General features: G+C 44.0%; 6 protein-coding genes across 19 annotated transcripts; 1 reads left to right on the top strand and 5 right to left on the bottom strand.

Annotated features, from left to right (window-relative positions):
• Nucleotides 1-13,537: 13,537 nt before the first annotated feature.
• On the bottom strand, nt 13,538-36,281 carry LOC146354202 (bMERB domain-containing protein 1-like). The gene is made up of 6 exons (XM_084838391.1): nt 36,203-36,281; nt 32,410-32,530; nt 19,222-19,295; nt 17,564-17,678; nt 15,985-16,058; nt 13,538-13,656 (listed from the first exon to the last, which is right to left on the bottom strand). Exons 1-6 carry the CDS (start codon nt 36,279-36,281, stop codon nt 13,538-13,540), a joined length of 582 nt encoding a protein of 193 aa, XP_084694517.1.
• A 4,841-nt stretch (nt 36,282-41,122) lies between these two features.
• MFSD6L (major facilitator superfamily domain containing 6 like) lies at nt 41,123-52,575 on the bottom strand. 3 transcript variants are annotated; one of them, XM_084838376.1, is made up of 2 exons: nt 52,384-52,575; nt 41,123-48,196 (listed from the first exon to the last, which is right to left on the bottom strand). In XM_084838376.1, exon 2 carries the CDS (start codon nt 48,160-48,162, stop codon nt 46,234-46,236), a length of 1,929 nt encoding a protein of 642 aa, XP_084694502.1. In that variant the 5' UTR covers nt 48,163-48,196; nt 52,384-52,575; the 3' UTR covers nt 41,123-46,233. The 3 variants fall into 3 exon arrangements, with proteins under 3 accessions (XP_084694502.1, XP_084694501.1, XP_084694500.1); XM_084838375.1 differs by having other exon boundaries at nt 45,841-48,196; nt 52,516-52,575; XM_084838374.1 differs by having other exon boundaries at nt 45,841-48,196; nt 52,300-52,385.
• Nucleotides 52,576-54,364: 1,789 nt separating this feature from the next.
• Nucleotides 54,365-110,004, bottom strand: PIK3R6 (phosphoinositide-3-kinase regulatory subunit 6). 2 transcript variants are annotated; one of them, XM_084838372.1, is made up of 22 exons: nt 109,429-110,004; nt 90,422-90,499; nt 89,752-89,949; nt 89,152-89,281; nt 87,773-87,856; nt 85,812-85,903; nt 84,847-84,915; nt 82,883-83,015; nt 80,093-80,162; nt 79,051-79,234; nt 76,801-76,945; nt 75,597-75,689; nt 73,623-74,082; nt 69,929-70,028; nt 69,652-69,774; nt 69,045-69,155; nt 68,841-68,931; nt 67,761-67,831; nt 64,879-64,969; nt 62,687-62,757; nt 60,457-60,569; nt 54,365-56,339 (listed from the first exon to the last, which is right to left on the bottom strand). In XM_084838372.1, exons 4-22 carry the CDS (start codon nt 89,162-89,164, stop codon nt 56,186-56,188), a joined length of 2,268 nt encoding a protein of 755 aa, XP_084694498.1. In that variant the 5' UTR covers nt 89,165-89,281; nt 89,752-89,949; nt 90,422-90,499; nt 109,429-110,004; the 3' UTR covers nt 54,365-56,185. The 2 variants fall into 2 exon arrangements, with proteins under 2 accessions (XP_084694498.1, XP_084694499.1); XM_084838373.1 differs by lacking the exon at nt 109,429-110,004 and adding an exon at nt 109,008-109,354.
• Nucleotides 110,005-118,227: 8,223 nt separating this feature from the next.
• On the bottom strand, nt 118,228-202,125 carry PIK3R5 (phosphoinositide-3-kinase regulatory subunit 5). Of its 3 annotated transcripts, none has more exons than XM_084838369.1 (19): nt 201,901-202,125; nt 160,806-160,918; nt 155,009-155,109; nt 149,207-149,275; nt 147,321-147,459; nt 144,925-144,994; nt 142,334-142,508; nt 140,077-140,233; nt 139,882-139,965; nt 138,655-139,399; nt 137,294-137,450; nt 136,303-136,428; nt 131,912-132,040; nt 128,672-128,765; nt 127,584-127,660; nt 127,238-127,331; nt 123,851-123,933; nt 123,597-123,709; nt 118,228-121,394 (listed from the first exon to the last, which is right to left on the bottom strand). In XM_084838369.1, exons 2-19 carry the CDS (start codon nt 160,903-160,905, stop codon nt 121,247-121,249), a joined length of 2,661 nt encoding a protein of 886 aa, XP_084694495.1. In that variant the 5' UTR covers nt 160,906-160,918; nt 201,901-202,125; the 3' UTR covers nt 118,228-121,246. The 3 variants fall into 3 exon arrangements, with proteins under 3 accessions (XP_084694495.1, XP_084694496.1, XP_084694497.1); XM_084838370.1 differs by having other exon boundaries at nt 120,880-121,394; nt 123,597-123,706; nt 201,901-202,105; XM_084838371.1 differs by lacking the exon at nt 118,228-121,394 and adding an exon at nt 121,473-121,570 and having other exon boundaries at nt 201,901-202,105.
• Nucleotides 202,126-251,991: 49,866 nt separating this feature from the next.
• NTN1 (netrin 1) lies at nt 251,992-439,518 on the top strand. The gene is made up of 7 exons (XM_084838360.1): nt 251,992-252,257; nt 255,016-256,081; nt 372,988-373,176; nt 393,393-393,542; nt 396,424-396,477; nt 424,570-424,644; nt 438,927-439,518. The coding sequence occupies exons 2-7, from the start codon at nt 255,061-255,063 to the stop codon at nt 439,253-439,255; spliced, it is 1,818 nt and encodes a 605-aa protein (XP_084694486.1). The 5' UTR covers nt 251,992-252,257; nt 255,016-255,060; the 3' UTR covers nt 439,256-439,518.
• Nucleotides 417,384-570,196, bottom strand: STX8 (syntaxin 8). Of its 9 annotated transcripts, XR_014788327.1 has the most exons (10): nt 570,102-570,196; nt 564,127-564,226; nt 560,569-560,663; nt 559,585-559,695; nt 549,291-549,415; nt 547,011-547,103; nt 493,865-493,966; nt 452,360-452,553; nt 439,941-440,031; nt 417,384-439,068 (listed from the first exon to the last, which is right to left on the bottom strand). XR_014788327.1 is itself a non-coding variant. In XM_084838363.1 (8 exons), exons 1-8 carry the CDS (start codon nt 570,116-570,118, stop codon nt 452,486-452,488), a joined length of 711 nt encoding a protein of 236 aa, XP_084694489.1. In that variant the 5' UTR covers nt 570,119-570,196; the 3' UTR covers nt 451,595-452,485. The 9 variants fall into 9 exon arrangements, 7 of the variants coding, with proteins under 7 accessions (XP_084694489.1, XP_084694494.1, XP_084694493.1 ...); XR_014788326.1 differs by lacking the exon at nt 417,384-439,068 and having other exon boundaries at nt 439,220-440,031; XM_084838363.1 differs by lacking the exons at nt 417,384-439,068; nt 439,941-440,031 and having other exon boundaries at nt 451,595-452,553.
• Between the last annotated feature and the right edge of the window lie 6,520 nt (nt 570,197-576,716).

Genomic DNA, 576,716 nt, shown 5'->3' with positions numbered 1-576,716 from the left:
CTGAGCTATTTAAGATCCTAAAAGATGATGCTGTTAAAGTGCTGCAGTCAATATGTCAACAAATTTGGAACACTCAACAGTGGCCACAAGACTGGAAAAGGTCAGTTTACATTCCAATTCCAAAGAAGGGCAACGCCAAAGAGTGTTCAAACTACTGTACAATTGCGCTCATTTCACATGCCAGCAAGGTTATGCTCAAAATCCTACAAGCTAGGCTTCAGCAGTATGTGAACTGAGAACTACTGGAAGTACAAGCTGGGTTTTGAAGAGGCAGAGGAACTAGAGATCAAATCGCCAACATTCGCTGGATCATGGAGAAAGCAAGAGAATTCCAGAAAAATGTCTATTTCTGCTTCATTGACTACGCTAAAGCCTTTGATTGTGTGGATCACAACAAACTGTGGCAAATTCTTCAAGAGATGGGAGTACCAGACCACCTTACCTGTCTCCTGAGAAACCTGTACGAGGGTCAAGAAGCAACAGTAAGAACCAGACATGGAACAACCGATTGGTTCCAAATTGGGAAAGGAGTACGACAAGGATGCATATTGTCGCCCTGCTTATTTAACTTATATGAAGAGTACATCATGAGAAACGCTGGGTTGGATGAATCACAGGTTGGAATTAAGATTGCCAGGAGAATTATCAACAACCTCAGATACGCAGATGATACCACCCTAATGGCAGAAAGCGAAGAGGATCTCAAGAGCCTCTTGTTGAGGGTGAAAGAGGAGAGTGCAAAAGCTGGTTTGAAACTCAACATTAAAAAAACAGAGATCATGGCATCTGGCCCCATCACTTCCTGGCATACAGAAGGGAAAGAAATGGAAGCAGTGACAGATTTTATTTTCTTGGGCTCCAAGATCACCGCAGACGGTGACTGTAGCCATGAAATTAAAAGACGCTTGCTCCTTGGGAGGAAAGCTATGGCAAACCTAGACAGCATAGTAAGAAACAGAGACATCACCTTGCCGACAAAGGTCCGTCTAATCAAACTATGGTTTTCCCAGTAGCAACGTATGGCTGTGAGAGCTGGACTATAAGGAAGGCTGAGCGCCGAAGAATGGATGCTTTCGAACTGTGGTGCTGGAGAAGACTCTTACGAGTCCCCTGGACTGCAAGGAGGTCAAATCAGTCCATCCTAAAGGAAATCAACCCTGAGTGCTCATTGGAAGGACAGATAGTGAAGCTGAAGCTCAAATATTTTGGCCACCTAATGCGAAGAGAAAACTCTCTGGAAAAGACCCTGATGCTGGGAAAGACTGAAGGCAAAAGGAGAAGGGGACGACAGAGGATGAGATGGCTAGATAGCATCACTGATGCAATGAATATGGACTTGAGCATGCTCCGGGAGAGAGCTCAGTACAGGAAGGCCTGGCGTGTATGGTCCATGGAGTCACGAAGAGTCGGACACGACTGAACGACTGAACAACAACAACAACTGTGAGGATTACAGCTAAAAGGGAAAAGAAAAGTCTGAGGGAGGAGGGCAGATTATGTCAGCATCCCTGCTAATAAAAAAAGGGCCAGCACTGCATCCCTTTGAGCCCTGGATTTGCTACATCACACTGGTGCAAACCTAAGTGGGGTTGGGGAGGTGCAAAGTGGTGGATCATTCACTGCTTCCTAAGCCCTTGTAACTCACACCAGCCAGGGCAGAAGGGATGGGCGGTGGGCTGACTTGCCTGGTTTCATCCTGCACAGGTCTTTGTTTTTCTTTATCTTAGGGTACCTTAGGGTACAAATTCTAACCCCCTCAAATTGATTACACCAGCTTCAGGCTGATGTGGGCGGGCTGATCCTGGAGCCAATCCGACGAACAAAGGGGCTTTGGATCCAGTGGATCCAAGGCTGTCTCTGCCCCACCCCTGCTCTACCCTAGAACATCCCATTTTGCGGCCTACCACTAGTGGGATCACCACCAGCGGGAGTTATACCCACAGAACTTTCTGTGGGTGTCAGTGGGGCGGGGGGGGGGATATACATCTGTCCAGGGGGGGTAGGGTTGTTCTGCCCATCTAGAATATGTGTTAGGGGTCGTTTTGATTTGTCTTTACATTTGATGCATTTTATGTGAATGTTTATGTTGTAAGTGGCTTCACGTTTATTTTTTATTTTAAAAAAGGATATAATGTCTAAATAAATAAATGCAAACATATTCCTCCCCCCTTACTATGCAACATTTTAGTGGCAGTGAGTTTTAATTTTTTTTAAACTGTTTAGTCATAAGTATCCAGAAATGTGTAGCCAGCTGCAATTTACACCCTTTAGGGCTGGGAACAGTAAAAGGAAGCAACAAATTCACCCAAGCAGCACTAAGCAGTACAGTTTTGATTTCAGATTCTGTATAAAGAATCCATTCACAGACATGGTACTGGTCAACAGAGCAAGCAAAGCAAAGGGCCCTGCCAGGTGCTTGTTTCCAGGGAGCATTAGGGATTGTCACTGATCCCTATCGATTCTCAAAAATGTGTCGGGTGTGACATACTCTACACATTTTAAATTTACAGCGCAGGAGCACATATTCAGTTCTAAAGCTAAGCTATGTTGTGATCCTAGAGGGCACTATCGCTTTAGGAACATGAGAATGATGTTGGATCAGATGGAAGTCCATCTAGTCCAGCATTCTCTCTCCCTCCTTGGGGAGCCAGATGCTTCTGCGAAGTCCATGAACAGGGCATGATGATAAGAGCCAGGTTCTACTGGCTGTCCCCAGGCCTGTGGAATTCACAACCTTTGATCATAGTTTCATTTTCAATATTTATGGCTGTTCTAGTGCTGGTGGTCATAGCCTTTGAAGCCCAATATGGGTTGAGACTGGAATACCTGAAGGATGGCCTCCTCTCATATGAGCCCTGTCTACTCATTAAGATAATGCTGTGTCCCACCTGTGCGCTGTGGAGTGGGCCCGCTGCTGCACTGCTCTGCCTCTCCCTCCCTTCTCACCAGGGAAGGCAAGCTGCTGCCACTCTGCTTCCTCCCCGGTCTTTAAAATTGAAATTAGACAGGGCAGCCTTTCAAATAGAGGATGTCATCAAATAGAGGGTGGTCCTCTGGCAACCTTTCAAACAGAGGATTTTCCTCTGTAAAAGAGGACACCTGGCCACCCTAGCTGAAACTCTTGGATAAGATGATGGAGGGAGGTTGGAGGGTCAGCCTTACTATGACGCAATGCAAAGTGTTATTTCAGCTTCCAGATTCTAGAGGGTGGTGCCATTTTCCTGTGTTCACCCTCTATTTTTATGTGCTATTTAAAAATGAGCAGAAGACATGGGACCATTTTGATATTTCACTTCAGGTATAAAATGTCAAAGATCAACATTGGGAACTGGTTCTTGGGATCATAACATGATCCATTATGAAATCCTGTCCCTTCCACAATGATAAAGTGAATCCTGACTTCGCTATCAAAGAACTGCATGTGCCGGAAAAATAATATCCGAGTCCTGACATCATGATGACAAAGTCTGGGGGCATCTTTGCTTTGGCACACGCTGAAAACTGCAGCTGGACTAGATTGCTTCTTTTTTCTTTTTTTAGTTCCAGGGAGATGAGAGAGGTAGTGAAAATGTTGAAATACTCCCACAGTTTATTTTGCCTCATGACTAAAGAAAGCCTCCCAAAGCACAATATTTTGAAATGTGGTTTATTGGCCCTATCAGGAACCTGACACCATTTATTCCAAAGTTCTTTGTTATTAAATAAGCATGTGGGAGTGGAATGGCAATTAATTTATTTTCTGCCAGCTGATACAGACTGCTGTTCTCTCAAGAGTGTCTGCCAAATCTGCCCTATTGGAACATGCCATCGCATGTTGCAACCATTCTTGGCACAGAACAGTGTAGATAGTATTTCTCAGCATTTGCCAGCTCCTCCTTGGAGCAGTGGTCTACTCTTAACGACACCAGTGGTCTCCCACTGCACCCGTGAATTCAACATGCAACACAACAGTGTGTTATCAATGGTGAAGAGAGAAGTGGTTCCATTACTATGTCAGCTTTACGGTAGAGACTGAAAAGGTTACTCTGCCAAACTTCTACAATCTGCATTTTATATTTTAGCTATGAACCAAACTGTGTTATCCCTGACTTCTTTATTGCGAAGCTTCATACATTATAGTCAGTTAAACCAGATGGTTTGTTGGTATGAAAATTCTGGATCCAGGATCTGCCTTCTGCAAAAGGGAAAGCTCTGCTCATGGAAGGTCCCTCTACCTCTACCCAATTTTGGGGGATCCCCCCCACACACACCATAGGTCACCCCATTCAGTAGAGCCTCCTGACTCTGTGCAGCATTTTCAGTGGGCTGGAGGGGCTGCCATGGGAAGGAGGGAGGGGCGAAGTCCACTTCTGGCAGCACAGCTGATCTTGCATAAATCTGGATCCAGCCTATGAACATTTTACAAATAGCCAAAAGTCCCATTATCATCCTGAATTTATGGGTGGAGAGTGATTCAGATTTCTTCAACCACCAACTGAATGTATGCATGCAAATGACCTGAGGACAGATGGTGATTGATTGCATTGATGATGTAATGGAAGCATTTAGTCTTAGCTGCTCTTACTGGGTATGTCAGTAATACAAGGATTTTGTTCATTTGTATGCCTGGATTGGGAAGAACCCGCCACCGCCCGGCACTAAACAGAGGATCTCATCCTGCTCCCATGAAAAGCAGCAAAATCACACAACAGGTGTACGGGTTGACTGGACGAAGGTGTTGGGACATGCTGACAGGTTTACCATTGTTTGCATGTCATGGTGCTTGCATTCTCTTGCTGCCAGACCCCATGGGATTCTTTGTCCTGCTTGTCCCAGAAAGAGATACTGGGGGGCCAGATCTACTCCTTGTGCCGTATCGATACAATCCCCTCATGGTGATGCTAGATCCCTCTTGCAAATTTATACCTCATAGTGCACACAATGACTTCTGTTGTGTTATTTTGGATAATACGGAATGAAAAGTGGGAAATTAGGCTAGAAAAGCAGTATATGGAATGTATAATGTGCCCCAACATTTGTCAGCGCACTTCAATACCAATAAAAAGCACTAGTGTAGATCTAGCCTGGGAGTGGCGCATGTATCTGATGGACTTTTCCAGTGCAGCTTGGGTCAGGTACCTATGACCTCTGAAAAGGAGCCATAAGAATGGCTTCTTTATAGTGCCAATACTAATCCCTAATTATCAGTGGCAGCATGATAACTACGTGTGCACAGGAGTAGTGTAGTGTGTGTGTGTGGGGGCTACCTTTGCTGGTAGTGGCGGTGGGGAGTTTAATTGTTCCTCTTTTAAAAAATGAGGCGCTATTCCTTCTTCCATTGGGTAAAATTACATATTCTCTCTCTTCTTCTTCCTCCTCCTCCTCCTCCTCCTCCTCCTCCTCCTCATATTTAGAGGTGGGCAAACTTGCCTAAATCCATTCTGGAAATAGTTTGGATGAAGTGAATTACTTACCGGGATGTTCAAACCAAATCTAAAATATTACAGACACCTGAAAGCCCTCTCCCCTCCACATGGTTCTACTAAGTGCTGGTAACCGCTTCCATAAAACAACTCCCAACATGGAGGGATGAGACAGACATTTTTGGGAGGGACCCTGTGGCCAAGGGCATCAACTTGAAGCCCCAGACTATGTCCTGTCAATGCTGAGGAGATCACAGTGCTGGGCCCTTGTGAGGACTGCAGTTTGGGCTGGATTCCTCAGCTCCCAGGGCCACGGTGGTGCTCTTCTCTACATTCTGTGGCTCGTGATCCACTTGGGTCTCTCGACTGTGTTGGCAGAGGTTTCTTTGCTCTTGGCAGCATCTGGTGAGAAATGGCCCCAAGTGCCTCCCAATGCTAGTTTGAGAGCCAAACAGCATGATATCCCCATGCCCATGCCCAGCAATTAATATCCCTTTGGAATAATTGGTTTTATTTATAGGCTTGATTTACAAAGCTGTTCATCCAACTGTGTTTTCCCCGCTTTAGGGTGCAGTAATCATAGGTGCAAAAATACACAACAGATGGAATGGCATGAAAGAGGCAGCATCGCGTTCTTCCCGCACAAATGTACAGTCCAGTGTGTGCTAAGCAACACAGAAACAAAAATAACAGAACAGGCGCCCTCTCCTTCATCATGGACCCTACAAAAATATGTGTGACAGTAGAGCCTGGTAGCAATTAAGCCACATAACTTTTCCCTTTCAGAGAATAATCTGATCAGAACAGCAGCCTTCCTAAAACAGGGCCTTCCACCAAGGACCCTTTGCCAATTGCAACATGCAGGGGCAGCCCATCCGTGAAGCAGAAGCCTCTGCTCAGCTGGCAAACTGGGAAGCGTGGTGGATTGGGCCAGGGCCTCTGCACACCACCACCGCCACCCTCCCATCAGGCCTCCGCCGCCTTCCCTTCTGGCTATCGCCTTCCCTTCCGATCCTACTGCAACTGCAGTCTTGGTTTCAGGGTGGCACTGCTGGCCTGGCTGCTGCCATGTCTCCCCTTCACAGCAGAGTGGTGTGTATGCTGCCTGCTTCTGTGTCTTGGCCCCCAGCCAGCCCCACTGTGAGCTGCTCCCACCTGCCTCAGATCCTTCGGAGCTGCCTCCTGGCTTTTGCACTGCTTGCCCGGAGGTGAAAGCTGGCATGTATCACACTGCTTGGGTTGCCATTCTGTGGGCTGGGGGTGGGGTTCCGTGCATCTGAAGCCAGGATGGGGAAGGGGGAGCAAAAACAACAGCAGCCGTTCCATGCAGCCACTCCTAGCAGCAATAAGAGAGGAGAGCTGCCCCCTCTTCATCACTTGCCCATGTGGAGTGTGCCTGCCCTGAGCCTCCAGTCCATGCAGTACGCATGCAGCGTCTCTCCTGGCAAGCAAGGGGAGGGGAAGGTGCAGCATATGCATGTGCTGCCTGGCTTGGGTAGCAGTATGCGTGCTGCTGCCCATGCAATATGCCCAAGCAGCAAGCTGACTAGCTTGCCTTGGGTGGGGCACAGCCTAGCAGCATCATGAGGACAGAGAGGTCCATGAATTCCAAGTGTTTTTTTCAATCATCCTAATAAAATAAATGCCCAAATGACATAGGTGTTTGAAATCTAATCTAAAAAACAGATACATACACTCTGTCGTCCCTCCTTTTAAATGTGTGTTTTTAAAGAAACTTGTTAAAGGATGCACACACATTTTAAAAATATTACCCATATCAAAACAATGGCATGCATGTTTGAAAAGTTACCTGGCTGTTTGAACGTATGAATTTCTGCAGCACTTCATATTCTGTGCAGTTTGTCTCCATTCCCGCTGAGTTTTTCTCCTGATTGTCTTCCCTCCCCTGCCCTCTTTTCAAGGGGTGTGTTTGATTCACAAAGTGTGACCATGAACAGGATGCATAAAGATTAACAGAGCAATCCTATGCAAGTCTACTCAGAAGTAAGCCCCACTGAGTTCTTACTCCCAGATAAATGGGAATAGCATTGCTCGAAGCCTAAACAAAATAAAATATTATTCCTATCAAATCAATGGCAGGCATATTTAGAAAGTTACATAGCTGTTTGAAATGTGAGTTTTGAATATATAAATTCCTGCTGCACTTCATAATCTGTTTAGTCTGTCTGCCCCCATTTCTGCTGGCCCCACCCCTTTCTAATGTGTGTGCAAGGGGTGTTACTGTGAACAATAAAAAGAAACATAGTTGTGGTATGGAGCTCAAATCTATGGAGAAAGGATAGAAAGCCCATTGCAAAAGGTAACTCCAATGAGTGTAGTGAAAAAGCCACAGTTTGGGGGGTTCCCTGATATGCTCCAAATCTGGTGTAGTGGCAAGAGTGTTGGACTAGGAGCTGGGAGATCCGGGTTCTAGTCCCCACTCGGCCATGGAAGCTCACGGGGTGACTTTGGGCCAGTCACAGACTCTCAGCCCAACCCACCTCACAGGGTTGTTGTTGTGAGGATAAAATGGAGAGGAGGAGGATCATGTAAGCCGCCTTGGGTTCCTTGCAAGAGGAAAAAAGGCGGGGTATAAATGCAATAAATAAATAAATAAATAAATTGACATTGGGACTGCAAGCAATACCCAAGTCACAACTCCTAGATCACTGTCTAAATATGTCCTTTTTCTTCACCTCTTTAGATGTGCCATTAGGAAGTGAGGGTGTGAGGATGTGAATGGTCAGCCACATGTTGCTTTGAACTTTCAAAAAAGCTCATAAAATGATTTGCATACACCTGAGTGTTGTGGCTCTCCCTCTTATTACAGAATCATCCTTAAAACGACGACAACAACAACAACGACGACGATGATATTTATATCCCTCTTTTTGCCTCCAAGGAACCCAAGGCAGCTTACATGATCCTCCTTCTCTCCATTTAACCACTGAAACTTGTTCTTGCCAGTTCTCCAGACTATACTCCAGCAGTCAGACCCAACAAGGGCGCTCACTAGAAGGCAGGAGACACAGCAACATGCCAGATCCTTCAGTAAGCGTGTTTAGGGCTGTCGTCTTTTTATGCCTTATAGCAGCCTGAATGAAGTGTGTGTGTGTGTGTAATAGTGATGTTTCTTTCACTTCTTGATCTTAATGCAAAAGACAGAGGCATATGAGTGGTACAAATGAGGAGCAAAAATATGTCTTGCTCAAATATTGAATTATTAGTCTCCATTGTAAGAATTGATTTGTGTCAGTTTTTAGGATTTACCATACAATCCTGTGCATGCTTACTAAGAGCTAAAGGTATTGAACACAATCCCACTTTTATTCTCAATCGCCTAGTCAAGTTGCACCGTGTGTGTACAATTTTCTGGTTCTCCTCAGGCAGTGAAATGTATTGGGCTGGCCCTGGCAACATGGCAGTCAGCAGGGCCCGGCCCTATGAAGCAGAGTGAGGCGACTGCCTCAGGCGGCAGATGCTGGGAGGCATTGAGCATTTGCAAGGTGTTGGAGGGCAGAGTTTTGTGGGCCATGTGGCCTGCCCTGCACCCCTAAGCTAGACTGCTGCTATTAGGGGCAGCAGAGGACTCTGTCCTGTTGCCAGTATTTCAGTAAGAGTCAAATGGACCATGGCAAAATGTTTGTAAAGTGTCCTGGTTGAACACAGAAACTTTACACATTGTGGGGGCCTTTGTACAGCAGCAGCACTGAAATCTCTTTTCCATGGCTCCATCCCATAGCACTGCTATTAACATTTAAAGGCATGGTGCCATGTGGGTGGGGCCGATCATGCTGGTTCTTCCCACCCAGTCATCACCTCCTATCCCATTCAGGCAATTACAGCCTGTGAATGACATGCACAATTTGCTGGGCCCACATAATGCTGGGCTTCTGAATGATGTGGGATGAAGCTACAGAAAAGCAGCTGTAATGTAGAAAAGACACCTGTGGTTGAGAAGAAGTTGATTTAGGAGTCTGCAGAAAGGTTTCATGGAGGAAGAGGAGTAAGATGTTAATGATTTCAGACACCTCGGTGTGGACAGGAAAGAGCAGCTCAAATCTTTTAATAAGGTTCTTAAATGGTTTCTCTGTCACAGACAGTTGAGAACAAAGCAACTTGATCTATAGAAAAAGGTCAAAGACGCTGGTAGAATATTTCATATGTGCTAGACAGAAGAACTAGATATGTGTGATCCTGGTTTGCTAGGGTGGCCTGCAAACTACATGTAAGATTTTACTAGGAAATATAGATTTGGGAAACACTTGCCTGGTACAAAACTGGTATCTTTCTATAAAATATTGTTCCATGTATTTTCTTGACCTGTTAATTCTTTTCTAAGGCTTTTTCTGATAGTTGAAAGAAAGCATGTGTCTATCTTTCTAAATTAACTGATACTAGAAAGAAAAACAAACAAAGGTGGCCATGCTGGTTCATATGATACTACAGAGTTACTTAAGAGATTCCTGGCCTATAGACAAACAGTAAGGCTCATTTTCCCCCCTTCTACACACCCATTTGGAGAGACAATCACATACACACAATAGTCAAAGGTACCTTTAAGTTGGGAGAGTTCTATAAGATGAAATGTTGAGACCAAATTTGGACAAATCCTACAAATTCCATAATGACAGAGTATGTTGCTCTAACTGAAGTGGAATAGCCATGAGGAAATACACACACTTTGGCTGCAGTCCCATGCACAGTAACATAGACTTAAATTCCATTGACATCAGTGGGATATAAGTGTGCATAATTTTGTAGAGGATTGCAAACTTTTGATTTCAAAATAAAAATCTACAGTTTTCTTTTAGCTTATACTTGTCAATTTGTCCAATGACTTCAGCGTGTGACCCCCTGGATGTTAGGAGATTGATTTTCCAGTCTATAGATAAGACTTCCTTGAAGAATATATTGTTGTTGTTGTTTTTCAGGCCAGGGATCACACCAGCACCTATTCTCCTCTCCCAGCCCCAGTAGTTAACTCACCACTATATGTCCCTGCACAAAAGATAAATAGTGCCTGAGCACGCAAGGTGAACATCAGAAACAAATCTCACCTCTACCATGGCCTACTGTGTAGAAGTGTGGAACTGGAAGGGTTCAATTAGGGTACAAAGAAACTCAAAGCATTAATGGTTTGTCAAACATAAGATGGGGATGGGGTATGTTTCTTTGGAAGGATTTACTAAGGGGTTTCTCGCAAAGTCCACAGATGACCAGAGCCTGATCAAGGCTCATCACAGGCTTCTCTGAAAGAGATTGGCAAAGATTTATAGAGAGTGCACATGAGCTAGGAAGGGATATTTAACTGATATGAGGCTGAAATCCCTTTAATCCCATTTAAGACTAAGGTAGGTAGGTGTGTGTTTTGTGTGTGTGGGGGTCCTGCTCAAACAGGCCTAAGTATCCTGTCTGTCTTTGTCAGTCACAACATCAGTTTCTCTCCTTTCCTCCTAACTGCTTCCAATTCATCGACTTTGACGGCTGTGTCATTTCCTTCTTGCAACTGTGATTTTCATTTTCCCTCCTAACTGGAGTGTGAAGCCATTAAGGCAGGTTTTTGATCTGAACCTTTGATCGACAGTAGGCCTCTGGGCTTGAATCCAGCCTGCAGGGAGGCTAGTGTTTATAAAACAACATATGACATCCATGTCACTACCTATTAGTCATTGCTCTGCAAACTACTGTGAGGCCCCCTTACTTCCGAGCCATGACCTCTGACCTTTGGAGTTTGACTTCTTAGCCACCTCCAAGCATGTGATAACAATAGATCCTCAATCCCAGGACTCCCACAGAAGATATTCCATGAAGTTGGGAAATAGGGAATCAATGGAGGACACGATGCTAAGGCAGAGGCCCCTGTGTGTATCTGGCTAGCCGCAGCCCTTCAAATGAAGACACAGTGGTGCAGCTAGGTAATCTTAGAACCTGGACCTGATGAGGTGGTGGTGGTGGTGCTTTGGTGGCCATGTGCATTACTTCAGCTGTGAAGCACACAACTAACATTTCTCTTCTCCCCTACCATTCCATGCTTTACAACTACTTCTACATTCCTGATACGTTAGAATAATAAAATTGTTTGCCAGCCTGATTTAAAAATAAAAATCTCTGAGCTTGTGCAGTTTAGCATTTTAAATCCACTGAAATCATAGCTACTTCATTACAAGAATAAAATGGAGTTTCCTTCTGATGCCCTGATGCCCCATCACCTGCTACTCTCTGGATGGTCATTTGGGGACCGCCTGGGCTGCAGGGCCCTGGACTTTGGCCCCAGTGTCCAGCCCTACGTGAGCCACAGTGAAGACATGAATGCAGAGAGATTCTGCAGAACTTCACTTCAATTTGACAACTGAACAGATGTTCTCTGCTTCTGCTTATGGCCCGGCCCAGCCCAGCCCAGCCCCCCCCCCCCCAACAGGATCAAGTGGCATTCAGTATCACAAAGATGACAGCCAGGGGCCGAGACAACATCTCGGCCTTGTCTCCCTCAGCCATTTTGGACATATATTCATGACCATGGCAGAAGCATGAGCAATGGAGGAGGGTTGAAGAAGCTTTCAGGGCTGCCTTGGTGACTGCCTGTGGAGACCTGTGGGAACGTAATGTGGAGAAGAGGGTTTTTTGGGGCCCTTGTTTCCTCAGGGATTCAGTCCCTTACATTGTGATTTAGATGTGAAGAGTGTGAACTAAGGTGTCTGGCCACTTGGCAATAGGGTGAGGTACCTCAGAAGGAAGGACTCCAGAATGAAAGGCATTCTTTCACTCTCTTTCATGAAGAGAGTTTTCATGAAAGAGAGTGGCATAAGAGCAGTTTTCAAATATATAAAAGGCTACTATGAAGCAGAGGAAGAACAACAGTTTGCTACAGAGGGAAATGGAAGAGGCATGTTAGAGAAAAAAGCTTATTTGAGTTGTATATTAGGGATAGCTTCCTAATTTTTAAAAAATAATCATTGGGAAATGGATACTGGTAATACTGTAGAAATGTACCCCAGAGAGGGAACTGTGCTGCTGGTTTAAGGCGTAGGAATTGATGGCTTAAGGCGAAGGAATCCATCATCTCTGGGACTCTCGTGCTGCTTAATATGCATCTTTTCCCTCAAATGTGCACCCCTCCATGTTGTGTAATGACCGTGCAAGTGTCGCCTTTGCCATATGGTATAACTGGCAGCAGGTTCCCGACTCTCCTATACAAAGCAAAACAGAAATGTGTGTGTTCACACATGACAGCGTATATACATATATTCCATACACCCATTTTCACCTATGTGGGAAAACCATCAGCTGGGAAGCAGCCCTTAATTAGCCACCTGTCTTTGCAGTAAATGGGGCAAGAATGGAGAACCGATCTTGGTGAACAGGATGGCTGCTGGGTGGTAATCTAAGAATAATGCTGTCACTTAAGCAGATTGCCATCATTCTCACATGGAAGTGGCCTTTGCAGAGACAATATGGAATGGTGAGAGGCTTCGTGCCCTGCTGTTGCTGGGTAACTTGGTTGGATCATGGCAGGTTGGATGTACCCACTAACTAGGGAAGAAATTAAGAGGAGAGGCATTCCATGTTCGCTGGGCAGCAAGAGTGGGGATAATAGTTCTGCTGATTCTTCCTGCTTTGTGATCATCAGGAAATAGGGTGAAGGGCTCAGTCCTTCTGCTTGCTCTCTTTGTGCGTCACATCTATTACCATAACAGTTCACTGCCACTCCACTAATTCTTCGCTGGTTTACCATCCTGTAGCCAACCCGCAAGCAGCATTGTGACTGGGGAGTCCCATTGCCCTGCCGATGGTGTTAAGGGGAGGGAAAGGCAAGGGCCTTCAACCTTCGTCCATGGCTTGGCTCTCTAGTTTTGCAGCACGCCTGCTCACTGCCTCCGATGTCCCCTGGGGCCTGGTTGCTTAGGCTGGCTTTGATAGGTAGGCGGGTGATGCTCCTGCCTTTGGGCACCTGACGATTCCCACGTGTGCTTTCGGTTCCCACATCACATGCAAAAGAATCCCTCATCTCCTCCACTCCGTTGGCTTGTGAATCTGCTATGATTTGAATGGACCCAGTTGACCGGGAGGTGGGCAGGGCTTACCCATGAATGTACCTTGTGTTTGGGGAGAGGGAGTCGGGCAACAGCCGCAGCCTACATGACTGAGCAGGTGAAGCCGCAACACTCCTTCAGGAGGGTGAGGCCTGTCTTTGTGACATACGGAGTGGAAGTCTGTTGTCCTCTCGATGTCATCTTCTTTTCTTTCCCAGGAGCTATGAAGGAACAACTGGTTACTGCCATGGGAACAATGGCTGCTTTAGGGCGTGAGCGCGAGCCACCAATCTACCTGGGATAAGTGGGTGTATCCGATGTCAGTGCAATGCATGTTGAAGGACGGGGCTTGGGAGCCAGGTCATAACCAACTAAAGGGTGTTCTAAGGGCCATTTCACACATTATGTGGCAGCAGCAAACCCCAATTTGCAATCCAAAACCCCCAAGAACATTCAATAGAAAGAAGCTGCCAACCTGATACTTGTCTAAATAGAAGTTTACCCTTGGCTTCCCTCCCAAGTTCACCAGGAACTGGGTATACATTTTAAAAACAAAGTGTGAAGTGGCCTTGAGCAGGCAGCAGAGTGGGTTCCATAAATGCCCATCACCAGGGCAAAGACTTATGAGATACCCGAGGCCTTTTGCCTGGATGTGCCATCATAAGAACATGATGCCAGAGGCCTATTAGTCCAGCATTCTGTTCACACAGTAGCCAACCAGATGCCCTAGCGGGAAGCCCACAAGCAGGGCATGAGGGCGATAGCACCCTTCCACTTGTCTTCCCCAACAACTGGCTTTCAGAGACTTATTGCCTCGGATACATGAGGTGACATATAACCGCCATGACTAGTAGCCACTGATAGCATTATCGTCCATGAATTTGTCGAGCCCCCTTTTAAAGCCATCCAAGTTGGCAGCCATCACTACATCTTGTGGTAGCAAATTCCGTAGTTTAATTATGTGCCAACGATCTCCCATTAAGTACTGCATCTGCCACTCATCTTCATTGGATAAAGGAATGTTATGAGAAAGGGAGAAAAACCTCTCTCTATCCATTTTCTCCACATCATAAATAATTTTATAAATATCTATAATTTTATAAATATCTCATGGCACCGTAACTCCAACATGGTGCCATGAGCACCAGTGTGTCTATGGCTACTTCTCTTGAAGCCTACAAGGTTCCCTGCCCCAGGCAAGAAGCATCTTTTGCACCCCACTCCATTTGTTTAACTTTTCAACATCTTATCTTCCTACTACTGGGATGTGTGCAGAATAAGGTGACAAATATGGTGAAGGGCCTTTCCTATGAGGAAAGGCTGAAGGAGCTGAGTATGCTCAGCCCGGAAAAGAGACAGTTGAGAGGTGGTATGTTTGCAGCCTTCAAATATCTGAAGGGCTGTTGCACAGAGGATGGAGCAAATTTGTTCTCTGTTGCTCCAGAGGGTAGAATGCAAACCAAGAAGTTCAAATTAATTTTTTAAAATTTAGAGTAAATGTTAGGCTGAACCTCCTGACAGTACACCCTGTCCGACAGTGGGACAAACTGCTTCGGTAGGTGGTGGACATTCCTTTATCAGAGGTTTTTAAACAGAAGACAGTTGCCACCGATCAGGAACGAGATAGCGCTGGGTGTCTGCGTTGACAGGGCCTTGAACAAGATTATCTTTATGGCTCTGTGATTTTCGTTTTATTTTCTTGTATTTGTAGCCCCTTTCGCTACTTTGATACACAATTTGAATGCATAATTTATTCCTGTCATATATATGCTGATAAATGTTCACGCGTGAATCTGATCACAGTTGCTCACAGGAAGACCATCTGTTGAACAAGGAGTGATGGCACGCATTTTCTCACAAATAGACAAATAAAAAAGGACATTAAGGCAATGCTGGCTATGAAGATCAGTGCTGTCAGCTTTACAAGGGAAAATGAACTGTTTACTATTTGTTTCAACTGCTGAAAGAACATTTGAGTAGAAGGGCTAGCAGGGAGGGTGTCTTTTACAGGCTGATGCCATGGCTGGTTGCCTGAATTGCCTACCCCTAAATCCAATCCAGCCCTATATGTACCATGATTTTGCAGGTGCACCGAAGAAGGAGAAAATGTGGCAGGAGATGCAGATTCCTGAGAATCTCATTCTCAACTTCTTTTTTTTAAAGCAAGATACTAGCCCATATAGCCATAAACATATGCTTGAAAGTGTGTGAAGAATGTCTGAAGAAATCTCAGAAGCCGAAGAATCTCTTTGACAGTTGTGAGTAGGGCTTCAGTTTTGCTGCCCTTTCACAACTACCAAACCAGATTGATTTAAACAAACTAGCAAATACCTCAGAACAAATCTGCAAGATAAAGTAAATTCTGCAAATTAGCTCAATTCTGCATAATTTATACCAATCACAGAATTCAACTTTTCTTGGTGCAGATTTTTTTTTTTTTTTAGCCTAAAGGACACACAGCCCTGTTCATAGCACGCACGCACGCGCACGCATGCACACACACATGCCCAGGGCAGTGGAAAGGGAACGCCATACTCCTGGCTACCAACCTGTTTTCAGAAGGCAGGTTTTAGAGAGCTTGTTCTTCAAAAACTCAGCCATTTCCTTGTCTTCTTCTCGTTCTCTGCAGAAGGAAGAGATTGGTTACTGCCCTGTGGATGGGGAGTACATCACGGGATAAACAACTGTTCCTTGTTACAATGATCACAATCCAGGTAGGTCACTGGCCTGTCCATGACTCTGTGCCTTTGTCTCTTAGCCCATCTTGAAAACATTTCAAAATCTGCAAAGCCTCCAACATTGTCACCCAGGAGCAATGACACACATCAAGAAGGTTGATGAAGGACACTGGATTCCTTGGGAGCAGGCAGGGCCAGCCGTCCCATGAGGCAGGGTGAATCCCCTGCTCAGGTGGCGGATTGGGAGGGGTAGTGAATTACCCTCCCCTGCCATCAGGAGGGCCGCTGCTGCCACCACCACACCAGTCCTGCTCCCTCACTGTGGCAAATGCCACAGCAGGAGTGTGGCAAGCAAATGGGACTCCTTGAAAGAACAGCCAGCGGCACCCCAATCTCTTGCTCTGAGCCTGCCCCCAAAGTGAGAGATCAGGCGGATGGGCTCTCTGGAGAACTCTGTCAGCCGTACAAAGCAGCTGATGCATCTCTCCAGAGAGGCCGCCTGCCCGATCTCTTTCAGGGGACTCTCCCAGACTCAGCGATCAGTCGGGCAGGCGGCCTCTCTGAAGAGCTCACCTGCCTGATCTCTCACTCTGGGAGAGTGCCCTGAATGAGAGATCAGGCAGGTGGCCTCTCTGGAGAGGTGGCCTGGCTGAAATGCCTTTGAGGGGCCCTTCCTCAAAGTGAGGCATTGTGAGATGGCCCTGGAGACTGCCTGTACAGGTAGAACAGGCAGTCCCCAGGACCATCTCACAGTGGCGCTTGTTAAGGAAGGGCTCTTCAAAGTGTGGCCTTTGGGCCTGGGTGTCTCTCCAGGGAGGCTGCCTGCCTGATCTCTCATTTGGCGGGGGGCACGGAGACATGGCTATGGCAGCGCACTTCCTCCTGCCTCAGGCAGTGGGTCATTTTGCGCCACTGCTGCTTGGGAGGATCATTGGAGGTTTTCCTGAGGGCAGACTAAGCCCTGCCTCGGCTGTCTGCCTCCACCCGCTCCCACCTCCTGTTGCCACTTTCCCTTCAGAAAAGTCGCAACTCTTTTCTTAACCGTATACAATGTTTAATTTAAAAGAATGCAAATTTTAAATGGCCCTGTGTGGAGTACCTAAGTCAAGTGAAACCAGTTCTGGCCTTGTCTTAACAGCTGTTTAAAAATCAAACCATTTTAGCAGAAAAATCAAACATGCTGGCTGGGGAATGCTGGGAGTTGTAGGACTTTTTTCTGTCTAAACATGCATAGGATTGTGCTCTAGGTGACTCTGGAGCAGTTACCTGCACTCAGCCTACCCTACCCCACAGAGTTATTGTGGAAATTAAATGGGATAATTTTATGCCTCTCTGGGTATCTTGGAGAAGGGCTGGACTACAGTGCTATTAACGGCAACAGCACTGAGCCTGTGGCAACACCTGCTTGGAGCCAGGAAACCAGCACCCTTCTTGTTCTCCATGAGTGTACCTGAGCCTTTCAAACTCCACATCATCCACGAGGAAATCCCGAGTCTCCACAAGTTTGTGAATCTCCTGCACTAAGTCCTCTTCCTGCTGCTTCTCTTCTCTTGATTTTTTATTCTCTGTAATGTGGAGGGAAAAATCACATAGCAAGGCCTTGATTGTGCAAGTCATATGCAGGTGCCTATGATGCCTGAGGAGATGTGAGGGGCCTTTTTGGTGGCAGTGCCCCGGGTGTAGAACACTCTCCCCAGAGAGGTTCTCTTAACACCTACCTTATCACCCTTTTAGTGACAGGCAAAGCTCTTTTTTATTTTCTTGAGCTTTTCAGATGCAGTTTGAATCCTGCAGTCTGATTTAGCCTCTTTTGATGGTTTTGTGGCATTTAGCTCATTGCATTTTTGTTTTGTATTTACATTTTAATTGTTTTATTCTTTTTTTCTAAAATGCCCAAGGAATATGACTGCAGAGCAATATTAAAATACTATTAATAAATAAATAACAGATAAATGTAACACCAAACTGTTGTCCCGCAGTGGTAACAGCACTTAGCTGTCCCCTTCATAAGGGCAACGCATCTCTAGATCTTTGCAGGCTGGGTTGTGCGTCTTCCAGGTATGGGGCCGGGGCCATGGGAAGCAGAGCCAAGGAACGGCAGGTTGTGCTTCGGCGCTACTGACAAACACCTGGAGGGCGTCACGAAGCATGGACAAATCTGTCGGCTCCGCTTCCAGTAATGCTGCAGTTGTTCCAAACACAAGTCCAAGAGTCTGCCAATTTTGTTTTCGAATGTCCATGCGAAAATCCGTAGGTGTTTTTGTGCCTACCAACATCTGCACACATTTTCCCCTAATATGCACATGCTGTGCAAGCAATTTCCCCTAATGTATGCATCCTCGTATGCAATTTTACCAGGACTGAGTATGACGGGGGATGTCATGGACATATTTATAAAACCATTATTTTTTCCAACATAGTTGTAGCATAGTGGGATTGTATAGACACTCTTTCTACCTATTCTGACACCCCAGGGTTTTCCTCAGGCCTTGCTTAACATGCAGGTCCCAAAGCCAGCCAAATATTTTTGAGACAGGAAAGTCTTGGGGCAATTTTGCATTGGCCTCTCATTCATTTTTCCTTCTGTACATTCCCTCCTGGCTAAATGACACTTAAGAGCAAAAGGTACCCCCAAGTGATCCTGAAGATGGCAAACCCCATTGGTACATCTGACTCTATACAGCAGGGGTGCAGAATATCAGGCCTGGGGGCCAAATCTGGCCCTCCAGAGTTCCCCAGATGGCCACGCCCCTTCCCTTGGCCCCACCCCTTTCTTCAAACCTCCAGTCGTTTGGTGGTTTCCTGGCTTTTGTGCAGTTTTCCACCCTATTCTAAAAAGTCAAAATACCTCTCCTAAGGCTGAGTTACTGGCAGGGAGAGCTTTAAGCTACAATATCCTGTTATTTTTGTCTCCACCCCTTTTGCCTTTGTCCCTGCCCACCACTGGAATGCGGCCCCTGGAAGCTTCTCCGAAATTGAATTTGGCCTTTGGGCTGAAAATGGTTCAACATCCCTGCTACCTAGGGTGTGGCACCAAAGGAGCTGTATGGAAAACAAGACCCTCAAGCACTCAGTCCCTCGGAGAGATGCTATGGATGTTGGTCTTGCCTGGCACTGCAATCAGCGTCTGTAATTCCTTTTTCAACCGGCTGATTTCCTTACAAAGCTGGATGTCATCCATCCTGCAAAGACAGAAACAAATTAGCCCCCCTTGCCCGCAAAGCCTTTCAACGTGCTTTCAGTGTGCTGCAGGGAACAACTCCACTGTGAGCCTATGGCACTGCCCGGCAAATTGCTCTGGAATCTTTGCTGCTTGTTCTTTTCCACTTTCTAACACATACTGCATGCCTTCAAAGCCTTCTAACTACCTCACATTTTCCTAAAATCAGTAAATTGCTGCAGAAGGCAAACAGGTGAAGCAGTCCATATTTCCATATGTAGAATACAGCAAAGGATCAATTAAGGACCCTCTAGAAGAGGAACAATCTTGGAGGGAGGGAAGAAGTTTAACTACAATCCAAGGCTAGAATATGGGGAAGATTGAATTCCAGCACTCTAACAATATACCAAGAACCAATGATAGGGATCAAATAGTATGAGATAGAAATATATCCCCAGAAACACAGAAACTATTATAAAATCAAGGGCAGTCTGCTAGAGAGGTTGCTGGGTTTGGATATGGGTGATCCTGACTAAAAATATTTATTGCAAATTTTAATTGATTTTTATTGTATCCACTTTGTATGGTTTTTATTTTGTATGCCACCTTGAGTGGGTTCCATCCTTAAAGGCGATCTAAAAACCGAAAATAAATAAATAAATAAATACATAACAATAATAGCATATTGTAGCCATGAAGCTCACTAGAAGCCATTCAAGCAAGCCACTGGCCTGGTTCACATGATCGCAGAGTGGTTAATAAGCCATGGTGGTTTATTGCTTATGCCGGTCATGTGCCAGGAAGATTAGCATAATTACCTTTGGCAGTGCAGCTTATTGTGTCATGCGAACCCAGCCAGGGTGGTTTGTTGCCATGGATAACAAGCCACTCAGAACCCATGGGCTGTTGTAGTGTTCCGTATGGCTTGTTACCCATGACAACAAGCCACTCTGGCTAGATTCACAAAACATAACAAGCTGTGCTCCAAGGGTGGGGGAAATAAGCCACAGTGGCTTATTTCCCCCACCGCAATTGTACAAAGTGGGTCACTGTCTCTCAGCCTAACCTACCCTAATGCATAAGATCAGTGTTTGTACATTGAGAGGTGCTATAGAAATAGTAAATAATCTATCTATCTGTCTCTCAGCAAGGAACAGCTAATGGAATTCAATCAATTTTGCTCCTCTAATGGCTAAGCCACTAGGCAAATAATTCCAAAGATGGTGCCTTTTGTAAGGATTGGGCCCAGCATCGCTGCAGAAGCATCTTGAGATGGTGTGGGAACGGACTCAGAGTCAGAAGAGGAAAAGGGCAAAACAGTGGGGGACTTACCAAGATTTCAGGACACAGAGCAGGGAAACAGTGGAAGACAGGAATCTTTCCAGACGCAGTTAATCAATTTGTTTGAAGTCAAACAGAAACTTCTCCATCTTTGAGAACGCAAGATCTTACGGGGAGGGAGGAGTTGGGATTGACAGATGCCAGAATCACATGTCAGGTCAAGAGGGAGAAGCAACTTTGGGAAGTAAGGTGTTCTACAAGGTTGGCCTATCAAAAGAGGTCCGTAGGGGAAGATCCTCCCTGAAGGTGGGACTAGAAAACCCACTCAGGTTTTGTACTGCTGGCTAGTGCCAGTTTTGTTGCAACTTCCCTAGCAATAGTTAAGATCCCATCAAAGGGATCTTCGGGTAGTCTACGTACTATTGTGCAAAGCTCATTAGAGATCTTAGTGCTAGGTTTCTGGAGACTGAGAAAGTCTGTAACCTGAAGTGCTGTTGATCTGGCTGATTTGCATAATAAAGGCTATTTACTAAGTGATTGACGTCTTTGTTTGACTACAAACATGCCAGGTGGTTTGTCACTTGATACCTTTCTCTAAATAGGTGGTCCTATAATTTCTTTTGATCATCAGAGGAACCCTATGAGAATACAGCCAAATTCATTGGTTCCTATTCAAAGCCAAGAAACAATATTTTGTAGTAAAATATATTCGAGTTTCAGCAGGCTAAAACTGCATGCGTTTCTCGATGTTAGCTGTTTCTTTTCTTTCCTCTCCGTTCAAATTAGTTTGAATTAGAGTTTAATAATGTGGTGCTTTTAGGATTATTCAAAGCATTCTTGGGTGCAGTGTTTCTCCTAAGGTGAGCCAATAACCTGGAGTGCTGTTTTTGTTCAGAAACAATTAATATAAGAATTCTGTGTTTGTATAGTATCAGGGTTTGAATAGCACAGGGACAGAGAGAGAAAAAACAAAGTTCAAGGATTCGGCTGTATTGAGATATTTAATTCATCTACATGAGGACAAAGCTAGAGGAGACTATTTCATATACCAGAGATAGAGCTACTGGGATTTCCACGCAAGCACAAACTTGTTTGTTGCACAAATTCAGGCTAGCTTTTTGCAATTCTGCTGGCTAGTTCAACTTGAGGATCATTAATGGCTAGAAATATAATTCCCAGCTGGGTTCAACTCAGAACTGCTGGGAGCAAACACTATCTATATTGATCATTGCCTTCAGCTCATGATGATGCTAAACATTATCTCTGGCCAGCAAGATGTGGCAAAAATGTAATGACTGTATGCTGGGAGCATATGGGATTGTACAAGGGGTTTACTGTTCCAGGGATGTCTGAAGGCTTCCTGCATTGAGCAGGGGATTGGACTCGATGGTCTTGTAGGCCCCTTCCAACCCTATGATTCTATGATCTCTCTTGCTCTGCCTCTATATGGGTGAGCAGGATTATACCATATTTGTAGCAATTCCCAGAGCCACACAGGAGTAAGACATGCTGGGCCAAATGACATGTGGCTGAATAAGAAAAGGCGAGGGGGTTAGCTCCCTTTGTGGCCTGTTATAAGGGGGCAGATTTGATCTGAAGAGCTGGGTTTCTTTTTATTTTATTGGTATTTTACTTGGTTTTAATACCTTCCCTATGTTTTGCATTTGTTTGTAATTGTGTAATGATTTGTTGGGAACTATTGGGTTGAACAAGTACATGTCTGTCAGTGAATTTGGGTCAGCTGCTTTTTTATGTGACTGTGTGTGCAATTTACTCCCTATTCTCTACTACAACGCAATTTCTGCAGTAAGAGAACTCTGTGTGTGGTGTGTATGGGTTATACGTATCACAACAGTGGCTCTAATTGCATTATATTATGTAACCTTCCTGACTGGAATTTTCTATTTCTCATCAGTCCTTTAATGTGCTAATTAATCCACCCAACCTCACTCAGACCATCTTTCTGTGATAAACACAGAAGTCCTAAATGATGACTGAATGCCCCACCTACATAACTACTCTCATTCTGATAGGGTCCCACCACCACCACCACTGGAGCCTTGAGGATTAGAGGTATACCTTGGCAGGAGATCCCAAGAATACTCAATTCTGTATTATTGAACCATATCCCATTATTCATGGCATCAGGCAGGGTTGGCCAGCTGGCAGACTGTGGGCTAGATCCAGTCTCCAAGACAATTGTATTAAGCCCTGGGCAGCCCTACCTAATTTGAATCAAGGTATGGTTAAAAAAAAAAAAAAAAAAAAGCCCACAATTTCACATGTAAAGAAATTGTGCACCAGACAAGCAGGGGTGTATATGTTAAGACTGCATCCCTCTGCATACTTTTCTGGGAGTAACCCCCAGTGAACATAGCAGGGCTTATAACTGAGTAAACATATGTAGGAATGCACTGTACATTGTAATAAATGGAACTTCTCCACACTGTTACATCTTGCTTTTTGATTTTGTGCATAACATGTATGTTTGTACGTATTTGTGAGTAACACTATGCCCAAGTGTATATGCTCCGTACCTTGTTAGTCCTTACTCCTGGCTAGCACTAACCTTTATGAGTGGGCCAATGTGGAAGGCAAAATACATTTCAGGTCCCTGGACCACTTTCATCAGAATAGAGCTAGACCTGAGAATCCAGGTTGGCCACCCTCGGCATAAGGGATCCATCTAGGTTTCCTGGTCCCGTGCAATTAAGGCAACCAAAATCATGAATATGGCACAAAGTTGGCTTAAGAGAACAGCTGTTCTGAAGGTATAGAAGTTTGAGAAACAAGCCGAGTGCTTAAAACCCACTGAAAGGATTTCTGGGAATATCCCTGCAAACCAAACTGTTATTTTGAAATGACAAATTTCTATCATCCTACGTATATTACTGTCCATTTTAGGCTGTGAGGTTTCCCTCTTTGCTATGGGTGAAGGATAAGGATACTCATTTTGTGAGAAGACCTTCAGTAGCCTAAGACCAGGAGGCAACAGGACGCCAGAGTTCAACAGGAAACTTTATTAAGCTACAGCAGCAGAACAGCAATGAGCTGTTCACCATCTAGAAGCAACAACAGACTGAACTATTCCAGCCACCCAGGGAGGGGAGTAGCTCCAAGAAATCACATGTCTCTTAAAGAGACAGGCCATATATACCACATTGGCTACAACTGCAAGGTGATTACATTCAGATTTTAAAGGCCTTTCCAGAATGCACATCTTTCCATTAATTTACTAAAGATGCAATCCTATGCATGCCAGCTGGGGCATGCTGGGAGTTGTAGGACTTTTTTCTGTCTAAACATGCATAGGATTGCACCTTCAAAGTGGTAAACAACAGCATGTGACTGCTACCCCTGTTCTACTACACGAGGGCAACATATTTTGCTGCCGCCGCCAAATCCCCTGCTTTTTGCAAGTATATCACCAACAAACATTTGGTTTCTTTTATCATCTGAATAGGGCCCGAAGAGGGAGCTATCCATGGTTCTGTTGTCTGACTGACCCAGGAAAATGACTGAGCAACTAGGCATTGTATCTAATTTCAGAAGCCCTTTCCAGCATTGCAGTTCACATTAAAAGCATAAGAGGCATTTTCACACTTAAATTGGCTTTTAAAGCTTACATTGGCCAGAACAGACATCATTTTAAAAATGCTCTCTCCTGTCTAAACAACACACACGAGTAATACATTCCATTTTACTGTTGCTTGAGAAGTGTCTCAGCAGGGAAGGTGAGTTTGACTATTTCACACGTTGCCAGCTGGCCAGCTACTTGCCAAGCTGCTGTAGCAGAAGCAGCATGGGTAGGCAGTGTGGCTGCTGGGCTGGGTTCACATTCACAACGCAGCCCAGGCATGTGACACCTCTTTGCATCCCTCTTTCTGAACATGGGTTCTGAACCAGGTCAGAGATTTCTGCCTCACCAGGCAAATCAAAATAAAGCACTGGCTTGTGCTTGTGTTTCTGTTTTGCCAGAAGCAAAATGTAGTCTACAGGGAGCAGAAAAGCAGAGTACATAGCAGAGTCCCTGGCTTAGGAGTTTCTCCAAGAGGGTTTCAGAATGTAATTTTGATGTTGGCTTCCATGCTTCACTCCTGCTTCTGAACATGGCAGCACACATAGGCTTTATGTTGCATCCCCTTCACAACACCACTCTTATTGATGCTTCCGCCATAGCTTCATGAAGCAAAGGATCTCCCCTCTCCCACAAGTAACTGCCAAGACTGTGACCTTCGCCATAAGCATTCTGCATAGGAGAGAGTGGTGTCAAGGGGGAGTCTAAGGCCACATTCTCGTTAAAGAATGAACCTGTTTCTGGAGTGGCCCACTTCACTCTATAGCTGGGGACCGAATGCGCCTTCATAAAAAAGAAAAAGGGGGGGGAGAGAGACAGAGAGAGAGAGAGAGAGATGCCTCCACACAGAAAGCTCGATGTCAGCATTCTCTCAGACATGCTAGTTTTCAGTGTGCATGTGCGTGAGAGAGTGAGAGTGAGTGAGAGAGAGAGAGAGAGAGAGAATGTGTGTATGCCATTTCAGCGAGGTCTAAATGGGATCCAGTGCTTTGCAGCAGGTTTTTGAACTGGTTCCCCAAGAGAAACTTGGGAAATGTGCAACCACATGAGCAGCTACCTGCAAAGAAATGGCCATTTAAAAAGGAGAAGCTGGATGCCCCAACACTGCAGCTGGGTTATACCATTCCAATAGTGAGGTCATTAACAGAATAACTAGAATAAAGCCATAGGCAAAGCCCACATTGAAAAAGGCAAGGATCTATTTCTGCATGTTTTTCCTCAGATGGGAGGACAAGGCCAGACCACTTTGAAGGAGATGACTGGGTTAGAAGAGAGCCACAAGGGATCACTGTCAAGAGTCACCAGTGTGGGTGGCTGTGTGGGTCCTTTCATTAGATGTCAGGAGTACTTAGAAGGAAAAGGCAATTAAGAACTCGCAAGCCTGCACTGTAGTAAAAACAAAAACTGGTAGACAGTTTTGCCAAATCCATAACAACCTTGGAGGGGGGCAGACACCAGCCCACACATCTGTTTGGATGGAAAATGCCAGAACTGTGATCACTGGGGTTTCAATAACCCTCTCTGATCAAGTTAAGAGCCATGGCTTACTCCTGGGCCGAGAAATGTGTGTTGAGAGGCAGGTTGGAGCTGTTGCCAGGTTTAACATTTTCCAGCTTCAGCTCATTAGGAGGCCTTTCCCTCTTCTAGACAGATCAAACCTTGCTACATTGATCCACATTTCCATAACCTCCAGGCTTGATTACTGCACTGCAGCATATGTGGGGCTGCCCTTGAAAATGACTCAGCACCTTCACCAGGTGCAGGCCCTCTAATAGGTGTTGAAAGGGATTATCATAGCCAACCTGTTCCAGGCCAGGCCAGTTGCGGGGACTGTGAGTTTGCTTCCATGTCCAATGCAAGGCACTCTCTTTATGGTTTGCAGTTTGGGAGCCTCATCCCTCAAAGATAATCTCTGGAGCCCACTTGCCTTCCTGAGGTCCAGTCAGCAGGCTTTACAATAAAGCTATGCACAAATGGCCTCCCAAAATTCTCCAGCCCATTTGTGGGCAGAGAAATTGGGGGAACAATTTCACTGAATTTCTCCTAGGGGAGGAGAAATTCTCCAAGTTTCTCACACATAGGGCTCACTATTGGCAGGGGTTGTAGCACAGGTCATTTTTTTTTCCCCTAAGGGTTTTTGGTTCATTGCACTGCTTCTGTAGGTGACAACAGCATCAACTGTGTTGAGGCTTATATGTTTTTGAGGCAGAATTTTGAATTCCTTTTGGTGGTATTTTTGGGCTTACCTAATCACTGCAAGGTGGTTGAGGGTAATGTGTGTGTTTTCTCTCTCCATTACACATCTTTCCATTGCTCTGCAGCCTCCTAGTCCACCTGCACTTTCTGAACTGAAAAAAAGCCCCATGGGAGGAATTTATCACATCTTCCTCGTGATAGCTTTAACTGAAGTTCAGGAAGCTGAGGAGGCTATAGGCTGCCACACAGTTTATTGTGCAATGACAGACAGGACACTCATGCACACTCCTCAGTCACCTTGTAAGTAAGGTAAGCACAAGAACCCCAAACCCTACCCATGAGAATTTCTCTGAAATTTCTCCTCCTTTGAATTTCTTTTCAAAAGTGATTTCTATTCAGTTTCTTTTTTATCTCTTTTCTTTTGACTGAAAATGGTTGAAAAAATGTGGGAGAAATTTGTGGTACAGCACTACTTTACAATTGCAACATGAACAGCTTGGTATAAGACGTATTACAGTGGTCACTCTGAAGTTGTAGAGCCTCCTACTTGTAAAGGGTAGGACAGCTACCTTTTTGCTCTTTTTTTTGCAATGCCCACACGTCCTATTTTTAAAGGTTAGCTTTTGAGTGATGATCTTTTGTGGTGGTTTAGTTTGGATTGCTGGATTTTATTGTTGTTGCTTTTAATCTATATGTTTCAAAGTTGTTGTAAACCACTTTGAACAATGAAAAAGTGGTCAATAAATATTTTAATAAATATAGAAATAACACCTCTAGGGACTAAACCAACTTGGGATGGATGGCTTAAGATAAATCTAGATCTAGGAAGAGGCTTTTCTCTCCCCTTGTAAATTGTAGCTCCTGTTATCCTCTTTCTATGGCAAGCGTGAGCATTGCTGTCTGGCATCTGAAGTCTGTGTTGAGCATGTGCCCTTGGCAAAGCAGTCTCAGGGCCTCAGCATCTGCAGGTTAACTGCTCCTGCCATGGAGTGATTCAGAGCTTGGGGAAAAACGAAACAAAGACTACTCTGGCATGGAAATCAGAGCTATGGAAATATCTCCCCTCCTCCTTCTCCTCCACTGCCTTGGAAAGTTAACTCCCATTGCTGAGTCAAGAAGGGAAAAGGTCATGGCACAACACAGCAAATGCGAGGTCCTTCCATCCATAAGAGAGGGACAGAATCTGAATGCTACAGGCAGGTCCAGCCTCATTTGGCTTTCTGTGATGAAGAACAACTCCCTTCCAACTTCATCATCCTTTTTGTAAAGTTTCCCAAAAAGCAAAGCTGCAGGAATCTGGTTTTGCTGTCTGTTGAAAATAAGAGCTGCCAAAGGTGCCCACATATTTGTGGATGCTGCTACCCTAGCAGCCCGGACGGTGTTGGCTTTGTGACTGATGACTGCACATATAACAGGAACCAAACTGAGGTCATTATTATTAGAGCTGCGTACAAATGGTCTCTCAAAGTTCTCCATCCTATTTGAGGGCACAGAAATTAGGGGGGCCAATTTCACCAAATTTCTCCAGAGGGAGGGGAAATTCTCCAACAATTTCTCACAGGTAGGGCTTATCATCAACAAGGGTTGTAGCACAACTTCCTTCTTCTTTCCTGCCCCCTAAGAGTTTTGGGGGTTTTGCACTGCCACTGCCAGTGCCAACACCATCAACTGTATGGAGACCCTAGCCCCCATATTGCATCCTCCACAATACCCCATATCAAGCACTGTTCCATAGAATTGGGCAGAGGGAATGCAGCAACCACAAAAACTAATGGAGAAAAAAAACTGGAGAAAATTCTCAAAGTGGCCTTTTTATTTCTAGGTGGGTATGAAAAGAAAAATCTCAGGACTTTTCTGAGAGAAATGGCTTCTGAGAATTTTCGCCTCAGCTCTGGTTGTCATTCTTCAGGGTTCCACACCTTCCCCAGGGTCTTCCAAATGTTAAATTTCTGAGGGGTGATTGTGGATACATCTTGTCTCTAATGCAGCTGCTGATAATACCAGTCCTTCCCTGCAAGCCCTGTAGTGGGTGTGAGGGGGGGCAGTGTTGTGTCCAGCTCCAGAGAAGAGGTCAAGCTAGCGCTGTGCCAAAATCTGACCTCCAGTTTCCTGAAAGTTTTCTTCCCCCGTGAAAGAGGCCTCCATTTTTCTGCCTCACTCTAAGGGCATTTTATAATTTATTTTTAATTTCTTTTGGTGGTGTGTTTTGAACCTGCCTAATCACTGTGAGGTGGCAGAGGGCACTGTGTGTGTATTTTTCTTTCTATTACACATCTCTCTATTGTCTTGAGCCCTCCCAGGCTCCCTGTGCTTGCAGAAAAGTTTTAAGGGAGGAATTACCTCATGATGTCTTCCCCTAGGTGGGAAGTGTGGGAAGCCAAGGAGGCTACAGGCTACCAGAGCGACAATTGTACAACAAAAGTCAGGACCAATGTGCACAACCCTTACCCAGTAAGGTAAGCACAAGAACCCAAAACCAAACCCATGAGACTTTCTTCATAATTTCTGTTTAGCTTGAAGAAAAGGAGAGTAAGGAGAGACATGATAGAGGCGTACAAAATTATGCATGGTGTGGAGAATGTGGGCAGGGAGACATTTTTCTCCCTCTCTCATAATACTAGAACCCGAAGTCATCCCATGATGCTGATTGCTGGAAGATTCAGGACAGATAAAAGGAAGTCCTTCTTCACACAGTGCATAGTTCAACTATGGAATTCACTACCACAAGACATAGTGATGGCCACCAATTTGGATAGCTTTAAAAGGGAGTTAAGACAAATTTCTGGAGGAGAAGGCTATCAGTGGCTACTAGTCCTGATGCTTCTATGCCACCTCCAGTAATCAGAGGCAGTAAGCCTATGTACACCAGTTGCTGGGGAATATGGGCAGGAGGGTGCTGTTGCACTCATGTCCTACCTGTGAGTTTCCCACAGATAGCTAGTTGGCCACAGTGTGAAGAAAATGCTGGACTAGATAGACCCTTGGTCTGATCCAGCATGGCTCTTCTGATGTTCTGATGTTCTTCTCCTTTGAATTTCTTTTCCAAAGCAATTTATTTTTTATCATATTGAATGAGAATGGTCAGAAAATAGGTGGGAGAAATTTTCGGCACAGCACTAATTATTTTATCACTTCCCTTTGAATGAATTTGAAGTCTGTGCCTTGCAACCTACAGTAAAAGCCTGGTGCATTTGACAATGGAGGTCTTAGGAGGATGCCATGGCCATCTTAAAGAGGGAAAAGTAAGGCATAAAAAAATGTTGTGAGACAATAAAAGAAAAGAGGTACTCACCACCTCTGATGGCTCCCTATGACATTGGGGGTGGGGTGAGTAGAGCTGGATCCTACCTGCTTTGCTCAGCTGAGTCATTTTTAGCTACAGTAGGTTTGGTACAGACTGGGCTAGCCTCATGCAGTCTCTGCTGAATTAAATATTGGAAGAGGCACAAATAGAATGCAAAGAGCCTTCTTATTGGAGCAAGGTGAGTTCCAGGAGCTTTCCCCATTCTCTAAATAGCATACCGTACTTCTCAGTCTCTATGACTTATCTTGGAAAAATCTCACAACAGTCTAGTGTTTGAGATTCTAGCTAGATCATCAGTTTGCATTTACTGCCCTTCCTCTGAGCTCTCTAACATCATGCTACCAAAGCAGGATTGCCCCGAACTACATGGTGTTGGATATGCAGGGGCAGTACTGGTGCCGCGTAGGGATGGATGAAACTTTCTTTTCACTTTCTATAATATTCACATTTTTTTCAAGCACAGGTTTGTTATGTCCCGTTTCCACATCAGCTTGTGGGGACAGGCTGGGGGGATGTTAAGTCCATGCAAAATCTAGGGGAAAACATATAACAGAATTTAACCAATTACGAGAGGTTCAAGAGCTGACAAGAAAAGTTATACCATAAGATGTTGCAATGGCCACTAGCTTACATAGCTTTAAAAGACAAATGTATGGAACATAGATTATTTCAAGGGCCATAAGCCATGATAGCCATATAGAACATCCATATTCTGTAAGAGAATGCACCTCTGAGAGCTAGATGCTTTCGCTTCCAACCCAATTTAGCTAGGACAGGCTCTGGCATCCCTGTTTTCATGGCACTTCTGCCTGTGTGAGAGAGAGACAGGGCAGGTGGGGTGCAGGGGAAGACTGTGTTTGTATTTATCTATGTGAGCGTGGGAGGGGTGAGGGGGACTCTGGCCCTGGCCATGCCCACCACCACCTTCAGCCATGCCCACCACTGGCATGCAGCTCCCATCCCAACACCCAGCTCCATGTGTGACCCTTGTGGGGCAAAAGGGTTGTCTATCCCCGATAAAAGAACTGCCCATTTGCCACCTGTTTAAGGAGATTCGCCTCTTGCTTATTTTCCACAGCATCTTTTCCCCACCATATGATCAGCACTGAGGTCTTTTTGAGGCAAGACACCTGTCAGCTTGCTAGCAGTCATAATCATAGTCTCCATGCTGAAACTATTGAAGATAATCAGAAAGACAAGCTTTAAGTGGAAATGTTAACTATTGGGAGTGATTTTCGCAGTTCTGATACATTAATGGAGAGAGAGAGAGAGCGTGAGCGCTAAGAGCTCAAAAAGCTAATCTGGACACACCTATGAATGGCAAGGAAGAGCTCTTAAAGCTTACCCCATAGCTCCCTCTGGACCTAATTTTGTCCTTAATGAGAAAATATTGTCCAGTGTGACCAGCACAGAAAAATATTAAATACCTCGGAAGAATCAGTGGAAGAAATGTTTTCATGGACACACAGTTGTCCCATTCAGCAGACCAAATTCTGTGGCTCATGAACACATGGAAGGGGTCATCAAATAATTTTTAAAATGCAGGGTAGAGATCCCATGTATAACACCTACATGTATATAACATCTACATGTGTTCAGATGAACATGTAGAGCAGGGGTGGGCAACTTGTGGCCCCCCTGATGCTTTGGCCTACAACTCCCACCATCCCTCACTATTGGCTATGTTGGGTAGGGCTGATAGGAGATGTAGACCAAAACATCTGGAGGGCCATGAGTTGCCCACTCCTGAACTAGAGGTTGAAGGCAGGGCTGGGGTAGGGGAGAATGATACCAACCCACCCCATGTTTTCATTATCCACAGAATTTAGTTGACTAAATAGGGCAAATACAACCCTATATATAGCAGTTCTTTTCAAACATCCCTGCGTTCAGGGGCCCTTTCCACATTGGTTTGTGTGCTGAGAAACCCCTGCATGTTTCTGAAGACTCTGGGGCATGTTCTGTGATGCACAGGCTGCCAGGCTAAGATCAGCATGGCCGTTCGGCATTTTGCTTTGAGGAATGGAATGTTTTCTGATGCTGGAATATAAGAACATAAGAAGAGCCCTGCTGGATCAGACCAAGGGTCCATCTAGTCCAGTATTCTGTTCACACAGTGGTCATCCAGCTGTCGACCAGGAACCCACAAGTAGGGCACAAGGGCAACAGCACCCTCCCACCCATGTTCCCCAGCAACTGGTGTACATGGCTCACTGCCTCTGGTACTGGAGGCAGCACATAGCCATCAGGACCAGTAGCCATTGATAGCCTTTTCCTCCAGGAATCTGTCCAACCCCTTTTTAAAGCCATCCAAATTGGTGGCCATCACGACATCCTGTGGTAGTGAATTCCATAGTTTAACTATGTGCTGTGAGAAGAAGTACTTCCTTTTATCTGTCCTGAATCTCCCACCATCAGCTTCATATGCTACCAAAGAAAACCAGAGAGAAAAAGAGCTTGCCTGTTCTGTTGAAGAATCTTCTCATGCAACAAAGGCTACAGCCCATTTGAAGAGAGCATTTGCAAACTCAGATCTCTTTAGAAAATGTGAGAGACTGAAGATGGTGAAACAGGTATCGCAAGTTCAGAAGTGCACATCGGGGAAACTCAAAGGAAGTTGAGCAGAGTTGGAGGGAAGGAAGGAAGAGCTCCCAATACCACCTGCCTCTTGCTGCTTTACAGATTGGGGGCAAGAGATGGGATACTGCCCTCGGAGACTTTGCACCTTGCTGGGTTCTCTGACATGCTCCCCCCCCATTTTCCTAGTTCCCAACTCACATGTATCTGAGCTCTGACTCCCTCCGCACCAGGACTTCCCGGATCCTCTCAATTTTGAAAAGCTCTCCTTCAATGTCATCAATGGTAGCTGTGGAGTCAGCCATGGACACAATTTCATCCTCTGAATGCAAAACAGAAAAGGAGCTTATTTAGCAGAAGGGATGATGGGGGTGGGGGAGGAAGGCAGAGGGATTGCTAGCCAATGCCCCAAGTGAGGGGATGTGAGGATTCAGTCGGAAAGATCCTCAGTGATTATGCTGGCCTTACTTCACATTTACCCCAGTACAGCTCAGAGATTCAGGCTGGATTAAATGCTCTGTTCAGTCCCATATGATGTCTTCAACAGGATCTAAAGTGAAGTACTCAGATATAAATAACAGAAATTATCATCATCATTAAGATTATTACAGTGAGTAATAAATGTTCATGAATGAAGTGGTGCTGAAGAACCTGTGGCATGCTTTTCCTATAGCCTGAGAGTTCAGTGGGTGGCAGCCGCTTCTCAGCCTTCCCCTCCAACCCCCCCGGGGCAGAGATGCTCCTTCCATAGCTGTGCCTGGAGGGCTCACTGGCAGTCACTTTGAAGCCTCCACTCTCTTGCTAAGATTGCAGTGTTATGTGCTCATGTTAAGTTTTTATCGTCACCATCCTGTGGGAAACCTCTGAAATGAAACCAACATTATTGGAAACCAAAATATCTGTGCATGCCTTTTCCTCTCAGTGTTGGTGGGAGAACAGCATGGTGCTGTTTCTTTGGTGACATAGGACCAAAGAAGAAGAGCCTCTTCTTGAAAGAAAAGCCAGCACAGAGGACCAGTTACGACTGGCCTGTTGTTTTCACATAGCAGGAAATGACATATCTCAGGGGCAGCTCTCTCAATGAAGTCTCCATCACTGCATTTTAAGCTGCAAGTCCAAAGTTACCCAGAGGCTTTCTGGGGAAGGGCTGTAGCTCAATGGCAGAGTACGTGCTTTGCATGCAGAAGGCCCCAGGTTTGATTCCCAGAATCCCCAATTAGGACTGGGAAAGAATCCTGCCTGAAACCCTGGAGAACCGCTGCCAGTCACTGTTGACAATATTGTGTCAGTGATACGGGGCTAGGCGGACCAATGGTCTGACTTGGTATAACTAACTGGCTGTGATTCCGTGCTTCCCCCCCACCACGTACCGATATTGTTATTGATATTGTTGTAGCCACCTGGAATCAGTTATCAAGGGTGGTATATATCATGATTTAAAATAAGGAAATAAGAGAATCTTCCTGCTGCACCCCTGGTTTCTGTCCCGAATTCTCACACGAGCAGGCAGAGCCCACCCACATGGGTTGATGGCTGAGCCCCCCCAAAAGCAGCCTTTCTTGCTCTGTGTTCTGCACTAACTGAATGTGAATCCAAGTGTTGCCAGATATGATTTGGTTGGACAGAGGGGCAGGCTTGCAACTGCATCATCTTTACACAGACTGCCGAGGCCAGCTGCGCAATCCCTACCCCCACCCCCGGAAAAGCTTACTTGGCACGTGCTAGCAGATCCAAACAACAAGATCAATACTTTGTTACTGGAACCAAATGACCACCCAACAGGGTCTGTGCCAGTGAGTCAGGCCAGAAGAAACAGCAGGCCTTTGAGCTAAATGATGCTGTGATCATTGCCTGGGAAAAGAGTGCCACTAATGAAGAGAGGATGAAAGCGAAAGACATTCACCTAGTATGGCTTTGGGGAAAGCAGTTGCCAGGGAAATGCCTCACACCATAGCCCAGCCTTCCCCAACCTGGTGCTGTCCAACTCCCATCAGCCCCAGCCACCTTGGCCAATGGTCAGGAATGCTGGGAGTTGTAGCTCAAAACAACTGGAGGGCACCAGGTTGGGGAAGGCTACCACAGCCAGAGCATAAGTCTCATGTGACTCTGTCGATGGTGGGCCCTAGTCCAAATGACTGGTTATAGTCCATACATTTTAGGCTGGGTCCTATAAGATGCCAAGACCTGCATCAGCTCCCACTGAAACATATGCAAATGAAAGGCATTTTCATTTCATGAAAATCATGAAAATCATGAAAATCTGGCATCTCATCCCAGATGAGATGGGCCCCATGTGTGCACAAAACAAAACTAGCAGAAATGCATCACCTCTGCCAGTGCAGTGTGCAACCATGGTTCTTCTCAATCGTTAAAGCAGACATGCCCAGACTTCTTCTTCTTTTTAACTAAGAGGACCCACAGTCAAAATGCTATTCTTATTAAGAGCTTGGTGATTAGCTAACCTGGAAAAAAGTGATCAAACCATCAGCTCCTTGACCAGGGCTGTCTCCAAGGTCCAGGGCTTGAGGCTTTTTGTTGCCTTACATGGGGTAGGGGGAAGATGGAGCAAGGACATGTCTATGTGGACTAAGAGTGTGCCCAAGAATCCCCTCTGACATCACAGGGGAGACTTAGGGGCACTTCCAATGTGTGTGGCAGAACAGCCATGCTGCTTCTGGAATGGGACTACATCATACTATGAACTGTGCCACCTTAGGTGACTGCCTTATCCACCTGTATGGATGAGCTAATCCTGAACTCGGTGACTCCTCTGGGGAACAGCTGCAAGTCAGCCAAGTGCCCAGACCCCACCATTTAAAATAATACTGCTGAATACAAACGGGGCCTTCTTTGCCATGCAACCAGGTGAAACAGGCTCTGTGGGCAGCAGATTCCAGGGGCACACCTGCCATTTTCCTGCCTCCACCCTACTTCTGTGTATTATGGATGCATGGGAGGGTTGGGGGGAAACCCAGCATCCTGGTCCTACACTGCTGCTTTAACCGCTAGCCCACACTACCCTGAGGGTCTGATAAAGACATTTGCATTGTGCATTTAAAGCCACAGTTATCTCCCTTACATAGAGGAGGTGGCAGATGAAAGGAGAGGTGCAGTCACCAGGTCCGTACTGCCATTCAAGAATGGGAAGTCTGTGCATTGGCTCAGCGCTGCTTGTTGTCAGAGCCGTCTTGCCTGGCTATGTCCATTCACAAAAACAGAGCTGGCACTGAAGGTATTTAGCTGAGGTGAGAAAGAAGAAAGCCTTACCTGATACCCTCACCCAATACTGCTCAAAGCCACGTTTTCAGCAAGTAAATGAATCCTGCCAGGGAAACACTGATTAACCTCAAGGTACCTCAGCTTCATCCCTGGGGATTCTGCCTTTCCTGGAGATCCCAAATCAGGTGTTTTATCTCCAAGGACAATCCATGGCATTTCTCATTCTCCCTGTGTCATCCACATACATCCTCCAAGGCATCCCCCAATGTGCGGCTGGAGCTTTGCCAGCTCAGCATGCCCAGTACTCCATCCTGCAAGAATCCATGCCAGATGCTCCTTTTTTGTGAATGAACAGGGACTCGAGCTTTTGGTCCACAGCCAGATTTCCCTGCTCATGTGTCTGAGAGCTCTTTCCCTCTCCGCCTGTCGCGATGGGCTCAGTGTCCACTGCCAGTGAGTTAGGCAAGTGGCCAAGGGGACCCTCTTGCCCTCCTCAGCATCCCCAGGAGGAGGGTTGGGGAGAAGGAATGAGCCATCGGTCTCCATTCCACTGCCACTAAACTTTCAAGGAAGACCAGAAATAAACAGACCACGGGCAGGCAAAAAAAATAGACCTTTTACACATAGATGCAGCGCAGACTCACACACACAAGCACTCGTTATGTGGATCAGCAAAGATTTGAGCCCCACTGCAGGCAGGGGTGGGTGGGTGGGTGGGTGAGTATTGCTGGGAGTTAGCCAGCACTCACTCCCCAGGCGTGCAAAGTAATCTCACCTTTGCCTGAATCGGCTGCTCTCCACTTGGTTGACTCCAGGGATCCATACTGGGTGGATGCTTTGCTCTCCTTTTCCATCCTCGCCCCTTATTTGGTTTTTTAACCCCCCCTTTTTTTCTTTTTTAAGTCGTCGGAATTCCCTAGGGAATAGCACTTCTAAGGAGAACCACTTGCCAGAAAGCCAGAGGCCGTCCTTTGAAAGAGAAATTAGGAAATTAAAAACACACAAAATCAAAGGAACATAGAATGCAGCCGAGCCCTGCTACCTGCCTGGCAGCTGCCGCCGCCTGCCAGTTCCACACCCGAGATGCGTTTGCACAGCTGCCTGGAGATGGAATAGAATCAGAGGCTGCAGGAGGCTGGATGTTGGTCCATTTGTGACACAGAGGGGCGCCCTCTGGTGGAAATAAGGCTTAGCCGCTCGTTTGGACCCTTTCAAGACCTTTAGAAAATGAAACGCCAAAGTAAATTCTATTACCGTCTTGCAGGCTTTATCCACAGGGTACTCGGCCATTCATGCTGGATGTTTCCTTTCTCTACTTCACTCTCTATGCAAAACGATGCCATACTGAAGTTGAAACTATATTACATAGCTCTTTCTGAGTAAACTAACCTGATTGGTACTTTTCAAACCAATCCCCTAAATTGCAGATTGGATGCATTAGAGCCCCCCCCCCCCAATATTGTATAGCAAAGCACCAGATGACTTCCAAACGCATTTGTGATTTTATGCCCTCTGTGCGTCTCTCCCCCAACCTCTTGCACCAAAGGCAGTGAAGAAAGAGGCAGAATAAGCATTATTAATCTCCCTCTGCCCTTACTTTGATCAAACAGTGCACACTCTCCAAGATAAATGCCTGTTTGCAGGAGGACACTTTTTTTCTGGCAGAGCTTCTTCTGCACTTTTACAGACGACGTAACAGCTGTCTAGTGTTCATTGCCCTTTACTGTCCACTTCCAACTACCAGAGGCAACTGGATTGCAACTATGTTCTAAAGCAGGGATAGGTGACTTATGCCCCTCCAGATGATGCACTACAACTCCCATCATCCCTGACCATTGGCCATGCAACAACATCCAAAGGACCACAGGTTCCCCATCCCCGTTCTTACGGTGGAAAAAGAATAGTCAAAATTTCCTCTTCTTCTTATGTAGTACTGTTATGTTGGTTGCAACTTGCAATGAGTCATCTTCTATAAAACAAGTACATGAAGAACTATTCACATTGATTGAAAGCTATTATGGAGTTCCGTTTTTCACCAAAACTCTTCAAATTCCCTAATTTAATAACCAGAAAGTATATGGAGAGAATGCAATGAATATGGACTTGAGCACGCTCCGGGAGAGAACGCAGGACAGGAAGGCCTGGCGTGCTATGGTCCATGGGGTCACGAAGAGTCGGACACGACTGAATGCCTGAACAACAACAACAACAATATGGAGAGAGCAATCCTATGGCTGCTAGACACTTCTAGAGGGCCAAAGGATATGATCATTTCCAGGAACTGACCTCAGAGCCCGCACTCCAAGGTCGGTTCCTGGAAAACTGACTGCTCCCCTCATCTGCACTGCCTCGGAGGCAGCGTGGAGAAGCCCCATCCTCCACATTTGGAAGAGGAGCACAGAGCGATTGCAAAGGGGCAGGGCTGGGGGGCATTCCGGGGTGGGGAGGGTGGAGCTGCGTGTACGACACATCCAATGTGTCATATGGCAGCTTCCTCTCCTGGCTGGCCCCCCACCGCTAGACAGCCAAAATGGCTGTCTACTGAAAAATAGCAAGGCAGGAGAGGCGCAGAGGGAATGAACCCCGCCGTGCCTCTCCTGCCTTGCTTTGGATAGGTCGCCTCCGAGGTCGGAGGTGGCCGCCTATCTAGTTAGGATTGCGCCCTTAGTCATACGAACATAAGAAGAACCCTGCTGGATCAAAGATCCATCTAGTCCAGTGAACTGTTTCCCAGAGTGCTCAGCCGGATGGCTGTGGGAAGCCTGCAAGCATTTCAACTCCCTGAAGTGTTTTGGTTACTCAGGTGTGATTGTCTAAAGTGGCTTTGCAGACAGATTGGAGTGGCAGAAGGCTGTCCGTTGTCTCAGTTGATTGAAGAGAATAGAACAGAATAGAATAGTAGTAGGGTTGGAAGGGGCCTACAAGACCACTGAGTCCAACCCCCTGCTCAATGCAGGAATCCAAGTCAGAGCATCCTCAATGCAGGAATCCAAGTCAGATTGTTTTGTTTAGTTAATGGTATGTTACCTAGACTACACTTCCCTACCTGTTGTCCGACTAGAACAATTTGAATTCATTAAAGATGCAGCACAGTTCAGAAGTTATTAACACACACTATGCTCTCTTTCTTGTTACAACTGATAGCCTAGAAAAATAATACCAACTCATTGCATTTATTTACAAGGGGTGCATGTGGTGATGGTCTTGGTGGGGGTGGGTTGTTTGTTAATTTTTTAAAGGTGCAGTTGACACTGGGCTGCTGTTGAAAATGCCTGTGGAAATGCCTCAACCCTTTGTGTCTACCCTTCTAAGTTGCTTTTAAATCAGATTTGGTTTCCCCAGGATGATCTGTCAAGACAGCCCCTACCCTGGAGCCTGGCTTGTATTATGGTAATTGTTTCAGGTAATTTGGTGGAAAAAATTGGACAAGTTCATGGAGGAAAAGGCTAGCAATGGTACCAGCCATGATGGCTACATGTTACCCCTAGGTTCAAAGGCAGCATGCCTCTGAATACCAGTTGCTGGGGAAGAATGGTGGGCTATTGCTTGTCAGCTTCTGATAGTGATCTAGTTGGCCACTGTGGAGTAGATATGTCTTTGGTCTGATCGAGTAGGGCTCTTTTTATGTTTACTATCAGATGGCACTCCTGGGAGGGAACAGGATTGAGCTAGGTACTTTCCATGCAGTAATATACTGCCCTTGAAGAATTTTAGATTGAAATCTTTCAGGATCTTATGGATCCTGATGGATCTTATGATGCCATTTTGGTAATTATGCACACCATTGCCTGCCTCAGTGCTTTGATGCATACAGTGCCCTTTATCACTTCCTGTCCTTTCTCACTTTGGTTGCTATTTTAACCCCTAATGGTGCCTTTAATATGCAACATAAAAGGCAGCAATTCAACCAGAACAGCTATTCCTATCACTCCTTCCATGCTGGGGAAAACTGCAGCTGGTGAATTTCTGCATGTTGTGCAACTCTTAAAGATACAAGACTCCTGCAAGAAAATGCCAATCAACTCTAGGCCCATTTAGCCTCAGAATCCATACAAACTCAGAATCTGTACAAACAGGAACCAGACTGATACCCCAGAGAGGTTCATAAGCTGGGCAGATGGGGATCTCCTCAGTTAATCCAGCAACTCCTGGTATGTGGAGGTATATTGTCTCTGAAGTTGGAGGTTGTACTTTTGGCTATCATTCATGGCAAGCAGCTAATGCTTGAGATACCTTCCATATATCTAATATGTGCTGGGAACCATGTATGCTAATTGCCAATCACATACACTGTAGCAATGCCCTCCATAGGATGATTGTGCATGGCGTGAAGTATTTACTATTGTTTGTACTATCCAGCCTTTCCATTTCAGAGAACTAAATATATTTACATTTTGGGAGTGAATAATTTCCCCCTATTTACTCTGTCCTTTCACTATTGACTTGATAAAGATCAGCCCACAGTAGAGCATGCACAGTTGAATTACCTTATATGGGGCATGGTAGCATTTTGAGACTATTTCATGACCATCCTATAAAGCCCAATGTGGGAGGAGCCCAGGTTCCTGCTCAGGCTCAGAAAAGCACCTTGATCCACTACTCACCATTACATTATGCCCAGAGACAGTAGCAGAAAATGTATCATTCACTTGCAAAATATATGTGGTTTTTAAACAGAGATTTACAACCCCATCCTAACTAAAGACCCACGGAGTTCAATGGAACTAATGCACTTGGGAGTAAACATGCTTGAGATTGCAGCCTTAAAAAATATGCTACCTTCAAATATATAATCTCTACAGAATCAGTAAGAAAAGACTCAGGCAGTATCTTGGGGAGAAAATAAGAATTTGGACAAAGGATTATTCTGACATGAAAAAAATATATTTTTCCACATTACGGCCCCCAAGTAAACACAATTCCTACACAAGATATTACGTAGAGTAAGACAAAAAGTTGTGCACTAATTGCTAAGAGGCAACCCCATATATTACACAGATAAGCCTATCTCTAAACAAAATGCTAAAACAAACTCTCCTCCCTATGAATTCAGCTACTTATCTATTAACGACAACACAGCTGATTAAACTAGGGAGTCATGCCATTTTCAGGGTTACTGCCATGGTAGCATTTTTTGTTTTTTTAAAAGGTCTGTGTTCCATCTGCTATCATTAAACCTTTAGAACATCTTGCTTGTACAGCTCCGTTGCTGTATCCTTTGGTGGTTATATAGACTCATTGTCAAACCGTAGAGAAAGGTATGCCAAACCTCTGTGGAGAAACAAAATGGCTGTTTCTTGTTAAAGCAGAAACACATGAAAGCTTGTTGTTGTTGTAGATTAAAACAAGACACCTATTATTACATCTTAATTACATACAAAAAATGGGAAAGAATCTCAATCAATGAAAGTGACTCACTTTCATTGATTAAGTGAAGCAAAGCACAGAACTCTTAATGTGTGTCATCTCACATCTGTTTTGATAGTTCGGTTTTGCATAGGAAAAAATGAAGTACAACAGTTTAAATTAACAAAATAGTTGAAGGCTAAGGAGACTTTTCTGGTGTGGAAAGCACTGTGAGCGGAAAGGAAGGTATAGCAACCTTTAGAGATTTATTCCAGGCAATTTACAAGCATGGGATTTTAATCTCGTAACAGTTGTGAGAACTAGGCCCAAGTTTATGAGGCAGAGCCTGAAGTTCGATTTGTTTTATTGAACACTCCGTCACCATCGCATAAAAGGCACCAGGTACAATGGACACTACTGGAAGCAAATAAGAAAGTTCTATTCTGAAGTAGGTTTTTCATGTACATCTAACATCACATGTTCTGCTTGGGCTGAGCAGATATTGGCTTTTGACTTTGATATCAATCAGTATTTACTTTTTAAAGTGACAACATCTCATATTAGCAGCAAAATGAATATCAATGTCCCCAATTTATCAGGAGGAATATAAGGAATCCAACAATGAAATCTGTAAAAGAAACAGCCAAAATCCTAATATTTGAATACCAAGCAGTAATTTTTCATTTTTCTAGAGAGTGAAGAATAACCCATATAAACTTAAGTTCCAGAGGTCTTCATCACAAAGGTTTCACATACTGGCAAAATGGAGAGCAACTCTATAATTTAGTAGCAAAATGAATGCAGTGACATAAGTGGTAGATCAGAAACATCACAGAGAGATTCAATTTTTGATATTTCAAAAATTCTTCATAATAATGTATTGATGTAAACAAAATGAAGAAATTACACAGCTGCTTTCGGCTGTTCTACAGAAAAGGACAGAAGGAGACCAATTTGCAAAAAGCAGAACTGGGGAAAATCTACTTAGGCAGCATGAATTTTCAGATTTCATACTTCACTACAAATTCCCACCGAATCTCTTTTGAGGAACCTGGAGTGATTCATACATCTGCAGAACAAATGTAGAGAAACTAAAAATCTCTCATCTATACTTGTCAACACATTTCTCTTTGGTAACTCGGCACTGAGGCAATCTGTGATAAGCAAGTCACAGGATATTTGAATTCTACAAGAAATCAAACCCAATGGAAACATTTGCAAACCTTACTCGGTGAAACAACACATTCAACCTTACACAGTTACAGTAAAAAGCCAGAGAGAACGCAAATACCTGGGAGTGCTGTAGAAGGCAACCACAAAGTTAAGAGTATGTCTTGGTGGAAAGTGATACAATAAATACACCACATTATAAGTTAGTTAACCTGAACTCTTAAGAATATTCAACTATGTTTTCAAATTTGGAATCAAAACCAAACACACTCAGCCTGACTTTCAGATACTTGGTTGTTTGAAGAAACAGCAAGAGATGGCAATTTACTTGTAAAAGGAGCTCAATTAGGAGATATTAAGAGAAAAACACAACTGTACTAAGCACACCTAACCAAGGTATAAGACTAGAATAAATTAATAAGGTCAGGCTGCACAATATACATGTCAGTAGATGGCTGAAAAGTCTTGTGGTAGAAAAAATGAGCGGGCTTACAGCGAAGACAACATTTTAAGCGTGGAAGGGGTGGTTTAAAAGTGCTTTGCTGTCCTGGAATGCACACATTTTTAATGGACTGGAGCAAGCTCTGGAAAAAATGGTTCTGCATATTTCTAATACGTTGGGGAAAAGTCAGAGACTTCTGCAGATTTCATAGCCCATTAGCTGTGGACGCTGACTAGTCAATACCTGTGAGATCAGCAAAATAATCCCGCACAATCCCTACAGAGATTTTGCAATTATGTATAACATGCTTACAGTATTTAAAATAATTAAATAATTATTTTAAAGCACCCACATGACAGTGTAGTATGGTCTGAATGTCTATTGGTCTAAATTGGTGACATAACTCTACTTTCCTTGTATTTAAATTTTTGTCAGAATTAATGGCACAATTCAGCCAAACTTAAGCATTTTTAAGTCCCACTGGCTTTATGGAAGAATTGAACATGTGCTATGCAGTACAATCCTATGTATACTCAGAAGTAAGTCCCACTGTGTTCACTGAGGCTTACTCCCAGGAAAGTGTGCATAAGATTACAGCCTAAATCCTGCCACTCACCCCCCAAATCAATGGATCTTAAAAGTATTTATTGCAACTAGATCTTTCCCTTTTGTTAAACACCCCAGTGTATCTATGATCTTTACCGTTCATCTTTATTGTGTTTCCAAGGTTCTAAGGGCTCAATCCTATGCATGTTTAGACAGAGAAATCTCCCAGGTTTCCCAAGCCAGCCATGCTAGCTGGAGAATGCTGGAAGTTGCAGGATTTCTTTCTGTCTGAACATGCATACAATTGCGCCCTAAAGCTATGTAATTCATGTTAAATATTACGAGTTGTAAGTTCTGACATAATATTCACATCTTCAGAATGCCTTCTGAAATTATTTCTATACATGGATAAACATGAGAACATTTTATCAGAATGAGTCATCCATGCAATTTGTTTGAAGATGAATTCCAACAGCTGGATATAAGAATTTAGGATCCAATTCTTTCTTGAACATATTGGGTAGATGGCATATTCCAGTAAAATACATGTATTCACTCCCAAAAGTAATGCCAAAGGTCATCCCATGAACAAACTGTTGCCTTACTTCACTATAACCAAGAAAGAGAACCTGGGGTGAAGTTATGCCAATAAAGGATGGGTCTAGCCGTATAGGAACAGCTTTGGTTTTCAAGGGCTTCCACTGAGTTCTATGGACAAAGTAAACCAGCTGCAATCTGGGACACAGCTGATAGGGGTAAAACCTTCCCCAGACATCAGTGCTTAAGGCAGAAAAATGTTTTCACTCCTACCCCAAACCATGTCCTTGGTTGCTGCTTACTTTCTCCCATATATTCAAAGCCTACATGGTAGTACAAAGTAAGTGAGTTCTACTCAGCAGCACCTTTGAAGAGAGCAAAGTCTGTCTCCCATCCTATCTATGGTGTTGGTTGCTGAGGTTGTGCTGCAAAGGCCCATGGGATACATGCTGGGAGCAGTCGGGAGGATTAAGGGGAAAACAAGCCATGGCAATCCACAGAGCCCCTGATCATCTGACAGGAGTAACGTGGATTAGCAAGTGAACAACCAACCCACTGTGGCTTATTTTCGGGGTGGCTTATCAAGACATGCCAACTGGCCCAGTATTGACATGATCATAGACAGAAATAAAAGTTTTAAATGATTGTGGCACTAGGACAAATCTATTCACAGGGCAATTTTACTAGATGATTGTGAATGGCAAAAATAGATTTGCACCAGAGAGAGCTCTTAACTATGCAATCTCGAATGTGATTTCTTTCTTATTGATGAATGCGTAAAAAAAAAGAGATTGCTTCTCGAAGTACCATCTTTCCCTAATACTGTTCTCGCTATCAACCTCTGCTGAAGTGAAAACATGCCATTCAAACTTCCTCCAATCAAAAGGCACTTTGTTAGCAGCAGTGCAGTTTTCACCGGACAAATCACCTCTCTTCTTATTTGCTACTAGCTGCAAGATGGGGGCAAAAAGGTGAATGACTTCTCTGTTTTGTGGTATTTGAAAGATCATCTTCCTACTTCCCATGATACTTATAACATCCCCCTGAATCTTGGTTCTCCTGTGAAATAAAGATAGAGCCTTTCTCCAGCATCTATGAGCACATGCCTACTGTCTGTAGGAGTACACTCTTTAAGGTGAACAACATGTTGGGAGTCAAGTGCCTTATGGTGGGCTTTGTAACCTCCAGAGTTGGTTCACTATTACTCCCTTGAAAATTATGGTGCTTCCAGACAAGGCTTTTACTGTGCAATTGCATTGACTCATTCACAGAATTTTACAGGGGTGTGGGTGTTTCAGACATCCTTGTCTTCAATCTGTAGCTGTCCCATTCCTACTGTTTCTTCCATCTATTTTTTTTTAATAGAAAAAATCAGTTAAGAAAAGCTGTAAAATGCCTTTGGATTGTTAGTGCTAGGAGCCCTCTGTCTGGAAGCACCCTATATCAGTCAAACCAGATCAGGCTATGCCTGAGCATTTAAGCAAAACCCTTTGAGTAATTACAAAAGATTCCTGTTATGCATTACCGAAGTGAAGCTAAGTCATACATCCTAGAAACCTCCCCTTCCCCATTATCTGTTTGTGCTGGGTTACAGACCTTGGAGAGTGTTTCATACATGCTATTGTGTTCCATGTAGATTTTATATTCATGTTACAGATGTGTTAAAAGTTTAAAAATGATTTTAGGGAGCAATCCTATGGCCACTGGTCAGCAGCTAGACAGCCATAGGATACGACAGTTTCCGGGAACTGACCTCAGAGCCTGCACTCCGAGGTCGGTTCCCAGAGAACTGACCTTCCCCGCTTCCCATGCTGCCTCGCAGGAAGCTTGGAATGGCCCCGTGCTCCACGCTAAGAAGAGGAGCATGGAGCGGCAAAAACAGGGTGTTCCAGGTGGGGGGAAGGCAGAAATACTGGTACAACACATCCTATGTGTTGTCTGGCAGGCGCCTCCCCCGCTCCGCCTTCCCTTGGCTAGACAGCTGAAATTGGCTCTCTAGCTGCAAATGCAGGGTGGCTGAAGTGTGGGGGGGACGATCCCCTCCGTGCTTCTGCTGCCCTGCATTGGGAGAGGCGGCTGCCTCCAAGTTCGGAGGCAGCCGCCTATCACCATAGCCTTAGTGTATGAAAGCGACAGATTATCAGTTATCTTGTAGGATTAAAAAAACAAAACCAACCAAAAGGAAGCTGTGTGGTTCGCCAGAAATAAATCAACATAGATCCTAAACAATTTCACAGCAAAATCCCAGCAACCTTCTTAAAAGTGCTCTGGTATCCATAAAAACGTTGGAAAAACAAGCAGAATATTCATTGCCTTAGCAGTCACTGTCCAACTCTGAATGAAACTCACAAGAGAAGCACTATGTTAACTTTGAAGAATTCTAACTTTTAAAAAAAGATTCAATTGCTATGAACTACAGCCTCCAGTATGGCCAACTATTACATTAAAGATTGACAGAATTGGTCAATTTGGAAGACTAAAAACTACATTAATTTCAGCAGAAACAATTCAAAGTCCCCTTTCCCTGAATCTTGAAAACTTAAATTTAGAAAAAGAAAGTTGCTACAAGTATTTACAATAAATTAATCTTAAGAAAATAAAATCTTTATAAAATCTTTATAATTGCTTCCTGAGCAAATATGTACACCACAAAATCCCACTGTTAGAATAGCTCCTTATAAATTTCATGTGCACCATTTCTAATAACTTCACCCTATTTCACTGATGGCTATTCTTTGGCCCCAGATTGATGGAATGCAAGACTTTTACCAATTCCTATTGAAGTTCTCATCCTTCATAGCTTTTACCAGCCAGTCCCTTTCCTTATCATGATCATCATCTGAGTCACTCATATCGCTAGAATCTGCAGCTAGGAGACGGGAATAATTAATTCTTTTCTGGCGTGGCAACTTGGATTGGACAATTATGAACAAGATTAACCAGAGTACTAAAGTAATGGAGCATGCCCTGTAAAGTACTGCTAGACCAAAACTGTTCACAACAAACCCCCCTGCAAAGCTTCCCAGACTGGCTCCACATCCACAAGAGAGGCCCTGCAGGACAAGGTGCAGAGACCTCTCTGTGCCAGGAGTGGCAATGTCATCTGCCAGCATGTTCACAGCCCACCACAAGGCGCCATTGCTGAAGGCACAGAAGATCTGAATTGGCAGCACTGCCCAGGAGTTCCACAGGAATGAATAGTAGAGCAGCTGTGCTGCCAGGCAGCTTAAGCTCAAGGCAACGGTGCCACCACCCGAGAGAGCCCGTAGTAGCTTGCTTTTGAAGATGTAGAGCAGGATTTCAGCAATCAGTCCAATGGCCACTGAGAGGCCCATGTATAACTCACTGCTGCCTTGGTCTTGCATTTGCCAGAAAAGAAAATTCTGCACAGTTGACCCAATGGCCCCCGTGAGGAAGACAGTGACAGCAGACAGGATGGTTCGGCCATCGCTCCCAATGAGGTTCAAAGCTTTTCCTGTTTTATTGACATGTTCATTTTTTTTGGACACATGGATGGGGAAGAAAACACTGACAAATAATGTTAAGGTTATCAACAAGGCATAGCCATAAAAATGTACTGAAAAACGTGGGATATTACTACTCAAAAAGCATTCCAGTTGATCCACAAATACTGCTACACTGCAAACTCCCACAGATGCACCTAAGTACCTCCAGATCCAAAGGTTTCCATATTTGTCCGCAGCATCAACAAAGTCAAGATACTCATAGAGGCTGTCATCAACCATCCATCCAAGAGGTGCAGCCAGGAGCTCCCAAAGCACAACAGCACCTAACACCATAAGAAAGACCTGATGCTCACTGTCCAAGAAGTCAGTTCCTTGTAGTAACTGAGAACTTACATCCTGTGCTCTTTCCCAGCGTCCTGACAGGTTTTTGAATTTATACGGTGTCTCCATAAGGGGTACTGGCGCTGTGTGAAATGTGAAGGTAGTATTTCTTCCTGAGGAGCCGTTTTCTCCAATATTTATGATGCCAGTAGTTGAGCCTCTAGTTGCCTTCACAGGCGCATGTGCAATAGGTGTCTCTAACATTTGTTCTTCTGGGGCAACTTCATTCCCAGAAGTACCAGATGTCACACCAGTGAATTGCTGAGTACCTATGTCAATATCATTGACTCCACTGTTTATGATAGAAGGGATATTTACAGAGGAATACATTTTGAATGGTGTATATGTTACAGTTGGCTTTCCAGTAGTAACCAGGCCCGTTGAGATCATTCCAAGCGATTCAGAAGACATCATTTTGTCATTTGGGGCAGGATTGGTATTCATTGTAAATAGACTGTTCACACTTGCATCAGGCACCTGGGTTGCAGTCAGCAGTTTACCTGGATGTTGGCTCATGTTACAATAATTATAGATAATATTCTTGCTCAGTGGTGGCACAAGACTAAGAAGCAAACTAGCTCCAACTGAGCACAGTAGCGATCCACTGATGAGGACTTTCCTTTTATTGTGGGTTTTTGCTAGATAGGAGCATAGTGGAGCCCAAAGGGAAGTGATTAAATGCTTGAGTCCTATTATAATCCCTACTAGTGGTGCAGTCAGGCCGAGCTGCCGAAAGTACAGAGTTAAAAATGGAAGTGTACAAGCATTTCCTGCACCGTAAAGAAAATGGAACAGGTTAGCAAGTGTTAGGGCTTTGTTCACATCCCATTGGCTGTTCATACTCATGGCTTCAGCTGCAGGCTTGGTTCCCAATTTTGTACTGCAAATTAATAAAGCAAAGGAAAACTTGTCAGTATGGTGTAAAACAAATTAGAAATGTTAAAAGAAACATTTTTCTTGGTGGTGCTGGAAAATGTAGCATTAATCAATCCAGTAGTGCAGGTATAGTAACTAATAACAATATGACAAGAGTTGGTTTCATTCACAGAAATATTATGCACCAGATACAGTTTTTAGGAGTTCATGAAAAGTAAAATCTAAGTTTTGAATCAAACAAATCCTTCTTTACCTGCTGGCTCAGATAATCTTAGGCTGCAATCCCATATACACAGAGGGTGCAATCCTATGGGGGGAGTTGGCCACCTCCAAACTCGGAGGCGACCGACTATCCGATGCAGGGAGGGCGGAGTGCAGAGGGGATCTTTTCCATGCCCTGGCAACCCTGCATTTGCGGATAGATGGCTGATTTCAGCTGTCTAGCCGAGGTGCCTCGGAGCGGGGGCCAGATGGCACATGGGAAGTGTCATAACGGTGCTTCTGCCTTCCCTCCCCACCCCCAGGAACACCCCTTCACCCTGCTCTGCACTGCTCTTCTGAGCACGGAGCCAGGGGCGAACTGTGCCACCTACGAACTGGCGGGGGAGGGGGCAGGAAAGTGGTTTTCTGGGAACCGATCTTGGAGTGTTGGCTCTGAGCTCAAGTTCCCAGAAAACAAAAAATCCTATGGCCATTTAGCCTCTGTCTAGTGGCCATATAATTGCACCCTTACTTGGATGTAAGGCCATTTTACTCAATGGGGCTTACTTCTGAGTAGACATAAATAGGATTGTGTTGTTAGAGCGTTCCCAGATAACTTAAGAATCTTTATTTTTAGCACTACATTCATGCTAAGCCTTATCCATGGACACTTATATGGAATCCCTTTCCTCCACAATGGGGAGAGGGGCTAATCATCCACTAATTTTACAAGAGTTGTAAAAAATCAAATGGGATTTAAGCATCCTGTGCACAGGATTGCAGCCTAAAACTTTTTAAAGGTCACAAAAAGCTTAGAGGCCCAAAAACCAGAATACAAATTTAAAAATAAATAACCTATAATATATGGTTAAGATGGGGGAAGGAATTATATCAATCATTATTACTGATGCTATAGCAACTATTCAAGAGGTGACCATGACACTTGTGCAACTACATTGCACGCTATACAATAGCAATTGAAGTGCAAATGAGGGAGAATCATACTTTCCCAGAGAAAAAATATTGCAGGTTGAAAAATGCTATATCATTACAATAGAGGTAATTGGTGGATGAAAGACATCTGGATTCTGTACAAAAAATGAGAAACTGTGTATTTACTATATGATGAAAATAAACGCCTAGAAAAACTCATAGGGTTCTGAAAGTACACATCTGGGCTACGACAGTGCTCATATTTTAAAGAACGTTGAGTATTTGGCCTCTGTGTTTTTTTCATTTGGTTAGACATATTTTAGATCTGTTGGGTGATAAGATGCTTCTGGGTAGTGACGTAGTGGAGGCAGGGCTCGCAGGGACGCAGCCCCAGCACTTTTTCATTAGCAGGCACTCTGTCATCTGCCACCCCCTCAGAATTCCCTGTTCCCTCTGAGCTTAGCTGTGATCCTCACTATAGCTGTGGGGGGAATGAATTCTCCAAGGAACAATATATTGTTCCATGTTGGAATGCAAAGTATTTGGGATGACTTGGTCTGGAATGGACAATTAAGACCTATTCGCTTTACCAAAGACATGCTCCTGGTGCAGATGAAAACTCCTAGAACTGGTTTGTTGATATGGATCGACACAGTTGCCTGAAATTTTTGGACTGCCTGTGGAGATTGTCACAATGAGCTCCTGCATTTCCAAATTTACCACTACGCTACTGTGCATGTGTGTGTGTGTGTGTGTGTGTAGGTAGTTCAATCCAGCTGGGTGTGTGGACGTTTCTGTTGGAGGGGGAGGGGGGAGGTATAATGAAGGAGCTTAGGGAAGGCTAATGGGTAATGTTGGGGTGCCAAGGGAGTGTACAAGGGGGCTGTTTAAACAAGAAGGGATCTGTCCATGAGGGTTGAGCTGAGAGGGTGAAGCTTCCATAGAGTATATTTTGAAAACCTAAAATGTTTGGGTTTGAGTGAGTGAAAAAGATTTTAACACCCCTGCATTTTTTCTCAGACGTCCAATTGAAATGCCACTGCCTTACTCTCAGCTGCACTGTTTTTGGATCCCAGCTGAAGGCTGTATATCTTACAAGGTTGTATGATCTGGGGGGGGGGGGGCATGGCTGTGACTGTCACAAAGGGACCCTGCACTTCTGAATTTGCCACTACACTACTGCTTCTGGGTATTTTGCATTCTTACCAGGAAAATAAAATGGAACATGATATGGGGAGGAATGATTTGGGAAGATAACAGAGCTGCTAAATTTAGGTTTCAATGTCTATGACAGAGAATCTTTTAGTACATTTTTAGCAACAAGTATGTGAGGATTCCTGTGTCAAACTGGGAAGTGAACAGCACAAAGTTCCCATATTAGTCAGCAACAGGAGGTTGAATTATATGTTGCCAGTCATATAAAAAAGGACTCCAGGTTTTAGAGGAGACATCATTTTCCAATCTCCTGTCTCTGTCTCTCTACATAATTTTAGAAAAGGAGTCCCAGTCCGGGGGAATCATTTTGGCTTTATGCTTCAAATCCACAACAAAATGTGTAAAACCAGCACAATGTGAGTCAGAACAGGACTAAGTCCAAGGTTTTCTAAGAGCTGTTTTTTTTAAAAAAAAATCAGCGTTACTATCTGGATAAGATAGAGTTCTTCTGTGGTGCCCTAAGGCTCAGAAAACAGCAGAACTAGCGTGCCAAAGGTTCCTCTATCTATCTATCTATCTATCTTCAAACAGCAAATTGTAAGATGATTCCTTATTTCAAAACTAGTGGAAAGGCAGAGTCCAACTCTGATCTTTCACTGCAGCCAACCTGGATTGCCAGCATTTTTTCGACAGCACTTTTACCCAGATTTGGACTGCTGATATCAGAAATACCTTGCTCACACAGAAAGAGATGAAGCTGAAGTATTGGAATGCTATCATGCCATTTGTTGATGAAAAATGTGAAGACCAGTTACTAGTAAGAAATACTGAATGGTAAAAGAAAAGCTAGTCATAATTTGGTTTAGTTAGACTTTGGTTATAAGGGAACAGCAAAGGAAGAATAATGAGAGCCGAAAGGTGCCAGGAAGCCTTTCCTCAATAGCATAAGTACAGCTGTAATGTGTAAAATTTTGGTGCCACGAAGCCTTCAATAGCAGTAGTTACAGCTACAACCTGTAAAATTTTAGCTGCAGGCATAACGCTATTTTTAAAAAGATATAGATGTCTTTAGTGGAGAATTGAAAGCAAAAGTAACCCACACTAATAGCAGCTTTTTTCCCCTGCAGAGGGAAGTTGTGGGGACACTTCAGAACCACTAAGAATGGCCTCCCTTAGGGTTGCCACCTGTTCATACTTGCAAAAAATCATTAAATTTTTGGAAGCTGTGCCCATCAGTAGAGATAATATATGGATAGTTTCTCTATTTTTGTGTGAAGGCAGACCAGGTGTCTGTTCAATCACTGCCACTTTCGGTTTCAGAAATGCGCGTTTCAGAAGAAAGGGTTTCTTAAAAAGCAAAAGGGGGCATGCTTTTTAAACAACGAAAAGGGAAGGCGTTTTCTAGAAACATAATAAAAAGCGTTATTGTGTCTGCCGTAGCCACTCTGAAAATTGAAGTTGCTGTGAATATAATAATGGGCTCTATGACCAGTAGTCCTTCGTGACCTGTTTCTCAACTCTTATTAGAAATAATTAAACGGATGTGAATAGCTGAACTGTTCCTAATTGGCCAGGCTAAAAGGTGGCAGCCCCAATCTCTCTAGGGGGCCATGAGACATGATCCATTCACAAGGGCGACTGATTAAAAAGTACCACGGCAGTCCTTTGGGGGAACGCGCCCCTTGGCCAGCCATAACGAGCCTCTCCCGCCCGGAGGTCCGGCGTCACCAGCCCAGCGCAACGGGCTCCCCCCCTCCCGTTTCACCCGGCAGCAAGTGGGGCCTGGGAACCGTAAGCCTCCCATCCTCTTCCCCACACCTTAGGAAGGCTGCCATAGCAACCACGACCACTGCCTGCCTCTTCCGCGCTGAACTCCCACAACACGCACGGGGCTTCCCGTACCTGAGAGGAAGGGGCGAGCCTCTTCCGCTTTTCTGCGCGGGCCACGGCCTCAGCCGCTGCTAACGGGAGACACTCAGAGCGCATGCGCCAAGGGGCACCTGTCCGTGGCGCGGGAAGCCCCGCCCCCCGCACCTGTAAGCCTTCGCAGTACTCCAGGGGGACCCTCCGTCCGCCGACTCCCTTTTCGAGGGCGACAAGACTCGGCCCGGACTCCCGAGGGGCGGGGCAGGCTGTTGCTAGGACACGGCGGGTGGCCTTGGAGATCCCGCCGAATCCTTATCGGAAGTGCCCCCGCCCGGCATCATCCGTCGCTTGGGGGCCTCTTGGCCTGTTTCCCGCCTATCTTTACCTGAGAGACTGTTTCGATCTCTGCACCTCGCCTCTTCCTGTACTTTGCAGACACCTCGTTCCTTTGCTGACATTTCCCTGCTATTCTGGCGCTGGAGGTCTTACAGAGCACAATCTTCTACATGCCTACTCAGAAGTAAGCCCCATCGAGTTCTGTGGGGTTCCCCCCTTCCCCAAATGGCGTGACCTCATGACTTCTGGGGGAGCAAATAGGAATGTTTCCCCTCCCCCGAAAAAGGAATTCAAATAGGCACGGAGAGGCCTTCAGTTCCTATTCTAGCACATCTGACAGAATATGGGCTGCTTTTTCCTTTAGAGTACTGTCCCTTGTTCCAGAACTTCGTTTTGCTAAATTTATATCCTGCAACCCTCGGTGCACAGTGTACCAAGTATGGCTAACAACAAAAAAGTAAAAAATGCTAGTCAATCAAATCAGTAAAACAATGACATGAACAGATAAAACACAAGAAGAGCAAATAACAGGTTTCCACAGTGGCTTAAAACGGTTTAAAAGCCTGGGAGAGTAAGGGCGGCTCTACATCAGCCTAAAATCCTGCATTTAAAATGGGGCTTTCTACTTCCGTTTTTAATGCAGGATCACGACTCCCTTTCTCACCCTCTTCCTTTCCCCCTCCTTCTCCCCTTATCTGAGTCTTCCATTATCTTTCATTGATCTCGCTCCTCTTGCCGCTTTTACTGTTTTCACGGAGGGAACTCAACCGGCACAAAACAGGGTAATTTGATAGCTCATTATCGGTGATCTATTTAAAAATGGAACAAAGGGCATTTAGTGTAGGGGATGGCTTCGAGGTTCATGGACTCATGTAAAGAGCCCACAAACTTCTGTGAAGGAGCAATTGCAGGATAAAAGCTCCATGTGAAGAAAGCCTAAAAAGGCCTTCACCTCACATCATAATGGCAACAAGCTTCCCTGGAGAGGGCATTTCAAAGGTGAAATATCACAGCTGAGGTGGGAGATGGGTACATCTGGGTATTGTAGGTCCTGATAACTTCTCTGAGACCCATTTTTCTACAGACCAGAGAACTATGGATGAAGCACCATTTCAGATGGTATAGCTGAGATAAGAAAAGAAGCTACACTTAATCCTGATTTTTCCTTCACCTGATCGTCATTTTAGGGGGCTTTGAAAACTTGGGACTTTGTGCCATTGTGCCTCTGATTCATTTAGAGAATTCTGCAGTAAATGTTGCTGCTGGGGATTAATCTTTTAAAAGCCAGGCTTAGGATCAGCTAGTAAGGGAACACATAGACCTTTCTGTTAGAACGTAAAGTCCTTGTAATTTTTCTAGGTTCAAAGTTCCTAGGGCCCAAATAATTTGCAGTGGAGGCATATTTATCCATGGATACAAGTTGCTTTCATTTTTAATACCTGTAATGGCATCTGCAGAAGCTGGAGCCTATAAATACTACAAAACTATATTCACTACATTGCATAATACAACAAAAGATTTTACTAAGTCTGCTAAAGAAATCTTGTAGCCTTCTCCTAAACTTTTCCAGGGGAGTCTACGTAGGATCTCTAAGTCCAGGCCCACCGCCAGGTTACTTTGATGTGACTTTTCCAAGCTATCCTTTCCTCCTTAGTAAACAAGCACAGGTGCACAAGACATTAAACATCTTTTGAAGTTATTTAATGAAATTAAAGGATTCCACTTTCCAATATATAACATGTATTACATCTATACAAATAATTTATCATTCATTTACATACTGTACACATGTATTTAATACAGATATATCTAATACAAAATTCAAAGAAATCAGTCATAAACTCTTCAGCTTTGTAAACATCTAGCTGCAGCACCCTGCTTAGAGAATTAATTAAAAGCCTGCAGACTGCAGACATGTTGGCATCTTTCTCTTTAAGGCACTGTCCTACACTACAACCCATGGGAGCATCAGTTTCATACTCTCTGTGGCTCCATCAGGCATTGTTTGACCTATATTGTAATGTGTTGTTTCCCCCCTCCCCACAGCATATTTGTCCCTCTTTCCATATTCCATCATCTCTCTACTCTTAATACTTTCTGCCCTTGAAATAAGCCTTATGGCCCTGCTTGTCAGCTACCTTACATTCAGACATGAGGCAAAGGAGGTAGAGTCAATGCTGTTTCTGTTGAAAAGTCAGAATGCCATGCTGTGTAACACTTCCTTCTATATGCCTATCATGTGTACTATTCTTGAAACGTGGGGATGCATTTTGTAGAGCACTGGTTAAATCCCCAGATATGATTAGGGAGCCACTTGTGCTAAACATTAGAAGAGTAGGATGTAGAAGAAGAGTAGACTGTAGCAGCGAGTGGATAAAGTTCCATGATACCTTTGGAAAGCAATCAGTATTAATCCCTCCCCCCATTGTATGTTTTAACACCTGGCTCTGGTTTTAGCTCTCTGTTTTCATTTTACGGTTTATATTGTATTTTGTTTTAATTTGTTTATGACCTGCCTTGGAGACACACTGGGGGGGGCGGTGTCAAAGACAAAATAGAAGCATTTAAATTAATAAATTTAAAAAACACAGGAGAGGCAGGCAGGTATGTAGTCCTGACTCAGTCACAGCCAGGCCCAGTAGCCTTCCTGTTCCTGTACAGGAGTGTCACACATTTCTTCATCAATGCCAGCTGTACTGCACATTGGTCATCCATGGTTGTCTTCATGGACAAAGCACTCTACAGGATAATAAGTCTCTTATTTTCATGGAAAAATGTTTGATCTCTGTCCACAGGAGATTTTTTTCTGTGTGTGGTATTTGTCATTTGGTGCTATTTCACACAGTTACCACCATACATGTTCCAGTTCAAACACTTCTCTAAAGCCACAAGTATTTTTTTTCTGTTTCCTTAACTGGTATTCATAGGAACTTATGCACACATATGTATAGCACTATCCCAGTAATTTTCTAACAAAAGAACTATTGCATGCTGCTTCATTAACTCTAAATCCCTAATTTCTGGACAGTTGTTTACCAGCCTGTGGCAGTTCTACCGAATAACCATATCTTTAATACATTTGGCCAGCACCTGACTCAACAGAGCTGTGATCTTGACTAGGGTCCCTGAGGAGTAGTTCTAATGAAAAACTATTTAGCATTAAATATCATTTCATTTGCTCTGCAAATGAGGAAACAATAGCTATTCTCCTCGCTTTGCCTGATGAGAAGAATCTCTACCTAGAAAAACATAGCAGAGACGCCTGAAAAGTCCATACTTTACTGTTTCCTCTTGCATCAACTCCCCAGTTTATCTGACGCTATAACAGAATCACACAGCTTTTCAGTATTGGACTGGGCTTTTTCTCCTGCTGAAGACCTGAGTTATTGTTCTCTTGCTTTTTCCTTTTCACCTGGAGCCCTTCATGTTGGGTCCCTAATCACTGAGGTATTCCCTAATGAAACCCAGCAAAAGATTTGAATAGATATAACTGCGAGCTTTTTCACTGAGTAATGCCTGCAAAAGTGTTGATGGGTAGCAATAAAGACTTAGGTAAGTATTTGGCAAGTCCTATGTCTTCTTCCTGTGAGCTGCCCTGCCTGGTTCTTGTCTTTTGCAAGCAGTAGCTAGGTTCTAGGCAGGGAAAAACTTCAATACTGCAAGAGAAGAAAAGACATTTTCCATTAACTAAATACAGAAATAGTAGGTCAGAATTTGATATGGTGTTTACTCAGTTCTGATACAAAGTTGTTTTTATATGAAAACCCCTGTGTTTGTTTGAAATTCAAACAGTGTGGTCCAAGCTGCAGATAGTAAGCAAAACTTTCCCATACATTCTGAACACATGCCAATGATTTACATTAGACAAAAAAGTGTTGGCAGTGATTGAGGCTAGTTTTAGAGGTAGAGGGAATAAAGCAGCCTCAGTCACTGCTCAATTACTCAACTCCCCCCACCAGGCCTCACATATGGTTGGTGCCTGAGTCTTACAAGCTTTCAGTGTCAACTAAAGACTTACTTGTTCACTTAGGTTGTTGACTGAATTTGTATTCCTGCATCTTGTAAACTCCCCTTCATGGATCACTGCCTTGTTGTGGTGAAGGGGCTTGCATAACTCAGTGAAGCCATAAGCTATGCCGTGCAGGGCCACCCAAGACAGACAGGCCATGGTGGAGAATTCTGACAAAATGTGGTCCATTGGAGAAGGAAATGGCAACCCACTCCAGTATTCTTGCCAAGAAAACCTCATGGAACGTATCACAAGGCTAAAAGATATGACGCCGGAAGATGAGCCCCTCAGGTCGGAAGGTGTCCAATATACTACTGGGGAAGAGCAGAGGGAATTTCCAAGTAGCACCAGAAAGAGTGAAGCGGCTGGGCCAAAGCCGAAAGGACACTCAGCTGTGGATGTGTCTGGTGGTGAAAAGAAAGTCCGATGCTGTAAAGAACAATATTGTTTAGGAACCTAGAATGTAAGATCAATGAATCAAGGTAAGCTGGAGGTGGTCAAACATGAGATGGCAAGATTGAACATCGACATCTTGGGAATCAGCAAACTAAAATGGACAAGCATGGGCGAATTTTATTCAGGTGACCATCATATCTACTACTGTGGGCAAGAATCCCTTAGAAGAAAGGGAGTAGCACTCATAGTCAATAAAAGGGTGGGAAAAGCAGTACTGGGGTACAATCTCGAAAACGACAGAATGATCTCAGTACGAATCCAAGGCAAACCATTCAGCATCACAGTAATTCAAGTCTATGCCCCAACCACTGAGGCCGAAGAAGCTGAGGTGGATCGGTTCTATGAAGACCTACAACACCTTCTAGAACTAACACCAAAAAAAGATGTCCTCTTCATCATAGGGGATTGGAATGCTAAAGTAGGAAGTCAAGAAATCACTGGGATAACAGGCAAGCATGGCCTTGGTGTACAAAATGAAGCAGGACAAAGGCTAATAGAGTTTTGCCAAGAGAACACGCTGATCATAGCAAACACTCTTTTCCAACAGCACAAGAGGCGACTCTACACATGGATATCACCAGATGGTCAATATCAAAATCAGATTGATTATGTACTTTGCAGCCAAAGATGGAGAAGCTCCATACAGTCAGTAAAAACAAGACCTGGAGCTGACTGTGGCTCAGATCATGAGCTGCTCGTTGCAAAATTTCGGCTTAAATTGAAGAACATAGGGAAAACCACTAAACCATTCAGGTATGACCTAAATCATATCCCTTATGAATATACAGTGGAGGTGAGGAATAGATTTCAGGGATTAGACCTGATAGAGTGCCTGAGGAACTATGGACGGAGGTCCGTAACATTGTTCAGGAGGCAGCAACGAAATCCATCCCAAAGAAAAAGAAATGCAAGAAAGCCAAGTGGCTGTCTGATGAGGCTTTACAAGTAGCTGAGGAAAGAAGGGAAGCGAAAAGCAAGGGAGAAAGGAGAAACCCAACTGAATGCAGAGTTCCAGAGAATAGCAAGGAGAGACAAGAAGGCCTTCTTAAATGAACAATGCAAAGAAATCGAGGAAAACAATAGAATGGGAAAGATAGAGATCTTTTCAAGAAAATCGGAGATCTCAAGGGAACGTTTTGTGCAAAGACGGGCATGATAAAGGACAAAGAAGGCAGGAACCTAACAGAAGCAGATGAGATTAAGAAGAGGTGGAAAGAATACACAGAAGAACTATACAGGAAGGATCTGAATGTCCCTGATAGCCATGATAGTGAGGTCACTGAACTTGAGCCAGACATCCTAGAGAGTGAAGTCAAGTGGGCCTTTGGAAGCATTACTAACAACAAAGCTAGCGGAGATGACAGTATTCCAGCTGAGCTATTTAAGATCCTAAAAGATGATGCTGTTAAAGTGCTGCACTCCATATGCCAACACATTTGGAACACTCAACAATGGCTGCAAGACTGGAAAAGGTCAGTTTACATTCCAGTTCCAAAGAAGGGCAACGCCAAAGAGTGTTCAAACTACCGTACAATTGTGCTCATTTCACATGCCAGCAAGGTTATGCTCAAAATCCTACAAGCTAGGCTTCAGCAGTATGTGAACTGAGAACTACTGGAAGTACAAGCTGGGTTTTGAAGAGGCAGAGGAACTAGAGATCAAATCGCCAACATTCGCTGGATTCGCTGGAGAAAGCAAGAGAATTCCAGAAAAACGTCTATTTCTGCTTCATTGACTATGCTAAAGCCTTTGATTGTGTGGATCACAACAAACTGTGGCAAATTCTTAAAGAGATGGGAGTACCAGACCACCTTACCTGTCTCCTGAGAAACCTGTACGAGGGTCAAGAAGCAACAGTAAGAATCGGACATGGAACAACTGATTGGTTCCAAATTGGGAAAGGAGTATGACAAGGATGCATATTGTCGCCCTGCTTATTTAACTTATATGCAGAGTACATCATGAGAAACGCTGGGTTGGATGAATCACAGGTCGGAATTAAGATTGCCGGGAGAATTATCAACAACCTCCGATATGCAGACGATACCACCCTAATGGCAGAAAGCGAAGAGGATCTAAAGAGCCTCTTGTTGAGGGTGAAAGTGGAGAGTGCAAAAGATGGTTTGAAACTCAACATTACAAAAACTAAGATCATGGCATCTGGCCCCATCACTTCCTGGCATATAGAAGGGGAAGAAATGGAAGCAGTGACAGATTTTATTTTCTTGGGCTCCAAGATCACCGCAGACGGTGACTGTAGCCATGAAATTAAAAGACACTTGCTCCTTGGGAGGAAAGCTATGGCAAACCTAGACAGCATAGTAAGAAGCAGAGACATCACCTTGCCGACAAAGGTTCGTGTAATCAAAGCTATGGTTTTCCCAGTAGTAACATATGGCTGTGAGAGCTGGACTATAAGGAAGGCTGAGCGCTGAAGAATCAATGCTTTCGAACTGTGGTGCTGGAGAAGACTCTTATGAGTCCCCTGGACTGCAAGGAGGTCAAATCAGTCCATCCTAAAGGAAATCAACCCTGACTGCTCATTGGAAGAACAAATACGGAAGCTGAAGCTCAAATATTTTGGCTACCTAATGTGAAGAGAAAACTCCCTGGAAAAGACCCTGATGCTGGGAAAGATTGAAGGCAAAAGGAGAAGGGGATGGCAGAGGATGAGATGGCTAGATAGCATGACCGATGCAATGAATATGGACTTGAGCGCACTCCAGGAGAGAGTGCAGGACAGGAAGGCCTGGCGTGCTATGGTCCATGGGGTCATGAATAGTCAGACACAACTGAACAACAACAATCTTGTAAACTGTTTCCCCCCGTTTTACTGTTTTAGTGGTTGATGTTGTATGATTTTACAGTGTTTTATTGGTTTTATACCCTGCTTTGGGATTTTATAATGAAAAGTGGGTAATAGATGTCATTAATAAAATGATATAATACATTACTTTTGCTTCATGAATCTGATGTAGGAAGACCTCAACTCAGTGAACAACGGGCACTACTCAGTACTGCAGTTTCTGTTGCTCCAGTGGGATTGACCATGACAGCTTCCTAAAGCAACCGTGGAAATGCTTCTTTCTAGAACGGGACGGTGTAGCTCCCTTCTGCAAACTCTGCTGACCTGCCCCATCCTGGAAATAAGCATTTCCTCTCATTTCTTTTTGCTTCAGGATCTGCTAGCTTCCAGTTGCGCTAGCAGTGGGTCTGTTAATCTGATAAATATATTTGAGGCGTATGGGAGAGAACTGAAAATAAATGGTAGGAAGGTTAGTAATATACAGGTCACTGAAGAGTCCTACCTGATCACATTCTTGTAGACTCGTCTGGAATCTTTATCCAGGCACACTGTAAAGGGCTTTTGTGCTGTACTTTTGATTTTGATGTTGCGTGTTCGAATAGTGTTTGCCACTAGCTGAATCAAAAATGAAACAAAAAGCTCTGCTTAGAGAAATTGGACTTTTCTTAGCCAAGGCTGAATCCAAAAAAAGTAATGCGGCATGAACTGGCAGTTTTTACTGATTTGGTATGTACTGTAGCATAAGCCTCAAGTCTCCAAAATAGCAAATGAAAACAAAACTTGCTACAGCATAGTGGTCATGGTGGATAAGTACAGGAGAAATACAGCTCTAGAAAGCTTCCCTTCAGGGTGCAACTAGATGTGATGCAGAAGACCTGTGGCTAGGATCTTATGCATTTAAAAATATATAGTATTAACCTCCAGCTTCAGGAAGAACTGAAATGAATTGGAGTTGTGATGCTAGAGAAGAGCAGGCCAGCCCTTTCCCTCTTGTGATATTTTCCTGATTACAATTGCTCCGCCAAAACTACTATTTGCTCCACTGTCAAAAACATACAGGTCCTATGAAATCCTCGAATGGTTCTACTAGAATTAGTCATTGTTAAAGCTTAGTGAAGTATCATTCATAATACATTGGTTATCATGTTCAATAAACCTAAGTTCTATACAATTTATTCTCACCTCTCATGGCACCTCTCCTCTCATGGCACCTCTCATGGCAGCTATTCTCACCGCAGCTTCAACAAAGAACTTTGCTACATATGCTCTGAACTATAACAGATCATCTCAGTAAAATCTATTTGTATCAGGACTATTGTAATATTGGCTGTTGCTCCGTTTCACCAACAAAATGTAAATATATATACCCTGTGTGTGTGTGTGTGTGTATATATAGTCTATCAACATTCAGAAACCTGCAGAGTGATATATTTATTTATTTACAACATTTGTATACTTCTCCACATCCAGACAGATTCTGAAGTGGTGAACAATACAAAAAGAATAAAAACACCATGTTAAAATAATTACTATTTTATAAAAAGAAGCATAATTATGGTTACAGATAGTGATATAATTCTGACATTGATAAAAGTGCTTCAGTGTTCACTACTGGCATAATCAGCCTATTTCATAATTTATGAAAAGAAGAAATCAGAGACAATTTATTTTTCAGTTTGGATAATTATGCTAATTGCAATGGAAGTGCTGTTCCAGCTGTGAAGATTGTTTTATTCCAAAATCTTCAGCTTAGTAGGGACTATTGTTGGTAAAGGGGGGATAAATATGAAGAGGAAAGTGAGTCTACATTCCTGAAATGCAACACTTTTTTGTCTTTCACAGGAGTGTGAACATATCCAAGCATATTTAATCCTTTGTGGGAGCAGTATCATTTAGAAACTAATATTTTAGGTTATAACCTACACATTCTACAGATCACAGGGTGTGGGAGAAGCAGGGAGTGTTTCTTTGCCTTTGTAGTTTTATTCATATGAAATTTCTAATAAACACATACTGGATTGGATCTAGACTTAGTCATGCTTAGTGACTTAAGTCTGGATCCAGCCCATTGAAAAAGTGTACTGCTAGTGTACTGAATAAAGTAACCATCTTAAAAATCCCATTTTAAGGCCCTACGATACATGAATGAAGAGAATCAAACAGAAACTTGGCAGTTGTAAGGACAGCCTGCTTGTAGAGTAATAAGTTTGTTACAGGCATGATAATGACAAGCATAGTCTGTTTGCAATTTGCCCATATTTCTGAAAGTTTCCCTCCTCAAAAAGCATACACACTTAAACAAAAAAACTTGAGGGGGTGGATTAACTATCCACTGAGATTTTAGCAAGATGTATCTAGCAGTCTAATAAAAACCCCACGAAGATTCACCAGATTTGTTCAGCAGAAGGATGAGAAAAGAAAAGTTATAGTCTTTATATTGAGATCCAAAAATAATTCATTAACAGGCTGAAGGGTTTCTTGACTTTTAACTTTAGAGCTGCTCTAAAATTTAACTTATACACCTGGTGAATTCATAAGCTCCACTGGGAGTATTCAGTTTTCTGTATGGTTACGTTCTACTGTGAACTGCATGGGAGATACCATCCCACCACTACCACACCAAACGCGCATGCACGCACGCACACACATGCACACACACACACCAACTTTCTCTGCAGGTACCGATTAGCACAACGTAGTGCCTATTTCTGAAAAATCAGACTGCCACTTACAGAATATGATCGTCCTGACAGGTTGGAGGTTTTTATGACTTCAGCAATATTCACACTCAAGCACACCAGATCTGCAATGGAACAATGATGAGATATTGAAGAAACAACTAGAGTTGTTCCTTTTCCTTTCCTTGACTAGAGCATTTTCCTGCTCCCCCACCATCTCCAGTGGCAACACTAGTCCACATTCTTTCTATATAAGCATGACTCACATAATTCTCAGTAGCAGCAAGAGGGAGCTCTGGAACATAGTGCAGTGCAGTGCTATTACAGGCATACATTTAGGAAAAGTTCACTCTAATCTCTCTTTCTCCCTTCCAAGGCCCTTTTATGATGATGTGTGGGACTAGTGGGGGGGGGGGTGCGCTGTGAAGGTTGTCCAGTTAGCACAGTTAGCATTTAGTTGTTATGGAAAACCCCAATGTCCCTTAAGGATGCATTTCAACTGCAGGGACACTAACATTTTCCCATGGCTCAAAAGTGCTGGGGAAAATGTGTGACTGTGTCCCCCATGAAACCCACGGCTGCACGGGTTTCACTGGCACTGTTCCACATGGTTGTATGGGTTTCCTTGGCACCTATTATATGGTGTGTGTAAAATCACAGGTGATAACTCCTTCCATTTGTGTGTGTGTGTGTGTGTGTTCTTTGCCCCCACCCCCAAATTTAGTTTTGTGACTGACATTCTCTCACTGTAACAGTGTGTCTACAAAGCACACATGCAACAAAATGGAAGCCACTTCATTCTGGAAACTTTGCTGGCCATTTGTTACTCATGAGATTGTCTTTTGAGGATTGAGCTTGGACAAACAACATGCCAGTTTGAAATAGAAGGGGCTATGAAGAGCACTGATAGGCTGGGTGCCTGTGACATCATGAGGCATCTACTCTGCAGAGCAGTTCATTGCCTTAAAAATCAACAATTGGGCTCTTTTCTTTTTTAAAGGGCATCATATGATTGTTTAAATGTATATAAAAGTGGAACTAGAAGCAGCCAGGAGAGACAAAACTGATGAACTTGAAGAAGCAAGCAGATGTGTCATTTGAAGAGTGAAAGTGGAAGGAAAACAGGTTCAGGGCATTTCTACACTAGCCTAAAATCCTGAATTTAAAACGAGGCTTTCTGCTTCCGTTTTAAATGCAGGATCTCAACTGACTCCCTTTACATGTGCTTCCTTTTCCCCTTCCCCTTTCCCCCTCCTCCCCACCCCCCTTATCTGAGTCTTCCATTATCTGTAATTGATCTCATGCCTCTTCTTGCAGCTTTAACTCTTTTGATGGAGGAAACTGAAGCAGAACACAACGGGGTAATTTGATAGCTCATTATCTGTGCTCTATTTAAAAATGGAACAAGGGGCATTTAGTGCAGAAGACGCCTTGAATGATCACGGCGTCATGTAAAGAGCCTGCAAACTGCGGTGAAGGAGCAATCTCAATCACAGGATAAAAGCCCGGTGTGAAGGAGCCCTCATTCTAGAGGGGCAAACCCCTATGCTGGATCCTGTTTTTATGTATATCTGCATGTACCCTTATGCTCAGGAGTTCAGCAAATTAGAGGGTAAACATAAGCAAGGCACATTCCTCTCCCATAGCAATTCACTTGCATTCTGTGGCCCTTCTTTGTTTCTCTTACTTGATTATTAGCTCTGATCTCTCCCCCTTCAAAAACGAAATGGAATATCAGTAATTACTTTTTTATTGTTGCTGCAGCACACAAGCAAAAGGAACACCTATGTTCCACAAAGCAAGTGTATTTCCTTCATCAGAATTGTTCCTTCCCACTCCATTACTTGGAGCAGGAGGGCATGCAACTGGAGCTGAATCAGCAGTAGTCCCCATGTATAAAGGGGGGGGGATTTAATTTTTTTTTAAAAAAATTATATCCAACCTTTCCCCTCCCCCAAAATGGAGTCACTCAAAGTGGCGTACAAAATATTAAAAAGATATAAGCAGTAATCATGAAAACACATTTACAAGCTAAAAGCAGCAGCAAAGACAAACACATGAACACACACACAAAATAACAGTCAATAAAAATTAAACAGTTTTCTCCCCCAATTAAACAGAGTCACTTTTTTTGGTCACTTACAACACACCAACCCTCAGCTAGGAATACTTAACCATTACATACTAGGAAATTGAAAGCTAAGCAAAGAGGTATGTGCCACCCCCACAACCACCATAGTCTTTACCTTCAGTGTCATTTGCGGGAATGGCTTTCATAACCAGGCCTGTGGATCGCAAAGAAACTGTCTCATCCTTCTCTCGGTTACTCAGCAAAACCTAGAAAGAAAAGCTCTTGGTAATTATCATTATGTTTCAGAGTGATAGCTGGATTAAGCCTTAAAAGAAGCAGTGGGTCAACCAGCCAAAGGACCACTAATGCAAGCCATTCATATGGTGTTAATAATTTCCCTTTCAATCCTCCATAATCTCCCAGCCTCTGACCCAGTGCCAGCCCACTGACTTCTTTGTTTTTGTAATTTCTTTAAAGAAAATAAATTACGTCTAAATTCAGCCAACTTCTGTTCTGGGCCTAATGTGAGTTGTAGACAATGTGGATGTTTCAGTAACAGCATAAATTCGAAGCGTACACTTTAGAGTATGGCAGGAGTGGACAACTTGTGACCCTCCTGAAATTTAGCCTACAACTCCTATCATGCCTCATCATTGGCTGTGCTGGCTAGGGCTGATGGGAATCTTAGGCCAAAACATCGGGAGGGCCACAAGTCGCCCACCCCTGTGTTAGAGGAAGATTATAAACAACCAACAAGGAAAATCTTATAAAAGAGAGCACAAGAGGAATGACATAAAGAAGTACATTACAAAACAGGAGTTAAAGGTGAACTAGCATGTTCCACCTCCATTGCAAGTCTTCAGAGCACAGCCACCATTTCTCCTTTGCAATGTGGGGCTAGAAGGGCAAGATTTCCAGTGGATAAGTGCCTAAGTAAGGCTCAAACCACAGGCAGCTGACTGACTTACTCTGCCTATTCAGCTCACTGCCACCAAAGTGAGCCTTACTTAGTTTTGGAGATGCAACATGTTTTGTGGGGAGTTGGTAATGCAATACTTTCAGAGAAAACTCCCTATTCTTATCATTGCTCCCATGGCGTTTGTTGTCTTTGAGGGGTCTTTCAGCTTAAATTTGGGAGAAGCGGTCCCTATGAAACAGGATTATGCCAGGATCCTGTAAAGGCCATCACTGACGTGCATATCAAGTTTCTCAGGGGACTGTCTCTATTTCTGTACACCATAGTCATATTTTTGTATGTAATATTTTCATCTATGGTTAGTATGTACTAGTTGGGCCATGTTATTTGTTTTGTTTGACTGTCCCCACAATTATATACTCAAGTTATTTCGTTCTGATAATTCCCCAGTTGTGTGCTTTATTAGCATTGCCAGCTGTGGGTCATGGTGGAAGCCTTCTCCGTGGGTTCTAGAATTGCTGACCATACATACTGTTTTTTTTTCATATTTCCCTACCGTCCCATCGTTTTAATATAAATGTCAATTTTGTCCCGTTTTTAATTTTTTGTAAAAAACAACGCGTTTATCATAAGGCTCTATGCTAATCAATGCGTGCAGTAAAACTACTAGTGTGACGAAAGAGGAAGTTCCATTTACTTGATCCAGCCAGGGCCAGGCTTCTTGAGCTAGCAACGATCAGACGCCGCCCCTTTGCTTGCCTGCAGTGGCGGGGAATTCAAGAGGCGGTCGCTAAGCCCCATTCAGGGTGTGGGAGCCAGGAGGGTGAGTCTTACTGTTATTTCTACCATCATTCTGCCCATAGAGATTCTTCCGCTAATAAAACTTTTGTTATCGTCTTACTTTTTCATGAATACGGAATATTACATAACCCCGGCCTGTTTTTGTCATTCCAATATCCCGTTTTTGTCTCAAGGAAATATGGTCAGCCTAAGAATAAAGAAAGTGGGTTTGGAAAAACCAACTACAGGGCTGCTGGAAAAGCAACTACAGATGCTTCACTTTTCATATCAAAGGTGGAACCAGAAAATTGTTCTCTGTCTTACATACTCTAAACATCATGGGGGTAAGACAAAACCTTGCACAACTCAAATGTCATGAGATTAAGCAGAAATCCCCATATACTACTTTCTGTAACTGATCCTGCAGATATGAGCAGAACCACTGTATTACTGTATTCCCCAGCCCCAACCCATAGAGCTGGTCTAACAAGATACCATGGTTGATGGTATCAAAACGCACTGAGAGATCAAGGAGAATCAACATGGTTGTACTCCCCCTGTCTATCTCCTGACAGAGGCCATCCATCAGGGTGACCAAGGCTGTTTCAGTGCCAAGCCTAAGCCCAGATTGAAATGGATCTAGATAATCCATTTCATCCAACAGCACCTGGAGTTGGATCGGTACCACTCTCGCAAGTACCTTGCCCAAAACAGGATACTCATGACTCGGTAATAGTTATTACAATCTTCCAGACCTAGTGAGGGTTTCTTAAGGAGTGGTCCCATGACTGCCTCTTGTAGGACGGCTTGGACCACCCCATCTCTCAAGGAGGCAGCCATTCACCTCCTGGACCCACCCACCCCCAGTCAATTCTCTTCTGCTAGATGTGATTACCCAAGATGGGCAAGGATCAAGCATCTTGCAAATGGTTGGATGAACCTCTCCAAGCACCTTGTCCATAGACTAAGGCTACATGAACTGAAACTGATCCCATATAACCAGACTCAGTGGTGATCTGGACACCTCCTCTGAAACTTTATCAACAGTGGTGTCAAGGTTGAAGCAAATACAAGCAACATTATCCTCAAGAGTGCCTTGCACATTTGCCACAGATATACGGGAATAAAAGACCAGTTTGTCTAGAAGCCTTTTGGAACACTGAAGCCCTCTGACCACAAAAGTATGAAAACATCAACATGGTAACAATACTCTCTAGACCAGTGATGAAAGCAAATGAAAATTTTTTCCAACATTCTGAGCTCAGTTTTTAATGTCAGTGAAATATTCTGCTGGAACTCCATGATGATGCATAGAACTCTGCACCTGTCCATTTCTGCCCACTCTTTGTTGTTCTTCTCACCTTTTTATACAAGAGTGAAAGTTCTGCACCAGGAATCTCTACTGCTGGTTTCTTTTTTATTTGTAGACCATCTGGAAGAGAAAGATTTTAATGAGTAGAGAATATGACAATGTTATTTTCCAGGTGAGCGGTTGGATCCAGGATCTGCATTCTGTGGATGGAAGGGCTCCACTCACAGAAGGTGCCTCCACCTGATTTTCAGGGATCTTGCCCCCCCCCCATCACCTCATTCAGCAGGGTCTCCTGACCCTCTGTGTAGCATTTCCAGGGGGCTGAAGGAACTGCCATGGGGAGGTGGGGGCAAGAAATGCAGCCCAGTTGGACATGCCCAAATCTGGATCCAAACCAAGGTTTACAGGAGAGGCCAGGATGGATGTTGAGACGCAGAATGCTTTTCCCTTCAGGTTTTTTTTACTTAGGATGTTCCTTGTAGTTGGAGTGAAAATAGCATGTGAACTTTTACATGCACATAGATAAGATAGGAAAAAATAAGAGCCAATGGATTCTCTTACTCATGTCATCATAGAAGAACACAAACCTTAAGGAATAGCACCAAGGACCAATTAGGCTACTGCATTATTTCTTAGCTTACTTTAGGTGTGTTGAACCTAAGGCCACAGGCCAAATCCAGCCTGCTTGAGGCCCCAATTCAGCCCTCTAGAGGGCCACATCCCTTTCTCTTGCCCCATCCCTGTTCCCCTAACTGCTGACCATTTGGTGATTTCCTGGCTTTTGTTCATTCCCTTCCCCTGCCCTTCTAAAAGGTTGAAATGCCTCTCCTACAGCTTACTTACTGGCAGGAAGAGCTTCAAGCTAAAAGAGGCTCGTATCTGAGGCATTTTTGGTATTTCTGCCCTGTCCTCTTTTGCCCTCAGCCCCACCCACCACTTGAATGTGGCTCCCCGAGAGCTTCTCCAAAACTGAATTGGGCCCTTGAGTTGAAAGAGTTTCAACACCCCTGGCCTACTTGAAGCACAGCCTGGCCGAAATGAGTGATGCCAGCAGGACAGATTATAGGGTCTGAATGCAAGATGGAAGCCCTGCAAGAGCTAGCGGGGAGCCCTGAAATGACATACAGACCTCTGGTGGGGATGAATTCTTCAAGGGCTACACTCAGTTCAATGAGGAAAATGTCTTCAATGGGCTCCAAAGCTGCATTGCTGAAGAGAAGCTGAAAGGGAAAAAGAGGCTCTTAGGTCTCCTAGCTTGGTGAAATGTTACCAGGGATATAATTTTTGTCCAATCCAATCGCAGCGCTTCAAGTACAGGAAGAAGAGCACTGACCTTCACTGCATAGACTTGGAAGAAGATTGGCTGCAAGCCCAAGCGCACATAGTATGCAATCACGTCAATGATGAAGAGATCAGAGACTGCAGGTTTGCTCGGAGAAGAAGGCTGCGTGGGGTCAAAGATGGCTGCATCAGTCTAAACATCTGAATAGCGAGCTGCTGTTTCTAACATATGCTAAGTAAATTAGGGGACGAAGAACAAAAAAGGTGCCTACAATGATTCACATATCTCACTCTGTATGCGAACGCTATCCAACAGAGGGAGATACAGTTTTTGCCATTCCATTCTATTTTCCCTAATAAAACCAAGAAATGTTAATAACCTAGGAAAGCTAAAGGTAGGGGTATGCATTGGGGAGGAGAAACTAGCCTTTCCTCCACAAGGAGGCAAATGGAATTAGATGTTCGTGCAGGTATAGGATCTAGGCATAGGATCCCTTGGCAGCCTTATCAGGTCGATGTGCACTTCCATATCTGCTGACTAAGTACTGGCCTCGGCGATGGATTTAGCTGCTGGTTTCTTTTGCCATCGGAAGAACATGCCAGAAAGCCTCATTGCTGTTTCTAAGGAATACAAGCAGAAGGAAGGGCTCCTCTCCTACCATGGTGGCCAGCTTCGGAATCATGTGACAGAGGGTGTTAATGTTGCTCTCGTACCATGGATCAGCTCTTCCAAGATAAGCAGCCAACTCACAAGGCTCTGTCCAGTCAGGCAGAGCATATGCCTGGAAGAGGAGAAACAGGGGACACTTAGCACCACACAGAGTAGGATCCACTCAGAGCACAGGATTGTGGCAGAAAAAAGACGAACCCCTCCACAAACACACACAGCAGCACAATCTAACCATACCCTTCTCTGCAAGGCCCCAAGCCACTCACCTCAGCAGGGGAAGAGATGGATTGTTCCTCTACAACAGGAACATAGTAAAACTGTACTTTTAGCCTTCGTGTAAGAAACACACGTCTGCTCTCCCGCTTTCTGGGAACGAGGAAGAAAATGGCTCTTAGGGTCTGGTGAAGCCATCCCAATAACATCTCTTCTGATGGAGAGGATACTGGGAGACCCATGCATGTGGCATTCTTCTGGCAATCACAAAGTTAGTGTATAGGAACCCACATCACTCTCTAGCCTGGAGGAAGGGGACTGTCACTGTTTACCACAGAGCTCCTTGGCCAGTGCCGGCTCGATTTTGCAGGCCCTTAGGCAAGGCACCCTCAATGGCCCCCTGCCTCACTGAGTCTACCTTCTCACCCTCATTGTCAAAAGCTAATATTGTTCCTCTATCTCATCATTGCTACCACTTGCTTGCTTTTCAGGCAGAGAGACAGTGGTCAAGTAGGCAGTGGCATCACCTGCTCCTGCTTTTCATCATTGTCTGGGTCTGAGCAAGAGGCAGTTGTACAATTTTTATACTTTTTGGTATGTTTTTATGTAAACTGCTTGGAGGTTCTAGGATGTCAAGCGGTATAGAAGCAGCTTAAATAAATAAAATAAACAAGCAAATTGCAAGGAGGAGGAGGAGGAGCAATTCAAGGGGGCCCTTGCCAGTAAGCCCTTGCCAGTGTGAGGGTCCTCAGCAGGAGCCCAACCATGCATACTCTTGATGCTGGTCCTGTCCCTGGCTGCATCCTACTCACCCTACCCCTAGCCCTGTCATTGCACTGCTAAAAATATAATTTTAGTCTTGTTGGCTACCTTAATGTGACCCTGTGCCCTTGCTGTTTTCCTACTAACACCTTGTTCTAACCAAATCATGAGCAGGCATTTTACATCTGCAATAAGTAGGCCAGCGTTCCCCAACCTGGTGCCTGCCAGATGTGTTGGACTGCAAGTCCTGTGATTCCCAACTAACATGGCCTGCTTTCTGGGAATGATGGGAGTTGCGGTCCAGCACACCTGGGGGGCACCAGGCTGGGGAAGGCCAGCTTGAAGGTTTTGCAGAGCTCTAAAGGGCTTCTCCCTCTCCAACTCAATTCCACCGCCCTGACTCAGGGAAATCTATCTCAAAGACCACAAACCGTTCCTCACCACTGCCAGTGAAATGCCTCTCCTCAAACCTGTGATGATATTAATGTGCTGTGATGCCTGTTCCACCATCAACCCTCTAATACAGACTACTGGCAAAGTGACCTCCAACTCTTTTTTTTTTTCAAGCTGCCACCACACACTCTTGGCCAGCCTGAGTTTATTTTTATTTTTGTATTTAAAACATTTCTTGGCAGCCTTTCATGGCAGAAGCCCTCCTGAGGTGGCTTGCAGCAATAAAATACATAAAAACAGTTAAAATATTAAAAGTGATAAAAACATAAAAACCACAAAAGCCAACAATAAAACCAGCAACAATAATAATGGCAGTAACAGCAACAATAGCAGTCATATCAAGAGAAGGCCATGGTGAAATAATACGTTTTCAAGGCCTTCTTAAAAGCTGCGATGACGGAGCAAGTTGATGGCAACTCTGATGGCAACTTGTTCCAAAGGTGTGGGGCACTGCAGAGAAGGTCCTCTCACGTGCGATCACCCACCTGACTGCTGTCTTAGGTGGGAAAATGAGAAGGGCCTCTCTTTCTGATCTTAAAGTGTGGGCAGGCTGATATGGGAGAACGCGGTCCTTCAAGTAACTTGGTCCCAAACCATTTAAGGCTTTAAAGGTAAAAACCAGCACTTTGAATTGGGCTCAGAAACACACCGGTACCCAGTGCAGCTGGCGCAGTATAGGTATTATGTGATCAAATCACCTCACCCCATGCTCCCACCAATACTCGGGCGGCCGCATTCTGCACGAGATGGAGTTTCTGAACTGTCTTCAAAGGCAGCTCCACATATAGCACATTACAGTAGTCCAGCCTGGACATCACTTGTGTGTGGATAACTGAGGCAAGATCCGTCTTCTCCAGAAAGGGCCGCAGCTGGCATACCAGCCTAAGCTGGTAAAAAACACTCCTGGACAACGCAGCCACCTGGGCTTCCCCAGTTAGCTCAGAGTCCAGGAGGACTCCCAGACTGCGCACTTGGTCTTTCAGGGGGAGTGCAACCCCATCTAAGACCAGTTGTAAACTTCCATCCAAAGTAGTTGGTTTCCCAACCCACACTACCTCCATCTTGTCTGGATTTAAGTTTCAGCTTGTTCACCCTCATCCATCCCAAAACAGCCTCCAGACACTGGTTCAAGAGTTCCACAGCCTCCCCGGGATGTGCAGATGGAAACGGGAGGTAGAGTTGGGAGCAAGTGTGCTTCTCCTGATGTAAGGCACTGTTACTCAGACATCAGGGGGACTGTCACCTAAGTTCCCAGTCTCCAGCTGGTCATGCCCCAACCCATCCATTTTTACTTCCCTGTGGCTCAAAGCCCAGAAACATGACTCAAGCGGTCTATGCGAGTGGGAGGAGAACTATCCTTTTGTGTTTTTTGTCGAAAACTCACTTCAAAACTGCAGATCCAAATTGGTTGGCTACTCTGTGAACAGAATGCTGGACTAGATGGACCCTTGGTCTGATCCAGCATGGCTCTTCTTATGTTCTTATGAAAGATAAGTTTTTATTAAGAATATAATAAGGGAACAGGGGAAAGCAGACTGGCAGCCAAAAATACAAATCAAACAGTACAAATGTGCTAAGCTATGTGAAGCACTGAGAGGAAGATACTCGCAACGTGTAGGGGACACGTCCAATGCACAGCACCCTTGAATGGCCGGAGGGGCAGTACGGTGACCGAGGACGAAAGCAAGACTGGAGAACTGCAGGCCTGGGGGCCAATTTTGACCAACCTGGGGTCTCAGTCTGGGCCTACGGGGTTCCACAAGTGGCCATGCCCCCTTCTCCTGATCCCAGTGAGCCTGTGTACACCAGTTGCTGGGGAACATGGGTGGGAGGGTGCTGTTGCGCTCATGCCCTGCTTGTGAGTTCCTGTGGGCAGCTGGTTGGCCACTCTGTGAACAGAATGCTGGACTAGATGGACCCTTGGTCTGATCCAGCAGGGCTTCTCTTATGTTCTTATGTTCAACCTCCTTCCCCCAACCAGCAATCCTTTGGTGGTTTCCCAACTTTTGTGCAGTCCCCCCCCCCGCCCCATTTTAAAAGCTTGAAATGCCTCTTCCAAGGCTTTCTTACTGGCAGGAAAAGCTTCAGGCTACAATATGCTGGCTTCTGGCTCCCCCGCTTTTGCCTTGGGCCACGCCCACCACTGGAATGCAGCCCCTGAGAGCTTCTCCAAAATGGATTTTGGCCCTGGGGCTGAGGGAGATTCTCCACTCCTGGACTGAAGGGAACCTAGTCTCTTTTCATTATGATTTACCTTGTGGGGGTGGGATGGGACTGCCTAACCTGTTTTGTCAATGGCAAAAGCTGCACATGGGACAGAAGACCTGCTTATCCTCTTTTGGGCTAGGAAGTGCTAATTATAAGGGATGTGTTAACTGGAAAGGAAGGGGCTAACAACCAGGAGATGGGTCTGGCTTCCCATTTTGTGCGGAGCAGGAAAGATGTCGGGTAGACTATGCGAAGACATAGCTGCTCCCTTGTACTTTTCTTAAAGAGACAGATGCTGGGATGATAGGCTGGTGTTACACTTACCTCAAGGAGTAATAGGCTTGGGCGAGGCGCCCCAAAACTCTGTCATCACCCAGCACCAAGACACGAGCCGTGTGCAGTCTTTTCATCGGCGCCATTGGTTCCATGGTGCTGCCACCAGATTTCCGGTGCAGCTTCCCAGTGGGCTTTGCACCTTGCCCACTGCAGCCACTCTGAAGGAAGGCGATGTTATCCAGTGAGGAAGCCCTCTTCTTCATGCAGCCCTTCCTCTGCAACCGGGAGTGCTCAGCCTCCATGGTGCAGGAAGATGGAATGTCATCCCCCGGAGTGGGCAGGTCCCGCTCAATTCCACTGTCGGTGGAAAGCACCGAGAAACGTGTCTGCTCAAAGCAGTCATAGTCTGGCATCATGTCTTGAAACTCAAAGCTATTCAGTTCTGGACTCAGAGAATCCTGTTCACAGGACTGACTTGGTGAACGGAGGAACAGCACCAGCTCCTTCCCTGAAATGAGGAGACAGCCATGAGGTTTCAAGAAGACCATCCCAAAGCTTGAAGCCCAGCACGACATGATGTGGCATTGGGCCAATGATTCAGTGATGTAGTTTTTGTCCACGTCCCCAGGCCAGACTCAGGGCTGGCATCAAGGGTAGGCCTGGTTGGGCACCTGCTGAGGGCCCATACTCCAGCAGGGGCCCACTGACAAGCGCCCCCAGGATTTGCTCCTCTTCACCACTGCAACCTGCTTTTTCACCTGCCTCATGCTCTGGCCCAGGCAACGGTGGTGGTGAGAGAGAGGAGCAGGAGATGCCACTGCCTCCTTGCTCTCTGGCTCTCTGCCTGTCAAGCAAGCAGGTGGTAGCAATGATGGGAAAGAAGAGGAGCGAGAGCAGCTGGTGACAATGGTGGAGAGAAGGTGGACTCACTGAGGGAGGGGGCTCATGGAGGGTGTCTTGCTCAAGCGCCCTTCAAGACCTGCAGCCATCACTGGCCAGATTATTGTGTACTTGGTGCACATATGCAACGTACGTTAATATAATACAGGCAGGCAAGCTCCTGACACAAAAATACCATCTTATTGATTCATAACCTTTTCCTTCAGATGGTTAGAGCTAATCAAAATGTTCAGAGGGAAAAACACATTACCCCCCCCCCCCCGCCTTCTGAGACTGTACAACTTCACAATGCAGGCAGGCAGGCAGGCAATTCCATGTTTAATATCTTCAAATATCTTTGAAAAATAAAGAACTCCCTGCATATAGAAAGGTAGCATGTCAGGGGGAAGATTTCTAGTTTACTGTTCTCCTTGAAAGGCTAATTTTTCTATGGGCCAAACTACATGTTATGATAAGCACACTTTTTTTTTTACAAGGGTGCTTACACTGGCCACTTTTAATATGAAGAAACAGCAGCCATGGTGTCTCAATCTAAAACATGCTTCCAATCTGTATCAAGGTCACACAGTGGTTTCCTTCTGAATATCAATCCCCAGCTGCTACTTGCCCCCAAAGGTGTTATTTGCAGTAAACAGAGCCTCTGAGGACAACCAGGGAGGATTTTTGGAAAGACACCAGCGTGGGGCCCTGAGCCAGACTGGGAGCACTTTTTGTACTGGGGCCCTATGGCTGCTTTTTCTTAAAATAAAAATCGCCAGTTTAAGCACACTTTTAGTTTAAAGACTTACAATAGGAAACAGGTAGTTTGGCCCTATGCGTAAAGGAGGGGGGGTTGGTTTTTAAAACTGATGAGCTGTTTTTGGTACAATAATGGTGTACAATAAAATAATTAAAATACAATAAGGGTGCAATCCTATGCATGTTTAGACAGAAGGAAGTCCTACATTTTGCCTGTGGTGTCTCCTAGTGCCTACAAGGACTCTGCATCCCTGGAATAAACCTGCACTGCTTCTCAGTCACAGAGTCAAAAAGATTAATAGCTCCTCCCAGGTGATATGGGAAAGTTTGCTTTTCTGCTTGTTGGCTGTAGGCCATAATCCATGTCAGAATGCAGGCACTCACAAAGCTGGTCTTCATCTCTCCACAAGTGGAAGCTGATGTTAGGATTGGGTAAAGGAATGCCCGGATTTCTTTCTACTGCAGGCTTCTGCACACCTGTAGGACACGGAGAACTTGTTGTTTATCTACCCATTTTGGGGTGTTCAGTGCAGGCTAGCCAAACAAAAGCAGAGATATAGTACTACACTAGAGGGAGACATATAGGAGATGTGAAAGTGAGCATACATTTTGGGAGACACCGTTGTTCATTGGCATTGCATTGGCCAATGAAGAGCCTCACATCTAGCCCCTTCTAATGGAATTAATGTAGAAAAATGTGGACCAGTTAGCCAGGGGCTAATAAGTGGCAAATGAGCAGCTTCTTTAGGGCCATGAGCAACAGCAGTTTCAGACAGTCAGAAAAATACATGTGTTCGTCAGAAATGCAACTTCTGGTATCTTTTCATGCTGAAAAAAATGTAAGCTTTGTTTAGCACAGCTTCCTGCTGGCCAATAATTAACATTTAAAAGTGCCGTCATGTGACATTAGCATAGGAGAGCAATGATATCCCACACTTAAAGTATTTGTAGGAAACACAGGATTCCTCCCCTTTATTGATTTGGGAACAGGAGTGTGCGCGTGTGTGTGTGTATACACACACATCACCTTGTACTATGAGCGTGTACCCAATTTATACTTTGCACTGTGCCGGTGCAGGGGCACATTCCTTCAAGCAGCCTTCCCCAACCTGTTTTCCTCCGGATGCTTTGGACTTCAACTCCCATCAGCCCCAGCCAGCATGGCCAAAGGTAAGGAATGCTGAGAGTTGTAGTCCAAGAATATCTGGAAGGAACCAGGTTCGGGAAGGCTGCTCCAAAGAGCCATACAACTTCCATCCTTCTCATAACTGGCTTTGAGGTTGGTCCTTTTGGGGGCCAAAGCCTGCAAAAAGCCTGTACAAGGGGTCAGTTCTGAACAGGGCACAGAACTAAGATGTGAGCCTTTGGTTACATAGTTCAGTTCCCATCCCTCAGCACCCGCACCAATGTCCCCATGAAATGGTGCATTGCTTTTTTTTTCCAAGACAGAAGCGAAAGCCCACACGCACCGCTGCAGGTGCTGTGAGAAGTTAAGCCCACAACAGAGAGCACCAGAGGTGCCTAGGAGTCAATGCCAGGAAAAACTTGGAGGCCTCTTTTCATCCCAGTCTCTTAGGGCTACACTTACCTTTCTCTGAAGCACTTAGCAATGTACTGTAGATTTTCCCCAGTTCCTCCACATATTGACTGTACTCTGCACTCTCTCTTCCTGCATGTTCAACGGCTGCCATTACTTGCTGAAAGTAGTGCTCAGTCACATCTAATGGCTTTCCCTGTCACAGGGAGAAGGAGTCAATATTAATAATTGCTGGGATGGAGTTCATAGGCTGCAAAACCCATTTTCTTATTAGTTATATATTTATTTACAAGCAAGCAAATTTAGATCCTGCCCTTCTGTTGTTTTCGCAATATTCAGCTTTCCCACTGGGCAGGTATGAACACAAGCTTGTGAACTTGCAACACCAGACAGCACAGCTATCAGGCTCCTCATAATAATTTTAAAACTTGATTTGTTTGCTTCATTTGAAATGTTTCTTTTTAAAACCTTGCCTTTTATGACTTGGGAAGTAATGTTTCCATTCTGTTTCGTATGCTGCCTCTGTCCCCACCCATACCCCCAACAAATCCTGTTAAAATACCAATAGACAACTTCCTTCAGGATAAGGGGGTGGGGGGTTAAAACCTTCATGCAAAAGCAGGAACATTCGTGAAAACCTGAAATTTGAAATATTGGGCAGTATCCAGTTCAACACTACCACTTAAGTAAATTATATTGACCTGTAGAGCAATGCCAATTGCACTGGCTGCCACAACAGGGATTCTGGGGGAACCTGTTGATCTAGCAAACGCTACTGGTGTTGTGCTAGAAGTTGCTTACGCTAGCACGACATAATTTACATTAGCGGTAGTGTTGAATTGGATACTGCCCATTCTATGCAATGTCGTATCCATTTTACAGGTTTGTCAATCATACAAAGCAGATCAAATCCCACACCCAAATCATTAGATCTTGCTGATCTTCTAAGAGAAAATTATTATTATTTGGAAGTTCTGCAATTCTGTAGTCTATGCATCCTAACTACTTTCTTTAACTGTTTTCTTTAAAATTTTCAGGTTATGTTCAGTCTATGTTCAGAGCCTTTGTTCTCTGTATACTAGAACATTCTATATAAATATAAAGTTATAAAAATAAAGTTATAAAATGCTCCATTCACAAAAATGTCACTCAGTGGCTTGCTTCCAGGTGAATGGGTATAGGATTACAACCTAGAATTGTTTATGATGCCGTCCATCTTTTATCACAATCATTTTTAGTTTCAGAAAGTCTAGAGCAGCTTTCCCAACCTGGTGCCGCCCTTCCAGATGTATTAGATTACAACTCCCAGCAACCCCAGGTTGGGGAATGGCTGTCTCAGGGTAATATACCAAATCTCAGAGGCTGAGTAGCAACAAAGCCTCTAGCTGGGCTTGTATATTTTCAGGAAAACTAACAAAACTACAAGTATCAGCCATTTGCCTGTAAGATTAATTTGTTTCCATCCCCCAATGCAACTTTTTTTTATACAGAAAAAGGTATCTTATCACCATCTATATTTCTGTATTTACATATATGCCAAATGGGACAGGATAGGGAGAAGTCCCTAAGCATACAAGAAGTTCATTTTCCTAACATCTCTGTGGCAACACTGAGCAGCACTCACACATCCCTCCCCAATCCAAGGCCTAGTTGTTTATGGAGTGACTGTATAATGGAAGCCAGTACAGATACTGCCCTCCAGCTAGGAGGCAAGTGACCAGGAATGTCTCCATTTCTCTATAACAATTTGCCTGGAACTGCTGTTTCATATGTCATATTTTATAATTATTGTTGTTACTGTTGATGTTGTTGTCGTTGTTAATAATAATAATAATAATGTGTCTCTTTCTACCACAAAAAGCAGTCTCAAACTGACTTACATACACAAATACAGAAATCCATAATGAATATAACAGAGAGAAAAAACCCAACATCAATATAAACCATAATCTGTGCAGTACTACAAAATGAACACCATAAAAACATAATCTAAAAATAGTACAATACACAACATCTTCCCACCTCCTCTCACAGCCTAGAATGAACACCACAAAAGCATCCCACAACAATTGGGCCATAACTAATGTCCAAATGCCTGATGCCAAAAAGATGAACTACACTTAGTTCAGTTAGGCCACAATCCCATGCATGTTTAGACAGAAAAAAAGTCCTAAAACTGTTGTAGGACTTTTTTCTATCTAAACATGCATATAGAATTGCACCCTTAACCATTTATCAAGTGACCAGACAAAATCTGAGAAACCCAACTTGTCACAACAGTTCCTGATCTCTCGACAATACCTGAAGAAGGCCATGCAAGCTCGTAACATCACAGCGTTCCTTTAACACAGTTTGGAAGGCATGTTCTATCACATACAGCATGCATGACCTGGCACTCTGGAACGTCTGAGCAGCCCTGATTTCATCAATGAGCGCCTGGCACACAGCTTCAGAGAGCAAATCTGGAGCAGCAAACATGAAAACCCTGAGGAAACAAAGAGTTCATATATGTGACCTAAGTAGAAATGATTAACTGAGAAGAATGTATGCACTGGGCAAAACATAGCCCTGGAAGAAAAGCTGTATGTCCATCTTGCAGCAGAACTCTGGTTAACTCAGGGAAATCAGAGCAAGGGTAGCTCTGTACACTATGATTGCACTGGTGTCAGATTGAAGCAAACATGTAACACTGTACCTGTAAAATCATACACATGTACATACCTCTACACATGTGTGCATCTTGGAACCCTCTTTGGGCTAGGACTCCCTGATGCTCATACGTGTTGTTTTTTATTGGGCAGACATGCGTGTATGACGTCCACATCTTATGCCTCTGCTGCAGGAAACACTGGTATAACACTGGCATTTCCTGCAGCAATTACGATGCGGAGAGCTGAGATTATTCCAGCCATTTAGAGGCAACACCAGTGGATTCCTTTAAGTGAGCCTACTGCACAGCCCTCTAGATTCTAGCAATCGGAAGCCACATCCTTTGAGGCATGATAGTTAAAGGCCAGAAATCAGACAAATTCTTAGTGCAACATCTTTGCCACACAGATGTGGTCAAAATGAATGTCCATATTTATCATGATGTGCAGCATACATGATACATGATGTGCATCATACATGATGTGCAACATACAACATGATGGATATTAAAGTCTCTTCATGAAGTTGCATGAAGTTTTGACCATGCACTGCTCTTCTACTCTGTACATAGTTTCCAAGTTCTCTGCCCAGTAATATGAAATGCTAATTTCAGGATGTAACAGACCGGCACATTTCAATGCAGAATTAAACAGGTACATTTAAAAGGCAGGCAGGTTGGAAGCCCAATACTTACTTTTCCTGATAAGGGAATGAGTTATTCTTGAGACTTTGCTCTGCAGAGACCAGTCTTTGGTACAATACTCCTAATGTACAAAATAAACACACATATAGCTATCATAATTTAAAGGTCTGCCATCTGACTGCTGTCGCTTACTGAACAATAGCTACTGCTATCATAATGTAGGTTTAAAAGGAAATCAAGTCCAGAACTGAGAATGCCAGCTGCTGTAGAGCATGACTATGGAAAAGTAATCTCTAAAGCAGACCTAACAAAAGCCACCAAGGTACAAAAGGAACAGTCCACAGATGTGTTTCAACAGCAATAGAGAAGTTGCTGGAAACACCTCCACATGATGGCAAATCCAAATAAACTTATAGAGATACTTCCCAGGAAAATCCTCTGAATCACAAATTTGCAGCAGCACCACATATCCCTGGCTGTGCTAGCATGAAAACGTGACATTATGATCCAAATCATAATATTCCACATAGCTATCATCTCCATAACCATGCAGAAGTGTTCATTAACAAGTTCAACATAGCTAAACTGGCCCCAAAGGCCACTTTATGAATTTCCTCCATGAATAGCACTTTTATTGAAGCCAATGACATACGACATCAGCCTTCTCCAACCTGGTGAAGGCTGTTATGGAAGTAGGAAATCCACAAATATTTGAAATGGCTTCAAATGGAAAGAATTTTGGAGTATTTGCCTTACTGTTCTTAATGAAGCCTTCTTGAAGCAAGGTCCAGAGATAATCATGTAACTCAAATACATGAGATGGAGATGGTCAGGGAAATCAAATACATTGAGATGCCGTATCTTGTTACTTGATCTTGACACCTGATAATGAACTGTAATTATCTACTTTGGGGCAATGAAGTGCAAAGTTGTTCATTCATAATTTGGTCAGTGTACCTGACTGTAGGCCTTTGCGTGGAGAAACATGCCAAAGGGCTGTTTTTACACATCTTTCATGCAGTCTATGCTAAAATAAATGCAGGTTGTATTTCTTGAATGCACAGTTGCAGGTTGCCTTTCTTGAATGAACAGTTCTTTTTTGAGCACTCTAACAAAATAATGGAAGCAACATTTTGTGACGAAGGGCCAATCACTGACTTGGAAAGTGTGAACAATCATTCATTCAAGCATTCTGCTTCCTTTTATTTCCTCCAGAAATGAATCAGCAGCAGGTCCTAGCTGACAAATAGGAGAATACGTCCTAATATTTGGCCAGAGATACTTTTGATGCGTGTGACAGAAAATCCAAAATGGCACCCCACCACCACTCAGTGGTACAAATATAATATATATATAAATAACAAATATAATAAATAAAAATGAGTAACAGTGTAATGGTACCCCCAAAATGGTTGGGCTAGCCCCAAAATTGGTTCTTCTACTTATACAGACACTCACTTCACACAAGACAAATTTCCTACATATGAAGCATGCATGTATGTCTACTTTACTTCATGTACATGCTGGAGGGTAATCCGCCTCCAGTTGGAGCTTCCCACCAATGAATGTATGGGAAGTAGACATGTGTGATTTGTTAAAATATAGAATGGTGCACAAGTAAATGTATTACAACAAAACAGATACCCATGTAGGAAATTTGTCATGTACAAAATGGCTCTGAATTTCCCTTGAAGAAAAGCACATCCAAATGATTCTGGTTTAGGGAGCCAGAAGCTCCATTTCAGAGCATCCAGGACCTCCACACAGTTGACATGGCCAGTTCTGGCCAGGTCAGAGAACTTCCCATGGTCCATAGACATTTGCAGGACCTACAAGCCCAGATCCAGCCTGATCCCTGATCCCCCATTCTCACTGCTCTCCCCACATTCTGGTGCCCACTAGAAAAGGTAAATTAAAGATCATGTAACAGAAGCAAGCAAGTGGAGCACTCCTGCTGGGGAAGGGCGATGCCTCTTTCCCACGAGGGGCACAAAATTGGAACTGATCTTAGCTGACCAGCATGGTCAGCACAAGCCATGTCGTTTGCTTGGCTGGCTTTCTGCAGTGCACACAGGTATGTCCCAAGAGAAATACTTGCCCTTTAGCTGTGACATTGTCCATTCCTCTACTTCTGTGCTACAGCAGGGCTGGGCTGAAAGTAGATTGGGATCTAGGGGTAGATCTCTGGGTGACTTGCAGCGGATCAGCAAGGGTTTCTGACTCCCCATGGTTCAACAATAGTAACAACAATACCATTCCCCACCCCCCCCCACCCCTAAATTAGGCTGCTAAAATGAAGGTGTGGACTTCGGAGTGAAAGGACTGAACTCAGTTCAGTTCTGATACTGAAAACAAATTCCTAGGCTCAGAATGTGCTCTCGGAGACACCCTGTTCTTTAATGCTAGGTGCATGTGTGTTGCTCCTCTAGCTCTCTTGGTGGATTTGGGGGTTCTAGTTAAAAAAAAGAAGAAGCAGGAAGCCTGAGATGTGCTCATCTCTGTGCTACAGCAGTTGGTTTAAGAAGGAGTCTGCTGTTTGGATGTGACCTTTGTTATGATTTATTAGGGAGGGAGGGGAGAAAGACTCGATGGTCTGGGGTTGGACTCGATGGTCTTGTAGGCCCCTTCCTATTATTCTGTGATTCTATGATACCCCGCATTTTGCCCCCTGTTGCCCTAATATGAATTTTTAAAATCTGCTCGGCCAGGATGGGAGACAGGCACCGGCACAGCTTCTAAGACAGACCTTAAAGGTGCAGCACCTGGATAATCTCTCCCATGTTCCTTAGGCAGTGAAGAAATGAATAAATCAAACCAAAAGGAATATGGAATACTGCACACCTGGTATTGTCCGTTCCAGTTTTAGTTGCCGAGCGTAGTCCAGGCCAATGGTGCAGTAAGGTTTGGGCAGAGTGAATAACTTCTTGCATAAGTCATACACTCTTTCATACAGATCATCAGGAATGCAGGGTGCCTGGAGCAGCAAAGGGAGAGGAAATGTCTCAGCAGAAATAACTTATTAGGGGACTTCAAGTCCAGAGGAAAGTTCTAGAAGAATCTACAACAGCGCTGAAGGCCAGCAGCCAAATTCACCCCTGAAATCAATGGAATAATTCCTCTTGGTAATTGAGCCTATTCACACCTGCTGTTGGAATGAATCTGGATTCAGCACTCCAACTGAACAGAGTAAATTAATTATTGGATAACTAATAACATTATTTGATCAAGATCTGTAGGTTTCGTTTTGAAGAGAGTAGCTTTGCAGGATAAATGCGCCTGTTACTTTGTTTGCTTTATTTAGCAGCCTATTTCCATTGTCTCCAGGAATCTTAAATTATCGTAAGAGATATGTGAAAAGAAAGCAGTGGCTAAGATACCCCATGCTTCCTTGTATTTCTCCTCTCCTGTGGGTGAAAAAGCAGCTAGCTTGAGACTTAAATATCCAGAGCTATTTAATAACAGCGTGGACAAATACAAATGCTCTTCCTCTGTCTTAGAGATCTTAGGCTGCAGAATCTAATGACAAAACTAGGAAGCTGAATGAACAGGGGACCTACCCAAAACCCTGGAGGAGTTGTGGCATGCATGCTGCACTGTGGACAAGTATGCAACAAGAATTCAAGCTGAAGTGGGGAGATGGCAGGACAAACAGCCATGCCCACAGATCCTTGTCCCTTGGCCAACCAAGTGTTTGCAGTAGACCCAGTCTAAAAAGCATTCTGAATCTTCCCCTTCTCTGGGACATGGGCCCAGTACTCTTAATGGCCACATCAAGTAGTTTGTCTCTTTCCAGCTCTGGAGACTTATTTTTATTATATTTCTCGGTAAGTGTGAAAGACAGAGGGCATCAAGGAAGAGCAGCAGCCCATTCAGAGCTTAAATGACTTACACAGGTGTACCTCCAGATAATATTTGAACAGCAGTGCTCAGCCTTGAGTCATGTGCTTCTGATCATGTGCAGAGTTCCAAACAGGCTTGAGTTCTGGAACCTTTTTAATGCACTACCACTGGGCCTATGTGGGAAGTGACAATCCCCCCATTTCAACTTTACCCCCATCCCTTTTTCTTCAGATTCCCAAATATGGAGAGGGCATAGATTATTTTTTCCTTTCTATATACAGTAAATCGCTGATGTCTCTGCTCTGGACTTTTCTTCATGCTAGACATGCTTTATGTTCCCTGCTGTTATTAACACATGAATTATGGATGGTGTACACATGCAGACAGCATACTGTAGTGTGATAGAATCTCTGCTTATAAGCAGACTATTTCTCATCTGGATTCCAAAACAGCGTTGTTGTTCTTTTCTTACTATTGATTTTTAAGGACATCATGAATCAATTCTTTATAAACTATGAATGGAGCAGCAGAAGGAAGCATGGCCATTCATGAATACATTTCACTCTGTTATCTGTGTTTATAAACGCAAGCACACTATGGGCTAAACGACACACAACATTAAATGCATACCATGTAGGTGATCGTAAAGTTTTTATATATTTTAGTATAAGCATGTGGGGCCTTGATCCAGCTCAGGACCATCACATGTGGATGGTGGGGGTAAACTTTCCCGCCCAGCCACTTTTTTCTTTAAATCCCCACCCTGCGCTGCATGTGGGGACTAAAGAAAGAACAAAGAGCTCCTTTACATGTTCCTGGCATTCAAAATAGACTCCAAGGCTGAACACTCACTGAAAAACTAAGACCTGGCAGTATCCATGGTGATTGGCCATGGCACACCCTGACCCATCCACCCCAGCACTGAATTCCCAGGATGATATAGCCCCATAAAACATGGTCCTCACCTTTATCAGTGTGTACATCAGTGTGTGAAGCAAGGGGATGATGTATTGCCGATAGTTGCATCTTTCTGCCTGGAGAAAGCAAATGGTTATGTTCAAGATTTTCTATAGAAGGGATAATTTGGTGTCATTGGCAAATTTGGCCACCTCACTAACATTCTCCTAGTTCCAGATCATTTATGAATAAGTTAAAAAGCACCAGTCCCAGTACAGGTCCAATACAGCAACACAGTATAATACTCAGTACTGAACAGAGGTCTGACAAGCAACATGTACTCTCTTTTCCACTTGAGGAGATGAATGGGTGGTACTGCAAGACTCAAGCCATGGCAGACAAGAGGAAATTATTGTTCTAGGCTGTGACTGCACTCTGGACGGATGGATACATGGCCAAAGCAATGTGCCTTGACATCATCACTTATGTTTGAGAGACTTAGGGTGCAATCCTATGCATGTTTAGACAGGAAAAAAGGCCTACAACTCCCAGCTAGGAGTTGTAGGCCTTTTTTCCGTCTAAACATGCATAGGATTGCACCTTTTGATTTCAAGAGCAGTCTAAACATTATTTGGAGAAATAATAAATGACATTTATCAGAACTTGTTTCTGAGGCCTGTGATGTTCAGTCACTCTGTGCTATTCTAAACGTATTGAAAACAAAGGAAAACAGGCTGCTTGTCGTAGATGTCAAAGACAGTGCTAGGGCCTGCACTGAGTTTGGATGGATGGAGCTTGTAGAAAGAATATCTGCGTGTGTGGGTTGCAGTGCAGTCCAAGACAATGCGGTTGACTTTTTCATATATAGCCATGATGCCCAAAGAAGTGGGCCCAAAGCCAGCCTGATGCCTCTTTGAAACCAGCAGAACAAGGCTGAGCATTGAACTATGGATTCATAGTCATGAGAAAGGGTACCTTTGTGCTGCCGAGACTTCTTCCAACCCCTTGGTTTCTTTCTGTGGTTCATTCTTACCCTTTCCAGTTCTTTCACCAAGATTTTGATCAAGAGGGCTCCATTACTGGGATTCCTGTCAATTTTCCTGTGCAAGGTCCATCGCAGCATCCCTGTGAGACCAAAGCCAAAGCAGCTGTCAAGGTTTCATCCATCAAGTCAGGAATCTTAGGAACACAGGAAGCTGCCTTGTACTGTGTCAGACCATTGGTCTATCTAGCCCAGTATTGTCAACACTGACTGGCAGCAGCAATTCAGGGTTTCAGGCAGGAGTCTTTCAGGCCTTACCTGCAGATGCTGGGGACTGAACCTGGGACCGTCTGCATGCCAAGCAGGTCCTGTAACTACTGAGCTACAGCCTCCATCCACAAGAGAGAGGGAGTGGAACCTTGCATTTAGGGTGGAGGATGGGGAGGAAAAGCAGGCTGCACTACCGACAGGAGAAGCTCTTCAATCAGGATTGTGAGGCATGCTTCAGTATATCTGACAGCTGTGCCAGAGGGCTCACCCATGCAAAATAATCTGACTTGCTCAAGCACAATCAACCAAGCTAGCTCCTATAACATTAGTGGTTACTTGAGGCCTTCTGTACTGAGGATCTCTATTTCTATCCTGGAGCAGGTGTCTCATAGAAGCAGTGTTACAGCATGGTAAGAGAATCCAAACAAAACACTGCAGTTACGTCCATTTAAAGTTCAGCACTTCAAGTTGACCAAGGCAATAGTTCTAACACCACTGACAGGCCATGGCATAAAGATGACCCCATCATACAGGTGCCAATATAACAGAGAGACCGAAAATAGCAAAGGAGTAATTAGAGATATAAAAGCAGGGGGGGGGGGGATGGAAAAAATTGGAAGAAAAAAAAAACCCATTTCCCCACCCCAAAGGCTTACTTTGTCCTGAGGGAGGGAGGCCAGCAGAAAGCCAGTGAGAGAGGGAGAGAAAGCAGAAGGAAGCCAGTAAGAACTGGGGAAGCCAGCTGGGAGCAACCTGGAGGGTTGGGGAAAGTTGTGTGCTTGTATGTCTCAATGGATGGGGCTGCATGTGTGTGAGAAACAGAGAGGGACAGAAAAGGCTTTTAGGGGGAGTTTGGAGAGATCCTGTAAAAGCGTGAATATGATTTTTCATGTGCTTGGAGTGAGGAGCAGAAGGGAGGGATGTGTGGACATGCACGTATGCATTCATAGTGTGTGAGTGTGTGTGAGTGCATCTACGGGTGGTGAGCCAGGTGAGAGAATGAGAGTGTATGGGCCAGTGAGGGAGAAAAAGAGATAAGGGAAAATAAGTGGCTGGCAAAGGGGATGGAGAGAAAAAGAGCTTGTCTTCTGTCAAATAGGTTTCTTTTGGTACTGAAAAGTGTGGATTCATGAGAGGTGTTTTGTGTGTTGGGACTCAGACCCCACCTCTGCCTTGTACTCAATTGTTTGAGCAGGTTACTTGTCCTTTGTGAGTTGCCACCCCTCCCATGACAGCCATTTTGTGCTCATGCCCAGGACAGTTTCTCAAATCACCAAATGTCCCCATGGGACAAACAAAAATCAAGAAACCATTGCCTGCCCCTGGTTTAGCCCAATTGGCAGCTCTCCTCTCTTTCTGGCAAAAGTCTTCCCATTGTCTTCCTGCCTGAATTATCTTAACTGGAGACACTAGAAATTCGGCATGGGGGCCTTCATACTTGCAAAGCATATTCTTTATCACTGAGCTATGGCTCCTTATCTGTACATTTGTTTCCAGTAAGGAGAAGAATTTCATTGGCAAAGTCATGACCTCCGGAATCAGGCCAGGTACCCATTCATAGACCTCTGTGTGATTAAATAACAAGACAAAACCGGATGTCTGGGGAATGCCAGCACTAGCGAGGCATGGAGAGTCAAACGCTCCTCTGCTCTAGCTTGCTGTGGGGATAGAGTTCTAGGGCTCACATCAAAAACTCTCAGGAACTGAGTCATCATTTGGATCACAGTGGCCACGGGCCTTACCTCTCTCACTCTGGAAGGCTGGATGGTGGCCATCAAGTTCCCGGAGAAGGGCATGCACGCTTCGCAGAAAGTCTGACTCAACCTCTTGAAGCAGGAGAGAAACACAATGTGTGGAGTTAAGGTGATTCAGTGTCTTCCCATTCAGAGTAACTCACAAACCTGGCCTTTGGGGCTCATATACACACACTACTCCCATCAACAGAGGGATACCTACAATGGTATGCCACTAACGTTGTCAGCTCCTGCTTGGATCATTTACATGCCCAAACACTACTGAAATTATGACCAACAGATATCTGTTGCTATGTGTCAAGGAGACTTTCCTCAATCAAAAGGTGCCCCCATACCTCCAGTGGTAATAGAACAGCATTCTATTATGTTATATACATGGTATATAACATAATATAACCATTATATATATGGTTATATATAATGTATATAACCAGTTACCACTATTGTTACTACACCTCTGATATTAACCCCTTGTACAAGAGTGTGTAAACAGAGCAATACATTTGCTGCAAGAAGATAAAAGGTTCATCCTTTATTCCTCTGGAAATGTTCACACAGTTGATAAAGGAAGGGGAGATATCACTAGTGTTACACTTTTACTGAGGGTGGGATACAGGACCCTGGCAATGTGGGCTCACTCCAGTTATCCACAGTCTAATCATGTATGTTTCCTTTGTTGGAACAATATCACTCTATTCGTTTTGTTTTGGTGCATGTATATCCTGCCTTTCTTCCATTTTGCCACCAGTATTGCCATGAAAAGATTCCATCGGATGAAGTGGGCTCTAGTCCACAAAGGCTTTGTTGTTGTTGTTCAGTCGTTCAGTCGTGTCCGACTCTTCGTGACCGCAATAAACCTGTTAATCTTTCAGGTACCAAGAGACTCCTTCCTTGCGGGTTTTCTGTATCAGACTACTAACACAGCTACCCCTATGTTATTGGGAAGTTTATTTGGCTCATATAAACAAATCAACAACAGAGCTAGTGGCTAAGTTCCTTTTTTTGTCCAAAGATCTCGTAAGACGATTTCTTTATCTTAATGGTAACTCCCATTTTATATCTCATGTTTTAACTTTTGTATCACATTTTGTTTTAAATATATTTATATATTTTAATATGTGTATGTTTTAATGATTATGCTTTATTCTTCTTTCTCTTGTGTTCAATGCTTATATTTCTATGTTTTAATTATTATGATTTTTGTGGTTTTAATGGGTCTCTGACCGTAAAATAGATGATGATGATGCTACCCCTCTAACTTTTATTCTCTCTTTTGCTCAGATGCGTAGTGGTGGTGGTGGAAGGGAAATTGAAGACACTGCATTCCTCCCACCTAGACATCTCATGCTTTAATAGCAAACACAAACCTGGGTTCTCCATGGTTGGGCAGAGGTCACAGCAGATAGTTGTGACTTTCTCTGTATCAGTACTTCTTGGAGGACCAGGTGACCAGAGGGCTCAGTTTCACTCAGCATGGCCTCGTATCCTCTACTGCTTCTGTAAAACAAGGTGGCAGTTGGGGGTGGGGGAGGTACTTAAAATCCATGTTAGTTACCTGGGACCTACCACTGAAACACCTGAGAATACAGGGAAGGGAGTGGTTTGGTTTCCACAGTTTTGGTTTTCACAGGCACGGAATCCTGAAAAGCTAGCTATTGCTGCCACAAAGTATTGGCATTTAGAATGCTAGAGGGGATGGTTGTCAAGGATACTGGCCAGACTACTACTTGTAGGGCAGGGCTGGACAACCTGCCAGGGGCCAATTCCCTCCCTCCACAGGACCCACCAGGTTTATCCTCAGCTTAACATGTTTGTTTGTTAAATTTATATCCCACCTTTTCACACAAATGGCACCCAGGACAGCAGAGGAAATCTCTTTGTGAATGGCCAGCCCCAGAAAACATGCCAGACAAGGCTCTGGACAAAAAGTCAGTGACTCTGCAGGAAACAAGGAAGGTCCCACTTACCCAGTATGCTACACTGTGCATGAGGAAAATGAAGAGTCATGGGCAGCAGGCAGCAACAAAACAGCAACCTATCACCACACCTGAGGCTGTCTGCTGGGATGCTGCTGCCAGATTCCTTCTGAACTTGCCAATCTCCCTCATGGGAGAAGACGCCCAAGACAAACTTGCTTTACCTGCCTCGCCAGTACCAGCCAATCCCTGCAAATATTTGAAAGAATGAGAGAGTGGATTGCATAGGTTCCTCCTCCCCATGCACAAACTGCCCACCTTCTACCACCTTTATTTCCCCTGCTGGAAAAATAAAGCCAGTCAAACTCGGCCGGCTCTTTTCATCTGTACGCTCATCCTGATCACATTCTTATCTTCAAAGTGATCTCCTGAGGCGGGAGCAGCAGCGAGGAAGCGCTTTTCTCTCACGGGCGCTCGCTGCTCATTTTAATACAGAAGCGTGTCGGGAGCAGCAGATGCACAGGCATCCTGCCAGAGGTGGCCAGATCATGTCAATTGCTTCACCCACTTTTGCATGTCCTGAGTGCCCCAGGTTCCCTATGCATTCCGTCCAGTTTCCAGGTGATCTCCCAGCACCACTGGCCCATGAGCATTAGAGCAAAGCCAACCTTGTAACATGCCTCTCCAGTCTGGTAATTGCATAGCACTACAGGAGACTTGCCTTTTCCCTGAGCACGTGGGCTGGGCTGCACTCAAGACATCCCTGCAGTCATCCTCCAGAACTCACTCCGCAGTGAACCTAGCAAGAAGAACCAGAGATACGGCATCAGTTTCCCCTCCACAGCTGAACTGGAAGTGCAGGCTTCATCGGCTTGGTTCTTTAATTAATTAATTAATTAATTACATTTCTATACAGCCCATTAACCGAAGCTCTCTGGGCGGTTCACAAGACAAAACTTAAAACCGTAGAATATGTTAGCATAGTGAAACATAATATAAAAACCATATGTTTAAAACAGAAATGTGGGTGGATTCACACCAGTGGTTGTTCCAATGTATGCTAGCCCCCCGCCCACCCCCTTGCATACAGGTGCATGTATGAGAGGTACATTCCCGTAACAGGCACGTGGATGGAAGACAATTTCTAGAGGGGCAGCTGCATTAGGCTGTCGCAGCAAAAACAACAGTGTCCTGTGGCATCTTAAAGACCAACAGATTTATTCATCAGATCACCAGTTGCAGAGGAACACAGGCAGGAGGGTGCTGTTGCATCTGTGTTCTCCTTGTGGGCTTCCCATGGGCAGCTAGTTGCCCACTGTGTGAACAGAATGCTGGACTAGAGAGGCCTTTGGACTGATCCAGCAGGGCTCTTTGTATGTTCTTAATCATTACATATGCCCTGCTTGCTGAAGCTTGGGGCCAAAGTCCAGCACCGACCCCCTGCCCCTGAAATGTCCACCCAGACAGCAGCAGGTGATGAAAGCACCAGAAGAAAACTCCATTTTATATCTGCAGTCATGATGGTGCTATGATTTAAGTGAGCTTAAAATATTTGGAGTATTTATGTTTTTCAATCAGGGTTGGCAAACAGTTGTGTTATTGTTGTTCTAACATCAGGAATGTAGAACCAGTCATAAAGCACGGGGTGGCAATTGGAGAAATGTTTATTGTGTGCTTTGTAACTGAAGTAATACACATGGCCATCTAAACCCCATCATTAAAGACCATTAAGTCCAGGGTCTAAAATTACCTAGCAATACCACTGGATTTATTATGATCCAAGCTTTCTTGGGCTAGTGCCCACTTCATCAACTTGATGCCATAAGATACAAGGGTAACACAATATACCCTCCAAGAAGCAGTCCCTGACTGTTTTTCATTGTTGTAGCATCCTTATGCCTGTTACTGGAGCCTTTTGGATATGCTTGAAGGTTTAAAAAAAGAAATATAAACTTTGGTGCAGTACAGTCAGGAACCCTGAGCTACGGGAGATCCTTTAGCCTTTCCAGTTAATTCACTCTTTAACTTCTAACAAGCATCCAGTTGTACTGTGAGGAGATCCTGTGAACAGAGACATGCAGGTGGTCTCTCCCTGTACCATTGGGTAGCAATCAGGTGAGAGGGACACAGAGGTGGATGTGAGTAGTGACTCCAGGTAGAATTATTCTCCATGACCTCCTAGAACCCTGTGACTCTTGCACCACTCTGTATGCCTTTGTGTAAATGTGTGAAACGGGGGAGAGAAGGTTGCACCACAACTTAACCACGAACTTAAACATTTGTTATCCAAATTTAAGGTACAGCTCTCTTACATTTGACACTAAATCCCACCTACAATTATACATACTACATAAGCATCCTCCAAGTTGTTCTTAAATTAAAATTTCAGAACCAAAGAGAAGAGGCTAGATTTGTTTTCCAGCCCCTGCAAGATTTCAGTTCAATCGAAAAATATAATTAGATTCATTGTGCATAATATTTTGCAAAATTGGCTGATCATATTTGACCATTGTTTGTGCCCATTCAAAGCAACTTTCCCATATTAGTATCCACAGAACCTACTACCTTGAGGGCTTCAAGTTTCGTTTCCTGTCACTCATTAACATGGAGTCAAATGGCCTTTCACAGAAGCAGCATCAGGAGACTTTTGCCACTTCACCATTTCCGCTTCTATTTTTAAGACCCCGGTTGAGGCAGAAGTCATTACATACATGCTAGTTTCCTCTTCACACCTTCCATAGGGTGATTGCTGTGGCTACAAATAACCTCCAGCCCACAAAGTTCTGATGTTACTCAGCTCTGTCATGATTAAAAAAAAAAATGACTAAAAGACAAGTTTTTCATCATCTCCATCATCAGGCCTGAAATACTGCATAGAAAAAGCAAACCATGAAGCAGCAAGGGGAGCATGGTTTCCCAGCATTCACTGGTGGACTATATTAGTTACAAGAGAAGACTTCTTAGACCCTAACCCTTCGCCAGGGCCTTGGTTGATGGAAAATAAGGTTTTATGTATCATTATTCACTAACTGCTCTGAAAACTGATGGTGAAGGGTAGTACAGAAATCCCTAAATAAATAATATGGAAAGAAGAATGTGTTACAACTGACCTGTTTCTCTTGTACACATCTTGAACAGCTACTATTAGCCAATATCAGTGTAAGTGCCAAAGAGCTTAATTGTTGCTTTGAACTATTTATTTATTGATTGATTTGATTTATCAGCCACCCATCTAGCTGGCTGCCCAGCCACTCTAGGCAGCATACAATACTAATAACAAGTTTACATAATCAACTGAGCAAAACAACATAACAAAACAACACTACTCTAAAAAAACCCTAACCCACCCCAAATGCCCTCCTGAACAGCCAGGTTTTTAAAGCCCGGCAGAAGTTCATCAAAGAGGGGGCATGGCGGAGGTCACTACGGAGAGAATTCCACAGAGGGGGGCCACCTCTCCCTAGTCCTCACCAGCCTAGTTGTCCTTGCTGATGGGACAGATAGAAGGCCTACCGAGGCCGATCTCGTTGAGCGGCGTCCCTGGTGTTGGAGGCGCTCCTTAAGGTTGACTGGGCCGGAACTGTATAGAGTTTTAAAGGTCAATGCCAACACCTTGAATTTGGCCCGGAAAACAACTAGTAACCAGTGCAACTCCTTCAGCACTGGAGTGATGTGGTCTCGCCGATGGCTGCCTTTAATCAGATGGGCTGCAACGTTCTGCACCAGCTGCAACTGTGTTCAAGGGTAACCCCACATACAGCGCATTACAATAGTCTAGGTGAGAGGAGACCAAGGCATGAACTACTGATGGGAGCAGATGGTTAGGGAGGTAGGGGCGCCGTCGCCATATCAGATGGAATTGGTACAGTGCTGCCTGGCTCACAGCTGACACCTGAGCCTCCATGGACAGCTGGGAGTCTAAAATGACCCCCAGGCTGCGGACCTGGTCCTTCAGGGGCAGCTGCACCCCATTAAACACCAGGTCAACATCACCCAACCTCCCCTTGTCTCCCACAAAAAGAACTTCAGTTTTGTCGGGGTTCAGGTTCAGCTTAGTCATTTCTATCCAGCCACTCTCCAACTCCAGAAACTTGGACAGGGTTTCTACAGCCAACCTTGGCGAGGATTTAAATGAGAGGTAGAGTTGTGTGTCATCTGCGTATTGGTGACACTGCACCCCAAACCTCCTGATGATAGCCCCCAGTGGCTTCATATAGATATTAAATAACACCAGGGAGAGAATAGAACCCTGTAGGACCCTGCAAGTGAGCAGCCAAGGATCTGAACTCTCCTCCCCCAGAGCTACCTTCTGGTACCTGCCAGAGAGGAAGGAATGGAACCACCGTAAAATGGTGTCCCCTATGCCCAACCCCTCCAGGCGGTCCAGGAGGATACCATGGTCAATGGTATCGAAAGCTGCTGAGAGATCAAGAACAAGGAAGGAGCATTCGCCCCTATCCAGGACTCTCCCTATATCATCCACCAAGGCGACCAAGGTTGTTTCTGTCCCATGCCCAGGCCTGAAGCCCGACTGAAATGGATCCAGATAATTGGCTTCTTCCAAGTGTGCCTGCAACTGCACTACCTGCTCGATCACCTTGCCCCAAAATGGCAGATTCGAGACTGGGCAAAAGTTGTTCAAGTCTTGGGGATCCAAGCAGGGCTTCTTTAACAGTGGTCTTATCACCGCCTCCTTGAGGACTGATGGCATCACTCCCTCCTCAAGGGAGGCATTCACCACCACCTTGATCCCCTCCCTAAGTCTCTCCATGCAGCTCATAATGAGCCAAGATGGGCAAGGATCGAGTAAGCGGGTGACGGGCAAGGATCGAGTAAGCAGGTGGTCGGCCTTAAAGATGAAAGCACCTTGTCCACTTCTTCTGAAGGAAGAAGCTGGAACCGATCCCACACAACCAGTCTGCCACGTAAACATTTACATAGCCTATTACTGCAAAGAACAGGGATGCGAATGGCGTAGTGGACGCCATTTGCGTCCCTGCTCTTTGCTGTGATAGGCTACGTAAGTATTTACGTAGCCTATCATGACTACAGGGGGGACGCAAATGGTGTAGCGGATGCCATTTGCGTCCCTGCTCTTTGTCGTGATAGGCTACATAAATATTTACATAGTGTATCACTGCTAAAGGCGGGACGCAAATGGCGTCCCCTACGCAGGATACCATTCACGGCCGCACACTGGAGCAGGAGACTGCAGCATACGGATTCAGACCTGCCGGAGAGACTTTGCAGGGTGGCAGGGGGAGCAGTCCATTCCGCCACGGACTCCTGGGGGCCAGATTCTAAAGAATCCGGCCTCACTGGAGTCCGTGGCAGAATTCTCCACCATCTCTAATGTGTTGTATGGCAGCCTCCTCCCCCGCTCTGCCCTCCTGTCTAGCCGAAAATGCAGTGCAGGAGAAGCGCTGAGGGAACAATCCCCTCCGTGCTTCTCCTGCCCTGCATTGGATAGGCGGTCGCCTCCAAGTTCGGAGGTGGCCGCCTATCTGCATAGGATTGCACCTTAAAAAATTTAAGTTCCCAGTTGGTTGATATGCATGCTTCATTAGTTCCCAAATGCCAAAAATAAGAACTACCAGGAATTATTCACACAGTCACTTATTCCAGAGGAACAACTTAGTTCAGCTGATTTCCACTCTTATGAACTGGACAAATGAAGGAAAAGCAAAGAAGTTGTCAGGAGCGCCCTAGCTGCCTCTTGCAGTCCCCACCAATAGCCAACTCAGGACACAGACCACAAGGATTCTTTCTGAGACTTTATTCCTTTATGACTCTTTTAGATACTAATCACTAGCAACAAAGCAAGGAACAGCACTGGGGAAAGATAGCAGAGTAGCCTAAGCTCCAGGTAAGGCAGTTGGTCCCTGTTTGAAGGAGAACCACGGGAAGACCCTGAACTTATGGGCTAGGGAGAGTTCCTCCCTCTTTCCCTTGGGTCCTCGGGACGCGACCGTTGTTTGCGCACCAAACGAGCGCTACGCCTCCTTTCTGCGCCCTCCATCTGTCGTCGCTCCCTGCATCTGCGCCGAGTGTCCAGCAAGCCCCCCTCCAGCGCTCTCTCACTATCAGGGTCACTATCTCTCCCAGGAATGCTGGCAGGAGGAATCTCTGCCAGCTGCTGTGCTTGTGAGAGATGAGCGAGCTCCTCTCCCACGGATTGCTGTTCCTCCTCAGAATCAGAACTGCTCTGGGGCTCTATTGGTTCAGTTTCCACCCTGACAGAAGTAGACACAAAAACTATCTTAGTTTTTAGAGAAATATGAATTAGAGCGTATTTTGGAGTTATTGTCCACATGAATGGTTAGAGTTACTCAAGTTTGACTATCCTCCGGTAAGTCCCATGGTTTCCACAATCAGCAAGTCCACTGTTGTTCATAGTTTGAAAAGTAGTGTGTGATCACAACAAGGATGTCACCTCTTTTTACTTGCCATGGGGAAAGCCCCATAGATCCCAAGAGACTACTGACTTTGGCTGTAGTGCTAAACACATTTACCTGAAAGCTCCATAAAAAGAACTGAGACTTATTTACAATTAAATATATTTAGAATTTAGAATTGTTTGATTTGACTTTGTCCACAGTCTGATTAGATTTCCAGTTCAATACAGCCCCCTGCCGCCAAATCAGCTAACAAAGTTACTTGACTTTTAATCTTTGTCGCCCCCCCCCCCCACAAGAAGCCCCTCAGGGGTACCATCTAGAGCAGGGGTAGGAAACCTGGTGCCCTTCATATGTTTTGGACTACAACTCCCACAATCCCTGACCATTGGTCATGCTGGCTGTGGAATATGGGAGTTGTAGTCCAAAACATCTGGAGACCTACCCTTAATCTAGGTTTTCAGTTGATTGAGGGAAGAGATTTCAGGGGCAGATTCAGAGCAACATTCAAAGATGTACTCTTGCATATTTTCAAGATTAAATTGGCATTTTTATTTTATTGATTTAAAACATGTATATACTTCACCACATCTAAACAGATTCCAGAGTCATGAACAATAAAAGACAAAAAGAATAAAACTCCATATTGAAACATATAAACAATAAAACAGCATATTAAGCATTTTAGAAACAGAACAACAACAAAAACTGTGACTTGTCTATCAAGGAATGCTTCTTGAAATAAAGATGTCTTCAAACAGGCACCAAAAACAACACAACACTGGTGCCTCCCTGACCTCCAGAGGCAGGATTCCGCAGAAAGGGAGCCACCACACTGAAGGCTCTATTCCAGGTGGACTCCAATTGGGCCATAAGTCCATGCAGAACCACCACGAGAACCACCATCTGATGACTCAGAGCTTCTTCACATGGAGCTTTTATCCTGCTATTGAGATTGCTCACTCACAGGCCCTCTAGATGACATCGTGAACCTCCAGGGTGTCTCCTGCACTAAATGACGTTTATTCCATTTTTAAAGAGATCAGAGATAATGAGGTATCAAATTATCCCGCTTGTGTTCTGCTTGGCTTGAGTGCCCTCCATAAAACGCCACAAGAAGAAGAGCAAGATCAATGAAACATATGAGAGACACAGATAAGGGGGAGAAGGGAGGGGAGGGGAGGGGAGGGGGGAAAGGAGTCCATTGTAACGGGAGTCCATTGTGATCCTGCATTTAAAACTGAAGCAGAAAGCCCCATTTTAATGCAGGATTTTAGGCTGGTGTAGAGATGCTCTCAGTGGCTGGGCACGTTGATAAGGGAGAAGGTACTTTCTCAAGTATCCTGATCCCAAGTTGTTTAGGGCTTTATACAACAACAACAACAACAACAACAACAATTTCATTTCTATACTGCCCAACAGACAAACTCTCTAGGTGGTTCACAAAAATTATAAGCTACAAAAAGAAGATAATCAAAATACAATATAAAATCATTAACATATAAAATGTAAAAACAATGTAAAGAGCTAAATAGTTACAGGAAGATATTGGAGCTGATCAAAATAATTGACATAAAAGCCACGTCATATGCTGTCAGTTATATCTAATTGGGTCTAACGGGGCGCCTCTGTATAGGATAAGAAAGTTGATTCCGGCAACCCCAAATGGCTAGCCCTAGAGATTGCTTCGTGGCAGTGGAAGATCTCTAAGAAAACAGGTGCCGAGTCAGGGTTCAGATGCTTCCAAGATGCCTACTACAACTAAGACATCCCTACTCTCAGATACCCCCCGGCCCAGATCCTTAGTACCAAAACGTTAAACCTGGCCTGGTAGTGAATAGGCAGCCAGTGCAGTTCCCTCAGCAAAGGAGTTGCATGCTGAAAAGGGGCAGCTCCTGACAACAGCCGAGCTGCTGCATTCTGCTCCAGCTTCCGGACCAGCCTCAAGGGCAGCCCCACATAGAGTGCCTTGCAGTAATCCAGTGTTGAGGTTACTAATGCCTGTACCACTGTGGCCAAGCTATCCCTGTCCAGGAGAGGCAGTAGCTGTTGAACCAGCTGAAGCTGGTAAAAGGCACTCCAAGCCACCATGGCCACTTGGGCCTCCAGCGACAGTGATGGATCTAGGAGTACCCCCAGACTACAAACCTGATCTTTCAGAGGGAGTGCAGCCCCATCCAGAGCAGGCAAAGAGCCTATCTCCCATGCTTGGGAACCACTCACCCACAGGACTTCCATCATGTCAGGATTCAGCTTCATTTTATTGGGCCTCATCCGGCCCATCACTGAGTCTAGGCACTGATCCAGGACTTGCATAGCCTCACCTGATTCATATGTCACGGGGAGATAGAGCTGTGTGTCATCAGCACACTGATGGCACTTGGCTCCACATCCCCTAATGACTGCTCCCAACAGTTTCATATAGATGTTGAACAACACTGGGGACAAGACGGTACCCTATGAAACCCCATAGCTCAATTACCAAGGGGCCAAGGAATGGTCACCTAATGTTACTCTCTGAAATCAACCCCATAAGTAAGAACAGAACTACTGTAACAGTGTGCTTTCAATGCTTATCCCACGGAGTCAATCCAGGAGGATATGATGGTCAATGGTATCAAAAGCCAATGAAAGACCAGGCAGAATTAGTACGGTCACGCTCCCCCTGTCCCTGTCCTACTAAAGGTCATTCAGCAGTGTGAACAAGGCTAATTTGGTCCTGTAACCAGGTTGAAACCCAGACTGGAATGGGTCTACATAATCAGTATTCTGCAAGAGTGTCTGCAATTGCTCTGCCATGACCCTCTCAAGTACCTTCCCTAAGAAAGGAGGACTTGTGACTGGATGGTAGTTGTCACATACCATTGGGTCCAAAGTGGGTTTCTTCAGGAGTGGTCGCACTACTGCCTCCTTAAGGACAGCAGGAACCACCCCTTCACACAAAGATGCATTTACCACTCCCTGGTCCCACCCAGTCATGCCTCCTCAGCTAGTTCTTACTAGCCAGGAAGGGCAAGGATTGAGAGAGCATGTGGTCGGTCAAACTGTGGCAAGCACCTTGTCCACATCATCAGGCCTCAGCAACTGAAACTGATCCCACAAAATCGAGCAATGGCCGTGTCAGAGACCTTGACTGAAGCTGTTCTATACATAAAAGCTGGCTGGTTTTGCTCATTTCTTGTGGTGGCCTTCGGTTTATGCCCCACAATACATAGATATATAGGGTTAGGTGCTCCTGAGGTATTAACACACATGGGGAGGGAAGCTACCTCCATCCTCCCTCAGTATCTGACATATTCAACAGACAGTGAGCTGCACATGATTCTGCTCCCATTTTGTGAATTAAGAAAAAAAAACCCTACTTGCATGGCGGCTAGAGAGTGAGATAAATGTCTAAAACAAATGACAAGAATGACAATAGAAATACACTGATTCCTTCCAAGTGGTCACTGGAATGCATAAACCCACGGCAATTGGTTGTTTACAGAATGGTGTTCAGAGACTATCCACAAATGGCCACAACAAGAAAAAAAATGCCCTTCTGAATGGCCACTAAAATGTATTGGAATGGGTTCGGGTCCTGCACCATGAGCTTCGAGGCTCAGAACAGAGGTATACAAAAGGTTTGCCATTCCAAATGGCAGTTAAGGGATGCACTGAGATGGTTTTATTCTTGCTAAATGCCTGCAGGTGTTGCTGTTTGCTGTGTCAATCAACTGAATTTTTAAATAGCTGGAGGAAAGTTTTCTTTTACAGAGATTGGATCCTGTCTCTCATTCCATCCTCATAAAAACAAATTGATTTTCCAAATTGCCATAGGAGCGTATGGAGATAGCAATTTCGCAGGATCCAAGCTTGCAGGATTTGCTGCCCGTTAATGAACTGAATTTCTGAACACAGATATACATTGAAATGGCTGGGGGAGACTGAACAGTGATCTGTATGAAACATCAAGGACAGCATCCAACGTTAGTCCTACATAGAGTAGATCCACTGAAATTAATGAGACTTACGTTAGTCATGACTAACTTAAGTCCCATTCATTTCAATGGGTCTACTCTGTGTAGGACTAACATTGTATACTACCCAAGGAGCCCCACTATCACCCTCAGATGCACACACACACACCCCCCGGAACCTTGGAAGTTTACAACCCCACTCCCACTTCTCTCTGTCACCATTTTGGTACTACTTAGTATACATTATCTGAATAGACCTTACAACAAGCATAGGGAACCTCTGGCCCATGGGGGCTCTCCATCCAGCCCACAGCTTCTTCCCCAGGCTCCACCCCCTCTCCTAGCAAGGCAAAGCTCTTATTTCCAATCAGCAGCTGATCGGAGAGAAGAGCTTTTCCTGTTGAGCATTGGAGAAGGCTTCCTTTCTCAGCACTGAGCAGGGAAAAACTCTTATCTTTTAATATATGATTGTGTGTCCGTTGCCTGTGTTGGCTCACCTGTCATGTCAAATATTCCAAAGAAAAAGGATGTGGGCACTGTCCTACATGAAAGCAGAATGGAAACTGAAAGAAACTGGCCGCAGAAGGGCTTGCTATGACTACACTCGCTATGTAGGTCTTTACAACTAGGAACTTTAGCAACATCTGCTGTCCTGATACATACTTGTAAATTTTCCTTTGCCATGAGCATATGCCTCATGGCCTGTTTGGGTCTTAAATTTAGGAAATGGCTTGGTGTGTTTTCAGTGGAATTTCACATGTGAATGTATTGTGGATTTGCTTGCTGTGTGTGACTGAAATGGGCCTATATTTATTTGTGTGTATTTGATGGCATATGTGTATGTGTTGAATAGATGAGTTTCTAGTGAGCTGCATGTGTGTACGTGTGATTTCGAATTGCACGTGTGTGTATTATGTGGTACACTGGCTTTGGATGAAGTCTGAACTGAATCAGGCCACTTTGGTCCAGTTCTGTTAATACTTGAGGTGAAGTGGGGTGATTCTGTTAATACTTGAGGTGAAGTGGGTTTCCCTCCAGAGCCAACAGAACCAAAGCCGGAGCCAAATGGGCTTCGTTACCGACTTGTGTTTTGGAGATGCAGGAGATGCAGAGACTTCATGTCTTGCAAATAGTGTCTTTTAGTTTTGTTTCTCAAAATGCCAATTATGACTGGGGGAAGGGGGAAGGAGTGTGGCTGAGTGACTGACAGGTCCACCTTCTAATTCTAGGCACTACTACTAACAACCGGTTGGAGAACCATACTCGAAGAGTAGTCATCAATGGTTCCTCATCAAACTGGAGGGAGTGATCGAATGGGGTGCCACAGGGTTTGGTCCTGAGCCCTGTATTCGTCAACATTTTTATTATTGACTTGGAGGAAGAGGTGGGAGAAATGCTTATCAAATTTTCAGAAGATACAATATTGGGTGGGATAGCCAATACCTTAGAAGACAGAAACAAACTTCAAAATGATCTTGATAGGCTAGAAAACTAGGCCGAAAGCAACAGAATGAAATTAAGCAGAGACAAGTGAAAAATTCTTCATTTAGGAAAGAGAAATCAAATGCACAGGTATAAGATGGGAGATACCTGGCTTGACAATAGAACATGTGAAGAGGATCTTGGAGGTGTAGTCAATCACAAGCTGAATATGAGTCAGCTGTGTGATGTGGCTGAAAAAAACGCAAATGCAATTTTAGGTTGCATCAAAGTTTAGTTCTAAATCACAGGAAGTAATAGTCCCACTCTACACTGCACCGGTCAGACTTCACCTCAAATACTGTGTCCCGTTCTGGACACCACAGTTTAACAAGGATTCAGATAAATTGGAACAAGTTCACAGAAGGACAACAAAGATGATCAGGGGACTAGAAGCTAAGTCCTACTAGGAAAGATTGAAGGAATTGGGTTTGTTTAACCTTGAGAAGAGAAGACTGAGGGGGATATGATAGCACTTTTCAAGTCCCTAAAGGACTGTCACACAGAAGAGGGCTGCATCATGTTCTCTATCATCCAAAACTGTAGGACACAAAATAACAGGCTTACATTACAGGAAGGCAGTTTTCTGTTGAACATCAGGAAAAACTTCCTAATGGTCAGAGCCGTGAGACAATGGACAGCCATCTGTCAGGGATGCTTGCTTGCTTGCTTTATTTATTTACTGCATTTATATCCTGCCTTTTTTCCTCCAAGGAACTCAAGGCAGCGTACATCCTGTGCTAAGCAGGGGTTTGGACTTGATGGCCTAAATGGCCCTTTCCAACTCTATGGGAACCTCTACACCTCCAGTTTAGTTTATTGCACATTGGCCACTTAATGAATTGGCCACTTAATGAATTGTGCCGGTCCATTACATGACGTCGTTATTGTCCAGTCATTATCCCACCATTTCCACTCACCTATCCCATGTTTTCCTCAAACTGAAAAAATGTGGTATTTTTCCAAATATGTGCAAATGGAGCGCCATGACCTCCCCGTGTATTTCTCCCCTAGCGCAAATGAACCATTATGTGTTGGCGGCTGTGGGCGGTTGTTTTGGGTTGTCGGAGGTGCGGTCATGATGGCAAAGGTGGTGACGATAGGCTGTGGGGCGTGTCGCCTTCCTGTGCCTGCACCACTTTGGGTCCTTGCCATTTCCAGCCTGCAGCGTTCTGAACAAGGCAGCAGGCCGGCAGAGCAGCAGGTTGGCTAAGCAGCGTGCCGGTCTTCTGACCTGCCAGGACGCCCCCCTGCTGTGCATTCCCAGCAAGTAAACAGCTGTGTAAATGGCAGAGATTTTCAAAAACACTGAACGGGGAGGCGGGGTGTGTGTGTCAGTCCCCATCCATCACTGTGCAAGGGCAGAGAAAGGTGCAGGAAGCAAGGAGGAGCTGTCACTACACCCCAAGCAAAGGTGATGCTTTCTTGCAGAAAGGTGGCGATGCCGCTGAGCGGCATCACCACCCCCATGAGAAGGAAAGAAATGGAAATGAATAACATGACGGGGACAGCCATCTAAAGAGAACAACCCAGTCCTGCAATGATACTGGATGGGGAAAGAACCGGCATTGATGTGGAATTCTCCGCCTGTGTGATGGAGCCCTGTGATTCTATGATTCCTACGGTCATTAAGGAATTCAGCCTGTAGGCAATCAAGCAGGAATAAAGCTTTCTTAATGCATTCCTTATTGTCCTATGGAATGGCAAAGGCCTTTTACATAGCTTTATTCTCAGGCCTGCAGATCAGGGTGCAGGATTCCAACCTATTCTAATGCATTTCAACAGGCATTTGCAAATTTAGTTGATTTTTATGCAGATGAGGATGGATGTGACAATTGGGTGAGGGGAGGCAACTTAGAAGGATCCATCCCATGCCAGTGTACTTCAGTGGCTCTTCAAAATGGCAGTATTTTTCCCTTTAGCCATTTGGGGATGCTCCCTAAAGACAGACAGGAAAGCAACCAAACACCCTTGGATTATTATGCATTCTAACTGCCATTTGAAAATTCCAGGTATTCTGATGGCCATGCAGAAGAAACCAATGCATTTCAATGGCCATTCTCAGCAACAGTTATGTAAGTCACTATTGTCCATGTAGCTGTTTAGTTATACATATGATATAATGAAAAGTGTATTTGGAGTTCAGGTTTTGTTGCCCTTTACCTTGATGGTTAGAGAGGAGTTTCAAATGTCTATTTTACTGCAATGCAGGAGCAGTGCAAAATATACAGGCAGTCTGCAGGGCTCCCTCACAATGCCTCACTTTGACAAAGGAACCCTCAAAGTGTGGCATTCAGGCCTGGGAGGGTGTCCAGCGAGATTGCCCACCGTCCCTTGTCTGAGGGAGTCTCCCAGAAGGAGAGATGAGGCAGGTAGACTAAATTCGGCTAAAATGACAATGGTCTGCATGAGAGGACCCTGCAGTTAGATCAGTTCTCTTAGCTCGTCTGCAAGGGTCACCTCAAGAGATCAGTGTCACACCTCCCGGTGCTTAGAAGCATCTTCCGTAATATCAGCGTATACCTGACACTGCAGTTATAGCACACAAGAGATGAAAGCAGTGGTTTTAACCAACCTTTTTAGAAGATGCTCCCTGGCCACGATGAGACCTTAACTTTCAAAGCATACATCTGACTGGACACAGAGGTTACCCTGCTCTAAAACCATTGTGAAAGCTACCACCGCTTGCCAAATTAGCAACATTAAGGCCCTCCAGGCTTCAGAAGTTTGTCTCAACTTATTCTCAGGTGAGTTTCCCTTATTCCCAAGAACTGTAGGCCCCACTGTAACAATAGTATTCATAATTAATAGTCATTTGAAATGTCAGAGCAACAGCTATAAGCTTAAATGGTTCAAAAGACAGGACAAATTACAGTTGTGTAACTATAAGATTTATTAGGAAATCAGAACAATCAACAATGCATAATACTTGTCTATAGGAAAATAAACAAAAACAATAGATTTCTAGTTCTACCTTGTAGTTTCTCTTTCCTATGATGTTAGTACGGACAAGGCAAAAATAATTTGCTTATATTTTCAGATTCTCATAGCCCAACGTCCATTTCCAAGTCAGGATTCAGCTAAGAAGAACCAGGCCTCATTTGAGGCCTCAAACTACCTTATAATATAGTTGTGAAGAATACTGAAGCAATGTACGTGAAGCACTCAAAAGGATCAAAATGGAGAACTGAAATGCTACATGTTGGCTCCAGCATCGTGGTTCCGCTAGCAGAAGGATACTGCTGGTGAAACAAGACTTCTGCATCCTCTCCTCCCCACTGCAGTCCCCCAGATACATCCTCCAAATCTCTTCCGGAGGGTCCATCGAATCGCCCCCATACCTCCGGAGCAGATTTGGAGGGTGCGTGGAGGGCTGCAAGTGGGAGTAGAGGATGTGGAAGCCCCATTCACCAGTGGTATCCTTCTGCTGGTGAAACCATGATGCTGGATCCAACCCACTATATCAGCCTTCCCCAACTCAGCGCCCACCAGATATGTTGGACTACAATTCCCATAATCCCCAGCCAACTCCTATAATCCCCCAGCCAGCTACACCTGTCTCTCCCACAACGTACATTTTAAGCATAATGATTGCCCAGTGCTAGTCTCAATCTGCCGTCTGCTGCCACTCAATCTCTCTCTCTCTCTCTCTCTCTGACCATGCAAAGGGGAGTTGTATCATGGAGTGGCATGTTTCGGTGGTGGCAGAAGCTAAGCAGTGAGGGAGAGGAGGGAACATGTATAACCCTATTGGATCCTGAAGCTGTCACAACTTGAAGCTAACAGTCCAAATCCTGTGAGTGTTGAAATAGGGGTAAACCCTACTGGTTACAGTGGGGACTCACTTCCAAGTAAGCATAGCATAGGACTGCAGAGGGAAAGTGACAGTGGACCACAGGAGGGGGTAGCAAGCTGGCAGTAACACATCCAAGATGCTCCACTGGAACCTGGCAAGAAGTACAAGATCCAGTCCCAGGTGGGTGAGGACAGAGGCACCAGAGGAGCTACATGGACCTTTTAATATTGTTTTTCACATCGTGTCAAATTAACGAAGGCCAGCTCTGCCTGTTGGACAGGCATGTCTTGGACTGTAGCCAGAGAAGGATGTGCAGACCGGTTCCTGGACGTTAACGATTCTTTGGAGAATTCCTCCAGAGCGTCACATTTAATTACATTTAGGAAAAAGAAAATGGCTTTCAGGAAGCAACGGTCAGTTAAAATTTAGCATCTCCCCTCCCATGTCCAGTGACAGTTTCAGAAAAACAACGGATGGGGGGAAAATTCCAACACTTGTTGCCAAATCTGGTCATAGGGGGAAAAAAGCAGCCACAAACTGAGACAGCACATGCAAAAACTTGGTAGAGCAGCATACTCTCCCCCACTCATATTCCCTCTTCCCTAAAAAGAAAAGACGAATTCCTCTTGCAGGAATTACTTAAGTAATGCAACCCTTAGCATGGTATCCTTTCAAGCTCCAGAGAAGTTCCAATGCAGGTTGTGTACACAACTGCACAATGGCCCAGGATTCCTTCATGTGTCTTCCATGGAACATAAGAGCAGCCAGGCTGGATCAGACCAATGGCCTTGTCTAGCTGAGCATTCTGTTCACACAGTGGCCAGCCAGATGCCTGTGGGAAACCCACAAACAGGACAGAAGCAATAGCATCCTCCTGCTCATGTTCCCCGGTAACAGGTATATGGAAGCAAACCACCTCTGATGCTGAAGGTAACACATAGCCATCGTGACTAGTGGTCAGGGCTGGCCCTACCATTAGGCAGAGTGAAGCAGTTGCTTCAGGCGGCAGATGCTCAGTGGTGTGGAGGCAGCAATGCGGGCCGCCCACTAGCGGTTTCCCTTTGTTAGAGGACAGAGTTGTGTGTTCCATTCAGCCTGCCCTGCCCCTGCTAAGCTAGCCTGTGGCTATGTGGTGAGGTGGAGGATGCTGTCCCATCACCAGTGTTGAAGTAAGAGTCAAGTGCCAGTGTGGCCAGCTTAGAATGGAGAGTGTGCCATCTTGTCCTTTGTCAAGACTGCTAGTAGCCATTGGTAGCCTTATCGTCCATGAATTTCTCCAATCTCCTCTTAAAACCATCCAGGTTGGTGGCCAGGACTACATCTTGTGGAAGAGAATTCCATAGTTTAACTATGCGCCATGTGAAGAAATGGGGAAGGAGTGAACTCTGCCGCCTTCTAAGCACAGCTTCCTTTTGAGAACTGTGGTGGCTGGCCTCTTGTTCACTCCTCTGGCTTAATTAGGCACCACTTTTAGCCACAGCTAACCCCCCTTGCAGCACCTTGAATTTGGCAGGGGGCCAGCCATTTCTATAGCCCAGGGCCGTGCAGCGCTGTGAGTGTTAGCATGATCTGACATTTCTATTTAGTTTCTGATGGCATGGGGACACTCGCTACCCTGTACAGGCTGGCCATCTCTCAGTGCTGCTGCAGCCATTCCACAGTGACTTTATAAGAATCCACTATGGTGCAACATGAAACCACAGTGGCCTGGAATCATGTGATGATCTCCCAGAGTCCTCTCCCCCACTGAAATTAGCCATGTGGAAAGGATATCTGCATATTTTAACATTTTGGAGACCAGCTGCACTTCTCTATTGAACCAGTCGCAACAGAGACAACATTAGCCTATACCAGCCAGCCTATGCCAGCCAACCCATACCTGCTGGCTGGGGAATTCTGGGAGTTGCAGTCCAACACATTCAGAGGGCACCAGGTTGAGGAAGTCTCAATATACCAATCCCCTTGCCCTCCTGCCACTCATGGAGAAGAGTGTGGGACCAAAGTCTGTAAAATCTGCATGGTGATCTCCCTGATCTCCAGGTGTTTTTTGGGTGGGGTGGGGTGGGGTGAAGGAGGAGTGCACACAGCTTCAGGGACACCTTTGGCCTGGTCCCCACATGGATGTTCATCATTCAAAGACTGACCTGCATGTGTGAATCAGACAAGGATGTTCATCATGAATCAGACATGTTCTGATCATGGTCTGATCTGATGGTCAGATCTAATGATCATGATCTGATGATCACGGTCAGACCATGATCTGATCGTGGTCTGATCTGACCATGGTCTGATCATGAATCAGACATGGATGTTCATCATTCAAAGACTGAGGCAAATCAGGGGTGACCTGCATCTGTGAATCAGCTCAAGCCCAGCGGCAGGCTGAGTCTCCATACCACCTCCAGCACAAGGCTTTTCAGTGGAGCCTGTTCACACGTTTGCCTGCGAGGACTGGTCAAGGGCTGGCCAATCAAGTGATGGACCTGCCTGTGCAAAAAGACTTTTATATAAATAGCTTTGGATGGGGAGGACGAGCAGCTGCCGTGTGGGCATGCCTGTGAGAGGGCATCATTCCAGCAAAATGCGCTGAGGGATAAAGCTCCTATAACACAAGCTCAGGGTTGCGTAAGTATTTGACAAGCGCCGTCGAAAGGCCCAAAGGCCGTCGAAACCTTCCTCACACCTCTCTTCCAGATTTTCCTGTCCCAGACTGCAGGGACATAGTACATAATGGATACAAGCCTGAAGTGCCTTTGCCAGCAAACCGAACAGGCAGATCGTGAATAAACAGCTCTGCCTTGCCCTGGGGAGGAAGCGGGGCAGTGGCTACTGTTTGTGCCAGCGCGGCTGAGCCTGCCTGGGGGCACCTGTCACAGGGCATCGGGGCACAAGCACCGCTGTTTCCCTCTCTCTGCGGTTGTTTTGCTCAGATCCATTCTGGATGGACGCTCTTCTCCAGTCCTCCTCCTCCCCCACCAAAAATACCCCCCCCAACAAAACATTTCCTCTGCACATGAAATTGACTTAGGAAAAGGAAGCATAGATATCCTGTTGGGATGGCTTCCTTCCGAAGCTGTTCTCTGGCAGAGAAAGAGCGGTTTCTTTCTCCCTGCCCCACATCAGATCAGTAACGCAGCTAGGTAATTTTAGACCCTGGACTTAGATGATCTTATGCTCCCTTCTCCCGACAGCCATGTGTTTTAGTTCAGTCGCAACTAACATTTGTCCCTCCCCAACCCCCATCCCCATTCCATGCTTTACAACTGCTTCTGCATTCCTGATATGTTAGAACGCAACTGATTGCCAAACCTGTTTTTAAAATAATAATAATAATAATAATAATACTTTGAGCATGTGCAGCTTTGCATTTTAAACTCACTAAAATTATAGCACCATCATGACTACAGACATAAAATGGAGTTTGCTTCTGATGCCCCCATCACCTGTCACTGTCTGGGTGGTCTTTTGGGGAGGGGTTAGGTTGTGGGGCCCTGGACATTGGCCCCAAGGTGCAGCCCTAACCTCAGATCACTAGCTGCTGAGGAACATGAGCCAAAGAGTGCTGTTGCACTCGTGCACTTGCAACTTGCGGGCTTCCCACAGGCAGCTAGTTGGCCACCGTGTGAACAGAATGCTGGACTAGAGCGGCCTTTGGTCTGATCCGGCACAACTTCTTACCTTCTTAATCACCGCATATGCCCTGCTTGCCTCGTATCCTCCTGCAGTTAAAAAGAAAGAGCCCTCCCGTCGGGCAACAGCCGCGCCAGAGAGATTTGGGGAAAGGAGCGCCCAGATCCTCCAAAATCTCGCGCACGTTGTGTGGCAGAGTGCTGCGTTTGGACGACCTGAACGGGAACCGCTTTCCCTAAATGTTTCGGCACGCCCTCCTCGGGACCTTCCAGAAAACGAGAGATCCCCGCACAGTTTATTCTGCACGCCCCCCCGCCCCCGCGACGTCTTTGCTAAGATTTGCCCGGCGTGCAGCACAGACCTGCTGTCGCAGTCACAGCGCCCCTTCTCTGCTCAAGCCGCGCCGCGCGCGCGCGAGACCACATGGCGCCCACGAAGCCCCCGGCTGGCCTCGGAAAGCCCGGCTCACCTCCGCGAGGCCGGGCCCCTCTGGCGTCTGGCTGAGGTCCCGCCCGCCGCCGCCGCCGCCGCCGCCGCCGCCCGCAGCAGCAGCTCCAGCGCCTGCCCGCCTTCTGCCTTGGCTCAGCTCGCTCAGGAAGGCGCCCGGCGCTCGCCCGCCCGCCCGGCCTCGCCTGCCTGGCCGCAGGCGGAGGCCGCAGCAAGCGTCTCTCCTCGGGTTCCGGCAGGGCGACGGCACTCCCCTTTTCTTCCCGTCCGAAGAAGGCGGCGAGAAAGTTTCTCGGCCTCCGCTCCGTCCCGTCGTCTGCCGCCGACCGCCCTAGCGCGCCCCTCTCCCGGCCGCCGCCGCCGCGGACGAAGCGTGGAGCTCAGCGCGGGAGGCGGCCCGCGTTGGCCGAGCGGTGGCACCTCCAGGAGCAGTCGAGCGGGGGTGGCGGAGGAGAAGCCGCGGACCGAGGCAACAAGGCGCAGCAGCAGCACCGCCGCAGGAGGAGGCGAGGTGACATGACCTGACATGACATGAGTCAGCCAAGGACGAGCTGGGCATTGCCCAGACCCGGAGCGGGGGGCGTGGGTGTCGCTATCCAAGGAGAGGAGGCGCCTGCCCTGGCACCCTGCCTCTGCCCTGGCATCTCCAGCAGGAAAGGAGGCTGGGTTTTCCCCCCTAAATAAAGAAACACGGATAAGGTTGCTTGGAGGAAGGCAGGTAGCTGCTTGCCCTCCCCTGTGGCTGCCGGGCGGCGTTTGCCAGCTCCCTAGCTGGTTTGCCTTCCAATGGCACTTGGCAGAAAAATGAACTCTCCTTGCTCTTGTGAGGCTGAAGGTGGTTCTCAGTTCCTCATTTGTGGGAAAGTTCGATCAAAGTTCAGTCAGTAAACTGCTTGTTTGGGTCATATAGGATACCTTTCGTTCCTTATTTGTCGGTGTCATCTGGGGTCATCTTGCATTCATGTGTGCTGCACAAAAAGGACCGCTTTGATGGGAGAGAATTCTTGTTCATCTTGAAGGGGACAGGCTCCCAATCACAGAGAGCTTGATTTATATGTCCGGGGCATTTAAATGTTATGTCCTATTCTGTTTACTGATTGACCTCCATTTCGAACTCTCATGCAAATAAGGAACTGGGACGTAGGAACCGACTTCAGCAGCATCTCTTTTTTGGGGCCAGCTCATTTCGCCCCTCACTCACCTACCCCAGTGCATAACCTTTGTGTGTTTCCTATTTACACCAGGCAGTTTCCTTCTTCTGAAATGGCAAAAACTGCTTTTTGCATTGGTTTTCAGTTACAGTTACCTTACAACCCCACCCACCCTGTTATGCAAGGGGAAGGAAAGCTGCAGATGCCAAAACCTGCAATCCTGTTTTCTACACCTCTTCCAGGCAGGCTTGATGAGTCCTGGCCCCTCTTAGGTTAGAAATGAAGGACTGGCAATGCTAAAGCCTTCACCTCAGAAGGCCATCCATCAATGGATCAATACAAGATGGGAGGTGTAGTGCAGCCTTCCCCCAATCTGGTGTGCTCCAGATGTGTTGGACTACAACTTCCCTCATCCCCAGCCAGCATGGCCAGGTTGGAGAAGGCTAGTGTAGTAGTTAAGGCATTGGACTTGGACTGGAGTGACCTGGGTTCAAATCCTCATTCAGCTTGAAAGCTTGCTGGGTGACCTTGGGCTAGTCACCATCTAGAAGGCTCTGCGGCAGCCTTTCCCAAGCTGGTGTACTCTAGGCGTTTTGAACAACAACTCCCAGCATTCCTGACATAAGAACATAAGAAGAGCCCTGCTGGATCAGACCAAGGGTCCATCCAGTCCACCATTCTGTTCACACAGCAGCCAACAAGCTGTTGGCCAGGAACCCACAAGCGGGGCACGAGTGCAACAGCACCCTCCCACCCATGTTCCCCAGCAAGTGGTGTACACAGGCCCACCATCCCTGGCACCAGAGGTAGTACACAACCATGAGGACCAGTAGCCATTGATAGCCTTCTCCTCCAGGAATTTGTCTAACCCCCTTTTAAAGCCATCCAAATTGCTGGCCATCACTGTGTCCTATGGTAGTGAATTCCATAGTTTACGCGCTGTGTGAAGTGAAGAAGTGAAGTGAAGATCAATGATCAACTAACCATTGATCATGCTGGCTGGAGATGATGGGAGTTGTAGTTCAATGTTCTAAGGGATCACAGGAAGCTGCCTTGCACTGAGTCAGACTATTGGTCTGTCTAGCCCAGTATTGTCGACACTGGCTGGCAGCAGCTCTCCAGGGTTTTGGGCAGGAATTTTGCTAGACCTACCTGGGTATGCTGGGAATTGAACCTGGGACCATCTGCATACAAAGCAGGTGCTCTACCACTGTGCCATAGCCTCAATCTCTCAGACAACAGGGTTGTTTGAGGACAAAAGGTGTTTGCTGTCCTGAGCCCCTCTAAAGAAGAGTGGGATAAAAACCACAATAAATAGAATTCAACCAAGGTGGCTGATCTAGGGTAGAGAGTAGTTCTCTGTGAACCTCCGTGACAAGATCTGTTGCAACCTCTGAAGCCATTCCAACTTGCAAATTCCAGCCATCATAGCATGCTCTGACTGCGTTTAGAGAGCCAATCCCACTCCCAAGGACCTTTGTCTACAGCTGCTGTTGAGTTCCTCAGAGGCTCGCTTCAGTCCCGGCTCTGCTCCAAGTGTGTCAGCTCTTTTAGATTTCCAGCCTTATTCCAGACCAGAGGCTCACTCACCCAGTGGCCTGTCTTGGTTTTCTCCAGAGTCAACAGAATATGTTTCAGTCACATCACACTGCAAAGTGCAGGGACAACAGGAACCTTACGCAGGATGATCTAAGCCATCTAAGCCCCAGTGGGCTTAGATGTTTACCTAAGGCACTTTCCTGCAGACGCAAGGCCGGAAGCCTTTCAAGAGGACACTTTCACGGCATGAGGTAGGATCGCCTTATCTGATCCTGGAAGCTAAACAGAAGATCAAGCAGATAATTTGAGCAGAAGACCGACTGGTTAAAAAAGGCTCAATGCCTGAAGTTAATTCACGCAGAAGAGGGCCCTGAGTGAAAGGGCCAGCCAGGATTTTGCCACATGAGTGCACACATGCCAATTAAAGACACAAACTCGCTTCTGTTTCTACTGAAAGCAACCATCCCCTGAGGGTTTCTCTCCTAGCTGAACTTCTGCAGAGGAGGGAATCAGAGCAGTGGTTCAGAATGTCTAGTGCTCTGTCTGAGATGCTAGTCATTGCCAAATACTTCTGAAGGAAGTACAAAATATAGTAAAACTCAGTTGCAATTTAAGGCTCTTGACATTAACAAACTTAGGCGCACCTGGCTCCACATAAAACCGAGCTGTTGACCATAGCTAACAGTTGCTGGATTGCACCTGGTGTGTTTGGGAAGCCTTCTAGTAATAAGAGATCAAGGTTAAGGAGGAAAAATATTTTCTTGCCCTCCTTAATAACCCTTGATGGCCCAGTTAATCTGGAATCTATCCATCTCCTTTAGATAACCCAATTATAAGCAAGTTGCTGCTGAGACTCCCTAGGCAGTCAAAGCAAAGCTGGTGAATAGCAGGTGAAGGGGAATTTGCTGGGCTCTCTGAACTGGTGGGCTTAAAGCACCAACACCAGTGAGTGAGCGAGTGGGAGCTCCGTTGTGCTGATTTGGGGTAGAAACAGGAGTGACCTGGGTGACTTGGGGTAGGGGTAGGGACAGCAATTGCACTGAAATATTTGGAGGCTCTGTTGCTTCCACACAACACACAACCTGCCGTTTAGGGTAACTAGATTAGATATTTGGTGCTTCTGCTTCATCATCAGTTCTCTGGCAGGGGAGAAGCTTCAACAGAAGGGGGAAGTGGCAGGAGGACTTTCCCCTTCCTCTGTGCTATTTCCTGATCTCTCTCCCCCCCCCCTCTCTCTCACACACACACACACACACACGCGCGCGCGCGCTTAATGGGGCAAGCATAAAGTTGGGGGAGGGTAATTTACGTATTTGTAAAGTTGGGGGGGCCCGTGGTGGCTTAGTGGTTAAGACGCTGAACTGCAGACCGGAAGGTCGGCAGGACAGCAGTTCGAGACCCGAGTGCCGCGTGACGGAGTGAGCTCCCGTCTTCAGTCCCAGCTCCTGCCAACCTAGCAGTTCGAAAGCAAGAAATTGCAAGTAGATAAATAGGTACCACCTCGGCGGGAAAGGTGCGTTCCGTGCACCTCGGTGTTCAGTCATGCCGGCCACATGACCATGGAAGCGTCTTCGGGCAGCGCTGGCTCTTCGGCTTAGAAACGGGGATAAGCACCGCACCCTAGAGTCGGACACGACTGGTTGGGGACACCTTTACCTTTCACCTTTAAAGTTGGGGGGAGGATAATTTACATACTACGTAATTCATACCCTGCCTTTCTACCCTAAAAATGGCTCTATTTTTGATTGAGTTTCCCTTAAATAAATCTCATGCCAAACTTTATTTTTAAACTCTAGGGGACTTAAAAGACAGTGACGGATAATTATGCCTCTGACAATCATAGTCTTTTACTTTAACCACCACCAACCTAAGATTTTAAGATGTACAGTGAGTATGTGCGTGTGTGCCCATGTAAGTGCACGTATGTAAGGTCATTATATCCTTGCACATTATGGTGGTGCCTCTTCCAGAGGTAAGATTTCATTTAAAACAGGAAGCATAGTTCTCGAGAGCCTTTCAGCAGAACACACTGCTGTGGCTTTGGTAGGACACTCCATTCAAGGGAGAATGCTGCCCTGTGACCAGCAAGCCTTACAATATACGCAAGTCTGGAAGTCACTATGCCTGTCATTGCCAGCTCTGTCATTACCCATCCATGCCTCTATCCTGGCCATGTTGGTTCAAATCTGGTGGCCCTGTGGTGTGGTGTGCATTTTTGGTAGCCCACCAGATGTCAGCCCACAACCAAGGCACATCTAAAGTAGGTGCCATCTCAGCATCTTTAGATCTTGGAAGTCTTCTGATTCATTATTAATAGCCCTTTGATTTCTTGGATCCAGAGGTTTTTGTTTTTAAATGCTGGTTTATTTAGTTGCTCTTCGTGTGTGTGTGTGTGTGTGTGTGTAGAGAGAGAGAGAGAGGGAGAAACTGTCAGCGCAATCCTATGCATGTTTACTCAGAAAAAAAATCTCATTGTATTCAACGGTGCTTACTTTGTCTAGAATTGCATCCTAAGCCCCTTTCTATAATTAATCAAGTTTCTATTTCCTTATAAGAAAAGCAAGCTTGTGATGGTTTAAGACGTTGCACGTGCCTTTCTGATAAATTCTAGTTTAGAAGTGCCACGGGGAGGCACCTGTATTGGAAAAGGAATTTGCTATGCACCCAGAAGGGAGTAGTTTGAACAATGAAGTGAGGTCCAGCATCCAGAAACAGGTGAAGCACAAAAGCACTTTGCATTTCAAAAACAAAAAACCACCCTTCATTTGAAGAATGTTAAGAGCAGGTGGGATTTGAACAAGCAGCTTGAAATCATTTCCTTAAAGGAAAACAAATTGAGTTCGCAGCATTGGCTCAGCCTCAGGAAAAACAGGATCTTCCTGAATATGCTGCCAGATTACTACAGATGAAGGATTTTTCCACACAGCTTTAAAAAAATCCAGTGAAGTGAAACTTCAAAACTGGCACAGCTATAGCGCTGCAGATAATTGTAAAGTGGTCTGTGCTTTAGACCATGGAAATCTGGTACTTCAGTTAGAACATCCAAAATAGCACCATCCCCTCTTCCCCCGGATGAACAATTGCTCATTTGCTTTAATGAGGATATCCCCAAATTTGCCTCCTACAGCAGGTACCTCACTCTGCCTTATAGTTTGGAGTGGCTTTCACCCCTGCCTTTCTGTTCTCTACATTCTTTACTTCTCTCTGATTCTCATTTGTGCAAATGTACACAAGTCCACATCCCCACTGGCTCGTGGGTGTGTTTGCTGTTCTGAAACCAGTACACTTTGACATTAGGTACATCTCAGGGTTGATACACTATGCCCCATTTCCACCTAAAGTAATGTGTACAGTACTAGGACTATGCCGCACAGATGCCATAGGTTGGCTATGCATTGGAATAGGCCCGGAGTGTGGAAAGCATGTAGCATTGGCATGACATCACACACAACAGTCGCCATAACTGTTTGGCCAAGATGAGCACTTGGGGTCTGTAAAAAGGTGAAAGGTAAAGGTGTCCCCAACCAGTCGTGTCCGACTCTAGGGTGCGGAGCTCATCCCCGTTTCTAAGCTGAAGAGCCAGCGCTGTCCGAAGATGCTTCCGTGGTCATGTGGCCGGCATGACTGAACACCGAGGTGCACGGAACGCTGTTACCTTTCCTGCCGAGGCGGTACCTATTTATCTACTTGCAATTTCTTGCTTTCGAACTGCTAGGTTGGCAGAAGCTTGGGGTCTGTACAGGGGAATAAAAAGAATTACAGCCAAGTTACATAATGCTCCAGCAGTTCAGGGCTTTTATACCGCAGGGATCATCTACCTAGCCTGATGAGCTAGGTAGTTGGTCCTGGATTTTTATTTTTGATTGTTTAAAATGGTTTAGATATACTTGTCTGTGTGTGCTGCCTTATGTGTTTGTATACTATATATAATGTATTTTTAATTTTTGTACACCGCCCAGAGAGCTTCAGCTATTTGGCGGTATAGAAATGTAATAAACGAAATGAGGAGTTCTAGAGAACTTGAAAGCTTGAAGATTTTCATGGAGTTTAGGTTGGACCTAGTAAAGGTATTGCTCAACTGTAGATTTTTTCTTTCTTTCATGGACCAGCATGGCTATCTTTGTTTTTGTCATCTTCCTTGAGTCAGTCAATCTCCAAAGCCAGTGTAGTGTGCCGGGTAAGAGCGAGAGTTACAAAGTCAAGGGTTCAAATCCAGCCTGAGCAAGCTTTATTCCAGCCTCAGTCCCCTATTGTAAGGATTAGTGAACGTAAGAAGAGCCATGCTGGATCAGACCATGGTTCCATCTAGTCTAGCACCCTGTTCACACAGTGGCCAATCAGTTGTCGACAGAAAACCCACAAGCAGGACATGAATGCAACAGCACCCTCCCACCCATGTCCCTCAGCAACAGGTGTACATAGGCATACCGCCTGTGATATTGGAGGTAGCACATAGCCATCAGGACTAGTAGCCATTGATAGCCTTCTCCTCCAGGAATTTATCTTTGTTGTTGTTGTTCAGTCGTGTCTGACTAACCCCCTTTTAAAGCCATCCAAATTGGTGGGCATCACTACGTCTTGTGGTAGTGAATTCCATAGTTCAACTATGCACTATGTGAAGTACTTCCTTTTATCTGTCCTGAATCTCCCACCAGTCAGATTCATGGGATGACCTTGGGTTCTAGTATTATATAAGAGGGAGAAAAAAGTCTCCCTATCCACATTCTCCACACCATGCATAATTTTGTACAGCTATTATGTCTTCCCTTACTCACCTTTTTCCCAAGCTAAACAATCCCAGCTGTTGTAATCTTCTCTCGTAGTGGGGGGTACTATAAAGCTCTTTTCCTAGTTTCTAATGTGCTAAGCATTATAATTTCCCCAGCTCTGGGAATTTTGTTGTTCCAAAGCTCTGACTGGGCCTATGAGATATTAAGCTGCCTTATTGGGCTATGCAATTTGAGCCCAGAGGTGAGACTGGGGGCTCTTTTAAATGTCAGATTTTTAAAAACAATCTTTTTCAGTGTTTTTAGAATATATTATGCATTAGCCATCCAAGGCAGGATATAACGTTACAATTGGTGTAAGAAAACTTTATTCACCCTGAGCCTTTGGGTGATAAGACCTACCCCTTTTCTACAGGTTACAGATGAACTCACATGACACAATCAGGCAGCACTGTCCAAATACAAAAGTGGTTTATAGTGAAAGTCCTTTGATCCATGCATCTCATTTTATTATTACTGAATGGAGCAGATCAACAAAAATATACAAGCCTGCAGTAGCTGTGACTAAAACTCGTCATCATTTTGTATGAAGAAACATAGGTCTGTTTTGGGTGTCTGCGCATGCACGGCAGGTGGGGGACCCTTAATAGATGCTGGTTGTTATAGATTGCATCCGATGTCAGTCTAACCTAAGTCCCATTCATTTTAATGGGTTTACTCAAAGTAGGACTAACATTGGATACAACCCTGTCTTCTTCTCCTTTGAAATTTTCATTGTCCTGCTTTTGTTTATCATTTATTACATTTCTATCCCAACTTTCTTCCAAGAGGCTCTAAGTGGCACCCTTTGCTCTCCGCACCCCCACTTTTATCCTTATAATAAACCTGTGAGATAGGTTAAGAGGAGAGAAAGTGACTGGCCCAAGGTCATCCAGTGAGCCTCATGGCTGAGTGGGGATTTGAACCTCACCAGTCCTAGCCCAACACTAACCACTACTACACCAGACTTGTTTTTTAATTTGAATATAAGAATAAACTTAGTAGTGGCCATAAACATTCTCCCACCTCCCACGATCTGCCTCCCCAGCATTTTTAAAAAAGGGACTCTGAATCCAGGAAATCAGGTACATACTGTAATAGCTAGAAAGTACTTTTCTACTTATGGGGAATGCTATTGATACCAAATTACCAGTTAACCTGTGCATGGTTCCTGGGCACCATCCAGTGGCTGAACTATGCTGCACGTTTCCATTTATGGCTGCTTTTATTTTAATGGAACTAAAATGGCTAAAAAACAGCCTGAACATTAGATCTGAACATTAAACCTCTCAAGTGGGATGTCGCAACCCAGAAAATGCACAAAACAACCCAACTTTACACACACATGCACGCAGAGTCATGATATAGGAAAATGCTGCTTTATTATACAAATAACTTTAAAATTTCCATTTAAACATATCTTAACAATATTCTATAAAATTAGGGTACAGGAATTTACACGGTTGGTTAAGTACAGCTTAACTCCAGGAGGCAGCTCTTGTATGTGTTAAGGAAATGCTCTGACACACAAGGTTACCCAATTTCAATTGAAAAGTTTCCATGGGGGACAGAAACACTTATACGTGTACACTTTTTTCTTTCTTCCAAAAGACTATTACTTGGCAGCTATTGAGAACCACAGTGCCTTGTGCGGCCTTTGGGGCTGCAAATCACTTTATAGCCAATCTACTTGTCTCAGGTACATGGATGGTCTTGAGAGTGTAAAGGTGTTGCGGTTTCAACTTGAACCAGAAGAAAATGGCTCCTTTGGCTGAGCAATGAAATCAGTGGGATTTTAACACGCACACACACATGCACACAGAACACAAAAAGCTGTTAAACCATCTCGTTTTGCATTCCATGGCTTGTTCATAAAACAAAGGCCTTCCTGGCAGTTTTCCAGGGGAGAATCTGAGACTTGATCTTCTTTTCCCAATTCCTCACCAAGCAATTTCCTGATACCTTAACTACTAGTAAATGTTTTGCATGAACTGCATTGCACCTGACCCTCCTGAGAACATGCTAAAGCAAGAAGCAGTTGCAGAGGAAAAGCCTCTGAAATTATTACCTGAGTAAAACAGACGTGTGTTTTCAGCAAGTTGTCCCATTGTAAATTAAAAAGTTGAATGAAAAAATGGTAGGAGTCTGTTGATTATAAGGCTCTCACACATGTGCGCGCATTCACACACAAACACACCTGGGTTTTTCCTTTCCCCATTTCCTGGACACACAGACATTCCCCAACTGGGAGTTCAAAATGCTCTTTTGGTCAGCCCTGCCCACCCTGAATAATGAGTTCCTCAGATGTGCATTCTTCCCTCAAAACACGCAAACAAACAGCATGTTTTACTATTTAAAAGATCCTAAAATAGCTCAATTCAAGTATGAGGGTGATTAAAAGGGACCTCAGTGCTATCTACGTTTCTCAGCTGGACACAGTTGTTTTCCTCCAGAAACAAGCAATACAGGTCCCACTATAGAACAAGAGAAACCATGTTTGCTCTTTTCCAGTTCTTTAGCTGGTGCTTACAGCACCCACTAATTCACAGACCCCACGATTGTCTCTGGACACAGTCCTACCTGTATCATTCTAATATGCAACTCCAAAGAATACACAACACCCTGTATTCCCCTGAACCTAAATCACCATCATACAGGGACTGTTGTAGCAATTTAGAATGTGCATAAAAGCAAGTATAAATATCCAGTCCCAGATTAATTGCACAACTGCATTATAAATAATGCTGGAGTTGCTAAGTTTGGAACTGGTCAGGCCTACAGGGATAGGGCAACCTGATGCTCTCCAGATGCTTTGGATTACAACTCCCATCATCCCTAATAATTGGCCATGTGCCTGGGAGTTGTAGTCCAAAACATTTGGAGAGCATCAGGTTGCCCTATCCCTGCAGGCCTGGCCAGTTCCAAACTTAGCAACTCCAACTTGCCTATGCCTGTATTAGGGCCTATAGGACTTCACCCTTCTCACCAGATGTGGGGCCTGGTGGTCAGGCAGAGGCTACCCAGAAGGGGGTTGGACTCGATAGCCTTGTAGGCCCCTTCCAACCCTACTATTCTATGAAGTCCTGGAGACTGGCGCAAAGCTGATACAGGCTGTAGCAACCCAGGCTCTAGTTACATCTTCCCCCCATGTAGGTATAGGGAGCTGTGGGGTTTTTTTCAGGGTTATATCTTTCATCCACAGACCAAAGTGCCAGGGTCGCCTTGGTGCAATTCATGCCAAAGCAGGAGTGCACTGTGTCTTCCAGACATTAGTTAACTATGACACTTTGCTATCACAGTACAGTTTAGACAGCTATGCAATAACAGTTCCAGTGGTCAGACCCGTCAAATCCTGTGGAAGTGAGACACGTAGAATTTGTGTGTTCAGGGACTCCCCCAGAGAGGCAGGGGCAACGAACCAACATACTCAGCTAATAGTGTTTTCCCCCCAGGCTTTTATAAGGAGAAGCACCCCGGTCCATCTAATATTTAGCATCAAATTATACGATCCCACTGAGAATGCTTTGCTTCTCATCATTCTCTACTCCAATCTGCCCTTCCATTTCATTCAGTGCATGCAGGCACGTAATTGGTCAGGAGCATGGGACAATGGAGAAGGCTGTTCCCTCCTTCCCAACTTCCCAAACTCCGGTTTCCATGACTCTTAACCAGCAGCCTGAGCTTCTGGTGATTTCATCAAAACTAAATGGTAAAAAGCAGGATGCAAAAAAATTGCTGTAGTCCCAGCAATGTCTGAATGGCAGCAAACCAGAAGCACACAAACTCTGGCCATCTTAACAGCATGGCCTCTGCTGATTTGGACAAGTTGGGAGGGTGAGAAGTACCACTCGCATCAAGTGTGCTCACAGATGCCCCTGTTTAAAAGGGGCGGAGAATGCTGTAATTCTCTCAGCCCGAATGACGTTTCTCAGCATTTAAACACAAACTGGCCAGTTCAAGCCTTTCCACCCCTTTGCTGCAATTCCTTCCCCATCACTTTCATTCCTACATCTGCTTTCTCTCTCTCTCTCTCTCTCTCTCTCTCTCTCTCTCTCTCTCTCTCTGTCTCTCAGCAGCCACTCATGGGGAAAAACACAGCCAGAGACATTTGGCTGTGGCATTATTCTTTCCCATGAGAAAAAGCTCTTCCATTCCAGGAGCATCAAGTGCTAGTTCCCCAGGTCTGGGAGGGTTACCCTGTGTTGATCCTGCTGAAGTCAAGCCAAGCCATCCAGCGGATGGGGGGGGGGCACACACGCGCACTCACACCATGGCTTTCCTTTTCCAGACAAAGTTTGGCAGGTGGTCCTGGTCCACGGGGCACCTGGCACCAGCTTCGATCAGCGCTGGGAGTGGGTCATTGAGTCCATCCTTTCTCATTTCCCTAGGGCAGCGCCCCACTGAAGGTGGCGATGGGCAAGCACAGAAGAGAGCAGAGATCAGAGGACTCCTGGGAGGGGAGAAGTGAAGTGGGCTTTCCCCCAGTGCACGGCTCACTGATCTTGGGTTTGTAGCATGCAGAGATGTGGCACCTGTGAAAACAGCACGACACCGAGGTCACACCAGGGGAGCTCGTTCAGAAACAGAAGGTGAAACCCCCCAGACAAAAATATTGCAGAAGTCACTTTGAAATATCTTCATGGCCCCAAGAAAGGGTTATTAACACACTCTTGGTTCATTCAACAGCTGGGCATCTTGGTGCAGCAACCTGTAGGAAACAAGTAGGGTAGCTTTCCCCAATCTGGTGTTTTGTACTACAACTCTCAGCATTCCTCATCGTTGGCTATACTGGCTAGGGCTTCTGGAAACTGAGGTCCAACAACATCTGGAGGGCACCTGGTGGGGGAAGGCTGATGTAGGGCAGGTTTTCCTCAGCCCCTGTACCTGCAGGTCGACTGCAGTGACATGGGCTCTGCTTGGGGCACCTAGGCTCAGTAGCCACAGCTTTACCATGTACTTGGAGCTCACCCAGGTGGCTCTTAGCCTGGATCAGGAGTCCTGATCACCACCCCTACCCATATGCTTTGGCCCCCACAAGAATGCAAGATGAATGAGAACCAGAGCCCAGATCCTCACTGAAGAGCAGGGGTGTTGCTAGGCCTGCCCCACATGAATTCCACAGGGCCTTGTATCTATTCCACAGACCATTCAGGGTCCATTGGCGCCAATGGAAGGGATTTTTCCCCTCAACGTAATTGCCATGCGGGGAGCATTTTTCATGGGGGATTACAGCTGGGGAGGGAAGGGTTAATTCTCCTTTTCTCACATGCTGCAACATCCCTCTCCCCTCCCAAAAAGTCTTCCCTAGCATGGCAATTAAGCTCAGAAAAAAATCCCTTTGGTTTGGGATAATCTGGGGCAGGGTTCGAATAAATTGAAGAATTTATTTTATTTGAGATAATTTGTATAAGAAATTAATTGGCTGTCATTGGCAATTAATTAATCTTTTAAGTGCCTAGTAATGCCCTGTGCTTCAGGGGTCTCTTGTGAGAAAGGGTACCTTCCTTTTCCTCATGATTCTGACTCTGCACTGCAAGAGGAGTGAAGGAAGTCAAAACTGGATAAGCTTTTCAAGCAGACCAACCCTCATCAGGTTTTATTCAACATCATGACACACTTTTCTAGAGATGTCTAGCAGGGGGGTGGGGCATTTGTGGCCCTCCAGGTTAGCCTACCACTCCTATCAGCCCTAGCCAGTATAACCAATGGTGAGGGATCATGGGAGTTGCGACCCTCCAGAAGTTTTGGCCTACAACTTACCCACCCCTGGTCTGGAGAAACCTGATCATGAACACAATGTGCTTATGTAGGAAGCTTGACAGGTTGCCCCATCCCCTCCTGTTCCCAGACCAAATACATTGACCATAAAAGTCTAGCCACCCTCCCTGAGCAACCTCGGCTGCTAAGGATGAGAAAAGAAGATTCCCAAGCCAACTGAACCATCTTATGGGATCAAGCTCTGCCGGAGCTTGGTGGGAAGGATGTGCTTCCTCTGCTCCCTGACACTGTTTGCTTGATCTGACCACGGGTGGACCCAACAGAGTTCCAAGGTTACATAAAACTGTGCATAGGTGGCATTCGGGTAGGAGCTAGAAGAAACAACAGCAATAGCTTCAAAACATCTTTGGTGGTGGACATGGAGCCCCAGATATCTTCAGGTTGCATTCTCAAATTTGGGCTATTCCAGCCTTCTCCAATCTGGTGCCCTCCAGATGTTTTGGATTTAAACTCCAGCAGCCCCAGCCAGCATGGCCAATCGCCAGGAATCCTTGTAGTTGTAGTCCAAAACATGAGGGGTGGATCCAGGATCTGCTTTGCACAAGAGGGAGGGCTCTGCTCATGGAAGGTCCCTCTGCCTGATTTTGCAGGGATCCCCTCCCACACACCCACACCACAGCTCACCCCATTCAGCAGGATCTCCTGACTATGTGTAGTATTTTTCGGGGGGCTGGAAGGGCTGTAGTGGGAAGGAGAGGGGTGGGACGGTCCAACCAACACAACTGATCCGGCTTAAATTTGGATCAATCCCTGAAGGGTGCTGGGTTGGGCTATCTTGATGTGGAATGGAAGTGACCATCTCTGGTCCAGGGGCCCTGGAATTACAGTAAGAGATCCAGGCCCCATTGGATCAACATTAATCCAGGAGGTATCCATTTCCCACTACCACCCCCATCCCTCACCCCATCAAACAGCCTGATTACAACTACAGAGAAGTGTTGGCCCATCTCCCCTACCTGATGATGCTCTGCAGAATCTTCTGCTCATCTTGGTCCAGGCACACAGCAAAGGAACAGTTGTTCCCAATGATTTCAACTTTGTCCACTTTCATCTGAGACACACTGATCTGCTGCAAGAAAAACATCCCCCAATCACATTAATTCAGTGGTGGGAAGTTTCACCTATATCAAAGCATTCTTGCCCCATCCTCCCAACAACAGGGGATTAGGACAAATGTATCCACAGACAGTGAAGTCATCGGCAAGGTTACCTGATTGAAACTCTTCTTAGACTTTGAGCTTTGCCTCTTGATTACCTCTGTTGCAGTCAGGGTCAAACATTCTGTTTTTGAACCTGGAACAAAAGGGGAAAAGAGCAATGCTGGTAAGTAGAACTTCTAAAGCTGAGATGGGCAGAAAGTAGATCTCCAAATGTTTTGGACTTCAACTCCCATAAGCCCTTGCCAGGATGGCCATTGCTCAGGAATGCTGGGAGTTAAAGTCCAAAGCATCAGGAGATCTACCTTCTGCCCAATCCTGTTCTAGAGGACTATGTAGGTTGAAAACACCACCGCTTCACAGATTAGAAGCAATTTGTATATCTGTTTTAAACAAGCCACACGGTCTAGCAGTTTATGACCACTGCAGCTGTTTGCAAAGCTTTGACATGTCAAGAAGAAGTCTACAAAAAGCGCAGTAATCGTGTCCTGTGACTACAGTTTCTGCGGTGCATATATTGTACCTTCATATTGTCCTCATCCCCAGGACTCCAAATCTGTCTTACTTCTATGTCTGTTATCCTTCCTTGCTCTGCACCACCATAGTACTAAATTCTTACCACTGCATTCCTAATGTGCAAGATGCCTTAATTCCAAACCTTTTCCCTGCCTCAGAATTTGGGGCAAGAATTTGGGGCCACATATTCTTGCCTACCCTCAATTCACCAAAAGATCTAGGAACCTGCGTGGCTGCCACTGCACCTTTAAGTATGGGATGTAGCCTGTGCAGAATCGTGGAAATTCAAAGCTGTTATCAAAGTGGGGTGGGGGATGCAAGACAGAACAACAAGCTTTCATGATGTTCCAGAAAAATCTGAAAAACAGGTTGGCAACTTCAGAAAGAGGGTAGAGAAGAGAGGGTATTGGGCAGAGCTTTCAATAGTAAACAGATGGGACTTTTTTTTTGTTGTACTGGGGCTTCTTTAATGGTACATTGTGTGACAACAAAGGAGAGAGCCTTCTTTGTGGTAGCACCCCAATTGTGGAACACCCTCCCCATGGAGGTGTGTCCGACGCAGACATATCATTTTTGTCACCAGGTCAAAACCTTCTTGTTTGCCCAGGCATTTTAAACTGGCTTATTTTAACCTGGCATTTTATTTTAAACTGGCATTAAGTTGGTTGATGTGAGCTGTCTATGCATTTCTTTGCCTTTTATTGCTGCAGCTGATGTTGTCTTACTGTATATCATATCAGGATTTTTAAAATTAATTTTGTATACTGTCCTGGTATCATAAGATTAAGGGTTATTAAAACATTTAATAAAATAGTAAATAAATAAATGGTACAGTTATTTGTTATTGCTTCCTACCAACCCCATCTTTTAGTCACATTTTTTCTCATGACTCCCAGCCCGAAAACAACTCCTAAAACATCTTACAAAAATCCCGTGTTCTACTACAAGAACCAACCTGTGAAGTGCTAGATGATTCCTAAAATTGATTTCAGTTAGAAAGCCCTATTCAAGCCTTCCCCAAACTGGCACATGCCAGATGACTTAGACCACGTATCCCATAATTCCCAGCCAGCATGGCCATGATGGAAATTATGGGAGATGAAATCCAACACATCTGCAGGGCATCCGGTTGGGGAAGGATGCCCTATTCATTCTAAATGGGCAATTAAGAGCATTTCAGATTACAAGCAAATTGCTTTAGCAGGCTAAAATAGGATTTTCTTGGAGCGTTGGACCAGTGCCAATTTTGAGCCCTGTGCACTAGACCAGCCAATATTCCTGCACCATTAGCATCTTCTATCAAAAGCCAGAAGAATGTGTGACACCTAGTGGCCAAGAATATTACTGCTTGATTCTGGCAGATGAGCTCCAGAGGTCTGAGCATTCAAAGAAAAATAAAAGAAAAAAAGCATTTGGTCTATAGCAGGGGTGGGGAACCTGTGGCCCTCGAGATGTTGTTGGGATACAGTTCCCATCATCCCTGACCACTGGCCATGCTGGCTGGGGCTAATGGGAGTTGGGAGTCCAAAACATCTGAAGGGCACCAGGATGGGGAAAGCTGGCTTACACCTTGCCCTGCATGCTGTACTTCTGTTCAAGAAATATATCCCTTGGTATTCTCTAACTCATAAGCACATAAGAAGAACCCTGCTGGATCAGACCAAGGGCCCATCTGTTCTAGCATTCTGTTCACACAGTGGCCAAACAGCTGCCCCAATGGGAAACCCACAAGCAGGGCATGAGTGCAACAGCACCCTCCCACCCATGTTCCTCAGCAACTGGTGTACATAGGCATATTGCCTCTGATCCTGGAGGTAGCACATAGCCATCAGGATTAGGAGCCATTGATAGCCTTCTCCAGAAATCTGTCTAATCCCCTTTTAAAGCCAACCAAATTGGTGGCCATTGCCATCTTGTGGCAGTGAATTCCATAGTTAATTATGTGCTGTGTAAAGAAGTAATTCCTTTGATTTGTCCTGAATCTCCCACCAATCAGCTTCATGGGTTCTAGTATTATGAGAGAAGGAGAAAAATGTCTCCCTATCCACGTTCACCACACCATGCCTAATTTTGTACACTTGTATTATGGCTCCCCTTACTCACCTTCTTTCAAAGCTAAACAATCCCAGCTGTTTAAACTTTCCTTCATATCGAGTTGCTCCAGCCCCCTGATTGTTTTAGTTGCCCTTTTCTGCACTTTTTTTTAGCTCTACAATATCTTTTTTTAGGTGTGGTGGCCAGAACTGTACACAGTATTCTAAGTGTGGTCGTACCATAGATTTGTATCAAGGCAAGTATGATATTGGCAGTTTTATCCTCAATTCCTTTCCTAATTATGCCTGACATGGGAGTTTCCTTTTTTACAGCAGCTACACACTGGGTTGCCATTTTCATCGAACTCTCCACCACAACCCAAAGATCTCTTTCTTGGTTGGTCACCACTAGCTCGGATCCCACCAGGTTGTACTTGAAATTGGGATTTTTTTGCCCCAATGTGCATCACTTTATACTTGCTTACATTGAACCTCATTTGCCCTTTAGATGCCCATTCTCCCAGTTTGGAGAGATCCTTTTGGAACTCTTCACAATCCCTTTTTGTTTTAACCACCCTAAATAATTTGGTGGCACTGGCAAACTTGGCCACCTCACTGCTCACTCCTAACTCCACTAGGAGCCATCAGTACAATATGTAGGTGTGCACGCCCATGCAAGACTGCAACTTGTACACAACTTATGCATGCACAGAGCACAAATAAACTGAAAGCATAGAGAGCATTAAACCTCCCATGCCTGTTATCAGAAGCTGTCTCTGCTGCATAGGCTGGGCCTCCCCAGATCATCTGCCCCATTTCCTAGCCCTGTGCTAGAAGGGAAGAGCCCCCTCCTCGACAGCTCCCAATCCACCCCAAGGAGTCAGGACTCACCAAGCTCTTCTTGTTTCTTACAGGCTTTGCTGAGGTTGACAGATGTAAAGACTTTCTCAACATCATTCCAGCAGCTCCTTCCACTGACAGCTCTCTGGAGGGATCAAAGATGGATTACTCTCCAGTCCGGGGAAGAATTCCTTCCCCTTCACGAAATAAAGCTGAACTGTCATTTGCAGCTCCAGCTCCGTCTAATCAGACAGAGATCTCTAAGAGGGACCCCCAAAGCACAACAGCTTCACTCTCATGTAACCTCCCTTTACTGTGCCTCTCTCACACAGACTCTCCCTTTCCAGATAAAGTTCCAGACTCCAATATAAGAGGCAGTCCACCTCCTCAGAATTACCTTGCTGTAGGCGATTTGTAGTGTTAGTGGGATTGCTTCTCTGTCTCCGTCGATGCCCAGCCGCTTGCTACCTGGACCTGCGCACACGCACACACACAGAGAGGTGGGGGAGAGGTCTCTTGTTTGATAGAGTCTATGACTCAAGACACCATTTACTTACTTACTTACTTACTAATCCACCCAATAACTAATGTCCACCATGTGGCACAGTCTCCCTTCATATATATCCCAGGACATTATACTCAACAGCAAGGGTAAAGGCAGATACAATGTAAGAGGACTCTCTGCAAATTCTTCAGCAGTGGAGCATGGCAGCAACCAGACAGACAGAGGTACAAATCAGCCAACTGAAAGCTGGCTCGGTCATCAGTATCACTGTCTCCCCATGTGTCAGGCAAGTGGCATATCCCGGGCTTGCCAGCCCATCACGATTGCTGCTGCTGCTGCTGCTTCCACCGCCTCTGCTTTCCAGCGGGGGAAAGTTAAAGTACCCCACAGCACTGATCCTTTTATTTTTCAGAGGTGCCTGAGAAAGTAGGAGGCTGCACCCCACTCTCTGAAGCACTGTGCGAAGGGAGAGGATCAGGGAGAGGATCCCCATGCCTTCCTTGTCCAATCTGTTGCCTGTTGTTCAGGGGGTGGGGAGGCAGAGTGGGCAATCCTCTCATTTCTGTAGCTGCAGTGAGCTTGGTTAACCTTCCCCAGCTAGAGCAGCACCAATGGAAGCAGATGGGCAGCGGAGTCCAGGGCAGCTAACAGGGCATCCAGCACAGGAGGGTGAAGAACAAGACCAATGTTCTGAGTTGCCGGTGTGCATGTCTGCCAGTTCAGTTGCAAAGGTTCTTATATCTGTCTTCACTGTGAGTTTTGCAAGTGCTAAATCCTTGCAGCGTGTTAACAGAAGACCTCCCATCGGGTGATATTGCTGTCTGAGCCATCAGTGCAATTCCTTTCCGACGGATGAGGGTCTGGGTTTTCTCCTGCTCCCCAACTATTTCCCCAGGAGCTAAGCATCCCACCAGTTGCAATGAAGAACACAAAAGAAGCACGCAACAAACCTCCTTTAGCATGCTAGTTCAAGTGCCTACCTGAGGCTTTGATGGCTCGCGTGGCTGCCGAGTGGCCCAGTTCTAGGGAGTGGATGAAGATCTCAGTCCTCGTCTCTCCCCCAATGAAGGTGAGCTGTGGAATTCAGGAAAGAAGAGGTCATTTTAGCATTGCCTTGGGATCCAAGATATGCACAACCCTATAAAGATCAGCCTCCTCTTTTCATCTACTGTAATAGCTGACCTAGATTCATATGCTGGAGATGTAGTCACCTATGCTGTCATGGGGAGAAGTTTGCATAAGGCAGGTAGTGGCGTTTACACAATAGCCCAATCCACACCATAGTTTGGCCATCAGGGTCATGTATTATGCTCAGGCGCTACCTCCTTTCTCACTTCCTGGGTCACAATATCCATAGTTTGTTTTTCTGTCTGAATCAGGCAAACTATGATTACCATAAAGCATTGATTGCTTCCAAACCAGAATTGGATACGTCGCTTGAACCAAGTTTCCAATTCTGGTTTGGAAACAAGTTATGGATTTGCCCAAAGCTAGGGAGAGAACTGAAGTACGTGAACCCAAAACCATAGTTCAGCCATGACAACTGAACGGGGTCTTCTGCGTCTTCTATCTAACAGCAGAAAATTGCTCGCTAGCAGGTCTTGTGTTAATTACATGGAATACGCAGGGTAGGAGGGCTTTGAATTTCCTTGTCATTAAGGCACCACTAATATTTAGAGTAACTACGAAGGTAAGGATGCATATGGGACCAATGCTGGGTGACACCATGTTGCAAGTTCCCTAGATCCACCAAACATAATGGGTACCAAGTGACAGCGGTGGCTCAGCTCACAGAGGCCCAACCTTCACTGGCCCACCCTGGCAAAACAGAAAATGAATTGTGGGCATTTCTCTCTTGCAGGGACATAGGAATCAAACTTTTGCTGTTTGGCCAATCGCACAGGGGTACTAGAAGCAACAGTGTGGCACCCCCGTGCAGGCTTAGCCGGCAGTCCTACTGAGGTCCTGGTCACCGCTTGGAATGAGGAGATGACTCAGGCTATCGATATGATCACTCCCAAACATCCTCGACCTAGTCGTAGAACTGCATCAGCTCCTTGGTATTCCAAGGAGCTGAGGGCAATGAAACAACTGTGTCAATGATTAGAAGGCAAATGGCAGAAGACTCAGAACGAATACGATCAAACACAGATAAGAATCTACTTGCAATTTTATTCTGTGGCAGTGATGGTGGCAAATAAATCCTACTTCTCTGCCACCATTGCATCTGCTCAATGTCGTCCAGCAGAGTTCTTTTGTGTGGTTAAAGGCCTCTTGGGTGTAGGCCTCAGAACACAAGAACTTGAATGCTCAAAGGCCTGCTGTGAACAATTTGCCAGACACTTTGCAGATAAAATTGCTTGTACTCGTGCCGACTTGGATGCCATTGTTTTGACACAGTCTGATATGGACGGGGCTGGTGCACCATTTAGTCATGTTATGGATACCTTTCGGCTTGTGTAACCTGAGGACATGGACAAACTGCTTGGAGGACTGAGGCCTACTACTTGCCATTTAGATCCTTGCCCATCCTGGCTGGTGAAATCTGGACCTCGGAGGTGGTAAATGCCTCCTTGAGGGACGGTGAGGTCCCAGTAGCTTTGAAAGAAACTGTGGTGAGGATCTTGCTGAAGAAACCAAATTTAGATCCTACCGTTTTGGATAACTACCTCCCTGTGTCAAATTTGCATTCTTGGGCAAGATGCAGGAGCATGTGGTGGCCTCCCAACTCCAACAAATGTTGGATGAAACTGATTACTTAGATCTATTCCAATCAGGTTTCAGCCTGGTTATGGGACGGAAACAGCCTTGGTCACCCTGGTTGATGACTTACACCAGGGAATGGATGGGGGGAGTGCAACCCTGTTGGTTCTTCGGGACTTCTCAATGGCTTTCAATACCATCGACCATGGTATCCTTCTGGATCGTTTATTTGGATTGGGCTTGGGAGGCATGGTTCTAAAGTGGTTCCAGTCCTTTCTTGAGGAGCAGTCTCAGAAAATGGTGCTGGGGGACTTCAGTTCCACCGCACAGCCGTTTGCCTGTGGGGTGCTGCAAGGTTCTATCTTGTTAAAAACCATGGGGAACATCTACATGAAACCGCTGGGGTAAGTCATCAGGAGTTTGGGCTGAAATGTCATCAGTATGCACAGGATACTAGCTCTACCTCTCATTTCCATCTGCACATCCCAGGGAGACTGTGGAACTCTTGAACCAGTATCTGGAGGCTGTTTTGGGATGGATGAGGGTGAACAAGCTGAAACTTAAATCCAGACAAGATGGAGGTAGTGTGGGTTGGGAAACCAACTACTTTGGATGGAGGTTTACAACTGGTCTTAGATGGGGTTGCACTCCCCCTGAAAGACCAAGTGCGCAGTCTGGGAGTCCTCCTGGACTCTGAGATAACTGGGGAAGCCCAGGTGGCTGCGGTGTCCAGGCGTGCATTTGACCAGCTTAGGCTGGTATGCCACCTGCAGACCTATCTGGACAGGACGTACCTTGCCTCAGTTATCCATGCACTAGTGACGTCCAGGTTGGACTACTGTAATGTGCTATACGTGAGGCTACCTTTGAAGGCGGTTCAGAAACTCCAGCTCGTGCAGAATATGGCTGCCCGAATATTGGTGGGGGCGAGGCGATTTGATCACATAATGCCTACACTGCGCCAGCTGCACTGATTACTGGTGTGTTTTCAAGCCCATTTCAAAGTGCTGGTTTTGATCTTTAAAGCCTTAAACAGTTTGGGACCAAGTTACTTGAAAGACCGCCTTCACCCATTTCAGCCTGCCGACACTTTAAGATCAGAAAGAGAGGCCCTTCTCATTTGCCCACCTGTGACAGCAGTAAGGTGGGTGATCACACATGTCGGCCACTGCAGAGAAGGCCCCCTCACCTTTGGGACAAGTTGCCATCGGAGGTCCGCCATGCTCCGTCACTGCAGGCTTTTAAGAAGGCCTCGAAAACGTATTATTTCATAGTGGCCTTCTCTTGATATGGCTGCTGTTGTTGCTGTTACTGCTGTTATAGTTGTAGCTGGTTTTATCATTGGCTTTTATTGTTGTTTTTATTGTTTGTATGTTCTTAGCACTTTTAATATTTTAACTGTTTTTATGTATTTTACTGCTGTAAGCCACCTTGGGAGGGGTTCTGCCCTGAAAGGTGGCCAGGAAATGTTTTAAATAAATAAATAAATAAATAAATAAAGTCCTGACCAAACTCACCTCAGTCTGGTAGACCTGCAGTAGCGCTGGGTGGGTAGCAAAGCGACAGTAGTAAAGAATCCGGTCAGCAAGGATGGGAAGCTGCTCTGCCATTTCCTCTGGGGCCTCCCCCTCGGGTTTGACAGATTGCTACAGAAAGAGCAAGAAGTGAGCAACCCTCCCCATTCACACATGTCTCCAGCACAGGGCAGACACCCAGTGGGTCCCAGTTGTAGGCCTGGCAGTTCATCTGCTGCCAGCACCTGTTTCAGAAACCCTTCCCTTCCCCTTCCTGGAAGGGCAATTGCAAGGACAGGAAAACATTTGTGCCCCCTCCCCCACCCAACCAGCTCTTTGCAGTGCTGGGGCCTAAGGAGACAATGCATGACAGGCCAAGGCGAAACAGCAAAATCCTATGTCCAAATACCTAGTATGTTTAAAGTTACTCAGTACACAAAACAAATTTAAAACCATGTTTAACAAGCGTCAAGTGCATTAAGTGCTTGTGAGCAATTCCAGTACCTTTGCATTCACTGGCTAGAACAGGGGTGGAGAAGCTCAGACCAAGGGACCAAATCTGGGCCTCCTGGGGTCCCAATCAAGCCCCCTGGGGTACCCGAGATGGCAGTGCCCCCTTCCCCTGGACCCACCCCCATTCCCCCAACCACCGATTGGTTGGTGGTTCTCTGGCTTTCGTGCAGTTTCCCCCTCTTATAAAAGGTTGAAATGCCTCTCCCAAGGCTTAGTTACTGGCAGGAAGGGCATTACACATTTGAGTTAGCCATTCAAAGCCTGGACCAGGCAGGGGAAGGCAGCCGGGACATCGTATAGAGGCAGTTTGCCATCTTACTGGCCCTGCTTGGGACTGTGTTGCTCCCAGAGAGAAGCCACCCCCCTGGCTGGAGCTGAAGGGAGGGGGAACCCTCCCACAGGCTAATTACTGCTGATTTGAGCCGGCTGGGCCCAAGTTCCCTGGGAAGCCTCTTATTGCCCAGCTCTGACATGGGGTGGCAGTGATGCTGAAGGCAGGGTCACCCCTTTGAGTGGAGACGCTTTGGGGGAGATGCAAGGGCAAGGACCACCCCCCTAACATCGGGTTGATTGGTTCTGTGGCTTCTAGGTGTGGGGGTTGGTTGTTTTTTCACTTAGGATCCTGTTATGTGCCCAGGAGAGAGGATATATGGACAAGTCGGGGCACTTGAGGGGGCCCCAATTAGTGTGGTTACAGTTCAAGGGAGGTATGGCATTGGGAGGAGGGCTAGCCAGGTTAGGGGAACACGGCCCAAACAATTAAAGGCTGTGCTGTGTTCTGGCCCTCCCCCCATGCGCAGGTGTGGTGGTTGCCCTATCAACCTGCCCTCGGGGCTCCGGATGCTGCTTTTAAATGATGGATCGGTTCAAAATAAGGCCTCCCTCATCCATGACTTAATAGTGGATGAGGCGGGCGATCTGGCATGTATAACCGAGAGCTGGGTGGGTGAGCAGGGAGGAGTTGGTCTCTCCCAGCTCTGCCCATCAGGGTACTTGGTTCAGCATCAGGAAAGACCTGAGGGCCAGGGCCGGGGGGTTGCTGTGGTCTATAGGAATTCCATCTCCCTGTCCATGTGACTACTGGTCTGGAGTGTTTGCACCTTGTGTTGGGCCAGCGGGGCAGATTGGGGATTCTGTTGGTGTACCACCCACCCTGCTGCTCAACAGACTCCCTATCTGAGGTGACAGAGGTGGTCTCAGGTGCACTGTTGAGATTCCCCAGATTGTTGGTTCTGGGGGATGTCAACATTCACGCTGAGGGCACCTTGTCTGGGGTGGCTCAGGATTTCATAGCCTCCATGACATCCATGGGGCTGTCCCAACATGTCATCAGCTCAACACATGTTGCGGGGCATATTCTAGACTTGGTTTTCTCAACTGGACATGGAGATGGTGGTCTGAAGGTGGGGGACTTTGCATCAGTCCCCTTGTCATGGTGAGATCATTGCCTGCTTAGGTTTAGACTTACAGCAGCTTTTCCCCTCTGCAAGGGTGGGGATCTATTAAAATGGTCCACCCTCAGAAGCTAATGGATCCAGATGGTTTCCAGAGGACTCTGGGGAGGTTTCCGGCTGATATGGCAGGCTCTCCTGTTGAAACCCTGGTTGATTTGTGGAATGCAAAAATGACCTGGGCAGTTGACATGACTGCTCCTGAGTGCCCTCTCCTGAGTAGAGCTCATACTGCTCTGTGGCACATAGCACAGCTGAGAGCGATGAAACAAAATAGGAGATGGCTTGAGTACAGATGGAGAAGAACTCCTAGTGGATGCAATCCAATGTTGGTATGTGCCTATGGGAAAGCGAGGGTGGCAAAAAACCCATCATCCTGCTGTCTCTATTGAATCTTCTTTCTGCTGCCCAGCACAGCTCTTCAGATTTGTCCGGGGGCTATTACATGCCAGCCTTAAGGACACTGTAGACCCCTCTGAGGCCCACTGTAATGCATTTACTAGGCACTTCCAGGATAAAATCTCTTGCATTCGCTGGGACTTGGACTCCAGTGTTATAGCACGTGAATCTCGTAAGGTATCCAGAGCACAGCCTTGTCCTGATCTCCTGGATAAATTTCAGTTGGTACAGCTCGAGGACGTTGACAAGGTGCTTGGACAGGTTCGTGCAACACTTCCGTACTGGATCTTTGCCCCTCTTGGCTGATAAAAACTGGCAGGGAAGGAACAGCTGGCTGGGGCAGGGAGGTGATTAATGCCTCCTTGCAAGAGGGAGTGGTTGACTATGGTATCCTTCTGGGATGATTGTCTGAGCTGGGAGTGGGAGACACCGCATTGCAGTGGTTTCACTCCTACTTGGATGGTCAGCTCCAGAAGGTGGTGCTTGGAGAATATTGCTTGGCCCCATGGATCCCCCAATATGCGGTTTCATGGGGGTCAGTTCTGTCCCCTATACTATTTAAGATCTACATGATATGGTTGAGTGTGGTCATCAGGAGTTCTGGGGCGTGCTGTCATCAGTATGCTGATGACACGCAGCTCTATTTCTCCTTTTCATCTTCTTCAGGTGAGGCTGTGGATGTGCTAAATCAGTGCTTGGCTGCGACAATGGACTGGATGAGGGCTAACAAACTGAAATGCAATCCAGACAAGACTGAGATGCTGTTGGTGGGTGGTTCTTCTGACTGGATGGAGGGTGCTCAACCTGTTCTAGATGGGGTTGCACTTCCCCTGAAGGGGCAGGTTTGTAGCTTGAGCCATCTTTGTCACTTGAGGCTCCGGGGGCCTCAGGGGCATGGAGTGCCTCCTACCAGCTTCACTTGGTGGCCCAGCTGCACCCCTATCTGGATAGGGATAACCTGGCTTCAGTTGTCTGGTAATCTCCAAGTTAGATTACTGAGATGCACTCTATGTGGGGCTGCCTTTGAAGACAGTTCAGAAGTTGCAACTCATGCAAAATGCAGCGGCCAGATTGATAACAGGGACCACAAGGTCTAAATGTATTAGATCAACTCTGGCCTGCTTGCACTGGCTGCCTGTGGGTTCCTTGGCCCGATTCAAGGTGCTGGTTTTAACCTATAAAGCCTTACATGGCTTGGGACCACACTACCTGATGGAGTGCCTCTGCCGACATGACCTCTCTTCTCCCAGGCATTGGCAGCATATGATAAGTTTTAATCAATTCTGGATTGTCTTATGGCTTTGATTGTTTGCTTGAAATTGCTTGTTTTAAGTTGTTTTAGATATATGTTCGCTTGTATATATTGTCTGTTCGTGTGTTTTTTATATAAATGGCTTTTAATCTCTGTATACTGTATTTTTAATGTTTTTAATCTTTGTAAACCACCCAGAGGGCTTTGGCTATTAGGCAATATAGAAATGTAATAGATTGTTGTTGTTGTTATTATTAAGATACAATATGCTAGGGGGTTGGCCCTTTGCCTTTGGCCCCACCCCCTTTGCTTTCAGCCTTGCCCTCTGACAGCCCTTGAGCTGAAAGAGTTTGCTACCCCTGGGCCAGAGCATCCAGAGGCAGGAGCAGGTTAATACCTTACTGACTACCTAGACTGAATACTGCCTACGTATTTTTCCTTCTTCCATCACAGGTAAAAAGGAGAGGCTTGAAAAAAATAAAGCAGAAAATTTATAGAAAAGGCCTACAATATCCCAGAGGGGAGCAAATCCCTCCTCTTCCCCCTCTCCCAACAACCCTGCCTGCACCTTGCATGGGTTCCCCATGGAAGCAGGTACAGCCTCCATTGATCTGTCCTTTGGTCTCAGTGCACAATGGATCAACACTTGATTGATTTCCAACCCATAGGTAATGGCAGATGAGGACAAGCATAAGACTGAATGCAGGCATATAGAACCCTGCTGCACCATGCACCCTTACAAAGAGAGAGCACTGCTACTTGAGAGAGCAAGGGCATACCTGGCAAAGAACATCTGTGGGAAGGTTCATTAGCCCAAGAACATTGCGCTCGTACCATGGATCCAGCATACCTATGTAGAGTGAGATATCATTTGTGCTGCTCTCCTTCCCTGCCAAACGGGGATCCTGAAACCAAAGAAACACATTCCGTTAGCAAATCTATTATTATTAGTGGTTAGCAGATCTGTTACTGATCTGAAGGCCAGACCATACCAGATCCCAGACCATACCACACCTCTCCCTAGCCAGAAAGTGCCCAAACAACTCCCCAATATCCAGGAAGATCCAAGGTGAAAGTCCTTCTGTGCAATGCCCGCACTCCTGGGGCCGACACGGTGCGCTGAGCACACAGCGGCTCAGTGATCTGCAGCCAATTCACACAGATGTGATGGGCGCTTCCCAGCATCTGAAGCTCTTGCATACAGCCACCCAGTCTCAGTTCCCCACTGCAACGTGAGAATATTCATGGCCTAACCTCCGAACACCATTGTGAAAATGACTGTATGCAGGATCGGACTGCAGGCTGCATACTAAGGAGGTGTGTCAGAAGGACTCGCTCGGTGAAGCGAGCACATGCCAAGCTGTGCTCTTGGCTTCCTAGATCCCTCTGCACACATACGCCTATGACGCGTACCCCACCCACCCTTTCAGCCCAACGCTGCAGATGCAGAGCAGTGAGCATGACTCAGCCAGCAGTGGCTTCTCCTGTCACACCTGCATCTGCTCCTCTTGCTTTTGATTTGCAGCCACCAGAGACAAGAGCAGACAGAGACGGCCTCAGTTCAGATGCTCGTTTACATAAGCTGTATTTTGAAGATGTCATGGGGCAGCGAACATCTCCCCATCCTACATGGCAAGCAAAGAGGTTCCCTCCACATGGCCTCTCTACAGAGGGCAAACAAGCACCGTCAACCGCTACAGTTGCAGTGCTTGTGCCACATGATAATACAGACCATGCTCATCGGCAGCCTGCCTTGTCCTGAGCACATACCATTGATCCAGAGACATGGGAATGAGGATCTCCGAGAGGAGAAGGAGGGGGAAGGCAGGTCAGTGCAGATGAGGTAGGACCATTCCTCTTCACAGGGACATAGTAAAACTTCAGTTTGAAGTACCGAGTCAGCCAGGGGCAGCTGCTTTCCTGAGATCTGTGGTGTCAGAATAAGAGGGGGATGCATGAAGAAAAACCGGATGGAGCCCAGGCAGCAAGAGATGGAAAGGGGGGATACGATACTGTCATGCAGCCTTCCCCAACCTGGTGATCCCCAGATGTTTTGGACTTCAACTCCCATTAGCCCCAGCCAGCATGGCCAATCCTCAGGAATCCTGGGAGTTGTCCAAAACATCTGGATGGTTCCAGGTTGGGAGCAGCTGCTGTAGTCAGACATATTGTACACCAAGGGTAGGGAACTTCTGGCCCATGGAAGATCTGCATCAGGCCCGTGGAGCCTCCTTCAGATCCTCTAGTGGGTGGGGCTTCACCTCCAAGCCCTACCCCCTGGAGGAATCCCCCCAGCCCCCCAGAGCAAGCCCCACCCCTGGAGGAATCCCCCCAGAGAAATTTCTTGGCTCTATAAGGAAGGGTAGAATGGAATGGCAAAAACTGAGCATCTCACTCTCTTGGATATCATTGTACATACTGAGTTAGATTATCCTACAGGGTGAGATCTGTGAAGCATTCAGTGGGCGCCTTTCTTGTTCTCGGTCCCCTCATTCACTTAATACATGTTAGCTACACAGATGTCTAGACTGATACAGCCAGCTTTGACCCCATGCAGAGGACTCAACCGGCACTGGGAAGACAGGCCACTCTTCCCAATGCTGGCTGAGTAGCAGACGCCGTCCCCATTCGCCGCACAAGGCCACTCGCGACTCCCATCACCGGCAGAGTCCCTTCCTCCTTGCTGAGAGAAGCACAGAGTTCCATGCCTCCCCCAACATGGAGAATGGTGAAAGGGGTGGAGGGGCAAGGCACTGACTTTGTTGACATGGGTCCGGCCACAGATGCCATCTCAGCCAAGGAGAGTCTGGTGGGGGGCAAATCAGCTCTCCACCTCAGTAGCGTTCTGTGCCCCTGCTATACACTGAAAAGCACAGAGGCCATTTCAGAGTTCCCCTTTGCCGGCACTTAACAGCACAAAAGGATAACAGAGCATATGAGAGCAGGTAATGACATGACACAAAACCTCAGAGGGAACCTTCTTACTGACTCCCTGGTCCAAAGGAAGGCCACAGAGAGTCTGACAATGTCAAGAGAAACAGGTGTCTGCCAGCTGATCCCCCTAGTGCTGAGAAGCAGGGACTGGGCAGGGAGAGAGGAGAACAGGAGCCAGCGGCTGCCCTCCCACTCACTTGAGGTTGCTGTAAGCCCGGGCCACCTTCCCCAAGATGCGGTCAGAACCAAACACAACCACTCGCAGCGTCGAGATCTTCATATCCTCGTCACAGCTCAAGAAGGGTCTACGCTGGACACAAGTATTCTGTGGCACATGGTTCTGCAAAAGTGTGGCACTCAGCACATGTTGTGGAAGAGACTGGGCCCGCCGGGAGCGTGTCGGGATGCGGTCCCTGGCCACGGGGCTGCACAGGCTCTCCGCCCGGCGCAGAGGCAGCGACGGCGAGGCGACCTCAGGAGCGTCCCTCAGCTCTCCGCCCAGGATCAGCTGGCTCTTGCTCTTGAACAGCTCGTAGATCCTGTTGCTCAGCCGATGCCGATGCCGGGGAGACACCTTCTCCTCCCTTGGCTCCAAGCGGCCCACCAGTTCAGGAGAGCTCTCGTCACTGTCCTCCACATAGCCACTATCTATGCTGTCCTTCAGGCTAGAGACAAAAGACTTCAAGGACTTCTTAGAGGCCAGGGAGAGCTCAGAGTCTTTAGAAAGAGTGGAGAGGACGGACACCTGTGAGTCACGTGGGCTACCCTCCCACAATGCTGAATACACAGAGCCTTTGGAGACTGAGGCAAAGGTAGACAGCAAAGAGCCTCTTTCTGAAAAGCAACTGTTGACTTCCTCCTCCTCCTCCTCTTCCTCCTCCTCTTCCAAAACCACTGGTTTCGGGTATTCCCCTTCTTTGTCTATTACCTCGTTCAAGATGTCTGCGACAAAGAGAGAGATAGAAGATAGAAATTAGGGATGGAACAGGAAACCTGACACAATTTAAAGAAGCCTTCCCCGATCCTTCAGATGTGTCAGACCACAACTCCCATCATGCCCAGTCAAGGTAAACTGCTTTAAAGTCACAGTCATATTTCATTCATTCATTCATTCATTCACTCACTCACTCACTCACTCACTCATTCATTATATTTCTCTACTGCCCCATAGCTGAAGCTCTCTGGAGGGTTCACAAATATTGAGATTACTTTTATATACTCTGCTCTATACCCCTGGAACATCACAAGATCAGCATCAGGTTTGAAAAAGTAGGGCCTAAGGGTTTCACTAAATTACAACCAATGTTGCCAGACTTATCAGATCACCTCCACACACACAAATGTACTCAGCTGTGCATGGACGTCCATGATAGCACCAAGACATTTCTCCCAGAATTGAGTTTGTTTACATGTTTTAAGCTTACCAAAATTATCTTTATCCCATCGGTAGGTGTAACACCGGGCAACAGGGATGGGGATCAGGTGGAGCTTATTTGGCTGGGCTTTTCCTGAAGAGACAAATAACCAAGTTCAGAGGGAAATGAGCTCCATCAAGACAGAAGCAGAGTCCAAACATACACACATACATGCATGTGCAGAAACTGTCGTAGTTTTCCCACCTGTGATTTCAGGCAGCCCTGCCGCCTTTGCAATCTCCAGCAAGGCTGATTCCAGCTGCTCCCTGGTTGCGGAAGGGTCATTGCTGGTCACAGCTGCCATCTCCTGGGCTTCTGTGGTGCTGGCAAATATCTCCAGGAGCTCTTCCACAGGCTTCAGCTACAGAGAGAGAAAGCAGTCAGCAGAAGATAGATTTGGAATCATAGGATGCAGTCCCTGCCACCCTGCCTGGCTATTTCACACAGCACACTATATTCACAGCCGCACATGGTTAGCAAGCATTGAGATTCAACATCACACAGTCAGTGATCTCTAGTTCACCACACACAAAAGTCTGTCTCAAGCACCTTCAGGGTACTATTTCACACTTAGCAGCCATTATCTACCTGAGGGCCTGGCATTTTTATAGCTGATCTCTCTCTTAATTGAAGTAGGGCCTGCCCAGATACTGTGTTAGTAAGGTGACATCCCATTTTCCTGCATTGGATGGGGAAATAGTTTTGCTGGGGGTGGGTCATGAGTACTAAAGCTTGCTAGCTGCCACTTTAGAGCAGGTTGTATGTTCACCATAGTAGTGGGAGAATATACAGCCAGGAACTGGGGCAGGGGAAGGAAGGAGAGAAAGAAGGCCCACCTAATGGTATAGGGTAGCTTTCCCAGTATTTCCAAGTTCTTTGTGTTTGTTTCATTAAAATTACACAAATTCTCCTACAGGACTGACAAAGTGAAGAGTTCTGTCCTGGGGCTGAACATATAAATACAAATCTTGCTTTTAAGAAGTTTTAAACATGGCAGGAGGATACAAGCAAAAATCCCAAAATCGGGAGTTGTTTGTGCAAATGTAAAAGCGCAATCTAATAGAGATGTTAACACTAACAAGTGATCCTTAATTAATATGTAAAGCGGAGATGGTGGTCTTAACAAAAATTTTCAGGAATAATATCATCACATATGAGTGATGTTCAGGGCCTAAAAATATTCCTTTTGCGGGTTATGATCCCAAGCACAGTCACTTGGCCCAAAGCTATTAAAAGTTAACTTAAAAGGCAGTCTTTTGCCCCAAACAGCCTGAAAAGGAAAAATGGAAAACATGGCTGGAGGAGAGGTTATCACACTTTGTAAGGGATATTGCAGGCACTGTTAGCCAAGCCAACAGATACTTGAGACATTCACACAACCATTACTCAAGGCGCATTCATAATTACAGCTGATGGGCAGGGCATTACATTGGGCCATTACATTGGGCAGGGGAGAACAACTTTTACAGTAGCTACCAAAAAATATGCAGGTTAGGAGAATGAGATTTCTCTGCAGTGAATGCACTGGCTGAGAAGAGGACATTGTCACTGATTGGCATCTGCAGCACCAAAAAGTTGGGCCCTTCTGTACATATGTCCTATGAATCAACAAATAATGTCAGTTCTTCTATCAGTCTCCTCTAGTCCTTGTAGTTTTAAGGTTACGGGATCATGACTAACTTAAGTCCCATTGGTTTCAATGGGTCTGTTCTACGTATGACTGAGCCTGGACCCAACCCATAGATCAGCGATGCATGCTATATGCATATGGGGCCCTGGCATCCTGAATGAAAGGATTTCAGTAACAGGGAAAGAAAAGTTCTGTGCTTGAGACCTTGAATGGAGAGATGGCTTTGAGATCCACTGCCAGTCAAAGTTCACAGTGCTAGGCTAGGTGAACCATTTCTCACATTCAGCATCCCTCTTCATAATCCTGACAAGGCATGTGCCACAATCACACCTATAAGAGTGCAACCCTATGCATGTTTAGACAGAAATAATATCCTACAACTTCCAGTATTGCCCTACGCCTCTCTATCCAGCCATCAATGCAAGAAAACAACTTCTCTTAGTGTGAAATGGAAGCTTGAGGTAAATATCTCAAACTGTGCTGCAAGGACACACACAGAAAATGACTGATGTCATTTGGGAGAAACCACTTACTTTCAGAACCAAATAGCTTTAAGGGTGTCACCTCTCACTTACAGTGTCCAGGTTAAGCACTTGAGTACTTTTCAGTCTGACACTCTTCTATCCAAGCCAGTTTCTTAGCTACACCAGTACCACTTGATTTTGCAAAAAAATGGGCTGCTACTTTGAAAGTGAGAACTGCTGCAGCTTAAATATCATACTAACATCCCAAGAGGTATGCATGCTACACCGATGCACTGTCACTCGATTTGGCACTCTACACATTCACTTACACATTCAAATGCACCGACACATTGAAAGCTTTCTCTACCTTCAGAATTTGACGCAGGCTTCCCAGGTCACACTTGGTTCCAAAGTTAGCTTGGTAGATATGCTCCACAAGCATCACCAGGACGGCATGCTGGGAATACTCTGTTGTGCTCAGCTTTTCGGCAACTGATAGAAATTCCCCCTCAACCTCTGAAGGGTTCAACAACAGGACTGTTCTGGGGGGAGAAGGCAGGACAGCAAGCAGTCAGTAGCCCAATTCAGAAGCCAAGAGAGCCTAAACTTCCCATGTGAATCTGGAGAAGCCACCATGGGGTCACTGACACTTTTCATAATCTATGGCAGCCTTTCCCAATTTGGTGCCCTCTAGATGTGTTGGACTGCCATTCCCATCATTCCCTGATGGGAGTGGGAGTCCATCACATCTGGGCTATGCGCTATCGTCGTAACTCTGCATGACGGGAGAAAAATGCAGTGTGGTCCACAATGAACTGCAATGAATTCACATCGAAGCGCCAGCAGGTGGCGCCATCTTTCCATTTAACTGCACCCACCACCATGCGTGGCCTGCTTTTTTGAATCTCCATGCTTTGACAGTGCCAACTTCAGCAACAGTGACATTGTTCAGATGTCTTACGCTAGCAGCCTGCAAAGAAATGTCACAAGCTTCTACCATGAGCCACTAGCCCTCCCTCCTCTAGAGATGGGTTGGAGTCTGAAAAAGGGAGGGGGGTTTAGTTGCTGGATTTCACAGGTTGGCACCTCACCATGCCTAGATTGATTTAGGATTGGACCCAGGCAGCTACAGAGACTGAGCTGATCCAAAAACATATCCATTTTGATTCATGCTTCTCACCTTAGCCTTGTCCTTCAAATTACCTTAATGCAATGAGGTAGGAAGGAGACCTCCAGAGGTCCATCATGGGCTTCCACCGGACCCTAATCAGAGGCAAACAACGTGGTGCCTTCCAGATGTTTTAGACTACAGCTCCCACAATCCCCATCCACTGGCCATGCTGGCTGAAGCTGATAGGAGCTGTAGTCCAAAACATTTGGAGGGCACCAGGTTGCCTAGGCGTGCCCTAGATGTTGCAACAAGCATGAGCACCAGTATCTAAAGCCTAACAGAGAGCTCATCAGACCACCCCACTGCGAATGCCCCGCTGCTGTCACACCCCATTAAGCTGGGGCAAAGAGGGCAACAGTGATGGCTCATGTTAGGGTACTATGGGAGAGGCCCAGTCCACAGATACCAGACCCAATTCAGGGTTTGGATTGTCTTGCTCAATACCTGAAGGGCATTTGGCAAAAATAATCTGTGTCTCCAAATTATTTCCACTGTGGACTAGAAGAAGGAGCATCCCTCGCCATCTACTCTAACAAGACAAGTGTCCAGACAAGCAGCTGCTGCGCAAGCACCCAAGTTCTGAAATGGAGCCATGGTACTGCAGGAGTTAGCAGGAGCATGAGTAGCTCTTTTGTAAGGCCTGGTTTAGCAGAGAGGATGAAAGCGGCATCAGAAGTAGGGATGAGGGAGGCGTTTGTCTGGTTTGCATTTAAATTGAATCTATCTAAATTGCACTTCCCAAATGAATACATGAACCGAAAAAGGATTATACTTCGAGATTCACCCTTTTCTGAATTGTGCGATGCAGTTCCCCAATTAAAAAACGAACACAAAATGCATATAGATGTGAAAGAAAACACAAAACTGCATTATATTAGGGGAAATGGCTTGCAAAAAGTGGACATATTTGGCAACAATTCATACAAAAGTCCTTATATAAGCAGAAATGTGCATGAAACTGCAATCGCAATTTCATGCGGACTTTTTTAAAACTGGCAAAACTGGCGCAGAAATCGGACAAAGCAAAGTAAAAATGGAAAAATGGAAAAGCACAGGAAGCCTAAACTGACAGATACATCCATTGCTAGTCAGAAGTTAGAGCACTTTGCACTAGTGTGAATGTAAGAAATTACAGAAAGAAAAGCTTTCTGAAAGTGCTTTAAGAATTCATTTTCTATCTAATTATTAGATTTGCACCAATGTGTCTAACTCTAGAACAGGCTTCAAGCCAAGAAAGGTGACCAATTAACTTTATACAATGCTTAAGACAGCCTTTCCCAACCTGGTGCCCTCCAGATGTTTTAGACTTCAGCTCCCTTCAGCCCTGCCAGCATGGCCAACAGTAAGGAATGCTGGGAGTTGTCATCCAAAACATCTGGAGGGCACTAGGTTGGGGAAGACTGGCTTAAGTCATTTCACCATTCTTGGCTACTGGGGTGGGGAGGACGGAGTAGCCATGATAGTTAATTTCTAGAGTATGCCAGGGCTGCAGTCTGCCAGAGACATCACCTTTTGACTTGAGAGCCCATTCTCTGGTATGAGATAAGGGAAATGTGGTAAAGGAAATACACCCAGTGGTGAAGGAAGTATACTCTGCATGTGCTGAGTGGCCCTTTAATTTATTATATCTTTTTACCTTTCAGAGATGAGCTTTGTTTAAAATAAATGCTGGGGCTGAGCCCTGAATAAAAGAGGCCCCAGGAAAAAGAATTAGCAAAGAGCATCTCACAAAGCTCTTTTCCTCTAGCCATTAAAAGATGGCAAGTATTTGTATATACTCTACTTACACAGTAGAACTCTCACAGCTCTTTGAAGGCAGCCCCTGCTCTGCCCTAACCAGCCGTTGATATGAAATCCCTGCAAAGAAAGGAAAGTGGTCAAACAACACAGTGGCACCATCTGGTTCTCCCTGGGGCCTTATAGAATTGGACTGCTGAGATGCAGTAGGCCAGTCTTCCCCAACCCAGTGCACTCCTCCATATGTTTTGGACCACAACTCCCAGCATTCCTGACCATTGGCCATGCTGATTTGGGCTGATTCGAGTTGAAGTCCAAAACATCTGGAGGGCACCAGGTTGGGGAGATGATTGCTCCTCTGCTTGAATAATACCCCCTGAAGGTCATCTTAAGTCTGACTCCAAACAGTTTTCTACCTTTTGACCAACGTTTATTTCCCTCAATAGTTGGTGACAGTCATTGGGACCAATATTTCTAGGCCCCAGTAGCTCCTGGGCACCAGGGTATTTGCATCCTAAGCCATTTGACAAAGGAATCAGAATAGCGCTTGCAGGCCCTTCCTAATAAAGAAGGCTCCAATCTTTGAAGCAGCCTTCCCAACTTGGTGCCCTCCAGGTGCGCTGGGCTACAACACCCATCCCATCATCCCCAGCCAGCAAGGCCATTGATGGGATGATGGGGGTTGTAGTCCGGCATATCTGGAGGGTGCCAGGTTCGGGAATGCTGAAACTTTAGCTTTGCTAGGAACAGAAGAATTGAAAATGTGACAGTTTAGGTAAAACTGAAGCTAAAGCCTGCCAGCAGAAACTAAGAGTCAGCAGTCTGACCAGGAAATCAGAAGGGCCATGTCAGGTTTTCTCCTCTAATTGCATTAATAGCCTATTCCAAGGGAGACATGAAATTAAATCTGTTACTGGTTGGAAAACAATTCTGAGTAGCAAGACACTTTAAGAAAGCCTCGTCTTTTAATTGGGAAAACTGCTTAATGAGGAGCAACAGAAGGCTGACTGCCAACACAGCCTAATTAAGAAGTTTCTACTTGCATAAAAACATAAGAACTCTGATGAGTGGTGATCATCAACACTAGCTGAGCCCAAGCTCATTAAGCAGAGGCTGCACTGTAGGAAGAGAGCACAGGTCCCCATATATCACATGACGCAGCTACCCAAAGTCCAAAGCTACCTGGATGGATTCTCTGTTGTTCCTGGAGCATTCTAATGAGTCATTGGTGCCCAGAATGTGAAGTGGGAGAGTGGGAGGGCAAAAGAGAGTAACTGCATCCATTCTGTCAGGCAGACTACTTCATACAAGAGATGCTCTGCCCTGGAATGGAAACTAAACTAAAGGACAGTCAAGGGTTGGTGCATTGGTGCACTGAAGAGGCTTAGGAGGGCAAGCTCTTAAGTCTCTGGCTAAAATCTCACCACAGCTGTGAATTCATGAGGTGGCCTTAGGCATGCCACTATTAACTCAACCCCAATCCCTTCAATGAGGGATAATACTGTCCTACCCCACACGGTTGTTCTCTCTCTCACACACATCTTACATGTGAGGACCACCTTGAACACCCAAAAAGGACTCTATAACTGCTAGAATTGTTAAAGGTTACCACATACACCATAGCATAAACTTTTGTGGACCAGAATCCAGTTCAGCAGATGCATGCAATCAATCAGCCCACTTGCTATTTTTGCTGTGACTAATGCTGAATAATAATAATAATTATAATTTCTGCCCCCTGTATATTATTTTACCTGATGCCATTTGTATTATGTGATCATTTTCACATTTTTATTTTAAGTTGCCTTGTGAGGTCTTGCATTTACAAGGCGGGATAGAAATATATTAAAGCAACCAGCCTGCTGCTACCACTGAAGCATTACAGCACCCACAAGGAGGCCAACAAACAGGGCTTATCTTTGTCTGCATTCCATATTGTGGATGTAAAATGTAAGGGTAGTAAGGCTGCAACATTTCACAGCTGAGTGAGTTCATGGCTGAGACATCCAAAGCAGACCTGAAGACGAATGTCTGACGATAAATGCATGTTTGGCAATAGCCCTTGCATGTTGTATGCAACTCACTCCATTTCAGAACGTAGCTCAAGCTTCCATGACTCTGTAACCTGTGACTGTTATCCATGCAGCTTTAGGCATCTCCGTTGCTCATCAACACCAACCTTCCTTCCCCAAGAACATAGGTAGCAGCCTTACACTGAGTCAGACCGTTGGTCCAACTAGCCCAGTACCACTGAAACCAGCTGTCAGTGGCTCCCCAAGATTTCAGGCAGTTTTTCTAACCCTACCTGGAGGTGCCAAGGATTGAACCTGGGACCTTCTGCATGCAAAGCAGGTAGCCTACCACTGAGCTACGGCCCTTGAAAGTCAAACTCAGCACCACAAAGGGCCAAGGGAATACATCCATGGCAGACCACTTGGATTCCTACCTGGGGCCTTGAGTTCATTGCTGATGAAGGTCAGTAGCTCCCGACAGATGTCGCAGTATGGCACAGGCCAGGTGAGGAAGCCACTGTATGTCCTCATGGCTCTCAGAAGCAAATCAGAATCGGAAGGAAAGTGGGGGATCTACAGAGAAAAGGGTGAAGGGATAAAGCCCACACTTAGCACGATGTCATGAATTTGAGGTCAAGATTCTCAGATGTTCTTCCAGCTATAGAGATTCAACCATTTTATTCATCACCCCTTCTCCCAGGTTCAGTTGCCATCACCAAGGCCAAGTTGCTTCAACACAAACATCACAAGGAAGCCACTGAAGACAAGGAAGATGAGTTAATGCGGGCCCCGCCCAAGAAATGTTGTTGCCTGAGGTGAAGAAGATAGTGCCCACCCCCACTGCCATTTCATGTACAAAAACTAACCAGACTGGCAGATGAATCTTTCTTCAATAATGGAACTGAGACAGCACATCTGAATTCAGCAGGCCATGTGGTGCACAGCTCTCTCCTCCAATACCTTGCTGCCATGTCCCAGCATCTGCTGCTGGAGACAGCCACCTCCCTTTACCTAATGGTAGGGCTAGCCCTGCGTTAACACTACATGGGCTTAGGTTCAAGGTTTACCTGCTTAGCATCCTGCCTCCAACAATGCTGACTGTTTTAGACAGAAAGCACCAAACGCTTCTCCCCACCACACACAAAAACCCCCCATCATGCACAGAGGGAACCAAAGCAGCAATGCAGGATCCAAAGTGTCATTCTATTCTACTCTTTGCAGTCAGTCATATTATGAAATGAAACAACAGAGAAATATTTAAGGTACATTTACACCTGTAGGTCAACTTGACCCTCAGTCAATTGTATGAACTGCCTCCGCTGAAGAGTACTGACAGCTGACATCCTGCAATACAAACATTCCCTGTACAGTGGAGATGAATCTATGATGGCTCAGTCAAATGTGAGACTCATCACTTGACATTACAGTCTGCATGCAATGAAAATGCATGCCTGAACTGGGAGTTGGAATAGAAATATTCCCATGACCTACAGCAATTATCTTCAAAATTTGGTACACAGAGATTTGGCAATTCATTTGGTATAGAGAACCACAACAGCAACACAGCTGTAGCTGCCTGCCTCGTCGAGGTTGCAGTTCTAGACACACTGACCTAGAAGTAAGCCCCAGTGAACGCCATGGGACCTACTTCTGAGTAGACATGTCTAGGATTGCACTGTGTCATTTAAATTGCATGCAATGATCATGATGGGAGTATCATTTACAACACCTAGTAAATCAGGGGTACAGAACTGCTTTCTTGTGGTGATGGTGGTGGTCTGGATTGCATGCCATTAGGCCCACTATGGTGGCAGGGGGATGATGTCAGGGGGAATGGCCCTGCCCCTAACATTACCCTGGCTGGCGCAGGGGTGAGTCCCAACACCCAATGTCCCTCATCCTTGCTGTTATCTCCAATCTCAGATGCCTTCTGAAGGCCTCCACCAATGGAGGAACTTCAAGTGGCAGCCTGGACCAGACTGTTGTGCTCCGCAGGCCGGATTAGACCCGTGGGCCAGAAGTTCTGCACCCCTGCAGTAAATGCTTCTGAGCATTTTAGAGGGACAGATTGACGTGGCATGTGCATTGCATCATCTCTCTCTCTGGGTATGTGAAAAGCCAACTTTCACCTTTGGTATGAACAGCTATAATGTTTTCTAATTCATTCCTCTAGATAAGATTAGAAATTTTACTAGCTGCCAAAACAGCCCATCAGTGAGGTAGAGAACAAAGTGGCAAACTCTGAGCTTCAAGGAGTGTGTGTTTTTGTTTTTGCTTTTTAGATTCTCATTAAAAACAAATACATCCACTCAAAACTTACACACAGGACAGCTGCACTGAAGAGCAGGGCCAATGGAGCAAAAAGATCATAGTTGCATTTCTCTTGGACCTGCAAAAAAATGCACAGAAGGGAACTGAGGTGCTATTCAAGTGAAGTGCTATTCAAAGAAAAACCATCAAAAGCTACATATATTTAGAAGCTTTACAATAGAACAGGTGTGTGACTCAGCAGGACTCCCATTTGCTTCTCCATTCAGGGTCAAACCACATGTTTTGTTCCAGTGACAAGTTACTCCAGCATGGTGACTTTTTTTTTTTTTAGTCCAGTCACATTTACTTTATTTGGGCAGGACTTTGGTGGCATAGAAACTGTTCTGTTGCTGAAGGGGTTTTCTAATTGGTTGGTGCTGTTTATTTATTTTTCTGTTGTTATGCTTTTAATTTCTTTGTTTTTATGCTGTGTTTTAATTAAGTTTTTGTTTTTTAATCTAGATTTTGATAGCCACCTTGAACACCATTTTGGGGGTAAAAAGTCAGAATGTTAAATAATTTTTTAAAAAAAACAAAACCAAAAAATCCCTCTAGCATTATTTGTTAAATTGATCCTCATGATCATGTGAGTTTGTGTACGCTGGACACTAATAAGAAGAAAATGCTGGATACTCATAAGAAGAACATAGGAAGAGCCATGCTGGATCAGACCAAGGGTCCATCTAGTCCAGCATTCTGTTCACACAGAATACTCTTGATGGTATCTACTGTTGTAAAGAAACTCCTAGAGGTACATTATTATATTAAATAGTTCCTAGAGCAATATTATTGTATTTATTTGCATTAATTCAGAGTATATATACCCTGGCTTTGAAGTTCCAAGAATATACAAAGTTGGTTCCAACTGAAATCAAAGCAATAATAGCAAAAAACTCATAACATCACATTTAACTATAAAATAAGACACACAATCAATAAAACAGCAAAATAAATCATAATAGCAGAACACTAACAGCATTACAGTTCTCCAACCCCCTAGGTAAAAACAGTGGTTTAAACCTAGAACCCAAACTCGATAAAGAGGATGCCAGGCAAACCGCTGTGGGAAGGGAACACCATACTTAGGGAATCACCACAGACAGGACCAGCTCCAGATTTCTGAGGGCAAAACATACTCAATGATCCCCCTCCCTCAGCGAGTCTACTTTTTAACCACCATTATCACCAACTGCAATGGCTCCTCCTCCTCCTCCTCACTTGCTTGCGGAGAGCCAGTGAGCAAGTAGGCTGTGACATCTGCTCCTCCTCCTTCCCCTTACCACCACTGACAGGGCCACAGTGAGAGGCAGGTGAACAACCTGGTTGCAATGGTGAAGAGGAGGAGCAACGCCATTGTGCTCTTGTCAATAGGCCCGTGCTAGGCTGTGGGCCCTCAGGAGGTGCTCGAACATGCCTACGTTTGACACAGGCCCTGCCACAGAGGCCTCACTCTCCGGTCACCACCCATCGAACTCTGAGAGAGGAGGGCCCCTGAAAATGATCTCCACAAATGGGAAGTTCAAATGGGAGTAGGCTGCACCTTAGACATCCCGGGCCTAGGCCATATAGGGCTCTATAGGCCAGCACCAAATACTTTGAATTATACCCGGAAGCAGTGACGATGTTTTATCACTGGCAAGGTATGTTCCAAACAGCTGGTCCCAATCAACGATCTTGCAACTACAGGCTGCAAGCTAAGCAGCAAAATACAACAGGAGAAGCATAACAGGGTCTCGGTCAATAATCTCCAGTCCGGTGTTCCCCAACCCTCAGCAGGGCCAGAGGTCGGGAATGCTGGGAGTCGTAGTCCAAAACAGCTGGAGGGCACCAAGTTAGAGAAGGCTGCTCTAGGTCCTGCCTTAGCACAGGTAACTGAAATCAAGGTTTCCATGCCAAGTTACATGTGCCTCGGCTTCATTATTTCAGCCACTGGAAAATGACACCCCTCCGACTGCTCAACCAGTCGAGGGAATCATCCACTGAAGAAAGGTTGCACTCTACTTAAAATATCATAATCAGTTCAAGTTTCTTCTAGAGATGGAAGAAAGCAGGTTACTTCCCTGTGGAGGGGAGATTCACTCCTCAGCCCTCTTATCATTTAAGCACTGATGCAACTTCTTTTTTGGCTATTAGCCAGCGCAGCACATAACAGCCCTGTGGCAGGTGACTGGGATACTCCCTTCTCAGAGACTCTCACCTGCTTCTTGCTGCAGATTTCTGCACTCCGAGCCACAGTGCTATTTTTAGGACACAGAGAGCTCAGAATAGCCAGGGCCTCTATTAAAAAGCCAGGAAGTCATTCGGTCTGACAGGAATTTAAACAGAAAGAAAGAAAGGTTTGCTGCCTGATGGGCCCACAGGAAGACCTGCAACATTAATCCCCATGCAGCAACCTTGCCTTGACCCCACTTGAGGCAGAGTCATGGCCTGCCCTTCCCAAGCCACAAAGCTGGGATCTCCTTTCCTGACTTTCCCACCGCTACCCGCCCCCCTCACACACAAGCACACACACACACCCTGGCTTCACAATAGCTGGCAAACAATGGTGGGGGCAGTTCAATCTGGTGAACAACTCCGAGTATGTGGTGTGAGACAATTGCTCCATCATTGGGCGGGGTGGCTCAAAGCAGAAAGTAGGAAACCTCTACTTGACTCTTGCCTGGCTGACCCAGGTGCTTGGGCTTGCTCATTGTCTTCTTTCCAGCACTGAACTTCGACCTGTGCGTTCCAGCACAGAGCTGGGGCCGTGCAACCCAAAATGCTCAACTACCCCAGTCTCATAGGCGTTTGCGCATCATCTGCATCACCTCGTGACGAACAGGATCAGCACTGGCTTAAGGCACTTTGGTGCCTCCCGTAGAACAGGGGGAAATGCAAGTGGTGCTCCGTCCCTGCTCCTTGCAGTAAAGACAAAACAGTAATAGTAAATAAACTAACAACTGACAATTGGCTGCCCTTTGATTATTATTCAAATTTAGATACCGCTTTCCACAAAGGTATCGAGGTGGAGAATGTAAATACAATCAATAATAAAAAAAATCATATAACAATAGAAACAACACGATACAAATTTATCAGGAATAAAACCGCACACTCTGCTGTGCGCTGCAAACCGTAGCTGGCTGGGTCACACTTGAGGGAAAGCCTCTGTAAAGAGATGAGTTTTAAGAAGATTTCTAGATGTCAGAACTGTGGGGGCCGGTCTGGTATCAATTGGTAATGCCTTCCGGAGGGCGGGTGCTGCGGCACTAAACACTCTGCTGCAAGTGCTCCCGAGGCGACCCTCAGGAGCCTGTGGCACCTTCCGGGGGGCTTCCTCAGAGGACTGCAGAGTTTGATAGCTCCTGAAGTCTGTTACTGAGGCCAGATGCCTCACTCTAAAGCAAGGGTAGAGAAGCTCAGGCCTGGAGCCCAAACCCAGCACTCCAGGATTCCCCATAGGGCCACACCCCCTTTCCCACAACCTCCAATTGTTTGCTGTTTCCTGGGCTTTTGTGCAGTTCTTTTCCCATTCTAAAAGGCAGAAATGGACCTGCCGAAGGTCAGTTACTGGAGGTAAGTGCTTTAAGGCGCATTCCCATGCAGGTTTAGACAGAAAAAAGGACTACAACTCCCAGCATGCCCCAGCCAGCATAGCTTTGGCTACACTGGCTAGGACAGGCTGGGAACTGTAGGCCCTTTTTCCTGTCTAAACTTGCACAGGATTGTGTCCTTAGCTTAAAAAGATGCTGAAATTTATGGTATTTTGGCCCCACACCTTTGCCTTTGGTCCCACCTCTTCTGCTTTCGGCCCCACCCACCACTCGAATGCAGCCCCAGAGAGCTTCTGCAAAATGGAATGTGGGTTCTGGGCTGAAAGAGGCTCAACGCTTCTGCTTTAAAGGCAGGGCCAGCTCCAACCAGGCCACAGCCCACACCAAGTACAGGGGCAAATGGGTTGGATGGAAGCCCACACAAATGAATCATACTCTCTTTCGTATGGGTTCAAGCTGTGGAAAATGGAAGGCAGTTCTGCAAGTGGTAAACATCAGATTCACTTTTCTCGCACAGAGTAACAAGTTTCTAGTGACCTTAGAATTGGTGGTTTCCCTCAAGAATATGTTGATGCCAATTAGAAGGGTAGTTCCTTGATGCACGGTATTGAGGGTCCACTGCTTCACATTACAGAATTTAACAGGTTGAAAACTGGGACACCATTCAAGCAAATAACTTACAAATATAAGAAGAGCCCTGCTGGATCAGACCAAAAGCCTCTCTAGTCCAGCATTCTGTTCCCACAGTGACCAACCAGATGCCTCTGGGAAGCCCAAAAGCAGAATGAGAGGGCAACAGCACTCTCCTGCTCATGTTTCCCAGCACCTGGTATTCACAGGCATATTGGGGGTAATATACAGCCATCATGACTTAACAGCCACTGGTAGCTTTAACCTCCATGAATTGGTCTAATCCCCCTTTAAAGCCATCCAACTGGGTGCCCATCACTACATCTTGGGGTAGAGAATTCCATAGTTTACTGGTGCAGTGCATGAAGAAGTACAGTACTTCCTTTTATCGGTCCAGAATCTCCCACCGTTCAGCTTCACTGGATGCCCCCACTGGGTTCTCAAAGACAAGCTGAAATCAACTACAGCCTTTCACCAGAGCTGGGCTGAGGCACAAAGCAACCCGCCCCTCTTCATTCATTTTCATACGAAAGACATTCCAGGTTCTCTAACAGCTATGGCATCAGACTGCCTGAGAACTCCCTTCAAACATGGGCTCTCTTCACACCTGGCATTTTATCCCACTACGGACTGACCCTTTTGATTCCTGATCCTTTCCAGGATTTAGACTGGCCTTTTTATACAAGCATCTCTCATAGCGCATCCCTCTGCTCCGTACCTTTTCATGGCCGCATGGAAACATCAGGACAGAAGGCTGATCATTGGCTCCTGTAACATGACTGATGGCTCCACCCATCCCTCCACTCCGCAGCAGGAGGGAAGTCAGAAGCCCTTTTAATAACTTTAAAGGTGGAAGGAATCGAAGGAGCGCTTCCCTCCCTCCCTAGCACGTGTGCAAAGGAGCGGGGGGGGGGGGAGTCTTGTTTTCATCCCTTAACTTGTGCTGTACTGTTTCCTCTCAGCCCCTAGGAAAACTATGACTTATTTCTGAGTAGACATAAGATTGTGCTGTAAGTCTGCAACCTTTGGCACCCTTACTTGGAAGTAGGCCCCACTGAACTTAATGGGGTGCTCTGAATCAACAGAGGGTGTTGATTCTGAGCTTGGTGGGATGGGGGGTCAGATCTGTCTCCCTTTGTTTCAGGGAAGCGTTTTACCCTCTTCTCCCTCCAATGGAGAAATATGCGCAAGCATTTACATGGCAGGCATGGAGAGAGCGCAGTGGGCGATCCTTGCCCTCACGCCTGTCAATTCCATTTGTCCCTTTCTGCGCAAGGAACCTTCCCACCTGTATTTCCCTCCTTGCCAAGAGGATCCCCGCTCAGGATCTCCTGGGTGCAACAGCCCCACAGTCCATCCTCAATGCCTCTGTCATCCTGACTGTGCCCCCAACAACTGAAAAGAAATGCTCGCAGCCAAGCAGACTCAGCGGTTTCTTCCGCTATTGGAGAATCTCACAGGGAGGTCGTGGTGCTCCTGTCCCGTGGGCTGGAAAAAATGCCACCTTTTTTGCATTTGTGGAAAGCACAGGATAGGCTGGGGAAAATGGCAGGAGACACCCTGGAGGCTCACGGCGTCATCTAAAGAGCCCGCAAACTTCCGTGGGAGAGCCATCATGTACTCCTTTCCCACCTCCCACCTTGATTTACCTCTTGGGTCTTTTGCAGGATTTTTTCCAGGAGGATGAAGTAGTTCCCTGCCTCACGGCTAACCAGCTCTTGCAGACTCCAGCAGTTCAGACAAAGTCCAGCTGCCAAGAAGAGAGGAAACAGTCACACTCCAAACATGGCACAAATTTGAGAGTACTCACGGGTTCTTACCACAGAAGTGTTGCTGTTCACAGCAAGGACTGAAGGTTGCCTCACCCACATTAATCTGTGATCTGTGAAACAGCCCTGACAACACATGGGGATGACATGCTTAGAGGTCACTTATTCAGAGCCCAGCTCCTCTCAGAATGCTCAGTTTGAGGTGCATTCACAGGAAGCCTGTTGATTCCCACAGAGTATAACTTCCAGCTCCAACACATTTAACAAGAAGCTTTGTTGCTTAAGGCCTGGCGTGCTATGGTCCATGGGGTCACGAAGAGTCGGACACGACTTACCGACTGAACAACTTTGTTGCTTATAATTGGATGAATATGAAATTCATATATTTGGTCATCTTCTGAACCATTTTCCCTGTTGGCACACGTGTGTGTGCACGCGTGCATGTGTGTGTGTGCAAGCAAGCAAAACTTATTAAAGGGAATAAAGCACACCAATGAACATTACTGGATGAGAACTTCTCTCTCTCTCTTTCACACAAACCACAAAGAGGCCACATTGCTGCTTTCTTCCTGGCATTAGCAAGAGAGAAGGAAGCAAGCTGCTGCCAGGGAGCATTATGTGTGTGTGTGGGGGGAATAGCATTAGGAAACCAATGTATTGTTGTACGCAAATCATGCCATGGTGCCCAGCTTCCAATCTAATGGGCAGGTTCTACAAAACAAAGTGAGGAATTGGGGGATGTTAAACATTAGCCTCTATCTTAGACTTTTTCTTGGAAGCCTCAGCATCTGATGCCCAGTGAACATACAAAAACACTTGCATAGCATCCATGGGGAAAATGCTTTTGACAGTCATGATTGCAGGGAAAAAAACAGCTTGGGATGCATCTAAGGCTGCAATTCTAGACACACCTGGGAGTAAGTCCTATTGAACTCAGTTAGCCATATTTCTGAGTAAGCATACATAAGATTGCAGTGTAAGACATCAATAAGCAAAAGGGGAGCACTCACTGCCTTTTTAAAAGAAGGATGGCTAGTGCTGCATGCCTATGCGTAGGCTAGATTTGAATGTACAGGAGTCCCGACCCCTTCAGCTTGGAGATCACAAGTCTCTCAAGAGCATCTGAGCTGAAGGTTGCTGAAGGGTGATTGTCAGTTTTGCATTTAGATTGGTTTCGAGGCTGGGTTCCAGATGGAGGGATTTAAATAAACATAAACATACCCTGGCACTGACTGCTGATCCTCTAAATGGCATACCAGGGACTAGCAAGATCAACATGGGTGGCACAGTTCAGAACAGCAACTGTGGTACAAACCTCTGTGCTAATTGGCATCATTTCCTTAAGGTATCTTTGCCCCCACCTCCGCTTTAGCACAATAGTGCTCAGTCAGCCATGGAGCAAGTTGTCATCTAGATGCTGCCATGCAGGATCAAACACTCTGGCACTGCAGCATCACACCCACAGCTGGGTGGTGGCAGCACCCACATTGCTGCAGGCAAAGATGAGCTTGGGGAGATGTTCTTCTCAGAACAGAAGCGGCATTTTCTTCTGAGGATTGCTTTCCTCTCCAGCTGGTGCTGCCTCCTTAGCTTGGCATCTGTGGTTAGCACTTCCTGTGCCAATTCTCTGTAAAATAAGGGCTTGCAACCAGCAACTGCTCAAGGCTCTGTTGGAGAGCTGAAACCATTACGGCTTCACCAGTGAGCCACACATACCAAACCCTGGAGCAGGCCAGCATAAAAGTGGCCAGCGAATATAGACAACTGCCCTGTACCTATTGGTTGACTGAATTTCAGATATTTGCTGTATGTTTTATTGTGGCTTTATTGCAGTTTTCCCAGAGCTGGCACTCTCCAGATGTGTTGGGCGGCAATTCCCATGATGCCATGCTGGCTGGGAATGATGGGAATTGCATTCCAACACATCTGGAGGGCACCCGCTTTGGGAAGGCCGTTTTATCATATCAGTTTTATTTTGTAAGCCTCCATGTTATATTTTATGATGAAAGGCAGGCTATAAATAATTGAAACCAATAAATAAGAAATAATAAATAAATACCAAGTCAGACCATTGGTCCATCTAGCTGCCAGTCAGAGCAGACAGTGCTGGGCAGTTTCCCCAAGGCCTCATACAGAGTTTTTTCCCAGCCCTGCTGCCCAAGATCCTTTTAACTGGAGATGCCCAGCATCAGATATGGCACATTCTGCATACATCCCCCAAATATATTCCTGGTTGAAAGGAAGAATGTGGTCAAGAGTGCATCCATAACCATTATACAAGCTGGGCAGTTCAGCATTTGCTTCTTTGGTTGAAGGATAGTAGATGATGATGAAGATGAAGAAGAAGAAGAATTGCATATTGCCCAACTGGCAAATGCCCTTAAGGTGGTTTACAATCATAACAACAAAATAACCATAAATAAAAATACAACAATAGAAGTATCAAAATACTACAACATTAAGTATTTGAAACATTAAAAAATATTTAAAACATTGAGAAGCCAACAGTTAAATTAATAAAGCAACAGATTAAAGGTTCAATGCCGATTTAAAGAGGAAGGTCTTAACCTGGTGTCCAACCGTCTACAGTGAAGAAGCCAGGTGGATCTTCCTGGGAAGGGCATTCCACAGATGGGGCTACCTTATGGAAATAACTAGCCACCCACTCTGGTGCAGCCACACACCACAGAGATGGCATTAAAAATATACCATGCACAATTAAATACCAGCATGTACAGAAAATCATTTGCTGAGTATTTTTGCTCATTTTCCAGAACAGAGCAAAGCACTTTTCATCCAGTCTTATAGCCTAAAATCTAGACATCAGTTCCGAGAATGAACCAAACTGAATCTCTCAGAAACTCCCTCTGCAGTCTTGCTATACCTTAGAATGCAACTTTTTTAAAATGCAAGGACAGCCCCTTTCCCCACTGCTACCACTGCCTTACTCGATGCCATGCCAGCCAAACTCATTGCAGTTCCCATCAAACCACAGGGGATCTTCTCCAGGGAGTTTAGAGGAGTCTCAGGCTAGCTTAGCTGCATAGGAGGAACAGCAGGCCAGTGTTCCAACTTGCTAGTTAGCGACTTGGGCTCCAGAAAGTGGATGCAACAGAAGGCCATGACTAGGGATGCCGGAGAATCTGTGAAGGATTCAAACCAGTTCAGATTTCTATGAAACTGACCTGCAGATTCTACAGCAGATGAGCTTTTGCTGAGGCTCACAGATTCTGCGGACGTGCAGACCATTTTTTAACTTGGGGAGATTTGTGCAAATTTGCACTTGCGCTAATGCTCATTAGCACAAGTGCAAACTTGAGCAAGTAGAACAAAACTCTCATACATCCCTTAAAAAATCCAATTCGATCAATGAGCAGATGATGGAATGAAAGATGCCCGACAATCCACAAAGCACAGATAGAACCGATTTAACAAAATCCATACATCACTAGCCACGACCCCTTTCCTTCTGCTCTGACATGGCAGCAGTGTTGCCAGAAATGTGAGAATTCTTCAGGTGTGGGCAACTTGTGTCCCTCCAGAAGTTTTGACCTACAACTCCCATCAGCCCTAGCCAACATAGCTGATCTTGGGGGACCGTGGAAATTGTAGGCCAAAACATCTGGAGGGACACAAGTTGTCTGCCCTTGGTTTACATAGAATGTGGATAGTGCTGGAGGAATGGAATGAAGGGTTGGAAGGATTCTGCATATGGGGAAAGGGAAGAAAGAGCAGAGCAGAAATAAACCCCCAGGGATGGGGAACTTTTTTTTTATCAAGAGCCATTGACCCACAGGAGGAACAAATTGAGTGGGGGTCACAATCATTAATTGTGTGATGTTACTTGTATATAAATACCATATACCAGCCTTCCCCAACCTGGTGCCCTCCAGATGTTTTGGACTTCAGCTCCCATCAGCCCATCTCCCCATGGCCAATGCTCAGGAATCCTGGAAGTTGTAGGCCAAGACATCTGAAGGGTACCAGGTTGGGGCAGGCTGCCATAAATAAATAAAAATATGGACTGGGGTGCTGCCATTTCCTAAAGCTCTGGCTATGCAGGTGGGGTCCAGTGGCTAAGAGAAACAATATGTAGCTATCCCTGGAGAAGGAGAGAGGTGGGAAGACACACACCTGCTCTATCAATCAGGGAACATTTCCGCAAGAGCAGGAAAGGCAGGAAGGGGAAGGTTGGCTACTGCTGCCGCAGAGTGCCTTTCGGCAGCAGCACCCTACCTGCCTCTTTCCTTCTGTGGGGAGGGAGGAGCTCCCTGGAAATGCCAGGGGGACAGGTGGCATTACGTGGGGGGCTGCCTCGAGCTCACTTTAACTATGTTAGGTATGAGGGTCAGTGGATAAGCCTGGGATCGCTGCTGCCTGAGGGGAGAAGTTGCTGTGGAACGTGGTGGCAGCCATGGCTGCCTCCAGGCATTCTCCTCAGGGAAGTGGGTTATGTGGCATTTCTCAGAGAGAACGATGCAGGAGGAGGCTGTTAGAGCCTCTTCACTCACCCCCGCCCTTGTTGAAAAGAATTCTGAGCAAAAAAAGAAATCTTCAGACTCCAAAAAATATTTCAATAACATTTATCTTTTTAAAAAGAAAAACCCATGAGGCTGTAGAATTGCCTTCCTCACCCTGGTGCCCTCCAGATGTGTTGGACTACCACTCCCATCATTCCCAACGAGCATGGCTGGCACATTGTCTTTCTCTCTGAGAGATACCACATAAACTACTTCCCTTAGGAGAGTAGGCAGCAGTGATTCCAGGCATATCCATTGACCCTCATAGCTGGCTAAGAATTATGGGAGTTGCAGTCCAACACATTTGGAGGGCACCGGGTTGGGGGAAGTTTGTTTGTTTGTTTATTGCATTTATACCCTGCCTTTTTTCCTCTTGCAAGGAACCCAAGGCGGCTTACAGTATCCTCCTCCTCTCCATTTTATCCTCACAACAACAACCCTGTGAGGTGGGTTGGGCTGAGAGTCTGTGGCTGGCCCAAAGTCACCCAGTGAGCTTCCATGGCCGAGTGGGGACTAGAACCCAGATCTCCCAGCTCCTAGTCCAACACTCTTGCCACTACACCACACTGGCTCTCTTGCCACAGAACAAGGATTTCAAATACTCTGACAATGATGTTACACATCCCAGTTGCCTGTGGACTTCTAGTTGTGTCTTCTGAAGCCACTACAGGAGCTCCGGCCTCTGTCATTCTTCTCCTAGATAGCATGTCTCCTGCTACTCTGACCCCGCCTGACTCTGCTCCTGTTTACCCTTTGGATCTCATTCTTATGGTGGTCTTGTTGCTGCTGTCATGTGGTCAGAGCTCAACACAAATATGGTAGCAATAATCAGAGAAAATGTTTGAGAACACCAACAACATTCATCGTATTCCCCATGGTTCCATAGAGACATTTCTATTAGGAGGCGGCTGGTTGGGTTTGCAAGTGTTTTCACTAGAAGTAGAAATGGAAGAATTTTGATAAGGAGAAGGACTCATTGTGGCTTGTTGTTTAAGTATGGAATTGCTTCCACGTGGGTTAACAGTTAGACCGCACATAAACAGGAATCCAGGAGCACGTAACTACTAGAAGGCAGAAAACGTATCCAGATGTGTTTCCACTGAGGACTCAAGAAAAAAGAAAAACCACCCCTAAATCATCATGATGGAGTTATTTACCTGTCCAAGTACTAGCAGAGGCAGCGCTTTTGCTGAGGCCATGGAGGCACCTCTCCAATGCATGGTGGATCCTGTCCTCTGTGCACGTTGTGTGCTGCATTTTAATTCATCTCCTGGACACAATAAACAAATAAAGCAAGTTAGCCACAGCCAAGTGAGGACACACATCAAGCCCAATTAGAAGAGTTCATGCCCATTTTTCTAGTTGGTGTTCTGGTGTCCATCACCTTCTTGACTTCATAATCTAGGATTTAACAATTGCAGAACTGAACCAGAATGGGGAAACAGCTCCCTTCAGTTGGATTCCTCACATTACCCAGTAGGCAAGGTTGCAACAACAAGAAACTAAACGAGACCCCTACAACTCTCAGTGCCCTAAACATTCAAAAGGTGTTAAAGATTAAAGGGGGGATAAGGATCCACTGCCACACTGCAGGCTGCCATTTCATGTCCCATTGTCCCTTCTCCCTTCCATGCAACTCCATCTTTTGCACCATCAGGCAGTGATCTCTGTTAAGACAGCAAGGACCTTGGTTCATACTGACATGGGAATCCCAGCCCATCAGGATCATTTAATGCCACTACCGCTACAGAATTTTCCAACACACTCTGGGTCAGTCAGAGACTCTTTCTGGCATTTCTTCCCCGGCTAGGAGGACATGGAATCCAAACTGCAGGGCCACATGAATCGTACGGTGACCTGAGGAAGGTCCATTCTCCTATATCTTGGCAGGATCCCCTGGGCCAAAACATTATTGACAACCTGTGTATGTTAAGCAAAGAACACCTCCATGGGAAAGGTCCTTAGAGGACAAGCAACATGTTTGGCAACCAACACATCCCAGTGGCTTAAAAGGTCTAGATGAGTTTTCACCACCCTGGCACCTTCCAGATGTGTTGGTCTGCAGCTGCAATTCCCAGCATTCCCAGCAGCAGGCCATGACACCTAGGAATTATGGGAGTTACAGTCCAACACATTTGTAGGGCACCAGGTTGGGGAAGGCTAGTAATTTAATAAATAAATAAATAGTTTAGACACAAGGCCAACCTTCTATGGGCAAGGGTACCACTCTACAGGAGGGATGCTACACAGAAGAGATGATGTGCACCCAAAGACCCCAGAAGGAAATACATTCAAACGGATCTGCTCATCCTCAAATCCTCTCAGTGTCTTGATCACATTTGGGGGTGAACGTCATGAGGGAAGTGGTGATTGAGCAAGGGACATGACTCATACCTCCAACATGGCCCAGAAATAGTCTTCTCTTATGTCAGCTCCTTACAGGACACCACAAAGTGTGATCAGCGGAAAGGGGAGGTTTTCCTTCCCCAACTGGCTTGACCAGTCAGGAAGTCCGATGAGCCCTCACAGCAAATTCAGTCTCACTTACAACCATTTGTGTAAGCAAGAACTGACAGCAGGGTTAGAATGTGAAGCAAAGCTATTCCCGTAACTTAGAAAGCCACAGGGTACATATTCCGCTTATGTCATGATTTCCTCACATGATCCCAAGGGACTCCTGCCTTGATATAAACTGAATGCACATGGTCTTCCTGGGCCATCTCCATGGCAAATGGAATTGGACCTGGCTCAAGTATCATGCAGACAAAGTATGGGAGTGTTCAGGATCGTGGCTTCAGGGATGGAGGTGATGTCATTTTGTGCCACACTATTCCTGTCCCCCCCCACCACCAAAAACAACCACAGCCAACCCAGCATCAGTTGCACTCTGCTTCCTCAACATGTCAGGAGGAAAAATGGGACTGTGACAAACAACTGGTGGAGGGCTGAGGATATAAGTGGTGTGGTTACCAACATAGCGCAGTGGCACGGCACCTGCACTGCATGCAGAAGGTCCCTGGTTCAATCTCCGGCTTCTCCAAGCAGGGCTAGGAAAGAATCCTGCCTGAAACCCTGGAGAGCCCCTACCGGACTGTGTCGACAATAGTGGGCTAGATAGATCAGTAATCTGACTCTGTATAAGGCAGCTTCCTAGGTTCCACTTGGCCACATCGCGCACCTCTCCAGAGATCACTTGGAAGGGGCCTATGTACCCCTGGAAGCTGACAGTGATGAAATTTAAAGCAACCACCTTTCTTGTTGCTCTTTGCATTTCAGAAACTCCCGCCATGCAAATATATAGAAACACACCACTTAACTAATGCAGTCCACACTGTGCCAGCAGCACACAGGCCTACAAAGCCAACTAAGCATGGTATCATCACACCACCCTGAAGTAACAGCCTTTCCACTTCCATAGCAAAGCTGGCTGCAACCTCAAACAAGCTTTCCAGAGCTGGTCTATGAAGTTCCGGTCTCCAGCGATTTCCTGATCGGGAATCCTTCCTAAGGATAATCCTTAGGGTTATCCTTCAGTTCTGCTGCCATCTTTCAGAAAATGTGGAATTTGGCCATATATAATCTCCCAACTAATTTCTCCCTGCAACATCGAGGTGACTCAATATTCAACAAGCATGACTGACCAGAATTCATTCTGTTGCTAAACTGAAGGCAACTGTCACCACTTGGTCCTTTTCTTTATGGCCATGTCAGATCATAAATAAAACTGAGACAAGTCTATGTACCTCTTATTTATTGATGGGGCCATTTATTAAACTTTTTTTATTTAACAGTTATCCATGCCTTGTTTACATCATGCACTATTGCAATGCACTCTATGTGGAGCTACCCTTGAAGAGCATCCGGAAGCTACAATTAGGGATGTACGGATTTTGTTAAATCTGCTCCCTTCTGTGTTTCGTGGATTGTCAGGCATCTTTCGTTCCATCACCCACTCATTGATGGAATCTAATTCTTTTAGGGATGTATGAGAATTTCGTTCCATTTGCGCTAATGCACATTAGCGCTAATCTGCGCTTATGCTGATGTGCATTAGTGCCTGGGTATATTTGTGCAAATCTCCCCCCAAAGTTAAAAAAAAATGGTTTGCAAGTCCACAGAATCCACGCGACTCAGAAAAAGCCAGTCCGCTGTGGAATCCACAGGTGAAATTCATAGAAATCCAAACTCATTTGAATCCATGGTGGATTTCTCCAACATCCCTAGCTACAATTGGTGCAAAAAGCAGCAGCTAGGCTGCTAATTATTGGAACCATATTGCAACTGTCCTGAAAGACATGAACTGGTTGCCAATTGCTTTCCAGCTTAATTCAAGGTGTAGGTTTTAACTTTTAAAGCCCTAAATGGCTTAGGACCTGGCTATCTAAGGGACCACCTGTCTCACTATGAACCTGCCTGGTTATTATGATCTGCAGGAGTGGCCCTTTTGAGGGCACCATTACGCACAAAGGCCCATTTGTCAGGCACACACAAATGGGCTTTCTCCTGTGTCTTGCCCAAACTGTGGAATGTGCTCTCTCAAGAACTCTGATTGGCCGCCACTCTCTTGGCCTTTAGAAAGCATGTGAAGACACATTTTTTTAATCTAGTCTTTTAAATGATGACATAGTTTTAATGTTGTAATATTTTACTGTTTTCAGTGTTCTTATTTTTGTTAAGGTTTTATCATTTTTAATTGCTGTGTAACACCTTAACAGCTTTTTAGCAAATAAGGCAGTATATAAATGATGCTGTTGTTGTTGTTGTTATAATTATTATCAACAACAACTTTTTTCTGCAGGTTGTTCAAGCTGAAATGAGAGTTATGTAGGAAAATAGGACATAAGTTCAAGAATATAAAGTGTGGGTGGGGGAAACCATAGAGGCAGTTTCTTCTACATATGACAAGTGTTGACACATGAAGCAGCCTCAAGGGTAGATTCACACATAAGTTGTCATTATTCAGGGACTGCAGCATTAAGCATTGAGTCGCAGGTGTGAAACAACCTAACAGCTAAAACGGTGCCTTCATAACATCTCACAGAGAATACGCTATTGGGCAGTTTATCAAGTGAAGAGATGCCAAGACATGTGCAAATCAGCATTAAGCAGGAGGAGAAACATTTCGGGGTGGCAGGGGGGGCGGGGCAAAGTGAAGAATGGTTACACCTTCAAAACAGCCACAGAGGTGGATCTTGGAGATAAGGGGCCTATTTATAACTCACCTGTACATGTTATTCATAAAAAAACAGGAAGACCAAGAAGGTACAATGAGGCCCTCTGAAAGCAGCTTATCAAAAGGATCCAAAAGACACAAGGTTTGACAAACGTCCTTTTGCAATGCTCAGACCAAACCATCAACACACAACTCTGAGGCTATTTCCTTCACGGAGCAGCTTTTTAAAAAAACAATGTGGGACAGGAAGTGAAAAGTGCAAAACAGAAGCTCATTTAAAGCCTCTGGTGGTAACAAGATGCAAGCCCCTATACACAGCTTGTAATGAGCTGCTCTGCTCAAAACTATGGAAACGTTCCATACGCGTGTAAGGGGAGCCATGACAGAGGTCTACAAAATTATGCACAGCGTGGAGAATGTGGATCGGGAGACATTTTTCTCCCTCTCTCAAAATACTAGAATCGAATGGGGTCATCCCATGAAGCTGATTGGTGGGAGATTCATGACAGATAAAAAGCACTTCTTCACACAGCACATAGCTAAAGCATGGAATTCACTAATACAAGATGCAGCGACGGACACCCATTTTACTGGCTTTAAAAAGGGCTTGCACACATTCATGGAGGGGAAGGCTACCAATGGCTACTAGTCCTGATGACTATATGCTGTTTCCAGTATTGGAGGCAGGATGCCTCTGTATATCAGTTGCAGGGGAACATGATCGGGAGGGTGTTATTGCACTCATGTTCTGCTTATGGGCATCCCACAGGCAGCTGGTAGGCCACTGTGGGAACAGGATGCTGGACTAAATGGGCATTTGGTCTGATCCAGCATGGCTCCTCTTATACTCTTATGTTTCATAGGCTTATGGGAGAGGCAACATGGCAGCCATAAAATTAGAGGACTACACTTTTTAAACCAACCAACCAACCAACCAACCAACCAACATGTGCTTGAAACCCAAGAGGGCATCACATCTGAATCAGGCGTTAAATATCAGTTTGCTTCTGGCAAGTAAGAACTACATCCAGCAGGGCCAGCATCAAGGGTAGGCATGGTCAGGCACCTGCTGAGGGCCCACACCCCAGCATGGGCCCACTGACCTGCTCCTCCTCTTCACCACTGCAACCTGCTTGTTCACCTGTCTCTCACTCTGGCCAGACCATGGTGGCGATGAGGAGGAGGAACAGCAGATGCCACGTCCTACTTTCTCCCTGGCTCTCTGCCTGTCAAGCAAGCAGGTGATAGCAATGAGGAGGAGGAGGGAGAGCAGCTGGTGACAAAGAAGGTAGACTCACCGAGGGAGGGGGCCCATTGAGGTTATCTTGCTCAAGGGCCCTCAAAAACCTGGAGCCAGTACTGACACTCGGGCAAGGAAGCTTTCATGAATGGAAAGATATTTGGTTCTCTCCCCTTCCACCCACCCCTTTTAAGTCACTGATGTGCAGCAAACAAGGTGTAGGTAGGAGGCTGAGTAAATTCTGTGGACTTATTTCCAAGGCTGTTCAGTGGATGGAGGAGCTTATTGCTCTGCCATGTACAGTCACAAATGCGAGAAGCTAAACATCACTAACATGGGTGGAAGGAAAGAGATTAGCCAAGATTTCGCTCTTTCTGATCCTAGCCGTACAGGAACTCCGAATAATGAGGTCTGAAAAGTATTCTTGGCTGCTGTTCCCTTTCCCAGGATATTTGACAAAAACTCAGCCTGTTCTAGAAGCAACAGAAACACCGTGGTATTTCGACTGGCATTTGCTGACCACAATCACATGCATACAGAACTACTTTAAAATTGTAGATCTTTTGTTTTAGGATTTCATGTTTTATCTACAAACACATGCACACTTGGACATCTTGGCTAGGGCAACCTACATGTCTGGAAGTCACATCAATAGCTAGTGAGCTTGTCCACTGGTGAACATCCTTCTCAGAAGCAGCACTGGCTCACTGCCAACCATGTTGCAAGAGATGTGATCAGATGTGGCCAAAGCATACACTCACAAAAAGAAATGCAAAAATATAACTCCACATGGAGCTTCAGGATCCCGTCCAATACAGTATCATTTCTCTTCTCATCACCATTTATTGTGAATTTATTACCCTGCCCTACACGAAGAAGATTCTCAAGGGCCACCACATTAATTCATTCATTGCATTTATATCCCGCCTTTTTTCCTCTTGCAAGGAACCCAAGGCGGCTTACATAATCCTCCCCCTCCTCCATCATTTTATCCTCACAACAACAACCCTGTGAGGTGGGTTGGGCTGAGAGTCTGTGACTCGCCCAAAGTCACCCAGTGAGCTTCCATGGCCGAGTGGGGACTAGAACCCGGATCTCCCGACTCCCAGTCCAGCACTCTAGCCACTACACCACACTGGCTCTAGTTCTTCATTCGTCCTGCTGCTTAAATGGACCTCATCGAAGACATCTAGATAAGACTATAGAGAGGTTTAAGAAGTTCACAATGCCAAGTGTGGACTACCACAAAACAAGAACCAGGCACAAAAGGCAGCCAAACCACCCTCCTCTCTGAACTTAGACCAAGAAATCATGCACACTAGAAGTCCACAGACCCCTAGCTGAAGGTGTAGTTGTGTGAACAGCATGCTGGGCTGGACCCTTGGTCTGATCCAGCATGGCTCTTCTTATGTTCTTACGTTATAATTAAAAAATATACAAGAGGGTGTGTTAATCTAGAAATGTCTAAGGCCACAAAAGGCAATGAACTGGAAGTAAGTCCTAACTCTTCTCCTCCAATCTGACCAAAGAATTGGACTAAAGTATTCCAAGTGTGGCCCAAAGCCCCCCTATACCTGAACAGTGCATTCCATGCAAATAGAATCAACACACACTGCAAAATATAAAACCTATTCCACTAACAAAAATGAAGGGTTTATAAAGGTAGAGAATTTGAGATTGTCTTAATGGCAACATCTAAAATCCCATCTTCTAAATCAGAGATTTACTTAGAAGAACCCATAATCACCAAAAAGGTCTCCCTATGTATCCCTGTTGCTGGAAATGCATATTTAGCAACTTGGCAGTGTACAATTCTGAGTCTAAACTCTGTAGCATTGGACTTTTTGATTGCACATGATTAATACAATCTATTTCCTAATTCCCTAGGGTATTTTGTTTAAGTTCACTTTCGTTAACCCTCCAGGTATTTTAGACTACAATTCCCATAATGCATAGCAACTGGCCATGGTGACAGGGGCTGATGGGAGTTGTAGTCCAATCTGGAGGGAACTATGTTGGCGTAATGGAACCAAGTAAGTAGTAGCAGTCTTGAAAAACCAGACCAGTGAGGCATATATAAAAATGGGTGGTGCTCAGTGCTTCACAGGATGGCAATTTCTAAATTATCTAAAAGGGTATATGCTATCATCTTCTCGCATGCATTTGTCTAGGGCAAACAGCAAAGACCAAACTCAGTTACTAAGAGATAAAGCTGATTCTTCCCCACAAGTCAACTAAGTTTATTATTTATTTATTTGACTGGATTTTTACCCTGCCTTTCTGTGAAGAAAAATGCATTCATGGTGGCTTACAATCATAAATAAAATAATAAAACAATGCATTAAAACACAATAAACACACCATTAACAGAATAAAAACAGCATCCAACCCACTAGTACACCAAAGGCCTGCGTGAAGAAAGAGGTCTTTGCCTGCTGGCAGAAGGACAGCAGGGAGGGAGCAAACTTAACCTCCTATAGCAGGGAATTCCACAGCCTTGGTGCAGCAACCAAGAAGGCCTTCTCACATGTAATCACCCAACTTGTATCTATTGACACATTTTCCCCAGATTGCCAGCATGCTGGAATATGCCATACAATGCAGTTGACGAAACATGACCGAAGCAATCTCAGTATGCATATTGAAGGCACTGTGCTTTTCTGGATTGTTGTCTTGCAAACAGCTTTGTTGATCTTCCTGGATACACATGCTGTAAGCAGAAATAAATATCAGCTGATGAGCACCATGGAAGGGCTGCTGTTAGTTCAGAGAAAGCACCTCTCAGTATGGATTTGTAGAGTGAGGGAGGTGGGGGCTGAGATATTAGCACTATGAAAATATAGATTCTCCCAGGAATAGTACAGATTGCTTGAGCTCAGGGCATCAAACTCATCTCGAGCATAGATGACCCTCCAGTTTTGAACTCCTTGACATTCTTTGTGCTCTTTGGGACAAATCTTTAAGTCTTTTCTATTTTAACTCAAAATGAAACAGGCTCATGAGGGCAAAAAGTGTGGATTTGAGAAGCTACCCATGAGTATATGTCCTGAGCTATGGATTCTGCTATTCCACAAAAGCTCAGAAAAGCTGAAGAGTGAAGTACACAGACTTTCCTAGGGACTCGTACAAACGTACGAATCTGCCTTATGCAGAGCAAGACTATGAGTCCGTTTAGAAACCATGCAAAGCATGTGCTCTCCACCTCTGAGCTATATAGTCCTTACCCACTCACCACAAGGACCACAGCAATATGTATTCATTCAACAGCTTACCAAGTTCTGCTACCTAGCTAGCCACTGCTCTTCGAAACTCACCACTCAATTGCTTCTGAAAAAAAACCAAAATAAAAATGTCACTATTAAAAGGGGTGGAACAGCGGCTACCCTGGAGAGACGAAGTTAGTGTTCCTCAGCCCAAATTAGTGTGATGTTCAGAAGATGTTGCAAATCGAAAACCAAATTATTCAGAAGTGTGAACTGTCAGAATGAGCACGTATGTATTACGTGGAAAGAACTCAACCTGCACTAAAAAGAAAAAACACACACACACCCAGGAACGTAAATCTTTTGCTTCATTATTCCTAGACTACTTCATAGCCATTTTGTCATTGAAAGAAAGAAAAGAAAAAATAATGCAAGGAAAGCAGTAATTGAAGTCCCATCCCACCCCCTGCCGCAGAAGAGAAACTAACATTGGGACAATTAAGAGACCCTATGCAAGGTAAGAATAAGAGTCTGCAACACCATCCCCCCCCACACACACACACACGCACATGATCAACAGGAAACAACAGATGGACAGGGCCTGCAAACGGGAAAGTTTCAATTAAAAGGGGCATGAGCCCTGAAAACCCTCAATATGCTTTGCCTTTTTATTGACTTATTGTAACTTAAAAAAAAATCACTATAAATCAAGTTTGAAAATATACAGGAGGCCAACACAGAAAAACACTGGACTGCAACCATTTGACAATGACATCATCTGGATTCTTGGTAAAAAGCAAGGAAAGAAAGGGTGGCAATTCCAGAGAAAAATGGCAAGTATAGAAACAACATATTAGGCTTTTGCCTATAAACACTCACTCTCTCCTCCCCTTACCTCACAATCTGTCTTCAATCTCTACTAAGTTATTGCTACTACACACACATTAGAAGAGTCCAGTTTTTAACCTCAAAACAAACCAATTAAACTGAGTATCTTGGTACAAACAAGGCTTTTTTTGTTGCCCTGAGAGGCAGGCTTTTCAGTGCAATCACTGTTCTGTTTCTGGAATACAAAGAAATGCGTTCATCTCCAGCAACAACTCCATTCACATCCGTGGTATATTACTAAGATTTAACCTAGCTCAAAAGGCACATGATAACAAGACAGTGCACAGGGGGAACTTCTCCCTGGCCTGCACTTACACATGTAGGGGGATCTTCCCAACAATGGATTCTCATGGAATCAGCTTTGGTCCATCAGGGACACATGAAGCAAGAAAAGCCGAGTGTACCATAACTTAAAAATCTGCTTTTCATGGGTCCCACAGCGCTTGAAAGCAACATACTTCCGGGGTGGAGGGGAGTTGAACTTAACATCATCAGACTGGCAGGTAATGCTCAACCAATGAGAGAGGTTTATTTTCTGCCCCTGTCCAGGTCCCCCCACCATGTTATTATCCCTGATAGCATCTGAAGCCTCCCCATGAGAGCTCCCCACTAGCGCAATTTCACCCTATTCCAGCCAACAGTCAAGGAGTTAGAGATCCCACCCCCTCTCTCCTTTTCCAGGGAGTAAATACAGGGACCTAGCCACTTCACCCATTGACAGTCTGCAGCCTGTGTTGTCCAGTCATAAAACTCCAGTTGCACACGTCCAGGGAGTAAATATAGCAATCTCGGTACTTCACCCATTCTCAGTCTGCAGCCTCTGTTGCCTGCTTCCCCACCCCCATTGAGAATCTTTTCCCATTGAGCATCTTTTTCCCATTGAGAAGATTGGAGCAGTGCTGTTTCAAGTACTAGCTATCTAGCAAGAGGAGGTAGCCAGGAGCAGGAGCCTGTAGCCTTGGTATTTCGCTGTATCGATAGGGCAATACAGTGAAAACTAAACAATGCAGGAGAGGGACAAGAGGCGGTGGCCAGTAGAGGCAGCAGCAGCAGCAGAGAAGCAGCACCCATTGAGAATAATAGGCTCACTTCCCTCCACAGCCCCCTTTCCGTGCTCAGTGATATGTGAGGAGACCACCAGTTACTTCCCCAACCTGGTGCCCTTGGAAAAAAAAGTGATGTGGAGAAAATTAAATTAAAAATTAAACTGGGGTAATCAGCTGTTCCCTTATTTCCAAGTAGGGATGCTGAGCTTGTGTTTACCCTTTGGCTGGAGTTCTGCTCTTTGCTGAAGTGCGCTTGAGGGCAATAAGTTCCCTGAACCCCAACAACCACCATTCCATAAAGCAGGGATGCAGCAGGGAAAAAACAAAAGGGGCGGCCCATCTACAGTGATGCAACAGCAGAATGCCCCCCCCCCCCGAAAAAACACACATAAGAAGCTGCATTTAATTCAGGGGTATGGGGCACACTGCACTAGAAGCAGGAGGAAGCCAGCTTAAAAGGAAAATGCGGCAGAAAACCCCTCTGAAACAACTCCAGATTTCCAGGTGGAAACGACTGTTTTGCTGCAGAGTGGCCATAACAGCATGTGTCCCTAGCCACAGCAGCATTGGAGAAAACCTCCCATGTAGACGGGCCCATACTGGGAAGCAGCCCACCATGAACAAGTTATATACCATTTGGCTTCATTGGCAGCAGCACCATCACCACTCCCTTGATGCATTTTTGCAAATTTGGTGAACTGAGCTGTGATGATAAACTTAGTGTGGACACCATATGCAAATCAGTTCCAGAACCCAACTTGAAAGGGGTTTTTTGAAAGCTAGAATGCACAGTAGCAGAGACTGCGGCAACTTTGGCAAAGTCCAGCAGCTATAACAACCGGTGTCACAGATTTGTTTCATTCATGTACTTGCAGCTGGGGTGGTACCCTCTAACAAGCAGTAAGTCAGACACACAGTTCAGTCGGACAAGGCCTTGACAACAACCTATGCAACCAATACCTTAGGATATTGGTTGCAGGAGGATTTCTAAGGAGGAGTGCCAGAGCACACCATTCAAGCCTTGGAGCATATACACAACATTCACCAAATAAAGAGCTGCCACATGGAAGCATGCTGTGCAGGCTTTGGCGGAGGGGGCGATGTTGGTAGCCCTCCAGCGAGACACTTCAGCAAGCACAGGCTGCATTACCGCCTCCTTCTTGCTTTCACATGCTGGCATGAAGGCCTTTTTTATTTTATTTTCTGGTTCCAGTTCTCCATGGATCAGGCAGCATGATCAATTTAATCAGCTTGATCTAGAAAGCCACCAGAAGGGACTGAATCAGGAGGAACTATCTACAGCAGGGCTGGGTAACCTTTTTGGCCTGGAAAGCTGCACATGGTACTGGGTCGGCATCCACATGCACAAGCTCATGCGCTCTTCCCCCCACCCATGCACCTTAGCACTCAGGGATGGGGAGACGTAAACCTCCTATCTCTGCCCACTGAAATGGAATCGCTTGGGGGTGGGGAGGTTAAAGCCTCAGAGACTGCTGTTTCTCTGACACCATTACCGATGGGGAAACAGCCATCTCTGCTGCTTTGCTATTGCTGAGGGGCAGGGAGGCTAAGCCCACCTCCCCCACCCCTGCAAGCCCAACTGGGAGTGCTGTCCTGGCACTGCTAATAGCAGTGCTTGAATAGTGGCCTTTTCCCTGCTACCCACCTGAGCAGCAGCAAAACAGGGGCAGGTTTCTCAGGGGCTGCACAGAGGGCCAGATGTGGGCTACGGGTTGCCCACCTGTGATCTGCAGGATTTCAGCAAGGCCATTTGAGACCTGCATCAAAAGGAGGAAGATCTTAACCAATTTGTAAAATAGCTCTCATGATCTACCCCACAAGGTTGCTGCAGGATCACAATGACTCCCTTTTTCACCCACTTCCTTCCCCACCTTCCCCCTCCTTTTCCCCGTGTCTGAGTCTTTCATTATCTTTCACTGATCTCGCTCCTCTTCTTGCAGCTTTTCCTCTTTTCACGGAGGGAATTCAAGCGGAACAAAACAGGGTAATTTGATAGCTTAATTAGATCTGCGACCTAATTAAAAACGGAGCAAAGGGCATTTAGTGCAGGAGATGCCTTGGAGGTTCACAGCATCATGTAAAGAGCTCACAAACTTCCATGAAGGAGCAATCTCAATCGCAGGATAAAAGCTCTGTGTGAAGAAAGCCTGTTTCTTCTCCAGATTGCAATGAAAATTCCTCATATATAACATGGCTTCCATATTTATTTAGTATGACCTCATTCAGGTTTTGTAATCATGCCATCAAGAAGTTTTGCTTTAAATATCATTTAACATTTAACAGCAGCATGGTCGCAAGCACATCTGAAAGTGAACATGGTGGTGCATACTACATTGTGGCCAACGTAGGAAGTATGAGGCTTACGAGGGTTTCTTAGAAATGTACCACTCCAATATCCAGTTGGAGCCATGGCATCCGGCAGTGACTTGTGGAATGCCGCAGGTTGCTTATCTCAAACAGCTGGGAAAAGGTTGAGAAACCTTTTTATCTTCCCCTAGAATTAAAAGGGGAAGCTTACAGTACCATCCGGATGAAATCTTGGAAGAACAGCTGCTTCTGCGAAGAAACAGAGGGGCTGAAATCACTGGAGTGTCATATACTGAACGCTGTTTGAAACTCCTAAGCAATTAGGAGACACAAGGACAAACAACTCCAAATAGCATTTCTGAATTTAAACTACCAGCAATATCGGAGGACTTGGATTTAAATCTGCGTAAGTGTTTGGGTTTTTTTTGTTTTTACAATTATACTTGCTTGTTGTGCTTTGGAAAATGGAGGATGGCAGTACCAAAGGAAAAAAGGAAAGGCTTGAAAACACCACCTACCCCCCCCCCAATTGCTTCCTCAGCAAAGGTTTCTAGAAATGCCGGAGATGAAGAGGAGTTGCTTGCTTTGATAAAAACTATGTCTTCTCAGCTACCAGAGCAGTCAAAGAAACTTGAAACAATTCAGGACTCAATTACTGCCCTTCAGGGGACTGTGGATTTAATTAATATCTCTTTTCAAAAGATGGAAACGAAGGTTAATGATCTTGAAGATCGGGATACTGCTAATGAAATGGCCATGAAAGTGTCTCACAATGTTTTGTCTGCTTGAATCTCTCAAATGGAGACCTTCACACGCAGAGTGAATCTACGTATCCTTGGTATTAAAGACGTGGCTTTAGGTTTGGCTGAATTAAACTTTTGCATGAGCTATTTGCTTTACCATCTGATTTTTACTTGATATTGAGCATGCATATCGTGTTTCCGGTTCAATACGTGGCACTAAAGGGACTTTTGGGACTGTTATTGGTCCATTTTCTCGAGTCTCCACAAAAAATTACCTTATGCATCTGGCAAGAGAACAAGGTGAGCTCCGGTGGGGACCAGCAAATGACAAGATTATGCTTTTTCATGATTATACTAAAGAAATCGCTGACAGAAGAAGGCAATTTACCAAGGCAAGAAGTTTGGCAAAGCAAATTAACCTGCAATATCATATTAAATATCTGGCTACATTTTGTATTCTTTTTGAAGGCCAGATGAAAAGATTTTTGGATCCTGATGCTGCAGAAGCATTTTTAATTGGTATTAAAACTAAACTAAGGGAATCAACTCTCTCAGCCTCTGGAGTTGGAACTTAGCCACTTTTACTGTTCTTTTGAAGTGTTGTTTGGGCTTTAGCTGATAAGATGTCTGAGTAGTATGTCAAAATAAATGTTTGCATATTTTTTTTCTTTCTCTTTTTATGTTATATTGTAATAAAGTGTATATTTGTGTGTGTATGTGTATGTATACATATAAATATATTTTAGATATATTACTTAAAATATACAAATGATTTGTTCCTGTTTTATCCTTTTTTTAACTTCTCTTTTCCCCCCTATTATTATTATTATTAATATCATTATGGGATTATTATTATTACTATTCCTTGTGGGCTAAACCTTTAATGTTTATTATACATGTTAACTGAATGGTGATTTATGGCCAATGGAAATGGAGTGGCTTCTATTTCTGTGCTATAAGACTGTTCGGATATTTGGTTTGTTCCTATTGAAGTTGAATATAATTCTGCTTTTTCTTTTTTTCTCTTCCTTCTTTTGCTATCCTCCCTTTTTTCTTTTTCTTAGAATACTGTAATGTTGGAAACTGAAGATTCTGATTGTATTGTTGGTAGTGTTTATTTTATTTATAAAAATAAAATAAAAATAGATTAAAAAAATAAATGTACCACTCTGAGGGCCACATACTTCTGCACTTATGTTCAGTTTTATCCATATGTTTCCTTTGCTGTCATTTGAAGATAAAAAAAAGGAATTGGTTGAAAACTCAAACCAATTTAATCAAGAAGGAAAATTATACCTTACTGCTTTTGCTGCAATATGTGTGGTATAAAGAATATTGGTATAAAGAAAAAGGATGACAGGAAATCCATTCAGCAGAAACTCATTGTGATCATTTTTGGCATTTACAAGCTAGGCTTCAGCAGTATGCGAACCGAGAACTACCGGAAGTACAAGCTGGGTTTCGAAGAGGCAGAGGAACTAGAGATCAAATCGCCAACTTTCGCTGGATCATGGAGAAAGCAAGAGAATTCCAGAAAAACATCTATTTCTGCTTCATTGACTACGCTAAAGCCTTTGATTGTGTGGATCACAACAAACTGTGGCAAATTCTGAAAGAGATGGGGGTAGCAGACCACCTTACCTGTCTCCTGAGAAACCTGTACAAGAGTCAAGAAGCAACAGTAAGAACCAGACATGGAACAACCGAGTGGTTCAAAGTTGGGAAAGGAGTACGACAAGGCTGCATATTGTCGCCCTGCTTATTTAACTTATATGCAGAGTACATCATGAGAAACGCCGGGCTGGATGAATCACAGGTCGGAATTAAGATTGCCGGGAGAATTATCAACAACCTCAGATATGCAGATGATACCACCCTAATGGCAGAAAGCAAAGAGGATCTAAAGAGCCTCTTGTTGAGGGTGAAAGAGGAGAGTGCAAAAGCTGGTTTGAAGCTCAACATTAAAAAAACTAAGATCATGGCATCTGGCCCCATCACTTCCTGGCATATAGAAGGGGAAGAAATGGAAGCAGTGACAGATTTTATTTTCTTGGGCTCCAAGATCACCGCAGACAGTGACTGTAGCCATGAAATTAAAAGACGCTTGCTCCTTGGGAGGAAAGCTATGGCAAACCTAGACAGCATAGTAAGAAGCAGAGACATCACCTTGCCGACAAAGGTCCGTCTAATCAAAGCTATGGTTTTCCCAGTAGCAACGTATGGCTGTGAGAGCTGGACTATAAGGACGGCTGAGCGCCGAAGAATTGATGCTTTCGAACTGTGGTGCTGGAGAAGACTCTTACGAGTCCCCTGGACTGCAAGGAGGTCAAACCAGTCCATCCTAAAGGAAATCAACCCTGAGTGCTCATTGGAAGGACAGATAGTGAAGCTGAAGCTGAAATATTTTGGCCACCTAATGCGAAGAGAAAACTCTCTGGAAAAGACCCTGATGCTGGGAAAGACTGAAGGCAAAAGGAGAAGGGGACGGCAGAGGATGAGATGGCTGGATAGCATCACCGATGCAATGAATATGGACTTGCGCACGCTCCGGGAGAGAACGCAGGACAGGAAGGCGTGGCGTGCTATGGTCCATGGGGTCACGAAGAGTCGGACATGACTGAATGTCTGAAGAACAACAATTTGAGTCACCCAACCTGAGAACCTTTCCAGGTTCCCACCCCTCAAAACTACCTCTACCATCCATGTGGGATGAGGAGAGGCCTCCAGTAGTTCCACAAAATCTAGCTCACCTTCAGGAACAGGTACCCAAGATCAAAACCAAAGGAATCTCTCTCCACTGACATACAACTGACCTTTAAGTAACCCATGGTGCAATGCTAAGCAGGTTTGGTCAGAAGTATATTCAGAGTTTACTCCCCAATAAGCAGGTTTAGGATTGCAGCCCTAGTAATAATTATGTTCCATCAGTATAACACTTGGATTTCACCAGCGGTATCCATATACACCTTAGATTAGCTGGTTTATTGCGACAGTTATTTTCATAAAGCAACAGCCTACTTCACCACGTACATGAAACTGACTGAAAGGAGGAAGGTGGCCAGGTGTCCTCTTTTATAGAGGACAGTCGTCTACTTGAAGTGATGCCAGAACACTGTCCTCTGTTTTGAAGGCACCCTCTACTTGAAGGGCTGTCTAGTCCAAGTCTGGTTTCAAGATAAAGAATCACCAGAAGGTCCTTGAAATTGCCCATCATGGTGGAACAAAATGTTGGATCTCAGGGGTTCAGAAGGGCCTAGCGGTGATGACACCACTCACCAGCCTCCTTTTCTTTCTCTTTTAAACACATTTTTACTCAGGCAGCAGATTGGCAGTGCTCAGCTTGCAGCTGTGAAGCAAAGCACTGGGTAAAGCTGCAGCTGTCCACCATCTTCATTCCCCCAGAATGCCACTGCGGCCTGATGTAGCAAGGCCCAGCGGCATCTGTGGCTATGAAGACAGCACTTGGATTCATAGTTCCAGGCTGAGTGTCACCAGCCCACCAGCTTAGTAGAAGTGAGTTTAATAAGAAAAGGGAAGGAAAGGGGAAGCCAATCCCTGCTGCGGACCACCACTTGGTAAGGGGGGGGGGGAGACAGCACCATCAGGCATCTTGCCCATAGCTTCCTCAAACTGGGCATCTACCCCACTGAATACAGTCCATATCCAAATAGGAGAGGAATTATTTGTAGTGAAGAATTCCCCAGTGATCTTTGCTCAAGCTTTGAGAAGGTCAGATGGACTGATGAACTCTAGTTCTGTAGCCTCCTGGATTAACTGGTCTCTCAATCTGCCGCATTTTAGTAGAGTGCCTTTGCAGTCAGAAACAGGGTGTCTCCAGAGCCAGAAATGTGCTGCTGCTGCTGCTCCTCCTGTACAGTCACATTTTTAAATATCCAGTTTGTGCCCCTTCTCTCATACTGTCTTGTAGGAACTGTCATGTAAGGCCAATACAGGGCACCCAAAAGCTGCTGTTGGAAGGTGGCATATTTTCTGTTGTTTCCAGACATGTAGGCGATTGATATCCTTAGACTGGCAATGCTATGACTAAACTGAAATGCACTTTATATATGCACATCTGTACGTCCCCTAAAAACCACACTGGGCCAGATCAGAGGTTATATCTCCCCTGATCCAGCCCAATCCATGCAAGGGGACGAGTGCATGCAGCTCCTACCCTGCTTACCTGGTGTGCCAGCCTCTCTTCCATCTGTGCATGTATACACAGGGACAGAGCCTCTGAATGCTGCCTACACATATGACCGTAGGTGAAAAGCACACAATTGATTTATTATTATTATTATTATTATTATTATTAATTTCTATACTACCCTATAGCCAAAGCTCTCTGGGCGGTTTACAAAAGTTAAAACATTAAAATGCAATATACAAAGTTTAATAACCATTTACATAAAAAATATATGAATATATACTAACAACATATAACTAAAAACAACTTTGAACTCAAAACAATTTTTCAACAATCCAACAACAAAACACAGCTTTATTAGATTAAAGTAGTGCGCTAACCACATGATTTCCAGCCATGTATGTATATGTTAAATGCATAGGCAGCATGCAGATGTTCCCTCCCATGTATACACGCAGAGGGGGCAGAAGCATACTGGGCAGGAGCTGCACACACTTTCTCCCACCCATACATCAGGCTAGATCAGGGAAGATAAGAGCATCCAGTCCATCTACTGCCATCTCATAGAATCATAGAACAGTAAGGTTGGAAGGGGCCTACAAGGCCATCGAGTCCAACCCCCTGCTCAATGCAGGAATCCAAGTCAGAGCATCCCTGACAGATGGCTGTCCAGCCTCATCGTGAATGCCTCCAGTGTGGGAGAGCCCACCACCTCCCTAGGGAATTGGTTCCATTGTCAGATTGCTCTAACAGTCAGGAAGTTTTTCCTGATGTTCAGCTGGAATCTGGCTTCCTGTCACTTGAGCCCATTATTCCGTGTCCTGCACTCTGGGATGATGAGAAGAGATCCTGGCCTTCCTCTCTGGGACAACCTTTCAAGTACTTGAAGAGCACTATTCTGTCTCCCCTCAGTCTTCTCTTCTCAAGGCTAAACATGCCCACTTCTTTCAGTCTCTCCTCATAGGGCTTTGTTTCCAGTCCCCTGATCATCTTTGTTGCCCTCCTCTGAACCCTCTTCAGTTTGTCTGCATCCTTCTTAAAGTGTGGTGCCAGAACTAGACACAGTACTCCAGATGAGGCCTAACCAGTGCTGAGTAGAGGGGAACTAGTACTTCCTGGGATTTGGAAGCTATGCTGCTATTAATGCAGCCCAAAAGAGCATTGGCCTTTTTTGCAGCCACATCACATTGTTGGCTCCTATTCAGCTTGTGATCTACCACAGTTCCGAGATCCTTCTCGCTTGTCGTGTTGTTGAGCCACGTATCCCCTATCTTGTAACTGTGCATTTGGTTTCTTTTTCCTAGGTGCACAACTTGGCATTTATCCCTATTAAATGTCATTCTGTTGTTTTCTGCCCAGCACTCCAGTCTATCGAGATCACTTTGAATTTTGTTTCTGTCTTCCAAAGTATTAGCTATCCCGCCCAATTTGGTGTCATCTGCAAATCTGATCAGCATTCCCTGCACCTCCTCCTCCAAGTCATTAATAAAAATGTTGAAGAGCACTGGGCCCAGGACTGAGCGTTACCTCTCCCACTCGTTACCTCTCCCTAGTTTGAGAAGGTCCCATTGATAAGCGCTCTTTGAGTCCGATTCTGTAGCCAACTGTAGATCCACTGGATCATTGTTTCATCTAGCCCACGTTGAGCTAGTTTGCTCATCAGGATATCATGGGGCACTTTGTCAAAAGCTTTGCTGAAGTCGAGGTATATTATGTCTACAGCATTCCCACATTTCTTCCATGGCAGGGAAAATAGGACAGTAAGAGAACAAATGAGCAGAGGAATGAGGACTAGACATGGCTAGTGAACAGGGAATCTCATTCTTAGCTTCAGAACTGGCCCTACCATTAGGTGGGTGAGGTGGGTACATGAGGTGGCCAGTGTAGAATGGGGTTGCTGTGGCTTATTGTTCTTATTTGCTTATTTCTTATATAAATCCTGACTGGAAAGCAGGTTAAGATCATAGCAACGGAACAGGGCCACAGCCATCACTTAGGTGATGCTTGGTTGCAGGCAGAGAACTGGTGACTGATGCCAACGACAGACAGCAATCTACAGCAGTTGTAGATTCATGTTGTGCGAGAAAACTGTGGGATATGGTTCAGGGAGCTGTAAGACAGAAAGTCCAAGAGATTTTTGAAAATGTGTGCCGTGACCTCTTGTCTCTTACAAAAGGAAAAATAAGAAGAAAACCTGAAGTCAGGAGATGAGAAAAGATGGCCGGGGCCAGCCCAAGACATTTTTCTGGCTGAGGTGAAGGACAAGATGGCACCCCTCTCCCATTCCATGTACAAAAGTCAACCGGACTGGCACTTGAATCTTTCTTAAACACTGACAGTGGGATAGCATCCTCCACCACACCTGAAGGCAGCAGGCTAGCTTAGGGGGTGCAAGCCAAGCCACGTAGCACACAATTGTCTCCTCAAACACCTTCAGGCTCCCTCCCAGCATTTGCTGCCTGAGGCAGCCACTTCACTTTGCCTAATGGTAGGCCAGCCCTGAGGATGGCTATTCTTTTGCAGTTGTTGTAGTTGTTGTATTTTACTGTGGGATTTTCTTCCTCAGGTGCCAAAGTAATTTGACTAGCCTCGGGTACTATGCACCTAGACTGGGAGGCTGGGCAGCATTTGCTGGTCCACATCAGGCAGCAAAACATCTTGGGCTCTGTTCATGGCAACTCTGATGCCATCTTTCGGGGCAGCACCGGCCAGTCGCCAGGAAATACACAAGCATCCAATGTCTATTTTTGTGACTCACTTTCCTGTGATGTTACTATAGCGCTGGTTGCTGAGAACACAGCACTCAACAGTCAGGAGGGAAAAAACCAAGAAAATGCTGGCATAGGTCAGCCAGGTTTCCTCAGTCACAGCAACGATGAAGAATCTTGAGCATCCCAAAAGCCACTGTCTTAGTTTCTCTGCCTGCCTTCCCAACAGGAAGAGATGTTGTGCAAAACAGTTAGAAATTCATTTCTGAAGTAACGTAATAAGCTTCCAGCCAAGGAAACCACAATAAAAGACAAGGCATATATTCCAGGAAGTGCTTCTTGGAGCCAAGACCTTTCGTACTGTAGACTGCCTGTCGTCAGTTTAACTGCTCCTCCTTAAAAAGAGGCAATTTTGAAAAAGACAATATTTTAACTGTACGTCTATGCAACATTCGTTCTCACTCATCATAAACTGAGGGCTCTGTTGCCCTTACATGGAGCTCTTTGTGGCTGCTTCATCAAACGAGACTCTGTCAGCCTTTGCGTACGCGTTTCCCCCCCCCCCCCCAAAGTCAGCCGTGATCGGCTACGTAAACATTTACGTAGCCGATCATGGTGTTTTTTAAAAATCTAGCCTTGATAGGCTACGTAAATCTTTACGTAGCCTATCGCTACGTAAATCTTTACGTAGCCTATCACGTTTGTTTGTTTGTTTTTTTACTTGGAAATGGTGGTGGCGGCAGTCGGTCGGAAGACCGGCTGCCACCGAACCACTGCCGAACCGCCGCCGGAGCCGATGCCACCAGGGACATTCGAGCAAGGTAAGTCCCGTCCCGGGGGGGGGCAGACCATTTCTCCACGAATTTCGGGGGGCCGAATGCGCTGGCATTCGGCCTCCCCAAGATTCGTGGAGAAATTCTCTGACATCCCTAACACACATACACCCCATAAACTTCCATGAACGAGCAGGGTGATGGTGCAATAAAAGCCTCATCCCGAAGCATCCAGGGAGGAAGGGAGGAAAGTTTACTGATACATTAAGAGGAAACAAAACCAGCAGCAGAAGACAAGGTGCAACCAGGCTGCAAGCCTATGTGCACTTGGAAGTCACACTGAAATATGAGTAAACATGGATAGGCTCAGGCTGTTTCCATTTTGCAAGTGAGAATTTATATTGGATGGACAAAGCTTAAAGACCATAGGAACATGTTTCACCATCCATATATATCCAGGGACACCTGATCCAGATCCAAGACTCATTTGGTAAATATTAGTGACTATTGCAGAGGTTCTTTTGCAACTGTGTGGATTAAAAATAGCCACCAAAAGAAAAAGGGTCAAAGAGAAGAATATTCCTATCCCATTGTGGGTTGCATGCTCTGTAAAAATTTTGTGATGCAGTTCTGATGTGTTTGAGAAATCTAAGCAGCATATATGCATGTGTGGAACATGGGGGCCAGGAAAATAGTCTTCATGGCAAGGGGAGGGGATTGTGACAACAACAATAACATTAATATTACTACTATCAGGGCACCTGTAGCACATACAGAAATCTCACAATAGTCAACACTATGTTTCTCTCTGTACTTGGAGTTAAGAGGAAACTGTGCTTAGTCTCTGCACGGGGGAGGAGGGGGAGGTCGAACAGCATCAACCACATGGTAATTTAAGATTTTAATCCAGTGGAGGCTGGTGGCTCCAGTTTCGGTGGGGATGTAAATCCATTTTGGGTTTCAGTCAGAACCTATTTTGGAGATTGGGTTCAGCACCTTGGATGGCTCCTTTAGAGTTCTGGCTGGTTCCGACTGAAACCTAGAATGGACCCACAGCCCCACCAAAATCAAAGCCACCAGCCTCCGCTAGATTTTATGCATCCAGTTCCACTTTGTCTCTCCACTTCTGCTTTTCATTTCCAGTGTGCTCACTCAGTGTGTCTGTTGAAAGCTAAGTTCTCTTTCTCAATTACTCGTCAAGATGCAATCCCCATTCATAACTAAGTGCAAATCTGTTGCTGGATTTGGCAGAGCAGGGAAACCTGAAGTAGAGTCTTTGATAGCAGCTGCAATTTGAACAACTTGGGGGCAGAACTGCAGCATACAAGTAATCACAAAAGCACCCTCACGTTAGCTCAGAGGTAGAGCCCCTGCTTTGCATGCAAAAAGTCCCATGTTCAATCCCCAGGCAAGGCTGGAAAAGACACCTGTTTGAGACCCTGAACAAGCCATGGTTTGGATGTCAAGACAACCCACGTCCGGCAAGGGTAGTTATGCTAATCAGGCAGCTTGTGATGGGCACTCGCGGACATAGAAAATAAGCCACCGTGGCTTATTTTCCCACCATGATCGTGACAGCCAGGTCACTGTCAGTCATTGTAAACAACACTGGGCAAGACAGACCAATGGACTGACTACACAACACAGAAGATTCCACAGACAGAGTGGCATCTTCCCAGAGCTCTGCAAACTCAGGGAGGTCACGCTTAAAGGCTTATTTACATGGCAACTTACTACAGTCCACACAAATTCAGCACTGCCTGGTTCTCAAGGCTTCTCATCTGTCTCACCATCTACCACGAAGTTCTGCAAAAAACACCTCCCCAAAAAACCCAACAGGAAAGGCACTGCATGCTATATAAAACTAATCAGCACTTTCAGAGAGCTGTGTAAGGGAGACTGAAAACAACATCGCTCACACTTCAGCTGTCTCTGTTTACCAGGAACAGTCTCTACTACCCTGGTAAAAGATACTGTCCATACTTTTCCTTATGGCAAGGTGCTGGTGATCCTTGACCTTGGCAGACTCTGATTGCACCGAAGAGCTGTAATGGCGTGCGTTCATTTCTAACAGGGGCAGGAGGAGCATGTGTTGAACCTTTCATTGATCCACCACTACACACACACGCTTACTGACCCCAGGGACGTTTTTCTTCAACCAGGCCCACTGCTGATCTTGAAGCCTGGCTTTGGCAGGCAGGCAGGGGCGGGGCGGGGGGGGGGAGAGATGTTGCAGGGTGTGAAGTGAGTAGAGGAAGGGCTCCGTGCCCCCCCATTTGCTATTTCTCCACTAGAATCCTGCCTCAACCACGACTTCAGTGCTGTTGAATGGTGACCCACATCAAAAGCACAACTGCTGCTATTGCATGTAGTTCCGCCCTGAACGTACACACACACACACACACACGCGCGCGCGCGCGCGCGTGCGAGAGAGAGGGAGAGATCTTCACGTTCCAGTCACCTCCCCCAGGTCTTTCAAAGACGCAAACATGAGCTTGTGGGAAAGCAGTACAGAAGGGTATAAATAAATAAATAAATAAATAAATAAATAAAACATTCGACTGGTCAATTGATTTTAGGCGGACTCGTCAACTGACCAGCCTTACTGTAGAGGGCCCCCTATTTTCCATCTGTGAGATGTTGGAAAACCAGACTCCTCAGAAATCCACAATTACACAAAACATACAAAATTGAGACACACATGTACTATGTGGAAACATGTCTTCTTGACTAGCACATGAACATCTTATGTCAGGGGAAGTTGATGGGACTAGATAGGGGGAAGCCCAGGAGCGCACAAGGACAGCTCAGACAGCACACAACGTAATCAGGTACTGCTAGGCATCCTGTACACTGTCCTTTTAGAAAAATAAATAGTTTCTGTGCTTAGGTAGCCCAAATGGTGCACCAGTGCAGCTGGATTCTACAATCTGTATAAATCAAGGAAATGCCTGTGAAGGGTGGCATACAGAGTCAAATAAATGTTATTCTACTTCTGTTGCAACCTGTGGAACTCTTTGCTCTTCCAGCCTTCACTCACACACTCACACACACCAAGCATTACCCACACAGTTTCAGGCCCCACTTTCAGTCTTAAGATCTATTCTAGCTTCTTGCTTTAAAATAAATAAATGTGGAAGCAGAGAATCACAGGATGCACCAAAACCTAGTATCTGTGCTTGTACAGTACAGTCACAGAACACATACACAGCCATCATGGTAAAGTGCTCTGGTCTTCACAGACCTCGATATCACAATGCAAAGGAACAGAGGTTTTCTCTTCCTCTCCAGCCAGCACTTCCATTGCTATTCCTAAGTGCTGTGTGGACTGTGATTCTGTGAGTGGTGTAGTGGAGTCAGGGCTCACATGGTCAAAGCACCTGGACCTTTTTATTAGCAGAAATGATGGTGTCATCTGCTGCCACCCCCCACCCCCCACCCAGACTTCTCTGTTCCCTCTGAGCTTAGCTGCAATCCTCATAGTGGCTGGGCAAAAATGGATTTTCCCAGCAACTGGGCTATCCCTGTCGTAAGGCAAAGTATTTGGGGGGTGGCTTGGTCTTGAATGGGCAATTAAGACCCAGACCTGCTCCTGGCAGAGATGAAAACTGGTAGAACTGGTCCCTTGACTTTGAGATAAAGAGCTTGTTTGGATGACAGGGTAGCCTTTCAGGGGGACAGGTAGCCTTTCAGAGCCCTTGAGGGGTTGTCGTAGCTAGCAGTGTTATTTGAGGGCTAAACAACCTTCACATAACCCTACAACAGACCATGGGTTATGCATAGGTTGTTAGCCCTCAAAAAACCCTCACAGGCTGGGTTTTCATGACATGACAACCCCCAACAACCTCTGACTGGGGGTTGCATCTTCATGATGGTGGCCGGTACACATCACAGCTCATCGATGTGTGCTTAATTAATCGATGTGTTGGTTTAATTAACCAACAATGGGCTGCTGTGTCATCCAACCCAGGCAAGTTCCTTCCTGGCACTGGGGGTAAAAAAACGCCTGAAAAATCTTGAGCTTATACTGCTTTGGGGTCATGCTGCATCCCTCTGTTTTCCTTTCTCATGCAATCTCAAATCTCTCTGCTGAAGTCCACCATGCAAACCACTACACTGTCCTTTGCCACTACTCTTATCTCACTATCCTACGATCGTCAGCAGATCCTAATAAATTGGGTATTGTTTGTTTGTTTGTTTGTTTTAAGGCATTTCTATACTGCTCTACACCTAAACAGATTCCAAAGTGGTGAACAATAAAAGATAAAAAAGATAAAATAATAAAACACCATATTTTAAAATGTTAATTTTAAAAACAGAATACCAGTGAAAACCATGGCTGGTGAATCAAGGAAGGCTTCCTGAAATAAAGATCACAGAATCATAGGGTTGGACGGGACCTACAAGACCACCGAGTCCAACCCCCTGCTCAATGCAGGAAGCCTGATTCCCAGGCATTCTCCCATCCAAGTACTAACCAGGGCTGATCCTGCTTAGCTTCGGAGATCAGATGAGATCAGGTGCATCCAGTCCTTGGCTCAATGTTTTCAGGAAGTGCTGAACACAACACAATGTTGGTGCCTACCTGACCTCCAGAGGCAGGGAGTTCCACAGAAAGGGGGCCACCACACTGAAGGCTCTTCTCCAAGTGGACTCCAATTGGGTCATAGGTCCATAAGGGACCACCAGGAGCATGCCCTCTGATGACCTCAGTGATTGGGCAGGTTGGTAAAGAAGAAGGCGTTCTCTCACATATCCTGTCCCAACTTGTTTAGGGCTTTTTACACTAGTGCCAAAACCTTAAACCTGGCCTGGTAGCAAATAGGCAGCCAGTGCAGTTCCCTCAGCAAAGGACTTGTATGCTGAAAAGGGGCAACTCCTCACAACAGCTGAGTTGCTGCATTCTGCACTAGCTCCAGCTTCCAGAGCAGTCTTTAGGGAAGCCTCACAGTATATTATGCTATATACTGCTGCTCTCTGGCGGGTTGTTTGCATGCACGCGAGCACACACACACACACACACACGAGAGAGAGAGAGAGAGAGATCAACTGTCATATGCATCTGAGTTTCAAAATTTGCCACTGCACCACTAGGCATGGGCACCTATTGCCAACAGCAGCAACACTTACACAACTCTTCCCACCTCTACACCATGTTTTGAAATCCTGTTGATAGATGTCATGAATAACCCAGTCTCAGCAGCCTTTGAATGTTTGTATACGGGTACCAGCTTGCTTCCTAGGCGAGGGATCGCTCACCTCTTGCCAATCCAGAGGTTTGCCCTCCTGACTCCGACTCCTGATAAAACCTGTCAAGAGGCCAACTGACGGGAAAGTCAGTGTAACACCCACTGATATATAACAGATCTGGAAGTAGGTTAGATAGGTTAGGCTGAGCAATGTTGGGTCTTTAACTTTCTTTTACTTAAGATGTATTGCTGTAGAACCCGAAATCATTTCCCTCTTTGTATACATCCTTACATTTTGAACCTCACTAAAGCCATTTTAAATCTTCTTTTTAAACCTGTTTCTCTAGGCTTACGCTCACTGTCCTCCAGGCCTGGTGGTGTGTGCGTGTCAAAGCCAGTAGTCAAGATGCAGAGACTTTTGCTGCCTGAACATGGGTAGAGGGGCCAGGGCTGGTGCTGGGGACAGGCATGGTTGGGCTCCTGCCAAGAGCCCACACCCCACCAGGGGCCCACTGACAAGAGCCATCTGGACTCGCTCCTCCTCTTCACCACTGCAACCTTGTTGTTCACCTGCCTCTTGCTCTGGCCCAGACAATGGTGGTGGTGATGCTATTGCCAATTTGCTCACTGGCTCTTTGCCTGTCAAGCAAGAAAGTGGTAGCAACAGTGAGAATGAGGATGAGGAGCAATAGCACAGCTGGTGACAATGGTGTTGATCGGGTAGACTCAGTGAAGAAGGGGGCCCACTGAGGGGGCCTTGCCCAAGGGGCCTGGAGCTGACATTGAGAGGGGCAACAGGGTGGTGGTGGTGGTGTCTCTCCTTGAGGTAGCATGGCCAGGAAGAAGGGTCGCCAGAGCTTTCGACAGAATATATATTAGAAAAGATACACATAGGGCCCATTAAGTCCCAGAGAAGGGGGGTGGGGTAAGAATGAAGCATATTGTAACTGCACATGCCCAGTGAAGTTTGTGCATGAGTGAGGCTCTATCTGATGACAAGATAGCAGTGGTGATGCCCTTTTCCTTATGAAACAGGTGCTGCTCAAAATGAGCAGTTGCTATCCCTTAGGGATAATTAGGTCCTGAATAGTTTGGCTCAGGTTGGTAAACAAAGGAAAGGAAAGGTACAAATAAGGCTCAAAGAGCCATGTTTCTGTGTGCTTTGGCATGTCCTCCTTTGTGATGAGTCAGAAGCCTAGAAAAATTGGATTTGACCACTTGTTGTTCTAAGAGGAAAGCTAATACAGAACTGGAACTGTTTAGACCAGAACTGAAAGGAGAGGAAGGATGCTGTTAAAGTGTGGTTTCATTGCAAGTTCTGTTTCTTAAAATTCATCTTCAGTACTGTGATTTGGATTACAGATGTCAATAAACTAAGGTCCACATTGCTATATGTAGACTGACCTTCCCCAACCTGATGACCTCCAGATCTTTTGGACTACATCTCCCATCATACCTGACCATTAGCCTTGCTGGCTAGAGCTGACGGGACTTGTGAAACCCTGTTGATAGATGTCACAAACAAACCCAGTCTCAGCAGCCTTGGAACATTTGTATAAGGGTACCAAACCATCTGCAATGAATATGAACTTGAGCACGCTCCGGGAGAGAGCGGAGGACAGGAAGGCCTGGTGTGCTATGGTCCATGGGGTCACGAAGAGTCGGACACGACTTAACGACTGAACAACAACCACCAAACCATCTGGAGGGCATCAGGAGAAGGCCAATGTAAACGTACGGATATATACACACACACAAATTATGGAACACTCTAGCCCTGTGCAGCCGTCTGCCTGCACATGTAAGAGTTAAAACTGGATAGAGGGGCAGAGTTCCCAGTCAGGCAGTGGCTTGTAGCCATGTTCAGCTGAATTTGAGTAGAAACCCTTTGCAGACCTTCCTACTCCACATGGGAAGGTCTTTAGAAGAGTCTGAATGCCCAGGGACATTGGGGGAGAGGCTTGCATGAGCACTCCTACTCCCGGGCACAATTTTAACTGTCGACTGCACTCTGGCTTCTGTTAAAAGAAATATTTGCTTCCAATAATTCTTTGAATAGAGTCCTTAAGCTTGCATAGCAATAGAGACAATCAGCTGCACTTGCACCATTTTTAATGTCTTAAAAATACGTTTACAAGGAGGAACATCAACTTTGCATTGAAAAGGTATAAACAGAACTTCCAGTAATGGCTAAAAGGCTTAAATACTTTAAGTAGACTCTGCAGGCCAGCTGTCAACTACAACCATTTCAACTCAAGACCGGCCAATAGTGAACTTCCATATAGTTGGAAGATAGCATTACTGATCCAAATGCCCCCAAAGTAGAATGTGGGGTTCATATGGGGTTGTCCTAGGTACAAGATACAGGTGTGAATACATCCTTAATAGCAGCCTCTGAAGAGAATTTAAACACCAGCATGCCTAAGTGAACGTAGAAACTGGTTTGTGAAGGAGTAAAAGCAGAATGAGTAAATTAGGCAAGATTTTAAAAGATTGCAGAAGGGGAAAACCCAGAGTGAGAAAAAAAATACCCAGTTCTGGTTTTTAGAAATTAATCTCTGATATGGAATTTCCAGGTTACAACTTATTCTGAAAGGCTGCAAACCTAACAAATATGGATAAAGCAAGCAACTGACCTGGCCTGCAGGGAGCAAGGCAAATACAATGGAGACTAATCCATAAAAGAGGGGTGGAGGCCCTGTGACCCTCCACCAACTCCCATCATTCCTGAGCATTGGCAATGCTGGCTGGGGCTGATGGCAGTTGGAGACAAACAACTTCTGCATGTCACGAGGTTCTCCATCCCTGCCGTAGAGCACATACAGTGCCACATTCCCTGCACCCATGGGTGAACACGTCTAGCTACATCTACGCTAGTGCTTTTTATTGGTATTGTTGGGGCATATCATGCATTCCATATACTGTTTTTCTAGCATTATTTCCCGCTTTCTATTCCATATCACCCAAAACACCGCAACAGATGTCACTGTGTGTGCTACGAGGTATAAATGTGCAAGAGGGAAATAGTGCCACCATGATGGGATCGTACTGATATGGCACAAGGTGTAGATCTGGCCTAAGTCATCACCACAAAGGCCTGTTCTCGAGCCCAAGGGCAACCACCACACTCACTGGACCAGACACGTTTGTGTCTTTATTGCTAGACAAGCATCAGGGCACCAAGGTTTGGAGGAATATGTATGTGTGGGTGGGTGGGTGGGTGGGGTGGGGTGGGGTGATATGCCATAACCAACACTAGGAGTCTATTTCAGGATAACGCTTAGTCCCAGTTCCCCTGATAAGCAAGGGCCTTTAAAATATCAGCAACAGAATACCATGAGGTTTACAATGAAGACAATTACCCATACTGCAGGGTTGCTCAAGCCGATAGGAGCTAGATGCCGTGCAAACAGTTTTGTGCATCTTACTGAGAACAGACCCATTAAACCGTCGCAGCTCACTCTCTCCCCCCAAATATGGATCCAGATCTTCCTGGGAGACCTGAAAGGGAGGAAAATAGTTGCAGTCTCTGACAATCTCTGCTGCAGACCCTGTCATCTCTCAGGCTGAGGACAGAGTGGGTGGGAGATGGGGGAAAGTACCAATGGAAGAAGCGGCATCAAGCAGACAATTATGCACATCTAAGGAGGAAGGAAGGAAGGAAGGAAGGAAGGAAGGAAGGAAGGAAGGAAGGAGCTGGGCTGGTATTAGGAGGATAAACTTTAATTTCTGCATGCAATATCATCAGCATAAGCAGATACGCACCAGCAAAGTGTGTACTTGTTTGTGGTGGGTTGCTATGACTTTCTGATCCCATGACTGAGACCTTCAGTGTTTCCAGATGGATGGCTCCTAGTGCTAACAGTCGAAAGATGTTCTGCAGCAATCCCATCTTTCCCTTTTTAATAGGAATGGGGGGTTTTGTGGAAAGAAAAGAGAGAGAAAAAGATGGAAGCAGCAGCGGGAAAACACAGGAGAGTTATAAGTGGAAGAAGACATTGTCTGGACCCCCTCTAATATCCTGTGAATACAGCAGGGCAATTGCACAGTAGAAGCTTTGTCCAGAAACATCCTTTGTGTTTAGAAGCCAACCGATCTTTGTCCTGCTGAGTTCTGAGAGCACTGCTCAGTCTGCTGTTAAACCCTTAGTGCACTGCTCTCAAGACAGCCTCCTTGTTTTGTTTTTTGTTACTGGCAGAAAATATTGGACAATACCATTTCTGCAAAGAAGCATCAACTATCAACCATGACCATTTTGAAAACCTTATAACTTATTCCCTACACTAGTGGGCATGCTTAGAGAGAGACCTCTGCAGAAGAACTCCTTCTCTCCCATTTTGCAAACCTCCACTTCCTCCATACTTATTTATATACCCTCTTTTTCAAGACCGTATGGTCACAGGATTTCATGTTTTCATGTGGAGAAACCGGGGGACTTCCCCTCCCCCAGACCCCCAGAAGAATGAGGTAATTTCTCAAAATGCTGAAAATACTTCTCAGGTCTTGCCTCAAACTTCATGTTTTGTACCAGACCAAAATCCCCTCTGCCTCCCACTTTGCATTGGAACGTCCTGCTTACATAGACCTCTCCCAGAAAAACTTGACTTACAGTCAGCCATGCACAAACACACTATGCAGCAATGAGCAAATCCATACTTATTGCTAACAACAACCTCAGTAATTACACTCCACACAGAAAGAAAACATGAACATCTAAAGGCGTGCATGGAAAACCATCTAGAAAGCCTAAACAGAGGCAATGTGGATGTAGCCTCAGCAGTGAAGTGGCTAAAAGCAGGCCAACTTAGTTCAGAAACTGGAGGTTTCATCAGTGCTATTACAGACACATACTGATAGTGAGAATATATATATATATACAGATTACTGATATGAGCCGTTGATTCTGATTTACCTCGGCATTTTCTACAGTGGGAAAACATAATAGTTGACTGTCCTGCCTTATCCAGTGCAGAATACACAATCAGGTTGCAAAAGCCATTCACCAAGGTACCAAATGATCAGTTCAGAGTCATCCCCTTACTACAAGTTTAGCTCTGACACAATTCTTTGGAATAATTATGATACCTTGTATAGGGATAAACCTAAAATAACAGTTGAAAGACTACAGTGGCCCTGACCATTCACCGTTCTGGTGAACAAAAACAAAAACTAAAGTAGCTACTATAATATACTTTGTGGGAGCTCTCATATACAATATTGGGAGTATGAGGAGAGAAGACACTTAGAATGAATGAACGAATGAATGAATGCCAACCTGGGCTTGGGAATAAGGTCTAATAATGCAAGACAGTTCATATAGCACTGCTGTTATTATCAAATATAGTAACTGTTCCAAATATCCTGAAGTAATACCCAGAGAGAATACATGGACCACCATTTGTATGAAATATAATGCAAAAAACTGTCATCCATCAAACTTGCCATATAATCACAACACTTCTAAACAACAATTGATACTCCTTACAGACAAACGCTTGGGATGTTGGATCACACCTGAATAAGGGAAAACATGTAAGAACTTAGCATTTAAATAGCTCTTTAGAGTGTTCGAAGTACTTCACTTATACTATCTTGTTACAGATCTTACAACAACCCTGCAAGGTAGTGGGTTTCTTTCTATTGCATTGCATCACTTCCATTGTTGGGTCACAGCTGTTCTTGGGATCTAACAATGTTCTTACTATTGTACATGTCTGGTCAAGGTTCAGGCCTTTTAAACATCCATGCGCCAATCCACCCCCAGTGAAATGTTACATCTTCACTGATGTTAATGCTTTGCTATTTAGAGCCTTACTTTTATCATCTGTATCCAGACCTTTGGGTTCTTGAACTCTGCATGAACTTCTAGATAGAAAGCATCAAGCTTGACCTATGGCTCAAATATTAACTTCTATTCTGACTCAAACCCATGTGTAGGATAGAAAGTTTCCCAACAAAAGAAAATGAAGGACTACTGAGGATATTGACAATTCTGTCAAAGCACAGGAATGTTCCTGTTCCAGCTCACCAATCCCAGCCCTGTGTAAGCAACAGAAAATGGAGTGTGTGGTCAAAAACACTACAATATTTACTACATAGCCTGTGGCTGAGTTTGGAGCCCATGCATTCGCACAGGGACAGGGAACATGTGACCCTCTAAATGTTGTTTGACTGCAACTCCAATCATCCCTCACCACTGGCTATACTGGCTAGGGCTGATGGGAGCTGAAGTCCAGCAACTTCCGGAGGGCTCCACTTTCCCCACGCCTGTGTTAGCAGATACCATGGCAGTAGGAACAAGGCTATGGAGTTTATCTGATGAGCTGTCTAGATTGGTAAAGTTGCCTTTCCGAGAGAAATGCAGTTAATGCTCCCTCTTCATACTCACAAGCATCCACAGAGGCGTGGGAGAGAGAAATGCTTTGGCATGAGAGTTGCTTTTAGCACTGACAGCTTGATCATAGATTAAAAGTTATCACTTTGCCCAGCCCTGGCACACACTCTGCCACAGCTTTAGTGTCAACCCACGGAGAAGATTTTAATCTCAACGAGGACATGATCAGTACTTACCAAACATTTTTAACAGTGGAGGCTGGTGGCTCCAATGTCAGTGGGGTGGTGAATCTGTTCTGGGTTTCAGTCAGAACTCGAAAGGAGCTCTCCATGGTGCTTCACACCAAAGCAGATTCACTGCCCCACTGACATCGGAGCCACCAGCCTCCACTGATTTTTAATATCCTGTTACCCTTTCCACCTCCACCCCCATGAAGTACTGCTTTTATATAAGAAGCCCCTAGAATTCCCCATCCCAAAACTGAACAAACAGAATCCCTGCCTGCCATCTATAGCCTTCCCTGTTAGCTTTCAGTGAACTATGGCAGGGATGGGCAGAAAGTAGATCTCCAGATGTTTTGGACTTCAACTCCCAGCAATCCTGACCATGGGTCATACTGGCACGGACTTTGCAGAGTTGAAGTCCAAAGCATCTAGAGATCTACCTTCTGCCCACTTCTGAACTAGGGTCACTAGCCACTTTCCTGGTGAGTCACCCACAATGCTCCTGGAAGCCACAAATTGTGAATCATTGACCTAGAAGAACCTACAGTACATACAGACCAAACAATATGGGGTTCTACAACTAGAACTCCCAACAGAATTTTCTTCTAGCAAAACCAGCCACGGAGGATCCCGAATGGGATCAGGACTGCAACACAGGAAGGGAACAGGGTCCAGCTCTATCCCCTTGCAATGAGGCCTTGACATAAATACTCCCCTCCCCAAGCTGCTACTATCCATGGAAAGGAAAACTTTGGGGCACAAGAGTTATACAATAACATTGTTTTGGTTTAATCCTCCCTAGCAGTAGACGTCTTGCAAATCTCTTTTCCCCCACTTCAGGCTCTTTGAAAAGTGGCAGGAAATGAGCACGTACCCTAGCTTAGTGACACAAAAACAGACAAGATGTTTCCACTAAGAAAAGAGCAGCTCATATGAGCGGAGGCATGTCATGATTTATATCATACCATGCATTAAATCTAATCGCAGGCCCTGACTTGTGTAAAGCCAGGAACTGATACTTTGCTCCACGGATAGACAGACAAACATCAGGACTGAGAGGCAAATTTACTGCTCAGAAGATACAGGTCTCTATATTAAGAGCACTTGAAAGAACAGCCACAAAGTTTCATGAATGCAGATGGCTCAAAACAATGGGGGAAAATAAAAGGAAATGCCACCTGGAAGGATGACAGCTTGTTTATGCAAAAAGTTCCAAATCTAGGATACCAACAGATATAATGCTGGCAACTTGGAAGAACTACTCAAGTGGAAAGTATAGTCACTTCTAGCTGATATAAAGCAAAAAGAACAAATATTTGACTTTGGTGGAAAACATTTTTTAAAGTATGATGGCACCCAAACTTGAGAAGTAATAACAGATTTTAAACCATGGCCAGGAGCAGCATCAAATAGTACCAGGAGACAAGTGCAGGCTTAGCTGAATTTGTAGCATTTCCCTCCCTTTTTCTCTAAACAGCCTCTGCAACATTTTGCAGAACACTTTTCAAACTCTCTTCGCTTTTAAATGTTATTTGCCATGCAGGTGTGGGGAGGGGGTGCTGTTTGAGAAAAAAAATATCCAAAGCCCTCTTGAGCTTATGGAACTAGTCTGATGACACTTTGGAGCCTTGGCCACATTTTCTATGCTGCTGTCTGGGGCAATGTCCTGATTTTAACATTTTTATTTACAGACATTGAGCAAAGCTTCCGGGGCGATTAAAAAAAAACCAAGATAAAATGCGAACATAAAACAAGAAACAGAAATGATAGTGCAAGATTGACAGATTTGCTTTCTTTTGTAGTCCTCAGTCCCTTTCACAAGCACTAGCTGCCACGATTTGCAGCTGCCTTGCATGGCAGTTGTGCATATACACATGTGTGCACTCTTTCACAAGCATGTGCTCATGAGCAGTGAAGCTGCCCCAAGGAGAGTGAGGAAGAGGATGGACTCGTTTTTGAAGTTCAGGAGACTTTGTGCCCCTCCAGCCTTTATCTATGGCATTGGTAGAGGTACGCTTAAGGCTAGCGTGCCATGCAGCAGGTGCATCTTCAAACCACATGCATCACAGATAGATATACCAGAGCACCAGACAGGCCCAGGCTTCTTGCAGTGGCAAATAGGTTTGTTATCACTTGTGCTGCTGTGTAACACAAGTGATCACAAACACATGTGCCACTGTAACATGCAAAGTAGCCCCTTAGATCAGCAGTGGGGAATTTGCTGAGCTTTCATGAAACCTAAAAGCAACTGCCTCACTCTGCCTAGTGGTAGGGCTGGCCCTGTGCAGATAACTCCTCCAGGCAACTGGTGTTTGTCTAAATGTGGAAAGACAAAAGTTCCTCAGATATAATGGGCTGTCCTGTTAACTTCTTGCTGTGATTGTTTTATGACTGAGAAGTCCAGGTGTACTTCCCATCCTTAGAAGCTTTGTGATTGGTTTCTCATTCTCAAAACACTAAGGGACCTATGAAATTCAGTCCTCCTGCTTCATTTGACCTCACTGCCTGCCTCAGTTTCTCCTTTGATGTAGGGCTCCGGAGGCAACATCAGGAGGAAGATGGGCTTTTCTCCCACCTTCCCCATCCCTGTCCAAACTGCCCAGACAAGAACACTTAAATTTGCTTTTAATATATATCTTCTACGTATGAGCAGCCTTATATTGCTTTGGGGGGAATTGCGAATATAGAGCCACTTTCCTTTTTTAATGTGCATCTAGTTAAGTCACAAGGAAATAAATGTGCTAGCCACAGTGAATATTAGCATATATCAACAACACTTCTGCTTTTATCTTATTGACTGGAGACCATGAGAAGAGACATGAGAAAAATCCTGAAATAAACACAAACAAATGTTGTAGTTATCCACACAAAAGTGTAGTGGGAAGGGCAAGGCAAGCCAAGACAACAGGCATTCTGGGGGGCACAACAGTGCTCCCTGTTATGCCTCCCTGGCAGCTTTCCCCAACCTGGTGCCCTCCAGATGTTTTGAACGACAACTCCCAAAATTCCTGACCATTGGCCATGCTTGCTGGGGCTGATGGGAGCTGAAGTCCAAAACGTCTGGAGGGTACCCGGTTGGGGAAAGCTGCTCTAGAGTTTTTGGGCCCATTGGTTTTCATTTTGAAATATATACAACCTCTGGATGGGTAAAAGTCAGTCTCCATGCCCATGAATCAGGCAGCTCAATCCCACGCAAATTTATTCATAAGTTCAGTCCCATTGTGTTGGACTTGCTCTCAGGTAAATGTGCATAGGACTGATAGCTTATTTAGGCTGCCAGATTCCGCAGCACAAATAGAGAAAACCCAGCAGCAGTGGATGAAATAAGCCGGAGAGAAGGAAGGAGAAATAAACCCCCAAACACAATCTGTGTTTTGCATGCCCTGAGAGGGAGAACCTGGCTGTTTGGGTGCTCCCCTCAAAGTTATGGCTGTCCAATTTTGAGACACAAATGCTGTGTCCAGATGTCACAATAAACCGTGGTTTATCATAATGGGAATGAGCCGAGCGTCTGCTAGCCCTTCCCAAGGCTCACACGCTCAGGTGAGAACCTGCCCTCCTCTAGCACAGCCATGAGAAAGCATCCAGAAGCTTTAGACTCCCCGATTTTTTTTAATTAACTTGTCATGTTGTATACACTGTAGTGAATCTTTACTGTGCTTTGTTTGAAACAAGCCAATTTCCATCCGTGGGTTATGAAATGGGCTTGTTTCAATCAAATCATGGTTGAGTTTAACCACAGTAGGATTTGGATGACACACTAAGCCATGGTTAAGTTATAATGGAAGCAGAAGCTTTTAATCTCCTCCTTTAATCTCCTCACTGGAGGAGAGGCAGGAAGAGCACAAGCCCAGGGGGAAGCTAGGCTCATACCCATCACAGTAAACCATGGTTTACCATGACGTCTGAATAGTGATCATGGCATGGAACAGTTGGGGAAGAGAGGTCCAGCTTAGCTCCCTGACCTATGGTCGGGTCAGGGGAGAGAGAGAAATGGGATACAAGGCTCTGGAAACAGGCAGAGGAGAAGTGGGCATTGCTTGAAGTATCAGCACAATGTTAAGATTCTGGGTGCCTCGCGCTGCCAATCAAAAGGCATTGTGCAAATATTCCATCTTTTCCTCCTTAATGGGTTTTTATTCCTGATAAGGCAAGAAACAGAAGCAGCAGTGGGAAAACATGGGGAGGCTTACAAGTGGAAGACAATGACAACGAGACCCCTCCTTAAATTCTGTGATGGAGGCTGGGTGATTTCAGGACAAGAGCTTCGTCTGGGAGCTCCTGCTCTCACTTTCAGGCCACTGTTGTTCCTTCATCTCAGCCTTCCCCAGCCTGGTGCCCTCCAGCTCCCATCAGCCCTAGCCAGCATGGCCAATGGTCAGGAATCCTGGGAGTTGTAGTCCATCTGGGGGGCACCAGGTTGGAGAAGGCAAGTTCATATGGAGAACCGATTAAACTGTGCCCTTCATTTATGCAAAATTATCAACGCTTTCGTAATCCATACTAGAGCGGCTCAGGTGGATAGGGCAGGATATAAATCTAAACAACACTCACACACTCAGTGCCCCTCACAGGTTTATCCAGCTCAACTCTAACATGAATGAGGCTTTTGTTTCTATAACTGTTCTAGGAAGGATATTAGTGAGTTTGATTTCCCTGAGAGCACAGCCTTCTTTTGTCCTCAAACTATTTTCATTTAGTGCTAGGGGATTATTATTTTTTGTACCCCTGTTCCACATTTGACTGTACCTTGTGGCAAAGTGTGTAACACCTAGAAAAAAATTGTGTTTATGGCAATCTAAAACAGCCTTCCCCAACCTGGTGCCTTCCAGATGTGTTGGACTACAACTCCCCGCATCCCCCAGATAGTCTGGAGGATGTTAGAGCAACTGGGAAGTAAAAACTGCAGAATTAAAGGCTAGCCAAAGGAGCAGTTGGCAGCTGGGCTGTTCAGCACCACACTAACAACCTAGAAACTGTCTCATTATGAAAGTTCGGCTGCAGACACACTCCCCTCTGAGTTCTCATTTCTTAATGAAAGCTCCACTTTTAGCTACTATAGAAACTGCCAACAGCTTCTGTGTACCAAACGTTCTAGTACAAAGGGGAGTAATTGAAACTAGAAAGAGTAACACCTGACTGTAAGCATTAGAAATGGCAAAAGGCTTCAGATCTCAGTGGCAAAACTCTTGATTTCATGGATAAAAATCCAGATTTTGTACTTGCTCAACTCCAGTTTTCCTCCCAAAGCCCCAAACTGGGAAGGAAAAATTCAATGATGGCTTGCATGTATTCCATTTTTAAGAACTTTTCCACAGTGCCACCCAAATCTCCAATTAGGTTTGTTTCATATGTGCATTTCACTTCTAATTAATATATGTAGAATATATAATCCATGCATATTTACTCAGGAGTAAGTCCTACTGTGTTCAATAAGATCCCCTCCCAGGAAAAGGAGCAAGTTGCTGCCTCAAAGTTGCAAATGGACCTATGACAGGTGTCACATTTCCAAGCTGGATTAGTCAATGGTGAAGACAAGCTAAACAAGAAGAAGCAAGTCCCTTCAGCATACCTCTAGAAAATAAATATGAAGACATGAACTTGCCCCATCTTCAAAAGCACAAGACAGATTTTAGCTGAAAAAACAAAAGCAAGCTTCTGTGCCCTAGGAAGGGCCAAATCTTCCAACAGATATGTAGAATTGAAGTAAAAACCAGAAGGCAGCCAAAAGCAAACTCTTTTCATGGAAAAAAAGATCCCTCGAATGTAAGGTCTTCCATTATGCACTCATGTGCTGTACAATCAGTCAGGAAGCATTTGATTATATTTCAAATTAGAAAGAAGGTTGAATTGTGAGAGAGGGTAGGTAGGTGTTGATTATCCCTTATCAAGATTGGTATCTGCAAGGAACACCCAGCCGCACAGCAGAAGACAATGAATGTGGAATTTACGCAAAGCACTTGTGACCAGAAAAACAACAACGGTCTGCATAGCATTTCACAACCTCTTAAGCAAGAGCAAATGATGCTAGCAGTCTGGAGAGAGATTGGCTCATGCAATATAAATCAAGAATATTTCTGTATTTTACACCAGCACAATGACTACATTCACAAGGCTGATTTCCACCTTAACAGCACACTACAAAAAGTCACCTTCTAGGGAGGGGACAGGGGAAGGGAGAAGAGGATGAGAAACCTAAATACATCCCCATACAATAAAGAAGCTCTCCATAATGTATCCTCTCTTTACCATTATGTATCCATAATGTATCCTCTCTTTACCATGGCGGTGTGTTAAGCAGTGTGTATTAATTCTTTTAGGATGTCTACTTTGCCCCCTCCTGTTATTTTTTCAACATGTCAGTCACCATGGCATGCCTCTTCCCCAATAATAAATGTTGACAAAGAGGTTAGGGAACTTAGTACATACACTGGAAGTCACCACATCTATCAGTTTCCTGATGAGTCAGCCTTCCCCAACCAAGTTTTGGACTACTGTTCTCAGAATCCCCGACCATTGGCCATGCTGGCTGGGGCTGATGGGAGGTGTAGTCCAAAACATCTTGAGGGCATCAGGTTGGGGAAGACTGGTCTAAGTATTACAGGGGTGGGCAACCTGGCCTACAACTCCCATCAGCCCTAGCCAGCATGGCCAATGATTATAAATTATGGGAATTGTAGTCCAAAACATCTGGAGGGCACGAGGTTGCCTGGCCCTGAATGGAAAGGATAACAAACCCCAAAAAGAAAAAGAAAAAAAGTGTCCCTTTACCACAGGGGAGGGAAGCATGCACAGAAACGCACCCCAACCAACATTTTTCTGTCAGAAAATGCAGCACATGGTGGAGCACCTCACTTTTTTTCTTTGCACAGTCCTAAGCAGCAAAGTCTTGAGCACAGTTGCTTCATGGCCTGCATATATTTACATTTTACCATTAGCACTGTATCTGCTCTTTTTTCCTTTTTTTAGAAATATACCCCAAGGTGCAAAGTATTAAGACGACAAAAGAAAACAAAACTGAGCTAGAAGAGGAAGTTGAAAGCTGGCAAACAGAGTCAATAGGGCTCTCATCAAGGCTGTGTGCAGGCTGCCATTCTGCAGGAAAAGCGCAGATTGTGATACTGAGAACAAAATGCAGCTTCCCGAAAATCTCACTTTAAAAAATAAAAAGAGAGGAGCACCCACAAGTTTCTAGCCCTTAAAGCTGCAATACATTAGAGAGTTGGTGGCATACTGCTGAAATCTCAGAAGCCAGAGGGGAGGGGCTGAATAGAGTTCCGCTACTTGGCTGCGGATTTTCAGTGCCTTGAATATCTCCTAGCTCCTCCCTCTCCAAGATGAGCTAATCTGGAATAAAAGTGATGAAAAACAGTAAACCCCACAAAATGGTGCAAACGTTTTGCTCAATGCGCAGAATTTATTCCGGAGACAAAAGTCTGGGCCCCGAATTTGGATTGGCCAGGTACAGGATTCCTCCTTTCCCCATCACAGGCACATCTCTGCTATCAGTTCAGGAGATGCATCACACGACAGCGTTTTTTTTTTTTTAACCCAACTTTAAGCACTACGGAAGTTAATAAGAAGCACATTCTCCGTGGCATTTGTTGTTGTTCAGTCGTTCACTTCGTGACCCCATGGACCATGGCATAGGCAGCACCAAAGGGAAGGTTCAAGCACCTGAGCCCACCATCCCCCCGGCCCCAGAAATCTAGCATGTGGAGCAAAGCTCGCCCCATCGCCAGCAATACGCTTTTGTGCCCTCGATATTTTTTTCCGGTGTTACCACCGATCTCTCTCTTGCGTGGTTCGTTCATCACCAACTCCCTCCCTTGACTAACCTTCCCCAGCCGCCAGATGACTACAACTTCCAGCATCCCCAGCCAGCACCCTGGGAGTTGTAGTCGAACCCATCTGGCGGGCGCCCAGTTGGGGAAGGCTGCCCTTGACTGATTATTATTATTATTATTCGCCCAGTTACTGGGGGCATCCAACAAGCCCCGGAGACCCCAGCGCCAGGAGGCGCCGTCCCTGAAAACAAAGATGCTCGCGCCTCCGGGAAGCGGCGCCTCCGCTTCGCCCCGTCCGCACGCCTTCTCCCTTCGAGGGCAGCCGCCTGCCTCAAAACCAGCCGAGCATCCTTGGCTATGTGGCTCGCCCAGGCCGGTGGATCCGAGAGAGGGCAGGTCGCCCGCCCGCCCGCAAGCCCTTTGGAGGCCGCCGCCCTCTCCGCGATCGCGCCCCCCGGGCGGGCTCTACCTGCTCGCCGGCACCGCCGCCTCCTCCCTGCGTCCCGCACTCGCGGCCCATCCTCGGCCGTCGCGCAGCCGAGAGCCAAGAGCTCAAGTCCTCCTCCGGGCTCCGCGTCCTCCCGACCCGCCGCCGCCGCCGCCGCCAAAACTTTCCATGGCCCGCGCGGCGAGAACCCGGCGGAGCGCAGTGCGAGGAGCTCCCCAGCTGGCCCAGGGACTTGCCTCAGCCCGCGGCAAGCCACGCCCTCTCCGCGGGGAAGGCGGCGGCCTGGCGGGCTGGGGCGCTGCGCGGCGAGAGCGCAACCGGGCGAAGCCGTGCCCGCTCGCCACGTCCAGCCGTGCCGCCCGTTCCCTCCAGTTGTTCTCCTTGGATTTGGATCAAAACCTCGGGGCAGGCTGGGGCCCAGATAGGCTGGACTACAACTCCCACCATCCCCGGGGCCATTGGCGGGGCATGATAGACGCTGTAGTCCATCCCATTCGAGGGCGCCAGCTTGGGGAGTGCTGCAGCAGTGTCCTGCTGCTTCTCGAGAACCATTTGCATTTCGCAGCGCAATCCTCCTCGGCATGTTTACTCGGAAGTAAGTCCCACTGTGTTCACTGGGGTTATTCCGAAGTGAGCGTGCACAGGATTTCGGCCTTAAAAATAGAGAGTAGTCAATGCTCTGTGGGACCCACGCCCCACCCCCCTGTACCACGTTTGCAGTGGAGGCTGCTGGCTCCAACATCGGGGCCGGGGGGCCGGGCAAATCTGCTCTGGCGTTCAGTCGGAACTCTAAAGGAGCTCGCCACCAACCTCCACGACACTTTTGTCTGGTATCTTAAATAAGAGGTAGGGCACCCCTTCCATCCCTTGTTTGATGCCTCCCTGTTCCTGGCTTTTCAGATGGTGGGCTGGCCCCACCCCAGTCAAGGAAGGACGGGAGAGAGAGAGATGAAAGTGCAAGGAGGAAGGGACGCAGACAGAGATTCCTCTCTTCCCACTGGTGATACCTTTTTCCAGTCTTCCTGAGCTCAGGCAAAAGGCTTGGTGGTCTCTCCTCTCCCCCCACCAAACTTCCTGGAGTAAAAAGCCAGGTAACCCTGCTGAGGCAGCCCCTGCTTTCTCTTTACATCATCCCAAACAGCTGTAGTGGATGTGTGAATATTGCAAGCTTGTGGGCGTGGTGGACCAAGTGAGTTTTTCCTACTCAGTCAGTCAAATGTGAATTAGATATTTCAGCACCTGTTACTTCAGTAAAAATACAGAGCGATGGACCAAGGCGTTTCCAAATAAGAGCCAGTTCACACATGCACATTCATTTTTGTTGACAGCAGGTGGCCTCAGGTGCATGTTGTGTGAATAAGCCATCGAAGATGAATCATGGGTACACTTCTCTTGATGCCACACCACGCACAATATTTTTTCAGTGGAGACTTTCGCGCTGTTAGCTGGGAGCCATCAAGTACATAATCCAGTGTTGTGAGATTAACTGTGCACTCCTAAACATGTTGACTCAAAAGTAGGTTTGACTAGGTTCAATTGCATTTTCTCCCATGTAAGTGCAGCCTTAACCCTATACCTGGGAGTCAGTCCCATTGAATTCAGTGCAATGCAGTTCTGAGTAGACATGCCTAGGATTGTGCTAGAACCTAGAAGTGATGTATACGCATGTGTGAACCGGATCTGGAGGTGAGGGTCTAACCTATCTCACAGGGTTGTTGTGAGGATAAAATTGCCAGGAGGAGGATCAAGTACACTGCTTTGAGCTCCTTGGAGGAAAAGGTGGGATATTAATGTAACAAACAAGCAAATCAATCTACTTTAATCCAGAACTCTTATTTTGGGTGCATGTGTTTATCTTGTGCAAAAGGAGCAGCAGAGAAACTGCCCTCACTACTTCGAGGAGTGCTGCATTGTGTAACTGCTGGAAATGCAAGGGATGTGAGTTGTAGGGACCTTGGTGTGAATGCACAACTTGCTAGCTGCAGCTTTGCATGCTCTGTTCTGCATTACCCACAAAGTCCGCTCAAGGGAATTATTCTTGGCAGGTTGCCCACTGAAGGGGATTACCGAACACGGCCATCATGCTGGGAGGAAGGAAGTGTAGAAAAAGGAGGAAGGTGGCTTTCCGGGCCATGTGCACTGGCAGGGGGGCTGCTGCAATTGTCAAGAGATGTAAACAAGGTGGCATCCATCCTTAGGCTATGCTATAGAGCTGGCATCATAGGGGCTAGGCTGGGTGTATGGGCTGGATCTACAGTCCTCCAGGAAAAAAAAGCCAACTGGGCAAGATCATTAGCCTCCAGACAACCTATATAGCATAGTTCAAACAAGTGACAGTTGCTATAGGGAGAGTTCTGACAAGCTGTCTCAGATCTATTCCTTTCTAGCATCGTCATTGTTTCCTAAGGCTTTTTTTGTAATCTTTTTGTTAATGTTCACCTTAGTACTAAACTCATGCTGACTTTTGGGTTTTGCATTTCCTATGAATGCTTCTGTTCACAGACAAAAATAAGCAACACCATCCTTGGTAGTAATGAGACTGGTTTTCAGGTAACGATCTATTAAATACAATGGCACCAGTCCCGCTAAAGGCAGTAATGACTTGGTCCTGCTGAAACCAAGGGATCAAGGTAGCCTTGACTAATGTATCCTTCTGCTTTCAAAAGGGCTTTGGCTGCAGCCCTTAGCACAGTCACAAGAGAGTAAGCCCCAATGAACACAATGGAGCATGTTGGAGTACACTTCCATAGGCTTGTACTGTTAGGCAGCAATCCTAAATGTACTTACTGTGGAGTAAGCTCCAACACGGTGGAACACACTTCCCAGTAAATATGCATAAGATTGTGCAGTTAGTCAGGACTAACATTAAGTAGATTGATACCTTATAGACAAGAGACTGGATCTAGATTTACACTGAATCAATTGCACTGGTGGAGGTGGACCAACCCACCTTCTCCTTCCCATGGCAAGCCCTCCAGCCCTCCAGAAAATGCTACACAGAGTCAGGAGACCCTGCTGAATGGGAGTGAGGTGGGGGGAGGATCCCCAAAAATCATGCAGAGGGGCCTTACACAAGTAGGGCCCTTACTCTTGTAGATTCTGGATCCAACCCTAGACATCTGACATGTATCTGAGGCATGGGATGTGCATTTCAATTTTTTTCTCTGCAGTGGAGCTGGATAGAAGTTTGCTTGCTTTAAATGACAGCTTAGATGCTCACTCACATTGATCTATTCTCCTTAACTTTAACAATTAATCAGCTATCAAGGGATGCTTGATTCTTCAATTCCAAGGACCCCTCCTTCAAAGATTTAGAGTGGCTAAAACACACACACAAAAGAAACCTTAATCAACTTTGCAGTTCATGTTAAAAGAACATGTTTATTGAAATCAGTATTAGAGAGTAAAAGAAATATGCAGTTGCCTTAAAAAGAAAGAGAACATATATTGGCTAGCTCAGTCTTCCCCAACTGGGTGCTTGCCAGATGCTTTGTAGTACATCTCCCATCAGCTCCAGCCAGCTTGGCCAGTGGTCAGGTATGATGGAGGATGTAGACCAAAAACATCTGGAGGACACAAGGTTGGGGAAGGCTGTAGCAGCTGAACTATATCCGAGAGAGACTTCTATAATGGACAAGGTTTTTCCTTTCATATCCATGGCATGGGCCCCCCTCCCTGGTAGACTGTAGCAGGCATTCCAGAGGAAGACAAAAAACTTTGGAAAACTTCGATGTTTTTATCTCTAGAGATTGATCAAGGGGTAGGGAGGGGATCAACCCATCAGGGGAAGCCAGCTCTTTTTGGCATCCCTGAGATTCATCATGGTCATAGAGGGGAATTTGGTCATTAACACTTGCCAGGGACTCAGCAAGGTGGGAGAAGAGGTGAGCATAGGACCAATTCCCCTTGATTTCCTGTGATACTGGATTAACCAAAAGAGAAATACCCCCCTTGTGGAATTGGTGAGGGGGACATGACTGCTCACTTTTGCTGTGTTGAAAGGAGTCATCTTGGTTTTCCATTACAGAGGAACTCTATACAAGATTGTACTTGGTCAGTAATCATGTAGCATGACGATTGACTTCTTCCCTGGATTTGGTTTGTACAACTGTAACATCCACCAAAACACGAACAGCATTTTTCTGCAGAAATATATTTTCATACACCATTGTAATGGTCTAAGCAAATCAATCCATGGAAATATGCAAAGGACGCATCCAGGTGGCAGGCAGAACAAAGGAGCTGCAAATAATATGTTCTCTGTACTCGCATTCATTAGGGAAATGCACTGTTTTTCAGAGACTGAGGTGATTCTGACATCTGGGAGGGCACTTCTTCCAGTTCCCCATGTGGCTGTACCACCTCCAAAGAATGCAAGTAAAGATGGCTTGCTCCAAAGTGCCCCACATAAAAATGGCCTTGCTGTGGAAACTGAACATGTCAGAGAGAAGGCTAGGCTAGAATCTCTAACTTTCAGCCTCAGCCCCTCCTGTGCAATATGGAGACAGTAATGCTGCCGGAATTGTATATGCTTCAGAGCAGTCTTCCCTCAACCCGGTGCCCTCCAGATGTTTTGGACTACAATTCCCAGCATTCCTGACCACTGACCTGCTGGCTGGGGCTGATGGGAGTTGAAGTCCAAAACATCTGGAGGTCACCGGGTTGTGCTTCAGCGATGGCCCCTTTTCCTGTGCCTCTTTATGGTAGCTATTTACAGTTTGCTCAGGCTCCCTCTCGTGTAGCGAGCTCAAAGGGTGAAGGCAACTTCTTCTTCTCTGTAATCAGCTGCCCGCCCCTTGCCCCTGCATTTCGGAACCACATCCCTCACAAGCTCAACCTGAATATTTCCCAGCAGCAGTGCGGGGTCTTAGAGTATAGGAGGCAAACAGGCTGTTGCCCTGGAGGAGAAGAGGATTATTTTAACAGCAGGGATTTCATGACTTAGTTAAACTGTTGTCAGCCTGGCCCCAAACTTCCCGAAAGAGGGTGAGTTAAAATGCAAACAAATAAATGAAAACCTGTGAAGCCAGAATGTCTTAAGGAGGTAAATCAAGAATTGATATTCGTGATGTGTAAGGACAGAGCTTGGGAAGCGGTGGTCCTTCAGGTATTGTTGGATTGCAGCTCCCATCTTCCCTCACCATTGTCCATGCTGGCTGGGGCTGATGGGAGTTGGAGTCCAACAAAATCTGACAGTAGCCACAGGTTCCCCACCCTTGTCCAAGGGGCTCAAAACAAACCAATAGTCCTTCTGATAAGATCTCACCCTTGCCTTTTCATATACCATTGTTGATCTTCAAATGATGCAGGCCCTTAAGTGGATGTAAACCAATGAGGTGTTACGTTATGAGAGCTGACCATCATTTTTCCATTCCTAGGGTAGATGGCCTTAGAGGGGATCAGATCCAATAAGCAGCCTGTCTCTCCTCTAGGGGCTTTATTATGCACTGTAAACCAGCCTTCCCCAAGCTTGTCACCCTCCAGATGTGCTGGACTACAACTCCCATTATCCCCAGCCAGCAGGTCAGTAGTCAGGAATTCTGGGAGTTGTAGGCCAAAACATCTGGAGGGCACCAGGCTGGGGGAAGGCTGTTGTAAACTTGAAAGAGGAAGCTGATTTCACAATGAGGTGATCTCTGCATTTGCCTAAGAGCCTGAACTTTCCACGCTAAACTCTTCCGCGTGCTGCATGTATGTGACAATGGCACAGCAATGGTGGAAAAAAGTCTGCCTGAGCCAAGTCTAATGACCTCATTGAGTTCCTTATCTACTTACCGTACTGAGCATGAGTGAACCTGCAAGGGCTGGACAGAGCGATGATGGAGATGCAGAATGGCTCAAGTTGGCATTTCAACATTTCCCTCTGAAATTGCCCTCCATGTAGTCAGTGTTGTTAGTGCCATCAGTACAAATGCATGTTTATAAAGACAAGTGGGAGAAAACTCATTACATCAAGGATTTTGTTATTAACTAAAATTAAACCATGCTAAAAGAATAAGGAGAATGTGAAAGCCAAAACAGACAGGATGCGGCATGACCTGAAATGGGTCATTCCAGTACACTATCAAGCAGGGGCAGGACAATTCAGGGCACAATCCTATGCATGTTTAGACAGGAGAAAAGCCCTACAACTCCCAGCATCCCCCAACCAGCTGTGCTGGGCCCTGACACTGCCATCGTAATGTCTGGTTTGGCTCCACAGGGAAAGAGAGTCTGAGAGTACAATGCTACCAGATTCACACCCATTTGGTGGAGCGCTCCAATTCCAGAGCCCGCCCTCCCTCCCTCCCTCCCTCCATCCATCCATCGCCCTGCCATTAAGAGCCAGGCAAGGCAGGAGTAATAGCAGAGGTGTTTTCGCCTCCTGTTTCTCTTTAAATACATTTAAGTTAGACTTAAAATGCATTTATATTGGGCCCAAAATAGGGCCACTGAACTACTTTCTTACCTTGCCATGGGCACAGATGAAGGCCAAGAGGCTCTCTCATCCCTGTCCATTGTTCTGCCCCCCAAACACCAACTTCCTCCCCTCCCAAGGACACCACACCAACCTTGGGAGAAGGAGCAGCCATAGAGCTTTCCACAGTGGCTGGGAGCGGGAGGGCCAGGATTGGATCTCCTCCTCCAAGGTTAGGGTTCTGTCTCTCTAAGGTTACGAAGTAAGACCAGGAGCAAATGCAGCAGTTAGGACATTTGACTTAGCTAGAGTGTCTGAGCCATCTCAAAATGCCATGTTTAAATGTATACCTAAGATGTTTTAAGTGTGCATCTAAAAATGCAAGGTGTGATTGTGACAAATACATGTGAACCAGGAAATAACCTATCTAAATAATGAGAATAGTTCTTTCTACCATGTTTATATCTATGTGTCTCTTCCTTCCTTTGCAGCCACACCATTCCATTTCCGCCTCCCAGCCAGTTCTCAGGTCTTATCCTCTCTGCCAATCAACATTCTGTGCCATTTAGTCCTTATGAGTTTGTTTTTGAGAGGTTTCCCCCTTAGCTTTTTTTTCCTGAAGATTTTTTGAGCATATCTTTCTCTTCTGTGTGGGTGGTATTGTGTTGGCGATATATGCATGAGCACAGGAAGATTTGAATTGGAAATATTGGGAATGATAAAATAAACAACATGTGAAACAAGCGGAGACCTGCAACAAAATATTGCACTGTATTCCCCAGTCCCTAACAGGAGTTCTCCTGTTCAGGGCTCCAGCCAGCCTGGAGCAGAAGCCTTGAAATGTAATTTGGGGCTCACAGAGCAAATGAGGTTTCAGGAGGGTGGAGGACACCATAGGAAAGGAAACGTTTCACTGCTGTGCTATAGTTCTAAAGGGCTCAGGTTTAGGGCTAGCTACCAGCTCCAAAAGTATTCATTCATTCATTCTTTCATTTCATTTCTATACCACCCAATAGCTGAAGCTCTCTGGGCAGTTCACAAAAATTAAAACCAAAAAGCAACAGTAAAATCATATAAAATATAAAAACATTAAAACCACGATATAACAATACAACCAGAATAAAACCTAGCAGCAATGCAGAGATTTAAAATACAGATTAAAAACAGCAAAGCTAAAAGTCTAGAAAGCTAAAATGCCAAAGTGCCTGGGAAAATAAAAAGTTCTTCACCTGGTGCCGGAAGGAATACAATGTAGGTGCCAGGCGAACCTCACTAGGGAGCTCATTCCACAGCCAGGGTGCCACAGCAGAAAATGCTCTCCTCGTAGTAGCCACCCGCCTCACGTCCTTTGGCAGGGGCTCACAGAGGAGGGCCGCTGAGGATGATCTGAAGGTCTGGGCAGGCATATATGGGAGGAGCCATTCCTTCAGATAACCTGGCCCCAAGCCATTAAGGGCTTTGAATGTTATACCAGCACTTTGAATTGGGCCCGGAAATGGACTGGCAGCCAGTGCAGCTGGAAAAGTACTGGCATAATATGAGCTTGTTGGCCAGTCCCTGTTAACAATCTTGCTGCCCTATTTTGGACCAGCTGAAGTTTCCAGACCGTTTTCAAAGGCAGCCCCACGTATAATGCATTGTGGTAATCCAGACAAGAAGTTATCAGAGCATGGATAACTGCAGCTAGGCTATCTCTGCCAAGACGAGGGTGTAGTTGGTATACCAGCCTAAGCTGATAAAAGGTGCTCCATGCCACTGAGTTCACCTGTGCCTCAAGTGACAGTTCTGGGTCCAAGAGCACCCCCAAACTATGAACCTGATCCTTTAGGGGGAGTGCAACGCCCTCCAGAACAGGTTGAATATCACCTAGCAAGGCAGAAGAACCACCCATTAACAGTACCTCCATCTTGTCTGGATTGAGTTTCAGTTTATTGGCCCTCATCCAGTCCATTACCATGCCCAGGCACTGATTCAGAACAGCCACTGCCTCACCTGGGTTAGATGAGAAAGAGAGGTAGAGCTGGGTGTCATCTGCGTATTGATGGCACCTCAGCCCACACCTCTGGATAACCTCCCCCAGCAGTTTCATGTAGATGTTAAACAGCATAGGGGATAAAATAGAGCCCCATGGAACCCCATGGCATGATTACCATGGCACAGAGCAATAATCCCCCAGCACCACCTTCTGGAATCAACCATCCAAGTAGGAGTGGAACCACTGTAGTGCAGTGCCTCCAACTCCCAACCCAGACAACCTATCCAGAAGGATACCATGGTTGATGGTATCGAAAGCCGCTGAGAGGTCCAGGAAAATCAACAGGGTCACATTGCCCCATCCCTCTCCCAGCAGAGGTTATCCCACAGGGCGACCAAGGCAGTTTCTGTTCCAAAACCAGGCCTGAAGCCCGATTGAAATGGATCTAGATAATCCGTTTCATTCAAGAGTGCCTGGAGCTGTCCTGCAACCACCCACTCAAGCACCTTGCCCAGGAAGGGGATGTTGGCTACTGGCCTATAATTGTTAACGTCCTCCAGGTCCAGGTTAGGCTTTTTCAGGAGTGGCCTGATTACCACCTGTTTTAAAGCAGCAGACACCACTCCCTCTCCCAAGGAGGAATTTACAACCTCCTGGACCTAGCTGGACATCCCCTCCTTGTTTGATGTAATAAGCCATGAAGGGCAAGGGTCAAGCACACAAGTGGTCGATCAGACTTGGCCAAGCACCTTGTCCGCATCCTCGGGCCTCAGTAACTGAAACTCATCCAATAAAACTGAGCCAAATGGTGCTCTGAACGCCTCTACCAATGGAACTGCATTGATCGTGGTGTCCAATTCACAATGAATCTGAGCAACTTTATCTTCAAAGTGCCATGCAAATTTGTCACAACGTGCAACCGAGGGTTTCAAAGTCTCTCTCCATGGCCCAGAATGTAGCAGGCCATGAACCACTTGGAAAAGCTCCACTGGAAGACACTGAGAAGATGCAATGCTGGTGGAAAAGAACTGTCTCTTTGCCACCCACACCACCACAGGGTAGGCTCAATAATGAGCTCTAGTGTTCAGTCAGGCTCAGCACAAGTTTTCCACCACCTGCATTCTAGCTGTCTCCCCTCTTGTGTCATTGCCTTCAGGTTGGGTGTATACCAAGGAGCTGGCTGGGTTCTGCTCAGAGGGAAAGGGCGCTTGGGCACAATTGTGTCAACTGCCCCAGTCATCTCTGCATTCCACAGAGCGACCTGGGCTTTGACAGGAGCACCAGCCATACTAGCAGGAAAATCCCCCAGAGTCCTCTGGAATCCCTCAGAATCCATTAGCCTCTGGGGGCGGACCATTTTAATGGGTCCCCCACCCTTGCAGAGGGGAAAGGCTGCCAACAGTCTAAACCTCAGCAGGAAGTGATCTGACCATGACAAAGGGACAGACGTTAATTCCACAACTTTCAGATCACCATCCTCCTGCCCAGTCAAGAAAACCAGATCAAGCGTGTGTCCTTTTTCATGTGTTGGGCCGATGACATGTTGGGACAGCCCCATGGTTGTCATGGTGGCCATGAAGTCCTGAGACGCCCTGGATACAGCAGCCTCGGCATGGAAGTTGAGATCTCCCAGGACCATCATCCTAGGGGTCCTCAACACCACATCGGAGACCACCTCCGTCTGCTCAGGCAGGGATTCTGATGAGCAGCGGGGTGGACAGTACACCACCAGAATCCCTAATATGTCCCGGGTACCCAACACAAGGTACAAGCACTCAAGATCTGCATTTGAATGAGCAGGAAGCATAGACCAGGGGTCACCAACCCCCAGGCCGTGGACCAGTACCGGTCTGTGGCCTGTTAGGAACCGGGCCATAGGGGTGTGCGAAACCCCCTTACCCTGGGTCCGTGGGGGTCTGTGGGGGGGTAGGCAATCCATCCCTCCCCCCTGGAATCATCGCTGGCCCTGGCCGGCTCCGCTCCGTGGCGAGTCCGCGGAACTGTTGGCTGGCTCCAGCTGCTGGTGGACTTCCGGGCGCTGGGACACAAATGGCGTCCACTACATGGACACCATTTGCATCGCTGTTCTTCAAGTAATAGGCTACATAAATCTTTACGTAGCCTGTTACTGCAAAGAACGGGGACGCAAATGGTGTCCTTGTAGCAGATGCCATTTGTGTCCCAGCGCCCGGAAGTCTGCCAACAAAACCATTGCCCCCACCCCCCAGTCTGTGGAAAAATTGTCTTCCACGAAACTGGTCCCTGGTGCCAAAACGGTTGGGGACTGCTGGCCTAGACAGAGGGATTGAATTCTTATAGACCACGGCAACCCCCTCTCCCCGACCCTCGAGTTGGCATTGGTGCTGCACTGAGTACCCAGGAGGGCGCAGCTGGGAGAGAGTGTCCCCTCCCAGTTCCCCCACTCAGGTCTCAGTAATACATACCAGGTCACCCCCCCCAATCAAATCATGGATAAGGGAGATTTTATTTTGGACCAACCAAAAATGTTTATTATTTGAGTTTTGAAATAATCTCCAGTCATCATTACCAATAATCCCTTCCCAAACCCCCAGCAACTCCATGAGGTAACTGTAGCATGACTGTGAACCCTGCAAGTAACAATCCCACTTTCAAAGGTTTCCAGCTCTCTTAAAAAGAAATCATGTCTTTCTCTAGCTTGACACAACAGGATTTGAATTATACGTGTCTATAGTATCCAGCAGTTGTAATCATCCAGTCCGGGAGATTATTTTACAATGGTTTACATAGTTATTAGAAACCATTTTGAAGGCATAAAGCACAGCTAGCCCTAATATTTTAAAAAACCCTGTTTTAAAAAGCATTCCACTCATCATTCTAAAAGAGAAAATGGTTCGTAAGAGGGGTTGTTGTTTTTTTTAAAAAACCCTTTCCTATTTTTCCACTGTGGGGAAAATCCCTTGCAGAGGAGAAATTGGGGATACGTTTCTCCCTGATCTTTCCATTTATCTCAGGGATTTCCTGTCTCTAGTTGGAACTATGGTGCTGGGAGAGAGGATGGGGTGACCAGACAGAGAAGAAGACAAGGATCTAGCACCTTTAATAGTTGTGCAGAAGATGCGATTTCAGCAGGGGTAGCCTGCCACCCAAAACACATATGTCAGTTGAATTTCCATCTTTAATACAATTATTAAAGGTGTAGGAACCCGCTCCTGTCCTCTTTCCCATGTGGGTGCTCGGGCGGCGGGGGGGGGGGGAAGGTGACAGTTGCCCCCATGTCTTTTCCCTACTTGAAACATCCCCCTCTCGACCTGTCATTAGCTCTAGTGGGGAGGAAAAAAAGACAGGTATCTGTTTTGTGCCTGCCCCCCTCCCCATGCCCTCTACCAGCAGCTCCAGTTCCCCTTCCCCACAGCTGGTTTAAAGCTTAAAACAGTTGACCCCATTGAGTTAAATTGGGCTTACTTCCAGGTCAGTAGGTATAGGACTGCAGCTTAAATGACTGGATACCTCACTATGCATAGTAATCATTTCATATGTGGTGCTAGAAAGATTGCATGTCAGCCTGAGTGTATGATACCAACCAGAGAGGACTGGGAATGCCTGAAGCGTCACCAGCATCAATCGACTTGATGTTGAGTCCTGTTGTAGACTCTAAAAGATAAGGGAACACCATCCGATAGGAGAGAAACAATGCACGATCCTATCTCTTAAAGTAAATATTGGATCATGCATTGTATCTCCATGGTCAGAATGTGTTTCCCTTATCTTTTAGAGTCTAAAACAGGGCTCATGTGTACATATTTATCCAATATGTACTGTCCACTGCATGTCTCTCCTCTGAGAAAGTCAATTCCCACTTCTGAAAGAGCATGCTGAAACAAATTAGTGAGGGCATTTTCACACATTAGACTTAAACTGGCTTTTGCTTTAAATCAGTCTGCAAAGTAATGGGGCCTTTGTTTTGTCTTCCGCTCTCTCTGTTCCACATTAGTAATGTGCCTGCCCTACCATTGCAGAGAATGAGTTGGCTGCTGCTTCAGACAGCTAATTTGGGGTGTCAAAAAGGGGCAGCAAATGGTTATTTATTGTTGTTGAATGTATATTCCCAGGGAGAGGTGCATCTGTGATTCTCTGCCCTAGGTGCCAAAATAATTTGGATACTATGCACCTTGACTTGTAGATGGGGGCACCACTTGCTCTTCCGCCTCAGGCAGCAAATCATCTTTGGCTGACCCTGAGTTTGACAGCAGCTCAAATGTACTTTTAGGCAGCCATCTTAAATACACTTTTTAGGGAGTAAGCCCTATTGAACATAGTAGGGCTTACCATCAGAGTAGGCATGCATCAGATCACACTGTCAATGTCTCATGAGGAAATGTTCAGCCTTTACAGTGCCACAGGACTCTTTGCTGCTATAGAGAAAGACACACCCTCTTCTGGAAACTGATATCACTGGATGTGTTTTGGTTTGTTGTTGTTTATTCGGTCAGTCGCTTCTGACTCTTCATGACTTCACAGACCAGCCCACGCGAGAGCTTCCTGCCGGCCGTCGCCACCCCCAGCTCCCCCAAGGTCGAGTCCATCACCTCCAGAATATCATCCATCCATCTTGCCCTTGGTCGGCCCCTCTTCCTTTTGCCTTCCACTTTCCCTAGCATCAGCATCTTCTCCAGGGTATCCTGTCTTCTCATTATGTGGCCAAAGTACTTCAGTTTTGCCTTTAAGATCCTTCCCTCAAGTGAGCAGTCTGGCTTTATTTGCTGGAGTATGGACTGGTTTGATCTTCTTGCAGTCCAAGGCACTCTCAGAATTTTCCTCCAGCACCACAGTTCAAAAGCATCTATCTTCCTTCGCTCAGCCTTCCTTATGGTCCAGCTCTCGCAGCCATAGGTTACTACGAGGAATACCATTGCTTGAACTATGCGGACCTTTGTTGTCAGCATGATGTCTCTGCTCTTAACTATTTTATCAAGATTTGTCATTGCTCTCCTCCCAAGAAGTAAACGTCTTCTGATTTCCTGGCTGCAGTCAGCAACTGCAGTAATCTTTGCACCTAGAAATACAAAGTCTATCACTGCCTCCACGTTTTCTCCCTCTATTTGCCAGTTATCAATCAAGCTGGTTGCCATAATCTTGGTTTTTTTGAGGTTTAACTGGAACCCAGCTTTTGCACTTTCTTCTTTCACCTTCATCACAAGGTTCCTCAGCTCCTCCTTGCTTTCAGCCATCAAAGTGGTATCATCTGCATATCTGAGATTGTTAATGTTTCTTCCAGTGATTTGAACTCCAGCCTTGGCTTCATCAAGCCCAGCATGTCACATGATGTGTTCTGCATACAGGTTGAATAGGTAAAGTGAGAGTATACAGCCCTGCTGTACTCCTTTCCCAATCTTAAACCAGTCCATTGTTCCGTGGTCTGTTCTTACCATTGCTACTTGGTCGTTATACAGATTCCTCAGGAGGCAGACAAGATGACTTGGTATCCCCATACCACCAAGAACTTGCCACAGTTTGTTATGATCCACGCAGTCAAAGGCTTTAGAATAGTCAATAAAACAGAAATAGATGTTTTTCTGAAACTCCCTGGCTTTCTTCATTATCCAGCAGATATTGGCAATTTGGTCTCTAGTTCTTCTGCCTTTTCGAAACCCAGCTTGTACATCTGGCAATTCTTGTTCCATGAATTGCTGGAGTCTACCTTGCAATATCTTGAGCATTACCTTACTGGCATGCGAAATAAGTGCCACTGTTTGATAGTTTCAACATTCTTTGGTGCTTCACTTTTTTGGTATAGGGATGTAAGTTGATTTTTTTCCAATCTGTTGGCCATTCTTGTGTTTTCCAAATTTGCTGGCATATGGCATGCATCATCTTGACAGCATCATCTTGCAATATTTTAAACAGTTCAGCTGGGATACCATCGTCTCCTGCTGCCTTGTTATTAGCAATGCTTCTTAAGGCCCATTCAACCTCACTCTTCAGGATGTCTGACTCTAGCTCGCTGACCACACTGTCAAATCTATCCCTGATATTATTATCCTTCCTATACAAATCTTCCATATATTCTTGCCACCTTTTCTTGATCTCTTCTGCTTCTGTTAGGTCCTTGCCATCTTTGTTTTTGATCATACCCATTTTTGCCTGGAATTTACTGCCAATGTTTCTAATTTTCTGGAAGAGGTCTCTTGTCCTTTCTGTTCTATTCTTCCGCTTCCATGCATTTCTTGTTTTAAAATAATTCCTTATCTCTTCTGGCTAACCTCTGGAATTTTGCATTTGATTGGGCATATCTCCCCCTATCACTGTTGCCTTTTGCTTTCCTTCTTTCTTGGGCTACTTCCAGTGTCTCAGCAGACAGCCATCTTGCCTTCTTGGTTTTCTTTTTCTTTGGGACGTTTTTTGTTGCTGCCTCCTGAACAATGTTGCGAACTTCTGTCCATAGTTCTTCCAGGACCCTATCTACTAAATCTAGTCCCTTAAATCTATTCTTCACCTCCACTGCATATTCATGAGGAATATTAGTGAGCTCAACTCTAACTGATCTGTGGGTCTTCCCTATTCTCTTTAGTCTGATTCCAAATTGTGCAATAAGAAGTTCATCATCTGAACTACAGTCAGCTCCAGGTCTTGTTTTTACTGACTGTATAGATGTCCACCACCTTTGGCTACAAGGGATGTAGTCAATCTGATTTCGGTGTCGACCATCGGGTAAAATCCATGTATAAAGTTGTCTCTTAGGTTGTTGGAAGAGGGTGTTTGTTATGCACAATGAGTTGTCTTGGCAAAATTCTATCAGCCTATGTCCTGCTTCATTTTGTTCTCCCAGACCATGCTTGCCTGTAATTCCAGGTGTTGTTTGACTACCCACCTTAGCATTCCAGTCTCCTGTAATGAAAATAACATCTCTTTTTGGCATATTATCCAGTAGGTGCTGAAGATCCTCATAGAACTGATCTACTTCTGCTTCTTCAGCATCTGTGGTTGGGGGCGTATACTATTGTGATATCCCAAAAATCATATGTGATCATATCCCAAAAAGAACTGAGCTTCTCTCTTTGAAACATAGGTTAGTTTGTTCAGGATGCTAGGGAGCAAGTGTTGGCTATGAGGTGGAGATATTTTATAAACTGGGCCTGTTGGGAACTTGGAAGTTATTGTATTTGGGTTGTTCTATTTGTATGTTGGCTAAGCATGCAACAACAAAAGTGTGTGTGTGTTCCTCCTCCTCCTCCTTTTATACTTTGTATTTTGAACTCTGTATTTTGTATGATTCTGTAACATATTAATAATGTGTAATAAAAATAATGTTTAAAGAAGAAGGAAGGAAGGGAAAGGAAAGGAAAGGAAGATAGGAAATATTTAGCAGGTTCATTTTCCTCACCCCAGTAATAACTGTAGAATAACTGGCTATTGATACTGTGTGGAATATGGCCAACCTATATCGAAATACCTTCTACTTTTATGATTCTATTAATTACAAGAGAAAATGTGCTGGAGAGATGCTGAAGCAGAGTTTCATGCAGAAGCCACATCATAAAGGCCATCTACTGGCACTAAAGCACATACAATGTATTCTTAAGAAACCCAGAAGGTCACTGCCTGCTGTTCATAAAGGAGTCATGTTCCTACTGTGCCACAGGCTTTACCTTTTTGACTGCCTTCTTCTTCCCTTCCCTACTTGGTTAAGGGACCCCCTGGAGCAGATCTGGGGATGTGTGGGGCATGGGGAGGACAGGGAGGTTCTGTTGCATAAGCAGAAGTCCCATTACACAAGTGGATTTCTGCTCACATGACATTGGATCCAAACCATTGGTTCAATGTCCACCCTTGTCAGCCTTTTGGGCTCATACAGGAGGATCCCATGGCAAAAAAAGAAAAGCCAATGGCTAGGATCAAATGGAAGCCTCATCTCCTGATGTCTCCTTCCTCCTTATCTTCAAGTGACATTTTCTCAGACTGTTAAAAAAATAGATTTGGTATATATAGATTCGGTATATAAAAATAGATTGTGTAAATAGAAAGCATATCCAATTTCTAAGTATCCTTCACTGAAATTCACAGGTTGGTGTCTCAACCAGGTGTGGGCAGAGTTCAGACTTGTACAATGTACTCCGTGTTTTATTAGCGCCCTAGGGTCCACCAATCAGAGCCTAGTGCAAAATAATGGCTCTGGGGAAGGGATGCAGAAACCAAACACAATAGGGGGCTCAGGTGGTGGAGCCAATTACCTACTACATCTCTTGAGCCCGTACACTGCAGCAACCTGCATATAAAAGTGGAAATGTACATCTAAGTTACTACAGACCAGGCATTTGAACAACCTAATTTAATGGGAGGGGATGACCTGTTGTTGTTGCTATCATTAAACAATTGGGAATTGGAAATCCTTGCTGCAAACCATCCAGCGATCCACCAGAGATCCCCATTCACCTTCTGCCCACCCCTGTCTTTAGATTGCAGACTGGAGTTTTCCAGCACGGGGTCCTAGGACAGTCAAGCTGTGTTGTCAAAGCAAAACCCCCAAAGGGCAGTCACAGTGCTGACCTTAGATCTTGTTTGGGCCTGAAGTTAAATGTCAAAATGACTTATGCCTGCCTGCATTTTAATGACACAGCATGAGGGTGATGGGAGGCCAGATAATGCTGCCATAGGAATATATTGTGTCAGACTGTTGCTCCGTCTAGCCCGGTATTGTTGACACTGCCTGGCAGCGGCTCTCCAGGGTTTCAGGCAGGAGCTTTTCTAACCCTGCCTGGAGATGCCGGGATTGAACCTGGGACCTGCTGCATGCAAAGCAGGTGTGCTACCACTGAGCTACCGTCCCTCCTCTGGAATCTTCTGTCCGAAGCAACAGCTTTCTTTCCACTCTTGATGCAGCTGGCCCTGGGCTATCAAGGGCCTCATGAATGCTAGGCTGGACCACTCTCTTCACATCACCCACTTCTTTTCCATGTCGTGGAATGGTGTAGTCCAGGAGCCTTTCTCCACACCCAAGAGCCCTCTCTTCTGGACTTGCCTTCAGCAGCACATCCATGAACAATGGACAATGCAAAGAAGATTAGCATGGCCCCCCATGCAAAATGGCACACGCCTACTTGTATCCTCTTGACATCCCTACCTTTTGCCTCAGCTGCATGAGACATGATGCCTGCTGAGTGCAGCAGCAATCACAGAACTGCCTCTTGGCTTGAAGGCAAGGATGCTGCTTCACGGGATGTAGGTCAAACATTTTAACCCTGGGTACTTCTCTACTGTTGGGAACTGTAACTTGAAAATGAGAAAGGGGTCCCCAAGGAAAGAGGGATGGGTTCTATGTAATCCCAGCCAAACTTGGCCACATGCTACCTGTCTCAATAGCCCTTTCCTATCTCCTGTTGGCGCAGTTTATGTGTTTCTGGATATCCTTTCAATTGATGGGTTAACAGGCACTGAGTGTTCACTCTTTTATTGTCCGTGGGTCTGCATACGCCATGATTGTTTCAGCCTTCAAAGGATTGGGTGGGTCAGTGGTGCAGCTAGGGCCTAATCCTTAGGCCAAAACCTGGGCTCTAAAATGAGCACTCAGAGAATGGCAGGTGCCGAAGCAAACTCCATTCCTGTGGTCATGATGGTGCTATGCTTTGGGCAAGTTTAAACTGCAAAACTGCCCGTGCTCAGGGTATCACTTTTAAACAGGGTTGGCAAATAGTTTTGCTCTTATAACATGTCAGGAATGTAGAAGCAGTTTTAAAGCATGGAACAGCAGTTGGAGTGGAGGGAGTGGGGATAGAGAGAGAGAAATGGTAGCTGTGTTCTTCATAACTGAAGTAGTACATATGGACATCTAAGGGGGCCCCATAAGACCAGTGAGACCAGGGTCTAAAATTACCTAGCTGCACCACCGGGATGGGTGACTGGTGCCTCCTCAGTCCTGCTGCTTGCCGAGAGAGAAGACTAGGTATCACAGGATTTGAGATAGACACAGGAGCAGGAGTGTGCCTGTCCTCTCTGCTCTTCCCAATTCTGGATTCCTCCACTGGTCTGCTATAATTAGGCATGAAGCGTTGCCTGGTTATCAGGGAGGGGTGCTGAGGGATCTAGCCAGCTCTGGGGTACAGACTCTTTGGAGGCAGAGATTCGTTGTCTAATTATCTTTATAACCTGGCAGGGGCTGCAGTAGGCAGGCACATCTGCAGCAGGTGTAGAACTTTGTTCTTATTGTTGGTTGTTTAAAATTCTTTCGATAAATGTGTGTCTGCTTGTGTGCTGTCTCTTCATGCGTTTGTATATAAATGGTATATAATGTATTTTGCATGGTTTTTAATCTTTGTGAACCACCCAGAGAGCTTCAGCTATTGGGTGGTATAGAAATGTTATAAATGAAAGAGAACTACCCCAAACAACCCCAGGGGGAGGGCCGTCTTGAGTTCCCAACTGTTGGGTGCAGCAGAAGCAAGGTGGTGTGGTGGCTCCTCTGATAATACCTCAATCCAGGATCATCTTCCCTGAAGATCTTCACAGCCTCCCTGAATCCATGTGTCCTGAGGGGAAATATCCTGCAGACCTCTCAGAAGGTGCGGGGGACAGGGTTACCATACTCCACCTGCAAGTGGCAGCACCAACGTTTAGGGAGAAGGTTCTAAATCAGCCCTCCAGCTACTGTCCTCAAAGTTCCTGCCAGAGGAGGGAGCGAGAGCTTTCTGAAAACCCTTGTGGCCAAAGGAAGCCTGTGCATCGCCTCCTCAATGCACTGCTCAGATTAAAGGTAGCAGTAACTGCCGGAAGTACAAGCTGGGTTTAGAAGAGGCAGAGGAACTAGAGATCAAATCGCCAACATTCGCTGCATCATGGAGAAAGCAAGAGAATTCCAGAAAAACGTCTATTTCTGCTTCATTGACTACGATAAAGCCTTTGATTGTGTGGATCACAACAAACTGTGGCAAATTCTTAAAGTGATGGGAGTACCAGACCACCTTACCTGTCTCCTGAGAAACCTGTACGAGGGTCAAGAAGCAACAGTAAGAACCAGACATGGAACAACCGATTGGTTCAAAATTGGGAAAGGAGTACGACAAGGCTGCATATTGTCGCCCTGCTTATTTAACTTATATGCAGAGTACATCATGAGAAATGCCGGGTTGGATGAATCAGAGGTCGGAATTAAGATTGCCGGGAGAATTATCAACAACCTCCGATATGCAGACGATACCACCCTAATGGCAGAAAGCGAAGAGGATCTCAAGAGCCTCTTGTTGAGGGTGAAAGAGGAGAGTGCAAAAGCTGGTTTGAAACTCAACATTACAAAAACGAAGATCATGTCATCTGGCCCTATCACTTCCTGGCATATAGAAGGGGAAGAAATGGCAGCAGTGACAGATTTTACTTTCTTGGGCTCCAAGATCACCGCAGATGGTGACTGTAGCCATGAAATTAAAAGACGCTTGCTCCTTGGGAGGAAAGCTATGGCAAACCTAGACAGCATAGTAAGAAGCAGAGACATCACCTTGCCGACAAAGGTCCATCTAATCAAAGCTATGGTTTTCCCAGTAGTAATGTATGGCTGTGAGAGCTGGACTATAAGGAAGGCTGAGCGCCGAAGAATTGATGCTTTCAAACTGTGGTGCTGGAGAAGACTCTTACGAGTCCCCTGGACTGCAAGGAGGTCAAATCAGTCCATCCTAAAGGAAATCAACCCTGACTGCTCATTGGAAGGACAGATACTGAAGCTGAAGCTCCAATATTTTGGCCCCCTAATGCGAAGAGAAAACTCCCTGGAAAAGACCCTGATGCTGGGAAAGACTGAAGGCAAAAGGAGAAGGGGACGGCAGAGGATGAGATGGCTAGATAGCATCACGGATGCAATGAATATGAACTTGAGCACGCTCTGGGAGAGAGCGCAGGACAGGAAGGCCTGGCGTGCTATGGTCCATGGGGTCACGAAGAGTCGGACACGACTGAACGACTGAACAACAACAACAACAAACTGTCTCGGGGAATCCTTCTGCCAGTCAAGGAGCAAAGCGGCCTCAGTGGTGCTGTCCAGAGTGCTAGAGAGTCAGGACTCCTCCTGTCCAGAGAAAGGAAACAGGCTGAGGTGGGCAAATATTCCTGCGGGGGGGGGGGGGGGAGTTGATTTAGCACAGGCAGGTTTATACATGGGGTCTCAAGGGAAGGAATTACAACTCAGACTGCTGCACTGGCACTCTCTTCTTGCAAAGAAGGGTATGTTCACACAACCACTAGCCTTGCAAGGGATGCTTGAAATTGCTGGGTGCTGGCTCCCTATCTGTGCATGTGCGCACACATACGCGCGCACACAGAAACATCATTGGCCCTGGGCATGTGAACTGCACACATTGATTTTATACCCCGATTCTTGGGGTAAGTGGCTTTCACACCCAGTCCCTGAGAAGCTTTTCATAAGTATAAGAAGGGAGAATTTTATCACATGCAGCTTCTCCTTTCTATTGTGCCGCCAGGAAGGAAGAGGCAATATCTGGCAGATCTTTCCTTCAGTTTGGTTCTGAAAGGTGCATGACCCCCCCCCCTTCAGTTGCTCCTCTAGTATCCAAAATGAATCCTTCCCTCTCACAGGCTCTGCTTGAAAGTTTTCCCCACCCCCACTTCCTCCTTGGCCCCTCTTTGCTTTTCAGTCTACTGCCTGTTCTGCCTTGCTTTGTTCAGGCAGTGCCCACTCAGCGCCCTTTCCCCAGCTGTAAGGTGTGAATAGTACTGATCTACCTGGCTTCATCATCATACTTTGGCACGGATGAATGCAATAAGGACTGCAACACTTTTTGTACATTATCTGGCTGGATAAAGGATGGATAACGGTGGCAAGTCATCTGGCTGGAGGAAGAAGTGAGGGGAAAGGAAGAGGAAGTAACAATGCATCCTCTCTTTTTTCAAAAGATAGTGAGAAGTGTCTTGTCACTTTCCTGTAACTTCCTCTCCCTTTCATTATAGCTTCACATTTTAGATTACCCTTTTAATGTGGCTTTAAAAGAATAGCCGTTTCTAATTGGGCCAATTTAAAAAACAGTCATAATGCAATCCTAGCTGGAAGTGGGATTGGGGAGCTCCCCACCCTACCCCACTGAATGGACAAAAATCACCTCCAGTTAAGGCCGGGTGGGCACCCCTTCAGACACAGTTGGACTAAAACTGCCATCAGCCCTAGCCAGCCAGTGGGGTGGCAGAGCCAGGACTCACAGGGACTCAGCGCTGCCACCGATTTATTAGCAGGGACATTCCATGGGGCGGTGAATCTTCTCTGGGTTTCAGTCAGTACCTGTCAGAGCTCTAAAGGGGCTATCCAAGGTGTGATAGGTCCCCACTGGGGACACTGATGTCATCTGCCACCCACCACCCTCTTAGAATTCCCTTTCCCCTCTGAGCAAAGCTGCAGTAGCTGGAGGGGGGGGGGATGCATTTTCCCAGCAACAGTATATTGTTCCTTGTTGTAATGCAAAGTATTTTGGGGTGTCTTGGTCTTGAATGGGCAATGACAATCCATCAGCTTTGCAAAAGACCTGCTCCTGATGGAGATGAAAACTCCTGGAACTGGTTTCTTGATATGGGTCAACACAGCTACCTGAATTTTTGGCCTCTCCTTGGAGGTGTGGCTCTGGGGACTGTCATGATAAGCACCTGCACTTCAAAAGTTATCACTACACCACTTTAGCCAGCACAGCCAATAGTTAGGGATGACGGGAGCTGCAATCCAACAACATCTGGAGCGCTACCTGTTGCCCATCACTGAGTTAAAGCAATTCCAATTAAAATGCCTCAAGCACCAAGACTGGGGAAGACCCCAGCCACAACAGACAATATCCGTCTAGATGAATCAGTTGTCTAACAAAGACAGTATCATATAGAAGTATGCCGTTTTGTTGTTTTGCCACTGTCCCACAATCCTTTTTGTCAAGAAGCAATTGGTAAGATTTGTGGGTTCCATGGGAAATATGGGGTACAAGTATCAGGACATGGTTTTTCTCTTCCATAGTTTGGAATAATACTGCAGTGGAGGCAGGAGGGGGACTTCCAAAATGGCTGCAACCTTGTCTAGAAGATTAGCAGTATCTTCCTCACTGAAGATTGTACAGAAACCATTCGTGACTCAAATTAGCATAATGTTATGCTCTGTAACACTGGTCTGTGTTTGGATGAATAAGGGCAGTTTTAAGTGCTAACTGCATGTTTTTGCAATGTTTCTTCACAAATAGGATTTTGGTGATGACTTCACTCAAAATTTGGCTAGAAACCAATACTGTAGAGCATGATGTTAATGTCATAGTGAAGAGCTTAATAAGAATTAAACTCTTCACTATGACAATAGTGGAACTAATGCTCTCCCACGTGTGGTTTAAGAGATGGATATGGTGGGGAACTTTAAATGCCTCTTGAAGACACATATTTTTACTCAGGCTTTCCCTGACTTGTAATTGGCCATGACACTGCTATGTTTTACTGTTTTTGTTGTAGTGTTTTAAATATTGTTATTATTTTATATTGGTATTTATATTGTATTATATGTATTCTTATGTAAACTGCACAGAGATCTTAGGACATTAAGCAGTATATAAGTAGTTTAAATAAAATAAATAAATATATTTTATAATTTCATTTATTCAGTCAGTCATCAATACATATTTGTATTACCATTCAATATATGCAGTTGTGAGCAAACATGTCCATCTGGGAGGTGTTGTTTCGTGCAACAACAGGGGACGGTAACAGACACCATGCCCCAATATCGTGCAACAAATCTTCAAAAGAAAACCAGTTGCTCCCCTCTATTTATTAGAAACATCTCCTTCTTTGGGTATCAGTTTCTCTGAAAAACGGAAGGAAGGCAGGATACAGGGCTGTTCATCAGAAAAACAAGAATGTACCCATAGGAGGATGCTATGACATCAGCAAGAGGTGACTACCACTGCTAGAAATAAGTGGGCGGGTGTTACACCTTCGTAATGAAGACAGGGAGGAACTTTTGGCATTGCGCAGAAGAGGCTTTAGAAATGTGCAAGTAACGGATGTATACATGCTACCAACAGCATTACGCACACCCCTCGTGAGCCATCGCGCAAATAGCTGGGCCTGGGGTATCGGCTATATTGCTATTTTGCAAGGCTCCACTAGATGTCAGTGTAATCTTAGGATACAGGAAGTGAAAGCAGGTGACAGAGGTGGGAGGCTTAATGCAACAGTTCATAATTATCTAACAAAGGTAGACTCAGTCGCTGTCACCGCTGATTTGATGGCAGGGAGGACTCGGAGCACAGGAAAGCTATGCTGTCTTGAAACAGAAGTTGCTGTGACTTGTGTTACAATCTCTAAACGTTTGCCTTTTCTTTTTAAGAGGGCCTCTTTTACCTAGATGAAAGTAAACCTATTTTGAGGCAAACTGGCTCGTCTTTCTGCTGTTTTGTATTATATGACTTGCTTTCTGTAACCATGTAGCACTCCTATATAAATGCACGGAAGTGTTAATGTGGTATTCTCAGTTCTGTCAGCCCCCCTACTAGAGACAGGATGGAAATACAATGGCAGGCTCACACATTGTGCTACCAAAATTTGGACTGCTCCTCCCCACACAGGACCAGTTACTACCAACTGTCCTGTAGGGAAGATCCTGATGAACTGTTATGTTTTGGATTTTGTCTGTGTAACTAAGAACTAGTGCCTGAGCTTTGCTTTTCCTTCCTCTGTCCCAGTCTCTTTTCATCTTGTGCTGTGTCCTTTAAATTGTAAGCTTGAGGACAAAGACTGCCTTATTACTGATCTTTATAAGCTGCTGGGAGCTTCTTTTTAACTGAAGAACTGGTGTACAACTGCCTTATATAAATAAATAAAACAAATGCCACCCAGTTCCTGAGCAGCCCTATTAGCCATTCCAGGCCACGTGCCCTACCTATACAAGAGAGACCACCATTCTCCAAAATTGGTACAATGTATGCACTGCTTTGAGAGAGTTTTACCCTTAAAGTTGGCCTAATTTTTTAAAATTAAAACTGAAATATACTGTGGAAACTTGATCTCTGCTGCTTTCACATTTAGAATCCCTAAGCTGCTATCATAAACACACTTAAATTCCATTGAACTCAATGAAGCTCAGTTCTGAGTAAACATGCATAGGGTTGTGCCATACGACTGTGGTCCTGGCCACTCGTACTTGGAAATAACTCCCATTGAACAAAAGAGAATGTAGATCTCACTACACATATATAGGACTGGGCTGTTAGATACATAGACTTTGTTCCCTTTCAACCCTACAGTTCCATGATTCCATTATTAAAGATGCCGATGACCTCAGTACAACTATTGTCATTTGATAACAATGCTTGGCTCACAGAGACAGTTTTCTAGGTGTAAGCTTAAGGCGTCTTCTTCTTCTTTTGCCTTTTTAAATATTTGATTTCATGATGCAACTTGTTCTGTTTCTCCCTTAACCCAGTCAGTTGAGTTTTCTGTCCTCCGTAAACTCCTTGTTGATTCACTGTATGGCTCAGCTCTTATATCACAGAAAGTCGCATTCTCCCATGATTCTATCCTGTACTACTCTAATCATGGGGGCAACTGAAAACATGGTTATGTCCCATGCCCATGTGTCCCATGCCAATTTCTCCCATCCCTCACATAGGGGCAACACTGGCACAGGAAATAACCACATTACCAGTCTGTCCCATGTGATCTCTGGAGCTCAAGCATTACCAGATCAGTGTGAGATATAACCACAGACAAATGGCAACTGCCCTGTCCCTCTAAACTTAAGAACTGGATCTATAACTGAATGCCAAGTATTAAGTAGTATACATGTGGAGAACTGGATAAACACTGGTCAACCTTGATATATTTATGTAGCAGTGGTTCTTTTCTCATTCTTCTTGCACATCCTGGAAGGTTCTAGTGCAGAGGGAAGCATGTTCTCCAGATGTTTTAGATCCCAACTCCCATTGGCCCCATCAGCTTGGCCAATGATAACAGATTATGGGGGTTGTAGTCCAAAATATCTGGAAGACATTGGGCTGTCTACCCCTGGTCTACTATCAAGAAAAGCCTTAGAGGGGTTTGCTGGCAGTTCGAAGGGGCTGTGGTCAGACAGTGCTGGTGCCCAGAGGAGAGCAAGTTCAAGCTTACTCATGCTGGTTTGGGGATCAGTGAGCCCAATATGGAACTGGAAATCTAGAGGTCCACAAAAAAGGTTTGCTAAGCTACTGCCTTACTCCATCCAAATGAAAACACTCTTATATGCAAGAACCGATTTTCCTGACTATCAAAGTATCAGTGACATTGCTGTCATGTTTTAATGGTTGCACTGTTACTTGCCTTAAAATGGTGTTACTTTTGTATTTTATAGTGTTTTGATGGGAATGTTTTTTTTAAAAAAATGTTGTAAATGGCCCCAGGAGCCAGTTTGGCTGAAGGGCAGTAGAGAAATGTTCCAAATAAATGAATTGCTTAAATAAATTGCCTTGAGAACTTAAATTAGTAGAAAAGCAACTCATACTACATTTCTTCAAGAATAAGCAAGCAGATAACTGGGAGTAACAAGCGATGCTTGCCCACACAAAATTGGATCCAAAATTGGATTCAGTTTATTAATACTGGTGGCTAATTGAGTTGTCATTTGTAATGTTTGTTTACTGGCATGAGCCATAGGCTATAGCAAGGCAGTTTCAGTTACATGGCAGGCTCTACATCTGATGGCCTACTAATATACCTACTCTTGAACAAAACTACCCTGGCTTTTAATGAGCTAGGTTAAGATTCTAAGACACACACTCTGCTGAATTTAAAACAAGCAGCAGTATGGCTGTCCCCCATAAATTTTAAGGGGACTGAGTCCAATGTTTGTATGTATTTATAATGTTTTCATGCTTTCCACATTTCATATAAAAGGACATTAGTGTGTGGTGTATAGGAGGGGAGGACATTAATGTGACAGTGAAATCCAATAATTTATCTAAAACTGCAATATCATAAAAACAAAAATGGGACAAAGTAACAAAATAACATCAGATTTCAACAGCTGAAATACAAATGTTTTACATCCTTTCTTGAAAGAGACAAGAGAGGAGCTGCTTAGCATCTCCTCTGGGAGAGCATTCCTGTATCCTGGGGCCACACTAGCGAAAGCGCTTTTTAAAATCACTCTGGATGTCCTTACTTGGTGGAAGCACTTAGAGCAGGACCCAGCCTGTTGATCATAACTGCCAGGTGGGATTGCCAAGGGGAGAGGGAGGGCCCAAGATGTTTTGATGCCTGAGGCAATGGATAAAATGCCTCCTTCATTCCATGATCAGCCAGACTGGCAGCTGAATCTTATTTCAACACTGCCCATGGGACAGCATCCACCACTGCACACGAAGACAGCAGGGTAGCTTGATGGGTGCAGGGCTGGCTGTGTGGCACACACAGTTTTCTCTTCCAACAACTTGCTGCTGCTCCCCCCCCCCCCGGCACCTGCTGCCTGAGACAGCTGCCTCACTCTCCCTAATAGTAGGGCCAGCCCTGCAGAGGGATTCATACAAAGAAAGACCATCTTTAAGCTATATGGATCCTCCTAGACAGTGAAGGGAAGTTGCACAACCTGGAGCCTGGAGGCAAACCAGCAGCCAGAGGTTTGGTTGCAACATCAGCCAGATATGCTTCCTTCTCTTGATATCCATTGGGAAATGACCAGCAACGTTTTGCACTAGCTGCAGCTTTTGAGTTGTATTCAAGGGCAGCCCAGTGTAGAGTGCATTACAGTAGTAAATCCTAGAGCATGGTCCTCTTTTAAAAGGGGCAAAGCTTTCATAAAATTCAGCTAGTAAAAGACATTCCTAGCCACTGCTGCCATCTGTTTGTACAGGACCAAAGCAGGGTCTAGGAACATCCTCTGGATCTGCTCATGCTCAGGTGGGGAAACACTACCTGCATCCATCGTAAGTAGGCTGTCTCCCTCCAGAGCATCACCTCCATCTCGTGTGAATTCAACTTGATGTTATTTGAGCTCATCCAACTGACTTCAGCCAGCATACTCTGGTTTAGAACTGCGATAGCTGTTCCTTTAATGAAATGTAGAGGTGAGTCTCATAAGCATATTGGTGATATGCAATCCCAAGACTCTGGATAATGTCTCCCAGTGGCTTCATAGAGATGTTAACATTGATCATGGACAAAGCCAAGCCACAGAACAATCCTGCAGGGTCAAAGTTAGCATCAGCAATTACCATGTTCTGGGGGTGGTTAGACCAAATAATGAACGGAACCACTGAAGTGCTAACCTGGGCATTCCAACAAGAAGTTCTTATCTCAGGAGGAGTATATGGTCTACCATGTTCAAAGCCACTGAAAGATCTAACAAGGCAACAGAGAGATATGCTCCTTGTCAACCTCCAGATGTAGATAATTCACTAAAGCCACCTAAGGCAACCCGGTACCCTAACCAGGCTAGAAACCTAATTAAAAAGGATTCTTCAGTCATGCTACTGGCACTGAGTGGAGTTAAATGTACATATAGTGCTATGAATAAAATACTATTCTTATTTCTCTGGCTCAAGGGATTGGGTGCATTGGTTCCTGCATGAAGCAATGTTGATATTTCCTGCTCTTAGTCAGAATTCTGAGGATGCAATGCTATACTTACCTGGAAGTCAGCCCAACTGAACTCATTTGGAATTACTCCTGAGGAGACAATCCAGTGCATACTTACTTTGGAATCATCTCTACTAAATTCCATGGAACTTACTTCTGAGTAAATTTGGATAGGATTCAGGCAGTAAGGCTACAATCGCATGCAGTCTTACTTGAGAGTGAGTCACACTGAGCAGAGCGGAACTTACTTCTTAATTTCAAAATGCATAGGATTGAGCTGTACAGGTTTCAGTTTCCTTTCCACTCTACAGTTCCATGATTCCATCATTAAAGATCTTTGGGCTGGATCCAATGCTGTGCAATATGGCTATTGTAATTTAATAACAATAGCTCACATAGACAAATTTCTAACCACCAGCCTCAAGGCTTTTAAAATGTTTTCACTGAAAGATTGGGGGGGGGGGTCCATAATTTACAGAGGTATGGAAACAGAAAATGGGTCTTTCCCCATCCCAGGACATTCTGGGATATTGGATCATATGAACTCTCTTCAAATGGTTTTCCTCTGTATTTCAGATGGCTTGGGTAGAACCAGCTTTTCTTCACATGGAGGAATATCTCACACAACCTCCTCAAACAGGAAGGAAGTGCTCAGCATGGGAGGGAGAGGAAGAGCTTCAAAATAACAGCATCAGACTCCTTTGAATCTGAGTGAGCAAACAAGGCCTCTTTCAGATGACTTTGTTGCTTCAAGGAAGATGGATCAGGTAGGGTGGTGACCACCAAGATGTGTCAGGGATAGACAAGCTGCTGTGTTTGGGCAAGAGGGAGGTGGAGAAGGGTTATCAAATGGAGCCAGGAATGGGGCCGGCCATTATTGCAGCACATGCAAAAGATTGCCAGGACAAATATGGAGCTTTTGTTCACTCTGCTTGCCCACAGTCAATCAGTTCCCTTACTATTATACAAATTACTTAGTAGTAATCATTAGCAAAGCCTTAACGGTGAGAATTAATAAAGGTGATAAAGAGAGGAAGTTAAAAAGCAGCCCCTAGATAAGGGATCATTCATGTGAAGATGTTGGCAGGAGAGAGAGAGAGAGAGAGAGTCAGTTTGGCAACTGGAATGTACTGGCAAGTTCTCACAGAACTCTAAACTGCTTTCATCAATTCCATTCTTCAAAACAAGAGGGGTGATGCCTCCTTAAATTGTGAACAAAAAGCAAAAGGGAGACACCAAAATACAATTTTTATCTTTGAGAACTTGTTTCTCTCTTTGCATTTTTCTCTCTCTCCACAAATTGTAGTCACAACTTTCCCTAAGGCACAGTTTATTTATTTTATTTAATAGACTTATTAATTTCATCCTTCACCTACCAGGAACCTAGGGCAATATACAAGAAAACTACAAGAAAAAACTAAGTTAAAACTTCTATATAATAAAAACAACAGAGAAATAAAAACATTCAACACAATAACATTGGAGAGTGACAGTAAAAAGTAACCTAAAACATGGAAACACCATTAAAAGGCCAATGGAACAAAACAGTCTTCACTGCCCACCTAAAGCATAATAGAGAGGGAGCTAACCTAATCTCAGGTATTGTTGGACTTCAACTCCCATCAGCCCTTACCATTGACTATGTTGGCTAGAGCTGATGGGAGTAGCTGTCCAACAACTTCTGGAGGGCCACAAGTTGCCCACCCTTGATGCAGATATTAAAAAGCATGGGGGACAAAATAGATCCCTGAAGAACCCCATAGACCAAAGGCCAAGGGGCCAAGCAATAGTACTCAGCACCACCTTCTGGGAACGCTCAGACTAATAGGATCAGGATCACTGTAAAATGGTACTAAGTCCTATGCTGGCCAAACATCCCAGAGGAATTGCTTAGTGAATGGTCCATGCTTAATTGTTAATGGTACACTGTATTTCACCCTGTATAAATAACATATTTACTGGACCTTGGGCCAAGGCTAAAGCTGTGGCAAAACTCCCTCCGCCCCTTATTTTTGCTGTTCCTGCTGTTTTGAACAGGGCTGGATTAACCATTACACTAAGTATGTTATAGAGTTCCAGACAAACTGGGATGTGATGCAGTTTAATAATTCAACACAGTACTTTTGCGTGGATAGCAAGTTTTTCCTAACCCTCCTCTTGGCATCCTTTACAGTTCCCTCCAACGTAGAACATGGTGGCTGCTGCCTCAGGGGACCAGTAGCCATTTTTGTAGGAGTATACTGCCAATGGCCTGCACAGCATGAGGAACGCTGTGACTATGGTTATCATTTGCCCGCAGTTTCGGATGCAGAGATTAGCAGAAGACTTTGAAATATGACTGTCTGGAAGGAACTCTAGTGCAGAACTATCTTAGTGCAAGAAGAGCGAAGAATAACACATGCATCAAGCAGGTGAGTGCCTCCAAAACAGGATTTTGGAGGACTGTAGCTCACTGGTAGCACACATGACTTGCAAGCAGAGGGCCCCAGGTTCAGTCCCCAGCATCTCTAGGTAGGGACGAAAAACACCTGTCTGAAACCCTGGAAAGCCGCTGCTGCCAGTCAGTGTGGACAATACTGGGCTAGATGGACCCAGGGTCTGACTCGGCATAAGGCAGCTTCCCATGTTCCTATGCCTGACTCCACATGGTTTAATCCAGTGCTGCATGTTAGGCTTGAGGTGATAATTGTAGAAGCATTTTTTAGTGAAATAAAAGAAAGATTGGAAAACAAAGAGTGTCATCTGTCATTTAAATGACAGCTAAATTTGTGCAAATCTCCCCAGAAGGTGAAAAAAAGAGTTGAATTTGTTCACAGCTTCCCGAAGGTGGAAATAAAAAAGGTGTCGCTATCCAAGGAAGGAACAAATTGGAGGAGTAAATTGATTAGTGTCACTTCAAAATGTAATGAAGAGCAGATGTCGTTAATGAGATTGCAAGGGGTGGCCAGGAGGTTGTGTTTTTTTTTTGCCACTCTTACCAAGTGGCTCTCTTACCATTTTAAACAACCCACACTGAAGAGGCTCTGCCAAGTTTGGATGTCAGGACAAGCCTCCCTGAGAAGAAGCCACTCTAAACACCCCTACTACAAGCCATGGGTTTTCATGGTGGCTTGTTTGTGGAAAAGAACCCATGATGTAAAAGATGCACTGGGTTTGGACATCACGCTAAGCCACCCTGCAGCCACCCATGGTGACAATCCACCGTGGCTTAGTGCGATGTGCAAACCAGATAGAGGTTAAGATGCCTGAAAAGACAGAGCGGTCTTGAGCAATAAAGGAAATATGTGGAGAAATTAGGACAGGGGGAAACAAGGTGTAGTCAGTGATAGCAGATGTGAAGGAGGTGGCCCTGAAGACAAATGGAAGACATCAACATAGGAAAGCCATTGAGGGGAAAGTAGGAAAGAAAATAGACTAGGAAGAGAGATGAACATGTCCAGGTGGTGAAGAGATGAGGAGAGCAACATTTCCAGCCTTTTATTTTATGTGTTAAAACATTCTACCCCGCCATTCAGTCCGAAAACCCGCAAGGCAGCTAACATACTTTCCTGACCCAATCCGTCCACTCCTGTGCCCTGTTTCCATGACAACGGAAGGAGAAGGAAGAAGCAACTCACCCGCATTTCTGTAGGACCCACTTTTGGTTGGGGCAGGGCTCCACGAGGGTGTACATCACACCATTCTAGGTGGCTTCACATAACTTATTTCTGGGGGACGGGGTTTGGAGTGAATGTCATCCGAGTGGCAGGGGCTGCTCAACCAATAAGAGATGCTCCCCCCCCCTCCGTAAGGAAGGTGCGAAGTAGTTAATTCCCCTTGTGCACATTTGTAAGACAAGCCTCTCAACGAGCCCCAAGCCTCATTCAGCACAATGGGAGTTACTTCTGAGGAGACACCAATTGGTTTGTGCAGGGACGGGAAACACACAGGAAACAGCCGTTGACCAAGGTCATGGTGAAAGGCACATCCCTGGGCAGGGCTAGCATGCCCGAGGTCAATGCGAGGGTGGGGCACAGAACAACTATACTGGGGAGAACTTGACTTGAGAAAAAGAATAGGACTTTTAGCAGTCTCAGGAAATCCGGTTTTTCCCTGATAAGCTCCAGGGTGGCTGCTGGATGGCCACAACCTCATGTATCCCTAAAGACCTCAACGCACAGCTGGCTCGGAGTAAAAGGCTGGTGAAAATACCCCCCTGGTTTCATTTCCTCCAGGGCTAACTTCGGTGGTGGCGGTGGCGGTGGCGGTGGGGAGGAGATTGCCCATTGGAGAATGTCTTTATTCTACTTTTCCGTTGCTGTCCTCCTTCTGTCGTGCTGATGGACCTTTACGGGTAGTGTTCTCGATCTATGTGTAAAATCATTAAGAAAGTGGTGATTTTAGAGAACCTGAGTTACTGATGCACCTGATCTTTCCCTGTGGATGATGTGGATCACCCCACAATAAACCAGTCTAGTCTTAGGCCACCAAAAAAGGTATATGCTGTAGCCTACTACTACTAATAATGATAATAGCGCTGCAGCTCTGCGCTTTGCTTCTGTGCTTAAAACTCCGTGGTAGCCAACCAAGCACTGGACTCGTGCACTTCTGCCACCTTTGGGTGCCGCTGGCATCTTGCTACTCCCCCCGTGGTCCAGGCCCAGGTGGCTGGTCCTTGAAAGATAAATCGCGGCTTCCTGCTGGTCCTTGTGTTTCAGTGTTACGCTCTATAGGGGAGGGGCGGGACAGAGAATCACCGCGACACACGCACACACGGACCTGAAAGGCGTGATCGGTCCCCCCACCGCAGCTTGACTACCTGTGCACGGTCCCAGCTCCCGCGGATCATCTGCAGAGAGCACTTGGGATCGCGCAAAAGGCTTTATCCCTCTTCGATGCCCCGGCAAGATCCTCTCACCATTTGGAAGACCCAGACGCCGATCCCGAGGTAGAAGAGGCCGTCTCCGGCCCTAACATTAGGCAGGGGGAGGCGGCGGCCTCAGGCAGCGGATTTGGGATGCCTTGAAAAGGCAATCAAGAGTTAGGGATGGAACCGACGTTGGTCGTGGTTTTACTCGCAGGGAGAGAGGCAAGTGTGGGATTTTCTGCCTCAGGTACCAGAATAACTAGGTCGGCCTTGCTCCTTGCCACTCGGCGGCGGGGGGGAGGGCACATTCGCTGTTCTGCCTCCACGCGCAGCAAAATATCCTGAGCCGGTGTGAGAGAGGGGCTCGTTGCCAGACCGCCTGGAGAGCCTCAGGGTTGGACCAGGACTGCTTATAGACCCATCCTTCGGAGCGTCTCCCCCAAGCTTCTGCAAGAGGCAAGAGGAGGGAGGTGAAAGGGCCAGCTCCGTCTCGCCGCCTTCGAGTCCCTTGGCGTCCCGGAGGAGCGGAGCGCAGGACCCCGGTGCGCGGCGGCTCCCAGAGGCGTTCCACCTTTCTATGGAGCGGGGTACGCTTCGGAGGGATCTCTGAAACCCCTCCAGGGAGGCCAAAAGGAGGGAGGCCCTCCTCCTGTAACCCCTCGCAAAAGAGGGGGGCGCCCGGATCGTCGAACCCACGAAGGGCCTCCAAAGCCCTCGCTGGACGCCAGAGAGATCCTAGGAGGAATCTCACCCAAGGCACGCCCGAAACGGAAGGGCGCCGCGTCTCTTCAGGTGGAGGCCGCTTTGCCCGAGGGAGCCAGGACTCCGCCAGGGGCTTCGGCTGGATCGCGGGGTGGGCTGAGGGGGCCCGAAAAGGAGCTCCAGAGGGACGCGCCGCAGCCGCCGCCGCCCCCAGCACCCCCAGATTGCTCCCCGGGCTGGTGTTTGCTCCCCCACCCTTCCTGGGAAGGTGAGTGTTGACTCCGGTGGAGGGTCGACCGGGAGAAAGGACGCGGGAAGCGGGCCAGGAGCGGAGCGGAGCTCCTTCGGAAAGTGGCGTGGGAGCTTGCGCTTACCTTAACCCGGGGGGAGGTTGTTGGGCGGTTGCTGGCGGGCGGGCGGGCGGGAGTGGGGAGAGAGATGCGGTTACGGGAAAAAGAGCAAGCAGGACGATCCGGGAGTCGGGCAAGTCGGAGATCCGGCCTGAGGAAGGTACCCGCTCCATCGCCTTCCTTGCGTTCTTGTTGGTGCCAACCACGATCTCCCCATTCCTCAAAGAGCCGCGGTGTCTCTCGGTCTCCCATCCATCTAACTATCTACCCACCTATCGTTCTACTGTCGGCACCTCACATTCCCCTTTTCCAGCCGAAATTCTAAGCCTGGTTCTTAAAGGAATGTGGCTCGGCTCGGCTGGCTCAAAACACAACGATTGGTCGGGTGTAATAACCTCCCACCGCACCACCCCGCGCGCCTCCCTCGCCAGCTAGCCTTCCTGGCGAGGAGGGCTGACACGATCCCGAGAAGATTTTTTACAAGGCCCAAAGTGCGATATATAAATATAGATTAGATATATATTCTCTTCCCCCCACACACACGCCACCCCCACCCGTTCCTTTACAGGTCTTCTTTTCCTCTCTCCGGTCTCCATTGCTATGATTCAGGCCTTGGTAATTAATTTGGCATTTCAGAAAAGCTCTTGGTCTGGATAAAGCCGCCATTCATCCCCCCAGTCTAATCTGAACACAATCTGGAAGAAAAGCTTTCAGAGAGACAGAAAACGCCTTTCGCTTTCCGTTCAAAAGAGCTGTCACTCCGTCGGAATAAATCGCCCCTGATTATTTCGAGCCGGGGCTCCTGCCTCGCCGCCGCGCCGCGAACTTTTTACAATTACTTGGCGAGAACTGATTCCCCTTCCCCCCCTTCTTCTTCTCTCTCCCCACCCCAAGCAGCCACTCCCTTTTAAAAAGCAACTCGCAAATAATATTTTCTGAGAATATGACTTTGCTTTATTAGTAAGGAAAGAGGGTGTAGGGGCTGTTGCGATGTTTTCAACGGGAGGGGACGATGCCTTGCTTTTGTGCTGTCTCTGGACGGAAAAAAAAAAGAGAGGGCCAAAGTAACAATCCTTGACAGACGGATTTGAAAATTAGTGTGTTGTTCCAGAAAGAAAGACGTGGGAGATGGAGAGAATGGCATGGGGCAAGGGGGCGGGGAAGAGGAGAGAGATCCCGCTCAAAATCCGGAATTCAAATCAAAATTACTGAACTTTTAAGACAGTTTAGATTAAAGAACACATACACTAACGACTTAAGTGAGATGTGATGCCGCCGCATGCAATACAATGCACATTGTACTCAGCATAATGTCCTTCGCGGCCTTTTATGTCTGCAGCAACAAAATCTAGAGATGAATCAATTCACCCGATCTCTCGTCATTGCTTGACCCTAAAATATCCAAGTATCCGAAGGTGGCCATTTCTAGAAAAGGCCCGAGTTCACTTTTCCCTGAAAGGTAAAGGCGGGGTGGGGGACCTGGTTAAAATAGGGCCCACACACACACACACACACACACACTTCTATACTGGGTCACGATCCGTGCAGAATTAAGCACATCCTTAAATCTCCAATGGGCTTAAAAGAGCGCGTATTTGCCTAGAGTTTATTCCGAATGCGGCTATTATTATTATTATTATTATTATTATTAAGTATTATTAGTATTATTATTATCGACTCTTTGGCAAAGTACTGCTACCTGGTGTAGAAAATTACCCCGACTGGAACTCTGTAGGGAAGGGGGCTGTTGCAGCTCCTGTCCAATCGTGGCGGTCTGGATAGGTTCCCACCGAACCTCCAACAGGAGATGATGGAGCCTAGGTGGGGACTAACCCTATAATCCCTTCTCTGCCGCCGCCGCCCTGGCGAACTTCGGTCTGTATCCCTTCCATTCCTCCTTAGCCCCCTTGATCAAAAAACCCGAGGGGTCCGAGGAAGGCCAAGAAGAGAAGCAAATGGGCATAAGGGGAGTAGAAGGAAAAGACCCGGCCACGGACTCTCCAGAGCAGAGGCGCCGTAGTTGAGACTGCCGGGGAGGACCGTGGAAAATGCGATCGATGCGGGTCTCCGCGCCCCAGAGAGGGGGCAGTGTCTGGACTCCGCTTGCGCCCTTCTCACATTCCCGCTCCAAAATCACGGAAAAGAAAGAAAAATATACCAGGAGGAACCGATAATCTGTCCCCCCCCCCCCCGCTCATCCCGAAATAAAAATAATCAGAAGCGGATCGGATCGTTTCTTCCCCCTCCTCCGAAGTAGTTTTTTCATGGGAGTAAACTCGACCGATTTGCGGGTGCGCGAAGTCCGTCCGGCCAACTTTGCGCTTGAGTGCTGGGACGGAGGAAACTGCTGCAGTCGGATGGAGAGCAGGTTAGCGGCGTTTGGCGGGAAATGGCAGCCCTGTAATGAGCGAGAGGGGGAGAGAGAGAGACGAGAGGACAAAGAGACGAGCCAGGGGTGAGAGGGGTCAATCGACAAGCAGAAGGTTTGCATATGAGGATGGATGGATGGATGGAAATATCTCATTTGCTTGCTTGCTTAAGACCGCCCGCAGACTTGTTCACACTTTCCCCTGGGAATATATAAACTCCATGGAATAAAGTGGGATTTATTCCTAAATAAACATGTATGGGATTAGCCTGTAAGAAATAGGGAAATCACGTTAGACACACGAATTGGGACAGCCTGAAAAATGCTATCCAAATCATTCCCACTGGCAGTACGTTAATGGATATTCAGACTAATAATATTAGCACTGAACCTTGAGATCAGACAAAATGGTACGGGTGTACATGAATATCCATACACAGAGACGTTAACGGTGCTTTCCCTTCGTTAATTAAACTGCAACTTTCCGCTGATGGTTTGCAAATGGCAGCAACATGTAGCGAAAGGAGGGCACCCCATCCGTTGTCCCGCCCTTCGTGGCCGATTTCTCCCGAGCCGATTTTTCGGAGTTGATCCCGAAAGACGCGCGGAGACTTCTAATGCTCCCGAGAAGGTCGCAGGCAGGAGCTCCGGGGCCCAAACTACCGCAGGTAAGCTCTCTCTTTCACACACATACACACACACACACCCAGCAGCAGCAACACAGCCACTAATATCAAGACGAGAACCACTCCAGTGGGCCCCAAAACGCACCCTTCTCACCATCTTTAGAATACTACACCACAGCCCAATATATCCACACAGTCTTAAAGGTATGATCAGCGTTCCTTAAGAGCTGATTCACACAAGCAGGTACACCACTGCATTGTGCCTCAACGTGACTGAACTTGGGAACAGCCTTCTTTGAAAAGTTGCATTTGCGATGAGATCAGCTGCGTCCCTCCGGGCTGCTTGACCTGTGATGGCCGTTTCACGCATCCAAGTCAGCGCGTGAGGTTGCAGTCATCCAGTGCAAACAAACCACGCAGGTGTGAACTCAATCTAATATTTTCTAACACGTTTTCCTGAATGAAAAGTATGTACATCCCCGTTGATCTATAAGGAAAAGAGATCCTATCGCTGCAGTAATGAACCTTAAGGGGCAGATAGGTTGATAAAGCCTTGTGCGGCGCAATCTATGCATGTTTACCCAGGAGTAAATCCTATTGTGTTCTATAGAGCTTACTTCCAGGTAACCATACACAGAACTGCACCCTTAACAACAACAACAACGACAACAACAATAACAACTCTACAATTTCAATTCTGATTGGTCTTTCAAATCAAGAACAAAATAAAATGAAAGTGGAGCTGTAGAGTAATTAAGGAAGTGGCACTTTCTAGTAATTAAGATGAGCTTTTGAAACCCTTTGATCGATTTTTAAAGCTTGTTATTTTAGACTGGTAAGTTCAACAACTTCAGAATATTATGTTCCTGAAAACAGCAGGAACATAAAAGCCTAAGAAGGAGCCTTACTGGATCAAACCAAGGATTCATCTAGTCCAATATTATCTTTCCAGCCAGATATTCCCAGAAACCCATAGGCAGGGAAGGCATGAAGGCCTTCTCTTGTTGTCTTTAGCATCTCCTCTTCAGAGATAGATATACTGTCTCTGTGTGCAGAGGTTCCACTTAATATAATTCATCTTGGCTGTCAGCCTTCATACAGTCTATCCTCCCTGAATTTGTCAAATCCTTTTTTAAAATAAAATTTAAAAACAAAACAAAACAGCCCTCATCTAACCTATTGGCCATCAACCTACTGGATATTGTGCTAATGAAGGTTCATACTGTAATTGCCACTGCCTGTACTTTCTACATTTCATTTCCCTCTGTTAACAAACCAACCACCTGCAACCCAAAATAACATTTCATGTATTTGATAAAGTGGACTGTAGTCCATGAAAGTTTATGCCATAATGAATGTGTTAGTCTTTAAGGTGCCACAAGCCTCTTTGCTGTTTTTGCTGTAGCAAACTAATGTGGCTATCCCCCACCCTCGCCCCTAGAAACCTATAGATCATATCCCTCAAACCACTTAAATGGCATAACTTGCTATTGTCAAAACAAACCAACAACATAAATTATCAAAGGACAAATCTAGGAAACATCTGAATTTTAAACAGTGACAGGATAAAATAAAATTTAAACCCCACTGATAAACATGAGGGGTTTGTACATATTTACACTTTGCATCTATGTCTCCTTATGCTAAAAGTTCTCAGTTAATCTTTTGTTATATATAAGTCCGTCCCTCCCCCCAAACTATAAAGATCACAGCATAGAAGTGCCCACTTCATGAATGTTGTAAATTATTAGGGATGTAGTTAAGGAGCATAATAGCACACTAAGCTGATCACTATTTCCACTTTTTTGGACATTATGGTTTTACTTAAGCTTATCCTTCTCCTACCTTTGGAAAGTTAATGGAGCCCATTTTGTTGAAACAACAAAGCCCTAGAAATATGAGACCTCACTGCTCTGGTACCTCTGCTCTTACATCTTTGGTGGCAGGTGAGTAGAAATGCCCAGTTGTTTTGAATGAGGATTAAAACCTTCCGGTCAGGGAGATTTTTCCAGGTGCATCTATAATGTATAGGATTGCACTATTCTATACATCTATAGAAATGCAATCCTATACATGTCCACTCAGAAGTAAGTCTCACTGTTCAAAGGGGTTTACTCCCTAGTAAGTGCATTTAGGATTGCAACCATAATATCTTAAACTCTATGGTGCTTGCCTGCCAGTAAGCTATAGCCACAGTATGATTTCATGTAATCAGGGGCTCTAGTCTTCCAGTACTGGAAATAATAAGGATGGTTAGGGTTTGAGATGTACTGGGTCACTGAGAGTTGCTGGTCTACTCCACATGATTTTTCCGGTCATTTCTGAATGTGTAATTCTGTGGTTTTATGAGGAGGTCCAGTAAATGGTCTGGAGCACCCTATGCTCTAGCTTTGTTGAAACTAAGCAAATCTGGACCTGATCAGCACCTGGAGAAGAGAACGCTAGGAGCTCCAGATAAGTTGCTCTGAGTTTTCCAAGGGAAAGGAAATAAACATGTGAGACATCATCATCTACAGAAACCTGTAATCTAGTAATAGCAGTGCTAGGTATATGCATTTAGATCTAGCATTTATTTATTTTTATTAGAGTAAAACAAATTTATTTATTTCTTTATAAATGTATTTATTTGTAGATTTCTTAATTTATGAATCACTTTTCAGCCAAAATAGGGCCCCCAAGGCAACTTATAATTATAACTTTTAAAAAAACCTGAAAACTTAAAAACAATTATTTGAAAACATTAAAGCATCACCAACAGCAGATTTAAAAGCAGGAAAGAATCTTAAAAACAGTGTGGCACCAATATATTTGAAATACCAAAAAGCCATGTAGAGCAAAATGTTTTAACAGCCCACCTATAACTCAATGAAGAAGGGACCAATCTAACTTCATTTGGAAGAAAGTTCTACAGGTGGGGTGCTGCCACAGAGAAGGCCCTATCCTCTCTTGGTGGTGGAGCACACAGAAGGACATATGAAGAAAATCTTAAACTGTAGGGAGTTCTTATGGGAGGAGATGATATTTCAGATATCCTGAATGGAGAGGCAGGGGATGTAAATTGTTACCTCTGCTGGCAGTGATATCAAACAAAGAGCTAGTTATCCCAGTCCCTTAGTAAAGTCCTTGAGCTCAAGTAATATATGTTCAGTGCACAAACCAAGAGTGCATACTCAGGATCTTTCAACAGTCATGGCATAACTAATCTGTTTTAACTGATCTTGACTATGTACTCTTGCTTAACAACATAAGACCTGTCTTGTGGGATCAGACCTAAACCCACCTAGGACAGCATTCTCTACAAAAATCCCAACAGCTAGCAGGTACTAGGTGGTCCAGTGGAAACAGGCCAGTGGTCTACCAGTAGACCTTGGTTTGCCTTCTGCCTATCCTTGGTTACATGAACACATGCTTAAGACTTCAGATGTTAAGACTTCAGAAGTTTTCTCTATATACTTATGATGTTTAAGCATACCCTGAAAAAGATGAAAGTGTGAAGATGACCAGTGGCTAAATTCTGGCTAAAATCTAGAATGGATTTATGGCCCCATCAAAATTGGAGCCACCAGCCTCCACTGAAGGTGACTAATATGTGCATCATATCGGTACACTCCAGAGGAGGCAGCTTCCTGGTGAGTGAGTGTACACAGCTTCATGCCAACATTTGGCTTAAATATGTATCAGGCTGAAGAACAAAAACTGGCTTTATTAAATTCATTGTGCTTTGCATCTAGACCATGAAAGCTTTGGCTATAATAAATTTGTTAGCATCTGTTGATGTTGTTGTTTGTTTGTTTGTTGTTTATTGAAAAGGTTTGGAGATATATTTTTTTACAATAGATGAACCACCTTCCCAATTATAGTGGTGATACTGGATATAAATTGCATTGCAAACCACCCTGAGATGAATGTTATGAGGGGTAATATATTAATGCCTTAAGGGCTCAATCCTAGGCATGTTTAGAAAGAAAAAAAAGTCATACAACTCCCAGCATTCCCCAGCCAACTATACTGGCTGGGGAATGCTGGGAACTGTAGGACTTTTTCTGCCTAAACATGCATAGGATTGGGCCCTAAATGAATGAACAAGTATCAATAAGCCTCCTTTCTCTGTGCTTCCTTCCCCCTCTCCCTGCTCCCAGTACCACCACGCAGGTCACTGACATGTATTAAAATCTGTGTCCATAAAATAATACCTTAATGTTCAACCAATTTACAGTTATAGCATAGTCATATACTTGATGACTGTTCAGCCTGTTCAGGGAGTATTTACAGAAGATGAAAAAAGAGTTGTTTAAAGAGTCTTTGTTGTTTTTGCTGTCAATAGCTATTTGTAAAGATCAGGACAAAAATTGAACATGGGGTGATTACTTGAACAAAACCTGCTGGGCCAGGTAGGTTTCCTTTCTTGATGGGAGAACTAGTTTGGTGATGGATATAGGAAATCATTATTGATAACATTTGTAGCCTGCCCTTCTTCCAAGTTGCTCAGAGCAGCAGTTTCATTTCACAAGAACCCTGTGAGGTAGGTTAGGTTGAGAGATAGTGACTTTCTTGCTGGAGGCCACCCAATGAATTGCATAGCTGAGCAGGGATTTGGACCTTGCTGTTCCTATTCAGTCTCCAAATTTAGCCCACTGCTATATCATACTGTCTTGCAAGGCATGGGAGCCACATTCTTCTACTGCACTGATTGGGAGAAAGTGCATGGGAGATGGCAATGCCCCTGCCTTAGTAAGAAAGTCAGGGAGATTCACATGCCTTCCTTGATAACCCATCTGCACCTCCTAACTTGTGTAAAAATTTTTTAAAAAAAATACTCCAATGGGTTATCTGTGTTGTAACAACATCCTTCTTCTCTCTTTACTGTGTAGATACAGTACTGTGAGTATGCAGGCACCAAGGAAAACATTTTATGCATCTGATTACAGGGAGAACTTCAGCCCATGAAATCTTAGGCCACAAGAAATGTGTTAGTCTTGGTGCTGTGATAAACAAGGCTGCTTGCCTCTAGTAGCTGCTCTTTGAGAGTGGCAACGTAGAATGTAATATATACTGATAAGCAATGCTTTTTGCAATTTCCATCTCACACAATTTTTCCATCATTAGAAAACTATCAATTAAAGAAGATAGCAGCCTAAAGCAAGGACACAACTGGTTGGTGGTCAATTCACACCATATTTGAAATTTCTTTCCAGTGGGAGTATAATGCATTGGTCTTTGTGCAGTTTCATCATGTTTCTGACCACTCATGTCTGTCCTGACTTTTGCACTTGTGTGAGTTGATTTTTCTAAATCACCATGGCCGTTACTTGAAAGTAGACTCCACTGATCTCAGTGAAGTCTACTTTCATGTATGCATTTAGGATCACGATGTTCCTCCTTTACTCTGATGGCAATGGCTAGGTTAAAAGGGTCTCACAAATATATCTAGTGGGTGGCATCTGCTCCACATTATAGTTGCCTCTCCCCCCCCCACCGACCCCCACAACACACACACGCACAGAGACCACATTTACCTCTGTGCACTCTCCATTGCTAGAATTTGTAGAGGGTTATTTTTCTCTCTTCCTTTGAAAGGCTAAAATATAGCAAACCATTTGTTATATTGTATCTGTTGACTGGAAGGCTGTTGAGGAAGCATGGGGAAATTCATGGTGTTTGGACAAGACAAACATTGTTTCATCCCTAAACAAACCGCTCTACAGGTCAGCTTGGTTCATCCCATCACTGCAGCCAAGAAGCAAGCAGGAGGATCCAGATGATGTGAAAACCAGACAGACCCCTTCCATGGTGAAGGGTGGAGTGGAAAAAAGAAAAGCCATCCCCCCATGCAAGTAGGCAGGCAGAAGGAAGGAAGGAAGGAAAAACAAGAATAGGCCTCCCATCCCTGATGCAGCCCTTCCTCATTTCTCTCACACAGAGAGGGGCTGACAGCCTAAGGACATTTATAAAGAAATGACAGCCCCCCCCCCCCACACACACTTTTCTTCAAACTGAGTGCAAGAGATTCAAGAGTCCACTTTGCGTTTGAATGGTGGGAATCAGTAGAAAGACTGGCCACCTTTAGCAGGGTGTGGTGCAGCCGAGCTCTTTTTGTTGGTGCTTTGGAAAGTGTAGGCCACAGTGCTAGTGTGACACCCTGCAATGCTCCCTCGGGATCCCATTTATAGATCTATCACTTTAAAAGAATAAATGAGGCCCAGAATCCAGCCCAGCCTATTCATGTCTAGATTAAATCAGTTTTTCCTCTTTTTTGCTCATAATACTTAACAAGCACTGTTGCATCGTTTAGAATGTTCCACACACATCAGCATAAGGTACATTCACATCTGCCTCCTCAAGCAGCACCAGCCCCAAGTAACTTCAGCAGTAAAGCACTTCATTCATTTCTGTAGTGTCACTGCCAATTCAGTTCCCCCCCCTCCGAGTTGGCAATGCAGATAGTGCAGAAGCAAAGTGCCTTATCCCTAAAATAAACTGATCCAGTTTGAGGGTGAGTTAGCAGCAGTGCAGAGAGACACTATAGAACTGAAACTGAAAGACAATTTGGTGCTTAGAGCAACCTGGTGCTCTCCAGATGTTTTGGACTCCAACTCCCATCAGGCCTATCCAGCACGGCCAATGGTCAGGAATTATGGAGTTGTAGTCCAAAATATCTGGAGATCATGAGATTGCCTACCCCTGATTTAGTGAATTCATAATGGAGGTGAGATGTGAACTAGAGACTTCTTGGCTCATTGCTGAGACCTTTAGCCATTACAACACACTAGCTCTCACTCCTAAATTCTCCCAAGCCAGTTATTATGCAGCATAGGAAAGAAAGAGCAAAACTGCCAATGTTTCATCCAGGATTTGGTGTGGCAGAGGAGTAGCTGTAGACCACCTGGTTTGAAATGGGGCTGGTGAGGGAAGGGGGGATTTCCAGAGATGGGACCAAGGACATCGTTACCAACATCAGACATGAGAGGTTCTGATGTCTGGGGTAGAAGCAGAACTTCCAGAAAAACCCAGGGTGACTTAATGTGACAAACCCTTAAACAGGCTGCATCATTATGAAACGGGTCCTGGGGCTAGACTGCCATATTCTGGCTTATGCCATAATACATTTGTTCATCTTTAAGGTGCCACAAGATCCTTTGTTGTTTTTATTTTTGCAGTTACATTATTTTCCTTTCTAACATTATCTGGCCATCTTCCCAGCAAGATGGCAATTCTGTGCAGTAGACTAGGCAGCTCTGGAGTCTGCACTAGGCAGCTCTAGGCTGTATGAAGGCACCCAGGAGGCTAGTGGGAATGGATGCCACTGGGGAGCGGTGGGGTGCAACAGCTATGAGACAAGGCTAAAAATTAACTATTGGGCTAAGCATGCTATAGAGCAGGGCTGGGGAGCCTGTGACCTTCCAGATATTGTTGGACTCCAACTCCCATCAGCCACAGCCAGCATGGCCAAGGGTCAAGAATATTGGGAGTTGAGCCCAACAACATCTGGAGGGCTACCAGTTCCCCACCCCTGCTGTAGAGCAGGGGTGGGCAGAAAGTAGATCTCCAGATGTTTTGGATTTCAACTCCCAGCATTAATTTCCTGACCATTAGCTATGCTGGCAGGGGCTTCTGGGAGCTGACGTCCACAACATCTGGATAGCTGCCTGCTGTAGAGAGAGTGAGAAATCTGGCTGGAACACAATGCAGCATCAGAGACTGCGTGTCTCTTTAGAGAGATCAGGGCACAAGGTTTCTCTTTGAAGATTCACCTGTCACCGAGGTCCAGGTGACCTCCGTTGCTTCCCCCAATTGGTACGAACAAGCCAATTGATAGCCCACCCCCCTCTGGCTATCAAGGTGTTCTGGGACACAAGCAAGCCCGTCTGAGAATCACAACTGCCTGCCCCATGCCCAGAGTCCTTCAGGCTGGTGTCCGAGAAGCATTCGAGAAGGAATGCCCCGCTCCTCCCAGGGTGGACAAAAAGGAAGGATGTAGTATTTCACCAAACAATATTTGAGTTACAAAGGATGCCCCAGCTTTAACAAAAGGAAAGCGTCTAGGAAAATTGAATCCTGTCCCAACGTTAGGAATATGTCCCTGCCTGAGTGATGGGGGTGGGGTGGGGGGGAGATAGAAGAAGTGCAGCGGCGCTGATGCTGAGGGGTGGGTTGTTGTTTCCCAACAAGGGGATCAGTGGGGGTATCCAAGAGGACTGTAGGCTGTCTGTGTGCGGAGAATGTGACCCAAATTTGGGCCCAAATCAGGGCCTGCTTTCCGGGGCGCCATAAAATCCGTCCCAGGTGTCCTTTTCTCTGTTTCTGAGGCTGCGATGTTGCAGCGCGATCCTCTCCGCACGTCGGTCGGATTCAGAAAGGGCGAATGGCGCAGAGTGGAACGGGACTGACCACCCGAGTAGGTGGGCAGGATTGCAGTCAAGCTGATTAACAGATTACACAAATAAACGCTGTAACTAGAGGCTGGACACAAATGCCTATTTGATGAAGCGAGAGACCAAAAAACGCGAGGAAAAAAAAATCTATTTGGAAGCCCTCAGTAAGGAAATCAGGCAAAACACCCTGGAAAAGGAATTGGACGGAGAGTCGCGGGGTCCAGGGTCAAAGTGAGAGCAAAAGTCAAACGCTGTCTGCGACGAACAGGGATTTAAATCCCTTTTACCTAGTCATTCCTGAGCAGAGCTCCAGCGCCCAGCGCGTCACTGGAGGCGATTCAGTCAATAATAGTGACTACTAGAAGATGTAGAAAAAAAACCCAAGGCGAGGAACAATCCATATACTGTTGGTGGTGGGGCAGATGTTTTTAAGATTCTGGATGACATCCTTAACATAAGACGAATATATGTGGAGGAGGAATGTTTGTACGGATAGTTATTCCTAATTTTCATTCCTTTTCGTTTGGTCCTAGTTGTTGAAATGTTCTATTCAAGATTTTATTGCTGGTAAGGAAGGCATGGGCATTTGCGAAGGCCCAGGAAGAAGGAGACTTAAATGTAATTCCATTAAGAGGTTTGTCTACTTTGTTGAAAAACGGGTTCTCGATCAGAAGTTGTTTATCCCCATTATTATTATTGTTTTAAAAAGAGAATTATGTGTTTAGCCAATATATTTTCACCTCAATCCTAAATAGATCAGCTTTGAGATAATTCCTATTGACTTAGTCAAAATTCTAAATAACTTTCAACTGCAACCTTCACAGTTTGCAGGCTATCTAGATAAAAGCTCATGTTCTAAAGGCAATTACCTGGAATTAAGTTTTATTAACTTAAATGGAACTCTCACTTTCAGGTGATAGACCTTTAATGATCCGGATATCAAGAGAATTAACCTGTAATTTATCTGTTAAAAAAGCCTTGAAAAACTGCAGGTGAAAACACCCTAGTATTTCTAGACAGTCCTCTTAGGCAGATTGAGGATGAAGCGAACATATTGGGGTGGGGTGTAGTGAACCTAACCCCGAGCAAAACGAGATAAATTTTATAGTGCCTGAAGGTACTTAACAAGACAGACGTTCCTTTCCACTACCAAATACTGGAAATATTACCTTAAAAATATGGAAGCAGTAATATCCTCTGAAACAAGAAATGTGCCTCCATTTCTCGAAATAATATTTTTAAAATAAGGCGCAGATGGTGTAAAAACCCAGCCCAGGAGCCAATAATCGCTTTTAAGGCCCCCGTTTGCTTCAAGCACGTGCTTAAGGCTAAAGTTCTCAAACACCTTTTGGGAACACAGACCAGTCCTATCCATGTATACTCGGAAGTCTCACCGAGTTGCTGGATCTTATTCTTGGTTATGCATGCGCTCCAGTAACGTAAGCCTTAGTGAACTCAAGGGGACTAACTCCTTGGTAAGCATCCTTAGGGTCGTGTTGCACGTCTCCTACTGAAATCAACGGGATTTAAAAGTACTTAATTTTGGCCTGATCATTGCCCAATATTTGGCATCTCCAATTAATCAATGAATTCATTAATACATCCCGCTAGTTCGTGGCTGAGGCAGAAGGAAGCGGGGAGAATAAGAAGCCTGGGCCTCTTTACCATTCAAGAAAAGCCAAGAGGAGCCACACGAAAAAGTGATGTGTGAAATTATTTGGAATAAATAACTGGATGGTAAACAGGGACTCGTAGGTCATCGGCAAGGTACTGACACTGGTTTTGGTATGATGTTGCAGCTGCGACTTAGTTACCCCCCGAAGCCTCCCCCCCCCCCCCCCGGCAAGGACACATATACAGACCGCTAACCTCGTTCGGTTAGCTGATCAAGCGCCTTTCCACTCGTCAGAGCGTTCAGCGTCTGAATTCAGTGGGAATTTAAAAAAAAAAAAAACACTTCACAGAGTGGCCGGGATTGTCATGGGAAAGTTGTATCCCGATCGAGAACAAACATTTCGACCTTTCTCTCTCCCCCTCCAAGTGTTGAGTTCGCATATCGAAACTAGAAGAGGGCGCTATCGCCGATTGCTGCCGCGTGTCCGAATGGTCCCCCTGCTTATCTCGTATACATCTGAGCTTTGCAGAGGAATCTCACAGATATTTGGGCCTCGGGTTTACCCCCCACGCCACAGCCAGGCATCTCTGCCATGCAGGTACCTGATCCGACAGCTGAAGCGTGACACTTCGTGCCCCTGGAGTGGCTCCAGCACGCGAAAGCGCGGGCCACAGTGAATCGGCTAGGCGCCACGTTCGTGTTCTTCTGGGCTTCGCTGAAATACACCGACGAGGCCACTCTTCCGGAACAGCCTTGCCAGCTAGACGTTTGCTTGCGGTTTGTTTCCTGCATCTGTTAACGAGCTGATTAAAAGCCGGCGAGTTGAACCGCCGATTAAAGATCGTGCAGCGTGATCCTGTAACCTTTACCTGGAAGTAACGTTGGCTTAGGATGTGAGCTCTGATCAGCGGGCAGGTTTTATCCCATCAACTCTGCGTCTGCGCTTTTGTCAGCCGTAGAGTGAGTGGTGGCAGTTCCTCTGTACACAACTCCCCGGGCCGGCTAGATGGGGATGATGGTGGTATCGGTACCAGGGGTGCCCCAGCGTAATCTTTCAGGGGCGACGTACCCTCACCAAAGTGTCTGCCCATACAAGGCGAGACGTCCTTGCCCGCTCAGCGCGCCTAGTTATTTGAGGTTGGTTGGTTGGTTCAGTTTACACCAAACGGATGAGCTGGTTTGAAGATTAATTAAAGAGGCGGGGGGGACTACTGACTTCGCTGCCGCAAACTACGCCTGAAAGGGGGCAGATAGGCTGTTCTGTCAGCCTGAGGTCATTAATGTACCCGTGAGAAGAACTTTTTTGAGAGAGGCGCTGATTGTTATCCTATCTGGGTATTGTGCCTAGTCAACTTTTGGCTCCATATTCATTCATTCATTCATTCACACGAATAGATAGGGTATGCCTCATTACAGTGGTGGCTGGGGCTGATGGGAGTTGTAGTCCCAGACATGTGGAGGGCACCAGGTTGGGGACGGCTGTGCGCTTGTGTGCGCTTGAAGCAGTTGTGTTGGCGCGTAGCGGGTAGTTGGGAAAATCTTTTTCACGCGGTTGGTCTGGTAGCCCCACCCTCATCCTTTAACCACGCCCATTTATCAGCCTCTCCCATCTGTGGCCATCTCTCCCCCCCCCGCCCTTAAAAAAAAGCAGATATGAGGTCAACGTATGGGGGGAGGGGAGATGGGCATGTAAAGAGCGCCTTCCCCCCACCCCCGCTTCTGTCCCCACCCGCAGAATTCAGGAGCAGGCTTCCTCTCTAGGTCCGAGCTCAGCGGCTTGGCCTGCGGCAGTCAAGGGCTGCCTTCGGAGAACACGCTCGAAACCTTTCCCCGAACATTTCCAGCTCGTGACACGGCCGAGCCATACGCCGGTAGCCACTTTCCCCATCGGCTCCGAATTCTCCTTTTGCGCTACGTGCTGTCCCCGCCCGCGGAGACCGTGTGCAGCGCCTCAGAGCAGCCGAGAAAGCAGGCCACTGACTTGGGGCATCTCCCCTTCTTCGCTGGTCTGGTCTCTTCTTAAGTTAAGCCTTTTCTTGGCGAACCGCTCGTGGCCGTTGATCGAGGTCCCAGACAAACGGACGGTGGCGCGGGGCGCGGGTGTTTAGCGTTCGCATTTCGTAACGTCCCGTCTGGGCAGAACCACACTGGCCAGCCACTGCGAAAGACACCCAATAATACAAGCGTACACATACACACACTTCTTCTCTCCCTCTCTGACAGTCACGAAGCAGGTAGTACAGAAAGAAAGAGAGAGAAATCCGCCGCAAGCTTCCATCCATTGCCAATGAGAATCAAGACTTCACCCCTCTGTCTCTAACCTGTGTCCAAGAGTGAGGTGCGCGGGGGAGGCCACAAGGAAGAGCAGGGACTACTTCTCTATGACCGTTCGAGATCTCGCTATACGAAAGGACATGAATCGTGCCAGAATTCCTCCCCACATCTTGGTAGCGGGCACAGAGTTAGATGCGCAATAAAAGACAGATGCTTTTTAATGAAAAGGTGAACAGCCCCAAGATCAGGAGCAGGTGTTATTCGGGCCGGTTGTCGGGATTTGACACCCAGCAGCACCTCTGAGGGGCAGAAATCTGCTTTAAGCATAGGACAAAGGAAGGGAAGGCAAGGCAAGGCGAGAAGAGGAAGTTATCTGGTTAATAGTACCTAGTGCCCGTAATACCTGTTTGCTGCAGACAGCGAAGCACCTGGGTATTTTAACACCTTGCCCGAATTTGCATGGTTGATGCTGAGGTGAGCAACAAGCACGTGTAACTCGCTCGGAAGTAGGGAGGCTGGAAGCTTCACAGCCCCGCCGGCCGGGTGCGTGTTTTGCCTGGCTACGCATTTCACGAAATATTCCGTGCTGGCAGGCCGGGAAGTCTGGCATCGCAGCGTGGTCGGAGGCGTTCCCTTATGTGAGGCTATGCGGCGTGCTCGTGTGTGCGCGCGTGTGAAAGGGGCGTGTGTTTCTGGATCGTTGGGGCCTGTGTGCCCCGCTGAGGGTAATATGATTGACCAGCAGACAAGATGCCCGCATCCAATTGCCGTCCCCCCCCCCCCCGGAGGGGCGCCAAGCTCGTGCTCCAAAGAGCTGCTGCACCCGCGCGCCGGGCACCCAGCGCCGCTCGGCGGAACGCCGCTCGGCTTTCCCTCGGGCCGTCTCCTCCACCTCCTCCAATCCCTCTGATTCGGGACTCCTCCGTGGAGGAGGAAAGCCGCCGCCGGCTCGGAAACTCCCCCTCCTCTCCCGGCTCCTCCCCCCCCCGCCCGCGGGCTTCAGGGCTGCGGCCGCCCCTTCCCCCTCCCCGCCGTGTGTCCTGCCATCCCGCCAGTGGATGTCGTCGTTTCTTCCCCCGCGCGAGCCCACCACGGGGTGTCACTCCTCTGGGATGACCTCAACCTCGGCTCGAGCCTGTCGCGTCACACGCTCCGGGCATCCACGGAGCGTGGCCGCTCGCTGGGGCCGGGGGACGATGGGCACCGACCGGGACCCCTGAGCGACTCCAGCCCGCCTGGAGCTGCAGCTGCCCGCGGCGCGGCGGAGAAAGCGACCACCGGCTTCCCTCCATCCAGCTATTGCCAAGCCAGGTAGCTCGCGAGGGGCGCTGAGAGGGAGGGCACGAGCGGGAAAGCTCGCGGCTGGCAGGCTGGCAGGCAGGCGCCCACGGAAGCGAGGTGGATGCCCCGGTGAGAGAGACGCTACCTCTGCTCTCGGGCGGCAGGGAGGGGGCGGCCGGGCGCCCTGGCTGGTGCTTCGTGTCAGGACAGTTAGCTACCCCGCTTGAACCGAGCTGGGGTCCGCGCCGGAGGCTGCATCCTAGAGGAGGCGGAGCTGGAGACTCTCCTGCACGCGTTGCCCCAACTGTCTGACGCCGTGACGCGTCTCTCCCTGCCAGCCAGGGCCACGATCCTGAGGTTTCTCTCGTCCCGATGCGTGCCTGCGTGTGGCGTTTGTTCGGCTGATCCCAGAGAAACTCACGCGGGATCTCCGGAACGGTTCCCCTGTCACCTTTCCCCATGTTAGCGGCGAGACCAGCGAGTTTTCTCGACTAGAAAAGCGTCCGGTGCGTCTCCAAAGTTCGCTGCCACGGCAGCTGAACCCATAGACGCCTGCCGTCTTTGGAACCATCTGGGGATTCTGTCCGCTGCTCTCTGGGGCAACGTTACTCTGACTTAAGTCCCATTCCTTTCATTTCTAAGTAGGACTAAGGCTGGATACAGCCCTGGGTGCTTGTTCTTCCTCTTGTTAAGACTCATCTGCAGCGCAGCCCTATCCATGTTTACTCAGAACTCTACTGCCTTCAACGGGCTTACTCCTTAGTAGGTGTGTTTAGGATTACAGCGTTAGCCGATTTGGTTCCACGGTTGACCGTGGGGATTCGGCTTGGTTTAAAAAACTTTAAATCCTAGTAAGTTGGCCGAACTTGGCCGTGGATGGGCTGAGACTAGCGCTTCTCTCCCCTCCCCCTTAACTCGTTGGCAGCCAGAACTACAAGCCAGGTAAGTTTGGTTTTAAGGTAACTTTACTCTCATGGAAGTGAAGGAGACTAATTTTGAAATCCTGTGCAGGCTCTTTTGAGAATAAGTCCCAGTGAAAGCGTTGAAATATGCACAAGTTCAGACTCCAATCCTAAGTTTAGGATTACATGGAAGCAAGTACAACCAAAACCAGGTCCAGAAGAGTAGCCTTTATAAGAAACAGTTCTGTGTAACCTTGTACATTTGCTCATCGTGGGGCGAGATTTCCCTAGGATAGGGATAGGTTCAGAAGCCAGTGGGTACTGCTACTTATGTAGTGCGACCTTCTAGCTCTCGTATAGCTGCCAGGGTGCAAGGCAAGGAAATGGATTTCCAGGGCCTCAGTCGATTGGGGCCAGGAGATGAAGTTTTCTCATCCACTCCCTAACAGCAGTTTAATATCTGCTGTGCCTCTTTTCCTTCCAGGGAAACAAAGTGCTTTCACCAAAATAATGCATTTATTTTAAATGGCAGGCTCTTCGGGGCAATGACTACCAAGACTGAAGGGGAGCGCTCCGTGGAAAAAGCGGGTGGGTGGCGGCAAGGTGCCCTACATCCTCCTTTAGAAGTGCCAGCAAATGTAGTGGGGGGGGGGGCGCTCGGGTGCGTTAGGGCAAGAACAAATATGTATGAAGGCAACATGCATCCCATCATTTATTTAAAATGGAGCCCTGCTGATTACGACCGGATTTATTTCCAAGCCAGCAGCGCTTCGTCACTGAAGACACCCTATTGGGGCCACGGGGCACTCCTCCTAGGTCGCTGGCTCAGCCGCGCTCTCCTTCCTTCCCTAACCGCCACTCTGCACAGCCCAAGCCCGGAGCCAGCTGGCAATTAGACTGAACCCGATTCCATCCCATGGAAAGCAACGCCTATATCTATGCTAACCCTTGTCCGGGAGTAAATCCCGTGGATTTCAGTGGGCGTCACTCAATACACACAGCGGATGGACCCTACTGGTTTCAGAGGGCCTTACTTCCAGCACCTCCGGTGTTTAGGATGGGTCCCCCGCCACGTTTCATCTTAAACCCAGCGGGAGGTGGCCAGCAGGTCGTGCCTCTCTCCGGGAATGCCTGCCGCAGGCTCCCTCCGCCTCGCCGAGCGGGCTGCCATCCCGATTCCCAACCGCCTTCGCCAGGAAGCCAGCGCCGCTACGCGCAGCGGGGCCGACTCCCGTCCCCAGCAAACACTCTAGCCCGGGACTGGTTGTGCCACTTCCCTTCTTTCTCCCGGCGAGCGGCGAAAAGGGAGGTGGCGCGGAGGCGCAAACCGGTCTGGTAAGCGCCGCCCTTCGTCCCAGGAGGCCTCCTCCCGAGTCCAGGCGCGCGGTGCTGCGCGCGGCTGGCGGAAAGGTGCTCCGCGCGCCCTCAGAGGCGCCCCGTGATGGCGCCGCCCGTTCCAGGGCTGAAAGCTGAGGTGCTGAAACGGGAGAGGAACTAACAGCCTTCTCCCGACCTCGCTGAGAACTGATCCCAGCAAGTAAGCGGCACCCGCTGAACGCGAGGCGGGCAGCGGCGGCGGCGCCTGCCACTCCGGCGGGACAGCGCTCGCGCCACGCGCGCGGCTTCTCTCCCCCTCGCAGTTCCCTCCCGCGCGCGCGGGGCCGCACCCTCCCCTCCCCTCCCCTCCCCGCGCGCGCGCACCCGCAGCCCAAGCCGCCCACCGCTGCAGCCCGAGAGCCGGCGAGGGTTATCGCGCCCGCGGCCGCGCTCGAACCCGGCCACGGGCCGATCGAAGCCCCCCGTCCCGCCTCCTTTACTTCAGAGGAAGCGGCCGCCGCGGCTCGCTGGGCTCACGCGCGCTCTCTGGTTCTTCCCTCTCTCCCCAGGCTCCTCGTCCCGCGCTCCCGCAGCGCCCGAGGCCGGCAGGCAGGATGTCCCCGACGGCTTGGGAAGCCCTGGTGGCGCTGGCCGCCGTGGCGTGCCTGGCGGAGGGCGTGCGCGGCGGCTACGGCCTGAGCATGTTCGCCGTGCAGACGGCGCCGCAGCCGGACCCGTGCTACGACGAGAACGGGCAGCCGCGGCGCTGCATCCCGGACTTCGTCAACGCCGCCTTCGGCAAGGAGGTGAGGGTGTCGAGCACGTGCGGCCGCCCCCAGGCGCGCTACTGCGTGCTGGCCGAGAAGGGCGAGGAGCGCAGCCGCGCGTGCCACCTGTGCGACGCGGCCGACCCCAAGCGCGCGCACCCGGCCTCCTACCTGACGGACCTCAACAACCCGCACAACCTGACGTGCTGGCAGTCGGAGAGCTTCGTGCAGCACCCGCTCAACGTGACGCTGGCGCTGGCGCTGGGCAAGAAGTTCGAGGTGACCTACGTCAGCCTGCAGTTCTGCTCGCCGCGCCCGGAGTCCATGGCCATCGCCAAGTCCATGGACGGCGGCAAGACGTGGGTGCCCTTCCAGTTCTACTCCACGCAGTGCCGCAAGATGTACAACAAGCCCAGCCGCGCCGCCATCACCAAGCAGAACGAGCAGGAGGCCCTCTGCACCGACTCGCACACCGACATGCGGCCCCTGGCCGGCGGCCTCATCGCCTTCAGCACCCTCGACGGCCGGCCCTCGGCGCACGACTTCGACAACTCGCCCGTGCTGCAGGACTGGGTCACGGCCACCGACATCAAGGTGGTCTTCAGCCGCCTCCACACCTTCGGCGACGAGAACGAGGACGACTCCGAGCTGGCCCGCGACTCCTACTACTACGCCGTCTCCGACCTGCAGGTGGGCGGCCGCTGCAAGTGCAACGGGCACGCCTCGCGCTGCGTCCGCGACCGCGACGACAACCTGGTCTGCGACTGCAAGCACAACGCCGCCGGCCCCGAGTGCGACCGCTGCAAGCCCTTCCACTACGACCGGCCCTGGCAGCGGGCCACCGCCCGCGAGGCCAACGAGTGCGTCGGTGAGTGAGCTGACGGAGCCCCGGCGCCCTTCGCTACCGCGGGGGGGGCGGGAACGGGCGCTGCTTCACACGTGCACATTCATCCTTCCACGGGGTGGTGCTTCTGCACGTGTGAACGGGCTGTCACAAATCTAACACCACGGGCTGACGCTTGGAGCCGGGGGGGGGGCGGGGGGCGGGCTTCCTGTCGCCAAGTATACAATGATGTGGCTGCATCTAGGTGGCTGACCCCTCAGCTGCAAGAACTGCCCCAGTGAGATGTGCCTGCATTGATTCCCTAAGGAGGGAAAGATACTTGTGTATGCTCAGAGGCACCCTGCCATTTATTTGTGTGTTTGCATAGGTATGTGTGTGTATATATATATATATATCACTTTTTCACCATTTAGGTCCCCAAGGTGGCCTGCAAACATAATTTTCAGGGTATGGTATAGTTCTGTGTGGTATGTCCCAGGCCTGATTCCGAGCCTTAGAGTTAAAACCAGATTCAAGTGGGGACAGAGCCTTGGTAAATTCACCCTTTTGACACCCGCAACCTAATCCCAAATGTGCAGACCTTCTGTGACCTGACTGTGCTGACTTACTGGAATGTGGAAGGCACTTGGCATGTGCTCAAAGAAACTCATCTGCATTTCTTCTTGTGTGAGAGACCTCGTGGCTGAACCCGGGCTCAGATAAAGTCACCGCCTCCTGGCTTTTCTGGATTCCTGTGTGCCTTTAACAGGTTTTCCCACCATGGGGAAATTAATGATGGGCTAAGCATTGCCTGTTTAGTTTCCACCCATCACACAGCTGTTAGTGGCACAGGAGCCTTGCTTAAAGAAATAATAACAACGAGGAGTCTTGTGGCACTGCAAAGACTAGCAGATTTATTCTGACATAAGCTTCTGTGGACAATGCCCACTTCAGCCGGCCCTTGGAAATCCAGCTGACCCTTGACCCTTGCTACAAAAAAATAGGCTCAAACCCTATGTCCTCTGACCTAGACATCTGGGAGTGGTTGGATTCCTCAGTGGGGACAAACAGGAAGTTCAACCACATACTTTTCTTCTTCTTGACTGATCTCTCACTCTGCTAGTATTGAAAAACTGTACTAGTTTTTCAACACCAGCAGAGGCACGGGGAGAGGGACATCTGGTGATGTTGGCAAAGTTGTGAGGGTAACCACGAAAGCTGATGGGGATCTTTCTCACAACACAGTTCATCTCGTGTGTACTGGTTTTCAGCATGTACAGCTTCAAATCGGCTTTAGGCCAAATATTTCAGCTAGTTAAATTAACCCTGGCAGGAAATTAATTTCTAGTCCTTTCCTCTCCTTCCCTACCCCCATTCAACACAATCTTTTATTCTGAGGAACCGGGGGGGGGGAGGAAGAGAAGCTGTCCATTCATATTGTGTCCCCGTCCCCTTCCTTTGGTTTTTTAAAAAAGTCTCCCAAAGAGGTAGGCCAGGCCAGAGTCAGTCTCCCCATACGAAAGCTACCACCAGATTCCCAGGGGTCAGGTTGGCAGAGTAGGGAGCACTGAGCAAAGTAGCCAGAGGCAAGGTCTTGGCTTGTTCCCAAACAGATCCCAAGGAGGTGAAATGGAGCAGAAAATGTCCAGGGAGCCCTGAGGGGTTGGTGGGATCCCCAGTGGTGGCACAGTGCCCAAGGTTCCAACCCTTGTGGAGGCCAGTTGAAGGAGCTTGTGCAACCCAAAGCAAGTTCCCACACTACCAGATTTGCAGCCTGACCTCCCCAGCAACTGGGCCATTCCTTTGCTCCTTGGGAGCTGATCTTTGGTCACATGGGCCAGGCACTGTTGAACCAAAGAAGGGATGCTGCACCTTCCAGCACAATCTGTGATGGGCGGTTTGGGGCAAGCAACACTCTCCTGCTCTTTTTTGCTGTTTGCAGTGCACAGAAGCCCAACTGGTAGTTGATCAGTCAGATAATGAGGGGATTAGGGGCTTGGCGCTTTTGAGGGGATCAGGGGGCAAGGAGGTGATCAGAAGAGATGGGAATTATCCCAGCTGCTGAGCCAGATGTGTTATATGACTGGGAATATTTGAAAGCATTATAAACTGCACTTAAAAATACTCAGAAGTGTTTTAGGGGGAAATGAAACACTCTACTTGTTGGTTGCTCTTAAAACTAAACTTTATTTACTTCTGTAGCACCTGTCAGTACTAAACACTTGTGAATTCACAGAAGTACCTTTGCTGGCAATGCATTCTGCTTAGGGCTGCAGTCGGCACTTGGAAGACTCATTGATTCCAACAGAACTTGCTTCCAATACTTAAATTTTCTTGGAAGTATCTCCAACCCAGTTCAGGTTGGAAGCTTATTCCATGTATTCCCTAGTAAATATTTGTAGGGTTGCAGCTTACCTGAAAGTAAGATCCACTGAAATCAATGTGGCACCTCTTGAGTAAACATAGTGAGAATCTAAGGAATATAATTTATTAAATATGAATGGATTAATAGAGTATCACTCCAAATATTTGTGAAACTAGTAAGTATAGTTCTACAGCTGTCATTCATATCCTGATGATTGCAATAACTAATATTTGAACTGTAAAGCAACTAGCATTCCTAGGAAACGCTGGCTAATGTATTTTTGGAAGCACCCACATATTCGTTTCTATCTTCTGTAGCAGGATTATCGTTGTCTCAAAAGAGGAGGGAAAAGAATAATTCCAACTGAAATTATTCCAAATTTTCCATCAGGTAAAAAATGGATAGGAGAAAATTTTTCCTGTTTCTAAGGCTTATTTTTTCCAGGACCTCACATATTTATGGGAGAGAATTGGAAAATATGCCCTTTCTTTGCTAGAATATTTGATGTGTGTATGTGTTGTGGTGAGATAGCCTATTCAGGAGCCCTAAGTATTTATAAGCCACTCCCAGATAAAACAGCTCGTGCACTGCTTCAGAATCAGCAGTGACTCCAGCCCAACCTCCAAGCCACCCTCACCTCCTCCTTTTGTCATTGCTGGGCATCCTGACCACACACTTTCCAGCCTACTTTGCCATGCTGCGGAAGAACTGAATAAACGTATATCCTTGCTCCCTTCTTCAGCATACTCCCGGTTTGTCATACTTCCTTTCAGTTGCTTGAACCACAGGGATGACTCCAAGGGGGTAACTGGCACTCCTGCAGAATATTTTCCATTGCCCCATTAATTCTTCAGTTTTCAGTCAGAGAAGAACACAATAAGTGTCATGCTGGATCAGACCAAAGGCCTATCTAGTCCAGCATTCTCTTCCTGCCTGTGGCCAACCAGATGGGAAGCACATAAATTGGATATTAGTCAATAGCATCTTTATAATCTCATTCTCCAGCAACTGGTATTGAGCCAGTAGAGCAGCTAGGTAGTTTCAGACCCTGGACATAATGGTCTTATGTGGTACTGGGGGAGCTTTAGATGGCCATGTGTTGTAAAGCACACAGCTAATACATGCAAACCCTGGCCATTCCATGCTTTACAACTGCTTCTGCATTCTTGACATGTTAGAGCAACAACAACATCGAATCTGTTTGTCAACCCTGATAAAATAAGGAATACTCTGAGCATGTGCAGTTTCACATTGTAAACTCAAACCACAGCACCATCAAGACGCCAAGAAGTTTGCTTCTGTAGGCATTTACTTGGGAATAAGCACCATATTGTTGTAGAAAAAGATAATACATTTTAATAGTAAAAATAATAAAATGAGCATCTGTAACCATGAGCCCACTGTCTGACTACAAAATGTGTTTGTTTATCAGGAAGAAAGAAAAGATGCTGCAGCAAGCGGCATCAGGCCCAGTGGGACCCAGCATGCTCATGCTGGCCTGTTTGCTGCCGCCGCCATCATCTGCTATTCTCTAGGTTTGGGGGCCTTGGCCTTTATCCCAGAGGTCCAGCCCTAGCTGCACCACTGGTATTGAGAGGCATACTGCCTCTGATATTGAAGGTAGCACATAGCCATCTGGATTAGTAGCCACTGATAGCCTTATCCTCCATGGATTTGTCTAACCGCCTTTTACAGCCATCCAAACTGGTGGCCATCACTACATTTTGTGGAAGAGAATTCCATAGCTTAACTATGTGCTGTGTGAAAAAGTCCTTCCTTTTATCTGTCCTGAATCTCCCACCACTCAGCTGCTTGGAATCACCCAGGGTGCTCTCTCATGTCCGCCCCCCCTCCACTCACCTTTTTTTTCTAAGCTAAAGAATACCAAACATTGTAATCTTTCCTCACAGGGCAGTTGCTACAGCCCCTTTATCAGTTGTGTTGCCCTTTTCTGTATCTTTCTAGCTCTACAATATCCTTTTTTAGGTTTAGTGACCAGAATTGTACACAGTATTCCAAGTGTGATTGCACCATAGGTTTATATAAAAGGCATTCTGATATTGGCAGTTTTATTTTCATTTCTTTTTCTAATTATGCCCAACATGTAATTTGACTTTTTGCACATGGGCCGCACAATTAGACAATGTTTCATCAAGCTATCAACCGCAACCCCAAGATTCCTTTTGTGGTCAGTCAATACCAGCTAAGACCTCATCAGCGTACAGGATTTTTTGCCCCAGTGAGTATTGCATTGAATCGCATTTGCCATTTTGATATGTTGTTGTTGTTGTTCAGTCGTTCAGTCGTGTCCGACTCTTCGTGACCCCATGGACCATATCACGCCAGGCCTTCCTGTCCTGCGCTCTCTCCTGGAGCGTGCTCAAGTTCATATTCATTGCATCCGTGATGCTATCTAGCCATCTCATCCTCTGCCGTCCCCTTCTCCTTTTGCCTTCAGTCTTTCCCAGCATCAGGGTCTTTTCCAGGGAGTTTTCTCTTCGCATTAGGGGGCCAAAATATTGGAGCTTCAGCTTCATTATCTGTCCTTCCAATGAGCACTCAGGGTTGATTTCCTTTAGGATGGACTGATTTGACCTCCTTGCAGTCCAGGGGACTAGTAAGAGTCTTCTCCAGCACCACAGTTCGAAAGCATCCATTCTTCGGCGCTCAGCCTTCCTTATAGTCCAGCTCTCACAGCCATACATTACTACTGGGAAAACCATAGCTTTGATTAGACGGACCTTTGTCGGCAAGGTGATGTCTCTGCTTCTTACTATGCTGTCTAGGTTTGCCATAGCTTTCCTCCCAAGGAGCAAGCGTCTTTTAATTTCATGGCTACAGTCACCGTCTGCGGTGATCTTGGAGCCCAAGAAAGTAAAATCTGTCACTGCTGCCATTTCTTCCCCTTCTATATGCCAGGAAGTGATGGGGCCAGATGACATGATCTTCGTTTTTTTAATGTTGAGTTTCAAACCAGCTTTTGCACTCTCCTCTTTCACCCTCAACAAGAGGCTCTTTAGATCCTCTTCACTTTCTGCCATTAGGGTGGTATCGTCTGCATATCGGAGGTTGTTGATAATTCTCCCGGCAATCTTAATTCCGACCTCTGATTCATCCAACCCGGCATTTCTCATGATGTACTCTGCATATAAGTTAAATAAGCAGGGCGACAATATGCAGCCTTGTCGTACTCCTTTCCCAATTTTGAACCAATCGGTTGTTCCATGTCTGGTTCTTACTGTTGCTTCTTGACCCTCGTACAGGTTTCTCAGGAGACAGGTAAGGTGGTCTGGTACTCCCATCACTTTAAGAATTTGCCACAGTTTGTTGTGATCCACACAATCAAAGGCTTTAGCGTAGTCAATGAAGCAGAAATAGACGTTTTTCTGGAATTCTCTTGCTTTCTCCATGATGCAGCGAATGTTGGCGATTTGATCTCTAGTTCCTCTGCCTCTTCGAAACCCAGCTTGTACTTCCGGTAGTTCTCGGTTCACATACTGCTGAAGCCTAGCTTGTAGGATTTTGAGCATCACCTTGCTGGGATGTGAAATGAGCGCAATTGTGCGGTAGTTTGAACACTCTTTGGCATTGCCCTTCTTTGGAATTGGAATGTAAACTGACCTTTTCCAGTCTTGTGGCCAGTGTTGAGTGTTCCAGATTTGTTGGCATATTGAATGCAGCACTTTAACAGCATCATCTTTTAGGATTTTAAATAGCTCGGCTGGAATACTGTCATCTCCGCTAGCTTTGTTGTTACTAATGCTTCCTAAGGCCCACTTGACTTCACTCTCTAGGATGTCCGGCTCAAGTTCAGTGACCGCACTATCATGGCTATCAGGGACATTCAGATCTTTCCTGTATAGTTCTTCTGTGTATTCTTGCCACCTCTTCTTAATCTCATCTGCTTCTGTTAGGTCCCTGCCTTCTTTGTCCTTTATCATGCCTGTCTTTGCACAAAACGTTCCCTTGGTATCTCCAATTTTCTTGAAAAGATCTCTAGTCTTTCCCATTCTATTGTTTTCCTCGATTTCTTTGCACTGTTCATTTAAGAAGGCCTTCTTGTCTCTCCTTGCTATTCTCTGGAACTCTGCATTCAGTTGGGTATATCTTCCCCTTTCTCCTTTGCTTTTCGCTTCCCTTGTTTCGTGAGCTACAATTTGGAGAGATCCTTTTGGTGGATCTCAGGACATATAAAGGGAAGTACTTGGTGGCCATCACAAAATGTAGTGATGGCCACCAATTTGGATGGCTTTAAAGGGGCCACAGTAGCTTAGTGGTTCAGACACTGAATTGCAGACCAGAAGGTCAGCAGGACAGCAGTTCAAGACCTGAGTGCTGTGTGACAGACTGAGCTCCCATCTTCAGTCCCAGCTCCTGCCAACCTAGCAGTTCGAAAGCAAGAAATTGCAAGTAGATAAATAGGTACCACCTCGGCGGAAAAGGTAACAGCGTTCCGTTCACCTCGGTGTTCAGTCATGCCGGCCACATGACCACGGAAGCGTCTTTGGACAGCGCTGGCTCTTCGGCTTAGAAATGGAGATTAGTACCGCACCCTAGAGTTGGACATGACTAGTTGGGAACACCTTTACCTTTACCTTAAAGGGGGATTAGACAAATTCATGGAGGATAAAGCTATCAGTGGCTACTAGTCAAAATCCTTCACATTTACTTTTTGTTTTAAACACTCTAAATTGTGTTATCAGCAAACATGGCCACCTTACTGCGTACCCCTAACTTCAAATTGCAGCATATTAAGGGCCTATATATCATGAAATCCTTGCTCCCCCAATATTGGTCTTTGCTCTGCTCTCCCAAAGTTGTTTTTCTGTTGAACCACCAAGAGTAATGTGAAGAATCCTTGTTTTCATAATTAAGCTCAACTTAGGTTAACTCATAATTAAACCAGATCTCAAGGCTGACCTTTATTGGAGGGTATTTACTTTCTGATCCACCCTCTTTACCCTGCTTTTTAACTTGGAGCAGCCTGGCATAATATTCAAAATAGCCAGCCACAAGCAAATCTAGAAGACAGCTGGCTGCACACTCTCTGGCACTGTTACTCATAGCTGGAAACATGGACGGTGTTTCTATCCAAAGTTCCCCATTGAGGACCTGTATAGTCTGAAGCAGGTGCGTTTAGACTCCAAAATAAATGCTGAGAAGATGCGCCCCACATCAAATGAGTGAAAGGACATTCATGAAATACTGGTGGCAGTGAAGCTGATTATGTTGGAAACTGAGCTCAGCAAACCAATGGCAGGCACGACACTGAGTTTTCGTCTACTGATAAAACCAGGAAGGATGCAAACTGAGGCAGCACACAACAGAGTGGCTTAAAATTGCTGATTTGTTTTTGTTTATAACACAATTGGTTGATCAGACTATTAGCTGACCAGTACTGTTTTCATGATAGATCCCTGATTACTGCAATAAGTTGTTTCTTACTGATTTGGATGAGTTACTTGCTCTAGAAGTGGGATGGAGAATTAGATAGATAGATAGATAGATAGATAGATAGATAGATAGATGTTTGCTCACTTCTTTGAGATTTTTGTTAGATTTTATTGTATTATTGCTTGCTTTTTAAATTTAATAATAAATAGTATTTTCACAGGTCAGCATCTCCTATAATATGTCAGTAGTTCACTCCTAAAATGATTCAAGCCGACATTGCTCTGTTTATTCTATACCTTTGAGGCTTGTGTGGCTTAGGGCACAATCCTATCAGATCCGCTGTGGGTATTCGAAAGCCTCCAAACCCGGAGGCTTATGTGTATCCAAGCAGGGCAGGAAGAGCACCGTGTCTCCCACGCTGCATTTTAGGCAGAGGGGCATTTTCGCCTGTCTAGTGGAGGCTGGGGAAAGGAGGCTGGAGATGGCTGGGGATAGCTCATCCCCATGTCACCCGTCTCCTCCCCTCCCTGCCCACCAGCATGCCCCCTCTCTCCCTTCTAGCTCGTAGCAGCAGCCCTCGCAGTTCTCTCCATGCCGGCTGCGAGGGGGAGGGGAGCGCAGTTTCCTGGCTCCGAGGTCAGAGCACTTTCTCTGTCCTCAGATCCAGGAAATGGAAATATCCTATGTCCCGAGATGCTGTCTAAGAGACATAGGATTGCTCTCCTCATTAATTTGACAGCAAACTTGTGTTTCTGTGCTACAGGAGGGCCAGAACAGATGCCACGTGGGAGATCTGTGATCAAACCTTCTGTCTTTTTTCTTTGTTTTACTTTAAAGCAGCAGCAGGGGGCTCAGATTTTGATGAGAGCAGAACACTGGGGAAGGGGATATTTCATTATTTCGCTCCATGCAGTTTTCCTTATCTAAACCAGCCCCCCACACACACACCTCCTTGAAGCTGCTCTTAGCTCCACTAGGGAAAAATATAGGCAAACTATATTTCCCCCCCCACCAGGGATAATAGAAGCACAGGGGGTGGGACTTAAATTAAGGGGGAAAGTGCAGGAAGAAAGGGTTAAACATCCCCAGTGCTACTGTATTGATCAAAATCCCACCCCTGACCACCCTTGCTCCAGTCAAAATTGGGAACCTTCACCGTTGTTTTGCAGCAGAGGTGGGGAACCTGTGACCCTCCAGATGTTCTTGGATTCCAACTCCCATCAGCCCAGCCAGCATGGCCAATGGTCAGGGGTACTGGAAGTTGTAGTCCAAAACATCAGGGGGCACCAGGTTGGTGAAGGCTGCCCTACATGCTCAAGTTCCTCAAGGGAGGCAAAGGCTTCCTGCAAGTTGAAGGAAGTTGCAAAATAACACTCAAGTGAATCCATCAACATCTGGAGGGCCACAGGTTCCCACCCTGGCTTTAAAGTTTATATTCTGAGATCTGCCAGTGGGATCTCCTTGTCACACCGGTTTTGGTAGTAAGCTAAAAATGGCTTTGGGGGTCTTGGATCTTACCTCAGGACAGAAAGTTGGAGGAGATGACCTGCAGTAACTTCAAGCCTACATTTCTGTGAATTGTTATCAATCCCAGCTGCAAATCCCAGACACTGGTGTTAATATAAATGCCTCCAGGTCAGCCCCACCATTAGGGAAAGTGAAGCAAGCACTTCAGGCACCAAATGGCCAGTTGTTGTTGTTGTTGTTGTTGTTTACTGGGATAGAAGACTTTTAGATTTTTTACCTTAGGCACCAAAATGTCTTGGTTGGTTCCTGGGGTTCATTCCAATCTGGAGATTAAAATAAAAAGGTAATGTAAATGTCATGGGGGGTGCATTTGGATCAGGATTGAAGCACTGTGGAGGAGGATGAACCTTTTCCCTTGTGCTGTTTTCCTGATCTGAATTGCCCCTGACACTACTATTTTCCTCACTGGGGGTGGGTGAGTGGGGTCATCCAGGTACCCATATAATTTTCTGTCACGGGGCAAATTATAACGGTGTGTGTGCGTATAGATTCAGATTGGGAAATAGTGCAGGGGAAAGCCTTCTTTCCCCCACCTTCAGGGCCTTGCTTTACCCCTTTACCATTTTAAATACATCTTGTCTTATCTGGTTGCAGCCTTAAGACTGGCTGTTCACCAGTGAACTCAGTGAATTGCCTTCCAATTTATTCCAGTATAGTTAAGGGCAAAATATAGTCCCATCCCTGCACATGGCTCATTTGTGATTATTGAATCATGATGAGTTCTGTTTACTTTAGCTTTCAAGTTGTATGCAGTTGAAGCAATAGAAAAATAATACAGCATATGCACAGTTCAGTTAATTATATTAAACTGATCACTAAAAGCTTTTTGATTTCTTTGCCTTGCTCTTGAACACCTAGAATATTAACAAAACAAAATATTGGCAGTGTGCCGCTGTTTGGCTCACTGAGACTTCTTTTTGAAAATGACTACAGCTAAATATGTCACAATACAAAACACAGATGCAGACTCTGCAAGATGTTAATTAGATTCTTGTTCTGTTGAGACATCAGTTCCCACATTTTGGTTGAATTCTTCTATCTAAACACAATTCTTTTTGCTGTCCAGCCAGCTTGGGTGAGCATACTATTTTTGTGCTAATATAGGCTTAGGTTTGTGTTACAAATTAAATTACACAACATAATACGCATTTTGTTCTTGCTGCTGAGATTTTTCATAACTAATTTGGAACTTGTAGATAATACTCCTACTGTTTATGGGATGAGATGAATGGCAACAGCATGTTATTCCAACTATTGCTTTAAAAAGGGACATGAGCATTCTGGAGTGGGAAGCTCATTTTTTCCCTGTAGTCTTCTCTCCTGAACATAGTTTACTTCAGAAAGAGTGTAAAACAGAACAACACAAGCTATGATGTTCCCAAGTGGAACAATTAGATTCTTTAACTGAGCTGCGCCTTAGAGGTACAGGTGATGTATACCTTAAATGTGTCAGCTGATATATCTGTATGAAGTTCAATGAAAATATGTCTGTTTGATGTTTGTGTTCTCTGTTGTAAACAAATATACATAATAGAGAATATATAATAGTGCTCTAGAATCTAAAGCCATATGCATGGAGACCCATACAGTCTTTAAACTCTTTCTGCCTTTCTTTCTCACCTGCATGCAAACAGAATATTATTTCTAAGGAGTTCAGGCTTGGGGAGGTCTGTTGACAAATATTTCCTGGGGGCATGGAAGCTTGTTTTTCTGAATAAAAGACAAAGCTTGCTGATGTTTTAATCCACTCCTGATGAAGAATGTTCTACTTGGGTATTTTACTGCTGAAAAAACTTAAAATATCTTGCAAGTCAGATGCTTGCAGCACTTCCGAAATCTGTGGTTGGGCTCAAGTTTAGGAAAACTAATTCAGTGGTCACAGCCAGAGGCATTTGTAATTTAAGACCACAGCAAATAAGGGTTATGAAAACCAACCCCTTGATACTACTTTGTATGAGCTCTGCCTGTGCCATAACTCCATGGTAATGAAGCAGAGCAAGCATATTGGGCATCTCCCCAAGCCATCGGAATGTTGAGACCCAGAAAATCCACGTAGTGCAGGGTTAATTAAGGTTTAATACTCATGTGTGTGTGTGTGTGTGTGTGTATGTATGTGTGTGTGTGTGTGTGTGTATATATATATATATATATATATAAAGTAGTAATAGTAATTTGACATATTTATAGGAATACAAGGAACACTGAATATGGAAGGGATGTATGAAGAGAATTACGTCTGGTTCTTTCTCCTGAAAAAACACATTAAAGTCACATCTATCTATCTATCTATCTATCTATCTGCTACTCTTTAGTCTTGGCTCCCAGAGCAGTGTACAGCATATCACATAACACACAGTAAATACAGTGAATAAATATCATTTAAAAAATAACAATATGCGACAGCAGTTAAAAGTCCAGCATAAAAAATAAACGTCAACTTAGAAGTCCTGGGAAAACAAACAAATTTTCCCCTGGTGCAAAAACAGAGGTGAGGGGTAGGTCTAGGCAAGTCTCTTAACAAGAGAGTTCCGCAAACAAGATGTCAGAACTGAGAAGGCCTGTCTTCCAGTACCACCCATTAAATTTCTGATAACGGGGATACAGAGGCCAGTCTTAATGGCTATGCAGGTTTATTCCAGAGTAGGTGGTTCTTTAGGTTCATTCAGGGCTCTGTAGGTTAAATCTAGCACATTGAATCATGTTCGGAAATGGATCAGTAGCCTGCAGTGCAGTTGTTTCAAAAAGAGCATAATATGCTCCATTTGACTGTTCCCAATCAACAATCATGCTGTTGTATTTTGCACTAAGTGCAATTTCTGACCAGTCTTAAAAGGCAGCCACACATATAGTTCATTGCAGTAGTCTAGATAAGATATTACCAGAATGGCCAGGCTGGGTGGGATTTGTTTAAAGTGAGGATTTGTATATTGCAAGGGCCTCTGGAGCTCCCACATCCATTCCTCCCCTTGTCCTTTTTTGCTGCTTCATCTGATCCCCTTTCCTCATGTCGCTTTGCTTTTCCTATGTTCCTCCAGTTCTCATACCCAGCTTACTTTTCCTTAACTTTTGCTTCTCCTTCTTTCCTAGACCCTTGCAATGCCCTCCTTGTCAATGTCCTCCTCCCCACCTGCCTTTCCTTGGTCCTTGTTTTCTTCACATATTTCTTAGGCCCCCTTCTTCCTTTATCCTTTCTTCTTTTGTATCTATCTGCTGACATCTCCACCCTTTTCTGACAGTAAATGTCCTACATTAAGTCCCCTGCATTGACAAGTTGTTTTATGAAGAGATAGTGAAGAAATGTGTGCCTATGTGGTAGGGATGTCAGAAATCTGCAACAGAACAAAATGAGTTTGGATTTTCATGAATCCAACTGGCAGATTCTGCAGTGGACCAGCTTTTCCCCTCTAGGGTGGATTCTGCGGACTTGTGGACCAATTTTTTTTAACTTCCCTGAATTTTGTGCAAATTTTGTCATAGAAAAATACACAAAATAAAAAAAATCCGGGCCAAAAATATGCATTTCCCCCATAGGCGAAAGCATGAAAATGTGCATTTGGGGGGAATTTGTGCACTTTCGCACAGGTGAAATTGCACATTTGCGCAAAATTGGACACACACAAAATCTGATTCCGCTGATGGACAGATGATGGAACAAAAGGTGTCTGACAATCCACAAAATGCAGATGGAACAATTTTTTACACAATCTACATTATGATATGGTGGTTGTTTAACTATCTTAAGCTTATTCTGTCAGGATTCCACTATCCTTAGGATCCAGTTAAATCAAGGGCCTAACTCATTTTCTAGATGGGGCAGGCTATCCAGTGGGGAGTCACCCTCTGTCACTCCCTTGGGGCATCGACATGTATCAAGATTTGTTGGCAGCATAGGTTCTTGGCAAGGAAGCAGTGCACGAGTGGCCTGTACTACATAAAGATCAGGCATCTTAATGTTCACAGTATGTGCAGGTACCTCCCTAGTAGCTTCAGTTTGCTGCACATCCTCATACTAGCGAAGGTGGAAATTTTATCCTCCCATCCAAGAACACTGGGGAATACAGTCCCTAATGAAGATACTTTTCTTCTGTGTGATGCTTATGATGTGACATTTCGAACTCCAAATGCTTCACTTTCCCCAGTGCTTAGAGTACCAGCATTTTAGGGATTAACAGGGTCACATTATTAGTGATATGGTCTTGGTGGGAAAGGGCATTTCAGTCCCTTGTGGGAAGTCTGTTAAGTGCCCTTTAAATGTGTAAACAGTCTAGAGCAGTAATTTATCTCCTTAGCCTGTTGCAGCTGCAGGAGGGGCACTGCTGGAATTCTCATTAACACCTGGGGGGGGGCAATGCTGCCTGTGCCTGCCCGCCCGCCTGCCCGCCCGCCTGCCCAGCCAGCTTTTAGAACCTTGCACTGAACAATGCACGGGGTTCATTGTGAGCAAAGGAGCTTCCTTCCTAATATATCCATGACATCAAAGATAACATTTTTAGTTTTGCAAGACTTCATTCTGATGTCTCTCCAGTTTCTTACTTCATAAAAACATCAATGGTTTTTACCTCCTCTTGAAGACAGCTCAACAAGGTATTATGGCATCGATCCATGAGCTGATTTTGCTGAACCAGCAGCTAGAGATGCCTGATAAACTCTGTAACAGGAGAAGCCAGAGCTGATATGAAATCTATGAGCCTTTTCATTATTTGAAATTTTATTTGAAGTTTGAGTTTATTGGTTGTATTAGCCAAAGGCCATTGCAAACATAAGCATTAAAATGTTTACTAATTACAAAATATTATTTTAAATAATATATGAAAAATATCATCTGATATAGTCTGGTCAGATCAGGTACCAGGCAGATAAGGCTCAAAGCTAAAATCATACATTAAAAAAAATAAATAATTGTATTTGGGATTCAAATTAGGTGTTTATCCATGGTGGACCCTTTCTTCATTTCAGGGCCTGTGCCAAGGGCAGGCATGATTGGGCACCTGCCAAGGGCCCACATACGAGCAGGGGCCCTGACCAGAGCCCCTAGGGTTGCTCTTTCTTTTCACCATTGCAACCTGAATGTTTACCTACCTCTCTCGTTGGCCCAGACATGATAGTGGTGAGGAGGAGGGGCAGTAGATGTCATTGCCTATTTGCTCACTTGCACTCTACCTATTAAGCATGGAAATGGTAGCAGTGATGCGAAAGAAGATGAGGAGCAATTGCAGCTAGTGACAATGGCAGTGAGATTCACTGAGGAGGGGGCCCATGGAGGGTGTCTTGCCCAAGGGCTTTCCAAAACCTGGAGCCAGCACTGCTTCATTTAATGCAGAACACTTTCCAAATTCACTGCCTATCATCTCAGGAATATTATATCTAGGTAGCATAATATCAAGTAATAATAAAGTTCACAGGCAGGCCAGAGCTTCTGAATAATTCAAGGCAAAATGGAAATCCCTTGGTTTTTCAAAAAAATGTTAAATGCATCGTTTAATCTGGCTTTTTAAATTGCTTTTAGTGCTTTTATAGTTGCGACTACTTTGAATTAAGTCCTACAGAGTTCGGTGGGACTTGCTCCCAGGTAAGTGGGTATAGGATTGCAGTGTTAATGTTTTAGTATGGTTTTATTTCTAATTCATGTTTTTATTTTGATTTGATTTGTACTGTCTTGGTCACTTTTTTGGAAAAGAGCAAAGGTTGATTTAGGCTGCAATCTTATACACACCTACCTGGGACTATGCCCCATTAAACTTGTCACACTACATGTGTTAAGTAGCTTACTAATAATACCAGGATGTTTGTGTTATCACTGACACTGATTTGTAAATGTTTACTGTTAATAATGTAATTGTCACTGCCTATACTTCCCCTGTTTCAATGGCTGTAGACTGTGAAAGCTTACACTATAATTTGTTTAGTCTTTTAAGATGCCACAAGATTGCTGTCTTTGTTGCAAAAGACTAACACAGCTGACTTTCTGGAAACCCTTAAAAAAATAAAAATAAAATCAGGCATGCCGGAGCCAAAGATGAGGTTTAAAATACAGGACCTGAACTGATATACAGAACAGGACATATCTCTGCCACACTGTCAATAAATTTTCTGAAACGTGGAATCTGAGATGTGGATTTCCATACTCAGTCTGATGCTTATGTGAATTTCTCCCCAAATTTGTTTCAGCCCAGAATAATAAGATGGTGTTTAAGAGAATAGAAGAATTTGATATCTGACCTCTTAAAAAGCCTGGTAAAAGTTTTTCTCTCATATATGCACATGGAAAATGGAAAAACCTACTCAGCTGCTGAAAACGTACTCAGAACCTACACAGTCAAAAGTTGTTTCAGAATTCAAAACGCACACCTTTTGGAGAGGATAAATTTTCCAACATACACATCTGAAATATGAGTGAGAACTTTTACTCTGCATCTATTGCTCTTCTTTAAACTCCTCCCCTAATGATCCTAATGATGTTCAACCACTCAGCTGATTCACACCAACAAAGTGCTCAGTCCATAGTTTGTAGCGTAGGCAATACCTGCATGGTATAACACATATTTTGAAATGCATCATCCAGGTTGCTCACTGGCCTAATGATTCAGTGACTCAGTGCTCTTATCAAACAACAGCCCGAGCCAAGGCTCTTCAGCCTCTCCATGATAGCTTCTCCCAGAGTTCATTGTATCGATATCATTGCTTATTCGCTGTTTTTACAAGCTCTCAATTTGCAGTTGGTAACGTTTGAGGTGCCTTCATAATGTCATTTGGGATTTCTGGCTTATTCCTGCCTTCTACACCCCCCCCCCCGAAAATTGTTATGTCCCTTGAAAGAAAAGTGATGTGTCTGAATTGGGCTGCAGGGCTATGTGCATCTCTGTTTAAACAAAAACTAATCAAGGTAGTAAATGGTAGGTGGGAGTGATGCAAAAATCTAAATTAAGTTCTCAGTACCAGATATCAACTAGTCACAGTCTTGATACCCATGATTTTGTGAATAATAAGCAGAGACATTAATCCAAAAAAGTGCTCTCGCATCCACAAATTAATATGTCTTTTGGACAGTCATCTCAGCATATGCAGAAAGCAATGGATAACATTACATGGGAAACAGCTTTGTGCCACAGGCAATGACAAGGTTTTTCACAGACTGTTTCTTAGGAAACCTACCAATAAACTGAACTTGAGTGAAAACGTCATAATACAAAGTGCAGTTTGCCTAAACAAAACCCTTTCTTGACATTCCAGTTTGAAGGCCTGACTTCTCTTTAGCTCATCTGCTGCTACTCATGCCTTCCTTTCTATGGGCCAAATTATGCCATCTTGTTCATTCAGTTTGTACTCTCCTTACTTGAAAAAGCTCCTGTTGGACACAAGGGATGTTTATGTCTGCAGATGGCTAAGCACAGAAACAAGACTTCTTTTAAAAGAAGAGAACAGATCTTTGATTTAAGACTGATTTCTTTTGGTGTGTTAGTGGTATGAGGTTGTCGATCCTATTGTACACAATGGTATGTTCTCCATGTTCAGGCATGAGCAGGAGAGACCTGTCGCAGAATCTATACTCCTTTTGGTCTGTTTTCTGGGCAAAAGAAGAAACTTGAAATTTGTAGGGGGGTGGCCAATAAATGCAATGAGGCTGCTTAATCCTTTCCCCTCCAGCCCTTTCCTCATGCAATACCCCCCCTACCCCACCAGCTACTTTTCCATCCACAGGAGAAGTTTCCTATACAAATTCATGGATAACATAATCAATCAGACTGGCACCACGATGTTGCAAGAAATAAGTATGAGATAATGCCAGGAAGGGCAAAGGGGGTTCAAAACACAGCAAAGCAATTATTGCCACACTACTCCCATGTATGCCTCGCACAGCGAATGGACTTCAGCAGAAATACTTTTCTAGAAGCCAAAGCCAGCACAGTCTGCAATGAGAGTTCAGTTTAATCAGAGACAATGATCAGGACAGGAAATATAAGAACATGTTTGTTTTTTTAAGATGAAAGGAAATACAGTTACTGTTGCAATCATGAGTATTCTGCTGAACATCCAGCTAGCTCTTTGAACACAGAGTAAGTTTGCCATCCTAAATTACTGGCAGTCCTAGGCTACTTTCTATTTGAGAACTACTGGAGACGGTGTGCTTCTCTACGCTGCAGTATGAACTGCTTCTTCAGTCTACAGTTTACTACAGCTCCAAAGTTCATGGTGATAGATTTCACAGACTTTGTACCTGACTACCTCTTGTAACTGTTACTGAAGAGAAGTGAATGCAGCGTACTTACACAGTAGTGGGTTATTCCATTTAGTGGGTATGTGTGCATGCACACACAGGCACAGGTGCATGCCAGAGAAGCTATCTTTAAAATATATAGTGCGAGTTCCCACAATGATCTCGTGCAGTTTCCTGATTGTCCTGTATCATCTCTGGGGCCTAATAATCCTGGCACCAGACCCTCATTAACAACAAAGTGGCTTCTGGGCCAAATAGCATTATTAGTTGCTATTTGCATCAAGAAGTTTAGAAACAGCAGAACAGCTGCTGTGATTTGGCTTCCCTCTGGTGTTTCCAGTTATCTCCATCAGGTTGTTTACTGTCCCTTTCCCACTCTAGGACCGTGGAGTCAGTACTGGGTAATGTTTGTGATTGCATCATGAAATTAAAAGAGTTTTGCTTCAAAGGAAAGGTGGGGAGGAGTTTGGAAGCATTTCTGGCAGGCTGAGGATGGATGAGCGGATATTGAAAGCAAGCTGGCAGTAGGCTTTGCACTTTGCACAATTGAGTCCTGACCATGTGAAGACAAATACAAACAATGGGTTGTGTTTGCACATAAGGGCTTTGTGGACCAGTATCCCAGGCCCTATACTTTACGTTGTTGGGTCTGAGAGCAGGAAGTTGCTGGTGTGAGTTTGGCTGGAATGGGGCTGAGTGTGTGTGTTGTGTATGGAAGGGGAGGCTCTGCTGAGCATTTTGAGATGAATTGAACTGTGCAAACATTCCACTGAAAAGCTCTCAGGGTGATGCTTTGGAACAGATACCCAGCCCCTTGTAACACAACTGCTGAAATTTAAATAGCAACTTTCATGCTGAAGCAAGCTGAACAAAAGAGGACAAATAAAATAGACCTGAATGGGGTTTTGTTTGTTTGTTTTTTGTAGCTCAGCTAATATTTCAGCAATTGTTCTGGCGTGGAATGTGAGGGTTTCCCTACAGAATTAATTTGAGTGAAACATGAGGAGGCTCAGGATTGGGTGAAAGCTGTTCCTATTCTCTTCCCAGCTCTCAACCCCGAATTCAAATGCATGAAACGCTTAGTCTCTGACATTGCAAAAGACAGAATTGCTTCTTTCTATACTTCTGAAATTTCTGCACTTGCAGCAGAAACCTGTACATGTTTACTCAGAAGTAAGTCCCACTGAATTCATTGGGACTTGCTCCCAGGTAAATGGGTATAGGATTGCAGCCTTAGACAATCATAAGTCAAGGGTAATCCCAACTCTTCAGACCAGAAAATGGAAAGCAACATTTTAATGAAATTTTAAACTGACAACCAGTTAAAAACGTTAGCTGCTTAAGCATCCACCTTTTTAACCAGTCAGTCAATCAATTAATTACATTTAAATGCATTTGCATATCACTAAATATGAAATATTGGTGCATTATAAGATACAAGTTAATAAAGAAATATGAGGCAACTGGCAAGTTAATAAAGCTACCACTCATTATTAAGAAGATCATCTTTAATATCAACTTTTCCCTTCAATATCAAACTAATACACCAGAACTAAAGCAGCCTCGGATACAAACAAGAATGAGTTTAATGTGCAGCTCCACTAATGAAAATTGGACCTCGCTTTAGTCAGCTAATCTACCAATTCAAAGTTGCAACCTTTTTTAAATTTAACTTTTTAAATTTTCTTTTAATAACAATCTCAGGCCAGCTTCTCAGCTGGTGAAGATAATTATAGCAGAACTGAAACTGTAGGGGAAATGTAATGCATAAAAAAGGCTATTATGAGTAAAGAGCCATTCATAAATTAGGACTGCAATCCTATACAAACTTGTTTGGGTTTATGTCCCACTGAAATAAATGGATCTTACATCTAATTAAACATGGATAGGATCAAATTGTATTTTGGTAATAATAATACTCCAAGTAACCAGTTGCATTAAAATAGCAGACAACGGTGTACATTAAGTTGGCCGGGCAGAACTACTCTGAATAGATTGATTTACATCAAGGCAATTTAAATCAGCAAAAAGAAAAAGAAAAAAAAAGGCTGATTTAGGTCACAATCCTGTGCATGTTTAGACATGGCTGGCTGGGGCATGCTGAGAGTTGTAGGACTTTTTCCTGTCTAAACATGCATAGGATTTCACCCTCAAATAAGTGACCAAGGGAGCAATCCTATGGCTGCTAGTCAGTGGCTACACAGCCATAGGATACGTTGGTTCCCAGAGAACCAACCTTCCCCCACTCCCGCGTTGCCTCACAGGCAGCTCAGAACGGCCCCAAGCTCCGTGCTTGGAAGAGGAGCGCGGAGCAGTGAAAATGGGGTGTTCTGGGGTGGAGAAAGCAGAAATGCTGGTATGACACATCCTATGTGTCATCCAGCAGCCACTTACCCTGCTTCACCTTCCCACAGCTGTTGTTGTTGTTCAGTCGTTCAGTCGTGTCCGACTCTTCGTGACCCCATGGACCATACACGCCAGGCCTTCCTGTCCTGCGCACTCTCCCGGAGCGTGTTCAAGTTCATATTCATTGCATCGGTGATGCTATCTAGCCATCTCATCCTCTGCCATCCCCTTCTCCTTTTGCCTTCAGTCTTTCCCAGCATCAGGGTCTTTTCCAGGGAGTTTTCTCTTCGCATTAGGGGGCCAAAATATTGGAGCTTCAGCTTCAGTCTCTGTCCTTCCAATGAGCAGTCAGGGTTGATTTCCTTTAGGATTGACTGATTTGACCTCCTTGCAGTCCAGGGGACTCGTAAGAGTCTTCTCCAGCACCACAGTTCGAAAGCATCCATTCTTCGGCGCTCAGCCTTCCTTATAGTCCAGCTCTCACAGCCATACATTACTACTGGGAAAACCATAGGTTTGATTAGATGGACCTTTGTTGGCAAGGTGATGTCTCTGCTTCTTACTATGCTGTCTAGGTTTGCCATAGCTTTCCTCCCAAGGAGCAAGCATCTTTTAATTTCATGGCTACAGTCACCGTCTGCGGTGATCTTGGAGCCCAAGAAAGTAAAATCTGTCACTGCTTCCATTTCTTCCCCTTCTATATGCCAGGAAGTGATAGGGCCAGATGCCATGATCTTAGTTTTTTTAATTGGCTGTCTAGCCGCAAATGCAGGGCGGCTGAAGTGCGGAGGGGATGATCCCCTCTGCGGTTCTTCTGCCCTGCATTGGATAGGTGGTCGCCTCCGAGTTCGGAGGTGGCCACCTATCCCCATAGGATTGTGCCCTAAGGGTGCAATCCTATGCATGTTTAGACAGAAAGAAAATCCTACATCTCCCAGCATTCCCCAGCTAGGCATACTGGCTAGGGAATGTTGGGAGTTGTAGGAGTTTGTTCTGTCTAAACATGCATAGGATTGCACCTTCAAATCAGGTTTTCCACTGATACTACTTCATATATGTCCTAAACAATGCTGCAAATCTGATCACTATACTGTGTTAATTTACAACTTAAAAGAGCATCATTTACATGGTTGTTTCATTTTTACAACCATGTTGAGTCTCTTTGTTGCTCTGTATCCATTTTTCATGTTTTCCTATTTTTATCTACAAAGGATATGTCTTTAAAATATTCCCATATAGGATATTTCTTATGACCGGCAGCCATGACAATCTGTGAGGTTAAGGCTGCAGTCCTATACCCAGTTACCTGGGAGTAAGCCCCTTTGAACTCAGTAGGACTTACAGTGCAATCCTGTACATGTCTACTCGGAAGTGGGTATAGGAATATAGAAACTTATGCATTGGACATATAGAAAGCTTGCACTGGACAATTTTGTCTTCTCTTCTTTCCAGTATTGTTCCTTTTGGCTTCACTCTGACTTGGCCCAGCCTCACCTTTACAAAAACAAAGTAGCAAATCAAAAAATGGAATGGCCATGACTGATAGGTAGAAGTAAGGTCTGATAACTACTAGGCAAACTAGAACAGCTTCTTTTCATTACCTGAAAAGGAAATGCCTGTGTTTAGTAGGTAGACTGTAAATAATCCCATTTGAAATGATCAAATTAGTTCTTCATTTACACAGAAAAGCCTCCTTAACTCAGTGTAACTGGTATAGGCATTGATTCAATTTAGAGGTTTTTTAGGCTAGCATTCTTATGTCTAGCTTATGTAGTATTAGCCTAGTTACTATTTAAGGGAAACTTAGTACTCAAAATCTCTTTAGAATTCAAAAATCTGATTTAAGTTTTTAAAAAATATTTTTTTAAAAAATCATCAATTTTTATGAACCCTGGAAGTACAGCTGTGAGGTAAGTTACCACTGAAGCTACGGTTGCAGTAAACTACTGCTGTTTTATCATTGCATCAATTTTTACTATGTGGGATTTTATTGTTTCAGGGCAGGAGCCCTTGGGAAGGCTCCTGCCCTAAAAAGCAGCCTAGAAATATTTTGAATAAATAAATATAAATACATTTTAGAGTAAGCTGGCTGCATTGACAATGAAGTTTTTTTTAAAAAAAAAATGTAGAGTTAATTACAGCTATTTGAGAACTTAGTATGACTGTGATCATAGTTACAGAAGAAAGTGCTGAGTTTATAAGGCGATAAAGAAAATTCAAATTAGAGTGGGTTTTTTTTTTAAATGTGTGTGCATGTTTTTATGTACTGTATATTGCAAGCTAAAAGAAAGGCTTACACATAGCAGAAGGAAGGAAGCATCAATAAGGATAAATAACAAGGAAGGCTTGCTGGAGCAAAGAAGAAGGACAGAGCTAGCAATGGATGCAAGAAGAGTCACACTACATTATGATGCTCTACTGTAAGAAAGAAAAGGGGATTATTTAATTTACCAAAGAGGTGGCTGGGAAGGGATGTGATGATAGGTCTGAAATACGCAAACGGCTGTTGTAAGTGTGGCTATTAACTTATTGGCCACTATATGAAAAGAAAGAGCTAAGTGGGAAATTATTCTTCTAATGATCAGAGACCACGGAAGATTTGTATAAATGCATACTATAAAATGATGGGTAGAAACTAAACTGGATATTCCTGAGGAGAGGGATAGCAGAGTGGGCTTTGTGCTATGCAGCCACCTGCTGTCAGTTAGTTTAAAATGGCATAGAAGATGCCATCTGGGGGGAAGGATGATATTATTATTATCATTATCAATTTGATTACTAATAATAATATCATCTGTCCTTAATGTCATTGTTTTTAAGTATGTTATGTGATTTGTTAGCTGTTCTGTGTGTAGTAATACAGGAGAGTGGGATATACTTTTAATTAATTATTTGTATACCATCTTTCATCCCAGGAACTCAGAGCAGTATACATGGGGCCCCTTGGTAACCTTCACTTCAGGTACTTGTTTAGTTTCAGAAATGGAACTATGTCAGTGCATTCAGGTTATTCTCTCATCTATATAAGAATGTGTAGTAATAGGTCAGAAAGCATCTGATCAGGTTTGGTCCAGCCTCCATTAATTCAGCATATAAGGGAGGACAAATGAATCATTGTCACTGGAGAGGGAAACAAGAGGCCTCTGAGTCATTCAACTGGTTGACTTTTTTTAACCCACCTTTTTGTGGCCAAATAATTATTGCTTTAAAAAATGTTTTCCTAGTAATAACATGCTGATGAACACCTTCACACAGTATCTGACATGCTGAGGTATTGATATCAAGACCCAAACTGGGTCCAAGAATGCATGTCAGTTCTTTCTTAAATAGCTTCCTTGATCTGAGTAAGAGTGTTTAAAAATTCAGTGCTAGTAAAAGATTCCTGGTTTTATTACTTTATGTTAGTGCTATGTCTTTGAATGTAAGAGAGGACGTGCATCCCCTGATACAGCTCTAATAATTACATATTCAGTGGATTATCACAGAGGTCACCAATCAGGCATACGTCACTCCACCAAAGTGTGGGAAAGAGTACAAGAAGAGAGGCTTGCAGCGAGAAGTGGGCTCTCAAAGCCTTGGCAGTATCCAGCTTCAGGGTATTCAAGGTTTTAATCTTTGTATACAGTACCAAGTGTGAAAAACAGAGCCAAAATGACATGGGAAGCAGTGAGGGCAGGAGGAGAATTTATAGCAAAAATCATTGTAGGGAAATGTGAAAACATATTTTCTGCTAAATGTGAAAGTCACACAGTGAGCCTGTTCACACGTAACAACAGCCCATGGCTTAAATAACCTATGGGTTGTTGAATCATAAGTTGTCATCATGTCCAAATTGGACTATGGTTTAACTGTGGGTTGTTAACCACAAGCAACCCACTAAGAGAACCAATGGCTTGTTGTTGGATTGTGAACTCTGGGTTCTTCAAACTATGGGCTGTCATTACATTTGAACCCCGAATCATGGGTGCGTGGGTTGTTTTGTCAGGTGACAGAGGTGGCAGGCAAGAGCAGTAAAAACCCAACCAAAAATCCAAGTCCTGCTGCTTGCTTTGGTAGCCCTTTTCCCTTCCATGCCTGCCGAGCAACAGCAGTGAGCGTCCACCTCCTTCTTCCTGGAGTTCATCGCTTTCCATGAAAGCAGCAGGGTACTTTTTCCAGTTTGCTTTGTGTTTCAGGGAGAACATTGCTCATATCACCATTGAACGTCCTTGACAAACTGTTGCTATGCTATCCCAACTTAGTTGCGTCTGAGCTTTAGAATGTCCTATAACAACAACAAATTGACAGTTTTCAGCAAAGAATCACCCCCTCAATCCAAAACTCCCATGACTTGAGATGCCTTCCCTGGTTAGAAAAGAAAACATTTGGAGTAGTCTAAGGACGCTCCAAACTCCCTCCCTCTCTTCAGGCTGTGGGAAAAGGTGGGAGAAGTGTTTTCTTTGCACCTTCATCTGCCCAGTCTTCTCTGTAGCCACTTCTAGTGATCTTGTTTCAGTCAGTCCGATCCTCAGAACAATTTGCCGGTACATGTTCCTCTAAAGAATATGAGGTTCATTTCAGTGCTGCACCTTAAGGATCAGGTCAATGAATGAATGGGTTTATTTATAGATAAACTTAACTAATTGTAATCACAGATATGCACAAGAAAATGAAATGCAATAAAATGTGCAGGATAAGCAAAGAATAGTTTGATTTAAAGTGAGTTAGATACTATTAGAATATTATTTTTTCTTCGTTATTCCTTATTTATCTCTAATTTAATATAATTTGAACATGAATTTGATCAACACTGTAATGATAGTAGGGAATCAATGTGTTCTTTGAGTGGGTGAATGAAGTCTGGGGAACAGCAGCAGAGAATTGAAGAATTGCACAGTATTAAGTATGTATGTATTTATTTATTATATTTCTAATCCACCCAATAACTAATGTTCAGTAACGAATAAGTACAGTTGTTTTATTGCATGGCCCATTCTCCTTCATAAGTTTGCAGCAGCAATTATTCTATGATGTCAGAGGAGATACTGAAAGTAAAACAAAGAAGCAAAAAATGGACCAGCTAAATTAAGTCTCCAGGGCAGTTTGTGTTTGGAAGAAATATTGCGGAGACCTAGAGAAGGTGAAAACAAGGATTTTAGTTGCACTGCACTGCTACGGGAGCAGATAAGAAAGATGAGAGACTTCGATCAGCACTATTTTCATGTGGTAAGTGAAAAAACAAGGGACATAATTAATACTTTCCAGTTTTATCTTAAGGTAAATAAAAAGAACAAGTGTTGAAAGATAAATTTAAAGCATACTGTGCAAGCAGAAGAAATTTTACAAATGAAAAGCACAAATTCTTCACTAGACCTATGAATGGAGGTCAAAGCATAGACCCATGTGTGACCAATTTTAAAGCTGTTAGCACAAATTTGTGAATGTGGGGAGTTGTGTGAATCACTTATTAAAACTGCAGTGTGTGGCATAAGGTCAGACAGAGTGAGATCCAGATTACTCCAGGAGACCAATTTAACTCTACAGCATGCGTTGGACATAAGAAGAACAGAAGTAGTAGATAAAAAGCAGTTGAGAAAACTAGAGGCAGAATAAATCAGCACAAAAGTATTTCTACAGCAGCTCAGTGACAAGCCAAAGGAAACTCTAGTACTAACAAAAGCCCCAGACAGAAAAAAGACACAGAGAGGCATGCAGAAATGGCAGACATGTTCTAAGTGTGGCATCAGCCTGTCCAGCATATGGAAAACAATCATTTTGCTAAATAAAATATGTAAAACCAGAGAGAGAATCTCCAGAGAAAGACACATTTATACTGTCTGAAACACTGAGTTGTTCAACTCTGTTGAATATGAATCTTCTCATAAATTATCACAAAAACATGAATTTTAACACTGCCATAAAGATAATGCAGTATATTTCCAAGTCTTATAAAGCATTACAGTTGGAACTACTTCAACATTCGTATATCAGATTAGAAATATACTCTGGTGAAAATGCAAGGGTTTATTCAATTTTTAAACCTGAGTTGCTCATATAAAATCAAGACAGCTCAGGTGGAATTCCAGGTAGTAGATTTTCATGTACCAGCCGTATTCAGTCTAAGAGATATGGCTAATAATAACCATAACCCAAGGGGGTTCACAGAAGGCCCTTATACCATATCTCACATTGTTCAGGAGGACTCCTGACACTTGGAGAGGCTGGGGGGGGGGCATAGGCAGCTGCAGGGGGAGGAGGGGTGGGAAACTTTCCTTCTGTGAACTTCCTTCCATTCACTTACCTTAAGGCCCAAGCCAATGTTGGCAGCAGGGTTTGGAGGCACACAATTCCACCAATTCATCCGTGGAAAAGAAGTGGTGACCACAAACCATTGGCAGCAATTTTCAGAAAGCAATCATATTATGCATTGCATCTCCAAGAATCCAAAGATAACTTCTGTCATGACAGAAATATTAACTACTAGACATCGAGCAAAAGGTTAACAACTGCTGACGCTTTTTCCCACAATATATCAGGAACAAAGAAAAGGAGGAAGCTGCTGTTGTACATCTCATGATGTATTTGCCAATCTCAAAACTGGAACAGAAGGAATTTCAGATAGCTACTGCAAATGTTAGAGTTTTGCAGTCCTAAAATACCCCCCCCCCATTGTTCTGCAGGGATGATCAGACATAACAGTGGAAGTTCCAAGATAACTGAAGTTATTGAAACAATAGAGAAGAATTGTTGTTGTTGTTTTTCCGTCGTTCACTCGTGTCCGACTCTTCGTGACCTCATGGACCATAGCACGCCAGGCCTTCCTGTCCTGTGCTCTCTCCTGGAGTGTGCTCAAGTTCATATTCATTGCATCAGTGATGCTATCTAGCCATCTCATCCTCTGCCGTCCCCTTCACCTTTTGCCTTCAGTCTTTCCCAGCATCAGGGTCTTTTCCAGAGAGTTTTCTCTTTGCATTAGGTGGCCAAAATGTTTGAGCTTCAGCTTCAGTATCTGTCCTTCCAATGAGCACTCAGGGTTGATTTCCTTTAGGATGGAGTGATTTGACCTCCTTGCAGTCCAGGGGACTCGTAAGAGTCTTCTCCAGCACCACAGTTCGAAAGCATCAATTCTTCGGCGCTCAGCCTTCCTTATAGTCCAGAGAAGAATTAAGTGACCACTATGGGTTCATTTTTTAAAATGACAGAATCATAGTATCACAAGAGCTAAGAAGATGATTGAATACAATACACAAGAGTAAGTTGGGAACTAAGCTATGTAAAAAATGGGCTTGGAGAGCTGTTTATTGATCAGGCATGAATATTAGGGGCTTTGTACAACAGTGTTACCAGATGGCAAATCTTTGGAAATAAAAACCAAAGAGAGCCTATGTTGCCTCATGAAATTACAAAAAAAAAAAAAAAACTTGGCATGGATTTATTTAATTTTAAAAGGGAACATTATCTTCTTCTGGTGGTTGGTCACTATTCAAAATATATGGCATACCAGAAGAGAATGTGAGTGACAATGAATTTTGCCCCAGAGTCTTCAGAATGGGTTGTATCCAGCAGTGCAATTCTGCTGACAGAACTGGTTTTTTTAATCAGTGGAAGTAGGAGGGGAGTGATTCCCCCTCCTCCTTGCAGTCCACCCACCCACCCTCAAAATCTGTTCTGGAGGGCTAGGAAACTCTCAGGAGCAGATTTTCAGGTGGTACAGAGGGCTAGGAGACTTCCGCTAGTGCAATGTTGGATTTAATCCAATGTTTGCAAAAGAATGGGGACTTTCTTCATGCTACATCAAGTCCAATATTTCCTCAGACCAATGCCATGGCAGAAGGAGCAATTCAAACAGTAGCAAGGATTCTGAAGAAATCTCATCTGGACAACACAGACCTGTAGTGGTAACAACAGCCTACTGGATTACAGAATCTATAGGATTACATGCCTGACTTTTAATAGGGAGAAGCTTGAGAATAAGATGCTTGAGAATCAAATTCCATATCTCAGCACTGTAGTTACAACCTCATTCAATTAAAGGAGGCATACAGATGTTCCTGAAATTTGGGACAAGAGGAATAGTAACATTATTATAACAAAAGGTGCAAAGCCTTTACCTCTTTTACATGTTGGAAACTCAGTTACCATCCATCAAAATGCAATGTGGAAACCTGCGAAAGTGACTTGAGTAACAAAGTACCCCAATATCGTATTTGGTTCAAACTGGTGATGCACCCATCAGGAGGAACAGAAAAGATCTCCATAGCACTAAAGGACTTGAGGCAGTGATGGATGAAATAGCTGAGAATGCAGGTATATTTATGTTCAGATATAACCATGCTAGAAAGAACAAATGAAACTGTTGCATCACAAAGTGCCACTGAGACCTCAGAGATAGTTTTGGACACTGAGATCCTATGTAAATACTATGAAGTTCCTATGTAGTCCCATGACTACATTAAGGGTAGAGTGATAAGAAAACCTATGAGTAATAGTTTCTTTTTCTTTTCTTTTTTTTAAAGGTTGGGGAGCAAGTGACACTAGTAGGAACCAAAGTGTTCTGTCAGTGGGTGCATGAAAGTCAGAGTCCTAGGAAACACCAGCTTAAATCTAGGGGAGCAGCTACTTTGAATTCAGTTAGTCTTGGAGTTGTAGGTAAAGTTTGTTTTATTGCACACTCCAGTCTCCTGCAGCATTGTTTTATAAAGTTTGCTCCAGCAAATATTGCAATTATGTTATGAAGCAGTAAATGTATCTGTTCTGGCTTCAGCCCCTATGCAATGGAGGGTTCAACTAGACATCATTTAAGCATTCTAGATTGTACATTACATTTTGTGATTATTTTTGTTGTAATTTTTAGACTTCCTGCTGATGTAACTTTTATGAATAATGTGAGTTATGCCTAAATGCTCAGCATTTTGGAAATATATAAATAGGCACTATTTAGCCACTAATAGGCACTAACTGAGAACCACTTGTATTCTATCACACTATATTTCAATACATGAACGCATACGCACGCGCGCGTACACACACACACACACATGCAAATGCATGTCCACATACATGTTTTCTAAGGCAGGAATGGCAAGACAAGTGTATTTTTCCGTCTTAATAAATGTTAAGAATCTTATATGCGAATCAGCTTTCCTTCATATGTATCAGAACTAAAATACTTGGGCACAGACATTTGTGTGTTACAAAATATACAGCATGGCACATTTCAGAAAAGCCAAAGCATGAGTTGCAGTACACCATGCTTTAAAGCTGTGTGCCTCCATTCATTTTCCATCTGCTCAGCATTCCCATTTCTATGGCACAGCAAGCCTCAAGATGTTTGGGTTTGGCAGATCTTATTACAGCGCACCAGGGGGCTTCAACATTTCTGTAGCTGATGGGCACATTTGGAATTTTGAGAAAGTGTCGTGGGTCCCATTACAAAATGGCTGTAGTGCTTGGTATGCCCAGTCATGAAACCCCTATTTTATAGGAAGTCAAACTGGTGAAGCTGAAAAACAGTTATTTGCCCCAGAACCTGAATAGAAAGCAGACATGGAATCTGGGCCTCATAACCCCAAACCGCTTCTTTTTAACCACATTCAGACACAACTCTCTCACACCTAACAGTCCCAGCACATAAAGTCCACTCACTGTGATCACTCATTTCTCTTTCACTCTTTCAGAATCACTTCCCCAAACTCTCTCTCTCTTTCTCTCCTTGCTTAGATGGCCCCAAAGGCCCCCCTGCCCTTTCTGCTGCTTACTCGAGTCACCAGCCAGATTTAAGTGCATTTTATACTTGTTTCTAGCTAACCAAGAGGGAAGACTAGGTCAGACTAAAACTGAAGACATTACTCAATTGTCAGTGCAATCCTATGCATGTCTACCCAGAAATAAGTCTTAATTGGGTTGTATACAATGGTTGCTTTACACTAGGAAAGCATTTCTGCTTTGGCAAAAATCAGGTGCCCTGCCTTGCGCATCTGCCCAACCCACTTCAGTACCCTTCCCACCCCGCCTCTCAAAGCAGCACCTGAGGTTTGAGGGACCCTCTGGAATAGTCTGGGATGTGGCATTTGCTGTAGGTAGGACAGGTCAGCAAAACTGATGCCTCACCTTACGTAAGTAGAAGTTATTTCAGCTCAAAGCCACCATGGCATATAACACATTGAGGTCAATGGGATGGGCTCCCAGGTACGTTTGTTTTGCCAGGCTACAGAGGCAGTGAGCAAGAGCGGTTTAAACAAACGGGCTGCTCTACATGCCAGTACTATAGCGCTGCTAAGGCATTTGGGATACAGCGAGGGAACAGGTGAAAGAGGAGGAATCAAACAACCCAGGAATTGGGGGAAAAAACAACAACCTGTGCTTTGCCTGATCATCCACAAACAAAAGATGGGTAAACTCTGGGTAGGACAAAAATCTAACACTCCCGTTTGTCATTACATGCAGAACAGGTCATAATCTAAAATGTATAAATGTGATGGAGGAATTATGACAGGATGTACTAAAATGAAAGACAGGAATGTCCTTTGGAAACAGTGGGAGCTTTTGGAAGGTCTATAGGAATGGAGCCATTAATTGGTCATTATTGCCCTTTGCTTTCGCACGTCCCAGTGATGATGCACACTCATTGTTGTCACAGTCTCATTATATCTTTGATTTAAAAGATCAGCCAAAAAAAGTTATAATCAACTTGTATTTTTACTTTGCTCTTATATTGGTTGGCCTAATGAAGGTATTGCCCTAATATAGACTTTGGAATTATTCTATTTGAATTATTGTCTTCCCCTCCTCCCTGATTATGCTTTCATTTACTATAATCCTGCATGGGTATAATAATTCCATTACATTGATTCGTTCTACTTCTGATTTACACCAGTGCAAGTGAAGGGTAGCCCCAAGTGGTATGCTGTTGCTCTTTGCTCTATAGGGCCATTTCTACAAGTGGAAAATGGGAATAAAGTTCTGATTCCCCAATAGAATGTCAGAACCCCACTTTTACACAGTTGCAAATGCATAGATGCTCTGTGCCGGTTTGGCCACAAGACCATCTCTGTATGTAAGTGGATTACACTGCTTTTTTCATCTCAGAGGTAACCTTGGACAGTTTTATTTAATTTCTTACCCTTCAGAATTTCAAACTTTTAAAACTCCTAACAATCAATGTGGATGGAATTGTTTGTTTTACAACCCCAGCATGCTGTGTCTGTCACTAGGAGTTTTGCTAATTATATACAAAAGCATAGAGGGGTGGTAGGTGGAACTGTATGTTTTCCAGGAGAGGTGGACAATGCAACTTGTATGAATGAATGGCTGTTAGTGCCCCTGGAGCGGACAATGGTGGGAAGGGGGAGGGGGTTGGGAATGCCAGCACAAAATGAACGGGCTTCCAGGCTTCTCAGCAGCTCAGCCATTCTCCTGAGAGTTTAATTTTTGGGAAGCTTTAACATCACAGGCTTACCCAGCACTGAAAGAAAGAAAGGTCAGCTAATCCCTCACAACATCTGAATGAATTCAGGCCCAAAAGTGAGATTACGCAGAAGGGACGAGGCGGAAGGAAAAGCTGCATGGATACAGGGACCCTTCCCATAGCCAGACATGCTTTCTAAAGAAATGGAGCTTTTATTTAAATTTTCTTTCCCTGGGAAGAGGAGGGGGGTGGATGACTAGATGCATGGAGGGAGAGAAAAGCCCAAAACATCTTCTCCCTCCTCCACCACCAGCACCAAGGTCAGACTCTCAAACACAGACTCGTGCAAGACTATATGGAATGAAACCCAGCATCTCAGGTGAAGATGGGGATCATCCAGAAGGAGAAGGCAGACAGAATTGCAAGCAAGACTTCTATATCTGAGGTATATATAGCTATAGGTCAGCATACATGAACGTCATTTTCAAATCCTGTGATTTCATATTTGTCATGCCTTTCTGAAACTGAACCATTATTTTATTAGTAGAACCTCATGCCATACACTCTAAAGTTATGGAAGTAGCCAAACAGTTGCTAAACCAAACTAAATGTTTCATTTTACTACCTAGGAAGAATGTAAACTTTGCTTTCAATGGCAGGCAATCAGCAACTTAAAATTTGCTCATATTTAAGTGGTTTTAATATATGCAAATTAACTTTTCTTCTCTGGGATGTGGAAACCTAAGTTGACACCACTAGAAATTATGTAAAGTGCTTTATTATTAGCATCTATTTGTATAGCTCCTTAAATGTGTCATTCCTGTGTTGCTCCTCCTCACAACATGCTTGTGCAGTAAGTCATTATTTCCATTTTACAGATGCAAAACCGAGGCTGAGAAATAATGATATGCCCAAGGCCATACAGGAAGATCCTGGCTGAGCTGGGATTTAAACTCGGTGTTTGAACACTGTTCTCATGGTGTCCATTATATCTCACTGATTCTAAGCATTAATAGATAATGGCAGATATTTTGGAGTGTTCTGTGAAACTTGGCTAAAAGGGATACAGTGATGGGGTGGTGGTGACGGGGGCGAGGGGAGCTGAGGAACCAGAGGCTAAGTTAGAGCTTCCATATAAGGAGCTAATGAGACACTTAATGGGATGGTGGGTACCATAGGGGAGCAGGTAGCACCCTATGTTGAAAAGAGGAAACCCACCCCATATAACACAGAATTTGGATCAGCACCCCTTGCATAGCCCCCCAAAGAGGCTTCTTTTGTTGCTTTTGTGGAGGACCTCTAAGCCACGAGAATGGTCCAGTGGTGTGCAGACAGAAGCAGCCAGCTCTATTATGCTTTGCACCCACAATCCATTGTGAACCCTGGGGTGATGACATGACAGCCCCACTAAGGGCTCTCTTTTCTTCCAGAAATCAACTGTCCTTCTCAATGCTGGAAGAGCTGTCCCATTGAATGGGGGAGAGAGGCACCCCCCGGGGTGTGGATGCACATTGGATGAGCCATGGTAACCTGGCTTCCAGTGTGACAACACAGACACCCAGACCTTGGCTGTTCCTGCCAGGCTCTGAGTCCTCCCCAGATTGGGCATTCAGGCTCGAGGGTTTCTCTCCATTGACCCTGGAACAGTGTTCTGCATGGGAGAATTCTTTTTTATTCTTTCTTTCTCTCTCCCCTGTCCCACACTCCCCCCCCCCACAGTATCAAACATTTGCAGCTCAAGAGCATTTGCTACCCACCAACAAACCATTAATTTGATTCAGCCAGGATGTACTTCCCCATACAGGAAAGCCTTAACCAGAAATTGTTAGTGCCACGTTATTGCAGGGAGAGGGATTTCTGGTACCTTTTGGACTAGCTCAAATGCATTCAAAATGTTCTGTGTCTTGTGCTTCTGCATTATTATAGCCAGTGCCCAATTAAGATTGGTGGTAGACTTCTGGCAATAACAGTTTTGGGGTTTCCATAAGTATGTGCCTAAGGGCAGTGCTGTTCAAATTCCAATTATACTGTGTGGGGGTGGGGGTGGGAGAAGGATTCATATTTTGAGTTTGAAAAGTGTGCTGGAATTCCAGTCCAGGTGCTCCATCCTGCTCCTTTACAGATAAGTATTATGGTCCTGCCGATGGCAGCTTCTCTTTCACTGTGCCACTGATGTTCTGGTGCAGGGGAAGAAGCATCAGACTCTGTTCCTACCAGTAGTTTGTCAGTTACTGCCCCCAACGCTGCCAGATAAAAGGTCTTGTGGGATATCTAGAAAATGCTCAGGCTTGGATTTGAGAAGTCTCTGGAGATTAAGAAGAAGGAAGTCCTAGGATCTAACATTCTAAAGAGAACTCTCAGGTCATCTAGTCCAGATTGATGCCCAACAGCATACTTTATGACCTAAAACTTCTTGAGAAACTTCTTTTTCAGTAAATAAAATTTGTTTCCATAATCTAAGCATCTTGATTCACTATTCAGTGCTTTTATTAGTAGGAAACTTTTTCTAATGCTTAGCTTATATCTGCTTCACTCTCTCTCTCTTTTGTAACCCAAGCCCTTTGTAACATATCTTTTTGTTCATCTAACTTATAGTGTGCCGAAGTACTATGCAAACACAAAAATTGTACTCACCAGTTCAACCTAAAATATCCATGTAATTTCATTTTTCATGTGAAAATATATACATTTAAACAACATCCATGGGTCTTTCTGAGTGCCAACCACAATATTCAAATCAGATTAAAGGGTGCTGGGGGAGGTGACTGTGCTGAAACAAATTCTGGAGTTCTAAAAATGGCTATGCAATTTTTCTATATGAGTATGTGGCCTCTAGTATTCTGCCATGCGATGAATGAATGTCAAATGGGGCTATCAGATAGTAATCTGTCACCAGCTGCCCTGTGGGAGGGTCCTGATGAGTTTTTATTTGTTAATATTGTTTGTTGTGATTTTATTATTTTTAATCAATTTTTTATTGTGAGTTTTAACAAAACAAAACAGACAGACATAACGAGACCAAAAGAATTAAAAATATAACAATATATTCTAAAATCTTCAGTTTCAAATATTACAATATTTTAGGGAGGAAAAAAGAGAGAAAGAATAGGTTACACGTAAACTTCAGTAAAAGCAGACCAGATATCCAAATATAAGTCCATTTGCAAATTATGCCTATATACCACTCTTTCAAATATTGCTAGCATTGTTAAGTCTTCAGTCCATTGCATTATAGATGGTGAGCTTTTATGCTTCCAGTATCGTAATATCAGTCTTTTAGCAACCAAAGGCATGAAAGATCCATTTATGCTGACCACGTATTACATTCCAAAAAACAGGTAAGTAATTTAAGAGAACATTTACATCAGTAAATATTAAAGAGCTTTCCAATACAAAATTTATCCATATAATAACTTCCTCCCAAAAGGAAGAAACTATTGGGCATTTCCAAAACATATGAATAAGAGAAGTGTTAACTGCCTTATACCTCCAACAATTAGCTAAATTTGACAAACCTTTATTAAAAAGACATTGTGGAGGCCAATAGACCCAAACAAAAGTTTTTGCTGAATAAGGCGTAACTTAAGATCCATAGAGATATCTGATACAGATGCCAAAACAGAGGTCCATTGATTAGACAAAATAGGACATCCAATTCCCTGTTCCATTCCTGCTGTAGACCCCGTGTATCATATTTATTCAGTGATGATAAGTATTTATAAACATGAATCGTGAGTCGATATACCTGGTCTGCTTCAATAAGTGTTTCCAATAGCAAAGGAGATTCTGAGGCAGTAAAAGCAGCAGGACCGAATCTAGATACTAACAAATGTTTCGGTTGCAAATACTGCCATTCTGCTGTAGCAGGCAAATCAAATTTATCTTGCAAAGTTGAAAATAGCAAAAACTCATCATCAAGCCCCACTAATTGATCCAGGGTAAAGATCATTTTATATGTCCAGGTCTACCACAAAAACATTTTCTTTCCAATTCTTAAATCTGGATTTTCCCATAAAGTCAATTTAACATGGGAAAATGGGTCAAATTGTAACTGGTGTGACATTATATGCCACACATGTCTAACTCCTAAGATTGTGGGAGGAGTTCTATCTGACTTAGTATGCCGAGAACTTAATGCCATCCATTTAGAGAGAGGCTCCAGACAAGAAGATTCCAACACTGACCACGGTGGAAAATCAAATCTGAGTGGAAAAGACCAAAATTTAGTACAGGTCAACAAATAAGCCCAATGGTATGTAGCAAGATCCCAAAAACCAAACCCACCTTCAGTAATTGGAAGTAGCATCCTTTTCAAATATATTCCTGATGGAAAAGACCCCCCCCCCCATACAAAACAAAGCATTAAATATTTGGAAATATTTGCCAGGTATAAGTATGTGGGGATCCCACGTTTGTTGTTGTTGTTCAGTTGTTAACTCGTGTCCGACTCTTCGTGACCCCATGGACCATAGCACGCCAAACCTTCCTGTCCTGCTCTCTCTCCCGGAGCGTGCTCAAGTCCATATTCATTGCATCGGTGATGCTATCTAGCCATCTCATCCTCTGCTGTCCCCTTCTCCTTTTGCCTTCAGTCTTTCCCAGCATCAGGGTCTTTTCCAGTGAGTTTTCTCTTTGCATTAGGGGGCCAAAATATTGGAGCTTCAGCTTCAGTATCTGTCCTTCCAATGAGCAGTCAGGGTTGATTTCCTTTAGGATTGACTAATTTGACCTCCTTGCAGTCCAGGGGACTCGTAAGAGTCTTCTCCAGCACCACAGTTCGAAAGCATCAATTCTTCAGTGCTTAGCCTTCCTTATAGTCCAGCTCTCACAGCCATACATTACTACTGGGAAAACCATAGCTTTGATTACACAGACCTTTGTCGGCAAGGTGATGTCTCTGCTTCTTACTATGCTGTCTAGGTTTGCCATAGCTTTCCTCCCAAGGAGCAAGCATCTTTTAATTTCATGGCTACTACAGTCACCGTCTGCGGTGATCTTGGAGCCCAAGAAAATAAAATCTGTCACTGCTTCCGTTTCTTCCTGCTCTATATGCCAGGAAGTGATGGGGCCAGATGCCATGATCTTCATTTTTTTAATGTTGAGTTTCAAACCAGCTTTTGCACTCTCCACTTTCACCCTCAACAAGACGCTCTTGAGATCCTCTTTGCTTTCTGCCATTAGGGTGGTATCATCTGCGTATCTGAGGTTGTTGATAATTCTCCCGGCAATCTTAATTCCGACCTGTGATTCATCCAACCTGGCATTTCTTATGATGTACTCTGCATATAAGTTAAATAAGCAGGGTGACAATATGCAGCCTTGTCGTACTCCTTTCCCAATTTTGAACCAATCGGTTGTTCCATCTCTGGTTCTTACTGTTGCTTATTGACCCTCGTACAGATTTGTCAGGAGACAGGTAAGGTGGTCTGGTACTCCCATCTCTTTAAGAATTTGCCACAGTTTGTTGTGATCCACACAATCAAAGCCTTTGGCGTAGTCAGTGAAGCAGAAATAGATGTTTTTCTGGAATTCTCTTGCTTTCTCCATGGTCCAGCGAATGTTGGCGATTTGATCTCTAGTTCCTCTGCCTCTTTGGAACCCAGCTTGTACTTCCAGTAGTTCTCGGTTCACATACTGCTGAAGCCTAGCTTGTAGGATTTTGAGCATAACCTTGCTGGCATGTGAAATGAGCACAATTGTACGGTAGTTTGAACACTCTTTGGCGTTGCCCTTCTTTGGAATTGGAATGTAAACTGACCTTTTCCAGCCACTGTTGAGTGTTCCAAATTTGTTGGCATATTGAGTGCAGCACTTTAACAGCATCATCTTTTAGGATCTTAAATAGCTCAGTTGGAATACTGTCATCTCTGCTAGCTTTGTTGTTAATAATGCTTCCTAAGGCCCACTTGACTTCACTCTCTAGGATGTCTGGCTCAAGTTCAGTGACCGCACTATCATGGCTATCAGGGACATTCAGATCTTTCCTGTATAGTTCTTCTGTGTATTCTTGCCACCTCTTCTTAATCTCATCTGCTTCCGTTAGGTCCCTGCCTTCTTTGTCCTTTATCATGCCTGTCTTTGCACAAAACGTTCCCTTGGTATCTCCAATTTTCTTGAAAAGATCTCTAGTCTTTCCCATTCTATTGTTTTCCTCGATTTCTTTGCACTGTTCATTTAAGAAGGCCTTCTTGTCTCTCCTTGCTATTCTCTGGAACTCTGCATTCAGTTGGATATATCTTCCTCTTTCTCCCTTGCTTTTCGCTTCCCTTCTTTCCTCAGCTACTTGTAAAGCCTCATCAGACAGCCACTTTGCTTTCTTGCATTTCTTTTTCTTTGGGATGGATTGAGTTGCTGCCTCCTGAACAATGTTACGGACCTCCATCCATAGTTCCTCAGGCACTCTGTCTATCCATCTGGTGATGTCCAGTGTAGAGTCGCCTCTTGTGCTGTTGGAAAAGAGTGTTTGCTATGATCAGCGTGTTCTCTTGGCAAAACTCTATTAGCCTTTGTCCTGCTTCAATTTGTACACCAAGGCCATGCTTGCCTGTTATCCCGGTTATTTCTTGACTTCCTACTTTAGCATTCCAATCCCCTATGATGAAGAGGACATCTTTTTTTGGTGTTAATTCTAGAAGGTGTTGTAGGTCTTCATAGAACCGATCAACCTCAGCTTCTTCAGCATCAGTGGTTGGGGCATAGACTTGAATTACTGTGATGTTGAATGGTTTGCCTTGGATTCGTACTGAGATCATTCTGTCGTTTTTGAGATTGTACCCCAGTACTGCTTTTCCCACCCTTCTATTGACTATGAGTGCTACTCCATTTCTTCTGAGGGATTCTTGCCCACAGTAGTAGATATAATGGTCACCTGAATTAAATTCGCCCATGCTTGTCCATTTTAGTTCACTGATTCCCAAGATGTTGATTTTCAATCTTGCCATCTCATGTTTGACCACCTCCAGCTTACCTTGATTCATTGATCTGACATTCCAGGTTCCTAAACAATATTGTTCTTTACAGCATCGGATTTTCTTTTCACCACCAGACACATCCACAGCTGAGTGTCCTTTCGGCTTTGGCCCAGCTGCTTCACTCTTTCTGGCGCTACTTGGAAATACCCTCTGCTCTTCCCCTTTAGTATATTGGACACCTTCTGACCTGAGGGGCTCATCTTCCGGCGTCATATCTTTTAGCCTTGTGATACGTTCCATGGGGTTTTCTTGGCAAGAATACTGGAGTGTGTTGCCATTTCCTTCTCCAGTGTACCACATTTTGTCAGAACTCTCTGCCATGACCTGTCCATCTTGAGTGGCCCTGCACGGCGTAGCTTATGGCTTCACTGAGTTACGCAAGCCCCTTCGCCACAACTAGGCAGTGATCCATGAAGGGGGGATCCCACTTACAACATAAATAATTTGAGGTATAGTATTCATCTTAAGTGTATTAACCTTACATCATAATCTCAACTTTAAAGGTGCCCATCTGTCTATATCTCATGATATATCATTAATGATATATCATTATCATTAATATCATTTATCAATGTATTTAAATGTAACCTAATCATTTGAGATATATCTCTAGAAATAATTACTCCCAAATAAGTAATAGACTCTGGGCACTGTCAAAATTGCCAATTGGCTAATACACTAGAGTATACCCTATCTCCAATAGGCATTATTTCTGACTTTGACCAATTAACTGAATAACCAGACAATTCACCAAAAAGAATTAATCAGTTTCATCAGAGCTGGAATCAGCAACTGGCGTTTCAAGATAAACAACAACAGATCATCAGCATAAAGGCTCATTTTAAATTCTAAGCCAAAATGGACAAATCCATGAATACGACTATTTTGTTTAACAGCACACACCAGAGGTTCCAACATAAGTTGAATATTAATGGGGAATGTGGACAACCTTGTCTAGTGCCCTGCCCAAATAAAAAAAAAGCTGAAAATAAACCATTTGTCATTACTCTCACTCTTGGAGATGAGTATAAAATTTTAACCCATTTCCAAAATTCTATAGGAAAACCAAAATAAGTCAATGTGGTAAAAATAAATTTCCAATGAATTTTGTCAAAGGCCTTTTCTGCATCCAAGGAAATGATGGCCACCTGGTCAGTTCTTTCAGAGTTTAAACTGACTAGATCAATGACCAATCTAAGATTATCAGCCCCCTGTCTATTTTAATAAATCCCACCTGGTCCGGTCTAACCAATGCAGCCGTAACTTGTTGCAATCTATCAGCCAAGATTGCTGTTAATATTTTTATATCTGCATTAATTAATGATATAGATCAATAGCACAATAGGTATGACCCTTGCCAGGCTTAGGAATCATGGTAATACAGTATAAGCATCATTTAATGACGAAGAAAGGAAGCCCACCTCAAAAATATGGTTATAGAGGCAGTACAACTTTGGAGCTAAAAAAACTGGAGAATGTTTTATACCACTCAATTGGGAATCCATCCAGACTGGATGATTTCCTAGTGTTCAGTTTCATAACTGAAATAATTGTAATCATAATTTCCCCTAAATGCAGAGGAGCTAAAAGGATCTGTTGTGAAGAATCTAAACATGGAAGATTCATCTGAGAAAAAAAGGCATCCATATCTTGCTCTGATATCTTGCTACTGGTACTGTAAAGATCAATATTAGTAAAGATCAGAATAAAACTTTAAAAATTGTGAGTTTTTATGTCTATAGGAGAAGTATATACTTTGCCACTCTCTTTAATAGCTGAAATGACATTTTGATGTTGATGCTGTTTAAAACAATGTGCAAGGATCTTACTAGGACATTCACCATTTTCCCAGTATTTCTGTCGTAGACAGGTCAGAGCAAATTCCATCTGCTATGAAAGATTATTATTCAGCTCATGCTTAGTGTTCTGCAGCTCTTGATAAAGTTGTGCAGTGGGGGAAATGGCAAACTGAATTATAAGGGATTTCAGCTTCTTATTTAACAACATCTGTTGAAGTTTTTAAAGTGTTTTTTTTTATAAGAAGCATAAGAAATAATTCAGCCCCTTATAAAAGCTTTACTGGCCTCTCACTCAATAGCCTGCCATACCCTCATTAGTATTAAAATACTAAAAATACTCTGTTACTCTGTTAGTTCAGCTAACATCTGAGTTTTAAACTTCTCATCACTGAGAAGATAAACATTAAAGCACCAAAGACTGGGGGCCCTAGAAGTGTCAGAAAATTGCAGCTCCAAACATGCTAGGGAGTGATCTGAGACTACCAATGTGTCAATCTTGCAATCTTTACTTTGACTTTGACATACTAAAGATGTAGAGATCAAAAAATAGTATAATCTAAAGCAATTATGGTGAACTGGTAAAATAAAAATATACTCTTTGTCGGTAGGATGTAAAATTCTCCAAGCATCACTTAAAACATTAAAACATCTGCTGCCTCACAGCAGATTGGTCTTAGGAGAAGGTGTACTCCTATCTGACAAAAGATCTAAGACCTTGTTAAAGTCTAAGACTCACAATCAAATAATCATAAGTGATGTCAATCAGTTTAGCAAAACAATCATGAAACATAGCCAGAGAATCAATTGTTGTTGTTGTTCAGTCGTTCAGTCGTGTCCGACTCTTCGTGACCCCATGGACCATAGCACGCCAGGCCTTCCTGTCCTGCGCTCTCTCCCGGAGCGTGCTCAAGTTCATATTCATTGCATCCGTGATGCTATCTAGCCATCTCATCCTCTGCCGTCCCCTTCTCCTTTTGCCTTCAGTCTTTCCCAGCATCAGGGTCTTTTCCAGTGAGTTTTCTCTTCGCATTAGGTGGCCAGAATATTTCAGCTTCAGCTTCATTATCTGTCCTTCCAATGAGCACTCAGGGTTGATTTCCTTTAGGATGGACTGATTTGACCTCCTTGCAGTCCAGGGGACTCGTAAGAGTCTTCTCCAGCACCGCAGTTCGAAAGCATCAATTCTTCGGCGCTCAGCCTTCCTTATAGTCCAGCTCTCACAGCCATACATTACTACTGGGAAAACCATAGCTTTGATTAGACGGACCTTTGTCGGCAAGGTGATGTCTCTGCTTCTTACTATGCTGTCTAGGTTGGCCATAGCTTTCCTCCCAAGGAGCAAGCGTCTTTTAATTTCATGGCTACAGTCACCGTCTGCGGTGATCTTGGAGCCCAAGAAAGTAAAATCTGTCACTGCTGCCATTTCTTCCCCTTCTATATGCCAGGAAGTGATGGGGCCAGATGCCATGATCTTCGTTTTTTTAATGTTGAGTTTCAAACCAGCTTTTGCACTCTCCTCTTTCACCCTCAACAACAGGCTCTTGAGATCCTCTTCGCTTTCTGCCATTAGGGTGGTATCGTCTGCATATCGGAGGTTGTTGATAATTCTCCCAGCAATCTTAATTCCGACCTCTGATTCATCCAACCCGGCATTTCTCATGATGTACTCTGCATATAAGTTAAATAAGCAGGGCGACAATATGCAGCCTTGTCGTACTCCTTTCCCAATTTTGAACCAATCGGTTGTTCCATCTCTGGTTCTTACTGTTGCTTCTTGACCCTCATACAGGTTTCTCAGGAGACAGGTAAGGTGGTCTGGTACTCCCATCACTTTAAGAATTTGCCACAGTTTGTTGTGATCCACACAATCAAAGGCTTTATCGTAGTCAATGAAGCAGAAATAGACGTTTTTCTGGAATTCTCTTGCTTTCTCCATGATGCAGCAAATGTTGGCGATTTGATCTCTAGTTCCTCTGCCTCTTCTAAACCCAGCTTGTACTTCCGGTAGTTCTCGGTTCACATACTGCTGAAGCCTAGCTTGTAGGATTTTGAGCATCACCTTGCTGGGATGTGAAATGAGCGCAATTGTGCGGTAGTTTGAACACTCTTTGGCGTTGCCCTTCTTTGGAATTGGAATGTAAACTGACCTTTTCCAGTCTTGTGGCCACTGTTGAGTGTCCAGATTTGTTGGCATATTGAATGCAGCACTTTAACAGCATCATCTTTTAGGATTTTAAATAGCTCGGCTGGAATACTGTCATCTCCACTAGCTTTGTTGTTACTAATGCTTCCTAAGGCCCACTTGACTTCACTCTCTAGGATGTCCGGCTCAAGTTCAGTGACTGCACTATCATGGTTATCAGGGACATTCAGATCTTTCCTGTATAGTTCTTCTGTGTATTCTTGCCACCTCTTCTTAATCTCATCTGCTTCTGTTAGGTCCCTGCCTTCTTTGTCCTTTATCATGCCCGTCTTTGCACAAAATGTTCCCTTGAGATCTCCACTTTTCTTGAAGAGATCTCTAGTCTTTCCCATTCTGTTGTTTTCCTCGATTTCTTTGCATTGTTCATTTAAGAAGGCCTTCTTGTCTCTCCTTGCTATTCTCTGGAACTCTGCATTCAGTTGGGTATATCTTCCCCTTTCTCCCTTGCTTTTCGCTTCCCTTCTTTCGTGAGCTACTTGTAAAGCCTCATCAGACAGCCACTTGGCTTTCTTGCATTTCTTTTTCTTTGGGATGGATTTCGTTGCTGCCTCCTGAACAATGTTACGGACCTCCGTCCATAGTTCCTCAGGCACTCTGTCTATCAGGTCTAATCCCTGAAATCTATTCCTCACCTCCACTGTATATTCATCAGGGATATGATTTAGGTCATACCTGAACAGTTTAGTGGTTTTCCCAACGTTCTTCAATTTAAGCCGAAATTTTGCTAGAAGCAGCTCATGATCTGAGCCACAGTCAGCTCCAGGTCTTGTTTTGACTGACTGTATGGAGCTTCTCCATCTTTGGCTGCAAAGGACATAATCAATCTGATTTCGATATTGACCATCTGGTGACGTCCATGTGTAGAGTCGCCTCTTGTGCTGTTGGAAAAGAGTGTTTGCTATGATCAGCATGTTCTCTTGGCAAAACTCTATTAGCTTTTGTCCTGCTTCATTTTGTACACCAAGGCCATGCCTGCCTGTTATCCCGGTGATTTCTTGACTTCCTACTTTAGCATTCCAATCCCCTATGATGAAGAAGACATCTTTTTTTTGGTGTTAGTTCTAGAAGGTGTTGTAGGTCTTCATAGAACCGATCAACCTCAGCTTCTTCGGCCTCAGTGGTTGGGGCATAGACTTGAATTACTGTGATGTTGAATGGTTTGCCTTGGATTCGTACTGAGATCATTCTATCATTTTTAAGATTGTACCCCAGTACTGCTTTTCCCACCCTTTTGTTGACTATGAGTGCTACTCCATTTCTTCTACGGGATTCTTGCCCACAATAGTAGATATGATGGCCACCTGAATTAAATTCGCCCATGCCTGTCCATTTGAGTTCGCTGATTCCCAAGATGTCAATGTTCAATCTTGCCATCTCATGTTTGACCACCTCCAGCTTACCTTGATTCATTGATCTGACATTCCAGGTTCCTAAACAATATTGTTCTTTACAGCATCGGATTTTCTTTTCACCACCAGACACATCCACAGCTGAGTGTCCTTTCGGCTTTGGCCCAGCCGCTTCACTCTTTCTGGCGCTACTTGGAAATACCCTCTGCTCTTCCCCAGTAGCATATTGGACACCTTCCGACCTGAGGGGCTCATCTTCCGGCGTCATCTCTTTTAGCCTTGTGATACGTTCCATGGGGTTTTCTTGGCAAGAATACTGGAGTGGGTTGCCATTTCCTTCTCCAGTGGACCACATTTTGTCAGAACTCTCTGCCATGACCTGTCCGTCTTGGGTGGCCCTGCACGGCATAGCTTATGGCTTCACTGAGTTACGCAAGCCCCTTCGCCACAACAAGGCAGTGATCCATGAAGGGGCAGAGAATCAATATTTGGCCCATATACATTGATCATAGCAATTAATTAATTTTAATTTTAATGACATCCATGGGTCTTTCTGAGTGCCAACCACAATACTCAAATCAGATTAAAGGGTATTGGGAGAGGTGACTGTGCTGAAACATATTCTGGAGTTCTAAAAATGGCTATGCCATTTTTTTTGTATGGGAATATGGCTTGTAATATTCTGTCATGTGATGAATGAATGACAAATGATATCATTTAGTATCAATCAGATAGTAATCTGCCACCAGCTGCCCTGGGAAGGTCCTGATGAGTTTTTATTTGTTAATATTGTTTGTTGTGATTTTATTACTTTGATGTTACTTATAAGCCACCTTAGAAGGATTGTATCCTGAAAGGAGGAATATAGATAATTGTAATAAATAAATGCACCATAAGGTTCAGATCAAAGTCCATCTAGTTCAGCATCCTGCTTCCAACAGTGGCCAGCCTGATGCTTCTGAGGAGCTCAGAAACAGGGCATGAAGGCAACACCCCTATTCTGTGGCTGCTCCCCAGCATCAAGTACCCAAAGGTATACTACCACTGAACTTGGAGGCTTCATTTAGTTATTGGGACTAATAGCCATTGACAGACTAACCATCCATAAATTTGTCTAATCCCTGTAAAATCTGTGTAATCAATTACCACTGTTAAATCCTGAGGAAGTGAATTCCATAAATGACTAATTATTAATATGTAATAATTTCTTTCCACTTGCTTCCAGTCCAATTCTGGACTGGATTTACAGCTGTATAGAGTTACCTGAAGGATAGCCTGCTTCCCTAGCACCCAGCCTGTGCACTGAGCTTGTCTTCAGAGGCTTTCCTCCAGGTGCTCCCCCACCCATCACCATCTGAGGTAAGGCAGGTCATTGACTAGAGGGAGCACCTTTTCAGTGGTGGCACCCCATTTGTGGAATTCTCTCCCTAGAGAGGCCTGCCTGGTGCCAACATTATTTTCCTTTTGGTGCCAAGCAAAGGTACTAGATTAAGGCAATACAAAGAGCGACCCTTCAGGCCTTGTCCCTCTGGGCACCCATCAAAATATCCTAATCCTACTGCATGCCCAAATTAAGCAGGAAATATGTCCTTGTGAGCACACTTTCATGGCATTGCAGTATAATAATTGCTACATGAATAAAGATTCCAGAACTTTTTAGTGTCACCTGGGGATTCAAGACTGGTATCAAAGCTTTGGCTATTGGGCAGTATCGAAATGAAATAAATAAAAATAAATAAATAAAATAAAGCCTGATGATGTACTCCAGGGAGTGCAGCTATAGGTAAGGGGTAGGATTGTTTGCTTGGGATGTGAGGAAAATGCTGAAGCCTTCTTGGTCTACTATTAATTCAAAAATATTATTTTCTACCCTGATGTCAGGGTGGCAACTGAGCCCATAGAGCCCCAGAGCAGTTCTGATTCTGAGGAAGAGCAACAACCCGTGGGAGAGGAGCTTGCTCATCGCTCACAGGCACAGCGGCAGGGAGAGATTCCTCCTGCCTGCATTCCTGGGAGAGATAGTGACCCTGGCAGCGAGAGAGTGGGGGAGGGGGCCTTGCTGGACGCTCGGCGCAGACACAGGGAGTGGCGCCAGGTGGAGGGCGCCGAGAGGAGGCGCTCTGCTCGCTTGGCGCTCAAACAACGGTCGCGTCCCGAGGACCCAAGGGTAAGAGGGAGGACCTCTCTATAGCCCATATGTTCAGAGTCTTCCCGCCCTCCTCCTTCAAACGGGGACCAGCTGCCTTACCTGGAGGTTAGGCTACTCTGCTAACTACCCCAGTGCAGTTTCTTGCTTAGTTGCTGGTGATTAGCACCTGAAAGAGTCATTAAGTTGTAAAAGGAATAAAGCTTCGGTCTGTGTCTTGAGTTGGCTATTGGAGGGGACTGTAAGAGGCAGCTAGGGCGCTCCTGACCCTACTTTTCAACAGTGATTCCCAAGGCATCTATTAACACTTATGATTAAATAAAATTGTACAGGAATGAAACTCTGAAGGCTTCTATTGGGATTGGCCCCTGACCATGCTGTATACTACAGTTGTAAGTGAAGTCCATGAGGCCAAAAAAGGAGAATAGAGTGATGTTTTGACTATAGCATTTGTTTGTGTTTATGGTATGTCCTTCTCATGTATTTATTTTGTCAGCACTTCATGAAAAGCTCATACTAACCATTATAATTATCATAATCGCCATATACTGCCAAGTTATTAAGCACCATGTTACTGAATGTGCTCCTCAAGACACGTGTACAAACTTACACACATTCTCAAGATGAATATTTGTTAAGGGACCTTTTTGACTTGAGCAATAGGATGTCTGGCAGTCTGTCTGTCTGTCTGTCTGTCTCTCTCTCACTCTCTCTCTCTCACACACACACACACACACACGCTTCTCCAAGAACAGGGGAATTTATTAAACACAAGCAAGAATGTAAAATGTACACGCATTAATCAGGGAAATTAACTTGGTAGAATGTCAATCAAAACAAGCAAAAACATACATAAACATGCAAGAACCCTCCAGAGGATATGAAGAGAACTGAATTGTGGGAACATTAGTTTAGTTCTCTCAGTGGCTGAATCTGACGGCTTCGGTGCTTAAAGCTATGCCGTGGGCATGTGTGAACAATTCAGGTTGATCTGGGATGGTCTTCTGCGTGTGAAGAGGTCAAGAGGTGGGGATTAAGTAAATCAGAGTCCCCAGCATTCTTGGGAAGAAAAAATAAAGGTTTGGGATGACCTTATAAGGGTGGAGTGGAAAGAGAGAGTTTCAGGGAGCTTTGTCCTAACGAGGGGCAGTGTGCTCAGGCTAATATTGATGCACAGTCACAATAACCCAATGGGGATGGAAGAAGGTTACCTAAGGCTCAAAATACATTCACTCCAATTTTGAGTGCTTTGAACAATTTCTCTTGTTTCTTCTTCCAGGAATTTATTGTGCAGAACTGGGCTCAAAACACATTGCATATAAGACAACTTTTCCAAGAGAGTGTCTCTTGATAGCAATGGAATCAAGTGGAAACAAACAGGGGAGCTTGCTAAAAGAAAATACGACTCCTGGCTGCAGTTCTTCCTGCAAGTTGACCAGGGAAAGCTGCACTAAGTGGCTGGGGCTCCAACCAAATACAGTCCAAAATCAAATTTGTACACACACACACACACACACCATAGTAAAGAGGATGGAGAGTACGAGGCTACAATTTGTACAAGACCCTCCTAAAAATAGGATGGAATTTCAAAGATACCTGTCCCTGGGTCTGTGTGACCTGTTCCTGTACCTCAAGTTTGGGGTGTATAGAAATTCCTGAGTCTCAGCGGTTGAAGAAAAAATATTTTTTTTTAAAAGGCTTGCAGCAGATCTCAGCCTGTGAGGAGACAAGAACCCAAGCAGTCAGATTTGCATCAGACTGGGCAAAGAGTGGGGTAGAAATTATAGAATCATGGCATCCCATGTCTATGTGTCTCTCTGGACTTGCACATGGGACTCCAGAGTTTGTCTTACTCTGAATAAGTGAATGGTACTCCTTCCAACAACGGGGGTGATAAGGAGACCAGGGTGGGTTTTTAGTAGCATAGACCCAGATAGTACTGGTCCAACAACTGTGAGTGGAATCAGTCTATGAAGCCGGCACACTGGGGGCCGATCTACATTGCGCCCGCCATCACAATGAATTTGGTGTCTCGTCGGGTTAAACGCTGTTGCATTAAAACGTGATTATTCAGACTCACCCATTTTCCCCGTTGCAGTGCTTCATCGAATGCGCAAGCTCGGTTCACACTCGAGTGCTGTGCGGTTTTCCTGCGTGCGCTTGTCTGATCTTGGAAGCTAAGCGAGGTCGGCCCCAATCAGTAGTTGGATGGGCTTCACAACTTCAAAGCTTCGAAGATCATGCCTCAATTAGACAAAAAAACATTGTGGAGAAGCCCCGATTCTGCGAGGATAATGTCTTAATTTTAAAAAAACACATCCGGAGCGGGGGATAGGAGGGAGTAAAACTTAGTCTCATTTGAAGGGATCAACCCCCTGCTCAATGCAGGAAGCCTGATTCCCAGGTGGTCGCCCATCCAACTGGTGACTGGGGCCAACCCCGCTTAGCTTCCGAGATCAGACAAGCGCATGCACATCCAGCCTTTTGCTTGTTGCTGAGGAAATGGGGGCTGCTGAGGAAGCTATGCGATCGGTAGCCGGAAGAAGACATGGGGCCACTGAGAGCTGTGATTGGATGGGAGGGAAATACAAATACCGCCATATATGGACAGGCACGGGAGGGGACTACGACCAGATACGGTAGCGAAGGCAGAAAATCAGAGCACATTAAGGGGAAATACCAGGATATTAGGGTATTGAAAGTAGGGATGTACGAAAATCACTTACCTGTTTGCGGATTATGTTTATGGGGGGGGGAGGCATTCTGTCCCTCCCCCCGGAATCCTGGATGGGGGGGAGGCGCTCCGTTCCTCCCCCCCGGAATCCTTCTTGGCCGGCTGTGCTCCGCAGCGGCTCCACGGAGCAGCCGGCCAGCCCAGCCAGGCCAGAGCCGTCCACAGCCGGATTTCCGGCCGCGGAGGGCTCTGGGGGAAAAGAAAAAAAACGCGTACGCAAATGGTGGCGGCTACAGCCATCGCCATTTGCGTTCCTTATTTTTGACGTCTTAATCTACATAAATATTTACGTAGACTAAGACGGTGAAAATAAGGGGAACGCAAATAGCGTAGCGGACGCTATTTGCATTCCCCTTATTTTCGCCGTCTTAGTCTACGTAATTATTTACGTAGACTAAGACGGCCCAAAATAAGGAACGCAAATGGCGGCGGCCATAGCCGCTGCCATTTGTGTACGCCCTTTTCTTTTTTTTTTACCCAGTCGTTTTAGGCTACGTAAGTTTTTGCGTAAGCTTTAGCACTTCAGTAACCTTGAGGCTATTGAATATTTACAGATCTGATTAGGTTGTACTGCTAGAATTGCCCTGGGAGGAATCTACATGGAAACGGAATGAGAAGCACTTCCGGTATTATCTGGATTTTCATGAAATTGCTTTTGGTCCATCCCAGGCACATGAAACAAAAAATGTGGAGTAAACACTACCTTAAAACCTGCTCTTCACAGGTCAAACTGCACTTTAATCTGCCATACTTTGTGGTTGGATGGGTGGAGTCCCACTAGAAGAAGTGAACACCATCAACCCCATAGATGCTGCTCAGCCAGTGAAAGAGGCTTGCACCCGCTCCTCTCCATGCTCTACTGCTCAGGGAAGTTTAATGGAAGAGATGAGTAAAATCGGATAGTTTACCCTACACCTCTCCCCCTCGCATCCACCCACTGTGAACCAACAATATTGAAGTCTGGGAACAGACCGCTGGGCGGGCAGACAGGAGGCACCTAGGTCCTGCACAGAGGGAAAGGGCTGGAATTGCCTCTCTCTGTTAGCGCTCTGGAGTCAGCAGCAACGGCTGCTGCTGCTGCTGCTGCTGCTGCTGCCTCTGCTTCCCCAACCTGAACTAAGCCTCCTCCTCCTTGTCCCCACAAACACACAGGCAAATCAAATCACACACACAGGGGACTGTTCTGAAGGGGAGACATGAATGAATCAGTGCCTCCTATCTATGAATGGAAAAAGCAAACTGTTGCATTACTCTGAAGGGGTGAACCAGCATGATTCTGTGATTGGGGAGGTTTGTTCCCAGCCCTGTCTGTGCTCTCTTGCTGTACTGACCACCCTTTCTCTTTCTCTTCTGAGTATTTAGTTGTCAGTGTATTGCACCACTGCGAAGCTGTAGGTGTATCGTGTGACTGTGAAGTTGCAGGTGTATCGTTACTGTGAAATAGAGGCTGGCCACTTTCTCCCCTTATGGGTATTCCTTAGTTGTAGGTGTATTGCACCTGTGCAAAGTTGTAGGTGCATGGCAGTAACACAACTGCGAAATACTGCAGCTGTAGGCTCCTGCAAGCTACTGGCTGTCCTTTCTCCCTCAGCTCTGTGTATTCTTTATTGTGCACTACATAAAAATGGGCTACTCCACTATTGTGAGTGAAACGGCGCTACTGCTAGGTATGGCGGAGAATTTCTTCCCGAAACTTCGGGGGGCCGAGCGCCAACGTGTTCGGCCCCCCGAACAAGTTTCGGGGAGAAATCCTCCAAACCCCCCTGCCCCCCGCACCCCCCCCCCGGACGGGACTTACCTTCACCGAATGTCCCTCCCGGTGGCGGGTCCGGCCGGCGGTTCGGTGGGTATTCGAGCGGGGCGGGAGCGGCAGCCGGTCTTTTGACCGGCTGCCGCCGCCGCCATTGCAATCAAAGGAAAAAAAAAACGCCCCCTGATAGGCTACGTGACGATTCACGTAGCCTATCACGGCTGACTTTGCAGATCTAGCCGTGATAGGCTACGTGAATCGTCATGTAGCCTATCAGGGGGTGTTAAAAAAAAAAAAACTTTCGCGTTCGCGGCCGGGCGAGGCGGGAAGCCTCCTCCCCGGCTTGAATTTTGGCCGGGGCGAGGCGGGAAGCCTCCCCCCCGGCCTGAATTTCGGCCGGGACGAGGCGGGAAGCCTCCCCCCCCCAGCCTGAACTTCGCGGGGGGAGCAGCGAAGTGCCTCCCCCCCACCACGAACGTCCTTCGACGACAGGTAAGGGACTTTCGTCCACCCCTAGCTACTGCTATTGTGAATGGGAAAAGGAGGCTACTTATTGTGATAGAAGCCCTACTGCAAATGGGGAAAAAGAGGGAATGGGAGGGGGGTAAGAGGTGGTCCCACCCCTTGACCACATCATTTGCAGGTCGCAGCCACATCACAGAGGCACACCCAGGATTTAATATGGAGCACACTGCAGCGGAACCATTCCAGAACCACATTTAAGAAAAACATCGGAGTAAAAGGAATTTCTGAAAATGCCCATTTTGGGGAGAGATGCTGTGAGATGGCGGTAGATTGGTGACAGCATCATCTGTCACCAGTGAACCCAATGCATTCTATCACCACATTAAATTGGCTGTGTAGATTGGCCCCTGGTGTACATGACTGGCAGAGCCATTAGGCAAGTCTATGTTGCTGTCACTCTTCCTGATTTCTTAAAGTGACCATCTCTGCTTGCCAACTCTGTTGGGAGCCTACAGTGCTTGCCCTACGCCAAGCAGACTGCTAATAACAAAACTCATTTTTCTCTTATTCCTTAATAACGATTGATTGATCAAGATATGCTTCTTTATTCCCAACAGAATGAAAGTGTTCTGTTCTTAGCAATGGAAAGGTTAAGTATGTTTTATTAATATTACCAGCCGCCAGGTGGATTCAGATATGATTTGGAAACAGTGCTACAGGATGTCGAAGTAAAGTGTGTGCCCTATTTTAATGCTTTTTGGTTTTGTACAGTTGGGAACTTGCCTATCCCCTCCTCAGGGAGGTGCTTGAGATGAACCTGTGTTGGGAGTACATACATTTGCCCTTCACATGAGACCCTAAAAGCATAAGAAAGATGCATGGGTCACTCTTGGATGCTCTGTCACTATTTGTGTTATGTGCGAAGCAGCTGCTGCTTTGCCAACCTTTCCTTTGTTTCCAATCCTGTAAGTGTTTTTAATGCTACCATTTAGCCCTTTGGGCGGTATGTTACCAACTTTCTTTTTGAAAGAGTAGAAGTAAAGCCTTCCCATGCAAGGCAAAGGACCATTTGTATACTTCATGGGGTCACGAAGAGTCGGACACGACTTAACAACTGAACAACAACAGCTACAATCTGATACAGGCTGCAAAACAGGATGGTGACTGGGTTTTTCTCTGGGCTAGATAGGAGGACTACAGAACCTCAGGGTAGAGAGAAGAAATATATTTCTGTATGATCTACTGCAGCTAACGCAAGTCTTTGACAAAAGAAAACTAATTAGTCCAAGAAGCTCCAGTGTTCTCGGATGCATCAACAAGCAGAATTATCTAGGGATTTTATTGGTCCATAAAAATGTCATCAGCTCATGAAGAAATGTCATTAAAAACCTAGCAAACTTTATCACCATTTAATTCAAAATGGGAGTCTTTTGGCAAGGGATAAATAAATATTGCCACTTCCCCTGACACATTCTTACAATAGTTTTGGGGATGGGGAGTGGAGCATCAGCCAGAACACCCAAGCAGGAAATACACTGTGCTAAGCAGGCTGCTGCAGCCGTGCAGGAAACTGGGGCTGGGGCTGAGCTTTTGGAAGACATGACGGATGAGAACATTCAGCAGCCAGATGACCATCACAACTCAGTGATGGAGGGGCCAAGCCATTAGGGCACTTGGCTATATTCCTGAGGGTTGCTGATTTGTGTTTCCTTTGAGGCCAGCTCTAAGGGTGAATAGAGATGACCTGGTGTGGTTTATTCCATTTCTGGCATCTAATGTAGTAGAGTAAACTTATGCTGCTACAATAAAAGAAGTAAACCTCTAACTATATGTACTCTTTTGTTATGCAGCTACAGTGTAACTTGACTTACCACCAGTGTTTACCAAGTGGCAACCACAAAAGCAGCTGGGCATCTTAGAATCCTCAGTCATAAATGGAGGGGTCTCAGTGTTCTCCATTGTGTTCATCAATCAGTTGGTCTCAAGTGTTCTTCATGATGCAGAGTATCCTGCATATAGCAGCTCTTCTGTTCTTCAAACATTGCAGGCTTTAACAGGCTGAAAAATGAAGCAACACCAAGGTAACCTTGGGAATTCGCTTCTTAGTGAACTTTTGTTAAACGCTACTTTCTGGGTTTGTGCAAAGCAAAGGGTCATCTCTGTTCCTCCAATACTCAGCAGAGACCCTCCTGTGGTTTTCCCCAACTTCAGAAGTTAGGTGAATGGGGAGAGGGCCTTCCCAGTTATGGTGTCCCACCTTTGGAATACTCTTCCCAGGGAGGCTTGCCTCAACCCCATTCTTCTATCCTTCTAGTGCCAGGAAAATACCCTTTGAAAAAATCCCAGGCCTTTTAAAGCATCAGTTGGATTTGGTTTTCATTCTTTTTGGCAATGTTCATTTATTATTGCCTCTACTGCTTTTTATTATTATGTTATATTGTGTTATTATTTAACTATTCTATAGCTAGCCACCTTGAGAGTATTTATTGAAGAGTGGAGTATAAATTTTCTTAGGGTGCAATCCTATGCATGTTTAAACAGAAAAATGTCCTACAACTCCTAACATTCCTCAGCCAGCATGGCTGGCTGGGGAATGCTGGGAGTTGTAGGACATTTTTCTGTCTAAGCATGCATAGGATAGGTCTCTTAAGAAATAAATAAAACAAATCCTTACCGTCTGACATAGACACACATTATATCCAATTCACCTTTATGCAATAACTATTTACAGTGCAATTTTATGCATGTCTACTCATAAGTAAGCCCCACTGAGTTCAAAAGGTCTCACTCTCAGGCACGTATGTATAGGATTTATAGCCTTAATATTTGCCTGGAATTGGATTAAAGAATATGTAAGAAAATGAAAGATTTAACTACAAATGACTGGACAAGAAGACATGGGTAGTATTCAACGGTACTCCTGCACAGAGTAGACCCATTGGAGTGAATGGGCCTAGTCTGAGTAGGACTACCATTGGATACTGCCCCTTATTTCATTTGGGGTTTGTACATTTGGTACAGCAGATATTGCTCTGAGATTCCTCTAGTACGCCTATCTGTTGCCCTGTTCTCATACAGCAAGTCAGTTGATTTGCCTCTGGTGCCTGCCCTCTTTCTCTCTGCCTCTTGAACCTGCTGTTTGTTTCCCTTAAGCAATGGACTCATCTAGCCCAATATGCAAATCACTTTCACTATGGGCTGTATCCTCACTGCCCAGAAAGGCAGCTTAAGTTGCTGTCACTGCAATTTCCTTTGTGCTCTTAAACTGCCCCTAAATTCCCAGCATTTGGCTGGCCCAGATGAAGTGCTTAGATTAGAAGAAGTGGATGGGGGGAGGGAGAAGAATAGCTCCCAGATGCAAACACATCTGCACCTGGGAAATGTAATGCTTTGTTTTGAAATTTAAATCAGGCAAAGTGACAGCCACAAGGGCATACATGCCGGGGGAGAGGTACAGATTTATAGCTACAGGTCACTGTTGGACCGAGCTAAGTATTTGAACTGACTTGAGCTTTATGAATGAGTTTAAATGCAAAAGATCAGAAATATGTTCTGTATTATAATAAATGAGCCAAGAGAGCCAGCAGCAAAACAAAGTCCCACGACTGGAACTATGTGGCTTAAGACTTACTATTTTGATACACAAAGAGCATCATGGACTGAGATTCAAAACGTGGCTTTCACCCAAGGGGCTAAATGTCTTTTCATTTGGGATGTTTTCTTAGATTGACACATAAGTTTGGATCCATGCTTTGTCATACTTAGAGTAGACCCATTTAAATCAATGGGACAATTATGACTAACTTAAGTGCCATTGATTTTAGTGGGTCTACTCTAAGCATGATTAAGTCTGGGTACAACCTACAGAGTTTGAAGAACTAAAAAAAATAGCAATGAGAAATGCTGGGTGGGTAGGTTTGGGGCAAAGAAAAGCTCAAGCTGCATGCGTTGTTCTCTTCTGTGCATATACATCTCTTCTTTGGATTCCAGCCATATATGCACAACCCACACAAATAGTTTAGTGCGTTCAATCAGATATGGCACATTTCAATATCACCACCTTCATGATGTTTCCCCGTTATCAACCACTTAAAAAGAATCCTGAGGTCCATCACAGAATGTGGTCCTGGATTCCTTCTGCTGCCGTTATTCTGTCTCTCTTTAACATAACTGTGATACCCTATATTTTTCTGCACCTCTACCAAGATGATGAAGATGATGATGACAATGATGACAACAGTTATGATTATAATAATAAGTTGCATAGGAATTGATCATGTCTGGATAATGAAAGCTTATGTGATGAAGATTACCAGTCCATCTAGATGGCTATATGTGAATGGCAAAGCCAATACTTAGTTTGCAGCTAGGGGCCTGTCATCATGGGTGATTTGCTGAGGACTGGAACCATTTGGAGGTCCGTTGCAGCACGTGATGTTGCCGGTGCCCAGCCAGCCACCCCAGAGTTTACCTATAGGGAAACCACATTTTTGCAGAGTACTTTTACTCTGTTGTTTTTCTTTAATTTGGCTCCGCTGCAGTTCAGCTGCTGTGTACCCATCCCTCCCCTTTAAATTCTGTATGATTGGGCATTGCTAGGGGTGTATCTTTCACCTGGCTGTGCCCTCAGTAACTTAGCTAACTAGAGTAACTAGCCCACCAGTCTACCTCATCAAAGCACTAGATTGCCCTTCCGTGCCTTCAGAATGGCACTATACTTCCTTTTCGCCAGTGGGAGTAACTAGCCTCCATTTCTCAGCTGCTTGAGAGCCATGATTATGTGCTTCTCTGATGCTTGTGTTACTTTGCTGCTTCTCTGCTCAGAGGGAAAGTGCTGGATGGAGTTGCCTCCCTCTGCTAGCACTGCTGCCGCTGCCTCTGATTACCTCCTCTCCTCCCTCTCCTGAATTCTTTAGTTTTCACTGTATCACTGTATTGATACAGCAGGACGGAAAGCACCCGCTCCTCTGGCCACCTCCTCTTGCTAGATAGCTAATACTTGAAATAGTGCCACTCCAATTTTCTCAGTGGGAAAAAGACACTACAGATTCTCAATGGGGGGAAACAGACAACAGAGATGGCAGACTGAGAATGGGTGAAGCAGCTAGATCACTGTATTTACTTCCTGGAAGTGCGCAACTTGAGGTTATATGACTGGGCAACACAGGCTGCAGACCATCAATGGGTGAAGTGGCTAGATCCCTGTATTTACTCCCTGGAAAAGGAGAAAGGGGGTGGGAACTCTAACTCCCTAACTTTTGGCTAAAATGGGGTGAAATGGTGCTGGTCGGATGCTCTCATGGGCAGCCTTCAGATGCTGTTGGGGATAATAACATGGTAGCCAGGGGGAGCTTTGACAAGGGTGGGAAACAAGCCTCTCATTGATTGAGCAGCACCTGCCAGTTTGATGACATTCAGTTCTACTCCCCCCACCCAACCCGGAAGTATGTTGCTTTCAAGTGCTGTGTGACACATGAAAAGCAGATTTTAAAGATGCTGTACACTTGGCTTTTCTTGCTTTGTGTGTCCCTGATGGACCAAAGCTGATTATCCAGATAATATTCCAGCGTGCTTCTCATTCCATTGTCATGAAGATTCCCCCTAGGAGTGGGCTGTTTAGCTCTGGGGGTTAGAGTGGGTTTGGCAATAGCATTTTCCAAAACGATGAGGAAGGAAAGGAGCAAAGGAAAACTACAGGTGGCGGTTAAGAAAGATTAAGACTTTGAGGAATAAAAGCACAAGTTTCCATTAAAATCATGGTCAGTCATTCAGATATGGGGTAGTGATGCTTTCAGTTATTTTATTTTGGAAAAGATACACAAGCACTCGTCTTTTTGTTTGCTTATGCTGGACGATAATTACTTCATGCTTAAATTAGAAGTACAAAAATAGGCTACAACGATAATGTTTTGCTTGTTCCACATTCCCCTAACCCTTTCCAGCTGTTATTCCCTAATCTAATAAAATATTTTTTGTTGACTATAATTGGGCACAAATTGTTGTGCGGTTATTGGGTTGGATGCTAAGGTACATGGGTGAGTGCTGGAGGCAGCAATACTTTCTCTAGTTCTAACATACTTTAGAGGGCTCTGGATTTCAGGCAAGAAATTTTTCAGTTGCTCAGGGAGTATATATAACATTGGCAAGGCTTAAGAACTGTCTTATATATGTGGCAGGGACTGGAATCTTGACATCTAGATGAGGATACATGGAAGCTTGTTCATGGAAGCTGGTGTTAGGGGGCAGAAGGGTCAAGGATAGCCTGAGATGCCAAAGACATCGAAACAACAGTTACTGGAGGGTTTTGATTCCCCCCAGCTGTTATTGTTCTGAACAATTAGTCTGAAGCCAGCAGGTTTTATACTTTCCCCTGCCTCTTTGGTACATACTCTGGTATGAGTCAAACTGCTGTTTCCAAGGGGTGAGTGGGGAGGAACATCTTAGTTACACAAACTGCTAGGGGAAGTATTCAGGATTTTAACTCCAGCTGCAGTATGCACATTTTGTTTTTCTCAGTCAGGTGGGTGGGCGTGCAACAGACTAAGCTCTGCCCATAGCTGGTCTCCTGGGTCTATTGATGGGTTGGGTTTCTTTATTACCAGGCTTTGATTTTAATAATACAATAATAGGACATATTTATTTGTGAAGTGCCAACAAGGTGCTAATGTGTGGAGGAGACTGTGGTGCACATCTCCCTGAAATCAATGGAAGTTCTAAACGAAGTTCAGAAGCTTAACATCCTACACTGGGACTTCTAGAAGGGAATACTCACCAATGTAGGTGTAACCTGGGTAGATTCAGCAGACAGATAGTGAAGAGAGCTAATGAGTCTGTTTTCATTATGATTTTCTGGGGTGGTTTGCGGGTGGTGGTGGTGATAACTACCCAGCATGTTCCACCAATCACTAGGTTGCACATAAGCAGGAAGATGTTCCTTAACCTTTGGGGGCTTAGAGATCTGGCTAGAAAGGTATTAATTCCAAAAGGAGATACTCTGCCAGGTCCTGATAGACTTGACATATCCAGTGAGGTCTCCAGTTATGTATTTTGACAGTGGCAGGAAGGATACGCACCAGTCACTGCATCAGATGGAGGCCAGCTATGGAGGCTGGAATTATTGTGGTTTTAAAGAGAGAGACATTGGGATAGCAATTTGGTGCCACACCTGCCTCCTTGCGGGAAACAAGGGGCCACCCTTGCCATTCTCCTCTGCACCTGCTCCCATTGCCCTGGTTGAAGGCAGGCTGAAGACTGTGCTTCAGAGAGCAACATTGGGGTACAATTTCAAAGCAAATTTTGGACAAATGTTGTTCCAAAAATAGTGTTTCCTCCTTCCAATCTCTCCAAACATGGAAGAAGTGCCACTCAAATGATATTGGGCACATGCATTGTGCACAAGCATTCTCTAGTGCTTCCCAGAAGAGGCCTAATAAATATGGTGCGTGGGAGCAGGGAATGAGAACTGAATAGGCGGCCTACCAGTGTGGCAGTGATGGTGGTGATTTAGCCTTTTTGCCATTTGGTGGTGCAAGCCCCACTTTTGTGCCACGTGCTAATGATTTGCCAGCTCCCCTTTTAATGATGGTACATTCACTTAGCGTGTTGTGTATACTGCAGAAATTAGGAGAAATCAGCGAAATGTTGAGAAAACTGCTACATCTGGCCTGTTGAGAATGCCGAGTTCTTGTACCATTTAATTTCATAGTATGAGTTGCAAAGATAAGTGATTTACAGCCTCCCCTAGCATGCCACACAACACTCCTCCATTATCTCCCCTCTCTGATGTCAGACAGTGTTCCACTGTCAGAGGAGAACTGTCCATGAAGGTTTCCATGGCAGCTGTTGGGAGAGGGGTTCTGAGGGCAGATCTTCCCCTCCAAGGATGACACTTTCTCTCCACCCTCAGAGGGGGAGATCTGGCATATCCTGTGGCATCTGGGTTGCCATTCCAAAATGGCACCCCAGACATTCCAAAATGGAGGAAAATGACTATCCTTACTGATGATATTATATAGGGAATGATAGAAAATCTGGAGACAAGGAATGTTCCAGAAAGCTGAAGTGCGGAAGGATGGTTTAAAGCATCCTGGGAAATACATCTTGGATGGTTTAAAGCATCCTGGGAAATATAAGATAGCCTGGAATTGGTTTTAAGAAAGGTCAGGTTCAGTGTGTGTGTGTAGAGGCTATTGAGATAAAAGTTTCATGAATGTAGCTGAATGTGGCTCTTGAGCTCCTTGAGGTTGACTAGTTCATCTTCATGGCCTTGCTAATAACAGAAATGGACTAAAATTATTTTTAAAAATAACTTTCCATTACTATGACAAAAGTACATTGGCTTTTTGAGTGCTTGTAATTGTGTTATGGGAACTTGCATGACATGTTACAACTGGATGGTTGCCCATACGTTGTGGTATTAGGAGAAAAGGCTGGTCACAAATCTTTCCTTCATTTTGGGAAGAGAGGGTCAGTAGGGAACCTATACACTAGGGAGAGTTATCTTAGAACAGCCACATAATGGCAGATTAGGACGAGTCCACAGGATGCCATTGAGATGCTTAGGCTTTGGGGACCAGCATATGCAGGCCAGTTCACACATTGACTGGAATCTATTGTGCAGTCCATACTCCCCTCTGATGCCAAGCTTGCAGGAAATCCAAGGTCTTCCCTTCTTCACAAGCCAGGCATTTGTGCTGAAGTGGACTTGCTGACAGACTGTCCTTTTATTCACAGGATGGGCTCTCCAGGAACTTTTCCTTACAGCATTGTGACACCAGAGTTTGTGAATGGTGGCCCGGAAAAGGGTGGCTCCTGGGGAGTGTAGGGTTTGGGGAAGCCAGCGGCCTATTAAGTGGAAGAATACCCTGAGCCAGCAGGTGGGACATAGAAGCTGTTAATCTAAGCCATTTTTCTCAATGGTTTTTTAAAAAAATCATAATCGGTAAAGCATGGACTCATTGCCTCAGAGACTGATATTATTCACTCCCATTGTGCACCGTACCACATTTGAAATGAGGAATGAGGCATAACAGCATGTGCCTCCTGTTCAACACTTTTCTCCCTCACTAGGGAGCTGGGTCCTTTTCATTCTAGACTAAGCACCAGATTTGCTCCCTCCTTTATCCATTTTTAACTCCTTAGCAAATATCATAAAATGGGAGAACAAGCGTCACCAATTCCCCATGCATGTAATGTATCAGAGATACATAAAAAAATAAGTAGTTAATAACATTATTAGTGAATATCTCACTTAACAGATTTTGCATAGTACAATGGTTTTATAAATATGAACTATCACTAATAGTTGCCAGGAGTGTTAATTTAAATTTAAAAGGCTGAAGAATGAAAGGCACTGGTAAAGTTTAATGCAAAAATAACTACTAATTCTAAGGTTTTCAGATTTTGAGATACCAATTAAGTGATCATTTGAATATTCTCATATCTCCTCCTATACAGAAATATTATGTACAGATATTCCACACTAATGGGAAATTGGTGCAGCATGGAAAAATAAGTTATTTGCTGGCCACTGCTGGATACAGAATGCTATACATGAGATTAACCTTTGGTTTGATCCAGCAGGGCTGCTCTTATGTTAAAGTATTTTATAGACAGCTTGGAACACAAAGTAGCCATGTGTTCAAAGATGTGCCTGAAAATCTCCTCCCAAAGGAATTCCAGCTTCCTGAAAGGTGCTCAAAGTTATGGTTGCAATGTTAGAGAAACTGTAGCCCAGTGGTTCTCAACCTTCCTAATGCCGCGACCCTTTAATACAGTTCCTCATGTTGTCGTGACCCCCAACCATAAAATTATTTTCGTTGCTACTTCATAACTGTAATTTTGCTACTGTTATGAATCGTAATGTAAATATCTGATATGCAGGATGTATTTTCATTGTTACAAATTGAACATAATTAAAGCATAGTGATTAATCACAAAAACAATATGTAATTATATATTGTGAAATATTTATTTCTAATTACAAATAAATGAAATTTTGTCTTGAAGCATGGTGTAGCATGGGTAACAGTCTTAATATAACAACAGTAAACTACATTGCTACATTTTGCGACAGTATGCGTAAAAAGCCAACGTCACTGCGAAGGTTGAGATTGCTTCTTTCTCACCAGATCAGAAATTCTCGGGGCAGTCTTTGCAAGAGCACAACGAAGATCATCTTCCACAACAAGTCTACTTCTGTATTTAGACTTGATAACCAACAAGCTGGAAAACCCTGTTTCACAAAGATATGTTGTTGGAAATGAAAGAAGAAGGCGCAACACAGTCTCAGACAGAACAGGATATGACTGCAAACACTTGATCCAGAATTTTGTAACTGGCATTGTAGAGAAATCAGTTCTCACTGCATCGCTGTTAATAAGTTCAATGAACTCCTCTTGTGCTGTCTCAGGAACATCTTCAACTTTGACTGTGAATGGGCTTCTGGCAAGTGCAAATGGGGTGTCAGGTAGATTTGGAAAGTATGATGAAATTTCGTCTGCAAGCATGTGCAAGCTTTCTTTCACAGAAATTATCATTGTAATCCTTTTGTCTGGTTCAGTGTCATGTTCCTCATAGAAAGCAGATAAGGCAGGCAACATGTAAATTTTATTTTCATCCAGTTTTTTTTGCCAAAGCTGAAGTTTCATTTGGAATGATCGGATCTTTTCAGACAAATCGAGGCATGTTGCATTTGGTCCTTGCAGTGATAAATTTAACTCATTCAAGATGGCAAAGATGTCAACCAAGTAAGCTATTTTCTGCAGTTCACTTTTATCGCTGAAAAGTGCTTCGAACTGTGGTCTTGCTTTCTGATTAAAAAACGTTTTGAGTTCATCACGAAGCTCAAAAACACGTTTTAAAACTTTTCCTCTTGACAACCATCTCACTTCAGTGTGAAATAGCACAGCATTGTTCGGCGCATCCAACTTGTTGCACAGTTGCGAAAACAGTCGACTGTTTAAAGTGCTCGCCTTTACAAAATTGACAGAACTTATGACGCTTTTCATTACTTCTTTTAACTCTTGTGGCAGCGTCTTTGCCGCTAATATTTGCCAATGAATCATACAGTGAGTTCCGATGACTTTTGGTGACTCATTCAGTACCAAACGCTGAAATCCAGATCGACATCCTAGCATAGCTGGAGCACCATCTGTGCAAACACCACAAACCTTTTCCCAAGAGATCTTATGCTCTTTCAGAAATGAACCAACTGTGTCAAATACATCATGTGCAGTAGTTGTCGTTTCAAGAGGTCTGCAAAAAAGAAACTCATCTTTAAAGTCGCCATCATTAGTATACCTCACGTAAACCGGTAACTGTGAACAGTTTGCAACCTCTGTAGATTCATCAAGCTGGATACTAAATATTGGAAGTGGAGAAGATTTAATTTCCTGGATTATCTGATCAAGAATATCAGCAGACATGTCATCTATTCTTCTGTGGACAGTGTCGTTAGATAAGGAAATTGCACTCAATTTCGTAACAAATTCGTCTCCGATCATAACTCGAACAATGTCTTTGGCCGCTGGCAACAGTAAATCCTCAGCAATGGTGTGAGGTTTCATAGCTCTGGCGATTCTGAGTGCCACCAAATATGAAGCTTCAGCGGCTGCTACGTTTTGTTTGTGGTACTTGCCACCAGTTCAAGTCTGGCTTTCCTGAGTCCATCAGCTTTGCTTCTAAAATCGTTGGTATCCTTGCCGGCAAAGCTCAGATGCTTGCTATCAAAATGGCGTTTTAGTTTGTTCAGCTTCATAGATTCGGCTGATAGAACTTCACAACAAATAACACATTGCGGTTTCTCAATTCCTGCTGTAATTATTGAGGTAAAACCATACTGTAAAAAATCCTCACTATATTTTCTCTTCTTAACGTTCTTCTCTACACGATCCATTGTCATGGGATGGTTTGCTAATGAAAATAATATATAACAATAGCTTTAATAATACAAAATATGATACATGGCATAGTTCAGTCGATACAGTTCATTAAAGTTTCCTATGATTTACCATTCTCTGTGTTGTTGTTTTTACATACCTGTTACTATCACAAGGGGGCAGTATTCACATCAACCACAGCTGAATATAAAAAGACCCATCAGCATCCAGACTAAGTTCCCATTGTACAGATATTTTTTTTTTGCAGTAGTTGATGATTTTACAGTACATGATTTTACATTTACCCAGTAATTATAATTCATGAAGTGTTGTTTTACCTCCAATACTGCTGCTTTCAACACAGTAGCTGCTTTTAACAGAGTAGCTGCTTTCAACACAGCAGCTGCTCTCTACACATGTGTGACTGGTCCGCATAAGTACATTATGGCGCCAACCCTGTCACATACACCTGTATTTGTACGGGGTGTATGTGATGGGGTTGGCGCGATGATGTCATCATGCCGGGTACTCGTATGTGGGCGTATCTGCATGTGGGCGGACCCGCCTGGAGATGGATAGAGGAGCGGTGTCTCGGTTCCTAAGACCATCGGAAATATGTGTTTTCCGATGGTCTTAGGCGACCCCTGTGAAAGGGTCGTTCGACCCCCAAAAGGGTTGCGACCCACAGGTTGAGAACCGCTGCTGTAGCCCATGTATCCAGTCAAATGAATTCCACAGAGGTGGTGACGATGGCAGGCTGAGGCCCAGTGTAGCATTGAGTCAGGCCACATTTGGATGTCACGACAACCCATGAAGGGTTAATAAGCTACACACGGTAGCTTATTTGTGAATTAGTCCACGATCCCCCACCACACGAATAGGCTAATAAGCTACTGTGAGTAGCTTAGTAAGGTACTGTGTGTAATCTGACTCACACACACACCCCTGCCCCCTGTCCTGCTGCAGTCCTCCCACCCAAGCAGTGGTGCTGTTCACATCCACAGTGCTGGATGTTTGCAGTCCGGAGGCACCCAATCCACTAGCCGAACCCAGCATGATCACTCACCCAGTAGCGAAGATCCCAAGTGCACACACAAAAAGGGGTTTGTGGCAATAAAACCTGGGGGAGGGTGTTGCAGGATCATGAGAAAACTTCACACACAGTCTCCCCCACTGACGAGGCACCCGATCCACCAGCCAAACCCCTCACAAGCACTCACCAGCAGCGAAGATCCCAAGTGCGCAAGAAAGGGTTTTGTGGCAATATAAGCTGGGGGGGGGGAGGTGTTCCAGGATCGAAGGAAAACTTCACACACTCCCTCCCTCAATGAGGAGGCACCTGATCCAACCAAGAAACCCCATGTAATTACCCCAGAGGAGTGAAAACCCAAGAGCACAAAAAGGGGGGTGGCTGTAGAACCTTTGGGGTTTGAAAGATTGCTCATTTACTCATTCCATAAAGTGATATAGCACTTCCCGCAAAAGCAAAATTGTTCAGACGTTTTTTAAAAAAGAGGAACAGAGGCTAATTTGGAAAATGGGGGGAAATGGGGGAATTGGGGGGAAACATTCACTTTTTGCCCCATCACAGCAAACTGTCAGGGAGTCTCCATTAAACAGAGGACTTCCATGAAAAACAGAGCGAAGGCAGCGAGCTCAACCGCTCTCGCTGCACAACTCTGTAGGCAAGAAAAATAACTCAGCGGTGCCCAATCAACATGATAACCCACGATGGGTTAAATAACCCCCACTGCAGACCATTATTTTGGCAAATAAGCTATCATGGGTCAAAAAATTTCTGACAGACAACATGATAACCCATGATAGGTTAAATAACCCATTGTGGGTTAATTAACCCATCACCAGTTATCGTGTCGTCTGAACCCAATCTCAGTAACGTCATTGATCTATGTTGATGAACCGAGCATCAGCCTAGGTTTAATAAGAGATCTTTGTTCTAGAAATTACCTGGAAAGCCCCCATTATTCTCTGACTAGAACTGAGCAGGCCCTTTTATTTATTTATTTAAAACATTTCCCCAACTCTTCAAGGTAGCTTCTGATAGAAAATAAACTACAACATTGTAAACATAGCAGTTAAAAACTATACTCAATAAATGCAATACGGTCAGTAGCAGCAGTAACAAAGACCAGCAGGCATATGCCTTTAGGACAAAGTAGGTTTTGCATCTTTTCTGAACATCCACAAGAACAGATAGCTTCGGTCTTCATCAGGGAAGTCATTCCATAGTTTTATAGCCACAGATTTCTTCACCTTATGTACAATATATGTAGCTAATGAAACTGATAAAAGGTGCTCTTGATCACTGCCAGCACCAGGGATAACATCAGGTCCAGGAGCACCCTTATCCCCTTAACATCTCTAGTAAGTCCTCACACTATCAGTAAAGAATCTTTGAAAGTTAACAGTTGCAAACAAAGGGTGAATCCCTTATGGTGCCATTCCATAAGAGGAAGGCATCTCCATCTCACAGAAGGGCTGTTTTATGCCTTGGAACAGAAGAATACACAAGAAGAGCAAAACCAAATCCAAAGCATTCTTCCACTTGTGCATGAGCTTGGCCAACCTCTTGCATTAGGGGAATCGTGAAAAGTGCTATTTGTTCCTGTTGTTGCTCAGTCGTTCAGTCGTGTCCGACTCTTCGTGACCCCATGGACCACAGCACGCCAGGCCTTCCTGTCCTGCGCACTCTCCCGGAGTGTGCTCAAGTCCATATTCATTGCATCGGTGATGCTATCTGGCCATCTCATCCTCTGCCGTCCCCTTCTCCTCTTGCCTTCAGTCTTTCCCAGCATCAGGGTCTTTTCCAGAGAGTTTTCTCTTCGCATTAGGTGGCCAAAATATTGGAGCTTCAGCTTCAGTATCTGTCCTTCCAATGAGCAGTCAGGGTTGATTTCCTTTAGGACTGACTGATTTGACCTCCTTGCAGTCCAGGGGACTCGTAAGAGGCTTCTCCAGCATTACAGCACTTCGTGAACTCTTGTGCAAGAGTTTCAGGAATAGTGCTGGCAGGTGTTTTCCTTGTGCTCATGGTTCTTTGGATATATCCCATTGACTAAATATATTCTTATATCTTGGCAAGGTATGTTAGTTAAATGCATTACAAGGAAACAAATCTACAAGTAGCATGTATGCAAACAGAAGGGACAAACTCCGTGAACTGAGGGAAGAAATGATTCCATGGTGGTGCTTCTTCTGGGAAATCAGGAGTGATGTTTCAGGGTTCTTGGTACCTGCAGCATCATGTGAGCCACTACTTCAGCTGCAAGCACAAGCGTAGCCTGCTATACACACTGTGGAGGTGTCTAATGAAACTGTTACAGCACTGAACGAGGAATGTGGGAAGCTAACAACTGGTCAAGTCCTAAGAAGGGAGAGCCATACTGGATCAGACTAAAAGGCCTATCTAGTCCAGCATTCTGTTTTGCACAGTGGCCAACCAGAAGCTTATAGAAAGCCCATGAGCAGGACATGAATGCAATAGCACCCTCCCTCTCATGTTCCCCAGCAACTGGTATTGAGAGGCATACTGCTTCCGATTCTGGAGCTGATATACAGCCATCGTGACTAGCAGCCATTGATAGCCTTATCCTCCCATGAATTGGAATCCCCTTTTAAAGCTGTCCAAGTTGGTGACCATCACTGCAAGCAAATTCTAATGTTTTAACTCTGCTCTGGATGAAAAAGTGCTTCTTTTTATCTGTCCTGAATCTCCCACTAGCAAGTTGTTAGGAGGCTGTCTCAGTAACTACTTTCCTATGTAGTCTAAAAACAAACATACATTTTTAAAGAGTGAACTGGGAATCCAAACACATTCTGTATTGAGTGAAATAATAATACGAGGGAGCACTCTCAATCTACCAAAGTCAAACAAATTCTGTGGGAATTGATTAATATATTAGCTGAATAGGGAGCTGGTTAATACATCTTGTTTTTACTTTTGAAAGAAGTTTATTTTATGTTACTCTTGTGGAGTTGGCGTCTACTAAGGCCTGGGTATAACTCACCAGAACTCAACACATCCCCTCAGAGGCATAGGTAATTGGCTTGTTGGTTTTCATGTCTCTCTTTTTTAAAAAGTGTATGCTTTCTAGGTGTAGTGCCAAGAAAGCTTGTATTTTATGTAATTATTAACCAAACATAAGCCTCAAAAATGAAAAACAAGCCATTAGCTGACAGCCTTCAAAGAAATGCTATGGTACGTGTTGCTGGAATGTTGAGCTCCCACTCTTATTCCCCACATGCTATGTAGAGAAACTATATGGACCAAGCTGGAAAGGTTTCCTGGCATAAATAATATGATCAAGGGTGAATATATGTGGTAACTTTAAACTCCCAAGGCAAGCAGTGCCACAATAGCCTTAACCAATCCATAGGAAAAGTAGCTCCATGTACTTGAGCTCACATTTAATTCCCCAAGTTCTGTGTTCTGAAGAAGGATGGAATTCAGCTCAGTTTTGTCTGGGACAAAGGAGTAATAAAAGGGGAGAGATTGATGGGATATGGGGGCGGGGAAGTGTAGGAGCAGAGGGACAGTGATGAGAGGTTACAGGAAGGAGTTCTTGAGCACTGGTGGTTGGCCTAATAAAGGTATTACACTAATACAGATTTTGCTACTTGAGTACAGGAAACACAGTGTAGATCCGCTCTGATTCCTGGCATGGTAGCATAATACCTTCACATTTAACTTTGTGCCATTTGCAACTACAAAGACTAGAAACGTAGAGGTTTTTCGTTAAAAAAAGTGAGGGAATGGATGTGCTGGATTTTGAACAAGACAACGGATTCTGCACTAAAGCCATCTTCACAACACAATAATATAATAATGCATATCTAATTGCAGACCTACTTCTTGTACAAATAGACTTTGGATTATTTCTGGAATGTTTTCTGCTAATGGGGAAGCACCAGAAAGGGAGATGAACTCCCTTTTGTGTTGCTGAAGAACACAGAACAATGAGAATTTTTATTTTTTTTAAAAGACACTTTTCTTGGCCATTCACATTTGAAACAGATGCATACGTTTAGCCTGAGTTATCACTTTGGTGGGATGTTTCTTTTTGTTTCCCAGCCTCTAGGGAGAAGGTGGTATCTCAACATATTAAAAGGTCAGTAACCTCCAAACGTTTATGCCAACTGCACCAGCTTGAAGCCATTTCCATGCTCTATAAATTTTATTAGGATATCAGATTCCATTGTTTTTTCTATAATTATTTCTTTTTAAAAGTTCTTTCCCTCTTTAATACACCATGAAGGCCTTGTTAAAGCACAGCTCCTCCTCATGCAGATTAATCCTCCCAAGCAGGGTGACATACACTAATGATATTTCCAGCAGGGTCTGTCCCCAGGGGCTTTTGTTGCAGCTGCTTGAAGCCCAGTACCTCTGAAGGAGACAGCCTCTTGGATGGCTGAAGGGTTGCTTTTGGCTGTGGCAGTCGTTTGTAGTGGATAAGTGCCTGCAGGAGCTCAGGCAGCCGGTGTCTCTCAAAGCTGCTTAGGAGGGAGAGCGTTCATCGTGTCTCACACTGCTGGGACACTGCAGTGGGGGTCAGGGAAAGATGAGTTTCTGCTCCGTTACAGCGCTAACTTTCACTTCGGAGGGGCATTTTGACAGGAGGCGGGTCCCCTCCCCATTCTTTAACCTGCTTGAGACTTCACCCTCTTCATCAATGAACAGGTGGGTTTCTTGAAAGGACTCAAAACTCTTATTTTCATAACCTAATAAACTGCTCTTCAGCTCCTGCCAAGATTCTAATATTCTTGGAAAAGCGCAGGCCATCACGGCATCTGTCCAAAAGAATTGTTGTAATGAACTAACTCTTCATCCACAATCCAATGGCAAATAAATGATGGATGGTGGATCCATCTCCACTTGCTCTTTTCCCCAAAGATCAGGCAGCTACTTGTCTCTAGCCAACATGCCTGGAACTGGTGGCAGAGCGCTCTCCTTTTGTCATTCATCCCGTTACGCTGTGTTTTCCCCAAGGGTCAGTTTCCTTGGAGAATCTTCCTACGGACACAGTGCATGAACTCAGGTTCATTTTTTTAGGAGCACTCTCATATCTGAGCTTCTCACAATAGCCAAAAACGTGCCTGGGGGAGATGCCAGCTGTGCAGGGTAGCTGGCATTGAGACAGTACAGAGAATGTTAAACAACCTGTCTGGCTGGCAAGGAGCTGACATATTTAGTGAACCCCAAGTGGGAGCAGTTACATGCTGATTTGTATCAGAGAGAGGGTAAGGAGGAGGGGTAGGTGGGGGGGATAGAGGCCTTGGGGATTGAGCACCAGCTTCAGTGCTGAGCAAAACACCTAACACTTAATGTAGACATCACATGCTAGGGTAGCATAAACTGCATGCAAGCTTGCAAGTCTGGCTGACGTGTCCTCTGAGGGTCCTTGCCATTGCAGCCAAGAAATATGTGGAGTCTTGGGTACAATAAGGGGAACAGGAGGGAGAGGAAATTTGTTGAAAGATGGTTTCCACGTCATGTAAGGGGAATTGTATTTAAACTGGCATGGGGTACTTGTTTTCACTTAAGCAGAACTATGAGCAGACGGCTCATAACTGCCTCCAATGTGAGGTCTTGTTCATTTTGGCCAATGCAGCTACAAGTTGGGAGGTGGGGGAAGCTGCTGATGGTTTCTAGGGGTGGTATTTGGTGGGAGGTAGGTGAGAAAGAAAAGCCAGAGCTGGAGGTAATTTACATGAAGCTGCTTAGGCTGGATGGGCTGCTTAGCGAGGCAGAGTGAAGAGATACTACTGTTGATGGGAGCAGAGCTAGGCTATTGACATTGAATGAGGATTTGGCTTGCTGTTCTGAGTCGATGACCATGAGTCCGATATCTTTTGCATGTGTTTTGTTTTTTGTTGGGTGGTGAAAGAAACTGCTGGTTTAGACTTGGGACTCAGGCCTTTTTGTCTGCCTAGAAAAAAAAAAACACTACAGGCCAAAGGCTTGTCAAAGTTTGGGTAAATATATGAGCAGGTCTGCAGTATCTCCAAGACTAACATAACCCCCTCCCATATTAGGACTGGGTGTGATGCTCTTGTGGGAATTACATAGCAATTAGATATCTTTCCTCTAGCCAATGTTTGAGAAGCCAGCAATTATTATTGGGTTAATTGATGCTAAGACTGCTATACACTTTTTTTTGTACAGATATTATCGCCCGTTAATTTATATAACACTGGTATTAATGCTGAAACATGCAAATAGAATACTGAAGTCCTTTCTGTCTTATAAACCACAACCAAAGTAGATAATATTATACCCAGCTGCACTTTCATTTATAGTCACAGTGATGGCAGTGGGTGTTCTAGATTTGTGGTGTAGCACTAGCTTGGTAAAGATAGTTATGAGTATGTTGGTACCTCAAATGAGCAAGATACATATTGTAAACCCTGTTACAGATTGAAAATGCTACACAAATGCTAAGTAGTAGTAGTAGTAATATGTTGTTGTTTATTCGGTCAGTCGCTTCCAACTCTTCGTGACTTCATGGACCAGCCCACGCCAGAGCTTCCTGCAGCCGTCGCCACCCCCAGCTCCCCCAAGGTCGAGTCCGTCACCTCCAGAATATCATCCATCCATCTTGCTCTTGGCTGGCCCCTCTTCCTTTTGCCTTCCACTTTCCCTAGCATCAGCATCTTCTCCAGGGTGTCCTGTCTTCTCATTATGTGGCCAAGTAGTAATATAAAGTAAGTAAAAGTCTGTGGTTTATTGGACCAGCTTTTTTATACAGAGTATGCAAGATTTAAACTTAGAGAAGAAGGCTTCATCAGCATCTAAGAAGTGCTCCCATGTTATGTTGTACATGTGCCTTGGGTAGCACACCCACTTGGATACATGGTCCTTAAACCAATTTATCTAATTAGCTTCAATAGAACTAGAATTCTATTTGGTGTACGGCCATAAATTAACTGTGGATCCAGCTGAGTGTGTTCCACCACATAAGGTGGCTGAAAGCTGCTAGAGTTGCTGGCGTAATTATGTCGCATGCTTGGCTGGAAAACCAATGTGGGCTATCCTGCACTAAAGATATCTTGGATACAATAGCAAACATCAAAAACAAGTTTTGATTCCATAAGCAAGATCTAACTGATCTCATCCCATATTTGGGATTGAAAAAGACAAAGGTTTTATTGGCTGATGACCCTGGTAAGTAATATCTCCCCACACTTCACCTGACACAACATAAAAATGTAAGAGCAGCCATGCTGGATCAGACCAAGGGTCCATCTAGTCCACCATTCTGTGCACACAGTGGCCAACCAGCTGTTGACCAAGAAACCACAAGCAGGACATGAGTGCAACAGCACTCTCCCTCCCATGTTCCCCAGCAACTGGTGTACATAGGCATACTGCTTCTGCTACTGGAGGTAGCACATAACCGTCAGGATTAGTAGCCATTGATAGCCTTCTCCTCCAGGAATTTATCTAACCCCCTTTTAAAGCCCTCCAAATTGGGGGCCATCACTACATGTTGTGGTAGCGAATTCCATATTTTAACTATATGCTGGAACATGAACCTTCTTGTTTTTTTGTTGTACACATATTACTTCTCCTGTAGGTATCTCTGGTGTGGTGCACCATACATACCCTGAGTTCTTTCCATGGAATGTCTTGATGTTGATGAAGCACCCTAAGCTGTTAGTAGTGCTTGGTTACAAAGAATCCTGCCTGAGTTAACAGGGTCAGACTAGAAACCCTTCAGCTTTTTTCTAGCCCTATAGTTGCAGAATTCTGTGAATTATGGCATTGGTTTGAAATTAGGCGAAGAACACAAACAAGGGAGCTGTATTGGCAAATGACTGGGAATAAGAAAGTGAAAGAACATACTTCTAGTCTAAGCTCCAGCAGCTGTACAGATATAATGAGAGTGAGACAGGAAGTTTAGAGATAAGTCCCAAATTATCTGCTGCAATGTAACAGAGCTGTTAGCTTCTACTATGTCCCATTTCCCCTTCACTGACTCTCAAATCATGTTTTGTTGTTGTTGGCATACTCCCAAGGATTCAGGAAAAAAAAACATGATGTACCCATCTGGGATAGATCCTTTAAATCCCCTACAGGAAAAGGTCAGTAGAAGATTCATATGTGTTCCCCATAAAGGGTCTTATGCTACCCAGAAACTAGCCAGGTAATTCCTCCTTGGAGGAGCAGCTAAGAAGGGTCTCAGTCTATTACTTGCATCCTAGGACTCAAGCGAAGGCAGTGGCATCTACTTTTTCCAGTGAAGTCTTCAGGGTGTTCTATATGTCTTAATGGCAACAGGAAAGGTGTTGGCTCCCCAGTTAAACTTATCCTAAGTCTGTCCTAGCTTGTTTGGCAGGAAAAGAGAAGTCACTAATTTATGGGGACAAGAAACAGGGAGGGACTTGGCACAATCAAATCCCATAGCCACGTCCCATCTGACACACACACACCCAGCCCACAATGGCTCTGGGATCTTTCACACCACTGTATCGCTGCCAGCCATCACACAGTTAACACATGCATATAAGTGTTAGCAATAGTGACTGAATAACTGAGTCTACAACGTGAAGGTTTGGCAAAGCAAAGGTTGCTTGGTTGCAAAAGCCATGCACAAACACTGACACGAAAACCTGAAGGGCAATATTGGAGCTCAGTGATCCCTTTTCCTGCAAGTCTCCAGGGTCCTCTGCAGCCTCATCCCAGACAGCCTGTGTAGCAGGTACATCTTAGTGTTTAAGTTTGTACCTTCATGCAGTCTCCACAACACAGTCCAGATAGCTTTTGCTGTGTCCTCCTTTCTGATGTGGATGAGCCTATCATCTACAAGCAAGCTGATGACTTCCTTTGCCTGTTGCTTTGATCCCAGTTTCCATGGTCATCTGCTGGCCTGTCTGGGCTAAGCACATCCCAGAGATCGTCCTTGGGGCTGAGGTTCTCCATCTTAATGTTCCAGACCTGGTAATTTCCTTTGTTCACCTTTGCTATCCCCACTTTAAGTCTGAGATGCTTGCCATCTTCCTAGGGGTCTTCTCTGAGCCTCCTCTCTTCTTTGGGCATCTCTATACCTGCAATTGATCACACATTCATGATAGGCCACTTATGGAAGTTTGTGGGTCCATTACACGATGTCATAATCCTCCAGTGATTTTCCCTCCATTTCCCCCTCCCTATCCCATGTTATCCCCAAATGAAAAAAATGCAGTTGTTTTTCAGCCCACACAACAGGAGCACCATTATCTCCCTGTGTATTTCTCCCATAGCATGAAGACCGTGGTGTGTGTGAAGCTGTGGGCAGCTGTTTTGGTTTGTTAGGGGTGTGGTCATGATAATGACGGCAGTGACATCAGGGTGGTGGGCGTGTCAGTATACTGACCTGCCAGCTTGCCACCATGCTATGACTAAATACAATGCACCAACTTTTGCTCCTGACTTTGTCTGCTTACTCCACAGCACAGAATAGCCAGCACTCTGGCATTCCTACAGTTTGCCAGGAAGCTGGTGCCTGTGGGGGCAGGGTTTGGGCAGTTCACTGGAGCTTGCTGTCCACGCGCATTGCGTATCAATCACAACCAAACCTCCAGTAATCCATGAGGAGAGGGAAAGGGGCAGGAACCAAGGAGGAAATTTTGCAATGCCCCCAGTGTGTATAATGGCTTTTCGTGGAAAAGTAGCCACGTCGTGGAAAGATAAGGAATGGAATATAATGAGATAGGAACAACTGTGTAACAGAGCCTGATCTAATCCCTCGATGAAACCGGATGGAGAAAGCCCTGGTATTGATGCAGATATCTGCCCCGTGTGATGAATCCCTTCTTCTTGGATTGAATCACTGGTTATCAGTACTGTATCACTGGAATACAGCAGCATTCCTTGGCCTATAACCTGTTAGCAAGAGTGGCTGAGTAGGTGAGTCCACCAAGTAAAGTTTGCTTTTGTCAAGCCTTCACTTTGTGGACTCAGTTATTCAGCCACTCTTGCTAACAATAAGTACCATTGTCTTCACTGAGTCATTCCTCTCTCTCTCTCTCTCTCTCTCTCTCTCTCTCTCTCTCTCTCTCTCTCTCTGTGTGTGTGTGTGTGTGTGTTGGTAATTAATTACCCAGAATAATGTACCTACCAGTTTCTTGAGAACTATTGAATCTCTGACAGCACAACTAGCTAGTAAAGGATCATGATCTATGTAGCAAAACAAAGAGGTGGCATGATGAGGTCATGAACGTATATGGAGTTATGGTCCTATGTATATTGAACAAGTTGGTTCAAGGCACAATTCTATGTGTGTTTAGACAGAAAAAAGCCGCACTACTCCCAGCATTCCCCAGCCAGCCATGCTAGCCTAGGAACGCTGGGAGTTGTAGGACTTTTTTCTGTCTTAATATTCATAGGATTGTGCCTTCCGTGGTTCACGTAAAAATGTTGCTATATGTTTAAGATGTGTCATTAAGGTATGAAAAGTGTGTGTGCGGTGTTGTTATGTGAGTATGTTACAGCTAGCTTGAAATTCAAGTCTGACTTTCTATAAGTGTTCACAGTTATGGGTATTTTCTGTATTCATTTTCTTTTGATCTACCGTAGCTATTCTAGGACCGACGATGTTTCTGCATGAAGTGTATACTGAACCATACATTTTATTTAAAGTAACCTGTTCATTTATCCTTTTTAATAATTACTGCTTCATAGCCAAATCTGTGCTATTAGAACTTAAATTTCTTCATGCTATATAACACTGTCCAGAACATGTTGATTTATACTAGCAGTTTAAAAATTATTTAGGCCACATACCGCTTTACACCTTATCTAATCGAGCATCTATTCATGCCCCCTCCTCTGCCAAATATAAGTATAAGTATATACCCAAGGAGGCCTCTTCCATCTCCATAATAACCACCAGATCTTTCCTTTCCCTTTCACGATCTTTGTAACCCCACATGGTTTTTCCTACTTGTTGCTGAGGCTTGGCAAGGCTTCTAGGAGAATTAGTGAGCAGTTGGGAAATAATAAAATATTACGGGCCGTATCAAATAGTTTCCTGCTGGTGCATGCTGCAGCCTAGGGCAGGCAGGGTCCCAGCGCCTACCTTGGCTTTACACAATGATCCCTTCCATGTGCCAGTATTCCTTACCCTTTTGTAGGAAGGTGTTTTTGTTTTGTTTTTGTGGTTCTCTCCTCACTGCCACAGTTTGGAAGTCTGGCACGGAATTCACCACAGCACTTGCAACAACCTTGAGCAGGAGGAAGGAAATAAATATAATTTACTGACTGTTAAGAGAGGGTAAAAAGAGGTGGCAGCACGATTTGTATTTCCCATGGGCCCAGCTGTTTGTAAACACAGCTCAAATGCTTTTGAACACAGACTGTGGTAAAGATGGTTATAGTATTAATTTAAACAGACATTAGGTTAAGGAGCAGAAAACAAGAACTCGAATGCCATCTGTAGCTACCCAAAAATGTTGATTACATAGAGCTGAAGACATCACTGAAATAGTATCTGGCCATCACCATCGCTTGCTTTATGTATGTATGTATGTATGTATGTATTACATTTCTATACCACCCAATAGCTAAAACTCTCTGGATGGTTCACAACAATTCTAGAGATGACAAGCCTGACTGCAGAAGAGAAATTGAGAATGCTTCATAATAAAAAGGTTATATTTAATTATAATCAGATCACAGAGTTGGAAGCATCCTTCTATAGGAGGGAGGGAGGGATATTGTGACTGTGGGAAATAGTGGGCGGGTTCGCATGCTCGGGGAAGGAAAATAAGCCATGGTGATTTATTTTCCCGCCCTGTGTGTGCCGGTCGCATGCCACCTAATTTCCATAATTAACCGCACTGGGTGTGGGTTGTCATGTCGTCTGAACCCAGTGAGAGTGGGTGGCAGGGGTGGATCCCAAACTATCCTGTAACCCTAGACCAAGCCATGGGTCCGGGGTGGTTCATAAGCCACCCCCACCCTAATCAGGTTTGGATGAGACTGTGAAAGAAATGCCATTAGCTAAAAGTGAAACTGCACATAGCCAAGAGTTCTGAGCAAGTAAGTGTGATTATGCAGAATGTGTGAGACAAACTTAGATGTGATGAATAGCCAATGACTGACCTTCCTGCCTTTTATGCAGTAGCTTGTATTCAATCAACTGTTGCCAAATGTGTCTTTGTATCTAAGTATAAGTTGTTGTTGTTCAGTCGTTCAGTCGTGTCCGACTCTTCGTGACCCCATGGACCATAGCACGCCAGGCCCTCCTGTCCTGCGCTCTCTCCCGGAGCGTGCTCAAGTTCATATTCATTGCATCCGTGATGCTATCTAGCCATCTCATCCTCTGCCGTCCCCTTCTCCTTTTGCCTTCAGTCTTTCCCAGCATCAGGGTCTTTTCCAGTGAGTTTTCTCTTCGCATTAGGTGGCCAAAATATTTCAGCTTCAGCTTCATTATCTGTCCTTCCAATGAGCACTCAGGGTTGATTTCCTTTAGGATGGACTGATTTGACCTCCTTGCAGTCCAGGGGACTCGTAAGAGTCTTCTCCAGCACCACAGTTCGAAAGCATCAATTCTTCGGCGCTCAGCCTTCCTTATAGTCCAGCTCTCACAGCCATACATTACTACTGGGAAAACCATAGCTTTGATTAGACGGACCTTTGTCGGCAAGGTGATGTCTCTGCTTCTTACTATGCTGTCTAGGTTTGCCATAGCTTTCCTCCCAAGGAGCAAGCGTCTTTTAATTTCATGGCTACAGTCACCGTCTGCGGTGATCTTGGAGCCCCAGAAAGTAAAATCTGTCACTGCTTCCATTTCTTCCCCTTCTATATGCCAGGAAGTGATGGGGCCAGATGACATGATCTTAGTTTTTTTAATGTTGAGTTTCAAACCAGCTTTTGCACTCTCCTCTTTCACCCTCAACAACAGGCTCTTGAGATCCTCTTCGCTTTCTGCCATTAGGGTGGTATCGTCTGCATATCGGAGGTTGTTGATAATTCTCCCGGCAATCTTAATTCCGACCTCTGATTCATCCAACCCGGCATTTCTCATGATGTACTCTGCATATAAGTTAAATAAGCAGGGTGACAATATGCAGCCTTGTCGTACTCCTTTCCCAATTTTGAACCAATCGGTTGTTCCATGTCTGGTTCTTACTGTTGCTTCTTGACCCTCGTACAGGTTTCTCAGGAGACAGGTCAGGTGGTCTGGTACTCCCATCACTTTAAGAATTTGCCACAGTTTGTTGTGATCCACACAATCAAAGGCTTTAGCGTAGTCAATGAAGCAGAAATAGACGTTTTTCTGGAATTCTCTTGCTTTCTCCATGATGCAGCGAATGTTGGCGATTTGATCTCTAGTTCCTCTGCCTCTTCTAAACCCAGCTTGTACTTCCGGTAGTTCTCGGTTCGCATACTGCTGAAGCCTAGCTTGTAGGATTTTGAGCATCACCTTGCTGGCATGTGAAATGAGCGCAATTGTGCGGTAGTTTGAACACTCTTTGGCGTTGCCCTTCTTTGGAATTGGAATGTAAACTGACCTTTTCCAGTCTTGTGGCCACTGTTGAGTGTTCCAGATTTGTTGGCATATTGAATGCAGCACTTTAACAGCATCATCTTTTAGGATTTTAAATAGCTCGGCTGGAATACTGTCATCTCCGCTAGCTTTGTTGTTACTAATGCTTCCTAAGGCCCACTTGACTTCACTCTCGAGGATGTCCGGCTCAAGTTCAGTGACCGCACTATCATGGCTATCAGGGACATTCAGATCTTTCCTGTATAGTTCTTCTGTGTATTCTTGCCACCTCTTCTTAATCTCATCTGCTTCTGTTAGGTCCCTGCCTTCTTTGTCCTTTATCATGCCCGTCTTTGCACAAAACGTTCCCTTGAGATCTCCAATTTTCTTGAAGAGATCTCTAGTCTTTCCCTTTCTGTTGTTTTCCTCGATTTCTTTGCATTGTTCATTTAAGAAGGCCTTCTTGTCTCTCCTTGCTATTCTCTGGAACTCTGCATTCAGTTGGGTATATCTTCCCCTTTCTCCTTTGCTTTTCGCTTCCCTTCTTTCGTGAGCTACTTGTAAAGCCTCATCAGACAGCCACTTGGCTTTCTTGCATTTCTTTTTCTTTGGGACGGATTTCGTTGCTGCCTCCTGAACAATGTTACGGACCTCCGTCCATAGTTCCTCAGGCACTCTGTCTATCAGGTCTAATCCCTGAAATCTATTCCTCACCTCCACTGTATATTCATCAGGGATATGATTTAGGTCATACCTGAAAGGTTTAGTGGTTTTCCCGACGTTCTTCAATTTAAGCCGAAATTTTGCAAGAAGCAGCTCATGATCTGAGCCACAGTCAGCTCCAGGTCTTGTTTTTACTGACTGTATGGAGCTTCTCCATCTTTGGCTGCAAAGGACATAATCAATCTGATTTCGATATTGACCATCTGGTGACGTCCATGTGTACAGTCGTCTCTTGTGCTGTTGGAAAAGAGTGTTTGCTATGATCAGCATGTTCTCTTGGCAAAACTCTATTAGCTTTTGTCCTGCTTCATTTTGTACACCAAGGCCATGCCTGCCTGTTATCCCGGTGATTTCTTGACTTCCTACTTTAGCATTCCAATCCCCTATGATGAAGAGGACATCTTTTTTTGGTGTTAGTTCTAGAAGGTGTTGTAGGTCTTCATAGAACCGATCAACCTCAGCTTCTTCGGCCTCAGTGGTTGGGGCATAGACTTGAATTACTGTGATGTTGAATGGTTTGCCTTGGATTCGTACTGAGATCATTCTATCATTTTTAAGATTGTACCCCAGTACTGCTTTTCCCACCCTTTTGTTGACTATGAGTGCTACTCCATTTCTTCTCAGGGATTCTTGCCCACAATAGTAGATATGATGGTCACCTGAATTAAATTCGCCCATGCCTGTCCATTTGAGTTCGCTGATTCCCAAGATGTCGATGTTCAATCTTGCCATCTCATGTTTGACCACCTCCAGCTTACCTTGATTCATTGATCTGACATTCCAGGTTCCTAAACAATATTGTTCTTTACAGCATCGGATTTTCTTTTCACCGCCAGACACATCCACAGCTGAGTGTCCTTTCGGCTTTGGCCCAGCCGCTTCACTCTTTCTGGCGCTACTTGGAAATACCCTCTGCTCTTCCCCAGTAGCATATTGGACACCTTCCGACCTGAGGGGCTCATCTTCCGGCGTCATCTCTTTTAGCCTTGTGATACGTTCCATGGGGTTTTCTTGGCAAGAATACTGGAGTGGGTTGCCATTTCCTTCTCCAGTGGACCACATTTTGTCAGAACTCTCCGCCATGACCTGTCCGTCTTGGGTGGCCCTGCACGGCATAGCTTATGGCTTCACTGAGTTACGCAAGCCCCTTCGCCACAACAAGGCAGTGATCCATGAAGGGGCTAAGTATAAGTATAGTATCCCAAAGAACTATTTTTGAGAGAGCTGATCCACGGATCCTCTCCCATACATGTATATCTGCTTTTTGTTCAGCTGAATAATAAAAAGTGAATGCTTGGGAATAAAGGGAAGATATTTTTCTTTCACAAGACAACAACCTACACCTGGAGAGGGTAATTATGGAAATTAGGTGGCATGTGACTAGCATGTATGGGGCAGGAAAATAAGCCACCATGGCTTATTTTCCCTCCCTGATCATACAAACCTGGTCAATATTTCTGATTCTAAGTAGTGTATGTGGAGATATTCATCTGTTCTTATTCTGTACATTGATTTGATGTGTCTCTTGACCAAAGTGCAGCCATACATCCTGTACACAGTGTTGTTGTTTGTAATACCAGCCCAGACTACCTGGAATTTGCTTTGAATTTTGTTGAATAACTTTTCTGTTTTCATCTTTTGTTCTGATTTGAAACGTATGACTAGCTAGAAGACAATATATTCATGAGATGACATATGTATTGTTTATTCTGTTACTAAGGCCTAATTACACCTAAAATGCCTACTGTTTGTAAGGAAAAACAGCTTCATGTTTGCCATAGTAGCCACCTTGAGTGCCATTTTTTGGGAGAAAGGTGAGCTACAAATCAAATCAATAAATAGTGGACATGGAACTCCATGGGAGTCACTGACCGCGACAGGACGGTTTGGAGCAAAGACATGGTGGGTGGGGGAAAGTGCCAAATCCTACACACACACACACACCTCTGCTCCAAATTGTCATCTTCCAAAGCTACTTTTAGATGGATTTGTTAGATAAATTTGTGTGTAGAGAGCTGTAAGGAGCAGAACTATTCCTTAACCTCCTGTCCTAGTCCTTCTCTGGAGCCTGAAATGTATAAAACTTTTGGTAGACTGCCATCATTAAGCTGTTAGCAGACCAATAGCATATCTTGTTTCCCTCTAGGTAAAGAACCCCAATATTAGGTGCAAAATTCTAGTAGCTTGTAGCCAGAGAAAGCATGGATCGGTAGAGTGTGAAAGACCCAAGCAAAGGATTATAACTTAAAATTAAAATTGAATTTCTTTAAAGAAGTTAAAATTTACATGACATTTAAAAGGTAAAAGGAAGAAAACTAATAAAATAGGAAAAGGCATACAAAATAGATAAAAAACAAGATTTCTTATCCAATACTTTACTGGTTAGATTATTGCTTTCAGACCAAGTCCCTCAAGACTTTGTTGCTAAAGCCTCTTTGTTCAGATCATTTTAAGATGGAGCCCATCACATATTCTTTCAGAAGAAAGAGGCAAGACTTAGGAAGTTCAGCCTATGGTTACAAATCCCAATGGAGTCTCTCTCCAGACAAATATCCTCCCCACCTGCCACAGATTTGCTCAGAGAAAGTCTTTCAAGCATTGGTTGGCAGAAATGGTTTTTAGCCAATGAAAGAAAGGGTTGAAATTTAGTCAACCCCAGGAGAGCATGCAAACAAGGTCTCCAAAGCCCATGCAAATTAAAATGGGAGGTGACATCATCTGGCAACTTAAACAGTCATACTCATCTGACACCTGTGTGAGACTAGAGCGCTCCCTCAGGAAATTGAGCAAAGAAACTGATTTGAGACCTGTTGGGGCAGGTTTTTGGCTTTAGAAAAATGGTGGTTGTCTGGTTAAGCTGACAATATTCCAGCTAATTTCCATGACCGCCTGAAACATGCAGATAGGCCCTACGACATTCCCCATCCTGGGCCTGATGCTCAAATCACCTCCAACACAGCCTGTGAAAAAAGCTAGTGCTTTTGCAGGGGCAGCTTGGTTTTGCAGGGGCAGCTTGGTTTTGTGGGGGAGAGCAGGAAGGGCCTTCACCTTTCTGCTTGAAACCAGCCCCACTGAGCCGTCTCCCAGCTAGCTGCCTGTTGCTCAGGGGCATCGAACACCAGGCAGGCTATGGGGAATGCTGTGCCTCTCCAATCAAGATGGGAAAAGCCAGAAAGGGAGTTATTTGAAGAGGCCTGCCAGCTCCTCCATCCTCTGGATTGCATGCCAGAAGTTCAGGATGATCAAGACACAGGAGCTTGTTGTAGTTTATATATTTTATTGATTGATTGATGTATTTATTTATTACGTTTCTATACCGCCCCATAGCTAATGCTGTCTGGGTGGTTTACAGAGATTAAAAACATTACATTACAGTAAAAAACCACACCATTAAACTACAGTGTAAAAGTTTTTAAACCATTTACAAAAACACAAACTGTATACACAAAGAAACATATATCTAAAAACGACATTGAGCAATCAGCCATAATCATAATACTCTTTTTCTTGTTTTTATTTGTACATTGCCTGGAGTAGTCACTGAGTCGAAGAGATGATCCAAAACTGTGAAACAATAATAACTATTAAAAGGGCACCTTTTCCATATTAAACATTACCTATGTGTCCCAGGCTTTTCAGAAGCACTTCAACTAACCTGTATAAGTCTGAATCTGCATGCTTTAGAAGGGTGCATTCTGAAGCTGGGGAGGCTACGTCCCTAGTGTCAAATGGACCAGCTGCCCAAAGTGTAGTCTTGCTCAAATGAGCAAGAGTCAGACTGGGCACATCAGTTTTCATGCAGGTGTCTAAGCCTGACAGGGGAACATTGCTGCTGCTATCTCTATTTAGCACCAATAAGCCTGAATGTAGATAATATTATCTACTATATTTTTATCCTGCTTTTCAGACAATTACTGTCTCCCAAACCAGCTCACATCAGTAAAGAAGAGAGAGACAGCCCTGCCATCAGGCTTATGAACTACAGTGACAAGGCACGCCAGGGAAGGGGAATGGAGGGAAAGGCAAGAGGAGGGAGATTCGTTTTTCAAGGCCGGAATTACGTACATTTAAGTTTGCTGACTTTAATTTACTCAAGCATGCTTGAGTCTGTGGTGGGATTGTGGGCCATGTGTTTTCACACTAGGAATGAAGTTATCTAATTTTTTTTTTATTATCCTTACATGATTTGGAAACTAAAATACAAGATACACAAGTGAAGGGGAATGGAAGGGAAAGGAAGAGGAGGGAGATCGGTTTTCAAGGCCAGTACAAGGCAGTGAGCTGTAAGCAGGGCTCTGAATGGACTTGGGCCCAGGCTGGGCTTCCCTTGCTGCTGTTCTTGCCTGAATGAGGCTGCTGTTCCTTAGGCCATGGAGGGGGGCGGAGCGTCTTCCCCCTTCCTTCTGCAGTCCGGGGGAAAACTGTCAGTTGGAGCCGAGTGTTCTTCCTGGTGGGGCAGGGCGGGGTGGGGAGTAAGCTCCCTGCAACTGCCCCTTCTCTGGCAGATGGATGGGCCAGGTGGGTCTCCCCCTTGGCTCCCACTGTTTCTAGGTCTTAGGCTGGCCTTACACATCACTAAAGAAGGGGAAATCCATCGCCAAAATAGAGGACAAAAGAGGACTCCGATTTGCATAATGTGTGTGTGCGTGTGTGTATATATATATATGAGGTGAAACTTTAGAAATAATAACTAGAAATACAAGACATGTCGCTATAGTGAAGAGACTGATTAGATGACCTGCTTAGTCTGCTATCCAGGTGCCAACTGTTGATGGCCCACTTCAAGGCTCCTGCTCTTCCTTCCATATGGTTCTTTGACTTTAAACCAGACTTGGACTGGACAGCCTATCAAATAGAGGACAGTTTGAAAGAGAGGACTGTCCTCTGCCAGCTCTCCAAAATAGAGGACTATCCTCTGCAAAGTAGGACACCTGGCCACCCTACCTGAGTAACTTACAGTTTCACATAGTTTAAAAACCCCTGAACCGAAACACCTTAGGCTTCAATCCTATACTTACTTTCTGGGAGTAAGTTCCAGTGGGCTTACTTTTGAGCAGACATGCATAGTATTGCACTGTTGGAAACTTGTTCCCCCTCCCTCTGAATAATGAGAGCTGAGATTCTCAGGATGCTGAACTGGGTGCTTACCTAAGGTTAAATCCTGCTCATGTGTGGAGCTTTTCATGGTATATATGCAACCCTGGGTAAGGCCTTGTTCAACTCTGCTAAATATCTCTGTCCCTGGGTTGGATCTGATTGTGAAATGTTCAAGATGAGCATCCTCTCTTTGCATTCTGTCCTAGGGGCCCCTTGCATGTCCAAGAAGCTTTTACTAACCAGACATCTTTAAATAATTTTGTGCTAAAGTGGTGTAAGGACAAATACTGATGTCTTTTCAGACTACAGCTCTCTTCACACATGGAGGGTGGAGGGAAATGCCAGAAAACTAGGGAGATGACTAGTTCTCTGAAAAAGCTCTAGTATAAGAGATACATTAGGAAAAACAAGTCTGATCCCAGCAGGTTTCTGCTCACACCAGCCCACTGAAGTCAAATGTGAATTTTAGGAGATTTTCTTCCCTTAGAATCTGGCCCTTTGGTTGTTGAAAATGTCTCTTCTACTTGTCTAAAGAAATTCTAACTGGGTTTGTGGTTGGGAAGGAATGCACTAAACCAGGAGTTGTTTTGAGGTCAGAAAGCCTTTTGCAGACAATTGATGTTATTAAAAACATCCACATGGCAGGGAAAGAAAATTCCTGTCTCTCCCACTGTTCAGGAAATAATTTCTCAGTGCATCCCACCCAGAAAAATAATAATTAGAAAATAACTTTTTAAAAAATCAGTATTGAAAATAAAACTTTAAATAAGCCATAGAATGGGAACAGAGTGAAATTCAAAATGTTTTGTCTTAAAGAGTGCTTGCTGGACTCTTGCATGAAAGCTTAGATCTTAATAGTGACTTGCAACACCTCTCTGTACATACTGGAGAACCAGGTTGAAATTCTGTATGTGGTGATAGTTAAATGGACAGTCCTGAGGGATGGATGCTTTTAGGATTCTGGGTTGCCCAGGGAGCTGAACTGGGACCATTTATATGTGGAGGGGCCCCATCAGTCTACATGAACTGCTACACAGAATACTGGTGGCGTTGTGCTGTGTCTTCTTCCTTGTTCTGCTCAATCTTGCAAGGAGCAGCCATGTAGGTGGTCTTATGCCGTTTTCCAGCAGGGAGATTCTGTCTGGCCTCTTGTGGCACAGTTCCAACCCATACAGCCCACCAGAGAAATACAGCAGTGAGGGAGGCAGATTCTCTCCCACGACTTCCCTGGCAGTACTTTGATCTGCAAAGTTCTTCTGTCCAATCTTCACTTGGCTGAACTTCTTGACGAGAGTTACTCTTGCTGAAAAGTCTATGCATATATTACATAGTGTGCCTTTCAAGCAATTGCTACAGAGAAGAGCAAAAACAACTGTCTTTTTAAACAAAACAAAAAACAATGGAGAGCAGCGTATTGGTCCAGACTCCTCTTGCCTTAGACCTTTGAACAGGTGGGAATGAAGTGCTGTACATTCAGCGTTTTCTACTCATGCCAGTGTCAGGAGCTTTGGTTTGCACTAACTTGGGTTGGTGAATAAACAATGTGCAAGGCAGTGGAGAATTGGGTTCCTTGCTTGTTTGTTTCCAGCTGCACTATCTTCCTTTGGCATTAAAGTTTTAATTAAATCAGAAGTCTTTTAGCTACACCTTAAACATTGGCCATAGCATGACTGTTGTAGAGAAGATAGTATGGTTGATATAAAAACTCAGGAGTTTGCTTTTGAAGGACTTCATCTGAGTAAGCCATACAATGCCCCCATGTTGCCATAATTATAGTCACTAGGCCCTATTGATAAAACTTGAGGCTGAGGCTTTGATTATTAATCTGAGCCCTAATGTGTGAGGCCTAATGTGAACTAAGCTGATCTTTCATTCTATGCAAGTTGCTCACTGTGAACCCCAGTTACTCATTTGTAACCATTGGTTTTGAATTCTATAATTTTAAACATAACATCTTGGACCAGATTAAACATTTTTTGTAATTTGCACATAGTGTCTCTTTTAATGGCGTTTCCATTTTGCTTTGTGTTTTTCTCAAAGATCAGAGAGACGGCATGGAGAGATGGCTTTCAGGGGAAACAAGTGAGACTAGCAGTGAAATGTTGAGTGGATTCCATGGTGAAGCTTTAGGGCTGTAATTGAACTAAATACATTTAACAGATGACTCCTATACGCACCTACTCAGAAGTAAGACTCATCGAGTTCAATGCACTTACTTTCAGGAAAGTGTGTATAGTATTGCAGCCTTAATTGACTTATCAGATTTTGGGCCAATTAATTTATTATTCTACCAAATTAGTTGCATCAATTTGACTATTGCTAAAATAAAGATTTTAAACAATTGTTTAAATTAATGGTTTAGAATTTAATTAATTTAATGTAGGACCCATCATTGCAGGCTTTTAGGAAGGCCATAAAATGTAATTATTCACACTCACCCATTTTCCCCGTTGCAGTGCTTCATCGAATGCGTGAGCTCGGTTCACACTTGAGCGCTGTGCTGTTTTCCTGCTGTTTTCCTGCGCGCGCTTGTCTGATCTTGGATGCTAAGCGGGGTCCGCCCCGGTCAGTAGTTGGATGGGCGACCGCCTGGGAATCAGGCTTCCTGCACTGAGCAGGGGGTTGTTCTATCCCTTCAAATGAGTCTAAGTTTTACCCCCTTCTATCCCCAGCTCTGGATGTTTTTTTTTTAATTAAGGCATTATCCTCGCAGAATTGGGGCTTCTCCACAATGTTTTTTTTTCTAATTCAGGCATGATCTTTGAAGCTTCGAAGTTGTGAAGCCCATCCAACTGGTGACCGGGGCCGACCCTGCTTAGCTTCCGAGATCAGACAAGTGCAGACACATCCAGCCCTCTGCTTGTTGCTGAGGAAATGGGGGCTGCTGAGGAAGCTATGCGATCAGTAGCCGGAAGAAGACATGGGGCCGTCGAGAGCTATGATTGGACAGGAGGGAAATACAAACACTGCCGTATATGGACAGGCGGGGGAGGGGACTATGACCGGATACGTTAGCGAAGGCAGAAAATCAGAGCACATTAAGGGGAAATACCGGGATATTAGGGTATTGAAAGCGGGAGCACGGAAGTGGGAAATTCCGGTTCCAATTCGAGGCGGCCACTGCGTAGTGTGAAAGGCGGGTGGTGAAACCTCATTGGAAGCGAAAAAAGGCGGTAAGTGTAGATCCAGCCTAGGTTGAAGCTGCAATTGTGTTGTAGGTTCTGTCTTATGCTGGTGTTTGTTTTCTCTTGGAACGTTTGCACTTTTTATGACCATATCATTTTTTACATTATATGAATTTCATATAATTTTATTATATGAATTTTCTGCCCTGAAAGGTGGCCTGGAATTATTACTATCATTATATTATTATCATTAATAATATAATTTAAGCTTATGTATATTTTCTACTTAAGAAAAAGGAGAAAATATATTCCCTCCTTTCCCTCAAAGATAAGAAAACCCTCTCTTACCTCAGTCTGTCCAGATAGTGGCAGGAGAAGAGGGAGTGGGATTCATGGGGATGGGACTGGATGTATACCAGTGACATACTAGAGATTTCCACTCATTACCCCTTTGTTTTCTTTCTCTAACAAACACTGCCTTTAGAGCTCCCCCGCACCTTAACTGTAATGCATTAAAAACTTGAGCATTCAGTATCTAAACTAGTAACAGATGAACAGCATATAAAAGCCTCATAAAACCAATTTCATTAGAGATTAAAATTATTAAAAGCCTTGGAAAAGTAAAAAAACGGGTTTGCCTGGCACTGAAAAAGTAACAAGTAGGTGCCAGATGAATCTCCCTTGGGAGAGTATTACAGAACTGTGGTGCCACCACTGAGAAGAACCTTTCCCTTCTGCGTTGCCCTCGTCATCTCAGATGACAGTGACAGCTGGAGGAGGGCATCTGAAGAAGTTCTTAGCATATGAGCAGGGTGATTTATTTCAAATGGCCCAATGGATGCTGCCAGAATTGGTGATCCACGGAAGAAATTCTGCAGATTTTTAGATTACACAATACAGATAACCTCCTTTACAGTGTTGGTAGAATATAAGGTGGTTGCACGTTTAAAACTACTAAAACTACTAAATGTTATTACTGTTTTATTTTTATTAATTGTAACCCTCACATCATTCTAAACCAAGAATCTTGCAAAGGTCAGAGCCATCGCACAGACACTTCAGGGTCTTAGCAGACATCCCTGGGGTGTCTTATCATTTCTAGCCTGTTCTGTGCTGAGGAAAGCTTAGAATTTTCCTGATCCCAGGGTTTGCTTGGGATAACAAAGCTTCCTCTAAGCACACTCCACATCCTTCTGCATTGCTTAAGCTGCCCTGAGGGGAAGCCTAAGTGCTGAAGCTAATTGCCTGCAATAAACTAATTAAATGACTCTGATATAAATCTTGCTGGCACACTCCAATGGCTATTACATCATTGAGCAAAATGGTCTCTTTCTCCAGTGTATGCTTACCTCTCCTCCCACCCCTGTTTGTCAACACCATTCCAATGACCTAGACTTGCTCTTTTCTCTGCCGGCCTTTGTCTTTCTTTTTTTCTACCCCTGGCACTTGTTTGTGGTTGACAAGGAATCCAGGCTTATAGACATGTGACAGTAGGCATTCCAGCCAATCATAACAGCTTTGCTCAGTTCACAACCTTGACAAGCGCCCCCAGATTTCTTTAGGGCACAGTACCTTAAGCAGTCTTCTGCTTTGAGTTAATGCATGTTTAATGCCAAGAGGAATGGCACAGATGCATTTGAATTGTCAAAGGACGTGTACCACTTTAAATGCTTTTCACAGAAGCATCCAGGAACAAATATATGTCATTTAGTTCACTCCTGCCATCCCAAGGTTTCATCACCCATACATTCAGTTTCATGCCCAACATACATTAATCTTACCCCTTCCCAATTAACAGATTTTATTTTGATTGTAGAATGGCACAGTTGGAAAGCAGAAGCAAAGAAAGAACTGTGTCTGGTGCTTGCATGATGGATTCACATAAAACAGCTCAAAATGGCTTGAACAAGTGAGCAAATCCATAGACCATAAAGGAAAGTAAAAACTGCAGCAGCAGCTACAACAAAGCACCCAGGTCACTAGTTACCTTGCCCTGGGAAGAAAATATAATCTCAGTTCAATTGTTTTAAACTACTTGGACAGTCTCTTCTTTAGAAGACTACTGACATTTAAGGGAACATTCCCTAATTATTCTCCTTACCACATGCCCCTACTCCCCTTGTTTATGTAACTAAAAATGGCACGCAAGCCACCTTGAGAGCCATTTTCTGTAGAAAGGTGGGGGATAAATCAAGTAAATAATTTAATGTTTATAAAGACTGCAGGAGGGACTTGTATCAACGGTCAGTTCTCATATGGCGGTGAAAGTGTAGCTTTGTAGCATGGTCCCTCTCTTCTTTTTGTCATCGTATTTTTGGGGGACTGTTGATGACTGGGGCCCTCAGTGTGGTCCAAAAAAAAAAAGTGACACAAAATCACAAATGTGATTGTTTATTTTGTGCCAGCCCATCCAACCTTTCAAAGATGAACTCCTTCTTCAGGGGCTACCTAACACACAGGGCCACATATTGTATAGATGCAGTTAATTAGTCTATTGTGTTTTTTGTGCTGTATATTTTGGATGCATGGGTATAAAATTATAATATGTGGTCCTGTGTTTAGGTAGCGCCTGAGGAATGAGTTCCTCTCCAAAACATTGTATGGACTGGCATAAAATAAGCAGGCACTTTTGTGATTTTGTGTCACTTTTTTTTTTTTTTAGTAATCTGGTGCCTCCCTCTTTTAGGGTTTCCCCAATGTTGTGCCCGTGGATTTTTGGCTTTCCTTTAGTGTCTGCTAGGCTCCCTGCCCATCCAGATTTTTTAAATGTTTTGAAGAGTTTTTAATTAATTTTTAAAAACCTGGGAGGCTGGCATTCTGCAAAGTGATGCACCCATATCCAGCACTACCTTTATTTCCAAGAATCCCTCTGGGCACCAAGCGGGACCCGGTGGCATTCTTAGAAAATAAAAATGGTGAGAAGCTCTTTATTTTTAAGTTAGACCAGGGAAAAATAGAAAGGTAAGCTGTGGGGGGTGGGAGTATCCAAGGGGGCTAGAGCGAGGGGATATTCTGCCTGTTGTGTGTATTTGTGAGTTTTGCCTGGTGTTTTTTTTTTTATTGTTTTGCTGCGGTGCGTGTTAGCTGGCTTGTTGGTTTGTTTTGGTGTGGTGTTTGCTTTGCCTGGTGCATGTGTTTTGCCTGGGCTTTATGTGAGAGTATGTGTGTTGTCTGTACGTGAGTTGTGCCTTACGCTTTACCATAATTGAACAAGGAGTGAGTGGTGTGTGGAATAGTGTGGAAAGCGAAGCAAGCCGGTGTTCTGGAAATTCTGCCTCTATGGATGCAGCAAATCTTTTTCTAATTCTCTTTATGCATCTTGAAGAGAACTGGGTTTCTGGCAAGCACCACTGTATTTATCCCTAAAGGAACAAAGGTAAGGCAAGGACTTAAGGAAAGCTTGCTTGCAGCTCAGAGCAACTGGGATCAGTACACTTATACCTTCTCCTGGGCAAGTACTTAGGGGGGCAGTGGGGCTGATGGGGACTGGGTTTGCTAGATTGTGCTTAACCAGGACCTATATCAAAGATGCCCCTTGACAATTCTAGAAACAATCCAGTGAGTCTTTATTACAGCTAGCTATAGCGTAAGGAAGTGGAATTGGTTCCATCTGAAGCATTGCCGGCTCCAGGTTTTGGAGGGCCCTTAGGCAAGGCACCCTCAGGGGGCCCCCTTTCTCACTGAGTCGACCTTCTCATCAACATTGCCACCAGCTGCTCTCACTCCTCCTCCTCTTTCTCATCATTTCTATGGCTTGCTTGCTTGCTTGCTTAGCGGAGAGCCAGTGAGCAAGTAGGCAGCAGTATCCAGTGATGGGCTGGATAAACTGAAGCTGAATCCTGGAAAAACGGGGGCCCTAAAGATGAGTAATTCCTGAGTCCAGTTTATTGGCTCTTCTGGATGGGGTTGTACTCCCTCTGAAAGAACAGACCAGTAGTCTGTGGGTGCCCTTGGATCTCTGTCGCTGGAGGCGCAAGTGGCCACGGCAACTTGGAGCACCTTGTGTCAGCTGGTATGCCAGCTACAGCCTCTCCTGAAGAGGGATATCTTGGCCACACTGGTACAGGCATTAGTATCCTCAAGACCGCATCACTGCAAAGCATTATGTGTGCTTAAGGTTAATCCTGAAGCTAATTCAGAATGCAGCTGTTGTTGGGGCTGCCGCTTTTCAGCACTTAACACCTTTTTTGACAGAATTGCACTGGCTCCTCATTTGCTACCAGGCCAGGTTTAAGGTTTTACTATTGGTGTATAAAACTCTAAACAACTTGGGACAGGATACTTGAGAGCATGGCTTCTCTCTTATCAACCTACCTGGTCAATGAGGTCATCTAATGAGGTCCATTTGGTGGTTCAGCATGGACCTGAGGTCCATTTAGAGTCGACACAAAGTAGAGCTTTTAGGGAATAATCCTGTTGGGATAGGTGGCCACCTCCAAACTTGGCAGTGACTGCCTATCCAATGCATGGCAGGAGGAGCATGGAGGGGATGCTCTTCTCTATGCTCCAGCTGTCCTGAATTCGTGACTAGATGGCCGATTTCGGCTGTGTAGCCGCAGGATGTCAGAGCGCAGAGTGAGGAGGCCAGACAATGCATAGGAAGCGTCATACCGGTACTTCCACACTCCCCGCCCCTGGGAACGCCCCTTTTTGCCTCACTCTGCACTGCTCTTACGACCCCGGAGCCTGGGGACGATCCGCACCACCTATGAAGTGGTGGAGAAGGGGGCGGGGAGGCAGTTCTCCGGGAACCAACCTCAGAGCGTGGGCTCCAAGGTCAGTTCCCAGAAACCGAACAATTCTACGGCCTCCTTGCCACAGCGTGGCAGCCATAGGATTGTGTCCTTAGTGTACTTTAGTGTACTGGCTCCCTCTCTGTGGCATTCCCTGCCAGTTGATGCCAGGCAGGCACCAAGATTGCTCTGCTTTCGGTGTCTGTGAAAGTATTCCTTGAGTAAAAGGCTAGCCATGCTTTTATTACTATAATTTGATTTTTAATATTTTTTATAACGTTTGTATTTTTATCCCCCCGTTCCGTAGTTCACTGTTCAGGAATCATTTTTAGGTTTATAAATGTTGTAAATAAAATAAAATAAACAAATAGCGCAGCACTTTGTTGAGATGAAGGTAGTCGGAACAAAACGTCAGCGATCAGACTGTTATAGCATTGTGCAGGTGGTGACCTCAGTGCTGATCACGGTGCTTGTTACTGGCTGAGCTGGCTCTAGAGTGAAGCATCCAAACAGCTGCAGGGTGTTTGCCCTGACCCAGGATTTGCCCTGACACCTCCCTGCAATGCTTTTCATGTCCTAGGCAAGTTGGTGATAACTCTGACCAGGGTGTCAGTCAAACAAGCCATTGGGTTTCCTTCTCCCTTAGATCTCTCCTGATAAAGCCCCTGGGCATAAGCTGGCTATGTTTGCTGAAGGGTCAGCCAGCCTCTGTTCACAAAGGAGTACTCTGTCAACAATCCTCAAGGGGCACTAGCATATCTGAGCAAACAGGGCCCAAACAAGCTCTTCACACCTGTTTAATGTTTTGAAAGCAAAGCCTAGGCCTGACAAGCTGGATCCAAGGCTGATTCCTTTTTGAAGATAGCAAACAAAAGGCAAGGAAGGGAAGGGAGGCCTGCTGATTTTAACACCCAGTATTCCAGAGTGGACTCTGGCAAAACAGTAACTTTCCCCTTGCATCTATCCACATTTACTTTCTGTGGTGATGTTCCGGGATGGGACCTTGGCCTTTGTCTTGAAGGTCATTAGCTGATTGATATTTTCATGTTTGGATATGTTAATGGTAGAATGGGGGATATGCTGAACTATATTCTGGAGACCCACACTTCCCTCATAAGTTGCTATACTCTCATCTGTGTTTGCACTAACCTAAGCATACAGGATTGCACAAGATGAGGTTGACACCCTTTTGTATCTCTCTAGGTATACAATACATGCCAAGCATGTGCAGTTATTCTGCTTCTCAAATGCTGTATTATCTTCCAGAATTAGCACTCTAATATATAATATAAATGCTTGTTATTCACTCATTCTTAGCATAGTCCGTACCTGACTAAGCTAAAGAAAGTACTTCTGATTGGCAATTTATTACAATTATTTCTATGCTGCCTTTCAGGATACAAATCCCCCCAAGGTGGCTTACAAGTAACATCAACATCCATTAATAAAATCACAATCAACAATACCAAAAAACTGAAGAGATGGAGCGGGATTCTGAGTACTTCTTTGATGGCCTCTCTCAGTGCTATTCTCATCAGCTCTGCTGAAAGGAGGTGATAAAATGAAATAAACGTACCCAAGAAAGGTGAAGATACTGGCAAAGCAAGGCACATTCCTAATCAGATATGACTCATCTATTTAATTTGTTTTGAATATACAAAATTTGTATTTGCATTAAGAATTGTATATTAAGAGAGAGAGAGAGAGAGAGGTGCAGCCTTTATAAACTTTATTTTAAAAGACTACAGGGGTGTGTTGTAACTGATTACAACTTGCTTATAATAGGGCTGCATGCTTTAATAGTATAATTAACTCTAAAACCTAATCAGTGAGGGGAAATTTTATTTGATATGGCTAACAGTGCAGTTCTGTGCATGCCAACTCACAAGCAAATCCTCTTGAGTTCAATGGAATGTACTCCCAAGAAAATGAGAATGGGATTGCAGCCTTAGTGTTAAAGGTACACTTGTTTATTGTGCAAGGGTTTTGTTTTGTTTTGTTTTGTTTTGTTATGGTGTGTTCCTGTAATAGGGTATGAAAAAGAAAAGATTCAAGGTGGTCTTTCCTTTTATTAATGAGGGGCAGGTTGTGTTTGCAAAATTGTAAATTAATTTAAATTGCCTTCAAAGTCTCCAAAAGGGACCAATATTGAGATTCTGGCAACATGCACATTTATTTAAATTTAAGCTTGACAAGACAGTGCACTTTAAGTATAGGAAAACTCGGAGATGCAATTAAAAATTACTGTTAAAATCATTGGCCCAGATGAGATGTTTTGCCCATATGATACCAATGAAGAGCAAGTAATAGCTGGGGCGGGGGAGAGGAGTTTTTACTGGGAAAATGGCATGGGGAAAAGAGTTGACTGACTTCTTCCCAGAACACCATGATCTGAATCCTTTCCCCAAGGCTGCTATTAAAAGTTTTTTAAATCACAGAACGAGAGAGATCCTATTGACAGATCACCTGAGAACGTGGCCTTTAAATGTGCCTGACATATGTATGCCTGGACAACCTTTTTTTCCCTTGAATTTCCAAGCAAGGAAATTCCACATCCTCCACTGGCAGCTTGTTTTCCACTGCTGAATGACTTCTGTAGTTAGGACATTTCTCCTAAATCTACCTGTTTGCAATTTAAAAAACTCTGCTGCTTTTCCTACCCTGATGTAGCCAGGACGACTGGTTGTTCCCATTCTTTTCTGAAAGATCTTTACTTTATTATATGTAAAAACTCTGTAGGTGAAACACATCTAGTTCCTTCCACCCTTCCTTCACTACAGTTGCTTTTGTTGCCTTGTGTGGGAAACCCAGGATCAGGTAGGGGTTTTCATTAACCTTATTGGTTTGTACCATGAACTGGTTCCCACTTAAAAAAACAAACACACGAATCCCCCATAAGGGAGTAATTGTTATGCGCACCTCTCCAGATGGACACAGTAACTCATATTTAAAAATTCTGTCCTAGTTGCATTGTTCCAACATAACATCTCAAACTATTTATTTGTAAATTACAGAAAACACAACTGTTTAATTGTGGGTAGGAACAGTAATGCAGTAAAATAGAAAAAAAGGTTTATTTTTAGGAAATTAGAATCATATGGTACTCAAACATAAAAGAAATGAACATTTCAATCTAATTGGAAAGCATACTTTCTTTCTTCTAAGATGATAAAAGGCGCCACATGCTTTAGCTATCTAGTTTAGGTCATTTCAATGAGCCTAAGATGTCATCAAGCACATATTTGCTAGACTACCCTTAGCCTGGAGCAACTCCAGCCTCTTATTCTTTTCTTGGCACCAGGAAAAGCAGAACTGCCCTGAGCTGCCCTGGGAGTAGGAGTGCTGAAGGATGGGATACAAATTCCATAAATAAATTCCATAAGTACAACTTCCTGGGAGACAAGAATCCAACCTAGAGTCCTACATGGGTTTGACTCTTAAATGGAATGGAAGCCAGTAGTCAGTCTAAGTAATTGTATCCCATCCCATGTAAGCCTACTTTGTAGGCTCTTTCTGAATCTTTCCAGTATGTACATTCCTTCTTGAAATGGTAACTGAACACAGTGCTCTAGAGAAAATCTACGAAGTTGAATGCAGGTCATGAGGTCATCCATGTACACCAGAGCCTTGTTAAACCTCCTGTTTGTGGTGCTTGCCTGGAACTCTGACTTGATGCTCTGACTTGGATTCCTGCATCAAGCAAGGGGTTGGACTCGATGGCCTCGTAGGCCTCTTCCAACCCTACTATTCTATGATTCTATGATTCTAACTGTTAAGAGGTGTGTGTGTGTGTGTGTTTGTTTGAGAGAGAGAGACCTTGTTTAGATGTAATGGTGGCATTCATAGGCTAATTAATCCACAAATTGTGAGGATGTGTGCTGTGTACGAGCTGCTTCCAGTTTCCAGCAACAACTTACAAATGTGGAATTCGTAATTTGTTTCTGTGACGTCTGAACCCGGGCACTTGTGGTTGTTCATGGGTTAAACAACCCCAAGTTAATCCAAGAACAAACCATGGGTTAATTAACCCATGAATTGCTGCCGAATGCTGCCATTACATCTGAACAAGGCCAGAGAGAGAGAGAGAGAGAGATGGCAGGCAACAATACTTGGCTGGTGGGCTGCAGCTTTACAAGTACCATATTCCTAATGTAGCTGCACATCTGGGAAACTCTGAAGAAAAGGAGCCAATATCAAGTGAAGTGAGGACCAACTCAAGATGAGGTTGCATGATACTGCACTACTTAAGACAACTTGCAATTGGACTTGAGGGAGGGCAGAATTCAGTGATCTGAAAAATGATGCATATAAACATTTATGATCACATACAGGGAAACACGGTGTGCTTTTACGTTCATTTGTTATTTTGCTTAAATTAGTGTGATGTCTTGCAATGCAGTAGAACCTTAGGGACAGGACAGTCCTGAGGTCTGAAGAAGCAAGATGTCCTGAACAATTTCTCAGCCCTTTTTAACAGAGAGGATGAGCAGCTGAATATACAAGGGGAATGGAACCAGAAGCCTGAAATAATGAGCTTTACTCTTAACTGGCAGCCAACTTATCTTTGCTTAGGCTAATACAGGAGTCTGTTTTTCTCTGTGGTTGTATGAAAAGGAATAGATGCATAGTTTGAGGAACAGTTTTACCAGATGAATTATGGTTACCTCATTTTAGAGATGAATTGATGGCACAGGGACAGCTGTGTAAATGTGGCATTCTGAACCAAGGAATGTCCCTTGCAAATAAGAGATATCTGGCCACCTTCCATAAAGAATCTGAGAAAAAAGGACTCGGGTTTAGATTTACCATTGTCACTTCAAAGATTATCCTTTTGTGTAGGATAAGTATTTCAGTCATTATGGCCTCTTGATATTATGACTGAATGTGGAATCTGTCGTTTTCCTGCGGAATTTTTCATGAAGTTAATAATAAATAGGGATATATAGTTCCATCATGGATTGCTGGAAAGCTAATTTCTTTTTATATAGTAGATCTCAATCAGTGGAGTCATTTGCTGAAAAGACTCTGGATTTGGGTAGTGCTGCAGTGATGAGTCTCTTCCTAAGCTTACTTAGAGGGTTCTCAGTAGCAGGAGAGAAATCGTTAGTGTTCTCTCCCATACAATATCCAAAGCTGTAATCATTCTGTACCCACTAATTCTGTGAGTAAATGGCACTATCAAATATTGATTCAAGTGCACTGAGAAGTTACTTTGCACAACATGTAGAAATTTCACAGATTTGAAACCTTGATGAATTTTGGGGGGTTGAAATACAGGTTATGATATGTGCTTTAATAGGTGAAAATATGAGTCTCTCTCCTCCAAACAAAGAGCTTTGGTATGTTACATGAGTCCACCCAGAAAATTATTAATCGCTATTTCTTATTCAGAAAAATGGCTTAGACTTTTACACAAGTATATTTCTTGGAAATATTAAGAGCAGAAAAAAACACTACTTGGATTTTGAATTGCACATCTAAGCATGAATATCTGAACTTTCACCCATCACCCTACACTCTCCAAAAGCTGCAACCCACCTCAAAACTTGAAAGTTCATTCATGATTCAGAACATAAGTATCAACCATTGACCCCTTAACTTGAATTTTAAAATTCAAAAGCAGGATTAAGATGCTCTCACCCTACCTATTCAACCTGTACACAGAACACATCATGCGACATGCTGGGTTTGATGAATCCAAGGCTGGAGTTAAAATCGCTGGAAGAAACATCAACAATCTCAGATATGCAGATGACACCACTTTGATGGCTGAAAGCGAGAAGGAGCTGAGGAACCTTATGACGAAGGTGAAAGAAGAAAGTGCAAAAGCTGGGTTGCAGTTAAACCTCAAAAAAACCCCAAGATTATGGCAACCAGCTTGATTGATTGATAACTGGCAAATAAAGAGAGAAAACGTGGAGGCAGTGACAGACTTTGTATTTCTAGGTGCAAAGACTACTGCAGATGCTGACTGCAGCCAGGAAATCAGAAGATGTTTACTTCTTGAGAGGAGAGCAATGACAAATCTTGATAAAATAGTTAAGAGCAGAGACATCACACTGACAACAAAGGTCCGCATAGTTCAAGCAATGGTATTCCCCGTAGTAACCTATGGCTGCGAGAGCTGGACCATAAGGAAGGCTGAGCGAAGGAAGATTGATGCGTTTGAACTGTGGTGTTGGAGGAAAATTCTGGGAGTGCCTTGGACTGCAAGAAGATCAACCCAGTCCATACTCCAGGAAATAAAGCTAGACTGCTCACTTGAGGGAATGATATTAAAAGCAAAACTGAAGTACTTTGGCCACATAATGAGAAGACAGGAAAACCTCGGAGAAGCGACGCTAGGGAAAGTGGAAGGCAAAAGGAAGAGGGGCCGACCAAGGGCAAGATGGATGGATGATATTCTGGAGGTGACGGACTCGACCTTGGGGGAGCTGGGGGTGGTGACGGCCGACAGGAAGCTCTGGCGTGGGCTAGTCCATGAAGTCATGAAGAGTCAGAAGCAACTGAATGAATAAACAACAACAACAACACTATCCATATGCATATTTGAAATGAAAAAGAATGGTTGGTTGGTTTGCACAATTTTACATTTGAAGAGTATTTTCCCTTTGGAATCCCTTTTAATTCTGACTCCTTGATGATTTCACAGAAGTCCCTTTGAAAACATTGATATTTCTGCACTCTCTGGTGAAGGGGAAATGTCAATTTAATTGAAAATACAACATCTTTACACCTGCCTCATGCATCATAGTTTGCAAGTCCAGTGTCAAACCTCCCAGAGCCAGAGTTGGTTTGCTGTGTATGTTTCATTTAAGCTTATTTTAGTATTCAAGATTCCACTGGATTTGTTTATTGATTCATAGAAACATATACTGCCCTTCAGATACTTTGGTCCCTTGTGCTCTCTGCTTGTGGCATGCTCTGAATGCTCTTTGTGTATTGAAGAAAAGCATGGTGGACTCTTTTACTCTGGCTCTGTGAATCTCCCCTGTTGTCAGATCCATGAGCTTCAGAAGTCATCTTAGAGCTCCAAGATCTTACCATGGAAGAGGTTATAGAATCTTAGGGCCAAAGCAGATACATTAAATGCAGGGATGTATTTAATGTATTTCTCCCCTTTTAACAATAGCAGTCATCAAGCTGTGCGTGCGTGTGCGTGCATGAGTGTATGTCTGGAGTGGAGTGGCAAGTAGAAATGGAACCATCAGAAGGGAAGGTTAATCTCTTCTCCCTGTGCATAAAATCACCTCTCAAAGCTGCTATTAGCATCAGGAAGGAAGCTTCCATTGGCACAGATGGAACATCACATTCACTCCCAGGACTAATAGCAGCTTTGGAGAGGGTTTTTTTTTTTTTTGGTGTGACTGTGGCACGAGGGGGAAAAGATTAAAAAAAAAAATTCCCATGTGCCATGATCCTGATCCCTCCTCCCTTGCAGGTGCTATTGCTATTGCTACAGGAAACCCCCCCAGATACTTTAAAACACATTCACACATTTAATTCATGTCTTTTTGGGGCTTGATGCCCTTTATGATAAAGGAGCAGGAATGAGGAAGGGTGGCAGGGCTTCCCCTTTCCACTGCTTCTTTGTAATGTGGAAACCGCTTCTGAATGTTATGGGCCAATCTATGTTATGGGCTATGTCTGTTTCATATGCAGAATCTTGCCTCAGTAGGTAGACTAGATGATCTTCATACCCTTTCCATCTGTATAGCTCTAGGCCAGATCTACACCTTGTGTCATTTCATTATGATCTCATCGTGGTAACTCTATATCCCTCTTGCACATTTATACCTCATAGGGCACACAATGACATTTGTTGTGGTACTTTGGATAATGGGGAATAAAAAGCAGGAAGTCACGCTTTGATAATGGTATATCGAATGTATAATATGCCCCAACAGTTTTCAATGCACTTCAATACTGTGATAAAGCAATAGTGTAGATCTAGCCCTAGAGTCTATAAATGTGCATTGTATAAGCTGACAGACTTCAGTCTGGTTTCTGCTGCTGAAATGCAGATATGGCTGTATCATTTACAATTAATTAAACCTGTGGTTGTCAAAATGTCAGGTGAGCCTGCCTAAGGAAGCGTGAGGAATTGCTAAGGGAGGAACAAATCTTGCAGAGCCTCACCCTTATATGTCTTGGTTAGGTGACATGATGCAGTACTGATATGTCCCTGTCCATTCCCTCTTAATCTGTATAATATGGAATAGAGATGTGTCATCAGTCTCATGTTGTATTGATTGATGGGCTTCAGAACACTCCTTTCCATTATGTTTGTTTTAGTGGATTCATAATTTTAGGCCAATCACTTTGTCTTCTAATAATTGATGGTTTCAGTAGTATGAATTTCTTAAATCTCTTTGTTCTTTAAAATCCCACTTGGCTGAGTAACATACTGTATATCATATTACAACAACCAACCAACCTTCTAACAACAAGTATACAACACAAGTAGAAATAGAAAAACTCTGTGTGTGTATGTTTTAAACTGGTTTTAAAATGATCACATTATTAATGCACACTCACATGAATAAATATTTTAAATGGCTCACCAACTGAATTAAAGAAATAAGCAAATGTTTCAATATATTTAAGTTTCAAAATTTGAGTGAGGCGTTTTATTGCTTTCAGAATTCATTCTGGCCCACATCAGAAAGGTCTGGATCCCTATACCACTTCCTTTTCATCCAGTCTGACAGGGGTTCATAGTGACCTAAGGATAGACAAGAAATGTTGTCCTTTTGGTTAGAAAACTTCATTTGTGGTGGACATGCCCAATGGCATTCGACACCTCTTGCATGGGGCATGGGGAACCTGTGAAAGTGGGCGTGTGGAAAAACACAATAGTTAAGCACAGAGGAGTTGCCACAGCACGGTGAACGGCTGGCCCCTTTTCTCTGATAATCAGCCACACTGGATGTCTGTGGAAAAGCATGAAACCCACATAATGGTTCTCATTGTTCAGTCTTCTCCCTGGCTCCTGAGACCCCCGCCCCATGCACACACTTTCACAGCAGGAGAATCAGCCACTGAATGATCCTTATCCTGGGCAAACAAATCATCGCCCACCCCCTACTCCCAAGCCCCACCTTGGAAACTGGAGATCAAGCGTCTTTGGCCAAGCTATACTACGGCAGCACAAACACTTGGCCTTGCTCTGTTGGGCAGAAACAAGCAGCTCGACCTGCCAACTGTTCCCTGGAGCCAGCTCTGCCTCTGAGGAAAAACCAGTGCTTCCCAAGAGCTGCAATCTGTCAAGCCTCTGTTAGCATGTCTGGCACATCGAGCAGCTGAGCTGTGGTTTGTAATTCATTGGCATAAGGAGGAGGACCCTGTAAGTGCTCCCAAAGAGCTCACACTGTGTTCTGTTTCTCTTGCACGAGGCAGGAGACCAGGCAGAGGGAAACTCATGATACTGCCAAGCTGGCTGCATGAAAAAGTCAGTTCGGGTATACTAGTGGCCATCTTTGAACTGCAGGAATTATCCATAACTGTACAATGATAACAGTCAGGTAAAGTTACCTTTCTTTAGTTCTCTCTCCCAGGAGCTGCTGTACACCCATTAATTAGTAATACTTGCTGTGTGCTTGGAATTCTGTGACTTTTCTGCACTTCGAGGGGCTTGAGATTTGTACCACATGCAGGGGACCTCATTTCTATATTCCATGCTGATTAATCTGCAATAGCTAAGTTACGTATTTACAGTCACTAATGTGGATTAGTATCCTCCATCACATGCAAGAATTGGTTGACATGATGGACATAATCCATCCAGTTTTCCTGATTGCAGATATTAGAGAGGGCTGAAAGATGTTAAGGGATAATAAGTAATCTAGTCATGCGACTTTAAGGAAGATACCTTATAGAGATTTATCTCTATATGTTCACCTGCTGTAAATGGGAAGATATCATCATCGTCATCTTCATATTACATTTCTATACTACCCCATAGCCAAAGCTCTCTGGGCGGTTTACAAATATTAAAACATTAAAAATACAATATGCAAAGTTTTAAAATATAAGAAACACACAGACAGTATACACAAAGACAACATATATCTAAAAATAACTTTGAGCAATCAGCCAAGCCATAAAACAAATCCAGGATCAATTAAAACTCATCACATGCTGCCAAATGCCTGGGAAAAGACTTCCTTAAAGTCTTGACCCAGTGCCAAAAACATAACAATGTTGGCACCAGGCCAGCCTTATCAGGGAGATCATTCCATAATTGCGGGGGCCACCACTGGCCCTGTCCATTGTTGCTGTCTTAGAATCATCGAATCATAGAATAGTAGGGTTGAAAGGGGCCTATAAGACCATCGAGTCCAACCCCCTGCTCAATGCAGGAATCCAAGCCAGAGCATCCCTGACAAGTGGCTGTCCAGCCTCGTCTGAATGCCTCCAGTGTGGGAGAGCTCACTACCTCCCTAGGTCATTGGTTCCATTGTCATGTTGCTCTAACAGTCAGGAAGTTTTTTCTGATGTTCAGACAGAATCTGGCTTCCTGTCACTTGAGCCCATTATTCTGTGTCCTGCACTCCGGGATGATGAGAAGAGATCCTGGCCTTCCTCTCTGGGACAACCTTTCAAGTACTTGAAGAGCACTATCATATCTCCCCTCAGTCTTCTCTTCTCAAGGCTAAACATGCCCAGTTCTTTCAGTCTCTCCTCATAGGGCTTGGTTTCCAGTCCCCTGATCATCTTCATTACCCTCTTCTGAACCCTCTCCAATTTGTCTGCATCCTTCTTAAAGTATGGTGCCTAGAACTGGACGCAGTACTCCAGATGAGGCCTAACCAGTCCTGAATAGAGGGGAACTAGTACTTCATGTGATTTGGAAGCTATGCTTCTATTAATGCAGCCCAAAATAACATTTGTCTTTTTTGCAGCCACATCACATTGTTGGCTCATATTCAGCTTGTGATCAACAACAATTCCAAGATTCTTCTCGCATGTAGTATTGTTGAGCCAGGTGTCCCCCATCTTGTAACTGTGCATTTGGTTTCTTTTTCCTAGGTGCAGAACTTGGCATTTATCCCTATTAAATGTCATTATGTTGTTTTCTGCCCAGCGCTCCAGTCTATCCAGATCACTCTGAATTTTGTTTCTGTCTTCCAAGGTATTAGCTATCCCGCCCAATTTTGTGTCATCTGCAAATTTCATCAGCATTCCCTGCACCTCCTCCTCCAAGTCATTAATACAAATGTTGAAGAACACTGGGCCCAGGACTGAGCTCTGCGGTACCCCGCTCATTACCTCTCCCCAGTTTGAGGAGATCCCATTGATAAGCACTCTTTGAGTCCGATTCTGTAGCCAACTGTGGATCCATCGGATCGTTGTTTCATCTAGCCCACTTTGAGCTAGTTTGCTCATCGGGATATCATGGGGCACTTTGTTGAAAGCTGTGCTGAAGTCAAGGTATATTATGTCCACAGCATTCCCACAGTCCACGAGGGAGTTTACTTGATCAAAAAATGAGATCAGATTTGTCTGGCAGGATTTGTTCTTGACAAATCCGTGTTAGCTTCGAGTAATCACTGCATTGTTTTCAAGGTGCTTACAGATGGATTGCTTTACAATCTGCTCCAGAATTTTCCCTGGGATTGATGTCAGATTGGTCTGTAGTTCCCAGGTTCCTCCTGTTTACCCTTTTTGAAGATAGGGTCAACATTAACAGTCCAATCATCTGGCATTTCACCCATCCTCCATGATTTCTCAAAGATAACAGACAGCGGTTCTGAGAGTTCTTCTGCCAGTTCCTTTATTACTCTAGAATGCAGTTCATCAGGCCCTGGGGATTTGAACTCATTCAAGGTAATTAGGTGTTCTTTGACGATATGCCTGTCCATCTCAAGCTGCAATCCTGCCCCTTCACCCTGTACTTCACCCTTGCCAGGTGAAGACCCTCTTTCAGGAGAAGACTGAACCAAAGTAGGAATTGAGCACTTCTGCCTTTTCTTTGTCATCTCTTATCATTTTGCCATCCTTATCTGATAGTTGAACCACCATTTCTTTCCTCTGTCTTTTACTATGCACGTATCTGAAGAAAGCTTTTTTGTTGCTTTTAGCATCCCTCACTAACCTCAGTTCATTCTCAGCTTTAGCCTTCCTGACGCCATCCCTGCAATTCTGTGCTACCTGCCTGTATTCTTCCTTTGTAGCTTGGCCTTCTTTCCACTTCCTATATGTGTCCTTTTTGTTTTCAGGTCATCTCTAAGCATTTTGTGAAGCCACATTGGCTTCTTCTGTTGTCTTCCACCTTTTCTTCTTGTTGGAATTGTTTGTAGTTGTGCCTTTAGAATTTCCTTTTTTAAAAACTCCCACCCATCTTGAACTCTTTTCTCGTTAGAGTTGCTTGCCATGGGACCTTGCTTATCATTGTTCTGAGTTTATTAAAATTGGCTTTCCTAAAATCCAGGGTACGCATTTGACTACACTCAGCTGTTGCTTCCTTTAGAACTAAGAACTCAAGAATAACATGGTCACTTTCCCCCAGAGTTCCCATAACTGCTACTTTATCCACTAAGTCATCTCTGTTGGTTAGGAACAAGTCAAGGACAGCCGATCCTCTAGTTTCTTCCTCTACTTTCTATAGGACGAAGTTTATCAGCAACACAAGTCAGGAATTTCTTGGATGGGCCATGTTTTGCAGAATTTGTCTCCCAACAAATATCGGGGAATTCAAGTCCCCCATTTGTTACTACATCATGCTTCCTTGAAACATTGGCAATTTTCTTTTCAAAAGTTTCATCCTTGTCTTCTCCTTGATTGAGTAGTTGGTAGTAGATGCCGACCACCAGGTTCCTTTTATTCTTTCTCCATTTATTTTACCCAGATGCTCTCAATGGGGCTACCAAGCTGATCCTCCTGTATTTCTGTGCAGAGATATGTATTTTTTAACATATAGTGCAACTCCTCCTCCCTTTCTGTTCCTCCTGTTCTTTTTGAACAAGTTATATCCTTCAGTTGGTGTATTCCAGTCATGAGAGTCATCCCACCAAGTCTCAGTTATACCTATCAAGTAGGGGTGTACGAAACATACTCACCAGTCCCCTGGGGGGGTCCATGGGGGGGGAGGCGATCCATCTCTCCCCCTGGAATCCTCCCTGGTCAGCTCCGCTCTGCGGCAGAGCCGCCAACTGGGCCCGTCCTCAGCTGGACTTCCGGATGCTGCCATGCAAATGGCATCTGGTGTAGCGGATGCCATTTGTGTCCCTGCCTTTGCATCCCTGCTCTTTGCCACGGCAGAACAAAAGACTCACCTCCGCCATCCGGGGGAATCCGTGCTGGCCAGATCATACCTGCCGCTGTCTGTCCACTGCTGTCTACCACCAGCCGCTGCTGCCGCCTGTCTTTGGACGCAAATGGCACAAAGATTTACGTAGCCTATCACGGCAAAAGGCAGGGATGCAAATGGCGTAGCAGAGGCTATTTGCATCCCTGCTCTTTGCCGTGATAGGCTACATAAATCTTTACGCCATTTGTGTCCAAAGACAGGCAGCAGTGGCCGGCAGAGGATGGACGGCTGCAGGTAGGATCCGGCCGGCGCGGATTCCCCTGGGTGGCGGAGGTGAGTCTTTCATTCCGCTGCGGACTCCAGGGGGCTGGATTCTTAGAATCCGGCCTCATTGGAGTCCATGGCAGAATTCTCCGCCATCCCTACTATCAAGTCATAATTTCCCTCCTGTATTAAGAGTTCAAGTTCGTTCTGTTTGTTTCCCATACTCTGGACATTAGTATATAGACATCGAAGACCACGTGCTTTATAGTCTGGCTTTCTTCCTACATGTTTCTGAAGACTATTATTGGGCGCTATTAGAGCTGTTCTCTCCGTTGCGATGCAGGAGCCTTCGTCCATTGTTATCCCCAACTTTACGTCTCCCTTCCCTGTTGGATTCAGTTTAAAGCCCTCTTGTAAAGTTCTTCATGCTGTGGCCAAACACATTCTTCCCAGCCTTTGTGAGGTGCAACCTGTCCCTTGCCAACAGCCCATCTTCCAGGAAGTATAGCTCGTGGTCCCAGAATCCAAATCTCTCACTTCGGCACCACCTTCGTAGCCAGTCATTCACCCAGAGTATTTTTCGTTCCCTTTCTATCCCTCTTCTAACTACTGGAAGGATGGATGAGAAAACTATCTGGGCCCCAAAGTTCTTGAGTTTCCTTTCCAAAGCTTTAAAGACGTGATTTCTTTGTAACTCCACTTGGCAGTATCATTCATTCCCACATGGATGAGAAGAAAGGGATACCTGTCAGTGGGCTTTATGAGTGTAGATAACCCTTCAGTCACGTCACTAATCCGTCCTCCTGGGAGACAGCATACCTAGCGAGTCCATCGGTCTTCGCAACATACTTGGGTTTCAATCCCACGCAGCAAGGAGTCTCCCACTACTACCACTCTTCTCTTCTTGTTGTTGTAGGCTTTGGTTTCATTGCTTCTGCTTGACTGACCTTCAGCCTCTTGCTCGCTCTCATGCAGGGTCCCCTGTAATTCTTCCTCTGCAGGCTGCCCTCAAGTCTCATCCTCAAGTACTTGGAAACGGCCCTATAGCTCCACTGCTTCCACTGGTGCAGAGTGGTTTCTAGTTCTTCTTCTCCTAACTGTCACCCTTTTCCAAGGAGTATCCTCTACTGCATTTTTCCTTGCCACAGCATTTTCCTTTTCTGCCTCCTCTTGCTGTTGTTCTTCTAGCTTCTGCACTTCGCTTTGCTGCTGTAGTTCCATCGTTCTAACAACTCTTCTGAGTCTCCTTTAGAGTAGGCATCCAAAGGAGGACCCCAGATGTTGAGCGTGATGAATGAGTATGTCCGAGCTGGGACAGGCACTCCGTCAGGTACTGCGGTCCCGAGCCATGTAAAGCTTTATAGGTCAAAACCAGCACCTTGAATCGGGCTCGGAAACATACAGGCAGCCAGTGCAAGTGGGCCAGAGTTGGTCTTCTATGTTTGGACCTTTTGGTCCCCATTATCAGTCTGGCTGCTGCATTTTGCACGAGCTGCAGCTTCTGAACCTTATTTGCATTACCTAGTGACATGGCTCCCATTCTCTTGGTAGAGGGAAATGCTTCCCTCTTCCAAGGGCAATCCTTGAGCATTAATATTGCAGTCCTTGAGCATTAATATTGCAGTCCTTGAGCATTAATATAGGGGCCTTCTCTGCTGTGGCACCTCGGTTGTGGAATGCCCTCCCTTTGGAGGGCCGATTGGCACAGACATTGGTTTCATTTCAGTGCCAAGTAAAAACATGGCATTTCTCCAAAGCCTTTGGGGGCTAAATGCATTTCCTAAAGTAGCACGCTGTTCTAACTGTTTTAGGATGCAATCCTATCCAATGCAGGGCAGGAGCAGCTCAGAGGGGATCATCCCCTCTGCACTTCAGCCACTCTGCATTTGCGGCTGGACAGCTGATTTTGGCTCTCTAGCCACGGGAAGTCAGAGCTGGGGGGGGGAATGGATGATGGACAACGCATAGGAAGCGTTGGAATTCCTGCCCCCAGGAATGTCTTGTTTTCGCTGCTCCGTGCTCTTTTTACAAGTGTGGAATGCGGGGATGATCCGCGCTGCCTACGAGGCAGGGCAGGAGGGGGTGGAGGTTGGTTCTCAGGGAACCGACCTCAGAGCGCAGGTTCTGAGGTTGGTTCCCAGGAACCAACCTATCCTATGGCCGTCTAGCCACTGACTAGAGGCCATAGGATTGCACCCTTATTGTTTTAGATTTTAATCGGTATTAGCTTGTTTCATGTTTGATCTGTTTTTAGGTGTTTAAATTATTTATTGTTTTAAACTGATTTTATCTGTACGCCGCTCTGAGATCTTAATGATAAAAGGTGGGATGTAAATGTTTTAAATCAATCAATAAATTCTGCTCTCACCTGCACTGGTAGTGATGCAGCACCCAGTGGCTTGCACTATACAGGCAGGAATCAAATAGCAGGCTGACTTGCTTTGTTACTGCTGCTACTGTTTTAGCTGTTCTATGGTCTGAGTGTGTCGGAGGGTCCAGTCTGAATAGGGCAACCTTTCCAGCAGGTGTCAAATGCCTTTGGGGTCCCTGTGTACATAAGTTTCTAGTCCCCAAGAACAATGATTCTCCATGCACGTCAGTGCTTCACTTCCAAAGCATCTCCATTTACATCATAAATAATTTGGCAGCAGGACAAACTAGACAAATTCTTGATTGGAGGTGGGGGTGGGGGTAAAATTGGGGCTTTCAGAAGGAGGAGCCCTTTCTTAACTTGCCTTTTAGAACAAGACATGCCAAGTCAGTACAAAACACACACATAAAGGGAGAGCTAGTTCCATCTAGCTTTGGATAAGACCTCGGAAAAGGCACAGTTATGTCCATGAGATCTTGCAAAGCCAGTTTGGATAGCAGCGACTCACAGGATGAACCAATGGCCAGGGAATGACTACATTTTGGGAGCTCTACGCTTCTTCACCCACCCACTCCCCTTACCTTAGACCTCAGCCTGGCTGGAATGCTGTGGCTGCTGCAGTGTCTCATGTGGTTTTAGTGTGAAGATACTGAAGAACATAAAAGAGGAGCCATGCTGGATCAGATAAGAGAGCCACCTAGTCCAGCATCCTGTTCATCACAGGAAGCCCAGCAGCAGCACAGAAAGGCAACAGCTCTCCCTGTCTGTTGCTCCCCTGAAAAAGGTGTTTAGAAGCATAAGTGTCTTGAATCTGGACGTTTCATATAGCCCTCATGGCTGCATGAAACATCCTCCATGAAATTATCTAATCCCCTACCTAATGGTCATCACCACATCTTGTGGCCATGAATAATTAATTAATTCTACATTGTATGAAGGACTTGCCTTTGTCTATCCTGAATCTACTGCCAATCAATTTGATTCGAATGCCCCCACGTTCTGGTACAGAGAGGCGAAGAAAAAGCTCTCTCTGTCCACTTTTTTCACAGCATGCATAATTTTATAAACTTCTGTCATGTTCTTCATTAGTCTTCTTTTTTTTTCTAAACTACAAAACCCCAAATGATTAGCCTTTTGTTATAGAGAAGGTACACTAACATTTTGGTTGCCCTCTTCTGCACATTTTCCAACTCCATGCTATCCTTTTTGAGATGGGGGAACCAGAACTATACACAGTATTCCAAATGTGGCTGCATCATAGATCTGTATTAGTGCATTGCAATACTGTCAGTTTTAGTTGCAGTCCCAAGCATGGGGATTAAACAGGTTGACACTGCAATCCTATAAAGGTCTACTCAAAGTAACTTAACTGAGTTCAGTGGCAAGTGGGTATAGGACAACAGCCTGAGTCTCACCAGATGAACGTTAAATCCAGTATCGGGGTTTACAACACAATCCTGATACAATGTTGTGACTAAGATTGGATTTTGTAAATAAAGTGCCCTTTGATAGGCACATACCAGTAGTAAACATTCCAGGAAATCTATTTACATAATAGTATACCTACGGGAGTGTAATTTTAAATAATCTCACTCGTGAATTTACTGTAAAACATTGGGATGATGCAGTTTGTGCTTGGGAGAGGCAACAGAGGGAAAGATCAGGCGTGTATGTGTGCCAAAGACAGATTTTCGGATTAAACAGGATTCTGAGCCTTTTGCAAAAACTGTTGAGATTGAAAGTATTTGTCAAGGCAGGGTTAGCTATGATAGGCTGAATTAATTTTCTTCCATAGATGGGAATGAAGCTTCCACACACTTCTGTGGGAGAGACGAAAAGAACACCATTGAGGTGATATCCTTTTGCCATTGATGTTGGGGCCATCTCACCAATAACAGTGGCCCTTTTACTTTCTGCCATAGAAGTCAATAGGAGCCATTCTCTTCAACATTTCAAAAATTAGGTACACAGTGGAGCAGACCAAGAAATGTGGTGGGGGCCTAAGTTACGTGTGTGTGTGTGTGTATCATCAGTCAATGTAAAACAGAAAAACAACCTTAAATACAAGCAGCCTCCTACATTCAAACTATGTTACAAAATAAATGCTCGGTGCTGGCATTCATTTGCCAGAACATTAGAGGGAGAGAGCTGGTTTACTTTTTCCTTAGCAGTGAGGGAACAGCCGTCTGCAAAATGCATATTGTTTCAAGTACAATGCAATGTGCTTGGCCATTATTTTGAACTGAAGGCCCATGTCTTCCTCCCATAGAGGAATTCAGCAATCATATTCCTCTCCAGGAATCCAGTGTGCAGTGTATTCCTTAGACCACAGTGCCTCGTTTGCTGTGAGTTTAGGGAAGTGTATAGTGCCTCAGGAAGAGGGTACAGGCCTCCCGTTCTCTATAACGGACAGCTTAAGTGATGCCCTTTGGGTTTATTGCACATTGTGGGGAGGAGTGTCTGTCATGACATTCTGCAAAGCTTCTGGAGGGACTGGAATCTACCATAAGATGGTTGCTTTGTAATTCTCCTTTTAGTTACTATTCTAATAAATGCTTTAGATATCTCTTACTATTATTTGACAATATTTGGTTTTTTAAAATGTGAAATGGCAGTCCTATGAAAATAAGCAAAATAATGTGCAGTACTGCAAGAAGGAATTGGTATTAGAAATGGTTCTTATGTCACATGGAATATATGTATTGTTCATTGGAATGGCATGCGTATGTATTATTTCAGCACTTTCAACCCTAACTTTCCTTTAAAAATAATCAAGGTGCATTACCATCATTAAAACAATAAAAGCAATAATTAAATAATCTAAATGCAGAATTGCATGTAAAAGTTATAAAAGCAGCAGCAGTCCAAGCCTTATTAAAAATAGTATATGGGAAAAGCCTGTATACAAATAAGATAATATATGCTGCTCAGCAAAAGATGAGCTGGGATGGGGCCAGGCGCATCTTTTTTGGAAAGCTGTTAAAGATTTGGTCACCATGACTTCCAATGAGGAAAGGGGAACCAGAGAAAGATGTCAGAAGTTGAATCCATGTTGTGATTCTGTTAAAATCCTACTTAAGGAATAGGAGGGAAATAAAAATCTTTTTAAAACCAAAAACATCCAGTCTACAGATAGGTAGATAAAAGAGTAGGTAAATACAAATAATTTAGAAATACATTTAAGGTGATGAGAGGCTTGTTCTACATCACAATGGCTCTGCAAAGAAGAATCTGTTGCTTATAACAAAGACTTGGAAATTCTAGAAATGTAATTTGATAGCATCACCCTGTGTGATTAGCAAGAACAACCAACAACAGTTTTAGCATATAAACACGCCAGAATATTGGGAGAAGTTCTGTGCAGAGGAAACTCTTCTTTCCCGGCAGCAAGAGAAAGATGCAGCAGAGATCTGAATCAGATAAGACTGACTGCACACACAGATAGCTAAGTGGACAAATTGTTCCCAAGTGGATTCCAATTGAACTCTAAATAAACATTTAAGGAGCCCTTAGGCATTTCTAATTGCTGTGTGTCTCTTCGTTTGCTCCCTCTCTCTCCCCCCACCCCCGCACCCCAGCGGGAAGCCAGCTCAAGATGCTACCCAATTTCTCCTGCTTTGCTGTGGTCACTTCAAAAGTGAGGGGAGGCTGAGCCCTACTTTCTGGCATATCTTCTCATAGCCCATTTTCCTCCCTCCTAAAAGTTGCTTTGGCCCCTTCCTAAGTCCATGAAAGGGATGAGGGAAGGATTTGTCTCAAAGGAAACTTTCTCTAAGCCTAATCACCCCTCCTAGCAAATCAATTGTCGGAGGAGGGGATTGGGTTCAGAAAAGCATTATCTGATCCCAGTCTCTATACACATCCCTGTTCCTCCCGTGATCAATTTTGTGGGAAGGAAAGGGAAGTTGGCAAATGTATTAAAAGAGTGCTTGGTTCTCCCCTTCTCCCCCCACCCCTTCTTGCAATTCCTTGCATTTTCCCACTTGTAAAGCATCAGCTTACAAAATACAAAGTAGGTCTAAATAAGAAAATAGCCCGGTGCTAAGTGGGCCCAAAGGAAAACAGGATGCTAGGTAGCAGTGGGAGAAAAGAGTGTCCAGGTATTCAAGAAGCCAGCCAAATGTGTTAAAGAAATCATGAAGATATGGGAAGAAGCCATATCTTCTTGGATTCCTGCAGTGAGCAGGGGGTTGGACTCGATGGTCTTATAGGCCCCTTCCAACCCTGCTATCCTATGATTCTATGATTCTAAGCCTCTTGGGACTCAGAGCACTTCTTATATTTGTGAGCTGTATATTTGCCTCTCCCAAAGCAAGTTGCTCCAGGCTTCTGGAACTGTTTTTCAGGCTTCCGTGGGTTCTCTGTCTGCCCCCCAACAAATTGGCACATGCTCTGCACAAGCAGTTGTTCAGCAGCAGAATGTTTACAAAGCCATCAAAATCAGCAGCTAAGGGGCAAAGCCACCATCACGCCCATCCTCCCTTCAATAGGGTGGTATGTGTTTCATGGGAACGATGGGATACGTTGCTCCTCCCAGGCCTCCATTGGCCTTTACGCTTTAGTCTTTTTCTTATTAAACTTGCTGGCATCATTCATTCTTGGATGTTACTGTAAGGGGGAAATGGTAAGAGTATTTCTTAGCAAGGCCAGTTCTCCCATTGGGCATGATAAAGCACAGCAGGCTAACAAGAGCAATTGCCAAGGAGTGCTGGCTGGGGGCCAGCCCAACCCAGCAGCAAGATATTCAGACACTGGGCATTCAGGGACAGGGTGAAGACAATGGTTCCTAATCCATCCCCCTCCTAATGAAATTAGAGCCTGTATGAGCTGTAATTCCAATGGGCGATGTGATTTGCAGGGCCTGGTTTCTACGAACAGGTGCATGGTGAGGGCAGGGAATAAATAGCTACATATGTGTCTGCTCTCGATCTAAAGTAGTTAGGATGTGTTGTAATGTGTGATAGGACAATGGTGGCAGAACCCCAGACACAACAAAACCCCAGTGAGTTGGCACACTAGAGTAACTGCCCAATGATTACTTTGATGATAAAGAAGCAGAACCCTTCACTGTTATGTTGCTAAATTCTAAACCGAGCCTAAGATTAGAAAAGGGATGGGTGGGGGGGAGGACACAGGGAGATGTAGAAAGCTTGAGTTTTCTGCCAGCTTGGGTAATTGGCTGTGCGGGATCTCTGTTTTCACATTTGTTGTAATAAACAGATATGTTGTTTGTGACATATTGTGCTAGGAGTTGGAAGTTTTGGAAGCAATTCAGGGCAGGGGCAGAGAGAGACTGGAAGGGAAGTAACATTAAAACTGTGCGATAGTAATTGGCAAATCAATGGAGGGAGAGGCATGCTTGGGTTGGATTTGGAGTTTTGCTAATAATACATTAAGTAATCTCTGGAGAAAATCCCATGGGAAAGGGATTTATATCGTTATGGTCATGCAGGAAGGGAAATAAGATATGGACCAATACCAGGACTTCTGTAAGGGGGTACAAATTCCCATCCTAGCTGTTGTTTTCATCTCAGAAGGGATCAGAGGTAACCTATGGGGTGCTGCAGCATAGAACTGTATAGAGTTCACTGAAGGAAGAATGGATATTTATTTTATTTAAAACATTTCTTTGCCACCTTTCAGGGCAGGAGCCCTCCCAAGGTGGCTTACAGCAATAAAACACATAAAAACAGTTAAAATATTAAAAAATGATAAAAACATAAAAACAACAATAAAAGCCAACGATAAAACCAGCAACAATGTTAAAAGCAGTAACAGCAACAATAGCAGTCATATCATAACAAGGCCAAGGCAAAATAATATGTTTTCAAGGCCTTCTTACAAGTCTGCAATGACGTAGCATGGCAGACCTCCGATGGCAGCTTGTTCTAAAGGTGTGGGGCCACTGCAGAGAAAGCCCTCTCACATGTGATCACCCACCTGACTGCTCTCACATGTGAGCAAATGAGGAGGGCCTCTCTTTCTGATCTTTAAGTGCAGGCAGACTAGATAGATATCTCCTGTGGCACACCTTTACTCATTAGAGGCCTATGTATATAGCTGTGCATCTTTCAGTTCATCCAGCCTCACTGACCCAATCAAGAATTACTGGAAATATATTCGCTTAAATTAAATCATGGAGTCAACTTTCATATTTCAGGTTTTGGCATTGAGTAGATTCCCTGTGTGAAATTTATGCATTAAAATTATGAACAGTAAGTGCATCAGAAATATTGACGTGAGCAAAAAAACTGGAATGGCACTGGAGTTGCCAAAAGGCCATTATCTTTAAAGGGTCACCCAACTTTAAAAGGATTGTCTTTTATTCCAAAACGCTGTGGGTTAGATCCGGACTTAGTCATGCTTAGAAGACTAAGGGCACAATCCTATCGAGATAGGTGGCCGCCTCTGAACTCAGAGGCAACCGTCTATCCAAAGTAAGGCAGGAGAAGCACGGAGGGGTTCGTTCCCTCCGCGCTCCTCCTGCCCTGCATTTTTGGCTAGACAGCCAATTGCGTGTCTAGCTTCAGGAGCATGGAGTGGGGAAGAAGGCTGCTGTATGACACATAGGATATGTTGTATGGGCAGTTATGCTTTCCCTGCCCCGGAACACCCCCAGCCATGTCCCTTTCTGCCCACTCCATGCTGCTCTTGCGAGCATGGAGGGCAGGGCTGTTCCGCATTGCCTCTGAGGCAGTATGAAAGTGGGGGGAGGTCAGTTCTCTGGGAACCGACCTCAGAGTGTGGGCTCCGAGGCCAGTTCCCAGAAAACAACATATCCTGTGGCCGTCTAGCCGCTGTCTAGATGCTGTCTAGCGGCCATAGGATTGCTCCCTTAGTCATGCTTAGAATGGACCCATTTTAATCAATGGGACAACCTGGTCCATTGATTTCAGTTCATCTACTCTAAACATGACCAACTTGTTCCATTTATTTCAGTGAGTCTACTCTAATCATGACTAAGTCTGGATCCAACCCTATGGCCTCACTTCAGCTTAAGGTAGTATTGACTAAGTTCTTTGAAGTTAACAGAATAATTTAATTGCAACTAACTTAAGTACCATTACTTTCAATGTGACTTAACCATAACTAATTTTACCTGAATTGGGGTCTGTAGATCTGTGGCACTGTAGAATCTCCACAGAGATTGTTGTCAGCATTTTGATCCTGAATCCCACCAGTTGCATATAGATTATCATGCATTGCTTTAAAGTAGTAGGCCATATAAACTTACTAGGCCTATAGCCTTTTTCTCCAAGGTCTGATTCTCCAGATCAGAATGTTTGGTTGAGTGACTGAAATGGAAGATGCTGTAGTGGGATTGCTAAGGAAGTACAGTAGCATGGCATAGAGCAATACGCTAGTGCTGCTCTATACCTAGAAGGGGGGAGGGGGCGTAACTGACTCACATTTACTCTGCAATTGACAAATCTTCCCCCTAGTTCTGTGCTGTAGGATAAATCAACATTTTTTATTGGTGCAGGTTGTAACATTCCCCCCCCCCCTCCTATGCTTGGAGCAGTTTTTAAACATTTAATATTGGGGAACATTTCCTTTGCTAAAGAAACTACCTTTATTTCACTTGGCTGGTTTACTACTTTGGAACTGAAGAGCCCTGCACCAGACTCGGCAGGCTTCACAATACAGGGAAAGAAAAACAGAATGCATCACAAGAGCCAAACAAATAAAAGTTCTTTCCGCTCAGCTGACCTAATCTCAAACACACAGATAAGTGTTAGGACACCAGTAAGGAACGTATTGGCAGTCAACATTAGAGTTGTGATCTCTAAAAAAGAAAAGTAAAAAGGAGCTACATTTTAATTTTCAGGACTGAAATTTGATAATTGAGCACATATCACACTTTTAATTCCAACTAGCAGCATGAGGTAAACACAGGAAACTACGAGGGATTAGGGTTTTTCTGTTCCAAAGCAAGGTGACGAACCATGAGCCACAACACCTTCATGATAAGCCAAGAGATCCAGATGTGGATTTGCACTGTGTCTATGCATTGTTCAGGGGCACAAAGCAAATAAAAGCAAGGGGGGGACACCAACCTCTAAAATATTTTGCAAAGTACGCCTCTCTGGGGAAACAGCCTTCCTGACTGTTTCTTGCCAGTTCTCAGGGACAGCAGAAGAGAGCTGAAGTTTTGATCAGGCCCTTGTTAAAAACAATAGAAAGATGGGGCATATGCTAGTATGTGGTATTGTGGAGTATCGGTAATCAGGAAACAGAGTTTTGGAATTTTATGACCCATGTGAAGTGATCACAAGATCATGTAACACAAATAAAATGCCCCTTTCCCTTACTACACCTGACCATTCTTTTGTTTACAGAATCAGGTTGATTTAAATTATTAGGTGGCTTTTACCAGTGTTCTCAAGAACATTCAAAGGGTGGATTGGTAATACTAGTCTAGGTTATGTATTTGTGAGAACATTCCATGTTAAATAACCCAAAGTTAAAGATACAGATTAATATAGGATAGGGATTAATAAACTTGTACTGAATAGAAGGTAAACTATTTAACCTTTCACTGTACTGGAATCACTCTCAAAGGGGTATGTAAAGTATGTTAGTAGCTAGCTAAATCTTGTGAATGAATAAACATAAAAGTCAGTCATCTGAATTCTCATACTCCAATGCTGTCACGCTGGTGTTTGATCAAGAAACAGAAGTCAGGAAATTTAGGAGGGAGGAGATGGAAGCAAGATGTTAAAGATGCCTTCGTTTCCCACCCCTACCTCATATCTAGCTTTGGGAGGTGCAGTGAAGAAGGGTGCAATGTATTTCTTATATTTCCCCCACCAAACCTAGGAAATGTTTTGAAGAGGGGATGTCTCTAAGACCAGGGTCACTATGGATTTATGGGGTTACTCCAGGGGCTTGCAGTGCAGCCGTCTTCTAAAGGATTTTTTTTTTAATTGCCGGGGAGATTTGCACAAATGCGCTGAAGTGCAGGCACCCCAGCAGTAACTGCTCCGAAAAGGAGCTGCGAACAGGTGGGAAGCCTCTAACCCCCACTTGTGGACTTCAGTGAGACTTGGGGAAGTGTTGAAAGGGAGAAGACACCGACGGATGTCAGTTCAAGAGGCCTAATAGCTGGAGAATGGCATTGCCAACTGGGAGGTACTGTCCCCCGCTGCACCCCTTTGGCACTCCTTTTCAGAGCACTTCTCTCACATTTTTCTCACCTTTCCAGTGCTTCTAAATTGCGCAAAGGGGCTCATACTTTCCCTTAGTATTGTTTTTTCCCCAGTCCTTCGCAAATGTGTGCAGATTAGCCTATATGCAGTCTCATCTTGTCACTTCTCTTGTATGTTACCTACTCTGCTTCAGCATTCCCTTTAACAGCTGTAACATACCAGGAAATTGGCAAGGCAAGACTACACATATTGGATAGCTGAATCTGTGCTCACTAGCAAAAGACTGGCAAAAACAATTAAAAATATGATCCCATTTAATACTCCCGAAGCACCATTTTTTTTAAAAAAGGTGGCGAATGAGTGAACCTTCCAAAGTGGCAATTCAGCTTCAGTGGAGGGGCGGTCAGTGGCAAGGGAGGCTGCTGGTGGCACTTATGATGTTGTGAAGAGTGGCATAGGCTTTTTTGCTGCTTTTGCCAAGCAGCTGTGTAGCTGCTTCGGACAAGCCACACTGCTGGGTTCAGACATCACGACAAGCCACCCTGAGATCAAGCTATCCTCAACAACCCTACCACAACTCATGGGTTCTCAGGGTGGCCTGTCCATGAAAAACAATCCACACTGAATTTCCCATGCCAGGTTCAGACGTCAGGATAAGCCACATTGACAAGGCTAACAACCCACCATGGCTTAGTGTTACATGTGAACCTGGTCACTGACTACATGGACAATGAAACTGTGGGCAGAGCTGGCAAAGGTCAGATAATATTTTGGAAGTCTCTTTGCTTTCCTTAGACTCCCTAATACCTGGCATGCATAGAGAGGTGGACAAAACTTCTCTCTCATGATGAACCTTCCCCTAGCCACCATAGTGAGCCATACAGTTTTATACCTGCTCTTCGTAAATATAATGAGATTCAGTGTTAGGACACCGCTTTCCATGAGGCCTTCCAGGGGTTGTGTCTGTTGTTAGTGGTTCACGACAACTGAAACAAGCTGTGATGATGCACCTGCAGAACAAGGACCTTTTGCTCTCTGCAATGCTGAATGATATCCTACCTTTGGCTCCAGGCATGCCCAGTGCCTCTTCTGGTCTGTTCAGGTCTGTTCAGATGGACCCAGGACATGCATCATTTATGCCAAGAGTAAAGCTATCTATCATATAAGAGCCACGAGTCACTAGCAGCAATGTTTCTGTTTTTTTCTCCTTTCCTTCCAGCTTGTAACTGCAACCTGCATGCCAGAAGGTGTCGCTTTAATATGGAACTCTACAAATTATCAGGTCGCAAGAGCGGAGGTGTCTGCCTTAATTGCCGACACAACACAGCAGGTCGTCACTGTCACTACTGTAAGGAAGGCTACTATCGGGACATGACTAAACCAATCACCCACAGGAAAGCATGCAAAGGTAGGTGCATCAGGGAGCACCACCAGAAAAAGAAACATCTGGTTTACTCGTCTCTTCCCTCCTCTGCCATATCTACAGGTGTTTTTCTTCTTACAGATGAATTCTGTGCGTGTTTACTCAGACATAGGGCTTTTCTGCACGAGGCTGTTAATCTGCTGTATCTACTTTCGATTTCATCACAGAATTGAGCTTGAAGTATTACATTAAGAGTGTTCCCTTTCCTGCTTTTCCACTACATAACTTCAAGGTGTCACTGTGGTATAACAGAACAGCACAAATACATAAGTGAAAAGGATTAATACTGCATTTTCCCTGTTCTAAAAAGAACTCACCAAAAGTGCTCTTTAAAAACAGAAGCAAAACTGGAAGTGTCATGACACCATCTAAAGAACCTGTAAACAACCATGAGCAGGGAATGATGAGAAAACAATAAATGCTTCATATAGAAAAGCTTGTAAGCTCCACTGCATTCAGTGCTGCATAATCCTGTGTAACTGTGCATAGGGTTGCAGATTTACTGACTTCCAGCCTATTTATTTTCAAAATTACAGATTGTAGCATATGACTTTGCATTTAATCCTTTGACCCCCTTTACCTCTTTTTTACAGCCACACTCATGGTGTGTATGTGTATGGCTTGCTTTTTCTTTTTAAAGGCAGCACAAAGACAGACAGCCTACTTTGTGTCCCCACTGCTGTTTATGGCTCTGGTAAAAAAACAAGGCTTGATATATCTGGTTATACTATCAGCAACTGGTATTACTTGGTTATCTATCAGGAACTGACACTAAAGACATCTGTCACATATTCTGTACACATCCACCCATACATCTGGCAGCATCTGTGCAGTTTAGCTGTACAACACTTCAAGAAAGGGTCTGAAGTAAGAAGCATATAGTGTCGAGGCTTTTGGACATGAACTAGTGCTCTGCGTATGCAAAACTTTGGATTAGGAGTAGTGTGCAGGGCAAAGGTTCTATAAATTTGGTGAGGCAAGAGGCATTTTAAAATCCCGATACTTAAGAGTCTCCCACAACTGTCTGTCTGTCTGTCTTTCTGTCTTCTGTCTGGTATGTAGCAAGAGACCTAGCTATCTAATGGTGGATGCCAAAGGAGAGGCTGTTTTGTAAGTCCTGGACCCTGGAGTCTTCTTTACTTCTTAGAGCTTATCCAGATGTGTAAGCTCAAACATTTTCAGAACATTTTTTTTGTTTTTAAATAAGTAGCACAACACCCTTTGTCAGCTTGAGGTGCTATTCTTCTTAGAACATTGCACTTCGAAGGCTTTTGTGCTTTGGGTGCTGCTGCCGAAGCTCTAGGCCTTGATTGATTCTCATGCTGAGGATCCTAGGCCACAGTAACACCCCCGCCCCCAAGTGAGCTGTTTATCAGGGCTCACAGCTCCTGCGGAGGATTCCATCCTTCAGCTCCTGATGGCTGCGTGACTGACAGTCTCACAACTAGCAGCAACTTTCCCCCACTTCTGTGCTCCAAACAACGATCTCTCCCAGTCCCTCCGTTCAGGAGCCGAAAGATTCACAGGTAGTGGAGAAAATCAGTGGAGGCTGCAAATGGAGTAAAAGGGTTTTCTGTGGGAGTCCCGTCAGAGGCTACAGTTAGAATCTTACTCCTGGTGGAAAGAAACAGCCCTGTTTTCTGCCCCAATTTTTGCCTATTGGGCTGCAGGAGAATTGGAGCAGCACAAGGGATTCCCCCTGCCCCGCTAAAATGGGAGATATGTGGGGCTGTTCAAACCTCTCCAGGTTTCCCACTTCTGTAGCCATTTCCCCCCTTTTTGAAGCTGCATTTGGAAGGTACATAATTTAGCAGTGTGAGACTTGGAAAGCTAGTCCTGACACTGCTATTAGGGGAAGGAGATCTGGGCAGTTTAATTCTGAAAGCTCCACTTGTCTGGACTATGCACAATGTCCAAGGAATCATAATGCTTTCAGGACTTTTAAAAGAAAAAAGATCAGAAGTCTGTTTTGTTCAACTTGTCACAGCTTATCAGCCTTCTTTCCTCCCCCCCCCCCCCAGCACATAAGCAGAGGCACACATACAGAAATGTTGAATGGCTTGGAGCTGCTATTCAGAACACGTGTGACTAGACAAGTAAAAACAAAGACGTGGAAAAGGGACCTCAAACATAAGAGACGAAAGACAAAGGTGTGAATGGATTGTTGAGGTTATTCAGATCAGCAAATGGGCCTCTTACATCAAAAACAAAAACTTGCCTTCCCTCCCCTTTCCACAGGTGTGCATACCAGCAAACATTGGGCTCCATTCAATAGGCTTAGTATCTGAGAGGACAAAGACTATTTCTTTTGCAAATATACATAGACACAGATCTACTATATATATACACACACACACATCAGAATACACACACACACCCCGCCCCAAATATATAAACAGCTTTACTCTCCAGACAAAATAAAAACAAATTAAAAATGTCCTTCATCAAACAGCTCATCATTCAATGATGCGGAAAATCTTACAAAAGCAAAATAAACTTATTTAAAACTGGGGATGATTATGATGCAGAAATGTGCAATTGAATAACAATGTCAGACTTTTTTTTCTTTAACTGGGGGGGGAAGGGTTTGGGGGGGGGGAGAAACAGGACCTAGAAAGAAAATGGCAACCAAACCATGCCCACAAATCATTAGGGGCAGTCAAGATAATATATTTATATCCTGCTTTTCTACTAAAAAAACCCAGAGCACTGTACAGCTTAATCATAAAATCATAGAACATAATATAAAGTACAAATGCAAAACCAATTTCTAAAATAAATTTAAAAAACCCTTAGTACAAGCAACACCTAAAATACAAAACAAAAACAAAACCTAACAGCCAGGGTAAAAGAAGTTACACATTACAACTGGAAGCAATAAAGCTATTATGTGTTGCACATTAAAAGCCTGTCGAAATAAATGTCTTCAAGTTCTGGTGAAAGAGACCGAAAAATGGAGCCTGATGAATTTCATTTTGGAGAGCATTCCAGAGTTACACCACTATGATAGAAAAAGCCCTGTCTATCATGCCCATTCACCAAATCTCTTCAGATGGCACCATCGATAATAACCAGATATGCACACATAAGGCATGCATCTAACATGAGAGTGCTAGAAGAAGTAGATGACCAAATATATGTTGTAAGCAACAGAAATGGCTACTGCGCTAAGTGGACATGAGGTAGTCTTCAGTGCAGGCAGAACCATACCATCACAAAGGGGTGAAGGTGGCAATCAGCGCCCTTTCAAATAAAGGGCACGTGCTGCTCGCTGCAGTGCAGCTGCAGAAACCAAAATTCTACAAACCAGGAAGTCAAATTGATGATGTTCACAATGAGCATGATCTTATTTTCACGTTTCAGTCTGTACATCTGTCTCCATCAGCTCTCCACTGGTCTCTGTCTTGTGCAAGATTTTTCAAGGCATCATATGTCTCCAACATTTTCTCTTATTAAAAAAGATTTGCTTTATGGAGTGGGTAGGTAGACTTCTTCCCCTTTTTTCTCTAAGTTCCCTTGAATCGTATCTCAAACAAATCCATTATTTCTTAGAACGTGCCCTGTCATACTTGAACATACTTTCTTAATGTTTGGTTGCAGTCATCACCCTCTCAAATCTTATCCAATATTACTTGACTAGTTTTCCATTCAGTCAACTCTTTCCTTTCTGTTAAGCTGTTACACATTCTTCTCCAATGCCACATTCAAAAGCCTCGTTTACTCCCCCCCCCCATTTTATGTTATGTTGAATCACTTTTGATGTATTAGATGCAAACTCTGTTCAGCACCAGCAGAAGTGGTAATATCTTATACAAGATAGAGCCACCCGCACTATAGTTAAGCATGCTATTCTTTATCCTAACTGCAAACGAATACAAAAGTGAAGGGAAGGAAGAGTGGGATACTGGCAGGCAGGGGGGTAGGTGAAGGAAAGCAGTTTGGAATGTATTTTGTGTATAGAGACAGGGAACTGTGAACAGGCAAGAGCCTTGCCCACTGGAAGCTCCTCTGAGACACACACACACACACACACACACACACATGATACGCACAAATCTCAGTGCTTTTAGCAGATGTTGCTTACGCATATAAAATGTTATATTTGGAACCAAGCGGACTAAAACTGAAAGCTGAGATTCTCAGGAATATGGCAACAGGAGCCAAATTTTGAAATTCATGGAATAATTGCAGCCATATAGAGTGACCTTGTTTATGCTCTCCAAACTCTGTCTCTTTGCTAGGGCAGGGCCTTGTGCTTCAGCTAAGAGTGTATCTGTGGGAGGCAGATGTATTGTGCACCCAACTCATTCATCTCATAGAAAAGAAACATGCCCAACTAATGTGGGCCACTCAGAACAGCCTGAACCCTTTGAATAAACTGTGATTTCAGCTGCAGAGAGCAAGTGGGGCGGGGGGGCAGGGAGGGCAAAACAGCCACACCACTGAATGTGGGCACTAAAGGGGGAGGGGAAATGAAAAGATTGCTTGACATCATTACTTGGCAGGTTCGGAATCCACAAGAGCAGGCAGTTCAGAAAGACCAAAGAAATTCAAGCCTGCGTTGGAGGGAAGCAACTTTGACACAACCATTTTAATATTTTTCAAGCGGCTCTGCCTTCCTGAGGGGAATAACATTCTCATTGGTAAACTGTTAGCAGAGCATAGAATCACTGAGTGGATCTGTTTGGTAATAAAGCTGACACTTAATTTAAGGTTGAGTCCCAGACCAAGTAACAAGGTTGCAACCAACAAAGAGAAAGCTGAACACACAGTGCCCTTCCTAGTAGAAAATGAGGGGACAAGAGACATGCAGAGAGAAAGAGAGGTAAGACCCTTTGAGTATTTTCTTGCAGCACTCTGCGAGAACCTTTCTCGCCTCCATTTATAGACTCACAGAGATGGAATTTTACACAGAAGTTATTGCATGGTCAGGATCTCTGCACGGAATAAACAGAATCACTAGATATTCAAAGAGAACTCTACTGCATTCTTCCTCAGTACTTCCATCATAAGCAAACCTAATGCCTTAGACTCACTTGAGTATTATTTTGTGACCTTTGCCATCTTGCAGGAGGCCTTTGCTTCCTTCAAGGAACTTGAGCATGTCACCAACCTGGTGCCCTCCAGATGTTTTGGACTTCAATTCCCAGCATTCCTGATCATTGGCTAGGTTGGCTGGGTTGATGGGAGCTGAAATACAAAACATCTGGAAGGAGCAGTTTGGGAAAGGCTCATGTATGTCATGGCAGTACCTTGGGAAAGGCAGGACTTCATGAATTTGGATGCTATACTTCTAGTACTGCCTAGAACCAGGACATTCAGAGGAAAAGAAGCATTCAGTTAACACAAAGGGACCAAGGACATATTCAGGAAGGAAATAGGGAATTCCCTATTTTCCCAACCAGTTGACTGGCTTCCTGCTATAAAAAGACTATGATTCACATGAATATTCCACATATCCAAAGGACTTTTTCTTAAGTGTTGGAATTAAGCATTTTGAGAACCTCAGCGTTCTTTTAATGTGGAGAAATGTTTGAAAACATATGAGCAATGGGGTTTCAGTGCCTTACATAGTCTCCTGCACCGGGCAACCCTTCCCTGACATTTTGCTTCCATAGCCCAAACACATCTAGTCTCCATTCCCTCCTGCCATTCTTTACATACTTACCCAAAAGTTTCATATTATGTATTCATTTATTTCTTACTTTTCTATACAGCCCCATAGCCGAAGCTCTCTGGGCAGTTTACAACAATTAGAAACACAAAATACATAATAAAATACAATATAAATTAGAAAAGTTTAAAACTACAGTATAAAAATACAAACCAAAATAAAACTTAGCATGAATGCAGATGATTTAAAATACAATAACAGATTTCAAACAACATAGCCAAAAGACTAAAATGCCTCGGACAATAAAAAGGTCTTCACTTGGCACCAGAAAGAGCACAACATGGGCTCCAGGCAAGCCTTTCTGGGAAGCTCATATAAGATTATATGAAAAAATTGATTTTGGCTGAGTCTTAGAACAGGTTTTCTTTCACAGGCTGCATGCTGAGGAGAGAGGGCTTTTTAGCATGTATACCCTGGCTTTTTCTCCTCTCTACATAGGCCTAGTGTCATACAAGGCAGATGAGGTGATGAACCTGTTTCTCAGCTATACCACTTTAGATCACAGGTGAGGGCTCATGTGATTGAATCACATACAAAATATTCCATACAGAATATTCTCAACACAGTACACAAAGAAAACCAGATGCCACAGAGAAGGGTTCTAGTCTCAGCTTTTCCCTGATACCTAGTTTTCTATGTGCAGGGAATTTTTGTATTGCATAAATTTTCAGTCCTCCCACCACCATCTATAATGACATTGTGGAGCCTGGAAACAGATTTACTACCTCACTTGTGTTTCTGAGAACTAGACCTTATTGTCTGCTCATTCTTCTAGAGCCTGGACTATTCATTTTGTGTGGCTTCTTAACACAATTAATCAGTATCAATGCAACTCTGTTTGCCCCTAGGTGGATCTCAGGAGCAAAGTGCTGTAGGGATGATAGAAAATTGTGGGTCCTTTAGGTGAAAACTACCAGCGCAAAACCAACTCAGTTCACCATAAAAAGTCAAAACCAAGACATGAGACAAGAAGGAATTACTGCAAAAAGGCTGAACCCAAAGTGCCTGTTGAATATTTGCTCATTGTCTCATCACAGTAGATTTAATGTCATTAATTTGCTTAACAAAGTGGTTGCACCAAAAAAGGGTTCTCAAGGGTGCCCCATAGAAGTTTCCATTGACATAATAATACCCTTGTTCTTTTTCTGTTATCAGGATAGAAATCAATATATGGGTGTGCAATTATTGTTATTGTTGTTATTATAATTTTTCTTAGAATCTAAATAGACTGTATACAATGGCATTGATTTGATTTTATTCCTTGAGAAAAAATGTCATGTTTGTGCAATAGTTTCATGTTGTTTTAAATCGAGCAAGAGGAAGTTATCCAGGATAGGCCAGGATCATGTGGTGGCTAGTGCAAGGTGGATCAGCATTTAAAACATGGCCAATAGCCAAGTGAAGCAAATGCCCATTCCCAACATAACCAGTGCTCATGACTCTATGAGTCTGATTAATTAATTAATTAATTTTATTTCATTTCTATACCGCCCAATAGCCGAAGCTCTCTGGGCGGTTCACAAAAACTAAAACCAAACAACACACAATAAAACAATTTAAAATATATAGAACATTAAAACCACAATATAACAATACAACCACAATAAAACCTAGCAGCAGTACAGGAGTTTAAAATACAGATTTAAAACAGCAAAGATAAAAATTTAGAAAGCTAAAATGCCTGGGAAAATAAAAAGGTCTTCACCTGGCGCCGAAAGGAGTACAATGTAGGCGCCAGGCGAACCTCACTAGGGAGCTCATTCCAGAGCCGGGGTGCCACAACAGAAAAAGCCCTCCTCCTAGTAGCCACCCGCCTCACTTCCTTTGGCAGGGGCTCACGGAGAAGGGCCGCTGATGATGATCTTAAGGTCCGGGCAGGCACATATGGGAGGAGGCGATCCTTCAGGTAACCTGGCACCAAGCCGTTAAGGGCTTTGAATGTTAACACCAGCACTTTGAATCAGGCCCGGAAATGGACTGGCAGCCAGTGCAGCTGGAAAAGTACTGGCGTAATATGAGCTCGCAGGCCAGTCCCTGTTAACAATCTTGCTGCCCTATTTTGGACCAGCTGAAGTTTCCGGACCGTTTTCAAAGGCAGCCCCACGTATAACGCATTGCAGTAATCCAGACGAGAAGTTATCAGAGCATGGATAACTGTAGCTAGGCTATCTCTGTCCAGATAAGGGCGTAGTTGGTATACCAGCCTCCGTGCCACTGAGTTCACCTGTGCCTCAAGTGCCAGTTCTGGATCCAAGAGCACCCCCAAACTACGAACCTGATCCTTTAGGGGGAGTGCAACCCCCTCCAGAACAAGTTGAATAATTTCCATGCAATGGGGCAGCCACTGTAAAACACAGACCACGGTGTCTTGTTCTACCACACAGGGATGGATGACTGAGGGATAGACAATTAAATGCTTATCTCCTTTACATTCAGTCAGTTGTTTTGTGGAGTATGCCAAATATCTGGAAAATATTAAATTCTGTTAAAGTAAATGGGTGAGTATATGAAGTTCTCTTGACTCCTGAGTGTAAGGGCAACACACTGGTGGATTTTTCTTTTCTTTTAGCCATGTGGGCTAAATAACATAGTAGTTTACTGTAGAGAATGACATAGTAGTTTACTGGCTGGAAGCCCCTGCCTCTGTAGCAGCTCAACCCTATTTAGCAGTAGTTCATTGTGGTTGCTTTCTGTTATGTAATGCAAACTGACTAATCTGGTATTTTGCATGAGGGCGGATTCCTCTGAGGAAAAACTTTGTCAAACATTACTCTTGTCAATCTAGTACCCTCATGTATTTGGTTCTTTATGTTTTGTTTTTAGACTATTTAAAAACACTTGGCCTAAAATAGGTTTGTGAAAAGTTACCATCTAACAGTCTCAGCCATTTCTCCATTGATAACAATATTGATTTCCACCAGGCTGGGCTTTCCAGAAATATCACGTGATCTAAAAAATTAACCCACTTATTGCATTTGCCATCAGCTTTACCAGCAACTCACCTTCCATCCTATATACCAGAGAATGTTTCTCTGTAAGACTTGATTCTTTTAACCATTTTATGCTGATTCATTTGCATTTAATACATTTAAACAAATACGCCTAATAAAATGTCAATGCCTTGTGATAGTAAAAGTGATGTAGTGGTCTGCCAAGTAAGCATGCAGCAGATTTAATCATTCTTGCAAGTATATGTTGGCTGGTATGAACCTGTAACTTCTGCCATTCTGTTAAGAATCTATGTGGGGAGTTTGTATATAACAATGCAATTTCATCCATTCACTCTAACAGACATGCTGTGCTAAACTGCTTTCCCTCATCCTTGTGCTTCCCATCTGTCACTCTACCATACCACCTGAGCTGGTATTTCTGAATGTGCAATAATTCACTGCTGAAAGAAAAGAGAAAGATTGACAGCACAATCCTATATATATATAAGTACGCCCCATTGAGTTCATTGAGACCTATGCCCAGGTGATAGGATTGCAATTTGAGTTACTTGATTTTAAGAAGTATGTTTGACCCTGAAGTTATATAAATTTATTTATTTTTACTTACACATCTGCATTAAGGTTTTTTTCCTTCCTTTTTAACCATATATACAGTGGATATACATAGTCAGTTGTCAAATTTCAGCATCATCTTAAAACATGTTAATATTGTTACAGTGTAATTTTTTAAGTCCTAGTTGGTAGAAACATGAAAATTAATTTCAGATTTTGTTCTGAAAATAACACTTTATAGTTTTATAAGAGAAACTGATAAATGAAGAGCTATTTGCTTTAAAAGCTCTATCAGTGAATGACAAATGAACAGGGCTACAGTTATTTTTTATTGTTTAAGTTCCATGTCTTTTAAATGGGTAGAAGAGAATCACACAACCTCTTATTTGGGCAGGTTTATTTAAAAATCAGGATAGAACCCATAGAAGCAAAAGAATCAGTGGAATGGATGATAATGTGAGCATTTTAATAGGAGGAAACAAAATATGAATTAAATGGTTAATATTTTTAATGACTCTAAAATGGTGCTAGAAAGACACCCCCCGCTTAAAAAAAAGAGATTACTTTAAGTCAGAGAGAATAATGCGTCCTTGTTACTTGTTTGAAAATTTCGTCAGTACTGCTAGCTTTTTGTAAAGAAAGTTTTAGCTGGTTTCCCTCAATTCTCTACCATATGGAGAACCCAATACCAAACAAATTAAAAAAAATTGCTAGGCTAGCAAGCATGATGAGCCCATTACTGCAGCTTGGCAACAAGCCACACAACAGGAAAAGAGATGACAGATTGAGTAGGGATATCACATGAAGTGGCAGGGTTGGGATCATGCCAAGGCCTACCAGGGCACAGCCTGGAAGCGTAAAAGGAGCCAAGCTGCTACTGGGTGGTCAAATGCAGAAATGAAATGCCAGTGGTTCAAGAAAGCATTTTGGTGAGAGAAGAGGGATAGAAATCAGATTCTCATAAATTAAAGCAAGAAAGAGTTGTTGTGTTAGCATTGGAGTGGTAGCGTGATTAAGGCCTGATCCAAGACTCCTGTTTTCACCCTCTCTCCCCCCATCCTAATTGCGGTCCCTGCCCCATGTCAGCAAGAGCCTTAATTTCTAACAAGGCTTCCACGTTAAAGCAAAACTAAGTATCTCTTTTAATGAGTCTTGTAACAATATGTTAGGTGTATCTGAGCATCTGCACATTATTTTACATTTGTCTGCAGCATGCGTGTATGCTTGGCTACCAAGCTATATCACCCGCCACCCTGATATCCCCCCTGCTGCAACTCAGTACTCCAGGCTGTCATCTCTGAATCCCTTTCTTTACCCCTAGTTGATGGGCTAGACGGACCAATGGCATGACTGAATTTAAGGCAGCTTCATAGGACCTTATTATAAGACAGATGAAGTTGTGTGTGGGAGAAGTGAGCTGGGAAATCCCCCGTTCAAATTTTGCCTCACCCTTATACTGAGTAACTTTAGGCAAGCAACTGTTCCTCACAGTCATTTCCCCCTTGCTCCCCCTCAGTCTGCAATATGGGGATGATAATAATACTGACCAACCATCAAGCGTTGATGAACAGCAAGTAGTACTAGTATAAGGATACCACTGGCCTTCCTTTCACTATGTCTCTCCCTCAGTTGAAGTTCCCCATGAGAGGGAGGATGCTTATGGTCTACTACCTAGTTAGAGGCACTACTCACTTCTAAAAATATTATCATGCTTTTATTATTGCAACATATATTTGGCAAAAAGTTTATTAATCAGTGCAGAAAGGCTGTGGCACAGAAGAGATGCGGTTGCATTGCTCCAGCTGAAAATGTCAGAGCCAGTTCCAGCTGGAGATCTATGTATGAACAGACTGACTTGGTTTGCATGATGTGACAGCCCACTATGGCTTATTTACCCATGGGGGCTGTCATGTTGTGCCTGGCGCCTATGGGCGCCTGGCTTGCCATGGCTTGTTGTGGCATGCGAACCCAGGCAGGAGCGGTTGTTTGAGGTTTAGACAACTCTCAAATAACCCATTGCTTGTTTTACATGACGTATCTCTAGTAGTCTCTAAGGGGGTGAATTTAAGATTGCAGGTCCCTTCATGAAGGAAATCAAAGGTAGAGGGGAAACAGCTGCTGCTTATCAGCCGTTCTTGTCCACCGGAAGTCTTGTGCAGGTAGCGTACTTCAAAGTGAGAAGCCCTATTCCCTCTCTTCATCTCTTCTGTTTGGCAGAATGCATTCATACAGAGCGATTCCTCTGTGTGACTAAATAGATATATATTATTGATTCAGGAATGGCTTCATCTTCAGGTACCAGCCTGTTCTGTTGAAGGACTGGATGTGCTGTAGGGCAGCCAGCATACATGAACACATACAGAACTCTATGAAAAGGCAAAACAGTATGGAGTGTGTGTGGACTATGGCAGTCATAAGATGCTGCATTAGAATGTGCGGCTTGCTGCCTCAACTGGGTCTGTACCAGTAATCGTGCCACGCCCCATTGTACAAAATATGCATTATTGGAGCTCCCCAGGAAGGATATGAAACAGGACACTTCTCCTCTTTTGCTTCCTCTTAAGTACAGCATCGCTTTATTTTGATTTCCCTGTATCCCTCCCACATCTCCTTTATTGAAAGCGTGAGGTAGATAGGGAAGCTCCAGATCACCTTCCTCTGTAAGCCTGTTCTGTTATGCACTGTATGTGGAGTTGGTTCTGTAAGCCCCTTTGATTAATTTCAGCTCTGATATTTGCCAGGCTACTGATACTAATGTAATTCTATTGAAACAGAGCCCCTCTCGGGTTTTATAGCATTGCTGTAAAACTTCTGCACACAGGGGAAAGGATTTCCATGCTTTTGATGAAAAAATGATGAATGATATGAACCATGAATGCACTCACGTTCCACTTGCCAATGTAAACCTGGTGAGGAGCAGTGGAATTTAGCATGTGGAAAGGCAGCAAGTTGGCTTAATGCAGGCTAAACTTTTAATTAAGAATGCCAATCTTCCTCCTAAATTTCTGTTCCAGATATTCTCGGCCAAAATGTAACGCTTCAGCAAACCATCATTGCTCACCTTGGAAGCAGTAGCTGCTGCCATTCTCACATGCACAGAGGTCTGAGGCTTCCTTAATGAAAAGAAATTAGACCAAACCTTCATCCAGTTTTCTGTTAAGTACACCCATATTTTGATCTCGAGGTATTTGCACACCATTTTGATATCTCCATATCAGATATGCTGTGCTCAAGTTCATTTTATTTTCAAATGGCCACAACAGTCTTAAAAGCAAAGTTCATTATAGCTGCTGCTGCTGCTGCTGTTGTTATTATTGCCTGCCCTTTTTCCTTCTTGCAAAGAACCCAAGCAGCTTACGTGGTCCTTCTCTTTGTTTTATCCTCACAGCAACCCTGTGAGGTAGGTTAGGTTAAGGGTCAGTGACTGGCCAAAAGTCACCCAGCGAGCTTCATGGCTGAGTGGGGACAAGAACCTTGGCCTTCCGAGTCCCAGTCCAGTACTCCAACCACTACACCACACTGGCACATTTAGCAACAGCAGCAGCAGAAACAACAACAACAATTTATTATTGTTATCATTATTATTATCAAGATACATTGACAAAGGGCCTGCAACATTATAATACATCACTGCCACAGCAAACAAGCATTTCTGAATTATACTATCAAAAGAAGATAAATGCATGCAGTAAAATTTGAGGTAAGATAAAGTGTCATAGTGACTTCATGGCTTGGAAGCAATGCTTTTCCAATTGTTAAAATACTTTTAAAATCAATAATACCTACAGTTAAAATTATTGTAACCCAGTTGGAAAACATTACTTCCAAATCATGAAGTCACTATGACACTTCAGTCACTCCTGCCATTTGGTGTGTTTTATAGAGCAGCTTTACAAAATCCCTCAGAATCACAAACAAGCTACAGTTTCTCATTTGTAATCTTTGTTGATTTAAAGTTTTCATTGTTGTTGTTTTTTGCATCAGGTACTCTAATCCTTTGTATACCTAGTAATAGAAATACCCTTATCTCTCCCCCAGGCTCCACCCAGGTCATTCCACATCCTCAGTTCCTTTGCTAATTTATCATGCTTGGGGCAAAATCCTGAATGCCCTGCAACCACAGTGAGTCCCCCCACCCCACCCCTGCAAGCCATCTGATTTATTTTGCATTAAGAGTTTTAGTAGGGTTTTAAATCCATAAATTGCAAACAAACTCATGTGCACCTCAGTCCCGTGCATGCTTAGTCAGAAGTAAGCCCCACTGAATACAATGGGACTTATAAGTGTGCCTAGGATTGCAGCCTCAATATTGTCATTTTTCCAGTTATCTAAAAAAACCTAGGTTCCAGTTTCCTGGAATCTTATGGTCCATCCACAAACATATATGATGGTACTGACGTCCTGGCATTAGTCCGCAGTTTTCTTGAAAACAGAGGAAGAAGGATAAGAGAAAGGGAGAAAAGGAAAAGGAAAAGAAGAAGAGGAGAAAATCATTCCTGCTCTGGAAAGCACAAATACAAAGTTGTGAATGTTTTGCCCTTTGCTCTCTGTCATCTATGCACTTCTGCAGCAGGGGCTGCAGCCCTTGTTCCTTGAATATAAATTCAGTAAACTAAAGGTTTCTCTACATGAACACTACAAAGAAGTCATACTGATGCCAAAAATCCACTCGTTCTGCAGATGTCTTAAAGCTCTAGAGAAGCCAATAGTTTCAAACACTTCCACCCAGATTACATCTAGTACAATTTTGAGTCCAAGAAAGGATCAACCAGTCACTTTCCCTTTAGAACTTTTACACTTCATATGGTGATGCTCTGGACCTTCAATTCTGGCAGGTGGTCTCTTCCCCAACAACTTTTCACTCTTGTCTCCTCAGGGTAAGGGCTTGAGCTTTCTGTTTCTATAAAGGGACGCGAGGCCACAAGGCAGTGAATTTACTCCTCAGGCCTAGTATTGCTCTACAAGACTATGGCTGAATCTGCACATAACAGTTATACCATTATCATACTATTATCATAATTATTGGTGCCCATTGGTGTCATGTGTACCAATAGTTATGATAATAGTATGATAATGGTATAACTGCAATGTGTAGATTCAACTTAGGTTACACTTAAAGCTGCTTTCCCCAGCATGCCTAGTTAAAGATTCTAAGACATCATCTCTTGGATTTTTAGGAATTTATGAAAGCCTGTCATATTTCCCCTTGCATGTCAAATGTAAAACAGAAAGATCTTTGGGGGAAAACAAGGATGATGCTTTTCATGGACCTTCATAAAGGCCAAAAAGACATCTGGACATAAACGGGACAAAGATTTCTTGGAACCGAGTCTGACCTCCGGTGTGATTCCCAGAACATTGTGCTAACATGTCCGCTAGACATCCCCTGTGACATAGCCCAGTCAGAAAATGGTTGAGAAATATTCAGGGGTTCCCTGCTTTGTGATTGTATCTTGGTACACGTGCTTCTAGCTTCTGGAGTGTAGAAGCTCTGCACTTGCACAGATGCTCTTATTTGTCATAGCTTTGGTATTTGGCTTCAGGAAACAGATTATTTCACAGAAGAAAATGTAAGCAGGGCCCAAATCGGCCACCACCCGAGAAGAGGTATTGTGGAGAGGGAAAAGTTCATAGTTAAGAGATGCTGTTTATTTAGGATTTCTGGATGGCAAAGCCCGACTTCACAACAATGTTTGTATCCATCATATTTAGCCAATTCAGATGATCAGACTTGTTACTGACATGTCATCTTGTGGAATAAAGTAATCAAATGAACTAAGTGAAATTGATGAACCATTGAGCAAAAACAATAACAGCAGCAATACGAATCCACCTAGTTGACACCATCACTTGGCAATGTCATTTGCTGTCCCAACGCAAGCCACCAAAAAACAATAACAGAAAGCAAGAAAAGATCAAAGAAGGCGAAATTATGAAGGAGGCTATATTCCAAACCATAATATTGATCAAAAGCACTGAAAATGCAGGTACTGCTAAGCTTTTTGTCTTCCCTCTAAGAAATAATAACAAACCAAAATATTACAATTTTGCTGTAATAAGCATCACAAGCAATCAGTGATTCTGTGTGTAAAATCAGGACAATTTAATAATGTTTATAAATATGCAGAAAGACAAAAATATTAATATAACGGGAATCTAAAGAATGGAAGTGGAGACAATAAATTTCACACGTGGTTTGTATGAATTCCCACAAGAACATTGAATGTGGAATTTTAGGGGAAATGAGAAAGGCTGACAACCTCATGGAGAAATTCATAGTAGTAGAACCAAGACCTGAGCTTCAGTTCTGTTCACACTTCCTTGTGTGAAAATCATACTGAATTCCATTAGAAGTAGGACTTCTAATAGAAAGACAGATCCAAAGAACAGGAAACACCCTTACGACAATAGTGAGGTGCCAGTATTAACATACTGTATAATCAGAATGTGGACCACAATCATCCCTTCCCTCACATGGTTGGGGAGTCTGAGTGTTTCACACACCACTGCTTCTACAACATAACATGTGATGTGGATTGAACATGCATACATATGTGCGTTCTCCACCACTGTCCCTACTTGTGAAGAAAGGGTTCAGTGAATAGTGTATTTAGTGACAATATAGTTGCTGTAGCCAAATAACCAAATAACACAATATGTTAAGAAATGAGAATCTTCAGTCGTTTCTAAGCCAGTTATACATATCTTCCATTTTTAATACCTTGTTGTTGTTCAGTCGTTCAGTCGTGTCCGACTCTTCGTGACCCCATGGACCATAGCACGCCAGGCCTTCCTGTCCTGCGCTCTCTCCCGGAGTGTGCTCAAGTTCATATTCATTGCATCGGTGATGCTATCTAGCCATCTCATCCTCTGCCGTCCCCTTCTCCTTTTGCCTTCAATCTTTCCCAGCATCAGGGTCTTTTTCAGTGACTTTTCTCTTCGCATTAGGTGGCCAAAATATTGGAGCTTCAGCTTCAGTATCTGTCCTTCCAATGAGCACTCAGGGTTGATTTCCTTTAGGATGGAGTGATTTGACCTCCTTGCAGTCCAGGGGACTCGTAAGAGTCTTCTCCAGCACCACAGTTCGAAAGCATCAATTCTCCTGCTCTCAGCCTTCCTTATAGTCCAGCTCTCACAGCCATACATTACTACTGGGAAAACCATAGCTTTGATTTATTTTATTTTATTTTATTTTATTTATTTCATTTCTATACCACCCAATAGCCGAAGCTCTCTGGGCGGTTCACAAAAATTAAAACCAAACAACACACAATAAAACAATTTAAAATATATAGAACATTAAAACCACAATATAACAATACAACCACAATAAAACCTAGCAGCAGTGCAGGAGTTTAAAATACAGATTTAAAACAGCAAAGATAAAAATTTAGAAAGCTAAAATGCTAAAATGCCTGGGAAAATAAAAATGTCTTCACCTGGCGCCGAAAGGAATACAATGTAGGCACCAGGCGAACCTCACTAGGGAGCTTATTCCAGAGCCAGGGTGCCACAACAGAAAAAGCCCTCCTCCTAGTAGCCACCCGCCTCACTTTCTTTGGCAGGGGTTCACAAAGAAGGGCTGCTGCTGATGATCTTAAGGTCCGGGCAGGCACATATGGGAGGAGGCGATCCTTCAGGTAACCTGGCACCAAGCCGTTAAGGGCTTTGAATGTTAACACCAGCACTTTGAATCGGGCCCGGAAATGGACTGGCAGCCAGTGCAGCTGGAAAAGTACTGGCGTAATATGAGCTCGCAGGCCAGTCCCTGTTAACAATCTTGCTGCCCTATTTTGGACCAGCTGAAGTTTCCGGACCATTTTCAAAGGCAGCCCCATGTATAACGCATTGCAGTAATCCAGACGAGAAGTTATCAGAGCATGGATAACTGTAGCTAGGCTATCTCTGTCCAGATAAGGACGTAGTTGGTATACCAGCCTGATTATATGGATCTTTGTCGGCAAGGTGATGTCTCTGCTTCTTACTATGCTGTCTGGGTTTGTCATAGCTTTAGCTTTTTAATACCTTCACAGTGGTAAAATACAGATCTGAAAAAGTTACGCATACAATATATTGGGGAGGCAATTGATTTGGGCCATGGGCACATGTGGCAATTTGAGAAACTGTCCTGGGCACCACCATAAAATGGCTGTCGTGAGAGGCATGACAAAGGACAAGTAACCTGCCCCAAAGACTGAGTAGAAGGCATGGGCGTGGTCTGATTCCCAACATACTAAACTCCTCTGCACCCACAGCTTTCAACACCAAGTGAAACCTATTTCACAGCTGCCAGTAAGAAAATGTGTTAATTGAAGAAAAAAGTGGGAGGGGCAGGGTACCTTAGTGGGTGCCAAGAAAAATGTCTGGGGGCACATTGTTGCCCATGGGCACCACATTGACTATGTGCAATGCATAGGTACGGAGAGCTCATAAGCCAAAATGATGTTGATTAGTGAAAAGGTGTAACATAAATTTAGGCAATTGACCTCTGAAGAAGCACTGCATGGTGTAAAATCATGCATCTAAGTAGCACATTGGTTGGAATACTGAACTTTGGTCTTTACAAAGGTACAGCTTCCTATGTAACAAAAAGGTGCTAATTTCGAAGTATGCAAGTCCCCTATGTTACTCATACTCATGTTAACTAGTCACATTCTAAATCTATATCTAGCTTGACAGAGGCCTTCTTATTTTCTGCATATCTCAATAGATGTACACATAGAGATTAGTGACTGAAAATTATTGTGACAGAGATTTAAAAAATGCATTTTTGGTGAATTGGCTTGTCTAACCTGTTTTTGGTTAGACATATCCCAGCATGTGTTAACATTGTTGACTGGTTGATAATGGGTCTTCTAAACGTAAGACTATGAGCCTCCTAGTGAAAGACCAAAAAGAAAAGGAAGTGGGCTGGGGGGTGGGGTGGGGAGCCCTAGACTAAATTCAAGGCTGGGCCTAGAAATAAAATTAGAGGTGGTACATTCAAACATGGTTTGCATGGCTTAGTGGGTTATCATTGATTAATTAACCCACGATTATCCATGGCATGTGTAGGATGCATGCAGCCACCGTTTTGAATGTGTGATCTCTGATCATGGCGAACAGGGGTTGCAGCATGTCATGCAAACCTAGTCATTGTGAGTTAATTGGGGGTTAAACCACCCACACTTAACCCTTGATTAGTAGTTGGGTTAAGTGTGGATTGTTTAACCCTCGATTCACCCACAATGGCTGGGTTAGCATGACATGCGACAACTGCCAATCACCCCAATAGGAGGTCACATATTCAAAATGGTGGCTGCATTTACCCCACACACACCACAGCTAACTCACCATGTCATGTGAACTGGCCCTCACTCACTGTGTTTGAGTTGTGACTCACACCTTTGTGACACTGGGAATCTAGAGATCATTTCAATTGGAAAGCAACAACGAAAGCCCCCCCCCCAAAAAAAAGTCCATCCCAAAAGGGAAAACAGAAGGGTTGGATCCAGAGTTAATCTTGCTTAGAATACTCCCATTGAAATCAAGGGGACTTAATTTAATCATGACTAACTTCTCCCATTGAACTAAAAAGAATGACTAAATGTACATCCAACCCAAGAGTTAAGATGGGAGCTGGCAAAAATCAACAAACACTAAATACTGGATGATGTTATACATGACTGTTGCTGAAACATACTGGATTTCCCCAAAGAGACATGCAACACCAATAAAAATGCGGTCACTGATACTTGATTATTATGAGCTGTAATCCTATACCCACTTGCATAGGAGGAAGCCATTGAATTCAGTAGATCTTCTTTCTGAGTAAACGTGTATGGGATTGTGCTGTCAATATTTCATGCACATCAAAAATGTCTCAAGGACTATATCATATAGAATCTGTATCTATTATTGATAATGACATGGGAAAAAATCTGGATCATGTAGGTTCTGGTTTAGTAAACAGCTAGTTCCAAATGCTCCTTGGAAACTCTCAATGTATGGGATGAAGACTCCTCATATTCATGCAGGTCCAGACTTAGTAGGCAGCTTAATCCTAAAAGCTAAAGGAAATCTTCTCAAAAAGTATGCAAAAGTTCCTGCAGTTAGGTTTGAAAAGATCAGGGCTTGTCAGAAAAAGTGATGGCTGTTCGGCAAGATGGCCAAATGAAGCCTTCAGGTTTCAGATTCAGCATGTCTTTGAGTACCCTCTGCTGGGAAGCAGCAGTGGGAGAGGGCTATTGCTTTCATGCCCTACTTGTGGGTCCCCAAGGGACATCTGGTTGGCCAGTATGGGAAGCAGTATGCTGGACTAGATGGACCTTTGGTTGGATCCAGCAGAGCTCTCTTTGTGTTTGTAATTATGTAGTCTCCTCAGCAGGAATTTCTCTAGTCAGTGGAATGAATCACAATCTATAAAGATCCACTCATTTTAGTGAATGTTCCAATGATGTGCTAAACAATAACTGGTGTTTCAATGACTTAGAGAGATGAGGAAACTGTTCCTCCTCTTCCTGCCCTCACCAGCTTTGATGATTGCGATTTGATAGTGAGGCTGGAAGAGTTTCTGTTGTCAATGACGGAAGGACTGAACAAGGTGTGGAGATGCAGAAATTGGACTGACTGTGTGGAGAAATAATCCTGGGTTCAAACAGGTGTAGTATTGACATCCACTAGGCAAGTCCACCCAGGAATAGTAAATGTCTGCCTTAAAACGTACTATTTGATGAATAATCTTGCAAAAGGCTCTCATGTGGTGTAATGTAAAGGCTCACACCAATCAGCCATCACTTTCCTTTCAGATGTTCTGGGGAAGGTTGCTGTGCTTCTAAAGCACTCATATAGGAAGAGATGTCAGCTGCAATCAAGGGCGAAGACCTACAGCACTGGCTGCTCTCATCCCATCCCAGTAGCTCTGGTAGATCCCTGTTGCCTTTAGTTACTGTTGCTAATTGATAATGCATATTCTTTTTGGAAAAACCTTCCTTCCTTCCTCCACAACCCTTCACCTTTGATCCTCTTGTGTGTTCCCCCCACAGCATGTGATTGCCATCCCGTGGGTGCAGCTGGAAAAACTTGTAATCAAACCACAGGGCAATGTCCCTGCAAAGATGGCGTGACGGGCATCACTTGCAACCGATGTGCCAAAGGTTACCAGCAAAGCAGATCTCCCATTGCCCCCTGCATAAGTAGGTGGATGCTCTTTCTGATGTCTGTACCATAACATAATTAATCCTGAGTCTGGCCTGTTTACTAACACCTGATTGGATAGACTCACTTAATGTTTGAACTAGGCAGACAGCTGGCCACTCATGCATTACAGTTTTCATGGGTGCTTGTTATTGATCCATGTTGTGAGCCCACTAAAGCTGTAATTTTTCAAACCCATTCACTTTCTCCCCCCATCTCATGTACACAGTGGAAATGCACAGTGGAGAGCTGGGGCCAATAGCAAGGAAAGACCTATGTGAACTTGGAAACTAGAAAAGTTTTAGTGGCTACACAGTGTGACTCTGTAATGTGTATCCATTAAACTGTAAAGCTATAATGTGTGCAGTGGCCCTGTGTATTGTGTGTCCGGGGTTCATTGTGCATTTTTTCATGTATTTATGTATGTAAATATATGGATGGATTCTTTCTCTCTCCTCTCTCTCTCTCTCTCATTGTTCACACCAGTTAGGCAATGTGACTACAAACAAATGACCATTTAAACAAAAAGTTGCAAGGTTCAAAATGTCATATGCTGTATGGTAGATACCCCTTTAGCACTTCCTTTTTTCTAGCCATGCCAGCAATAAATCACTACTATTTTTAATTATGCTTGAGGTAGGACTCCAAGTGTAATTAAAAAAACACAAACACCTCTATAAGCATCAGAGTGCCTGGGATCCATCATTGTTAAGAGCTACTATCAAACCAAGAATTAGTAACAGACTAGGTAAATCTACGAGTTCAGATAATCATACAACCAGGGTCCTGTACCAAATTGTTAAAAGGAGCTGTATGTTCACCCATTAAAAATGAGGACTACAGCAATGGCAGAAAACTGCAGGTTCCAATTCTGCAAAATTTCCCATCTCACAGCCAATTAATGTATAATGAATGTGTCTTAACTTGCTTAATTAGCCACTTGCATGTATCATATGCTCACACATCCAGTGTAACATTGGAGGGGGACTCATGGCTACTTCTGTTACCTGGGTGTGGTAAAGACAGAGAGAGAGATGGGGGGGAGGATCTTTTTACAGATGTAGCTGTGCAGTCTCCTGTGGGCATTCTTCTTCAATTCAAACCATTCACATGAAGATCTAAACAATGTGATATATGTATCAGATCTGAGTGGCCTCTACTCATGAACATCATTTCCACTGTATGTGCCCTTTTGGCAGAACACTACTGAAAGGAACCATAGCACCCGGAAATCCAATTCTGCACCTAACAACATGCAGCTTCCTGAATTCAGGGTTTAAAATGTGAGTCACTCAGCCTCATCCCTGTTAGTGGGAACCTGCCCACCTTGCCCAGTGTTGGGGTGGAGGGCAAGTTTTATTCTTGCTGCAATAGTGTCCCCAACTAAAGCATTTCACTATAGAATCTGATAGTATCCATTCACTTGTATGGGAGAAAGTAAAGGGGTGCACTTGTGAATAATACTGGGTGGGGGCAAACCCTGCTTCCTGCCCTTAGGTGAGCCTAGTAGGTGTGTTTGAGAATCCAGCCCTTTCCTAGCTGCATAATCCCACCCTTTCATGCATCAGCATAGCCCCGTCCGGTGTTTTGTTTCTCACTCACACTACAGTGGCCACACTATCCATGATGTCAGGGAGTCCCAATGGCTAGCCATGAGTTGTGTGGGAAAACAGTATTTATTAATGTTTTTTTACAACAAACAAACAAAACAAAAACCTGTTACATATTAAATTTGTTCATTAGCTGCTAGTTGTAGTAGGATCACAAGAGTGTAGCAACTATTCCCTATTCACCTTTCCTGGTTTCTCCTCCTGCTGCTGCTGCTGCCTGTTGTCATTGCTGTTGCTAGTTAGATTTATGATGCAGTAGATCTTAACACTGTTGTACCAGGCCCTGTCTCTATCCGCCTTTAAGAAATATTGATTTAAAGAGAAAAATGAAATTTATTGCAACTTTGGAAAGCAAAAAAGAAGCGTGGAACAGCCGTATCCTTCCCACTCACCACCCTGTTTCCTTAACACTAATGCAGAAAAAGGTCATGGTTGAAAGAATCAAGTCTTTGTAGGGGACTCTGAACAGGTTGTCAGCATGCATTTCTAATGATCTGGAATATACACCAAAAATCATACTCTGGTACTGTTTCTTCTTAAAGTATAAGTGGTCTGAATGTAGATGATGCAGCAACCTAGTTGAAGTGAAGCAGGCATACAATGCAGCAACCTAGTTGAAGTGAAGCTGAGCCTGGATGAGACAACCCTATGTATGTTGCCTTGAGCTCCCCTGATCTCCTGGATTGGAATCACAACCAACAATGTATTATGGTGATGCATCTTCAAGTTCGTATAATGAGGGACAGTTCATTCCTAGAAACAGACACTGCTCCAGGAAACACATGTGTTACTCTTCTTTGATGCAGTCCTAATCCATCAAAATTAATTGAGGCATTACTACTGTTTGCTATGATAAGTAGGGGCAGCTGGTCTTGAAAACAACTAGATATGAATGGTGAAGGAAAACTTTAGACCAGTGCTGAACTATGGTCTACACACCATCCTTCCCCAACATGGTGTCATTCAGATGTTTTGGACAACAACTTCCACCAGCCTCAGCCAGTAAGGTCAGGGACAATGGGAGTGGTCATCCAAACATCTGGAGGGTACCATGTTGGGAAAGACTGCTCTACACATACAGTTGTGGAATACCCCCTCTGGCCACTGAAGCTTTATTCACACCATCGTTTTTCTTCCATGACATGATAACTTTTGTAGTCACCCACCTTGTCCTGTGACAACATATATTCTTTAGCTGGAGGAAATAACAATTCCACCCTTTCTTGTTTATTTTTCTCTTTTCCTGTCCATTTTGTCTTCTTCCCCACAGAGATTCCTGTTGTTCCTCCCACAACTGTGGCCAGCAGCACAGAAGAACCCGCAGGTATGTTATTCTTTTGTTTTTAGCCTGTTCAACTTTTGGCAAAATGTTCTGCTTCTATGACAGGATAGGTTTACTGCCAGGATTATAGCCACAATAACCCAGACTTAGAGTCGTGCTTAGAGAAGTGCTTAAAGTAGACCCATTGAAATTAATGGGACTAGTCATTACTAAAGTACTACTGATTTTAGTGAGCCTACTCTAAGTATGACTAAGTCTGGATTCACCTATTGAGGCTGAAAATGATTCAAGGCTTTTTACTGTAGGGGGTTGGGGTCATAATAAAGGTTACCTATGTTTCTTTTAGAATATAATAAATAAAATTAAAGGTCAAGGGTTGATTTTCAGCCAGCAAAAGAAAGATAATTTAGGTAGTATTGTATAAAAATAATGTATTACTACATATATCCCTTTCTAGAATGTGTAGACATCTGGCTGGGTATGATCCAGGTAGTCAGCTGACTTAAAGGAGCCTCACATGACCCAGTCAAATGGACTTAAGATGCCAGTCAGGCTAGGAGGGAGAGGCCTGCCCTATAACTCAGCTCCTATTCTGAGGCTGTTTACTACATAGTTGCCTAGGAAGGAGGTGTGACAAGCAAAGTGAGTTCTGATGCATGTTTCTCACATGAACATTCTGTTGTCTTCTGCAGTGTTTGCTGAGATGGTAGAAAGATAACAAGAAAAGGGCTGAACCAGTTTCAATGATGTTGCCGTGTGGCACTTAGCATGGTTCTCCCTCCGGAACTCCGGAACTGCAACCCCTTAAGTTAATATATATAAGCAGGGAGAGTTCTGTCTGGTGGACCTTGGATTGTTGGTTTCACTTCTTGGTTATCTTCATATTCTTGTAAAACTGTTTGTCATCCCTTGAAACTAACATTTAAAAAATCAAGCTAGGGATGCTAATTTTATTTATTTGGGGAGGGAGGTTATTTTTAGGCAGCCTGATAACAAAGTTCTCTAGGCAGCTTACAAAGTTGTAGAACAGAAAGTTCTACAACATTGTAGAACAGAAAGTTAAAAATACTGTTGTCGAGTAGTTCTATAATAAATACTGTTGTAGAACAGAAAGTTAAAAATGCCAAACAAGGCTGCTTTATCATCAGGCAGAGTGTAGCAGCTGATTTGGGGTGTCATGAAAGGGCAGCAAATTGTTAGTTATATAATTTATTATTGTATTTTTACCAGCAAGGGGTGGGGTGCCTGCGGGATTTTTTGCTTACAGTGACACATAACTTGGCTGTCCTGAGGTACTATGTACCTTGACTTCTGTGTGTGTTGTGGGGGGGGGGGTGCCATTTGCTGCTCTACCTCAGGCAGCAAAATGTCTTGGTTTGGCCCTGAATAAAATTGCAGTAAAGTGCAACACATAAAACACAACAATATGTCAAAGGGCCTCAAATGTTGATAACTAGCAGCATGCCAGTCAGGATGGTAGGTATGGTGGGGTGGGAAACTCTTCCCTAGCCCACAGCTTGTGGAAGCCATCACTGGCAAGAAGTATGGAAGTATGGACAAATGAACTTTGGAACATGGAATATACGGACACTGCTGGACAATACAGATAGTGAACGCCCTGAACGCAGGACTGCCATCATTGCAAGGGAGCTGAGACATTTTAACATTGGCATAGCAGCACTCCAAGAAACGCGAAGAGCAGGAGAGGGACAACTGAAGAAAGAAAAAGGAGGTTACACCTTCTTCTGGAAAGGACTGCCTGAACAAGAATGACGAAAACATGGAGTAGGCTTTGCTATTAAAAATGATCTTCTCTTGTCAGAAGTTCCTACTGGCATTAATGAACGACTCTCAACCCTCCGAATAAAACTTGCCAAAAACCAGCAGGCAACTATTCTAAGTGCCTATGCACCAACATTAGATGCTGATGAAGACATCAAAGAAATTTTTTTATTCCCAACTGGACACCATCTTATCAGAGATACCTAAGGAGGATAAAATCATCCACCTGGGTGATTTCAATGCAAGAGTTGGGCGTGATTTTGATTTGTGGCCAGGGACTGTTGGGAAAGGAGTCGGCAATAGCAACCAGAATAGAATTCTACTTCTGACTAAATGTGCAAAGCATAATCTTGTCATTACCAACACACTTTTTTGTCAGAAAAATAAATTTAAAACATCATGGAAGCACCCCTGATCGAAGCACTGGCATCTTCTAGATTATGTAATTGTCCGTGCCAGAGATCGCTGTGATGTACTCCTCACTAGAGCCAAGATGAGTGCTGACAACTGCTGGACAGACCATTGATTAATTCATTCCATGATTACCATTAAGATTGTCCCTCAACATAGGCTCCAAGGAAGAAAACCAAGGCGTAAAATGAACACCCAAGCCCTTCAAGACCCTATTAAGCGAGCCTGCTTTCAAACAACCCTCAAGGAACATCTACCTATGGAAACCCCTGAAAATGTTGAGGAACACTGGAATAAACTGAAGACTTCCATTATCGCAGCCTGTGAACAAACTATCGGATACCAAACTAAGAAACATCAGGACTGGTTTGATGAGAATGATAGGGAGATTGAACATATTATTGATAAGAAAAGGAAAGCTTTCCAATATGGCAAAAAGACATCAGCTGTGCCGCTAAGAAAATAATCTATGCAAGTGCAAAGGCTGAGGTCCAAAGAAGAACTAGAGAACTTTAGCACACCTGGTAGATAAAGAAAGTTCAAGAAATCCAGCATTTTGCAGATGCCCATGACGCACGGGGCTTTTTTAATGCCACAAAGGCCATCTATGGACCAACAAACCATGGTACAAACCCCTTATGCTCAATAGATGGTGCTGAACTTCTAAAGGACAAAGAGTCTATTGCACTGCGTTGGAAAGAACATTACCACAACCTCCTTAACCATAATTCTATTGTGGCTGATGAGGGTTTCTCACAAATCCCACAAAAGCAAACCAGAGTTGAGCTTGCAGTATCCCCTAGTTTGGAGAAAGTCAGTAAAGCCATTAACCAAATGAAAAATAATAAAGCTAGTGGACCCGATGGGATCCCTGTTGAAGTCTTTAAAGAAGGTGGGCCTGAAGCTACACAACAATTTCACAAGCTCATCGAAAAAATCTGGATGAGGGAGGAGATCCCAGCAGACTTCAGGGATGCCATAATTATCACTCTCTTTAAAAAGGGTGATAGAACAGATTGTGAAAACTATCGAGGCATCTCCCTTCTAGCTACAGCAGGCAAAATCCTGGCAAGGATCCTCGCAAACTGCCTTCTACCTATCTCAGAAAACATCCTCCCTGAATCCCAAAATGGCTTCTGCCTTTCCAGGGGGACAGTGGATATGATCTTCACCGCACGACAGCTCCAAGAAAAATGAAGGGAGCAAAACCAACCCCTGTACATGGTGTTTATTGACCTGACTAAGGCCTTCGACACTGTAAATCGTACTGCTCTCTGGACCATCCTTCTGAAAACCGGATGCCCTAATAAATTTGTGAACATCTTGCAGCTCCTCCATGATGGCAACAATCTTGGATAACAATGGCTCTCAAAGTGATCCATTCAAAGTGGGATCAGGCATTAAACAGGGATGCATCATTGCTCCAACCTTATTCGCTATCTTCATCGCTATGATTCTACACCTTGTTGAAGGGAAACTTCCCACTGGTGTAGAAATCATATATCGAACAGATGGAAAACTTTTTGATCTCAGTAGGCTGAAAGCAAAAAGTAAGGTAATTACATCCTCTGTCATAGAACTTCAATATGCTGATGATAACGTAATCTGCACACATTCAGAGGAAAATCTCCAAACTATCCTAAACATCTTCGCAGAAGCACATGAAAAGCTCAGCCTCTCACTTAACATCAAAAAAACCAAAGTGCTTTACCAGCAAGCACAAACCAATCCGTCTGTAGTGCCATCAATCCAGCTTTCCTGTGATGCTGGAAAATGTCAATCACTTTTCTTATCTTGGCAGCTATCTCTCCACAAAAGCTGACATCAACGCTGAAATTCAGCATCGCCTGAGCTCTGCGACTGTAGCGTTCTCCCAAATGAAGCGTAGAGTGTTCGAGGATTGGGACATTCACAGGGAGACCAAAATGCTTGTTTACAAAGCCATTGTACTACCAACCTTACTGTACGCCTGTGAAACATGGACCATCTATAAATGCCACTCCCAGCTTCTCGAAAAATTCCACCAACGCTGCCTCTGAAAAATTCTGCAAATTACTTGGGAAGACAGACGGATTAATGTGAGCGTACTGGAAGAAGCAAAGACCACCAGCGTTGAAACAATGATTCTCCAACATCAACTTCGCTGGATCGGCCATGTTGTTCGAATGCCTGATTATTGTCTTCCAAAGCAGTTACCCTTATCCCAACTTATGAATGAAAAACGGAATATTGGTGGACAGCAAAAGAGATTTAAAGATGTTCTTAAAGCTAATCTAAAAAAATGTAACATAAGCATTGAGAACTGGGAAGCTGTAAGTCATGAGCGTTCCAACTAGAGGTCAGCCTATATTAAAGGTGCTATGGACTTTGAAGAAGCATGAGTACAGAGCGAAAGGGAGAAACGAGCTCAGCGGAAGGCACGTCAAGCAAACCCTCATCATGGCCGCCTTCCACCTGGAACCCTATGCCCTCACTGTGGGAGGCTGTGTAGATCCAGAAACGGCCTTTACAGCCACCTGCAGACCCACTGCTAGAGATTAATGTGTTGATTGACCCATCTTCTATGAATCTGTCTAGTCCTTTTAAAGAGTTATCTATATAGACTCCATCTTTGGAAGACAATCTTACTCGGTCACGAGTGATCGCCATGATGATGATGATGATGATGATGATGATGATGGAAGGAACTGAGATCTGGACTTCGGTGTCAATGAGATGGGCTCCCCAACCTTCTGTCACAGGTGTCTGAGTCCCTGATAGGGAGGAGGAAGGAGCAACGTGACTGGCGAACAAAAATGCACGGCCTCCTCTGTCCCTGGGTCGTGATGCAGCATGACAGAGGCAGAAGCCAGAAATAGACTTTTGAAAATGTGATTAGCAAGATGCTCATCATTATGATGGGTTGGGGTAGTGGAGAGAGGGTCTTTATAGTATAGAAAAGGCTGGAGAGAGGTAACGTCTGTTTCTCTGTCCGTTGTCTCACAGACATGCCAGAATGTGGCACAACAGTGTGACAAAGAGATGGAAGCCAAGAACTGGCTTTTAATATACTGTATTTAGCGGGGTGTGTGTGTGTAATATTAGTAATATCATTGTTGTGAGAATTATTCATTTTCATAGTCATCTGCTACTTTCAATTTGGTCTAAAAGCAACAGGAATGTAAGTTTTTATTCTCAGTTAATAGAGAATTATTAACACTCTGGAGAGGGAGTAGCAAACACTCAAACCCGCAACCAATGAAAAGCGACCTGACAGTATCTCCTGGATGCCGAAATTTTAAAAATTATTATTTATCCATTCCCTTGCATATCATTTACAATGAAACAATCCATCTTTTCAGAAGCAGATTGTAGCACAAGGCGCCTTCTCTTCAGCAGCACAAGGAAAGTTCAGCCAACCTGAGCAATCTGATTGGCGGTGGGTCCCACAGTGTATGATATCCATTCAGCAGCAATTGTATAAGAGTTCTTAAGCACCACTTAAATCAAGGAGGATGAGCTCCTGTATTATCATTTTTATTGATTTCCTGGCCAAGGTTCTGGCAGCTATGGAGTGTGGCACCTTTCGTATTTCAGCACCACACCCTTCCCCTAAAGACGGTAACAGTGTCTTGGCTACTTGCCAGTTAGCACAAGTGCTGCTGGCTGCCACTGAAGTCTAGCTGTGCCCTGATCATGCTACCAGAGGGTCTCTGAACAGTGGTACCCTAGAGAAGAAGGAACCCAGAGGGAAGCTATTTGTAGCTGGGCAGTGGGCAGTGTCGCTTGGCTCAACTTATTCAGAGTAAATGGGGAGTGCTAGGGTGCCAGAGCAGGACTAGAGAGACCCAGGTTCAAATTCTGACCCAGCTCACTAGGTAAGCTTGGGCCTTTCACTGCCTCTTGGTCTAACCTACCAGGGTTGATGTGAGGATAAAAAGGGGTGGGGACCATGAATGCTGCCTTGGGCTATTTGGAGGAAAGGTGGGATATAAATAAATATTCAAGCTGAAAGTGGCTCCACAGCCTGCTGAAAAATGCATGCATTTTTTTCTAGAGAACACGGGGTAAGGAAAATCTCAAATGGAGGAGGAACCAAGTTCAGCTTTGCTGTGAAAGGCAGAAAACATATGTTCATCGCTGGTTCTGCATCAGAGTTTGCTTTGTATATAAGTTCTATATCTGACTGGAAAAGCAATTCAGCATTGATTTGCTTTGATAAAATTGCACTCTGCCAATGACTCAAAGTGAGTCAGTAGCCATGGCTGAACATCTAACAAGCTGAACAACCGAGGCATTTTTACTTCTCTCTCATTTTATAATTCTACTCCTGGACCCCATATTGCTGCTGGAGAGCAGGAATAGCCCGGAGAGGCTTTTGAAAACTACTGAGGTGGCTGGGACTGTTTACTTCAGATTTATCACACTGACGATTGCAATAAGTGGAGCAGCCTCTGAAGACAGTTCGGAAGTTTCAGGCACCGCAGTTCGTCTCTTGACAAGGACAGGTCTCAGGAACCATTACTCGAAGTCTGACTCACCTTCACTGGCATTGATTCCTATTAGCTTCTGGTCCAGTTCAAAGTACTGGTGGTGATCTTTAAACTGTATACATTCTGGCGCCTGATTATCTTAGGCCTATATGTCTTCTCTGTGCACTCATCAGCAGGGCGGTGCTGGGATGGGAGAATGGTACACAGTCCAGGCTGCACCTTCTCCAGCATAGAGCATGGAGGGCTGCATCTTCTCCAACATGTGGAATGCTCTGCCAGCACAGGCACATTTTATTTCTTCGATACTGTTTTTCTGGAAGCTTGTTAAGATGTGGCTTTTTAAAATGGCATTTGGCAGTAGTTAGTGGTTGGGGAGTTGGTTTTTGCTGTTTTTCTTCTCTGTGGTTGCTGTTTAAGCTTACTGTTATCATGGTTTTAGAAGTTTTCAATGTTAGTATGAGTTTTATAATGATTGTACACTATTTCATGTGCCACTTTGGTGGTAGAGAATGCAGTACATAAACTCTAAAAAAATAATTGAGTTCAGGAAGAAATGTTGCCATAACTCAAATGGCACCGATTCTGGGCTGTGTGTTTGTTTTAATTGTATGTTTGGTTTAGGTTTTGTTTGGTTTTGTTGTGAGTCATCTCCATCTATCTGCTCTGTAAGCACCTTTCAGCAGTCCATCTGTTCTCTCTGCTTGTGGCACGTTGTGCTCTAAGTTGTCTAGCTAGATCTGTGAAGGGCTGGTGTATGGCTCTGGCTTGAAGCAGTGGATTGTGCTGTTGGATTAAGTGACTCTGGAAACGGATTGTTTCAGCTAAAGAGTGTCAGTGATGTAAACCGATTATTCCATGTCATGAACTTGGCACATAAGCCATGTTATGAAGTCCAACATGACCTACCTCTTTTGATGATGAACCTGAATCCTCTCTTGCTGCTTTCCCCCTACCACTTGTTGTTATTGTCAGCCCTTTCTGACCACAAATTCTTTCCTGAAGTATTGAATTGCTGCTGTTGAAAAGGCAATCTGCACACTCTGGGCAGCCACTGGAAATATTAACTGGAACAATTCTTTGCTCTATTATAGGGCTAGGGTTTCCTGTAGGTCTTATCATGTTCCTGACATTTCCCACGAAGTATAGGAGCAGAATGTTGTAAGATATGACCTATTCTATCTTGGCTATCATGATGCTTCATTTGCAACAGCTGTGATACAATGCAGTTACGCAAATGCTTGGGTTGTTCAGAGCTGGATAGGACAACAGCCCAGAGGACATACTGCAGGGAACATTCTTGCTCTGTCCGTAGAGATAGACTGCACTTGGCCTTTCTGTTTCCTAGTTTTGTAATTTCATATGAAGAGGGAGATGCATGGGAGTGGGAAGAGAATTCTGGTAATTTTCCTAATGATTAGGAAAGAGAACCAGTGATTCTGGTATGGCTGTGTTGACTGACATTGCCTCTAATATTATTATACTTTGCAAAATGCAGAAGCATGCCTGTATATTATATATGAATGAATTCAGATTCTGGAATTATATTGGGGCTGGTGGTTTGTAGCCATTTCAGATGGTAAGCCATTAGGCCAAATATGAGCAGGGAAGCTCATCCTTATACTTATTTTCTTGGGAGTAAGTCTCACTTGGACTTACCTAAGCAAGTATGTATAAGCTTGTTGCCTAGGAGACATTTATGTTTGTCATGGACATTATTTAAAAAAATGAAAAGTAAAGATGGTACTTAGTTGCAGAACACAAGACAAAGCTTAGAATCATGGCCCAGCTCACTCCAAGTGCTGGGCTTCATTCCCTAGAGGATGCTGCCTTCCAAAACAGCATTGCAAAGGGACTGAAGAAGTTTGCAGTTTGTTTGCAAGGATGCCACAGCCAGTCCCCGTGACTTGTACCATGTTGCAACTCTGTAATGGAGCGGAGGCAAAGAATCCAAATAGAAGATGGACTATTCCTCTGGTGCGATCAGATTGCTGGGGCTTGCAGGGACATCTTTCCTGTGCTCCTGCTTTTTGAAATATAAAGTACCTAGTATTTTCCCCTTTTGAGTCCTGATGAAACAGCAAAAATGGGAGATACAAATACTGCCATAGTAGACTCTAAATGAGATGCTCTGATGATGCTTGATCTCAAGCTCCAATATTAAGAGTAACAAAAATCTCAGCAGCTCCTTGTTTCCTGCCTCTCCTGTTATTCTCTTGAACAGGAGATAGACCCAAAGTGCATTCAGCAAGTTAACGCCATCCCCCTGCTTTCAACAAGAACATTTCACAATGGAGCCCCCATACAATGGAGGATGCCAAAGGTCATGGCAAGGGTTAGAAGGCGCCCACCAGGGGCCATGACTTGCTGTCAAACACAAAGCAAAGTTCTTTGCACCCCCCCCCCCCGGGCTTGAGCCTTTTCATTCTACTTTGGTTTTGTGGGTGGACATGGCTACTTTGCAACAATAGGACATCTTGATAGAAGATGGAACGCAAGGAAGCAGGTGTGGGTGCCCTTGACTACTGCATCCCATTCTCTTCCCAAACACCTCCCTGTAGAAGAAATTCTGGTTTCCCTTATTTTAATTTCAAATAGATATGCATTTTTGATACACCACTTTCCCACTATTTCACAAAACTATTCTTATGTTCAATAATTGTGGCACACTCTTAGGGTGTGCGTGTTGGTGGGCAGTTCACATATGATGCCAAAATAAAATGGTTGTTCCAAAATGAGAGGTCCCACATGTAAATTTACTCTGTTCGCCTCCAGAGAAAAAGAGACAAGGGCTGCCGCAGATTTTCAGCGCCCTGTTCCATGAGTGGAAGGGAGAACAGGAAAAGTAGGGTGCCCATATCCCTTTTTGCTCTTCCCTTCCTCCGGCCTTTTCCACCGCCACCAGGTGGAAATCTTTTATTTCTCTGGCTGCCCCCACCAAACCAGCCTTTCTGGGTCTCAGGTATCTACTTTAGGTAAGGTTGGCTGTTAGACATGGGTGGGTAACCCAAAAAAGAGACCACAACATTTCAGATAACAAGGTTTAAATTTGACTGAAGTAGTTCTTGCACAATCGGTCTGGAAAAGGGATATATAATATCAGCCCCTGGTATGCTCAGCTGCTTACCTGGTCAATTATAGTTTTGTAGTGATATGGAGAGCCCAGGGAGCATGACAAGGTCTCACAGTCGATTGTTAAATCTTTTCTAGTCTTGCAATGTTTCTAAAAGATTCAGCTCACCTTTAAGTAAACACTTCCATCTTGTTCCTGTTTTTCTTCTCCAAATGAGGATGCATTGCAGATACTCTACTGTGTGATCAGACAGAAAGCTGGCTTCCTGTTTGTCTTTTTAACTGGGCATACTGGAAGTTCTCTGCCGGTCTATATCCTTCAGGGTAGCTATAATCAAGAACTCTTGAATTTCCCAGCAGCCTGCTTTTCATGAGTACACTATCATTTGGCAATCCGTGAGGAAGGGAAAAAAAACACAGTAAAAACTCTTCCTGCTTGTTTATAATGATGACATGTCATAGCCTGGAATACGTTTGCTTGGGCTGTAAGATTGTGGGGACAAGAAAGGGCCACAGGCAGGTTTATTAATAGATCCTTGGCTCCCACAGAAGCCTGCCCAAGACTTGATTTCCATCCTGGCAGCCCCAAGTGAGAGGCCTTAATCTAATTTCATGCTTTATTTGCGCCAATTTGTTTTTCAATCAATCTTGCTCAGCAAGAAGAAAGGATATTACTGGGGGCTCATTTGTTTGGTCTTGTTCCAAGGATGAGGTTAATAGCAGTTATGCTTTTCAGGGATTGCTGCAGGGTTCATGAAGCTTTGCTTGTTCACTTCAGCTCCCTGTTTGCATCAGGCACATCCTCCGGTGCCCTGACTTTACACCCCAACTGTACTGGAACCCGTTTGCACAGCAGAGCCTTGTGATTTGGCTTCAGCAGCACCTTTGTTGAAAGACAGACTCTCTCATTCCAGCAAGCACAGTGAGGCTGCTTACATTGGCAGAAGTTTCACGGACCAATAACCACTCCAGACAGTCTGTAGAGCACAACTCTGCCTCCCCATATTTGGGGGTCTCATCCAAAGGATGAGATCAGTGCTGGCTCCATGTTTTTGAGGGCTCTTGGGCAAGACACCCTCAATCGGCCCGTTCCCTCAGTGAATCTACCTCCTCACCACCATTGTCACCAGCTGTTCTCGCTCCTCCTCCTCTTTCCCATCATTGCTTCCACTTCCTTGCTTGACAGGCAGAGAGCCAGGGAGCCAGCAGGCCGTGGCATCTGCTGCTCCTCTTTCTCACTGCTACCTTGTCAGGGCCAGAGCAAGAGGCAGCTGAACGAGCAGGTTGCAGTGGTGAAGAGGAGGAGCCAGTCCTGGGGGCACTTGTTAGTGAGCCCCTGCTGGGTTGTGGGCCCTTGGCAGGTGCCCAATCATGACGCTAGCCCTGGGTGAGATGCATGTTCAGCTCTGGGTAGATGGATATTCTTCCAGTACAGGGACAGTCACACTGGGGAAGTGTCTAAAAGGGACATGCACATCTCTCCCACTTCGTGTGAGACATGGAAGCAAGGGCAGAGGACGCCCAAATCACACTTCTCTACAAAGTCCAAGGCAGTGGGTCAAAGAAAGCAGGTGCCGGCAAATTAGGCCTTGTCATTGCTAAAGCTGTGCTCTACTGAATCAGTGGCTTAATCATAAAAATCATCTGACCAATTTTTCCAGATCATTGGTGGGCATGTGATCTGTACTTGCATAATATACATTATTTTTGCAGATATAACACGGAGCTGGTTCATACAGAATAGCGGGTTCCACAATCACTTTGGAAGGAGGCAGATCCACTGCGAGGCTTTAGGCTGGGCCCCACTCACACAGAGGCTCTGTTTGGATGAACTAGTGCTTCCATATGCATGCTGTGCATGATTTCTACAATGGCAGTGGCTCTGGTTCCATGTATAACTTGTCATAAATGACACATCTGCCACATTTATTTGTTGCATTTAGGTCCTGCCTTTCCCTCAAGGAGCCCAAGGCAGAATACATGATCCTCCTCCTCTCTATTTTATCCTCACAACAACCCTGTGAGGTAGGTTAGGCTGAGAGTCAGTGACTAGCCCAAAAGTCACCCAGTGAATTTTATGGCCGAGTGGGGACTAGAACCTGGGCCTCTCCAGTTTCAATCCAACACTCTAGCCACAGCTGATCATGTAAGGGCTGCTGGTATGTGCCTTAGCTACTGCCAGACTGAGGGGGAGAAACAATTATTCACTTGGTTTAGTGTCATACCTGGCCATTGCCAGTACTGCTACAAAGCAGGTGAGCCAAAACCAGATGGTTATTGAATTAGGCATACTTCTATTTCACTTCCAGCCTCCAGCTGCTTGGCGTTTTAAGGAAACCGGTACATATTTAGCCAGGACAAAAGTAGTTTAAATGGATGTTGTTGGTGGTAATTAATTAAACTTTAAAAATACTCCAAAGCCCTGTGCAAAGAGTAGAATAGAAAGATCTCTGCTACAGTGCCTTACAGTCTAAAATAGATACAAAGGGAAAAAAAGTAGGGGAAGAGGTTGGACTTTGGCAGGAAATGTTAAGTAGGATTTGGCACTGTTCTTGATGTGAGAACCAAAGAAGAAGATAAATGGAAAATGCTTTCCAAATCAAGATCTACATGTAAAGGAGAAGTTGGTACATTGTTCTTTGTCTGGAAGGAGTCTTTCCTCTATCACTGACAAGGCTTTGGTTTCTTCTAAACTTAAGAGAGTTGTGAGATACAATAAATGGATGCCAGAGCCAAAGGAACAAATAAACTTCATTTTCTGTCTATCCTAATGCAAAGTAACTTCTATATAGAACCCTCTCTATCAGGGTTTCATGATGAAGTGTCTCCTCTGCAGTTAGGGACACCCTGCAGTTTACGCATATCACATGAAACGACTTGAATAAGAGCATCATGTTAATCCTGAACTTGGAGCCTCTTGTGTGGAAGAATCGTGTATAAAGTGGTTCTCATGAAACCCAAGGCCAGTCTTCTGGTAGATTCATCCAGGTGGCGTGCCGATTTATGGTTCCAAGGCAGAACCACTGCACACAGTTTCCTGCACAGGAACCCTAACTCAGCCCCCACCCCCTCTGTGTGATCAGTCACCCTAAATTTGCAAAGATAAAGGCAGGATCCATCAATGAAAGGCTTAAAGCAGCAGAACATTTGGAGGAAATTGTACTTACTTGGCACAGAAAGCAGGCACTGGCTCTGTGAAAACATTTTTACAGTCGTCCGTGGAACCATTTGCTGCTCTGAAGTTGATCTTGAAGATATTAAAACCAATAAACTCACTCCAAGGACAGATTGAGCCTGAGCATAATCTCGTAGAACTGCAGAATTGGGTGGGACGGGGCCTAAATATCAGTGAGTTCAACATCTTGTACTAGGAGGAGGAAGGAATCATTGCTAATGGATTAGCCTGTTTTATCTGAGTTGCATTTTAACACAGGGGAGAGAAAAATATTATGCCAGAACTTCTGCTAGAAAAAGACCAAAGTTAGAAAATCATACCCCAGGTAGCAGCTTCCCTAGTCTGTGAGGTGTTTCATGCGCTGTCCTTTGACTTCTCATTGTACCCCTTCATTTCAGCATTGGCTAGATAACCATGGGGGGCCATGTGCCTCATTTGTGTTTTGGAAGGTTCTGAAAAAATTCAGTAGTTTATCAATAAGTGGCCATTCTCTCTAAATTTATTTGATTTTAGGGCAGAGTGAAACCTAAAGTTGACACATCTGCCTCTTCTATCACCCTGTGATGTGATCAGCTAGCTATACAGAATGGATATTCACTACTTCTCTCTCTCTCTCTCTCTCTCCCTCTCTCTCTCTCTCCCCCCCCCCCCCGCTCCTCAAAGCAGGATGTTTTTTGCTCCCATGCTCAATGAATGACACCATTCTTTCTTCTTATGCACTTTCCCTTACATTTGGTACCTCATGCTGAAGTTGTGGCCTGCTGTAGGGTTTGGGATCAAGATGCTTCTTATAAAGGGGTTTTGAGACTTGGCTCTGCAACTGGAGAACAAAGCAGATGGAGCACGCAGTTCCACAGAGACAAGATTAACTTGAAGCTCTGATGTCTGTTGACTTGCTTGCCTCTGTTTTCACTATGTGCATTAGATGGAACACAGTGGCTACCCAAGCAAAAACACTGATTCCCATTTAATGAAGTGTATCCACTGGTACAATTTCCTATTCTTCCCCTCCCCTTCAACTTTTGGACCTTCCCTGGAGGATACTACCTCCTACACACAGCGTGTGATGTAGCCCAAGAGAACTATGGGTTTGGCAGGAATGGGCTGTGCTGCTAACTTGTAAAGATCCTAACAGTGTTCGGTTCATCTAGCTGCAGGAACAGAGCCAAGTCCAAAAGATCAGACCTGAAAGTTGCCTTACAGGTAATGTTTCTGTAACGGAGATTATCTGTAGTCAACTGTGATCTTCCTTCTATGGTTTGAAAAAAATCTTACAAGTCACGTAAGTATAGTGTTACCTTGCTTTAAACTGTACCACTGTGAAGAATAGCAATCGTTCCTACTTCAGCTCACCATTTGAAAATTGTGTGTGACATTATGGCTGCCGTATCACCTATGGATGGAGACAATTATGTCAATATGACTTTCCCTTCTCAGTTTTTTGTGTGTGTGTGATTGTTCCCAAATCACAGAGCAGCACAACAGTGTAGAACGGTTGTGAGAGATTAAAATAAATGATGATGAAGATGATGAAGATGATAAAATGGTAGGGTGACAGATAAGCAACCTCAGCTAATGAACCCCAAGTGATAGCCCAGTTATCCTGGCACAATCCAATACAGAAACAAAATGGGAAGCAGAAGATGGAATAAAACAGATGTGCTGTGAAAAACATGAACCAATCTCCCTCAACCAACTAACTACAACCAGAATATTATGTACTGCAAACATGGCCATTATGTGTCTCCACAGTGCCTGGCTTTCCATCTAGAATGATGCATCCCAGCTAACGCAAGCAGTGCACTTTATCATAGGCTCCAAATGTCAGAAACACTATTATTTAAGAAATGTTTAGTGTTGCATGGCTTCAGCGCCAGACATTTTGATTATCCCATGATTTCCATCTCTGCATGAATACCATCCTGAGAGCGCAGGCAACTGCATGCTGGGCATTCTCTGTTTGAGGAGGAGCAGTTCAGAGAGGGCGGGGCTGAGGACTGCATTGGCAGGGCTATCTGTCAGTTTCTGCCCGGCACATAGAAGCACCAGTGGTGGGCTTGTAATATTGCTCACACTCACTTCATGAAGATACAAGAAGCACGAAAAGGGAGGTGGTAGCACTGATTTGTGAAGGGACCTTTCAGAAAATAAACAAACACATTGGAAAAGATCTTTAGCTCTGAAATTGCTCCTGACATATTCTTAAACTGCAAATGAAACAAAACAGCTGCCCCACATTTTATCCTGTTTTGAGGATTTTAAAATGCTGTATTTTTAATGTACTACTTCCCAAATCCCTCTTGTTTTGACTGAGAATAAGATGAGGGGTTATAGACTGCCAAGCCTTTTTTATTCGAGAAGACATATGATTTCCTCCATCATTTCCTCCATCTTGAATCTTCCTAGGGCCAGGCAGCTTACACAGCTGAATTCTAATCAGTGTTATGTGCTCTGCTGGTACTCCAGGTCCAGGTCAGCCCTGCTATTCTCCCAAATTAGCATAAGTGGGCTTCCACTTGTGGGGCCCTGGTACTTTGACCCCACCCTCTCAGGGCTGAGCCAAGTTCCATGAGGCTTCGTCCAGCTTGCTTTTTCCTTCCTGGAAACGTACAAGTGCTTGGCCCAAACACAGAGCTCATCAAGGTGCATACTTCCTGGAATTCCCTGCATATGTGTTGTGTTGCAGTGAAAGAACAGGAAATAAAAGCATCTTCCATTACAATACATCTGCAGTCCTTTCTCAGCTCTGTGCATAACAGTAGACTCTGCTCTAAACCTCAGAACCAGAAGCTAAAAGCACAGAAGGGTGAATAATTCACTTCACAATTTCCTTGCAATTACTTACACATTTCTGTCTGATACTGGTTGCTGATGGAGCCAGCAAGATGGAGATAGAACACTGCCATGTTCCAGCAAGATAACAACGCTGCCCTTGTAGATAACACATACTGTTCTTGCTGGGTTGTTTCCAGGACAATTCATATTAAAGACTGTGAGATATGCAAAGAAAAAGGCAGAGCCTCTGGTAGGAGAAAGGCAGGAAGTGTTTCGAGTTTCGTTCTTCCACCCTTCTCAAGGGCTTCATCTAGAAGTCAGCTTTCCCCAGTGATGTTTGGGGAGAAGATATCTCAGCAGTAGAGATACCAACCACCATGGGATTTTGGCTGCTGTTGCTGATTTTCACTGTGCTACCTACATTACTAGTCTATTTGGACCAGCAACAATTAGAATGGAGATTGCAATAGTTTCTGTGCTGCTTGTGGAGGTCTGATCAGCTTGTGGATGCCAGGTGTGATGAATCAGAATTACTGGTATTTGCAAAAACCTTGTCTCCAAGTGCTTAAGTCGTGCTCTGGCCTGTGGAACTGTTACTGCCATGACCCCCTACACACTAGTAAAGTGAAGGTGAATTAAGGAAGAGTTGGATTTAGAGCTGAAATTTATGTTGATGATGATGCACAGTATCTGATGATGATGCACAGTCAGATACTGTCAAATGCAGATTAAATCTGTGGTCCTAAACAAACTTACTAAGTAGCTAAAATCTCAGTTGGATTTGCTTCCAAGTTGACATGTTTAGGATCTCACTGTCAGAATATCAAATACTTGGTGAACGTTCACATGTCCGAAGAATATTCCCCATCATAAATTTGCAAAAGAGATAATTCATTTTCTTGTTCTTATTATATTTGCCCTCTATATGCTGCTTCCTTTGTTGTTTAGTATAAAACAATAGAACAATCTCTAGTTCCTCTGCCTCTTCGAAACCCAGCTTGTACTTCCGGTAGTTCTCGGTTCACATACTGCTGAAGCCTAGCTTGTAGGATTTTGAGCATAACATAAAACAATAACTCTTAATTAATAACACTTAATAACTTAATTTAATAACTCTTCAGTACACCATATTAACTGAATAACTCTTCAGTACATCATATTGATGGGGTGGATAAATCACTAATATTTCTGGCTGATTCCCCAGGATCCAAGTCAGAATGCTGCATGGAAAACTGAAGCCCTGGCTGATTTCCCAAGCTTTAGGGCTCAGAGTGCTGCATGAGAAAATGAAGCAAAGCTGGTAGTAGTAGCCTAATAGAACTTGCTTTCAGTGTAGAAGTTTTGGGGTTATCATTTGTAACACTCTGGGCGCTTCCAGACTGAGGACTCCTAGCACTAACATTCAGAAAGCGTTGTGCAAGTATTCTGCCTTGTTTCCTTAACAGATTTTTTGCGGTAAGAAAAAAGATGGAAGTGGTGGGAAAACATGGGGGAGTTATGAGTGGAAGATGTCATTACCTGGACCCCCCATAAAGTTCCATGAATGAGGCAGGGTGATAGTGCAATAAAAGCTTCATCTGGAAGCACCCGCAAAGAGAAGAAGGGAGATTCACATCCCATTTTCAGAGTTCTGAGTGACTACTTAAATTTAGCTTGACCAATGGTAGCTTTCCTTTGTGCAGTCCTCTTAGGCTGGGAATCTTTCTTCCGAATGGCAGAGGATGGTTAATCTATCTGTCTCTATCTAAAATTATTTATAAGCTGCCTTTAAGGGTGGAACCAAATAAATACACATACCTCATTTGCTTAGGAAAGTACAAAGAATTTAGTATCTGGGAAAGGTAAAAGTAAGTGAAAAGGACTGCACAGAAAAAGAAAGTTAAATCATAATTTCTTTTTAGAGCTTAAATGAAAGCTTGACCTGTATCTTATACAAACACTGATAGTTTATACAAGGGTGTTTTTCTTTGAATTCCAAGCTCAAGTAAAATTGCTTTATCTATTTTGTTGTTTCGTATTGCATATTCCCAAACCCCAATGGGGTTGCTGTTTGCAGGCTTGGTCTCAGCTTCTTTTGATGGACCACTAAACACTTTTGATGGACCACAGGAGTGTTTGAGTGAACCTTTCTTCATTGGCTTGGGAAACAGAACCCAACCTTTCTTCAAAAGTCTTTCGAAAGTCTTTGAAAATCATGCAATATTATTCTCATGGCAAAATATAATGGAGCAGGATTGCAGACTTTGACAGTAGTAGACCAAGTGAGATCAATTGAGATTAGCAGCTTTTTGATAGCTTTGCTGTATTCTATTAATTATTAGTTTGAGTTCTGAAACGTTTGTTCTTGGGAGGACCTGTTAGGGAGAGGGGAAGGGAAGCACAGTGGATGGAAAAGGTGCTGCAGTTATGGCTGTGAATGGAGCTCAAGGTAATGAATAAAGCGTTCTTTAGAAATACTGAAATTTCTGAGGAAGGGGCAACAAATGGTGCTGACCTTTTAAAGTACCCATAGCAAACAAGCTTTTCTTACCACAACCACTGCTTCAACTTCTGGCTTTCCAGTCTCTGCTCCTACTGCTGCTTTCAGCTTACCACAGCGCCAGGCCTCTGGCAGGGCCTACTGCTTTTGCATCTTCTGCTTCCAGGTATTCAGCTTCTCTTGCCTTTGCGTTTTCCTGATTTTGTTCTAGCCTCTCTTCCTGCCTGTGCACCAATATGAGTTATGTACCTCCACCACATTTCTTTCTGCCCACCCTAGGGGATCCTCCCCTTCCCGGGAAACAGTGGAAGGGATACTTCTGCAATTATCTCCTCGCCATCCAGACTGATGATGTTGCTCTTGCCAAACAGAAGGCCATTTTACTTCATTGCTTGGGACCAGAGGACCGGAGGATCTATAATAATCTACCTTCCCCTTTTGCTGTGACCCAGGATGCCAATCCTTTTGAATTGACTCTCACTTTAATCGTCCTGTAAATGTAATTGCTGAACATTACAAATTTTATTCAAGGGTTCAACTGCCAGGAGATCCAATAGATCAGTATGTCACTGCATTACGTGCCCCCAATGCTACTTATGATTTTGGTAACATAGCTGAGGAAATAAGGGACCAAATTGTTATGAACACCTCTTCTTCCAAACCAACAGCAACTTTAACAAAAAGAAAGTTTACATTGACTACAACTGTTGAAATAGCTAGAAGGGTTGAGAATGGCATTCACTGTGCCAAAGATTTCTCTTCAGCCCCACATACTCCTCAGGCTTCTCAAGCTGCAGAGGTGCAGACAATTCACGATAATACCTCCAAGGAAATTTCTTCCACTTCAGATCTTCCTTGCAAAGCAAATGTGCAAGGCAAACAAAGTTATATGAGTGCTACTGTTGTAGGGACCTAACCCTGTGGTAGGACAGGAAGGCCTGGCGTGCTATGGTCCATGGGGTCACGAAGAGTCGGACACGACTGAACGACTGAACAACAACAACCCTGTGGTAAAAGCTGACTTTTCAAGGTGTCCTGTTCGAAAAGTGGCTTGCAACCAATGGCAGAAAGAGGGGCATTTTGCCAAAGTGTGCAAGTCTGCTGAACATGCACTGGTGGATGTGCATTCTGATGGGGATGAGGATGAACTACCCCAGGGCACACTATTTTAAGTGTGACCAAAATTCGTCACACACCTCTGTCCTGTCAGGTGAAAATAAACGGACATGAACTCAGAATGCTAGCTGACTCTGGGTCTCCTTGCACTGTAATTCCTGTTCAGCTATACCAGATACTATTTCTCAAGCCATAGTTTTAAGTTGAAAGCTTCGGATACAAACCCAGATATTTTAAAGCCACTCTGGAGTTTAAGGACCACACCGCGGAAGGCAAACTGTATGTGGCAAAGAAGGGAATTTCTATAATAGCATGGAATCATCAACAAGACCTCCACATTATTTTAGACCACCCAATAGCATGGATCCTGTATTACAAATGAACAGTGAACCATATACAACTATGATCACCCAATTTTCACATGTTTTTCAGATACTCTAGCGGTGGCCAAGCATTCAAGCACAAAATCAGATGAAAATTAGTGTAGTACCTGTACAACATAAAGTGAGGAAAGTCCCTATAGCATTACAGCAACTGATAAAAGAAGAATGATTGAAGTTGTGCAATGATGGTATCCTAGAGCAGGTTGATTCATCTGAATGGGTTTCTCCCACTGTTTTGATATGAAAAGAAAATGGATCCCTTTGCATGTGCATTGATTTGAGAGATTTAAATGCTAACATAGTAGTATCATAGAATCATAGAATAGTAGGGTTGGAAGGGGCCTACAAGGCCATCGAGTCCAACCCCCTGCTCAATGCAGGAATCCAAGTCAGAGCATCCCTGACAAATGGCTGTCCAGCCTCGTCTTAAAGGCCTCCAGTGTGGGAGAGCCCACCACCTCCCCAGGTAATTGGTTCCATTGCCGTATTGCTCTGACACTCAGGAAGTTTTTCCTGATGTTCAGCCGGAATCTGGCTTCCTGTAACTTGAGCCCATTATTCCGTGTCCTGCACTCTGGGATGATCAAGAAGAGATCCTGGCCTTCTTCTCTGTGACAACCTTTCAAGTACTTGAAGAGTGCTATCATATCTCCCCTCAGTCTTCTCTTCTCAAGGCTAAACATGCCCAGTTCTTTCAGTCTCTCTTCATAGGGCTTTGTTTCCAGTCCCCTGATCATCTTTGTTGCCCTCCTTTGAACCCTCTCCAGCTTGTCTGCATCCTTCTTAAAGTGTGGTGCCCAGAACTGGACACAGTACTCCAGATGAGGCCTAACCAGTGCTGAGTAGAGGGGAACTAGTACTTCCCGGGATTTGGAAGCAATGCTTCTATTAATGCAGCCCAAAATAGCATTTGCCTTTTTTGCAGCCACATCACATTGTTGGCTCATATTCAGCTTGTGATCGACGACAATTCCAAGATCCTTCTCGCTCGTAGTGTGGTTGAGCCACGTATCCCCCATCTTGTAACTGTGCATTTGGTTTCTTTTTCCTAGGTGCAGAACTTGGCATTTGTCCCTATTAAATGCCATTCTGTTGTTTTCTGCCCAGCACTCCAGTCTATCCAGATCACTTTGAATTTTGTTTCTGTCTTCCAAAGTATTAGCTATCCCTCCCAATTTTGTGTCATCTGCAAATTTGATCAGCATTCCCTGCACCTCCTCCTCCAAGTCATTAATAAAAATGTTGAAGAGCACTGGGCCCAGGACTGAGCCCTGCGGTACCCCACTCGTTACCTCTCCCCAGCTTGAGAAGGTCCCATTGATAAGCACTCTTTGAGTCCGATTCTGTAGCCAACTGTGGATCCACATGATCGTTGTTTCATCTAGCCCACTTCGAGCAAGTTTGCTCATCAGGATATCATGGGGCACTTTGTCGAAAGCTTTGCTGAAGTCGAGGTATATGATGTCTACAGCATTCCCACGGTCTACAAGGGAGGTGACTTGATCAAAAAGATTGTCATCCCTTACCTAACATAGGTGAAATGCTGTTTACCTTGAAGGAAGCCTCAATCTTTACAACTTTGGATATGTCTTCACCAGATTCCCTTGGTTAGAAGTTTTTGCAAATACATGGCTTTTATCACCCCAGAAGGACTGTTTCAATTTAAAAGAATGTCATTTAGTTTGGCCTCTGCTGCCTCAGTATTTCAAAAATTGATGCATGCAGTTTCTGGTGGTATGTCAGGGTTCATGTACTTCCAGGATGGCATATTAGTGTATGGCAAAACTGTTGCAGAATGTGATGCTACTCTGAAGGAAATGCTAAGAAAACTTCAACAACATGGCCTTACCATTAGTCCACAAAAGTGCCAGTTCTGCACCAACTCAGTGACATATTTAGGACACACAATATCACAGAATGGCATGCTACCTTGGTTGGACTTAGTGGAACCTATAAAGGAAGTGCCAGAACCCCAGAATAAAGACACGTTTTAGTCCTTCTTAGGACTTTGTGAGTATTTATTTCAAATTTGTGAAACAATTTGCTGTGAAAGTGGCTCCTTTACATTATCCCTTTAAAAAAGATGTAAGCTTTAAGTGGGATAAAACATGCACATACAGTTTTCAAAGAATCAAATTGGCTATATCGGAGTGTCCAGCACTCATTTCCGTTGATACCAACAGAACAATTCTCACAATAGATGCTTCTGAGTATAGTCTGGGTGCACTCTTAACCCAGTTAAAAAATGGAAGAGAAGTTATGATTACCTTTGCCTCTAGAGCACTTACTGAACCTGAAGAAAAGTTTTGTATTACTGAAAAGAAAGAGTTGGCATGTTTTGGAGCAGTGCAATAGTTCATAACATATCTGTGGGGCAGGAATTTGATCTTGAGCTGGGATTATAAACCCTTGTCTGCTTTATTCACCACCCAGGGATCTGGCTGTGCCCCAATCTCCCTAACCATCTCCTCCTGTCAGTAGCTCATGCCCTGGTCTCCTCTCGCCTACACTACTGTAATGCACTGTATGTGGGGTTACCCTTGAAGACGGTTCAGAAGTTGCAGCTGGTGCAGAACGCAGTGGCATGCCTGATTAAAGGCAGGCATTGGTGAGACCATATCACTCCAGTGCTGAAGGAGTTGCACTGGTTACCAGTTGTATTCCGGGCCCAATTCAAGGTATTGGCATTGACCTTTAAAACCCTATATGGTTCTGGCCCAGTCTATCTTAAGGAGCACTTCCAGCAACACCAGGGATGCCGCTCAACGAGATCGGCCTCGGAAGGCCCTCTGTCTTTCCCATCAGCCAAGACAGCTAGGCTGGTAAGGACTAGAGAAAGAGCCTTTTCTGTGGTGGCCAATTACCTCCCTAGTGACCTCCGCCATGCCCCCTCTTTGATGAGCTTCTGCTGGGCTTTTAAAAACCTGTCTGTTCAGGCGGGAATTTGGGGTGGGTTAGGCTTTTTTTAAAAGCAGTGTTGTTTCGTTAGGTTGTTTTATTTATTTATTTATTGCATTTTGATCCTGCCTTTTTTCCTCTTGCAAGGAACCCAAGGTGGCTTACACTGTCCTCCTCCTCCTCTCCATTTTATCCTCACAACAACAACCCTGTGAGGTAGGTTGGGCTGAGAGTCTGTGACTGGCCCAAAGTCACCCAGTGAGCTTCCATGGCTGAGTGGGGACTAGAACCTGGATCTCCCAGCTCCCAGACCAACACTCTCACCACTACACCACACTGGCTGCCTAGTTTTGGTCAGTTGATTATGTAAATTCATTGTATCTCCTGTTGTTATTAGTAGAGTGGCCGGGTAGCTGGCCAGATGGGTGGCAAATAAATAAATAAATTTGGCTGAGCAACCCCAAGAATTGCTAAGTGAATTTCTAAATTGATGGACTTTGATTTCCACATGGAGTATTTACCAGGTGCCTGGAATACTACTGCTGATTGCTTATCATGCCTTCTGATCCCAAACCAAGAGGACAACGTGATAGAGGAGGATGGAGACATGGTGACTGCACAAATTGCCACATCTACCCAAGGGCACATCACTTCTTCTGCATCCATAAGTGCAGACCTGACACTGATCTCAAAGCTTACATAATGAAAGGATGGCCATGCCTGAAGAAGATACCAGAAAATCTTCTCTCCTACAGGCAAGTAGCTAGTGAATTATATCTCACTGATGATTGGATATTGAGATCATCTGGATTTTCCAACATCTCTTCAAACTCAATTGATTTGTTTAGCCTGTGAAAGTCATCCAGGAATGAGTTTGACTAAAAGTCAAAATTTTTGGTGGCCAGGAATGGATAAACAAGTTGAGGAAGTCAATAGGCATTGCATGGCTTGTGCTGCAAGTGATAAATCTCACAAGGTATACTCCACTTCAGTGACACCAGTAGAATATCGAAGAGGTCCATGGGAAAAAAAGTGGCATGGGATATTGTGGGTTCTTATGAAGATCTACCTGCCAAGCAAAGATTTGTTATAGTTTTGTTAGACTATTGTTCCAAATGGCCTAAACTTTCATTTTCTGATAAAGTGATCCAATTCCTGGCATCCATGTTTGTGAGGGATGGCTTTCCTAAGGAAATAATGACTGATAATTGGCAGCAGCTGGCATCTGTAGAAACTGAACAATATTTCTACAATAATGGTATAAACACAAGACTGTGGCTATGTACCGTCCACAAGGAAATGGGTTGGTGGAAAAGGATGAATAGACCAGTGAAGGAAAGTTTGTAGTTAGCCAGTTTACAGCAACAACCTTGGAAGGAAGCAATTCAGGAAACCCTGTTTGCCTATAGAACTACTCCCTATTCCACTACAGGGGTATCACCATTTGAATTGTTGAGGGGATGCAGAGCTAACACTAAACTTACTAAGTGGAAGGATCTTTGGGGCTCCTTTGTTCAATCCAAACCTAAGGACAAGGAGATTCACAATTGTGTGAAGAAAAAACAACAAAATACAACTTGTATACAGATAAGAAGACTGGTGCTAAATCTCATACATTTCAAAACGGAGACTTTGTTCGAGTGCATCTGCTCTACGTGGTTAGAAAGGGGCCGTCCAAATATTCTGAACCAAAACAAATTAAGGAGATCATAGGACATTCTATAATGTTGAATGATGGTAGGAAATGGAATATGTCAAGATTGTCCAAAGTATATATGACAGAACAAGTAGGAGTTTGATCCTTACTCTGATTTGGACCTTTCAGATGAAAATGGTGAAAAAGCTGAACAATTATCAGTACAGATACATTTTCAAACAGTAACGTTCCTGATATGAGTATCAGGAGAAGCTGCCGAGACAGAAGACCACCAAAAATATTTCAGGACTTGGTTACACTGTTTTTAGCTGTTAGCTTATATAATGTTTGTTCATATAAAGAAGGGGATGTGTTGTATCCTGTTAACTACTCGTTTGATTACTGAGAAGTTTGTCCTTCGTAGGACCCAATAGGAAGAGGGGAAGGGAAGCATGGTGGAAGGAAAAAGGTACTTCAGTTATGGCTGTAAGTGGAGCTGGAGATAATGAATACAATGTTATTTAGAAATACTGGTATTTCTTTCTTATGGAGGAAGGGGCAGACACAAAAAGCTTCTCACGTTGTCAGTAGGAGTAGGACAACATCAGAACTATTCCATGGTAAATGGGTCAAGAATATTAATGTGAAATTTGCCCACAATAAGGCAATTCACTGTATAATAAAATACAAATTAGGAACAGACCGGGAGGGATAGTCAGGCTGAGGGAAGCCTCCAGCCCATCATTATGTATATGCAGTAGCAATGGGCAGATCATTTTAGGTGTCGGTATGTGGCTGCTTCCCCTCTCCATTTCCCCTGCCTTCAGTCCTGCTGTGGCTGATGTGTTTCCACAAGGGACACAATAAATCTTATGCAAGAAACAGAGCTGTTGACATTGTGTTTGCTGGTTTGTGTTGAATTATTTTTAATTAGGCAATGCTCAGGTGATAGTCTGCAGTCCAGATCTGGGCAATGAGACATATTTTTATATTATTTGTTTTCTTTTCCACACTGTTTTAATCATAATTCCAATCTATTCTAAGGGTTCAAGGAAGGTGAAAATATGTTTAAAATGGTTAACAATGTAAATCTAAAACACTATTAAGCCAAAAACATATTGGTGTAACTTTGATCATGTGCAATCTAAACAAAAAAGTGTATCAAGTTCCCACCCTCTGGAAAATGGAGGTTCACCAAGGGAGAGCTGTATTGTAGCTGGGGAGCACCCTTTAACGATGGATCTCTTTATGGCTGTGTCATTTTATTGGCACACAGATGGTATTATCAAGAGAGTACCACTGGGCAACCCTCAGGTACCACAGCAGGAAATGAAACATGTCCCATTATTATTAGCAGCATCCAGGCAAATTCAGATGTACAGTACTAAACTTCTATAAAATCAGAGACACCTATACATGAGTATATGGAAGTACTGCATATTTATATTACCTACTTTGTGGATTCTACAAAAGTAGCAAGAGAAGTATGAGTGAGTTGCATTTCTTGGCCTTGTGCAAAGGGTTCTTCCAGTATGGGGACAGAATACACAACTCCTGTGGGTGGGTAGAGGAGCATGTATACGTCTTTCAAACGAGACTCAGAAGTCGGAGGGGAGGAAGCATATTTCATTCATGCCTCCTTGCTCACTGCTTCTGTGGAATGTGTGAAGCAGAATGATGTTGAAACCCTTCATACCAGCGTTCCCCAACCTGACGCCCTCCAGATGTGTCTGACCACAACTCCCATCATCCCCTGCCATGTTGGCTGTGGATGATAGGGGTTGTGGTCTAACACATCTGGAGGGTGTCAGGTTGGGGAAGGCTGCTCTACACTAATAAAATCCGAATGAACTCAGTTAATAACCTGGCCACTTAGTACCAGCCTTTATAATCCTATTCATGTTTATCGGAGTAGTCGAAGGTTAAAATAAATCTTCTACCAGCCTTAATGATGTTTTGATCCCTTCAGCTCTAGTCATAGAGTGTCATTCTTAACACCAAGATGCTCTTTTAAAGTTACTATATAGCATCTAGGGCTGAGCAAAAATTAATCCTCCATCTTCATAGATCCATTCAGAGACCATGACAGTGGGAATTCATGGTGTGGGTGCACTCCAGCTATTTGGGGTGGGGGTGGGGATTTCAGTTCAACAACATACCCAAAAGTTTGTATTTTGGTCAAAATAAAGAATCTTTGATTTAATTATATAGTTTTTGTTTTAAAAGAAAGAATATGATTTCAATGTCTTTGGAGGCTGCATATTTATTCCCATATAGTGGGCTAGAATTCCCATTCTAGCCAACTATAGTATACGTTGGGGTGGCCTTGGTTTGAATGGTACCCATTGAGTCCATGTCTGGGGATGTGGAGGAGGCAGGACAAGATTTGGAAAAAGTAACCTTGGCTCCGCCCCTTCAATTGTGCCTGGCAATGGCTTCAGTGAAGTCTGAGGTAAGGAGCAGGGGTGGAGAAGGAGGTTGGAAGTGTAAATGTGTGGTGGGGCTGGAATTTTCCATCACTCGGTTCCCACTGTCCATGAAAACTGATGGTCCTATAGGTAGCATGGTTATAAAAATTGCTAAGCACGTTATGATCTTTATCTTGAACATCCTTTCCACAACCCAGTGAAGTAGGTCATATTTGAAGTTTTATATTGCTCTTCATTGTGCCATATGGTTTGGGATACTTTCAGTAGAAGAGCAGGATATAAATACTATTATTAATAATAATGCTTTCTATTTTATGGTTTCTCACATGATCATGGTGCCTCTAGTTCTCGAGTATACTGTAGAGAAGCAAGATGTGGACATGATCAGTCTCTAGATAGATCACTGGGAACCCCATGTAAGCTGCTCTGAGTTTTCTAAAGGAAGAGCAGGATGTATGCATAATGAATCATATTTAATAGTTGTAGAGAAGCAAGTTGCCCATCTTTCACATGATGCTTTTCTGACTGCAAAAAATATCTAGTTCACCTGTGTGCTGGTTCATGCAGCTGGAAAAGCATGAATGTTGTTGTAGGATCATTGCACTCTGGCCTATCCAGGGGGATCCAGAGCAGCTCTGCCAATGACGGGAGAGAGTGTAAAATGTGATGGCAAAGAACTGCCTTTCATGCACAGGGCATCACAGCACTCCCAGTGTTCCGAGTGACGTGAAATAGCTCCAACGCAGCCAAAGTGAGACAGGGACAGTGCCAAAACAGCAGCGCTGCATCACATTGGAGTGCTGGAACACAGGATAATGTTCAGAAGAGTAAAAACCATCGTATCACAGCAGTAGGGCCTATTGGAAAAGAAGCAGTCCCACTGGGGCATTTTATTTGCACACTCCAGTAGAGGGGACGCCAAAGGCTTTGCTAATGCTTCATGGGCTGCTAATTTCCTCTGTGACCCCTTTTGTTGAGGGGTGACCCCAGCCAGAATCCCTCTGCAATGAATGCCAAAGCCTGACACAGGTCTGGGTTAGGGGGTGACAAAGAAGCCTCTGTGGGCTTTAATCAGGCTCCAGTTTGCAGTTTAAGAACTGGGGAGGCAGAGGAGGGGGGGCTGTGGCTCTCTAAAGATCTGGGTGGCACAATAAGGGAGGCCCCAAGGTCTCCCATGGAGGCAGCCGAGTTGTGGCAGCCTGCAGAAGACAGCTTAAAGAATTCGTCAGACGGGGATTGGAGGGGAAAGGAGAGGAGGATGGCTTCTTTTGTGAGACGCTTTCTTTAGAAAGGAAGGTTTTTCAGTGAATGCCCCCATTAGATGACCCAATCAGGTCCTGGCAGATGGATATCACAGGCATGCTGCTTATTCATAGCAGGCTGCAGCTTCTACTGCACTCCCCCTCCCCTCACCCCATTTCTCCCTTCATCCCCAAAGCCTTTCATTCATTTTAAGACTAATTTGTTTTGTTAATGTTTTCTTCTTTCTCTTCCTCATCTCCCCCAAAGACTGTGATTCGTATTGCAAGGCATCCAAAGGGAAGCTGAAGATCAACATGAAGAAGTATTGCAAGAAAGACTATGGTGAGCTATCTGTATCATAGACTGTATCATAGAATCGTAGGGTTGGAAGGGGCCTACAAGGCCATCGAGTCCAACCCCCTGCTCAATGCAGGAAGCCTGATTCCCAGGCGGTCTCCCGTCCAAGTACTAACCTGCTTAGCTTACAAGATCACACAAGATCAGGCACATCCCCTATCCTGGCCTCAGTTCTCTCCTCCCCAAGGTCAACCTAGGGTGTCTGTGTGTGCGTTTCTGTCTATATTAGGGGTGTGCCCTGATCACAAGATCCAGTTTGGACTCTGATTTGGAAAACAGCCCAATGCAATCTGGGATGATTCAGTGGTCCCATAACTCAACTTGCTGAATCCAAAGTGAGATTCTTGAGTCCAACGCTTCATGCCTCCCATTGTCAAGGAAAACCAACAAACAGCTATACCTTTTTTTCTGTTTGTCCAAATTGAATGACATTTTCAGGCATAATAGGGGATGAAGCCTGCTAAATATCAGACAAATAGGTGCACGGGTTTTGTGCTAAGTGCTTTTAAAATTGATGTATTCTTTTTTTTTTTTTTAAGGGAACTTCTAATATCTGTTACGTCTTGGCCAAACTGGATAAAAAATGTAGGCATTTTTTATGTAGTCCCTTCTGAGGGGATCAAGCTGCCAAGTTTCAGATGAATAGGTGCAAGGAGTTCTATGCAAGAGCAGCATTTGCAATTTGGGGATTTCCAGAGAAGGACGTGCCTATCCCTCTATGCTTTTTGTGGCAATTGATATGAAAATGACATACAGCACAGAGGTGGCCCTAGCTAAGAAACCTGTACAGTTTCAGAAAGATTGGTGCAGCGGCCTTTGTGGAAGAGGAGTCTCCACAATTGGGGGCAGGGGAGGGGGAAGCTGTTCATTTCCACCCCACTCCCCTTTTTTTCGTTCATGACAATTTGTATGAAAATGGCATATATCATAGAGGTGTCCCTAGGTAAGAAACCTTCAAAAATTTGGAAGGGTAGATGCAGGGGCTAAGGAGTTTAGAAGAATGAAAACTGGTGTAAGGCTCTCTTTTTCTGCTCAGTTAGCATCAACATCACAAAAAGTGCAAAAGAACAGGGGTGGATGATGGAAGTGGAGCATACAGTGGCGGAACAAGAGGGACAGTGTCCTTAATTCTTTTTCCTTCAGACAACCAATGCACCCTGATCCTTTCTGTAGCAGTTACTACTACTCATTTTGCTGTAATATTTTGACTCTTGCAGAACTAGCCTGCACTAGGCAATGACTCCCACTCCATTTTTTTTACCCTAGATGTTTTATTTTGAATCAATGTGAGTTCCAAACTTCTCTATTCTCTTAGTAGCATGTGAGTATCATTTGTTGATTTATTCCCCGTTTGTCTCACAGAGTTGTTCTTGGTTGTCTTCCTTCACTTTTGTTGCATATGTGAATTTTATTTTACACACAGGATGCACACACAGCTGTGCATGAGTGACACAGTGCGTGCACCAGCACTCTTATCCTTTATTAATGTACTGTCCTGCACACACAGAACTACCTGGAAAACATCAGATTGTGGCAGTGGCACAATCCTGGGGGAAGAAGTAGCGGTGATGGAGAAACAGAAGTGCTAGCGGCAAAGTTGTTGCCGGCACTGGCCATGCCCAGCTAATTCCCTCGGCCATACTTTGGAGCAGATACAGCAGCTTTGAGGTGGCTGCTGCTAGGGGAGCCATCAGCCTCCTTCCACTGAAAAGAGGGCTCTTTTTGTGGAGGTGAAGGAGGCAGGAGGCAGCAGCAGGACTGAGCCCCTGGCAGTGGCAGTTCCATGGATGGAAGAGGCAGGCGAGGGAATCTCGTCAGACGTACAGACTCCTGAGGAGCTGCCTGATGCGGTGGGCTCACTGATACAGGAGAGAGAAGATACTGTATTTTGCACCTCTGCCTGCACTCCCAGGGAGTGGGATGAGGACGATGAGGCATCGTCATCAGTGGTTCTGTACTGAGTGCTGTGGAGGCAAACGCAGAGGCATCAGTGGCAGCAGGCGCCCCCTCTGATGTCTTTGAAAATGGCCCTGACATTTCAGCTAGTCCAAAATAGGTCAGCGAGACTTAATGGGGACTGGCCAATGGGATCATATTATGCCAGTGCTTTGTGATCTGCAGCAGCCTCCAGTCCGTTTCTGGGCCCAATTCAGGGTGCTGCTATTAACTTTCAAAGCCCGAAATGGCTTGGGGCCGGGCTACCTGCATGTGTGCACAGGTGGGGGAGCTCCCTGCAGACATTCTGAGGAACATGCATATGTGGGTGAATGAGCCTTCCCCTGCCCTCCAGCATCCTACATGGAATTAATGACTGAAAATGGCTTCCATTCAGAGGAAAAAGGGCAAGAGAAGCAGGAAAAATATTCAATCCCCAACCTCAGGGAAATTGTGACTTCCTTCCTTGCTAATTTGAGTGAGCTGCTTGCTTGGTATGATTGAATAATATTATTTTGTGGGTTCCTTCCTAATGGGATTTGTCAGTAAATTTCCAGCAAAAATAAGTCAGCAATCATGTAATATTCTATGTACTGAGTTCTCCAAAACTGTATTATGGATTTTTTTTAAAATTTAACCATTATTTGGAAGCTTTATTCTCTTCCTCTCCTGCATTTTTCCACATATCTTACACAGTCACCGAATCTCATGTTGTTTCCAGAAAGTTTCTGATGTAAGATTTGTGTCCATCTATTCCTTTGTGTAGGGACTTGTCGATTTGACCATGTAGAATGCAGAAGGCATTGATGGCAGATGATAGCATACAGGCCCAACACAAGGTCTCTTGCCGCCTGAGGTGAGACGACGTGCCACCACATTGCACCACCAAACCCCCCTTCCCCATCCCCCTTCCATTTACCTTTGCTGCTGTGGCATTGACTCTGTAGAGAGCCATGTGGTTGGAAGAAGTGGCCACAAGGCTCTCGTGGAAATTCACACAGATCTCATGGGAGCTCTGCAGCGACTTCTTCTGGCCACACGCAGTGAGGGAAGGAGAGGGCAGGTGGCTGCTTTAAAGAGTCTTGCTAGCCACTCACTTGCTGTGGTAAATGCCACAGGAGGAGGGCTCCCCTGGCAGGGATGGGAGCAGCAGAATTTGCCACTCCAACACCTGATGTGGGCGCCTAACTCTGCTTCATGGGTGGGCCAGCCCAGATAGCATATATCACATTGGAAGATGAGCTGGTGAATGAACTCATGATGCTGTGGCTGACGTTATTAGTTCCTATAACAGTGGTGTCTGAATAGATATGGGAACAAAGTTGTCATCTGGGCTTGTTGCAGGGTTTGGTCCCTGTGTCTATGTCTCTATTATGTGGCCTGTTATTGCTGGTGATCACCTGTTTCAGGTTCTAGGGCTGTCTGTAAGCTAGGACTGGCCTGTTACGCAAGGGAATTATTTCTAGGATGGGTTGTAGATCCCGTTATGTTGGAGTGATTTAGCTGAGAGCTATAGGTTACAACAGCTGTTGTTCTGCCACTTTCTCTACTGGGTCTGTCCTGTAGAAGATTATTCTTGGATACCAGTCTGGCCTTGTTGATCTGATTTTTTACTTCATTGGGTGGGTATTATCACCTAAGAGATGCCTAATGTAAATCCTTAAATATTATGTCTCTGTACAACGAGTCAGGACAGATGCAGTTGTATCTTAGGGTTTAGTTGTGTAGACAGTGGATCTTGTGGTATGTTCTGGGTGGAAGCTGGAAAAATGTGGATATGTGTAGCAGTCAATGAGTTTCCACTCTAATGTGGTACTTATGTGTCCATTATATAATTGCATTGTAGTGTCCAGAAGGTGCCACAAGACTCTAGCAAAAAAAACAGAGAAGAGAGGAGATTTTAACATTTGCTTAGGGATCAGAATGCCTGATGCTAGTTCTTTCCTGAATCCACTTTTGCAACTAGGTTACAGGCCCCATACTGCATTCTTTGGACCCGGGTGCTTTTCCTTGAAAACAATACACAAGCCATAACAACTGCGCATTTATTGAGATTCTCACTGGCTGCAGCTTCTCTGATTTAATGGGGGTACAAAAATCTACACTCGAGACAAACTATTGTATCATTGTGTGTATCTGAGAAGTCCAACTTTCAGAGTCATTGTTATAATTAATACTATTCATGCATTACAGATGCTTGGGGGCAAATGTGAAACACTTGCCATTAAAACAAGATTTTCCCTTTGCCAGTGTTTATTTCTGCCCAGATTGTGCATAACTTTTTATGCTTAGCTCCTTTAGCTACCTTGACTATTGGCTTACCTTTCTCAGCTTCTCCCTTACAAGAATAAGGAGGCCAATCTGGGCATGTTTATTTATATCCTAGCAGCATATACTTGAATGCAAGTTTCAAACTGCTGTTATGTCTGTTAGTCAGACAGTTATGTATGAAGTATGATGCCTGGATCAGGCCAAGATGAACTAAGCTGATTGCTGGAGATCTCTGGAAAAAGACACACATAGCCCTCCACCACCACAACCACAGCCTCCTCTCTGAATCAGAGTTTCCAGCAGCTGCACCTTCTGCTCATTTGAAATTTAAGGCACATCCTGAAAGTGTTTGCAAACGCCAAACAAATTTCCAGGTAACACCCCTTTGCAACATCTTCTTCTCACAAGAGAATTCCTGGCAGTAACTGAAATTGTTCTGTTCAGTGGATGTGTTGACTTTATCCAGCATTCAGGCAGCTTATTGCAAATTCATGGGAGCAAGATTGCACCAAAGAACAGGGGGGAAAACAAAAAAAAAAAGGCCCTCTTCTTGTACACAAATCTCCTCCCACTTCACCATGCCATGGCCACCTGCCCACTCCAGCAAAACAAAATTCCAACTTGCATTTGCAAAGATAAACGCTGAATAATTTATCATCCCTTTCCCATGGAAGGGACAGTGTGTGGACTGTGCATATGTATGTGAGAGTAAAAAAAGTTCTGTTGTTAGTTCCTTTACCAGTCCCTCATAGTAAGGGGTCAAGTGCAAGTGCTTGTTGTTTAGACTTGCTTTTAACAAAAAGACAAATGTGTTCTGAAGGTTAAATAAGAAAAACCTTTTCTTCCTCAATAAATATTCATAACCAGGGGTACAAAGAAGACTCACATGTCCATGAGCAAACATGAGTTGGGAGGCCATCCCTAACACGACGCAAAACACACCTCTCTTCCCCTTGGAACTCAGAACTCAGTTCTGATCTACCCTGCAGCCACCTTATGCTTTTTTCCTCCCTATCTTCTGGGACTCAGCCAGAAGGAACACAGCCCTCAAGCATCATATCTCAATGAATTTCTACTAGCAGGTTCTACCTGGGCAGGGTGGGGGTGGATTTAAAACTCAGGTATTTGTTTGTTGAGCTTATTTAGATTACAAATTGTTTGAAGTTCCTGTTCTTGAGAGCTGCATATTCCAAGAAGTGTAGAACAACTTGGCAGATAGAAACAAATGGTTCAAAATCAAAGCTAGGCTCCTATTCCTGCCCTCCCCGCAATACTAGGTTTATGAGGGAATATCACTCTGCCATGATTAAAAAACATACCATCTGAGCCTGAAAAAATTATGTAGAAGTGCATCTCCTTGATTTCAGTGAAACGTAGGGTGACTTACATGACCATTTAGCCACAGAAAATACCCTGTGGAGGCTTCCACCTACTTCAGCCCATGCTTAGTTGGTTGTGCTGCAGGCTGAACCTAACTTGAACTGGGCTTCTGGTCTGGTACTGCAGACCACCCTAAATATGGGTTTGGGCGACATACCAAAAGCTGAATCTGGGCAGCACACAGCCTGTGGCAGGTGGTGCATCCACATGACCAACTTAACAGGCTAAAACAGGTGGAACTCAGCACTTGCCGTCTGCTGAGATGGCCATGTTGGCTGTCCGTTCCTGCCAGGATCATGTCAGGACCACAGAGACAGGAAGCAGTAAGTGGTCCCAGTACTTTCAGGGCGCTGTTGGTGTTCTGTGAAGCAGCAGATATGGTAACTACCATTAAGTAGCTACACTGAAACGTTAGATGCTGATGTGCTGTATCCAAAAGTTCAATGCATACAGAAAAATGGGCAGGCATCGGCCAATCTGGCGTATACAAATGGGCATGTGAAACAATGGCCAAGTCAACTGATTTACAGACCGAAGGCACAAAACCTGCACAAGCCTTGGATATCTGATTGTGAGAAAAATGCCTGAGCAACTGGTAACATTCATGTGCCAGTAGCATGATAGTTTTTTGCAGTCATGCCTTTCGTTGAGGGCAGCACAGTGTTCAAAACAGTCCAGCTGCGAAGAAAGTACAGAGTAGGTTACACAGAAGGACAATAAAGACTTTTTTATGGACTCCTCAGCAGGAAGCCAATTAGGAGACTGTTTTCCTCAACTTTACGGGATGATAGCAGCTCTGAATATCCTAAAAGGCCCTAATTATATTGAACATGGTTACTTGCCTTGTGCGCCAAATTGGGGCGCTATCATCTAGACAATCAGCCTCTATAGAGCTTTTATCATCTTTATAATTTGCTGACTCAAAGAGGGAAAGGGTCTTTAAAAGGGGGGGGGGGACCCTCTGCCTTTACTTTAAAAAAGACACCCAAGTAAATTACAGTCTGTTGAAATATTTAGAGCTGAAGCATGTCAGAGGGAATTCAGTGTCAACTACCTTTATTTTGGCTCACACCAAAATTGCTTTAGTTTTGGTTAGATTCTGAGTTGCATTAATTAATGACTGCTTAGCTCCAACAGGCAGGCAAGAGGGAAATGAGCTGGCAGTCTCGGAGAGTCTGTGAGATGCTCCACATTCAGGGATGTGTCACTAACGCACTGCACAGCCACAGGAAGCGAAGAGGCAGGGCTTGCAGGGAGACACGCGTGAGGAAGTCATAGCTTCCTGGGCTATGGAAAGAGAGGTGGCTGCCCCTCTGCATCCTTGCATCTTGTGCCCGTCTATATGTGAAACCCCAAGGCTGCAGTTAATGGTTCATGCACAGTCCTGTCGCAAACGAAGGGGCTTCCAGACTGAACAGTTTCATAGGCCAGTGTCAGTTCACTGTGTCCTCAATGCAGCGTGTGAGTCTTGGGGAAGAGCGCTGCTGGCACTAAGTATGTTTTTGGACAGGTGTAAAGAGTTGTGGTATATATGTATGGTTTTAAAGGCAGTGGGTTCAAGCCAGACTTAGTCATACGTAGAGTAGACCCACTGAAATCAATGGGATGTAAGTTAGTCATGATTTCAGTGGATCTACTCTAAGTATGACTAAGTCTGGATCCAACCCAGTGAGTCCAGTCATTCAGTGATGGCTCCTCTCTTCAAAACATCCTTATTAGTATTGTTGTTTTTTGTTTTTAATAATGGCTTACTGTTCCTAATGTTTTTATTATGTTGTTTTTATATTGCTTTTGTATTCATAGAATCATAGAATAGTAGGGTTGGAAGGGGCCTACAACGCCATCGAGTCCAACCCCCTGCTCAGTGCAGGAATCCAAGTCAGAGCATCCCCAACAGATGGCTGTCCAGCCTCATCTTGAATGCCACCAGTGTGGGACAACAGCGTATTGTTGTATGCTGCCTTTGGTGGCTCTGGCTACTTTCAACATTCCCCACACCCACCTTTCTTTCTGGATTTTGAGGCTCTTAATTACCCAGTCTTGTTTGCAGCATGGCACCGATGCAGAGCAATCCACCATTCTCCCATTTTTTTAAAAACATCTGAGCACATGCTGTTTGCTGCTGCGGTCAGTTCTTGCCTGTTTTTCCTTATAGATACTGACGGGCATGAGTATGTATTCCTGTTGCTTAAAACACCACGTGAAAAGGACCCCTTATGCAATTGCAGTATTGCATAATTTTAAATAATAAAGTGCCTCAGCTCTAATGGGTGCTGTACGGGGTCATACTCTTAAAAATGTCTGTTTTGCACAGTGCTTTCACTTAGTGCACACATGCACTCATGCCATGTAAGGAAAAAGAGATACGAACTGAAAACTGCAGCAAACTGCATTTTTAAAATTCTACAAGTTAAAGCGAAAGGCAAGCGGAGTGAAATGCAAAGCAGAGCCAAAGCACAGTGCAGTAATGAAATAGGTGGGGGGCATCCGCTCACCCCTAGTTTGCACTTGTTTCTCATACTGGGCACGTCTGATGTCTGGGCTTCAGGGAGATGCGGGTGAATTCATAAGTAGGCGTATGAAGAGGTTGAAGCAGCAGTATTAAGACTGGGCTAAATTTAGTGGGATGCAGGGACACCATTGCACTCCCAGGTAATCATTGTCTTCTGCCCAGATGAGATGTCGTTTTGCATCCAAAGGGAACAAAGATCACTAGTGCCTTTGTGTGCTTATGGCAGCACCAGACCTGGCCTGGGAAAGGCAAGAGAATGCTTTAGTTTCCTGGCCTGTTTAATCTCTTAATTATGATGCATTGTTTACTCCGTGCCTTCCCCTCCCCCACATAAATGCGGGCGCACACACACACACACACACACACACACACACACACATTTTTTGCAGTCAGCAGATGTAATGTCAGCATTTCAGAGAAACACACAGTTTGAGCTATTTCTCTTATGTGCCTTTGTAAAATGTGGACTTCTTTGGCCAAGATGCTTGATTAATAGAGGCATCTCTCATTCGGACCCATAGGCTCACAAAGCAAAAAGAAAATAATCTGAGCCAGTTTTATTCTGAACAAAGGCAACCAAATAGAACTTCTCTTTAAGTCACGAGTCACCAGTGGGATTCACAGTGCCTTCCCACTAGTCAATTCTCATTTTTATTAAGAAGGAGTAGGTGTAGGGTGTGTGTGTGTGTTGAGTCTAGGGGGTTCCTATCCCAAAAGGTGAGATCATTCTGCCTGCTGCAGCCTTCATTGGAAAAATCCTTCTTTCATGGAGACTGGTTAGTCATCCTCTTTGTTGAAAGGCACCTTGGCAGCAGCACATGGAAAATAAAAATATATTTTCAAAAGTTCTTAAAAAAAGTATTCCACATAGAAACCCAAAACTCCTGAGGATAGAGCTGAAGAGGGAGAGGAAACATAAGATGTTCTAATAGCTATTCTTCCAAACATATTAATATGGTGAAACCATATTTTTGAGCTTTGGGGGATGTTTTCCAGGGTGGTGATCAATTACTACAGATTCCTGGGTGTAATTGCATCTATATATAGTGTGTAGGTACCTACGTGACAAAGGGACATTGTAAGAAAACATGTCCTGCCAGGGTGGCCATAAAACTGGTAGGGGGAAATGAATTAAACTGTACAAAGAAGGGAAGTGACTGGGTGGGTCACACCCTTTACGAAAAGCAAAGATTAAACCTCATAAATCTTCAATATTAAAACTCAAATGAAACAGGTAAATCCCATAAGCCTTCCAGCCCCACTTCAAAAATAACATTTTAATAATAATGACAAACTTTGCTCCAGAGAGGGTTGAAACCAAATGACCTGACATAGGCTTTGATAGAGAACTAGGAACAGTATCAAACATATTTCTTCTGGGCCTGTGGACATCTGGAGAGGATGGGAAGGAGGGGAACTCCCAATGACTTTATTGAATTTCCCTCTATTCCCCAAGCTTTGGTTTGGTTTGATAAAATATAATTCCTAGAATTTCTTGGGAAGGATTGCTTGTCTTGTAGTTAAACCTCTGGAATAGAGTTATCAAGATCAGATATTTTGTTCCCAAACAACAGTCCTTCCCTCTAGAGTTGTAAAGGATTTTGTTATATCTCTGAAATTTCACAGTGGATGACACTTTCTGGGGGTGGCCTCTCCCACATTAAAAAATGGGGTATGCTTAAGAGCCCTGACATATATTTAAGCATCCATAATGTTGGAGGAGATGCAAGGGATTTACAGTGCAATCCTATATGTGTCTACAAGTAAACCCCATTGAGTTCAGCAGGACTTACCACCAACAGGTAAGTGCGTATAGGATTGCAGCCTTAAATGATAATTTGCATCTTCCTTCACATCGTTTATGATCTATGCTGGAATTTCTCAGCTGCCAGAAGTGCTATATTGCCATCTGCTGGCTGGTTACTAGCACACTGAGAAAAATTGAGCCTTGGCCCTGAGCTCCATTCTGTCCTCAAAGGATATGCTTCTGTCCTCAACACCTCACTTAAAAAGCCTTGAAAGGAGAACCAAGGTTGGTAGAAAAAGTGGCATCCAAACTCACCCAAGATGGTAAGTAACGATTTGGTGGAAAGCATTATCTTGTCTATTCCTTTGTTGATACACATCTTATGGTTCTATGATTCTACTCCAGCATCACAGACATTCCTGGCTAAATTTGAGCACTGCTCATTCCTCAGCTCAGCAACCAACCATTTCCCAGAGGTCAGTGGCCCTCGGCCTGAGTAAATGAGCAAGGACTTCTGCACTTAGCCATAAACATAGATGGTGGCAGTTGTTGCTTTAACTCATTTCCAAGGAAGATGACTCCTGGCTGACTTGGCCTTCTCTTCTCTACCAGTACAAGAGGAGAGTTCACAAGCATTATGCCTGCTGGTTATTTTAATTGCACAGTCAGGCCTACAGCAGCCTGGGGACCCCTGCCCTCTTCTTCTCACAGCCTCTGAGCTGTGCACGCCTAAGATATTTTTAGCCAGAGCTGGACACACGCCACACCATGTCGGAAACTAGTGTCATCAGGGGTCCAGGCAGCAACAAGTTCAGTGTGAAAGCTGTGACTCATTTTATTTTGTTCTCCCCCTCAGGGGGTACACATTGGTGAACCGTGGCAAGTTTGTAGAGCTGCTTATGGGGCACCTGCTGCTGGCTTCATCCACTTGCCCCCAGTTACCAACCCCAATCGTTCGGCCCATCATGTTTTTCCTGGTGCCAGGGCTCAAGCTAATCCACTTTGCTTGCAATCATTTGACTGGGAGGGGGGCTTTATGGCTCACAGCACATGCTGAGCAATGAATGGAACAGAGATGCTGCCTCCGGTGGAATTTTCCCTTCTTCCCTGCTGCGAGAGGTTACCAACCCTGTTAACCAGCTGGCTTGTCAGTTCTTTCCTTTAGACGAATGCTGATTTGATCTCCTTAGTCTGGCAGGCAGGCAGGCAGGCAGGCAATGTGCCAGGATTTGTAGAATTGTCTGTGTTGCTCCCTCAAGCGCAAGTGTAGGGGAGCAGGAGGAGAAATCCAGCACAACTTAGGGGTATGTTGTGCTAATTGAGATTCTCCCTTCCCCTTACTTCAAAATTCACCAATAAACTACTGCTACAGGCTTGACCAGACTGTCCCACACATTTTGTGAAATACAGGTTGCTGGTACAGGGCCAGCACCCTGAGATGTAATCAAAATATAACTAAAAATCACTTATGCTAGACATGGCAATAGTCTGGGACAAGCGATCCCTGACCAAAAGAACAGGAGAGGTGGTGGGTGCTCCTTTGCTGGAGGCATTTGTGCACAGACTGGACAGCCATCTGTCAGGGATGTTTTAAACTGGATTCCTGCACTGAGCAGGGCTCTGGACTCAATAGCCTAAATGGCCCCCTCCATTTCTGTGATTCAGTGCCCAAAGCTTCACAAATCGACTTGCATAGCTCTCAGTGTTTGGGAAATGGATATAATAGCCAATGCTGAAATTTACTGGAGCAGGTAGGGGATTGCAATTGGAGAGAAAGGAAATTTCCCTGTATAGGAAAAACTCCTTCTTGATTTAAAACTGCAGTCAGTTCTCCTATTGCCATACAGGGCAGTGGACTGGTGAAATGAAACAGACTAGATTATACCCAACTTCAAGGCCAGGCAATTTAACTCATAAAGAAAACTTGAAAGAGGAGTGTCAAACATAAACGGTTTGGAGGACCAAATTCAGCACCACGCAGGTCCCATAGCTACTTAAAAAACATAAACACAAAAATGCAGTTCTGCCTGAATTTGACACCAAATCATTATGTGGGGATAGCAGTGAGTGTTTGCCTCTGAACTTTCTCAAAATGTATTTCCTCCACTGTTGAGGAACCTCAACACTCCCTGACCTATCTGGCATTGGGTCATAAGGCTTTCAAGCCTGCAGGAGGGCTTGAGCCTCAGCATCTTCCTTTTTAGAAGTTAGCTTGTGGTTTCCTCATCCACAGCAGTCTCTTCAGGAGCTTATTGGGTGCAGTACAGCTTTTTCAGATGAGGATGTAGAGCTTCCCCAGGTTAGTTCTTTTGGGGCTCATACAACAGCTGAGTTGCTACAACTTCTCCAGGAGTGTCCCTTTAGGATACTGGGATTCCATAGCCTCCTTCAATGAAATCTACTACTGCTACCACCACCATGACTAACAACAATAACAAATATCAAACAACAAAAACCATATTTGTTTGATGTAAAACAATGACTGGTTTCTACTAAGTATTTTTCATGTTGAATGTTGGGATTCTAGGTTGGTCTGTTTATCTTACCATGAAAATCTTGTAGATCTGAGATAATGTAGCTAGTTTAATGGAGTCTACGGTTCTGAAATCTTATTTTATTTATTCATTTATTTATTACATTTCTATTCCATAGCTGAAGCTCTCTTGACAAATCCATTTCTCTAATATTTTGTGGGGTTATCAGATTTTTTTTCTTTTTCTGTACATCACTGCCTTTTATATTAACATATTTTTAAGATTCCTATTGCCTACTGCTTAGAGACAAGGCAGTAGACTGGGTGGGATGACTAGACCATCCTAGCTGACAGATCTTGCATTCTTATGGGCTGCATTTGGTTAAAAGGTGAGCCCTTTGCTCTGTGAGAATGCATTGCAGCAAGATTCTTTTCGCATGCTGGCCCCACTACATACCAAGAAACCAAACAGTGTGGCAAAGTTCTGGATAGGTTTCTGTTTCCTTCCTTCCTCCCACCCCACTCCCACCCCTTTGCTCAAAATGAAAGGGGTATCTTTTGTTACCATGGCCACCTTTCATGACTTCAGCCAAACAAGACCTTGATTTCCTTCACATTTTTTTTTTTTTTAAAGTTCACATAGAGCTTCAAATCCCTAGGTAAAGGAAACATGGAAACTGTTACCATCATAGTTAGGCTTGGAATGTGGGACACTAGCACAGACCACAGAGGTCACAATGCCTAGCAAGGGAAAGGGAAAAGTTGGACTGGTCCTTATCCCCACGAGGGAAAGAGTTGGAGAAATTATTCCCCAGTGCCATTTGCTTGGAGCAGCCAGGTGGCAGGTACAGAAGTAATAACAGGAAACAGCTTTGAGGGGTGAGACTGGAACATATAAAAAGTGGAGTGTGCCCAAACTGCAAGTGTCTTATCACAATCAGGAGAAATGGAATAATCTCTCTCTCTCCCTCTCCCTCCCTCCCTCCCTCCCTCCCTCTGTTTCTAACACAGCTTTCATTTATTTACAAAGCTAATTTAGATTAAAGCTCCCTAAAGCAAGGCCTACTCTTCTATCTTAAAATTGAATTGGTGGCCCTCTATCCAGTATAGTGAATTGAAAACTTTTTTCTGTGTGAGGAACACACAAGTAGCACATGCAGATCTGTCTTCCCCCACCATGATGGCATTCCAGTTTGGGAAAGGGCTCCAGCATCTCCTCTCGTCTGCAGATTAGATAAATACAGTCTATCCAAGGAATACCATTTTAATGTTTTGAGCAATACTAGATCCCACAAAAAGCCCATGCAGTGCTTTCTATTTCGACAATGACCCATTATTAGGCAGACAGCCAAGACATTTTTATTCCACCAAGCTTTTAATGCTTCGTTAATTCTTTTTTTAATGCTGTTCTTTAAGTGATTAAGAGTTTTATTGCTTTTAGTCTTTACTGTATTAAGATGTATATTTCTGGTAGGGGCCCTTTTGAGGGCCAAAAGGCAGTGCATATAAATATTTCTATATATAAATAAATATTACCAAGCATGACTTCCCAGAGAGGAATCTACTACATAGTAGATCACATTTTTCTTGTTCACATAAGAAGAGTTGTAATATTTGTGCCTCCGATGAATCTGGGAATTTACACCTACTGTGTTCTTCTATCAAATTAGAAGGGAAATAAGAATACTTCTGTAAAGAGCGTTTGGACAGTACTTAGTGGATCAGTGATCATAAACTGTTGGTTTTTTGTGACAGGTCTCTGTAGACCTTTGCCTTGATTTGAGAAGCTGAAGTCCCAACCCATTACAACAAGGCTAGGTGCTATATACATATTTCTGTTGGCTAACCACTGCTGTTAGTACCGAAAGGATAATTGCAACTTGTACTTTGTCACCTTGAGGGGAAATGCATTAAAATTATTGTTCCCATTCTTGGTTTTCTCTTCCCAGCTGTCCAGATTCACATTTTGAAAGCAGACAAGGCTGGAGAATGGTGGAAGTTCACAGTCAACATCATCTCTGTATACAAGCAAGGGACAAACCGGATACGGCGTGGTGACCAGATCCTCTGGATTCGCTCCAAGGACATAGCCTGCAAGTGCCCCAAAATCAAACCCATGAAGAAATACTTACTACTGGGCCATGATGAGGACTCTCCTGACCAGAATGGCATTGTAGCAGACAAAAGCAGCCTTGTGATACAGTGGAGGGACACATGGGCTAGGCGACTGAGGAAGTTCCAACAACGAGAAAAGAAGGGAAAGTGCAAGAAAGCCTAGAGGGAGAACTGGAGATGGGAAGAGAGACTGCACATACTGTTTGGTGTAGGACTACTTGGAGCAGATGGGGTGGGATTAGGGACACTGGAAAGAAATTCACTTTGCAGTTTATGTGCAACAGGGTTGGGGAGGGCAAAGAAGGGATTAATAACTTCTGAGAGACATGCCAATTTTCACCTCATAATACAGAAAAACCATGAACATTAGTGAGAAAAGTTTAGAGAAGGAGGGCCATGTGAGGCCCCGCTCACCATAGTAACAAATGTTAGGCCAGTTCCTAGTTCCCATCGTCCCTTTTGATTTTCTCTGCCCCATAACCTCTATGATCAGAAGAGTGACCAACTGCCTTAAGTTTGCTAACATCAACTAGTTCCAGAGTCGAGACACAGGAAGAATCCAACCTGTCATTGAAACCTGCAGTTATAAAAACACAATGATGTTGGACAGAAATTGCCCTCTGAATACATCCCCCCCACCCCGAAGGAGATTAAATCAAGTTGTTATTGGTAGGAAGAAGGCAGCATAGGGATGTTGGCTTGAAACAGATTACTGGGGGATGTAGCTACATGATCAACAATAGCCAGCTCTTCCATTATCTTTCATGCAGCATCTTATTGACTGGGTGAGATTTTCAAAAGAAGCCCATGAAAGACTGCTTAGCTGTAAGCTATGACATGCTACTTACCCTGGGTAGTCACTGGAGGGTGACAGAAGTGTGTACATTCATGGAAATGCAGCCCCAATTGTTGCCTGATTCTAGGGAAGAAAGCTGAGATCTGTGAAGGAGAAGGATGCATCTATGGAGCAGTTGAAATAATGGATAGGAGTGACTGGAAACATCACCACCACCACCCATCTAGTGGGTGACCTAAAGGAGGAGTCAGCTATAAATTACTAATGCTATTTGGGAAAACTCCTCTCAATGCTGCGTTTGTGAATAGGGGCCTCCCTGAGACCAGTGGACTTCTTTTCTTTTCTGCATTCACCAGGACATGAAATAAATGCTGCCTATAAGTACTGCAATGTTAAGTGGAAATAGCTGCTCTTCAAACAGTAACTAGACCTTCTCTACTCATCACAGTCTGCAGAAATTGTACCTTACCTGCTGCAGGGAAGAAAAAAAGATTGCAGAACAGAAATCTTACCAGTGCTTATATGGATCAATGAGATTCATATCTGACAAGATAACTTCTCTGTTTGTAAGAATCTACTGTAGATTTGAATTCATAGCCAGTTTTGGAGACTGATAATATACTGATAATAATGGAATGAAGGAGCCACCTTCCAAACAGCCCCTACAGCGGCTCTCTCTTAAAACTGGTTGGTGGGTTTTCACTTTCATTTTAAGTTCATCAGAGGTGAAGGAGAGTTTTGTTCCTGCTCATGCAAATCTCTGCTGCCCCTAACTAGCAAATAAGAAAGACTGTCTGGGCAGGCAGTTCACGCGTGAGCTCAGGGACACCTGCCCTGAAAAATACAAACTTCCCAAGATGTTTCCTATTAGGAAACTTGGAAACATCCTTTTAATGACATTTTCCAGTGGTTTTGCCTTGTTTTATAGCAATTGACAATATTTATATAATGACATAAACTACCATAAAACAAACTGCAGTACAAATAGGTGTAAAGTGGCCAGATGCCGGGGAAGTGGAGAGTAGGGGGGACAGGAGTTGGGAGCCTGGGGGGGGGGAGTGGAGGGCACTGACTCAACTGCTCTGCACACTGTTGAGAGTTTCAGGGTTCTCATGTCTTTTTATGAGCCTAGTTACAGAAACAGAAATACACAGACCATTCTCCCAGTTGAGGTACATTTATCAATGTAGTCTGTATTAACCCTTATTTTAGACCCAAGGGGAACAATTTCGCCTACAAGGAAGGAGCAAATAGCTAAGCTAACAAAGAAACTGAAACAAAATTCAGACATGAATAAAACATGCAAATCTCAGAGTCCTCCTGTTTCAGCCACACTATGCCCTGATATACTCCTGATACTACTGTGGAATTAAGTTGTAGAATGCGTGATACCAATTCAGACTGTCGATGGACTAGCTCTCCATTTTTAAGTGCTCCCCTCCATAATATATTTCCTGAAAACAGAAAATTAGCACAGCAGGAGGGCTAAAACATCTCCTCCTGATGTGCTAGGTTCTTGTTTTGTTTTACTTGTAGAGATCTTTGCATGTTGGGCAATATTCAAAAATGGCACCACATTGACACACAAAAATGGCACACACAAGTTTTAAGCAGTAAAGTCCATTTTACCACCTCAAGATCCTGCCACCTCATTCTGCTGCATGTGTGGACCAGACCAAAGTCATATAACTTAGAAAAGTTGCATCTTACTAGTAAGTGGTTTCCAAACTTCCTATCTTCAGGATATCTTTTTTACTACATTGCTTTGTCTGCTGAGGAACCCCTGTGATAATAGGAAATTCCTGGGTGCAGTATAGGGTACACTGAGTTCATGTGGAATGTCATCCATGCTTGTGGGCCTAACGTACAGCGCTCACTAGAACATACGCAGTGTTCCACTCAGTCTGTGCATGGCAAGGAAAGATTATCCATCGCTACTGAGCTTTTCATCAAGGAACTCCAGATAACTTTCCAAGTAATTCCCCAGATTCCTATGAACAAGGGATGGGTGAATCTGTCAAGTTCACTTTCATTCAGTTTATCAAATTACCACTGTTCATTCTGTCCCATTTCTACCAATTTTGCTTTTAGGAAGTCAGCACAAAAATGTGCATATATTGTGGACTTTTCTCCCAATTTACACATCTTATACACTTTGTAAAATGCACATATTTTCCCTGTGTAGTATACAGTGATCTTGTGCACACCTTCTCCAAATGTGCACACCTTTTCCTAATACACACTTTTTTTGTGCACATTGACAAACCTGTTTGGAAATATGTGCATTTCGGAGTGCAATTGCATTCTGGTTCGTGTATAAGCCGAGAGAGTGCAAATTAGGTAAGTTTGCATCAAAATGTGAACTGATCTAAATTCTCATGCATCGCTACTAGGAACACAGTTTAAAAACCACTGTTTGTGCTCAAAATTGTCTTCAAAAGGCACCAACCTTTTTACCTTAGCAACAGGTTAAGGTGTACTGTGTGAAAGAAGATTGGATACCACTACTGTGCAGGTATGTAAAATCACCAACAAGCAAACAACAGAAAGTGCTCAGTTCCACTAGCGCAGTTCCAGACTAGACAAGAGAGATGACTGGAAAGTCATGTGGCCAGTGGACCATTTCATCAGAACCACTAAAACCTAACTATGACACATTCTTGCAGAAAATGGCACACTACTATCAAGACTAGGGACATTTTAAAGGAGAGGTCAACATGAGAGACAGAGAAGTGGCTTAAATACAGTTCTCAAGAGGGTCGCACTGGCTTCAGGAAATGGTGGATGTTTCTTAATGGGCTGTTGAGTCCAGTTAAAGTTGGCTTCATTTTGGTTTGTTTTGCATTTTGTGCCATAGCAAGGTTTGTCTATCTACAAAGCTTTTTCTTCAGATTAGGTTTTCAGAAAGGATCATTCTGCCCCCCTCCCCTTTAGTCAAATCACCAACATCTGCACTTCAACAGCTGCCCAGAGGAAAAGTAAGCAAGAAATTAACCCTGTAACTGTTGAGCACTTTATGCCCGTTTCCTGCATGTCTAGCCAAATTCATGAGCTTGATCCTACCCTGCTCTCAGCAGTGAAGCCTGAGGACACTGAGATCATGTCAGCAAGTTTTTGCTTTACCCCAAAGGAACAGGAAATCAGCTGCCTAGACAGCAATTCAACACTTCAGTTTCCACCATCCTGGGGGTGAATTGCCAAAAAAGCAGCAAGTGAGGAAAGGGAAACTGAAGAAATGACACCCATCAGAATTTTGCCAAGGATCACAAACTACTGGATCATTACAGTTCTCATTCTAACCCAGTGTTCATCAAAGTCAGTGGAGAAAGTCTCACCATAACTCATGTCCTAGGGGAAGTTCTCTGTAAACTCTAGGCTGAAAGCTCCAAAGGTTGTTTTAACAGAAAAGTCAAAAGTATCCAGGTTTCATATTGGACTATGGGTATAGAGAATTTGTTGCTGTTCAATCGTGTCCGACTCTTCGTGACCCCATGGACCATAGCACGCCAGGCCTTCCTGTCCTGTGCTGTCTTCCGGAGTGTGCTCAAGTCCATATTCATTGCATAGGTGATGCTATCTAGCCATCTCATCCTCTGCTATCCCCTTCTCCTTTTGCCTTCAATCTTTCCCAGCATCAGGGTCTTTTCCAGGGAGTTTTCTCTTCGCATTAGGTGGCCAAAATATTTGAGCTTCAGCTTCAGTATCTGTCCTTCCAATGAGCACTCAGGGTTGATTTCCTTTAGGATGGACTGATTTAACCTCCTTGCAGTCCAGGGGACTCGTAAGAGTCTTCTCCAGCACCACAGTTCGAAAGCATCGATTCTTCGGCGCTCAGCCTTCCTTATAGTCCAGCTCTCACAGCCATACGTTGCTACTGGGAAAACCACAGCTTTGATTATATGGACCTTTGTCGGCAAGGTGATGTCTCTGCTTCTCACTATGTTGTCTAGGTTTGCCATAGCTTTCCTCCCAAGGAGCAAGCGTCTTTTAATTTCATGGCTACAGTCACCGTCTGCGGTGATCTTGGAGCCCAAGAAAATAAAATCTGTCACTGCTTCCATTTCTTCCCCTTCTATATGCCAGGTAGTGATGGGGCCAGATGCCATGATTTTAGTTTTGTTAATGTTGAGTTTCAAACCAGCTTTTGCACTCTCCACTTTCACCCTCAACAAGAGGCTCTTGAGATCCTCTTTGCTTTCTGCCATTAGGGTGCTATCGTCTATGTATCTGAGGTTGTTGATAATTCTCCCAGCAATCTTAATTCTGACCTGTGATTCATCCAACCCGGCGTTTCTCATGATGTACTCTGCATATAAGTTAAATAAGCACTCTTGTCCTCCTTGTCATACTCCTTTCCCACAGCCTTGTCGTACTCCTTTCCCAATTTTGAACCAATCAGTTGTTCCATGTCCGGTTCTTACTGTTGCTTCTTGACCCTTGTACAGGTTTCTCAGGAGACAGGTAAGGTGGTCTGGTACTCCCATCTCTTTAAGAATTGATCCACACAATCAAAGGCTTTAGCTTGGTCAATGAAGCAGAAATAGACATTTTTCTGGAATTCTCTTGCTTTCTCCATGATCCAGCGAATGTTGGCGATTTGATCTCTAGTTCCTCTGCCTCTTCGAAACCCAGCTTGTACTTCCAGTAGTTCTCGGTTCACATACTGCTGAAGCCTAGCTTGTAGGATTTTGAGCATAACCTTACTGCCATGTGAAATGAGCGCAATTGTATGGTAGTTTGAACACTCTTTGGCATTGCCCTTCTTTGGAATTGGAATGTAAACTGATCTTTCCAGTCTTGTGGCCATTGTTGAGTGTTCCAAATTTGGCATATTGAGTGCAGCACTTTAACAGCATCATCTTTTAGGATCTTAAATAGCTCAGCTGGAATACTGTCATCTCCGCTAGCTTGGTTGTTCGTAATACTTCCTAAGACCCACTTGACTTCACTCTCTAGGATGTCCAGCTCAAGTTCAGTGACCGCATTATCATGGCTATCAGGGACATTCAGATATTTCCTGTATAGTTCTTCTGTGTATTCTTTCCACCTCTTCTTCATCTTATCTGCTTCTGTTAGATCCCTGCCTTCTTTGTCCTTTATCATGTCCGTCTTTGCACAAAACGTCCCCTTGAGATCTCCGATTTTCTTGAAGAGATCTCTAGTCTTTCCCATTCTATTGTTTTCTTCAATTTCTTTGCATTGTTCATTTAAGAAGGCCTTCTTGTCTCTCCTTGCTATTCTCTGGAAATCTGCATTCAGTTGGGTATATCTTCCCCTTTCTCCCTTGCTTTTCGCTTCCCTTCTTTCCTCAGCTACTTGTAAAGCCTCATCAGACAGCCACTTTGCTTTCTTGCATTTCTTTTTCTTTGGGATGGATTGAGTTGCTGCCTCCTGAACAAAGTTATGGACCTCCATCCATAGTTCCTCAGGCACTCTGTCTATCAGGTCTAATCCCTTAAATCTATTCCTCACCTCCACTGTATATTCATCAGGGATATGATTTAGGTCATACCTGAATGGTTTAGTGGTTTTCCCTACGTTCTTCAATTTAAGCTAAAATTTTGCAATAAGAAGCTCATAATCTGAGCCACAGTCAGCTCCAGGTCTTGTTTTTTACTGAGTGTATAGAGCTTCTCCATCTTTGGCTGCAAAGTACATAATCAATCTGATTTCGATATAGACCATCTGGTGATGTCCATGTGTAGAGTCGCCTCTTGTGCTGTTGGAAAAGAGTGTTTGCTATGATCAGCGTGCTCTCTTGGCAAAACTCTATTAGCCTTTGTCCTGCTTCATTTTGTACACCAAGGCCATGCTTGCCTGTTATCCTGGTGATTTCTTGACTTCCTACTTTAGCATTCCAATCCCCTATGATGAAGAGGACATCTTTGTTTGGTGTTACTTCTAGAAGGTGTTGTAGGTCTTCATAGAACTGATCAACCTCAGCTTCTTCGGCCTCAGTGGTTGGGGCATACACTTGAATTACTGTGATATTGAATGGTTTGCCTTGGATTCATACTGAGATCATTTTATCGTTTTTGAGATTGTACCCCAGTACTGCTTTTCCCACCCTTTTGTTGACTATGAGTGCTACTCCCATTTCTTCTAAGGGATTCTTGCCCACAGTAGTAGATATAATGGTCACCTGAATTAAATTCACCCATGCTTGTCCATTTTAGTTCGCTGATTCCCAAGATGTCGATGTTCAATCTTGCCATCTCATGTTTGACCACCTCCAGCTTACCTTGATTCATTGACCTACATTCCAGGTTCCTAAACAATATTGTTCTTTACAGCATCGGACTTTCTTTTCACCACCAGACACATCCACAGCTGAGTGTCCTTTCAGCTTTGGCCCAGCCACTTCACTCTTTCTGGCGCTACTTGGAAATTCCCTCTGCTCTTCCCCAGTAGTATATTGGACACCTTCCGACCTGAGGGGCTCATCTTCCGGAGTCATATCTTTTAGCCTTGTGATACGTTCCATGGGGTTTTCTTGGCAAGAATACTGGAGTGGGTTGCCATTTCCTTCTCCAGTGGACCACATTTTGTCAGAACTCTCCACTATGACCTGTCCGTCTTGGGTGGCCCTGCACGGCATAACTTATGGCTTCACTGAGTTACGCAAGCCCCTTCACTACAACAAGGCAATGATCCATGAAGGGGGGGGGGAATAGAGAATACTTGCTATCAAACCAGAGCATGTAGTTTCTGAATGCAGACTGACTAGTAATAAACAACAGTGATGAAGGAGCTACTCCATGTGGAACATTCCTTTTCTCAGAGCACTTAGGTCTAGAAGCTGAGTTGAAACTATTTAGTTTCACTTTTGCTAGTGATGAAAACACACTGGGCTTTGGAGTGGGCCTTCATGTGCCCTTAAAATTTCATACGTTTGTGTCCAGAGCATGGACACTAAAGACAGCTGAGAGCTGTGCAAAAGCCCTAGAACTCTTGATTTTTTAAAAGGTTCCACGGAATTTTAAGGTAGCCCACAGCACTAGAGCAGGGCTGTTACACATCACAATGCTTGGGGGGAGAGGGCTTACAGTAGCCTTCCCCAACCTGGTGCCCTCCAGATGTTTTGGATGACATCTTCCAGCATTCTTGACATTTACCATGCTGGCTGGAGTTGATGGGAGTGGAAGTCCAAAACATCTGGAGGACACCAGGTTGGGGAAGTCTTGCTTACAGAGAGTATATAAAGGCACCCTGCCTAAGCTTTACTCAGTTGGTCAAACAAGCAAGTCCCTTGCACTTAAGGCTCAGAAGCTACTCTGAATTCTTCCCTGTGGGCTAGCTCAGGGACTGCCCTGGAGTCTTAAAAACCAATTTTGGTGGTCTTGTACATTGTTCTGACTGAGCTCCCATTAGTGCCCAGGACTTTGACGAAAAACAGAAAAACTATACTTCTGATTTTCATGTAACATGCTTAGTGTTCTGATGAAAGGTTTTCCCTGGAAAGTGACAATTTCAACACAAACATCAAAACTCATGAACATTCAGCCCAGCCTCAACACAATTCAGCTTGTCCTCAATGCAACCCTCCAAGAAGATTGACTGTAGAGTTAGTACAAAATGCAGAATACGCTAGAGCTCAGAAACTGCATATTAACCAAAAGTATAATATTCCAGATTATTTTAAAACACTCCTTATCCCTCCTAAACAAGTAAGGAACACCTTTATTTGTACAATGGCATCTGTCTCAACAGGCTTAAGGATTTGTTTTGCACTTCCCACATATTAAAAATATACCTCTTTAAGTGCACTGCAACAGGCATATATAACAGACAATTTCAGCTTGAAACCAGCAAAGCAGAAAATAAAGTAGTTACATGTTTGGGGGATGGCCTTATTTTCTACAACTCTCTCCCTTTGTAAGAGAAATATGCCAACACAACTTTTACATACTTTGGGCTATTTATTGGTAGAGCCTTAAGTCTAAGATGTGCTTAGGAGATAGCATACAGCCAGGATCATAACGTATTTTTAGGGCTGGCATTTTTATGTGGGGGCCAAAAGTTAGGCAATTTTACATAAGGGAGGAGATTAATAAACCTTCTCTGCTGGTCTCACAGCCAAAGTTTATGGGCCTAGAACTAGGCAAGAGTAGTTTGGCAAAGATGGTGGTTTTGGAAGCAGGATGGAAAGCTATATAGTTTTCTAAACTGTCATTAAGAAACGTGGGACAATGTACCCTTGAAATCTAAGGTAATCCTAGTTTGAGAAAACGCTACCATCTAATATAATATACGAATTAATCTGAAGCAACAGAAATTGGTGCCTTGCACCTGTTCTAAGTGTCACACAGCAGCGGGTTGTCAAGAGTACATGTGCAAAGCAAAATGTTGAGGTCCTCTTCAGAAACATTCAAAGCTCTACATTAACAGGGTAAAAGGACAACACAAAACATTCTGAGAAGCAGCTGAAATGCCAAAACAATTGCCACTCACAAGTAGCATTGAAGAATGGCTTCCTCCCCACTGTTTCTGTTTGTTTTAGCTGGTCCATTGTATGTTCATTCCATTGATCACCTCAATCTTTTCCCCTGCTACACAGAGCGGGGGGATAACCTATGTTCAGATTATTCCTGTTAATATCATGAATTGTAAATGTTGCTTAGTTATGACCATTGCATATAGTTTGGGGGCAATGTTTCGTTACAATGCATACTAATATATTATGGTTATATATATGAATATATTTAATGACGTGGGAAAAAAGTTGTGGATTTTCTTATTCCCTTTCCCTCCATTTTCTTTTATTTGTTAGATGGGCTGCTAATTGAACCAGAAGGAGCATGTAACTGTGCAGAATCCATTTAATAGGACTAAATCCAGACATCTGTCAAATAAACTCTTGAAAACTTATACATGTCTTATGCCAGCCTCTTCTGTTGCATGAGGATGAAAAAAGTAATCCGTTTGAGTTTCAAGAGAATATAAGCTCTTCCACAACTAGGCTTTATTTGCTAGTGTTTCCTCTATGGCTGGGAGAGGTGAAATAAACAGTAATTAGAGCAGAAATGGGAAATCCACTAAGCACATCATCAACCTAAGCTGGGCTGAACACTGCTCCCATGGTAACTGCAGCATTCATGCACTTCTGAAAGATCTGCATGCACAGTTCCATTGGGATTTATCTGTTCTTCTTTTTTCTCTAATGCATACATCATGTTGGAAAAAACTTAATTATTTCACACATCTTTGATCTGAGGAAGGGAGCACAGGGGATACCCAACTTGTTTGGGAAGACAGACATCATTACTGATAATCACGGATTAACATGTTCCGTCCTTATAATGTTTCCCCTGGGATATTTGGAAGTACCACTAATTCTTCCAGAGGCAACATCAAATTGCAACTGTTGTAATTCAAGCAGCACAGTGGAAGGCACATTTCTAGTGACAGTTCCAGGGCTTAATTTGAGCCACAGTTTACTACAGCACAGTCCTTCACTACAGAGTAACCATAAGCACCCTTTGCCTCCCTAAAACCTTGAGGAAAGGGCTTCCTAGTCAAAAGGTGAAACTCCCAGGCAGTTTTGAATTGTTGCACCATTTTAGAAAAGAAGCATTAAATTTTCATGTCAGCTGTGTTGGAAGCCATCGTGAGTGGCAACTACACCAGTGGAAAGAGTCCCTCCCCGCCCAGCCAACCTTTGTTTAATCAGTATTGCAATTCAACCAACTAGGGCTCAAAAACAGAAATGGCTGAACGCAGCTCATTTCAGAAAAAAGCTTTACTGAGTTTTTGCATTTTCTTCTATCCCATCAGTGCAAATTAGGAAGAGAGAGATAAAAAATCTATCCATGATATCAAGGCCCACATCTCTTACTGCTCGCTCACATATGCCATTTAGTGTTATTTGGGGACTGCTGTAGCACTGTGGCTAAGAGTGCAAGTTAAGAGGCAGAAAGTCTTCAGTTCAAATCTCACCTCAATTGAGCAAGTCAGTATTCTCTCAGTCTCAGATCTGAAATTTAAGGACAAGAATAGCAACCAACCATACAGAGTTGTTGTAAGGATTGAGATAATGTATGTGAAGCTCTTTGAACACTTGAAAGCTTTATATACATAACTTCAGTGATCCTAAATAAATGCTAAGTATTATATATTCTAATTATGCTATTGTAAAACACTCCAGCCATAAGATCCACTAATTCTTTTCAATATTTGGGGGATACACAGCACAAGTGAGGTTTTGAAAAGCTCTCTGTTAAGCCGGCCTACATCTCTTGGAAAAGAAGCATAATTTATTTTAACCAAAATTTAAAAGAAAGCCAAATAAAATCTATATTCGCTTGGCATTCAGTTTTAATTAGAAGCTACGGAAGTTATTGGGATCCTAGTTTTTCCTGAAGACCTGCTAGACTAAGCACTTGTCATTTAAAAGGCTATCCAAATATAAGGCATTTTATCAACCCCCAGAACATGCAACATCCTATTTCTCAACCTCTCCTGAGAGAAAGAAAATGAGCTATATAACAGAAGACTTTCCACCTGCCCCAGCTTCAAAGGTTCTCCAGTAATAGAGGGTGTGAAAGAAGACCCTGATGACCTTCAGCAGAAAAGCAGTCCTGTTACTTTCCAGCAGAAATGAAACTGCTCTGTGTGACCCAGCAGTTTTGATTACTGTTTCTCACAACAACCTGCTGCATTGCTCTAATTAATATCACCACAATAAAGTACATCCAGGCTAGTTCATGTGATCATTGCATTAAGGTGCATGATAGTACCTGTTCGCCTTCCTTGTTTTAGCTATAGAAAGACAATATCCTTATGGTGGGCTGCTCTAGCAACAGAAAAAACAACCTTTTATATCAGTGACTCAATCACTCCATCTGCAGGTTTTTCCACTGGAGATGGAATGGCCAAGAATAGTTTACATCCAGGGAGTGCTGAGCAAGATTACCCTTGGTTGCATATGCACTCATCCTCTCTTTCCAGCAGAATATGCAGTGAATATCTTGATCTGATCTACGATCTGTCAACTTTGCATTATGCCACTCGTTCTCAGGCACTGGATTAGTTTCACTGCTCAGTCCAGCATGGGCTAGGGCCTCTAGGCTGGGATGGGCAAATTTCATGCTTGCGGGAGCTACTTTATTTTAACAAGAACCCCAAGATCCACCAACCAGAGCCTGGTGCAAAAAGACACACACTTCTAATTCTAAGCCTAGGAATTGATTTTGAGTATCAGAACTGAACAGAGTCCTTCTACACAAATATATATTCCTGATCAAACACTCCCAGCCACCTTTCTTCATTTCAGCAGGATAATTGGTGGTGGCAGGGGTCATTTTATTGTTGCCATTGCTAAACAATTGAGAGTCAGAAATCTCTGGTGATCTAATTCAGATCACCTAGAGATCTACCAGTAGATCCTGATCTACAATCTGCCCACCCCTGCTCTAGGCCATATGCTCTGGAGACTGAAGAGTTTGCACAGCTGCTTCCAACATTGTATTGGAGCTGAGCAAATGAGTCCTAATACAGTTTTCTTCATGAATCTCCTAATCTCATAGAAGCACATTTCCAATAATCAGAATAGTCAACAAATTACCAGAACTAGTTGGGATGAGACCGCCATTAATCACAGGGGCCAAAGTAACCCTGACTTTAAAATTGCTGACTTAAATGTCCCTAACCTGTAGGAAAACAAATACAAATATGTAGAGAAGGAAATAATGATATGCCCAAGAAGAGTAACGTAGAAATGAAGTGGCTTTTATTCAGTCTTGTTATTGTGCTATTAATTAAGTTGGCACATACGTAGCACAGCAAAATAACAGTTTCTGGAGATGAATGAACATTAAATAGTTATTTCTTTTGTACTGCTAATTGTTCTCATCTATTTTCAGAACATATAGGAAAGACAGATTTTGGAACCTTAGGTATTATTATTATATTTATGGTATGTATAGTAATCACATTTTTTTCCCTGCTATTTGTATACTTAGGAGAAACACCACACAGCATAGCATGCATGTCAGATGCTAAGTTCTGGGGCAGAAACATCTTCTGCTTTTTCCAGCCAATATCTATTTGCTTCTGTCTATATGGACTAACAGTAGTAATTGCTCCCTGTCTCAAGTCAAAGATTATCTGGAATTTCTCTGCATTTGAAAGGTGCTGGCAGATGCCAGCATGCAGCTCTCCTCTTGGATCAGAGCTGTAGTTTGCACTGAATCACTCCAAAGTCCATTGCCAAAACATCCAGAATGAAGAGGTATACATTTTAGCTCCAAGGAACCATGTCAGAAAGAACATTATATTTTAACTAGGCACTCTAGAGGTTAACAGTAGATTCCATCTTGCATGGTCAAAAGCAGGGAGAGTTAGAGACAACGTCTCTGGAATTAATTGCATTTATCCCTTGATGTTCAACAGGTGATCTGTATCCTTCCAGTTACATTCTTGAAAATACAAAGTTCTAGTGGACAGAGATTTTTGCAAAATGAAATCCTATACCTGCTGGATGCAACAGAGTCCACAGATGGATGCAATAGAGCCCATAGAATGTTCCAACAATGAGACAGAATTGTCCTTGCCTCCGATTGCTATTAACATGTTGCTGCAAAATGATATCTCCACTGATTACTTCGTAGGCCACACGGCAACGACGACAATCGCAATCAGCAGCAATACGATCACCACCATCATCCCTGAAAGGAATCAAAGCAAAATCTGATTATCTCTATAATTACTTTAAATCTCATAAATAAGTACGACAAATAAAATTGTTTCCAGAAGCTTTTAAAGAAGGAACCATTAGAGAAGAATGGCTCACTCCTAAAAGAGAATGCTTCATTTTTCAGTTGTGCCCTTCTGTGTGGCAATTTCAGAGATATTGAATGGAAGACTGAATGTTATTAGACACATATTTGATCCCTCCTTTGACTCAAGTTAAATGGAAGGGGTGAGGAGCTGTGGCTACGTGGCAGAGCACCTGCTCTGCATGCAGGAAGTCCCAGGTTCAGTCCCTGGCATCTCCAGGCAGGGCAGGAAAACTCCTGCCTGAAACCCTGGAGAGCTGGCGGCAGTCAGGGTTGCCAGTACTGGGCTAGATGGACCAGCGGTCTGACTCGGTACAAGGCAGCTCCCTAAGGGGGAAGCTATGAAGACTATGCTTCCTTCAAAGAGGGGCAAGTCACTGCTGGCAATAAATGGATCAAGTTTGAGCCCCCTTCTGATGTTGGCGGTGTAGGCACTGCTGCAGTGTAGTTCCTTCCCATGCTGCTGATGTGACAGAAGAAAGGGGCCTGCATGGATTCAGCTGCTTTGTGCCAAGGGCGTTATGACAAATAACACTCAGCCCGAGCTTGAAATCGAAACAAACATGACCTTCATTAATCACGCTAACATTTTAAGTCAGATGATAAGTTAAAGGATTTTGTACATAAAAAATGTGACATATAAATTCTCAGTAATTAACAAACAAAGAATGAGTTAAGCTCCTCTGATTTCAAATAACCTGGATGCCTGGGCCTCTACTACACTCATTCCCCCTCCAAAATTTTAAAGACCGGGGCAATTAAAATTTTAAAAACATTTTAACACACAAAGGCCCTATATAAATGCTAGGTATAGACTGGCTTCGAACAATCACGATGGGGGAAGAAACCATCGTGGCTTCTCCCCTTGCCCCTTCACGTGCGGCTGCCACTTGCATAATCCCCTGCAATGCAGTGTGGGTTGTCCTGTCGTCTGAACAGGGTGTGCGATGCAGCGGGAGTGGCTTCGTACCCACCCTACAACCTCTACTGCACATTGTGGGCTTTACGGTGGGTATGAAGCCTGCGCCATGCGCCTGGTTCAGACAACACGTGAACCTGCCCTACATCACGGGGGCTTATGCAAATGACGGTCATGTACATGATGGTTTCTCCCCCCGTTGTGATCATCCGAACACAGCCAATGTGTTAATTTTAGTAGTAGTAGTAGTATTAACACATTGGCAGTAGGAGTAGGAGTAGGAGAAGAAGAAGAAGAAGAAGAAGAAGAAGAAGAAGAAGAAGAAGAAGAAGAAGATTGGTGTGTAACAACATAAGATTAATGAAGAATAACCTAAATAGAATAAAACCCTTCTGCAAAAATGGGTGGGTTCTACTTATATTCTACATAAACCAAATCAGTTGTTATGTTGTCACCTCAAAACAAATGGCTTGGATTTTTTAAAGCAATTGAGGTGAAACTGGCAAAATGGGTAGAGTCCCTGGATATCAGTCAACTTTCACAAAACACTGATCTCATATTTCTGTGATGGATACTGTTCAGAAAGAGGTAGGAGGGCTTTAGAAAACATGTTCAGGAGGGGGAAAGGTACCTTTATTCAAATTCATCTCTACAAAATTTCAAACTTAATAAAATCTGAAGTACTTCCCACTTGATTTAACGTTTTAGGGCCTAGTTCTTACTGAGGCAGCACACCTGTGCCCAGGCTGTACCATCTCAGATAGCAGGTGAGCACTCACAGGACTGAATGCTCTTCTGTACAAACACATTATTCTGGAGAGAATACTAGCACATCAGGGAGAAGGGTGTTAGCTTAACCTACTCCCTCACAAGTTAGTTTTCTTCTACGTGCAGGGAATGTTTTTATACACATGAAAGAGTATTTAGTCATATAAATCCCCCAATTTGTAGCCTGAAGCAGTACAGCCCAGAAGTAGATTGGCTTCCTCAAGAAAGCAAGGCCTTAGGACCAAATGAGATGTGGTTTGGAATTTCACTGATTGTATCTCCCTGCTGGAGAAAAATGCAGCTACTTGTAATTTTTTTCTCCAGTGGAACAAACAGAAACTAAGTGTGTGCACACATGCATGCATACATGGGTTAAAAAACTGTGCAGGGGGAATGGCTGAAGGCCCCTCCTCAAGTGCTGCTGCTGTGATCCAATTAGGAGCTCCTTGTTTAAAGTAGAACTAGAAGTCTCAGGAGATGTGATTCCCAGCTCTCATGTCATATGTAGTTTGGCCCTTAGTTGTGCTGCTTATCTTGAAAAGTATATAGGAACACAGGACTCTGCCTTATACTGAGTCAACCCTTGGTCCATCTAGTCCAGTATTGTTGACACTGACTGGCAGGGGCTCTCCAGGGTTTCAGGCTGGAATGTTTCCTGCCTTACCTGGAGATGCCAGAGATCAAACTGGGGCCTTCTGTGTGCAAAGCAGGTGCTCTGCCACTGAGCTACGGCACCTTTCCATTTTTCTTAAATACAAGATTGGAATATTTCTCTGCTTTGTACCAAAAGGCTTGGTCTCACACAAAGGGGGGGGGGGGAATCAAGAATAAATCTATAACATGCTTAATTTTTCTGATATGTTTCTCCATGCAGTTTTAAAATCCTTTGTAATTTCACTGCTAGATTTATCATCATTAGCCTGCAGAAGTAGGATTTTTGGCAAATGAATGCGCATCCAAAACATATGAAGACATTTGTCACATATATTTCTTCTATGGAAACTTCCACAAAAGTTATGTATGAAAGATGGAAATCCTGAAGTTTAAGAAGGGGATGAATGGAAAGGAGAACTGAAAACTCCCACAAATGTTATGTATGAAAGATGGAAATGCTGAAGTTTAAGAGGAGGATGAATGAAAAGGAGAGCTAAGATTAAAATCTGGAGGAAAAGCCATACTAGCATAGATGGGTGGAGAAGAACAAAATGGAGACTATGCCTTGAAAGAAAACAGTATAAAAAGAGAAGTTGTTACTTTCATGGTGACTGATATTAGGCCTCCAAAGAAAATATGCAAAATCGTGCATGGCAAATGTAAACATAAATGTACCCCTGAAGTGAGCCAGTCATTCAGGCCTATTTTACTCACATACATTACAGAAGGAGAGCACAATGATGGGCACTGTCTCCTCCATTGCAGGCCTTCCAAGTACCAGAGCCTGCCAAGTTGGCGAGTAGTTCTCTTGGTGCTTTTTCAGCACCTTTGGAATGGCTAAGAGATGCCCAGACAAGTGCTTCACATCATGCAAAATGTCACTGATTTCTCCAACCTCTGCAACAGAGGATACACTTAGGAGATTCTGCTCATAGGAGTCTAGATCTCTGAGGACCACAGATGAAAGGTGGGCAGATGGTAGATCTGAATCTATTGGTAGATCTCTGGATGCTTTGCAGTAGACCCCTTGACCCTGTGAAGCATGGCATGCAACCACAGGTTCTAGGGCTTTTTCTGTTGTGGTACCTACCCTATGGAATGCTCTGCCAACTGAGTATCATCAGGACCCACTCAGTTGTTTTCAGCAGCTAGCAAAAACATGTTTATTTAAAAAGGCTTTTGGCTGAATGTTTTCCTGGTTTTAAAAAACCTATTTCCCTGGTTTTGACTGCTGAGTCTAGAAATTTGTATTGTTGTTGGTCTGCTATAGTAGCAACGTCATGATTGTCCTTATTAGGCATGGAGAATGCTGTATGTTTTTATATATTACCAAAGTTTGTTAGCTGCCTTGAGTTTCTCCTGAAAATAAGATGAGATGCAACTTTTAACATAAAAATAAACAAATATATTGGCAAAGATTTCTCATTCCAATTGCTTAACTACAGCAACAACAAAATTATACTGCCAAATAAGGAGTGGAGGCATACATCTTTACTCCCAAGCAGAATCAGAGTATAAATTCCCCCCCCCACCCCCACACAACTAGAGTGCCAGTGGGGATTCTTTTCTCTGCCTTCTAGCTGCATGCAGGGGGTGGGGTAAAGATGTCTCCCCTTGCCCCCCACACCATTTCTGATCAGGATCCCCCCTCCCCCCATGCATGACTGTAATTAACTTAAGCAAAACGGATACAGCTGTATTCTATGTATTTACAGAATGTCTGCTTTGGTCTTCAGGCTCTGGCTGGTGGATCTCAGGATTCTAGTAAAAAGCAGAGTAATCTGACATCTGCTTACCCCTGCCGCAGAGCTGCTGTTCTGTGTCATTCAAATAATGTGGACAGTTTGACTCAAGGGAGGATTGGCAGAAATGGCATTAGTCAAATGTCAAGAATCTCTTGCTTCATATTTCCCACCACTACTAAGTGCTTTGTGCAATTGGAAATTACACAGACTCACACACACAAATATTCTTTACAAAGGACTTAAATTCACAGCAGCTAAATTTGCGTTTTTATTTTCAAGTTCCAGTACATTTAGCCTGACCACCCCTGAAAGTACTGTGCTCTGCCTGTCCATCCTCCTTCCCATTCAGTTATTGGGGGGTGGGGGTGGGGTATTACTGGAGTCCTGCTTGCAAGGGTAGGTAAAAGGGAGCACTGATCAGAGATCAAGCTTGCCAACAGATCTGTGGACAGATCAATGCACAGCAGGCATTACAATTGGGATTAGAGGTGGTCAGTATGAGTCTGCTAGGTCACTGTGGCCTTCCACACGAACTTGTTTTTGAGCCAGTGTTGCTAATAGGGATGTCAGAGAATTCTGCCATGGATCTCGGTGAGATCCCCCAAAATCTGTGGCGGAACGACGCCCCCCCGCCTCCCCACCCCGCGAAATGGGCCCAGAACGGAGGACCTACCTGCTGCCGTCCGTGCTGATTTGCGAATCTTCTTTCATATAGCCATGATAGGCTACGTAAAGACTTACGTAGCCTATCACGGCTTAACTAAGGGAACGCAAATGGCAGCGGCTACAGCGGCTGCCATTTGTGTCCCCCCTTTTTTTGCCGTTTTAGCCTATGTAAATATTTACGTAGGCTATTACGGCAAAAAAAGGGGGGGATGCAAATGGCGGCCACTACGCCATTTGCGTTCCCCCTTTTTTTTTTGCCGTTAATAGGCTACATAAATATTTATGTAAGCTAAAACAGCAAAAAAAAGGGAACGCAAATGGTGGCCGCCGTAGCCACCGCCATTTGCGTTCGCTGTTTTTTTTGGGGGGGGGTTGCCATGATAGGCTATGTAAATATTTACATAGCCTGTCACGGCAAAATACAGTGACGCAAATGGCGGCGGCTATGGCAGCCACCATTTGCGTCCCTGCAGGCTGCCCAGCAGCCAGATGTCCAGCTGCGGGTGGCCCCGGCCGGTGGCTATGCAGAATCTCCACGGAGCGGAGCCGGCCGCAGAGAATTTCAGGGGGAGGGACGGAGCGCCTCCCCCCCACCGCGAATGTCACCCTTGAAAAGGTAAGTGACTTTTGTACATCCCTAGTTGCTAAGTAGATGGCAGAATCCTAGCACACAGTGAGGGTGTTTGGATGATCACGGGGGTAAAAGAAGCCATCGTGGCTTCTTCCCTGCTCCCCTGTGTCCCATGCGCATGCCCGCAATTTGCATAATTACCCGAGATGTAGCGTGGGTTGCTGTGTCGTCCAAACCTGGCATGGTGTGCGGTGAGGGTGGCTTCTTACCAACGCCACAACCCCTACTACAAGCCATGGGCTGTGGCGTGAGTAAGAAGTCACCCTTGCTGTGCACTGCACCAGGTTCAGACGATGGCAACCCGCACTGCATCGTGGGTAATTACGCAAATTGCAGTTGTGCAATTGCGGCATGTGTGGGAGCAGAGGAAGAAGGCATGATGGCCGCTTTCATCCCTGCAATTGTCTGAACCCAGTCAATGCCTGTTCTAAAGCACAGCAGTATGAATGCATGCTGCTAACCACACCAACGGGATGGCACTTTACAGGGCAGAATGTTTCCTGACCTGGCAACCATTGTTTGGATGTTTGCAACTTCAGGGCTTGACTACTGTTAATGTGCACTTTGTGGGATTGTCTTTGGAACATAGGACGTTGCCTTATACGGAGTCAAACCATTGGTCTATCTAGCACAGTGTTATCTACCTCAGGACTGGTCACCTTTTTTTCTGTTGAGGGATACATTCCCTCATGGATAATCCGTTGGGGACTACATGTCAGAGGTGGGTAGAGCTGAGGCCAGTGGTGGCCATGGGTAGAGCCAAAAGTGGGTGAATCACCCCCGTATCACCCTTGTTATCACTCTTGCCAAAGCTCTGGATTGATTGCATGTAAAGAGGGCTTTTGAAATTAAGAACATAAGATGAGCCATGCTGGATCAGACCAAGGGTCCATCTAGTCCAGCATTCTGTTCACACAGGGGCTAACTAGCTGCCCATGGGGAAACCCACAAGCAGGACATGAGCACAACAGCACCCTCCCACCCATGTTCCCCAGCAACTGGTGTACATAGGGTCACTGCCTCTGGTACTGGGGGTAGCACATAGTCATCAAGACTAGTAGCAATGGATAGCCTTTTCCTCCACGAATTTGTCCAACCCCCTTTTAAAGCCATCCAAACTGGTGGCCATCACTACTTCCTGTGGTAGCAAATTCCATAGTTTAACAACGTGCTGTGTGAAGAAGTACTTCCTTTTACCTGTCCTGAATCTCCCACCAATAAGCTTCATAGGATGACCCTGGGTTCTAGTATTTTGAGAGAGGGAGAAAAATGTCTCCCTATCCACATTCTCCACACCATGCATAATTTTGTAGACCTCTATGATGTCTCCCCTCACCCTCCTTTTTTCCAAGCTAAACAATCCCAGCTGATGTAACCTTCTCTCACAGGGGAGATGCTCCAGCCCCTTGAGCATTTGAGTTGCCCTTTTCTGCACCTTCTCCAGCTCTACAATATATTTTTTTTAGGTGTGGTGACCAGAACTGTACACAGTATTCCAAGTGTGGTCGCTCCTTAGATTTGTATTGGGGCAGTATGATGTTGGCAGTTTTATTCTCAGTTCCTTTTCTAATTAGGCTTAACATGGAGTTTGCCTTTTTTACAGCGGCTGCACACTGGGTTGACATCTTCATTGAGCTGTCCACCACAACCCCGAGATCTCTTTCCTGGTCGGTCACTGCCAGCTCAGGTCCCATCAGGCTATACTTGAAGTTGGGATTGTTTGCCCCAGTGTGCATCACTTTACATTTGCTTACACTGAACTACATTTGCCATTTAGATGCCCATTCTCTGAGTCTGATGAGAGCCTTTTGGAGCTCTTCACAATCCTTTTTTGTTTGAACCACCCTAAATAATTTGGTGTCATCTGCAACCTTGGACACTTCACTGCTCACTCCTAATTCCAGATAATTTATGAACACGTTGAAAACTGTTGGTCGTAATACAGATCCCTGTTGTTGTTCAGTCGTTCAGTCGTGTCCGACTCTTCGTGACCCCATGGACCATAGCACGCCAGGGGGATTGATCATTTATTCCTACTCTCTGCTTTCTGTTCTTTAACCAGTTACTGATCCATAAGAGGACCTCTCCTCTTATTCCATGACTGCTAAGTTTGCTCAGGAGTCTTTGGTGAGGGACTTTGTCAAAAGCCTTTTGGAAGTCCAGGTAAACAATGTCTACCAGATCACCCCGTCTACGTGTTTATTGACACTCTCAAAGAACTCTAAAAGGTTAGTGAGACAGGACTTACCTTTGTGGAAGCTGTGTTGATTCTTTTTCAGCAGGGTTTGTCCTTCTATATGCTTACTAATTTTATCTGTAATAATGTCTTCAACCAATTTACTCGGAACAGACATTATGCTAACTGGCCTGTAATTTCCCAGATCCCCCCTGGATCCCTTTTTGAAAACTGGTGTTACATTGGCCATCTTCCAGTCATAGAGGCTGATCTTACAGACATGTTGTACAGTTTGGTTAGAAGATCAGCAATTTCATATTTGAGTTGGTATCCATCCTAGAGAACTCTAGGATGGATACCAAACATCTGGGCTCAGTGATGTATTTGCTTTCAATTTATCAATAAGGTTGAGAACTTCATCTTTTGTCACCACTATTTGCCTCAGTTCCTCAGACTCCCTCCCTGAAAACATCAGTTCAGGCACAGGTATCTGTCCTATATCTTCTGCAGTGAAGACGGATGAAAAGAAATCATTCAGCTTCTCTGCAATCTCCTTGTCCTCCTTTGGTACTCTTTTAACTCCATTGTCATCCAGTAGTCCAACTGCCTCCCTAGCTGGTTTTTTGCTTCTGATATATTTAAAGAATTCTTTATTGTTGGCCTTGGATGTTGTTAGCAACATGCTCTTCAAAATGTTTTTTTGCATCTTTTATTGTCTGCTTGCATTGCATTTGAGCAAGCTTGTGCTCCCCTTTGTTTTTCTCACCTGGGAAAGACTTCCTTTTTCTGAAGGAAGCTCTCTTTTCTCTAATAGCTCCCTCAACACTACTTGTTAACCATGCCGGCGACCTCTTGGACTTGGTGCTACCTTTCCTAACCTGTAGTATACATTTTAGCTGGGCTTCTATTATTGTGGTTTTGAGTAATCTCCAAGCATTCTGAAGGGAGTTAATCCTCTTGACTCCCCCTTTTAGCTGCCGTTTCACCAGTTCCCTCGTTTTAGAGATGTTTCCTCTTGGAGTCCAATGTGACTGTGTTGGACTTCCTGGGCAATTTTCCACTCTAATATGTAATAAGTCTGATAGCACTGTGATCAGTGTTTCCAAGTGGTTCAACAACATTTACATCTTGTACTAGGTCCTGGGTAACACCACTTAGGATTAAATCCAAGGTCGCCTCCCCTCTGGTTGGTTCCATGACCAACTGTTCTAGGGCACAATCGTTTAGGGCATCGAGAAATTTAAACTCTTTGTCGTGGCTGGAACATGCATTTATCCAGTCAATGTGGGGGTAACTGAAGTCACCCATTATTGCAATACTTCCTTGTTTGGAGGCCTCCCTGATTGGGATGTTGGCCCCTTTGATTGGCTATTATGTTCTACCATGTGCTCCTGGCCTATTTCCTCCCTTTCTATATTTGGGCAATCAAAAACATTTTAATCTTCTTCCCTTTGGGATGATTTAACCTGAACTGGATGCTTCCCAGATCCTGTTGGCTTTCCCCCGGAGTTTAATTTAAAAGCTGCTCTGCCACCCTTTTTATGTTTAGCACCAGCAGTCTGGTTCCATTTTGGTTGAAGTGGAGCCCATCCCTCTTGTACAGGCCCAGCTTGTCCCAAAATGTTCCCCAGTGCCTAAAAAATCTGAACCCCTCCTCCCAGCACCACCATCTCATCCATGCACTGAGACTCCCAGCTTCGCCTGTCTAGCTGGCCCTGCATATGGAACAGGTAGAATTTCCGAGAAAGCCACCTTGGTGGTCCTGGATTCCAACCTCCTAACTAGCAACCTAAATTTGGCTTCCAGGACCTCACGACTACATTTCCCCACATCGCTGGTACCAACATGGACCATGACCACTGACTCCACCCCAGCACTATTTACTAGGCTATCTAGTTGGCGCGTGATATCTGCAACCTTTGCACCAGGCAGGCAAGTCACCATGCGGTCTACATGCCCATCACAAACCCAGCTGTCCATGTGTCTAATGAACGAATCTCCCACTACCATGAGCCCCCTCCCCCTGGAGGCACATCCTTGGCACAAGAGGATATTTGTTGGTCTTCTGAGGAATGGGTCCCTTCTAAGGGATCATTTCCCTCTTCCTCAGAATGACGCCCTCCTTCCCCGAGATCCGCATTCTCCATGACAGAAGAGGAGCTGTCACCCTGGGAGTGGGACACAGCTAATGGGTCCCTGAAGGTCTCATCTACCAACCTCTCTGCCTTTCAGCTTCTCCAGGTCAGCAACCTTGGCCTCAAGGGAACCCACTTGTTCCCTGAGAGACAGGAGCTCATTACACCAAGCACACACCCACGACTTCCATCTAGCAGGTAGACAGTCGTACATGTGGCACTCAGTGCAATACACTGGATAGCCCCCTCCCCACTGCTGGCATTCTACCTTCATAACTGTTTTTTTTGGGGGGGCGGGTCCCTGGAAAACTTAAGTTGTTTACTACGAGAAGGTAGGGAATTTTTTAATAGTTATTTATCTACAGTTACTTAATATGAATACGGAGTAAGGAGGGGAGAGTTCACCGCCCTGGCTTCCTTGCCCTGTTGCTTAACTTGCACAGTTGCTTAACTCGTTTGTTGGCTGACGCTTCATCACTGGGGCTCCTTGCACTGGGAGCGCTGACTCCCTCGCAAGTGTGCCTCTTTATATAGATAGGCCCAACAGCTGCTGCAGTGAATCTGATTGGAGGGCCTCCTTTGAAAAGCAAGGGAGGTTGTGTGTGAACTCCTGATGAGCAATGGCTGTCAGTGGCTAAGAATGTAGGTCAGTTAGTCCCTCAGGGAATGGTGATTCCTTTTCCTCGCACAGTTGCTTAACTCACTTGTTTGCTGACGCTTCGTCACTGGTGCTGAGGTACTTCGTCACTGGGGTTCCTCGCGCTTGGATTAAATTAAGCTCAGGGCCATGTGAAACTGGGCCAAGGGCCACAGGTTGCCCACCACTGACAGCAACTCTCCAAGGTTTCAGACAGGCATCTTTCCCAGCCATAACTGGAGATGCCGGGAATTGAATCTGGGACCATTTGCATGCAAAGCTTGCTCTCTGGCACTAAGCTATGTCCCCTCCCCCTAGACTTTGAAGTCTGTCTGGAGAGTGAAGCTGTCCCACCATCAGTGGGGAAAAAACCACTGGGAACACATTAACCAGTGCTCTGGAATCTGCATCATCTTTCTAGAGCCATTCAGGCACAATTCAATGCATTAGTCTTTACCTGTAAGGTCCTAAACGGTTTTGGCCCAGCCTTCTTTAGCAACTGCCTCCTTCCATATGCCTTATTGCAATGAAGATCAACTGTGCCATGTCCTCTCATACTACCTGTGCACCTCATGTGTGTCTCGAAGACACATAAATGGCATTTTCTGGAGAAGCTCCTGGAGGTTTGCCAGAGTACAAACCTATTTGACTGCAATGGTTAAGCAAGTATGGTGTGCATTAAAGTGTTCTTAAGGAAATATTGCCCTGAATTTTCCAGACAGGGCAAAACAAAAGCTCAAGTTAATTTACAGGATGTCCATACATCAGAGAATGGACTCTATGATGAATGTAGAAGTCTTAACTTCAACTGCAGGTCACCCAGTCCATTCTGGTGCTGTCCTTAAGAGAACACTTTCCCCTCATAAAGCCATAATGCCTTCTTCGTTTCTGACATTTTCCTGCTAGGAGGTGAGACTGGGTATCCAATTTGTATTGCATTAAGAACCACTTTAGCCTAAATCCCATGCTCTTACGGAGGCTTATTTGTAAATACCCTCCTGATGCTACACCTGCCCCTCCAGAGACCTGGCCTTTTATTAATTTTGTGGCAGCCCAGCTCTTTCACTTGTGTGATGTGTCAGCGTAAAACATTTCAACTGCATATGTGCCCTTCTGCCCCAAAGAAAGTCACATTATTGCTTTAGCTGCTACACCTTGAGAAACAATGTTAACCATTTAGTATCTCGTCTTTCGTATCAACAGTTGTGGCAAGCATGAACAGAAATCAAGAGCGGGCTCAAATGGTTGAAAACTCAGAAAGCCCTATCATTTGACTGGGTCTACAGGCAAATGAACTTGCTGGTAAAGCCCAATTCCTGGAGAATCAAGTCTGCAAGTTTATTAGGGTTGATTACTGCCCAATTCCTTATTCAATTATCTTCAAAAGAATTTAGAGTACCATCTCTATTCATATTAATCAATGCCCTCTTGCACATTTCCCATTCCTTTGTACTTCACTTATGCAAGAGAAGGTCCTGGTGGATTTTGCCCCCAAAGGTAGGGTATTTATGCTGCATACTAGGGAACACTGATACTGAGAAATAGCAACCTGCAAGAACTATCCAAGGATCCAAAGAAAAAGGATAAGAATCCAGGCTCCCCCAAACAAGTTTGGCACTGAGACTACACTGGGTAAAATCTGTGATCAACAAAGTCATCACAATGCAACATACAGTTTTAGAATTTGAAACTGGATGTTGCAATCATGTTATATAACATTTAATATATTATAAATAGCAAATCGAATGCAAGTGTGGACAACAGCTCCCCAAACGGTGATAGAACTACGTTTTTTTATTATTATTATTACAGCACATGTTATGGATGGCTTGATTGTAGACCAAAGTACAAAAAGAGCAGCAGTATTTCATTAAAGGATTATAACCCAAAAGGTATATAAAGTAGTAAACGTTTTATTTGTAAGCCACATGATTGTATCTGAATTTACCACTGCCAGGGCATCCTCTCTATTATGAAGGAATTTGTCTCTTCGCAAGGTATGTATTATTGTTTCTCCAAGGTTAAAAGGTGGCATGTAACACTATTTCATATGTACCACTAATACATTTTCTGTATCACCTGTGGATGCCAACTGGAGCTAGAAATGCAGTTTATGACAAAGATTAACTGGTAAGCACTGAACCAGATATAGTTTTTCCTGCTACAATTATGCCTTCTTTAAGCCAGATAAATGCAGATATTGTGCAACATCCTCTTTAATTAGTTTCTCTTTTTGGCATTTTCTATATTTCTGAACCATATAAAAATAGAAAACTGGGATCTCAATGACTGAGCTCCTAAAAAAAAAACCTCCTATAAGAATGACCAATTTGAGTCTTGTACTGGAAATCACTAATGCCATCACAGAATAAATGCAATGCTCATCATGTCCAAACTGCAATTTTCCTCTGAATTTTATTCAAATGTTAATGAAATTATAGTAAATAGACAAAACAGCCACAGTCTTCAACTCAGGATACATAGTAATAAGTGGTTCTTGATGTTCAATCAGTGCTGTACACATCTCTAAAATGGTCACTCTGTTAGGTACTCTAGATAACCAAAATGTGAGAGAACATCTGCCCTGACGGATTAGAATCTGCACTTTTGATCTAATAAAATATTTCTTTAAGGATGAAATGAAAAAAGTTGCCTCCTTTCACAGAAACCCCTTGGCTTGTTTATATTTATATCTTTCTCCATTCCTGTAGGAATGATAGAAAGTATAATTACCCTACAGCACAGGAATAGAGAACAAAAGTAAATGTGTGCAGATAACAACCATTTCAAAATTTCTACAAGCACAATGTGACATTTGCAAGAAAAGCTCTTTGTTTCTTCTTCTCAGCCACTGAGTCTGACTTATAAAGCATACAAAATAAGGGAAAATTAAAAAAAAAAAAACAGAGGAAAAGTCCATGAGAATTCCTGCATGTCAAACTCAGTCAGAAAAAGTGTGTAGTGAATTTTCAGTCCAAAATGTTTATTGTCTCTATGATGAAATAATCCCTAGAGTTTATGGTCCCAAACCACATGCACAACCCAGTTGAATGAGAGGAAATGAGATAAGTGTTTCCCCTCATCTATCATTGTTAGACCTAAATTTCTTGTTCTTTATTTTATGTTTTTTATTTTTAAAATCTGTTGCTACTTTTCTAAAAGAGAAATCGATGCCAGATAATATACTTCGCTATTTCCAAGTGGAATTTCAAAGACTTTCCATTCTCTTTCCAGAAAGCAGAGTAGTTAAAGCCTCCATTTTAAGCAGTCCTTGCCAGTAAGAGCACTGCCTGCTTTGAGCACATTTTGAAACACTGCCATCCATGTCCTGGCCCAGTAAAAGGCAATAGTAGTCCCATCTTGTCTTTTTTAAATATTTCCAATCCCATCTCTATGCTTGCAAACTTTTATGCTCCCCCCCCCCCCCCGGATCATTTTTGTGTAGGCCAGTTTAGGTGTGCTTCTAATTACTACATGATGAAGACCTGTTAACCTGAAAATAAAAACGAATTACACATGTGCACACGCACAAACACACACATACACAGAGTATTCAGAGACAAGCACAGAAATTAAAAATGAAGCAAGAGGAGTGCTTGCAGGATAGTATCAGAACTATGTTTGCATGGCTTAGTGGGGGAAAGGAGTAATTTCAAATGACTATGATTTAGAGCTCAAAACTGTACAGATACAAGGGGCTCTCAATGCTGGCTATGAAATGGGCAAAACCATAAGCAAATATGGGCAACATGAGTTGACCACAGGCAATAAATGTAGAAGGGGCAGGGGCAGGTTACATTAACTACTGTGAGTCAAGGCCCACTGAAGTCCCTGCAGCCACCACCTTTTCCAGCGCTTACCTTGTTCTCTAGCAGGTAGAGATGGGACTAGCAAGTGCCTGCACCTGGAACGATGGACGCCTCCTCCTACTAGAGATGGCAATCGGTGTCCCTGTGGTTACCTTGGGGGACAAAGTACGCTAAGGTGGACTCATTCTACCTTTGGCCTTGAGACCATTACCAGGGTTTGACTTGGCCTCAGGCTTTGCTTGCCACACTGTTCCTTGAGCCCAAGACCCAGCAGTCCAAGGCTAGCGCCTGAGTGCCATTCTGCTGCCGCCAGGGACAGTCGCCAGCGGCTAAAGAAAAAGGGGCTGCTCTTTCCCTCAGGCCACCCTGGTTTGTGGGTTTTCTGGATGAGGGAGGTCAGTTTGACCCACTGCTATTTTTTTTCTTTTGCAAAGCAGACAGATAGAGATCCTTTCCTGAATTAATAGGACCCTCCCCACAACAACATCTGGCGGTGGTGGTCTGCTTCTACTGATTTTGGAAACAGGACATAGATAGTCCTGAGCCATTGTCATATGTTGCTAAACACAAATGAAGAAAACTTGGTAGACAGAATTTAGGATGAGATACTCAATGGCGTCAAAAGATCTGAGCGCACCAGTTAGAAAATCAAATAATATCTGACACACCACATATATTCCTCAGCAATTTGTGCTAAACTGCAAATGCCTTGACTGTTAAAAGCAGCTCAACAGTTGAAAAAATGCATTCAAGTATGTACACAGATCTGAGTTCTGCTTTGCGTGCATTCTTGTGGACCTCCACGTAACACACAACTACTTGAAGAGCCAGTATGGTGTAGTAGTTAGAGTGCTGGACTGGGATGCAGGAGACTCGGGTTTTGTCCCCACTCGGCCATGAAGGCCACCAAATGGCTTCGGACCAGTCACTGTCTCTTAGCCTAACCTACCTCACAGGGTTGTTGTGAGGATAAAATAGAGAAGAGGAGGATCGTGTAGGCCTCCTTGGGCTCCTTGGAAGAAAGGCAGGATATAAATGCAATCAATAAATAAAACAAACTATTCACTCTCAGTTTTCAGACTTTAAAGCGCTTCAATAGTTATTGATTCTAAGATAACAACTGTACAGACTTAAAAGATATAGCTTAGCAACCCAGCCTCATGAAGGCAGGTGCTGGCTTAGCAGCCAGGAACCACTCACATGGAGGGGCTATACGTATGCACTAGCACTGCCCCATAGGGGCTATACATGTGGCCGCCATAATTTACACGATCATGGCAGCTCTTTTTTGAGCCACAGCAACTGTACAAATCGTACCTGTGGTATGTCCAATGTATCCCCATGAGTACCTACCTCCAGTTGTGAGTTCAGAAACAATCACGCATGCTCGCAGGTGCACAGCAGGCTAGTTTGAACGAGCCCCTAGTCATAAGTCATCCCAAGTGTAACATCAAATACTAAAGAGCAGTCATGTTTTCTATTATCTGTCTATTATCTTTGAGAAATCATGGAGGATGGGTGAAGTGCCAGATGACTGGAGGAGGGCTAATGTTGTCCCTGTCTTCAAAAAGGGTAAAAGGGAGGAACGTGGGAACTACAGACCAGTCAGTCTGACATCAATCCCTGGGAAAATTCTGGAGCAGATGATAAAGCAATCCATCTGGAAGCACCTTGAAAACAATGAAATGATTACTCGAAGCCAACATGGATTTGTCAAGAACAAATCCTGCCAGTCGAATCTGATCTCATTTTTTGATCTTCCTTGTGGATTGTGGGAATGCTGTAGACATAATATACCTCAACTTCAGCAAAGCTTTCGACAAAGTGCCCCATGATATCCTGATGAGCAAACTAGCTCAAAGTGGGCTAGATGAAACAACGATTGGCTACAGAATCAGACTCAAAGAGTGCTTATCAATGGGATCTTCTCAAACTGGGGAGAGGTAGCAAGCAGGGTACCGCAGGGCTCAGTCCTGGGCCCAGTGTTCTTCCACATTTTTATTAATGACATGGAGGAGGAGGTGCAGGGAATGCTGATCATATTTGCAGATGACACAAAATTGGCCGGGATAGCTAATATATTGGAAGACAGAATCAAAATTCAAAGTGATCTTGATAGACTGGAGTGCTGGGCAGAAAATAACAGAATGAATGTAATAGGGATAAATGCCAAGTTCTGCACCTAAGAAAAAGAAACCAAATGCACAGTTACAAGATGGGGGATATGTGGCTCAACAACACTACAAGCGAGAAGGATCTTGGAATTGTAGATCACAAGCTGAATATGAGCCAATAATGTGATGTGGCTGCAAAAAAGGTAAATGCTATTTTGGGCTGCATTAATACAAGCACAGCTTCCAAATCCCAGGAAGTACTAGTTCCCCTCTGCTCAGCACTGGTTAGGCCTCATCTGGAGTACTGTGTCACTGGGCATGTTTAGCCTTGAGAAGAGAAGACTGAGGGGAGATAGGATAGCGTTCTTCAAGTACTTGAAAGGTTGTCACAGAGAGGAAGGCCAGGATCTCTTCTCGATCATCCCAGAGTGCAGGACACGGAATAATGGGCTCAAGTTACAGGAAGCCAGATTCCGGCTGAACATCAGGAAAAACGTCCTGACTGTTAGAGCAATGTGACAATGGAACCAATTCCCTAGGGAGGTGGTGGGCTCTCCCACACTGGAGGCGTTCAAGACGAGGCTGGACAGCCATCTGTCAGGGATGCTCTGACCTAGATTCCTGCACTGAGCAGGGGGTTGGACTCGATGGCCTTGTAGGCCCCTTCCAACTCTACTATTCTAAAATTCTCTGGAAATATTGCCATCTTCATATGCAACATATGAACTGGCATGTAGACTTTGCAACAAAAGAAAAAGTCCCGACTGATGTCATTATCTCAGCGCAACAAGAGGAAGAATACTTTGGGAGAAATACACTGGCCGAATTTTTTGAAAAATAAGCAGTTAATGCAAAAAAGGCTATAGCAGGGTAGAAGGGTGTCTTTAAAAGATTAGATCCTTATGGGCCTTCTGGTCCCTGGAACACTTTTGCATTCTTGATCACAACACGACAATGGAAGTGATTTCTCTTAATGCACTCTGTGTTATTGGAATACTAAAAATATCCCCCAGGACTGGTGCTGCTCTGTTCTATTTTACCAAGACACATCTTCATCCTAATACGTTGCATTTCAAAGACAGCAATAAACATTTCAGCATGGGCTGCCCAGTCTCCAGGCTCATATTCTCTATTTCCATCATAGCCCTGTTATCATAAATGAAAAACTCTTAGCCCCACTGCCATCATAAATCACCTTCTGAAAAACGAAGCATGAAAAATTCCAGCTGCAGGTTTTCTTTTTGAATGAGAATTTAGAAATGGGAACAAAGGCAAGTAAGGCTGTATCTGCGACTCTGGGCAGCACATACCCACAAAAGGCACCTCTTAGGACATTAGCTTTCATTTCAAGAAGTGGCTACAGAGAACACTGATAAAACATGAATACTGTATGTCCTGTTTGTTTTTTAATTTGCAAAAACAGTAACAAGAAGAAAATGAAACAAAACAAAACAAAACAAAGAGGGGGACCACAAAAGCAGGGGGGAGAAAAAGGGCATATCCATATGCAATAATCACTTAGCTCACCCTTGATATAATAAAAGAAAAAGAGGGGAAAAGAAGGATTTAACACTTCCATTTCAAATATTTATGTTACTATAAACAGTGCATTTAGGTAAATAAGCATCCATACAAAACTGACAACTGTAGGAGAAACATTTAAATGTAGCAAGAGCAGTAAAATCTTCAGTCCACTGAATGATAGGTGGTGGGTGAATAATATGTGTATGTCCTAAACAAGGCTAGACACCTTGTGGCCCTCCAGATGTTTTGCCCTACAACTGCCATGATTCCTCACCAATTGGCTAGGCTCATTAAGGCTGATGGGAGTTGTAGGCCAAAACATTTGGAAGGCCACACGTTTCCCACCCCTGTCCTAAAAGGTCAGAAATACACCAGTTTACAAATACTATCCCCTGCCAATATTCTGTGTTTTACATCTCATAATTTGGAACATTGTCCCTTGATCTGTAACACTGCAGTTTGCAATATCAGAGTTTCTGATGGTCCCAGCTGTCAAGAAAACTAAGGTAGTTAGAGGGAGGTTGGGACAATTGTGAACAGCTTCCAGAACACCATGTCAGAACAATGGATTGGTACATCATGCCTCCATACAGGGGTCTACCTTTGACTTTTTGGCATGCAGATAAGATTTCAGTAGTGTACACATTATTGCGGATAATGTGAATGACTGACTGTATGTAAAAAGACTTATGTGGTTGATTAATGCACACATCCAACGGAAAAGGAAATGTTGATTAACAGATGAAGTATCAGTTCTACTACCAGAACTAGCACAATAGGTTTGTGCTTGTTTTGACAATAAGCGGTCACTCTTCAGGAGAAGAACTGTAAGGCATTATAGCAAACAAAAGATCACATCATCTCAGTATCATATACCCTTCCTTCCCGCTCCTGTGACTCCCGGTGAACCTTCTCTGCTACCCCCACCCCCACCCCCTGCCAAAGTTTCTGTATTCCAGATCAAAGTCTGACTCTATCAACAGCAATATGAGGTGAATGCAAGAGGGACAGTGCAACCATCATCCCTGGTTGCCAAGTATTAATTTCCCTTTCAATAAGAACCAAGCAGGCTGGGATGCAATTTTTCCCAGAGCACATAAGTGAGGTTTGCTGAGGTATCCAAACTGATTTGTTTCAGACAACATTCCTTCACTTTTCATTTCATCAGGGCTGAAAGAATGCACAGATCATGCCAACTTGGCTTCAAGGGTCATGGAACTGAATGTAGCCAATATGAGCTCGCGCCTTATCTTTATTAAGTTTTAATTGCATTAGGAGTTGTTGGTATTTTGTTTTTATACCATAAAACCAAGGCCAACGAAAATGGAGCCCTTTTCTCTCCCCTTCTCAATTCACAGTACTGCTATGATTTCACACCTCTCTAACTCATTTTACAGGTAAATGACTTTAGTTTGATTAAGACAAAATATATGTGACTTCATTTCCTAAGTCTGCAGCTCCCAAAGGCAACCACCAATGCATGACCAACTTGCCAAAGTGAAGCCCAACCGGCACCTTCTGCTGCACTGTCTTCAGTGCTCTCTGCTGAAAGTTTGGCAACACACCCACAAGCCTCCTTTAACCTGCTAATGGACATCAATCCGCCCTTAAGCAATCACTGACCCAATGGTCTACAAATGCTAAAACAATGCAATTAGGAGACACCTGGAACTCCAACAGAGGGAGCAATTTTATCAGAATGAATGTGATACAAATGATACACCACGTCATTTCGTTACGTTATTTCAATTGCCTAACAGCTTGTAACAGCTGTTACAAGTCTACTGTCAGAATTGCTTCACATTCATATTTCACACCTGAGCAGGCTTTGTTGTTGTTCAGTCGTTCAGTCGTGTCCGACTCTTCGTGACCCCATGGACCATAGCACGCCAGGCCTTCCTGTCCTGCACTCTCTCCCGGAGCGTGCTCAAGTTCATATTCATTGCATCGGTGATGCTATCTAGCCATCTCATCCTCTGCCGTCCCCTTCTCCTTTTGCCTTCAGTCTTTCCCAGCATCAGGGTCTTTTCCAGAGAGTTTTCTCTTTACATTAGGTGGCCAAAATATTTGAGCTTCAGCTTCAGTATCTGTCCTTCCAGTGAGCAGTCAGGGTTGATTTCCTTTAGGATGGACTGATTTGACCTCCTTGCAGTCCAGGGGACTCATAAGAGTCTTCTCCAGCACCACAGTTCGAAAGCATCAATTCTTCGGCGCTCAGCCTTCCTTATAGTCCAGCTCCCACAGCCATACATTACTACTGGGAAAACCATAGTTTTGATTAGACGGACCTTTGTCAGTAAGGTGATGTCTCTGCTTCTTACTATGCTGTCTAGGTTGGCCATAGCTTTCCTCCCAAGGAGCAAGCGTCTTTTAATTTCATGGCTACAGTCACCGTCTGCGGTGATCTTGGAGCCCAAGAAAGTTAAATCTGTCACTGCTTCCATTTCTTCCCCTTCTATATGCCAGGAAGTGATAGGGCCAGATGCCATGATCTTCGTTTTTTTAATGTTGAGTTTCAAACCAGCTTTTGCACTCTCCTCTTTCACCCTCAACAAGAGGCTCTTGAGATCCTCTTCGCTTTCTGCCATTAGGGTGGTATCGTCTGCATATCGGAGGTTGTTGATAATTCTCCCAGCAATCTTAATTCCGACCTGTGATTCATCCAACCCGGCATTTCTCATGATGTACTCTGCATATAAGTTAAATAAGCAGGGTGACAATATGCAGCCTTGTCGTACTCCTTTCCCAATTTTGAACCGCAGCAAGCAAGTTTCTTCTGGCTCTCAAGATGTTTCTTGAGAGTAGAAAGTCAGCTGGCTATATTCTCAGTCTTGGCTGGCCAAGTGATCATCCTGCCTTCCATTCCCTCCCTGTGTGACTTACTCAGTAAGTGTAACCCAAATGGTTGAGGCAACATGGGGGAACAAGGCAGCCCTTGAAGGTGTAAATCCAAATCCAGCCCAATAGTCCAATTAAAGTAATGTTTATTAAAGTAAATATAAATACAGGATAGTGAAGGAAAGCAGTGAATATGCGCAATAAAATGTAAAAACAAAACCTAAATATCCAAAGGCTGGACAACCTTCAGTCTATGCTGCATAAGCTATCAGAGTAAATAGACTTATTATCAGGGTCCCTGTAGCAATCAATGAAGGGTCTCAGGTCAGTCAAAGATGGAAAAAGAGGGACAATTCAAAATGCACATTATGTCATGATTTAGGCTGTTTCATCAGGGTGATTCTGATTGACAGCAACAACTCAACCAACCTATGGCTACAGCTTCATATATGTAGGATGGGCCCAAGAAAAGGGCAACCAGTACCAGAGGTTTAGCTTAGGAGAACTGGCAAATACCTTTTCTGCCAGGCTGCTTTGAACCAGTTTGCACGTAAACATAATTGTGTGTTGATTTGGTGGAAAATTGTGGTTTAATTTAGAGGCCCATCAGAGGCACTGTATTTCTAATACTTCTGCTCTAATACAACTGAGGATGCCACACATGCTCTGTATTTTTCTCCATTAGATGGTTTTGCATACAGTTTCTTTTGCTAATCCCTCTGCTCCAATATATTCTAAAATATATTTTAAAAACTTTTTTCAAGTGGCTTCAGGTCCACAAAGGTTACCCTTACCAGGCTATTGAATACTCAAGTGTGCCACCAGGTAACTCTGAAAGATCAGATGTCTCCTATTTAAACCTAAGGTGGGGAAGAAGTATGAACTCATCAAGGGTTCAATTATTTCCTGGGGTTTGAATCAAAAAGGGCTTTTAAAAATCACACTACATGTATCCATAAGCTCACCAATGCAAGTGTTTCTGTGTTATCACCCAACAACTGTTTTGTGAACAGCCACTGTAAATAAAGTAATGATCACTATCTGCACTTCCTGGATTTTAATTCCCTCTGACCTCACTGTTTACAATTCACCACCACCACCACCACCACTGCCATGTGTATATATATCTGCAAGTTTCAGGTAAATATAATGTACATGTAACATATGTGTATCTGTATCTTACACAAGTGTGTATATATAATCTGTAAATTACACTCATCTGATGAAGTGGGCTGTAGTCTGCAAAAGCTTATGCCATACTAAATATGTTAGATTTTAAGGTGCCACAAGACTGCAGTTTTCAGTAATTGTTTGGTTCATCCACCCTGGAGATCCAAGAGATTCCCACTTTTGAGGATCGATCAGTATTCCCTCTTAAGGTGACAAGGGTTCAGAGTATTGCAGAGGCAAAAAAGACAGGACATGAGGCTTCAAAAGGTATCTGACAACACAGTATCTGCTGTGCTGGGTTTCAAATCACTCGCCAAAGTCAGCACGCCAACAAAAAGGAGATAGTTTTACAGACAAGTGAAGCACTGAAGAAATCCTCCGAGTGCATCTGACACTAGATAATGGTCCACTGAAGATGCTGAAGGATTGTTTATAATTCAGTCAATATGGATCCTGACAGTATCATTTCAACTGAGATGATACTAGGAGTTAGTTGAGGTGTCTTCTATGGGCAAAAATTAACTTAAACCAGATGTTGAAATTCTGCTGAAACAGCAGTTCAGAAATAATTTAGAGAGAAGCAGCTCACATTTGCAAAATGAGAAAAGAGTTTTTTCCCCAAGAAGAACATCAGATTTTTAACTCTAAAATGGGAATACAAAATCTACAGTCCAAGCATCAGTTTCACTTCTAAAATATAGCTCAGAATGAACCTCATACTGCTTTAGCCAGGCATGTGGTAGACATAAAAGTGATGATTAATAAATGATAATGCTCTCTAAAGGCTGGCATCAACCAAGATCTGGCCTGGCCTCTGATTTCTAGCACCTCCTTTTCTGCCCTGAACTTGTTGTCCTTCCCTGGTGGCTCAGCCCTGTTAGAGGCAGATTTTCTCTAGTCCTCCCCTAGAAGGTACACTCACAGGCAGCAGCTATTCCCTGGCCTCTCATTCAAATCACAACTGAGAAGTGTCAGAGGACCCACGTCCTATCTGCCAGTGGCCATACTAGATTCCTGAGACTTCAAAAAGCCACACTCCAGAAGAACTGATACACACAAAGACTGCTTTTTCTTCTTGTCTTCTATCTATCTTCTGGGCCCTCTACACCAAGGGTGCAGAAAAACAGGGGCCCAGTTACCAGGGGCCCTGTCACAGAGAAAATTGGTGTTGGCTACTGACACCTGGGTTGTTGAAGAGGGCAAGGTTTATCCCCCCCCCCAAATGTGTGGGAGACTTGGCCAACCCCTCCTCTGTAAATAAAATAAATAGTCCTTCAACACAGCCACTCATTGGAGGAAAGGCTAACAAACGAAAGGTTATGATTTCCAGGTATGCTTTAGCCCTAGCATTCTTCAGTGAAGAATGACCTCAGAGAAAGGGCGATGTGGAGACCAGATTACACACCCAAGTCTCAGATCTCCTTCCAAGATATCTCCTAGAAAATGGTAAAAAAAGCGCGAACCAGCTACATGCCAGTACTACATTGCCGCAAAGGCATTTGGGATACAGGGAGGGAATGGGAGAAGGAGGAGGGGAAACAAACTACTCAGGGGTTGAGAAAACAAACTATTGTTTGTTTGAACATCTGCCAGACAAACCCTGGTTACGGCAACAAACCAGGGGTTAATTGAACCATGGGTTACCGTTTTGTGTGAATCAGGCCATTTTGTTTCAGCCTAACTTGCCTGAGAGCTGTATTAAGGATAAAATACATAGAAGAAGAAGAAGAATGTATGCTACCCTAAGCTCCTTGGAGATGAACAGTGGGATAAAAGTTTAATGTAATGAACTCTCTTGGGCTTTGTCTTTGGGGGCATGTATGTATGTATGTATATGCAATGAATATGAACTTGAGCACGCTCCGGGAGAGAGCGCAGGACAGGAAGGCCTGGCGTGCTATGGTCCATGGGGGTCACGAAGAGTCGGACACGACTGAACAACAACAACAACAATGTATGTATATATGTATGTGTGCAACTATGGTTAGCCTACATATACACAGAATGGTTTTGTGCTCAGTGAGTTGAGGTTTGGTACAAGATAATCATTACCATGTACAAGTCACTCCGTTTGACTGTATACTGATAATTCTCTACAGTCGTTATACCAATGTTCGAGCAGTTAGACAAAAAGTATCTCTCCATTAATTTGCTCTTCTTACAAGTCAAGAGCAAATCCTAATGTACTACATTCTTCCTGCAAATCCATTGGGCCTTGGAATATGGAAGACATATTTTCCCCAGACCAGATAACAGTTATTAACATTTTGGCTCATAGGGAAACCCATTACTGCACTTAAATGAAGAATGCTTTTCAAGCTCTCTTCCTCACTTAACCTACCAGTGAACATGGGAAACCATTAGTTCAAGCTGCCACAATTAACTCTCAGCTTCCCCTTCAAAGGCTCACAGAGACTGGAGCTACTTATCATGCAAACAGCCTATGAGCCTCATTCTCCTTGTGAGGCAATAGGAAGGGAAAACTACTGAGTTAAGTAGATTATTGGAGAAGGAGTCACACACAGCTGCCCTATGAGATGATTAGACCCTGGGAAATGCATACTCCAAATCCCTCCTCCAAATCCTGGCAGTGAACATTCATCAAACGCATTTGGATAATCTGCAATCAAGAACCTTTACAGAAGCTTCCAATACCCCTCTACCAATGGAATGGCAGGTGGAAAGGAACATCAGTTTAATTTTGCAATATGAAAGCTTCAGCACTAGCTACAGTGCAACTGCAAAGATAGCGTTCTTTACAATGTGGCTGCTGCATCTTTTTCTAAAAATATACACAGAAATCACCACAGTAATATGCAATACATTTCCAGCATCCCAAAAAGGGAAACCCCCTTTGCACATAAGCCGTGTCCATCTGTGTTAATCTCTTGCGAACACTGAGCTTTTATCAGGGCATATAACTCAAGGGAGCAGTCCACCTTCTCCCACACAGCCCCACTGCCACTCCTTTAACTGAGGCCTACAATGTTGTGTGGCTTTGAGTGTCACTACTGTTATACTTAAGATTGGCTGCTACTAAAAAAGGGGCCTGTTTTGGTGGCAGCACCCTTTTTGTGGAACTCTCTCCTAATGGAGCCTCACAAGACCTGCCATGTTGGAGTTTTTAGGAAATCAGTTAAGACCTGTCTCTACTACCATCTGAGTATGAGGGAATAGCTAAATGTCCTTTACCAGGCTCTTGGCTTGATTTCTCGTTTCTTCAGTTGTCTGTACGTTATTTTAATGATTTTGTAATTCTGGTTGTAAAAGTTGTTATATATTATGGTTTGTATAACATAAATAAGCTCCTAGAAGGCCAACAAGTGGGATACAAGTTTAGAAGGGAATAAATACAATGCAATGTATTGCCCTTGAGCAACTCTGCTCCCCCCACTGCTCCAACAAACTCATGAACAAATTCACAAGCCTAAAAAGACATTTTCTGGTTCAGTGGGGAATATAGCTGCAGAAGAAATGGTGTGATAAAAAAATTATGCATGCATGAAAATCACTTTGCTAGATCATGCCCGTTAAAGGGGGGGAATACTGGCAAGAATGGCTACTTTGCAGCAACATTCCAGCTTAGCCTTATCAAGACTCTCCCCAATTGTAATGCCTGATTTTCCCAGTTCTTTCCCACTTTTGTCATTTTTTACAGTCCCAGGGAAAACACTGCCTTTGTCTATCAAATTCTGAAACAGAGCACATGAGGTCCCACCACCCACCACTGCAGCCTAGACACACACAGACACACACTTTCCTCTCTGGAGTGTTAACATGTACAAGATTTAACTGCATTTGAGTAACTGATTAATTTCTTTACAAAGAAGGAAAAATGAGGCACAGTACGTGAAAACAGTCTGCTACTTGTGTGTTATTCATCATAACTCTTTTACAGGAAAAGAGTTTGATATAATAAAAAAAAGTTTATTCATGAGAAAGCAGATATGAGCGGAAAGTGTTAAAGACACTGAGAGGAAACCTAAACAAACAATCCTAGGCAACTTCTTCAGTGCTTCTTTGCAAACAATTGCATCATCTCTCCCCTCAGCTGCTGAGGACAAGCACCGAAATGAATCTAGAAGGGCAGGCTTGTCCAACCAAACAACAAAAGAAGGCCCACAAGGCTTAAAGAAGCAGATCACAGAGTTTCATAAAAGAGTCACAAAAATGCAAATCATTTAAAAAACAATTTATATTGCAGTTTCCATAGAATCCATTCCTCATTCATTCATACCCAGTTATTACTCTTCCCATTCTGCAAATAGGGAAAGTAGACCTAGAGGGAGTAACTTGCCCAAGGTCTCCCAGCATCCAACACTTAATCCACTGAACCACCCTGCTGACTGATGTTGAACGATTGTTTATAATTCCGTCAATGTGGATCCTATAAGGCAGCTTCCTAACGAGTTGCTGAACACTCAAGCGTATGATGGGAAAAGCACAGTGAGATGTAAGCAACTATACCTTCGTTGGGAAGCTGCTATTATAGAATCAACATTTCGGCTCTTTCCAATTGATAACTCACTATGCTGTTGCTTATATAACCCATACAGACCTCTCTGCACGTAGGATGGAAGTCTCAGCAGAGTCAGGGGAAACCTGAGGTTTGCAGGGAAAAACAAACGATGCATGTGTGTGCTGGAGATGGGGGGGAGGTGGGCACTAAGGCTGTTAAACTGCTGTCTAGCTCACCCACCTTCCTCTTGTTTTCCCTACTTGGCAAGGAGGTGGCCCAGCACTGGGAGTGAGGAACAGAAGGTGGTGGTGGTGGTGTGTGTGTGTGTGTGTGTGTGTGTGTGCGTGCGCGCATATAGCGGTGAGGGGTAGGGAGTGAGAAAAGCAGCAAAGATGGCAGAGGGGCAGTTTGGGGGTGAAGTGTCTGAGGGGATGGAGTAGGATGGAGACACACGCACACAGAGAAATGCAAAGATGCATCAACACCAATGGATGAAGTAACTGGACTGCTACACCTCTGCCACCCTCACTTCCTTTCTCATGCCCTACCCCTCACTCCACACACACAACCTGCTACTGCTTTCCATTCTTGGATGGACTCCTCACCTAAACAGGAAGCACTCTGAAGCCACGATCAGGCCAGCTGACAGACAATCATGATCTGTGGCTTCAAACGTTCTTGACAGCCACCTCCGCCCCCCTGAGAAGGGAGAGTTTTCTCACTCTGGGCAGCCACCTCGCTTAAGAGAAGCTTTGAAGACTACACAAACAGACACAGGAACACACACCACTTTGTTGCAGGGCGCAACTTGTATCAAACTAGTATAATGTAAGAGAAGTAATATTGTGGATTTGAGTTCTGTACTTAAAACTCTTCAGATACCTGAACCATTTCTCTACAAACCATACAATAACTGAGGAGAGAATACAGACAGGGATATTCCCCTGTGAATTCAGCAAGAAGCTCTAAGCCACAAGTCATTATTAGCTACCTACAAAATTTCAGGGATTTTGCTTGGGCGCTCATCCTTAGTAATCAGAGGTCTGACTATCTCTCTCCAAATTCTGGAAGCTCTATCAAAATATGACTCATTGTGGAAACTGCACGGTGGAAAATGCAGTCTCTGAATTCATCTCACAAACACATCTCATATTAGAATCCAAACTATCATTCATTAATAAGGGACTCTGCCTAACCCAGTGGTCTTCTACTAACCCAGCAAATGGCTCTTAGTTCCAGAATACATCTGTGATTTTATCACTGAATGTACGGATAATTTTCTCTTTTCTGTGTGCTCAAGTGTCAGCAAAGAGAACTAAGGGCAACTGCAGCTCAGCGATAGTGAGAAAATTTAGAAAATTTCCCCCTAAAATTCTATTTTTAATACTGCTATGATAGAGAAAAAATCCTCAAAACAAATGCCTCTGCTAAACACCTGCCTTTCTTTATAAAAAGAGATACATGTGGTACAAGGCTTCCCTTCAAGATCTTAACACAGAGGTGGGCAACAAGAAGTACCTTCCATATTAAAGTCCCCCATCTGTTAAGACTTAACACATGTGGGACTTTAATACTGAAGGTAAGTCTTGAGATACCTGTAACCTAGCCATTCAGCGTTTTATAAACAACCACTAAGACTATGAATTGTGCTTGAAAACAAGCACTGGAACTTCTAAGTGTTTTAGAAGGCATGGAAGTCTCAGAGATCTCGTCATACAAGGGCACTAGTCAGGAGAGCTTTGCATAAGCTAAAAATTTCCTGACATGCTTATAAGCAGCCGCACACAGAACATATTAAAATTATTGAATGCTTAGATTATTAAAGCATGAACAATGATGACCCTGCCCCTCTCTGTTAAGGTCTTTACTCTCCAGAAAGAGTTGCAACTAAAGTATCAGGGTAACTGAAAATGCACCCTTATCTACCACTGCTATCTGGTAATCCAAGAAAACTCCCAGGCTAGGTATCCCATCTTTTAAAAGTAAGCATGCATGTTCACATCCTTTGGTTTCTAGTTAGTTTATTCCAATGGTAGGCAACCAGAAGTGCCTCCAGATGTTTTGCACTACAGCTCCCAGAAGCCCGAGCCAGTATGGCCAATGTTCAGGAATTATGGGATTTGTAGCACAAAACATCTGCAGAGCACCAGGTTGCCTACACTCGGTTTAGTCACTCTCATCCAATCCATAACAGCTTCTATATTCTGGTTCTGGACCTGGGACCCATCTACCAAGAAGTCTGAAGCACTGAGAAACCAAATATGGCCACTATGTGCATGAACTATGTGCATGAACTCTTATGCAGATGAGCAGATAGGACTTCAATTATAACTTAATACCATAACCAGATGTGTAGGCTTTTGCTGCAAACTGGAGATCCCACCCATACTACATACAAATCCCAGCTCATTAATGGACTCGTTGAAAAGTTTTGGGCAATTCTCTCTCTCCCTCTCTCTCTCAGTGCCAGGGTTCCTCCCCTAGAAAACTAAACAATGATGACTGATTTCATTACAATTATGTATTGAAAACGCTATATTAAAATGACAGCAACATTTAAATTTCACTGATTCCTATACAAGCCAATACCTGCAAGAATTAATATCTGGGTATGAAATTCAAGGTATTTCCCCTCTCACAGAAATGGACACACAGAGTGTTGACTCCTTGAGGAAAAGTGTTTGCCCTTTGTAGTTTACCCTCTAACCCTAAATAATCAGCCTGTGGCAAGTGTTACAAAACCTCTTCTACCTCCCACTGGCTTTTTGTTTATACAAATACACACACCAACATAAAGGTTGGTTATTCCCCAGTTCCTAAGAAAGACTCCCTCTGACTACTCTCGCTTTCTCTTGGGGATGTGGGCTCACTTCTCTAAACAAGAGGATGACCTCCAGCAACGTGGGGCTTGCACTTGCTACTGTCTTCAGTTTGGCAACCTAACACAAAGGCAGGAGCCCTGTATATACAATTTGGGGTCCGAGCCCCCTATTCACAAAACGGGTTCCCCAAGAGACAAAGCCTGCAAGATGCTTAATTAAGTCTAAGTGAAAGACAGCCTAACTGTATCCCACTCACATCTTCAGAGTACCTTCGTTCTGGACTTCAACACCCCCGTAACACTGCCTATCAAGCATGCATGGCATTCACAGCCAGCAACAAACAATTTTTTTCTCTTTTAGAAATATAGAAAGCCTAGCCTTCAGCAGTGCCTCTTCAGCCTGCTCTCATTTTGTTGCTGATTTTAGACATGTCTCTGGTTTGTAAAACAGGAAACAAAGGGACTTCTTGTGTGTTAGAAGCCCTCCAGAGGGTCTGCATTTCATTTCTCCCTCTCCAGGCAGTGTCTGGAGAGCTCTTTAGCCCATTTCGTCTCATTAACATTTCCATGAGGGATCAAAGAATATATTAAAAAATATCTAAGTATTAAGTACAATTCCTGCTAGGAAAGCAGAATACATAGATACGTTTAAGAAACCTGTCCAAATTCCTTTCCCTGACCCGTTTCTTTATTAGATAATTGTCTCTTCATAAAAACCAGCTTTTCTTTCAATTGAACTGCCTTTTTACAAATCCTGTGAAAATCTTGATAAATACATTCCATTGAACACTCCCCCCCAAAACCAGCAAACAATTTCTGTTTTCCGAGCTTTGCTGTGATAATGTCCCTTGCAAACAGAAACCAATTATTCTCTGGCAGTAAGTCACCAGCAGTATGAATTGCTGTAATTTTGCCCCCTTTAGCAGCTGCTCAGGGTGGGCTGAGAGGTGGCCGTGGTAATGAAGCAAAGATGAATACTAAAGAAGCACTGAGGCATGGCATCCTGCGGAGCAGCACTGCTTAATTTTTCTTAAAGTACTTTCTTGCTCCAGGAAGCAAATCAGTGAGATTTACGTGTCAGGAATGGAGCTTTCTACTGTATATTTGCATTCACAAACCCAAGGAGAATACGAATTTCTATGCACCTGACTAGCTTGTAAAAAAGTTTCACCTTATGTTTTAAAAGTGCTAATACACCACCCCCTTCCTCTCTGTCATTCTTTGCTTTCTCGTCAGAAATGCCCAGCAACATCCACCAGACAAAGACACTGCAAAGAAAGTGTATGGAAAAAAGAGAGAGGGGGAAAATTAGAGAAAACAAAACAAAAAGACGTGCGGAGGAATTCCTTTTTCACTGATCTGTGGAATACATTAATATCCTAAACTGCTGGCACAGACTCGAATGCTCAGACGGGTGACAATACAGGCAATGACTCTGAGTCTGGGATCTTCAAATAAACCTCCCCTGCTGTCATGGCCACCGGGAAGGAGACCGAGGGCAATATTAGCTGACCTTCATTTCGTTGTTTCACCAGACCTAACTGCTGGACCTTTGTTTGCCTGTTACTAGGAGTTCCTCTTTCAAAAATGTCAGCATTTCCTAGACAACAGAAGAGCCAGTTTATTAGGTAAATAAACCCATCCAAAAGCAGTCTCTCCTACTTTATAATGAAAATCCATGAAGAGCAGAGACAAGGAGCAAATCTTGCCTCAAAATGAAGAAAGAAAAAGACAGCATTGAAGCATATTTTAAAAGAAATCTGTGAATAGTCAAGTATTACATTAGGCCATCAAGGAATAAGATCAGCCATAATGAAAACTTCAATAGGTAACTATGACAAACCCCTATATTCTGATGTAGCTCAACAGTGCCTCCTAGGTTTGGTAAGTTGGCACCATGCTGGGATTCCTGAATAAGTTTATCTCACTTTCTTGTTCTCCACTATGCATCCAAAAACTTAAGCTCTTTTTTATAATAGGCTAACTGGTTCAAACCAGCTGGGTCTTTTGAGATGTAAGTTTAGGGTCATTAGGAAGGTGGGTCCAGCCACTAAGTGATTTGCTGGTTAAACCACTGACATCAGAAATTGAACGTATTGCATGATGGGACAAAACAATCAGTTTTTGCTAAAGGGCCAGCTTTTACTGAGTTTAGATTCCCATAAAAGTAAGAGTTTGGTCACTCCCCATGAGGCTTCCATATATCATCTAATCGGAGGCCAAGATGCTCTCTCTCTATCTTCTCTGCCATGAACTCTGCATATGCTCTGGAACCCAAGACTCTGTTCAAGTAGGTAGCATGTAGCTAAACAAGTTAGACTGACTTTTTGTTTTATTTGTGTGTGTGAGAGAGAGAGAGTGAGTGAGAGAGAGAATTTCCCTTCCCTTGCCCCCACCCCCAAATAAACTCCTTCTTTATATTTGGACATTTGGTTGCATTGCCTTATAAGGGAATTCCTCACTAAAAAATTCTCCCCTTGTGAAGGGTCACATGCTTGTGTTCATAGGATTTTTATAATGTTTTGTTACATTCTGTGTGTCTGGGCAGTGGGCAAGAATTCCAAAGCACCTTTCTTTTTATTTTTGCCTAGGGCTGGGCTAATCTGAGAGGTCCTTTGCAATAGGGCTCAGAAACTCCTGAAGCAGCTGGACAGACTAGCATGTGTCAGGAGATTCATCCTGACTGATTGCAGCCTATCAGTAATCTGGGGGCGGGGGGGGGCAAGGACACCCTTGTAAAAAAAGGGGTCCACCAGTAAAGAAAGTCATCTCCTCCATTTTCATGCAATCTATGAAGCAGCATAGCGGTCATGTGGACCATTACTTATGGGCTTGTCAAATATCATATACAACAATGTAATAAACACACAGACCTGGTAAGCATATGTCCCCTATTTCCAAACACCGCTGCCCTATGAAATCTACAGGATATTACAGATTCACTGGGCCACTTGAATTTGGAATTCTGAGTTGGCAAAATTTTGCAGTTATCTTTGTCTAGTGGAAGTTGATGGACATTTAGTCCATTCTTTCTTCTTTATGAGCACTAAAAAGTAGAATATACAATCGAGAGCAGCAACAAAGCAGTAAAAGCCACCATAAAACACATCTCCAAATGCTTTCCCCAAATCTGTCTTCCTGTTTCTTCAAAAAGTGGCTCAAGACTGAGCCCCAAATCACAGCTCCAGTAGAGTCAGATGTAAAATAATTGTGATAAGCAATGTGAGTCCCTCCCCTCCACCAGACAGACAAGCTCTAAAGCAGTGGGGGGCAACATCTTTTGGTCCGAGGGCTGGATTGAATCTTGGACCGAGCCCGGAGGGCTGGATGACATCAAGAGGGTGGGGACCCATCCTGAAGCCCTATCCCCTCCCATGACACCATGAGCATCCTCCTGCCCACTTTTTTGTTCAGAGAGGGGCATGGAGCACTGTGCCTCTCTCCACACAGAAAGCAATTTATCTGGCACTTGCCAGAGCCAGCTCCTACAAGTCCCAGCTGAGTTGAGAGTCTCCTCCCTGAACTTCCCGAGCTGGGTGCGAGCAGGCAGGAAGAGGCTCAGCTGGAGCATCCCCTGTTATCTCCAATCTCGGGTCGGTTATAACAGAGGGATTCCCTCTTGTTATCTCCAACCAGAGATTAGAGATTCTTCTCCCAAGGCCAGGGGATGGGGCCCGGGGAGGATGCCCAACTCTCTGGAGACAAGATTGGGCAATCATGTGGCCCAAATTAGGCCTGCGGGCTGGAGATCACCCTCCCCTGCTCTAAAGTGTGAAACAGCTCCTCAATACAAATGACTGATTGCATAGAGACCCAGTTTAAATTATTGTTCTACAGTTTTATCACAGTTGAGAAACACAAACCTGGCCTATGCACTATCAGGCACTCATACGGAGGGCTTAGTTCACATCATATGCTGTCTGCATGGGTTGTGAGGAGGGTTGTGCTGCTCCTCCACAATGCTATTTTGATGCCACCTCCACCTAAACATTTTTTACTGGAGCTGAGCCAACTGGACCTCCTAGCTTCATTTCTGATACAAAAGCAAAGAACTGCACAGAGGGAGGGGGAATGGAAGAGTTTTACCATTTTCAAACATAAGGTGAAGCAAAAACAATCCAAATCTTGTAAAAACTTTAAAGAAACGGTAAAAAGTATTTTAGGGCAAATGTAGAAGTGACAGGAAAGTAAATGTAAATGCTTTTCATAAAGAGAAGGTTTAAATAAAAATGTGCAAGAAGAATGAACAGCACATCAACTATATAGCTCCATTCTGAAGTGGACGAGATGTGTGGATGATTGCATCTAGCACACTGACACTGAGAAGAGGTTCTTGTTTATGTAAGAACCACCATTCATTGGCAGCAAAATATTGTTCAGCAAAAGATACCATGGAGCAAAACTCAACAAGAGTGAAGGGGGGTATCTGAAAAGCATTCTCTCATACCTTCTTGGGGGCCTGAGTGCTTCATATTCACAAGAAGGTGTATCAATGAGGCTAGTTTTGGGAGCAACAGTGTAACCGGGTGCTGGCTATTAGCCAGCTTCATGCATCCTTGTAAGTGTTCCTTTTTTCTGACTGCTTGATGGTGAGGGCCTGAACTTATCATATCAGTGCACAGAGTAGTCTATTGGATATATGCTGCATATGCTGTTTCAGCCTTATATGGCCAAGAAATCCTAAAGCAGCCTTCCCCAACCTTTTCTTTACTCTTTCTTTTTAATAATTTGTATACCGCTCCATATCTAAAACAGATTTCAGAGCGATGAACACAAAAGATAAAACAGTAAAAGAATAAAAAGATTAAAACACCACCTCAAAATCATGCTTAAAAAAAAAACAAAAACTGGCACCCCTGTGTATTTTGGACTACAACTCCCAGCGTTCCATGCCACTGGCCAGTTGAAGTCCAAAACATCTGGAGGGTGCCAGGTTGGGGAAGGCTGTCCTAAAGAATCTGCCTGAACCTCTTCACCTTTTTGAATGATATGCTATGGAGTCTCCACTGTGGCTGCCTGTGTGCATCTCAAGGCTGCCCTTATGGTGGGAAGGGTCTACTGGATATGCACCTTGTTTCCGCCATCCTTCAGTTCTGCATACTATCTTTGTGCTCCCCAACCTCTATTTCTGGAATGCCCATCCTTCTGGTAAAGGAAATGACGGAGGCTTCATTTCCTTTTGAAGAACACATTCATAACTAAGCAGAGAGGAGCCAGGGACATACATAATTTCCATTCAGCTCCCACAAACTCAAGCAAAGTAAGTTACGATTTCAACAAAAGTTCAGCATAATGGTTGTGGTTTGTATTTTTTTAAAAGCAAAGTTTGACCCATCACCTAAACCACAATACACCCTCCCCGCCACGACCTATAGACAGTGATAGAAAATAACAAGCAGTCTTCAAATTTTGATTATTGCATTTCAACACCATTTCCAGAAATATCAAGCAGTGATTTAACTCCTTGACGTGTATCCTTGGAAACCAAGCTATAAGCAGCTGCCCCTGGATATGTCACACAATGCCAGGGTTTCCCTCTTTGTATTCAAATATAACTAATTACTTGGCCTTTGAAATGATAGATGGTTGTGGGGACTCGCAGCCCTCCAATGGCAAAGCCAGACTGCAGGGGCTAGCAACAGCTGCGCCATATCCCCCACGAGGTGAGAGCAGGCACCGGCCAGGCTCTGTTTGAACAGCTGCATATGCAAATGTAATTAAGTAGGTGTTGCTGGCCTTTTCTGCTCATCCGTTCCTTCTAGGCACACTAGGCTCCCCTTTACCCATTTCCTAGAGAAAAAGAAAAAGTATTTTCTCACTAGATGTGCCAAATCTACAGAGTTTGAATAAAGAGTAAAACAGAGGATATGATTAAGGTATCTAGACTCTTAATCAGCAGATCCAAATTCCGGTCCCAAACGGTCTAATTCAGAGTGATTCACTCTAAATTTTAGGTGTCAGCTTTTGGAAGCAAGGTGAGAAAATATTAACTGAGCCTGGGCCTTCTTTTTGTTTGGGGGAACGCTTTGGGAGGATTTTACTGTGAAAACTATTTATTTCTGAATGCTTTCATCACCATGGACCTCTGCCAAATGACAAATAAGTTGTTCTGTGATTGAAGCGTAGGGACTGAATTTCAGAGATACAGGTTAATGATAGCTATGCCGTCTGTTTGGGTGACCTTGGCACATCAAGTCACTTTCCCTTTATTCTACCAGGAGAAGAGAATGGCACAAGGAGAAAGGCAACTGATGGTGGTGGAGAAGGGTGAGCTTATTAGTATCTGTGATGCTCTTGACAGCTATTTGGAAGAAAGAAATGGTGTTGTCCTGCATGTATTTGCTGCCGCTTAGGGTCCTGTAGTCTGTGAATCATAGCACACTGGGCAAAATTATCTGATCTAGGAAACTTATTAACACACCACAGGAGGCGTACACCTCAAAAAGCACAAACAGTTTGACAGGCTGAAGGGATGATACATTCATGCAGAAGTCCTGAACCCTGAAGTATATGGCAGTTCAGTAGTTACAGTGCCTCAACAATTACAGACCTTAAAACTTGTAGGCAAGTTCTCTCTGTGTCTTGAGGCCAAACTAGACATGACATTGATTGCATTTATAAATACAATCAATAGGCAAGGGTTTTTTGTTATGTAAATAGCAGCTGTGGGAAAGCCAAAGCAGCCCCAGGACCTTGGGGGATGGGGAGGGGAAATATAACTCTATCGCGCTCTGTCATGTTCCTGACCAAAACTGCCTCCCTGAAGCTGCTATGTGCATTTCAAGGGAAATTTTGCTGCTATGGCACCAAAATGTAACAAAACGCATGCACATCTAGTTTGGCTCTCAGCTCCATTTGTGCTGAAGTAATCAAAACATTCCCCCTTATTCTCACTAGGGGGAAGTACTACACCTGTGTGCCCCTTTCCAATCCTGGTCCCACAGTTTGTGAGTGTCAAGTGGTGCACCATCAACATGTGAACTGGCACAAAACATTTTCAAGAATAACTTAATGGAATAAGATGTGCCTACATTGCAAGCAGAATGTTAGCAACACCACGGAAAGTGATCCAGAATATCCAGACAGCTAAACACAGGGAACATGAAAAGAGGTAAAAGGGAAAAATTGGAACAGCTCATAAACCAGGAAAAAAGTTATTTTGGGAAGGCCATCTTTTGGTTCAGAACCAAGGCAATTGTCCGTGCAGTTTTTGGAAGGAACACTGGCATAATCTTCTGGCAAACAAGTCACAGGAAAGATTGACTTCATGTCACACTAGGCTAAGCTCTCCACTATACTAAAAATAAAATGGAGATTTGCTCATCAAAACAAGTCTACTTTAGATGAACAAACCTGAAGATGTGCAGTCCTGAATTTATCAAGCCAATTAACTTTCTGGGAAAAACAGCCACAGAATATAGGACATGCACCAGCATAATGAATAAGGCAAAAGCCTGTGGAAACCATTACTTTCTAGAGACATTCTTTTAGAATTAAATTTGGATTAAATGAATCTGCTGCAAACCTTTTACAAAAACATGCAACTTTGGGAGAGTACCTTAACAATTAACTTCCCTGTGACAGGTTATTACAGTGAAGCACATATTGATTAAGGAGACAAAAATTAAAGACATGTTTTTTGTTCTCCTCCAAAGACCCTGTCAAAACTAAAAGTGAAGCAAAATCTCACCCATTTCCCCAATGGTGATTTCCTAAGGCTACTGAGCTGCAATGCCACCTTGTGGAATAGGAAAAAAGTGATTTTGACATAGCTATGTGTTACCTCGTCCATGCATACACATTACCAATGTAATGGAAGAACTGGGACTGTGATGAGAGCAAGCAAGGTGGGCAATGTTGCCTTGAATCATATTTGTAAATCTTGGATGTAGAATACCTTTGTTATTGGGCTGTAACATGTCATAGAATCAAATTATTAGGTAAATGAATCAATCCTAAAGTAGCTGTCCTTTGCTTTATGATGGGGAAAAATATCACCACCTACACTATCCTTCAGTCCATCCTAGATACTGGCACAAATCCTTGCGTCCAGATTTAGAGCTCAACTACACAGATTTCATAAATGTTTAGTATTCAATTACTACTATGGCCAGGCCTAAGCTGTTGATGCTAATACCGTGGCCACAAATTATATGCTTTCTCCAACAGTAAGATGGTGGTGGTGGTGATTTATAGCTCCATCTACAGCCAGGTCTGGGCATGCAATGTTTTCCATCATCATTCCCACCTCCCCTGCAGAGCCTTCAACATATGTCACCACATCCTTTAAAAAAGAATCTTATCTTCATTGAGCTGATTCGCATGATCAAACAGCTCACTGAGGTTTTGAATATTCAACACCTGGCCATGACTGGTCATGTCGTGCGAACCCAGGGACCATGGGTGACGCGAGGATTAAACAACCCTCATATAACCCATGGTCTGTTGCTGGGTTAATGTTGGGTGTATTAATTTTTACTTACTGTCAGCCATCTGAGAGGCTTGTTGTCAGGTAGAAAGGTGGGATATAAATACTTTAAGTATGGAAACAAAATATTTTTCTCTCTAAATATAGATTAAATAGTTTGACTTAATTTCCTCCCTCCTTTTAACTTTAAAACCATGCTTGATATTTGTTTCTGGAGCAGAAACAGAGGTTCAAGATTATGTGGTAAATTAACTGCACTGGTTAGAATGTTGGACTGGGGCTTGGAGATCTGGGTTCCAGTCTCCTCTCAGTCATGAAGCTCACTGGATGACTTTGGGCCAATCTGGATGGACCAACAGTCCAGCTCATTGTAAGGCAGCTTCCTATGTACACCAGTCCTGGCCCGAGTGTATATGATTTTCCTCCACTGCGACCACTGGGAAGGAAATAGTCAAAGAAAAAAAAAACTGAAAAGGGAGAAACAAAAAGAAATGTCTCTCTTCTTTCCTGCCAGCATGAGCCTGGCAGGGCTTTGGATAAGGCAGTTCCTCTGCCTTTGGATATCCCCCACCCCAGTCCCCAGCAGGATTGCTCTGCCTTTTTGAAACATAAAACAGTTGTCAAGGAGCATTCAGTGGGATTTCATTAGCAAGATCACATATCATCCTGATTTGCAGTTAACCAGTGTATTATATGAAAATGAAATGGTATCCTATACATATCACCTGAAGAAAGAAAAGACATTTGAAGCATGTGTTTACAAGGCTTAACTAGCAGCATATGCTTTGCCATGTTTGTCATTACAGAAAGTATAACAGTAGAAACACAAATTGGAACATAGGTGGCCTCCACATAAGTGAACCATCTGTGTGGGGGAAAAGAATCACCAAATGAAATAACTGCTATAAAGAACTTTCTCTCTCTGTATGAGAGTACTGTTTTTACTTCATAGAATCATAGAATAGTAGGGTTGGAAGGGGCCTACAAGGCCATCGAGTCCAACCCCCTCCTCAATGCAGGAATCCAAGTCAGAGCATCTCTGACAGATGGCTGTCCAGCCTCATCTTGAATGCCTCCAGCATGGGAGAGCCCACCACCTCCCTAGGGAATTGGTTCCATTGTCGTATTGCCCTAACAGTCAGGAACTTTTCCCTGATGTTCAGCTGGAATCTAGCTTCCTCTAACTTGAGCCCATTATTCCGTGTCCTGCACTCTGGGATGATCAAGAAGAGATGCTGGCCTTCCTCTGTGTGACAACCTTTCAAGTACTTGATCATCTCTCCCCTCAGTCTTCTCTTCTCAAGGCTAAACATGCCCAGTTCTTTCAGTCTCTCCTCATAGGGCTTGGTTTCCAGTCCCCTGATCATCTTTGTTGCCCTCCTCTGAACCCTCTCCAGTTTGTCTGCATCCTTCTTAAAATGTGGTGCCCAGAACTGGACACAGTACTCCAGATGAGGCCTAACCAGTACTGAGTAGAGGGGAACTAGTACTTCTTGGGATTTGGTAGCTATGTTTGTATTAATGCAGCCCAAACAGCATTTGCCTTTTTTGCAGCCACAGCATGTTGTTCGCTCATATTCAGCTTGTGATCGACAACAATTCCAAGATCCTTCTCGCTTGTAGTGTGGTTGAGCCACGTATCCCCCATCTTGTAATTGTGCATTTGGTTTCTTTTTCCTAGGTGCAGAACTTGGCATTTATCCCTATGAAATGTCATTCTGTTGTTTTCTGCCCAGCGCTCCAGTCTATCCAGATCACTTTGAATTTTGTTTCTGTCTTCCAAAGTATTAGCTATCCTGCCTAATTTTGTATCATCTGCAAATTTGATCAGCATTCCCTGCACCTCCTCCTCCATGTCATTAATAAAAATGTGGAAGAGCACTGGGCCCAGGACTGAGCCCTACGGTACCCCGCTCATTACCTCTCCCCAGTTTAAGAAGATCCCATTGATAAGCACTCTTTGAGTCCGATTCTGTAGCCAACTGTGGATCCACCTGATTGTTGTTTCATCTAGCCCACTTTGAGTTACTTTGCTCATCGGGATATCATGGGGCACTTGGTCGAAAGCTTTGCTGAAGTCAAGGTGTATTATGTCTACAGCATTCCCACAATCCACAAGGGAGGTCCCAGAGTGCAGGACACGGAATAATGGGCTCAAGTTACAGGAAGCCAGATTCCGGCTGAACATCAGGAAAAACGTCCTGACTGGTAGAGCAATATGACAATGGAACCAATGACCTAGGGACGTGGTGGGCTCTCCCACACTGAAGGCATTCAAGACGAGGCTGGACAGCCATCTGTCAGCAATGCTCTGACTTGGATTCCTGTACTGAGCAAGGGGTTGGACTCGATGGCCTTGTAGACCCCTTCCAACCCAACTATTCTATGATTCTATGATGTTACTTGATCAAAAAATGAGATCAGATTAGTCTGGCAGGATTTGTTCTTGACAAATCCATGTTGGCTTCAAGTAATCACTGCATTGCTTTCAAGGTGCTTATAGATGGATTGCTTTATCATCTGCTCCAGAATTTTCCCAGGGATTCATGTCAGACAGGTCTGTAGTACCCAGGTTCCTCCTTTTTGAAGATAGGGACAACATTAGCCCTCCTCCAGTCATCTGGCACATCACCCGTCCTCCATGATTTCTCAAAGAGAATAGACAGCGGTTCTGAGAGTTCTTCTGCCAGTTCCTTTATTAGTCTAGGATGCAGTTCATCTGGCCCTGGAGATTTGAACTCATTCAAAGTAATTAGGTGTTCCTTGACCATATGCCTACTGACCTCAAGCTGTAAACCTGCCCCTTCACCCTGTACTTCGCCTTTGCCAGGGGGGTCATAGACCCTCTTTTGGGAGAAGACTGAGGCAAGGTAGGAATTGAGCACTTCTGCCTTTTCTCTGTCATCTGTTATCATTTTGCCATCCTTATTTAATAGCTCAACCACTATTTCTTTCCTCTGTCTTTTACTATGCACGTAGCTGAAGAAAGCCTTTTTGTTGTTTTTAGCATCCCTCGCTAACCTCAGCTTGTTCTCAGCTTTAGCCTTCCTGACGCCATCCCTGCAGTTCTGTGCTACCTGCCTGGACTCTTCCTTTGTTACTTGGCCTTCCTTCCACTTCCTATATGTGTCCTTTTTTGTTTTCAGGTCATCTCTAAGCTTTTTGTGAAGCCACATTGGCTTCTTCTGTTGTCTTCCACCTTTTCTTCTTGTTGGAATTGTTTGTGATTGTGCCTTGAGAATTTCCTTTTTTAAAAGCTCCCACCCATCTTGGACTCCTTTTCACATTAGTCGCTTGCCATGGGACCTTACTTATCATTGTACTGAGTTTATTAAAATCAGCTTTCCTAAAATCCAGGGTACGCGTTTGACTATACTCGGCTTTTGCTTCCCTTAGAACCAAGAACTCAAGTATAACATGGTCGTTTTCCCCCAAGAGTTCCTGTAACTGCTACTGCTAATTTCCTGTCTTCTATCATGTCTGCCTCCTTTCTCTCCTCACATCTCTCTCAAAAGCAGTAGTTGTTTTCAAATATTCTAACTGCTACATAGTAAACTATTACTAAGAGACACCAAAACATTACATTAAAGGACAATCTTTGTTATTTGAAATGTATTTGACTGCTTCAAGCCAGGTATTAGAAATTACCAAATGGTAGCCATTCTAAAGCAAAAAGAGTTGAATTTTAAGTCAACCCGTATCTTACCACAAGAACTTGACTTTTTGTCCACCATCATCACACGCCTGGTTTGGCTGCGCAGCTTGTCATCAGTATTTTCTACCAAATTGGCAATATCATCAATGATTTCTAAGAAAAGGAATGTGATATAATATTAATTTCTAGCCTTCTCATCATCACCTCCAAACATATGAGATTGTGTCATTTTATGGCACTTTTTCAGTATATTTTTCCAAGCCCAATTCAAGGTGCTGGTTTTGACCTGTAAACCCTTACATGGCTTGGGACCAAAATACCTGATGGAGCGCCTGTCCCAGTATGAACCTACCTGTCCAGAATTATTAACATCTGAGGCCCTCCTCTAGGTACCTCCTCCAAGGGAGGTTTGGAAGATGAAAACAATGGAGAAGGCCTTCTCAGTGCTGTCCCCCCGATTGTAGGACACTCTCCCCACTGAGGTCCCCCTGGTGCCAACTTTGTCATCCTTTCTGCACCAGGTTAACACTTTCCCAGGCATTTGACAGCACATGATAAGGTTTTTATTGTTGAGTGTTTAAATTGTTTTGCATATAAATCATTTTATATTATGTTTTATATTTTATATGTAAGGTTTAAATCTGCTGTAAACCAGCAAGAGAGCTTTGGCTACTGGGCAGTATAAAAATGTAATAAATAATAATAATCAATAACAGTAATTTTCAGTGTACCCAAGTGCTCTCCAGTTTTGATCTCACCTCTTCTCACATCAGCACTCTGAAGTAGCTTAGATAGATGGGGGGCAATTCCAGATGGGATAGAAGCCATGTGGAAATCACCAAAAAGCACTACGTAGGTATCGCTTACATAGGTGCTGCAAATACCTAGCATACTGGCTTAAGACCAGGCCAGCACACGTGCTGCTGCAGGGCCAGCGTAAGACCTCCCACCATGGAGACAGGAGGACATGCCGCTGCTACACAGGCAGTCTCCAGGGTCACCTTCCCACCAGTGCCTTGCTCTGAGAAGGGACCCCTCTGAGTGAGACATTTCACTGTGCATGCTCTGTGAAGAGTCAAACCACTCTCTTGCAGGAGACTTTGCCACAGCAGAGGAGTGGCTCTGCAAAGCAAGCACAGGGTGGGCGGCAGCAGCAGTGGTGGCAGCAGCTGCTTCGGAGAGCTGCCACACCCACTTTCCTACAGCAGCATTTGCCACGGCAGGAGAGTGGGCAGCGGGGCTTTCTGGAGTGCCAGCCTGCCCTATGCCTCACTTTGAGAAGGCACAGGGTGGCAGCATCAGGACATGCAGCAGCATGCAAGTGGGATCTGCCACCCTTCTCAATCCGCTGCCTGAGAGGGCCAGCCATGTGCCACTTGGACCATATGTAGTTAGGACATGTCCTTTACAATGCTAGGCCAAGAGAAGGGCAGACATTTTATACTGTCTGTGTAGAGTACTTGCACGAGTGCGTTTTTCCCAACAGCTTCCATTTTGGCAATGAAGAACAGTGATTTGTCAAAGGCCACCCTCCAAAGGAGAAAAGATTAGAAACTAGATCTCCACATTCACCCCTAAAGCTAAATAGTGCCACAGATTTCATTGAGGCTTGCAAATAGAAAATATTTGCACTTCTGCATATTCTGACAACAAAATTTGAAAGGCTTGGGGGCTGGGAAGAATCAAATGAGAAAGAATATTATTGAACCATTATCCTGTTTAAATGTCTTCCCTATACAATATGTCCATTACGTTTGTACTTCATTTAACTCCCTCCAATATTTCACATTTCAGTGAGAACTAGGACAGCATGATTGTTAGTAAGTGCTAACCATACTGATCATATTACTCCAGTATTTAAACATCTTCATTATTTGTTTCCAGATAAAATTCATGGTACAGCTATTGATATATATTAATAGCAAACTCAATTCTCTGAGTGCTGATTGTTATGTAGCTCAAACTGCAACAGCCACATACAAGTGGGAAGTGTCAGCAGGCTTGGGTAAACCCCAAAGTTTAAAGAACTATAAAGTAGCATTGAGGCAGGGAACCCCAAGGGTGATCTCCACCAGGATCTCTGGGGGAGAGAGTGGAGAATACAAAGAACAAGAGAATCAGCAACTGGGGTGGGGGGCAGAATTCAGTAGTGGCGGAGTCACCAAAACCAGCCCAGCGAGGACTGAACAAGCTCAGCAGCCATGGCTGGCTGGCTGGCTGACCAACGTGGGCCCAAAGTAGCTTACAGAGAATATCCTCCCATATGAGCTTCCCTATGTATTTTTTCTCCAATAATATGCTACTGTCATTTTTACAGTCATGGATGTACATCAACATCCCCTAGAATTGATTGTGTATCATTAAATTATCTTCAAAGTATGTTTACGGGAACTGTACAGCCAGTAATACATTCAATTTTTTTTCATTTTTGTATTTTTTATTTCCTCAAAGGTTATAAAGAAAAATCTCCACATGGTCCCCCCTAATGCCAATAGTCAGCCTGTAATCAATCTCTCTGTGTGTCTGTCTGTATGTTTATCTATATATTCATATATAGATATAATCTATTTAAAATGTGTTTATCAATGATATTCGATTATACACACACACACACAATGCACGCGCACACACATATATGGTCAAATATCATTGATAAACACAATGTTAGATATTCCAATCTAATTGGCTCTCTCAATGGAGCATATTTTCATAGCAGCATATGTACTGAGTGCTGAATTTGAAAGTACTCAGGGATGTGGGAAGGATGAGTTGTCAGACTTCACTCTATTTCTAAAATTAAGAATTTGTTTTGGTTCATAACAACTCTTAAATCAGGGGTGCACAGCCTCCCATGGGGGCCCTGACTCCCCTGCTGTCGAATGGTTCCCTGCCCCACAGTTTTCCCGCTGTCTGAATTCTTCACTCCCCCCCACAGAGATCCTGATACAGATCACCCTTTGAGCAATTTGTATCAGGATCACTGTGTGTGCGTGTGTGTGTGTGTGTGTGTGTGTGTGTACATGCGTGCATGCATGCATGCGTGCAGTGCCCAAGTCAGAATCACATATGGCCCTTGGGGCCAAAAAAGATTAAGTACCCTGCCTTAAATGAATCAGGCTATATTTCCTCCAGGTTTCTATATTCATGTCAATGTACCTGTTCATTTTAAACTGTATAAAAAGAACAGGGAGAAAGACTAGGATTTGGCTTAATCTTGTATTTATGCTATATTGAAAAAGAAACTTTGACTCATAGTTCTTAATATTGTTTGAGGAATATCCTGGTTATGATACCATAACACGTTGCTTTAAAGGATATATGATTTCTTGTTCTAATTCCAAATATTCTGGGTGGAACCCAAATAGTTTCCCTCCGCTGATGGAAAGCTTTTGTCAATGAACATGGAAGGGGGACTCTTCAGCAATTCCTCCTCCCTCCTGTGATGCTCCCCAAGCTGCTCTGGACAGTTAAGAGACCCTCTAGAGCAGGTTGGGGGGCTCCAGGGAGGAGGAATTGCTGAAAATTGCCCCCTCCCCATTCCACTGATGGAAGCCTTCTCCACCATCTCCAGGTAAAGAGATTTTAGGTAACAGGGCAGAGGAAGGCATCTCCCAAAGACCCTAAAGAGCAACTGTCACCTAATCAGGACTACATTGAGTATGGGGTGACTCAGTATAAGACAGGTCCTTATATAATGGTCAGTTTTCTTCACAGAGCTTACAGTGATGAGATTGGGGAAAAATGAGTGAAATTATTAAGCAGTACAAATTAGCAAAGGGCAAGCTGCAAAATCCAAGTACAGCTTCAACATGCTGTCTTCTGTTTACAAATCTCTTACTCCTGACTATTCATCAATGTCTTCATAAATTCAATCCACTGTCGCGATAGAAACACTCAGTGACAGGAGTAAGACCAACTGGCAGATGATAGGTTGTGAAGTCATTTATACCAAAAAGCTCATAATATTAAGTTCTCTCAACTCAGGCGTTGATGAAAAATCAAAACTGATGGCTTCACAAGTTACACAGCCACATTAAATTATGTTTTTATTCTGCTGCATTCTTTGCATTATGTTAATGCATTTTCTGAAGCGCAAAACTGGAAACTGCTTCCAGAAAGAACTACTACCAAATGTAGAAATGACTATTCCTAATTTGACTGAATTTGCAATGCAACACTGAATTTAAAAGTTGCTCAAGTAAAGGGGCATTTACTTGAGCAGCTGTGGTACTTGCAAAGCCTCATTGCTTGAGTAATATATTTCTTCCACAGTCTCTTTTTAAATGTTGCATTAGGTTCTCAGATATATCAGAAGTATGTACTTTACACATTCACATGGATGGTGCTCATTACTATGTAATGCTACCACCAACAGCAAAAACCCTACTACAGCTAACATGTACAAAGCCATCCTTAGAAGTAAATTCTCAGACCCAATCAATCTTGAGCACACTTAAATGGTTGACTTTTATATAGGGGTGGGCAGAAGGTAGGATCTTCTTGGAGATAGCTAGGTGATTTGTTATGGATCTGCAAGGATTTCTGACTCCCAATTGGTTAGCAATAGGAAAATCACTGCCGCCACCACCACAAGCCAAAATTAGGCTGTTGGAATCCCTGATCTGTAGCAACTCAGATATAGGTCTGTACTTGTATATATAGCTCATGGGTGCAGTAGGTAATTGTCTCTGCCCTCAGTCACCTTTCTGCATATAGCTTTACCAGCCCAGGTTGATGGCCCTTGGGGTTCTGGAAAAAAAAAAAATCCAAAGTAGATCCTACAAGTCTGAAGTCTTGTCTGTGCCTTTACTGTAAATGTACAGATCCTCTTGGAATGCTGGCAGGATCCTGTCACTGAGGGAATGTTTCAAGCAACATCTTGAGTTGTTTTAGTATGAAGGTTGTTATTACTGATACATTCACAGCAATCACATTTTTGGGGATATTCTACATTTGGAATATCATCTTCTCAGCTCTGAAAGGGAGCTGAATTGTTGAGACTCATGAAGCTTAGCAGCTAAGAGTGTGAGCTATGAGTTGTCCAGTTACCAAATCCAAAAATACACTCGATAGCCTTAGGGAATCTAGTATTCTCTCAGTCTTAGGCCCACCATCTGTAATAGGGAAGGGATAATACTGGCCTACCTTACAGAGGTGTTGAAAGGATTACTGAGATTATGTAAAATGTACTGAACTCCTGGAGTGTTTTATGTAAATTCTAAGAATAGCCACCGTCTCTAATCCACGTGTGTTGCTTTCTCATTTGGTTTTATACTGTGGAAAACCTAATACAAGCCAATGCTTCTAATATCTCTCTTGCTTCATGACTTCTGCTTGGGTAGCAACAACCTTGTAGGAAATCTACAGACTCCAACATGAAGCATTCTAAGGCCAGGACAAGGTATTCATGGGCAGCTGCTAAAGGAAAGCTCTCATTCATGGCCAGGGGCCACTGAGGTTTCCAGGTAGATCAAGTCTGGAAGTCCCTAATCTTTATGAGCCCAAAATATGTAGTCTGTGTGAGGCACCAATCAGGAAACAAGAACATTACAAAATGTTAATAAAGAAAATAAACAGGCTTCCCTTCCATCACTCTTCTTTAGAAATGAATTCATCAGGAAAGAATTTGGAGTGGGGAGAGAGATGGGTAGAGAGGGAAAGAGAACTCTGTGAAACTCAGGGCAGATGGGCAATGAGCACGAAAACTGTTCAGCTTAAGAAAAACAACATTTTCATTCTGCGAGAAGTAAAGTGCTCCGTCTCTCCTCCCCCACAGGAGGAGGAAAGGGGTTTATTTGGTTTACTTTTTTGTTATACCCCATCCTGAATCAGAGTTCCTGCCTGTACATTACTCAGGTGTGCCCTCCCCCCCAGAGGCTAGAGGGTTGTTATACTTCTGAACCACACACAGAGTCCCAAGAGCAGTGCAATTCCTACAGCACTCAGAAGGAAAGCAGGCTATTTGCCATACAACTCCACCTCCCTCTTTGTACTAATTGATTTTCTGATTTATTTAAAAGATGTTAAAACCTTATTTTTATTTGGCAAGTGTCTTGTGGAACAGGTCTTACTGCCCCTGCCTTGTAGGTAAGCCAAGTACAAACTACAGCTACAAAATATAATGTTGTGAAAAAAGAAATTTGCAGCAGGGCCAGCCCCAGGTTTGAAGAGTCCCTGAGCTAAGTGCCCTTCATGGCCCCTCTCCTATGTTGATGCCCCCGGCTGTGGACTTAACTGGCAGCAATGGCAGCTAACAAGGATGGCCAAGTCCTCTTTCATCATGAGCGGCTCGGTATTTCTAGGGCTGCTCATGATGGTGTGCACTTCCCATATGTCCAGTAACAGACATACAGGATGAGATGAGGTAGCTCGTGGGTAGTCTACCTTTCTCTCTTTTAAAATTTAATTAATCCAAAATCAAGCTGTTGCCGGGTCACTGCTGCTGATGCCACAAATTGAAACCTCAAAGCCTCCTGGGAAATAATTGATGAATGGGGTAATTCATTGAAAGAAAATTGTTTTTGTATCTGGATGGGAAATTAATTGGATATAAATTAACTGAAGAATTGGGTTGAGTGATCTGAGGAGGGGTCAAATTTGAAATTAGCTGACATATTTATTTGGGATTATTTGGATGGGAAATTAGCTTGCCTTCTCTGAAATTTTAATTGTAGCATTATTAAATTTGCACATAGACATATAAATTAACACATGCAAATTCTATGCAAATTTGTGCCATCTTTTATCCTCTTTTTCAGTGGTGCACATCCTTTTTTTCTGAGGATGCATAAGTTGTGACATAAGAACATACGAGGAAACTTCTGGATCAGACCAAAGGTCCATCTGTTCACCCAGTGGCCAACCAGCTGCCCATGGGAAAACCACAAGCAGGACATGAGTGCAAGAGAACCCTTCCACCCACGTTCCCCAGCAGCTGGTGTACATAGACCTACTGTCTCTGACAGTGGAAGCAGCATATAGCCATCAGGACTAGTAGCCATTCATAGCCTTATCCTCCATGAATTTGTATAATGCCCTCTTAAAGCCATCCAAATTGGTGGCCATCACTATGTCTTGTGGTAGCGAATTCCATAGTTTAACTATGTGCTGTGTGAAGAAGTACTTCCTTTTATCTGTCCTGAATCTCCCACCAATCATCTTCATGGGATGACCTTGGGTTCTAGTATTGTGAGAGAGGGAGAAAAATCTCTCCTTATTCACTTTCTCCACACCATGCATAATGTTGTACACCTCTATCATGTCTCCCCTTACTCATCTATTTAAGCTAAACAGTCCCAGATGCGGTAACCTTTCCTCATAGGGGAGTTGCTCCAGCCTCTTGATCATTTTAGGGTGCAATCTTATCAAGATAGGCGGCCGCCTCTGAACTCAGAGGTGACCGCCTATCCAAAACAAGGCAGGAGAAGCACGGGGAGGATCATTCCCTCCGCACCTCTCCTGCCCTGCTTTTTCTGCTAGACAGCCGATTGCAGCTGCCTAGCCGCAGGGGGCCAAGCGGGCGAGGAGGCTGCTGTACGACACATAGGATGTGTCATACACACAGTTCCGCTCTCCCCGCCCCGGAATGCACCCAGCCATGCCTCTTTTCAGCCACTCCGTGCTCCTCTTCCAAGCACGGAGGGTGGGGCTGTTCTGCACTGCCTCAGAGGCAGCCCGGGAGTGGGGGGAGGTCAGTTTTCCGGAAACCAACCTCGGAGCGCAGGCTCCAAGGTCAGTTCTTGGAAAACAGTACATCCTATGGCCATCTAGCCACTGTTCAGAGGCCATAGGATTGCTCCCTTAGTTGCCCTTTTCTGCACTTTTTCCAACTCTATAATATCCTTTTCTAGGTGCAGTGACCAGAACTGTACACAGTATTCTAAGTGTGGCAGTACCAGAGGTTTGTATAAGGGGAGTATGATCCTGGCAGTTTTATTTTTGAGTCCTTTCCTAATTGTGCCTAACATGGAACACAGCAGCCACACTCTGGGTTGACATTTTCATCAAGCTGTCCACCACAACCCCAATGTCTCTTTCTTTGTCAGTGACAGCTAGCCCAGATCCCATCAGCATATACATGAAGTTGGGATTTTTTGCCCCAACATGCATCACTCTACATTTCCTTACACTGAACTGCATTTGCTATTTTGATGCCCATTCTCCCAGTTCAGAGAGATCCTTTTGGAGCTCGTTGCAATCCCTTTTTGTTTTAAACACCCTAATAATTTGGTGTCAATTTGTTTTAACCACCCCCATATTTTAGCCACCTCACTGCTCACTCCTAATGCCAGATAATTTATGAACAAGTTAAAAAGTATTGGTCCCAATGCAGATCCTTATGCGACCCAACTGTTTACATCACATTCTAAGTGCTGCATCTGCAGCAGCTGCCCTGAGGGTACCAGCTGCTGGTGCCAGTCCTGGTTACCATTTGTATCTGTCTCCCTGCTTCCAAACTGTAAGCAACCAAACCAAATTCTATGACCTTTAAAGCGCTATGTGGCTTTGGACCAGGGTATCTAAAGGATTGCCTTCTCTCAGGAGCCTGACCACTCATTAAGATCCTCCACAGACACTCTCTTACACATCCCTGAGTTATGTTTGGCAGGACAGTGGCCAAGGACCTTCTCTGTGGTTATGCCAAGGCTCTGAAACTCCCTGAGAAGGGAGGAAAACCTCACCCCTTCAGATGACCTTCCATTGCTGTGTGAAGACCTCTATTTTTTTGGCAGGCATTTTGTGTTGAGTTAATTTTAATCTTTCTGGCAAGTTAGTTTAAATTATGGGTTTTAATTGGTGGTATGTAACTAGCACCTTGCCCTGATGCAATGTCAACGGTCAGTGCAATGGATTTCCCCTCCCACTGTCACCCCTCATGTCACCCCTTGTGCCAACCCCCTCCCACCCGAAATCTGCTCCAGAGAGTTAGAGGACTCTCCGGAGCAGATTTTCAGAGCGCTGCAGGGGGGAAGAGGAGGTGTACGTATGCCTACAGGAAGACAAGCCTGAAGGATAGCAACAGAGACAGAAGGATCAAATGAGTGAGTGAGACAGAGTATACACATATGGTGGGTGTATGCACTGATATAGAAAGAGCAGATCTAGATGAGGTGTGTGAAAGACATTAAGACCAGCTGTGAGCATGCGTATTAGTGTCAGGGGTTGGTTGTGCTAATTTAGTGGCAACTGAGGGAAGGGCACTCCACATCTGCCTTTCTTGGTAGTATGGAGTACACAAACTAATTGGCTCCTAGAGCAATGAGTGTTAAAGCAGTCAGCTCCTAATGCAAGAGACGCTAACCATCCCTGTATGGGGTGGCAATATATGGATAGCCCAGCTGTATGGATGGCACTGGTTAGATGGAATCAGGAAGCCTGGATGACTCCTGGTGACTAGCTAGCTTAAATCTCTTATGTTTAGTCTGGAGGCAACAAGTGTAAAACCTCACTTCTCCCAATGTAGATCAATATATCTGTAAAATATACACCAGTGAATTAGTTATGGAATGGAGCTAGGTTTAAGAAAAACACATCAAAAGCTGAAGGACATAATATTTTATATTGCACCAAGTACGTTACACAAGGAAATTAATTACACAAATTTTCAGGCTACTCACATTGAAATAACACAATAACACAATAATTGATAGAATAATGCAAATACTGTGCATCATATCAGTGATAAAAAGATTACAGCAAGTGTATGTACAGCAAGTAGAGGACTACAGGTTGGAATATGGAATCCATATGGAATCTAAAGCCCAAAGGAAAGGGAAACAAAGCAAATGAAAGCCAAGGCTTCATCTATATCCCCAAATAAGCTAATAGCGCCCAATTCTTGAAAATCTCAAAAATGTATAAGAAGCTCCATATTGTATAGCAGGTTTTTACACAAGAGTGCAGTTCAAGCAAGTTAATCTGAAATCATCAGAACTTGAAACAAGTTATGCGGATATAAATGTTGCTTCCCTCAGCAAATGATTAGAGGCACGGGGCTTGACACCATCCATAAGATTGGCTTTCTAAATAGGAAGGAACAGCATCTCCTGTCCTGACTGATATTGTTGGTTTGTTGTGTATGTGCCCAGAGAAGTCTAAAACTGTAACAATTAATTACAGATAGAGCATGCACACATACTTTCACATATGAATACATATAAAATCATTACTTCCACAAGCCTGACTGCTAAGATACCAAGTAGCTTTTTCTCCGATAACACCAGCACCAGTCTCTTTTCGTATGCTGCTATACTGTGTCACATTGCATATAGCAAAGGGGAGTAACTATAGAATATCGAAAAGCCTGACCAGAGAAAGTGGATGGAGCTACTTCAAATTCATTGCAAACATACCTATATACACCTGGAGATAGAAAACCTGTTTAAATGTCTGATAAACTACTTACCTTTCTTACAGTGTCTGTAAGAAATATATAATATAGCCAATGATTGTTCATGTAACCTTGGATAACCTATGTGGACTGAGTTACAACCACAGTATTACATTTTAAGATCAAGACACCATGGGGCAGTATCCAACAGGGTCACTCTGCCTACACTGGTTCTGCCATGCTCATGGGAGCGACCACTTGCGCGGTGGGGCTTTTGTGCTTCTAAAAATCACCCTGGATATGAGTAGAATGAGCTCTGTGAGCCCTTCTACAAGCTCTGCTGACCTGCCCCGTTCCAGAAATGAGTGTTTCTGCTTACTATGGGTTATTTTTAGAAGCATGAAAGTCCTGTTGCACGAGCAGTCTCCCCCGCAAGCACATGGGTACAGTAAGCTAATAGCCCTAGACTCTCTCATGCTCCAAATACAGCAATTAAAGTAATTATTTATAGTTGCAAAATTTCTGGAGAATGGGAAATAATAGCCCTATATCATCAGTTATAGCAATATCCATCATTTAAAATTAGTACTTTTTTTTGGGGGGGGACACTAAGCTCAGAATCCACCAATATTAACTGGAGCCCTTGCTCTCTAACATGCACAAAGAATTTTCTTTTCCAGCTGCTTATTTTGTTTTATTCAAACAAAACAGACAAGCATTAATTTTAGTTGTATTTAATTGAATAATTTCCCAGGAGAATAGTTTAGGAGAGTTTTAGAGCAGCTTGTTTCCAAAACCCATTACTGACTGGCATATACCACAGTATCTGCGTGCCAACCAAAATAGGATGCTTTAATGTTACTGGAACTGCTTTCGTTCCAGATGTGTTGAGAACTCTTGGTGATATAATGCAGGCAATAGCTATATTTACACAAGGTAGTATTTTGAGTATCCTTTTCCAGTTATCTTGGATAAGATAACAGTTCCCTTAATTGGAGGCATTTGAATATAAAGCAAGGTCACTTGTTTCTCCCCCTCATTCTTAAAATTTTCCTTGTTTTGCTTTTGGATAAAACTGCATATGATACAGACGTACAGTTAGTAAAGCAGTGGATTATAAAAACAAGAACATCTGCAATCTGAAATGTTTTCCTAAGAAATATCTCATGGAGCATCCTAATTGTTGAGACATGAGTTCTGCGTCATGTAACTCCTCAGAGCAAAAGAACCAAACTAGGCGTGATATTAAAGATGCCTTTGCATTTAATGTGAACATTTTAAAAAACATAGCGGGGGGGGGCTGATAACTATTACAATTTGCACTGGACGGAAACCGCCCCCACTGAAGCCAAAGGAAATTTCCTCCCAATACAAATAGCAGCTTCCAAAGAAGGATTTTCATCAGGATTGCAGCACTGGAGGAAAGGGTTAAATCCTCCCTTCCCACCTGCTGCAATCTCAATAATTATTAACCCATTCCACCAACAGGAAGCTATTTACATGTTTTAAAAAAACATATACCTTAAATGCAAAGAAGTATCTAGTTTGGACCTTAAAGCAGAAGCAGAATTAGGACTGCAATGCTGCAGTTTCAATAACTGAAGGGGTGAAATCTACAGGTTCCTCTACCAATAAAACAGAGCACTACTTGGCCCACACGGCTTTCCAACACACCGGGGGATCTGCAGATTACAGGCTTCTGAGAAGGAGCTGAAACCAGGTGTGAAAGATCAAAAGAGGTGGGCAGCTATGTTTGAATATAGTGTGACTTCATTCTTACCAGAATTCTAGATCCAAATGGAACATGCCAAAGTGATCAAAGTAATTCTGAGTTCAAAAATGTGAATCAACCTATTCAATAGAATACTACTTTATTTTCGGGTCTATACATTAATTTGTGCTACAAATGCAACATATCCTATACTTTCACATGCTTATATCAGCTTGTGTCCCTTGGTTACTTTCCCTTGGTTACTTAAAAGGGATGTGCTATACCACTGAGCAATGGCTTCTCCCCTTACCGAGAACAGTTGTTGCTACTAAAGTTACTTTAATATGAGTCTGTATTCTTCAACTAAATAAGGTAGCAACATCCATGTGCTCTTGAAGTGCCAGTTAATTTTTTAAAAGCCATTCTCACATTTGGGCAAGGGCCTAATTGTGCTTCGTATAAGGTGGGGAGGAGGAGTAAGATGCCTAAGAAGAGTGGTGCATATATTCACTCCTAAAGAGCAGCACATCATGGGGTGGCCAAAGAGTGGGAACTGCCTGGTTTCAGGTCCACCCGCAAAGGAGTATTTTAAGGCGTTCAAGGCCTTAGATTGGAGTGCATTCTCCCCTGCTGTGTTATTGCTGTTACTGCTGGAGTTTTTATGTTTCATTTCATGCATTATATTTCTATACTGCCCAATAGCCAAGTTCTCTGGTTTACAAGTTTACAGAGATTAAAAATCTTAAAAATACAATATTGAACACAATATAAAAGTAGTTTACATACGAACATATACACAGACAGCAGACACACATACACACATATATCCAAACAATTTTAACAATCAACAATAAGAAATCCCATGACCTAATTAAAAACCTAATCATATGCTGCCAAATGCCTGAGAACAGAGGAAGGCCTTAACTTGTTGCCGAAAAGATAACAACATTGGGGCAGTTCATTCCATAATCAGGGTTATGTTACGGCAGAGACTTGGAAAGAGATAGGAGTGAGCAGGATACAATATGCTGAGACCTCAAGAGGGTTGCCTTCTTCATAGGCCCTGTGGCTTTCAGCACACAAATAGGTTCTATCATCTGGCAGAATGTTGAAGGCCATGGCCCCATATGCATGAAACCAGATGCTTGAAGCACACAATTTTAAAATGTCCTTGGACTGGCCACATTTTTGTTTACCAAAAAAACCCCAAACCCTGTTTGTGGTCATTGTGTGTGTGTGTGTGTGTGTGTGTGCGCGCGCGCGCGCGCGTGTGCATGTGTTCCTTTTCCCTTTGTGCCATTTTTCTGCTAAAAATGGCCTTCCCCATGCGACTATTTGCCCCAATTTTTAAAAAATCCGAATAGTTTCAGGGTTTTTTTTTTTCTTTTCTTCCCCCACCCCTTTTAAAAATATTATTTTAATCACATATCAATGAGATACAAATACAGCTTGGTAAATTTTGTAAATTCAGTAACATTTTACAAAATTAGTAAATATTTCAGTATATACAAATAATAAAGTGACTATTGCTTCTACATATCAAGTGACTACTGCTTCTATGTACTGCTACAAATTAGGCAGGCACCAACCCTTCTGGTTTTCGGCGCGTACAGAAAACATACCTTTTCTACCATGCATTCTCAGGAAGGTGATTGTGTCCTATGTATGAAGGTTTGGGTATTTTTATACTTTGTCGAGAAATTTATTTAATGTATGTGATTTATAAATATTGTTAATACATAATATCAATATATATTTGTTTTTTAAGAAATATTATAAACTTCTGGAGGGATTTTGGGAAGGAGAATGATGTGGGGGCAGGATAAATTACCCCTCCTCCAATTTAGTAGTCACAATCTGGATCAGGGCCTCTTTTGTAAACAAAAAGATGTGGCCAGTCTAAGCATGTTTTTGAATCATGCGCCATGTTCAGTCTGACCCTCAAGAGTTTATGGATGGTAGTCATCCTGCATTAGCTGCTGCCTTCTGCCATTCTCCTCCCAACTGAAAAAAACAAACAAACAACTGGACACAGCACCATCTTCCTCCAATTCCTGCCATCTATCTCAAACTATTTTACATATATAATAAAGCTGCATCCTGTTTTCTTTCTCGCTCTGCATGTATTGTCTCTCCCCAGGCTCCCACTGAGGACACAAATTAAAATATGGAACAATATACACAGGAGCTGCAGCAAAGAACAGTTCAAGTTAGCTTATTCCAAAGAATTAAAATGATTTAGCTGCTCAAATCCTATTAAATCCCAAATGGGCGGTCGGAGCCAATGTCACCCTGGCAGTGTTCTGCAGAGGCTCCGCAGAACACTATCTCAAACAGCTTTTAAAAGGTTGAAAAAGCTTTTTATCTTCCTCTGGAACTAAAAGGGGAAGCAAGAGTACCACCTGGATGAAATCTTGGAAGAGTAACTCATTTTGAAGAGCAGCAGAAAGGCTGGGCTCCAAGGTTAGTTTTCCAGAACAAAGACATCGACTCAAAGCTGTTTTGAAACTCCTATCTAATTAGGAGAACACAGGGCTGACGAGTGCCAAATGTAGGGTTTTTTTTTAGCATTTATGGATTAGCGAATACCTACAATACTTGAGGACCTGCAAAATTTGTTTAAGGAGAAGAATGGCAACATCAAAAGGAAGAAAAAAAGGAATGGGACCACTGCCAACCCCCCCCCCTTGGCAAAGTTTTCTAGAAGTGATGGAAATACAGAGGAGCTGCTTGCTTTGATAAAAACTTTCTCTCTTCAACTGTCAGAAGAGGCTAAGAGATTGGATACAATCCAAGATTCCATTACCGCCCTCCAGGGGGCTGTGGACTTAATTAATACTTCTCTGCAAAAAACAGAGGCGAAAGTTAATGACCTGCAAGATAACGTATCAGCCCAAGAGATTACAATGAAAGCGTCAAATAAAATCCTGTCTACTAGAATCTCACAACTGGAAGCATTTACACGAAGAGCAAACCTACACATTATTGGCATCAAAGAATTACCCACCAACGTAAGCCTGTCTAAATTCTTGGACAAATTCCTGCATGAATTACTTGCTTTGCCATCTGATTATTTACTTGACATTGAACATGCATGCTGTGTTCCAAGTTCGGCGTGTGGCGTTAAAGGGACTGCTGTTACTGTTATAGTTCAGTTTGCAAGAGTTTCTACAAAAAGTTATATCCTGCGTGTGGCAAGAGGGAGGGGAGATCTTCTTTGAGGGCCAAAACAAGTTAAGATTATGCTATTTCCGGATTACATTAAAGAAACTGCTGATAAAAGAAGGCAGTTCACTAAGGCGAGAAATCAAGCAAGACAAATGAATCTACAATACCACATAAAATACCCTGCCACATTTTGCATCATTGTTGAAGGACAGATGAAAAAGTTTTTAAATCATGAAATGGCGGAGGCTTGGCTTGTTGGTAAAGCACGGGAGACATCTTTTTCAGTCCTGTGAGCTGGGAATGCATGAACAATTGTTGCCTGTCAGTTTGTTTGGGTTATAAGATCCGGGCAGTATGCCAGAGATGATTGTTTATATATATCCATTTTTTTTCTCCTTCCATTTTCTCTTAATTCCTTTTTTAAAATATATATAATAGATATGATATACTGCACACAAAATTTTGGTTTGTGGGTGTATAGAAATGTACATACTCATATATATATTTAGAAATAATACTATCTAAAATATAGATAGTATAAAATATACTAGTGATTGTTGTTGATTTTGTTTTTTCTTTTATCCTTAATAATTTTCTTTTTTTAAATTATTATGAGTATTATTAATATTTTGAGACTATGATTAGTAATATTCCTGGTTGGTTGATTTTAGCTTTATCATCATATATTAGCTGAAAAGCATTTTATGGCTAGGGGAAAATTCATAGTATGTTTCTTTGTTATAAATCTAAGGATATATTACTGAAATAAGATGGATTTACCTATCAAGGGAACGTTTTGTGCAAAGACGGGCATGATAAAGGACAAAGAAGGCAGGGACCTAACAGAAGCAGATGAGATTAAGAAGAGGTGGAAAGAATACACAGAAGCACTATACAGAAAAAATCTTAATGTCCCTGATAGCCATGATAGTGCGGTCACTGAACTTGAGCCGGACATCCGAGAGAGTGAAGTCAAGTGGGCCTTAGGAAGCATTACTAACAACAAAGCTAGCAGAGATGACAGTATTCCAGCTGAGCTATTTAAAATCCTAAAAGATGATACTGTTAAAGTGCTGCACTCAATTTGCCAACGAATTTGGAACACTCAACAGTGGCCACAAGACTGGAAAAGGTCAGTTTACATTCCAATTCCAAAGAAGGGCAATGCAAAGGAGTGTTCAAACTCCCGTACAATTGTGCTGATTTCACATGCCAGCAAGGTTATGCTCAAAATCCTACAAGCTAGGCTTCAGCAGTATGTGAACCAAGAACTACTGGAAGTACAAGCTGGGTTTCGAAGAGGCAGAGTAACTAGAGATCAAATCTCCAACATTCAATCATCAAGAAATCATGAATTTCTTCATGAATGGATCATGAAGAAAGAGAATTCCAGAAAAATGTCTATTTCTGCTTCATTGACTACGCTAAAGCCTTTGATTGTGTGGATCACAACAAACTGTGGCAAATTCTTAAAGAGATGGGAGTACCAGACCACCTTACCTGTCTCCTGAGAAACCTGTACGAGGGTCAAGAAGCAACAGTAAGAACCGGACATGGAACAACCGATTGGTTCAAAATTGGGAAAGGAGTATGACAAGGCTGTGTATTGTCGCCCTGCTTATTTAATTTATATGCAGAGTACATCATGAGAAACGCCGGGTTGGATGAATCACAGGTTGGAATTAAGATTGCCAGGAGAATTATCAACAACCTCAGATACGGAGACGATGCCACCCTAATGGCAGAAAGCAAAGAGGATCTAAAGAGCCTCTTGTTGAGGGTGAAAGTGGAGAGCGCAAAAGCTGGTTTGAAACTCAACATTAAAAAAACGAAGATCATGGCATCTGGCCCCATCACTTCCTGGCATATAGAAGGGGAAGAAATGGAAGCAGTGACAGATTTTATTTTCTTGGGCTCCAAGATCACTGCAGATGGTGACTGTAGCCATGAAATTAAAAGACGCTTGCTCCTTGGGAGGAAAGCTATGGCAAACCTAGACAGCATAGTAAGAAGCAGAGACATCACCTTGCCGACAAAGGTCCATATAATCAAAGGTATGGTTTTTCGAGTAGCAACATATGGCTGTGAGAGCTGGACTATAAGGAAGGCTGAGCGCCGATGAATCGATCCTTTTGAACTGTGGTGCTGGAGAAGACTCTTACGAGTCCCCTGGACTGCAAGGAGGTCAAATCAGTCCATCCTCAAGGAAATCAACCCTGAGTGCTCATTGGAAGGACAGATACTGAAGCTGAAGCTCAAATATTTTGGCCACCTAATGCGAAGAGAAAACTCCCTGGAAAAGACCCTGATGCTGGGAAAGATTGATGGCAAAAGGAGAAGGGGACGGCAGAGGATGAGATGGCTAGATAGCATCACCGATGCAATGAATATGGACTTGAGCACACTCTGGGAGAGAGCGGAGGTCAGGAAGGCCTGGCGTGCTATGGTCCATGGAGTCACAAAGAGTCGGACACGACTTAATGACTGAACAACAACAACAACTAAATTGTAATATTGGCAATGGTATAATCTTTTAAGTAGAGTGATACTTTAAGTTTATCTGTAATATGTAATCTTCTCCTTTCTCCCCCCCGCCCCGTTCTTTTCTCTTAATACTTTTTCTTGTTCCCTTTGTTTTCTTGTTCTTTCATATTTTGCCTTCTCTTTTCCTTTTCTATTTTCTTTTTTGCTTTTCTGGTTGTTGCGGTGTCCCCAAGAATACTGTAATATTGGAAACTGTAGATGGTGATTATGTTGTTGGTATTCTTTATTTCATTTATAAAGATAAAAGTAGAATAAAAATTAAGTAAAAAAAAATCCCAAATGGGACATGGGTGCTTTAACTTTGACTACACTTTACTTTAAGCATCACTTCCCCAAAACTGGTACATGAAATTCATTTTGATAAAATCAAAATTAAGATGGGAGTTAATTCTAGGCCTTATCCAGAGGAATAAGAGCATAACTGCAAAACAGTAACAGAGTAAGAAAGGAGTCAATTACGAAGGGCCTTATAGAGATTCTAGAAATCAAGAACAGTGCCTGGTAACGCATCTTCCTTATTTAAAAAAAATCCTTAGCATTGTAGTGGCAGAAGGATGTTTGAAAACAGGGGCAGCGTCTGCCAATGGGTCAGAAACCAGAATGGATCCAAGCTGGTCTTCTAATAACTATTGCTTCGGCATAATTTCCCCCCCCTTTATACTCTGATATCCCATAACTCTTCCTCATGCTATAGTCTGCTAATGAATTTAGCCTGCAAATGTGTGCATATTCTGCAACACCCCAGATTTTGCACGTGGATTAAAACTAGTATCTCATATGCATGCATTATTCAGTCCACATAACTTAGTTTTCTCATTGTCCTGAGTCTCTAGACCCTAATAAGTAGGCAATAGAGATGTATGTTTATCCTTTAGTCACTGGGCTATCAAATCTATTTTGAAATCCTATTGTCTGCCTGTTGGATAGTCCTTCGTGAAAGGAGTGGGGCTCCAAACCAATGCATACAGAAACGTAAATGGGCAACAAGAGATCCAGCCTAGTAAATCCCCCCTGCAGTTCCAAGGTGCTGGCCTGTCTGGTGATATATCACCAGCAAAAGGACCATTAGAAAACACTCGCTGGGTCATGAAGACACAGATGTGAACTCCTCTGTTTGACCTGCCTTGGCACTGAGTGATGATAGCTACACACTGATTGATAACTCACAAAGGAATCCCGCTGTCATACAAAGACCTAGCCACATGAGAGTTTGCAGCGACAGCACCTCAAACACCTTGCAAGGAGTTTAGTTTGCCTAGATCTGAAAACATCATTAGTTGCAGAACAGAGAGCTCTAAGTCACTGATCAGAGTGCTAATACCATTATTCCCCTCATGGAAAAATTACTGCAACAATTGGCTGAGCTTGAAGACAAACCATATTACAGTACTTAAAACACCTTTACTTTTCCCAGATGATGGAAAGACCTGAATCAAGCAGGCAGAAGACAAATAAGAACAAAATTGAAATTCCTGAGGAATCAATCTGGACTGAATTGACTTTTAAAAGAACAATCCAAACAAGCACTGGAGGATCTCTTGATCTTTCTCTATAAAGATACATTACACCTCATTTCATACCTCGCTGAAGGAGGTACCAAAACATAATTGAATGCACAGAAAACTCAACTTTAAGGCACATACACTCCGAAGTATCGTGATTGCTAGCAATTCTGAAAGAAGGCGCATACTTCTCCCCTTCAAAACTTGGGATATGAAGTCTGTCTCAATAGTGAGCATACTACAAACTAAGGCAACAGTAAGAGTGAAACTCAAATCAACCTCTGATTTTTGAGGGGGAGGGAGTGGGGGGATTTACAGTGACAGTACAAAAGTCTGAAAATGGGTCAAGCTGCACATCTGGGCAACTTTCCCCTTCACATGCTTTAACAATCCTCAGATGGGGAGGGGGATATCTAGTGGCAGCCAGGAATGTCTCTGCCTGTGGACTGCAAGATACAATTATTAGTATTATATCTCTAAAAGGATTAAGTATGTAACTCTCAGATGACCAGACACTCAATGACCCAATTCACACAATCATCGCGGCCTCCCATGGCTTATTCAAGCCACAACGGATTGCGGCATGTGCTGGCAGCCATTTGCAATATTCAAGCAGGTGGTTGCTGTGGCTTATTGTGTCATCCAACCCTATCAAGGTTGGGGTGTTGGTGTGGTTAAAAAACCACCCACAACCCATCAGCTGCTTTAGGGTGGTGGGTGGTTTGTGCAAAAGTTTATGTCGAGAACCATAATGAAAATTGGTGCTATGCTTACTGGGGGAGACATTTTCCCCAACAAAAGTTTTATAGGTGTTAAGGATAATAAATGAAAAAATGGGAAAAGAACATTTGGCACTCAAGAGTTGTAGGAACGCTACAAAAGTATTCAGAAAATACTTGGATTTTCAGAAAATACTTGGATCTGCAAGAGGGACATAGAATGAAAGAACAAGGTGCCTCTGAGCATATGCTCAGCCCAAGAATTCATTTTCACCACCAGAACTGGACCTTGCAGACATACCATTGTGTGTACACACATCTACTCCTGTTTCTCCCACACTTTCTTGATTTCAGCAGCCTGATGTAGGAGGGGGAAAAGAAGGGGGAGCTTGGTCTATGTTGTTCAACCTTTTGGAATCTGAACCCCTTGCTGATCTACTGCCAATCACCTGGATATCTACCAGTAGATCGCAACCTACCTTCTGTCTGTCCCTGCTCTAGAGGGCCCTCTGAACTTTGAGAGCAGAATTTCAGTGGGCTGTTACAGGAAGGGAGTAAACTGAAAAGCTCTACAACTCAAGGAAGGCCTTTGGATACTGGCCTTTGTTTTATAAACATCTTTTTAATGTTACATCTTTTTACTAGTTTTTTTTTTTACTGGTTTAAGATGTTTGTTAATTGAACAGAGCCTTGGGCACCCTGTGGCATAAAGGGAATAAAGAAAATATATAAAGTGTTAATTAACAGAGTTCTCATGACAAGTCAACAGCTAATCAGTTGGGGCACAGCTAATAGGATGGCTTTCCAAAGATGGGAGAGACATTCCATAGCCATATCATGACCTACATCCCTAACACTCCCCCCACCCCCAAATGAACATGTATATGTTCCACTTCCCAGATTTCTGAGCAAGCAAGGAGAAATAACGAGGTATGTATGAGCAGGAATAAACACACCCATGCCTATTCCAACAGTTTGTGGCAGAGCAATAGGAACTGTCTTCATATTTATCTACCTCCAGTGCATTTTGGGAAATTTAAATAATAAACCCAGCCACACACTTCACCATGTTTTGTCTACTGGGGAGGAAGTGACTGCTTCCCATAGAAATCAGTGGAGAAATTCGGGATGTTAAGCAGTTACCATTAGGAAGCAGGAATTCTCTCTCTTTCAAACAGGTCTTATTTTGTGTGAAAAATGTGATAGATTTTCTATCCTGGATAGAATCCAAATGTCCTGAATTTGTCTTATGGTCAATTGTTTAATATTGTTTTAGATATATGTTGTCTGTGCATGTGCTGTCTGTTTATCTGTTTTTATGTAAATGGTTTTACACTTTGTATAACGTATTTTAATGGTTTTTAATTTTTGTAAACTGCCCAGAGAGCTTTGGCTATGGGATGGTATAGAAATGTTGTTAATAATAATAACAACCACAACAATAACAACATTTCACTGTGTAATTTCTGTCACAGGGAAGAAGGGGAAGAAGACGTATAAGCATGACTATCCTCCTTGGCAGGGAAATGTTCAAAATTCAAGAATAGCTCATTACATAGAAGGGGATCTTATGTGCCTGTTACACTCCTCCAAGAAGCTCTCCAAAGCTTCTGCTCTTTCACTCTAGTGTACTCACTGGGAAGGACACAAGTGTGGTGGCACAGTTTGATTTTAGTGCTGTGGCCAAAGCCCTTCCAAATATCATACTTATACTCTGTATTCCACCCTGTACAAAGCTACATAACTGGTTTCACCTGCAACAACGTAATGGAAGCCCTTTGGAGTATTCAGTGTAGTTAGCTTATTCAGGTTATTCTTATTCTGGTTAAATGAACATAACTTCCAAATAAATGCCTTTTTATTTTCTCTCTATAACATGCACACTTGAGTGTCTTTTTGCAGTGCACATGTTCAAAATGTCTCTGTTCATCAGAGGAGGTCACTATGATCACCACCTGTGTCCTGGCATCAACTACAAATTATGAAACTGTACTATAATGCAAGTATTCACATTAGCCATAGGACTTGTCCATCTCATTCTTACAGTTCAGCACTGCTGAACAAGAGGTTTTCCTTTTGAAAAGTTAACTGACACATCTGAAAAGTAACTGGAAATAGTAAGTTTAGAGCTTTAATTAGCATTTTTAGCCTTCAAAGAAAAAAAATCACACATACCCAATCTAATTCTTTCTTTTCTTTTTTAAGAAAAGCTCTGGCATCTGGACTGACAGTGTACATTCCAAAGTTTCAATCCATCACAAATTGAAACAGCTGAGTTATAAATCTTTAGGAAGAGGATGATTGGTCATGGAAAACAGCAAATGTGCACTTAAAATAAGCTCAGTTTGGCAAGAAGATAAAAACCACAGAACAGCTAGGTTTTCTTGGGACACCTTCTGCAAACGACTCAGGCAGATAAATCTTGCTCCTGAAAATAAATTCTGCATCTGACATCAGTGAAGCTGCACCTGATCTTATGGTAGCTTGTTTCTCCCTCATTTTTAATTCACAACAGCTTTACAATACAAAAAGAGCCAGGCACCTCTTCATCTGAACAAATGTAATAGATATTCCTCCTCAACCCCACTCTCACAAGAGCCCTTTCCCAAATTATTTGTATAGCATGTAATACACTTATGTCTAAGCACACTACATAAGAAGGATTCAAACACATTATTACCTTGAAGTAAAACATGGGTTCTGAGAAGGTCCTAGGAGTGGCTTGACAGTAGATGTGTCTTTTGCAGAGGCAGTTTACCTTTACCTTTCCTATCTCATCATTCAGAAAGTCAAGCAAACAGTTAAAAGCCCTGTTCCTCTTTAGAAGCATGAGTTGGAATATAGTCTTGAAAAGCCTGATGAAGCTGAGTACTCATCTCCAATGACAACTGGGCATCCAAATGCCCCTTACTGCTTATGCCAGGATCTTGAGAATAGCAACTTTTCCAGACACTCTGTTTCACTAGAATAATGAAACCAGCAGCACCAACAGCAGAATGGTAAGGGTAACAATATTTCAGGGAAACGCAGAACAGAAACCCAACACTCTGGAATGGCAACACATTACCCAAGTGTCTCTGCTAATGTTATTAAATGAGTGAACACTTTTAAACCAATGTACCTTTTATCCAGATTTTATATTTATAGGTTTGCTGTAAAAACAAAAAAAGAATCCCTTTTATTTGCCATTAATTTATATGACCTTTGGAGGACGACAACTACTAACACTTCACTTCTAGCAGTTCTATGGCTAGCTATATTGTATAGAAAAAGAACACACAGCTTGTTAGGACTTGTATTACTGGAAAAGGATCTATCACTATGCGTTGAGCTTGGAGCAGCAGCGGTACTTTCCTTTAAGCCAATATAACTATTTGAATGCCAGAGGTCATGGAGATCAAGAGGCAGGTTGCCATAATGGCTAGGATGAGGGACACTGTGGTACATTTGTTCAAATGTAAGGAGGACGCATTGCAAGATGGTTAAGACTTCATTAATGAAGCACCATTTTTCACATAAAAATTAGGAACGGATCACTCAAGCAGTGATAGATCAAAAGATGAGGAAGAGATTGCACCAGCTCCTTGCACAAATTTCAGTGACTGATTGTGACAGATCCCTGGAGAGCTTCTGACCCTTCTTGTTGCTCCAGCACCCCTCAGTTTCTCAGGTAAAACTTGATGTTGTTGTTGTTCAGTCGTTCAGTCGTGTCCGACTCTTCGTGACCCCATGGACCATAGCACGCCAGGCCTTCCTGTCCTGCGCTCTCTCCCGGAGCGTGCTCAAGTCCATATTCATTGCATCGGTGATGCTATCTAGCCATCTCATCCTCTGCCGTCCCCTTCTCCTTTTGCCTTCAGTCTTTCCCAGCATCAGGGTCTTTTCCAGAGGGTTTCTCTTCGCATTAGGTGGCCAAAATATTTGAGCTTCAGCTTCAGTATCTGTCCTTCCAATGAGCACTCAGGGTTGATTTCCTTGAGGATGGACTGATTTGACCTCCTTGCAGTCCAGGGAACTCGTAAGAGTCTTCTCCAGCACCACAAAACGTGATGGGGGGGCGGGCTTACTCCTTTGTTACTATTAATACAATATCATCCTAAAATACACTATACATCAGTAGTTCTGCCACAACCTACTAAATTACTTAACAGTAGAGATGCTTAACTATGAGGAATAATACTCTAGTTTTCACATTTACACAGTTTTAGTCAGCCAGCTTCCAATCTCTAATCGCTCCAGCTCCCCCTAAAGGGTTACTGTACTCTTAGTAAATTGGTCAAAAGGACAAAGCCATTAATATGGGATAAGATAAGCCTTGTAGATTCCCCACAGATCAAAATACACAGATTTACTGAACTTAGAGATTAACTGTGACAAATAAAAATGAAGTCTTATTTCTAACTTAATACTTGCCCTACATAGTTTACAAACCTTTATAGCTTACATGATTACAGATGATCCAAAAGCAAGGGACACTGGTAAATTAACTTTCTGCCTTGGCAGAAAGTGCAGCTTGAGTGTTGATGAGCATAGCTTTCACTACCTCTAGCCTGATGACAATTTAATACCAAATTTAGCTGTATATTTAAATGAAAAGTGATTGGGAATTAGAGGCCACAAAATGATGCAGCAAGGTAGGTGGGTCCAGGAAGACTAAGACTGTTCTCCAGTTTATGGTTTTAACAGATTAATTACCCTAATAAAAGAAACTTAAAACTGAGCAGTGCCCAGTATCCCTTTCTCCCCTATGCGGAACATAATGTGTAGATAATGTTATGCAGAACATAATACGTAGAGCAAAATACATTTGGGATGATTTGCTAGTATCTGGGAAGTGTCAGCACATCTGGGAAGAGTCAGCACATCTGGGAAGTATGAAGCCTGGCCATTTAGACAATGCTGGCAGAGATTTAACAGGGGATTATATTTAACATACAATTTAGGATTATATTCCTAACTATGGCTACTTTCTGATGCAACAGTAAACTATGCTTTAGGATTACATGAACAAGCCTTGTGAGATTCCCCTCCTCCTCTGGCATGGCCACGAGAAGGAGATTAGAAGCTTTTGCTTCTGTTTTTAACTAACTATGATTGCTTATGTCTGAATCTGGTCAGACTGTGATTAGTCTTATGGTTTAGGGAAACAAGCCAGCTTCAGACCATCGTTTACCAAACCAGAGCTAAGATTAACCACTGTCCTGGATTTGGGCATACCAATAAACAGTTAACTGAAAAACAAAGAGAACATTTCTGATTTCCTACCCCCAAGTGCATTAGAAGAGGGGAGGGGAAAGCACATAATCCTATGGTTCACACATGGGACACTAAACGATAGCTTAGTGTTGAGTCCAAACAGATCTATGTTTTGGATAGAATAGACATACCACTGCAAAACCTAAAATCTGAATCATGGCTAAATGTGATTTAATAGGCGGTACCATGTCTTGGCATATGTCAAGCAAATACTCTCTTCAAAAAATACTAGGTGCGAGTTATATAATCTATTTCTTTAATCAGAATGATCTGATTCAAGATTTAGATTAAAGGAGTCTAATCTTAGCATCACCTGATGGAAAGTATTTGCCTGGAACATGTCAGTACATCTTAGTAAATCACTCTGGTGACCCTATTCAAACCTTTGTCATCACTTGAATGAAGTGGGACCACCCTCTTGGCTCATTCTGTAGACATAACCGTACCAAACTCTTGCCCATTTGATCTACAGATAAGGCATGTAATACAAATTTTCCTTACTTGCTACAAATCATTTAACATAAATACTAATTAATCTAAATACAGCCTAAGTATATAAAGATTCTTACAATATCTTCTATTAGTGGAGGAAACAGTCCTAAGCTAAGGAAAATTGCATTCACAAGCCACAATATACTCTTTAGAATGCAACCCTTTGAAGATCAATAGGGAAAAATTAAAAGGATGGGTTTTTGTGTGTTGTTTTGTGCAATCTGTTTCAAAGAAAAGGTGATGCATACTAGTTTGATACGCAAAGAGGTGATCTCATCGGGCTGTTCACCCAACTAAAAAGCAAGAAAAAACAAGATCTTCCCATGCAAGAATATGTGCTGGATAAATACAGTTGTTTGGTCTTTCAGCAGCATAAGCATGAACACAGAGTACAAATGCAGGCTTCATTACGAAGGCACAACATGGCGAATAGATTTCAGACTTCTACAAACAGTTCAGCCACATTGAAAAGTGGAATTTCAGACTAGTGTCTCACATTTTACCCATTTATGCTCAGACTATGGTGAGTCTTGTTGCTGTGTTCTAAGAAACACTGTCTGTTTTATGAATCCATACAACAAAAGATGCCTTGTAAAAGGTGGCAGCCAGTGAAAGAGAAGAGGGTTCAGGCTCAGCGAGAATTGGAGAACGTGGGCGACACATTTTTGTCTTTAATTTCTTTAACGCATTTCTACTCTCTCTCTCTTTTCTTTTTTCGGCTGTGAAATCATCACTGTAATTTAAAAGTTATCAGAGCTTCCATTTTAAAACTTTTCATTTTTGATTTCACATTAGGACTACAGATCTTAGCAGATGAAAAAATTCAGCAGTTTGACTGTGAGGACTACAGAACACCTCACACTAGCCGTCTTTTAAAATATTAAATACACTTTTATTTTAACCATGTAAAGTTTTATGAATTACTTTATTAATCCAATTATTTTCAATGTAATTGGGAGCATGAAGAGTAAAGAGATGAGGAAACTTAACTGAGGAAGGCTACATGTTCTGGAATTTAGGTGTAAAAGAAAGAAATTTCAGCTAATTCTAAAGAGTACATAAGATTCCTCACTGGGAGGACTGGCTCAGGCAGCACAGTGTTTATTTCAGTGTGGTACTCCTTGACACCGCAACCAACCCCTGTATTCTTTCCAGCAATTGATCAGACTGCACCATATATCTACTTTGGCTAGCTTTGCCTCTCTGTCATACCTTTCTATATCCAGCAGTGGCTCAAGCTCTCACACCACCTGAGGCAGGAAAAAAGCCGCCACCATGACCCTGGCCCAGCTGCTGCCTGCCTGGGTTCTCCGAAGAGCCTCATCAGCTAGAGCTGCCTTGTCCAAAATGCTTCACCATGAGAGGGTTCTTGGAGTAAGCCTGAGGGCAGGCAGCTCCTCTGGAGCAACCACCCGTCCTCCGTCTTGCTACGAGAACCCTCTAAGAGTGAAACTGAGGGCGGACAGCTGCTCCAAAGAACTGCGCCAGCTGCTCTCCTGCCATGGCATTTGCAAGCAGGGCTGGCAGGACTCTCTGGAGGACCCATTAGTGCCACCCCCTCACTCTAGTGACACAGCAGTGGGGAGCCCTCTTGGTGGGGAGCATATGGCATGCAATTAATTTCTGTAAACTGCCCAGAGAGCTTCAGCTATGGGGCAGCACAGAAATGTAATTAATAAGAACAATAATAATTAAAAATAATAATTCACAGCTCCTCCCAGTTCGCCACCTGAGGTGAGGGATTCACCCCACCTCATGGGAGGGCCAGCCCTGTTTATGTCAATGCCACTCCATAGACAATGTTTAAAAACACTCTAGAAACTGCTCAGTGGAATGCCTCTTCAGATATACAGTAATGGTATCTATGCCATCTTTTTATGCTTTTAATACTTATTTTGTCTGATGAAGAGTTCACTGAAACGCAAAAGATTACTATGATTACTAGTTAGGTGAACAGAAGTTAGCATCTCAGAAATGTTATAGATAATACAGCAGGCATTTTTATGCTGCAATTTGTTATTTTACGGTATTGTAGTTTAATACTTAATGGCAGAAAGCGAAGAGGATCTAAAGAGCCTCTTGTTGAGGGTGAAAGAGGAGAGTGCAAAAGCTGGTTTGAAACTCAACATTAAAAAAACGAAGATCATGGCATCTGGCCCCATCACTTCCTGGCATATGGAATGGGAAGAAATGGAAGCAGTGACAGATTTTATTTTCTTGGGCTCCAAGATCACCGCAGATGGTGACTGTAGCCATGAAATTAAAAGATGCTTGCTCCTTGGGAGGAAAGCTATGGCAAACCTAGACAGCATAGTAAGAAGCAGAGACATCACCTTGCAGACAAAGATTCGTATAATCAAAGCTATGGTTTTCCCAGTAGTAACGTATGGCTGTGAGAGCTGGACTATAAGGAAGGCTGAGCACCGAAGAATCGATGCTTTCGAACTGTGGTGCTGGAGAAGACTCTTACGAGTCCCCTGGACTGCAAGGTGGTCAAATCAGTCCATCCTAAAGGAACTCAACGCTGCCTGCTCATTGGAAGAACAGATACTGAAGCTGAAGCTCAAATATTTTGGCCACCAAATGCAAAGAGAAAACTCCCTGGAAAAGACCCTGATGCTGGGAAGGATTGAAGGCCAGAGGAGAAGGGGACGGCAGAGGATGAGATGGCTAGATAGCATCACCGATGCAATGAATATGGACTTGAGCACACTCTGGGAGAGACCGCAGGACAGGAAGGCCTGGCGTGCTATGGTCCATGGGGTCAGGAAGAGTCGGACACGACTGAACAACAACAACAAGTTTAATACTATATTTTACTATTTTATGTTTCTGAGCCACCTAAAGAACAATGTTATTGGGTGACCTATATAAATGGCAGAAAGAAAGATTTCCTACCACAGTTTGCTTGGTCCTCTATACTAATGAAAACCTACACATGGAGAAGATTATTCACTTGTCATCAGTTTCCAGAACAGCTATCAACCATAATTGGAGCAAAAAGGTGCTCTTTCTTTAATGGATGTTGCTGCAGATCTGGCATGTAAGTTAAAATTGAGGAACATCATTATGGTAAGGGAAGAAACAAAGGAAAACAGTTTTTTTTAAGTGGTAAATTTTTGCTGTTTTAGAATGCTAAGATACAAGACAATGTGCTACCCATATAAATTACTAGAACACGTAGGAATTTATAAATGAATGTTTAAAGGAAAAGAGAACTATGAAAACCTTGTTATCTTATGTTGTAAGCTTCAGTAATATCATATCTGATTTAATAAGGATGGCATTAAAAGCCATTAAGGTATCTAATGGAAGCTGTTTTACAATTATATTATTTTAAGTATGCAATAAAGTTTTAGAAATAAATGTGGGGAATTTCTGGCTAGTACCACCAGTGTAGAGCCAGCATAAAAGTTAGAGATAGTGTTTACCTTTACCTCTTTACAAGGTGCCTATTCTCTTTCATGTTTCCTCATCTCTTTCCAATAAATAAACACACACACACACACACACACACACACTGTTGTTAGCCACCTCGAGTGCCATTTCCTGGTAGAAAGGCATGGTATGAATGAAATATATTGTCATACATTCAAAAAAGGTAAAGGAAAAACCTGGTGCTTTTTTATATCGTACATTCTACTATATGGCAAGATTTGAGGGCGGGGGGCTTAACTAGTAAGATTTTCCCCAGTTTATCTCCTGGCAAATTCGTTATGTGTATTAGCAATCTGTGGCAAGTGACATTGAGTAGGGAAGATATTCCTTTGTGCCCAGAGTCTCACTGCTAGCGTTGTCTTTTAAGGAACAGCTATACTGTCAGCTTTTTCTCTGAGTTGTTCAGATTCTATTCCAATTGGTGTTAAGGGTTTGGATCCAACGGTGCCACTCTGTTAGTGGAAAGGAAACCACTGGTGGGATGGATTTCCCCTTCCTCCTGCAGCCCTGTGAGCACCCCTTCCCGCCCCAAATGTGCTCCTGAAGGTTGGAGGAAGCTCTGGAGTGCGGGGGGGGGGGTTACACGGGTTGGAGGGGAGAAGACAACATTTTTGGCATGATTTGTATAAGCACATCTTTTAATATACAAATACAATTCAATCTGCATTGAGTGCCATATTTTGGTAGAAAGGCAGGGTAAATGAATAAATAAATATTCACTTTACTTTCCTACCATCTGTTTGTTGATGGAATGCACTGAATAGATACTGAAAGGAACGGGAAAGAACCGTCTATGGGTGGAATCATTCTCCAGCCCATAATGCATGTATAAAATCTTGATTTAGATGGTTTCATATCTATCAATTAAAAGTAACGCAATCTTTTTAAAAAGCCCAAAATATTCCTAAAAGTAAGAACAACTCTGAAGAGAGGGGGAAATGTTTTATTGACCTCTTGGAACCCCCATCAGTCTGAATAAACTTTTATGGCTGCGTGAACTTATTATCTACTGCCCTAAACAAAGAGCCAGGAAGCAAGGCCAAGACACTGCAGCTGTGCATGGAGCACCATAACAACTGAACGAGTCAGTAACGAGGGGTGGAGCAACAGCAACCACAGAATACTACTAACCCAGCCACAGCAGTCTTCCTTGCTGCACTTTAATGTATTGGTTTATTTTATTTAAAGTACTTTTATGCTGCTCCTCATCCCCCCCCCCAAAAAAAGGCTCCTGGAACTGCTTACAATCGATCACTAAAATAGGACAGTTATTTTATGTCTCTAATTCTCAGGTGTTAAATTGACATGCATCTAGCCATTCCAAAAGAGCACTGAAATGCGCTTTGGGATCCATGTCCATGAAGAAGTAGTAATAACATCCCCTTGGCACCCCATTCTCCCTAGATATATTACAGGATATGAAGCTGAGACAAATTAGAAAGACCGGTGCCAGACAGCACAAGACTAGGGCTGCCAGCTGCTTTGCAAGCTGGAATACAATTTATGCAGAAAGCGCTAGATTTCCCCAAATGATGCTCCTAGGAATGAGCTCTTTCTGAGGCCAAAAAGGTTATTTTCTTAGCTCAGCAACTCTCAGCAGAGTCACCCACCCAGTTTCATATAAGGGACACACGGCAGCGCTTGGGCAGCCTCCGAAAGCAGTTCTCCAGAAATATCTAGACCAGGGGGCTGGACTCGACTTAACTAACTGCAAATGCCTTCCAGTCATGCAGTATTTAGTTCAAGTTGGCAGAGCAGAAACAGTACTTCCATGATTTAAGCAGACCTACTTTAGATCATTTGAGAAAAAAAAAAAAGCCATACGTACACAAGCCTTGGTTTCAAACCATCCCTATTAGGTTGTGAAAGCTATATGTAAGTGGCGAAACCCTTTAAAAAGAGTCAGTACATTCCTAATGTCCCTTCCCTACAAATTTGGGATGCTAAGAGTTCTAAGACCCAAAGAAATCAATTTTGTTTTAATAGAGCATCATGAATGCCCATAGGTATCAGTGGCTCAAAGAAACTCTTATCTTGTCACTGACGGTGTGGATTATACGGGCTTCATATTTCTGTACTTCATGTCTCCTATGATGAGGAAAGACTGACTTTCACCTGTTTGGCAAATAACCATTTGCAAGCATTCAGGAAAAGCATTCTTCCAACAGGTGGGCTAAGTGATATATCTTGAGCCACCTGCCAGTAAACAGATATGATTAACAGCCACATAGCTCCATTTTACTGAGGTCCGACTGCTTATTTCTCTGGCTCATTGCTCTGGTTCTCACAGAATTGTTCCCAGCACTCAGCAGACTATTCATAGCAGCTGTTAAGTGAAACTTTAAAGAGTGAATTATCAATAAAACAAGAGGGATTTTACCTTCTGTGTCAGAAATAATAGTTTGCAATAATAGTTTGAATTCCTGCTGGGAACCAGGATGCTAATGTTAAGCCAATGTGAATGCGACTGTTCACATTGTGGAAGAGCAACTATACCCATGTATTTGGCCCAGGTGGGAAGGACTACTGTGCTCCCAACAGCTCCAAGTAGGTAACCTTGCAGTCTTCATCCTTCCCCATCTGATCAGATTATAGGGAGAGCACCAAGGGAGACAATGCTCAATATGTCAGGCTGCATCTGCCCCAAACATAGTAGAGACTGCATGAGTACAGGAACCAAAAGTGACAACCCACTCTGCAGCCACAACAGCATTACTATATGCAAGGATACTATCCCAGGGCAGGATGGAATCAAAATTTTGGGTGGGTGACATGATGGGAAGTTGAGGCTGTGATACAGATGCTTAACAGATTCTTCTTACTGGATGCACCACAGTAAGGCGCATACTGATTTTCTGGCAATCACTTACCACCAAGAGCCTGATGACATGTACAAGAGAAACTGCTGACTAAGCTTCTAGTTTTACAAGGGGAATCCACTATTTGCTTCTTAGGATATTGGAATACTCACCAAAGAGCAGCCATGGGAACAAGGAACCACATTAATTATAAGTGACAGATTAAACTGGGATGAGGCCCCATGCAGGCTGTTCTCATGAAACAGCAGAGGAGTACAACTACGGATGGAATTATAGACTTGCTCTGCAGTTACCAAAAACTCCCTCTCTTTGGAAAGGCTTGCAAGTTTGAATAGGTCTGGTATGCACACTCAGGTTCTAAAGACGTACCCTGTTTGGAGCAAAGAAGATATCCTTTCCTTTCAAATCATACTAGTTGTTTATTCTTGCCTTTGTGTGCAGAACAAACAGTAAAAATCTAAGGTCATAAACAATGAATATAACTTCATATATGCTAGTATTGAGCAAAACTTGACTACAGGCCTGTCAAGGGCTCCTTGGAGGGCTCTCTCAGTCTAATCCAGTAGCCAAGTCCAGACGCAGACAAAGGGATTCTTTTCAAAGCTTTATTCTTCTTTTACAACTTACAACTCTACAGGTAGCAACTAGATCTGAGCAGCAGCATCCCTATGCCCTAAGTTGGAACAGTTGGTCCCCGTTTGAAAGGCAATTACTGGCAGACCCCTGAATATAAGCACTAGGGAGAATCCCTCCCCTTTTCCCTTGGATCCTCTGGGCGCAACCGTTCTTTGAGCGCCAACCGGGCGCTACGCCTCCTTTCTGCGCTCTCCATTTGGCGCCGCTCTCTGCGTCTGCGCCGCGCATCCAACCAGTCTGCTATTGGTGCTGGGTCACTCCCTGGACTGCTTTCTAATCTAGGAATGTGGGTGGGAGGTATCTCTGTCAGCTGCGGGCCCTGGGAAAAAGGGGCACGCTCCTCTCCCAGGAGCGACTGCTCTTCCTCCGAATCAGAACTACTCTGGGATTCTATGGGCTCAGTGTCCACCCTGACAAGGCCTTGGACATGCATTTCAGCCACTGGGGACTTGGCTTCTGTGCTCATGCCTCCCAAACGTTCTCCCCGTCTCTGTCAACCCTTCTGTTTCCCCAATGCATGCTTTTCCTTCTTTCACAAATACTTTTAAGTTTTACAGATGCAGAAAACCCAATTTTGATTATTCATGAATGCACAGTTTGAGCTTCTGTAGCAGACTTTACAACTAGCCCTGGTCATGATCTCACTAATTTACTCCAAGCCAAAGGAGACCTTGACACATTTGGGGGCACCCAGCATACTGAAAATATTAAAACAGATGCAGCGTGATCTTTCTGTGAGCCTGGTATGAGCAGGCAGCAAGATTAAAGAGCCCGCACCCTTAATTTTGGCAAGGGTAAAGGCAATTCCCTCAAATGCTACATGCTCTCATAAGCACTTATGTGTATTGTGTCTAATCAACATGCTCTCTGAGCAAACTGGAGATATGATTGAACTCTTGCACAATGCATTCAGCATGCAGCTGAAGTGATGACAATGAGGAAGCTGCCAATATTCACTTCCAATAGGACATGCTATGATTGCTTTTCCCTCCAGTGTACATAAACCTAATTTAGTAGTTAGGCTGAAGGATACTTAACGTGTTTTTTTTTTCATCATCAAGCTTTCACAGCACAAATCACCACAAGAAAGCTACCAGAAAGTCCCAGTAGCCAACTCAGGATAATTTGAGATGAACACTGCTTCATACAATCCATGGCAAGCCTCCCTAAATCTTTTTGCAGATGCAAGTACAAAGAATACATTTAGCAATTTTACAATGCAAGAGACATAGGTCAAGCAGTCTGTTTGAGTGCCCAAAGCGTAATTCTTGCTTGATAAAGAACATAAAATATTGTATCCTTAAGAATCTGCCACATACATACCGGGGGTGAAAAGAGGGCAGTGGTCTTAATTCATTGAGACAGATTAATGCATCCTCAACCCACCCACCCCCAGCCCAATTGCATAAATGCAATTATGACTTTCCTTGATTGGCTGCCAATGTGATATAAGTCTAGGAGGAATGAACCTTTTTTACTGAGACACAACAATAAATGGGTTTCCTTGAATACAGTGGTTGAGGAATCCAAGTTCCTGACCTCAAATGTTTTACTAGTAGTGCTCTATGCAGTGGGGAACGATCAGAATGACATTTGCTGAAACACGGGTGATTTATGATATAATTGGTTCTGCATATGTGCCAAGAGTAAAACTCCTAAACCCAACAAAAATCAAGATTAATTACGATGAACATACAAAAAAACCCAGTGCAATACAGGTGGCGCAACAAGCTCTCCCCACCTCCCTCTACAAACTTGTGATTAAGTTAGTTCTGAGGTGATAAAGCTTGATACATCTTCCATTGCACTCTCCCTAAGAAAAAGGGGGAGGTGCTGCTACTCTGCTTTTTCACTGCACACTTTGGGTGTGAAGGGAATCACAACAAGGAAGGTGCTAGAGCACCTGGCCTTAACAGTAGAGACTACCTACCTGTTTTGTGTGGATAACAAATTACTCATTCTTCAGAGCTACTATTGACTTATTTCTCCAGAAATAAGGTTGCTGGTTGTTTTTTTACTTATCTTGCCACAAAAGGGGACTAGATATTTGCATAGCTGCAACTGTACCATGTAGTCTGCAATATAAACGTCTAAAACAGATGTTCGTGGCATATGTACAATTCCTGGAAAGGACCCCACCACATTAACAGCCCTTTTATCTGTGTGTGTGTGTGTGTGTGTGTGTGTGTGGGGATGGTAAACATGTCTAGAAGTTGCCATGTCACAGTCAGAGGAGAACTGGTGTTTGGATCCTATAAGAATCTCTGTGTTTTCCCCCAAGGCCCTCCTTCTCAATTCATTTCATGTATTTCCTTCCCAGTGCACCCAGCAGTCCTCCTCTTCTACTATTCACAGACCCGCGCAAAGGGTTTAGCAACCACCCCATGGATTTTGCAATGGGAATAATTAGGAAGTTATTAGCAAATTTAATTTACTTCTTGTATCTACTGCTTTAATCACAAAATCTGTGGGCTGAGTAGTAGAAACTAAAGCTTAATGCAGAAAACATTCACACGCTACACCACAGTTAACAATTTCATTATTAGTGGTTCATGATTTTCTAACATGACTGAGAGATGCTGCATGTGGCAAGGAATTAGTTTCCAGTTCCCTGCAGAACTGGAACGGCATTCCTGAAATAAGAGGGAAGTACCACAACTGTCTATTTTCTCCTCTTAAGAGACAAGCATTTGGCGATACACTGGCTAACCTCACAGATATTTCAAAATGGATCACAAGGGCTTTCGGATGGATATACCCTTTCCATTAACATTTGAGAGTCTGTTTTTCATTTTCTTCACCATTTGACACTTGCTAAAAGCCAGGACTGGCATAGGAGGTTGGTATCCTCACTCAAACAATTTCAAGGACTACAGCAAAGCACAGACTCCAAGTTGATACAAGGCAAACTACCCCAGATCTTCAGCCACCATGTTTTTTTCTGCAACAGCTTCTTTTGGAAAGCTTCTAAGCTTCTGAATTGCCTTTGGAAAAGACACTGGCTATTTATCAAGCTGGGTTTTGATAGTAGCCACGTATTTAGTGTAACATTTAATTATGCCCTTAAATGGAAGGGCATTAGCTCTTCCATCCAACACATTTCTACCGCCAATTGCATAAGAATATGAAAATAACTTTCATGACCTTGCAATCTGCTAAACCCTCTTATTACTCCTGTTCAATCATCCTTTCCTCACTAAAGATCACATAAATACATCAGTAGCAGTCATGCAAAGCAGGAAAAAGCTAAAGTTATTGCAAATGTGAAGTGGAATGGACTTGGTAACTAACAGGAGAGCAATTTGTATTAAAAATGGCAATGTGGACCAATAGAGGGGGTAATGACTGCCTTTACAAAAATGACACAACATTGACTGTGTGCTTGGGTAAGAACAAAGAAGGCAATATTGCCATTTCCATATTCTGTTTTTAGGAACCTTACTCTACACGAATTGCTTTTACTGCTTGTGCAGCTTGCCCCATCTTGAAAGGTTGTGGGAGGTAACAAAGTATTAATGCACAAGTAAATATACAAAACAAACTATGATGATTTTAGAACCACATCACCTGATCCCTAGCCATGCCAAAAAAAAGATGAAATGAGAACATTTTACATCACTTCTGGATGATGGCGCACTTTGCTGAATTTCATGAGGAAGGAAATGCCACAGTTGAAAGACAGTCCCCAAGAGCTCTTGTAGTCCTAACATGCCACATAATGGAATAAATGAGGTGGCATTTAGATACCATTATGTGGCGTAGGTGTGGAGGTGATCTTGAAAGCTGATTTTCCAGTGCTCTCAATCATGTGGAGAGTCTCCATTGATACAGGAGTCTCTCTTCTTCACAAAGTTACCCTCCATAAGTAAACGGCGATGAACACAATAATGGAGGGGGTGGGGCTAGAGAGCTCCCTCTCCTCACATGTTAAAGTTAATCATTTCAAGAACACCTGAATAAGGCTACTGTTTTTCATATATGTAGATATGGGAGATTTCCTGTCCCCAGCACCACCACCACCTATGGGGCAGCTGCTCCTTCACTGGACAACCCCACCTGTGGGGTTTCTTATTTATAGCAAATGCTTATTTTTCAGGGCCTAAGGAACTCTCTGCCACTATAACTCAGAGTTCCACAAGCTGGGCCTTTTCCACTGCCACCATTTCTGTTAGAATACTTTAAAACTTTCTAGTAGCTGGTATAAGAAGTTTAGGCATGAGATGGCCACCAACACTAGAGACAAGATGAACTATTAAACAAGTGATTTATTAAAGGGATATTTTGTACGTAAGGTATTGCTAATTATTTACTGTGGGATTTTCAAAAGATTGCTTAGTGACAATTCTTTAGGACTCAAGGGACACTGTTGCTGCTTTGAGCCTCTTAATTACTTTTTACTTCAGGTCAAATTCCCTAACATCTACATGAAAACACTGGGGGAGGTTATCCGGAGATACAGACTGAGCTCTCACCAATATGCGGATGACACCCAGCTCTATTTCTCCTTTTCATCAAATCCAGGTGAGATTTTGGGCATTCTGAACTAGTGCCTAGCTATAGTGCTCCATGCTCTGGTAATCTCTCATTTGGATTACTGTAGTGCATTATATGTGGGGCTGCGTTTGAAAACAGCCAACTGGTCCAAAATAGGGTAGCAAGATTGTTAATGGGGACTGGCCAATATGATCATATTATGCCACTGCTTTATGATCTGCGCTGGCTGCCAGACCATCTCTGGGACAAATTCACAGTCCTGGTATTAACTTGCAAAGCACTAAACAGCTTGGGGCTAGGTTACGTGAAGGATTGCTTCCTTTCATATATACCTGCCTGGGCCCTAAGATCATCCTCCGAGGCCCTTCCCTGGGTGCCGCCAAGAAATAAGGTGAGGTTGGTGACTACTAAGGAGAGGGCATTTTCAGTGGCAGCACCCCAGTTGTGGAATGACCTCCCCAGAGAGGCTCACTTAGCACCCACGTTGTATGTAGTCTGTTTTTAACTTATGGTTTTATATTATGTTTTACTATGTTATTGTAGTTTATGGTTTTAAGCTTTGTCTTGTAAACCACCCAGAGAGTTTTGGCTACTGGGCAGCATAGACATGTAATAAATAAATAAAATGATGGCTATATGCTCCAGGATCAGGGGCGGCATGTCTCGTTGGCCACAGTGGGAAACAGGTTGCTGGGCTAGATACAACTTTAGTCTGATCCATCATCATGGCTCTTTTTCTTATTTTCATACACCAGCCTTTTGGAGCTATATTATCTCCCACACCAGCAGCTCAGAATCTTATCTACAACTTTTCTTATGACCTGGACCTATCATTTGTGACTCACTTTAGTAGGCCAGGAGGGTAGCAGAAACATGTGGAGGGACCAAAACAGTAGGAATACAGTATTTCAACTATTTCATAAGTGATAGACATTAATTGGAAGCAGCTACAAGATGATTCATTATTTAATAATTACATATACTTACTGTGAATCATTAATTTGAGTATTTCAATGCTTGTTTGGGTTTTTTACCTTTTGGAATGAAGCAAGCCAAGACAGGCAACAGGTCTTTATCAAGGCAGTTATATGAAATGGCAGTTGGACTGTTGTGAATGCCAACTTATATCCATTTTAAGACAGAGAAATACTGATCATAGCAAGGGGAGTTACAAAGACACAAAAATGAGTATTGAAAGGAACTGCAGTCAGTAACTGGGTACAATGTCCCTTTTCACTAATTACCAGGGGTTTCCAAACCATTTTAATTTTAAAAAAGGAGGATACTGATAATTTAAAAGACAGACTTCAACTTTCAGAGAGATTACTGCATACTAGCCACATTTGGAAACACACACACGTTTAGGAAACAGGCTAACATGTGAAAGGCTAGATGCTACTTCAATGGCCATATGCCAAAGGTGTGCACAACTAGTTCTGGGTGGGGTGGGGGTTGTATTTCTGAGCAGTTCTCCATGCCACATGCTATGCCCCTTTAGGGAGTTAAAGGAATTTTAAAAGCAAATTGTGATATGGCAATAAAGCAACAAAACAAAACACATACATGCGCAAACACACACACGGCATGCCCTTGAGCATTCCTAAAGTAGCCCAAATATTTTTAAGGATCCTGGCCAGTGTGTATGGAATATCAATTTGCAGAGACCGCATCATACTGACTTTAAAATAAGTGGATTCCGCCACTGATTAAACTTGGGGGGGGGGGGAATCTTACATTATATTCAGCTTTTCAAAACACTCTTAGTGACAGTTATGATTGGTTTATAGATATGGCTGGTTCACTAAGCCAAAGTGACATTTATGTAGAATCTATTAAATCTGATGAGAAAATACTATATTTTGGATATACAATTCAATTTCACAATTCCCTATTTTAAAACAGAAGTTTTTGTAGCTTAAGGGCAGCTCTACTTTAAAAAGTACTTCTGATCTCAATGGCTATGATCAAATTTAGTATCAATGTCAAACACACACTGCTAATATTTCAATTTTTCCCACTGCAGGGGGAAAATGGTTTTTCTATGCTGCTCATGTTTCTAGAAATATTACATCTCTACTTTAGTAAACAGAATTCTAATATATAAAATGTGGGAAGGGCATTGCATGAGGTCATTCATTCATTTTTCATCCTCTAATAAATGAGACCCGCTCACATGGGCATGAATGGAAAAACAGGAGCGAGACATTTGTTTGAAGACATGGTGCATTCTTTCTACTTTCATAGCTTCAAGACACCTTTCTGAAATTCCCCAGAATTCAAGCCTCAATCCCAGCTACAAATAGAAGTCCAACTCCTCTTTCACACTCAAGTGCTGCAAAATAAACTTTTAATTTCAGATATTAAAATGTCTCCTATCTCCCTTCCCTCCACCCAAAATTATTTTCTTTTTTATCCCCAGTACCTCCAATTGTTTATGTAACTCAAAAAGACAGTCTTCTTCCCAAGTGATTTAAAGTGGTCTAGTGTTAAAAGTAAAACAGAGAACCCAAAGACATTAAAATATTAATCATCTTGTGCAGCATCCACTGGGAGTAACTGAAAAATGCAGTGCTTTGCAATCTGTTGGCCATACTTCCTTTCTATGCACAAAGAGACTCCCTTTCCTGCACATATGGAGAATACTAGAGAAAGAATTTACCTCAGGAGCCATTTTCATTCATCGTTCAGTACTCCAAGTGAAATGGCTATAGCGTCCATCCCAGAGAGTTGGTACCTGTTCCAAAATGCCTAAAACATATACCCTTCAGAAGTTAAGTCATCTTCCTACCACCAAAAATGTATGTTGCAAACTTGACAGAACACAAGCAAATACGTTCATAGATGAGGCATTCGTGACTGGGAATATGATGGTCAAAGAAGCTACAGATCCACACTTGCTCAGCTAGTCTACATATGGAAACAGTAACTAGTGAAGAATGCATACCAAGTATCATGAGAATGGGACGGTCATTTTCCAAAACTACATTCCCAAGGACCAGCTGCAACTCTTGGCCACTGTCAACCCATATCTGTTAGATTCTAGGCAACTCTCAGCATCCATTTGTGCAAGTGCAGTAAATTCTTGCTAAATTTTGAAAATTATTTAGAAAACGCCAAGCCCCATGGCCTATATGTTTATAATTAAGCATACATAAATGAAAAGTCAACACAAAAGATTGAATCCAAAGTAAATGAGAAACGCAGGTACACCTATATGCTGGCAGAAGCCAGCCTGAAGAGACTTTGTACCATTTCCTGAAGGTCAATCATTCACGGCCAACACAGGTTGAACAACCTTTTAGAACCTGCAGGTCTAAGGAGATGGACAATACCACTCCAGCAGCTACAACAACAGGTCGGTAGGCTATGGTGCCTTGTAGGGGCCCTCTTCTCTGGAACATAGGAAGCTGCCATGCGGAGGCAGACCACTGGTCCTTCTAGCCCTGTGTTGTCTACACTAACTGGCAGCAGCTCTCCAGGCTTTCAGGCAGACATTTTTTTCCAGCCCTAACTAGAGACGCTGGGGATCGAACCTGGGACCTTCTGCACGCAAAGCAGGTGCTCTACCACTGAACTACAGCCCCTCCCATGGATCAAAAGAGGCAGGCAAGAGTTTAATCCTGGCTGTTGGAACCCTCTTGCTGCTGTCCAAACCTCTGGCACCTGTGCTACATGTAGTGCCAGTGCTGCAGGTAGGCTATCCATACTCCTGACAGATATGACCAGGCATGGAGTTCCAGAGACACTATCTCTTCTACAAAAAGAACATCCTGCCTCTTGCGCCCCAAAAAGTAATGTTTCAGGTTTGTTACCAGCTGATCTTATTCTGTTGTAGAACTCTGTAAGGAAATAGAAGTAAGGGAGGCTTGTACAGCTGAATATGACAGAATAATAGAGCTGAAGAATCAACAACTTTGATCGGTGATGACATTCCTGGTTCCAAAAAGTGCCTATAAAAAAGATGATAATTATTTCAGCATATAAAAGCAAAGGGAAAAAGGCTTTTGAAAGAAAATATTTGCCACTCTCCTCCTCAAAGCATCTTATTCCAAATAACCTCTATTAATTGAGGGAAAAGATGAAGGATTGTATGGGGAGGGAAGGTGGTGACCAACATATTAATTTTGCATGAAACAGCTGTTCACTCTCAAAACAACAATTTCTGTTTTCAATATGAGTAATGAAATGGCTCTTGAATTTATAAAGCATTTGAAATTCCTAGAAGAACTAGAGAAAGGGTGGAGATATGGGAAACTTCACTTTGTAAATTTTGATGTAGGATATGGGAACCTCTAACAGCAACAGCAACCACCTTAAAGGACCCAGATCCTGAATGAGATTTAAAATTCACAACAGATCACTATGGAGTTTAGTCTCCTTCCATATCAGTCCAAGGCTTATCAGGCTTAATAAAACTAAGTAGCCAGATCTGTAAGAAGGCCTCCTCCATTCCAGCTCATTGTCACCAATAAATGAATCAAGATTCATTCCCACTGAGCATACTTCTGAACAATAAATAACTCGATGGCTGCTGCTTAGGTTTTCCTTTTCTCCTGTGAGTCAACAGTTACAAGACAGGGAGTGTCTCTTTCCAAACTAATGTGCAGCTTGTGTTCTGTATAAGTAACTTCAGCCTTCAATCCCTGGCACTACCAATATTAGAAAAAGAACACACACAGCAAGGCAAACAGCCCCTCTAGCTTCAAAGGGCTGGAAATAAAGCAAGATCTCAGGGGTTTAAGCTGTCCAGGTATGAGTGCTGCTACCTCATTACTGAGGCGTGAACAGCTAGGTCTTAAGTGTTTATTACTTAACACTTAAGTGTTCACTCTTCACATAAAGCTGAGCATGTTTATATTGGCATACATTTACTAGTTAGATGCACAATGGATCCCCCCCAATGCAGATCTGATCCATGCAGTGTGCATAAACCCCATGGTTCAACTCAAGATCTTCACAGCATGATAAATGGCCAAACTGCAGAAGAGGTATCTATGGAAGGTTATCCTATTCCACAATGTGTCAGTTTAGAGAATATTTCTTTGCCGGATTCTAGTAGGAATTCAAGCACAGGATTTCCTTGGTTCATGGGGTACCTTCTCCCGCATGAGTGAGAAAGGGTGAAACAGAGAGTGGAGCAGGGGAAAAAGCACTAAAGACCAAGATCTAGTCCCAATCTCACTCAAGTACAGTGCCAAGGTGAAGCATACACTGTTTCTACTTAAAGTGAAACTGCCAAATCTCAGAATGATAGAATGGTATCAGAACAGAAAAATTAAAGTAATATTGAGTTGGGGGGAGAAGAGTGAGGGTTTCCAACAACTGGGCAGAAAAGCTCATTTAGTATTTAGGAGTAAGCCATCATGAGCAGTGAGAACAAAAGGACAGAGTGCCTATCTTTTCAAGTGCCTATCAGTATCATCTTCCAATCTGGGGGATGCCCAAGTCTGGCTGTGCAAGCAGTGAAATCATTTTAACCTTTAACTGAGTGGTGAAGGCTGAGCAACTGACAGTCAGAGGCAATATGAAACCAATTCCCATGTATAAAATAAAGGGCCATGATACAATGAAACCATCAGTAGTGAGTGACACAGACTGATGCACCATTTATGAACCATCTTCATTTTTTTGGCCAACAATGCAAATTGAAGGAAAAGTATGTCAGCTGACAACTGCTGCTTTTTAGAATGTAATAGATACTTTGTACATATATAGACCCTTTCCCCTAAAAACACTTACATACACAATCTCAGTAAACCAGTAAATCCTATAAAAAAAGCCATCATCAACATTCTCATATTACAGTTGAAGGAGCTGAGGTTTAGAGATAGTGGCTCACCCAAGGCCACCTAGTAAAGTTGTGGCTGATGTGTGATTTGAAGTGGGGACTTCTAAGTTCATTCTATTCACTATGCTACACAAGTTCTCATACAAAAGCTTGCTCTTGATAGAACAATGAACTTACTAGAAACCCATATAATTAATTAACTGGAACAAATGTTGCAGTCAAGAGATACCGTCCTGGTGGTACCCAAGGTTTGGGGGCTTGGGTCCATCATGATGCAGAATAGAGCCCACTCTCTGGAACTCCCTATCACTACAACTTCGACAAGCGCCAACCCTTCTCCGTTTTCAGCATCTACTGAAAACATATTGTTTCTAACAGGAATTCCCAGGAAGGTTAATCTTCTCCTTTGTATGAAGATTTGTTTTTGTACATCACTTAGAAATGTATTTAATATAAGCAATTCATAAATATTGTAATACTTAATGTTACAATGTCAGAGCTGATATTAAAGACATTTAATAAAAAGACTTAAAACTATCCCACCTTAGACAAATAATATATTAACTCGAAGGACTGTTTTTAATCTCACTGCCTGGATTGAGAGATAAGATTATTCACAATATAATCATCACTGAATGTTTTTACACTGGACTAAAATCAAATTTAAACTCTCCATTTATAAGTCTGTAATTAAAGAGTTGTAAATGCCAATTAATACACTTAGTGCTAGCAAAGACAGTCCACAACCCATTCGGACAGAATGTGAGGATTAAGAATCTGTTGCAAGGAAACTTTTTTTTTTAAAAACAGTGACTAACTTTCCTTTCCCCCATAATTACTACTAACAGGAACCATTCAAAGGCTTTCTTCTGTTTCCAAAAACAAATCTCCTGCTAATGTCAATAACCATAGTTGTTATATAAAGCATTTTACAGGATACAGCTGAGGCATAATTATTTTTCCCTTATTGAACATGTTTTTGGTAGGAAGAGGCCATATCGTACTGATGAATAAAACCAACAACTTGTTTTTAAACTTCATTTCCAGCATTCAATTTATTCAGGCCTGATTAAATGTTATTAGAATTCTTTAAAGAGTACCATAGCAGATTGTTAAGTCCCCAGAAACTCTGAAATAAAAATGTTATTCTACATCTTCCCTCTTAGCTTGGGAAAACGAACACCTGGGCAGCCACAATTTAGAAACATGGAAAAGCATTCATGGCTTCATTAAGCCATGGAACTCCCCAAATCCCAAACCAATTCTTGTCTCAGGTGTTAAAGCCACCAAGTGTAATCTACCTCACTTTCTGAGGGGCTCAATGGATTCCCAAGTTCTGGAGAATATCTAAATATCATTCTAACAAAAGAAACGTTAAATTTGTCTTAGCCTCAAAAATACCTCAATTGTCTATCAACGTTTATGCTCATGCTTAAGGGACACCAAATAGTTTAGTCAAGCAGTGCTCAGAGACTCTGGAAGATATCACAAGGATGTCTCCAGCCAAGTTTGCTCCTTGAAATAGAAGACTGGTATACCTACTTACAAACAGATCTACTTATAAGGAAACATCCCAGGCTGCTATTTCAAGCAGCAACTTGGCATGCATGAGCAGATCTCCTCACAAGTTGTCCAACCTATCCACCAACATAGAAGGTCGGGGCTATGTGCTAAGATGGGTGGGCAGCTCTAGCTTCTGTGTCAAGTGGAAAGTTGGAGCAGTCCCTACCATCAGATTTGCTCTACATGGCTTGTCGCCACAGCAGACTGTGTGTGCATGTGTGTAGTTTCTATTTACAAGTAACTCCTGTGTAGCTTGGGACTGAACACACCAGGATAAGAGACAAATATTGCATTTCATCCTGGAAAAGAAGTATGCTGGTATAGGTACAGTCTTACATGGCAACTAGTATTCACATGAAGTAATCCAGTTCCTTCTATCTCAAACTTTACAGATTAAGACTTCTAAACATGCCTGTCATAATACTTCCATTTAGAATAAGAAAGCAGTAATTCATGGAAAATTAAAGGCCAAAGAACAATTAGTATTAAAATAGGCAACAACAATGTGCAAAAAAATAAAATAATCCCACCAAGTGAACATATAAATTAGCAACTTTCCAAGTGTGGGAGAAAGCAAACATTTAGCAGCATTAGGAATTAGCATTATAAATTCCTTGGAACACATGATGAATGCCAGCAACAAATGATAATCCTCAGACATATGTACTGTCCAAGGTATTTCCTATTACAAAATGAAAAAGTACAATTTAAGGGTCTCCTATTTGAGGTTATACTCTTTAGATATTACACACAAATATCTATCATCCTGAATTACTGTAAATGACAGAATATGACCAAGTGACTCATTACTTTGTGGTTGCTGAATTCTGAGTACCAAATTGTTCCAGTAACACTTCATGGCAAAAGTCTGCTTAAGAATGTAGGCTCCTTTGGCTAACTATGTTGCAATTGTCCACGTTTGGTTACATATCCTCTTGGAAAAGCATTAGGTAGACTCAGAACAGTCAAAACCACTTCAATGAGATCAGCCAGGATGCAAGCAACTCTTACTATAATAAACTCTTAGCCTGTGGCATGCACGTTTAAGGCAAAATTATCATTAAAGTCCCTTCAGAAAAAAGAATTAACATCTAGAGGGCCAATTTTGGCTGCTGATGGATTTCATTTCTTCAAAAGTTCATAACAGCTATGGTATAACAGTAATGATAACTGAGTCTAGAGATGTGAAGACATGGGAAAAAAGCCCCCCCCCTTTTTTTTTAACCAAGGGCTGTTTGTGTTTTCCCAAGAAATTGGAAAAACTGAACAGCTTTGAATTATGAAATATTTTCTTTTAGAATTTAAGACGAGGTGTTTATATATTGCTACCAAGCCTTTACTCTGGCCCCAAATGATTTCTAAAATCTATGTAATAAGAAAACTTTTATAGAAAGACTAGAGATGTAAAATGTCTGGAAATAGTGAAGCCATGGGGAAAAATGTTTTTTAATCCTCTCTGTAAGATTCTCAGCATAGTTAATTCTTCCATTTCTTATTAAAATTATTGATCCAATGTACCTTTTACTGAGAGACATTTTGGGATGCTCCAAGTCATGGTCAGTTTCCCAACATGTGAATACAGTCACCATATCAAAATATGGAAAAAGAAGTGTACATTCTTGAGTCTGGGTTTTGTCCTACAGAGTTCTGTGTTTCTGGACTTTTCTTCGTCTGCCTCCAGTTCTTCCTGCTTCTGCTGGCTTCTAGGATGTTTCAGATGTTTCAGGGATTGCTTCCTGAAGTTTCTTCTGGACAGACAGACTAAAATATCTTATGTATAACTTGGTTTGCTCATAAAATTAATATTTAGTATATTACATTTTTAAAGTATAGTTTACTAAGACAATAATTACAAATTTAGTAACTGAATTTACTTTTTAAAGTTTTCAAATATAATGATAATTTTATGAGCAAACCAAGTTATATATAATATAACTTTAGGAATATAGAGGTTGCTTTATGTTCCTAAAGTTGCTTTCCTCAACTTGGTGCCCTAGATGTTTTGGACTACAATGCCTAGCATTCCTGACCAGTGGCCATCCTGCCAGAGGCTGATAGGAGCTGAAGTCCAAAATATCTGGAGAGCACCAGGTTGGGGAAGGCTGTTCTAAAGCAACAAAGTGACTTCAGATCTGTAAAGAGTGTTAAAAAAAAAAAAAAAGTATTGCTTATTTTTCCATTTTCCCCATTTCTGTCCATCCCCCCCCCCCAAAAAACAGGAAAAAATGGGTTTTTTTCATGGCTTCAAAATTTCCAGAAATTTTACAACTCTAATGGAGCCATGCTCCCTTGCCATCAATAGTGTTTGGATATTGCTTCCTCCCTCAGTTCTACACCCAGGAATAGGTCTTAGCCTCATGAACTCTCTTCCTTCTTTATTTCTCATATGTACCATTAAATGCTCAACCTGAGAGATCCCACTTTCATTTTAATGACCATGGATATTGAATTTGCTTTGAAAAGGTTTGAATATTCAGACAGAGGAAAAGGGAGGAGTAAAAGAAGATCCTTGCTTAAATAAATATGGGATTTCTTCATTAATGCATTCATGAGTAAAGAGGGGCAGAGGGAAGCACAAAACGTGGGAGGAAGCACATGGACCCCAATTCTTGCCTATCTTATCTTGCAGGGGGGAGGGGAATTGTCCAAATAGTCCTATTACAGTCTCCCATGTTCCAAAGTAATTATAACTAAGAAACTGTGGTATTTTGTCACATAAACACTCCTAATTATTGTTAGGAACTTAAGGGCGGGTGGGGGGGAATGACTACTGAAGCTGCCTCAGAAGTATACTATTCCAGAGGGAGTCTGCACACCACAGAAAATTTATTTCTGGAGGAAGAGCAAGAAAATGCACAGAACAGTCTACTGCTATGATTCCCAAACATTTTATGGTAAAAGAGATGCACTATTAACATTTTTCCTTAGTTTGGGGCCTACAGCTCCTAAAGTTGTTAGTCATCTCTCTTGTGCACATCTTGGCACCTCCTAGGAAGGAGGACCAATGAAAACTGAAAAAGAGATGCATGCTATTCTCTGGATACCCAAAACATGATTTGGTACTTCCACTATTCTGAGAGGAAGCAGTACGCAATCTTTACCACAGCCCCACACACCTACACACTCTCCCCACAACAGGAGCTGACAACATATTTGTTCCCACCACTTGGAAACTGCTGCATAATGTCTCATTCTCCCTCTAAGTCTGAAAGAATGCACCCAAGCACCTTAAGTTCAGTGCTGATACAATATTGCCTCAAATCAACTACCCAGGAATAATTACAAAAGCAAGCAAAACAGTCCACGAAATATTTTGCATTCCCTGCTCTCAAAACTGTTTCTCTCTGTAAGTTTGTAAGTCAGGCAATCCGCACTACTCTCAAAACTGTTTCTCTCTGTAAGTTTGTAAGTCAGGCAATCCGCACTACTCTGTTTCTTAGCTAAGAAAAATGGATGCCATACTGACAGAAGAGTCCACTGAATGACAAGGTGAATAAGAAAGACATGCAAAAGCTTAATTTTTGTGGATTTAAACTGATACAAGTACTCTGAGAAAAGTTAAGGGGCAAAAGATTCAAGTAGCAACATCATATTTCCCTCTTCAAAATTCATATCTTGCTCTTCCTTTTTGTCTTTGAACATGATATGATATAACATAAGATATAGATATAGGATATCTATATTCAGAGGATTTTAAAACTCTGGACTTAATTTTGAGTTAGCACTTCTATCCCAGCTTCAATAAATAGACAATAAAAAGACACAGTTTACATGATAAAATTGACTTATTTAAGAAGATAAAAAGAACAAGGTTCTGTAAACAACTTTATTCAGAACTGGTCACTCTTCGTAATGTACTGGAATTCTAAGTTCATGGATGGTTCAAGTTCTTATGTTATGTTTGAAATGTTATAAGTGTCTCTATTTCTTGTTATATCTTATGATTTGTGAAAACAATAATAAAAAAAGAATGTAGAACATATATGCACCCATATTTCATGCTTTCTATAAGCCTTCCATAAAAGAGAGAGATTGGGTACAGCAGACCTGCAATTAAAGTAAAACCAAAAGAGAAAAGGAGTTTGAAATGTTCGGTTTCTCTATCCATGTATTTAAAATGTATAAAAGTCATATGCAGTATGATTTCTTTTGTTTGGCTCTATATCTTCAAGGTGGAAGGAGGCTGGTTTGAGATTCCTTTCTTCCCACTTAACATTGTATGGGTTAATTCAGGAATATGTAACCATGGCAATGAAATTTCACATAACTAAGGTCTTAGTAAGATATGACAAGGGCACAAGTTGTGCCTTAGAATGAAGGTTATGCCACACAGCTGTAAAGCAGAGTGTGTGGGGGGTGGGTGGGTGTTTGTGGGAAATTTAAAGAGAAGGGACAGTACGCCCATACTTGAAACATTCCAAGAAGGAAAACATGAAATCTGCCAAGAAGACTAGAACATTCATGGGGTAAGAATGTGCATAAAGCTCAGTCACTCCTTAAAAAGCGAAAGCTTTCAACATTCTTGAAGTAATTTTAATGGTTTACCTGTCCTTCAAAAAAGAAGACACTGGAAAAACATACTTTCCATATTGTAACTGCCCAGGGCACTGATATCATTTATAACATACATTTTATATCCTATCCTTCTTCCAAAGACTTCAGGATGGCATACACTGTTCTCCTCCCCACCACTTTTACCCTTGTAACAGCCTAACCACTTAATAAGACAGTGACTAGCCCAATAAGACAGTGACTAGCCCAAGATTCTTGGCCAAGAGGGGCTTTGAACCTGGGTCTCCCCATTCCTATGGCTCTACAGACAGATGATGGTAGGTTCTTCTGTGCACTGCAGTCACAGTTATTCATCTTTGTGGAAGTTAATATCACAGCAGTGGCTGACTCAGACAATCATTTGAATGAACACTCCTCCAATTGTGTGACAGATTCAGCACAAAGACGCTGGCTTATATCAAGTGGGTTCTCCCTATTACATCTGAACTGGGAACTTTGCTTTTTTTGCCAGTTAACAACCCAGGGGAAAAAGCCAGGATCATTAGACTTTATCAGAGGATTCTGCTGCGTGTATCCTTCTAGCATCTAACTAAAACCCAATTAATTAAGTTAAGGGCTCAGTCAGTGGACTGCCTGTCCACTGTGAGTTCAGTCTACCTTTATTTATCATTTCCTTGCCCTAAGGATGAGTCAGAGAAAGGGGTGAGCTCAAAATTAGGCATTTACATTTGGCTTTTGTATGCAGTTTAAGGGCTATGCTTAACTATTTATAAAAAGCAATATATTAATGCTTAGACCCCATTATCTCACACGTCCTTGAGCTGAGCCATGGCATTAAAAACCATTTTAAGCCTGAGTTCTAACTAATTCTGGCTCAAGTTAAAGGACAGCAGTGGGGATCAAGTAGCAATGTTAATGTGTAAAAAGCCCTGCACAGTTTTGGTGTAAATTGGTACCAGCTTGGGCAAAAATAATTTTGTTTGGTCTTTTGTCGGTTACAAACTGTGAAGGGCAATGAAATGAAAAGGCTCCTGTCCAACACTGGCTATGATTTTTTTCTATGTGTTATGTTGTGTTCCTTTGAACACAATATAGAATTTTCTATTTTAAAATCCCCCCCCCCCCGCCCAATATTTACCCCCTTTGGGTTTCTGCTTCAGTTCTGTGATCCAAGAAAAGCTGGGTTTTTAACCTGGGTTTTCTAATGGAATTAGATTAGAGAATTGTTTTTAAAAATAGATTCCAAAGTTCACATCTAGCAAGCTAATAAAGGTGTTGTAGGCTATGGCAACTTTTGTAAACTTACTCGCAAGGCTGATCTCATTCCATCGTGCCCTCAATACACCACAAATGAATAAACCTAGGGATGTGTGGGCAGGCAAGCCTGTTATCTTTTGTGGGCATATCTGCCAGGCTGAATAAATACCTCAGAAACCCAAGAAAAAGTGGCTTAGGTTGGGGGCAGGAAGGGTGAAAAACAGGAACAAGACTACAAAATGTATACATCAGTACCTGGACTGTTAGAAGGCCCTGTCACTTTTTCAACAAAGAAGTGGCTCAGCAAAAGTCAGGTTTAAGATTCATTAAAGGTGCATATCAGAACTGCTTCCTTCTCAGCAGCTCAGAACTCATGCAACCCTCTCTAGGAACAGACCAGATGGATCAACTCTTTTCAGAGTTCACACAGCTGGCAGCATTTCAAAGTTCTAGCTTTGCCCTGCCATACTATAAGAAATGAAAAAGCTGGAAAAGCTGTGGATTTGTTCCCATGGGGTCTTTTGAACTATTACGTGAGCAATGCAGCATGTAAACTTCAAATCTATCCCTCAGAATGGTTCAGGAGGGTTAAAGGGTGTGCACTGTCAGACTACTACAGGCTACATTAATGCCAGATGATCAAATTAATCCCATTAAAACCTCAGGACTGAATTTTTTTTGCAGAGAATGCAACCAGGTATTTGCTTTCTAATTGAGCCTTGTATATAAGTGAGTTGCCTGGTAGTCACAGAAGACAATGAATCCTATTCAGTCCTATTCAAGTGAGTAAGTAGACTAGGAGGGATGATTGTTTCATTCCTCCTCTGCCAGCCCACTTGATTTCTGTGCTGGCTATGGAGGAAGTGGAAACACAACCGTCTGGTAGAGAAGGGATGGATCACTCCATACCTTGTCTGCCAGTCTGCTGCACTTCCCTGCTGCCCACGGAGCAAGGGGCTTCCTGCATTTCCCTGCTGGCTGCAGAAGGCGGCAATCCCATTTCTCCACAGCCAGCAGGGAAACCAAGAAGGCTAGTGGAGAAGAAGTGGGCAGATCCGTCCCTCTTCCGCCATCCCACTTGGTAGAAGGTACTTTTTTTCTTACATTAGCCTCCTAATGTTCTGATCGATCCATAACAGCTAACCCACAAGTTAAGGCAGGTTGCAGCACCAAGGTGGTTGCAGCACCATGGAAAGCTCCAAGTGAGCAATTTGCTCCAAGAAAGCCCTTAAGAGTTGTTGGTCATCCCCGTCCCGCCCGTCCCCCGCTCCAGTGTAACCCTCTTAAGCTCCATCTCTCCTGCCTGAAGAATGTGAATCCTTAAAGGGCGTCCACGAGCATCCTGGCCCAAGTTACGTAGGCTACCAGCCTCAGATTTAGCATCAAGAACGTGGTCCAATCCCCCAACTGGCAGTACAGCAGCCGTGGACTCAGCCAGCTCATCTTCCTTCAATGTGACCGCCTATCCAATGCAGGGCAGGAGAAGCACAGAGGGGGATCATCCCCTCCGTGCTTCAGCCACCCTGCATTTACGGCTAGTCAGCCGATTTCAGTAGACAGCTAGACAGGCTGTGGGACCTCAGAGCACGGGAAGTGGCAGCCAGATGACATGTAGGACGTGTTGTACCAGCATTTCCCCCTTCCCTGCCCCGCGGAATGCCCCATTTTTGCCTGAGAATCAAGACTGAGAGAATCAGAATATGAACTATAGCTAAAAATAATGCCAAGCTAATACTGTTCCAGGAGAAGGAGCTGAAGAGCCAATCACGTGCTGGGAAAGGTCAAGAAGTGGCTCCAGACAAACTGAGGGAGAGTTAGAAGGTGGAATTGGGCCTTCCCTGCTCTGCAGGAGAAGGGAGAGAAGCAAGGAGAGCCTCCTAGTTTTGTTGGGGCTTAGGCAGTTCAACCATGAGGAAGATGAGGAGCTACAGGAAAGTCAAAGCGAAGGGATTTTGGCTGTCCTCCACCACCACCTAGTGGTTTGTCAAGGCATAATCAAACAACTAATTACTACTCCATAAGTCTCTTCCTCCTCTGATTAAGGAACGCTCTTCTGGGAAAGACATGTATGGACGGGCACATGCACCTACCTACCTACCTACCCACACACACACACACCATTCGCTCTTTAAATTATGTATACTATAAAGGGTACCATAGTTTCTGGGATATACCACTGCTGTAAATAAACCTTCCTTCTCTAGTTCATGTTCTAGGAGTAAGAGGCAGATGTCAAACAAAAAGGCACAGGTTTCACTTTTATGTTCTTGAGGGCATTTTTGTGTCCAGCCTTCTGTTCTCCCCTCCCTTGATAATCCCCATCAATGTAACCTAGATTACTTTTTCAAATGACGGAGAGAAGGGTAGGCAGAGTACAGATTTTATGAAACAATGTATTGTGCCATACTCATGTTTATGATCCAAGCAGATGTGGACCAAAGTGGATAGGGGACAGGAAACAATTCCCTACTTTTTGCACAAAAAGTAAAGGTAGCTGTGTTGGCTATAATTTCAAAATCCATACTGTGGTAATACAGTTTAGTTTTTTTAAACTTTGTTTTGTTCTGTCCCTTGATGACCTGGAAATAGAGTCCTCTCCCTTTTCCAGTGATCTGCCCATGTCTTGGATGAGAGCAACCTCGGCCAGCTAATTCATTTTTTATAGTATCTCAGTTAAAATTGGAGAAGCTTAACTATGGCTTTTATTATTGTCATAACCACTGTCATCATTTAGGGATGTTCTCTTGAACAATCCCTACGTTGGAACAATAGTTTGAATGTTCAATAACGATGCAGCAGAAACAAAAGATCTAAAGCTTTGGGTTTTTTTTTAGTAAAATGCACCTTTTCATAATTCTAACATGGCATTTCCCAAATGATAGCTGTGTACTTCCATTTGTTGTAGAGCTAACAGTGAATTCAACAGATACCATCAAATTCGGAAAACTATTTTGCCTACTGTCCTTACCGTTCTGTTCCTCTAACTCATTCCCAATTTCCTGTCCCATCTGTTTTTGCCGAGATAAGATTGAAGAGAGAGCATCGAGACCAGCATCTTGCTCTGCACAGAAAAACAAACAAACTCAATAAAAATTGTAGCCTACTAAACCTAAATCACAGATCTATAAACTACAATGGCTGAGCAAAAATATGAAGGTCTGCATTCAAAATGTTAAAAGATATTGACCCAAGGACACCTCACCAATGGCATGATAATGAATCCCAAACAGTCAGATTTTAAAAACTAGGATAAATGCTGCCAGTGCTGGGTAATTTCTCAGAAAGAAAGTTTAGCCAAGAGTTCCAAGCCCTTCAGGAACTGGATGTGCAGCTGCTCCTCAATCATAACAGCACTAGATTTTCTGGCACACTCATATAGTACCCAGATTAAGCCTTTTTGATTTTCCAAGGAAGGTTTAACATGACTGAGAAACAAATAGGTGAATTAAGCACCAAGGAATCCAAAGAGTTTTTCAAGCTGCGTGTAAATGTAGTGTTCATGGGAGAGATAATCCAACTCTTGGCAGAGGGAGCAAGCACAGCCACAATACAAGCCTCTCTCTAACCTTTCAAAATACTCCCTATTGTAATCTGGAACACATGGCATTACCACACCCTTGGTCCCCAAATGGCACTGAATTACACTTCAGTTGCACACAGCTCTTTTTTTGTACAGGACTCCTCTTGTTCGCAAATGCAGAGTTATTATTCCCACCCCCCAAAAGATATTACAACAGCTACTGCAGATGGCATTTGCAAAAAGGAAATAATTATTTATGGGAGCATGAGGGAAGAATTTATTTTATTTATTTTTATTTATTGCATTTATATCCCGCCTTTTTTCCTCCAAGTAACTCAAGGCAGTGTACATGATCCTCCTCCTTCCTCCATTTTATCCTCACAACAACAACCCTGTGAGGTGGGTTGGGCTGAGAGTCTGTGACTGGCCCAGTCACCCAGTGAGCTTCCATGGCCGAGTGGGGACTAGAACCCGGATCTCCCGATTCCCAGTCCAGCACTCTAGCCACTACACATGCCAATTGCTGTTTAAGCAAAGAGGGCATGAGATTAAAGGCGCAGTGACAGCTCAATATATATCTCCTTGTCGAAGTCTTCCACTCTACACTTGGCCAGCACATAAGACAGCTTTGAAATGCACCATGTGTCCGTGAGGTTTTTAGACAAGCTCTAAAATAGCATACAGTATTTATGGAGAAAGCTAGCTTTGGGGCATTAAGCCTCCAAACATCATTTCACATAGAGATGACATGGCAAAGAATCACATGGTAATAACAACTGGTGCATGGCAGACTGTTTTCATGACCAAAAGCACTTAGTCAAACAAGAAGTGCTTCACAACCTCAGGCATACAATTACAGATCAATAAAAAGTGAAGAGCCTGGGAAACAGCAGCAATACAAGGGGAGCATAAATGGACTAGATGGAGAAGGAAGCCTGGGCACTGAAAAGGCCCCAACCTGCTCATTTCAGAGACTAGGGTAGCTCTTGCTCAGGCCTGCACAACCTGTGAACCATCAAGTCAAATACAAACCACCAGCCATACATTGTTGCCTGCCAGTTGCTTGACAACCCCATTTTAAATTCCCAGACCAATGGCAAAAACAGAACATTTATTGAGCCCCTGTTGAGCCACAGTTTCACAAGTTGTGCAGGCCTGCTGTAAGCTCACAATTATGTGGGTTAAGAAGAACTGTTATCTTAATCATACTAGACTGGATTAGAATATTTCCCGATCTGAAAATAGATGCAGGCTAGCCAGATTACTGTTAAGTACTTCCAAGACATTCTTCCAATGACCACAGGATGCAGAAGACCGATACTTTCCAAGGGGCCTACAAGAGTCAGGCACTGAAACTCCACTAGCACTCAAAGCCTGGTGCCCAATTACACAAGGCCTCTTAAGTAATTCCAGTTTGACAAGCTAGTTCCTAGCTACCCGCAGAAGTTATTTACAAATACCAAGTGTGTGACTCCCCTGGAGTCAAAACAATTATTTATCCAAGGACTCACACATTTTGGATGATCAGGAACAAAGCAATGTGAACACAGGAAAGTGATACCTTTTCTAAAGGTAACTTAAAAAAAAAAAAAAAAGCACTTGGTGAAAGATTTTCTGGTCCAGGTTGCTGGAATAGAATGATGTGGTCAATACCAGCGGTATCAGCCATGAGGCCTATGCACAGTCTCTGTGAGATAACTACAACTTAAAACAAGAAGGAAGATTTACCTTCTATAATCCTCTGCTGCTGCTGCTGGATATCATGAAAGCCAAGCCCTCTTGTCTCCTCAGGCTCCTCCACAAGCCATGGGTTTGTTACACCTTGTCCGATCCCACCTGCCATTAGACTAGACCTAAACATATTTTAAAAAAAAACATTAGTGCTGCCATCACTGGCTTTCTTTGACAGTGCTGCTCCTGTCGCAGCACATTTCAACTAGCTGAAAACAGCAAGCGGACTCCAGCATATCAGGGTGTTAGTCACCTGCAAAATAATTGGGAGAAATCAGACATCTGGAAGAGCTAAAAGTAGTGCAATACTTATTCTCAGCACTGCTATCTGTGAAGGGTCCATTTTCTGCATGTTAAGGACAGATGAGGGGGAAATCTAGGGGCTCCACATTTTTAGAGTGTCAGAGGCAGTTATAAGAAGTCATGGACAGAGATAAACTCACTCAATTACAGGAGGTTTTCCAATATTCTACCCAAAATGTTTAAAATAAGTAAAAAGATAGCACTCTCTCATGAACAGCCTCACTGCCCAAAGAGAACATAAGGCAATGTAAAATCAAAGCAGAGGTTTTCTTGGAAGCTCTGCATTTTGGAAATAATGTTGAGGTGAAAATAAGAATGCCTATATACTTCTTAAATCTGTATAGTATAATATGTTTATTAGGCCAACTCAAAGATCACAAAAAGTGTGCAAGCATTCTTGTAGCCTTGTTAAATCAAAGAAATGAAATCCTATGTACATTCAACTGAGAATAAGCTCCATTAACTTTGGTGGTGCTTTACTTCTAAGTAAACATGCACAGGATCAGGCTGGCAGCCATTTAAAAATATCAGCATTTGTTGCTGAATAGAATTCTCTTTCCCTGGGAAGGATTTTAACACAGAGAACACCAAGAACCGCCTTTCAGAATCCCTGGGAAACTGAGTTCAGCAACACAGAGAAGTTTATGGTTTTTCAGTATGAGAGGCACTACACCTGCTGGCTAAAAATGGAACTTGCACAAAACCCCTCCAGACCCTGTCCTAGAGAGAGAGCTCCAATTTAACATATGCCATGCTATGAATCAGGTATATTCTCTCTCAATTTTGCCATCTCTGAAATATTAGTTTTACTTACATTTTTTAAAAGGTTGCCCTGGCATAAGTGCTCTGTACTTGAGCCAACAATACTCACTCCTCAGATGCATCAAATGTTTGGGGTGCAGAAGGAGAACATGCCTTCCTTCAGACATCACCAGGCATCCATGCAGGGTGCAATGTTCCAACAGGCCATATGCACATGAAAACCAGTATTTGTAGGACCATGTTGTACAGTTAATACCCCAGATAAATATTCAGGAATCAACCACAGGATTTGGGGCTATGCACATTGGGATTTATGCACGTTTATTCTAAGCTAATATTACATCCTCCCCGTGGACATCCAGTGAATTTGGAAGCACAGGAGGCATGTCAGGTAGGCAGGGAGGGAAGGCACACTCCCCTCTTCCACCATGCAACAGATATAATTTGAATCAACCTTTCCTTACATACTAGAGCATGACTATGCTAGCTGTGCTCATTAAATCTTTGTTAGGGACCTTATTTGATCACTAGTGAAATGGCACAAAAATGTAGGCTTCTGGAGTGGTTGAAACTCTGGGTTATTCCCATATCAAGATAACTTGAATTTCCACACAAACTTCAGAGTGCAGATGGAATAAAGAGCTATGAAGCAACTTCTGATTTCATATGATGTTTTCTAGTCAACCTCCTCCCATGCCCTCCACTAAAAACAATGGACACATTTTATACACCAGTTAATTGGCCCAACCAGTACTTTTTTGTACTGATCTAAATTATTCAGATCTAATGAGGCAGGTAGGCCCTGCCTTTGAAAGCTCATACTACAGTGAAATAGTCAGGCTTTAAGATGTTAGAGTCTCTCTCATTTGGCTTTTCAGCTGCAACATACTAGGACAGCAGTTCTTCTGAAATCTAAATTATTTTGGGTCCCAACTAATATGGAAGCCTCCAATTTTGAGGAATCTAAAAACTGATCTCCAGGCTTACACACAACACAGAAAGAATATCTATATTAAAGCCAATATTGTTAAGCTGACTATTCAATTGGTTGTTGTTGTTCAGTCGTTCAGTCGTGTCCGACTCTTCGTGACCCCATGGACCATAGCATGCCAGGCCTTCCTGTCCTGCGGTCTCTCCCAGAGTGTGCTCAAGTTCATATTCATTGCGTCGGTGATGCTATCTAGCCATCTCATCCTCTGCCGTCCCCTTCTCCTTTGGCCTTCAATCTTTCCCAGCATCAGGGTCTTTTCCAGGGAGTTTTCTCTTCGCACTAGGTGGCCAAAATATTTGAGCTTCAGCTTCAGTATCTGTCCTTCCAATGAGCACTCAGGGTTGATTTCCTTTAGGATGGACTGATTTGATCTCCTTGCAGTCCAGGGGACTCGTAAGAGTCTTCTCCTGCACCACAGATCAAAAGCATTGATTCTTCGGCGCTCAGCCTTCCTTATAGTCCAGCTCTCACAACCATACATTACTACTGGGAAAACCATAGCTTTGATTAGACGGACCTTTGTCAGCAAGGTGATGTCTCTGCTTCTTACTATGCTGTCTAGGTTTTCCATAGCTTTCCTCCCAAGGAGCAAGCGTCTTTTAATTTCATGGCTACAGTCACTGTCTGTGGTGATCTTGGAGCCCAAGAAAATAAAATCTGTCACTGCTTCCATTTCTTCCCCTTCTATATGCCAGGAAGTGATGGGGCCAGATGCCATGATTTTAGTTTTTTTACTGTTGAGTAGAGTTTCAAACCAGCTTTATTCAATTGGTAAGCTACTATAAATGACAACTTTGCCGGAATACTAGGAACCTAAAGGTCATTCAGTTACTTGCCTGTCTTTAAGTAAAATTATCCACAATTAAAAGGATCCAGAAAGACTAGTTTGTATCATTCAGATTATTACATGAGAAAGCAAGAAGGACCATATTACCCAACAATGCAGGAAATAAATAAATAAACAAACAAATATAAATAAATATATATTTATACCCCGCCTTTTTCCCAGTACTGGGACACAAGGCGGCTTACAAAAACTAAAACATATACAATTAAAACATATGAAAATATACAAAAGTTAAAATATAAATTAAACAATTAAAATTATATTAAAACATTAAAACAACATACATACATACATACATACATACATAATCCAAATGGCTTAAACTAGAAGATTGTTCAATATACTATAGTGGGAGAGGGGGTTTTGTTTGTTTTAAGAAAAGCCACCAGCCAAACTTTCCTAAGGGACATTTCCCAACTCCCAAAATGATAAACCTTCAAATTAAAAGCAACACTCCCAACAGAGGCCCGCCCCACTCAAGGTATGTTTTTCTAGCCAAATGCTCTGCTCCAAAATTCACAGTTGTGGCCCCACTACCTCAAATGAGAATTAGCCTTTGCCATTTATAATGCCAGTGTGAAAAAAGAAAAGAAAGAAAATGTAGGGTCACAGATTCAACCCTAGCCGTGGCTTCTAGTTTGGCTTGTGACAAGTGACCAACCTGCTGCTATTTTTTTTTTTAAATCTTTCTGACATGTTTGGGAGTTCCCTTCTCACCCAAGAGAGCCCACTTCCTCCTTCCTCTGATCTTCCTCTGTTTCATTTTGGCAGTGTGAAGATTAAAGCTTATCCAATTAGCCACCCACTGCTTTTGCCAAGTTAATCACTTAAATCTTTGAAATCGTCACAGCACAGTGGAGTGTGCAGATAGCTTTTGATTATAGGAGCAGATTTAACTAATTAAAAGGCTTAGCAATGTGCCCAAATATAAAAGATGTTGGGGGGTTATAATCAAGGGTTGTGCCTCTACTTGACAAACAGCAGCTTATCTTCCCAAACACATTGTTTCACTGGTTCATTCTTATGAAAGTTCCCAAGTAACACAGATTAGTCAACCAGACCTTTGCCTAGACCATGGCCACACATTAAGGCTTTCAAGCCTTAGAACAATCAGCAAGATTGATTTTTAAACAAAACTCAGGTCATGTGACATTAGGCTGTGTGATTAAGCACATTTTCCCTTAAGGATATGACAATATATTAATAATCTTTGAAGTGTTTTGAGAATTTCAACTTGGATTCACAAATGGTTACTAAATGCTATTTATAAATCTTGAAAGCCACTTACAGGGGACTTAAATACTCTACATGGCAATATAGTGAATGTTCCCATTTTTCACTCCAGGGTGCTGCTTTCATGTTATTTGCTATGCTAACACACACAAATAAATTCAGATTACTGAAATCCGATGGACTACTATATCTCAGGGGCTTGGGGTAAGGGTTTCCAACATTTAGTATATATACACACATAAATGTAATTCAAAAGACAGATAGATATTAAATATCCTACCTGTAGCCAGCTGAGTGCTTGGCACCCAATGCCAGCTACAAGTAAAGCTTTTCAGCAATTCTGAAAGATGCTCAGCTCAGGATCTGTCAAGTCTCCACTGAAAAAAAAAAGCTCCACAATTCTGTGGTGGCTCTGTAAATAAGGGAGGTTTCTGGGAAGATAATTTTAATCACTACTTATGGCTGTTGGTGTTTCTAAATTTAGGAAGATACTAAATTCCTACAAGGGACATACACCATATCACCATCCTCTTTTTAACTTTAATTCCCACTTTCACTAGAGATTCATTGAATTCTCAAAGCAACAACAGGACTCACTGAACACCCCTTCTCATAACACAAAGTGAACATCGCATCATCTCATTGCCATGACCCACTATATTGTTCCACCACTCCACCTCTAACTTTTTACTTTCAGCTCAGACTGTAGTGGGAAGTTTGGTGTATTGCTGAGGGAAGGAAGTTGGCCTGTCACAAATATCATCCTTGCCAGACTGGGATGCAAGAGGAAGTTTGGGGAAACTGAGGTAATAGGTTGGAAGCATCTCCATATTTCCCAAGCTATCTGCAGGGACATCTGCCCCAACCATTGCTACAGGAAGCTAGAGATGGGGCCCTAGGTGAGTAGATACTTCTCTAATTGCATTGTGAAAGCCTTGCTCTACAATCCCACTCTTGCCTTTAGAAAAACATGCATTATTAGTTTTGCAGGAAGGTTGCATGGGAGCTCCTTTTCCCTTACTCTGTTACAGCATGTCCATCCCCATTTATTTACAACTTTATTTATTTAGGGAGCAATCCTATGGCCACTAGACACTGTCTAGAGGGCCGTAGGATTTTTTGGTTTCTGGGAATGAAGGTTGGAGCCAGCACCATAGCAGCCATGTTACACAGCTTCCTATCCACCGCACGGCCTCCCACTCTAAAGCTCCCCAGCTAGACAAGCAAAACCACCTGTTTAGTCAAAAATGTAGGGTGGCTGGAGCATGGAGGCGATCCTATGGCCTCCATGCTCCAGCTGCTCTGCATTGGATAGTTATCAACCTCCAACTTCGGAGGCTGACGACTATCTGCACAGGATTACGCCCTTAAAAGATTTGTTGGTAAGAAGTCTAGCAAAGGGATAATTTCCTCCTCTGAACGCATTTCCTCCTTTGCACCATGGATGCAAGGCAACTAATAAGACAGTGGGCAAAAATAACACCTTGCACAATTTCCAGGCACCTCATCTTTGCCCTTCTAAAATTTCTCTGGATGGTTTCTGCCATTAGCATTCAGTGTACAAGACTGTGCACACAAGATCCCTTTCCCAGAGGAAAAACTACAATAGAAGATACATAGATATTGCACAATTAATTGAAAAGCAATGGAAGAAAATGTTTTGAGCTGAGAGAAATAACCCTATTCAGGCAACTATGCAAACAGCACAACCCTTCTCATTATGGAGAGTGGTGTCCTAATTAAGGCTGACAATGCTGGAAGGTAAACTGCTTTGGCGCCACATAAAGCAATGCTCTGATCTATATCACAGCCCGAGTTGTCACTTAAAATAAGAATTAGAAGTACTAAAGCCACTGTACCACGCCAAGAGAACTCCCATTAAAGCAGTTTTCAAAGGATGCAAACTCACTGAATGGTGACCAAACATAAACGGAGATTAATTTTGAGAATGCCTTCACAATTCCACACCATGAGGACAATAAGACATGTGATCACTGATGCAAGAAGGTTAATGAAGGGGATGGCAGCATTGGCGTGGGGGAGGGTAGAACAGACTTCTGAAAATGTAGGATATACTTTAAGGATGGATCAGAGAAAGAAAGGTGGCACCACCATACACATGCAGGAAGAGCAAAAGGTAATGCCTACTCACACATTCAAAATAAAACCATCATGACCCCACTACACACACATGCATGGCCACAAGACATCTATATTCTGAAAAGGGAATTACAGAAATTTGGCTTGTAATACAAAATATGTGTTTCTATAATTCTAGACCCCCACCCCAAAGGGGTGGGCTCACTAGCTCAGTGGCTAGTGCATCCAAAGGGAAAAGCGAAGGGATACAGACCTAACCAAGGACAAGCTGAAATGGCTTTTGTTTTCAAATAAGGTAAGAGTTATAGCTTTAAAGTTTCTTAGCTGGCCAAGAGAGATCCATGACCACCTCCATCACCACACACAATTCTAGTACCAAGCAGGCTTTAGCTGTTTTTTTTACAATAACAGGTCCAGTGTAATATTTACAGTCAGGGCCAGAAATATTGGAACAAAGATAACTGTTTTGGCAGTTGGCCTCTGTACACCACCACATTGACGTTGAAAGGAAACACACCCAGATGGGAGCGAAGTCAGGACTTCCAGCTGTAATTCAAGGGGTTTGACAAAAGTGGGGCACTAACCATTCAGGAAGGACAGCCAGTGGCATACACACACACCTATCGGGGGCTCATAAGTAATGGAACAAACCAACATCATTTCAAACTTAAGGATCACCTTTAATACCTGGATGAAAATTCTTTGCAGTCAATCACTGCCTGAAGTCTGGAACCCATGGACATGACCAAATGCTGAGTTTCCTCCCTCAAGATGCTTTGCCAGGCCTTTACTGCAGCTGCCTTCAGTCTTGTCTTCAGTAAGTGAAAAGCATGTTCTATTGGGTTGAGATCAGGTGACTGACTTTGCCATTGAAGAACATCCCACTTCTTTGCCTTGAGAAACTCTTGGGTAGCTTTTGCTGTATGTTTTGGGTCATTATCCATCTGCAATATGAAGCGGCATCCTATCAGTTTGGCAGCATTCAGCTGAATCTGAGCAGAAAGTATAGCCCCATAAACTTCAGAATTTATCCTGCTGCTTTGATCAGCAGTCAGGTCATCAATAAACACCAGTGACCCGGCTCCATTGGCAGCCATACATGCCCATGCCAGAACACTGCCTCCACCATGTTTGACAGATGATGTGGTATGCTTTGGATCATGAGCTGTTCCTTTCCTTCCCCATACTTTTCTCTTCCCATCATTCTGGGACAAGTTAATCTTGGTTTCATCAGTCCAAAGAATCTTATTCCAGAACTGGGAAGGCATTTTTAGGTGTTTGCTGGCAAAGGCTAATCTGGTCTGTGTGTTCTTGAGCATTACCATTGGTTGGCACCTTGTTGTGAAGCCTCTGTATTTACATTCATAAAGACGTCTCTTGACTGTAGATGTTGACAATGACATGCCTACCCCCGCAACAGTGTTCTTGACCTGGCTAGATGTTGTGAAATGGTTCCTCTTCACCATGTGCAGAATTCTGCGGTCATCCACTTTAGTTGACTTCCATGGTCTGCCAGGCCTTTTGCTGTTGCTGAGCTTGGAAGTTAATTCCTTCTTTTTCAGGATGTTCCAAACTGTTGTGCTGGCCACTCCACTGTTTTCGCTATCTCTCTGATGGGTTTATTTTGTTTCCTCAGTCTAATAATGGCCTCCTTCACTCACATGCACACCTCTTTGGACCTCATGTTGGGAGTTCCAGTGAACAGCTACCAGATGCAAATGTAACACTCAGAACCACCTCCAGGCCTTTTATCTGCTTGCTTGGTCATGGGGTACCCAGGAAACAGGCCACACCTGGCCATGCAGCTACTTGTCAGCCATTCATTCCATTACTTATGAGCCACCAACGATGGGGGGGGGGATGCCACCGGCTGTCCTTCCAGAATGGTTCGTGCCCCACTTTTGTCTCACCCCTTGAATTACAGCTGAAAGTCCTGACTTCGCTACCATCTGGGTGTGTTTCCTTTCAACTTCAATGTGGTGGTATAGAGGCCAACTGCCAAAACAGTTATCCTTGTTCCAATATTTCTGGCCCTGACCGTAGCTTACTTTTGGTTCAGAAAACTAAGAATAAGAGGGGAAAATATTTTAAAACTCTAAATTTAAAAGGAACCTTGCTTAAGGTGCAATTTGCATTTCTGTGGCCTCCGGAACAGATGGATGTGCTCAACAATCATATGCTCCTCCTGCTGGTGGTTCAGTAGTACTGATTTTCAATATCCCAGTGAGGAAACATTTCACAAGAAAATGTTACTAAGACTCAATTTGTGCTACTGCCGGAGCATACAATAAACAACAACTCAGCTCAGACATTCCATCAACATTGAAGCCACTGCCTGACTGATTTCCCATGCTCAGTTAAACTAGCTAAAAGCAAAATCCAGCACACAACACAGTTTGAAGGATTTGCACTGCTTATCAGGGGATTACAAGACCATGACACAATTAATGGATTAGATATTCTTCCACCGTTCTTCTCTCAGCAACACAGACAATCCAAGATGCATTTTATCCATCTAAAATGTCTTAAGTTATGTATATATTGTTTAACAATTCCAGACTTCTAGAGAAAGGGAGAGCTTAGGCAAATCCAAACTGCCTCCAGCATAATTTTTTTAATTCTATCACTTCAGGGCAAGTGGCAAACGTTTCAATATAAAAATTTAAATATATCCATTCAATATTACTAGAGGATATATTAGGCCATCAGTAATAGAAAGGTTACATCTTGCACTGATTTGCTTGACCAGTACGACTACCCGTCTTCTTTCAAAATTCTATTGCCACTGGCTTTCTTAAGGCACAGATCTTCCATAGTCGGACTGCTAAGCACATCCACATAGCAAGACAAATAGAAGCAATGCTACAGAATTCCAATGGCAGATAGCTTGCAGCTCTAGATCACATGGCTTACTTTTTTCTAATTTGCCAGTTTTTCTTCCCTCTTTTCTGTGTCCTAACAGAATGTCAAAAAACACAAAGCCACCCTGCCTAAACCCAACTACGCACAGCTGCTTCTTGTCTACCTGCTTCACTCACCCCACACATCATTTCACACATTCATTCCGATCCTTGCTTGCTCCTTCCATGGTTATTCCTACTTGAAGTTCTACCTAGTGTGATTTCTGTGCCCATTTCTAAATCAGTTCTGCTAAAGTCTGCTTTGGTTGGACTCTGGTTTTAAATCCTATTGACTGTGCCCTCGCTGCTCAGAAGCCTCTGAACTCAGAGGCGTCCAAGATTCCTATGCCCTGCTGGGCTGAAGCTGGCAGGACAGGAGGAAAGGCGGAGGCGACCTTTGCCTCCCTGTCCTCCGTCTTTGGCAATTTTCACTGCATGGGCTTTCCAGCCCGTCTAGCAAGGGTGCTTTGGAGGGGGAGGGAAGGAGGCTGGAGGAGGCTCAGGATATCTTTATCTTGGCCTCTCCAGTCTCCTCCACCAGAACACCCCCTTTCCTCCTCCTCCAAGGTCTCTTTTCCAACTTCAGAGGGCAGCTGGTGTGATTCTTTCTTTGTGTGTTGGCTGTGAGGGGCTGGGGGAGGAGGGTCGGATCTCTGGCTCTCCTTTTGAGGTTGGAGCACTGTTTCCAGCCTTGAAAGGGTTTTTCCAAGCACTCCTATGGTGCCTGGGATGCCCTCCTAGGGACCACAGGATAGCTCCCTCCGACAGTAGCCAACTCAGGTCTTTTATTATGACTGACTTGGATGCAACCTCCTTCCCTAATGTTTGGCTTGCTCCTCAATGCAACATTTGGCATTCAATCTGGCAAGCCTATCTAAGAACCAGCAACAGCAACTACAGTACTGTGACAATGGGCTACACATAGCCACTACAATCTTCAACAGTGTTTGATATGTGAACTGGCCTAGCTATTTATAGAAGGCATGAAAATGACTATCATGAAGAAAAGAGAAACTGACCAAATATAATGTTCCTGTAAATTGAGCAGGTGGGGGTCTGTGCACAAATAGGGCACAGAAACATGGATGCTTCAGAGTTGCCATCAACACACAGCTACTGTTATGCACTGCTCATTTAAAAGTGGCAATACCATACCTTACAACATCTGGTTCTGTGCCTTCATTTTTGAAAGATGCCTGAAGCTGTCTGTGCCGTGTGAGAAGGTTATCCACTAAGTTCTGCCGTCTGTCCCCTTCAAGTTGTGTTCTGCAGCAACTGGGTTAAGGTTGATCATCAAAAAGAAATGAGTAAAATGGCTACAACTCCTGCTTTAAGTATTAAAAACAAACAATAAATCAAGTCATCTGGAAATGCTGTATTCATCAAGCTAGAAAGAACCACACACACACACACACACACACCCCTATCAGCCTAGGAAGTAGTATGTTAACTTTAGATGTGAGAGACCCACGTTAAATTATCTAATTCTGCGATGACTAAATAAGGAAATGTTAAGCATCACTGTGTAGCCATGATTTCTGCCCTCATCTTAAAATGTGTGTGTTAGTTTCACAGACTTGTATAATACTGGGCACATGGAAAGTTACTATAAAAATGATAGTCGCCTGTCCTCAACTCAATACCCAGAACAGATCACTAAACTGAGGACAGATGGCTATCATTTTTATAGCAGTTTTCCATGTACAAAATATTTTACAGTCCTTACCTCAAATTTTATAACTCTATAAAACTTACACACCCTGTTTAAACAAAGCATAGTAGATGTCATAATGGCTCTTAATGGAAGCCTGATTTATTTAGTTACCTAAGACTAGTTATAATGCAACCACATGGGCATAGCTTCCATGAAGATGCCCACTTAGTTACATGTGTGAAGTTGGCCCTAGTCAGATCAGACATAACAATTGCTGCATTTAGTTAGGAGTGCTATGGTGAAGTGCTTGCAGGTACATAACAAAACACCTGATATAAAATAAAGATTGCAAACATTTCCACATTTGGGTTTTCCACAGATTGTTCAGGATCTTCAAAAACCACACACAGCTGAACCAAAATAGAATGATGAACCCATTCTTCTCTCACTGGCCTTCCAGGTATCACAACTGTTTACATGGATACATCTGACGTGTTGATACAGAGTGAAACAACAGGTCCTTCAGACGATCAGTTTTTTCTTTGAGATTTTGCAACAGTGACCTGATGGCAACATTGAGCTGAAGACAGACAGGGTGGGAGAGAAAAATAAGTGAGCCCATCTCAAGGAACTAGCAGATGAGACCATCCAAAAACACATAGCCAATAAGTAAAAAAGCAAAACATAGCTTATTTATTCCTCCATCAAAGTAAAGAATTGTCACCTACGTAGGATTGTTTAAAAATCTATCAAGAACTCCAGGTTGCCAAACTCAAAGCTATACATACAGACTATGTTCCTGCTGATTTCCAACTCCAATATGGCATTTGCCTCTGTTTTGCAATGTTTCTAAAAGCTTTCAAAAAAACCAATGTATGTGTGAAAAAGGACGCTTAGTTGTACTCCATGACTTTGAAAAAGGTCAGTCAGCTTAGATAATTTTTTCCATTTAGGATTTATTCATTCATTCATATTTCATTTCTATACCACCCAATAGCCGAAGCTCTCTGGGCAGTTCACAAAAATTAAAGCCACAAGTACAACATAAAACAATACAAAATATGAGAGCTTACAACTCATCAATTCACCAAAGGACAGCAGTCAGTCCTCATACCATACCACAATGCCAAAGAGCCTCAGTTAGTCCTGGATAGTCAAGTTGCATGGCCCAGTGAGGAGACGCAACGATTTCAGGAGCAGAGCATGACCAGATGGGGGATGCTTCTCACCCACAGTGCACTGTGCCTTTGTGGGGAACCTGGGGCTAAGTCATTCATCAACAACCTAATTCTGGGTCAGGATTTCATGTTTACTTGAGCAGCTCCCTTGCTGCGATCTATTGAAAGTCAAAAAGCAGTAAATTGTGCAAAGGTGGCATAAACTGACAGTTAACCCAGCCCATGTCCAGGAATTCCGATGTCACTATAATCTAAGATAATGAAGCAATGTGATCCATTCACAAGACCTGTCCCAGGCTACAATTCACTGTGAATCAGCAGCTCCCATGGCCATCCAGGGTCTTGTAGCATAAGCATAATATAGGTGTATGGCAAATTCATGAACGTCCCTGCACTAAAAACATTTACTACGGAGTAAAGACCCATTGATTTTAATGGGATTTCCTTCCATATAAGTATGCTTAGGAATACAGATCAACATTCTGTTGAGGACACGATCTACCAGAAGACACTTCTGCAAGACAAGACTAATTTCACCTACAAGATTGTTGCACAAGCACTTAGCTGGGCTCTTATCTGGCTGCAATTCATAAAAAAGGGAAACACTCTTAATAGATGATGTCTAAGTTAATTATCTAACCACTTTTTTTAAGTATACTTTTTATTGAGAAATGTTTCTAGTTTTCTTATGAGTATATAGAAAGACAGATAGTCAACAAAACAAAGAGAAGAAGACGGGGGGAAAGGAAAGTCCGGGAGCTAATCACCTTTTTAAGAGAAAATGATTATTTTTCTTTACGCCCTCCTTATCTTTTGTCTCTCAGTCCCAATGCGAGTAGAATTGCTCTCTTTTCTCAATGCATTTTTTAAAAATGTTAAGTACACAAAAGTGGCAAAAGCCTAGACAAACAAGACATTGCTGACATTTCCCCTACTTGGCAGATATGGTAGAAGGACATATTTCTTCATTAAAACTTTCCCTGGACACAGACAACATGACTGATCTGCTGAGTGTTTTTCAATGTCAGCCCATAACATCAGTTGTTATGGCAATAAATATTGCCATCGCTGGAAGTCTGTTTACACTGCATTCAAATGCTGGCTACTTACTTGCTCACTGAGCAAGTGCCTCCAACCTACTAACGCACAACCATGGTATTTTCTCTTTGTAAAATCGTTTGTCAAATTAATAGTGCATTTTGTATCATGAGACGCAATTCTTACAGTACAGTAAGAGCACAGAGGAGCATTAGGTGGTCTTGACACAAGGCACATGGCTGCTCTAATTACAGATTCCTTTCTATGGAAACAAGCCCTCAAAGCACTGAAAAAGTTGTTGTCCAACAGGAGGAAAAAGGGTCCTGAGAAATAATTAAGCAATTCTGGGACAGGGGGGAAAAAGCCATCCCTGGAAGAGGATCGAGGTAGAAACCATACAGTTGCATTTAAAAAGCAGCTGACTTTCCTCGACTCCAGACGCCTGGATCTGAAGGCTGTTTCACACAGCAAGCAAGCTTGCGACACAGCAAAGGGCTGATCTCGTCTGATCTCAGAAGCTAAGCAGGATCAGCCCTGTTTAGTACTTAGATGGGACACTGCCTGGGAATCAGGCTTCCTACATTGAGCAGGGAGTTGGACTCAATGGCCTTGTAGGCCCCTTCCAACCCTATGATTCTATGGAGGTACACTAGTGATACAATGGTGTTTCCCATAAATACTTAAATATGAATGAGAGAAACACATCCACATCCACTTTTCGGTACTGAGGTGGATTCTTGCCTGACAAGCAGGGCTTCACTTCCCTGTTTCAAGATTAATGCCATGGAAATGAGAAGCTCTGTTCTATCCCAGCACTGGATTTGTTCTGCTGCTGCTGCTGCTTGCCTTTGCCAGAAGTCAGCCAAAGCACTGACTTGACTGAAGAGTAAACGTATGTCCAACAAATGTCCAGAACAATGTTCCATCACAATGATCTTTTGTAAAGTGCTATGTCCATACTCTAGAGCAGAGGTGGTTATCCTAGATCAAGGACACCCTCTTTCCACCTGATATAGTGCTAGGATACAGACTGCTAATGAGGCAATGAAAGCTACCCTTACTTTTTTCCAGAAATACGCTTTCCAATTTTTATCCCACTCCATCATTATGACTCAAAGCAGGTAACAATAATTGACAAAAACAACGCAAGGAAAAAACAGAATACAATACCCAATTACTAATCTCTAGAGGCAGTATCCAACGCTACCACTCTGCTTATGCTGTTGACATAGTGCTAATGTAAGCAACCCCTAGCACAACAGTAATAGCGTATGCTGGCACAATGGATTTCCACAGAAAACCCGTCATGCCAGCAAACGCTATTGGTATTCCATTAGAGGTGGCTTACACAAGTGCTACATCAATGGCATAAATGGAGTGACAGCATTCAATACTGCCCTAAAAGTCAAATCTTATCCAGTATTTAGGCTCTGAGAATTTGATGAGCCTCTAAGGCAGCATTCCCCAACCTGTTGTCCTCTAGATGTGTTGTATTATAAATTCCTACAATAAAAAAAAAAATCTTGTTTGCATCCTGAGAACCTGTTGCTCGTCTTTGTGCTATGTTATAACCCTTTCACCCTCAGCCAATGCCCATGCTGGCTGCAGATGATGGGCGCTGTAGTCCAACACATTTGGGGGACAAGAGGTTGGGGAAGGCTGCTTTGAGGGCAGGGAGCAGCACAGTCATGAGATAGCCACTAAGAACACCGTTCAATGGATTTAGCACACTGCTCATTCAGTGAAGATGACATTCTATGTTGCTCCTTAAGGACTGTCACAGAATGCAAAGCAAGGGAAGAGAGTGATCTCTGAGGTATACGGTACCTTAGCTGTACTTTCACCATTCCTCTGATACCTGTTGCGTTCTTGAATTTTTTCAGCAACCTCTTGGGCAGTATGACAAGTAGAATCATACATCGACAACCTTTCAAAAAAAGATATACTGTTAAGCAATTTATACACACTTCTCATTTACATTTTCATATTTACTATTCATCAGAATCAATTTATTCAATCTCAGCTTTTACTACTGGCTCTCAGCACCATAAAGAAGCCTGCTTTAACGTCAAATGTATTTATCTAGTTTGTCTGTTATATTTTTATCTGCCCAATAACAAATGTTCTCTGGGTGATTATAAACAGTTAAATAAAAAAAAAATACAAAATGGCAAACAGCACAGGAATATACAAATATAGAGCTATACAAGAATAGCCATAAAACTGGGTCTCTAAAATGTCTGGGAGGAAAAAAAGGCACTGAAAAGATAATAATGGAGATAATAATGAAATCTAAAAAAGATTTGCCTGGCACTGAAAAGATGATAACGTAGGCAATCAAGGAAACTTCCTTGGGGGAGGTATTCCATAAACAGGACGCCCCAATGGAGAAGACTCTTTTTCTTATAGCTACCTGCCTAATTTCCTTCAGTGGACACACCCCAAGGAGAGGCTCTGAAGATGACCTAAGGGTTCAAGCCGATACATACGTGAGGAAACATTCCTTTAAAGGTCAACACCAACACTTGGAATTGGGCTCAGAAATGAACTAGAAACCAATGCAGCTGATGAAGCATTGGCATCATATGACCATATCGACCAGTCCCAGTTAGTCGCTTAGGAGCTCAGTTTGAATTAACTGAAGTTTCAGAGCCATGTTCAAAGGTAGCCCCATATACAATTCATTGCAGTAATCCAACCGGGACATTACCAGAGCGTGGATACCTGTCATCAAGCTATCTCTGTCCGGATAGGGTATAATCTGGTATCAGATGGAATAAATTACCTAAACTGATAAAGACGCTCCTAGCCACCAAGGCCTCCTGTGCCTCAAGTAACAATAATGAATTGGTGAGCACCACCAAGCTGCACACCTGACCTTTCAGGGTGAACACAATTCCCAACAGAACAGGTTGAATACCACTCAGTACTGTTAATGGTGTCTTGATCTTGCTTAGACCGAGCTTCAGTTTATTGGCCCTCATCCAGTCCATTATCCTGCTTAGGCAAATTCAGATCATCAACTGCCTCACCTTGGTGAGATGAAAGGAGTGGTAAAGCTGGGTGTCATCTGCTTATTGATGACACCTCAGCCCACATCCCTGGATAACCTCACACAGTAGTTACATTTACATGTAGAATAGCTGGGGAGGGGGAATTGAGCCCTGAGGAACTCCATGACATAATTGTTATAGAATAGAGCAGTAATCCCACAGCACCAATTTCTGGATATGGCCATCTATGTTGGAATGGAGCCACTGTAAAAACAGTGCCCTAAACCCAGACAGCTGATTCAGAAGGATACCATGGTTGAAGGTATAGAAAGCCGCTGAGAAAGCCAAGAGAACCAGCAGGCTCACACTCCCCTGGTCTCTCTCTCTCAACAAACGTCATCTCACAGGGTAACCAAGGCCTTTCTTTTTGTTCCAAAACTAAGCCTAGAGCCAGACTGAAGGGGAACTAGAAAATCAGCTTCACCCAAGAATGCCAGGAGTTGATCAACAACCATGCGCTTGAACACCTTGTCCAAGAAGGGGATGTTAGCAACCAGTTTATAGTTGTCTTTAGTGTCCCATCTCTCAAGAAGGACTTTACAACCTACTGGACCCAATGGGCATCCCCTGCTTATTAGATATAACAAGCCAAGACAGGCAAGGATTGAGCATAGAAGTGGTCAGTCAAACTCACCCAAGCACCTTGTCTGCATTAAAAGTGGAGTCCACGTCATGCTGGATATAAGTGATCTTACCTTCAAAGTGTTTTGCAAATGTATCACAGCAAACTGTTGGGGGTGTGACCAAGTCCTGTAATAACCCTTTCACAACCTGGAACACTTAGGCTGGGCAAAACTGTGAAGATGCAACAGAGGTGGAAAAACCTTCCTTGTCATCCTCACTGCCATGGAATAGGCTCAATAATGAGCTCTAACCTGTGTTTAGTCATATTCAGTAGGGGTCCTTTTCCACTTGCATTCCAGCTGACATCTCGCTTGCTTCATTTCCCTCAGCTCCAAGGTGTGCCAAACAGCTAATTTGGCTCTGCCAAAGGGGAGAGGGTAGTTGGGCTGGATTGTGTCAACCACCCTGGTCAACTCCATGTCCCATACAGCAACCAGAGTATTGACAAGACCACCAGTCATACTAACTGGAAAATCCTCCAGAGCCCTCTGGAAGCCACTAGGATCCATTCATCTCTGAGGCAAACCATTCTAATAGGTTCTCCACCCTTGTGGAGAGCAAAAACTGCTGAAAGTCTAAACCTCAACAGGTAGTGATCTGACCATGACAAAAGGATAGATATTAAATCCCACTTTTGGATCACCATCTTCCTGCCCAACCAAGAAAACCAAATGCTGATTGTTACCTGTTACATGCGTTGGGCTGATGACATGTTGGGATAGCCCCATGGTTGTCATGTCATCTATGAAACACTGAGCTGGCATGGATGTTGAGGACAATAATCCTGGAAGTCTCAGCCCCAAGTCTGAGACCATCTCTGTCAGCTCAGGCAGGCAGAATGCCTGCTGGGCAGTGGGGTGAATGGTACACCAGTAGAATCCCTAACCTGTCCCAGGTTCCCAACTCCAGATAAAAACTCAAAATTGGCATTCTAATCCCTATAGACAACAGCAAATCCCCTTCCCCAACCCTTGGTCCGTGGTGACACAATACCAGATTCTGGGTTTACCACCCTGTGCATGGAATGCAGCTATCTATCTGCAAATGGGTATTTGATCAGTTACATGCCAGGCTTGGATAAATGCCTCAAAACGTTTATGCTACATATGCACTTTTCTGCAGCTCCTGCTAGTTATATTTATTTATTGCTCTCACACTCTTTTGTTAGTTGGTGGATGAGAGAGATTGAGAAGACAATCTTTAGGCTAGGCTTTCCCCTTGATCTTTTGGGCAATTATGGTTTAAAGAAGGCCCAATTCTCTATTATACAGAGATTACTAGATCTAGATCTTGGGTATTTGAGAACTGCAGCTGATAAATCTTGTTCCCCATTATTTTTAAGTAATCCTTCAAAATATGGCTTTGTTAGCACTTCGTATCTGCATACATTAAGTGTTTTAAAACAGAGGGAAGCATTTATGCTCATTTGTTTCAACATCTTGCCCTCTTCAATGTTAAGAGGACATTTTAATAACATCCCAGTTAACAAACATCTGTGTCTTTGTGGAATTGGAGTAATAAAGTCTGTTGATCATGCACTCTTGTACTGTAATCTGGAACTACCAAGAGAAGGGCTTCTGAGGAAACATCTTTCCCTGAGGGGGTGGGAGAAGAAACGTATTAGGCTTGAAGTCAAAAGAAGAGAACTGTGCAAGAGAAGAAAAAAAAGAAGAACAGGAAAGACGAAAGAGGAAGATTATGGATAAGAATGCTCAAGTATCCAATTACTCATGCTATGAGATTTACTAGTACCACCTTGAGGGCTCTTTTTAGAACCAAATGGCAGTACAGAAATATTTCATAATAGAACTATCACTGTGATTTAATATGAAAATTGCTATTAGTTGTAGGCCTCATGTCAGCACTCAGCATAGCACTGCCATCTTTGATTGGCCTTGTGATTGGCCTCAGGTCGCTGCACAAAGTTAAGAGAGATAGGCTGCCTCAGGTAGCCAATAAGGAACAAGAATGATACAGGGTTGCTAAGACACCACTCTTGACCATAAAAAGAATCAGCTTGCCTCACCAGCTGCCCTAACTCTCACAGCCCAAAGATATTTGGTGGGCATGCCAACAATGGGAAGAAGAACAAGCCAAGTACAAACCAGCCCAATTTTGAAGCAGCTGCTGCTATACCAAACTCCAGCATTAGCCTCCTGTGTCCCCACAGAAATAGCACCAATAAGGCCTGAACCTCAGGCACGCAGTGATGTTTGGGTAGCTGACTGAGAATATAAGGTGGTGGGCTTAGGCCAGGTATGCACAACCATGGGGAAGGGAAGCACTGCTTGTCTTTTGTTCAAGATCCTCAAAAGCCTCTCTCATGCACATACACAGGATTGTAAAAAGCTCAATAATACAGGACAGCAAAGCAATCATACTGAGACGCAAACATCTAGTATTAGTATGTTGTGAAATGCTCAATATGATGTGCTGTGCCAAAAACGTACAATGGGTTGGATCGACACTTAGTCATACCATCATTAGACCAATTGAAATCAACATGGTTAGTTTTGACTGACTTAAATCCCATCGACACAGCAGTCCCAATACATTTTGCTGCCCAAAGCAAGGATAGGATGGCACCTCTACGTACAAAAGCAGTTGAATCTGATTTCAACTCTGGTGAATTAGCCTAGGGCGTGTAGGGCTGACCATACAGCTCACACAGCTCTGCCTCCAGCACCACACTGTTGGTCCCATGCTGGTAGTTTGCTCTTCCGTGCTAGTCCCCTCCTCCCCGCCTTTTAAAATAGCAGCTACAGGGAGAGGGGCTTAATCCTTTCCTCCCATGCCATGGTCCTGGTAAAAATTACTTCATAAAGTTGCTATTTAGCACAGGAAAAAAGCTGACATTGATCCCTCCTTCACTGGGCACTTCTGAGCTTCCAGGGTGACCCTCATCCCCTCCTCAAAGGTAAGACACTTTGCTAGTAAAGGAGGCTTAGGCACTGACACAAACCCCATTACAAGCGGGACATGAATTCAAAATGAAGCAAAGCTTTTTGAACTGGAATTCATCTTGCCCTTTTCCAGATGCCCCACAATTTGTAGTAAGGCAGATGGTAACAAGCCACCTCTGGAGTGCATGCACCAAAGAGGGCTGCCTGGTGACCACTTTACTGTTATTTCAGCAGCAGGCAAGACTTTTCTGTTTTTGCAGGATTTTCAATCTTTTACTCTTATTAGTGCTTAAGAGTTTTACCCTGCTCTGTCCTGTTTACTGTTATTTTTGATGTTTTTATAATATTGTATCCTTATCTTCCTGTAAACCATCCTGATAATGCTTAATGACATTGAAGGATAGTGTATACATTTTAGATAATAAATTAAAAAATTCCAAACTCTCCCATTCAAGCTCCCCCCCCATCCCTATCCAAAAGCCCAATTCTAGACTACCTAGCTTGTGTCAACCAGCACACTATATTTAGATACGTTATCCATCATGTCCAAATGTCTCATACTGGGTAACTGTATCTAAATGGATTAGTGCATCCTTGTGCTCGAATGGACTCACAGTCTAATACAAATATCAATGTGTGTGCGCGTGCACGTGCACACACACACATTTAATAGAGAAGAAACTCGCCATATGTAGCTGGCACGATCACTTACAGAGCAGTACGTGGCTATTGCACCTAAGCTAGTCCAGACTGACGACTGCTTTTGGCAGGGGCAACTTGCCATGCAGAGAAAAGGACGCTCTCCCTGTTATAAGGTGACCTGCCTTTCTTTCCATCTAATCATATTAGGTGTAATCCCCGCCCCCCGCTTAGCAATACAGCACCAAGATGGGAGAATTTCTGCAAGTGCAACTTCTTCTACCTACACAGCAATAACGTCGCACTGGACCAAAAGGGAACCAGGGTGGGTGTAGGGGAGAGATAATGCACAGGAAAAAGCGGCGCACGCCTCCCTGCCCAGCCTGCCATCAGATAACGGGGCGGGGATGCGCGACGCTGAGCAGGGGGAGGCGGCTGCCCTTCGCTGGCTGCCACCAGGCCCGGCCCAAGGTTCACTTTTTCCGCCGCCAGCCCTTCTTATGTCGAAGGTTGCAACCCGAAGGCAAAGTCCCCGCGACCTCGGCCAACCCGCCTGCTCAAGTCTCTCCCCACCGTCACTCACCAGGGGTCGGGAGCCATCGCGGCGCCCGGCAAGCGGAGAGTTCCACAGGGCTCTTTCGGTTTCTATGCCGGCTGCAGTTCCTGCTCAGATCACCTGACTACGGCGAGCGCAAAGGCTCAGAAAACCAACGAGACAGGGGAAAGCGCGACCCTCGGACGGATGTACAGAAGAGTTGATGGGCGGGACGTGGCCAAAGCGGAAGAGAAGCAGGGCGAGGGAGACCAGAGTAAACTGGGAAGATGCGTGCGCCCGCCCGCCTGCCTGCCTGCCTGCCTGCCTGCCTGCCTCTCAGAGCCCTGCGTTAGGATGTAGCGTTCATCCGTTATGTAGCGGAACGGAGGTGTGGCCCTCCAGATGTTGCTGGACAGCATCTCCCATCAGCCCTAGCCGCATAGTTAATGGTAAGGGAGTTGCAGTCCAACATCTGGAGGGCCACATGCTCACCCCTGCGCTTCCAGGTTCAAAGAACTGAATTTGCTTAGAGCATGGCCATACATACGTACCCTTTTGTCCACCTGAGGGCATGGCCTTCTCTGTGAGCATCTGATGAAGATTTCTGTGCAACTTGCATAAGAACTGAAGTTGCTACTTTGCATAACAGTACTATGTTTACAGGCAAGCATGGTCTGGGAGAACAAAATGAAGCAGGGCATAGGCTGATAGAATTTTGCCAAGACAACTCACTGTGCATAACACTCTCTTCCAGCAACCTAAGAGACGACTTTATACATGGACTTCACCAGATGGTTGACACCGAAATCAGATTGACTACATCCTTTGTAGCCAAAGGTGGCGGACAAATATGCAGTTGGTAAAAACAAGACCTGGAGCTGATTGTAGTTCAGATCACGAACTTCTTATTGCACAATTTAGAATCAGACTAAAGAGAACAGGGAAGACCCACAGATCAGTTAGAGTTGAGCTCACTAATATTCCTCATGAATATGCAGTGGAGGTGAAGAATAGATTTAAGGGACTAGATTTAGTAGATAGGGTCCTGGAAGAACTATGGACAGAAGTTTGCAACATTGTTCAGGAGGCAGCAACAAAAAACGTCCCAAACAAAAAGAAAACCAAGAAGGCAAGATGGCTGTCTGCTGAGATGCTGGAAGCAGCCCAAGAAAGAAGGAAAGCAAAAGGCAACAGTGATAGGGGGAGATATGCCCAATTAAATGCAAAATTCCAGAGGTTAGCCAGAAGAGATAAGGAATTATTTTTAAACAAGCAATGCGCGGAAGCAGAAGAAAATAATAGAATAGGAAGGACAAGAGACCTCTTCCAGAAAATTAGAAACATCGGAGGTAAATTCCAGGCAAAAATGGGTATGATCAAAAACAAAGATGGCAAGGGCCTAACAGAAGCAGAAGAGATCAAGAAAAGGTGGCAAGAATATACGGAAGATCTGTATAGGAAGGATAATAATATCGGGGATAGATTTGACGGTGTGGTCAGTGAGCTAGAGCCAGACATCCTGAAGAGTGAAGTTGAATGGGCCTTAAGAAGCATTGCTAATAACAAGGCAGCAGGAGATGACGGTATCCCAGCTGAACTGTTTAAAATCTTGCAAGATGATGCTGTCAAGGTGATGCATGCCATATGCCAGCAAATTTGGAAAACACAAGAATGGCCAACAGATTGGAAAAGATCAACTTATATCCCCATACCAAAAAAGGGAAGCACCAAAGAATATTCAAACTATCGAACAGTGGCACTTATTTCACATGCCAGTAAGGTAATGCTCAAGATCTTGCAAGGTAGACTCCAGCAATTCATGGAATGAGAATTGCCAGATGTACAAGCTGGGTTTAGAAAAGGCAGAAGAACTAGAGACCAAATTGCCAATATCCACTGGATGATGGAGAAAGCCAGGGAGGTTCAGAAAAACATCTGTTTTATTGACTATTCTAAAGCCTTTGACTGTGTGGATCATAACAAATTGTGGTAAGTTCTTGGTGGTATGGGGATACCAAGTAATCTTGTCTGCCTCCTGAGGAATCTGTATAACGACCAAGTAGCAATGGTAAGAACAGACCACGGAACAACTGACTGGTTTAAGATTGGGAAAGGAGTACGGCAGGGTTGTATACTCTCACCCTACCTATTCAACCTGTACGCAGAACACATCATGCGATGTGCTGGGCTTGATGAAGCCAAGGCTGGAGTTAAAATCGCTGGAAGAAACATTAACAATCTCAGATACGCAGATGATACCACTCTGATGGCTGAAAGCGAGGAGGAGCTGAGGAACCTCATCATGAAGGTGAATGAAGAAAGTGCAAAAGCTGGGTTGCAGTTAAACCTAAAAAAAAAAAAACAAGATTATGGCAACCAGCTTGATTGATAACTGGCAAATAGAGGGAGAAAATGTGGAGGCAGTGACAGACTTTGTCTTTCTAGGCGCAAAGATTACTGCAGACGCTGACTGCAGCCAGGAAATCAGAAGAAGTTTACTTCTTGGGAGGAGAGCAATGACAAATCTTGATAAAATAGTGAAGAGCAGAGACATCACACTGACAACAAAGGTCCGCATAGTTCAAGCAATGGTATTCCGTGTAGTAACCTATGGCTGCGAGAGCTGGACCATAAGGAAGGCTGAGTGAAGGAAGATAGATGCTTTTGAACTGTGGTGCTGGAGGAAAATTCTGAGAGTGCCTTGGACTGCAAGAAGATCAACCCAGTCCATACTCCAGGAAATAAAGCCAGACTGCTCACTTGAGGGAAGGATCTTAAAGGCAAAACTGAAGTACTTTGGCCACATAATGAGAAGACAGGATACCCTGGAGAAGATGCTGATGCTAGGGAAAGTGGAAGGCAAAAGGAAGAGGGGCCGACCAAGGGCAAGATGGATGGATGATATTCTGGAGATGACGGACTTGACCTTGGGGGAGCTGGGGGTGGCGACAGCCGACAGGAAGCTCTGGTGTGGGTTTGTCCGTGAAGTCACGAAGAGTCGGAAGCAACTGAACGAATAAACAACAACTAAGTTTACAATCCCCCACCGCCCTGACCATGTCACTTTGTAGACCACACAAAGCTTGCTTTGAGGCAGCAGGGCTTTTGAGGATAAGAAGTTTGTAGTCCTTATTTGGGAACTCTCTGGTTCCCAACCCCCAACTCTAGGAAACCTATTGGGGGCTGGACTGTGGGAAAGCAGAAGGCAGAGAACAGCATATGGGGGACAAGGATCTGAGTGAAAGGAGAGGCCATAGCGTTCTTTGAGAACCACCACATAAGTGCATCCATCACATATATCCAACGTGAATAGTGAAATGTCAGGTAAGAGCCAAACCAATAAGAGCCCTCCAGCCTTTGGGGAGAACATTACGTTAGTTTAAATCCTAATTGCTTCTTTAGCAAACTTATCTATGCTGATTGTTTTCTCCTGACAGAGTTTTCCTTTATCTTTGCTGTTTCACATACTCCATCATAGAATTGTCCTTCCGCTTCTACTGCCCCACTAGTTTTGAAAAGAACAGCCCACCTGATGTGAGGAGGAAGCTTATAAAATATATAAAGCCACACAGAGGGACTTCTCACATGGTTCCCTAATGTCTGCCCTCACCTATGTCATGGAGCCTGGAGAAGCCTCCCAATGATGAAGATAATAGTGGTTTAAAGAGTGCCATCTGTGCACATGGTATTTGTTTTACTGAGTCACAGAAGGAAAAGACAGATCTTTGCCCAAGGAGCTTTCAGTTTAAATTTGGACAAGGTGGGATGGGTGGCAGAGACAATAGAGGAGAGGGAGGGTGAAATCAGGATGAAAAAGGAGAACATGGGTAATGTTTAAGTTTGATATTTGGACTTGGGCCATAAGCAAAATGCTCCTTAGAAAAGGTTGCATTAAACTCTGTAGTTTAATTAAGATTGAACTCAATAGTTGTTTTTTAATGATGGATGGATTTCTCTTTTATAGGGAATATTCCCTTTAAAATAGAGGACTTAAACAGGTGGGGAAAGAGAAAGCTTCAGATATAGGATGTTGGGTCAAGGGTTAATCTTGAACACAGGAAATATCACACTGGTTGGTCCTCTTTATAAAAATAGGTCCACAAACATTCATATACACTGGTGACATCACTGGATCAACTGGTGTTTTTGGTTTGTTCATTTAATACTAGAAGTAGCCTTTCAGGTTCCCCTTCATGGATCACTGCCTTGTTGTGGCGAAGGGGCTTGCGTAACTCAGTGAAGCCATAAGCTATGCCGTGCAGGGCCACCCAAGACGGACAGGTCATGGCAGAGAGTTCTGACAAAATGTGGTCCACTGGAGAAGGAAATGGCAACCCACTCCAGTATTCTTGCCAAGAAAACCCCATGGAACCTATCACAAGGCTAAAAGAGATGACGCCGGAAGATGAGCCCCTCAGGTCGGAAGGTGTCCAATATGCTACTGGGGAAGAGCAGAGGGTATTTCCAAGTAGCGCCAGAAAGAGTGAAGCGGCTGGGCCAAAGCCGAAAGGACACTCAGCTGTGGATGTGTCTGGTGGTGAAAAGAAAATCCGATGCTGTAAAGAACAATATTGTTTAGGAACCTGGAATGTCAGATCAATGAATCAAGGTAAGCTGGAGGTGGTCAAACATGAGATGGCAAGATTGAACATCGACATCTTGGGAATCAGCGAACTCAAATGGACAGGCATGGGCGAATTTAATTCAGGTGACCATCATATCTACTATTGTGGGCAAGAATCCCTTAGAAGAAATGGAGTAGCACTCATAGTCAACAAAAGGGTGGGAAAAGCAGTACTGGGGTACAATCTTAAAAATGATAGAATGATCTCAGTACGAATCCAAGGCAAACCATTCAACATCACAGTAATTCAAGTCTATGCCCCAACCACTGAGGCCGAAGAAGCTGAGGTTGATCGGTTCTATGAAGACCTACAACGCCTTCTAGAACTAACACCAAAAAAATATGTCCTCTTCATCATAGGGGATTGGAATGCTAAAGTAGGAAGTCAAGAAATCACCGGGATAACAGGCAGGCATGGCCTTGGTGTACAAAATGAAGCAGGACAAAAGCTAATAGAGTTTTGCCAAGAGAACATGCTGATCATAGCAAACACTCTTTTCCAACAGCACAAGAGGCGACTCTACACATGGACGTCACCAGATGGTCAATATCGAAATCAGATTGATTATGTCCTTTGCAGCCAAAGATGGAGAAGCTCCATACAGTCAGTAAAAACAAGACCTGGAGCTGACTGTGGCTCAGATCATGAGCTGCTTCTTGCAAAATTTCGGCTTAAATTGAAGAACGTCGGGAAAACCACTAAACTGTTCAGGTATGACCTAAATCATATCCCTGATGAATATACAGTGGAGGTGAGGAATAGATTTCAGGGATTAGACCTGATAGACAGAGTGCCTGAGGAACTATGGACGGAGGTCCGTAACATTGTTCAGGAGGCAGCAACGAAATCCATCCCAAAGAAAAAGAAATGCAAGAAAGCAAAGTGGCTGTCTGATGAGGCTTTACAAGTAGCTCACGAAAGAAGGGAAGCGAAAAGTAAGGGAGAAAGGGGAAGATATACCCAACTGAATGCAGAGTTCCAGAGAATAGCAAGGAGAGACAAGAAGGCCTTCTTAAATGAACAATGCAAAGAAATCGAGGAAAACAACAGAATGGGAAAGACTAGAGATCTCTTCAAGAAAATTGGAGATCTCAAGGGAACGTTTTGTGCAAAGACGGGCATGATAAAGGACAAAGAAGGCAGGGACCTAACAGAAGCAGATGAGATTAAGAAGAGGTGGCAAGAATACACAGAAGAACTATACAGGAAAGATCTGAATGTCCCTGATAACCATGATAGTGCGGTCACTGAACTTGAGCCGGACATCCTAGAGAGTGAAGTCAAGTGGGCCTTAGGAAGCATTAGTAACAACAAAGCTAGTGGAGATGACAGTATTCCAGCCGAGCTATTTAAAATCCTAAAAGATGATGCTGTTAAAGTGCTGCACTCAATATGCCAACAAATCTGGAACACTCAACAGTGGCCACAAGGAAAAGGTCAGTTTACATTCCAATTCCAAAGAAGGGCAACGCCAAAGGGTGTTCAAACTACCGCACAATTGCGCTCATTTCACATGCCAGCAAGGTGATGCTCAAAATCCTACAAGCTAGGCTTCAGCAGTATGTGAACCGAGAACTACCGGAAGTACAAGCTGGGTTTAGAAGAGGCAGAGGAACTAGAGATCAAATCGCCAACATTCACTGCATCATGGAGAAAGCAAGAGAATTCCAGAAAAACGTCTATTTCTGCTTCATTGACTACGCTAAAGCCTTTGATTGTGTGGATCACAACAAACTGTGGCTAATTCTTAAAGTGATGGGAGTACCAGACCACCTTACCTGTCTCCTGAGAAACCTGTATGAGGGTCAAGAAGCAACAGTCAGAACCAGACATGGAACAACCGATTGGTTCAAAATTGGGAAAGGAGTACGACAAGGCTGCATATTGTCACCCTGCTTATTTAACTTATATGCAGAGTACATCATGAGAAATGCCGGATTGGATGAATCAGAGGTCGGAATTAAGATTGCTGGGAGAATTATCAACAACCTCCGATATGCAGACGATACCACCCTAATGGCAGAAAGCGAAGAGGATC

Source organism: Heloderma suspectum, chromosome 2, assembly GCF_057233095.1.
Source record: "Heloderma suspectum isolate Gila_16-S chromosome 2, 16-S_ref, whole genome shotgun sequence".
NCBI classification, from domain to species: Eukaryota; Metazoa; Chordata; class Lepidosauria; order Squamata; family Helodermatidae; genus Heloderma; species Heloderma suspectum.
Note: the sequence above shows the minus strand (reverse complement) of the source record. Positions and strands in the feature narration are given on the sequence as shown.

Excerpts from the sequence above, each read along its gene's own strand:
- LOC146354202 (XM_084838391.1), bottom strand. The coding sequence starts at position 36,281 with ATGGAAAAGGAGAGCAAAGCATCCACCCAGTATGGATCCCTGGAGTCA. Across the intron at positions 19,296-32,409 it reads GAGTCAGAGCTCAGATACAT|GATGGATGACATCCAGCTTT; the intron begins GTGAGTTGGGAA and ends CTGTCTTTGCAG. Across the intron at positions 13,657-15,984 it reads AACCTGCCTTCTGAAAACAG|CTCCTGGGAAAGAAAAGAAG; the intron begins GTTGGTAGCCAG and ends GTTCCTTCATAG.
- PIK3R6 (XM_084838372.1), bottom strand. Across the intron at positions 75,690-76,800 it reads GCTAAGTGCTTCAGAGAAAG|GTGTGCAGAAGCCTGCAGTA; the intron begins GTAAGTGTAGCC and ends CGTGTCCTACAG. Across the intron at positions 56,340-60,456 it reads GTCTACAAGAATGTGATCAG|TATTGAAGTTTTTCCCTGCC; the intron begins GTAGGACTCTTC and ends CTTCTCTTGCAG.
- NTN1 (XM_084838360.1), top strand. The coding sequence starts at position 255,061 with ATGTCCCCGACGGCTTGGGAAGCCCTGGTGGCGCTGGCCGCCGTGGCG. Across the intron at positions 256,082-372,987 it reads CGAGGCCAACGAGTGCGTCG|CTTGTAACTGCAACCTGCAT; the intron begins GTGAGTGAGCTG and ends CTTTCCTTCCAG. Across the intron at positions 396,478-424,569 it reads CAGCACAGAAGAACCCGCAG|ACTGTGATTCGTATTGCAAG; the intron begins GTATGTTATTCT and ends TCTCCCCCAAAG.
- STX8 (XM_084838361.1), bottom strand. Across the intron at positions 547,104-549,290 it reads GCAGCAGAGGATTATAGAAG|AGCAAGATGCTGGTCTCGAT; the intron begins GTAAATCTTCCT and ends TTTTCTGTGCAG. Across the intron at positions 534,873-547,010 it reads TGAGTTAGAGGAACAGAACG|GCACTTTTTGGAACCAGGAA; the intron begins GTAAGGACAGTA and ends TCTTTTTTATAG.
- PIK3R5 (XM_084838369.1), bottom strand. The coding sequence starts at position 160,905 with ATGCAGCACACAACGTGCACAGAGGACAGGATCCACCATGCATTGGAG. Across the intron at positions 123,934-127,237 it reads TAAGAAACAAGAAGAGCTTG|GTTCAAAAACAGAATGTTTG; the intron begins GTGAGTCCTGAC and ends CTTTTGTTCCAG. Across the intron at positions 121,395-123,596 it reads ATTCTGCAGAGCATCATCAG|GTGCCACATCTCTGCATGCT; the intron begins GTAGGGGAGATG and ends CTGTTTTCACAG.